At 46.7% G+C, this 576,716-nt stretch overlaps 3 protein-coding genes and 2 pseudogenes across 3 annotated transcripts in view; 1 reads left to right on the forward strand and 4 right to left on the reverse strand.

Annotated features, from left to right (window-relative positions):
• Positions 1–34,465: 34,465 nt before the first annotated feature.
• On the reverse strand, positions 34,466–330,618 carry LOC142576609 (polyamine-transporting ATPase 13A3-like). Its single transcript, XM_075686810.1, has 31 exons — positions 330,433–330,618; positions 267,711–267,864; positions 258,282–258,449; positions 256,760–256,873; positions 240,139–240,218; positions 229,591–229,668; positions 216,291–216,360; positions 216,081–216,215; positions 214,888–214,960; positions 204,172–204,303; positions 186,456–186,611; positions 180,375–180,532; positions 164,299–164,487; positions 154,951–155,012; positions 146,171–146,318; positions 139,470–139,607; positions 125,123–125,276; positions 121,359–121,476; positions 114,019–114,143; positions 104,770–104,927; positions 102,859–102,960; positions 102,566–102,645; positions 95,807–95,849; positions 82,267–82,376; positions 78,510–78,606; positions 72,079–72,151; positions 68,927–69,077; positions 61,964–62,112; positions 40,023–40,111; positions 37,819–37,911; positions 34,466–35,067 (listed from the first exon to the last, which is right to left on the reverse strand). The coding sequence occupies exons 2-31, from the start codon at positions 267,786–267,788 to the stop codon at positions 34,897–34,899; spliced, it is 3,492 nt and encodes a 1,163-aa protein (XP_075542925.1). The 5' UTR covers positions 267,789–267,864; positions 330,433–330,618; the 3' UTR covers positions 34,466–34,896.
• LOC142575002 (uncharacterized) lies at positions 286,599–298,079 on the reverse strand (annotated as a pseudogene).
• Positions 307,707–318,893, forward strand: LOC142575003 (uncharacterized; annotated as a pseudogene).
• A 49,879-nt stretch (positions 330,619–380,497) lies between the features above and the next one.
• Positions 380,498–517,144, reverse strand: LOC142574406 (uncharacterized). The gene is made up of 5 exons (XM_075683497.1): positions 516,962–517,144; positions 452,872–453,002; positions 402,336–402,409; positions 383,791–383,871; positions 380,498–380,724 (listed from the first exon to the last, which is right to left on the reverse strand). Exons 1-5 carry the CDS (start codon positions 517,085–517,087, stop codon positions 380,588–380,590), a joined length of 549 nt encoding a protein of 182 aa, XP_075539612.1. The 5' UTR covers positions 517,088–517,144; the 3' UTR covers positions 380,498–380,587.
• Positions 517,145–541,576: 24,432 nt separating this feature from the next.
• Positions 541,577–576,716, reverse strand: part of LOC142576610 (uncharacterized) — a 211,898-nt gene continuing 176,758 nt past the window's right edge. Inside the window, exons 2-3 of the mRNA XM_075686811.1 lie at positions 575,150–575,333; positions 541,577–543,935 (exon numbers count right to left, since the gene is read on the reverse strand). Of these exons, the coding sequence (XP_075542926.1) occupies positions 543,229–543,935; positions 575,150–575,333 (891 nt within the window). The 3' untranslated portion in view covers positions 541,577–543,228. The remainder of the gene's footprint in view (positions 543,936–575,149; positions 575,334–576,716) is intronic.

The following is a 576,716-nucleotide window of genomic DNA, read 5'->3' on the forward strand; positions in this document are numbered from 1 at the left end:
TTTGAGCTGATGGGGATGGACTAGTGGACCGTTTCTGTCGTCAACATCTGGAGGTAAGTGGATCGTCATGGTGACGGACTAACTCACCCGCTTCGCTGGAACTAAATCCCTGCCGAAAGGTGGCGCAGCCGAAGTGCCAAAATTCTTTGTCGAGAACATTCTGCTAAGACATGGCGCCCCGGAAGTCCTCATCACCGACAGAGGAACGGCATTTACAGCAGAGCTCACCGAACCAATTCTGGAATTTAGCCAGACAAGTCATGACAGCACATGACCTGGGATGCCGCCCTGCCGTAGGTAACGTCCGGTTACAACACAGCCAGCAGTGCAAGAAACAATTCAAATGACTCTGTTTAAGCTGGTTTACGGACTGAAACGAACGACGACTCTCGACGCCATGCTGCGGCACGTCATCGATGAAGAGAATCTCTACGTCGACGCCTATTTCCAGCACGCCGGTGAAGCCCGACAACTCGCCCGGCTGCGCATCAAGGCTCGGAAAGGGACTGACAGCCGGCACTATAATCTTCAGCGATGATACGCGGAATACGAGCCTGGCAACCGTGCTTAGGCTTGGACCCCGATACACCGACGACGACTTAGTGAAAAGCTTTTACGCCACTATTTCGGACCATACAAGATCGTGCGACGCATTGGCGCACTCAATTACGAGGTCGTGCCTGACGGCATTTCGCTACCACAGCGGCGCTGCTCACGACCTAAAATTGTCCATGTTATGCGGCTTAAGCCGTGCTGCCAGCGCTAATACACTTTGGGACGTTGCATAGCTAAATTTTGGACTTTTATTTTTCTTGGACTGTGTTACTTTGGACTTTGTCTTCTTGCTTTAGTTTAATAGGTTTCCTTTTATTTTTCGCTTTCATGTCACGATTGTAGCATTGGGATGATGCTTTCTGAGAGGGGGGCATTGACATGGTGTACTTCACTTTTTTCGCATGACTCCTTTTCACCATCCAACTAATGTTATCGCTCAGCGCCGGGCGCGCCTGCATGTATCGGAAGTTTCTCGAATGTTACCGATGGTTCTATCTGCCGTCTGTTTTCACCGATGTTTGTGTAATCTGGTTGCATGTGCAACGCGAATTGTGTAGAACTTTCAGGAAAACACGCGGACAAAAGCAATTACTCTGGGACCTTCGATGACTCATGTATAAAAGCCGACGCACTTGACCCACTGATCAAATTTTCGACGATCGCCGACTGTGTTCGTCGCTGTCGTTCCTGGAATGTAGCCTGTTTATGAGGGCACGGGTTCGCCCGAGAAAACTATAGTTTCGTCCCTCAAAGTTTTTAATTCTTCGCTACTACGTGACAGTATGAGAGTCGTAAGTTTGATTCATTCAAGTAATGTAATTATGGGGTTTTACGTGCCAAAACCACTTTCTGATTATGAGGCACGCCGTAGTGGGGGACTCCGGAAATTTCGACCACCTGGGGTTCTTTAACGTGCACCTAAATCTAAGTACACGGGTGTTTTCGCATTTCGCCCCCATCGACATGCGGCCGCCGTGGCCGGGATTCGATCCCGCAACTTCGTGCTCAGCAGCCTAACACCATAGCCACTGAGCAACCACGGCGGGTGGTTCATGCAAGTTGTCATTGGTATCAACCAAAATGTGATTGCATGATTATTTTGGCTCCGATTGTTAACTGATCATGCCGACTCATTGGTGATCATTTGTGGTAAGTCCTACTCAATGTGCTCGTAATTATAAGCAACTTAGCGCCATGACCGAATGAAAGCCATAATAATGGTCATTATTATATAACTAAGAGATGCTAGGGTTGATTCACTAGTGATCGCGAATCACTTTGGTTATTGTGACAGTGGTACTCTTCCTTTATTCATTGCCATTGCTAATATTCAGTTTTATTAAAGATATATTTCTGAGTATATAGCAGACATGGTGGAAATACTGGTGGCCACTAGTACTTACGTTCACTTCAGTGTTCTCGACTGATCTCCTAACATTTTCACAAAATTTTTCTTGCCTCAGAATTCGAAAGTTCTTGAAGGACGTTCTGCTAGGAACAAATTCACGCGCACTGAGAATAAATCTGCTGGTGTTTGGATTAATTGGGCGGGAAAACCTCTAGTTTGCATAAGCCAAATCAATGCCGCTGCAAACTTGGTACAGTTGCAGCAAACTTGGTATCAAGTGCCGCTGCCAAAGGCATGCGCCAGCAAAGGTCTGCTATTTTGTTTCAGACGTGGCGGGGAAGGCACCCTTAATGACTACTAAATGTTGCTAATGATGATGCTGAAGGGGAAATGAAAAATGTACTCCTTGCACGCATGGGAATTAGGTAGGCTTCTGGCGAGGTGGAGAAACTCACCTCGCGCCGTGACGCAGAGGGCACGTCAAGCAATAACAGTGCAGGCTGCAGCAAGGAGCCGGCCAACGCACTACGAGCCCACGGTGGGGGTGCAACTGGGACGTGGCGGCGGACACTTGCCGTGTTGTTTGTATCGGCTAAGCTTTTTCTTGATGCAGCGCACATTCTTTATTCCATATGAATGCAAAAGCTTTTGAAGTGAATAGTTCTGTTTGTCTCTTACCAGCGGTTTTGTGGTGGTTGGGGGTGTTTTTCTCGCTTATGGCTTTATCTAATTTGGCTGAAACACAGCAACAGTTAACGAGCTGATACAGAGTGGCATAAGCTGCGATTATGGTTTAAGCTAAAAAAATGATTACTGGTGCAAACCTGTGCCACATGTTTATAAACTTGCAAAGCGGTAGCTGTCGCCTTGTCTGTCCTGTGAGTGTATGGCTAAGTTGTTGCTTGTGTTAAGGGTAGCGAAACTCAATCGGGGCTCCCACTACAATACGAGGGTTATTAGATATGATGGAGGTTCGCACCGAAAATTTAAAGCACGGTTGATTTTAAAGCGATAGCTGCGCAATATGACGTAACCAAAACGGGTTTTAACTTTGCATTGTGAACGCTATTAAAGCGACAGTTCACCGAAAAAAAAATTTATAGGCAGTTTTAGACTAGCGTTTGCAACCAAACGTAATCGCATTACGTACGTAAAGAAGTTGCGTTGTTATTACTGCGCATGCTCCGAACGTTATTGGGTTTCTGTGATTTACGTGCGCTATGATAGCATGCGGTATTTGGCGAGCTTAACGTTCGTAATTTTTACGCACGCAAAGAATTATCGTTGTCCAACATGGTGGCACCAGTGGCTCTCGTTTCAGCGTGAATTCTCGTCATGGCTACGCTCTCGCTCTAGTTGATCGCCAGGAACTATTGCAATGAGCTTTCGCTTCCTGTAAACTCACCTGAATCGTTAGTTATGAGTGCATAGTGTGTCCAATTTCTAACAACGTTTAGCGATTTGACGCCCGCATGCCTAAACGGGGCGCGTCGTCCTAGCAACACATGCTTGCTAATGAATTAGCAAGCATGTATTCTAACCGCCCTGCCTTCTAACCTCCTTCTTACGTTTGCACAGGTGCTTGCATTGAACTTACATAAGGCGACAAACTCTAATCTAAAGCTTTCTAACATGGTAGGTAGAGGCGCGGTGGGTTATAAAGCGATGTCCAATTCGCGGCCAATGCGCAATCACTTTTGCAGACGATAACGATCCACCCGCACACTACAGAGTGAATAACTTTCACGCTTTAAGCACTTTCAGTGCAATTCGTGCAGCCCAGTGAGGGGTGCCCGATAATTCTCAGAGATGCTGCAGAAACGATACTGCGTGGCGACGAGGGTGAGCGTATATACTGCTCCAGTGCGCACGATTAATACCCGTGTCACACGGGCAACTCGGATCTCCTTCAAACTTCTTTCCCTTAAAGGACCGAAAGGGAGTTTCACCTCCCATAATCGAGCTTTTGAAAGCTGCCGCTGGGGGCCCATTAGGCGCTGTTCACCTCGCGAACGCAGTCATGAAAGAAACACGTTATCTATTGCTAAAAAGTCTTCGGAAAGACGTGAATCACTCATTCCGCATGCTCGAGACCTGCGATCGCGTTGACCAAAACAACAAAAAATGGCGCAGTCACGGCAAACGCAGCAGCCATTCCGAGAGCACCCGGTTCGAGAGTCCAATGTAGCTGCTCAAGTCAAATATCTTTGTTAGTGCTCAAATACTATATTATATGCAATAAAAACCGTTGTAATTGCTGGTAAAAGTGAAATTAATAAAAATGACGGTGATTACTTTACTCGAAATTCAAGCAAGCTGGGAACAAGAGTACTTCCTTCAGTCTGCAAGGGAGACCTTCCATCTCCTTTCGCTAGGAACTTCCTTAAACTTCCTTTGCTAAAGGACTGCCGTGTGACACGGCGTGCATCTCCCTCGAGATAAAGTCGTCCTTGGTTGAAGGGAGTTAAAAGGACTCTAGCCGCGTCCGTGTGACAGGGGTATAAGTCAGATCCCTGCTCCGGCCGAATAGGTCAAAAGTGTTTAGTAAGCGTGCGCTACTGCTGCTACGGTGGAAACGCGCCTTTGCTTATACCGATGGCATCAGAGCTGAAGAAAGCGGTATGCCGGTGTTCTTTCCGCCTGGTTGTCTGGTCTGTATAGAGTAAAATGATTGTTATCACTTGTCAACAACGTGATGACCCTCTGCCAGCGGCGGTGCGGGTGGCGTGAGGAAAAGAAAGGCCCTGCGATAGCGCATACATGCACGCTATGCTTCTGTGTACATAAACACAACCCCAAAGTACACTGGAGTTAGCCTAGAAGATTTAAGATTGGAGATGTGGTTTATGGTAAATATAAAAAAATATCGATCTTTAACCAACGTGAGCCAACGACCGCTTACTCCTTGTTAAGAGTAGGAAATGTGTTTTATTACCTCGAATTGTAATTTCGAAGTCACATTTGGCTCGCTGATCAGTCAATTTATTCTTTTGCATTAGGTGTCCGAAAACGCAAGGAGCTCTCGTCTCGGTAGTAGGACTTACACATACATTTTAACATTGGTGAAAAAGGCTACAAATACGTAGATCTACTGAAAATCAACGCGAAGCGCTTGCGGGAGTGTGGCAATGTTTAGTGAAGAGGAAAGCGCTCACATGTGATGCCGGCTTTGCTCGCTTCAGTGGCGTGTCTGGCACATGACGCATGCATTTGGTGCGTCTGGGGCGTCATTGTCTTGTCGCTAGGTAACGCAAGATAAGTAGGTTCCAAAGTGTAACTTCTTTTATAGGCAGACATTTTTCTATTAGTGGGAAAGAAAAAAAGACTTCAGAGCCATTCCACTTTGTGAAGGTGGATGTGCAGCGAAGCAGTATAGAACTATAAATAAAATAAAATAAAACAACAGAGCAATATAACACCATTGTGCATGTCGTTATGTTCATTTGTGTTTACGTTTCCCTCATGAACCCAATACTTATGGCCTTATAGCCGCTATGGTAGATGGCAATGGGCTCTGTGACGACACTAGAGATGTTCTCAGCGAACGTTCGGTCTATTGCACCACCGATGGCGGGTCGTGGAGATATTCATCTTGGTGTAGAATTGAAGGCCGAATCTTTCCAAGAGAAACTCCAAGAATCACTTTCCGTCCGGACGTGACACACCGACGTTAATGTCACCAACAATTACGATGGGATTGGGGTCCACCGGGAGGATCCACCCAAACGAGTCTTCAAGGTCCCTCTTTGACGTTTGACAGCGCACGCGTCGGCACATTCCACTTCAAGCCTCTCGTCCGTCATCGGTAAGGCAGGTAAGGTAAGGTAACGGCCGGGCTGTCGTTCTTTGTGTAGCTCACAGCGCATCAAACCATCATCCATCAACCATCACTGGTTTTGGCACACCTGAAACGCAACTGGGACACATACGCTGATACGATTTTGCCTTCTACTTAAGCCATTTTAGCTCTATAGACGCCGCCATCGTTTTTGCCTACGCACATCACGAAACGCTGAAAACTAGCCTAAGACAGCTCCGCTGTAACATAAAGCATTGCCCTGTGTGTCCATTTAACATTCGTGTTTTTCGGATACTCGCGTGCGCTAACGGATGTGCCGAACACTAGGCGTAAGATATTTGGTGTTTTCGCGGAGTGTCCACTCTTGTTGAATTTTTTTCTTCGTGGCCCTCCCTTCGTTCAGACGCTGGCGACAGCGCGCGCGGCAGAGGAGGTCTGCTCTTGTCAATGACGTGCAATCGGGAATGCTGGCTCTTCGCGAAAAGCATACGGCGAATCTCCGAACAAGATGTGCGATGGAGTAAGCTTAGGTTGCAGTTCATCCGGGTTGCCATAAAGACAAATAAGAGGCGTGCTGTTTATGACCGCTTTAACGTAACAGAGAACGGTAGAGAAGGCCTCGTCGTTGATACTACTGGATCCAAGTGAGCGTCTCAATGCATTTTTTGTCGACCGCATGAGGCGCTCCCACCATCCACCCCCCCAGGAAACTTTTTCTGAATTTTTAATCTTGACTTGAGCAGCGTATTCTTGGAGAGCCGGCAGAGCGGTCTTAAACACTGGCGCACAACTGTGGAAAGACAGTGCATTGTCCAAGTATATGGTGTTGGGGATTGCACGCCGCCAGAGAAAACGACAGCAAGTCAAAAGTGTGGTGCTCATTGCCATATTGGTTATCAATTCTGAATGTACGGAGAGAGTGAAAGCCCGCGAGAAGATCAAGATGTATGCTGTTTTGCTGATAGCAGCTGTGTCTCGCGTATAGAGGGGCACGCAGTAATGTAAACGAGCAGTCAACAAACTTGCTTTGGGGATTATGCCTCGGCAATGGAGCGAACGGTGCTGTCTCGGAACAGGCTTATGGTCTTTGCGAGATACACAACTGCTTAGCACCCTTTGAAAGGTCTGCTGTCCTGTTTTACAATCCAAAACCTCTTTCGAAACTAGCAAAGCGTGGCTTCGACGCCGCCAGTGAGTACGCACCCATGCGTAGCTAAAACAATGAGACAGGTGAATGCGTGCCTTGCTGGTAACTTGACTGGGTGGCTGACGTCTAAGGAGGCAGGGAGCTGCTGCAGACGACCACTGACATGATGTAAACCACTTCCGTGGAGTAATGGATATAACCGACGAACTGGAGTGGTGGATGGTAGGCCTTTACCTACGCACTGCACTTGCACTTCATCGGATAACATCCCTTCTTGATGTTTCGCAACCAGTATTGTTCCGCGTTATGAAGCACTGGTGCGGTTAATGATCCACCAGTCGAAGATTGCTTCGACGACGCGGTTCCAGCACAACGGTAGACCCAACCAATGACTCTTAACTGTTTTTTCAGGATACTGCATCTCTTAATGCGGGCTATAGTGCTCGAAACAAACGCTGCAGAAGGATACATTGAGGCCTCCTGTAGCATTTTTACCGTCTTCAAATTGTTCTGCCATTCAGTATACTCAACAGGAATGAGTTGCGGATCATGAATCCAGTTGGGACCTTGCCACCGTAAAGTCAACGCAAGAAAAACAAGGGAGTGACGTCCCTCGCGACATCAAATCAGCTGGGTCGTCATTTCCTTCGCAATGATGCCACAGAAACGTCAGGCCGTCATTCTCGGAGAGTCAATGACGTACGAATAACTATATTTTTGTCGGCACGTGTAGGCGACGAGAGTGTAGGTCCAAAAGTGACCTTGAACAGAGCTCAGCAATGCCGTCATAGAGAAACATTTCGGTGAAGATGGGACACTGGCGTAGGGCCCTGCGGCTGAGCTGCTGCACTTACGCGAGCGCCCTGAGCTGAGCGGCTGGTAAGACAGCTAATTTTGCCTTCCGACATTTTAGACCCATGGAGTATCTCTGTTTTGGTTTCGGTTTCGATAACAATGCTTTCGATTCTGGTTTACTTTTGGCAGCACAAATGCTCAATATGTCGCCTCTAGTGGAGCGCGAGAGCTTTAATATTTCATTTTTAAGCATGCTGTCCAAATGGACGTAATAAGTTCGCGGATCACGAATATCTTACTGGAAAAGTCGTCAAGCTTCTCAAAGAACTAGCAAGGGTGAATCAGCTCATGCAGACTGGAAAAATATTGCGATCAGAGCTCTCATTATTGCAATTCTTTTACCGTTTCTGAGCCGCTTTTCTCAGCTGCACACAATAGGAAGCAGTGGTTCCAAAAAAAGTAACTTCTTTCTTGTTTGCACAGGGAATTACACAGAAAACATACTGGATCACACATTTAATAAATACATAAACTACAAGCAGAGAATGTTTTGCACTGACAGACTACGCGTGAAATAAAAGTGGGACTTGCGAACGAAGCCAGGCGCATGCAGCATGCAGTGAGGAAAACATCCTTCACAACACAATCCCAAATGCGCATTACACTGCTCGAACCGCGCCAAACGAAACTTTTGTGGGATGGTTCAGGTAAGCCATATATAGCAAGTTACGTGCTTTAAACCGAAGTATACTGCGAGTGACTTTTGGAAAATTAAGCGTTGTAAATATTGCAAATGCTCTCCCGGAAAAATGGTTGAAAAAACAAACGGGTGGCTGTACTGTAAACGTGTGTCACGGCTCAAGTTCTATGCTACACGTCCAAAGTACCCACACCCAGCATAACAAACGTCTTGCTAACCATGTTCTTAACGCAAGGAACAGCAAGATTATTTCTGCAGAAAAAACAGAACACTTTTCTGCACGAGGGAGGTGGCGTGTGGAAAAGCGCGGTGGGCTGGGCGTAACCAGCGGCACATGAACAGCGCAGCATCAACGTACCTAAGGAAACTGGATGCGTGGACTTAATCTAGTAAACGTGTGATAAGTTGTCTACTTTTGAGGTTAACTGGAAGCGCAAATCGCTACGCCGCCTGGCGGGTGGTCGGACCCTTACTTGCCCGGCGGCGAAACGGCTTGAGCGTCCTCTCTTTACGTAGGTTTTTTTTTTCTCTGTGATGGCACCGTCTTTTCATAGCCACGCAATTTCGCGCCGATGACACAGGCGCAGAGCTACAGATGCGGAAACGAAATCTATTTCAGTGGTGCAACACGGCTCTTGCTTATGAGGAGTTGTGTGTTGTAGATGCTGTTGCGACTGGGGTCCGATCGTGTGGAAATTACTTTGCTCGTGGAGGAGTCAGAGAACGGGAGGCTGGGCCTTGTATTCAGGACGTTTGACCAACACGTTTATATTTACATATATACAAGAAAGTTCAAAGTAATACACAAAAAGTTTATGATGAAGTTGTAGCAGCCGATCACTCCCGCCGTCCGTTGCTCCTTTTATGCCCAGCGCGGTCATTGTTCAGTCACTTCCCCCAATGTGACGTCAGGAGACCGATGACATGAGTGACAGCAATACGGAGGTCGGTTGCCCTTTTGCCCCGAAGCGAGCTTTGTCGGAAACGCAGGCGCATCTTTGGGCACAAACAGCGGAAGGGGGAAGGTACGTGCGCTGACTCCGATCCTACACAGACTCCATCCCCGACGTAGTCGTGTCAATTAGGGCGGCTGACAGGTGATGGACCGTATCATTGCACTGACAGACCGCGACTCCGGCGTGAAAGTGCCAATTTGTGCGGCTTACATGTGGTGGTCGTATCCTTGCTAATTGCCCAAACCACTCCTGACCGTGGTGCTCCCGCGCTGGCGATAAATCATCCGTTTTGAGAGCCATTTTGACGAGGCCGTCGGCCGGTTCCCCATAATCGCGCGAGCCGTGATCGGAGGTCGTTGCGAGGTAAACGGCCTATCACAACAGGCCGTCCGCCGCCAAGTAGAGGGCTTGAATGTTGGTAGCTCGTCGGTGTCTCTTGAAAACGCCTTGGCCGCTCAGCTGGCTCAGCTCCAGCTCGAAGTCCCCGGCTCGGCGGGAGGATCGAACGGCCGATCACAACAGTGCCGTATGTTGAGCGCGCAAATGGGTACACCCCGCAACAAATGTTGGAACAAATGTCGGGTACACTCCGCAACAAAAGCACGTGTCTGATTTTGAAATCTTTCACGACGCTCATCTTTACTCGATGTATCGTTCCGATAGGACGGCAAGACGTGGCGGTTGTGTTCTGCTTGCCATTTCAAAAGATATTCCTTCTACATGCATTCAAATCTGCAGCGACTTGGAGCTAGTTTTCGCTTTGGTAGTCATCGATCATCTGAAAATAATCATTGGTGTATGCTACCGCCCTCCATCATATTCGTCCACATTTGCTAATGAACTCCATGATGCTTTAAACTTGGTTCGCATACGCTATCCTACATGACCACTCTTTATACTCGGAGACTTTAACTTTCCAAGTATCTTGTGGATTGCTCAGCCACCTTATTCATCACCGCCCTTGTCCGAAGCTAAAGAATTCTTAGATCTATATACATTGTTTTCGCTAACACAGTTGGTAACGCAAGTCACTAGGACTGTAACAAGTACGGCAAATACTCTAGATTTAATCCTAACCACAAATCCAGAACTAGCTACAGATCTAAAATATCTGCCAGGTATCAGTGATCATCTTCTGCTCAATTTTGTCATTAATACGCCACGTCCTAAAGCGAATAAAATAAAGAAAACCATCCTAGATTACAAACGGGCTAACTTTGCCGCTATTAATAATGAACTATGTACATTTATTGATCATTTGCTTCTTAATTTCGATACCCGCTCTGTCGAAGAAAATTGGCTACTGTTCAAAACGAAGGTACACCAACTATCAGACAAATATATTCCTAAGCGCATCGTCACCTCTAACCCTCAAGCACCCTGGTACAATTCATACATCAGGCGACTCTCATTCACTGATAAATTGCATCGCATTCTTGACCAGTCATCTTGCGCGGATTGCATCTTTTTAGATTTCGCGAAAGCTTTTGACAAAGTATGCCATCAATTGTTGCTTTATAAATTAAGTCATCTTAATCTTGATCCACATGTCTTTAGATGGATTCAATCTTTCCTTCTCAACCGCAGGCAGTTTGTTTTCACTAATGGCACAACTTCACCGCTTACTAACGTACTATCTGGTGTACCACAAGGATCCGTCCTCGGACCCCTTCTATTCTTAATTTATATTAATGACCTTCCGTCCACCCTATCTTCTGCCAGCCACCTTTTTGCTGACGACTGTGTAATTTTCCGCGAAATATGTAACCTCAACGACATTAATACTCTCCAGACCGATCTTAATTTGGTCTCTAACTGGTCTAAAACTTGGAAAATGGAATTAAATATTAACAAATGTAAGTTCATGCGTGTTTCTCGCTGCTCTAACACTCCCCCTTCTTCTTATTGTCTTAATGGCATTCCTCTTGATTCCGTCACATCATATAAATATCTAGGCGTACATATATCACGAAACTTAACATGGAATGCCCATACTGAATACGTTACCAATAACGCTAATCGCATGTTAGGGTATTTACGTCGCAACTTCTCTGCTGCTCCTTCGTCCTTAAAACTCCTACTTTATAAATCACTAATAAGACCTAAACTTGAATACGCGTCATCTATATGGGACCCTGGGCATGAAAATCTTATATATTCTCTTGAACTTATACAAAATATCTCCGTTCGCTTCATTTTTTCAAATTACAACCGTACTGCAAGTATCACAGCCATGAAAACTAACCTTTCTCTCCCATCTTTAACATCTCGTCGGAAAATCAGTCGCCTGACTCTATTCCACAAGGTATATCGTCACGTCACGCTACATGGCGATCTTATTGCACCACCGGAATACGTCTCCCATCGCACTGATCATCGGCACAAGGTTGGCATCCAAAAATGCAAAACTAAAGCTTGTTTTCAGTCATCCCTTCCCCAGACATCTGTCGAATGGAACCGCCTCCCTCCCGATATTGCAGCCATCGAGGATAACCAACGATTTCGTGATGCACTAACAACCTTTGTTTGTTTTGGAGAATGTTGAAATTATGTCCTAACAAAATTCACTGTATTGTATTTATTGTCTTTGTAACCTATATTACCCACTCCCCTCTGTAATGCCTTTGGCCCTGAGGGTATAACAAATAAATAAATAAATAAATAAATAAATAAATAAATAAATAAATAAATAAATAAATAAATAAATAAATAAATAAAATGTACACCATTCAGGGGATATATTTGCCACACAACCATTATTCTTCGTCTTGACGATGATGCCTTCCATGCTACGACACATAGACGGGGGTGTGGAGAAGAAGCTGGTGGCACCTATCACACCGATGCCACTAGCTCTATGAGATGATTGCCATGTGCTGATGATGAGAATTATTTCCATGCTACGGCACTGATACACAACGGCAGATCGGCCAAGAAGCGTGTGCGCTTGTCACTTGTGACGATGACGATCTCCTTACTATGGTCCATAGACGGGGGACTAGGCAAGAAGCACATGCGTCTGCGAGGTTCTTTTATGCCACTTTGAAGTGATTGCCAAGTGCTGATGAAGATTATCATTTCCATGCAATGACACAAACGCACAACGGTGGACTCGCCAATGCGTGGCTGGTACATTTAAAATAACTAAGAAGAAATAAACATACAACAGCAAGTATATTGTTACGTATAACGACCCTACTCTCTCTCTCTCTTCGTTACCTCACTGGCATTTGTTTTCAGGCAGATAAAGATCGCTAGCCTATAATGTAAGCGCACATCTTGCGTGCGCCGACGTCGACGGAGCCATATGCGACCTACATACAAGACGTTTTAGCTCTCTGCCGGAAAGCCTATGAAAACATGGCCGAGGCTGACAAAGTTGCCCACGTCCTTAAAGGCAATGCCGGCGATGCCTTCAACTTAGTTGTGTCCACGAATGTTACGATTGTTGACGCCATCATTACAGAATGCCATCTGGAACAACGAAACGCCGGTGCTTCACACGTCAGTTTTAGCAACTACTGAATACCGAAGCGACATCATCGTGTTATGATGTCGCATCCACGCACCCGCCGCGTCGTCGACGGAACGCCTACCGTGCTTGGTATTTGCACCGCTCACATTGACATTGTGGGGCGCCTGGCGTCTGTTTTGTTTGCCGTTTTGGAGCAACGCCCTTACGATGTTATGCTCAGCTTGGACTTTTTATTAGCCCATTCCGCCCTTTTTGGTTACGCGTCTAGTGCCATGCAGCTTTAGCTGCCCCATGGCTGCTACAGTCCACCAGTCTCACATCTAAGGTTATGCTCTCCTGAAGGTATTCGCCTGGTGCCTCAAGCCACTACGTACGTCACTCTACTGTCGCTCCCATCTGTTCCTGACGGAATCTATGTATTATGTCCCATCGCTGACATACTACTTGAAAGAAATTTGGCCGTTCCTCATACCGGTGTTCACTGTTACAGGCAATCGGGCTTCGCCCTCTCACTAATTTTAACTGCTCAACTCAGATTATTCCGAGAGGCACGTCTTCTGGTGATATATCACCTGGAAGCGATTGCGAGATATCGGCTCTTGACGCCAAAATTTCGTCGCCATCTACAGGGACCTCCGATTCACCGACTCTCACTGACCAACTTAGCAAGATGATTACACGTGATTTTCTTCCGGCACAAGCTGCTGACCACCGCCATCTCTTGGAAACTTACCGTGATATTTTGGACCTTGACGGCCGCCCTTTAGCCAAGACACCGGTGTGGTCGCCCATTTTATTTACACGGGAGACGCCAATCCGATACGCCATGGGCCGTACTGTGTTACACATGCTGAATGACAAGTGATACTACGATAAGTTGATAAGATGTTGATTAAAGGCGTTATCGAGCCATCTCGCAGTCTTTGGGCGTCCCCTGTTGTCAAGAATGACGGCAGTTGGCGCTTTTGTGTGGATTACAGACACCTCAACAAAATCACACGCAAAGACGTCTACCCCCTGCGGCGTATTGATGAGGCCTTGGACGGCTTGCACGGTGCCACGTGCTTCTCATCGATAGACGTCCGATCAGGCTATTGGCAAATCTAGGCAGATGCCATGGGCCCGTAAGAAAACTGCCTTATTAACACCTTAAGGCCTCTACCAATTCAATGTTAAGCTGTTCGGCCTTTGTAATTCCCCGGCAACCTTTGAAAGAGTGATGGACGCCTTACTTCGCGGCTTTAAATGGCCCAGATGTCTACATTATCTAGACATTGTCATAGTCTTTTCACCAACTTTCACGAGTCATCTAACGAGTCTATCGGCTATCCATGCTATCTTTCGACGCGCTAGCCTGCAATTGGAACTTAACCAGGTGCCGCTTTGGACTTCGCCAAATTACCGTTCTTGGCCATCTCGTCAGTGCCGCTGGCGTTCAACCCGACCCTAACAAGATTCGCGCTGTTCAGAACTTTCCTGATTCGTCTTCCGCAGGAGACATAAGTAGCTTTGTTGGGCTGTGCTCGTATTTGCGTCGTTTTATCAACAGTTTCGCCGAAACTGCTCGCCCACTTACCGACTGACTTTATATGGACATTACTTTCACATGAGGCCTTGCTCAAAGCAAAGCCTTCTTCGCCCTCTTACGGCTGCCCCATTGTTGGGTCATAATGAACCTTCTGCCGCCACTGAACTTCACACAGATGCCAGTGGCCATGGAATTGGCGCTGTACTTCTTGAATGAAAGCGTAACGCACAGCGTGTGATTGCATACGGCAGCCGCCTCCTGTTAGCTGCCGAAATGAATTTTTCAATTACCGAGCGGAAATGCCTGGCGTTAGGTCGGGTATTTGCCAAATTCCGCCCCTGCTTGTACAGCCGGACATTTTCCGTGGTTACCGGTCACCACGCATTGTCCTGGCTCTCCTCACTTAAGGACCCCACTGGACGATTGGGTAGATAGGTGCTACCGCTCGAAGAATACTAATTTGCCGTTTTATACAAACCCCGCCGGTTGCACAAGGATGCCGACAGCCTCTCCCGTCAACCTGTCGACCACCCTGAATATGAACTGCATGACACTTACTCTTGCGTCCTGGCCATTGCTGATCTGCAAGACATGCGCACTGAACAACGGCGTGATGACTGCTTACGTGTTCTCATCGATCATCTCAATTCTCGTCATTCGTAGCTCACGTCGTTGCTCACGTCGCTCACGTCGTTCGTGCTCCGCGACAAGGTTCTCTACTTTCGCAGCTTAAGCCCTGGAGGACCAGAATTTTACTCTTTGTAGGACGCCATCTCTGGACATTGGTTCTTGAGCAATTGCATGACGCTCCTACTGCAGGCCACCTCGGAAATTCGCGTACTTACGACTGCATACGGCGCCGCTTCTACTGGCCAAGCCTGTACCGCCGTGTGAACCACTACGCTCCAGCCTGCGCGCTCTGTCACCGCCGGAATAAACCTACTGTGCAGCCGCTGCACACATTCACCCTATTCATGTGCCCTCAGAACCATTCTTTCGCGCACCTAGGCAGCTCCTTCTCTCATCGCAGCCGCACCTTCTTGTGCCGAGTAGTTGAAGACCTACTTCGCTCCTGTTCTGCCGAGTACAAGCTTTCCACCGCCTACCACCCGGAGACAAACGGACTGACGGACTCGATGAATCGCACGTTAAAAGAAATGCTGTCTATGTAGTTTCTGACGAAAACAGTGATTAGGACAACACGTTGCCCTTCATAACATTCGCTTATTATTTGTCCCGTCGCGAGACCGCTCGCTTTTCATCCTTTTACCATCTGTTCGGCCGCCACCCTTCTTTGTCCTTTGACACACTGCTTCCTCACTAACGTTCCCACTGAAAATGCTCAAGACGTCTTCGGCCGGGCTCACACGGGACGGCAGATTGCCGGCTCCCAGCTCCCTGAGTCTCAGACCGCGCAGATCTGGTACGACAGCCGACATCGAGACGTTCGATTTTCTCATGGCTCCGTTGTCTCCCTGTGGACACCATGTCGCCGCGTCAGCTTGTCTGAAGAACTGCTGCCACGCTACACAGGGTCCTACACAATATTGCGTCATCTTGGTCATGTGAACTGCGAGATCGCCCCGCTGCACCCGCATGTCCTCACGGACGTTGCGCATGTGTCCCGGCTGAAGCCTTACTTTGCCGCGAGCTCACTTCCCTTATAGTTGGCGCCGAGACGGCGCCTTTACAGGCCAGGGTTATGTTACGGCGGAACCAAGAGCGGCGCCAATCAGAAGATATGACTGTAGAGGTAAAATTGCTCGCGGCAGTCATCTTGTTTATGCATCATAGTCTTTCTTGTAAATATTATTAATAGATCTTTATATGTGAATTTGGCAAGGTAACAATATACATATGTCAGGAAGGGAAAAATTTTTGTTATTAAGTTTTGTTTGCAGTACCAATAAATCTGTTCGATCGGGTGTGCCGCAAGGGATTGTTATAGGTACTCTCACTTTTCGCCATTTGTATTAGCGATATGGGTGCAGCTTTTTCACCTCAGACAGGCATCAAACATTATGCAGACGACACCATGGTGTGTGCTAGAATACGCATCCTTAATGAAGAACAGGAACTTAACGACCATTTACGAAAAGTCGGTCTCTGGTGTGACCAGTCGTAAATGGAGCTGAAGGCATCAAAAACTGTTTATATGCATATGACGCGTAAAAAAGGTCCGTTAATTTTCCCTTTCAACATAAACGCATCAGAATGAACGGAGGGTAGGGAATGTAAGTACCCTTTAGGGATTCATCTAACGCATGATTTGTTTTGGTCGCTGCATGTTGACAACATTTGTAATAAGGCCATGCGTTAGCTTTGGTTATTACTACGAAAGCTTCACGACGCTACCACAGAGGTAAGAACAATGGCTTACGAAATGACTTCACTTCCTGTACTGATTATGCAAGTCAGGTGTGGGAGCCGTACGCTCAACATATCACGCTAAAATGTGAGCGCGCACAAAATAAGGCCTTGAGCTTTATCTTTAACACATACGCTAAAACATAGTCCATCACCGAACTTAGAAGCAGAGCTGGTCCCATGACTGTCAAGCAGAAAATGCAGCTTAACTGGCTGACATTTATTTTTCACCTATTATGCGGGGGCCTCCAAAGCATACTTAGAAAAACACATCACATTACAGAATCCTGGTAGCAGGGGAACAAAGCACAAAAACATATTAAACCGCTTAATTATAGAACAGAATCATTCAAACATTCGTTCTTGGTTCGAGGCATAAACGATTGCAACAACTTGACACAATATATAGGAGATTGTCTTGATTTACAAGCTTTTGAAAAGGCTGTTATCAATTATCTGTAAACTGCCGAGAATACGTTTTATTGTTAGCGCTTTTTCGGTTGTGCCTGTTTGGCGCATCACGTTTTTAAAAAATATTGCTGAATTTGCATTCCATTCGAGCAACCCCATCTCATCGAGCTAGAGGACCACCTGGACGCGCTCATCACGTATAGCAAAATTACAAAACGCTTCTACCTCGGGCGCCGCATCTTTCCGACACTACACCCCAAAAAGGCCGAAGGCGCTAACCCTTCCCTTACTACAGACGCACATGTACCCGAACTCCGCCAAATTACGTTTTCTATCCCGGCACGTACCCCTGCGACACGTGCGCCTCATGCGGTGACACAGCGGCTCACGCGCACATGCTCTGGGTGTGTAGAAAGCCTCTTCCCGACTCTACCAAGTGGGAGAAGTCCCTCAGAAGCTGAGTACTCACCGACCAGCGGTCGGCCGTCCAGCAGGCCCGCGAAGCGAAAGCCAGGTTCTCCCTGTCGCTCCCTACGTGGGAGACGCCCGCAACGCGCTAAACGTCCTGCAGGACCATAATAAAGGTTTCAAGTCCAGTCCAGTTCAGCTACATAGCAAAATAACTTGTTAATTGTAACTCATGCGACTTACTCTATTTCTATTTGTTTATACGTTGTACCTTCCTGTCTTCATTGCTTTCTATAGAACTGCATAAACACGTAATATGTTTAGTTTGTAGGCGGCACCAATGTAACCACAACTCCTCTCCTGGCATGTGCTGACAGTGTGAATGAATGAATGAATGTTTGCAAGCGCATACGCACGTAGCTCTGCGAAGAACGACCAATCCGTTCCAGATTATAACGTCATCCTCATCCTCTCTTAAATCATGATAGACCTGCTCAATTGGTAAATGACACAACTGTTCTATTAGAATATTACATGATTATTTGTCATACTTCGTAGCATGGGCGGGCGAAAGCACATGTGCGTGCCAGTTGCCTTTATTCCAAAGATGCAGGAATGAAATTGGCAAATTTGTAGCATTTACTAAAAAATCCCTGGCAATGAATGTGCCCAAAATTTTGCCCGTGAGGCACGCGGAGAATGTGAAAGAATCTCGATACTATTGTCGAGAACGAATGCAGCATGGCACCTCAGCCGCCTTGCCCATATTATAACTTAAAACAAAAATGGAATACACCGGAGTTGACCAAATGGCGCCTATATGCTGTGGACTCGCATATGAAACTGCAACTTTTCCCAGGTTTTAACCGACGGGAAGAAACGTTACTGTGCCGCCTGCGAATAGGAGTTTATTTTGCAAACGTATACTCATTCCTAATTGAAATGGCGGACAGTGACAATTGCAGCATTTGTGGTGCTGAGAAAACCACCAAAATCTCTCATGTGACTGCCCCACATACGTAGTTGGGAGGAGCGCCCTTGGGAAAGCTCTGGGGCAATTTGATCACAGGCACTTTAAAGAGTAGAAGGTTTTGGGCCTGTGGCCTCGTGCGTCTGCTGTGTGGTAGGAAGCCGCTGCTGCGTTTTTTGAAATGCAGCCGCTTGTATGACCACCTGTAACCAACTCAGCGATGAACGCTTGTCTGTGTAACGATGCAAAGTGTAAACTTCTCTGTTCCTTCTCCTCATCCAATCTCCTTTTCCCTTCCCCCAGTGCAGTGTAGCCTACCGGGCTCTGCCTGGTTAGGCTCCCCGCCTTTCCCTTATGACTTCGCTGTCTACCTCTCTACAGCATTTCATTAACTGCTCCTCAAAAGCTTCGCTTCCCATGGTTTCTGACAAGTGCATGTGATCTGCATAATATTTTTTGATTATGCAGACCACAGATTGGCTGACTCGCAATAACTTCGGATGTAGCATACAGCATTTATACGCGGTGTTTCTTTTTTAGGACAAGCTTTTTGAATATCATATGGGGCAGATACCATTAGTCTAGTCATTAAGCTGGATAATTCAGAAAGGCGAACATCACTTGCATGATAAATTGAAATGCATATTAGACTACTTAGCTAATATCACCATATAAATTTTCCTTAATTAGGAAATATCTTACTACGTCGAATGAGAGCTGAAATGCTGATTTCATTAAATGGTTGTGCCTCACTTTTAGAGCATTTCAGGTAGTTGTGGAATTATGGTACAAGAATTCCATTAGGCTCAATCGAAGCGAACAATTACACCATCTTTTATGCTATGCCTGTTCAAAACCCCCAAAAGTGCTGCTTAACTTTTGACGTGAAAACAGAATATTCCTTCACCGAATGTCGAGGTGGCCGTCACAAGGCATCACAAACTAAACGGTGGGCCAGTCATCCCTCTACGATGGTTTAAGAAAATGATCATGGCACAGAAAGCTGCCATACTTCTCATTCCAATTGTGGCTTTCTGCTGGAAATTAGGGGAACCCGCTTCCTCCGTTCTCCCGTCGAGTGCTGATAAACTGAACTTTAGGCAGCCCGACCATAGTTTCTGTGCATGTTTCAATGGTTTCTGTAGGTAGAACAAGGATGCCATATCCTGTTTCGATGAGGTGAATAGTTTGCTTTTCCCCATCCGAAACCACTCTCCACTTGGTGCATGTTTGAATTGGTCGCAACAAAGCGTAACGTAATTAATTATATGCTGCGTTCTCGAGAAGTTGAAGCTCCATAGCGTAATTACTGGGCTGACATCTATTCAAAAAACATACGACATGAACTTTCTGTCGTTACTCTTCAAGAACGGCGAATTATTTTGCGCGTGCCGAATTAGACGTCTGTGGACAGACTAGGCAAAGCATCTCAGACGCTTTCAAAGCCATTATTTTGCTGGATCATTGCGAATGAGCGTGTTAACGGGACTGCCTCCTCTGTTGATTTTAATACGAAAAAGGTACAAGTGCATGACTCAAGTAGGAGTTGCCGCTCGGAGCAATAAATGATATAAATGCAGCAGACCGCCATACATATAAATGAGTTACAGTCAAATAAGTGATGGTAATAGCAAGAAAAAATTTCACACATGCGTAAATCAAGCAGATACGTTGAATGAAGTGAGTAGTATAGATTTCTAGAAAAATTTAATTCAGAACATAAATATTCACTACATCGCTGCCTATCCGACCAAAAGTAAGAAAAAACTTACTAAATGAGAAGAAAAAGTTGCCATATCGGTGTGATTCCCGGCGCCATCTGTGTAACAACGATCCTATCAAGACCCACACGTGTAAAGCCGGCGACCCCAGCACCGTCATCACCGCATCGCGTGCAGCGCCGCCTACAGAGGGATCCTGCCTTATAAGCGACTGCCCTGGAACGGCGATCATCACTTAGGCAGCAGTGGTTGCGGCTTGCGAACCGCTTCTAACCATTCTCTGCATATTTGTGCAGATTTCGTGTGCATCTGATTCCCGGCGCCATCTGTGTAACAATGATCCTATCAAGACCCACACATGTAAAGCCGGCGACCCCAGCACCGTCATCACCGCATCGCGTGCAGCGCCGCCTACAGAGGGATCCTGCCTTATAAGCGACTGCCCTGGAACGGCGATCATCACTTAGGCAGCAGTGGTTGCGGCTTGCAAACCGCTTCTAACCATTCTCTGCATATTTGTGCAGATTTCGTGTGCATCTGATTCCCGGCGCCATCTGTGTAACAACGATCCTATCAAGACCCACACATGTAAAGCCGGCGACCCCAGCACCGTCATCACCGCATCGCGTGCAGCGCCGCCTACAGAGGGATCCTGCCTTATAAGCGACTGCCCTGGAACGGCGATCATCACTTAGGCAGCAGTGGTTGCGGCTTGCGAACCGCTTCTAACCATTCTCTGCATATTTGTGCAGGTTAGTGTTTCTGAAATTTTCCTCGTAGCCCATAAGTTTCCGCCGCCACCACTGCTGCTGCTCTTTGCTTTTTGTGTTTATCTGCGTAATTCTACAAGATGCCCACTAATTCCGAGTTAGCGAAAGAACTTGAGATTCTCCGTTCTGAAGTCGCAGAAATGCGTCAAAGTCTCAGTGTGTTTAATGAATTGTACGAATCTGTGAAGGCAAGAAATGACAACCTTCTCCAAGAAAACAAATCCTTGAGAGACGATAACAAGTCTTTGATTGATAGTAACAAAAGCCTTTCACAACGAGTAGCTCACCTTGAGCAGTATTCCAGGCAAAATAACGTAGAAATTAAAGGTATTCCAAAGACTGAAGGAGAAAGCTGCCTAACAATTATCCAGGCTTTGGGTGACAAGATTGGGTGCCCTGTCACTGCTGGTGACATTGACATTGTTCACCGCGTGCCTGCCAAACAAGGAACCAACATTATCGCGCGGTTCTGCTCACGAACAAAGAAGGCTGACTTTGCTTCCAAAGCGCGTAAAGCAAGACTCACAACAACTACAGTAGGGCTATCACATAAACCACCCACTTCCATTTTTGTTAATGATCACCTCACACCCGATAATAAGCGGCTTTTTGCGCAGGCGCTAGAGCTCAAGAAGTCTAAAGGATGGAAATTTCTATGGACCGATAACTGTGCCATTAAGGCAAGAAAGTCGGAAAACAGCCGTGTTCATCGCATATGTAGTGTAAATGATCTGTCAATCTTCAAATAAGTTCTTCCTTGCTTGCACTAACGTCTAATTCATCATGGCTGACTCAGTTTTTACTCTTGACGAAGCGAAAGCTCTCATTGAGGAAAAACAACCCACTTTATCCTTAATACATTGGAACATCCGCAGTATTCGTAGGCATCACGATGATCTCATCGCTCTTCTTTGCAGTCTTGATCATGCGTTCTCTTTCGTATGCTTATCTGAAACGTGGTTATCATCTCATGACGGGAATCTATACGGTCTTTAAGGTTACACTCCTGAATATTGTCATCGTGAAGGTTATCGTAGTGGCGGTTCGGCCATTTTAGTAAAATCTTCATTGTCATATAAACGTCGCCATGATCTTTTTTTTCGTCATTGCCTCTGTGAATCAGTATGGCTAGAAGTAGAGAGTAATAACCTGCAGCTGCCTACCAAACGTAACATCATAATTGCATGCATTTATCGCTCACCTTCTTCCTCTTACATCGGATTTTGTAAAGAATTTGAGCAGTTACTAAACACAATCACTGATGAAAACAAGGATATTGTGATATGTGGCGACATTAACATCAACATTATCAGCCCTGACAGTCAATGTTGCTCTGAGTACATACGTACTTATCTTAGCTGCGGTCTCTCCTCACAAATTACAGCTCCAACGAGGTGTGAAATAGGCGGACCTGATACTTTAATTGACCATGTACTGTCTAGCATACCTACTGATCTTAGCACAGCTGGAATAGTGGAATATGCCGTAACAGACCATTACCCTATATTTTTTTGCATAGGTTCCGTAACGCCTTCTCAACCAGCAAAATATGTCAGGACTTTCTTTGATTCTAATAAATTCACTGGTATGATTCGTGCAATTGACTGGGCTGACGTGCTTGACGAGCAATGTGGTGAAAGGGCTTTTGAATGTTTTTTTGCAAAAATATCTGAATGCTCTAACTTATGTACAAGTAACACTACGGTGACGCGGTGGTTTAGCTCGCCAAGAAAGCCTTGGATTAGTGATTCTTTATTGCGGTCCATTAAAGAAAGAGATAATCTTCGTAAGAAACTTAAAGTCCAGCCATTCAATAATGCGTTGTGATTGCGCTTCCACACATATTCAAATGTTCTAACAGCCACTTTAAAAAATGTCAAGCGTAATTACTACGAAAATAAAATTAGAAAAAATGGAAGTGATACCAGACGAAACTGGCAGGTTATTAAAGAATTCTTAAACATCAGTACAACTAAAAATCGCATATCGTGTATGAACCACAATTCTGCTAATATTACTGACCCTCAAGACATAGCTAATGTTTTCAGTGACCGTTTTAGTATTGCAGATGGTAGTCAGCCTGATTCAACGTTGCTTAGTTTTCCGCGCTGTTCCCATTCATTTTACCTGTTCCCCACAACATCGCTGGAAGTATGTAACATTATCAATTCTCTTAAAACAACCGGTCCGGGCCTCGACTTGATACGCCCCTCTAGTATTAAGCTTGTGTCTAACGAAATCTCACCTGCGTTAGCACATATAGTAAATAGACTATTTATAGATGGCAACTTTCCTAATCGCCTCAAGACAGGTAAAATAATCCCAGTATTTAAAAAAGGTGACCATAAGTGCACGAGCAATTATCGTCCTATCTGCATTTTGTCTTTCTTTAGTAAGGTCATCGAAAAACTGATACATAATCGCTTAACTAAATACTTATCCAAATTTAATCTTTTAACTCCTGATCAATTTGGTTTTCGTGACAATTTTTCAACTGAATTAGCGCTTATTACATTTACTGAGAGGGTCAAATTAGCCATCGATCAAGGCCTCTTAGTTGGTGCTCCCTTTATTGATTTCACCAAGGCGTTTGATACAATTAACCATCGTATTCTTTTAAGTAAACTTGAATCATATGGCATTTCTGGACCGCCTTTGAAAATAATTCGCAACTACCTAATTGACCGACAATATATAGTCGAACTTAATGGTGTCTTGTCCTCATCAAAAACTGTAAATACAGGTGTCCCTCAGGGATCAATACTTGGGCCACTTTTATTTCTCATATTCATTAATGACTTGCCAGAAATATTAACACATGCGCACTGCCTTCTTTACGCTGATGACACCACCATTTTCGCATCTGATAAAAATTTATTTCTATTGCAGGATAAACTTAACGCCGACCTAACGAATGTTCATTCATGGTGTGTAAAAAACAAGCTAACCATCAACCCATCTAAGACAACATTTATGGTATTCCATTCTTCTAAATCTTTGCACATTGACTCTATTGTAGTGTCTCTAAATAATAATGTATTCGCAAGATCCACGTCTACTAAATTTCTTGGTGTAGTACTAGATGAAAACCTAAAGTTCCAGTGCCATATTCAATCACTTATTCAAAAAATCTCATTTGGTATTCACATCATAATAAAAACTCGCTCTTTTTTCCAGCAAACCATTCTCATGTCTTTATATTACGCGTATATACACAGTCATCTCTCATACTGCCTGTCATCTTGGGGTAATACATATACCACACATCTTCATCAGTTAGAAGTTTTGCAAAAGCAGGCATTACGATTTTTTGCATTCCAATCGCATACATCTCCCTCTGCTCCAATATTCCGTTCCCTAAATGTTTTACCTTTACGCATGTTATTCAATCATAAGCTGTCGCTACTTATGTTTCGTCTTATAAATACCGAGTTTAATATTCCAGGTTTTAATCGCTCTAGCCTTATCAATTATAACAACACAAGATTTTCAGCTCAACTCAATCTTCTTCTTCCAAAAGCAAGAACTAACTATGGGAAATTTACCGTCGCGTTTTCAGGCATTTCTGTTTGGAATTCTATACCATCTGACATGAAGACATCTACATTATTATCATTCAAGCGTAGAACGAAGGAGCATTTCATGAACACTTTAACTGACGCGTAGCATAACTTAACAAACCTTGAATTAATTAGTATGTTGTTCCCTTTAACATTACGCAATGTACTTTTCAATTACCGTGTTACTAAATTTTGCCTTAATTGATACTTCTCCTCGTTGTTAGCTTTACGTGCCATTTATCCTCGTTTGAATTGTTGCATGTTATTTTTAAGATTTATTCAATTATTTTTCTTCTTTTTAACTATGTGAATATACCTGTGATATTGCTAACAGATTTTTTTTCCTATCTTATCGTTTATTTCCGATGTAGAAACTGTATAACATATGACATTGACTCACTGTTTGCCACGATCTTACTATCCCCTTTTCATGTTTTGTTAGGAGGTCCCCCCGACAGTTGTTACTTCGGGACCTCCGAATGTGTACTTATACCCATCTTGTATTTGTTTTGTCAAAAATAAATATTGATTGATTGATTGATATGATTTACAAAATGTTTCCAAATCATTTTATCAAATTTATTGGAATATTTGATCTCACGTTGTTTTAAATGAATGCCGTAAATTGCCGCTGATGATGGTCATTAAATGTTTTGCTGGAGTAAGTTTCAATTTTGCACAAAGAAGTCGCATGGCATATATTGATGAAGAGATTAAGAATGAATAAAATGTTCGATGATACTTATGTGGTTTATGGACAGGTAAACAGAGTATCATGACTTGAAGCATGTGGAAAGACTAAAGTTCTAGATAAGTAATGAGCAGGCATCAGCAAATGTAGAATGACATGCTAGTGTTACAGCTTGTTGCTGTTAGCGCCGAGCGGGATCCAAGTCGTCCTACGTTGGTTACCAAGGATTGAGTTACTACAAAATATGATCATGTGAGAAAGCAAAGAAGAGTATGCATAATGTAGCTAAGCCAAAGTTATTCGGTGCTTGAAACTTGGAGGTGCTGGCACACAGGTGCTAACACGTGCAGGTGCTAATTAACAGAGTAAATACAGTGTGCAATAACTCCGTTGAAGCTAGTTAAGATGCTTATCACAGGTTGCGCGGAAGGACAAAGCACGTTCTATGTAGCATGTAGACGTTAATACTGTGAGCACCATGTTGCGGCCAGGGTGGCGTTCCGGGCATTGAATCCACCAAGCCCATCGACTACTACGGTAGGTTGCAGAAAATGAAGGAAAAAGGGTTTATTAGCTTAGTTACACGGCTCCAGTGTAGAAGCCCACTCCATCCAGGAGCAAGTTAAACATATCGGTTTACACCAGGACCCTCTGTCCTCACTCTTGAAAAGTATCTGCTTCTAATAGCGTCGTCTTCCCTAGGCGGGTAGACTAGGGAATCTGAAGGCTGTCCAGCAGCAAATCACCGTCATCGACTGCGTTGCGATACCACGCTTATGCTCGGAATAACCCGCAGTAACTCCGCCTCCGAAGAAACTGGTTTGGGATCTGTGGAAAGAAATCAACCGGCGACACTTAGTTCGTTCGCCGTTGCTCCATTTTTCTTCTTCGCTCAGGCTGCCAGGTGACGGAAGGGCTAAGTGCCTTTCGTAGAACCCTGCAACAGCCGGTTTACACGCTGTCTTGACGGCTGGATAAGTGCCGAGGGATGGGTAGTGATTGACTCTTCTAATTAACTTCGCCTATAAATTCGTTGTCGTGGTTCTCTTTCTTTGGTCCTTTTCTCAGGTTTCCAGGGAACGGTGGGGTGAGCGCCCTTCAACCGCCAGCGTCCACGCTGCGTTGTCGTCTGGATTGGAGGTGCGGTTGTTTGACACGTGGCAAACATTTGATCAACTGCGCCACTCAGTTCTTCGTCCCTTTGTCCCCCTCCTCTTCCTCCCTTACTCAGGGCTCCAGGCAATGGTGGGGTGAGCACTTTTAGTCGTTGCCCACGCCGCGTTGACGTCTGGATAGGAGGAGTGGTGGGCTGAGACGTGGAAAATATCCAAGCAACGCCTTATTGGTATTGCGACGTAACAACCATAAGCAGTTTTGTGTATATGTAATACCACATACTTGTGTTTTTCACATTAATAGTAATCTTGTGAACTATAAACCAAGCGCTGCAAAATTTTCTTTAAGGCCGCTACATCATCGAACGCAGCCTTTTAAGATTTTTCACCATGTCAAAAGCAAGAAGTGACATAGTGGGAGAGGGAGAAAGATACATGATAGGCAGGAAGGGTAACCAGCACTGAGCCCAGTTGGCTACACTGCACTGGGTGAAGGGGAGGGAAATATTATGAAGAGAAAATCCGTTGTCGATATACATCGCGACGCCTCATTCAGGACCTATTCCCCTTAGCGGGTACAAGCCACAACAGAGATTTATCATCAAAATTTATTGCAGACGTACTACCAGTACGTCTGCTCTGTATTATGGAGGCCGCTCACTTCGCATCACGTATGGTTACTCAGTCCTGCAGCTTTCAAACATCGTAGTAGCGCTTTTGCGGTCATGTTTAGCTGTGGGATGCCATGCCATGGTTCAAATATCTGATTCAAAGTGAATGGTTTTCTGGCCAGCTGATTTAGAGCTCTGCAGACGTCCTGTCTTTCATTTTGAAAGGCTGGGTAGTATAGCACATGAGGCATTGCATAGATTCAAGGGCACCGGATGCATAGCAATCGGCGCTATCGGTCATTCCAATAAACAATTGATATGCATTGGTGAATTCAACTCCAAAGCGTAAGCGACGCGGCATTGTCCCCTCGCTTTGCGGAACCCCAAGTAGCAGCGGTAGTTGTATAGATATAACGAGAAAACAACTGGTGGCGAGTGAATTCGGGTGCGTTACGCTTCTCCAATGTCACACAATGGTCTAGCTTGTTGGGCTGCTTCTTCAATCCTCGATAAAGGTAGAGGAACAAGATTTCTTGCTTCGTTTGTTTTCCTGGCAGTTTCGTCGGCGAGGTCGTTGCCGGAGGCACAGGAATGACCCCGAAGCCCCTAAACCACGGCGTCGTGTGCTTTTGCGATCAAACGATGGTGCGTATCTCGTATCTGCGACACAAGTTATTCACAGGACCCGCGACCAGGAGCTCACAAACGACATTTTAGGGCCACCTTTGAGGCGCAGAATATTGTACACCGATTAGCCGGTTGGTTAACATAATCAACAGCGCCTCGGAGGGCGACAAGCTCCGAACCAATATATGTTGTGAGTCGAGAAATCTTGCATGTGATGCTTATTGATCATGATGGAATAACCATTGCGCTGGTGTAGCTGGCTTGAGCGCGAGAGCCATCAGTATATATGTGGGCTCGGTCAAAGTAGAAAGTATGCAAGGAAAACAGACTTGCTTGCTTCAAGGCCTAGATAGGGAGGTCAGCTGTCTTACTTGTTCCCGGGATGAAAAAGCGCAATTCAGGTTGTCGGAAACACCACAAAGCTGACGATGAACATGCCGAGGGTGCGATTACCGATGGTAGAGAAGCACGATGAGTGATGACTACGTTGGAGATTGACGACTGCAGTCTTCGTTCTGGCAGGCAAGCTAGGTAGTTTGATTGCATTCTTCCAATGTACCGAATATGCGCCCTCAGCGTGTCGATAGTAGGGTAAGTCGTAATCAGATGGTCACGGGTTATTGTGACTATTCTTGCTGTTGAGACGCTCTGCAGTGAACGGCCGAGGCAAACGCATAGTGTCTCTGCTTTCACGCTCTGAATTGCTTGCATATTTGACTTGCAAGTTTTACAAAGCAGCGATGAGCTAAAGCGTAGAAATCCGATAAAGCGTGCTTGCTGTAGCATAGAGGCCACTGATGATCCCCATATTGTGCTGGAGATGAATTTGAACAACTGAACTATATATTCGAGCGTCCTCTTCAAATGGGCAACCTGAGACTTCTAGGAGAGGTCCCAGTGAACAAGGAGGTCAAAAAATTGTTTATTTAGCTTAAAAGATAGAGTGGTCGTTGATGTATACTTAAAAAACAGTCATTGCTTTTCGCGTAAAAGCGACTGAGGCACACTTTTCTGTCGAAATGATTAGGCGTTGTGTGTGAAGATAACTAGATGCCTGTGTTGCTGCCTCCTGTAGCCTTGCACGAACCTGCAGGTGAGCCACTGTTTATACTTAGATGCAAATGTTGTCAGCCTAGATTGAGACACTGACAGTTTCCGGTAGGGATGAAGTCAGCCCATTAGGCGCACGTGAAGTGGACGGTAGTCGGAACGTCTTCACTGCGCACTAGCAAAGTACCTTCGTATCAGGCAGCTTCGGATCTGTCAACATATTTGTCCTTCTAGTTGTATTGTCAAATGCGTGTCTAGGGTGGCTTCATGAGAAATGTGGTCGTAGGCACCTTTCACATGAAGAAATAGCGCTGCCGATAATGTCTTCTCAGATGTTAGCTGCTCTACAGATGACACAAGTTGGTTAGCGTAACAATCGATGGACGGGCTTATCGAAATCCCGCCACGGAGTGAGGGTAAATTTTGGGTTGATCAAGGTATCACTCCAGACGCGTGACGATTATACGTTCCATAAGCTTCCCGACACAGCTCACGGGGGCTGTAGTCTGATATGCAGACAATTCCAGTGGTGAATTTCCTGCTTTTAGCCGCGGTGCCAGGTGACTGCGTTTTCATTTTTAGAAACGACGCCATCTTGCTATGACCTAATAAAAACATTTAGCGGTTCTCGTTGTCCGTCTTCACCTAGGCGGCAGAAAGCAGCGTGTGTTATTTCATCGGGCCCTGGGGAAGAGGAAGGCCTACAGAGCGCTGTAGCAGCTCCTAGCCCTTGGATAGGGAGTCGCAGGCTCGTAGGGTTCCAGGTTTGGCGAATAGATTGGCTGGGAAGTGACCGTCTATCGCTGCGATGCCACATAACGCCGCATACGCAGAGCAGTGTGTGGGAGGGTACTGTCATAATGAAGGCACCACTCACCACTTCGCCACAGATCTGGTCACTTTTTTTCTAATGTCCTCTCGCAGGCACCTCAAAACTGCTAGGTAAAGTTTTTGATTAACTTCCTGTACAGTTGGGGTGAACTCGCCATGGACGTCGAAAATGATGATCAACATTGTTTTAGCGTTTTACCGATCTTGTTGGGGTTTCTGGGTTGTGAGGATCTGTGGGTCTTCCACTGACTTAAACCCTGTATGGTTTCCGGGTAGTAGCCGTAGAGCCCACACTAATTTCCTGTTAGCACTGTGGGAAGCGGTGCCGAACGGTAGCCACCGTAGCGACGGTCTTCTTAGGCCGGCCAACCATGGTGCCGCGGGATTCCTGGAGCGGCTGATGCTGCGACTGCTCAAGCGGAGCGCGCGAGCGTGTTCTATTCTCGCGCTACATGAACAGGAACCCATCTTCTTCTTCACCGACTCTGAGAGCGATAGTCGCGCCGCCGCAGGGCCTTCCTTTCTAGGGCAAAGCACGATTGAAAGATATGCAAAAGGCGTGTGTATGGAAAGCGTAGCGTCCAGGTTAAGGAGCCTAGTCCTGCATCGGGATGTCTGCAGTGGCAACAGAAAGAGCGCACACAAGCGTGCATTGTCTTGTGCGTTGAGGGCATCACGCTCACGCAATCCGAGACAGATGTACCAAGCAGCACTGATAGCGTAGGTTGAGAGCGAGGCGCAGCCACAGTGATGTCGTAGTGTAAAATCACAGCCTGCCGCAGGTTTTCGTAGATGCCCGGGCCTGTAGATGTCGGAGCTCCAAAAGTAGGCCGTCTGGCAGCTCCGGACTTGCGTGGAGATAGCGCCAGTGTTGGTCACTCCCGACGTAGACGCAGAACTGATGCTCGAGCTGAAGAAACCAGATAACAGACCTGCTCCCGTAAAACTTCGGTAGGCCATGCATCTACGGAAGGCACAGAACATCTAAAAGCTCACCTGCTGCTGCTCGCGGTAAAATCTCGAATGACTATACCATCAGGGTTGCGGTGGTCGCTGAAGGCATCGCGAAAGTTTTGCTTGTGGCGTCGCCATGCCTGCGAGAGTGTAATTTGAGTATTGAAGCCGGTGGGAGAGCCTCTGAATGGGTCGTGAGTGAGGTCCCTCCAAACTGAAAGCGGAGAGCTTGCGGGAACGTCCAAAGAAGGAGAGCGGCGGGCCATAGAGTAGCCGAAAGCGCTCACGTTTGGCCCCGTCAATTCCTTATAAAGAGTCATCGCGCAGGTGCCAATCAGCTGGGGAGGAGGCTCACGAACCAAATAGAGGCGCGTGCTGACGATCAGCAAGGGTGGGCGCAGGGTGATGTGGGACAAGACGCTGAATGACGCGACAGTTCAAATGGCGAGAGCTGTTGTGACTGAGCGCTCGAGGTGGCGCAGTCAGCGAGGATGGCTGCCCGCCAGTCGTCATTGAAGTTGGGGCTGGGGGGGGGGGGGGGTGGTAGCCGGGAGCCTGGAACCGTGTTGAGACGGAAATGGCTGTCCAGCTGGATGAACGAGATGGCCGAGATGTCGATGTTGAATTCTCGGACACCCTACAACCGCGGCACGCCTGCCCGGCCATCTAAGGCCACGTCACTGTCGACTTAGAGTGGCTGTGTTGACGCTGGCATGGCTGGGCTCGGTCCTCCGGGTCACCAATTCCGGGTCACCAGTGGTTGCCGCTGTAGACAGGGTTTATTTAGGCTGGCCAGCCAAAGTGCCGCGGGATCCCTCGATCGGGTGATACCGCGCCCGCTCCGGTCGAGCGCACAAGCGCGTTCACTTCTCGCTCTACATGAACGTGAGCCCATCTTATTCTTCACGAGCTCTGGAGGCGATAGTCGCTCAGGTACACCGCCTTCGACAGAAAATCTGTGTCGGAAGTGATTTGATGTTTTAAGCCTACGTCAAGGACAACTGAGTTTCTGTTTGCTTTCCTGTGAAGCTGTCGGGGCTTGAATTTCGCTGCAATTGGCCTCATCTGCCATCCCTCAGTCAAATTTGCTGGCATGCACTTCAACGGATGTCTGTGTCGTCTGATAACTCGTAGATTTGTCAGTCGGCGTTCTTCAATGGTCATTTTACGAATCAAAACAACATTGTTTTCTGTACGATTGATTGATGGGTCACAAGGACCGGTTTCAACTTTAATGGTCGTTCTGCCATCCTTCCATTGAGGATACCAGCCTGAGACTTGAGAATTTTCGCTTGAAGGCTTATTGAAGCAGTCTATGACTTTCCGTGAACCTATTTCTCAAAAAAAAATATATGGTGCTTAGCTGCTGCTCCTCACGATCGCACATGATGGTCTCGCAGACGTATTGATCATCATCATCATCATCATCATCATCATCATCATCATCATCATCATCATCAGCCTGGTTACGCCCACTGCAGGGCAAAGGCCTCTCCCATACTTCTCCAACAACCCCGGTCATGTACTAATTGTGGCCATGCTATGCCTGCAAACTTCTTAATCTCATCCGCCCACCTAACTTCCTGCCGCCCCCTGCTACGCTTCCCTTCCCTTCGGATCCAATCCGTAACCCTTAATGACCATCAGTTATCTTCCCTCCTCATAACATATCCTGCCCATGCCCATTTATTTTTCTTGATTTCAACTAAGATGTCATTAACTCGCGCTTGTTCCCTCACCCAATCTGCTCTTTTCTTATCCCTTAACGTTACACCTATCATTCTTCTTTCCATAGCTCGTTGCGTCGTCCTCAATTTAAGTAGAACCCTTTTTGTAAGCCTCCGGGTTTCTGCCCTGTAGGTGAGTACTGGTAAGACACAGCTATTATATACTTTTCTCTTGAGGGATAATGGCAACCTGCTGTTCATGATCGGAGAATGCCTGCCAAACGCACCCCAGCCCATTCTTATTCTTCTGATTATTTCCGTCTCATGATCCGGATCCGCCGTCACTAGCTGCCCTAAGTAGACGTATTTCCTTACGACTTCCAGTGCCTCGCTACCTATTGTAAATTGCTGTTCTCTTCCGAGACTGTTAAGCAGTACTTTAGTTTTCTGCAGATTAATTTTTAGACCCACTCTTCTGCTTTGCCTCTCCAGGTCAGTGAGCATGCATTGCAATTGGTCCCCTGAGTTACTAAGCAAGGCAATATCATCATCGAATCGCAAGTTACTAAGGTATTCTCCATTAACTTTTATCCCCAATTCTTCCCAATCCAGGTCTCTGAATACCTCCTGTAAACACGCTGTGAATAGCATTGGAGATATCGTATCTCCCTGCCTGACGCCTTTCTTTATTGGGATTTTCTTGCTTGCTTTATGGAGGAGTACGGTGGCTGTGGAGCCGCTATAGATATCTTTCAGTATTTTTACATACGACTCGTCTACACCCTGATTCCGTAATGCCTCTATGACTGCTGAGGTTTCGACAGAATCAAACGCTTTCTCGTAATCAATGAAAGCTATATGTAAGGGTTGGTTATATTCCGCACATTTCTCTATCACCTGATTGATAGTGTGAATATGATCTATTGTTGAGTAGTCTTTACGGAATCCTGCCTGGTCCTTTGCTTGACAGAAGTCTAAGGTGTTCCTGATTCTATTTGCGATTACCTTAGTAAATAGTTTGTAGGCAACGGACAGTAAGCTGATCGGTCTATAATTTTTCAAGCCTTTGGTGTCCCCTTTCTTATGGATTAGGATTATGTTAGCGTTCTTCCAAGATTCCGGTACGCTCGAGGTCATGAGGCATTGCGGATACAGGGTGGCCAGTTTCTCTAGAACAATCTGTCCACCATCCTTCAACAAATCTGTTGTTACCTGATCCTCCCCAGCTGCCTTCTTCCTTCGCATAGCTCCCAAGGCTTTCTTTACTTCTTCCGGCTTTACCTGTTGGATTTCGAATTCCTCTAGTCTATTTTCTCTACCATTATCGTCGTGGGTGCCACTGGTACTGTATAAATCTCTATAGAACTCCTCAGCCACTTCAACTATCTCATCCATATTAGTAATGATATTGCCGGCTTTGTCTCTTAACGCATACATCTGATTCTTGCCAATTCCTAGTTTCTTCTTCACTGTTCTTAGGCTTCCTCCGTTCCTGAGAGCATGTTCAATTCTATCCATATTATACTTCCTTATGCCAGCTGTCTTACGCTTGTTAATTAACTTCGAAAGTTCTGCCAGTTCTATTCTAGCTGTAGGGTTAGATGCTTTGATACATTGGCGTTTCTTGATCAGATCTTTCGTCTCCTGGGATAGTTTGCTGGTATCCTGCCTAACGGAGTTACCACCGACTTCCATTGCACACTCCTTAATGATGCCCACACGATTGTCGTTCATTGCTTCAACACTAAGGTCCTCTTCCCTGAGTTAAAGCCGAATACCTGTTCTGTAGCTTGATCTGGAATTCCTCTATTTTCCCTCTTACCGCTAACTCATTAATCGGCTTCTTATGTACCAGTTTCTTCCGTTCCCTCCTCAGGTCTAGGCTAATTCGATTTCTTACCATCCTGTGGTCACTGCAGCGCACCTTGCCGAGCACGTCCACATCTTGTATGATGCCAGGGTTAGCGCAGAGTATGAAGTCTATTTCATTGCTAGTCTCGCCGTTCGGGCTCCTCCAGGTCCATTGTGCTTACCCTATTCAAAGCAAGGCAATGGGTAAAAATACTTGCGTTTGGGAAGGCCTCTGTCATAGTACTGATAGCCGATGGCGATAGTTAGCTACACCTAGTGGCGAGAAATGGAAGTGGGCCCATGACAGGCATCGAAATAAAAGTTCGGTTTGTTTTGTGTCTCCACTCGTAAGTGCCGAAAATACCCGTAGTTCTTTAATATTAAAAGATTCCACTTCGACGCACATTTTTAACTCTCAGCGTTTTACAGGATTCGATCGAGGGCAGACTGCTTTAAGGGGCGGTGTATACTACAACATAAAAAAAAAAAACTAACCACACGAGGCCCCAAATTCTCGAAAACAAGCTCGAGTACGAGCGAAAGAAAGATGCTGGCAAGGAGTGTTGAAACTCATTTTATTTATTTTTTCGTGGTCCTGAAATCACACTTTGGTGGAGTTCTTTGCAATGACAGATTTACTTCACTGTTGCTTCACTGCTGACACTCGTGGTACAGGAATGTAGGATGTGGTGGCACAACTGCGTCCCGAGGGCAATCCCGACTGATACGAACGTAATGTCGTACCGGGAGTACTCGTCCACAGTGCGCGAACGTGGCAAAAAAAAGATGAAAAATAAGTTTAGTTTCAGCAAACGCAGTCCCATGACCATGCATGTTTAGTGTCTTCACAGCAAACGCTGCTTCATTCTTGTGTCACGTTCGATGGAATGTCTGTCCTCGGTTGCCCTTGGGTGTAACATTATAAATATCTTGCTGCAAGGTGTTGGGCACCGCAATCAGTTACACGCAGGCTTTACTCGTGGTTCAGCCTAGAATATGTCAAAATTTGTGATCTGTGCGACCATCGTTGCGTTCGACAGAAGCCAGTCTGGTTCTTCTCTCACCATCTCTTCCACCTGTTCGTAGCGAGACTTGAGGGCGCTTTCGGGAAAGAGACGGTTGTAAAGGTTCTTGAGAACGGTGCTCTTCACGATGTACATCTGAGAAACGAAGATAAAAAATTAACAGGATCACTTTCTCGACTTATCGTGTGTTGCATGATGGTTTACTTGTTATGCCTAATTGTTGAGATAAATTACTGCAATAATGCTAAAGCATGTAAAGAAGATGAACGTGCTTGTTATTTAGAGAGAATTTACCCTAATACTTATGCTAGAGCAATCGTTGTCAGCTACTATGCTTTTGCAAGTTACAGAGTTCTTTAGGTGAGTACCTCAGTGAAAAGAACTAAGGCGCTGTTTTAAACTCAAGTTTGCAACTTCTTTTTAGCTACATTAATTGCCAGTAGCTGCTTTCGTTGTACATTTGCCGTATATTATTTTTTAGCCAAAATGGTTTCAAAGTTTGAATTTGAAAAAAGAATGGCCCAAAATACTCGAACGAAAGACAAACTTACGATTGTAGAAACACTGTAATTCAGTATTGAACCGCCAGCAGGCGCTTGAGCTCAGATCTATGGATCAGGGCACGTAATTGGATGTAGTGCTTGGGCAAACAGGTGTTTTCTTCTACTCTTCCGCATCAGTTACTAGAAGGTTGCTCGCGGGAGAGTCGGACACGCGTAAATCACTAAATCTCTTAGCGCGTGTTGTGCGCGTTTGTTCCCTAGACATGCCAGCATTGCGGAGTGGGGTCGAGTTTGTTTACGCTCCGCCGCTGGCTGCCAGCGCGGTGAGGCAGTGGGCACGGACGCCCCATTTGGGGATCGCTGTGTCTGAAGGGGCGAGGTTCTGACTGGTGTTGTATAAGCCGCGGATAGCTGTCTTCGTCGTGACGATACCGATGCTCAAGGAGGCCACATATAACCGGCAAACGGGGGTCTCAGGAGAGCGCGTGAGGTTATAATAAAGGCAGGCGGCACCGGATCTCCAGGCCACCCAAGGGGTAGCGAGGGGATCAAAGCTGGAAGCAGGGTGGCGCGTGGGTTGGGGCTCGCCGAGGTCTGCGCGTGCCAGGGATGCAAAGCGGACAGCCAATTTTTTATGCGTACACTCCCTGGCATGCGCAAGCCTCGGCGAGCCCCAACGTACGGACCAGTCCGGGTTCTAGCTTTGGTGGCCCCGTTGCCGCTTTGGAGTCCTGGAGGCGCGGAAAATATTGCGAAATAATGACACGTGGTTGGAGTTAGTAAAAAACACGATTGAATAAATATAAGTACGTCTAGCCGCCAACTTGTGACGCTAAGTTGACGGTCTCACTGTCTGCTCGCGTGACTAAGAAGGCGGAAAATATACTCAGAATAAGCGAAGGATGTCTACGTGCCTGATGTATTTCTTTTAAAGCGTGGAAAGAAGCAGATGATTGCCTTTCACGGCTACTTATAAACAGCAAGTTGAGAGAGTGTAACACAACTGTTAATTCCACTTCCTTCCCTCTATTGTTAATTTAAGAGGGTACAATAAAAAAGAAATTAACTTCCGTTTGCCAGCGGAACTTTGAAGTTTTGCATGGAACCCTGAGTGCACCCGCATATAGCAGCTGAAATACCACAAATATTCCTGTTCAACAGTGAAAAACAGACATATGAATATATCTGGAAAGATAATACCTATAGGATTGCTTTAGCCTTACTACAGAATTTCACGCTTTCGTTGTGGACAAAGTGTCATAGATGACAGCGATCGGGACAAATATCTTATATTTTTTCATATATACCACAATTCATCATCAGCCTGGTCATGTCCCATGCAGGACGAAAGTCTCTCCCTGCGATCTATAATTGCCCGTCCTGCGCCAGCCGATTCCAACTTGCGCCAGCAAATTTCTTAATTACATCACCCCACATAGTCTTCTGCCGTCCTCGACTGCGCTCCCCTTCTCGTGTCACACATTCTGTAACGCTAATGGTTCACCGGTTATCCGTCCAACACATTTCATGGCTTGCCCAGCTCCATTTTTTTTCTCTTAATCTCAATTAGTATATCGGCTATACCCGTTTGCTCTCTGATCCACACCTCTCTCTTCCTGTGTCTTAACGTTAGGCCTAATATTTTTTGTTCCATCGCTTTTTGCGCGGTCCTTAACTTGTTCTCGAGCTCCTTTGTCAAGCTCCAAGTTTCTTCCCCCATATGTGAGCAGTGGTAGAATGCAGTCATTGAACACATTTTTTCAATGGTAGTGGTAAGCTCCGAGTCAGGATCAGACAATGCTTGCCGTATGCACTCCAACCGATTTTTATTTGTCTGTAAATGATCTTCTCATGATCCCCTGTGAGTAATTGAACCAGATAAACGTACTCCTTCTCAGGCTCTAGACGCTAAGTGGCGATATTGGACTCCTGTTCCCTTGCCAAGCTATTGAACATCATCTTTGTCTTTTGCATAATAATCTTCAACCCCACTCTTTGACTTCTGTGTTAACGTCCTCACAATACCCTCAAAATCTCACAAATATCAAAATTACCTAATAATGATATCACTGTGATTACTTGCTCTAAGAATAACACCACGAAAAGTTCTAGTTACTCGATACGGTTTATCGTGATTGTGGAATAGTGTTTCAGGATCAGTTTGAACAGCTAAGTCAGCGCGTTCGAGTTTGTATCGTTGTCAAGAAATATTGTGTAGTATAGCAAATTTTAGTATGTGCATATTTATTTTTATTTTATGTTTAGTTCACATCACTATAGCTTCCAAATGAGGAGCGCAGCATGTATTCTGGCACGCTCTTTCATGTGCGAATATCATAGCACATACTGTCTTCAAATTAAAAAAAGAAAGAAGCGCCCATACTTGCACAAGATGCGCCAGAGCCCAATGGACTAAGGACACGAGCAGGATTGAGAGGCGCAGGCGAAGCTTTTCATTGGGCTGCCATTCCACCAGCTGCAAAACATTAAATTGAGACATCTCTGTAAATAGGTAATAGTGTATGACACGCGCTAAAAAGTTGCAGAAAGCACATTAACATAATTGTATGAATTACGCGATCACAGTGTCGTATACAAGAAGTGTCCTTAGGATTGCAACCACACTTTGCGCCATGGACTCCCGAAAGGTGTTCTATCTTGCGAGTGAACAAGAACCGCGCGTAAATGATGAAATTAATTTGTTATGGGTGAATCATCAAAATAAAGCGAAAATTCTGTTAGCTAGAGCCAAGCCATCCTACTGTAAATATTTCTTCCTGGTGTAGCCTATCGCCTGACATTCTCGACTGGCTGATTTAGGCGTGTAGTGCCGCCCTGGGGCTACCAAAAAGACGCGAAGTGGGATACAATAAAAATGCAGTCGTTACAATAATTGTGGAAATGTCAAGGGATATATGAAATTGAAATTTTGAATGCACTTTCCCCAGGTGATCTTTAATGTAACGGACTAGTGGGCAACTTGTAACTCCATTAATTTCAGCTGCAGCTCAACATGGCAAGCAGGACGACAGAGACGACGGAGACACACGTTGTTTGATGTTGGAAACAACGTGCCCACACTTGCATAGCAAAAGTGGTAGCAGGCATGCGGGTCATTGCAACACGGGTAGACACCTGTTTAAACAAAACTAAGGCGTCTTTACTCTCGCAGATCATTGCCCTCTAGGTTAGAGCTTAGGTAAAGCGACAACGGCATCATGCAATGGCACAAGCATACGATTCAAGTTTACACAGTGATCTCTACACATATTGCAAGAGATTACATCAGCGGCAGTCGAAGTTAGAAATAATGAAAATTTAATTTAAAGAGGAGGTGCAACAGCTTCGTTATCAAGAAAGCTAACAACTGCAGCAAGCAGTCAATTTCATTCAGAAAAGGTCTTGGGGAAAATGTGCCTTCGAAACGAGTTGTTCTGAAATTATAATCCCTGACCTTGAGCTCATTATCTGTTCGTCTGGATACATATGGCGGCTGGGAAATGTATTTATCGCGGTCTGTTTCTCGTCTGGGCATTACATATAATATGAAAAAGCTTCAGGCCTAAATTTCATCTTTCTTCTCGAAGATTCCATGTTTATGTTTGCATTTCAGCGGTAATACTAATATTTATATTAATACTAATACTGATTACATACCGTGCTGCCATACTCCGGACTCTAAATTTTCTCCCGCCTGGTGTTTGTAGGTGGGTCTCTTACAGTGCACCCATTCTTTTGTGCGCAGGAGATCTAAGGCTAGCTGAGGGAATGGGTTCGTGTTTCGACGAAAAAAATAACACTACGCATGCCCTCGCTGTAATGAATCAACGTGCCTGTGATAAATACCCTTAAGTACCTATGTAAAGAAACAGCTTGCAAGGAAGAACCACTTACTTCATATGTTGTTTCTCACATGTGCGTCTTCGTGAAATGCTTGTGAACGATTATTTGTGTGTCTATTTGCACCCCCATGTGATTTCGTGCACCAGCTTTTTATTTTAGCTAACTCATTTTGTAAGAACGCGGTATTGTTATGGCTGGTAATTTCTCGATATATTATTAGATGCAGTTGTTCTGCAATCGACGCACTTACACTTGAAACCCAATTGAAGTAATATATTTGACCAATACACCGACGGGCGTTCGTAATATGTCGACAACGAATCCGCAAGTCGCTAGATGTGAAAATAGCTTTTAGGTTGCAGGAGATAGGACTCTATCTCGTTAAGATTACCTCGCGAGCATGAACGAAACGCGTCCAGCGCGAACACTGTAGGCCTGCAAATCACACAGCAACGAGTGTGCCGCGATGGTCTTTCTCGCAAGAACTATCGAAGTGGTGATGTGGCGTTGACTACTTTTGTTAAATTAAAACTGTAGCGTAAAAGTTAATGGCTGAGGGGATGCGGTCGGCTGCGACATGGGTGCTCGCGGGACCCTAAAATGCTGTTAGAGGAACTACTTCGTTGCACGGAACCACTTTCGAGTACACCTGCTATAGAAGAACATATACAAAAGGCTTGTGTTTGAGCAACGAAACTACCCTCACTCCAGGCTAAATATAGTGTTTCCACATGCAGTACTTACCTCGAAAAAGTCCGTGATCACCGGGCAGGTCTGGAAAAGCAGGATTGTCGTTACCGTGAAGATTACGAGCAGGTTTCCGAGAAACCAGTCTGCGTAAAGAGAGGAGGCACATGGTTTCTAATCATTTAGTGCTACCGTGAGCGACAGCTATAATGTACTGCTTCAGGACTGGAGCAGGAGCAGGAAATAATGAGAGGAGGCAGGGATGTTAACAAGAAATGCATCTGGTTGGCTACCCTACTCTGGGGGACGGAAGAGGGGAATACAAAGATGAGATAGAGGGAAGAGAGGAGAAGAAAAGCTGCGGTAAGCTCGCGCACGCACGCAAGAGCTGGACCAGTTGGTGTGGTTCCATCACGAGAGAATTTTCGTCTGCTTTTTTCATTCGTGTCTTATCACGCTGTTTTTCATACGGTGTTATCATGTGCCGGCTTCAGCTTGTGTTTATGCTTACGCTCGTGCGCGGAATTCTAAGTTAAAACCGCCGTGAGCTCATAAAATCAGCAAAGATCACAACTAGTGAAAGCTACAATTCAACCGATAAAGAACAAAAATTCACAAAGGTTTGAGGCAAATGAAAGATAAATGGATATATGCACGCTTTTGACATTGCCAATTCATTTTATATCATAGTGAGAGACGAAGACAAATGCTCGCCATCAACGATTGCCTTCCGCTTCCTTCTTTCTAAAGCGCAGCTCTTAGGTGTCCGTCCCTGCGGCGAGCCTCGGCAGACCTCGGTGTCGTAGCTCGGCGTAACTGAGCGTACGAGCACAGCTACAAGATGAAAGTGATGCGAAGCGCAGCGGGGGATGAAAGGATGGAGGAGAAAAGCGGAAAGGAGGGTGCGTCGAAAGCCTGAGAAGAAAGGCGCAGTGCTGCGACAATGACTGCGAGATGGCGCCAGCGCCGCGCGCGTCGTCTGGGAGGTCTGTGGGCGGCAGTTTCTCTGACTCGCGCGTCACCCACGCACTGGCTCTCGCGATCTCCAGACTAGCGAGGCAGTCTCATCGCATTTCCCTCCATTTGCAACGTGCCCCGCTAGACAGATAGTCTGCGCCAGCGAATATATCGCGTAATGAAAACGAGTAAAGAGCTGCGCTCAAATTTCGCATTACTGAGTACCGTAATAGTCGGTGAATATTTTGGTGGTTTGTCTGGCTTCGCGCTGTTTAACAATATGATACACCAAGTACTTCGGCCTCATACCTCACTGAAATATGACCGTCGAGAGTGAAGCTCATGAGACCACGAATCCTCTTATCATTTATTGACAAAGATAAGGAGATGTTTATACGAACAAATGATAACGGCTACTGCTCTACACAATGGTGAAAGCAAAATGTACCACGTGCCACATAGTATCACAAATACCGCATATTATTAGATATCACAGTAGCAAAAAATAATTATAAAATTACACATAATAAGCTGACAAATTGTGTCAAAAACAATATCGAGACGCATCATGCCGCAAGGGATAAGACCACATGATAAAATCACACATTATAATTGTTGCTAACACAACAAGTCCAATATAAATACCGAAAATATCAAATAAGACAACAATGCATGAAGTATACGTATATACAGTGCGCATAGGTGCACGTGTGTTGTTTTCACCAAGCGCAACTCGCATGCCTTTCTTGCCGTAGTACTTCACCGCAATATAAGTGACATCCAAAATTCCTTAAGGGTAGTCAGCGCACGTTTTGGTGAGTATTTGTTTGGCGGGGTCCCAGAAGCTTATTTAAGCACATTGTCGTCTTCGATCGAGACTTACGAATTCTTTCGCCAGTCGCTTTCTTGGCTCAATGTAATTGTGGGATTCTAAATGTAGATGTTGAAAATTTTCAACTGCACTTCCGTAGTTGCAGCGAAGGGGTTCAGCACGGCCAATGCCACGTAGAAATATTTTCATGCACGCATTACCCAGTCTCAGACGCTGAAGTGTTTCGAGACGCCTGTTGAACTCTACCTGCGTGAGAATTTTGATAAGGGAATGAATGTTATAAACATGTGAAGGATTATCAGTTCCTTCTAACGATATTGGATAAGTTCCATCGAACGGTGTGCCGACGCGTCTCCCAAAATGCAACGTATTTCAGGTCTACTTATAAGAAGTGTAGTTGTCGTTCTCTTGATGTGCCAGTCGCGCTGCTGCATCAGCTGCACAATTTCCAGGTAACTACAGTGACCTGGTATACGCTGAAAGAAAACCGTATGATGGGACTTTTTGTACACTCTCGGTGTACTTATCGATAGTGCATCTAAGAACGAACACGAGTACGGCTTGTCAGTCCCTGAAAATTACCCATTTATCTGCGTCTTGTGTTGATGTTGTGAACGGAACTGCAGACAGGTTAGCACAGAGTTCAGCTGCAGTCGAAGACGTTGCTTGGGATAATTGAATAGTTGTTTATATACGTAATTGAGGAATAACGAACGTCGATGTGGATGAATCGGGCAAACTGGGGCCATCTACGTATAGTTGAGCTTATCTAGAGTGTCGCATGTATTCTGACACAGCATCATTTGTTGGGCAGCTACCATAAACCTCTGTCGTTTTTTGGTTATTACTTCAACAGACAACTCCAAATTTGGAACCACGAATAACCATTGCGGATAAGTGGTGCCCATCTTCCCGTCCTCACGGTAATGTATTAATATGTTTTTTAATTACTGTAAATTGTACATCAGGCTCTATTTAATAATTTTATTGCTACAGAAGATTTGTCGTGTTGAGTACTTAGGCGGAACACATGCCTGCAAAATTGAGTAGTTGGCATAGCGGGCATGTTGGTTTCTTTGTCAGCAATCACAGGAGCACTGGAGGTTGCATTAGAGACACCTAAATACGTTCTGTATGATGCCCCTTTTTGTGTCCAGGATCTATTTAAAACCTCTAGGTGTCCACATTTCTCTCTATTATATTCTTGGTTTCAGGAGTGGTACCATTCCAGCTACGACGACAGCATGCTAGGACGGCTGGGCTAACACCTGCTCACCAGGCGGTGAACATTTCAACACGAACTTCACACCCCAACTGCACGGCTTTTGAGCAATTTTCCTTACCTTTAAGTAGCACTACAGTCACTGTATTCACTCGTGTATTGACAAGCCTGCCTAGCCGTGCCGTCGAACTTGATTTCGCGGCTGAGGACAGTAGTGACCCCGTCAGGACCAGCAGCAGGCCATGTCTGCTCTTGCACCGTCGTATCAACCAGCTAGAGTTGACCTCATTCGAGGGTTTCATCTTGTGGATGGCGTTACATATGAACTTGGATGTAACTGCCACTCCCAATGCATGGCACGATGTTAGGAGAGTGATAGATCTTGTTTTTAGGTTGTGGTTTCCTGCGGTTGAGCTCCTGCAGAGCATTGCTCCTGAACGCCTGAATAATTGCACGTTTTTTGGCCATTTGTTTGGCGATTGCCATGGCCACGACCACCAAAAGGAACCGCTATACGCCGACTTCCATAATCCCCAGCAGTAAACTGGAGAATTGTACAGTATGTGGAGCAAGCGGCTATCAGTAGGCAGCTGAAACTTATATATCTGCTTCATTTGGAGGCCAAAATTCAGGCCATTTTTCAAAGTACCGCCTTTCTGGACACCACTACGGATCCTGCTATATAATGGCTCGTCTATTCGAAGCGGCCTTCAAGAGTGTGCGAGGCTATGATAATTCCTTGCAGACAGAGTCCGCCCTTCAAATTTCTGCTGCTACGCACCACCACCAACAAGGAAGTCACGGATCGTCAGCTTCACAAAGGATCAGAGCAATCTTCGACTTTAGCTTCGCAACGACTACGATCCTTACAAGCTTCCGAGTTCTTCGAACTTACGGCCCAGTACATGATGGCGACAAAGAAATTGACCAATCCCTGCTTCCTTCAGAAGCATTTCAAAGAGGGCCAGTCATACCAACGGAACTGTTTTATGATGGGCCTCTGCCCGCAGTGGCAAAGAAGAACGAACAGCTGGCTACGGAGCACTAAACGACGTAGTTTCCCGCCAAAAGTCAAGTGCAGTAACAGCCGTTTCATCGTTTTCACTGTTTCTGTGCCAACGCCTCATGCAGCAGTTGCGCCTGACGGGATATAGGTGTTTATGGGTCACATTTCTTGGCGGAATAGTAAGAGCACTAGTTGGCATGGGCGCCGGTGTTACCATGATAAGTCACTTACTCCTAGCCGAAGCACTGCATTTGCTTAAGCCTGACCAAGAAGCCGGTCAATTATTTATCAGCGGCACGATGTTTCGTCAGGCCGGCCACGCTTCAATCATTTTGAGTACTCAGGGAGTAGTTTTATAGTGGAGTTTATGTTTGTCGGCACCCCGATTTGCAATGCAGTACTGGGCTGCGCGCGGTGCAAAGAGGTTGACATCACCGTAACGCTTTCCCCCTGTCACCTGGATTTCGTGACAACCTTAACAAAACAATGGCTTAAGTGTCATCGGCAGAAACGAGCGTGCTTGTCGACCGAAGCAACGGATGTCACGTCAAGCAGGAGTCCGTGGCTTGAAGTAGGCGAACATCGCCAGGGCGCCCAATCTAGGCCAGCGCAGCGTCCCCACCACTGTGTATAAGATGTGGCTGGCGAACGGCGAAACGGTGTCCAGCAGTGGCGCTCTACTATGGTCAGCTTTCATCGTGGCGGCAGATGGCTTGCTCACTGCTAGCTCGGTGCTATCCATCATCGTCGATTGTCACCGTCCGCGCTTCAGCCTTTTTCTTCCCAAACTCTTTCTTCCCTAAACATACCACCCTTGTACGAGCATAGCACCTGTGTATTCTCCTTATATATTTAGTTTTAAGAGCGCAGTTGTATATCACTAGGATTCCAGCATTTCTTCGTCTCCGCCGACAGACAATTGAATCAATCAGCGCGGAAAGCGCACACCACATACGCCATTGGGTTCCTTGCTGCACCACCAGATGGCATTCGCCTCCGCACGTCCCGCGCAGTTGCCGCAGGATGAAGTAGCCAGTAAATGGGAAATATACCGGGAGAAAGTCTATGGTTCAGATACTGGTGCAAGCAAAGAACAGGTGAAACTGAACGTTGCTTGTCAGAAATACGTGAGAAAAATAAGGCTACACCTAGCATATTTTAGAACTACATAAAATTTTTAGGCAGGAAGTAAACAAGAATACAACAACATATTCTAGAGCAAGATGGAAACACACTTGAACGGGAAGCGGCAATAAATTACATAAAAAATAACAGCCGAATCTTTCCAAGGCAGTGAAGAGGTTACATTTTAAGAAAAAGAAAGGGGGCATGATAGAGAACCAGGTGGAAAAGGAACTGGTGCTGACAAATCTCAACTGGAGGAAAGCTGAAAAAAAAATTCCTAAGCGCACAGCCACAGGGCTAGACGAGGTACCCGTTAGGCTGATTAATGAACTACGACCAAAAACTGAGGAAGCTCTGGTGAAAGCAGTGGAAAAAAACTTTAAAAGAGACTAATACCAAACAGTTGGCGACAAAGTAGAATGAATTTAACTTATAAAGGTAAGGCGGAGAAACATAGAATTCACTCGTATAGAGTGTTGACCATTACACCGGTAATATAGAGGCTAGCAATACAGGCAATCAAATTAAAGCTGCAAGCATGGGCGGAGTATTTTGGGAGAACTTTACAATGGCTTCAGAGTAGGTAGGCGTTTGGATGATAACTTATTTTTTTTGTACTCAGTGTATTGAAATATCAAGAGTAGAAAGCACACCATTATATTTGGCCTTTTTAGACATTATAGCAGCGTGTGACAACGTAGACGACAGCATTTTGTGGGATATTCTGGAAGGGGAAGGCTTAGGTGGCAATTGCCTACAGCTTTTGAGAAAGATTTATCTAGAAAATACTGTTTGCGTTGAATGGGAAGGAATGAAGTGCGAAGAGAAAGTTGATATCAACAAGAGGCTGAGACAGTGGTGCCTTTTATGCCCACTGCTGTTTATGATGTACATGGTGAGGATGGAAAGGGCACTAGAAGGAAGTAATATCGGTTTAATCTCTCATACAAGATGACGTGTACAGTAGTAGCGCAGCAGCTTCCAGGCTTATTTTATGCAGACGGCATTGCGTTGCTACCCAACAAGCAAAATAATTTTCGACGTTTGGATAATATCTGTGAACAGAAAGGCGAGAATTTAAGTTTGAAATTTACTGTTAGAAATTCAGGTGGTATGGTATTCATTGAAAACAATGGACACTGGCAATACACGGCCAGGAAATACCTCAGGTAAAAGAATATAGATAACTTGGTATATGGATAAACGAAGGAGATAGATATATATGGAAACACTGGAAAAAACAATGACAGTAAAGGGGAAGAGAAATTCAGCCATAATGAAGCGCAGAGCGCTATGGGGATACATAGATACGAGGTGCTCCGAGGTATGTGGAAAGATGTAGTGGTTCCAGGACTTACTTTTGGAAATGCAGTTGTTTGCTTGAAATCAGGGGTACAAGCAGGACTCGATGGTAACCAAAGTCCAGTGGGATGCCTCGCATTGGGCGCTCACGTGAAGACTACAAATGAAGCTGTGCAGGGCGATATGGACTGGACTAGGTTTGAAGCGAGGAAAACTCACAGTAAAACTGATTATGAAGAACCACTGAAGAATATGGGAGAAAGTAAATGTGCTCAGAGAGTGTTGAGGTACCTGTACAAGAAAAAAACATTGATTCACAGTGGAGGAAAAGAACAAGGAAGGTTACTAGCAAGTATGCGGCCTGTAGGTTGAGCAACACAGCATCAAAGAACGTTAAGCGAAAAGTCAGAGAGGCTGATATAATCTCAAGGGTGGCGGCAATGGAAAAGAAACCTGCTATGAGTAAGTACCTAACAAAAAAAAAACGAAATCAGGAAAGAAACAGTTTATACTAAAAGGAAAGCTCATTACCTTTCGAAGCGAGTTCAGGGAGCCTTAGAACACGCACCTATAAAGCGAGATATAAGAAGAAGAAGCATGTGCTTGCTGCGGTAAAGCAAGGGAAGCCATGGAGCGCGTTTTATTAGAATTAGAAGACGTCTGCCCAGCGGTCGATTTAGGCACCACTGGCCTCCTTGAAGCCATTGGGTTCAGCGAAAGCAAGGGAAAAGTAAACATCTCCGCAACAGAGATAAGAGGCGATTGGAAGGTTGGTGGAAGTAGGGAAACGACAAAAAACGGAGAAGTACAAAAGCAAAGTTCACTATAGGAGATCGGGATATTTGGTTGTGGGAGTTCATCGTGGTGTTCTTCTTTTCTTTTTTTTGAGTTGCGTAGGAGATTGGGCAGTTTAATGGCAAGAACTTGGTGGCGAAACCCACCGCTCCGTTCCAAAGGGGACGCTCATGCCGTTCGTCCGTCCGTCCGTCCGTCCATCCATCCATTCATCCATCCATCCATCCACCCATCCACCCATCCATCCACCCACCCACCCACCCACCCACCCACCCATCCATCCATCCATCCACCCATCCGTCCATCCGTCCGTCCGTCCGTCCGTCCGTCCGTCCGTCCGTCCGTCCGTCCGTCCATCCATCCATCCATCCATCCATCCATCCATCCATCCGTCCGTCCGTCCATCCATCCATCCATCCGTCCGTCCATCCATGCGGGGGAAAGAACAAAAAATAAAGCAGAAAGCATGCCTTCGCGGATGGCGTTCGCTGCAAGTGTTTCCTGGTAAAATTTGTGGTTGCATAAGCTGCAGTTGCCTGGAAGCGGCAAGTCTAGCGTACAAAGTAGGAGGTGACAATATTGAAATTTCTACGTAAAAGAGCCCGCTTATCAACTGATTTCATTTGTGTTGGGATGGCGCTATGGGAAGACCACGCATAACAAGGACTTTTGAAAAAAATTAACTGCTGGGGTTTTATGTGTCAAAACCATTTTCTGATTATGAGGAACGCCATAGTGAGGGACTCCGAAAACTTAGACCACCAGGGGTTCTTTAACGTGCACCTAACTCTAAGTACACGGGTGCTTTCACATTTCGCCCCCACCGAAATGTAGCTGCCGTGGCCGGGATTAGATCCTGCGACCTCGTGCTTAGCAGCCTAACACCATAGCCACTAAGCAACCACGACGGGTCCAGGACTTTCGAAGAGCAACGCGAACACGATGAGTGACGATGGGAACAGCAACGTCAATACACACAACAGCGTCAAACTAATGCTAGGCGGGACGCAGCTGTACCTGTACAAATACCATGAGTGACGACATCAATAGCAACGTCAATATGCACAACGGCGTCGTGCTCAGGCTCGTCTGAACCCAATTCACGGATACGTCACTGTGGTCTATCGGGTCAGGTGATACCACAACTTCGCTAACCAACCACTTTCACAGCGTAGATTGGAGCTCCATTTTTTATGTATTGTACCTTGGCTTACCAATAATGTTTCCTTTCGCTCTTGAAATACACTGTATTCGATATTCATGTACAAACGACTCCGTTTCTGCCGATGACACTTGCGCCATCGTTTTCCTAACTTTAACACGAAGTCAGACAGCTTCGTGACACTACCCAGCCCCACTGTCTAGCGCCATCAACTCCTCCTCAGCAGGGTTGTGACAGTTACAGCTGTAACCATCCCCGCTTTTGGTCACCACCCTTTTCCAACCGTGTCAAAAATGTCAAAAATTTTGCATATAGTGGTCTAAGCTCTCTTTGATCTCGTTTTGATGTTGTTCAGCCCGCCACTGCAAAAGTAATCATTGCATGGACGTGTGTTTCGGAACCACTAGCTGGCCAATGAGTACCGGCTTAGCTTGTAAACGCCATCATCACGGCATACTTTTTTAGGGGTTCATGCGCTGCAATCTTTGAAAAGGTGTCCTTTTAGAGCATCATCTCTCCTCTCGGTGTTGCCAGCTGCCAGTGTTACTCAATAGTTATAAACGGCGGGGAATGCGTAGGCGAGGCATCAGAGCTTTCAGCACCCTGAGGTGTGCCGAAAACATTACGACGTACACTGTTTTTAGTTCTCATCATCTGCCATAGGAACATCTCTAATTTAGGCCCAGCTATTCTACATCGAACTGCAATTTGTTGAGACCTTGAACCTGCAGTATCGACAGTGCATTGCTGTTTTCCAAGCTGTGCGCGGGTGCCTACCTTGGATTGCGCATCATGGCAACAGAAAGCATTGTGCACCCTGTCGGTTACCATCTTAGACGTGTTGCGCCATCAGGGTGCAAAGTTATCCAAGATCATGTAGCGAAAATGCTCCAGCCAAGTATCATTTAGCCGTCATACAGTCCTTGGTAATCTATGGTCTTCGTTACAAAAATTAAGACGCCGCCATTATTTTCTGCGTCCGTTACAGGAAACTGAACCCCATCACACTCTCGAGCGTTTACCCATTTCCCCGCCTTGATGACACGTTGGGCACACTGCAGGATAGATGCGAATTTCTACCCTATATGTTTTATGCCAGTTCAGTGCACGTGTTTCCAATGACATGAGACAGAACTTTGGTGCAACGGTCAGTGAAATGTTATGAAATTAATTGCGATTTATACAATTATTCTTATTTTCATCAGACGCAACACGCACTCTTAAGCAACGATTGCTTGTGCACTGCCCAGGCGAGAGCCTTGATGTCGTAATTTTACAGAGGTCGATGAACTTACTCAACAGCCACGTTACTTTCGCTTGGACAGGCCCGTGAGGCTGTGTTTGTGTGAGGACGGCTGAGTAGAATCTTAGTGAGTCTGATTCCGAGAAAGCTCGGCTGAGTAGCATTTTGATGAGCCTGAGTTAGGGAGTGAGCTCGGGTGACTATAATTTTGTTAGTAGTAGCAAGCTTGAGTGAGTAGAACATTGCCCTGTCTGAGTCAGTGAGCTTGGCTGACTAGCACTTTGGCGAGTGTGAGCCTGAACAAGTTCGGTAAAGTTGTGTTTTGGCGGAGTTTGAGTCTGGTCGAGTGAGTTCGGCTGGGTATATCTTGAGAAATCTAAGTACGAATGAGTCTTTCGCAAAAAAAAAAATCTTTTGGGAGACTGAGCAAGTTCTGATGATTGCCAATTTATGAATGTTTATTCACAACACCATTCACACAAGGACGAAAGCAATGTTTTCTGAGGGAGGAATTGTGAAGAGAGGTGTTCCTAATGTTACCGGATTAAAAAAATAATTCCTTGCGTATGGGGTACAAGCATTGTTGCTTCCATCAATACGACACACAATCTTCACATTCCCATAACAATCCAAAGGCATGATTCGAGTGAGAGACAGTCCCTGTAACGCTCAGAAAATAAATTCTCCCACACCGCGACAGGACGCCAAGTCCTCAGTAAGCTGAGCATTCCTAACCTCATGCAGGTTGGAGTCAAGCTCCTCATACGTCTGGAGATTCGCGACACTTTCCTAATTCCCTCTGTCCTGAAGAAGATGCACCACGACCACATTACAGCACGTCGTGCCGTAAAGGCTCAGCAACTCGACAATAGGTCTGAGGCGGATTCGCACGTGGCTTATGTCGACGCCGCGGACTAGCCGACCCACTCGCCCATGACAATTGGCGTGGTCATACGCTTGAATCTGGGTACCACACTAACTAGTTCCACGCGCAGTATTAATCCTGAAGAAGGCGAAGCGGGTACGCATCGACTACGTCATTATACCAGAGAACTCATCTCCGTCTCAAGCACACCGTATTTTCATCGGCACACCACCCTCCCGTCGCCGCAACGCCCACTTGCTCTGGAACCCCGCTACGCAGGTCTTACCGGAAGTGAAGAAGCGCACGATGTCGCCCGAGCAAGCGTCCACCTGGCACGTCACTGCTCTTCAGACTAGCAGTTTTTCGGACGGCCTCATCATCCGCAAGCGCCTCATCACGAGGCTACAGCGACCATAGAGTGACTTATGGTTAGTACCTCACGTACTACCGTAAAGTCCGCCTCAAATACCCCTTCCCGACAAGTCTGTCAACAAGCGTAAATCAACCGCGCGGCTGCTCGTAGAGACGCACACCTTTCCCAGACCGTCCCTTTACCATCACATCTACCCCGGTGCCTTCACACCACACTGAAAAACATGCCACCCGCCACGCGCTGCTGTTACGCACTTACGCACCGACTGTACCGATAGCTGCCCCTGACACTTGCGCCGGCGTTCACCGTGAGCGCGACCCGACCATCTTTTGCGAGACCGGAGAACATGACGTCGAAGACTGGCTGTCCTCCTATGAATGTGTACGCTCATAATAAGTGGGACAACCAGATTAACTGAATAGCGTTACATTTTACCTTGCTGACGCTGCAAACCTATGGTTTAAGAATCATGAATCTGACATTTCGAGTTGGTCCCCATTCAAGAGGCATTTCGCCGAAATGTCTTGCCGCCCTGCCGTCCGCAAGCTACGCGCCGAACAGCGTCTACGCCAGCGAGCACAGCGACGAGGCGAGACTTTCCCCAGCTATATTGAGGATGTCTCGGATGTCTGCAGCCGTGTTATTCCTACGATGGTGGAGGACGAGAACATCAAACATACTCTGAAGGGTATTGATGACTCGTTTCAAATGCTGCTGGCCAAAAGTCCAACCAGCATCGCCATACTCTTGAACCTGTGTCAGAGTTTCGGCGAATTGCGCCGCCAACGTAACATCGTCCGCCAAAACGTCCCAAAGGCTGACTCAGTCTCGACCATTGCAGCTGCCACTGGCCATACCGATCCTTCTGCTCTAGTCCTTCAGCACAAGAATTTCATTCGCGAGAAAGTGGCCCGCCCGCTGACGCTGGTCCCTCATAGCCAGGATCCTGCCCCAACACTGAATCCGGCCGTGCAACAAGCCATCCGTGCCCAAATATCTGACGCACTTACCCCCGTTCGCCCGCCAGCTCCTGTGACGGCACTGCTCTCCTATGTTGACTACCCACCGCTCTTAGCATCTCCGACGGCACCGCTCTCTTATGCCGAATACCCGTCGCCGCTCAACTATGCTGCCGCTGTCACACGATCACACCTACCGTCATATTCTGTCCCACGACCAACGCACCGGGTTCCCCCTGCTCGCATTCCACGGCAGTCACCCCAGCTTCTTCATCGAGCCGACACGTGACGCATGCCAGACAACACCCCTATTTGCATACTCTGCGGAAGTGCTGGTCACGTTGCGCGCTTTTGTCGTCGTAACATACCCTCGCACCTTGACGCCTTCGACCAGTTTCCCTACGCTCCATAACATGCCGCCCAGATACGCTGTCATGATGCCGCTGACTCACCGCTGAGACCCTTCGATCGCGTCCACCGTTGAGACAGTCGCCGTTCTCCTTCTCCACGTCGACGGTCGCTCTCACCTATGCGTCGTCGACCACCTACTGCCGAGGGAAGCTGACTAGCGCAGTTCCGGAGGCAAGAATTGCAAGTTTATCGAACTTCCTAAGGCCTCAATTTTCAACACAGAATGTCATTGACGTCCATGTCGAGTGAGCATCCGCCCGAGCGTTTGTCGTACCGGGGCCGCCAGTTCCGTCATACGTGAAAATCTTCGTCGAAAGCTGAAAAAAGTCACGCCCTCTTCATCTGACATGGCACTCTGCACTGCTAGCGCGCAACGCATTCATCCTACAGCTGCATTCCCCACCCGTGTAGTCATCCAGGACGCTTTGTACATCATCGAGTTTTTTGTGTTGCCCTCCTGTTCTCATGAGCTATTCCTCGGGTGGGACTTCCTGTCACGTTATAGTGCTATCATCTATTGCTCGTGCGCGCAAGTGGCCCTTTCACTGTTATGTGACTTGCCATCAGTTGGCGCCGACCTCAATGTTCCCAAAGTCTTCGTTGATGATGATACTGATCTACCTCCGGAGACGTCAGCGCTTGTGACCTTGTCTTGCACTGCCGTGCCAGACAGACTAAAGTGTGGCGTTTACGCCATCTAACATGCTTGCATCTAACATGCAGCTGGGGAGGATCAGGTAACAGCAGATTTGTTGAAGGATGGTGGGCAGATTGTTCTAGAGAAACTGGCCACCCTGTATACGCAATACCTCATGACCTCGAGCGTACCGGAATCTTGGAAGAACACTAACATAATCCTAATCCATAAGAAAGGGGACGCCAAAGACTTGAAAAATTATAGACCGATCAGCTTACTGTCCGTTGCCTACAATGTATTTACTAAGGTAATCGCAAATAGAATCAGGAACACCTTAGACTTCTGTCAACCAAAGGACCAGGCAGGATTCCGTAAAGGCTACTGAACAATAGACCATATTCACACTACCGATCAGGTGATAGAGAAATGTGCGGAATATAACCAACACTTATATATAGCTTTCATTGATTACGAGAAAGCGTTTGATTCTGTCGAAACCTCAGCAGTCAGGGAGGCATTACGGAATCAGGGTGTAGACGAGCCGTATATCAAAATACTGAGAGATATATATAGCGGCTCCACAACCACCGTAGTTCTCCATAAAGAGAGCAACAAAATCCCAATAGAGAAAGGCGTCAGGTAGGGAGATACGATCTCTCCAATGCTATTCACAGCGTGTTTTCAGGAGGTATTCAGAGACCTGGATTGGGAAGAATTAGGGATTAAAGTTAATGGAAAATACCTTAGTAACTTGCGATTCGCTGATGATATTGCCTTGCTCAGTAACTCAGGGGACCAATTGCAATGCATGCTCACTGACCTGGAGAGGCAAACCAGAAGAGTGGGTCGAAAAATAATCTGAAGAAAACTAAAGTAATGTTTAACAGTCTCGGAAGAGAACAGCACTTTACAATAGGTAGTGAAGCACTGGAAGTGGTAAGGGAATACATCTACTTAGGGCAGGTAGTGACGGCGGATCGGGATCATGAGACGGAAACAATCAGAAAAATAAGAATGGACTGGGGTGAGTTTGGCAGGCATTCTCAGATCATGAAAACCAGGTTGCCATTATCCTTCAAGAGAAAAGTGCATAATAGCTGTGTCTTACCAGTACTCACCTACGGAGCAGAAACCTGGAGGCTTACGAAAAGGGTTCTACTTAAATTGAGGACGACGCAACGAGCTATGGAAAGAAGAATGATGGGTGTAATGCTAAGGGATAAGAAAAGAGCAGATTGGGTGAGGGAACAAACGCGAGTTAATGACATCTTAGTTGAAATAAAGAAAAAGAAATGGGGGCATGGGCAGGACATGTAATGAGGAGGGAAGATAACCGATGGTCATTAAGGGTTACGGACTGGATTCCAGGGGAAGGGAAACGTAGCAGGGGGCGGCAGAAAGTTAGGCGGGCGGATGAGATTAAGAAGTTTGCAGGGACGACGTGGCCACAATTAGTACATGACCGGGGTTGTTGGAGAAGTATGAGAGAGGCCTCTGCCATGCAGTGGGCTTAACCAGGCTGATGATGATGATGATGGTGATGATGATGATGATGATGAACATGCTTGCCCACCGCAAGGACTTATTTCTCCTGTTCGCTGTCGTCACTGTTAGGTCACAATCCGATTTGATATCCATCGGTAATCCGTACCCGTAGCCAATGACCATACTGCACGGTGATACCTTAGGATTTGTGCAAGCCGTCACATGTACTGAAGACCGTGATGTTCAGGATGGCGCCACGTGTTCACATCTGGTTGCCATAACTTCCGTTTCATCAACATTGCCTTCAGCAGTTTTCGACAATGCCATCTGCGCAGAGCTTTCAGCGTCTCATCACATTCAACTTCTTGTTTTACTGAACAAGTTCGTTTGCTCGTTCGACTGCAACATACCATCCATGAGTCGCACGGCAAGTGTCTCTCATACTATCGACACCGGTTCTCACGCCCCCTTGCGACAGCGTGCGGATCGCGTTTCCACAGAAGAGCGCCGAGTTATCACGGTAGAAGTGGACGACATGCTTCAGCGCGGCGTCATTCAGCCTTCTCAAAGCCCTTGGTCGTCACCTGTCCTTCTAGTGCGCAAAAATGATGGCACCGTTCGGTTTTGTATCAATTATCGCGCAGCCTAAGCAGGTTTACAAGAAAGAACGTCTTCCCACTGCCTCATATCGACGATGCTCTTGACTGTCTGCAAGGTACCGAATACTTCTCGTCTTTATAACTCCGCTCTGGCTATTGGCAGGTTCCCATGGCTGACGCTGACCACGCTAAGACAGCTTTCATCGTTGCCGATGGCCTGTACGAGTTTGTCGTTATGCCTTTCGGGCTCTGCAATGCACCCGCTGCCTTCGAGCGCATGATTGAAACCATCCTTCGTGGACACAAGTGGATGACTTGTTTATGTTACCTGGATGACATAGTTGTTTCTCACAGGATTTTCCGACACATATCGCCCTTCTGCATGACATCCTGACTTCCTCAATTCAGCTGGCCTACATCTCAACCTCAAGAAGTGCCGTTTCGCTGCCCGAAAATGAGCTGTCTTGGGTCACGTTGTCTTGAAAGACGGCATCCTTCCTCATCCTTCCTCATCCGGACGAGCTTCGCGCAGTCGGCGAGTTTCCGAAGCCCACATCTATCAAGGCCCTGCGAAGTCATAGGCCTGTGCTCTTATTTTCGACGCTTCGTGCGAAACTTCGCCTTTACTATCGCACCCTTGATGTAGCTGCTTACCGCAAGCAAAGGCATTTCCGAGTGGCCATCAGCATGCGAAGAAGCCTTTGACAAGTTACGCGAGTTGCTGACTTCACCATCGGTTCTTCACCATTACGAACCAACTGCGCCGATAGAGGTTCACACCGACGCCAGTGGTGTCAGCCTTGGTGCGGGCTTGGCCCAACTGAAAGCCACGAATGAAAAATACGTCGTGGCTTATGCCAGCCGTACCCTTAAAAAGTTGAGATGAATTACGCCATTACAGACAAGGAATGCTCAGCCATCATTTGGGCATTGGGCATGTTTCGTTTTTATCTCTAAGGCCGTTCTTTAACCATCTCACTGACCATCACGCACTTTTTTTACTCTCCTCATTGAGATACCCGCCGGGACGCCTGGACCGTTGGGCGCTTTGCGTGCAGGAATACGACATTCATGTCCTATGCCGTTCTGGTCGAAAGCATTCCGACGCTGACGCGCTCTCCCGCTCACCGATGACACCTGATGTGGCTTCTCTTTCCGCTTGTTCTCCGACCTCAGACCTGTCACTACTGACCGCTACTGACATGCCATCCGAGCAACGCAAGGACCCTTCGCTTTCCCTGCTGCTCGACTACCGTAACTATCGGGCGTTCCTTCAACGCGGACGCAACGCCGTCAAGCGGCCCCCTTTGTCGTGCAGCCCACTTTACCTATACGACCGCAACTATATGCCTGCCAGTCGGAAATGACTTCTGGCTATCTCTCGTCACATGCGCTCCGATATGTGCACGTACTTCTATGGTGACCCTCAAGGGCGCCCACGCCGGTGTCCTAAAAACCTTAACAAGGCTGCGTCAACGATATTACTAGCGTGGAATGTATCGGTTTGTGCAGCAGTGCGTTCGATCATGTACGCCACCCGCCGTGGTTGCTCAGTGGCTATGGTATTGGGCTGCTGAGCGCGAGGTCGCGGCATCGAATCCCGGCCACGGCGGCCGCATTTTGATGGGGGCGAAATGCGAAAACACCCGTGTACTTAGATTTAGGTGCACGTTAAAGAACACCAGGTGGTCGAAATTTCCGGAGTCCTCCCCTACGGCGTGCCCCATAAGCAGAAAGTGAAACCCCATAAATTAATTTTTTTATCGTGTACCCGTGTTTGAAGTAATAACTTAGCGCGAATAAAACCACGGAAACAAGAAAGACGCACAAGGACAGAGCTTGTCCTTGTCCGTCTTTCTTGTTTCGCTGGTTTTATTCGCGCTAAGTTACTACATGAAATGTCGGCGACCAACTAGCCCAACAGTCAACTCTTCTAGATCATGCACCGCCTGCCGAAAACAAAGCAAAACTCCGCCACGGCACCCTAATGGCCCACTACAGCCGCTACCGTACCCTGCTCGACCGTTCGAATCCGTAGGCACCGACCTCTATGGCCCGCTCCCCTACAGCGGATGTGGAAACCGCTGGATTATTGTTGGCATCGATCAATTGACGCGCTACGCCAAGACCGTGGCTCATCCCCCGTGCCCGCCCGTGACGTTGCGATCTTCTTTCTGCACAACTTTGTCCTTCGCCACGGCGCTCCTCGAAAACTACTCAGCGATAGGGGTCATGTGTTCTTGTCAGAAGCGATACAATCCCGCCTTCGCGAGTGCCAGATCCTTCATCAGAAGTCGACCGCGTATCACCCGCAAACGAACGGTCTCACGGAGCGCTTCAACCGAACACAGGGCGACATGTTGAGGATGTATGTCTTGTCCGGCCACACCAACTGGTACACCGTACTCCCGTTCGTTACTTTCGCTTATAACACCAAGACACCAGTGACCACCGGTTTTTCCTCTTTTCTTCTCTTGTATGGGCGTGAGCCTTCGTGTCCTCTGGACACTATCCTGCCCTACCGACCTAACACTTCCGAGCGTAAAACTATTTCAGAAGTCGCCCCATACGCCGAAGATTGCCGCCAGCTGGCTCGTTCGTTTACCAGCGAGGATCAGGGGTGTCAGAAGACAAGACGCGACAGCCACTACAGCACGCCCACCTTCCCTACTGGTCCCCTTGTTTGGCTGTGGATACCGCCTCACGTGCCCGGCCTTTCTCCTAAAGTACTTGCGCGTTACCACGGTCCGTACAGTCGCGATCAATTTAAAGGTGATCGCGCGAACACCGACTGGCGGGCCTTCCAAGCAGCATAGTGGCCGATTTCAGAACTGCGAAGATGAAAATTGCGCTGCCTTCTTCCCCTTTTATGCTCTTCTAGGCTGTAACCATCACGCGCAAGACTAAGTCGCCACATTTTGCGTTTGTTTCCCTTTCATGGCAATGATGCGTGGGCGTCGCTGCTTCATGCATATGTTGGCTAACAATGACGCCTCTGTGCAAAAGCTGATAAGGCAATCGAAATGAATTTGCAGGTTACCTCGTGAAGGGTGGCGGGCGTGACAGCTGATCAGGGAACAGCAAAAGAGAGAGAGGGGAGCTATCTGATTGTCAGATGTAAGTGCCGCGAGGCGCCGCTAGAAGATCGGAGCGGCCACCCAAGCTCCGTGAAGAACGAAGAAGAGAACGGGTGCACGAGAACGGCGGAAGAGGTGCGATCTCGCAGTTTTTGAACCAGGCGTTCAGCAGTTCCGAGCTCCTGGGGTGAACGAAGCGAGGGTTCCTGCGAGGCGAGACGTCCCTGGCAAGGTGCGGAGGATCGCGGAGCCGAGCGTGGACGAGGACGTCCGAGGAAGGGCTCCTGCTGCCAGTGCTCGAGACGCTGGATGACCCGAGTGCCGCCGGTCCCAGAGCAGCCGCACCTGAGCTGTGCCAAAGCCACATTTTTTTCTAGGTGGCTTTGGTTGTGCCGAGCAGCGTTGAAGTCTGTCACAGATGTTGCTATGCTAGACACGGTCCTTGTGCGACCGCCCCACGGGCATTGCGAGCGGCGTGCTGGACGTGCGACTATAGCACGTCGGTCGCGAGCGACGTCCGAGCGGGACACCGAGGCCGCACGGAACAAGGCGTCCCCTGGCTGCTGCCGTTGGGGCTCCCGAGCGTGCCGAGCCCGAGAACCGTGCCGAACGGGGCCCGAGCGTGTCCTCGTCGCAGCCAGCTCGAGCACGGCTGAAACTACAGTGCCGTGACGACCGAACCGTGAGCCTCACAACACGGGACTGTTTCATTCCGTTTATTCCCGTGTGCTGTGTGTGTGTGGACACACTGACTGCCGTTGCGCCGGTTATCAACTCCGTGTATGTATAATAATATTCGGGGTTTTACGTGCCAAAACGACTTTCTGATTATGAGGCACGCCGTAGTGGAGGACTCCGGAAATTTTGACCACCTGGGGTTCTTTAACGTGCGCCTAAATCTAAGAACACGGGTGTTTTCGCATTTCGCCCCCATCGAAATGCGGCCGCCGTGGCCGGGATTCGATCCCGCGACCTCGTGCTCAGCAGCCCAACACCATAGCCACTGAGCAACCACGGCGGGTCCCGTGTATGTATGTATGTATGTATGTATGTATGTATGTATGTATGTATGTATGTATGTATGTATGTATGTATGTATGTATGTATGTATGTATGTATGTATGTATGTATGTATGTATGTATGTATGTATGTATGTATGTATGTATGTATGTATGTATGTATGTATGTATGTATGTATGTATGTATGTATGTATGTATGTATGTATGTATGTATGTATGTATGTATGTATGTATGTATGTATGTATGTATGTATGTATGTATGTATGTATGTATGTATGTATGTATGTATGTATGTATGTATGTATGTATGTATGTATGTATGTATGTATGTATGTATGTATGTATGTATGTATGTATGTATGTATGTATGTATGTATGTATGTATGTATGTATGTATGTATGTATGTATGTATGTATGTATGTATGTATGTATGTATGTATGTATGTATGTATGTATGTATGTATGTATGTATGTATGTATGTATGTACGTACGTACGTACGTACGTACGTACGTACGTACGTACGTATGTATGTATGTATGTATGTATGTATGTATGTATGTATGTATGTATGTATGTATGTATGCATGTATGCATGTATGTATGTATGTATGTATGTATGCATGCATGCATGCATGCATGCATGCATGCATGTATGTATGTATGTATGTATGTATGTATGTATGTATGTATGTTAAAGGTTGCTTTGATTTGTAGGAATTCACGTAAATGACTCTCTGACCTTCTTCCGCCTCATTGCGCACTGGCAAAAGTGCCGAATAGTCCTAAACACTACACTGACGTTTCCCTCTCGACCGACGGTGATGCCATAACGTGGCGCTGCTCCTAGTTTTGGCCGCCGCTCGAGCGATTACCTTCAGATTGATCGCGACTCTACCGGATCTTCGACGCCTCCTCCCCTGTGAACTATATCGTTGAGCCCATCACACCATCGCCGGATCTTCGTTGTCGAGGTCGGGAGACAGTGCATGTTAGCCGGCTGAAGCCTTATTTCGACCACGCAACTTCTCTGCCCCCTGAGTCACCAGGATGGCTCCGTTTCACACCTGGAGCCAATGTAATGAAGCAGACGCACCTAGTGTTTCGATAGAAGCTCGGAGACGACGACGATGACCCGTGCTGTGATTTGCAAGAGAGCTCGGACTGTTCACTGCTGCTAGGCTGCTGTTTATCTGCTGCTTCCCGCTTTTAATTAAGCATGAGGATACTTGTTTATATGATACAAACATGTTCGTTTCTTTCTATATGACACAGAATCTTCTAATTCCCATCACATTACAATGACCTGTACTAAGTGATTGACGATCCCTTTAACGCTCCCAAAATAATCTGACAATTTTGTTTATTCCAAATCAAAGTGCTAAATATGCTATCGTATAGTTTCCACATGTGTTATGCGAGCTTTATAAGCAATCGCGTCTGGCGGCAGAGGTAACGAAATCGTGAAATGACAACGGGAAAAACACGCGAGACCTCTTCGTTGTAATTTTTCTAGAGCAATGTTGCCCAGTTGTTCTTGTCCTTGCAGTACTATCTAACTCACTTTCGGTTTCTGGACTTGGCTTATTCCAAAAGAAACCTCCTCATTTACAAACAAATACATTACGTCAATAAAGTTTAGCATAGTGTGTTCACGGCTGCTTTGAAGCTTGCATTGTCGGGAACAGCGGCGATGGATGTAGGCAGGTGGTTCCAATCCATACTAGTACTTGAAATAAAATAACCCTAGTGGAACTTTGTCTACACCTACACATGGGCTATGATCGAAGAACGTGAATAACATGTATTATGGACGCGTTATAAGATAATGATAAAAGATGACGTTGAAATCAGAGGTCTTATGAAAATGGTCGATTGTCGTGCCATCTGCGCCTCAATAATTGGAGCGTGCTTGAAATAGTGTGAATTGAAACACGTCGCGCAACTACACAACTACGCATAGTGCAACGCTCTCGTGGAAATCATGAATACTACTTCTACCGACAACCTATCCTCGTAAGTGAACTCGTCCTACACGAACTGGCACCTCTTCCTCACCGAGGTGGTTCCGCCCACGAATAGATTCAGACAGTAGCCGTTGTCTCTGTTCTTCGGATGGATGCAATAACTTAAGCTCGATGATCAGTAGTTTGTTGATTTGTGACATGAGTCAGTGGCTACACCAGAGCTACTTGTCAGACGGCATAAGCAAGCTCACGACTACTTACTCAGCACATACGCTGGCAATCCAACAGCCCGCTGACCATCACATCATTCGTGCTGTTGGACAAGCAGCGAAACTCCGGCTGCACTTTCGAGGGCCCTACTGAGTTTCGAGTTGCTTGAGTTCGGTAACCTACTGTGTTGACGCCATGCCAGAAACTAGGCTTTACGGCGCGCAACCCCCCCTCCCTTTCCCTGAGCATTTTTCTCATGAAAAGATATGTCCCCTGACGTGCCAACCTTACCTTACATTTGCACGGCGCGCTTGAACCATGGTGCTCTAGACATCAACCACGCCAAGCAGTTAATTTCATTTAGCGATAAGGCTATCAATGGCGGCAAACGTGTTCCCATATAACGTATGGCGTGTGGTTGCACTGCAAATGTAGTACACAGAAACACTAACACCGAAGAGTCGGACATGACCTTGCGCAAGGTCTGTAGTGTCTCATTTACACAACCGGTATAAAATATAAGCGATATATAAGCATTCCTTAGTTATTTCTAGATATAAGACAAGTTATATCTTTGCTGAATGTCAGCATAATTTGCCACGCCTTGTATGTATCAAAACGCACTAGAAAGTCTCGAAATTATAGTATAAAATATCAGAAGCAACTTTCTATAAGTGTTGTAACCAATGTAATTGTGAATATACGCGTCCTGCGCTAAATAACTGCGCGAGAAGTTCTGGTGAACTTACTGTTGGTCCAGAATGGCCTCTGGAATGGGGGGCCTCTGGTGAAGACCAGAGCGGTTACAACGTACTGGTAGCAGGTGAGGAAGAACAACGTAGCAACGTCCCAGTAGTCGTAGACGTCTTCCTCAGGGTCCTGTGACGGGTACTCGTACCTGCGTTTTCAAAAAGTTCTGCGTTAGCAACGCCACTTCGCACTACAGAGCATATCAGAAGCACACTGTTAACTAAAGGTACTCGGCGCTGGCAAACACAAGAACAAAAGAAGGCACATAGGATGCACCTTAACCGTTTTTGGTCACGGTGTTAGGAAACAAGTCCAGCTCGCCGCCCTTGGGCACGACACTGCTAACGCCATTCATTTATGTACAGCTGGACTGTAAGCCTAAGTGATCAGAAATTATTCAGACGTTTTCATATAAAATGGTAAATTAATGTACCCCCGGCCTCTATAAGCATTTTCGGAGCACATAATTCACTTCGTCGTAGCACATAACCATGCCATATTGAAACGACGCAGTATCACTTCCACAGGATGACATCGTAATGTAAGCATGAAATTCAGGGTGAGTGCCCCTCTACCCCTCCCCCCTAATGCTTAGGGGGACATGCCATATTTTCGTTTTTCCCGCACCCTCGAAGCTTTTGCAGCCGAATGTGAAGGCGACCAGTAGAGCTCAGGCTCCTAAAAGTGCAGTTTTTATGCGACTTATTCACGTCCTGTAAAAATCACAGATTGTTAGAGAGGTACGCGAAATAATTTTGCTCAAAAATGTCAATGAAACTTTACGTCCGCTTCAACAAACGCCTAATATGCATGGTCTGCCACCTTGGGTAAAGCACTCGGAGTGCGTCGTATGGACTGCACAGCGCTCTGTGTGTTTGTTTGCCACTCACTTCGTTCCGCCTTTTGTACTTACTTGTTTTGTTCAAAGGTAAGAATTATATTGAGGGGTCTTCTGGCTGGAGCAACGCCTTCATTTCTTACACGTGGAAATGGAATTTCAGAAGCAGAGAAATTTCCATTAGTTCGTTCATGTCAGAAAAAGGTTCTGTTTGAACACCAAGCGATTTGTACTTCAAGCTACATCCCAATTTTTCGATCCATTGAGCTTCCTGTCGCCATTCGCCATGTAAGCCAAAACGCTTTTTCAAAGGACCTGGACCGAAGGGCTAGACTGCGATGCATCGTTGCCTGACAAACTTAACGAGTAATGCCAATGGATGCCAGAAATTGAATACTTAAATGATTTTTGTCAGCAGACGTCCGCTAACTGACCTCAAAGGCGATGATACACGATACCACTACATGTATTTACGGACGCGAACCCTCATGCCTATGGTGTTGTTGCGTATCTGAGAGCTGATGAAGCATCAAGTAGAACATGTTTTATTTTTTATGGGGTTTTACGTGCCAAAACCACTTTCTGATTATGAAGCACGCCGTGTGGGAAACCTGAAATTTGCATGACCTGGGGTTTTTAATGTGCACCTGAATGTAATTACACTGGTGTTTTCGCATTTCGCCCTGTCATATGTAAGAGGCATGTGGCGCAGAAAGAAAGGAAGAGGACGATGTGCACGTATCGGTCCGAACGGCACGAGCCTTCGAGGCACGTGACACGAGCTGTGATCAAGAGAGAAGCGGCGTTGAGGTGGCATTATCGACGTAGCTTTGGGCCAAGAAGGCTGTAGCGTCAGCATCGCAATGGTGACAGGAGCCATGGAGGTTCGGTCAAGTCCGTGACGCTGGCGGGCCGGGGTGTGTCCGTCGACTTCGGCGACATTCGAGCGAGGCTACTTGGACTTGCTGCAGCGTCTCACGCATGCAGTGCCGGGCACTCCACGAAGGATCCCGCTTGAGAGGCATACGAGCACGTAGGATAGCCCCGGGGCGTCTCGTTTACACTTGAAGTAGCGGCCGAACCCTGAGTTAGGCCTCACCAGAGAAGCCGGAGCGCCACGTCGCCGACGGAGCTCGGGACAACGGCATGACAGACGGACGAGTTGACTGGCCAACACCAAGGCAGCAACGTTTACGGAGTCGGCGAGAACACCGACTACGATGAAGATCCGACACGTATCGGACTCGGAGGATACGTGCGACGTCAAAAGTCTATAAGAATGACCCTTTCTGCAAGTGCACAGCCTTAGGCTATGGTTGCCTGACTTGCGCCTAGAAAGCGCTAAGGACTGACATGGCTGCCGATAAGGCCATGTTTAATCCCTGATAAGTGGATAGCATAAGTGCTAGTATTTCTTTATTGTGTTTTAGTTTACATGAGTTTTATTTTTAGTTTGGGGCAATTCAGATCTGTTTACTGTGCTGCCGTGCGTCTGCCAACCTCATCGCTCCTAACGTCCGCACGCCCCCGAGATCAGTCACACACAACACGCCCCCAGCAAAATGGGGCAGCCGTGGCCAGGATTAGATCCCGCGACCTCGTGCTTACCTGCCCAAAGCCACAGCCGCTAAGCAACCACGGTGAGTTGGTAGAACTTGTGTCCAACAACTTTTAACAAATGCAAAAGTTGCTTCTTTAAAACGTTTGACGTTGCCACGACTTCAATTGCTTGCAGCTTGCCTCGGAGTCAGGTTACAGATTTTCTAAGAGACAATCTAACGCACAGCACTCCGTATTACTACTGGACCGATCCTAGTATCTGTCTCTGCTGGATTCAATCCATAGCGACTAGATGGAAGCTATTTGTTTACGACGACTTCATTGAACGTTCATGGTTATATGGCGCTTAGTTTTACACTGACAATATTAAGTGAAGGACAGGACGTGGACAGACGTAGCGCAAACTACGAACTGTTTAATACTGTTAAAGAACGCGCTTATATACAAGGAGATATGGCGCGGCGGGGAGATATAAAAAGATATGACAAGGTGACGACATGTTTCATAGGCATACATCGTTCACTTGCACCCGTTTGCACTAGCAAACCCGACCTCAGCTTCGATAAGCGCGATGGACGGAGTGCTCGCACACATCTCTTTTTATTTAGCTATCGCAAGCGCCTCCCATATTTCTCGCTCTATTTTTGTTTTTGATGTGCCAATGACTGTGGTGCTTTCTGGTAGCGGATAGCATTAGCATTGTTTGCAATGTGCAGCCAAGTTGCTAGGTGCTGTCAGAAGCTGGTACGTGTATTTGTGCTTCCGCTACATACTTTCCCACTAGATTACGGGAAAGTATACATTAGGCAAACTGGAGGTTGTCTAAAGGACAGGTTACGGGGCGAACGGGTGCAAAACGGGGGTTACGGGGCGAAAGTTTGCGAGGGCGAACGGGTGCAAGTGAACGATGTATGCCTGGCCCGAACTATGATCACATGTCACCACCTTGTCATATCTTTTTATATCTCCCCCCGCGCCATATCTCCTTGTATATAAGCGCGTTCTTTAACAGTATTAAACAGTTGGTAGTTTGCGCTACGTCCGTCCACGTCCTGTCCTTCACTTAATATCGTCAGTGTAAAACTAAGCGCAATATAACCATGAACGTTCATCAACTATCCCCCTTCATTGCTTTACTATAGAATTCATTGAAGTTTAAACCCACATTGAGCCAACTTGCTGGGGTAACTTTACTGGGAAATACAACCGCACAGACGTTGTGTCAAGAGGTTTATCAGCCCGCACCATGGGAGAAAATAAATTGTCGTGGTATATATAGTCCCGATGGGCGAGCTCCTGCTCCAGACGCATTGCCAAAGAAAGAAGAGGGAACTGCCCATTCGAAAATTTCCTCGCCCGAGGAAACAACCCTGATGGAGATAGTTCTGTTGTCGAAGCGTACAATATTAGAGCCCATACTAGACGCAGACAAATAGAGTCGCTGGCACGAGATTCCAAGGATAACCTTATGAGTCAAGAAATTTATCCACAATGGTCAAAGGCCTCCATAGGAATGCCCTATTGTACTTTAGAAATACGAGCAAACGAAGAAATATGGGTGAAGAATATGTACTTACAAACATTTAATAAAGACATGGTAGATGTCTGACATAAAGACAAAGGAAAACCCTACCTATATATACTTTGACGAGGAAAGCATATGTTGCCTTGAAGAAGAGAAGTCCACTGGTCGAAACGTCGGCTCCTGCTTTCACTTTGTTCTCAATTTGCTCATCGTCTTGTATTTACATCTCTCGCCTTTGCCGTATATTCCCCGGTATATATATAGATACATATATAGCCCGAGCTGAATTATTTAAAGAGGCGGAAATTACTTCCATAAGAAATAGAAATGCATAGTTGACTAATAATCGAAATTTACAAATACAGTTGGAAAATAAGTTATGTGGTAGGTACTATTCCTGGGAAACTTTTCAAAACTTAATTTTAGTGAACAAAGCAGGGCTATGCGCGCGTGATTACTACGTGACGTCAGCGTCAATGCGCGCAGATGGCAGAGCACGAGGAATGCCGCCAGCCACTAAAGTAGCTGAAACAGCTGAAGGTGCTAAGGACAATCAGCGACTAAAGGCAATGGACCTGTGGCAGCAGAGACGTCACGACTTCGCGTGCCGGGCTTGAGCCCACACTAAATTAGCCACATGCCATCGAGGGCCGGATCGTGCCCGGGCCATTATCAGCAGCTGCGTCAGCCTCCGGCGGCCCCGACATCTGTTTCGGCTGCAATACAGCTGTAGTGCTGGACTCTGTCCCGGTAACCGGCAGCTCTTGCGTTCCGCCAGTGCCTGGGCCTTCAGCTTACGACTTCGGTGAAACATGTGGTCTCGGCTGCTTTCATTGTGAAGTCCCAGGGTACCTGTTGAGCAATCCCGGGCAAATCCAGAGCGTGTCCCGGGATTCCGTGAGCCAGTCCGGGGCGCGTATTTCCAATTGGTAGTAGGTACAGCGGGGCGTGTCCCTTGTGGAGACGACGGACGTTTGCGTGCGTGCGCGAGTAAGCGGGTGCGAGGGAGGAAATATGGGGACTTTTGCACCTTGAATATGCGACTCTGCCTAGGCTCTACGAAGGAGTTTCTTAGCGCGTGTTGCATGAGCTTGTCCCTAGGTGTGCCGGCAGAAGTCGCGAGGCGCGGTAGTGCTGAACTTAGCATCGCAGGTTGGCTGCTGGACGCAATTATATTTATTCAATCGTGTTTTTTACTAATACAAACGACGTGTCGTTATTTCGCATTATTGGCGGTGCCTCCAGGACACCAAAACGGCAACGGGGACATCAAAGCTAGAACCCGGACTGGTCTGTGGGTTGGGGCTCGCAGAGGCCTGCGCGTGCCAGTGGAGTATAAGATCGGCTGTCCGCTATCGCGGACAGCCAATTTTTTATGCGAACACCCCCTGGCACGCTTGAACTTCCGCGGCCCCAACCCACGGGCCGCCCTGCTTCCAGCTTTGGTCCCCCCGCTACTGCTCTGGTGCCCTGAAGATCCTGTGCCGCCTGCTTTAATATAACCTCAGGTTCCCTCCTGAGGCCTCCATTTGCCGGTTACGCGTGCCCTCCTGGAACAGTGCTTGTAAAAAAGGCAATCTATCATCGCGACTGAAAAAGTGACCCGCGACTTATACAACATCAACCTTGCCCCTTCAGATGCAGCGATCACAAATTGGGGCATCCGTGCCCACTGCCTCACCACGCGGGAAGCCAGCGGCGCAGAGTAAACAAACTGGACCGCACTCTGCAATGCCAGCATGCCTACGGGACAAACGGATACAGCGATACAGCATGCGTTAAGAAACCTCCTCCGTTGTGCGTAGGCAGACTCACATATTCAAAGAGCAAAGGCCCCTAGATTTTCTCTCTCGTACCCGCTCTTACGCCTGCAAAGAAACGTCGAGCGCCGTGAAAAGCGCCATGCCCCGCTGTACCTATTAGGAATTGTAAAAACGCGTCGGGGTCTACCGTGTCTGCCGAAACCCTAACCTCGTGAGCGAACGTGCTGGTGCGCATTCCAGCCCGCTGACCCTGTAGGCTGCTCGAAGAGAACACGTTCAACTAGCCGTGAGTCATGCTGACTCGAAGATTTCGCCAAGCGAGAACTATCATGGCACCACACGCACCAAATTTTGTGCATGAACAGTGTTGTGTGTTTGTGGCATGCGCGTTCTTGTCGCGATATATTGTTGCGTCTTCGTTCGCCGTGCCTTTCTGTATTTTCTGAAACCTGGCTCCAGACGTTTCCCATTAAAATTATTTTACGGCATATGCTACAACATTGCTCAAGACGCATGCACATTGAAATAATGATCACGTTGACACAGGTGAGCGAATAAATTAATTCTCAGATGACGCCACGCTTGCATTCTCTGCTAGTGATCTCGCAAGATTCGCAACTGACAGAAATGCCTTACACTTCTGTCACTTAAGAAAATGAGTACCGTTCTTATCGGCATGCACTTAGGAACGAAGCGACTACAAATAATCACCTAGCCTGTTTAAGCTAATCGCGTTTTATGTTCATCTATTGCTGTCTACCATGTTGCCTGTCTGTCCTTCATCTTTTATCTGTTCATTAAAACCTTTATCTCTAATTATACAGATGGCTGTAGTGAATCCGACTCTTATCAAATAATTCCCTCCTTTTCTGACCGGATACTCTAAACGTCACTTGATTATCTCGATTGCTGACCAGCGAATGCTCCCATCTGCGTTGAGATGAAGCGATTTTTGAAGGCACGTTTCCTACAGGTCTTGCTGGGTGAAAATCGCGGCATTGAATTAAAATACAATGAGTTGTTTCCGGACTTGCGCAGCCGACACCGGCGACACGTGCCTCATCCGGTTCCGAATACATATTTGCTCTGGCATATTTTTCACCTCAGGTAGCTGGCTAGGGCATCAAATAGCGAGGTTCAGCCCTGTGTGTATCACACATATTTCCTCTCCTGATTTTTTCTTTGCAAGTAAAACAAGTTAAACGCGACCACGCGACTTTGTGCCAAAGGGCGAATGTCGAGCCTGCGTGCTGATAGGAAGCATGGAGCAACTCACCAACTCTGGCTCTGCAGCACCTGCATGAGGCCCACCTGGCTCAAGACGACCAGAAGCAACTGGAGAAGCAGCGAGGACAGGTTGGCTGCAGTCAGCAGGCTTCGCGAGGGTCTCGCCACGCTTAGCTCGGCGCACGGCTCCGCGTAGCTCACTGCACCACGGCGTTATTAGCGTCTCCCAATCACCAAAAATACAAGGGATATGCTTTCGGCCACGCTCGGTAAGGAGTGTTTGATTGAGATGGGACAGTCCAAAATACGTTTTACGAGTCGTCACGAGGCAACATAGCTAAATATAAAAAGATACCGAATATATAAAACAACAAAGATAAATTTAACAAAATGCAATTTTTATTTTGCAACAGAAACTGTGAGAAAGATCCAGGCAGAAAGCTGTACACACAGCTTGCCTAACTTACTCGCATAGACATGTAGCAACAAATACGCTAGTTGAAATTAAAAGAAATAATGTCTGCAAATGTGAACGTGTGAAATGTGAAATGTGAAATGTGAATGTGAAATGTGTCTGGAATACATATATATATATATATATATATATATATATATATATATATATATGAGTGAAAGAGAGAAAGAGAGAAAACGATGGCGTGCATACGACAAATGGTTTGTTTAACTTAGGTTTACAATAAGCTATTTCAACTTAATACAATTCTTCAAACAATCCTCCGCGAGACATTTATTTTGGTGTCGTTATATCACTTTCGGGCGGCGAATATCCACGCGCAATCATACGTTAAAGGTTAGTAGCCCAGCCACCTGTTCATATTCTCCTGAAAGCATTAACTTCTTCCCAAGAGGCTCATTTGTGTACTCTAAAGGCCATCCATTAATATCTACATGTATTTGAAAGAAGCAAAATACGCCATCAATGATCATAACAAGGCCGGGCTCACTAAAATCCCCGTAACATCAAAAATAAACAATCTCACTGAGAGGAGCCGTATGTCGGTGAATGGTCAGACAAAGTACTGAAAAACATGGGATAGACAAGGTACTGAAAAAAATAAAGAGCATCAATAAATGCATCCACCGGAACTCATCATCATCAACCTGGTTACGCCCACTGCAGGGCAAAGGCCTCTCCCATGCTTCTCCAACTACCCCGGTCATGTACTAATTGTGGCCAAGTTGTCCCTGCAAACTTCTTAATCTCATCTGCCCACTTAACTTTCTGCCGCCTACTGCTACGTTTCCCTTCCCTTGGAATCCAGTCTGTAACACATAATGTCCATCGGTTATCTTCCCTCCTCATTACATGTCCTGCCCATGCCCCCATTTCTTTTTCTTGATTTCAACTAAGATGTCATTAACTCGCGTTTGTTCCATCACCCAATCTCCTCTTTTCTTATCCCTTAATGTTACACCTACCATTCCTCTTTCCATAACTCGTTCCGGCGTCCTCAACTTAAGTAGAACGCTTTTCGTAAGCCTCCAGGTTTCTGCCCCGTACATGAGTACAGGTAAGACACAGCTGTTACATACTTTTCTATTGAGGGATAATGGCAACCTGCTGTTCATGATCTGAGAATGCCTGCCAAACTCAACCCAGCCCATTCTTGTTCTTCTGATTATTTCCGTCTCATGATCGGGATCCGCGGTCACTACCTGCCCTAAGGAGATGTATTCCCTTACCACTTCCAGTGTCTCGCTACCTATCGTATACTGCTGCTCTCTTCCGAGATTGTTAAACATTACATTAATTTTCTGCAGATTAATTTTTAGACCCGCCCTTCTGCTTTGCTTCTCCAGGTCAGTGAGCATGCGTTGCAATGGTCCCCTGAGTTACTAAGCCTCAGCCTAAGCCACCGGAACTATAGAGATATATTTCTTAATCTCGTTGAGCGTAAGACCACAGATAGTGTGTTGTTCGAAGTGCAATTTGCTGAGTATTGAAGGCAAGGTACGATTAAACATGTGATTTCCATACTTTGTCCGATATATTTTTTTGCCAACCATGGTTAAACAAGTCAACTACATTACGGTGGGCAGTTTTCTCTAGATAGCTCCAACCTAGATAATGAGTTCTCCTTAATACATAGTCGGAGTTTAAAAGAACAGCAGAGTTTGTAATTATACATGAACATTATTTGGTTAATTTTGTGATTTTAGAATTATTCAGAAGTGTGTACGGAGCCTTCGAATTCACCCACATAATTATCTTCTGTGGAAGTGCCGGTTCAGAGATAACTTCTGCAGCAGTTGTGGCCAGTACGAGAATTCCATAATTGAGGAAAGAGGAAGAAAGCGAATCCTACAAAACCAATTTTGCTCATTCGGGAAGATAACAGCAGTGAATATGCACAATACCAGTAATTCACGATAGCTTTCAGATTAAACTGTCCAACGAACTACAGTAGCTCAAGTGGACGCAACATTACTTATCTATAGTCCGACAAGGCAGAGTTGTACGGGTATGTTCATCTCTGTATGCATTCTGTGCACAAATATAATACTTAGTCTTGATAATTAACTGGTCAGTTATCTAACAATATCTTTAAATAAGTGCGCAATAACTTTTGAAGTCAGTTGTATTAGTCGTTATACCATATGTCGCATGCAACCTGTGCCAAAAAGATAATGTGCACGTGTCGCATCGATTGACAAAACGAAGGTAATAGCGTTGGCGGTCGATCGAAGCAACTCGGACATTGTTTACTGTATTTCACCTAATTACATAAGTAGTTATTAATGAGGCGGGGCGATGAAACAGAGAAATTCGGGTGCGCTAATTGGAATCGGTTGGCGCATGACAGGCGTAATCGGACAGCGCAGGGCGAGGCCTTTGTCCTGGAGTGGACATAAAGTAGGCTTATAATAATGATGATAATGATGATACTGAGACAATAATTAATCGACTTCAGAAACGCTATATTCTGAGTAAGTGTGCTAAAGAGAAAATTGCCGACCACAAAAAAGTCACAGTGTCGGCCGAAAGGCGAAGCATCGATTGCGAGACCAAATTAGCTAAGTGACCATTGTGCTGTCCATCGCTTGAAAGCAAACTGCGCGGCGAGAACACAGCACGCACAAATGTATAAGCCATCGGCGCACGCAGACTCGGCGCACCTACAATTCACGCACGAAGGTGAGAGAGGAAACTTAAAAAAGATATGTCACAGCATTACTTACTTGTAATAGCAAGGGACGTGATCACAAATAAGTCGACGTAGAGAAACATGGGGTCTGAAAAGTTTGTTTGCACCTGCACAAAAAGAAAAACAGAATTAATGAAACAAGTAGCTATAAACTATTACTAAGATTGCAGCCATAGAACCCCAAGGTTGTCTCAAGATGTTTATGGGATGTCGAAAAGTGGTTGTAGAAATTAAACAGAAAAGAATGAGTGGTACCCGCAAGCATGCTGGCATCGTGATAGAGATTCTCGTAGAACGTGCAAATCTGACTTCTTCGAGAATGCGGTACTGTGGCACTCGAGAGGATTTAAAAAAACACCTCTTCGGTGTTCGTTTCCAGAAAGCGCACAACTGACAGCTGGTCATTAGCACAGTGCCCAGGTTTTGACTTTAAGAGCTAGAGGCAAAGCCTTACTGAAGGAAGGAACAGGATGGGGCATGCATTTAAAAATATATTGCTTTTACTCCACCAAAGCAAGATGTAGAGGCCGGATGAGAGGAATCAATCAGGCCGTACTTTTTCTAGAGGCCACTTGGTTTTCTTTCGTTTCATTTCCTTTATTCATATTCCCAGCCTTTTACTGGCTGCTATAGGAGTGAATAGCGTGCATAAAAGGAAGTGCATCTGCAAAAAAATATTCTTTCCTAATACATCTAAAATACACAAGCACAAGCAAAGAGGCAAACCAAAGGAAAACGCAAACAAGCAAACAAACCACCCTGAACATGATAACACATTTATGATAGAGCATCAGGGTAGACAAGAAGAATTAGAGTTTCTAAAATGTCCAGTGATTAGGAAACACCTTAATTTGAATTTCGAGCGCAGCTGTAAACGTGTTATCATTTCGCGATATATAGAGGCAAATAATTTGAGACCGAAATCGCAGCTCAAAGTGTAAGCGGGCCAGTGTCGTCAGAGCCTTCGCAGAGAGCAGGGTAGCATGTCAATGCTCCCAAGATGAGCGGCATTGGAGCCAGCTGTTGAAGAAGGCGACGAACGCGTAAACAAGTGGCACGAGCGCGAGGGGCAATATGGGAACACTGGCATGATCAGCGGCATGCGAACCAGCTGTTGAAAAAGACGACGATGAACGCGTGAACAGTGGCGCGAGCGCGAGGGGGAGTATGGGAACACTCGCATGATGAGCGGCACACGAAGCAGCAGTTGAAGAAGACGACGACGAACGCGCTAACAGTGGCGCGAGCATGAGGGGCAATATGGGAACACTCGCATGATGATCAGCGTCCGAACCAGCTGCGGAAGAAGACGGCGGTGAACGCGCGAGCAGCGGCGTGAGCGCGAGAGGCAGTACGGGAACACTGGCATGATGAGCAGCATCCGCGCCAGCTGTGGAAGAATACGACAACGAACGCGCGAGCGCGAGGGTCAATATGGGAACACTGGCATGATGAGCAGCATCCGAGCCAGCTATGGCAGAATACGACGATGGACGCGTGAACAGTGCTGAGTGCGAGGGGCTGTATGAGAACACTCGCATGATGAACGGCATACGAGCCAGGTGTTGAAGAATACGACAACGAACGCGCGAGCGCGAGGGTCAATGTGGGAACACTGGCATGATGAGCAGCGTCCGAGCCAGCTGCGGAAGACGGCTGCGAACGCGCGAGCAGCGGCGCGAGCGCGAGGGGAATTATGGGAACACTGGCATGATGAGCAGCATCCGAGCCAGCTGTGGCAGAAGACGACGACGGACGCGCGAACAGTGACACGAGCGCTTACGCGTGTTTCCGCCAACTTTCAACCCAAGAACGTGAGCATAAGAGGTGTTCTCTGGTATTTATTGGTAGAATTTGATGTGACAAACTAGACCAGCAAATAATTCCAATGTTTAATTTCGACAGGGCAGAAACTATACTTAAAGCTGTCCATACTATCGTAGAGTGAAAGTTTATGCTGCATCGGTATCAGGATATTTCGTGAGTATTTGCTTGAAAATATTTATCGCAGCTATTTAGTTGATTGTAGAACATTAAGAAGAAAAACTTTATTCTCATATTCCGCTCGCTGTTCCAGCTCCGGAGGCCCAGCGAATTTGCATAGTTTTGTCGGAGAGTAACAACGACGATCGTTATGAAATATGAACCTGGAAGCGAGTTGCTGGATTTTCTCAAGTATTAAGTGGTTGGTTTGGGTATAGGGATGCCAAACAATGTTAGCGTTTTCTATGATGGGTCCTACTAAGGATGCATGTGCTAAAATTTAAATTCCTATTGAGGCGCAATGAAAACTTCGTCTCCAGGTATACTGGACAACACTAGAAACGGCAATATTTAGTTCACAGACGAAAACGAGCCAGTATGCTTTAGTGCCTTGCTCAGAACACTTTGATATGGAACTACGCTTAGCAACATTCTTAGACCTGTGTGGAGCAATATTGCCCACAAATTTCTTGCGCTACGTTTCGCCGTGTTGCGACGCGTTGCTTGTAGAAAGTCTTGTATAAAGACATTAGCACTTCACTGCGACAGAGGCGATACTTTCCTTCTGAAGAAAGCAAGTGGTGCGGTGTTTTCTGCTCTGTAGAGTAGACGACGAAAAATTTACGAGTCTCCGCTAAACAGTCAGCCGCAACGACGGCTATTGGCCCCAATATCGCACAAAGTCGGCGCCTGACGGGTGCTGCCTGAACTACGGGCGGTGTGGATACCACTACGCGTTCTTTGTTATGCCTCACGTACTAACATGTGGCGTGCAGCGTGCATATATTTAAAAACCTTTTCTTCCGCGGTTGAATCGTGGCCATAAAAGCTGTTCTGCGTTTTTTGACGATGTGCATTTAGCCTTGCGGTTTTGTCTCGACGCTGTAGTAGCATAAGTGACTGCCCATGTTTTGCGCATGACGTGCGACCGTTGCACCCTCTGTTCGCCACAGCCATACCAATTTTATTCTTGCTTTGTGTTTCGTGTAAAGCACAAAAACCATTATCGCTAGTTCTAAATAAAATCAACCTTGTCGCGATGTTTTCATTTTCGAAATATCTGATCACTGAATAGTAAAAATAATGATATCGCTCAGCAAGCAACTATTCTCGCATCATAGACATTATACTACGATAACGACATCAGTATAATTGGCATAATTGCATAACTCTCGTTTCATGGTAACACGGCGACCTGAGGTGTTATGTTGTCCTGATGTCACAAGCGTAAGTTTATTTTGCTTCCCAAGTAAATAGCGGGCTTTCGTGTTTTGAGTCGTTGTTATAATGGGAAAGGTAAAACAGGGCATTAGGGAGGATTATGTGTAACGGCAGTCTCTAGACGCAAGTCGTCATAAGATTGAGTTCAAGAACAGTTACTATAACTTTTCGCTTCACAGTGTGAATTTGTTAGCATGATGGCCAACAGCGGCCATTATGAGATGAAATAAAACAACCTAATGATAGCATCTCAAATAATGACCACTTTGTGCGCAACAATGCAATCACAGCGTTGTAATTGAAGTACGCTTTTTAGTGTTACTGCGAGAAAAATATTTTCGTCTGAAGCATTCTGGGAAGCCTGATAACGTGCTGTTACTCAGAGTGGCTTAGCCTGCTCAAGTGAACTCATTATATGAGCACGTTTAAAAATATAAATTGTGGGATATTACGTGCCGAAACTAAGATGTGATTATGAGGCATGCCGTAGCGGGGGACTCCGGAATAATTTGGACCACCTGGGGTTCTTAGCATGCGCCTGAATTTAAGTTCACTGGTGTTTTCGCATTTCACCCCCATCGAAATCCGGCAACTGTGACCGGGATTCGATTTACAAGTACTAACCGTTGGGCGTGTTCCATACTCAAAGAAGTATGGCGCAAACGAATAGTGGGAAGATGGAAAACACGGACGAGCGCACGTTTTCTGTCTCTTCCCTCTTCCTTCGCACCATTCTTCCTTGAGTTGGGATTCAATCCCGCAACCTCATGTTTTGCAATTCTGCACCATAGCCCGTAAGCAACGACGGCGGGCTTGATCGCGTTTGGCAATGAAAGAAAAAGGAATTAGTAAAGGTGGTGTATGCCTAAAATTAGTGATGCAAAGTGCGAATTTGCTACTTTAACTGCGTTGTAAAGGGATGCTCCCATTTTATAATCAGTATAAGATTTGCAGTTGTTGCGGTAATAATTAGGTTGCGCAACAGTTTAAGCAATACACGCGGAACGTCAGCGCAGCATACACAAAACGCGCCAAGAAAGTGCCGCCCGGGCATTTCAGCTTCTTTCAAGTAAAAAAAAAAGAAAGAAAAACGACAGACAAGCATTTTTGGCATATTTAATGCAAAAAAAGCAGCATAATAGGACAATATATATTACTTTCATAGCAGTGAGTGTGTTTAATTATGCTAAAATTGGGCTAAATCGTTCGCTGCGAAACGCCGCAGCGTCCATCTCAAAGGGTGCCACCGACCGCCTATTCACACTAAAGCGGCGACTTTGCCGCCACCTGTAGCTCTTCTCGCGGCGAACAGTGTTCCAACACAAGGGTCTTCCCCATGATAACATAGAGCAGCGAGAAATATCGCTTCAGTTAGTGAAGCTTCATTTCTTTAGTATACGCATTTTGCAGTGCCGAAATTAAGTTCATCTATTTCGTAGCGTCGAAAAGGAAGAAATAGATATGTGAAGAATAACGTAACTGGAGTGCAACGACGTTAAGGAGGGCATCTGTAAGCTCAGAGAATATCACATTTATTGATGTTTTCTTCTCTACAAGACATAGAAAATAACATGGTGGAAATAATAATGCCCGAAAAAATAGGAAAGAAAATCTTCCAGGTTACTTATTCTTTCTATTGGTGCTGGTGATGACCTAGTATAGCAGAGTTTGTGGTATAGTCATTGTTCCGTAGTGTTATAGGAAGACGGGGGTGCAGAGAAGGTGTAAATTAATAGTAGTTGTTTGGTGAGCCGCGATGGGTTGGTATAAAGAAGGACGAAATTGCTGCAATAGCCATTGGGAAAAAATACTGAAAACTGCAATAATTTGGCGGTGCATTATTCAGTGCACCTAAGCAAATTAAAGGAGAAAATATGAAAACAGTGTTATTGGACGCAACGAGACAAAAAAAAAGGAGCGCAGAGCTCCTCCTTATCCCATCGCTGGTGGTAACGTTGTTTTCGTCTGGTAACAAACCAACAGTCAGTCCTCGCTAAATGAGAAAGAGCGTGCAGTTACCGCTGGCGAGCTGGCGTCGCCAATTGCTTAGTTTATTCGAGGCAAGTAAATATGATGCTAGTAAAAACCCACAGCTGCTACAAGCAGCAGCCTGTATGCCCCCTGTTTTTGTTTGCGATGTGAAACACAATAAACACATGGCATCACACGCTTTGGCTAAGCGCAACTTCTTTGCGTGAGGTGTTGAGTGTAGCTTGTAGAGCCAACCTAGACGTAGAAATAGCGAGTAAACCAAAATATATTAGTTATCTTTCCAGTAATTACACTAAGGAATGTGTTGCAAGTTTTGGAGGGACGTAAGCCAATGCTGAAAGCCTGACCTCCTTGCAAGTATCCCGAGAGTACAAGCGCAGTCGGTACATCGGTTTCCAAACAAGCAGTGTCTATACGTCCGCGTCGCAACTGTTACTTTTGTAGGTAGCTTTACTTGCGCACAGCTGTATCTGAGTACGCGAAACGACTTCGTTCTTCTCGTACAATATTAGTGAGGAAAGTTTTGAAACTAGTCATACTCTTAAAACTCGTATTAAGTAGACATCGTTTCTCCTTAAGCAGCCGCACGTCCCCCGATGTAGCACGTGTTAAAATTTATTGAACTTGTGCAATAGCGTAGTTGTGTTATCACCTAATTTGGCATTTTTACTTTCCCTCTGCATATTATCAATTTGTTCGAGCAATAGAACCGTGAGGTTTTAGCGGCACTTTCTGTCACAATCATAATTTCTCAAAGGCCTATTTTGAAATTTTTCTGCTTTAAAAATATTCTCCAAGATTTGGGGAAAGACAAAAAAATCAGGCGTTATGTTACTTAAATTCTGTGGTTTCACGTGATAATGCTCCCATCTGATTATGAGGCGCGCCGTAGTGGGGAATTCTGGCTTAATTGTGACCACCAAGGTTTTTTTTTAACGTGTCCCCTATGCGTGGTACACGGCCGTTCTTGCATTTTGGCTCCATCGAAATGCGGCCGCCATGCGCAAATTTTCAGCTTCCTGGGCGCTGTTTCTGCGGCACAGCCGCAGCTGCCTCGCTTCCTGCATGCTGCCACCATGTTGCCGCAGCATATTGTTACACCGCCGAACAGGGAGATCCAGCGCAAAGCCCAGCCTTGCTATCGCTGTGAATTCTTCGCCCTTCGTGTGAAACTGCGCGTTTTTTCACTTTCATCAAACCTTTCCCATCGAAACTTACCTAGCGCCTTGTTATAGTTAATCAAATATTTAACTATTCCTTGGTACTTACGTTGTAGAGGAGTATGACGGAGAGAAATTGAATGACGCTGTACAGAGAAATGAACTGGAACATGGAGAAAGATGTAGCCAGAGCACACCTGCCTTCCCTAAAATGAGAGAAAGAGACGACGACGTCATCGAAGTCAGCAATAACACTGAAAGCTTGTTGCCTAGATGGCTGTTCATGTGTAAAAATACATGTAAATTTTTACGAGCTGTCGGAACTTATGTGCGCCCCTTGATTGAAATAGTATCGTATCTTTGTCCGTACTGTCAAATTCTTCTGATTGCTGCCCAACGACTGCTGTCTTTAGCGTACGTGCTTTAGTGCATTACGGTGTGTTCATGTACATCTGCAGCGGCTATATCATGAGCGATGCCGTAGCACCATAGAGGGCTATATTCTTATATTCAATGCATTTTCTAACAAAATAAAAAGCTTATGAGCACCAGTGTTGAAAAAACACGTGTTTCAATAGCCCTGAAAGTCATTAACGACACATTGGCACACCTATTATTAAACAGAAAAGAAAAAGCTGGGCACAGATACGCATAACGAAGCCGAGTTGTGGAATATTATGGGCAAAGATCGTTTCAGATTAGGTTCGCTTTTTGCTGCACTGCGACGGCGGAGGCCAGTGTGCCACTGCTCCAGAGTTCCATGTTTGGTTGACGAGGAAGGCGACGTATTCCGCACCTCCATCAAATACACGAGGAGTATATGTTTAGAACTGCTTACATTTAGCCAGTGGTCATTGAGGCCAGGTGAAAGCCATGATGACGTCACTGCACGAGCTTGCTGTTTATAACTTTATTTTCATTTCAGACAGCTACGAAATCACCGTCGTCGTTCGTCCCGTGGCATTATATTTACAGCCATGATTCTGTTTCTGCTGTTTTCTTTCTGTTATATTTCTCATTATTCTGTTATTTTTTCAATGAGTATTAGTAGGAGTCCAGCAAATGTTCGCTGCTTCCCCCATTCCTTACTTCGAAATCCCAGATTACGGTATGGTTTCTGCATTTTAAAAACATTTAAAACGACAGATAGCTTTACGAGTTGTCGAGGATGTGCGGTCTTAAAGGGAAGCATAGAAAACACACACGAAAGAAAGAGGATAACGCAGACGTTGATTCTGAACTTATGGATTACTAGAAAAAAAATTAGCGCATCCTCTCGGAAGAAAGCTTTAAGTAGTTTTGCTTGAGACAACACAGTGCATCACCCGTTTTTTAGTACTTATCAGGCGGTGTGAAAACCGGGACTTTCGGCGCCCGCATTATGGCAAAAGGTCGGCCTTTGAGCCGATGGCGGGACCAACTGTTGAACAGAGGTGCGCCGCCATCATGGCACCAACACAATATTTGATGCACACTAAGAACTAGGCTGCAGGGTTAGGAAGCTGAGGAGTGCTTATTGACGGAACTGACAGTTGCTACAACGATTTTGCCCCGCTTCTGATGCTAAGTTTTTTCCGTTCTAAACACTCCTAGGAAGCCGCAACCATGTGAGTGCGATCAGGACACAACCTATGGGAAACATCTGGGAATACTGCGTGCGCTGACAAGTTTTGCTCGGGCCGTCCCATTCAGGGCGCTCCCCAGCAAGAAAATAGAGCTTTAGCGTGTCCGGTATCCGGGCAAACGCAAACGGAGTGAGTGGTTTTCCGGATGAGTGGAGAGAGAGAGAGAGAGAACATTTATTTGTGATGATATGAGGTGACTTCCTTGTAGAGTAAAGCCCTTAGTTCAGGGTCCCATTGTCTCGCGCCACTCTGCGTGCCCGCCGGATCAGCCGTCGCTACTCTTGCGGGACTAAACTGGTCCGCGCAGTGTCCCAGGAGGAAGGTGAAGGAATAGGGGTGTAACCTGGAGGGTGTGGGCACTCCCAGGTGCAATGACACACTGTGGGCTTTGCTCCACAGTAGGGACAGTATGAGGGATATTGTGTGGGGTGGAAGAGGTCAAAAGAGACAGGGAAATGAAATAAGTTGAAGCTGGCGCCACGCGACGGCGTGTTCTCGGTCGAGGAAATAATGTGTTGGAGGGAAGTGCCTCCTGCTATCTCTGTAATGTTGTAGAGTTTCAGTGCAGTTCAGTGGCTCTGTCGGTGCGTCGTCTGGTTTGCGCAGCTCTTCAAATGGCGCCCCGTTTGCGAGCTCTCGGGCTACCGCATTAGCACTGGAGGCACGAATGTGAACGACCTGCACGGTGAAGCCATATGGTGGCGGCTAGCTCAATCACACAAAACATTGGGCTAGCATTGCAATAAAGAAGTATATTCTACTTCGCTGCTGGTGCAAATTTTTGGCAGCGGCGTAATCGTCTTGATGCCAAAAACGTTATACCAACATGTCACCAGATGCATGTATATCGTCTCGCGCAGTTTAAAAGTCGAAAATAATTCGTCAGCTCCTCCTTTTTATTAAACTTGAAACTAAACATGGGAAGCTAAAGATTTTTGAAAGAGTGAAGGAAACTGCAGAAACGGGTAACGCTTGGCTAGTTTACAGATATCTTTTGATGGTAAAAACAGCGCACGAATGACACCAGATAGGTGAACCGAAAAGGACAAACACTGAGAAGCGCTTTGTGGTGTATGTTCGTTCAATTAAGGTAAGAGGTCACATTCAGAAGTAATTTTTTTCGCGCAAGATTGATTTTTATATTTCACAATTTCTGCATTCTAAACATCTGGAAACATGTTGCAAAAGAAATTATATTCCTATAATGATTAGTTTGGGAGTTAGGGCGAATTTTCTAGCCCATACCTTCGTATTACGAAACTTCAACGACATTGCATTGGCTCCAAAAATCAGTACTGTTTATTTTTTATGCATATTACAGTTTTTTTTCTTCTATGTGGTCGAGAGGAAGTCACACGAACAAAAGGAGGCTCTAGTCATCTAATGGGGCCTCAGCTGTGAACATGGTGCATTTTAGGCCCCTACGTGCTGTTTTTCACATATTTCACATGGTCTGAAACATTTCTTTACGTTTTTCTCGAAACTAGAAGTTACGCTACATTATGTTACGCAATATTCGATAACTTCTTTCCTTAAGGAATATTTCGAAATGAAATATTGCACACTTCTTTCTCCCTTAGAGGTGTGTATAAAAAACTAGAACGAAATAAATTGATGCAACGTTTCTGAATTTACAGCTCAGTTTGGAAATAAATTTGCTCCAAATGGGCATACATCTTCACTTGGCTTAGTGTTTCCAACGCTACTTCCTTAATATTCATCAGATTACGTTTATCGTAGTTAATTGCATAGGTTCCATAACTCGCTACATAAATGCGAAAGCTTTACTCAAATCAGCAATTCATTGGTTACTTATCATTGCTGGCGCGACTAGCACTTTTAGTACATCTTATGATAGAAATTACCTGAGAAAAAATAAAATGCGTCATTGTTTTTTGCACGTTAAATAGTTGGGTAAGCATATTCAGGAAAAAAAAAAGGTATTTCAATCCTGGATTTCGATAATAAAAAAAAATTTTCTTTTTTGTTTATTGCCTCCCACCTTAAAGCTAACAGCTCTGTTTGCTTACTTCAGCTGTTTTCGGCGTTAGTCGACGGTCTAACTCGATAAGAAAAAACGTTCACTCATTCGTTCAGAAAACTCACATATATAGGCAATCATCGTCGATGGTTTTTGTACAATTTCTTTTTTTTCTTTCTGGCATTGCTTTCTCAGCTGCTTTTCACATCAAATTAGTGAAAGTGATTTGCTAGTGAAATGCAATCGACGGCGCAACTCACCTGATGAGAGTCGGCACACAAGCAACGCTGGGAAGCCTTGAGGTGAAAGGAGCGGCTACGGAGGCCTCGGCTTCCGACAAGGAGATGCCCACATCGGCCGCCTTCAGAGCCTGAGCGTTGCAGGGTTTATAACTTTTGATGAAGGTTGAAAGAGAGCTGTAGAGGAACCGGTCAGCCATTCGCATCTATACTACAGCATTTGTTAGGGACCTACGGATGAAAAAGTAGAGCCATAGGTATTGAACTATAACTTTAAACTTCATTTCGCATTTTCCCTCTTCTTTTTTTTTTCGGAGAGGAAGAAAGAATTCATAATGCAAAGAAGGGGTAAGGCGTGCAGACACGGACACTAGAGAAGAGAAGTGGGCAGCACCAACGCCGTCTATCAACTGAAGGAAGCACTGAGGCGAAAAAGGAAAGAAGTCACATAACTCATCTGCGCATGCTCTGGAAAGGTAGCACCACATGTCAATCGGGTACACGGGCCGGTCTACGTGAGAGGTAACTGTTAAGGCATTTGATCTCTTCCTTATGTAAGGTAATCGAAGGCTGACTCACGCACGTACTTCCACCATTATTGATATGCCATACCTTGACCATAAGACGCGTATCTTCATTCGAATGCCTGTAGAATATCGCGCATTCAGCTAACTCAGGCGTGCAGTTACAATCTTGGAAGTCTTGGCAATTTAAGGAAATATTAGAAGGCAATCCACCGGTTACAGACATCTTATGTTCCATTAGCTTCTGATTGATACACCGCCCCACCCCGTTTGCCCTACGTAGAAATGGCCACAGCTAAAGGGGACTTTATATACCACACCCATACGACAGTCAGTAAAAGTGTTGCTCTCGGTGTGCGTCCCAGGACAAATATCTGTTCTTTTTGCCTTTCACCTGCTCCGTTTTCTCTGAACGGCAACGCATATCTTACCTAGCTTATTGGGGGCGGTGAAAACAACATTAACACCATATCTACTTGCAACTTTTTTAAGCCTGTGCGATACTGAATGAATGTAACGAATAGCCACTAGTCTTGTCTTGCTATTACTGCCTTCTTGTAATCACGTCCATCACTCTAGAAATTTACTTCTTTAGGTGTTCAGCTACAGTGGCCACTGCTATGCTAGGATACCCTGTTTTTAATAGGCGCGCCTATGCATCAAAACTGGCGCTCATTTTGTACATGCACGATCCGGTGAGAGAAGGCTTAAGGCGAGACATGACAATTCCGTTTTTTACTACTTTGGAATACTTGGATTGAAAGTCTAAGAAGGGCTTGGAAGATCTAGGGGTGTACCGCCAACACACGGTCATTTTGTTCTAATACCAAGGAAATACCTAAAAACTATTACGCGTCTCTGAGGAAATTCCTCAGTAAACTTTATTCCTCCTCCATTAAGTTTAAACTGCTCACTTAATGAGGTAGCAGCGGAATCAAATTCGTCCCTATTGCAGAAAATCAAGTAATCATCAACGTAACGAAATACCCTAATAACACAATCACCCAAGGCCTTCTCTAAGCAGCTGGCCATCTTGCTCAGGTAAATATAACTAAAAATAGGGGCAACCTTTGAACCAATGCAAATTCCTGATTTCTGCAGAAGCACGTTACCTCTCCACGGAACCAGCGTCCACTTTAAGTACATTGAAACAATTTTTAGAAAACCACCCGCGGAAACACCGCATCAAAGAGCTTGTAACTACTAACTAAGCGTTAACTTCTCAGAATCAAGCATTAACAAAGTGAATCGCAGACATGGCACAGTACAGAAGAATGAATAACACCGAAACTAAAGGCGTTCCATCATCACAAGGAGAAAAATGCTCTGCAATATTGAAGAAGGTTGCCGATGCAATTGAGTACCCAATTTCTTCTGGAGATATTGACATAGTTCATCACCAGCAAAATGTCGGACCAGGACATCATTGTTCGTTTTTGTTCACGTACAAGAAAAATGAATTTCTTCGCAAGGCTCTCAAAGCTCGTCTGCGATGCTCCCAGATTGGCTTTTGTGGTAAAACAGATAGTCCCATTTAGAATAACGAACACCTCACAGTCGACAACAAACGTTTATTCAGCAAGGCCCTTACACTGAAAATGAGAACCGTTGGCAGTTTTTATGGGCTGAAAATTGCCAGATTAAATCCCGTAAACCAACCGATAGCAGGGTCTTCCGAATAAACTCAGAGGCTGATTTTCGCATACTTACGCAGGCGTAGCTTATTGTTACATTTCCTGTCCTGCGTACTGGTTGCACACTCGTACCCGAATACTTTTTATCATGTCTTTGCTATCACCAACGGAAGTCAAACCGTTGCTTACACCTTCTAATATCACTATTCTTCTTATCAATGCGTGAAGTTTGCTGACTCACTTAATCATTCATTTTTATTTATCTGCTTTCGGAAACATGGCTTGATAATGCGGATAGTAATTTATACGGTATTCGTCCATACCAAGCAGAAAACTGCCATCGTATTTCGGAACGATATGGTAGTTCTGCTATATTTGTATCACCCAAAAATTAAATATAAGCGTAGCCTTGATTTTTTTCTTAATACAAATCACTGTGAATTGATATGGACAAAACTGACTTACAGCTGAATTGACATAATCGTAACAGTTTTATTCTTGGTTGTGTATACCGCTCCCCTACTTCATCGATTCCCGATTTTCTGGGTGAACTCTCCACAGTTTCTAAAAAAATTCAAAAAATCAACTTACTTGACGTCGACAACAGAAGTGTAACACCTTACGCAGACTGTCTTGCTGGTTGGGAACTGGAATCATTAATTATCTCTCCTACTAGGTGTTCTACTCCTGCTACCAACATGCTTCTTGGCCATGCTCTAACTAATATCGCGCCAACTCCAGACTGTAGTGTCATAGATACTCAGATCCCAGACCATTTCCCAATATTCGTCTCCTTTTAAGCCGAAATACCTCAGTCCTAGCCTAGCTACTTTTCCTCCAATTTTGGCCTAGATAGTTATGTTAACACTATAACAAACACCGATGGGTCTGTAATGAACTCCCTGCACGATCCCAATCGAGCTCTTGAAAATTTTTCTTCCATCTTTATACAGGCCGTTCGCGCTAATACCACTACGGTCAGATGCAAAAAAAAAACATCTTAAGTTTCCCGGTAACCCTTGGGTAACGAAAGGTTTACTGACTAGTAGGAGAAAAAAACAAACCTATACAAAAAGACTAAGAAGAACCCTTTTACTGTACGCACAGCGGCACGCTATAAAAATTTTCGAGACGTTTCGAATAACTTGCGAAAGAAGCCAAACGACCCCACAATGAATTTGCAAAATACGAGAACAGTAAAAAACAATGGCAACTTCTTAATGCGTTCATGAACTTACCTAAGTCCGGTAATAGTGCTGCTAAAATAAACTACAACAATCAAACTCATACTGATTCTTCTAGCAAAGCAAATAGTTTCAGTGACTACTTCTATAATATTGCTACGGGATAGTATTTCCAATGACGAAGAGCCGAGCAGTAAGAAGACGACGACGGCGATTTGAAGCTAGCGCGGGCTGTTGCCTCTTGGCCAAGCGCAGCGTATTTTCTTATAAATATACTTGTACATATATAGCTTTTCGTCTGCGTCTTCCTCCGTAACATATCTGGTGGAGGTGGACGTTCCCTGTTCCTCGTCACGGAGCTTCGCAGTGGACGGTACGTCGAGCCTTCCTTCATGGCTCCCGGCGACGACAACCCGACTCCGCGGCTTCGACACCTGCTGCCGCCTCGACGACCTACATCACTCTCCCCGCTCCCCGTGATCCTGGCGTATTCTCGGGCAAAGATGGGGAAGACGTCGATGACTGGATCAGCCTGTATGAACACGTCAGCCGCAATGACCGGTGGGACCCTACTATTGTGCTCGCCAACGTAGTCTTTTACCTCGGTGGCACACCTACAGTTTGGTATCGCACGAACGAAGATGAGCTCACCAGTTGGGATTCACTTTAGACACAGCTTCGAGACTTGTTCGACAACCCCTATGGTCACCAACTTGCCGCGCAGAAGGCGCTTTCCGGCCGTGTGCAGACGTTAACAGAGCCCTATGTCACGTACATTCAGGACGTCTTGGCTCTGTGCCGCAAAGTTGACACCCACATGACTGAGTCCGACAAGGTTGCCCACATCCTCAAAGGCATTGCCGATGACGCCTTCAACTTGCTCGTTTGCAACAACGTAGCGACGCTGGATGCTTTTATAAAGGAGTGCCGCCGTCTGGAACTCGCTAAAAGCCGACGTATTGACCAGCAGTTTGCCCGTCTGCCCAACACCCAGCGACATCTTCCTGTGCCGACACTCCTCGTCCCAACAACACTGCCGATGTTACCAGGATCGTCCGGCGTGAGATCGAGGCCGCCTATCCGGCTGCCTTCGACTCCAGTCCCAACAACACATCTGCAGTCACGGTCTCACTGATCCAGGCAGTTGTCTGCCAAGAGCTCGACAACATGGGTCTTCCCACCATCTGCTCGGCCCATCGTCCTGATACCCACACGGCTTCTTCGATTCCGCCCCGTCCCGCATCTTCTTACCCACCACGTTTCCGCAGCCCATCTGAATGGCGCCCTGCTGACGGCAAGCCCATTTGTTTCCATTGCCATCGAATCGGGCACATTTCTCGGCACTGTCGCAGTCGCTGGAGTTCCCCGACCCGGCCTACTTATACTGCCTACTCTCGCCCCCCAGGTGGCCCTTCTCGTCCCTATGCCGCACGCTCCGATAACGCCGCCGCTGATTCCCCTGCACCGAACCGCTCCTACTCTCGTTCGCCTTCGCCCCAACGACGACAATCTCGCTCTCCCCAGCCCCATCGCTCCAATTCGCCGACTCCCTTCAGACGCCGCTCCCAGCCGGAAAACCAGACGATGCAGCGCCTCGAGGTGACGCTGCATTGCTCCCTACGCCGCCAAATCCTGTCCTGACGTTGCCCACTCATCTGAACCTTCTTGACGTGCAAGTCGACGGTGTTTCTGTGTCTGCACTCATAGACACTGGGGCGCATTTGTCGGTAATGAGCGCTGACCTTCGTAACCGGCTCAAGAAAATTGTCACGCCCGCCACGACGCCTGTTGTCGATGTCGCCGATGGCGGAACAGCCCCCGTAATTGGTATGTGTTCCGCCCGCGTCTCCTTCGCCAATCGTTCAACAAGCGTGCTATTCACAGTCATCGCTCACTGTCCCCACGAAATCATCCTCGGTTTAGACTTCCTCTCCGCACATTCTGCTCTCATCGATTGCTCCGCCAGTACTCTCCGCCTCGACCTGCCTGTTCTGGATCCCGCTGAACAACACCCTACTCGCCTCAGTTCCGTCGACTTCGTCCGCTTGCCACCTTCGGCACTGACTTACGTCGACTTCGTGTCATCCCCACCAGTCCCCGACGGTCACTACATCGCGGCTCCTATGCAAGACGTCCTCCTTACACACGGGATCACAGTACCTCATAGAGTTTTATCTATTACTGCGAATTGCGTCTGCCTTCCAGTGGTCAATTTTGGCTTGACGACACAAGTGCTGCCACGCGGGATGTCTCTGGTCCAACTTTGCTCATTCGAGGATCACTCTGTAGCATCGATTTCAGTAGACGACCATTCAGCCGATCCTCCTCTACCATCGCAGTCGGCAACTTGTACCATCGCCAACTTACAGAAAATGATTGCACCCGACATGCCCTCCGAGCACGTTCGTGCGCTCTACCGCGTGCTGATTTCCTACCAAGATATTTTTGACTTGAACGATCGTCCTTTGGCCCAAACAACAGCTGTTAACCATCGCTATAATACCGGCGATGCCCCTCCTATCCATCGCCGCCCATATCGAGTATCGCCTGCTGAGCGTCAAGTTATTCACACCGAAGTTCCAAAATGCTTGCCAAGAACATTATTGAACCATCATGTAGTCCATGGGCGTCAGCTGTTGTGCTGGTAAAAAGGAAGGATGGCTCGTGGCGCTTTTGCGTGGATTATCGGAACCTTAACAAGGTTACCAAAAAGGACGTGTATCCCCTACCTCGGATTGATGACGCCCTTGACTGCCTCCATGGTGCTCGCTATTTGTCCTCTATTGACCTTCGCTCCGGCTATTGGCAGATTACCGTGGACGATCTCCACCGCGACAAGAGTGCCTTTGCAACACACGACGGTCTTTATCAATTCAAAGTGATGCTGTTCGGTCTATGTAACACTCCTGCCACTATAGAACGCATGATGGACTCCCTTCTTCATGTTTTCAAATGGTCCACGTGCATGGGATACTTGGGCGACGCTATAGTATTCTCCCCAACATTCGCTACGCACCTCGAGCGCCTCTCAGCAGTCGTGGACGTTTTTCGTCGCGCCGGTCTTCAACTGAACGCATCGAAGTGCCAATTCGGCCGTCGCCAGATTGCCGTCCTTGGACATCTCGTTGACGCGAACGGAGTGCAACCGGACCCAGGCAAGATCCATGCTGTTACGCCCTTCGCTGTTCCAAAGTGTGTCAAGGATGTGCGCAGCTTCATCGGCCTTTGCTCGTACTTCCGCCGTTTCGTGAAAAATTTCGCGGCCATAGCACGACCACTAACCGAGCTTTTGAAAAAAGACGCCCCTTTCCAGTGGGGCGATAACGAGGCCTCTGCGTTCTCGCTTCTAATCGACCTTTTCACAACGCCTCCCGTTCTGGCCCATTTCGATCCTTCTGCGCCTATCGAAGTCCGCACTGCTGCCAGCGGTCACGGAATTGGCGCAGTACTGGCACAACGCCAAGGTGGCCACGACCGTGTTATCCCTTACGCCAGCAGGCTCCTCTCATCCGCGGAGCGCAACTATTCCATCACTGAGCGTGAGTGTCTGGCCCTAGTTTGGGCGGTTGCGAAGTTCCGCCCATACTTATATGGCCGAAACTTTTCCGTTGTCACCGACCATCACGCGCTTTGCTTGTTATGCTCATTGAAAGACCCTACAGGAAGACTTGGTCGCTGGGCCTTACGCCTCCAAGAATATTCGTTGTCTGTCACCTACAAATCTGGCCGACTACACAAAGACGCTGACTGCCTGTCTCGCTACCCGGTAGACGAGCCTGACGACGCCGCCAGTAGTACCGCCAATGGCATTTTCTCTGTGTCTGCCTTCGCTAACATCGCCGATGAGCAGTACCGAGACCTATCGCTGCGAGTACTCATCGAGCGTCTGCGCTCTACACCTACCGACGCATCCGTTCGCCGATATGTCCTCCAGGGCGGCATTCTGTACCGAAGGAACTTTCTCCCTGATGGCCCTGATCTTCTTCTTGTCGTGCCGAAACATCTACGACAACCGGTGCTCTTTGAGATGCATGACGTGCCCACTGCAGGACATCTTGGGGTAACCCGCACGTACGACCGCGTCCGCCGCCCCTTCTATTGGCCTGGTGCCGCTCGCTCCGTCCGACGCTATGTTGCTGCCTGTGATCCCTGCCAGTGTCGGAAAACACCTCAGGTGCTACCTTCCGGTTATTTACAACCGATCACCGTCCCTGTGGAACCGTTCTTTCGTGTTGGATTAGACCTCCTCGGTCCCTTTCCCACGTCAACCTTCGGGGAAAAATGGGTAGGCGTCGCAACTGATTACGCCACCCGATACGCTATCACGCGAGCTGTCCCTACCAGTTGCGCCACTGACGTCGCGGACTTTCTCTTGCGTGACATTATCTTCATGGTGCCTCGCGACAGCTGCTTAATGACCATGGTCGTAACTTCCTCTCGAAAGTTATCGCCGACATTGTGCGTTCCTGCTCTATTCAACACAAGCTGACTACCTCATACCATGCTCAAACCAATGGCCTGACAGAGCGGTTAAACCGTACTCTTACCGACATGCTGTCCAAGTACGTTTCGAAGGACCACCACGACTGGGACGCTACCCTTCCTTATGTCACATTTGCTTATAATACTTCCCGGCACGACACCGCCGGATTTTCTCCGTTTTATCTAGTCTACGGTCGCGAACCGACCTTGCCCCTTGACACGCTACTTCCTCCTGCTGCGATCTCAACCACCGAGTATGCGCGCGACGCCATCGCCCTCGCCGTCCATGCACGCCAGCTTGCCCGTGCTCGACTGACGGACTCGCAAACCACGCAGCAGCCTCAGTACAACGCCCGCCACCGTGAAGCACAGTTTCCGCCTGGTGCACTCGTGCTCCTGTGGTCGCCCTCGCGTCACGTCGGACTTTCCGAAAAGCTCCTTTCGCGATACGCAGGACCCTACTGCGTGCTGCGCCAGGTGACGACTGTGACTTACGAAATTGCTCCTGTGAGCGCAACCTCGTCATCTACTCTGGCATCTACTGATGTCGTACACTGCTTCAGACTCCGGCCTTTAGTCGCTCCGGGACGGTGCTTTTGCCGCCGGGGTTAGTGCTACGGGATAGTAATTTCAATGACGAAGAGCCGAGCAGTAAGAAGACGACGACGACGATTTGAAGCTAGCGCGGGCTGTTGCCTCTTGGCCAAGCGCAGCGTATTTTCTTGTAAATATACTTGTAGATAGCTTTTCGTCTGCGTCTTCCTCCGTAACAATATATACAGCAATCGTCATATGACTACTACTTTATCCCATTTATCGTTGCAGTCATTTTTCTTTCTCTTTCCCGCAACTGCAGATGTGGTATGTTCCATGGTATTAGCTCTAAAGAATACTAGCCCTGGCTTAGATAATATTTCTGTACTTCATCTAAAACTTGTTGCACCGCTTATTTCTGATACACTTTGTATTATAATTATTAATATTTTTAAATGTGGCACTTTTCCCACATTGCTTAAAAGACCTAAGATTATTCCTGTAGATAAGAAAGGTGATAAAACGGAGGTGGTTAACTATCGTGGTATCTGTATTCTATCGTCGATTAGTAAAGTTGCGGAGAAGTTATTTTGTAAGCGCGTAAATAATTATTTAAAAAATTTATTTTGTTGCAATCTTCTCAATTTGGTTTTCCGCTGGCAGTACGACTAAATGAGCTTTAATATCCCTAACCGACTACATTCGTCACTGGAATGATACAGGTTAGATCGGTGGCTGGGTATTCTTGGACTTCACTAAAGCTTTTGATACAATTAATGGTAAGATATTTTTACTAAGCTAGAAGCCCTGGGAATTACCGGTCCAGTACTAAAACTTCTAAAGAGTTACCTACATGACAGAGAACAAACAGTTTCTTTTGGAAGTGCTTATTCTGATACTAAAGTTATTAACCAAGGTGTACCACAAGGTTCCGTACTAGGTCCCTTATTATGCTCTATATATATTAATGATTTACCCACTTGTCTTAAGTCGGCACATTGTGTACTACACGCAGGCGATACTACTATCTCGTTGCGTGACAATTTTTAACAACCTTAATCCTTAAACTATACAATGGGCTTGAGCACCATATTGCTGCCTGGTGTTCGTTTAAACATTTAATTATCAATCCTTCAAAAACTCAATTCACGATTTTCCGTTCTAGCCAAGCAATACTACCTGGCTTGCCTGAGATAACGCTAGATGGTCATCACATTTCCGTCTCCGACTGTGTATCCTTCCTGGGCATCAAATTAGATTGTAACCTAAATTTTTCTCAACACATTGTTTTCATTAAGCAAAAGTGTACCATCGGTATTAGAGCTTTAATCAAATAAAAAACATACTTCTCTAAATACGCATTATTAGAATTATACTTTGCCTTCATTCCCAGTCACATTAATTAAGACATTGTTTCCTGGGGAAACACATATAACTGTCATATATCGTCTATTCAGCACTTTCAAAACCAAGCAATACGCATTATCACTAGCAGTGGGTTTTTCACGAGTGCTACTCCTCTACTTCGTTAAAATAACATCCTTATTGTAACGAACTTGTTCAACTATCATCTAATAATTATGTTTTATAGGTTACTTACTCAACAGCTCTCATACCAATTCATTAATTACAGGCACCTCATTAATAACAATAATACCAGGTTTGCACGTAACTCCAATTTTCTAATACCTATGTTTCATTCTAACTATGGAAAAATAACATCATCATTCGCTGCTATAAAACTGTGGAATGGTTTGCCCGTCAGCATTAAATCTTCAACCTTTCATAGATTTAGTCATGCCCTTAAGCTGTTTCATATCTGTAACTAAGTTTACGCCATTCATTAAGCTACATTTGCCATTTGCATATATTGACAGTTTTTTGTATGAACTAAAGGCTTGTATACATAAAATTTGTTTTCGTTTATTCTATTTTTCTATGTTGTATTTTCACGATTGTGTTTGTTTCTTTTGGCTAGCTTGCTCTTCTTTAATACATCTCTACATTGTTATTAATAAATGAGGATCCCATTGCAGTCTTGGTACCCTCGTCTGTATATTGTGTTTTACCCATTCATTGTATATAAAGAATGATAAACTGAAACTGAAACTGATCAATCTATAAAAGCCGACTCTTGCACTTGTTCTTTAATGCACTCATTTGCGGAGTTTAACAACCCGTCATGCGGCAAGCAGTAATTCAAATCTTGGATATCCATACTAAAAGCTGTGCAATCACCAAGCTTTTCTCTGTCAAAAACTGAACTAATGCCTGAGAATTACGCAAGCTAAAGGGGTCTGAAAAGGCTAGTCAAGCTAAGCAGTTCTGCAGGTTACTAGCCACACAGATCTGCCATGTCCCTTTCTCTGGCACTATAGCACGAAAAGGAATCTATAGCTTATGGGTCTTCACCGTGAAAAAACAGTTCTAAGCTGAGCGATTTTGCTTGCTTGACATTAAAGAGAATCCTATCTAGATTATGTCTTGACAGGAGGTCGATCACACGTTGCTTAATTGCCGAATGCTTGAGGTTTACTGACTGAAAATTATTTTCTCTAGCTGATATTGTTTTTACTGAAAACGTGTTTTCTGGTATAATTACGAAATAACCTTCCTTGTCTGACATTACTGGTCTATGTTTATGCTCCACAATTAATTAACCAATAGTCAGACAGGGTCAGACGTCTTAATATGAATATTCGACTGTTTAATGCTTGCAATGCACTCTGAAATACAGCGCGAGCGCTCTTCTTTCGGGAAAAACCTGGTTATGCAGTGCGGTAGACTGAAAACGTCAACGGGTTTTATGTTAGGCTTAAAACAGTGTTTAGGACGTAAAGCTTCTAATCTTTCATTACACTGCCAAGACTGCCAAGATTTTAACTGCACGCCTGAGTTAGCTGAATGCGCGATGTTGTACATGCACAGAAATGAAGATACGAGTCTTATGGTCGAGGCATGGCATATCAATAACGGTGGAAGTGCGTGCGTGAGTCAGCCTTCGAATACCTTACATAAGGAAGAGATCAAATGGCTTAACAGTTACCTCTCACGTAGACCAGCACGTGTACCCGATTGACACGTAGTGCTACCATTCGAGAGCATGCGCAGGTGAGTTATGTGCCTTCTTTCTTTTTTCGCCTCAGTGCTTCCTTCAGTTGAAAGTCGGCGTTGGTGCTGTCCACTTCTCTTCTCTGGTGTCCGCGTCTGCACGTCTTACCCCTTTTTACATTATGAATCTTGGCATTATGAATCCTTACCAAATAGCTAAGCTTTCTGTCGTTATGAGCGAAAAAGATTCGTGCCCCTCGGGAGTTGCTTGAGATTAATTCTGCACACATCGGGATAATGAACCTCAAAAGCCTGCCGGGTTTAAATATTCGTATTTACGTGCAAGTTGAATGAAACATTCGGTTGAAAAGAGTGTTTAGACCATGACATCAAAACTAACATCAGGCTTTTTAACGCGCAAGCCGAACTTCACCGACAATACCGATGAATGCAGAAAAATAATTTCCAACGTGCTTTACGGCACCCTTAGCGCCTTACCACTGACGCAAGGGTTTTTTCAATGACAGGAACAATGTTTTGGTTTATATAGCAAAGAGAATAATAAGCCGATACACCTGTGTGATACAGGCCCCTCACTCCGAGAAAAGTTCACTGCTTTACGCTGTTGCCCACTTAAGCTCGTCAAGTAAAGGACTGAGAGCTTACAATCAAAAACCCCACAAATAGGCCTTGCCACAACTGACTTTACATATGCCTTTCTTTCAGTCATTCTAACATAACTTGTTATGTTTTGGATAGTTGATTTCCTCCCCCTAAGCATAGATACAATTTCTTCTGCGTTGCCAAAACACGGAAAATTACAGTGCAAAGGAGCTGTTGGTATACTGACAGGGCAAGTCAGAACAAAGCTTGATTTTTAAGAATCGGTGCAGTGGACGTATAGCCGACAATCGTTAGAGATGTCAGTGCACGCCGCTTTCGAAACAAATAGTTTGCGAAAAAATCCGATGAAAAATCAGAGAAATAAATAACAGAACGTTATCAAATCAGGCAGGGGACAAAAGTGTTAGTGTAGCTCCCTTTGCCCCGAAGATAAAGGAGTTAATTTTATACAAGGTAATACTTAGCTGATGGCGGAAGTGATGGTTATGACGTGTGCATATATAAAACCACAATCTCTGCCTAGACAAAATGGCAGTTGGAAGTAGCGTATCGTCCTGTCTGCTCAAGTTGTTTATGTGTCTGCGTGCTTCATTGCTTTCGGGTTAAAAAATCCGAGGACACCTAAGCATTCCTTATGAGTTGTTATTGCGAAAGCATAAATGCCGAATTGAACGCCGCTGCGCCGTCCTTCTCGTTTTGTGCTAAAGCGGTACGTGCTGGCTGAGCCAGCAGGCTGCAGCTGCCGCTTGCGGTGCAAACGCCGCATGCCGACGGCGTCCTGCGCGTCGAGAGACCGAGGAAGCCGCATTGGCCACCAGCATCTAAGCCCAGTAGGGGTGAGGGGGAGACATACGGACCGCGCTCCGGCTTTCGAGTGTGAGGGAGATGTGGCGCCGCGGCAGTGTCTCTCTCTCCTCATGCGACACTTGGCGAGCTAGCGTTGCAGCAGGCGTTCCCTTTCGCCCGCTCTGCGGCGTCGAGGAGCATTCGTGACGTGGCGTCGCAGCGAATGGCAATGCGGATTTAGGTGCCGTTTCGATGCCGCAGGTGACAGACGCAGGCTCTTTCGCTCAAGCCGTTTGACACTTTCGCATCAGTGACATGAGTCTCTACAAGTACCGACTTGCCCATGCCAAGATACTGCTCAAGAGAAACTTCACTTCGTGGTACGAACATTTTTAACACATTGCTTGAACATTACTCTTCACTTTGAAGCAATGGTAATAAGGCAATTCTTGGGTTCTTTCATGCACGCCGCTTGAGTTTCGTTGACTGGTTTTACGGGTTGTATACAAAACCTAACTTTTACCCGATTATTTATTGTTGCAACTCTATCTTTCTGCAAAACCTACGTTTATTGTTCTTTTACAATATATGTTAATGCTCACATTTCTTGTACATTATGTTCTTAGTTTTCCATTTAATGAATGGCGAAGAATAAAACGAACGAAGAAGTTGACGGTCGGGTTTGCACATACATAGGGCTCTATTTCTGGGCTGTTGGAAGCAGAAAAATTGAAGTACTCACACCGCAGTCATTGGCACCGTCACCGCACATTGCGACCGCATATCTGAAAAATGGAATGGTGAAACATTCGTTGGCCGACACATTCTTCCCCGTAATTGTATAGAAAGTGCTTCCGGATGTATTACATAAAACGGCTCGATTAGATCCATATCCTGCAATGATCGAATTACGGATAATCGTCGCTCGATGGAGTCACTGTCACTGTACTTCAATCACGCTCCGCGCTCGCTAGAGCTAAATTAGTGCGATTAGTCTTCGTAGGTTACTTCACGCAGTTTCCTTGGTCTATCTGCTTCTCGAACCACTTGCCGGGCAACTTCGATCGCTGGATAGTCCATAGTCTAACAGAGAGAAAATTGATCTGCTGTTCTGAAGAAAGTGGGTTTGAAACCAACCACCAGAGAGAGAGAGAGAGAGGGCTCTTTATTAGAAAAAACAGAATTTTGCCGGCGCGTATATAACCGCTGGTATGCTACTCTGTATAGGGATGGGGAATGGGAATAAAATATTCCAGGAGAGAGAGGGATAAAAAGAGGATAAAAATAAATATGAAACGTGCGAGTGGACCTGATACTAATATTTACAGGTGACATGGCGGGTAAATTTAGGCTTTTGTATAGGAAGTATGCAATTTTTAAAGCTTTCCTATTAGACTAATTTCTGTTAGGTATTTGAACAATAAATCCAAAACCCGTCGCTGTTTTGAAGGGCCGGGCATTGGACGTAAGATGCTCGGTAACGTTAACGGTTCGTGGCAAATCATGTCCATTTGGTGCTCAAAAAATTGTCTCTCGTCGCGGTACACGGGGCATGCTAGTAATATGTGCTCAATTGTCTCCAAGTTGCGACAGTTATCACAGTATGGGTTAGTGGTAAGTCCTATGCGGTACAGATAATTGTTCGTGTATGCCACGTTCAGTCGAAGACGATGGTACAATCTCTCTATGTGTCGAGGAAGTGGTCGTGGAATTTTCGGTCTCATTTCTGGGTCAATGTAACTCAGGAAGTTATCTTGGTGAAGCGGCAGATTCAAGATGCGGTCTTTTTCTTGATAGGCATATTTTTTTCCCATGTTTGAAGCGTCGGCTTTTGTAAAAAATGTTCTCTGGAACTTGCGGTATTGGAGTCCATTTTTGGCAGCTTCGTCCGCTCTTTCATTTCCCGAAATGCCGGCATGGCCAGGTATCCACTGGAACTTTATGCAATGCCCAGCAATCTTAGCCCTGTGGTGAAGATAAGCAATGTCAAATGCTGCTGGTTGATTATTGCAACGCTTGTGCCTGTTCCACATATTTTGTAGGGCTGCTTTTTAATCTGTGAAAATCACCCATGTCCTTGGCGGCTGCTGTCGAAGTACGTACACAAGGGCCTCCTTAATTCCATGTAGCTCCGCTGAAGTAGATAATGTAGCTCGCTCAAGACGAAACGGGAATCGTTGCCCTGTAGAGGGAACAAAAAGTCCGCATGATGAACGATGTGGAGTTGTAGATCCATCTGTGAAAATGTGCGTTGCGGCTGCGTATTCCTTGTGCAGATATTCCAAAGCTATCTGATAAGTCGCTGCTTGAGGCAATTTATTTTTCGCACTGATTCCAGGTATATATGGCACGATTTCCAGTGGGAACAGTGTCCATGGTGAAATTTTTCCCGGTATAATTTGTGACGCCTGAGCAGGAATCGAAATAGATAGGCTTCCGACGGCCTGCCCAAAGCTAGATGTAGCATGGGTTCTGTAAATATCCTTTAAGAAGTGAGTCTTGGTATGAATGACGTGGCGGAGGCTTATCCGAAGTGTCTCCTGTTAAGATAGCACTTCCAGAGGCAGGCATCCAGCTTCTGCTACAGTTCCTGAGCGGGACGACCCCTTCGGAAGGCCACGACATACGCGAAGGCAGTTGTTTCGTGCTGCCTCGAGTTTTCTCTTGCTTGTGGGAGACATTTTGTGAAGGATCGGGAGGTAATATCGTAGTGTTCCGTCGACGTAGGCCTTATGGAGGAGCACCATTGATCTACAGTTGCTGCCCCACTGTGTTCCGGCTAAAAATCGGAATACGTGCGACGCCGAGGAAATCTTCTCACTCAGTTTTTTCACTTGGGGCGACCATGTGAGGTTCCTATCGATAGTCACTCCAGGAAACCTTTGCGTCTCAACGTATGGAAAGGCACGACCACCCAACACTAGTGGATATTTTTCCATGCACCTCCACGCGAAAGCCATGGCAACGCTTTTGTCGGGGGACAATTTCAGACCCCTTGGATCTAGGTAGGACGATATATTTGCTAGTGATCTCTGGAGACGTTGTTGAGTGGTACTGCGGGAACGCGCCGCTCTCCAAATGCAGATGTCGTCCGCATACAGTGTGATTTTGACGCCAGGGGGCAGGTTTCTTCTCAGATCGATGAGGACTAAATTAAGTAATACCGGGCTTAACGCAGCTCTTGTGGTACTCCCTTCTCGACGGCATAAAGCGTCGTGGGGCCATCCGGGGTACACATGAAAAGTTGGCGTCCTTGAAGATAGTCTTCAATCCATGCGTAAAGCCGTCCTCCAAGACCAAGGGTTTCCAAAGCGTCGAGTATTGCTTTATGATAGACCGAATCATATGCTGCCTTAGTGTCTAAAAATAATGCAGTAGGTATTTTCCAGAGACCAATTCTTCTTCAGTTGATGAGACCAAGGCAATGACATTATCAATTACGGACCTATTTTGCCGGAAGCCATTCATTTCCTCCGGGTAAACTTTTGCAGTTTCCAGGAACCAATTTAGTCGTTTGTAGATCATTTTTTCGAATAGCTTCCCTACGCAGCTAAGCACAGATATGGGTCTGAAGGAGGCGTAATTGGTTGGCTGCGTCGCTGGCTTCAATACAGGAATGACTTTCGCAAGCTTCCATTCTGTAGGAACCTCCCCAGTTATCGCCCCCCCCCCCCCCAATGAGGCTTTGTAGTACTCCAGAAGGCGTAGGCGAGATGTGTGGCATGGATTTGCGAGCGCTTCATATCTCACGCCATCATGGCAAGGTGATGATCGCTTGTTTGCGTCGCCGATTGCTGCCGTGAGCTCTTCGATGGTGAATGGTAATTCTAAGTCAGGAAGGGTAGCTCGAAGTGGACTAGGCTGATGACTTGCGATTTCCCGCAAAGGTTGTGCCCCGTCGGAAAGGAGCCTGCAGTACTGCTCTGCCACCTCTTTCAGGGATGCGCCCTCATGTAATGAGAGGGCGGTAAAAGGATAAAGCTGTTATGGCTCTTTGCGAATGCCTCTGACTACTCGCCAGATTTTGCTGAGCGGTTGTCGTATGTCCAGTGCCCCACGAAAGCCCCTCCACCTTTTTCGGTCCAGTTTGGTGAGGTAACGTCGTATATGTCTTTGTGCCCGTTGTCAAGTTCTGAGGTCTTCGATATACTTAGTACGTAGAGCCTTCCTTTCGGCACGCCCTCGAATGGCACATAACCTTTCAAATTCCTCTTCGTTAGTTGGTACATTACAATGTTTAGTGGCAGAGCGGGTACTTTGTTTGAGGCAATGAGCTATTGTCGGTATTATTTCTGTATTCGTAGTCGAGGCTGTGATTCCTTTGTCTACGCCTGCTGTGTAAGCTTCCCAGTCTACCGACTTCAGTTTCACTTTTCTGGGCGACGTCCGAAAATGAAGGACAGAGATTAGGACCTGGTAGTGATCACTACCTCGAGTCTCGATATCTGTAAACCATCCGAAAATAGGGGCCACTTGATTTGATACGAATTTGACGTCAATGCAGCTAACAGTGTTCGAACTTTTGAGCTATGTTATGCTGCCATCTTTCAAGGGCTCTATATTGTATTTTGCAAGAAGCTTCGCCTGCTTGGCACCCCGAGCACATGTATGTGAACTGCCCCAGATCTCGTTATGCGCGTTGAAATCGCCACAAATACTATGTGGAGACTGAGTGTTTGTCAACAAGTTTTCCAATCTTGTCACATCGAAAGGTGATCCAGGTTCCAAGCAGACGCCGATCAGGGTAAACACTTTGGATGCAATCACTGTGGTTGCACAAATAGATTCGTTCTTGTCATGTGCTGCTACGCCAATCGCAGAGGCAGGTATGTCATTGCGAAATCCAACGCGCAGTCGGCTAATTCCATTTTGTCTCCTTGAATGATGAAAACAATAACTTTTTATCCTAAAATGCTCGTCGATGCGAGACTCGGAAATAACAATAAAAGGGAATCGGTACACTCGCACAAGATGCTTAAAGTCTGCTACCTTCGAGCGCAAGCCGCGAGCGTTCCACTGGAATATAGTACATGTGGGGAAGTGTTTGTTGGTGGACACCGCTTGTGAGACGATTGTTCGTGAAGCCATCGTTGCTACTGCGAAGAATCATGGCTTTGCGCCATGAAAGAAGACGACACCAGTGGTTCCAAAGCCAGGAGGGCCTCTACCTCAGGGATGCTGTTAAACGATGGGCTGGCACGGAGAATAGCCTTGATTGCGGCGGACATCATTGGAATCAGCATGCTTGATATCCCATTTGCAGTGCTATCATCTAACAACCTTTCTTGGTTCTTCCTCTTATTCTGCTGCGACCTTGAGGACACTTGTTGCTGTCGTGGGTTTGAATTTATATCACTTGAGGGCTTTGATGGACTCTTTGCAGTTGAAGGCCTTTGCTGGTTTTCTTTCACGAATCAGGCGTAGGAATATTTCAAAGTCGTGTCGCTGCAGCGTGTCGTGTTGCTTTTGGTTTGTAGATGTATACATCACACCCGGATTCGGCGGTGGTTCTCGTCGTTTCCGCACTTTTCTTTGGATTTGCTCGATCGTCCGTGCAAGAGTGGCTGATTTCTTTTTAGGACACCCTCCGTATGACGCAGCATGCTCAGCTCCACAGTTTGCACACCGAGGCTGGGAACGTGACGTACACTCCTTATGCGTATGTCGACCAGCGCATATCTTGCAGCGGACGGGGCCTTTACAATATTTCGCTATATGTCCATGTCTTTGACATCTGAAACATAGAGTAGCAGACCCCATGTATTCCGTCTCGGGATAACTGCAGAATCCAAGCGAACACTCGGTTTGGTAAAGGGGCGTCCTTAGAGAATTCCAGGATGACCGAGCGTCTTCGGGTTTCCGTTACTACGCCATCTTCGTTAGGGACGTATAAAACTTGCCTTTTAGCAGATATGACTCCTTGTTCGCTCAAATACTCCTTGAGGTCGTCATCTGAGTGCTCAACAGCAATGTCCTGTATCCTCCCGTACAAGGCGGAGTAGGAGTATGGAACTCGAGCTTCTACAGGAATACTCGATAGATATGTCACTGTGAGGAGACGATTGGCTGCAGGAAGTGTAGACACTGTCACTATGAGGCTGCCATCCTTGTTGAGACGGTGGCTAAGTATATTTTCTTGGGCTGTTGTCACGACCGCAGAAGCCAGAAGAATTGGATTTACTTTCCATAAGCTGCTGTCAGGCTGAGTAGGCTTGAATATAACAGGAACACCTGCGGCTCTTTTCTTTTTGTAAGAGACAACACTGAAGGCCGTCTGGTGCATCTCTTCGTTGTCTCCTGTAGATTCCCTTGTGTCGCTGTCATCTTCACGTAGCCTTTTCCTTGCTTGCTCATCTTCTCTGTGGTCTACAGAAGCAACATGCTGACCTGATCGCTGATTGCTTGTGACCGATGCCATCAGAGCATGACGAAGGGCTGCCGATGGCGGAGGCTCGCCGAGCTGCTTCGGTCCGGTGCGCTTCGGGAGCCGCTTGCTGTGCTTCTCTCGCAGGACGGTGACCCCCAGATCGGCGTTCGGTGAAAGAGAGGCACAAAGAGTAAAAATGAGCGCTACAATTGCTAGACAAGACTTAAAATTACAGATGGGTGCTCGGAAGCGAGCCTATCGCTTGTCGTCTTCGTCTTCCAGTTCACCAACCACCAGACCAACTTAGATCACTGGGTATGGACACAAGCCATGTGCCTCTCTTCAATAATAAAAATGACCCGGTGCTTGGTGCAATGTAACTCAAATCACATACCTTGTCTGAATATACAGGGTGTACCACTTAACGTTAGCCAAGCTGTACACCAAAAGAAATTATAAAGAAACAAACACAGTGGAATATACTATATAAGAGCTATGTTGTTGGGTTGACAGCACGCTGGCAACCTAACACTGGGGCTCTTATACTTGTATCTTGCACCGCATCTTTAAATCCTTTATTTTTTCCTTGAACAGCTTGGCTAAGGTGTGCTGGTACACATGGAGTATTCACACGCGCACCAGGCCCTGAATTGGTGCCACTAGGTTGCTCAGCGTGTCCAGTGGGAAGCGCGAGAAAGTAGCCAGGCTGCATACTTGACGCATTTCGGCGTTAGCAGTATGATGTGTATGTAGCCACATTGCGTGAGTGCTAAGCGCATTTTCGTCGACCCTCATCGTACGATGAGTTCTGGCAGAATTTCTTTTATAATCAGGCACTTTCAGAGTCTAACCGGGAAAGCACGACTGATATGTTGCTTTTCGAGAAACTTGTCATGCCGGAATTTTGAAGCTGCAATGATGGAAAATGAGCATATATCAAGAGTGGGTCGGAAATGCCTTTCACTCGATCCACTTAAAGATCAACTTCAAGTAGAGCAACACTCCTCTGTAAAGGGATAAGCATGATAGTTGAGCAACATATTTCTGCAGCAGGAGCGCGGTGTACTAAAACAATAATCATTTATTGAATTTATATTCCCAAGCAATAAAGCACAAATAGAAATTTGCACTCACCCAATGGATTGTAGGTCTTCCACGAGCTCAACTTTCTGCTGAGGTGTCATCCTTGCAAATACCACTCCGTTTACAAGAAGCTGCCGGAAGGTCAGAAAGAACGTGCTGAATATCATCTCAATGGCTAAATAATTGTAAAAAGAGTAAGAAGTGCAAATTTGACCATCCTTTAGGATGGTCGCCGAAATGGTCGCTTTTACCACGTCATTCGATGACAACACGTTCTCTAAACAGATGTCCGTAAGTTCCACTTCCGTGTTGCCTCTAAACAACTTAATCAATGGCCAAATCACCTTTTCGTAGACGTCCGGGAAGTGTGAACGTAACACTGAAAACGAGTGTCCGTCCACTGCAAACTGCACCGCTTCCGTCCGTTCGCACGCAGCAGTCGGGATCTGCAACGACCAATAGCACGAACACTTCTCCGCGGAAATGGCAGTAAGGGCGGCGGCGTCGCTTCTTCGGTAGGCGAAAAAATTGATACGACCATTTACGTGCATTGCTGAAACAAGCTCTATATGTAGGAAGCGGGAAATGAAATATCTTTGATATGTCTGCGCTGAAGTTGCGTAAATGAAATATTGTTACCATCACTGCTTTGTTGCGATACTTGTGCGTCTCCGAGCAGAAAACAGTGCATAATTAAGCAGAGTATGCCCGCACAAAATGCAATTTCGAGCACTTTGCCGATCATTACAAAGAATTTCACCAGCTCGAAAAAAAATTCTGGTTGTCACGGTGTTCACGCACGCGTATTATACAGAGGTCTGTAACAATCGCAGCGTAAAACCTTCCTTTTTAGCACCGAGCAGCAGCAGCTATAGCTGCTTGACTGAAGTGATCGGTGGACTCGAACAAAGCTCCTCACAGGAGCAGAACGAAGGTGCTGTTGGCCACTGGTTTGTCTAGCTTTGCAAATGCTTAACGGCAACGGCTTCGCCTGGAGCTACGTTAAAACTAGCGTCAGCAGGTCCTGCGTCGTTAAACGGGAGAGGCGATCTGCAAGATGCTCTATTGAACGCTTGGTCATTTTCCAACCAGCGAAGGCGCTGCGGCCCACTTGGTAGAGACAGAAAAAAATGGTTTTGCCGCGATGCTTTTGTGAGAAACCGCGCCGTAATAACTTTGAATAAAAGCTGAAGAATTGAAGAGCATACGCGGTTGATAGCGGGTGCCGTATTCCACTTTCAAGACATTGTTTCCCAATTTGTGGGACGAAATACACGGGTGTTCGAGATGCTTTTGACCTTGAATGCATAAAAAAGCGTTCTGTTAAGAAATAAGTGAAAGAGAAGTGCATCTCTAGGCCGACTTTGATGGTGCATATCGCCGAGCTGGTGTAAATCTGGAAACTAATTCGAAGTGAATAAGTCTTTTAAGCTCACCGGCAACAATTTGTAAATTTCAGTATGCGCCGTAAGGTAACTAAGAACATAGTTAGTGATTTTTAAAATTATTCGAATATGTGTTTCGGTCTATATATGCAATCTATGCCTCTCCAATTAACAAGCTCAACAACTAGAATGATGCCCTCTGCAATAGGAGATAATTAGAAGTTCCATAAAACTTTAAATGATCATTCTGTATATTTATTTACCTTGACGTTTACTGTCCGGTCCGGTAAGCCTATGTGTTATGCCCATTGGCGTATCGAGTAATTTTTTTCGGGTGGGGCAGAAACTTGACCGGCGACGGAAGTTCGGAGGAAGCGACGGCCGGGAGGCAGGGAAGGCCGCATGCAAAGGCAGAAATATCGGCGGGGTGGGGGTGGGGGCACGTGACCGGCGTGCCAACCAATGCCATGCACCAAGGTCCGTTGTTGGCACACAGCTGCCCCGCAGGAACGCTAAAGTGCTTTCGGTGCGCAAAGCTCGAGCCATGAAAGCGGAATCCAGAACGCTGCTCTGGCTCCGAGAGAGCCGACTGAGCGCTGTGCGACGTCGCGTCAACTTGGCTCCGTTGCTCTGGAGCCAAACGCAGTGCGCGCCTCTGGAGACCTTCTAACCGTCCGCGCGAGCACTAGTGTCGATTGCATGACAGCACAACAACGGCGACAGCGCATACGTACATCGAACGATCCTCTAAATGCTATCACAATCAAGTATGACATACCACTCTTGTGGGCGCAGCGCACCACTTCGCAAACGCGTTACTATAAACGGGATGTAAGTGAACTAGATATGCAGGGTAAATATGGGCCTCACCTTGAAATGTTTGGTGCTGTGAGAGAATAGCTCGTTGAAGTCTACAGCGGCGGTTGAACATTGTCGATCGGCACTGGCGGTGAGGATAGTGACCCGGGCCAAACCATAAATCATTTCGCAATCGCGTGCCACGCTGAGCGCTGTCATCAGGTGATCTCCTGCAACACAACCCAGCATACTATTGTGCCAAGCACTTGACAAAGCTAGAAATTTCACAAGTCTTATTTATAACGCAGAGCGCGATTCCTATTGTAGCTCGCAGAGCTTTCCTTTCGTTGATGGCATATGCCAGAAAACTATCCTCCTTCCAGGGGGTGAGCTAACTTTTGGGAAATAGCTCAGCGCCAATAGCATAGCTGGGACGCAGATTCAAATTTTGAACGCAGCACTCTCATTTCCTTTTATGTCCTTTCGCAAAGGGCTCACATGGAAAGTTATTACAGTTTTAGCGAAGGTGAGACGAAGGTGCCGTGATGTGTCGAATATTCCACGCCTTATCACTTACAATGTTTCGCACGGAGTCATGTGCACAAATTATGCAGTGGCGGGTGAACAGACGCACAAAAAGGGGCATTCGTGTCTTTCACATGATTTTTATTTTTGAGTCTGACTTTGGTTAATACCTTTTGCCTTCGTTCTCGCATATTGACTCGTGCATCGCAGCGCACTCCACAATTAATGCCGTGAAAAAGAATGCTGCTTTTGGTTCTCTCACTTCACAAATGCTTGCTTTCTGGTGAACCCTGTATAGTCTGGCATCCAATTTGTCAGTTTTTGCGTCGCAAGAGAAAAGGGAAATTATCACTGCCTATGCTAGCTACGGAATCTATATATTTAGTCAAATATTTACAGATACCCCAATACTTAGTTCTTTATAAATACAACACCATGTAGGATTCTAGCAGGGTTGACTTACATTTGCAAGGCTGCATACGATCAGACACTTCACTTGAAACGAGCACATAAACCGAACGCTGCAATAAATTACTTATGGAACCCGCAGTATGAGACACATGTCACAGGTGAAGGTGTGAGGTAAACATGTTTATGAATGATTGTGAGACTGCTGGGTTAGTAATAGGTTTATTCCATTAAATTGACCTAGGAAAAAATAACATCTAAAAGTGTTATTAAGGTTCGAAAATGGAGCTATTGTCAAAGCGTTGCCTTTTGACATATTGCTACGGAACAGTATTTGCGATGACAAAGAGGCGAGCAGGGTGAAGACGACGACGACGATTAGAGGCTAGCGGGGGCTGTTGCCTCTTGGCAAAGTGCGGCCTATTGCCTTGTAAATATACTTGTATATAGCTTTTCGTCGGCGTCTTCCTATGAAACATATCTGGCGGAGGTGGACGTTCCCTGTACCTCGTCACGAAGCTTTGCAGTGGACGGTACGTCGAGCCTTCCTTCATGGCTCTTGGCGACGACAACTCGACTGCGCCCGCTCCGACACCTGCTGCCACTTCGACGACCTACATCACTCTCCCCGCTCCCGTGAACCTTGCGTATTCTCAGGCAAAGATGGGGAAGACGTCGAGGACTGGATCAGCCTGTACGAACACGTCAGCCGCAATAACCGGTGGGACGCTACTATCATACTCGCCAACGTAGTCTTTTACCTCGGTGGCACACCTCGAGTTTGGTTTCGCAGGAAGATGAGCTCACCAGTTGGGATTAGCTTAAGCAAAAGCTCCGAAACTTGTTCGCCAACCCCTACGGTCACCAACTTGCCACGCAGAAGGTGCTTTCCGGCCGTGTGCAGACGTCAACAGAGCCCTACGTCACGTACATTCAGGACGTCTTGGCTCTGTGCCGCAAAGTTTACGCACATATGACTGAGTCCGACAAGGTCTCCCACATCCTCAAGGGCACTGCCGATGAAGCCTTCAACTTGCTCGTTTGTAACAACGTGGCGATGGTAGATGCAGTTATAGAAGAAAGCCGCCGCTTGGAGCTCGGTAAAAGCCGACGTATCGACCAGCAATTTGCACGTCTGCCCAACACCCCAGCGACATCTTCCTTTGCCGACGCCCCTTCTCCCCGCAACACTGGCGATGATCCCAGAATCGTCCGGCGTGAGATCGAGGCCGCGTATCCGGCTGCCTTCGACTCCAGATCCTCCAATGCACCTGCAGTCACGGTTTTCCTGATCTAGGCAGCTGTCCGCCAGGAATTCGCAAACATGTGTCTTCACATCATCTGCTAAGCCCATCGCCCTGATACCCACCCGGCTTCTTCGATTCCGCCCCATCCCGCATGTTCTTACCCACCACGTTTCCGCAGCCCATCTGAATGGCACATTGCAGACGAGAAGCCTATTTGTTTTCACTGCCATCGAACCGGGCACATTTCTCGGCCCTGTCACAGTCGCTGGAGTTCCCTGAACCGGTCTACTTATAGTGCCTACTCTCGCCCCCAGGTGGCCCTTCTCGTCTATGCTACCCGCTCTGATAATGCCACAACAGATTCTCCTGCGCCGAACCGCCCCTATTCTCGTTCGCCTTCGCCCCAAAGACGACAATCTCGCTCCCCCCAGCCCCGTCGCTCCTATTCACCGACTCCATTCGGACGCCGCTCCCAGTCGGAAAAATAGACAATGCAGTGCCTCGAGGTGACGCTGAATTGGCCCCTACGCCGCCAAATCCTCCACTGACGTTGTCCACTCATCTGAACCTTCTTGACGTGTAAGTCGACGGTGTTTCTGTATCTGCTGTCATAGATACTGGGGCGCATTTGCCGGTAATGAGCGCTTACCTTCGTAACCGGCAGAGGAAAATAATCACGCCCGCCGCGACGGCTGTTGTTCGTGTCGCCGATGGCGGAACAGCCCCTGTAATTGGTGTGTGTGCCGCCCGCGTCTCCTTCGCCGATCGCTCCACTATCGTGCTATTTACGGTCAACGCCCACTGTCCCCACGACATCATCCTCGGCTTAGACTTCCTCTCCGCGCATTCTGCTCTCATTGATTGTTCCGCCAGTACTTTCCGCCTTGACCTGCCTGTTCTGGATCCCGCTGAACCATACCCCAGTCGTCTCAGTTCCGTCGACTTCGTTCGCTTGCCACGTTCGGCATTGACTTACGTTGATTTTGTGTCATCTCCACCAGTTCCCGACGGTCACTACATCGCGGTTCCTATGCAAGACGTCCTCCTTACACACGGGATCACAGCACCTCATACAGTTTCATCTATTACGGCGAATTTCGTCTGTCTGCCAGTGGTCAATTTTGGCTTGATGACACAAGTGCTGCCATGCGGGATGTCTCTGGCCCAGCTTTGCTCATTCGAGGATCACTCAGTAGCATCAATTGCAGTAGACGACCATTCAGCCGATCCTTCTCTACCATCGCAGCCGGCAACTTGTACCATCGCCGACTTAACGAAAATGATTGCACCCCACATCCCGTCCGGGAACGCTCGTGAGCTCTACCACGTTCTGTTTTCCTACTACGATATCTTTAGTTTAACGATCGTCCTTTGGCCCAAACTAGAGCTGTTAAACATAGCATTAATACCGTCGATGCCCCTCCTATTCATCGCCGCCCGTATCGAGTATCACCGGCTGAGCGTCAAGTTATTCACGCCGAAGTTCGCAAAATGCTTGCCAAGAACTTTATTCAACCGTCATGTAGTCCATAGGCGTCACCTGTTGTACTGTTAAAAAAAAGGATGGATCATGGCGCTTTTGCGTGGATTATCGGCACTTTAACAGGGTTACCAAAAAGGACGTGTATCCACTACTTCAGATTGATGACACCCTTGACTGCCTCCACGGTACTCGCTATTTCTCCTCTACTGACCTTCGCTTCGGCTACTGACCGATTGCCGTGGACGATCTCCACCGCGAGAAGAGTGCCTTTGTAACACACGACGGTCTTTATCAATTCAAAGTGATGCTGTTCGGTCTACGTAACACTCTGATACTATAGAACTCATGATGGACTCGCTTCTCCATAGTTTCAAATGCTCCATGTGCATGTGCTACTTTGACGACCTTATAGTATTCTCCCCAACGTTCGCTACGCACCTCAAACGCCTCTCAGCAGTCCTTGATGTTTTTCGGCGAGCCAGTCTGCGACTCAATGCATCGAAGTGCCAATTCGGCCATGGCCAGATTACCATCCTTGGACTTCTCGTTGACGCGAACGGAGTGCAACCGGACCCAGGCAAGATCCACGCTGTTACGCACTTCTCTGTTCCGAAGTGTGTCAAGGATGTGCGCAGCTTCATCGGCCTTTGTTCGTACTTTTGCCGTTTCGTGAAAAATTTCGCGGCCATAGCACGACCACTAACCGAGCTTTTGAAGAAAGACGCCCCTTTGCAGTGGGGCGATAACTTCTCACAACGCCTCCCGTTCTGGCCCATTTCGTTCCTTCTGCGCCTACCGAAGTCCATACCGATGCCAGCGGTCACGGAATTGGCGCAGTACTGCCACAACGCCAGTGCGGCTACGACCGTGTTATCGCTTACGCCAGCAGGCTCCTGTCGCCCGCGGAGCGCACCTATTCCATCACTGAGCGTGAGTGTCTGGCCCTAGTTAGGGCGGTTGCGAAGTTCCCCCCATACTTATATGGCCGGCCCTTTTCCGTTATCACAGACCATCACGCGCTTCTCTGGTTATGTTCACTGAAATATCCTACAGGAAGACGTGGTCGCTGAGCCTTACGCCTCCAAGAATATTCGTACTCTGTCGCCTACAAATTTCGCGAACTACACATGGATACTGACTGCTTGTCTCGCTACCCGGTAGACGAGCCTGACGTCGCCGACAGTAGTACCGCCAACGGCATCTTCTCTGTGTCTGCCTTCGCTAACATCGACGACGAGCAGTACCGAGACCTATCGCCGCGAGTACTCATCGAGCGTCTGCGCTCTACACCTACCGACGCATCCGTTCACCGATATGTCCTCTAGGGCGGCATTCTGTACGGAAGGAACTTCCTCCATGACGGCATTGATCTTCTTCTTGCCGTGCCAAAACATAGTGCAGACTGTACTCTTTGAGATGCATGACGCACCCTCTGCAGGACATCTTGGGGTAACCCGCACGTACGACCGCGTCCGCTGCCCCTTCTATTGGCCTGGTCTGGCTCGCTCCGTCCGATGCTATGTTGCTGCCTGTGATCCCTGCCAGCGTCGGGAAACACCTCAGCTGCTACCTGCCGGTCATCTCCAGCAGATCACCGTCCCTGTGGAACCGTTCTTTCGTGTTGAATCAGACCTCCTCGATCCCTTTCCCACGTCATCCTCTGGGAACAAATGGGTAGCCGTCGCAACTGATTACGCCACCCGATACGCTATCACGCGGGCTCTTTCTACCAGTTGCGCCACTGACGTCGCGGACTTTCGCTTGCGTGACATTCTCTTCATGGTGCCTCGCGACAGCTGCTTACTGACCATGGTCGTAACTTCCCCTCGAAAGTTATCGCCGACATTGTGCGTTCCTGCTCCATTCAACACAAGCTGACTACCTCATACCATCCTCAAACCAATGGCTTGACAGAGCAGTTAAACCGTACTCTTACCGATGAGCGGTGCAAGTACGTTTCCATAGACCACCACAACTGGGATATTACCCTTCCTTACGTCACATTTGCGTACAATTCTTCCCGGCACGACACCACCAGATTTTCTCCAGTTTATCTATTGTACGGTCGCGAACCGACCTTGCCCCCTAGACACGGCACTTCCTCCTGCAGCGATCTCAACAAGCGAGTATGCGCGCGACGCCATCGCACTCGCGGACCATGCACGCCAGCTTGCCCGTACTCGACTGACGGCCTCGCAAACCACTAAGCAGCGTCAGTAGAACGCCCGCCACCGTGACGTACAGTTTTCGCCTGGTGCGCTCGTGCTCCTGTGGCCGCCCTTTCGTCACGTCGGACTTTCAGAGAAACTCCTTTCGCGATACACAGAGACCTACCGCGTGCCGCCCCGGGTGACGCCTGTGGCGTACGAAATTGCTCCTGTGCGTTCAGCATCGTCTTCTGGTCTGGCATCTAGTGATGTTGTGCACGTCAGTAGGCTCAAGGGCTACTACACTGCTTCCTAGTCCGGCGTTTAGTCGCTCCGTGACGGCGCTTTTGCCGCCGGGGGTAGTGCTACGGAACAGTATTTGCGATGACAAAGAGGCGAGCAAGGTGAAGACGACGACGACAAAGATTAGAGGCTAGCGCGGGTTGTTGCCTCTTGGCCAAGTGCGGCGTATTGCCGTGTAAATATACTTGTATATCGCTTTTCGTCGACGTCTTCCTACGTAACAATATTAAGCAGAGAAAAAAATGTATTTGAGATACTTTTATCTTGTATTGACTTTCGATTAAATCGAAGAATTTTCAGCGCAAGACATGGCTTTTTGCGTTTGTGACGGCAAGTTATCTTCTCTTAATAGAGCTGCAATCGAGGTAGTAAAAACGGCTATTGTCGACAGTTGTTCTGGAAAAGTTAAAGAAGCTCTCAGTGGGTCACACAGCTTGCAGCGAGAGGCAACAGAGCTCAGGTAATTCTCGCACATGGCTTCGACCAAACTCGTCGTCGCCGTCTTCCTTGAAGCAGTGCCTACAGCTCTTTCTTCTCGAGCACAATTATCTTCCCGGAGAGGAGGAGCCGTTCTGGCGACCTATGGGCAGGAAGCACAGGTGGATCGAAGTCAGGCTGTAGCTGCTGAATGTGCTCTATTTCGCGGCCTCGGCGGCACTTATCCGAAGGTGGCTCAAGGCGTGCTCACAGTTCACAGCGTTTGGCTGACCACACGGTAAGGAACCTGCTATTTGGAAACGAGTTTGGATGAAAGTTGAGGCTGGCAGCAAGAACGCAAATCCAGACCAGTGCGTCAGGGGCATATATGGTGCCGGAGAGGCAGGGACATGCTGACGATGCTCCTGTTGCTGCTGATCTACCAAAGTAAACGCGCAGGCGAGCTTTCGGCACTCCTCCGCGTGTGCAGCAGCTTCGGACGGAGTAGTAGCCTCCGTTGTGCCTGGGCGATACGGAACAATGGTATCCACTGTTCAGGAAGGCTCGCGTCCGTAAAGAGCAAAGGACGGGAAGTAATCCCGTATTGGTGTGTGTGGCGGTATCATAAGCACACGCCACGAAGGGTGGGACGCGGTCCCAATTCGTTTGGTCAGACGCGACGTAGATGGCTAACATGTAGCCAAGAGAGCAGTTAAAGCGTCCAGTCATCTCATTAGTTTACGGGTTGTATGCAGTAGTAGTACGGTGAATTACGTGGAATTTCTTGGGGAGGGCTCCTATAACGTCAGAGAGAAAAGTACGGCCTCTGTTGCTCAGCAATTGTAAAGGGGCTCCATGGCGAAGTATTATGTTACTCAGAAGGAATCAGACAAAACCACGCGCAGATGCGTTGGGCAGAGGCGAAGTTTCCGCGTAGCGTGTAAGATGGTCTATCGCCACAATGACCCAGCGGTTAGCGAGTGAAGTACTCGGAAAGGGCCCGTAGAGATCAACTCCCACGCACTCAAAGGCGCGTCCCGGGCAAGGCAATGCTTGCAGTGGAGCAGCTGAGGGGCAAGGGAAAGCATTGCGCGTATATTTTTAGTACTCCTGCATGCGCACATTGCGGGGCATCGCGTAATGCTGCTCTTATGCCTGAACGTAGATGCCGAGAGACCACGGGTGAGCATTTGTGGCCGTCCAAAAAGTAGTTGCGCCGGTAGAAGAGGCCGTCATGAACAGCGGAGTGGTATGCTTGGCGACGTAATGCACGGCCAGGAGAAGGTGCAGATGGGTGTGACAGAAAAGCTAGCATAGAAACAATCTTAACAACGGAATACTGGTACACGCAATTCTAAGATGGGACAATAGATAGACACAGAAGCACGGGACAAGCGCTACAAAGGATCAGCAGGGTTGACAGTTATCACATGGGGTAGCCGTAGAAGTAATGACGGAAGGTCTTTCTTCTGTCCCTTCTTAGAATTGCGCTTACCAGCATTCCGTTGTTAAGTGTGAATCCAGCAACAAAGCCATCGAGCAAGGCAACCTGAAGGATGTTTCAGGGACGACAGCCAGCAGGGAGCGTGTTGGTCTGTTATGACATAGAATGGGTGGCCATAGCACGGAATTTAGTTATGGCCCGAATGATAGCCAAGTATTCTTTTTCCGTAACGGCATAGTTGGTTTCCGATTGCGTGAGTGCGCGGCTGGCAAATGAAACGGCTTATTATTCGAAGCCAGTTTATCGTTAAACAAGAACAGCGCCAATGCCGCCGCCGCTGGCATCCGTGTGCATTTATGTCGGAGCGCCTGAGCCCAAAAGTCGGAGGATCGGGGGTGACGTCAGAAGGCGACCCAGCGTTGTGAATGCGGCATCGCAAACTGGCAGCCAGGGTGAGAGGTGGTGGATACCCGCGAGAAACTGCGTCAAAGGCACTATTATGGTGGCGAACTTGCGAATGAAACGACGAAAGTAGGAACACAGTCCAATGAAACTGCGGTGTTCCTTTGCGGTCTTCGTTCGTGGTAATTAGGCGACGGTTTGGTGTCTGGTTGGATCTCGGAGCACACAATCTGTGGAAACAAGTTGTCCAACGATGACTAGCTGCCGGGCGGCGAGGCGCCACTTCAACAAGTTGAGCTGCAGTCCAGCATCGGCGAGGCAAGTGAGGACGCGTGGTTGCAGTAGTGAACAACTCATCGTTTCACGGAAGAAAACGTTTTACATTTTCAGTTTTCCGCCTGCCCGCGAAAGAAATACACGAATTTCGAAACGGCACATGCACCGAAAAGCATCATCGGCTGTTGGAAGGAAGCACTCAATTCAGCAATACTTACTCCGAATTTGTGCACTGCGCGTAGCGTTCACAACCGACGCATTGCTGTGAAATCAATATTTTCGGCTTCATGCTGACGAGAATGCTTAAGATCCTTGTTTAGCAGAAAACAGCTTTCTGTTAGTGCACGCAAAACCCAATTTATTTTAGCTTGGACCCAAGTATATTAGGGGCAAACGAAAGGCAAACAGCTTAGATGCCCTAATCTAAACTTTTCATAGTATATTAGGAGCTGAACTATTCTCTTTAGAAATTTGTGCAGGCACCTCGTTGCTGAAATTGTAGGTCAGTGAAAGAGATATTTATGGATAACTATAGGGTGGTAAAGTTGCCGAGTATTATTACTATGTTCATATGTCTTAATCTGTGAAGTGGAAAATGTTTTGTCAAGACAGTATTTCTCAGCAGGAGAATAAAAGGCGGGGGATCTCTGGTTGAGTAGAGACTATTACCTGTAACCATCAGGCACCTGATCCGAGCACCGTGAAGTGTGCCGATCACGGGTGTTGCTTCCGGCTTCAACATGTTTTGCATGATGAGAAAACCGAGGAAAGTTAAGTCATTCTCCACCTGCAACCTAAAAAAAAAAAAGAGACACTGACGCAGCTGCCATGACTCTAGATTGCCCTCAAGGAGCAGAACAATGTGCATAATACTGTAAAAGGGCATCTTGGCATCCACTGTAGAGAGTGCGACAGCAAAGCTTGCCACCCTGACCTCGATCGAACACAGGATTTAAGTAAACATAGTAACCAACTAACGCGTGGAATCATCGAAGCAGCGCACATCGCCTGGTCAAAAGACGCATGCGTCAGTAGCTCCTCCTCATCTATTTCGTCCAAAGAACTGGAAATTTTAGCGGTGGGGGGATATGATGATTACAGTTATCTCCTTTATTCAGTGCGGCATGTAGAATTGACTGTGAACCTATGAATGTTTTTTTTGTTTTCTTATCGTTTGGAGCTGTTAGATACTCCTCGTTCCAAACAATAAACTTCAGTTGCAAGTAAGCGCTTGTCCGTGTCTTGTCTCCCTCCTTGTGCCTGTCAAAATACGTGCTGTTCTGTTTAAAACACTATTTTTAGCTTTTCAGCGCTTCAGTGGGAAAGCAGACAGGACAGTGTGTCCCTGTTGCCCGCTCCAAAACATTCGATGCAACAACGTGTAATATTTTCAAAGTGCGTGGCTAAACATCTTGTAAATGTGCACTTGGGTGCGGTGATAGTGCATTCTGTGTATGGCATGACATTAGGATATGCAGAAGGTGCAGCGAAGGATAGGGCATTGTAGCTAAGAAAAACTGTCGTAGTCACGCAAAGCTCATCTTGTACTTTTGCTCTGGAGGAGTATGCTAGGAGTATGACCGCGTAAACATCTCGAGCATCCATTAAATAGTGTTTTTCTCTTTCACTCGCTTGGCAGTGTTGGGCTAGGGCAGAAACCGTACGCTGCGATTGTGATAGGAGCAGGGGAAGGCATAGCAGGAAAAGTGTGGGTTCGAGCTATTTGTTGTCTCATGGAATCAGAATAACTCGGTTAGTCAAATACCAAAGGGCTTGCCATCCGGTCATTTTTGGTCCTCGACTTTCCTTCGCGCTATTATACTGTTAACTATAGCAGCCAGTGGTCCGATCTTGGCGTGTTGGTGGCTAGTTTCACCATAAAACAGGGCACCTGAAACGCGTTCACATGCACGCAGAACAGCCATGGATAATACAGAAAAGAAAAACGTTTGGCGAGGCACTTAGTCAGGACAACAAACAAAACAATTACATGCGCAAAACTCGCATTCACTTCAACACGACCTCATACGGACAAAGATCGCACGTATTCCAGTTGGTTATACTGACCTGTGCTGCACTACAGTTTTGTGTGCCGATCACCGTTTCACAATAATTGTTGCTCCTTTCATAAATCTCATCAAATCTTTCTCTCATATCGGGTCGAAAAGCCTGCCATTCTCCGGTTAACCTGTCTCGCTTTCCTCTCTATTCATCTATACTTTTTAAGGCGGTTGTCAGTCTTCCCTTTCATGAGTGTTTCTTCCCCTTGCTGATTACTGCATAATTTATTTTCTAGATTATTTGCTCCTGTAATGCCCAAACTAAATTCCATATTAAGGAAAATTAGAATAACTTGTGTAGCTTTATATCTGAACTTGAAGGGTAATATTACAAAAAGTATATTGCAAAACGGTATTGTTGTTAAAATTATTACTAGTTCAATAAATTATAATTTAGTAAATGGTTTGGTGAACTGTGGACAACTGAGAACTCTTCAGAGTGTATCAAGAGCGAGAGTGATCTTACTGAAAGACAGGAAGAGAGGTGGACCTGTGCTAGTGTGCTCTAGCCTGCGACTCTACACATGGATGAAATAAGTAGGGAAAGAAAAGTCGGCACGAATGATGACGTCGAATGAGGGCTACACTTGATTTCAAACCAAGAGAACTGCAGGAAGGTATATTCTTCAGTGGAACACCTTCTTGTTACCAATCGGGTAATTTCGAAATCTGTGGTGTTCAATCAACCTCTCTATATGGCTTTCATAGATTATGATCTAGTAGAAGTACCAGCAGTTACGGAGGGTTTGTGTGTCACAGGAGGTATATGCGAATATTGTTACGAAGGTAGATTGAAGTGCGAATGATGAAAAGCATAGAACAGTCATGGGACGGTCTGAAACAGCCGATCGCCAAAACCTCGCGCCGCTTCTTCCTCGTCTTCTACGCTCCTCTGGGGCGGCGTTACATTTTCTTTCGGGACAGACAAAGCTCACCGTGTAAGTCAGGGTGTACGTTGATGGTATTGTTTCAGTCGTGAGACGTGAACAACTTGCGCCTTGCGTGAACGGCGGCTATCAGCTCTCAGTTTAGCAATGACGTAGGTCACGTAACTCAACCATTTGAGAAAGACGAATGGACCCGAATACTTGGGAAGAAGCTTTTAGAAAAGTGCCCTTTGCCGAACCGGTGTCCACAGCCACACAAAGTCAGCCGTGGCCAATCTGACAGGCAAATCTGCATCGTAATGAGCTTCAACATGAGCGTTCGACGATAGAGTTCTGAGCCAGGCGAATCGGCGTGATTCTTCGGCACGACAGAAGCATCTTCGTTATGCGAAAAAGAGAGTATGGTGTCGAGAAAAGTTTAAGGATGACGAGACTAGCGGACAGAGAAAGGCACGTATCTTATGACGTCATGATTGAAGGCATACGTGAAGAAAGGTAACATGGCATCCCAGTTATTACGATCCGCTGTGACATCAATCGAAAGCTTGTATACGACGGTATGATTGGTGCGCTCGGATACCCCATTGGTTTACTGGTGGTAAGGCGTGGAATGTTGCTATTGAATTCCACAAAGGCCTAGCAACTCTTCCACAACGTCATCGGTGAGCTGCCGGCCACGATCACTTATCACCACAAGAGGAGCTATGTGACGAAGGGTAATCGAATTCAGCAGAATTTATGAAACATCGGATGCTGTAGTTGAGACAAGAACCATTGTTTATGTATAACTTGTCAAATAATCCACGCGTATGATTATCTTGTGGCAGCTAGTGGAAAACTTGGAGAAGGTACCGAGTAAATTTATGCCCACTTTCCTAAAAGGTGATGCCGACGGTCTAACTGGCTGCAGAGTTTCCGCAGGAGCCATAGTCAGTTGCTAGTGGCGTTCGCAGACATCATAGCTGGTGACGTACTGCTTGGCTGTCTTCTACTATGGAGGCCAACAGAAACGATGTCGGAGGTGGTCGAGCATTCGACCAAATCACGGATGTGAGGTCGTCGTACATGGCCCAAAGTACCGCTAGGTGCATGTATCCGGCGACTACTAGGAGCACTGGAGCACCGTTGTTAAAATAATTCTTGTGGTACAGCACACCGTCACGAATCACAAATGACGTAGCCCGTTCAGATCTGTGAGCGCATCACCAATCGCCTTGAGTGATGGGTCTAGCTGTTGTTTGTTCTTGAAGAAAGCTTCGTGTTCAGTGCCCTTGCTCTGAGAGGGAGCACGAGATAAGCAGTCGGTGTTTCTTTGGCATCGACCGCTCTGTGAACAACGGAAAAGTATTCTTGAAGTTGCAAGGCCCACCAAGCCAGCCGGCTAGTTGGTTACCCAGTCTAACGAGCCCGTGGAGAGAATGATCGTCAGTAAGAGTCTTGAAATAGCGACCGTACAAATGTGGTCTGAACATGTGCATGGCAAAAACAACAAGACATTCCAGTTCCCTGACCGCATACTTGCTCTCTGCTTTCGTCAGAGTACGACTTGCGTACGCAACGACGTGTTGGCGCCCGTCGTGAAACTGGGCGAGCAGAGCACCAACGCCCACACGACTTGCATCAGCATGCAGTTGCATGAACGCCTCCGGATACAAATGGCACAGAAGTTGTCCCCAGATGAGTAAAACTTCAGCTGCTGGAAAGCCGTCTCGCACTGGGCGGACCATATGCAGGGAGTGTCCTTGCGAAGCAGGTCACTCAGTGGACAAGCAAGCTGGTCAAAGTCTTTAATAAACCTGAGAAAGTAACAACACAGGCTAAGGAAACTCTTGAGTTCTTTCACTGTCTTCGGCTGCTTAAGGTTGCGAAAAGCACAAAACTTTGGGGGCTCTAGCCACATACCGTCTTTGTCGACACGAGATTCCAGCACAAGGATTTGACGCTCACCGAAATGGCATTTCTTAGGATTAAAACTGATGTCAGGCTGTTGTATGCAGTGTAAAACATTGCCGACCCGTTGGTTGTGCTCATAGATAGTTGAAAATAATCACAACATCTAAATGCTAAATGCAAATCTCCCATTCGAGACCGCGGAGAGTGGAGCCCATAAATCGCTCTAAGATTTATGGGGCATTACATAAGCTAAATGGCATGCCTTTAAATTCATAGAGACCGCTAGGCGTAAGAAAAGCGATTGGCAAGAAATATCGATCGGCGGCATGGTACATAATGGAATTTCTTCTGAACCACATTCAACTCTGGCGCTGAATTCACTTTGAATACAGTGAACTCGGCTATAAAACTCTGTCCTATTCTACACCTGTTCTGCATCCGTAATAATATTTCAGGAAGTATCTGCTAAATTCCATGGGTACCTTGGTCCTCCACAACGAAAGCAGAAAATTACCCATCATGAAAGGGGTCAGGCAAAGAAACAATTTCTACGAAGCTATTCCTTTCATGCTTAGATGTATTTAAGCTATGAGAGTGTGAAGGCTTAGGAGTGAGAATCAGCGGCTAATATCTAAATAACCTTCAGTTCGAAGATGATATTGTGTTAATCAGCAACATTGGGAATCAATTGCAACAAACGATCAAGCCCCTTAACGGAGAAAGCGTAAGGATTACATTGAAAATAACTGTGCAGAAGAGACAGGTAATGTTGAATAGCCCGAAAAGGGAAGAATAATAAATGATCACTAGCCAGCCTCTAGTCTTTGTAGGAGTATGTTTATTGAGGTCAATTAGTCACAGGATGTACTAATCAGGAGAAAGAAATTCACAAAAGAATAAAAAAGAGTTGTGCATACGGCAGACATTACCAAATCCTGACGGGAAGCTTACCACTGTCGTTGAAAAGAAAAGTGCACAATCATTGCATTCTACCGGTGCTAATATATGGTGCAGAAACTTGGAGGTTAACAAACAAGCTCGAGGACGAGTTAAAGACCGCACCAAAGGCTATGGAATGAAGAATGTTTGATGTATCTTAAAGAGACAGAAAGAGAGCTGTGTGGATCAAAGAGAGAACGGGAATAGCCGATATTCAGGTTGACATTAAGAGAAACAAATTGAGATGGGCAGGCTATGTAATCCTTAGGATAGAAAACCGTTGGGTCATTAGATTTACAGAATAGGAGCCAAATGTAAGGAAGCGCAGTCGAGGACGGTTGAGAATTAGATGGGGCGATAAAATTAGGAAATTTGCAGGCGCAATTTGGAATCAGCTAGCGCAACACAGGGGTAATTGGAGATCGCCGGGAGAGGACTTCGTCGTGCAGGGGACATAACAATATATGATGATGATGATGATGATGATGATAGGCACGATCCTGCTGGATTCCTTTTGGGCAGGGCCCAAATCGACGCGGCGGAAAGGTCCCATAACGTCCCTAAATAAAGGTTTTGCTGAGCTTGTCAAGCGAGCAGTGCTTCGAGGGAAGGTCTTTAAAGACCAGCCGGCCGGCAATATGCATCGAAAGGATAAACTGGTGACTGGCACTCATTCACGGGCGCACTAACATGCAGAAGATCCGAGCCTCGTAAGCTGTTAAAGAAGAGCTGCAAAGAGCGTTTCCAGTACGGTAAGCACTTGTGCAGAGGACTTAGCAGACGGCGTTTCTACCTGAGAAAGAACCACGTGTATAGACTTCGACTGACTTTTCAAAGTGCTCTGAGTCGTGTCTTTGTCGCTAGTTTGTCTCTTACTGGCTAAAAGCGCCACTACGTTCGTAAGCTTGTTTGTTATCAACCATGCGGAAAGGTTGAGTGGAAAGTGGGGAGGTGTGCACGTGTCTGAAGGGCAGCGAATGCCATTTCACGCCCGAAGTGGCCGCTTGAGAAAAATGAATACTTCGTGGTGTCCTTGTATATGGGTCAATTGAAGTAGGTTTCTGTTTTTGCGCGATGGAGGACGGCACACGCGGTGGGAAAGAAGGCTGTTCTGGAAGGGACAGGTAATCGCGCCGGGACGTTTTAGGAGCCCTTTGGTGTGTAGTCAAATGCACCTATCATGGCGCACAGCTGTTGAGGATTCTCTGCGCGTAGTATGGTTATGAGTCGTTTTTCGAAGAATGTTCATTTCTTATTCATCGGGAATAGTCTGATGTTGCTTCGTAGTTGCCGGAGCAGTTCACACGCTTCTCAGCAGCCTCGCAGTTCTCGTGTTCATGGACTTCACGGCATCGTTTGCACACGTTACAGCACTTTTGCGGACTCCGCTGACATGGTCCACTTTGATGCGCCGACGGCACTGCTACGACTTTGGCACGAGGGGGGCGTACTGAATGCCTCCCGTAGTGAGTTTTCACGTGTAAAGGCAGGGCTTCCGACTGAAATCGTTGTTTAATGCACGGAGATTGTCCGATTCGATGGATTTTAACTACTTGTAATGACGACGATAGCATATCAGAAGCGCTACTAATGCCAGGCCTCAAGTCTCCCGTGCTCAAATCAGAATCTTGAGGTACCGAAACAACAGAGCATACGTAATATGTTCGGCATTAGACCGGTAAATGATCATCATGATGAGAGATTTCTCAACATTTTGCACACAACAACCGCAATAGCAACAATAATAATGGTATTAGGAGTTATAAAAGTAACAATAATAACAAATAACAATAATAAATAACAAGGTTCAAGCCTTATAAGCGTTGTATGGCAGCACGCAGTTGGATATCTGCGCCTCGTATGTCTGTAAAAACTAGCATTTTTCAACAGGTTTGGGAATAAGTAAAAGACGACGACGATGTTATTTGTTACATCCCGAGAACGATATAGGTGATCGAGCCTTTAGTGTAGCTGAGGTTAAGACAGCGTAGCTGGTGCGCCTCCTTAATGCTCGTTAGGCTGGCTCAAATTGCCTGCGGCATGGCTCTAATGCGCTGTTTTGGCGGCGTCAAAACGAATTGCGCTCGCCCTTATAAGTGGCGCTCGTGCGATACAACGCCTTATCGACGGCTGTCAGGGTTACAGAATGGTACAGCTGCCACAATACATGTGTAGTGCGGTGAGTCAGCAATAACTTACAATCTGAATTTAAACAAAATGTGTAAGTTACCTGTCCACTCTTTGAACGTGGTGCCACGTCATCTTCTCCAGGCGCCTGTAGGCCACAGCAACGACTCGGAACCCCTCCAGCGTGTAGCCCCGAAGCACTTCAAGGTATTCCGCCGGCACTGGAACGTGATGCGAAATATGAGGTCGCAGGTTTCTGGCTGCTCAACAGAAATAAGGAGCCAGTGAAGTAAGCACGCTGTAGCTTTTATGCAATAGCGTCTAATTAGGTCGCGTCCATATTTTCCGACGCATAGTTCTCGTTTAAACATTGACAGTCGTTTTAGCATATACTAAAGAGGGGGAAGGCGAAAGCCTCTACTTTTAATATACATGCGTTAAATTATTCGACATTCTCAGTGGAACGTGTTGATACTTGTTATTACTTGTTTTCTCCAACCGAAGCTCATGACTCCGAGTGCCTTAATTAACCCAATATTTATTAAGTTTGCCAGCTGTGCAAGAAGAAGACGAACGCGCGAGCAGTGACACGAGCGCGTGTGTGCTCGAGGCGGGCTCGCACGACTTCCTGTACCGCACCCCGCGTTTTCAAGGCCACCGGGGCTAGGATACATTTAAGGCTTTCGCCTTAACAAAGCCAAACAGGACAAAATTCTGAATGTTTAGGACGTGAACATGATCCGTGTATTTCAACTGGCATACTGGGCTATTTGATGAAAAAAGAACGGCAGGTTTAGGAAAAAAAACAACACTTTGGTCAGTTTATGATATTGTCACGTTGTATGCGGGTCAATATTCATAAACGTACTGTGTAACTGCTGTATAAGGCACTCAGTTTTCAAGCAGTAGTGCAGCCAACGCAACTTTCATTGCTGTTTTCCCACCACTATAAAAAAAAACAAGTTAAAAAACTATAGTTACTATACAAAAGCTTTCAGCCAATATGTCCACTTACGAAGCGGAGCCAAATGTGTCCAAACAATGCAGCTTCTAACTAAAATGTGCTTCCATGTGCTAGTTTTGTGTTATTCAATCACATCGTAACCTTCCCCACGAAGTGAAAGAAAAATACAACGTTTCGGAACGTTTATTTCAACTTCATTTAACGTAATAATGCATTACTGATGTTGCTAAGAAAATAACATTGCACCTGCTGGCATGAATTAAGGTAGGACATTTTCGAACGTTTATATTCACTTTATTGCTCCGTTTCTGAATCTTCCGAAGTATAAAACAATAATTAGAGACTATAAGAGAGATACCTTTGAACCAATAAGTAATGCGCTGAGTCTATTCCTTAACATATTCTTGAGTGATTTCAAAAATCGTAGTGTGCAGTCAAACTGGAATATGTTTTCAGCAGAGGTAAATCACTTAATCAATAAACACATCGCAAACCGTACTATAAGGTGCAACCCGCACGGGCCTTGGTCCAATAATGATTTAAAGCGACTATTCAACGACAACAACAAAAAAGACGACTGTATCGTTCCGCGAAGCAATCACCCACTGACTCACGTTGGAAAGCCTACACATTAGCATCTAACGCCTATGTAGCCGCACTCAAATACGCTAAGGAAACATTCTTATCAACCACATTACCATCAATGCTGACGTACAAAAATTTTGGCGCGTCATACATCCACCTTCCGATGATTGTATCACTTTTAGACTTTCTCTGGTAACCCTGTTCCGAAAACACCTAGGCGCAACTCTCCTGAATAATAACTTTGGTAAACATTTCTTGCGCGCAGCTGAAATTAAATTAGCTGTCTTGAAAGACTATAACTTCTTAACTATGCCTCCACTGACTGTTAAAGTTGCCTGAGTTATTCGACTAATAGATTAATTGAAGATACATCAATCACACAGCTTTGATAGCATGAGTGCTAAATTTCTGAAAAACATCTGCTTTTAGAGTTCCATTATGTTAACAAAAATATTTCAACAATCACTCAACACATCTACTGTTCCGTCAGAAAGGAAAATAGGAAAAATAAGTCCTTTTCATAAATCTGGCAGCAAAACATCACTTACAAATTATCGCCCAATATCATTAACCAGTACCTCCTGCAAACTGCTAGAGCATATTTTTACTAACCTTGCGGAGTTTCTTGAGTCTAATTCATATTTTTCGCCATCACAACATGGTTTTCAAAAATTATTCTCATGTGAATTGCAATTATTAACATTTACACACAAAATACACCAAATACTTTACCGTTCTTCCCTTGCTGATTGCATTTTTTTAGATTTTTCTAATGCCTTTGGGAAATAGTATCATAAACTTTTACTTTATGAACTAAGCAAATTAAACTTCGATCATAACATTCTAAAATCGATTGAGTCATTTCTCGTTAACCATTCTCAGTTCCTAACAGTTAATGGTCATGACACACCTCATAGCGAAATTCAGTCGGGTGTGCCACAAGGCTCCGTCCTGGGGCCTCTATTTTTCCTTATGTATATTAATGACTTACCTTCAGCAATAACTTTTACGTACATTTATTTGCAGCCGAATGTGTAATCCTCAGAGAAATAACCAACGAACACGACATCACCCTGCTTCAGGCCGATCTTAATAACGTGAGCAATTGGTGCAGATTGAGGTGAAATGAACTCAACATTACCAAGTGCAAATGTCTGAGAGTATCCCGATCTAACGATAACCTGCCTGTGTACTACTTGAATAACGTTGCTTTAGAATCGCCAAGTTTATATAAGTAGTTAAGCCTGCACATAACATCTAAATTAACGTGGAATCATCAAGTCTGATATACGATTCACCAAACCAACCGCTTGCTGGGGTACTTTCGCCGAAACATTTCTCGTGCTCCCTGTTCTTTAAAGCTAATACTTTATAAAACTGTGATACGGCCAAAATTAGAATACGCTGCAGCTGTATGGGACCCCTTTAATGAAAACCTAATACATTCCCTTGAACTAATCCAAAGCAACGCCACTCGTTTTATTCTTTGGAACTACAACCATAGTGTGAGCGTGTCTTCAATGAAATCGAATCTGGATCTTCAACCGGCCAGCAACACATCGAAGAATTTCCAGCCTTTCATTTTTTTATACGCTGTATCACCCCCCTAACCTTCATCCAACAATTCATGTCGGAACCATATTACTTATCTCACCGTACTGATCATCAGCATAAATTTAGAATTGACGCACGTAACACGACATGTTTTTTACACTCACTTTTGCCACGTACGTCAAAAGATTGGAATGAACTTCCTTCCGACATTGCATCCATTAATAACAATAATAATTTTGAAGAAGCCCTAGCTAACACTGTATAATAGCAAACATTTATACGAACTACTGTTGGTGTTTTCCTTTTTATTGTTTAATGTTACTTTTAATGTCATGTTCTATTGCTGTATTTATCATACTTTCAGCTACCATTGTATAATTAGTAAATATTGTGTATAAGCTCGTAATTTATTTCCTTCTCATTTGTTGTATAACCCCCTCCCCCATCTAATGCCGAAAGGCCCTGAGGGTAAATAAATAAATGAATAAATAAAATGAAATAAATAAAATAAATAAAAAAGTTTGAACTGCATTTAACCTAGTACAAATTACTGAGGACGCTAAGGAAGTAATGCTGGGGCTGGCTGCCAGGAATTGAGGTAAGACATGGGCGCGTACGCGCTAAACGACCACCCGGCGCCTCTTCAAGCCTCAATATCTAGTTTAGCGCACGCGAGCACCCGCCATAGATGTATGCACTATTACCGTCGCAATGCCATGTGGCGTGGTAGTCGCAGTCAAAGTGCCTATTCGTGGCTGGGATACCTGTTTCGGGGACGCAGAGGGCTTGTATGACCTCTGGGGCGCCCTTGGCGTACAGCTCCATGTGGCGGCTTCCCAGCGTACGGCACACGACGCTCATGCGCTGCAGGGAGGACGAGAAGGGGAACTGCCGGATGATGCCCACTTCGAACGGCACCTGATGTGAGAGGCAACGCATGGGGGTGGCCATTGTTGACGTTGCACAATAGTCTTCTAAATGATGCCCCAGTTATAAAGCGGTGACATGGCCACGATCACAAGGCTTAAAGGGCATGCAGAAATATTACTCATTCATTATTGAAAAGCTGGACAAGAAATAACAATGAAAATCGTATTTCAGAACGAGATACTTGTCTCGTTTGCGCGCTACAATAAAGAAGACCGAATTGGCACACCGATGATGACGATGTATGATTTTTTTGTGTGTGTGCGTGGAACAAGGGTTCGGCACGCCCAATTACCTATTCTTGTGTAGATGTTTGGGCTGTTCTTACAATATTGTTTACTCAAGGCAATGTTAAGTGAGAACAACATTTCATGTGTTTGTTCCGGTGAATGAAGTTTCATTTAAGAAGGGAATACCTGTGCGAAATGACACTATGCATGAGTTCAATAAATACATGTTTGGGGACCTTCCGCAATGTTGTCAAGGTTCTGTAATGCGGAAAAGATGTAAACCATGAGCATCCTTCTATTCTGTTATTATTACCGGGCAACCACAGTGATATTGGATTCCAATATATCATTTTAAAGCCTCAACTTACCTTCTGTGACACGCACTAGTTCATTGCTTTCACCGACGGGGCCTCATGGCACTTGTTGGCTTTGCACGCTCATCGGTGCGAAGCGAAGACAGCCTTCTCATTTTTCCAAGCGCTCCCGTGCCACATAATGCACGTTTCAGTTAAGCTATCGCAGGACCTCGACTGCTTCGTCAAGTGTTGTGCTATGCTACTTGTCACCGGCCAGGACATAGGCTCAAAAAAAAAAAATCTGGCAGAACTCATCACCCGATGATTGTCAACGTGCAACTTGTAGGGCGGATATGCAACGTGTAGGGCGGATAACCGCTGTTCCATTATATTCACAGCATGGACGCCACAGAAAGGGAAGCGATGTCGAGGGCGGTAGAAAATTAGGCGGGGAGATCAAACTAGGAAGTTTGCAGGCGCAAGTTAAAATTGTAAGATTCAGGGGTCGTGGCTTCAGAGTCTGGCGCCCCCAACTGAGGGTCGTTCTATAGCCTACGCCACCGGTGCGTCTCGTAACGGGTAGCCGGCCGACGCTACCGGGGCGTCGCACCGAGGTTATACGGGCTCAAGGCGTGGTCCGAGCTTTCTTAACGAGAGTGTTCTTTAGTGGAGAGTACTGCATTTATTTACAATATCTACATGAGGAGTAGAGAACGTTATGTCTCAACAATCTAGCGTGACTGAATTTAAGCACTAGAGGCCCCCAAAAGTTCCCTTACGTCTCTGTGGTCCTCCCTAAATCCATAAGTCAGGGAAATCTGCGGTCACACCTTCCTCCAACCGGAGAGTCCAAAGTGGCCTTAGGCTTTGCCTTGAGGGTGGCGGGGCGCCTAAGCACACCGGCACCTTTGCCACCTGAAGACAATCGGAGAAGTAACCTGGGGTGCACACGGCTGGCTGCCCGAGAGAAAGGAAGGGAGACGCGCTAATAGGATGGTTCACGCTTGTCTCGCTGACGCGTGTCGGCTCATGGAATGGCCTAGTAATGAGCTGGTTCTTGAAATGATTGGTATGGGCGGCTAGCAGCGGCCGTAACGGAACGGCGCAGAAAGCACTTTCCAGGAAGTTTATTTGCCCCAACGTCGGGGTGGGCGACCAAGTGTCATCCGTCAACTACATTGTCTTTCGTGAAACACGTCACACTATGGTGTGACCACTGGTCTGACTGATGGAACGCACTGTTAACTTGAAAAAGGTGAAGCGATTCGTCTCAGGACATCAAGAGAGGTTCGATGGTCGCTGCCCCCGCTGCCCGATCGTAACAGAATCAGCTAGCGCGAAACAGCAGATATTGGAGATCGCTGGTAGAAAGCTTCATCCTGCAAGTGGACAAAATTAATATGGTGATGATGATTATGATGATATATGAACATATATGGCGCACACCTGTGTCAGTTTCATTTATTCTGTCCTTTGTGTGAACAGCATAGCACAGTATGCATAACGATATTGATGGAACGACAAAGGCAATATGACGACGACCGCATTGCGACAAAGGGATGATGATTCTGAAATGATAACGATGGCATACCGATGACAGGGTGACGACGACGACGCCATGAGTAAAATGGGATCACGACCGGTGTATGATGACGATGGCGTTACGATGATTTTACGATGACGGCTCTATAACGACAATGACATGAAGATGATGATGTGACGACGATGACTTGACGACAATGACGTAATATTGATGGCATGACAAAAACAGTATGACGACAGTCAGGTGACAAATTCGGAATGATGATAATCATAGGACCACAGCGATATCCCGATAAAGGTATGATATCGAATCCATGATAACGAATGCATGACGACAACTGTATGAAGACGATGAAATGACGTCGATGGTGTGGCAATGGTGGCGTAATCACGATTGAGCGATGAAAGCCCAATTAATATCGAATGAATAAGAAGCAATGACGTGACGAAACAATGAAGGCGGTATTACGATGACTGCAATGGGATGAAGGCAACTTTATGACTATGATCGCATGACGACGACAGCATGACGAAGCTGCAATGATGATGATGGAGCGACGACGCGGCATCACGTTCACCAGCACAATCTTTCTGGCCCAAGGTAGCAAAGAACCTGGTTGAGGGGGTCGGTGTTGGAGACAGACAGACAGGCAGAGACAAAAGGGTGTATGAAGGAGGCAAAGAAAGACATATGAAAAATTCGGCGGAGGCATTTAAGACTCCTTACTTGTGGAAATGTGAAAGCATTATAGTTTCTTTGCTGAAATATTTTTTTCTGCATGTTCCTTGTCCATGCAAGCTCTCGCCTCAAGGCGCTCGCTTGTCCGCGAGTAGTTCATAACCCGAGGGACCGTTCAGCGGCATTATATCGTACATGAATGATTTTTCACGCGAGAGCGTTAAGGGTCCCCTGCTGCAGAGAATCCTGCTTCCCGCGTCCAGGGTCGAGCGTGTTTTAGCCAAATATAATTCCGAACAACGTATACCCAGCCACTCTTCTGTCACTAAAGTTGCTCATACCTTGTCTTTCACTCTTTGCGAAGTTTTTCCTCGGAACTTTGAGAATGACAGCCCACAAACAAATGTCATGAAGAGAAACACCGACAGCGCATGCCTTTTATGTTAGATCTTCTCACACAGAAGAAGTGATTCTTTAGTTGAACGCTAGCACTGTTGTTTCTGCATTTTCGCTTTGTTTCTTAGCAAATTCTCGGAGCTGCCGCTCCTTTGTTGCCGCAATGGACGAAGAAACTTCCGGGGACCTACCTGGCGCCCAGCCGTCCGGTCGGCCTATGTCTAGGAAACGCGGGGGTGACTCAAGCGACAGAGACAGGGAAGCCACCGAGTTGTACTCGGAGAGCTGCGACTCCTCGGACGACGACTTCGAGGTTGTCATGAGCCGAAAGGCAAGAAGAAGACTGCTGCTGGCGTCATCGCCGGAAAGTGTTTTAAACGTGAAAGATATGCCACAGCGCTGGCCGCACACTGTTCTCTTCATGCCCGTGGACCCTATGACCAATTTGGGGCTCCTGAACTGGCAGGTTCTTTCTTTGTTACTTAAAGGCACCGCACCGAGTGAGATTAAAAATGTGAGAATAAACACATGGAAGAATCTCTTGGGTGTAGACGTTCTACATCGTATTCCAATACAAAGTCTTTGGAATGTCAAGGAAATTGACAAAGAAAAAGTGCGATCAATAATCCCTACAGGCGGCAATAGCACTGTTGGCGTCATTTATAACGTCCACGTTTTCTTTCTTGCAGACGACTTGACTATATTAATAAAGCCAACAACACAAGGCACTGTCGTCACATATCTCATCAGACTCGGAAACACATGCTGCGCGAAGGTTGTGTTTGAGGTAGACTGCCTTCCCTCTCACCTCAAAGTTGGCCATGCATTTCTATCTTACATACCGAAGCTCCTGCAATATCACATGTGCTTCAAGATTGGCTATGTAAAAAGCCTCTGTATCAACAATGCTGTGTGCCGACGGTGCGCTGAATCCCATTGAGAAGACGCCTTCCGCGCGAATGTCCTGAAGTGCCGTAATCCGCCTTTTTCACGGCGCGACGGCGCATGCGCCATGCCCTAGCGGATTAGTCGCAAAACGTTTCGGGAGGAACGCGCGCGCGGCGGCGCGGCATGATATCGCGGGAAACTACCCCGAGAAAAAAAAAAGCGCACGGACGCTCACTGCCCCGAACACTTGTGCCGTGCACCGTGTTGAAACTATGCTGGTAGCTCGACGTCGGTGCGGTACCGAACACGTGCAGAGTGTAAGACCGCAACTCCACTTTAAAACAGAAAAAGGGCCAGGGCTTCGTCCGGACAGCACCATGAAGCACGTAGTTGCCGTCTTGCATTGACGGCTGTCAAATTTATCGATAAACCCCTGGGTTACACTTGGGCGACACTTCAAGAACACGCTGCTGATGCAGTCTTCTTGCAGCGTCAGCCCACTGTTGCTGGTAGTGGCAGCGCGTGCCTGACTTCAATAACTCGTTTAAGACGTGGTAACACTGGGTCGATACGAGACTGACTAGACGCTGACGCCGACGATTCAGCACTGTGTCACTGAGACCACTTGATCATGATAGGCGAACAACGACGCAACCGACGGGTGCGAGTTGTCATATAGCGCGACGGGTTTTCTTGTCGACGGCACCAACAAAATCAGCGTGCCGACGACGATAGCTTGACTGAACCCTACACGATCAGCCGTCGAACCGACAACGCGACAGCTGCAGCTCATTCACTTCTATATAAAATTATTCGCGGTCAAACTGCGTCGACATGCCTTCGAAGTTGAAATCCACGAGCTTCAGTCTTCTCAAGCCGTGCGCGTGAAGTTTGAGTCAATGTTAAACCGGTTTAGCGAAGTTTGGATTAAGCCTGAGCCCGTCGAGTTCGTGTACCCGCTACCGATGGACCTAAACTTAAAAAAAATAACCGATTAGGACGAAGGAAACCACTATTATAATTCAGTTGTGACCCCTACAGCGATATGATAACTGCTCTTCCCTTCGCACAGCGCGCACACAATAAGTGGCAAGCGGCGACACAGCGCTGTGCCAACATCTTGTACTTCGGTCACCATTGCCGAACGCTGCCAGTCGCATTCCCGTAGATGGTGGGTCTGCGTGTGTTGTTATGCTGATACATCGCTTAATTCCAGAGAAGCACTGTTTGCCGCTACATCAAACGGGCAAGATGAGAAAAGTCATTCAGTACAGCAGCATAAACTCGCTCATTACCAACAGCGTCTACAATGGGATCCGCGTTTTTGCGAGAGAACTACACGGCCTATAAGTGGGGCCATATGCCGAGCACAGTTTTCTCTAATAATAATTTATGGCACGCGCCATGATGATGAAGTTGAACGAAAGCGAGAATCAGTAACAGCCTGTAATATATATGTGTATGAATCACAATTGCAGTACAAGTAACACGGCCGCCCGTATTGAATCGTGTCAGAGGAGAACAACGCGGCTCAGATGCGCAGATGTGTATGTTTTGATACATTATGAGATTATTTCACATCAGCGATAGGAAGCTGTACATGTAGATGTAAACAAATGCACCGCTTTGGCAAATCCCACGTGGAACGCTGTGCTCGGAGGCTCCTTGAATATGCGAGATGTTTAGTGAATGCGGAAAATGAATACAAAAAGTGATGTACAATCGCAGACATGAGCGACAGCGAATTCTAAGGCAGCCGCATCGGCAGACGGAACTCGGCGTGCCTTTCTCGGCTGCGCTGCTACCACAACAGCGAGCGCATTCGGGCCTGTTCCCCCACTATAGTCGACATGCTGCCCCGGAGAAACCGTTAATATTAGAGGAGAGCTTTAGGTTAGGGGACGCAAATGGCTTGCGTACGCAAGAACTAGGGGCAATGGTACTGCGCATGCGCCGACGCCTACGTCGGCGTCTGCGCATGCGCAGTACCGTCCCCCCCCCTAGTTCTTGCGTACGCAAGCCGCTTGCGTCCACCTAACACTCTCCAATTATTCCCGATTCACGAAACGCACAACCGACGCACACTCAACATGGGCGCAGGTACACAAATCAACCGCCGAAATCCCCGACACCCTTCCAAAACGTTTCAAGCGGCGTGCGTCAGAGGGCAGCACAGGAACATGAAAGATGCGGGTTGCCGTAGTTCCCACGAACCCTCATCGAAGGACTGCCTGAGGGTCCGGAACGTGAACAAGGTGAATGCAGGAGCCAACGTTTCGACAAGTGGACTACTTGTCGAAACGTTGGCTCCTGCATTCACCTTGTTCACGTTTTGCTCATCGTCTTGAATTGCCATCTCCCGCATTCCCCGTCTTTTCTGAGGGTCCAGAAGGAATTCGCGGTTCGAAAGCGAATGGTTCGGGATCACTAAACACACAGCGAGGCTGGCGTTACACTTAGGCAGCGCTGGTATCGCCACCGACGAGTGCAACGAAATGCCGCAACAGCCAGCACGCCGTCTTCCGACAAAGCGGCTGCTACATCAACGAGGAGGAACACCATGAAAGACGTCTTGAAAACAAAGAAAGTGGCAAGACTTGATCATCTCGCGGAGTGGCTAGCACTTCCAAGCGCACCACCTGCCACGAAGATACCTAGGATACCGCCGCCATCGACATCCTCATAAACCGATGGTGCAGCGACACCTATTGCTCGCCAGGTTATAATAATGGTGAGGTCACTGATGAATACAATGCGAGTTCTACTCAGCAGCATGTAAACCCTGTTGGCGCAGAGCACACTGCAAGTGCTGGAAACCCTGGGTCCAGTGCTTTACCCTAGAGCCCTAGGGTAAAGCAATTGCACGCCAGAGGCCATCGTTTCGATGGGAGGTCCAGAATGCAACTGTATTTCAATGTAATGGGAGAGGACTTAAGTCGCTGTGTCCCACTTTCCACAGTTTGTACTCGTAAGTCAGTTTCCTATTATTGTCATTTGTGAGCCAAGCCTGTCATCTCCCGTCAGACATTCCGGGTATGACTGCATTATTTCCTCCACTCACGGGCAATGCAGCAAAATTATTGTTTTATACGCCATGACATGACGTATGTTCATCACCCCGTGCCACAGGACAATGAAAACCAGTACGTGTGTTTGACTGTGAAGAAGAGCAAGGTCACGTTCACAGCTCTCTGAGCCTAATTATCACCATGAAGTCGTTTAAACTGCCAGCGCTTACGGGAAATTTTGACGACTCCACCATTGTGGGTGATCACTGAAGATTTCATTGCCCACCGATAGCTCTGGGGAAGCTCCAAGATTAACTCCAGGGGCAGAAGATTGGTGTCCACTGCCTCTGAAAGAGAACTTTGTTAAATGATGGAAGCTCCACCTATCTGGAAGAAATGGCGCATAACAGCTGTCTCGACCTTAGCTTTGTTTCGCGCTCCTTTAACATAAGGGTTCAATGGTTCTGGGACTTGGGAACGCGGGGGAATGACCACATCCCAACTTATCTCATGATTGAGAGGCTGACAGTTACAAGTTCTCCGGGGCCGTCCAATGCATTGACCGGCTGAAATTTTATCAATCATGGAAGACTGTTGTCGAGACGACATACAATCCAGCCTAGGCGGCGCAATAACAGATATCTTCCCGGTTGCCACACATCCGATGTGGAAAAGTTCTGCACGCACCGAATTCAACATCGAGTTATGGAAACTTCGGGCACTTCGCCGCCGTGCGGAGCGAAGACATAGGTATATCAAGTCTATCCGTGATCTCAGATTGGCCAGACGCACACAGAAGAAAATGCAGTGTCTTATGTGCAATCTGGCTACACAACGATGGATGTCTTTCTGCGAGTCTCTGGATTCCCAAAAGCCTTTGCCTCTTATATGGAGAACTGTTCGTGGCCTCCATGCAACCCCTGGTCAACGCCACCCATTTATTTCCCTTGTATTTTACCAAGAATGCAAAGAGTTTGAAGTCGCAGAAACCTTCTGTAGGAGCACTGCCGGTGAAACAAGTTCCACTGGAACACAGGCTCACGACCACTCACCATTCTCACGTGATTACCGTATTCTCTAGATGGCTGCGCCTGCTCTATGCAGGCGTTCTTCAGCGCCAGGACCTGATGGCATTACATACCGCGCTTTGTGTAACCTTGGTGAACGCGCTCGAAAGGCACTCTTGCTCCTATACAGTGACTCATGGCAGAGTAGCACGGTTCCCCAGAAATGGATGACAAGTCGCCTTATTGCGCTTCCCAAAATTGGCCAGTTGCCTTTGGACATTCTGTCATACCTTTCGATCGCGCTTGCTAGTTGTTTAAGAAAAGTAATGGAACGGATGTTTCTAACACGTCTGGGGTGGTACCTAGAGCACTATGAAATTTATCCAGATACGTTAACAGGATTCAAGCGCGTCCGTTCATCATAGACAACATTGGCGACTTGGTAACCTACGTCGAATCCCGGAAGGCCTGTAAACGCTTGTCTGATGCTTTATTTCTAGAATTTAAAGGGGTTTACGATAATTACCTATGAAGCAATCCTTAAAGCATTAGAAGCAATAGCACTTGGTGGCAAGATATATGTCTGGTTAATACCTACCTAAACATGCGATCATTCTACGTGATCCCCAGGAAAGGCCTTATACTCCAGTATTACAGTAGCCGCGGAGTCTCTCACGGTGGAGTACTAAGCCCAGCGCTTTTTAATCTAGCCCTTATTGGGTTACTCAAGGACCTATCAGGCACCGTTCGATTCTCTATCTACGCCAACGACATCTCTACGTGGACGTTGGGGGTGACATAGCTACAGCTTCGCGCTCGGCTTCTGAAGGCGGCCTCATCGACATCATGCTACGTTCGTAAAGAAGGTTTCTGGAGGTGACGTGGGAAAAGTGTGCTGTGGTGTCGTTTACCCTGAAGCCAATGTCTGCATACGCCACATCAATCAAAGAGCAAGTGATATCGTCCATGAGAAGTCACAGGTTCTTGGGTGTTGTGTTTGACAGCGACTTGTCTTGGACTTCTCACGTTGAACCACTTGAAAACGCGATTGATTGCTATATGTCATATGTTCAGGTTGCTTGCAGGAAGGAACTGGCGGTGTCCACACAATCTTTTTTACAGCTGTACAGGGCGCTGTTTGTTGGGTTCCTCTGGTACAGCGTACCTATTATTTCCAACACCTGCAAAACCAATTTGCGTACAGCTCAGACCATTCAAGCCCAAGCTCTGAGGATATGCCTTGGGTTACCACGCAGTGCGTCAATGGCAGAAACTGTTGCCGTTGCTCAAAATTATTCAATCAAGACGTACATCGCCGTCAAGACAATGCGTGACATGTCAGGCACATCACCTCGCCACTCACAATGGAAAGACCCCGCATGTAATTTTGTACAACTGTCAGTGCATATCATACCTCGCTTACATCGGGTTACACACCTGCGGCAAGGTCGGTCTCTTCTCCGTGGTGTTTCTGGAGTCCTGAAGTACACCTCAGAATTCTAAGACTTCAGGAAAAGTCAGATCTACCCCCGCTTGCACTAAAGCAATTGAGCTTTCTCCTGTTGTACGAGAACTACAGTAGCCACGTACACATCTACACCGACGGACCGACCACATCGACCAGTTCTGGGATTGCTGTGTTTATACCGACAAGCGGAGTAACACTGCGATTCAAGACGTCACATGTCACGACGTCCACGGCTGCAGAACTCACGGCTCTGTGCAGTGCGCTTCTCTTTATTGATACAGAGTGCTGGTGCATGGCCATGTTTTCCGACTCGAGATCAGCTTTACACAGCATGCAATCAATTCTCAGACGTCGAGATCACGAACAGCTAACATAAGAAATCGCCAAACTTTATCGCAACGTCAAACAGAAAGGTCACGAAATTACTTTGCAGTGGCTTTCTGGCCACTGCGCGATCAGGGGAAATGATTATTCAGACAAAGCTGCCCGAGAGTCGCATCAAGAACAACACAGCATTCCCATTCCTCTTTTCAGGACAGACGTTGCAAGGCAGCTTCGTTACCTGGCCCGCAAACTCTCTTTAACAGAGGGGAACACGCCAAATATAAGGCGCACCAGGTTGTACGAACTGAACCCTTCGTTGCAACTCCGAATTGCACTCGGGCTTCACCGACCTGAGACATGGCTTATATACTGGCTGTGGTTGGAAGTGGCTTTAACAAAGGCGTACAACACTTTGATTGGAATGACCAACAGTGCTGCATGCGACGGCTGCGGCGTGGAAAAGAACATCGAACAATTCTTGCGCCATTGTCATCGATTTCAGTCGCAAAGACAAACATTATCTATCGCATTGTGACGACTGGGCGATTGGCTGTTGTCTGTGCAGGTTCTACTTGAGGACCGTTCCTATCACTCGTTGCCTCACAACGCTGTGAAGCCACTTTTTTCTTTCTTGATGGCGGCTGGCCTATGTGAACGCTTCTGACTCACTCAGGCCCTACGCGTGCGTACGCGAGCTCACCACAGCGTTCTTCCCCCTTCCTTTCTCTATCTTATCTTTCTATGCCCGTCTTCCCGTCCCCCAGAATAGGGTACCCACATAGACGCATACGGTTAATATCCCTGCCTTTTCTCTTTATTTCCTCCCACTCCTTCCTTCTCAGAGAGAAATATTAAAACTGCGAAACAATAACAGGATATCGGTCCACGGAAGAAGCCACATTTGTACCGTTAAGGTGGCCTTCGTGTATAGCATTCGCCTCCATAGTTTCCCGATAAACAATGCGGTTACATAAGCTGCCGTTGCTGGAAAATGTTAAAAGCAAACGGGGACCTTTGAATTGGGGGCGAGGACTTACGGAGTCGCCATCTTTCGGAAGCGCCTCCCTTGCTTAGTATGAGGGATCACGCGGCGCGCTCCCCATAGGTTTAGCTTACGGCGTTCAATAAAAACACCCCGCGGCAGCCATCCTGGACATTTATGTACGTACTCGCAAAACGAAGGAAGCTTATGACTGTAGATATAATACTCTTGGGCAAACGGAAAGCACAGAATCGTTTACAGACGCTAGCTCTTTACCCAATACGTACAGCGAACGCCACAGCGCGCGGTTGCCACGATGGAGTCTCCCGAATCGGCTTCTCGCGTGTAAGGTAGGCAAGCACTGAGCCAACTATGCAAAATATGTTCTTATAATTGGCCGCCTGTATAAACAAATGGAGCCTAACAGAATGAAGCCTCAATGCAGCAATCGCACGGGTTCGCAGCAACCGACTGCGTGTCTGCATGCATGTCCGCACACAATGTTTTGCTTTCGCTGTGAGAGCGTTTGCACACCGTACCGTGAGCTTTAGGCCGCCGCATATGAGCATTTGACAGTACACTAGCAACCATTGTTGCGTGGATGCTATCAGAACTGTTTGAAGATAATTTCATTAGACTTCGATGCCTACGGTGACTGTGAGGTGCCGTCGCAACGATTGAATATTTTTTATTTGTCTTCTAAATTCCTGGACATTTCAATATTATTTCTCAAGTTGCGTCACACTGTATGTTTATCGGTCTTCTCAGCGTGCGATTTCCCTCTGCTTCTCTTTCGTAATCCAGTAGATTAATTCATAACACAAACATGACCATATGCCATGCCTTTTTTATTGTGCGTCTTAGCGCACCCTTTCCGTTCCAGTGAACTTGCCAGTATCTAGCAACAACAATTAATAGACCAAACCGTCATGACAGTAGGCGGGCAGCGGGCGTGGGCGAGCGTCTCAGTGCGCGTTTTCTGCTACTCAACGAACCTCGCGCAGTCCTGGCGCCGTAGCAGAAATCTTCTTTGCGTCTGTGCTTGCTGTATACCCGAGTTGTAGCCGCTGACTCTCTCCCGGTTCTAAGTTTCGCGAGTCAAGCTTCACGCAGCTCCTTGTTCTGCAGCTACGCGTGAATAAGGCTAACACCGGGCTCCGTTGCGTACTTCCGGCACTGCGGCACCAAGCAATAGCCTACTATGCTGCACGCCTCCAAAGGCAGCCACTACCAATTATATTACTTTCAAATGTTGTCAAGCACACGCCTAAGGCGGTAAAGCCTCACCACTTAATCAAAACCGCAGCGCAGGTGGGATTTTAAACTTTCGTTTTCAGCTCGCTTTGGCGCTTGCGAAGCAGCCGACGCGGTCGCTGTGTCCACGTGATCCCTCATGCCACGTGACGCCGACGGTGGCGCCAGCTTTTCCAGTGGTGGAGCTCGCCCCCAATACTATCGCGTTCCACTCGTAAAGGGGAAGCTTAACCGTCTTTTGACTTTTTATACACTGATTTTATACTCATGACGTGGCGCCACCTCCTGCGCATTGGCGGTGCAGTCGCGTGCCCAACGACGCAAGCACTAGGCCACGTTTTAGCCTGCCAGATGGCTGCTACGTGTCGTGCGCAATGACGAGCGCACTAGGCACACATTTAGTCAATCATAACCGTGTAGCCGTCGCGGCGTCCGGGAAGCGTGCTCGTCTTACAACCCGAAGGCCGGTTCCCACCCAGACCGAAATTAACCTAATATTCCTTTCAAAGACAATTATTTACTTTGTTTACAGGTACCTCCCTGAGAAATTTGACGTCAATTTTTTGATGTGGTATTACTCTTTGCCGTCGGCCATTTTTGAAACCATCATTTGGCCATGCCGCCGACTAAAACGGTGGATATTCACGTAATGTGGTATATAATGATTCAATATTACGGCAGAACTCATGACTATGACTGTAGATGGTAGCGCGATTACCATTCAACTAGTAGAATAGAATGATAAGCTGGAAAAACTTATTCCTTTCCTTGATCTCGAAAGGCTGCTTCACTGTCTGTAGGAACCTATAATTATTCATTTGGAAAGTGTAAAGCTATGACTGTACCTCTAAGCTTATCAATGCCATTTTTTTCCTCGAACCCAATTAATTTTTCTTTCTTCCTCTTATTAGCAGCCATGGAATTAAACTGTTCACTTTCATAAGTAGCAGGATGCAAACATTCTGGAGTTCATCCTAAGCATTTTTCCACATGCTATAGTGTGCGTGTTTGTATCAAGTTCTGGTGTTGCAATTCATTGTCGCTTTTCATCCACCGGCTTGTCACATCTGCCGCCGGGTGCTGCCCTGCCCCGCTGTCAGAGGTAAATGAGTTATGTGCCCCCGAGCCAGCTCGGATTGGCAGCGAGGAAGAGGAGATGAGGAGCTCCGTACTATAGGGTCTACCACGCCATCATCGCAAAACACAGTATTGGAAAATGCGAAGACATGTTAGCTGCCGATTGTCATCGGCCGTATATTTCATGAAGGAAATTTGAAGAAAGAACAGTGTGAAAAGAAGAAGGATAGAAAATATGCCTGTCATAAGACCGAGTTCTACTACCATTTCAAGTGTGTTTGAAGCAGCCCCATCTTAGACCTTTCCCAAGCTCTGACCTCTACAATTTGATCTTAGCCAAGGAGTCGAGAAGCGATCCCGAGGTAACTGATGAAAGCACGCTGAAGAGAATTCTGCATTGCCGATAACTCCAGAAATTTAACCCATCACTTCTAGATACCTAGACTAAAATTCATTAACTAATCTGCAATCAGCTTATGAGTACCAGCATGCCTTCAGAAGTGCTTACATTCTGGGTACGATAAGCACACCGTACACAAAAAGAAGTTACGACGACGGAGTATAATTTGTCACTCTAAATCAAAGCTACGCGATGCGCATTGATTCAACCCAATTCAACCACCTTGACAGAGACATGCCCTATACGTATAAAAAGAAGGCAATAAAGACATAGAGAACTGGTTATTGCGATGAAAAGCCTAAACTTGGCAATATATGAGCCCTCAATGCTTGTATATACGTTACGAAAAGGAACGGCCCATTTTGTCAGCTTTAAATTTAAACTTAATTTTATAAACGTCTTGGTGGAGCCTCAAATGGCCAGCATGTAGTAAACATGTTGTCGACTGTCCCTGAACTACAAGTAAAAGAATCTGAATACAAATTCAACATGTAATGCAACAGTTTTCTTAGATCCTTTAAACTGTATGCTATTCTTGCGAAGTATACGATAGTATCACGCTTTTCCTCATTTACACGTTTTTGGCATAGAGGGTGCACCATTATTGTCTTGAGAAGTAGTACTGCAGCGAACCTCGTAGCAAGGATCCGCCTGAGGTAGCTGGAAGAGGCCTTCCTGCAGGTTCGTCTTCTCCATGTCCAGACGAGGCTTGATGACAGTCGGGGTTAGGACATCGTACTGAATCCCATCTGTTGCTGGTTCCTCCATTACCTAAAAAAAAAATAAACAGCACGATACGTACGGTAGGAAAATAAAACGTCACTTGAAATTTCATCACGTGAAAATATTAATTCATCTTTTCGAAATTACCCGCCTTGGTTGCATAGTGGCTATGGTGCCGGGCTGCTAAGCACGAGTTCGCGGGATCGATTCTCTGGCCACGGCGGCCGCATTCCGACAGGGGCAAAATGCGAACACACCCATGTATTTAGATTTAGGTGCATGCAAGAAACACCTGGTGATCTAAATTATTACAGAGCCCACCACTACGGCCTGCCTCATGATCAGGTCGCGGTTTTGGGACGTAAAACCCGATAACTAGATTTTCTTGATACGATTGAAATTTCAGAACATGATCGATACAGCATATGGCAGCCTTACACGGGAAGGAGGGAACGAAGGGGCAACCCTTCTTTTTGTTTCTTGCTTAGTGAGGTTGCCGACTCTGATAGATTTGATGCATTCAGGTGTTACACAACTGTTAATTGGCCAGCTGCCTGTTCCTTAGATCCCGTACAATGTGACGGCATCGGCTAAAAATATGTGCCACCATCCGCCGGTATGGCCTTGAGTAGCGCGTTGGAAACCAAGCTATGGCTACTTGGTCAGGGTTGCCATTTGTATATGTCTAGAGTACAGACTCAGAGACAGTTGGGGTGGCAACTCATCCTACTCTTACATATTACTCTATGCTTTCTATGACTGCCCTTTGACGACTTGAATATTCTACGTTAAACGCGCCCTGAAACGATTTTGTCGCTTTCTTACAAATGTACTGAGCCGTTAGGGTAGGTCTTCTGATAATTAATACCGCATGCAGGCGCTGCGCGTAAAGCGTGTAATTTATTATAGCGTTTGGAAAGTGTGCATTGCTACCAATTGCAGCTAGGCCACTCCCGTGTGCCTTCAGCCACCCCTTCCGAATTGACGTAGTTTTCTTAATTGACGTCAATCAGGCGAGCTATCCGGTTGGCCACCCAGATCGCGTCGTCGATTTTTCCAACTTCATGGTGAACAAATGTTTGTAAAACTTTTCAGCAAAAAAGGTAACAGAAAGAGAATTCACAACGAACGTTTATTACTACACTCAAGCACTTCCGGCACATAGAAAGTGTCGTCTTCTTGTGTTACAACGTTCTCCATGTCTACGCGAGCGGCGCGGTTAGGGCTTGTCTGGAGCTTCCGTTTCGCGAGCACCATGGATTGCCGTTGTCACAGAGTGGGCTGCTAATCAAGCGATCATGCGAACATTCGCACGTTTGCTGCACCGCATCGGGCTGTCGGTATCCGATCCGTGCCAGCATCAGCGCGCTTGCGTCCGTCCACTTCACACCGCAGGATAAATACCACAACAGAGAGCTTTAGCCTGTCCAGTATTCGGATAAAAGCAAGTGCAAGAGCACTGGACCTGGGCAGTTTACCGGATGAATGGAGGCGCAAACGTAAACGACCTGCACGGTGCAACCACCTAGTGCCACATAGCTTAGACAAACACAGATCTAGTATAGCAGTAACCTAGTGCATTCTACTTTGCCACTGGTGTAGACTTTTGGCAGGAGCGTAATCGTGGACACAATGTCTTCTTAAATGTTTAATATGTTGATCGATTGATTATAGCAACAGTAGCTTTGTGTTTGGCTTGTTAAGCTTTGCGCCACCAGGTGCCTGCACAGTACCGGCCGGTCAGGTCGCTCACGTTTACGTTAAGCGCTTTCATCACAGCAGTAGTAGTATGGTGGGGTTTAGTTTACCCCTCCATCCGTCCACCGAAATGGATGGCTGGCTGTTACCGGAATACCGGACACACTCGGTGCTGTGACAGAACGCTTGCAAAGCTCACTGCTTGGTAAGCTATAGCGGGGGGTCGATGGCCAGGCGGTTAGCAGAGAGAGGTTGGAGAGGCTTGGCGCACTGGCTCCAAGAGAACCGGAAGTGGACAACACGACACCACATCATGACGCATAGCCAGTGAAGGCGGAACTTTACGCGATCATTCGGTGAACGAATTGAGGAGAAAAAAGCTTGACTAGGGAAGAGGGCAACTTGTCATTGTCTGTAGCTCCCCTTAAATATCAGACGCTTCAGTTAAATTATAGCACTAACGTTTAATTGTAGCTGAAACCTACGCATCTACAAAATTTGTACAAGCCAGTTGAGGGACTCTCTAACCGTGCGGCGACATTGCACCACATCTCACGTTTGCGCGAGTCCTACGATTACATCACTCAGATTCTGGAGCAGGGTATTGAGCAGCTCAGAAGGCCTAATGGTACTCACGCGCAAAAACCGAACAAATCGAAGGAAGACGGGTTAATCATCGCAGTCTCTTGCAGCGCCGTTGCTGTTAAGCACGTGCAGCAAACCAGAGATTTATGCTTCTAGAGCTTACTTAGGCATATGCTCATAAATTGCTTAAAGGGAAGCTGAAGAGTCTGTATAATTCAATAAGACGCTCATATGCGAATGCAGGAACCTTAGAAACCATGCAGGTAAAATTTTGGGGGGGATTTTTCGCTTAGGAGCGACGCAATCGTCGCTTAAAATTGCGCTGTAGCTCCGCCCCCCGTCGAGCGCCGCGCGCTGCTGCTGACGCTGACGATGCGAGCCGAGACCGGAAACCGCGCCGTAGCGACGTCAACACTGGTGTTCCATTCCTTCGCAGTCTGCGTCACCGTGCCTGACCGTGGTTGTTTCTGCGTGCGTGCCGTGCTAATCTGCTTCGCTCGACCCTACATTCCTTTGTTTGTGTGTATGTAGAGGGGCAGTTCACGTGCGCAGCATCAATTGAACTTGTAGGCCAATCATGCCGGCGTTCTGTGCAGCCTACGGTTGCACGAACACCAGCGACCGCGACGGTGTTCCGATGTTCCATTAGTTCCTGCAAGACAAGAAGCTTTTGTGGTGAAAGTAGCTTTAAAAGTGGGAGGCTGCTGTGAAGCGAAAGAACTTCAAGCGCTCAAGAACAACAGTGCTGTTCTCTAACCACTTACGTGACGACGATTACTACCAGAGTATCAATAATGCGTGCTTTGGGTTCTCCTTCGTGTTAGCACGCTGAACGGAAGGTGCATGTTTATGGCCCATCGTAGACGCAGGTTTCATCGCCAAGCGCCGCGAATTTTCTATTTGCACGTGTTTTGTGAAACAGCCTGCATGCAGCTACCATAACGCACTGCATGTGTTGGAAAGCCAGCTCACGCCAGGACGCTGCGCTCCCCCTTCTCTCGAGTACATAGAGATACTGACCATCTCACATAGCCGACGGAATTCGCCGGTTACGAGTAGTGGGCGGATGGCGCGCTGATGAAGGTTCTATACTACACGTGCTACAACAACCGGTAAACTTTTCCCGCGTTTAAACCGTCTGTGTAGATTTCCGACTCCATTGAGGCAGCGCACAAATGCCGAAGATCGCTTCACCGCTTACGTTCTATGAGGAAGAATGCAGGAACATAACACTACAGTAGTTCGCCCGGAAATGGACTCACTGGATCGCTGAGTGCAGCTTAGCAAAAAACATACTCGCCAAAGAACATTTCCAACACAAGGAGATGCTAACAATTCGCCTTCGTTCGTAAGGATAGCACTGCTTGCACCAGCATTTTTTGCTTCTTGGAGAGGCCAGCTCTTCGCAATCGGCTCCTACATGTAGGGACAAGTACATGTATGTACAAGTATAAACCCCATACAAGTGATATTGCACGCGACAGCGACAAGCGAGGCGATGGCTGTCGCGCTCACTCGTCGCCTACAAGCCAAACTCCACGTGAGTGACGGCTTTGAGTGACGACTTCCCGGTATGAGGGCAGCAATATACGCGCCGAAAGTAGCGTGATGCGTGCTTTATCAATTTAAGTTGATGTATTTTGCTGTAAAAAGGAGCATAAAATATTTCTGAAGGTCTTGCGCTAGGTTCTTATTCTTGCACGTGTAAAATTGAATAGTTTGCTTGTTCCGTGGGACAAACGGTAGTATTTGAGTTAAGTACATCCAGTTCCGGCTTCGCACTATTGGGTAGTCGCTCATAGGACTTCTGGGCAACAAGCGACGAGTTCTAAATTTCTAGAAACGAGCGATCGAGCGACAACACCGAGGGATCTGTTCAAGCGACGGCCTGTTCTGTCGCTCGAAGCCGTCACCCGTCGCCGTCGCGCGCAAGATCGCTCTCGTGGGGTTTGGACACCTTACGCTGGACTCTTCAGAGAAACGCAAGCTCTCGAAATTGTCCATGACTGTCTAAGCAATGTAGCACCAAATTACCTTGCACCATACTTCGTGTGTACCGGCAGCAGTCGGTCCGGACGAACACCGTTGTTGACGTCACGAGGCGCCCGACCAATCACAGGCGGAAACGAGGCGCGCGAGCTGCCCTGAGTGTGCTGCTGCACTTTTCGTTGAAATAAAATCTGTTTACACTTTCTTTCGCTCAATTTCGATGCGATATTCTAATTCAGAGGGTTGGAAACCATGACGTACTGCTCTTCACTCATTTTTTCTGGAAAAGCTTTCAGCTTCCCTTTAAGCGACTGCTCATTGGAACATATGAGTTGTTAGGCAAGCTTATTCATTATAATTAAAAATTTAGAGAAGAGCAAGAAAAGTAGATGCACAAGAGGGAAGAGCAATGGCGCTAAGTTGACAAGCGATCGGGAAGTAATGAAGCTGTTCATCTCCAAAGTACAGCAGGGGCATGCAAATGGCGGTTACAGAAAAACTTCGTATTCGCATTTCAAAGATTCGTAACTCTTCGTATTCAAACATTACAGACAAAAAAAGTAAAAAGAAGTCAGGACAGGGGCAACAAGCGGCTTTGCGAACACCTTCACGCGGTCTCCAGCCTTGATTGTATTTGGCAGCTGACATTTCGGGAAAGATAAAGAGAGGAAAAGACAATCATGTCATATCTGTGAGAGTAATAAGTATACGGGGTGTCCAAACTATCATGCAGCAAGGTTACATGTATCCAAATCCCACGTAGCTGGAAAGAACAAAGGTAACGTTGTTTGCCGTCGCTGGGAAAACTCATTATCTTTTGCATTCTGCCTAATTACATATTTAGTCTTAATAATTATGCAAGCCCTCAAATATTCTAATTAGATAAAAGTATCAACGAGCAAACTACAGAGCAACATGAAAAACTCCCGATGCAGTCTTCTGTAGCTCAGTATGTGCTACATAAGTTTTTTTTTCCAAGCGTGAAAGAAGCCCTCGAATACACGCAAAGCGCTTCGAGCGACCAGTCACGCGTCAATGCTGCGTGTATTGGTGGGCTCCTACAGGCTCTCAAAAGCACCCTTATGTATCACGTATTGAGCAACAGAAAGCTGCATCGGCACTTTCTCATGTTGCTCTACTATTTTCTCATTGACAATATTAATTTAATTGTTATAATTGGGAAGTTCAACTATTAAATACGACTATATATGTAATTAGGCAGAATGCAGAAAGTAATATGAGTATTTCTAAGCAACGGCAAACAACATTACCTTGGTTCAGTCCAACTACGTGGGATTTGCATATTTTAACATCTTGGTGCACGGCAGTTGGGACACCTTACATATACAAAGATAGCGGAAGCCATCGTACTGCAGTGAAGCCGTGACGTTAATTCAAGATAGCTCACATATCATACATAATGGTGTGCAACGAAAAAGTGAACTAATAAAAATGAATTAAGAAAAAGAAGCTGGTTTCTAGCCTTCATGCTCATCTATTGAATGCACACAAAATGCTCTTTCAGTTTTCACCAAGAAATTGCTTTTATGTCCACATGTTCAAAAATAATGTGGATATTTAGCCACAGAAGAACTACTGTAAATGAAACTATTTAGCAACAGTGGCATGCGACACTCTAACCTATGGAGTCATTTATTTGTTGGTGAAGAAGGAGCTGCACACGTTAATAGACTTCTACTGCCGTGCTGCTCTTCCCATGATTTTCCTTAACTATGAAGTTTAAGAAACTGCTTCTGACAATACTTTGATGTCTGAAACGTGGAAGAAACAGGCAAAAAAGACAGCAAGAAAACATTAGAATAGAAAGAGACTATGGAAAAGGTACCGTGTAATTTCAAAAGAAGGGTGAACAAGCACAGTTGTGTTCCCTTCCTCCCGTAAAGTTGCTCAAATGTGAGCACGAAATCATGGAGGACGAAGAAAACTGACGCTGTGGGAAGAAACACGCAAGCCGGCTTCTGGAGTGTGCAGTGGCGGTAGTCTACAAATGTCTCAAGGCATTATTTTTTTGTGCGTGTTCTTTTATAAGCTCATTACCGTTTTTATATTGTAGGACGTTCTGCGCAAGCCTAATGGTAGGTGCATGAACGAGTAGGCTCGATTACCACCTCGCGTCAATAAAAAAATACATGGGAAATGGGCATACGCCCTCACGCAATGCCGATTATTACGCTTGTATTTATTGGTTTTCCTTAGATTTTACTCGATGTAGATGTTTCATAGGTAAAGATCATTTAATGCTTTCAGCAGCAAGAAAAATATACTTGAGGACAGGATCGATATGCCATTGGCAAGGAAATTAAGGAGCAGATGCTTACCCAGCGAGTCGAGCGGAACATGGTGAGGTCCAACGGATCACCAACTAACTCTCCGTCCACGGAGGTCAACGTATGGCAGGTCGCCATGGCAATGACCATAGGGCTGCGCGCGGGAATCTTACGTGGGTCTCCAATGGGTGCCTCAAACCTGCGTAGAAATTAAGTTCATTGGTTGTCTTACTAAATTAACAATGTAAACCTAAAGGCTTAAAATTACCATATTATATGTAGTATAAAGTTTGTAAACAGGGATGAAGTGCCTCAGATGTACGTATATACCATGGGCGCTGCGAATGTTTCCGAATGTTGTTATAATGCACTTTGACAAACAAAAATCAGCCACAGGCATCGCATTGGACAGTACGGTTGGGTAGCAAAGGTAAGCATGCAAGCAAGCGAACCCAAGCGCGAAGCGCTCTCACGGCACTTCTGCACTAGAAAATGGACGAACACCTAAAATAACGATGTAAATTTATGCAATGTGGAAACTGAAGAAAACTAGAAGATCAATACAAATAAAATAAAACAAGCTATTTACCATACGAATGCCCCTGAAGACCCGGTGTTAATTTGTGTGGATAGCGCAGTGACCGCGCTGTCACGCAGGTCGGTCTGTGGAAGGAATTCTTGATTTGCGGTCGGTTGAAAAGCAAGACAGGCTCCGGACAGGCCGCCATTGGAATATGAACCTGGCAACGTTTAACGCTAGAACGTTATCTAGTGAGGCGAGTCTAGCAGTGCTATTGGAGGAATTAGAGGGCACTAAATGGGATATTATAGGGCTCAGTGAAGTTAGGAGGCCGAAAGAAGCATATACAGTGCTAAATAGCGGGCACGTCCTCTGTTACCGGGGCTTAGCGGATAGAAGAGAACTAGGAGTCGGATTCCTGATTAATAAGAATATAGCTGGTAACATACAGGAATTCTATAGCATTAACGAGAGGGTGGCAGGTCTTGTTGTGAAACTTAATAAGAGGTACAAAATGAAGATTGTACAGGTCTACGCCCCTACATCCAGTCATGATGACCAGGAAGTCGAAAGCTTCTATGAAGACGTGGAATCGGCGGTGGGGAGAGTGAAAACCAAATACACTATACTAATGGGCGACTTTATTGCCAAGGTAGGCAAGAAGCAGGCTGGAGACAAGGCAGTGGGGGAATATGGCATAGGCACTAGGAATAGCCGGGGAGAGTTATTAGTAGAGTTTGCGGAACAGAATAATATGAGGATAATGAATACCTTCTTCCGCAAGCGGGATAGCCGAAAGTGGACGTGGAGGAGCCCGAACGGCGAGACTAGAAATGAAATAGACCTCATACTCTGCGCTAACCCTGGCATCATACAAGATGTGGACGTGCTCGGCAAGGTGCGCTGCAGTGACCACAGGATGGTAAGAACTCGAATTAGCCTAGACCTGAGGATGGAAGGGAAGAAACTGGTACATAAGAAGCCGATCAATGAGTTAGCGGTAAGAGGGAAAATAGAGGAATTCCAGATCAAGCTACAGAACAGGTATTCAGCTTTAACTCAGGAAGAGGACCTTAGTGTTGAAGCAATGAACGACGATCTTGTGGGCATCATTAAGGAGTGTGCAATGGAAGTCGGTGGTAACTCCGTTAGGCAGGATACCAGCAAACTATCGCAGGAGACGAAAGATCTGATCAAGAAACGCCAATGTATGAAAGCATCTAAACCTACAGCTAGAATAGAACTGGCAGAACTTTCGAAGTTAATCAACAAGCGTAAGACAGCTGACATAAGGAAGTATAATATGGATAGAATTGAACAAGCTCTCAGGAGCGGAGGAAGCCTAAAAACAGTGAAGAAGAAACTAGGAATTGGCAAGAATCAGATGTATGCTTTAAGAGACAAAGCCGGCAATATCATTACTAATATGGATGAGATAGTTCAAGTGGCTGAGGAGTTCTATAGAGATTTATACAGTACCAGTGGCACGCCCGACGATAATGGAAGAGAAAATAGTCTAGAGGAATTCGAAATCCCGAAGGTAACGCCGGAAGAAGTAAAGAAAGCCTTAGGAGATATGCAAAGGGGGAAGGCAGCTGGGGAGGATCAGGTAACAGCAGATTTGTTGAAGGATGGTGGACAGATTATTCTAGAGAAACTGGCCACCCTGTATACGCAATGCCTCATGACCTCGAGCGTACCGGAATCTTGGAAGAACGCTAACATAATCCTAATCCATAAGAAAGGGGACGCCAAAGACTTGAAAAATTATAGACCGATCAGCTTACTGTCCGTTGCCTACAAAGTATTTACTAAGGTAATTGCAAATAGAATCAGGAACACCTTAGACTTCTGTCAACCAAAGGACCAGGCAGGATTCCGTAAAGGCTACTCAACAATAGACCATATTCACACTATCAATCAAGTGATAGAGAAATGTGCAGAATATAAGCAACCGTTGTATATAGCTTTCATTGATTACGAGAAAGCGTTTGATTCAGTCGAAACCTCAGCAGTCATGGAGGCATTACGGAATCAGGGTGTAGATGAGCCATATGTAAAAATACTGGAAGATATCTATAGCGGCTCCACAGCCACCGTAGTCCTCCATAAAGCAAGCAACAAAATCCCAATAAAGAAAGGCGTCAGGCAGGGAGATACGATCTCTCCGATGCTATTCACAGCGTGTTTACAGGAGGTATTCAGAGACCTGGATTGGGAAGAATTGGGGATAAAAGTTAATGGAGAATATCTTAGTAACTTGCGATTCGCTGATGATATTGCCTTGCTTAGTAACTCAGGGGACCAATTGCAATGCATGCTCACTGACCTGGAGAGGCAAAGCAGAAGAGTGGTTCTAAAAATTAATATGCAGAAAACTAAAGTAATCCTTAACAGTCTCGGGAGAGAACAGCAATTTACAATAGGCAGCGAGGCACTGGAAGTCGTAAGGGAATACATCTACTTAGGGCAGGTAGTGACGGCGGATCCGGATCATGAGACGGAAATAATCAGAAGAATAAGAATGGGCTGGAGTGCGTTTGGCAGGCATTCCCAAATCATGAACAGCAGGTTGCCGTTATCCCTCAAGAGAAAAGTATATAATAGCTGTGTCTTACCAGTACTCACCTACGGGGCAGAAACCTGGAGGCTTACGAAAAGGGTTCTACTCAAATTGAGGACGACACAACGAGCTATGGAAAGAAGAATGATAGGTGTAACGTTAAGGGATAAGAAAAGAGCAGATTGCGTGAGGGAACAAACGCGAGTTAATGACATCTTAGTTGAAATCAAGAAAAAGAAATGGGCATGGGCAGGACATGTAATGAGGAGGAAAGATAACCGATGGTCATTAAGGGTTACGGACTGGATCCCAAGGGAAGGGAAGCGTAGCAGGGGGCTACAGAAAGTCAGGTGGGCGGATGAGATTAAGAAGTTTGCAGGGACGGCATGGCCACAATTAGTACATGATCGGGGTTGTTGGAGACGTATGGGAGAGGCCTTTGCCCTGCAGTGGGCGTAACCAGGCTGATGATGATGATGATGATGATGAAAAGCAAGAGGTTTGAACATTGCCCAATTTAGGACGGCTTTCAAAAATTGCCATAAGCTTCCCGGGTGATACTTTGGCGTTAAATGGCATGAGAATGCACTTTTGGGCCGGTGGTGCTGCCGCACAGGTCGTTTGGTTTAACCAACTCACCCATTCATCAAGCTTTTTCGAGGCTTGCGTTCCTGCCCTTCTCTATATGCATGTGTGGCAACTCTATGCACCAAAAATAGATATTGTTCTCCCATCCTGTGTGCCACTTCAAACACCTGCTTTGGGCAGACCATCGTATCGCCCTGAAAAAAAAAATGATGGTGTTGAGCTGTTGGCCGCCTTTCGCAGGTCATGCAGGCCGCCCTTTTCCAGGTTCGTAAGAGGGCGGCTTTGTTTGGGGTAAAGATGAACGCCAGCGTTCCTGGATCTGGTTTAGGTTTTGGGTGATCCTAATAGTAGTCGTGTGTGCTCGCGCGAGGTACGCCATATTGCTTCCGGCTATGCTTCCCACGGCTGCCTTTAGCCGCTCACGCTTGAAAGAGCGTGGAACCTACTTCGGGGATGCATTTGTGCCTGCAGAAACAAAATCCAGTGCAATGCGGTGGAAATGTCAGCAGTGCAACTTCAGACTGCGCCCATCGTGAGGGTACCTAGAAGATCTAGAAATTGCTTAGGAGAACAAGCAATCCCTTCGGAGGTAAATATTCTCTCTCCTATCTTCTCTGCTATTTTGCAGAATTTGTAAAGTGTCACAATGTTGCGCAAAGTCTAATTTCTCGGAGCCTGATAATGAAGTACGCTAACGCAAGTTCAGTATTAAGGAATGGTTAGTTTTATGGAAGCATCTGCGGAAGTGGGAATATACAGGAATGTGATCTGGAGAGCACTGCAATTTTATCTTGATAAATACACCTTTGTCGTGATGAACCAATAAATAACCTTCATCATTTTTCAGACTTCATACAACTTAAAATCAGAAAGGTAAGTGAAACCATGACAGAAAGAAACAGGTAAGAGTATTACGTGTTTATATTTGCTGGGAAACTATTATTAATAAATTAAAGAAATACTTTAATATCGTTCTAAAGTACGCTGTGTCAAAGATAGGAGCTATATTTTAAACAATTACTGTACGTCTAACGATATAAACTCAATAGAAACATTATTTGGCATGTTCTACTTGATCACATTACTGGGAGGCATATGACAGCACCCGAACATACGCCAGTAGACCAGACTAATAGCAATAAAGTGCTTGTCGCGGATGGCCTTATGCGCAGTCGACCTATGAAATAATAGTTCGATCGATATATTTATAGCTAAAACAATGTTTAAATCATGTTAGACATCCTGAAGGCACATTATAGCTATCAGAAACGCCGTATTGAGCTGCCGACGAATAATGATGGGCATCTAAGGCTCTTTAGAGCAATCCGAAATGTCGCGCACGTGAGCTGCTATGCTGTACGCCATTCTATAACATTGTATGAAACATGTATTTTCTATTGGGGGATGTGGTAGCTAGTCAAACTTGTTCTTTAGCTTCTGCTTCTTCCTTTGGTCGTCATATATTGCCGTGGAAATACAGTTATGCTGAGAGGCGTTCTGGTTTAATTGAGGTAATAGAGCGCCGTGGCGAGATGTGCCACCACTCAGGCAATGCAGGCACAAAGCTTCTACCAGCTTGTCATCGCGCTCTTCCTCGAAGCAGTACATACTACTGACTCATCTCCAGTACAATTATCTCCCGGCGAAATAGAACTTCCTATAGTTGAAGACTGGGCATGCTGGTATAGCATGCAATATGTTGGATTGTGAGAAAATTTTGTTGAGACACACAGAAGACAAAGACACACGAAGGGTGTGTGTGTGTTTCTCTTCTGTGTCTCCAGCAAAAATGTTGCGCAATCCAAAATCTAGAAGAAATGGAGCCGTGCTGGCCAATTAAAGGCAGGATAGTAGAGGTGGGTCGAAGAGAGGCTTCAACCGCTAAACATACAAGATTTCGCGCTCCCGGTGGCGCGTATACGAAGGAGGCTCGAGGGGTTCCATCATATAGTTCACAGGAGACGTTTGCTTAACCACACGGTGTGGACCCTGGTACTTGGAAACGAGCTAGGGTGAAAGCCTAGGGCTGGCGGCGGGAATCCAAAGCCAGACTAGTTAGTCAGGAGCATAGAGTGAAGGAGAGGGGAGAATATCCCGACGGTGCTTCAGTCGCCGCTGATCTTCCGAAGTAAATCTGCTGGCGAGCTTTCGGTGGTCTTCGCGTGTTCAGCAGCTTGGGACAGGGTAGTAGCCTCCGTTGTGTCCGGGCGATACGGAAGGATAGTATCCATCGTGCAGGAAGGCTCGCGTCCGTAAAGAAGAAAGGACGTGGGAAATGCCTTAGAGCTTTGCACTACGATATTATAAGAATACATCATAAAGGGTAGAATGCAGTCCCAACTGGTCTGGTTAGCTGCGACCTGCATGGTCAACATGTCACCAAGAATGCGGTTAACGCGCTCAGTCATCCCATTATTCTGCATGTGGTATGTGGCAGTCATCCGGTGAATTACGGAACATTCCTTGAGTAGGGCTCGTACAACGTCAGAGAGAAACGCAGCATCCGTCCTTCAGCAATTCTCTGGGGACTTTTTGGAGTAGTGTGATGTGGAACAGCAGGAGCCATGCAAAATCACGCCCCGACGCGTGGGGCAGAAGCGAAATTTCCTTGTAGCGCGTAAGATAGTCTATTGCCACAATCACCCAAAAGTTGCCCTCTGAAGTACTTGGAAACGGCCCATAGAGATAAACTCCGACGTGGTCGAGTCCAGGGCCGCACAATGTTTGCTGTGGAGCACTTTCGGGACGTTGATGATTCTTGTGGCGTTGGCACGCGAGACAGGAGCAGGCATACCGGCGGACGAATCGACACATGCCACGCCAAGGATAACGAAGGCGTGGATGCGTCTATGTTTTTAGTACTCCTGCTTGCGCGCATTGCGGGTCGTCGTGAAACGCAGTACTTATGTGCAAGTGCAGACGCCGTGGGCTCACGAGTAACCATTGGCGGCCGTCCAAGAGGCAGTTACGGCGGTAAAGGAGCCCGTAACAAACAACGAAGCGGTGTGCTTGACGACGCAATGCACGGCCAGGACAAGGCGCTGACAGATGCGACAGAAAAGTCAGCATGGTAACAATCCATTGATCCTTCTGCTGCTCCAAAAGCATGTTCTTAGCGATTAGGGAGGACTTGCGTATTGCTAATTTTGGAGTGTTAGGGTGGCCTGACACAGGGGAGCAAGACTGGCATCAGCGTCCAAATGTTTACGGTCGGAACTGTACAGCACTCGATTATTGTACTCTTCGAAGAGGAGCGCGCATCGATTGAGACAACCTCAAGGATCTTTAAAGAACGATAGCCAGCAGAAGACATGACGGTATGCTATGACGTTGAATTGGTGGCCGTAGAAGTAAGGACGGACTTCAGTTAGGGCCCAAATGATAGCGAAGCATCCTTTTTCTGCAAAAGAATAGTTGGCTTTCGCTTTCGTGAGTGCGCGAATGGCGAAAACAACGACTTACTTCCTGAAGATAGCTTTTAATTGAGCAACAACAGCGCCACTGCGTACGGCATTGGCATCGGTGAGCATTTGGACCGAAATGCAAGAGGATCGGGGGAGAACTTAGAAGACGACGTAGCATCGCAAATGAGGCATTGCATGCAGGCAACCAGCGCGAAACGTCGGAGTTTCCTACGAGAAGCTGCGTGAAAGATTTTATCACGATGGTGAAGTTGATGACGAAACGTCGAAAGTATCACCACAGTCTGATGAAGTTGCGGAGTTTTTTTATAGTCTGGTCGCGGGAACTTGGCGACAGCTTAGAGTTCTGTCGAATCAGGGAGCCCATCAGCTTCCGAAATTTCGTCGCTAAGGATTACGAGCTGCCGGGCCACAATGTGCCCGTTTCTTAACTTGAGCTGGAGTCTAGCATCGGCGAGGCCAGTGAGTACACGTTCGAATTAAAGCAGGTGAGAAGGAAAGTCCTGGATAAAGATAAACATGTCATTGAGGTAACAAAGGCATGACTGCCATTTGAAACCCTAGAGGATGTTATCCACCATTCTTTCAAATGTGGCAGGCGCATTACAGAGACCAATAAGCATCATAATAAATTAATATCAGCCGTCGGGCGCGAAGAATGTCGTTTTCGAGAGCTCTCCTTGATACATCAGGAGTTGTCAGTAACCGGATTCAGCGCCTTGAAGACAGTCCAGTGCGTTGTAGACACGGGGGAGATGATAAATATCTTTCCTGGTTATCGTGTTGAGTCGTCAATTGCACAAAAACAAATGGCGCCATTCACTTTTTTTACTAGCGCTAATGCAGAGACCCAGGAATGTTGCGCAGGTCGTGCCACACAAATTTGGAGCATGTCTCCTACGTTCTCGTCAACGAAGTGGCGATCCGTCGCGGACACATGGTATGGGAGTTGGCGCAGTGGCGCATGGCTGCCGGTGTCGATGTGATGAACCACTTCTAGGTACGTCCTAAACATTGTTGCTGGTCCGAAGAATTACGAAATTGGTGTAAGGGTTTACGATATGCACGCGATGATTTTAAGTGAGGTTAAGATCAATAGACCTAGCAACTGGTCTGCCACATAGCAGCTCAGATGTGAGGACTGTTGCAAATCTGATCGGGGACAGCTGCCGCCACCGTGGCACATCTGATCAGATTGAGGTCTAAGTTGATAGCGCAACAAACAGGGTGAGAGCGTAGGCTTGATGAACTTCTGCAAACACCTTGATATAATTTGTACAAATACGTGTGAATTAAAGATCCACTCAAAGATAAGCGCTCCTTTACGTCCCACCTCTCTTCTTGCTGTTGTACTGTCACAATGGTGAAACTCAAGCAGCAACCACTAATATATAGTGGCGAGTCTCCTCGTAGTGAAATAGGACAACGCTGCATGAGCATGAGTACAGATATTTCATGTTTGTATTACACAATACACTATTAAGACAACAAGAATATGAAATCTTATTATTAAAAAACCATTTCCTAAGGCGACTGGTTCAAGATACCCCAATAGATAAAGCGGAATGACTTGGTCAATAGTAATTTTGCAAAAAATAAACTCGTACATGAAGCGCTCCGGTATGTTCTTGTATGTTGCTTGCATTCTTCTCCCTCGTGCCTGATGAAAAATGACAACCCACTTCTCTTGCAGCAAAAGACTCGAGCCTTCTATCTAAGCAAGCCAGATGAAACTTACGTCTTTTGCTTGGCCACAAGGATACCCCAAAGGTCCAGTCCTTCATCTGTAAGGGTTCCTGTCTTGAAAACAAAATTTAAAACAACATGTTATTTAAGCTGACGAAAAATACCGCGGATAACTGTGAGCTCTGACAAGCAGTCACTTCGTATACGCAATAGACTTTATAAAAAAAAAACATTTTAAAAACTATTCATTCCCACTTCTGTAAAATACCCAAGATCAATGCTACGTTTCTTGAAGTCCGTGGCCAACTGCACCTGTATCTGTACCTGGTCGCGTGAGCATGCACTATTTCTTTATTAGCTCCTCCTACTCTTTCTACTCAGCTTACTTGTGTCCTTATCCATAACCATGCAGTGTCAGGTAGGTAGCAGAGCTCTGTTTCGGCTAGCTTTAATTCGGTATCTCTCCCACACTCTTTGTATTATATACAGCGTGGTCAAGAGCAATGTGCGTGCGAGTTAATGAGATTCATGCAGCATAGTAGAGTGAAAATTTGAAGTGGTATAAGCATAGAGCACGCAGATAGAATTTCGTGGCCGCTAAAACGCTATCTTTTTATTTATTAATACTGTTAGCTCTCTCGGGGTTACAGGGCGGGTTCAATAAATAAAAATAAAGAAGAAACATATGCAAGCGTACCTACGTAAAGCATTTCATACATTATATGCATATAACAAGAGCACAGTAATTTTCTAACACCGACTCTGATCACGCACCAGCTTACTTTCTTGCCAAGTTATAATACAGCGCGCAAGTTGCTATTATGGATTTAGGATAGGTTTCTTAGTATACATAGAAACTAAAGAACTCAATGAGCTAGAGAAAAGTACATGAACCGGAGAGCCGGTACGAACACGCAGTACAGAAAAATCAACAAAATATAAAAAAATTCAAGGGACACTTAGTTGTGTCTACGTGGATGAATGTGAAAGAATTGCGACCACCACGCGATGCCTAAGATCTTTCAGTCGTTGAGTAACTAGTTTTGGGACATCCACCAAAGGTCGTGGGTTCGACTCCTAACAAATGTAATAGTCTCGAGTGTCTTAATTACCTCGACCTTAATTAACTATTCCAACAATAACATCAAATGTCGTGGGCTAGACTACCACCAAAGGTCGGTGGTTCATAGCCTTTTCGGACAACAACAAGTTTTCCTTCGCATGAGCCATGTAATGGTTTCGCAATGATAAGGAAGAATTATATCTTCAAACCGAACCACGGAATCCTAATGTGTGCATAGCAATGAACTCCACTCCTCTATTGTCTTTGGAAAGGACAAAAGCTCTTATTTGGTACCATGGGTATAGAGTGTTTGTTATGCCTACCTTGTAGCATACTAGGCGACTATCGTTTTGTGTAGATGCTTGTATATTCATTCAAAGAACTATTTCTCAGTAAAAAGAAGAATTTTCACCTTGCTGTAGATTTCCCCTATCTGGAGGTACAGGCAAGGTTCACTCGACCGACATATCACTTACGGAGTCCGAGAATTCGTACCTGATACCTGGCTGTTCTCCTTTGCAGATTTTCTATTTTACCGATATCAGACTTGCTGTGCTTGTCCCTTACGACAAACGCGTATTCTAACGTTGGCCGGACAAGAGTTAAACATGCCGTAAGTTTGGCTTCAGTGGATGTAAGTATTATTTCCTTCACAAGAGCCATACTTTATTTTCTGCTTTGCTGCTCAAGTTGTGAATATAAATATTTCAGCTAAGATTACCGTATATATGTAGATCCAAATATTTAACATGCCGCACACGTGCTTGCTGATGTCCATTTGTTTGTCTCATGATCCCGATTCGCCGTCACTACATGTCCTAAGTAGATGTATTCCCTTACCACTTACAGTGCCTCGCTACCTATTCTAAATTGTTGTTCTCTTCCGAGACCATTAAACATTACTTTAGGTTTCTGCAGATTAATTTTCAGACCCAATCTTCTGCTTTGCCTCTCCAGGTCAGTGAGCATGCATCGCAATTGGTCCCCTGAGTTACTAAGCAAGGCAATATCATCAGCAAATCGCAAGTTACTAAGGCATTCTCCATTAACTTTTATCCCCAATCCTTCCGAATCCAGGTCTCTGAATACCTCCTGTAAACACGCTGTGAATAGCATTGGAGAGATCGTATCTCCCCGCCTGACGCCTTTTTTTATTGGGATTTTGTTGCTTTCTTTATGGAGGACTACGGTGGTTGTGGAACCGCTATAGATATCTTTCAGTATATTTACATACGGCTTGTCTACACCCTGATTCCGTAATGCCTCCATGACTGCTGAGGTTTCGACAGAATCAAACGCTTTCTCGTAATCAATGAAAGCTATATATAAGGGTTGGTTATATTCCGCACATTTCTCTATCACCTGAATGATAGTGTGAATATCGTCTATTGTTTAGTAGCCTTTACGGAATCCTGCCTGGCCTTTTGCTTGACAGAAGTCTAAGGTGTTCCTGATTCTGTTCGCGATTCCGTTTGTAAATAGTGAGTAGGCAACTGACGGTGAGCTGATCGGTCTATAATTTTTCAAGTCTTTGGCGGCCCCTTTCTTATGGATTAGGATTATGTTACCGTTCTTCCAAGATTCGGGTAATCTCGAGGTCACGAGGCATTGCGTATAGAGCGTGGCCAGTTTCTCTAGAACAATCTGCCCACCATCCTTCAACAAATCTGCTGTTACCTTATCCTCCCCAGCTGCCTTTCCCCTTTGCATAGCTCCCAAGGCTTTCTTTACTTCTTCCGGCGTTACCTGTGGGATTTCGAATTCCTGTAGACTATTCTCTCTGCATTATCGTCGTGGGTGCCACTGCTACTTTATAAATCGCTATAGAGCTCCTCAGCCACTTGAACTATCTCATCCATATTAGTAATGATATTGCCGGCTTTGTCTCTCAAAAAGCATACCTCTGATTCTTGCCCATTCCTAGTTTCTTCTTCACTGCTTTTAGGCTTCCTCCGTTCCTGAGAGCATGTTCAATTCTGTCCATATTATACTTCCTTATGTCAGCTGTCTTACCCTTGTTGATTAACTCCGAAAGTTCTGCCAGTTCTGTTCTAGCTGTAGGGTTAGAGGCTTTCATACATTGGCGTTTCTTGATAAGATCTTTCATCTCCTGCGATAGCTTACTGGTATCCTGTTTAACGGAGTTACCACCGACTTCTATTGCACACTCCTTAATGATGCCCACAAGATTGTCGTTCATTACTTCAGCACTAAGGTCCTCTTCCTGAGTTGTAGCCGCATACCTTTTTGTAGCTTGATCTAGAATTCCTCTACTTTTCCTTTTACCGCTAACTCATTGATCGGCTTCTTATGTACCAGTTTCTTCCGCTCCCTCCTCAGGTCTAGGCTAATTCGAGTTCTTACCAATCCATGGTCACTGCAGCGCACCTTGCTGAGCACGTCCACATCTTGTATGATGCCAGGGTTAGCGCAGAGTATGAAGTCTATTTCATTTCTATTCTCGCCGTTCGGGCTCCTCCACGTCCACTTTCGGCTATCCCACTTGTGGAAGAAGGTATTCATTATCCGCATATTATTCTGTTCCTCAAATTCTACCAATAACTCTTCCCTGCTATTCCTAGTGCCTATGCCATATTCCCCCACTGCCTTGTCTCCAGCCTGCTTCTTGCCTACCTTGGCATTGAAGTCACCCATCAGTATAGTGTACTTTGTTTTCACTCTACCAATCGCCGATTCCACGTCTTCATAGAAGCTTTCGACTTCTTGGTCATCATGACTGGATGTAAGGGCGTAGACCTGTACGACCTTCATTTGGTACCTCTTATTAAGTTTCACAAGAACTGGCACCCTCTCGTTAGAGCTATGGAATTCCTGTATGTTACCAGCTATATTCTTATTAATCAGGAATCCGACTGCTAGTTCTCGTCTCTCCGCTAAGCCCCGGTAGCACAGGACGTGACCGCTTTTTAGCACTGTATATGCTTCTTTTGGCCTCCTAACTTCACTGACCCCTATTATATCCCATTTACTGCGCTCTATTTCCTCCAATAGCACTGCTAGACTCGCCTCACTAGATAACGTTCTAGCGTTAAACGTTGCCAGGTCCATATTCCAATGGCGGCTTGTCCGCAGCCAGTGATTCTTAGCACCCTCTGCTGCGTCGCAGGTCTGACCGCCGCCGTGGTCAGTTGCTTCGTAGCTTCTGGGGACTGAGGGCCGAGGTTTGATTGTTTTTTTTATATAGGAGGTTGTGGCCCAGTACTGCACCAGGGTGGCCAATCCTGCTATCGGTTCTGGTCACAGGGATCAGGCCACACTCCAGGCCTCTTTATGCAATTTTATCAACACGCGGATTTTTTTTTAATCCGGTGGGAAACTGCGTGTCACCAGGACTCAAAGCATGGGCTTCTTGCACGCGAGGCGGGTGTTCTACCTTTACGCCCCCGCTGCGCCTAGTGCATGGTAATATGGGGGCTGCTTATCCGCTGCATACGTAATATTGGTTGTAGGACGGCAATAAGCAGATGATATTGCCCAGTCAATCTCACCTGCTCTCCAAGATCGGACTGCCGACGTTGTATGCTTGACAATATTCTCTAATCACAAATATTGTCGCGCCACTGTTGTGAACATTGCTTCGTACACTGGATATGTGGGCCCGAACGGTTTTTAAGTTTTCGACAACCAATAAAGGGCCCCTCACCAGGTGTGGCCATTTTGAGCTGACAAGCGTAGAGCATACATTGCGGGATAACGATCGTGTCTGCAAAGTATTACATCCCTACGCGCCGCGGAAGGATTTGAAATTTCAAACCGAACGCCGTTTTTCCTTCCCCTCGTGGCCGCCGCGCTCCAAGTGGGAGGATGACGTACTCGTGTGGCTGCGCCCACGTACTGGCGTCCGCAGTGTGATGTCGCTCGTGGTTACACGTGACTTTGGAAATTATTCAAGACACCTGTTATCTGTGCAATCTGTTGCTTGAATTGATGAACTGATTTTTAGAGAAATAATAAAATACACAAACAGAATGTTTGCGCGTTTTTGTTTTAGATTGCACCAAGGCAAGGGAGATGTACTTCCGCTTCGTGTGCTTGTGGCCACGCTCGTGCGTTCACGTGTGCAGGTACCGAAACTATGCCATTTTTCTACCGTGCTCCAGCGCATGATCATGCTCTGCGATCCGCTTGTGCTGCCTTAGTATTCGTGTAGCACTGAATTATACCGCTAGCCATGTTTCCTCGTGCACATCGCGGATACAACAGCTCGCCGTCACGGAAGTGGGCATCGCCGAAAAAAGAAGCGAGAAGATAAAGAAAGTGAAGCTGGGGCCCGTGACGTATGTGTAACGCGATCCTCGAGGTGCAGCATGGGAGAACGCAGGGAAGGAATTTCGCTTGCGAAGCTGCACGGAGCGAGTGGAGAGAGCGTCTCGCTTGGCAGTGGAGCCCGCCTGCTGAAATCATGGGTTCAGGGCACTGAAATATTTCAACTCGGCTATTAATGAGGTGATTTGAAAATTTTTTGCACCAGAACGCTCCCTAGAGGATACGTAACAAATTCTCCCGTATAAGCAAAATTTGCTATGGGGCCTGGTGAGGGACCCTCTAGGAGAAGCTTTAGCTAGGAGTTCCTACAAAAATACATGAAAACGGTGAAATTCCTTTCTTCAGCATCAAGCGCACCGAATGTGATGACATTTGTTGCATTTGGAGGAAAAGTTAGCATTCGTTTACTTTATTAGAAAATACTTTTTATTCAGTCCATACCTTTTTAAAGAAATTATAATTTGTAAAACAGAAATAACTCAAGTATCACGTTACAATTATGTATGCGTGGTATATATATATATATATATATATATATATATATATATATATATATATATATATATATATATATATATATATATATATATATATATATATATATATATATATAAGTGGTATATGGTATATACCACTTATATGAGTGGTACCTGTTAAAATATCTACATCGGGCTAAGTTAATGTATTGTACGACGCTTTAAAACATGCTGTCATCTGCGACAAAGCGGATAACGGAACTAAGCGCAAGATTCCGTTCGAAGCTCGAATATATGTATACATTGTTGTAAGTAACAGAAACATTATTCGGTGGACGCTGAAGACAAAACGAGCACCTCGGCGCCACCAGCTCCACGGGCGCGGCACATGAGCTGACGTTCTCGAGCTTAGGCTGTTTTTCTGACGTTACAACATCTTGAAAATACATCCCATTATAATATCTGTATCCATGCACATATATGTGAAATATACCTTTTCCTGTCAGTATTTTTCTATCTTTGCTGAATATCATTCCTTCTTGGCTAGGAACGAAAGTCCTGGCAGCAAGCATTCTAATGCATACATAAAAAAATAGAACGTAATAAGTGGCACAGCTAATCAGAAGGCTGGAAATTATGGCACGAATAATGGAAAGGTTGGCAAAAACTAATGGACATACCATTGCATACTTGCGGACAACTTTCTGTGGCAGTGAAGGGAAAACTACAGAGGCAAAGCGCGCACTGAAAAGAGTCCCGTGCTTTCAACCACGTTAATCGAAGCTGGGGAAGTAAAAACAAGCACCTTATCGGCAACAGTTAAAGAAGATAAAACCCAATATTGAATGAAAATGTTTACTTATTTTGCGGCTTTTCCCTTCCGCGTCTGGGCAAACGTGAAACCTTCGCACGTAGAAGCTGTGTCCATTCAGCGTCTGTTCCGTGCAACCGAAAGAACTGTCAAAAGCTGGCGGACTACTTGGCGCGGTAACACATGTGCAGGAGCTCCGCCCCCGTAGCTTTCCCTTCATTGCCACAGAAATTTGTCCACGAGTGTAGCTGGCTGCATGCGAGTATTGGGGATACACGTGATAATCGACAATGGCTAATACAGCGTTGCCAGTGAATAGCACTCGTCGGCGCAGCGAACGTAGGGCTACGTGCGGCCCAGAATAGAATGTCAACATTGGCGCAATGCATTGCCAAGGGAGCGCTTCCGAGTGAAGGCCCATATTTCTGACAGGTGTTGCCGGCGTTGGGCCATGGTTGGTCCAACGGCGGTGTGCTGCCTGGGCTATAGTCGATCGTAATACAAGAAATAGTTGTGAGACGGCAGTCACAGGGTCCGTTAAATCAGACTTTCCCAACAAGAACTACGTATGGCCTCCATGAATAAGCATAAGATTACTGTCCATCTCACAAGAGCAGTGGCTGAGCCATTTTGTAGTATATTTCGTGTTGTAATTCTGGCGCTGAAGCTCTGTGCGATTGACAATAAAATACACGTACTAAAGCGATCCTTTGAACGCTCGGGTCATTTTCACCACCAATAAATTTATGCATAATTTTCGCACAACTTAGCCTTCAATCTCGGTGACGCTAGGAGTTTGAATTTAGGAACGTGCTTCCCTTGACGTCATGACATTTCTGCACTCTACCGGCCAGGCCCAATCTCAAACTGTGGTGCGATGTGCAGTCTCATTTAACATTCCTTCGTTTTGTTCACTTCTGCTGGTTGACACCGAGCCTGTGCGCACTGAAGGATTCACGAGGCCCAGTGGATGGCATGCGCGTATTTTCTTAGTAGAGTGGCGAGTTTGAACAATAGCGGTGGACAAGAAAAATACCCAAACGGCATTGCAGTCATTTAGGCGCACATATTAAGCCTTCCATACCTTAGTACGGAAACCTCCATTGCGGTTAGGCCCGCTGACGTCAATTGTAAAACATTCGTTGCTGCTCTCCTGCCACAAGAAAGCTCTGAGACTACCTTTACGCTTCCTTTCTTTGCTCCTTTCTGAGAACGACGGCTTTTTGGCAAGCCTTGCCCACGTGACGCTCGTGTGTGCAGGTGAAATTACTTTCTACTGGTGGGCTTGCAGGCGAGAAGATAACGGCGGCTGCTAGCTTCGGTAAAGTTGGGGCTTTCGGCAGATATACGAAGTACCAGTAGAGTACTATGTCTATGACCTGCGAGATGGTGCAGGGCGCGTTACTTGGCGCACGCGCCGCCGATCTCCAAGCCATGCGCAGCTATAGTCGGTGACAACCTAAGAATTCAATACAAGTTTTGCTCACAAAAGCACAGTGCATATGGCCCTCACCTCTGAAAGAGAACCGAGCTTGCTGGCGCCCACTCACAGCCTATGACCTTCCCTTGCGAGCGTAAACGCTAGGATAATCGGAAAGTAAATGCTCGTTCATGAATACTTCGTTTAGCGCAAAACAACAGACACAAGAAAGACGACCCCCCCCGCCCCCCCGAGGACAAGGCGCTACTCTCAACTTGAGTTGAGAGTAGCGCCTTGTCCTGGTCGTCTTTCTTGTGTCTGTTGTTTTGCGCTAAACGAAGTATTCATGAATTCGCACCAACTAGCCCGCCAACGCATTGTGCTATATGCTCGTTGTTTGAAGCAAAAGTAAACTGTTATCTTTGGCTGAACAGCGATATCAGGATCAGCCATGAAATTTGCCAAGACGTTCAGGTTTTATCCTTAACCCAGTGACACAAAGAGATGTGTACAGAGAAACCAGACGTTTTATCAATCAATCAATCAATCAATCAATCAATCAATCAATCAATCAATCAACCAATCAATCAATCAACCAATCAATCAATCAATTTCTTGTATTTTACAAACAGACAAACGAGCGGCGAACGAACCCACAAGACTGCTTAATGTAACGAAAATCAGCAAGTTTAATTTGCTGGCGCATCTACGAAAATTTTTTTTGATTCCGACAGCGTACATACATCCTTTTGTTCTTCTTAGGTCATCACGGACAAAAGTACATCCTCTCTCGTTAAATTTAAGGGAACTAAACATTCAGAACTAATTTAAGGAACAGCTTGCAAGCGTCAGAAATACGTCGCTGCTGAAACAACATGACAGAAACCTAAAGCAGATGCGACTATTAGTTTAGAACGACAGCGCTAAAACAGTGCAACGCGGTGACTTCATATATCCGAAGCGGTTGGCACCCCCTTTGGTGGGTGCTGCCATGTCCCGTTCGGCAAGGTGTGCTTACTTGCGTTAGCGTGGAATGTAAATCCAGAAAGAAATGTGCATGTTTATTTAATAAATACTTCAGATGAAAAATACTTTTCGAACGAACTTTCCTTTGCTGAATAAAGACGTTCGCATGAGATCTATGACGAACACCCTTGAAGCCAGAAGCGTGGCATCCGTTCCTTAAATAGCGCGAGTGTTCCTTCCGTGAGGACGGGCGATCCATGCATCTTTCGCGGTTCGGATGCACGAAGGGCTCCTCACATAAGGTTCGTATGTGACCGAAGAAAAGGGAGCTTTGATAATTTAGCCATTATCTGTTGTTTTGCGACAAGCCTACTTGCCTTGTCGAAGCAGACTACGTCGACGTTTCCGGCAATATTGATCCTGTGCGGGCTGACGCAGTAGATTGAGGCGCGTCGTAGCCGCTTCTGTGCATACACTGATGCCACTGTCATGGCGGCTGGTAGCGCAGGCGGCACGGCGATGGTGACGATGTCCAGGGCACGAAGCACAGTCTCTCGTAAGCTCACCTGCGTCGAGATGTAGTACAGTTCGAGCTTGCATTCTATCGCAAAATTAGGACCAGTCGGTGGTTGTTCGCAGCGAGCAGTTCACCTTTATTCTGAATGGGTGTACAATTGTCGATGCGGGTATCTCTCTAATGTGAACTTGGTGACCCCACAAACTAACAGGTAACTGCCATAAGTTCTTCATATTTTACACATATTGTAACCAATCATTCCAGGCGAAGTCGCATAGTGATCAGGTGAAAGGCTTCCAAATGAGGGGCCAATGGCCGGTTGCTAATTCTCGTCTGTAGCGCTGCACAGCCCTGGAAATGCTAGACCACTTGGTGATCTGTCGCATGTTGAATCGATATATGCATAGATCATGTATATAAGCATATATATTCCTTGTTCGTACTCTCCTGAGCTTTATTCGTTTACCTACTTAGTTGCTTTACTTACTTTACTCACTCACTCACTCACTCACTCACTCACTCACTCACTCACTCACTCACTCACTCACTCACTCACTCACTCACTCACTCACTCACTCACTCACTCACTCACTCACTCACTCACTCAGCTTGGACGAAAGGCCAGGAGCAGCAACAGGCGGGACCCAAAGCCACACGAGTGAGTCGATGGGGAAGGGGTGAGGGGGTGGGCTGAGGTCATGACGCTCTTTTTTGCGGCGCTGCTGAGCAGACGTCAAAGAACGGGCTACTTGTCGGCATTTCTCGGCATACTGAGCGACCGTAGAAACAGGTTAGCATTCGGCAGGGTCCGGCCGCTACGGGAGGACTGTATCAATGGTGCTGGAGGGATGGCGGCGGTAAAGCAGAAAGAATGATGAGAATCCGGTAGTTGGCTTGAGAGGCAGTGTTATATGCGTACGTGACGAATGGAGGCACAAGATCCCAGTTGGAGTGGTCAGACGTAACATACATTGATAGCATGTCACCAAGAGTTCTGTTGAATCGTTCTAGTAAGCCATTTGTCTGTGGATGATAAGCAGTAGTAATGCGGTGAATAATTTGGCATTCAGATAGGAGTCACTGCACGACGTCTGAGAGGAATACACGACCCCGATCGCTCAGCAGTTCACGAAGTGCGCCATGGCGGAGAAAAAAGTTGTTTAGAATGAACAAGGCCACGTATTTTGCTGATGCGGCCGGCAAGGCGCCGGTGTCAGCATATTGTGTCATATGATCTACAGCGAGAACAATCCATCGGTTGTCAGCACCAGTATATGGAAGAGGCCCGTATAAATCGATGCCGACACGGTCAAATGGCCGAGCTGGGCAGGGAAGTGGCTGGCGAGGTGCGGTGAAGAGATGCGGACACATTTTCGTCGTTGGCAGGCAATGCAGGAGCGTACGTATTTGTGGACGAAGTTGTACATCCCTCGCCACCAATAAGCCGTGTGTAGGTTTTTGACACTCCGCCGTGACCACACTTCGGGTCAGAGTGAAAAGCGGAGCATAAATCTTGTCGAAGGTGGCGGTGCACTACCAAGAGCCATGTGCGGCCGTCATTGTGGTAGTTGCGGCGGTATAAAAGTCCGTCGCGGATGGTGAAATGCTGCGCCTGTGGGCGTAACGCTCGAGGAGCCGAAGCTGCCGGAGGATTTGACAAAAAATCTAATATCATGATGATCCATGGGTCTTTTTGTTGCTCCGAGGCCATGTCCAGGATGTCATGTGGTGAAATATCATGTGCGTAGGCAGAATTACTGCTGTCTGGAGTAACTGGGAAGCGCGAGAGGGCATCGGTGTCAGAGCGTCTGCAGCCAGAGCGATATACGACACGGATATCATATTCCTGGATTCGGAGGGCCCGCCGAGCGAGGCGGCCCAACGCGTTTTCGAGGTTAGGCAATCAGCAAAGAGCGTCATGATCCGTCACCACGTCAAAGGGTCGGCCGTAGAGATATGGGCAAAATGTGTGAACAGCCCATACGATCGCCAGGCACTCTTTTTATTTTACTAAGTCATTGGCCTCAGGTTTTCTGAGGGCACGACTGGCATAAGCGACCACGTATTCAGCATTAGTGTTCTTGCGTTGTGCGAGCATGGCACCAAGGCCGACACCACTGGCGTCAGTGGGAAGTTCGTAGGTGCGCTTCGATCGAAATGGCGCAAGATTGGCGGAGACGTGAGTAGGCGACGAAGAGTCGTAAATGCATCATCAGAGGATTCTGACCAAGTCGAAAGTTCATTGTTGCCTAGAAGTTGGTTTAGTGGTGCGATCACATTAGCGAAATTGCGAACAAAACGTCAAAAATATAAGCATAGGCCAATGAAGCTGTATGGTGCTTTTAAGTTAGTGGGCTTTCGAATTTCGGATACGGCGCGAAGTTTAGCAGGATCAGGAAGAATGCCTCCATATGAGACAACGTGGTCTAAAATAGTCAGTTCTCGGGCTGCAAATAGGCACTTTTTTAAGTTATGCTGGAGACCAGCATTCCGAAGAGAGGTCAAAACTTGATGTAAACGGCGAAGACGGGCTGCGAAATCAGGGGAAACGACGACAACATCGTCGAGGTAGCAGAGACAAGTATGCCACTTCAGGCCGCGCAGGATGCCGTCCATCATGCGTTCAAAGGGGGCGGGCGCGTTGCACAGACCGAACGGCATTACAGTGAATTCATACAAGCCCTCTGATGTTACAAACGCAGCCATGGGCACCTGTCAGTAGCCAGTGCGCAGATCTAAGGACGAAAAAAACTCTGCTCCTTGCAAACAGTCAAAAGCCTCGTCGATACGCGGCAACGGGCGTATATCTTTTCGGGTAATCTTGTTAAGCCTTCAATAATCAATGAAAATCGTATGGCGCCGTCCTTTTTTTACCTAGGACGACTGGTGATGCCCAGGGACTACTAGAAGGCTGGATGACACCGCGTTTAAGAATATCGTTCACCTGGTCACTAATAACGCGTCTTTCAATCGTCGATACTCGGTAGGGACGCTGTCGAATAGCTGCATGGCTCCCAGTGTCGGTAGTGTGCGAAACAGTCATTGTGCGGTCGAGTGATGTTGCAGGGCAGTCAAAACAGGAAGAGAAGCCTTGGAGCAAGTGAAGAAGTTCGTCGCTCTGCGTCGTTGTAAGGTCAATGGCAATAGCTGGCGTAAAAAAAACGCGGCAGTCAATGAGGAGGCGATGCTTCGAGAGTGGCAAGATAAGTTGGAGTCGTCCATCGTGCCAAATATTGAAGATGAGGCCAGTAGCTCGGCTATGGCGATGCTTTCACGGCGGCGTAAAGTAGTTGGTACGGCCGATGGGTTTCACACGCACACTACAGAGGCGCCAATTTTGAACTCGAGGACGGCGAACGGCAGTGGTAGCGAACGGCGGCGAACGAAGAGTAAAGACGGAGCGAGGAGTACTGTGCCGTCATCTACTGAGTCACAAGAGATACTGACAAGAGCGAAAGACCAGGCATGTATAACGGTGTCTTCTGAAACGGCGATATTGCGACAAAGGTCCCTGCGGTCAGTGATATCAGTCGAAAACTGATACAGCGCGATTTCGGCGCGGGCGCATTCAATTACCGCATCATGTATGGAGAGAAACTCCCAACTTAATATGACGTCATGTGAACATGATGGCAACACGATGAATTCAATGATATTGTAACGCATAGTTGAGTGACGGTGCTTTAATCACTTTACCTTGGGAGAAATTGTGCCCGACAAACAGCTGAATGGGAGCCTCACTAGAACGTCCCGTCTTTTCGCAGGATACCCACACCTCTTCTTCTTCCCTCGTGTCCCCCGCTGATCACACGTTGCTCCCATTGCGCGTGCTTTGCGAGCCCGTGCTGCCCGTTTCACTGCCGTTATATTTCGCAGGTAGCAGTAAGCAACTGGACGGACGCAGGAGGCGGCTGGCGCGCGTAATTTGAAGTCATCTTGTGTCAATGTCCCCCTTCCAAGAGTGCATCGTCCCGATGCTCATACAGAGGGCGGTGTTTTCTAGACTGTCATGAACTCGCAATGCTTGTAGGCGGAAGCAGTTATTGCCTGTCGCAGTACCGCTTCATTCGGACGACATGGACGATTTCTGTTCGATGCCGCCGTCGTGATGAGGTTACTTGACCTTCTGTAGCAACTTCGTAGTTCAAGGGACTAATTCGGCTAATTATCCTGTGCGGGCCAAAATGACGACGAAGAAGCTTCTCGGATAGGCCTTGCATCCGTACGGGAGTTCACACCCACGCTTTGTCTCCACATGCACACGGGACGTCTCTTTGTCGAAAGTTGTATCGGAGAGCGTCGGTTTGCTGTTGCTGCTGAATGCGGTGTCGCGTCAGCCACCGTGCTCCTTCAGCTCTTTATGTGAAGTCGCTGACGTCATTGTCATTTTCGGAGGTGTCATCTACTGACAGCATTGCATCTAAGGTGACGGTCCGGCCAAAAACGAATTGGAAAGGTGTCATTTGAGTCGTCTCTTCCACAGCGGTATTGTACGTGAACGTTGCGTACGGTACACTCTTAGAAAAATTTACACCCTTTGGGGCGTATCTTGTCCCACAACAATAATTGTCATCTGTCTTGCCCGCGTTTCCTTTCTTTAACGCTGCGAGCCCGGTACTTCCCAGTCACGAACGGCACGCGCGTTATCAGTGTGACGCAGCATTCTCGACAGGAAAGTAGGGAGCGCCGAGTTTTCAAGAAAGGAAACGCAAGCTAGGCAGATGACGATTATTGTTGTGGGACAAATATACACCCCAAAGGGTGCAACCGTTTTAAGAGTGCAGTATCCTGCCCCATGTTCAGTGCTCCATATCCACGTATATTGACAACATATCAGTCAGCGTTCTTTTAAGTCATTCAGTCAGTCCATTTGTCTGCGGATGATATGGGGTGGTTTTTCGGTGACTGGTGTGCGTCAATTTCATAACGGACTGTGTCAAGTGGGCAGTAAATATGGTTCCTCGGTCTGTGATGAGAACTTTAAGAGCGCCATACCGTAGTACCCTGTTAGTGACAAAACAATCAGCTACTTCACTGGCCGTTCCCTTGACAAGAGACCCTGTCTCGGCATATCGAGTTAGGCAGTCAGTGGCAACTACGATCCAACGCTTTCTTGATGATGATGTGGGAAAAGGGCCAAGTAACTCCATTCCCACCTGTGCGAATGGAGTTTCCGGTGGCTGTATCGGTTGTAGGAGACCATATGGCTTGAATGGTGGTATTTTACGTCTTTGGCAGTCCCGTCATGTTCTTACGTAGTGTTGCACAGAATTCAATACCATTGGCCAGTAATACTTCATGCGGATGCATGCAGATGTTCTGCTCACTCTTAAATGTTCTGCTGGTGGGTCGTCGTGGCATACTTCCAAAATCTGGAGTCGTAACTTTGAAGGTACGACGATCAGAAATGTCTCTGCACTATGTTCAAAATTTCGTTTGTACAGGACATTATTTCTCAGGACGAACGACGACAAGTTGCGGACAAATGCTCGTGGAATGGCGACAGGGTGTCCTTCTATGTAATCAATGAGCAGGCGTAACTCCGTGTCAGATCGCTGATGCTGAGCCATTTGCGATGTTGTCACAGCTCCTAGGAACGGGGGATCCTGTCCATTTTCCCTAAGCGTAGATTCCGTGTATTCAATCGGTTCACGTGACAAGCAAACAGCATCACTGTGCTTCTGACCGAACTCACTGATTCGTCGACAATTATCCGATGTTTGGCAATAGATGTCCGCCGGACTTTCGATGACATTGTAAAAAATTCGGCGAATTCTCTTACGAGGGTCTCCATTTGCTCCTTCTGTCTGGGCGATAGACCTGGTTTGATGTCGATGGCTGCAAGGACAGAATCTGCATCTTGGAATTTCCATGTTGAAATCTCTGGAATGCTCAGGTCTGTAACTTGGACGAAGTTATTAAGGCTGGCAATAACAGTTCCCTTCGCGACATGTTGCACCTCATTTCCAAAATTAGTGAGGAAAACGTTGGCACATCCACCACGTAGCTGAACAACGCCTCTTGCCACGCATATCCCCTTTTTGAGTAGGAGACTTGTGTTGCTGTCTGCAATTCCTTCGCAGTCACTGAACGTGTGGCTTCTGACTGCGACGGCTACGCTGGATCTCGGAGGAAGCATTACGTCGTCATCGGCAATGTAAAGGGTGTCGAACTTTTCTTCAGTGTTGAACGCTACGACAGTGTGCTTTGTTAAAAAGGAAACTCATGATTGCCGCAAGTTGATTACAGCGCCATTATCTTGCAAGAAGTCCATGCCAATAATCAAGTCTCTTGAGCACTCGAGAAGGAAGATAAAGCTAGCGACGTACGTGATGCCTCGCATTCCTATTCTGGCCGTGCACTTGCCAGTGGAGTCGATGAGGTGTCCTCCTGCGGTGCGAACTTGTGGCCCTTTCCAAGGAGTCGGCACTTTCTTCGCTTTCCTGGCAAGCGCACTACTTATTACCGAGTAATCTGCATCTGTATCCACTAACGCGCTCACTTCGTAACCGTCAACGAACACACATAAATCGGAAGCAACGTCGCTCTTGGGGAGCTGGTTTCAGAGTCCCTCGTCGTCGTTCGGAGTCATCGATGGAGGTTCTTCTCTTTTTGCTTCGGCAGCGACCTTACCTGCCGAGGTCGTTGACTCTAGTTTTCCCAACGCGGGCTCTGCGAACGGCGTCTTGGGGAGCTTTAAGATGGGCGGGGGCTCGGTGACCGATGCTTATATGGCGCTGTTCATCGAGGTTAGTGTTGCTGGTAGGCCTATGAGGAGGTTTGATGTGTGGACAGGTACTCTTCGATATCAAAGAGGCGCTCACCATTTCTAGGGCAAGGTGCGTTCACAAGAAAACCACGAAACCCTGCCTGGTGATAGTGGCACATTCTGTACAGGTGGCCAGCCTCACCACAGTGGTAGCAGAGGGGTATTTGGTCAGGAGTGCGCCATACATCAGCCTTCCTGAATCTTCTCTGGTGTGGCGGCAGCATAGCTCGAGGCATCGAGCTATTCATAGAGGAAGTGGCTTCAACGTCAGCACGTCCGGGAGTTTGCCGCAGCACATCGGCATATGAGACGTTCGGTTGGCGCAGTAGTGGTGCTTGGGGCTGCGCACTGAGCTCTGGTTCCCGGACCACTTGTCTGACCTCTTCACGAACCAGGTCTGCAAGCGAAGAGGGCGTTGGAGCGTTCTGGTCAAGCCGTAGCCTCTGAAGCTGTTCTAGCAATACAGATCGCACGAGATCTCTTATGACCACGCTCTTTCCGAAGACGGCTGGAACTGCATCTACACAGGTGGTGTTCATCTCCCAGTTGTACATCCTTGATCGCTGTTGCAACGTGATTTCCATTGTTGTCACATCTGAACGAAACTCAGCGACGGTGCGCGGTGGGCTCCGAACCAACCCGGCGAACAGTTCCTGTTTTACGCCCCGAATTAGATGGCGTAGTTTCTTGTCCTGGCTCATGTTCGGATCAGCTCGGCGGAATAGGCGGGATATGTCTTCTACATTCATGGCCACGCTTTCGTTGTTACGCTGGTTTCTTGCTTGCAGGGCAGCTTCGGCCTTGTCCCTGCTGTCGGTACTCGGGTAAGTTGCCAGCAACTTCCGGCGAAAAGCATCCCACGACGCAAATGTCGATTCGTGGTTTTGAAACCACGTTTGTGCGCTGTCCTCTAACGCGAAGTAAACGTTTCGTAGTTTGCGTTCTCCGTTCCATCTATTAAACTCAGCGACACGCTCAAAGCGTTCCAGCCAGTGCTCTGCGTCTTCAAATGTGTCACCGTGGAAAGGCTCTGACGTCATTGGCGAGTTGACTACGATGTGAGTTGGCGCGGTTTGAGTTGTCATCTCGGTAGCGTTTCCGCTAGCAGGTGCTGACGCTCCGATAGAATCCGGCAAACGGAAAAACTGAGGGGCCTCATCACGTAGGCGACGACTTCTGCGTTGGTGAACAGGAGTCAATTCGATGGGTCCAAGTTGCCGTGCGCCCGGGCTCCTTTCTTTGACTCGAGAAGGGCTTTAAATCATAACCCACACCTCCATCAGACTTGTAACGTACAGTTTGTGACGGTGCTTTAATCATTTTACCTTGGGCGAACTTATGCCCGACAAACAGCTAAACAAGTGCCTCACTAGAACGTCCAACAGTCTTTTCGCAAGAGACCCACACCTCTTCTTCCCTCGTATTGCACGCTGATCACACGTTGCTCCGATTGCGCGTGCCTTCCGAGCCCGTGTTGCCCGCTTCACGGCCGCTGTCTTTCACAGGTAGCAGCAAACAACTGGACGGACGCAGGAGGCGGCTGGCGCGCGTAATTTGAAATCACCTTGTGTCAATATAAAGGACCTCCTGAATGGTCACATGAACGGTGCAGGGGCTGGAGGGCTCGACATGCTGCGCGTTGGCAGTCCAGAAAGCGGCGTCGTCAATTTTGCTATGTGGCGGCAAATACGGGCATCTATCGCTGAAAGTGCAGCGCCGGTGTCAAGTGCTAGCTTCAATGTTCCTGCTATTATGAGTTCAATAACGTTTTTCGGTGAAGTGTGAGGCCTTATAGACTTCGCTGACACTGCAGTTCTCGCTTCGTGAGCGGCGACGTTTAGTTTTATTGGCGCAGAGGGCTCCACGTAGGTGCATGAAGGAAAGAGAGCAGCGGCGAGAAGTTGACGGCGAGCGGAGAATGCGGTCTCGACGACAGGAGCAGATTAAAAGGTGTCTGAATAGTTGCGGCGTTGTTGGAAACGAGGCGCATATGAACGCGCATTGTTGGGGACGTTCGCTGTAAGGAGGTGACAGTGGCTTGCCACGCGTCCAGCACGGCCACAGTAAAAACAAATCATACGATTGTCTTCCGTGCACTAATGGTCTTGAGGTCGTGCACACTGCACGAGTGGCCGGACTGGAGGGGATACGGGTGGGCGCAAAGGTGGGCGCAGGGGACTGTAGGTCTGTGGAGCAGGCATCCTAGAGACTGCGGCATACGTCAGGGGAGTGGCAGTCGTAGCCTGCTCGAGAGAAGGCGAAATGTGGTGGGCTACTTGCTCCATGATGACAGATTGGAGAGCGGGCGCCAACGGAGAACTCGACCGGCCATGTGTAAGTGGAATCAGAGAAAGCTGACGAGCCACCTCTTCACGGATGAACTACTCGATCTCTAGCAGCAGCGAGGTGTTATCCCGGGCAACAACCAAGCTTGACATTGAAGTGGCCTGAGTTGGAGATTGGCGGGTGGCAATGCGTTGTTTGCGTGGTTCGTCGAAGCTTTTACAGAGACTGACGAGTTCAGAGACTATCGCCTGATTTTTCGCCAACAGCATCTGGAAGGCGTTGTCTTCAATGCCTTTTAGAATATAGCGGACCTTCTCGGCATCAGCCATTGTAACATCAACGCGGTTACTGAGGTAGACCACATCTTCTATATAGCTGGTAAATGTCTCCCCGCACTGTTGCGCACGACCACGCAAACGTTGCTCGGCGCGAAGCTTGCGAACGGGGGGGCACCCAAATACCTCTGTCACGCTAGTCTTGAAGGCAGTCCACGTCGTGAGATCACGTTCGTGGTTGCGGTGCCACATGCTAGCGACATCGGTCAAATAAAACGACACGTAATTCAGTTTTTGGTGTCGTCGCAGTGGCTGTGGATGCTCACCTAATTGTAGTCAGCGAGCCAATATTTTTTGTCATGGTCTTCGGTACCGCTGAATATGGGTGGGTCGGGTTGACGCAACGGGCTGGGTCAGACCACGGTAGTCACCGGGGCAGCGGGTTGTGGTTGTGGTGGTCCTTCTTCCGGCATAATGAAGACGGGCTGCAGTGTCCGATGGCGAAGTTCCAGAATTCTTGTACCGAGCGCTTCCACCAATTATAAAGGGGGCTTATTCGGGTCGAAGAGCAGCATCGACAAACGCAGCACTAGCAGGTAGAGCGCAGACAGAAAGCGAACTGGGTACGATCCACGCGATGGCAACGGGGATTTTCTGCCTGCCGATTTTTTTCGTCACACCTATTTCTATGTTTGTGCCTAATTGGATTTTGAGCGCCAGTAATGTCCTTTTACGTGTAGTTTCTTTGCTTCGTCTTGACTATGATGTTAAATGACCACTTAGAAACTTGGACAAAGGCAGCTGATTATTACCGCCTATACTCTGCTGGCGCAAAGGTTGTTAACTGCTTTGCAGCAGACTAGAGATCACGATGAGAAAGGCTCAAACTGCTCTATACACGACAGTACACTAGAACGTAACTTAGCGTACTTGAGTGCTCACTGCCCATTTTTAGCCGACACCACGAAAAAGCTGAATGCACTGGCGCAGCTTTGACCTAAAATGCTGTGCCCATTTTTGATGTTCGTGAAAGGTGTGTCGCAATTCCCAATGATCCTGCTGCTGATACAGTGACTTCGAAACTTCAATCTCTGTCCTGCAAAGATCTCGGGATTTCTCCACTAAAAGAACCGTCACAAGTTCTGACCACCGAACAATCCGCACTTCCACATGGCATCAGACCACTGAACGTACCGAAATACAAGTTAAAGCCGCTTCGAGGATTGTTGACCATTCCCTTTCTCCATAGCGAAAAAGTGAAAAAAAAATCGCACGTTCACCCGAGAGGCGAGGCATCGGGTGTGATGTCGAATTAGTGGACTGCTAACTATACAAAGTAAGGATAATACTTTTATCGGCCCTATATTGTTGCAACCATACGCAAACTAACTGAATTAACAAATATGGTGTCACGTGCCCACAAGCAAAAATGAACACATTTCACTTGACGACCACGAAAACTGGTTGACAGAATGCGGGAGTGAGGAAGCGCGGCAGCAGCAGCGAGCGAACTGACCTTCGTGTTGTGTCTCGCATCAACGCGAACTGAGGCTCGAAAACACAGCGCGCGGCGTACTCTGTACCCGTCGCAGAAGGATTTCGAGGTACAGCGGCCCGGAGTAGATCGTGCCCACCTTTTAACCACCCCCTCCAGATCTTTCCGCATGATGGAAGACGACGCCTGTCCCCCCCCCCCCCCGCTTTTTTCGCGTGCATGCACGAGATTGAGCCGTGATCGCCAGCTCACCCTCACACATAACGCACATGGCGCGTGGCGACGATTTCATTTACCTTGGACCTCATACAGAACCTCATGGCGACGACGACGGCAGAAATGCGCCTGTAGTGTCCATACATGCTATCGTAATCAAAAACCGAACATGAAACCCTAAAACCTAGAAATAGACTCAGTTTGTCACTCCTTTCAGATCATTTCTCGTTGTGTATAGCCGCACTAGATTTTAGGTAGACTTTGCAGCTCATAGAACCTGCCTCACTTCTTTTAATTGAGGAAATAAGATCAGTCTCACAAACTAATTGGTTTAGTGTGCCGTCTAATTTATACAATTATAACTTATCCAGGGGTGTACAATGGCAGTTCTTATTAATTGAGCCTATCCACTCCTAAAGCACCATAATTTTCCCTTAGATATGCCTTAAATTGCAGCTTTAGTTCCTAGCAGTTTAGTTCCAGTTTAGAAGAGGAATCTTTAGTATCTAAACATGCGGCCTCTAGCAGTAACTTAGGCGGAGCGCTGCTGATAATGCGCTGAAAGGCCGAATGAATTGGAATGGTTGCAGTATTGCCAAGAAAGGTTACACCAACAAAGCAACATTTTACGCTACCAAGGTGCAACGGCTAGACGCATCTCCATGGTCTAAATTGCGCACCCGGAGCTTTATTTAAATGTGAAAATTTGAGTGACAATGCTGTTAACGTCGACGTGATTACATGTTGGCGCAATATCAGAGCTCTGCTGCAAATATCAAGATCAGCGGGCCAGAAAAATACTGTAAGACGCCAAAAGTATTTAAGCTAATCACTGCTTCGGGAGTGTGCCAGCTGGTGTTTTAAAGGGCAAATATTGCTTTTTCTTGTTCCCGCATATGCCGGGCTGATTTAATACGGCTCATGACCTGCATTGTTCTTGGCGCACGTGTCTCGTTTTATTTCTTTTTGGATTTGTTTCGCTTTCTGATACATTGTATAAATGCATACATATTATTACGGTGCAATCAAGAGTGGCACCAATCAGAAGAAGACGGTTTAACGTACGTACATAGAATCGGTCTCGACAGTCGTCTTCTGTATGCATCGTTGTCTCTCTTGCAAATATTGTAAATATATCATTATATGTGACTTCTGCAACGTAACAAATTGGTGAGAGGTGCGGGGTACCCGCGAGAAATAACAACGGAGCTCCGCATTGGTCGGACTAGACAGCATGGCGGGCGAAGTAGGACCCGACATAAGCGGCCCACATCAAAGCCTACAATACTGATGGTAGCGCTGGCTCAGCCGCGGGATCCAGTAACGTTCTACTGCACCGACCGCTTCGACGGGGTAGATTGCATTGCCACATATGAGCGTGTAAGGGCTGCACAACGAATGAGATCCGGTGATTATGTTGGCTAACTTGATCTTGCAGACACGGCGAAGGTGTGGTATGACAACCACGAGGAAGAGCTTAACTACTGGGACACATACAAACAGAAGCTGAGGGACTTTTGCGGCCGTCCCGCGGGGCGGAAGAGCACCGCTAGGAACTAGCGGCGAGCGCCCCGACGTCAACAGAATCATACGCATCTTACATCCAGGGCGTGCTGGCTCTGTACCGTACGGCCGACAGCGATATGGCTGAGCTGGACGCGGTTGGGCAAGTAGTGCAGGTGATTGCTGACAATGCTTTCAACCTGCTCGTGTGCAAAAATTGTAGAATAGTACGGGATATCATAAAAGAGTGTCAACGCTTTGAACATGCCAAGAGTCACCGCATTGCAACGCCGTTCGCAAGTATGTCAAACACAGCTGCGACATCCTCTTGTCACGACAGGCTAGGAGTGCACCGACCATCATCATCAGATGATCTTACACGGATGGTAGGCGAGAAGTTAAAACCATGGCTTCTGCAGCCCTTTCTTCCGGTCCCAGTGAGTTGAACAACTTGCCTATAGCATCATTTGTGCCAGCAATAGTCCGCCAAGAACTAGCTAATCTTGGAGTTCATTGTGTATGTACCGTTACAGCTTCACAGCTGTCTCATGCTCCCGGTCTATCAACTGGTCCCCGGTACGCTACCGAAATCCAGTCGAGTGGCGAACCACCGACGATCGACTAATTTGTTTTGCCTGTCGGCTTATCGGTTACGTTGCTTGCCATTGTAACAAACCTCTTGTCGCCTCCCCTCTGCGACCGCCATTCACCAGTTATGATCATTCCGAACAGGTCGAGCATCGCTACTAGCTTCCATCGGCACCGCAGCAGCCGCACAATGACGCTTGTGCTCCTTCGAACAGCCCGTCGTCGTCATTCCGACGTCACCAGCTCCGTTCGCCACCGGCTCCTCGACCATCGTCCCTATCGCCGCAGGCTCGTCACACACCATCCCCGATGCAGCCCCGACTCACATCTCCGAAAAACTACGTGATGCAGCTCCCGAAGATGACCCTGCGTTGACGTCTCGACCGCAATACCCTCTGACCACTTCGCCGACCAAATCTAACTTGATGGATGTTTTAGTCGATGGCGTCAATGTCCCAGCGATCATTGACACTGGCGCGCACGTCTCCATGATTAGTGCGCAATTGTGCCGACACCTGAATAAAGTTCCCACACCTGCTACCTCGCGCACCCTCCGTGTCGCCGATGGAGGGACGCCTACCGTGCTTGATATGGGTACCGCTCCCATTGGCATTGCGGGGTGCCTAACGACTGTCTTGTTTTCCCTTTTGGAACAGTGCTCTCACGCCGTTATACGCGACTTAGACTTTTTATCGTTGCTATCAGCCCTCTTTGAAGGTGGGTTTAGTGAACTGGGCCATGGTTGCTATATTCGACCAGTCATACAACCACGGTTATGCTCTCCCGAAGGCGTCCACCTGTGACCTCAAGCCACCATGTACGCGCCTCTACTGTCGCTCCCATCTGTTCCCGACAGCGTCTACGTACTATGTCAAACCGCTGACGTACTGCTTGAAAGAAATTTGGCCGTTCCCTATACCGTGCTCCCTCTTATAGGTCATCAGACTTCCACTCCCTCTCCTTAATTTTACCTGCTCGACTCAAATTTTTAGCAGAGACATATCTTTGGGCGACATCTCGCCTGTGAACGATTGCGAGATATTGGCTCTGGAAGCCAAATTTCCGTCACCGTCTACAGGAACGTCCAATTCACCGAATCTCTCACACTTCGCAATATGATTGCACCTGATCTTCCTCCGGCTCAAGCTGCTGTCCACCGCCATCTCTTTGAAACTTACCACGTCATTTCTTACCTTGATGGCCGCCCTTTAGCCCAGACATCTGTGGTCACCTATGGTATTTACACCGGAGACGCCAGCACATTACGCTGCCGGCCGTACCGTGCTTCACATGTTGAAGGGCAAGTGATACTTTGAGAAGTCGATAAGATGTTGGCAAAAGGCGTTATCGAGTAACGAGACCGCTGACTTTTTACCCGTTTACCTTCTGTTCGGCCGCTACTCTTCTTTGCCATTTGATAGACAAGTTCCTTCCTCGATGAACACTCCCACTGAATATGCTCAAGACGACTTCGTCCGTGCTCGCACGGCAAGCCAGATTGCCACCTCCCGGCTCACTGAGTCTCAGGCCACGCAGATCTGGTACGACAGCCTATATCGAGACGTTCGATTTCCTCCTGGCTGCGTTCTCCTCCTATGGAGACCATGTCGTCGCGTCGGCTTGTCTGAAAAGCTGCTGCCACGCTACAGAGGCCCCACGTCAGCTTGGCGATGTGAACTACGAGATCGCTCGGCGTGAACTTGCGTGTCCCCACACATGTAGTGCATGTGTCCCGGCTGACGCCTATTTTTGCCGCGAGTCCACCTCTCTTATACTTAGCGCCGAGACGGCGCCTTTACAGGCGAGGGTTGCGACGCAACCATGAGTAACGCCAGTCAGATTTAACCTGTGTAGGGGAATCTGCCTCTACAGCCATCTTGTTTATGCATCGCTCTTTCTTTTGTAAGCATTGTGAATACACCGTGATATGCCACTTCTGCAATGAAATAATACTGAAGTAATTATTATTTAAATTCTGCAGTTTTATGTGCCGAAACCGGGAACTGAATATGAGGAACGCCGTATAGTGGCACAGGGGCGGAGGGAGGGAGGGCTCAGATTATTAGGTAACCTGGCGTTCAGCAGTGTGACCCAATGTACCACGCACGAGCATCTTTGCATTTCTCGCTAATCGGAATGCGGCCGCTGTGGCCAGGATCGAACTCTCAAACTTGTGCTTAGCAGCGCAACGCCATGGCTACTGGGCTACACGTTGATTTATGCATAAACGTGGTGTAGACCACAATAAATGCTGTATTTTAAGGTTAGTGCTCAGGCTTTGTCTCACAACTACCATGTCCATGTTTAATTCTCTTATGATGTGTACGGGAGTTTCAGTAACGGAATACATACAGCCCGGCCTTACACATTGCCTATGCGCATAAATGCGACCTGCGATATCCCGGGGACAAGCTCGAAATGTAATTAATCAAAGAACTTCTGACATAGGATATGGCTTAGAAAGGATGACCTAGAGGGCCCTGTGTTCTTTCGATGTCTATCAAGAGGATACAAGGAACAACTTCAAGAAGAAGAAGAGTAATTAATATGTGGTTTGCGTCAGAGAACGACGCAAGTTGGTTGATTAGTGAACGGTGCGCTTTCATAGATCGCACCTTGTTAAAAATACTTTGCCTGAGGTGGACTAAACTGAAGTGTGAATTCCAGCTGCACAGGATTGAGTGTCGTGCCTACGATTTTACTGATGGCAGTTCAGCGAGTGGAGCTACCTTTCACCTGGCATTCTCGCTCTCACCGTGTATCCTTGGGAAGCAGAGTAGTTCACTTAGGATGAGTGTACTTGCCTGCCTGATGATGTAGAGGTAGAGAGTATATGCCATCCCGATGCTGGCTACGGCGAAGAGCAGCAGCACGAACAGGATAGCGTCCCTGTAGAAACGCAACGGAGCTGGTTGGGCGAACAGGATTGACCGCACCAGTGATCCCTTGGCTGTGGAGAAGCCTGCGAACCGACGGAGGTCATTATCAGCTCTGTTACGCGTAGTGAAGTTGAGATTTGGCGAAGCTGTATGCCAAATGCAGAGTTTAAATTTGAAATAAATTCTGTAGTTTTAAGCGTCAAAACGGTGGTAGGATTATGAGGCACGCCGTAGTGGGGGACTTCTAGTTAATTTTGACCACCCTCTCGTTCTTTTCACCCAATGCACGGTACCCGGGTGTTTTTGTATCTCCCACCGATGGAAATACAGCCACCAACTCCGGGATCTGATCCCGTACCCTTGGGTTCAGCAGCACAAAGCGAAAACCACGGCGAGTTGGTATAGTTCGCCAAAGGCCATCCATATAAATGCGAAGAGCACTCCTAGGATCCTACGCGCACTCTCGCGCGTTTATTTCTGTATGCAACCGTTGCGCTCTGCCGTTAATAAAACAAGGGAAGAAGAAGAAGAAGACGGCCGGAGAAGATGATACAATGACGATTAATTCGGCGGTCGTCACTTCCATCGCCATAGTTAAATTAGGTGGTTTTAACAGTTACGGTTTCCCGGTGTAGTGGATCGTAACACCCGCCAACAAGGGTCACTGGCTATGTGCCACTAAGTATGTGGCGCTCTTGAATGAGCTCCTTTGACAGCAACCTGTGTCACTGGATGTCAATCACTGCGTATGAGCCGCTCTTCAATGAAGCGTCAGACAGGAGTCCAGCCAAAGTACAGGCCTCGTGCACGACGTGCTTCGGCGGAGACAACTTCTTCTGTCTGAAAAAAAAAATTAAAATTCGTACGTGCTTATGTTGGCATTCAAAGTTATCTGTGCGAATAATTTTTAATAATAAGCTCTGTTGTGGGGAGAAACACAGCCAGTCCGATGAAAGTAGGCAAAGAAAGGGTACTACTCCGTGTATTATCTGGCAGTTGCTATTGCTTTGATAACAACTTTATTGGCTTATTATGTTTCGGTTTCGTGCTTTCGCTCGGAGGTACTGCTCTCCTGCCAATTATTTTTTTTTAGTTCCGCAGTGCATTTTGTCTGCATTTTTTATCACTTAACCCTTCTCTAAGGTGTCCCTAGATTTTATTCACGCGCACTCCTGCGTGCGGATGCCGAGAAACGCGTCATGCGGAAACCGCTGCGCTATCCATTGGCACTACCGAGCAGACCGCGTCTGGACTCCGAGACGGGAAGCATGGTGCGTTGGTGCCGGCGAACTCCGAGAATTGTTCCCTGCCTTGCTGCACACTCAGTGGTACGTACTCAGGGACCCAAGTTGGCGAGAGGCTCATAGTAAAGCAGCACATACCCAGTACACTTATGGTGCAGCCTGCGAATTCGTCGGGTTGCTGTCCTTCGGGAACCCATGTGAGGTGGGTTCAATTTCACTCGGCGTAGGAGAAACTTAACGGACCATTTTCGTCATTGTGGAGCAGCACATTCCTAGTGGCACCCACCTAGTTACTCAAGTTGGCTTCAAAGACGTTCATTGAAAAGCGGTACACACCAACTCACACGCACCCGGCAACCCTAGTGTGCATCAAATAGGCTCATTTGAGGCCAGCACAGACCGAGTGGCACATGCCCAGCTCTTCAAGTCGGCGCCAAAGAGCTCAATAAAGGCACGAATGCGAGCTAGTTGGTAAGAATCAATCAGTGAAAAACAGCGTGAACATAGACATGAAAGCAATACAGGAGAAGCGCTGTCTGCCAACTACTACTTTGCTTTGCTGTGCTCAGACACACCTTTGAAAATGCGTTTGTGGTGAAGCGGATTTCTCATGCACTCCCAGCTGCGCATGCGCCAAGTAGTTAAAAGGTGGACTCGTGCAAGTGAACTCGTTCAAACAGTTTACAATAGCTGTACCTACCAAGTCCCGTGTATACAGTGACCGATGTCGGCGTGAAAGAGCTTCGTTGAAGAACGCCACGCACGGACATATTGCCTCCTACTCAGAGACCAACGTTTGCGCGATGGTTGGGGCTGAAAGCTGTTGCCTTAGTGCAGCAGCCGGATGCGCTGCCCATTAGACCGTGAACTACCCTGTGACCCAGGTATATAGGCGGGAATGCGGTTAGATTCATAGCTCTCGGAAAGTATGTGAATTGCACTAATAATTCTATTGAATTAAAAAAAGTGTTGCCTACTGCTGCGATTACATAAACAAATACAAGAACAGAAAAGCTGCAGTTTAACGTTCGTTACTTTGCGATCAGACGTCGTGGACGTAAATAATCAGACTGACATGTGACGACACGGATCCGTATTTCTAACAATGTTCAATGTAATTTGGGGATGCATATGTTATGCCAGCTTTTTCTAAGGTTGCTGAAACAATAATTTACACGAGTCTTTTTGGTTTCTTTTCCTTCAATAATCTGATAAGTGATCATCAATATGGCTTCCAACCTGGCAAGTCGACAGAGATCACATTATTTTATACAAAAAAAAGCCTTCATTCAAAAGATTTAGATGAAACCAATAGTAAAAGCTATCGGTCTCTTTCTTGACTTCAGCAAAGCGTTTGATTCGGTATAACATGGTATTGTACTAGCAAAATTAGAAATTTACGAAATTTGTAGTATCGCAAAAGACCTAATGGAAAGCTACCTGACGGAAAGACAACAGTACACAAGGGCACGTAACACTTGCTCTGACCATGGTACATTAAAATATGGTCGAACTCAGGGATCCATTTTAGGTGCTCCTATTCACTACGTATATAAATGATAATCGTAGCATTTCTTCAACTTCGAACATTATCCTATATGCTGGTGATACTAACATCTTTTCTAGCTCCCCCCCCCCCCCAGACATAGCAGAACCTAGCAGACCTAGCAAGCAAATTGGTGGCTTCACAAATTACATGCTTGGCTTATTGTAAATGAATTGACATTAAACGTTAAACAAAAACAATTTCCTACTATTCCACGCAAAAAACAAAGCAATAAAGCCCAACCCAAAGCTCTATTTCGATGATTCAGAAATCGCACGTAATAATAGTTGCATGTTTCTGGGTGTACACTTCCGCCACGGTATGAGCTGGTCTGATCACATCACTCATGTGAAAATGAAAATGGCTCGATCCATAGGTGTTATCAGCCGTATTAACCATCTTCTTCCATATTCTGTAGCGAGGCAGCTGTACTTTTCAGTTGTTCATTCGCGCCTTGCACACTGCAACTTAGTTTGCGGCACGTATACTACGACCGATGCAAAAAAATTGATAATCGCGCAACAAAAATCATTGAAACTATTAACGAGAAGGCAAGCTAGACAAAATAAGTTATTCTCTGTTATTGACGTAATTCGTATTACTGAGTGATATAGGTCTAAACTAGTGGTCCTTGTCTATCTTCGTAATAAAGAAGACTTTTTTTTTCAGCAATATGTACCTCAGCCGTGATATTAACTATAACTCATGAATAAACTCAGTTGTTTCGATTAGAGCGAAGGCAAATTGTGGCACTCAATTACTAGATCGTCAAATAATAAGAATATGTAATAATTTTTCTTCTGTACTGTAAAATGCACAATTGAGCAGATCTGTATGGCATTGAAAAGAGAAATTAAGATTACTTTTTGGTTCAGGTTGAAGCGTTTTTGTGTTTTTTTCCTCGGCGCTTTTTTCTGCGTGTGTTCGTATCCCATCACCTGCGATGTCTAACTCTGTTTGCTTAAGACGAAGCTTTAGCTCGGGTGCTCCTATCTAAAGACATGTAAAAGGAGAATTCGTTTTTCTCGGCAATCACTGGACCGAATTTGACGAGATTTGTTGCATTTAAAAAAGAACTTAAAATCTAGTGACTGTTTGTTTTGAATTTTTAAGTTAGGTCGTAAATGTTTTATTAAACATTGGCAAAAACCGAATTTTCAGAAAACGAAACTATCAAGTTTACAACTCTGTAATCCAACAACGAAAAATGATGACACAATTCTGTGAATTGCATCTGATAGTACATCTAATGTGGAGAAAGTTGTATGTTACACATGAATATAAAAAAAATTAGTAATATGGAAATACGCCTTTTGCAGAACCCTTGTAACCAACGTAACAAATTCACGTAAGAAGTAAAGTGACGTACCGAATTTGTCCAGTTTTAATGATCGAATGGGTGCCGTTTACAGAACTGCGATATCTGTTTTTGATGCAGAGCTATGAATTTGTAAACGTTGTGCTTCTATTTTTTTTTCAAACTGTCGAATATTTAAAACCTTTTTAACAAAATTCAGGCCTTACATCGAAATGTCGCTTCCAACAGTGCCTAGAATGTAACTTTCACTCTGAAATGCAACAAATGTCATTAAAATCGGTCCAGGGGTGATTCAGGGTCCAGGGTTTTACATGTATTTGAATAGGCCGCGTCGCATGTAACACTCCACATGTAACGTTATGCACATCGTTTAGTCTTGAAATTTTGCTTGAAGTATTCACGTTTTGATATGCTGATGTTCAATGATTATATTGTTAACACAAGATGGAATTGTTTATATTTTATTGCATCTATTGCGAAGGTTTGCATGTGACTGGGAAATGTTTTTGAGGAATTTATATATGCGAAGTATTTGAAATGAGCTGTTGTTGAACGTTTCTTTGTCGACCTCTCTGCTGACCCGTATATTTACGAAACGGAATGTAGGCCTAGTCAGGAAACATGCTTTGTCAGTTTCCTTTTGCCTCATCTCGTTGGTATTATACATTGTTGCATATGTACACATGTCCGAATAACCGTATTTATTCCTATCATGGAACTAGTGTTAGATGCTCGTGTAAGACGGCCTTGCGTGCATAAGTCATCATTGCTAGCCGGCTTTATTTCCGCAATTGAAACCTGTGTGCATAAGTACATAATAAAGCAGCTTACCAAATATTGTGGCACCATTTTGATGTCGTCGCACATGATAATTGTAGGCAGCATAATTACAGTTTTGCTTGTAGCGCCCATATTTAAGAGCCCAAGGAGGCCGCCGCTGAAAGGCCTTGTAAATGTTTGGAGGACGCTTAAGCTTCGCTTTTAAGAACGGAACGCGATAAGATTCAAAGATTCCTGACTGCTTCTCGCGCTTCCTGGGAACGGCACCTTATGTAACGCTTGGGGTAAGCGCTACGCACAGATGCGAGCTTTCTGGTTCTCATTTTTGTTTGTTACCCAGCCTCGGCCCCCTCCCCCCTCCGGCCGTCGCCGCCGCAGAAGCGGATGTGCAGAGGCGAGCGTCATCTGGATGGTGTCGCAAGGAAGTGATCGGGGCACGCCGCTCCTACTAAGATAGATGTCAAAGGGGAGCTGGCAAAAGGGCTTGTGCTTGCGTTTGTGCGTAACAATACTATGTTTTCTCTTATGTTCAAATTACAGTCCGACGCTATCATGTCTGTTGGTTGTGTGTAAGTAGTGCCTTACGAACTGTCAGACGCATTCTACTTGGAGAAACTAAATTGGTTCAGTGACGCCTATGCGACACGCGGAGCGCCTGCGTGGATCGGAATGCCTGATTCGGGATCATATTTCTCACACGGTAAATGCCACTGGCGCCGACACAGCCACCGACACCCGATATTCTGCGACACTGGGCCCTCGACGCTCCCGCGTTAAAGTAATAATAATAATATTTGGGGTTTTACGTGCCAAAACCACTTTCTGATTATGAGGCACGCCGTAGTGGAGGACTCCGGAAATTTCGACCACCTGGGGTTCTTTAACGTGCACCTAAATCTAAGCACACGGGTGTTTTCGCATTTAGCCCCCATCGAAATGCGGCCGCCGTGGCCGGGATTCGATCCCACGACCTCGTGCTCAGCAGCCCAACACCATAGCCACTGAGCAACCACGGCGGGTCCGCGTTAAAGTAAGCGTTGAGGTAGGGAAGAATATCGAATATGCTGTGAGAACAGGGTGGTGCTTAGGCGCAGCGCGTTCTTGATGGGGGTCCTTACCTGTTCGTACCACAAGAGCGGTGACACGGCTGTTGCCGTAGTAGCGCGTCTGCAACACATGCGTTCCCCTGAAGAGCACGTGACGTCGGTGGTGTTCGGCAGAGAATTCCTCGTTGATTGGAAGCAATGGCGTCTTAACCACGGGCACGCTCTCACCTGCGGCAGGTTTACGCGACGGAAAGCCACCAAATCATCATTGACCCATTACACCACCAAACCATGCTTTGGAAATCATAAGATAGTCACTTGAGAGTGCGCTACTTGATTCAATGCTCTAAGGACTCCACACGCCTAGCAACCACTGTGCGATCCCCGTGTGCTGCCGTTGTGTTGCCCGCTGCTCCCAATCAGCCTCGCATTTATTGATCTCCTACAATTGCTGCCGTTCTCCGAGTTCATGCGTGCCGAACGTTAGGGATCATTGGGCATCAGTAACAGGGAAAGTGGACAGAGTCCCTGCGGCTTCCCTTCACCGACAGAGTGCGCCCCACAATACTTCCGGTATTACGACGCGGCTTATCGAAGCTAAACGCAATGAATGTTTCCTGAACAGGCTCTGCAGAAAACGCGCAAAGGTTGTACGCGTTATACGTAACGAGATTTATCAACACTGCCAACTGCATGTGGGGTTCGCTTCACTATGTTCTTTTTATTTTGCATCCAGAGTGTCAAGTAAAGCGTATAGTTAATCTTTTGCTATGAATTGTATAGAAGACAAGGACAACCGCCAAAATTTGTTAACGCGTCTCTGATTGCATGAACCTCCTCGTAGTCAGTAAACTTTTCATTCGCGACGGCTAAGCATGGAAAACATTGAGGAGCGCATACCGTAATGAGCTACGTGCTGAAGGCAGCAATTACAGCTATCGACCAGTGCCTGCTTGGGGAAACGCTTGAAAGGCGTGCTGAGCATAATTAATGAAAGCGTCAAGGTGTTTATTGATAGGGCACGTAAAGAACGAGAGGTCGAACTCGGTGCAGAGGTTTCACCCTGCGAGCATCCATAACTGGCCCCTGACGTAGACACTGGTAATGCGCCTGACCAACCGGTACTTTTTTCTTTGTTGTATTTAGTACGTTGGAGATACGCCTGGCTGATCGGCGGTTCTTGTTTGTTACAACTGTCCGCTGGAGAAAAGGATGCCGTCCTGGTGATATAAGCATATGGTTACATATATGAATCGTAGAAGGGATTGAGTTGATCTATCTGAACAGTTTCGTGACTGCGGCCACGCTGATCAGAAGACGGCGACACAGGCTCTACGGCATAGTTAACGGAGAAAGTTAGTGCAATCACACGGTAAGGGCCATGATACCACGGGAAAAACTTAGAGTAAAAGCCGAGATCTACAGCTGCAACCCACAGCCAAACCAAAGAATCGGAGGGCGAGCTTGGGTCAGAGACAACACGGCGGTGCTTTTGGTGTGTCTAATGTACAGAGGTAAGAAAACGGGCAAGTTGTCTGCGTTTCTCAGTATGCTGCACAGCTTGAGATACAGCAACACATTCCCATGAATCTGACTGGTAGGACAGAATTGTATCGACGGGGCTGGAAGGTTCCTGGCCGTGCAGTAAAAAAACGGATAAATACCAATGGTGCCTTAAGTGGCTGTTATTATAGGCGAACGCGAATATCCGAAGCACAGCGTCCCAGTTGGAATGGTAGGATGCGACGTACCTGGCGAGCATGTTGCCAAGAGTACGGTTTAAACGCTCCGTCAACCCCTTCGTCTTCGGCTGGTATACGCTAGTGGTGCGGTGGAAGATGTAAAACACCTTCAGAAGGGGCGTCACGACTTCAGATAATAAATTGAACGCTCTTCCACAACTGTGGAGAGGGGTGCAAGCGAAGTTGGGAATCCGCGGCTCTTCTTTGTGTAACGCCTCGGCTTCGCGCTCCCTCACGGCGAGGTCCTCACGTTGACGACGAGCCCTTTTTAGGGCGAGTTTCCGGCGCCGTTCATCAAACGCAGCCTGTTCTTTTACCGAACGCACGATGCGCGGCCCGCTCCCGCTGCTGTTCCTTCAACGCAGCCTGCTCTTTGACAGAACGAACCAGACGCGGCCTTCCAATCTGACTGCCAGGCCTGAACTGGCGGGAAACAGCAGGCACGAAGCCAGCGACCACTCGATCACACCCTTTACTTTCCCCTTAGCTCGCGCCTTGCGCTGCGTCTACTTCTTCGTGTATATCAAACCCTGGTTTAAAGTGTGCGTACGGTGAGCCGACAGGGACTTCCGAAAATAGCTTGTCGACACTATTTCATTCTTAAAAGCCAGATTCACTATAAAACATTTGTTTAGCGATGATCGCACGTCGCTAAATGGAGCACTTATACGTAACCTTTTCCCTGAACTCATGTACCGAAAGCCGTATCTGTCTCTATTTGGTCAAGATGTTCATTGCCGTGTGCGCAGAATGTGCATTACGCCAGCATCAAAATCATTTTTCTTTAAGCTGCATACCTCCACCCTGCCAGTTAAAAGATGGCTTTAGGAAAAAGGACTATATGTACCCTGGAATACAAATTGAACTCTGTAATCAACCCGAGACAATATAACATTGCTTTATACTTTGTCGTGACGCATTGCATTTTTCGGGCATTTTACCAAGAAGTATAAAAAAAGACCTTCCTCCCACATCTTATGGTATCTCGTTCCTTTCCTTCAAAAAGACAGTCAGTAATACACCATATGATTTGTTAACGTTATTAGGACTTCATTCATTATGGAGAAGCTGAATGATCGACAGGCATGCAGAGCCACCTCGTTCGACAAGGTTTATCTTTTGAGAAGAGGCTGCTCAAGTGCGTAGTGTGGTTGCTACCTTTGATCCCGTACCTGAAAGGATTTCGCTTTTGGACGCTTGTGTTTGGCCGTATTTTGAACCTTCATTGGACTGCGTAACATGTGTGTATTTGTTTCTCACGTATGTTTAAATGTAATGTAACACCTTTAGATTGACACTACTCATAATTCTATGGAATAAAAAACCGACAGTAGCTCAATGGGTTAGCCTGGTGGTCTTGCAACCCGGAACACGGTTGTTCAAATCCACAGGCCGGTAAGCAATTTTCATTTTCGTGCAGCTTGAGTTCTTTTCGTTAGGAAACACTAAAGCCGACACGAGTGAGGCAATACAAGCTACGCCTGAAAATGCGCGGTCTCAGTCACTAAAAAGTTCCCGAGCGGCTCCGTGACAAAAAACAATATTCCGCTGCATGAATTATGCAACGTTTTAGGCAGTTTCAAATGGGAGTGCAGTGGTTTCTGCATAGTGTGTGAGGTGATTCACTGCAAGGAAGGTACAAGGAAGCACAGTAAGGTATGTGACCTGTCTAGTTGGTGTTGATCAATGACATTTGAAAGGGCTAACTTGGACAAAGGACGGCGAAAGAGGAAACAGTGCTTGTACCTGCATGTCGCCTCTTTCGCCGTCCTTTGTCCAAGTTTGCGCTGTCAAACGACAAGGAAGCTAACCGTAAGGATTGGCTCCAACCTGATCAAATGGACGGAATGGGCAGGGGAGTGGCTGTAAAGGTGTGGCAGCGAATTCAGGGACCGACCTTCGACGCCGGCAGTCGAGGCAGCAGCGGACATGCTTGCTGACAAACTTGTACACGCCAGGTCTAAAATACCAGAGCGGAAGGTGAGTGTACATTCCTAACATGCCACCGTGTCATCGTGGGGATCAGCGTGAAACGACGCGTATAAATCAGCCCGAAGATGACACGCCAATACATGGAGCCATTGCCAGCCTTGAGGGAGGCACTTGCGACGGCACAGGAGGCGCCTGTCACCGTAGAGACCTAGATGCCGGAACAGCTGCAGGAACAGCAAGGAACTGCACAAGCGAAACAATCCACGGGTCCTTGCTTTGCTCATAGTGCATGTCAACGATGGCAAACGCTGACAGGACTAAATTGAGTGAGTAAAGACCGTTTAGGTCAGATGAAATTGCCAAGCGAGAGGGAGCGTCGGCAGCGGTGTGCTTGGGTCCAGAGCGGAACACGATACGGATGACGTACGCTTCTAAACGGAGCGTCCAGGGTGCGAGGCGCCAAGAGGGGGTCTTCCAATGTGGAGAGGCTGCACAGCGAGGGATGGTCCGTTACTACATAAAATGGGCGGCCAAATAAATAAAGTCGAAATTTCGTTATAGCCCAGAGGATACCTCAACACTCCTTTTCTATAAGAGAGTAGTTCCGACTTTGTGAGCGTGCGGCTAGAATAAGCAACGACACATTCATCAAAATCACGTCTGTGTTGGGCGAGAACCACGCCAACGCCGACTCCACTGGCATCTGTATTCATTATGCAAAAAAGAAGTGAGGCGTGCAGACAGGACACAAGAGTAGAGAAGTGGACAACACGAACGCCTTGACAACACGCGTCCTGTCTGCACGCCTTACTTCTTTTTTGGATAATGAATCCTTACGAACTAGCTCAGCTTTCGGTTGTTCTAAGCATCTGTATTGCCTGCAGTTCGGGCAGAGGGGTCAAAATGTCGCAGAATCGGAGGGGATGGCAGCAGACGACCTATGGTCGCGAAAGCCTTGTTGCAGGCATGCGACAAGGCGTATAGGGTGTTGTCTGCAACCTACAGTTCATTCAGAGAAGCGATGATGATAGTGAAGTTTTTTTTAACAAATTGGAGAAAATAGGAGCAGCGGCCGACGATGCTGCGTAGTGTCGTCAGGGCGGTGACTTTAGTGAACTGCAAAACTGCACGGACCTTTGCTGGACCTGGGAGCACACCTTTTTTGGATACGACATGGCCTAAGATGGTAAGTTTATAAATATCAAAGAAGCATTTTTTGATGTTTAGGTGCAGGCTAGCCTTGGTAAAACAGTGGAATAGCTCTCTTTGTCGATGGAGGTGATTCGCGAGATCAGATCAGAACACAACGGCATCATTTAGGCAACACAAACACGTGTGCCACTTGAAACCTCGCAAGATACTGCCCGTCATACGCTCGAAAGTAGCGGGCGTGTTACATAGGGCGAACTGCGCGACATTGAATTCGCGTAACCCGTCTGGTGTGACGAAGGCGGCTTTCGCGCGTAAGCCACGGCAACTTGCTAATATCCGGAGCGCAAGTTGAAAGAGGAAAAAAACTTGGCACCTTGCAAAGAGCTAAGAGCATCATCTATGCGCAGTAAGGGTTATACCTCTTTGCGCGTATTTGAGTTAAGAGGCGCGTAATCAACGCAGAAGCGAATAGAGCCACCTTTCTTCTTTACGACGACGACGACGACCTGCAAGGCACCCGGGAAATGGGGCGGCTGCATCGTGCCACGCAGAACCATATGTCTCACTTATTCGTCGATGATGCGGCGTTAAACAGCTGATGCACAATGAATACGCTGCGGGAGTGGAGCATTCGAACGGGCGTCGATGCTCCGGCTTGCGGTGACGATGCGGCCGAGATAGTTAGTTAAATGTGGCTTAATGGCGCGAAAGCGGCTAACGCTCTGCTGCGCTAAACATGGGGTGTTTTAAAATGCTGTTTAGGAAGAAAAAGCCTGTGTTAATAATCCATATTTTATGTAAAAATCCAGCGTCGTCTAGGAATTCACGCAGGTCATATAATGAGACTAGCGGATCATCACCCCAAATTAAAGCAGGGTGTAAAGGCATGCGTAGTTGATATAAGTTGTGCAAAAGGTTTCGTCAGTTTACTTCAATATGTCTACATGTCAGTAAATATGCATAACTGTTAGTGGCTCTTGGCATTTCGCACACGCTGGTGTGTCTTCTTTCGTAGTAAATAATTGTGTTTGAGGTGTGTGTGCCCAATGCGCAGTCGGCATAAAACTACTTCGAAGAACCGCTCCTGATGATAGCATTCACCAACTATATGGGTTTAGGGAGATGTAGCTTGTTGGCGCAACGGTACCATTCATGTTGCCATTTTAGCGTTAAGGATTGCCTAATTGCGCGGATACTATCTTTATATGGAAATGTTGTGTTTGTTATGACTTTGTAGGCGGCCATCGATGCATATATATCAGGTGTTTCGTTAACAGGTATCCCAACATGGCTTGGAACCCAGCAGAAACGAATTGACCTCCTATATTTGTTAAGCGCCATCATGTTTAAAATGTCTGATATCATGCGTTAATTCACACTCAGATTTCAGATGTAGAGCCTTCAGTGTGCTTAAAGAATTAGTGTATGGGACTGCATTATTGTGTTTGTCAGTGATAACCTTTTTAACAACAACCCATACAGTGTAAACTTCGGCCGTGATAACAGAGGCGTGCTGTGTTTAATCGAATACTTGTTTCCCAATTTTCCGTTAAGGCCCCCACCAGGCACGTACCCAGGCTTTTTTTTGGGGGGGGGGGGCAACCTAAGGTACCTTTTTTATGCAAATGAGGGGTGGGTTACCTTTACCAGTGTTATAGGTCAAGTGTGCGAGTGGTGTGATGGGAGTGGATGCAAAGACGACGACGGTAGCCAGCAGCGGTTGCACGACCGCGCCGAAGAAATAACTAGAATAGCAGCAACAAGAAGCGAGCACAGAGAAAAGAGGAAGAAGTCGGAGAGACGTGGAACAACAAGCCTGCGTGGAGGAAGGAGTTCGCCTGTGCTCCAGGCGCAGAAGTGAAGTCGTTGAGCATCAGGACCGTGCTTCGTGCCTTGTACTGGACCAGGGCGACCTTCCAGGGGAGTGTCAACGTGTTCACACGAACCGCGTTCTCATGATCACACGCAGGAAGATCCCGAGCGACGTCGAGAAAATGAAGTCCATGCAACGTAAAGCCATTTGACTTTGGTGTCCCGTGGCAAGACCTCTACCGTGCCAAGGCCACCTGCCCTTGTTCACAACGTCGCCGCGGGGCTTACTCCTCCATCACTGGATCCCGGGTGTTCGGCTGGGGGTGACCAGGATTATTCTTCAACAGTGCCTGTCTTCAGCACCAATTCTACGCTTCGAGGGCTGCCTCTGTCATCACCTCGAGTTCGTCTCGCAGCTGCACAGCAGACCATGAAACTGTAGGCCCTTCCAGACTTCCACATTTTCTTTAGAGACTTAATTCCTTGTTTGTTTGTGTGTGTGTTTGATTAGTTTCTGTAGTTTCTGTTCCTCTTTGTGCTGGATGTTCTTGAATGGATGGTTTGTAGTGTGGTAACGAACGACTTCGTCACTTCATGCGCTGAGCGGTGCCTCGGCCAGGATTAGTTTATTGAAAGAACATCAGAACTAGTACAAATGTGAATAACGCCCACCATTCGCCATAAAGACGCGTAAACCCGCAAAAGAGAAATGAAATAAGGTGTATCTGACAAGTAGTACGCCTGTGAGAAACACCTCTTCTTGGCAAACAAGGAACCAAATCGAATGAACTCGCGCAGGAAAGAAGCGCAGGAAGAACACTGCCAAGAAGTAAACAGACGAAAGTGCAAAATAAAGATTTATATCATCATCATCAGCCTATTTTATGTCCACTGCAGGATGAAGGCCTCTCTCGCTATAGCAGCTTTCTATAGTAGGATACATCTTAAAAAACAGCAGCTGGCAACCAAGACACACGGACGGCGCGGCATTGTGTTACTCCGCCAGCCAAATACAGAAGCAAACAAAATGGTCGTCATGCGGCCTTTTCAAAATGGCATCGTACTTGATACCTCCGGAGCATCTGCTATTCTTGAAGAGTCTTTCATCGACGGAAGCAATGAGGTCTGCAACAGGCATGGACGAAGCCTATGGAGTTTGAGCATTTCACTCTTCAAAAGTCTACTCGCCATGGTTGCTTAGTGGCTAGGGGTTGGGTTGCTAAGTACGAGGTCGCGGGATCGAATCCCGGCCATGGCGGCTGCATTTCGATGGGGATGAAATGCGACAAACCCGTCTACTTTGATTTAATAATAATAATAATATTTGGGGTTTTACGTGCCAAAACCACTTTCTGATTATGAGGCACGCCGTAGTGGAGGACTCCGGAAATTTTGACCACCTGGGGTTCTTTAACGTGCACCTAAATCTAAGCACACGGGTGTTTTCGCATTTCGCCCCCATCGAAATGCGGCCGCCGTGGCCGGGATTCGATCCCGCGACCTCGTGCTCAGCAGCCCAACACCATAGCCACTGAGCAACCACGGCGGGTTACTTAGATTTAGGTGCCCGTTAAAGAACTCCAGGTGGTCCAAATTTCCGGTGTCACCCATTACGGCGTGCCTCATTATCAGATCGTGGTTGTGGCACATAAAACTCCATAATTAAATCTTCAAAAGTCTGCGATACAGTTTATTTCACTGCTGAGCCCGTTTTATCATGACATTTTACTGCCAACTAAAGTGACACTTGACATTATATAGTTGCAGCGAAGCAAGCATATTATTTCACTTCAATAAAGAATTAGGCTTTCGCCATTCTACTATAATAGGCGAGGGAAAACGTATAAAATTGCGCGCTCAGGAATTTTTTTGTGCTTATGAATTTTGTGGCTGGGGCTTCACTGCAAGCTTAAGTTGTATCCGGCTATAGTGGCGTCTTTTTTTTGTTTATTCGCTCTGGAAGAATTATAGAGAAGTATATGTTTGAGGAACAATCAGAGTTCTTTTGGATCCCTCGTTTACTGCATTTTCAAGTGAAGTGTCAAAACCGACTCATATTCTTATTTGGGAAGTTGCGTAATGATGCGTGGCCTGCAGTCCCGTACAACCACGTAGAGCGCCGGACGCTGCAGTTCCAGACGTACTGCGCCTATGGCGGAAGGTTCGAAAAACACCTACATAAGCACAGCAGAGAAGTGGCTACGCCAGGCGGCTCGACTGATAACTGTAGAAGTGTCATTCAAAATAAGCAGAATTGTTCTCGACTTTCGACAGCGTTTTCTTTACTTCCTTTTTAAATAAAAAGATGTTGATCCATAAATATTTTCATAAACAATTCTTAAATTTAATTTTCGCTTTCCCTTCCTTTTCGGCTGTTGGCTTAATTTCTCAACTCCTTGCGACTGTTGTTTCCAGTTGCCAATTTTGCACGAAAAGGCATGTACTATTAGGAAAAAGCCAGATGAGGTAATGGGGGACAGTCATATTGCTTATGAGTTTAATGGTTATTTCAGGGTTTAAGATGGACGCTGTTTCGCATTATATTAATTTGCACTTTATTTAACCACATCGCTGATATAAGGTTCCGACGATCGGCCAGCGTTGCGGCGAGCCGCCACTCGTGGTAATAATGAAGCAAAAGGAAAAATTAAACTCAACTGGCGTTTTCTCCGGCTGCAACTTGTTCCTCCAGCATGCAGACCAGCTGACTATGAACCGGAACCCTTTCCTGGTCTCTGGATCAGTCTAAACAAAGATGGTTGAACTAACGAAGCAACAGGCTTGCGCGTGACCGTTGAATTGATGGCGGCAACTGAACGCATCTCGAGTTAATCGCGCCGGCACTGAATCGATGAGAAAACAGGTATTCACACCCCAGTAGATGCTGATTAACCGTCATTCAAAAGGAGTGGAAAAGGCAACAAAATGTTGACCACCGAATGGCTGTCAAGCCTCAACCTTGATTTGGCGGTGCTTTTGGAATGTGTCTGACGATTGGTGGTGTGGCCGGGGAGGGGGGGTGTATGCCTCTTAATTTCGGGGGAGGGGAGCACGGGCCACACCGCGGAGCCACTCCCCCCCCAGGGGGGGGAGCCACCCTTCCCCCTTGGTTACGTACCTGGCCTCCAGACTCACGTGTTCTTTTGTTTTAGAGCCATCAGTGTAATATTTCATGTTATTTTGATATTTGTCCTGAAGAGCACGGAATTCTTGTATAATGTGTTCGTCTGGGGTGCCTCTTTTCTTTAGATGTGTTAACGTCCAGTCGCATAACTGGAGGCAATTTGGCAATCTGGAGGACTTGATGGGGAAGGTCATAATCCGGTCAATAGTCCTCACATCGCAGAAGTGGCTTAATCATGTTCGGTTTATTTGTATAGTGTAAGCGTGAGTTGCATGGTGTGACGATGCTGTAGCATATGTGTTGTGGTGATGACTGAATTCCGAGTACGAAGGAAAAAGTGAGTAAAGCTCTGCGCTGCTGTAAGGAGGGTTCACTACACTCAACGTATAAACTTTAAATAGGCGATGTCCTGTAGGCACCACTTGCCAGTCGCAGAGCAAGGTTATGTACCGGATCAAGTTGTCGCATGTAGGACTGTCTGGCTGAGTCATAAACCACGGAGCCGTAGTCTAAAAGGCTACGCACAAGACACGAGTAAATACGTAAAAGGCACGTTCGGTCGGAACCCCAGCGCTTATGAGATTGCTTATGCTCATTTAACTTAATCTTTAGTATTTTAATGTGGGCTAGGCAGTTTAATTTTTTGTCAAAGATTACTCTCAAGAATTTATATTCTTGTTTTACCGGTAGTGCGACATCATTCCATTTCAAAACTGGGTCTAAGTACAATCCTCGTTTTCGCGAGAATAGCATTGTAACAGTTTTTTGAGTAGAGAAACGGAAGCCATTTTTCTCAGCCCACTCTATTACTTTATTTATTGTTATCTGTAGCTGCCTTTCGCACGTTGATAAGTTTGAGGCGTGGCACGCAATTTGCAGATTGTCGACATATATGGAGTGCATAACAGAAGGAGGAATGACTTTGTTAATAGTTACCCAATGATGAAGCAAATCATGAGTTTCGTTCTCCTGAGAAACTTTGTTAATAGAGTTCATTTTTACTATAAAGAGTGCTCTTCTAAGTATGTAACCTTGTGGCACGCCGTTTTCCTGGATAAATGTACCCGAGAGAACAGTACCTAGAGAAATTTAGAATGCTTTGTCGGATATAAAATCAGTGAGAGAGTTTAGCATTTTGCTACTGATTCCTAACGCAGCGAGGTAACGTAAGATTCCAGATCTCGAAGTAGTGTCAAACTTTTTTTCTAGATCGAAGAACACTGCCAGGCAGTTCTGTTTGTGTAAGAATGCTTCACGTACTTCGTGTTCAAGTCGGACGAGGTGGTCCTTCATTGAACACCTTTTTTACACACACTGATGGAAATCAATTAGGTTCCTTATATCAAGCATGAATGTTGATCTCGCATTTACGATATTTTTGTACGATTTAGCCAAAAAGCTTGTCAGGGCAATGGGTCGAAAGCTCCTTGGGGATGTGTGTTATTTACCTGTGTTTCAAAGAGGCACAACTATTGTGTTTTGCGAAGTATTTGGAATGATTATAGCTTCAAAAACTTTGTTGAAAAATTTAAGAAGAACATCTACGGATGCTTGAGACATGTCTGCAAGCATGGAATAATGGATCCAGTCCGGACCTACTGCAGTTTTTTACCAGCACAGAGAACACTATTAAGTGCCTGTAAAGTAAATGGAGCGTCGTATTCTTCCCTTGACGTACTAGCAGTTGGTGGTTTCTCCTTTCCTGCTGTCAGTTTAGAGTTTAAGAACGTGCTTGAATAATTAGCCGACCTAGAGACGTTTTAGAAACGCTCCCCAAGTATATTCCCTTGTTTTTGTAGTGTTTTCTGAGTGCCTGAAGGTGTAAGTAAGGGTATCCTGTATGATCAGCAGTCCCACCTCAACTTCCTTAACTGTTCCCACATCCTTTTGGATGTGACAGTGCTATTACTTTTAGATATGTATTTCTGCCAAGACAATTTTTCCGCCTTTCTCCGAATATATCGAGCTTTTGGTTTGGCTTGTTTGAAATTCAGAAAGTTGTTATGTGTTGGGTATCTACGTATGATTCCCCAGGCTTCATTTTGCTGCTTTTTTGCTTCAGTGAATTTATGTGTCCACCAAGGTTCAGCTTTTTCCAACCTATGCCAGAGGATTGAGGTATGGCCTTTTCAGCTACAGAAATTATACAGTTATTAAATTTTTCATTAATTTCGTCAATGCTTAGGTCTATTAGAATGATATCCTCCAGCCTGGCACTTTCTGTGAAAACAGACCAGTCTGCTATTTGTAATTTCCAACGGCGCGGTTTGTGAGATATAATGGGCTGCGGTGATGTGAGGTTAACTATAGCAGGTAGGTGATCACTGCCATATGAAGTTTCCAGTACGACCCATTCAAAATCGGTAATAATATCCGGAGAGCAAAACGCTAAATCGAGGCAGCTAAATTTACGTGAACTCGTAGAAAAATGTGTTCGTGCACCCGAATTCAAATGACATATGTTTGTCAAAATAAAATCTTCGGTAAGTTATCCTCTTTGGTCATTCTTATCGCTGCCCCAAAGAGTGCGGTGAGCATTAAAATCTCCAATCTATACAAAGGGCTCCGGCAGCTGGTCAATTAAATTTTCCAGGTCTCGATTTGTGGAATGGTTATGCGGGGGAATGTACAATGACCAGATGTTGACAGTCTTCAATGATAAAACGGTGAAAGCTACTGCCTCATACGGTGTATTTAATAAAACGTTGGGTCTGGGGACGCCGCCTTGGATAACAATGGCGACACCTTCTGATAGACGGTTGGAGTGCTCCCGGTCCTTTCTTACGACAGTAAAACGTTGAGGAAAATGTGTATGTCTGCCTCCTAGGTTCGTTTTTTGAAGACAGAGTGCTTCTGGTGATAACTTATTTATAGTGTCTTTGATGTCACCTTCTTTTTGGCGTCAATGACGCCGGGGTTTTCGGGTCGACCTCCATCGCCTTCTCTAAGGCGATGGATGATCGAGAGCCAGGCGCCGGGATGTGCGCCTCGGGCCGTGGAGTTCGGTTCAACTTTGGGCCCTGCGGCACTCCGGTCTGCAGGCGCGTCTTCGATGATGATGGAGCAGCACTGGCTGCTGCCACCAAAGGGGCGTGTGGACTTTCTACAGGAGTACTGGACGTGGACCCTGTAGACTCCTGAAACCGGCGTGGCGCTGCCCCCTGCCGCGTTACACTGGCATAGCTCACTTGTGGGAAATTTCCGAGCCTTTTCTTGGCTTCATAAGATGAGATCTTTTCCTTTACAGTTATTGTGATTATTTCTTTTCCTCTTTTCCAGCAAGCGCAGATCCGCGAGCAAAGTGGATGATTGCCCTTGCAAGTGACACATAGTGCGGCAGCATTGCAGTTATCAGAAGGATGGTCATCGGTACTACATTTCGCACATGTTTCTTTGTCTCTGCATGAGTGCGATGCATGCCCGAACTTCTGGCACTTGAAACACCGCCTTGGGTTCGGTATGTAATGCCTAAAGTCGATTTTAAGATATACTGTGCCAAGTGAACTAGGTAGAGTGTTGCTACCGAATGTCAATATCACATGTTTCGTCGGGATCCATTGGTAATTTCGCCGTAGTGGGATTCTTTGCACTTTAATTACGTTTTGGACCTGAAATCTTTCGAGGATCTCTTCGTCGCTGAGGTTCAGGAAGTCTTCTTCTGATATAACTCCCCTGCTAGTGTTGAGTGAGTGGTCTGGAGAGATTGTTACTTTGATGTCATCGATATTCGTGAGTTCGGCTAGCTTTTTTAGTTGATCTTTCTTGGTCAGTTCAAGGAGGAAGTCTCCGCTAGCCATCTTTGAGGCCTTCTAACCTGGTCCAATCGTGTTTGCTAGACATCTGAAACTATAGATGGTCAAGTTTTCTCACTGTTGTGTTGCCTTCACTGTGGAGAACATGGTGTTTTGGAACTGTGTCTTCGTTTGGTTTCAAAAAGAACTGGAAAGCTGCTTCGGTGCGACCACTTTTCAGAGGCTGATCTCAATGTGGCGGAAAGCTGCTGCCATTAGATGGTTTCGGAATTCGGCGGCGGTGGCAGCCACCCACCATCGACAGGGGACAGGAGCCCAACAAGGCGACGCTACAGGTTCCAAAGAACCTGCAGACGCCCAGCTATATACCGCCACTATAACCTAATGTATGTACCCTACACTGAATATATTACACATGGTTAACCCTTGCCACTCGGAAATTCGGAAGAAAGAATAAGTCAGTAGAAGACAGGAAAGATTCAAAGTGAGTGTGAAAGAATAATATTGAAGAGGGGGACAGGAAAAAGCGACTGCCGATTTCTTCCTGGTGGGTCAGTCCGGCGGTGTCGTCTGCGAAGCAGAGGCCAAAGAAGTGTGTTGCCTCGGCCAGGGTGCCTTAAAGGTTCAAACACCCGGCATCGGCTCAACCCCCAGAATCGCCCTTTCCCCAGCCACGGCTAAGCCGTGCACGGCTACACGCGGGAGGGGCCAACCCTCGTGCGCTTGGGCACGTGGTGTCGCAACACACGAAACGACTGCTTACGCAGACGCCCATGCGGGGGCGGCCGCGAGAATAATGATGGCACTCAAAAGAGGCGATAAATTCGCGTAAGCATATTGGCAAGCTGCACGCGTTGCGTGGTTATAAGATCGCCGGAGATTGGCGAATGGAAGCACTCCAAAGGTGGTCGAGTCGCACTGCCCAGCGCAGTGCGTCGTCGGGAGCATCGAAGAGCATTCAGGAATCCACTGCTTGAGCGGAGCTGAAGCATTCTCCGCGATGCAAAGTAATCGGCAGGGAAGACACATTGCACAAACACATGACAACAGGGCCCGCACTGAGGACGTCGACGCCAAAGGGCAACGGAAGAGAACGGCGATGGGCGAAGACGTCACACGGCCTGAACGGCACGGTTACGTCACGTGTTGAGGCGCAAGACATGGAGATGACGGCGGATGTCTAAGGATTAATATTAGTAACCTTGGCAACGAGCATTTTTGTAGACGTCGCAGTATCTGGGTCGCTGGCTTGACTGGGCGAAAACTTCACCTCGGCACGAGCACAGTCAATGATGGCATTGTTGGGCAAAAAGAAATATGATACTAGGATGACGTCCTGGGATCAACACGGCAGCACAACAAATTCAGTGCCATAAAAAGACTTCTCGTGGACAACACGCACAGTGCAGGCTCCCAAAAGTTCGACAGCCTATGCGCTCGCAGCACTCAAATGGAGTCCGGAAAGCGCCGTTACTTTCACTACACGTCGGCGAAGTCCTGCGCGTAGCACTGAGATTGCTGCGCCCATATAGACCAGTGCGAATGTTGGAAATCCGTCGACGTATTCCTCAATGATGTTGCGAGGGTTGTTCTGAGGCCCTTGGTAAATCTAAAGGGACGCAGTTCTCCCCTCGGGAATGGCGACACTTAGTTTCCCTGAGGCAGAGTGCTTGGCCGGCGCATCATCGGTGAGACGGGGCACTGGCGTGGGGTTGGAGAACGACGAGTAGCGTTAAGAACGGCGATTTCATCAGGCGGAACAGCAGATTGTAGCTGTCGAGGAGCGTAAGAGCTCGTGCGTTGGCGGTAGTCATAAAAAGGCAGAGTACGGCGTCGACAAAAGCAGGCAACGAGCTCCGGAATACCAGAATTTAACAAATTGGGCGGTTGTCTGTTAGGCGCCAAGGATCTGGCGTGGCAGCTGTGGTGCAGGCAGCGAGAAGGGCGTCGGGGCGGTCCCGAAAGAACGTGGAGACATGAGATGGACGTGGAGCGAAATGAGGCCATGCAGAAATGTCTGCGTATGTCGAGTGTGCTCCGACGGTACGCTGATGAATGGCAGCTGGCAGGCACTTAGCGATTTGCTCCTTGATGACGGTCTCCAACCCCGGGGTCAAGGGAGAGTAAGCTTGCGCGTTCATAAAGCAACTCCTCCGCGCATGAAGTCCGTTATCTGGTGCATTAGGGCGATTGGTCAACACCTAACGGCAGACTTGAGACAGAGGTGAATTCTAAGGGCGGATTTCGCAGGACTGCTCGCTGCCTATTAGGTTCGCCGTCACTCTGGCACAACGCAATCACGACGGAGACTGTGGTCGGGTTTCGAGTGACCAACATCTGGAAGGCTTCGTCCGCAATTCCCTTGAACTTATGTCCGATCTTGGCGGTATCTGGCGTCGTTGCGTCGACTCGGTTGCACAGATTAACGACGTCTTCGATGAAGCTGGTGGAATGCTCCTCTGGTTGCTGGGCACATCCGCTTAGGCGTTTTTCAGTCTTAAATTGACGGACAGCAAAGCGACCAAAGTTTTCCGTGAAGTTGCTCTTGCATGCCGACAATCTCCGGATGTCCGATTCGTGGTTTCTAAACCACAAATGTGCAACGTTGCTCAAGTAGAAAATTACGTTGTTGGGCTCTGCCGTATTGTCCCTCTAGTTGTGCGCGCTGACTCTTTCCTACAAGGCGAGCAAGGTCGTGATCCCGGTCGTGGCGAGCAACGTCGTGATTACAGGTACCCGCGAAAATCGCAGGGTCCCACCGACACTGTACGCAGCGACACATGACTGGAGTCGCCGTGGCTGCAGCTTGTTTGGTTGGATCGTCAGGCATGGTCCGATAAGGCTGGGCTGGATCATCCGGTATGGACAGAGATAGTTGGACGGTTTGGCATTGAAGTTCAAGTGTTTATGGAGTCGTAGCCTACAACCTCCACCAATTGCCAAGGAGGTTATTGGCATGGTACGAAAGCAGCGAGAGGTGAAATTTGGTGGGGAGGTTTCACTTCGCGAGCAGCAAGAACTGGCCTGGTACATAGGCACTGGTCATGCGCCTGACTCAGCGCCCCTGCTTGTTCGTTTTATTTGACACGTTGGAGATGCGCCAGGCTGACTGGCAGTTCTTCGTCCTTACATTTGTTACAAGTTTCACGTCTACGTGTCGTATATTCTACTGTTATCAAGTGCTTTCACGTCACCCGGGGTTTTTCACTCGGTACGTAAGAGCTGAATAGATGTGTTTTGTGAGAAGAATATTGAAAAACACAAAAAAGGAAATATTGAGTCGCATGTGAAGAACCAGCTTAGCCGCGTGGAACTATATATATATATATATATATATATATATATATATATATATATATATATATATATATATATATATATATATATATATATATATATAGTAGGCAAAGAGGAATTCTTCAGGCTACCTTTCAAACGTAAAGAACGTGAGCGCGGTGCTACAATGTACATAGAACAAGTATTTACACAAAATTAAATGGTTGTTCTGTTTACCTTGTAGCACCGCTCAAGCTATATACATACATACATACATACATAAAGAAATGACACGTAACAATATAAATAGCACTATGTTTCTTACTTCCAGTTTCTGAGAAGCGAGGAAATTAAAACCTTAAACATCTCCTTGTATTCAGCATGATGAGCAAGGAATAATTCTAATGCAATATATAACTTTTTTCCGTTTTTTTTTCTGACAGCTGTGCGTCACACAAGTATACAATCTTGAAGTTCGCGCTTCCTTCGACTTGACTAATCAATTTATTACACCCGTGATAAATATCGGGAAACTAATTGACGACGAATTTCACAAGTAATTTTACTTGCGCTGTCTTTCATTCAAAGCATTATCAAAGAAACAACAACGAGTTTTTTCAACAGCGCAATGCTGGCGACACTCCGAGAATGAAGCATGCACTAGCGCCGCCTGTGTCTTCTCTGCCTAACATCGTTAAAGAATGCACAGGAAACCGGAGTAGCTTGCTCAGCAACAGGCTGTTCTAAATAACAATCTGTGGCAGTGTTCAGTTATTAGCATTCAGACAAGACATTTAGTGTTAATGGCGGAAAAATTGATGGTGTGCCGATTGCTAATTAATTTGGTCCGTTCTAAGTTTTTTCCTTAATGAATCGAATGATGTGCCACATTGGAGCATCAGTATTTTGTTGGCCCTCAAAAAGCGAACTGTCAGTGAAGGAAACATGATTGTAGAAAACCTACGTTATTTCGGTAAAATGTCTCGTGAGAACCTTACCTGTAAGTAAGCTTTCGTTGACAAGACAGTTTCCAGCGGTAAGAACTGCATCGCAGGTCATGAGGCACCCCGACGTTGGCAGGCAGATTATGTCGCCAGGCACCAGGCAAGTTGAAGGAACTTCATCTACTTCTGCGGCAACCAATCAGAAGAAAACCCCACACACCACATCCTAATATTTATGATTATGAGCTTATATAAGAACACACGACCTTTCATACAGAACTCCACATAATCAGAACAGGCTGCTTGAGCGTCGGAGGATCTAAAACTACAGGATTGGTTTGATTTTGTTCTGCGTACTTGTGAAGGCGTTACCTGCGGCAATTAGTTAAACTTCAGCCACCACTACTCGAGCGTATTTTTTTCTTTTAGTTTTCCTAATTGTTCGCAGCTATCGCACTAAGAGCATAGCAAGCTGCACTGTTTAGACAATAAATTTATACCGAAGTATCTTGGATAAAGCAACGAATTCCCCTTGAAATACAGATTAACAAGTTCCCTCAGCTGTGATAGCGGTAATACCGACTACTCGACTCGCTTAAAGACGAATTGAAAATGAAATCCTAAGTGAGATATTTTGACATTGTGGTGGCGACGGAAAGCAAGTCAGTTCCCGAACTATGAGTCACGAATAAATTAAATAATTTTTGGCCTTTACGTGCCGAAACAACAATCTCATTATAAAGTATGCCATACTGAGGGGCTCCAGATTAATTTTGGCACTCTTGGATTTTTTAACGTGGAGCCAATGTACAGTACATGGGCGTCTTGCAGTTCGCCCCCATCCGAATACGGCCGCCGCTCACCATTTCCTCGTAGACGATCGCTCTCCCCAATGCGTCACCTACGCGCACCAATCGTCCAGGAAAACTCAGCGCCGTAGTTCACGAGGCAAGAACTGCGCCGTCTTCGCACTGCCCAAGTGCTCACTCATCTCAAGCTAACATGGACGCAATATTGGCCGAAGTTGTTTCTTCTTTTGCGCTTGTGGGAATGAGCGCCACGGTTTCTGTTATAGCTGCCGAACTGTGTCGTTCACTGTGCAAGGCGACCACGCCACTCTCTATACTGTGGCTTCACACGACAAGCACGCATCCCGTTACACCTCTCGCATCCTGTACTGGCCCCGTGATTACACAACGTATTATGTATATTGTCCAGCTTATTGTCCGGTCTGTCTGCTCACATGATGTCATCCTCGAGTGGGACTTCCTATCGCGTCACAATGCTTTCAGCGTCTGCGCATGCGCCAAAGTTGAATTTTCGCCACTCTGTGATGCATCATCCCACGAAGTTCTAGATCGATCGGCCGCCTAGATTGCTCGTGCGGAAGGACACCGACATTCCACCTCGCTCTTTTGGTTTTGTGCCAGTCTCCTGTGGTGTCGCTTCCGATACTACGGGCTTCTTCATACCGTCTGGCTTCACATGAGTCGCAAAGCCGTTCCACTGCCTTTTGCAACGCTACCACACCACTGCCGGCCTCAGCAAAATCTTTGTGCGATATTGTGCAGTACTTTATGCATCTGTGCAATACCTTCTGTGTCTGTTACGTTGTTTGACGGTGAACGTGTCGGCCACATGGAACACCCCGACCCTTCGTTCTTTGTTAACGTGCCAGACGACACTTGCCATATTGACTCCAACGACTCCCATTCAATGCTTGAAAAGTCGTCGAGTGACATGTTCCTGAGTTCCATCGCCGATATCATGACCCCTGTCGAATACTACTAGCTTCTGCAACTTCTACACCACTTTATAAATTCGTTGGATGTTTCTCAGCCGCATCTGCGCTGAACATCTGAAGTGCAGTACTACACTTACACCGGTTTACACGAGCCGTTGGGTCGAAAGCCCTACCACATCTCTGCCGAATAGCGTCGCGTCATTAGCGAATCAAGTCCTTAACGAACCATCCCACAGTCCCTGGGCATCTCCTGTTGTTCTCATTCGCCAGAAGGACGGGTCTATTCGCTTTAGCGTTTACTACCATTGACTACCGTTAGCTATCTTCGAATAAACAAAGTAAGGAGCAAAGACGTCTATCCTTTGCCGTGCATCGACTACGCCCTTGACAGCCTTCAAAGAGCATAATTCTTTTCATCCGTAGATTTACATTGTGGCTACGGGCAGGTTCCGATGACTGAAGCAGATCGCCAAAGAAATGCATTTCTTACACCTGATAGCCTACCCGAATTCAACGTGATGCCCCTTTGAATTTGCAACGCGCTTGCCACGTTTGAACGACTCATAGACAATACGCTGCGGGGCTTCAAGTGGTCTATGTGTCTATGTTACTTCGACGATGTCGTGCTTTTCTCGCCTAATTTTCCTACCCACCTACTTCGCCTTATACAGGTTTTGACGCGTCTAACAAACGCCCGAATGCAGCTCAACCTCAAAAAGTGCGCTTCACCGCCCGGGAGCTGACCACCTAAGGCCACACCCTGTCCAAGGACGGCGTTCTACCTGCCCCTGCGAAACTTCCTGCAGTCGCAGAGTTCCCGAAGTCTACTAACATCAAAGAACTTCACAGTCTTGTGGGCCTATGCTCATATTTCCAGCGCTTTGTTCACAATTTCGCATCGATCATGTCGCCCTTGAGCCAGCTCCTACGTTGTGGCGCGGACCTCTCCTTCTGGTCCCCTGTATGTGACGTCGCCTTTGCTACGCTGCATCATCTTGTTACCTATCCATCAATTCTTCGCCATTTTAACCCGAGAGCTGCAACTGAAGTACATACAGATGCCAGCGGGTCAGTCTTGGCGCAGTTCTCGCGTAACGAAAGCGCGGCTGCTCTGAATACGTCGTTGCCTTGCAAGTCGTACGCTAACAAAAGCAAAAGCCAATTAAAGCGTGGCTGAAAAAGGGTGCTTGGCTCTAGTATGAGCGCTTGGAATTTTCCGCCCATAATTAAACAGCCGCCCATTCTAGCTGATAACTGATCACCAAGCTATTTGTTGGCTCGCCACGTTAAAAGGTCCATGTGGCCGCCTAGCATGCTGGGCACACCGAATCCCGGAGTACGATATTCGCATCGTCTACCATTGTGGACGCAAGCACTCGGACGCAGACGCCCTGTCCCATTCAGATCTACCTCCAGACTCGTCTTGTGGAACCACTTGCACTTACTTTATGTCATCTCTCGACGTTGATATAATTGACACCGAACAACTAGAGCCGCCGGTTAGGAGAGGCTCTTGGGCAGTTCGTCGCTGCGCTGCGAGGGTTAGCCAGTGCCTGCGCCTACGGCTACCAGCTGGACTCACGGCTCCGGGACCGTCTAGTCTGCTGTATAAACAACCCCGCCATGCAGACGCTACTCCTGGAGCCACCAGACCCCTCGCTGGATGACGCCGTAAAGGCAGCGCTGGCGACGGAAGCTGCCGCCAAAGATGCCGGTGAGATTGCATGTGCGACTGGCTCACCATCGGCGGAATCGGTGGTAAACAAGTTGGCGACAAAGGGGAGCACCTGCAGTCGCTATGGTGTTGCCCACCCCCCCTCACAGTGCAAGTTCTCTCATGCACAATGCTTCAGCAGCGCGAAAACTGGGCAGCTGGCGCGGGTATGCTGAGGGGGGGGATGAAGAACGAACAGCAGTAGCAGCCTCGTTCAAGCCGAGGTTCCACACAAGCCCGCGGCCAGAGTAGTCATCGCAAAGGTACGAGGCGGGGGCGTGCGGCAGCAGGCTCAAGTTCTTCCGCGGCCAGCCTCCAGGTAATGACCGAGGACTCGCCTGTTTTCGACATGTGGTAGACAGGCCTTCTTCTATCGTATGTGCCACCGTGCATGCTGAATGTCGAAGTCTGCGGGCACCCCATTTCCATGGAGCTGGACACAGGGACCAGTGTGTCAGTCATGGCCGGGAAGCTGTTCAAGCGTACCTACCTCGGCGCATCCATCGAGTCTTCGGGCATCATGCTGCGCAGCTGCTGTGGGCAGGTCTTCAAGGTCCAAGGTCAGGCCCAGGTCAGCGTTCGCTTTGGCGACAAGTAGGCAACTCTTCCCCTTTACTTAACTAAGGGGTCGTCGCCGACGCTGCTGGGCCGAAACTGGATTCATGCACTGGGCGTTCGTCGGCCGGAATACCAGGAAGCGAGCCTGCAAGTTTTGAAAGACGTCCCCGGCCTCATGAATGAATTCAAGTCCCTGTTCCAGCCCGGGGTGGGCATATTCGCCGGCACGACGGCTGGCATCTATGTACCTGAGAGAGCCCGGCCACGTTTTTCAAGCCTCGCCCACTGCCGTTCGACCTGAAGGATAGGGTCACCCAGGAGCTGCAACGGTTGCAGCGAGAGGGCATCCTAGTGCTCACCAAGGCGTCTGAATAGGCCGCTCCCATCGTACCACTCCTGAAGCGAGATGGCAGTGACAGGATCTGCGAGTATTTAAGGTTACCATCAACCCCGCCACTACCATCAAGATGAACCCCCTGCCCCAGATTAAAGACCTCTGGTCAGCGTTGTCCGGTGGACAGAAGTTCACGAAGCTCGACCTCAGAAGGGCCTACCAGCAGCTGGCGCTTCGCGATGCGTCCCGGAAATATGTCACAATATCGGCAACCCTGGGCGTCCTCCAGTTCATTTGGCGTGGCCTAAGCCGCGGCCATTTTTCAGAGAGAGATGGACAATCTCTTCAGGGGCATGAAGCACGTGGCGGTCTACTTGGACGACATCCTGGTTACTGGCAGTGACGACGGCGACCACCTGCATAACCGCCACGAGGTCCCGGCACGACTGCAGCACGCCGTCAAGATCAGGCTGGAAAAGCGCATTTTCCTGGCCCCCGCTGTTGAGTACCTGGGCTATGTAATTTCCCAGGCTGGCCTACCCCGGCTCCCTGCAAAGTTGATGCAGTGTTCAAGGCGCCTAAGCCCCAGAACAAGAAGGAGCTTCATGAGTACCTCGGTCTCATCAACTTCTACAGGAGTTTCCTGCCGAACCGGTTGGAGCATCTACAACTGCTCCTTCCTCTGTTTGGAGATGGTCAGCAATGGGTCTGGAAGAAAGAGCAGGACCGGGCCTTGCAGCGCAGCAAGGAGCTGATCACCAAAGCTCCAGTGCTGGTATACTTCGATCCGGCAAGCCTAAAGTCCTGACCGTAGATGCGTCGTGGGATGGCGTGGGAACCATCCTGGAACACTGGGACAATGATGGCCAGGAACGCCCTGTGTAGTTTGCTTCTCGTAGCAGAGGCTGCCGAGGTAGCCTCTGCTTTGTCCAGCAACGCTACAGCCAGCTGGACAAAGAAGGCCTGGCCCTCATGTTCGGGGTCGAACACTTCCACCAGTACCTGTGGGGCCGGAAGTTCGAGGCGGTCAGTCGTCGTTCATCACCACCACGCTGCGGAGCGTCTGTCTAAAGGAGGGTGCCTAGAGGCCTCCCTCGTTCACAAACTCGGGCGGATCGTGACATGCTGTTTTGCCAAATGCTACAGCGTGGGATGTAGCCTCTCTTTCGTCCTACGCTTCATCCTTCGCCATGGCGCACCTCTAGAATTACGTAGTGATAGAGGTTGCGCATTCCTCTTTGAAGTCGTCGAAGCTCTGATTTCGGAGTGCCACGTACATTATTCATCGAACGAGTACGTCAAACCACCCTCACACTAACGGGCTTGAAGAATGGTTTAACCACACTCTCGGTGACATGCTTGCAATGTACGTGACATCTGATCATGGTAGCAGTATAAACCTTTATTGAAGATTCGATCCAGGTACAATGGGTGGGTGCCTCAGTCCAGGGTCCCATTGGGGATCGCGGCATGTCGGGCTTGGTCGAGAGGGGCCAATTGGTCCTCCCGCACCGCATTGTCGAGCCACACCTCCGACTGCCTACTGTTGGAGTTTTGCCCCAAAAGGGATGATTGGATTAATTGTGGCCGACTCTGGTACAACCATGTGAGGTGGTCAAGAGATGGCCGCCCTCCACACCACTTGCAAGAGTTAGGGTACCGGGTGGGTTGTATGTGGTGTAGTAAGAGTAGTCGTGGATATTTACGTGTTTGTAGTCTGCGCCAGTCCCGCATTTGGGCTAAGTGCAACAGTACGCATGAAAAGCTATACGTTGCCTTCCTCGCCTCTGTGCTTGCAAGTTATGTTTTGTCGTGATCGGGGATTCTACGAGAGTGCGTTCCGTCGCTCGGATGCTATATTCTCGAGCGAGGCGGTCCACAGTTTCCTTCCCCGTCACTCCGGCGCGTGCCCGAGACAATGCAATAGCGTGGTGTTCCGTGAAATTTCTTCCTAGGATTTTCACTGCGAGTTTGGGCAGGGTGCCTGTAATCAAATGGCGACATGTAGACTGTGAGTCGGTTAGTATTAAAGCTGAACGTGCTCTGCTTTCAGCGTCATGTATAGCCTCTGCCGAGGTAGCCTCTGCTTTGCCACTGACTGTTCTGACTGTTGCGAAAATAGTAGTTTGTGTGTTTGTGGCTTCCAGAGTGAAGGTTTGAATATCCACTTTGCACGCGTCCGTGTAAAAAAAAAAAGAAAATACATCCGGATTTCTTCCAAACTTGCGTTCCAGTGTCGTGGCCGGTGCACGGCGCCGTTGTTTATTATTTCTCGCTCATGTTTTTTAGCGATTGGGGACACAAAGATCTGAGCTCGTATGTCCGGTGGGAGGAGTTCTGTTTTGTCGATGCAATGTGTCGGTTTGAGTGAGTACCATAATCGGCAGAGAATATTCGACATCGCTCAGTGGCATTGAGCCTTTTTCGTTTTGCGATCAGTGTTTCAGCTAAGAGTTCCACTTAAGCGTTGCTAATATCCATATCCTCAAAAAGGGTCGTGCTTGTGCATATTGGTAGGCCAAGCGCTGCCTTATGAGCTCTGCGTATCTGAGTTTGATACATTTCGAAAAGGAAGGACGAAGAATATGCGGCTTATGATAAATGCCTGTCCGGACTTTATCGTCTCTTCCTCCGTGAAGCCTTTCCGGCTTCTTGCTACTTTGTTTATCATTCTAGACACACTGTTAACCACTTTCCGGAGATTTGTGATTGCGTGCCCTACTCCTCCATTTTCTTGTATCCATAGTCCGAGTATATGAGCCTTAGATACCTCCTGTATTCTTTGGCCTCCTAGAGCAAGCGTTAACGGAGGTCTGTCGTCCTTTCGTGTATGAAATGCTCTTACTCGGATTAGTTTGAACTTCTTCGGAGCGAAAATCATGCCAGCTACGATATTAATTCCCTTCTGGAGGGTTTCCTGACGTCCTGCTAACGATCGTTTGGTGGTACAGAAAGTTACGTCGTCTGCGTAAATAGCATGTCCTAAGTTTGGGATCCGTTGCAGTTTCACTGCTAGTCCTTTCATCCCTATATTAAAGAGAAGCGGTGAAAGAATTGAACCTTGCTGCGTTCCTCTTTTGGGGGTCTGTAGAACATCTGAGCGGGCGGATACCAGCACTATCGTAGCTGTGCGGTTGTCTAGAAAGGATTTTATGTATTCATAAGCTCAGTGTCCGCACTGTATGCTCCATAATACTGTTAAGATGCTTTCGAGCGAGATGGTATCGAAAGCTTTTTTGATATCTAATGCAACTATGGGGAATCTGTCCACATTTCCTTTCTAGATTTAGCACTTCTTTCAGTAGCGAAATGCGTCCTGTACCGGCATATGCGGTCGAAAGCTGAACGTAGTTTCCGGGAGTATGTTGCGGTTTTCAATGTATCTTGTGAGTCTCGACTGTAGAACATTTTCAAAAAGCTTACCCAAACACGAGGTAACTGATATGGGTCGGAGGTTCATTATGACCTTCGGTTTTCCTGTTTCGGCATTAGACATATTTGTAACTGGAAGCGCATTCTTGCTTTTCTAACGTTCGCTACAACACTGCGATACAAGCTACAACAGCAATTTCACCTTTCTTCACCCTGTATGGACGCGAGCCTTCGCATACCATCCACACTCTCCTTCCGTGCCATCCTGACGCTCCCAACTGCCCGCCTGTATACGAAGCTGCCCGACAAGTCGAAGAGTGCCACCAGCCTGCGCGCACCTTTACATCACAAGAACAACAGTGCCAGGATGAAAGCCACGCCGACTCACTTAAATATTCTGCCTATGGGGTCCCATTGAGGTCCCAAATATCCCACCTAGGGTCTCTTGTATCGCTGGCTCTTCCTTGACAAACTCCTTGGCGTTGCTCAAAACTTATCCCAAAATAGGAAGGGCCTTACGCCGTCTCGGATCAACCGTTCCCGATGAATTTTCCCATTGAACCACTTTCTCCATCTGACGACGTGCGCTGGCGTGGTCGTGACCTCGTCCACGTGGAGCGTCTCAAGCCCTACCGCAGCCCTGTACCGCAAGCCTGGAACCTGTTAGGTTGCCAGGATGGCTTTCTTTTTTGTGAGGGCAATTGTGAGGAAAAAGACGCACCTCAGTCAAGCAGCCACGCCTACGCTATGCTCGCGCTGCTTATCGCTGCATGGTGTCTCTTTCGAAACGCTGCCTCAAGCCGCCCCGCCGTTCGTATTCGTAGCGCCCTTGAAGGAACACCCCAAAAATAAACCTCTTTTCGCACAACTAAATCCTGATGTCTTACGTGAGAAAACCACAATGTCATTACGCTGCATGCATATGCCGTAGTCAGTGACGACTCCGGATTTATTTTGGTCACCCTGGGTTCTTCCGCGCGCACCCAGTGCGCGGTGCACGAACGTTTCTGCATTCCGCTCCCATCAAACTCGAAGCCTCGTCATTATCAGCGCAACGTCACTGCCGCTAAGTCACCGCGGCGAGTAACTCCAATTTCCTTATTATTATACACGTACACTGCAGAAATGTTTTCATGAGACAACCGCTGAATAACTTTTGAAAGAGCTTGGTTGCATTTAGGAGGGAAAGCTCTAGTAGCCCTAAGAAGCAGTCTTTTGATTTAGATCGTGCTGTTTTTGCGAAAATTGTCGGAACTCCTTAACACTGAAGGAAGAGGCTCTGCAATTCACGCTGCGAAGGTAGTTGGACAGCGAAGCTGTAAACGACAACTAGAACTGTTGCCCATTGCGACATAGATTGAAATTATTCACGTGGCGACTTTGACATGCAGTTTACCTTATTATTAACCAAATCACCCGTGAATTAAGTTTTAGGTGCACGTTAGAGACCTCCCGGTGGTCCAATTATCCGGAGTCGCCCACTACGGCGTGCCTATGAATTAGATTGTGGTTTTGGCTCGTCAAACATCACAATTTATTTTTTATTTATTGACCTAAGATGTTTCGACGGCCTGCGACTTTACTTGCGCCGCAACTCTGTGCGCCTAGAAACAGTGTAACACAGAGGAGAGAAATTGGCCGAGCCTCTTATGCATGCTGCCCTTCTGGACTCCTCACTGTACGCGGCCTTCCCACAGCACACTCACAACACGAATCAGTTGCCAGGCGGACTCTTCTTTTACGTACGAAAGTTTATTTACGTCACTCCTTGCTTCGTATGCTACCCTCAAGTTGCCGTCTCGGCGGCAGCTTGCATAACGGTAATATATAACGGAAAACGTATGCGGGGACCGCTACGTGCTTCGCATTGCGTGTAGGCTCAGAAGCGCCTTTTCAATTGTGTTTTTCGGATGCTTGTCTTAAGCTTGTCGTTTACTGAAACGTATGCTGTTCTGTATGTTGTATTAGTTATTCCAAAGAATGTATGCACTGTTCTTTTCATTTTGCCGTGTGTTTGTAGACTCTGCTTTACGAAGGCACGAGCCATTGAATTTAGGGGTATGAGCCATTGATGGTAGTTTTCTGCCGACGTTACGCCACGAAGAAATCCGACGATCGCAGCCATAGACCGCTTCGCTGTATAAATAGATGCTCAAAATTTGAAAGCCCTTGGTCGTGCACCTAAACAGATATACGATGTTGAAACTTTTAAGACAAAACAAAAGGACGACTGAAGACATGAAGCACGTGGCGCGCCATGTCGAAGTCATCGACCGAGTCCAACGAGTCTCAATTTTATTGAACGCTGTTCTTGACCCAAGCCGTCAAATCCCTTCACATCAGTTCTATGGGAACTGCATCTGTTAAGGCATCTAAAGTGGAAAATTTGGTACATGAATTTACAATTTATGGAAAAAATGAAAATACGTGTACGAGGATATTGAAAATTTGTTCTCACAAATTAGTATTACATGTGATAGTGATTTTATACATCAATTCTGCCCTCTTTGCATGTTTTATTAGGTGCTGTTTACGAAATTGTCATGTCCCGTTTTATTGCTGAGTTAAAATGTTGTGAACGTGATAACCGAGGTTCTTGGAATATGAAATATTTCCAAATTGCTTCTACAATTTATGCCAAAAATTGAATATTGACTATTCAGTTACTGCATTATAACAAAATCAAAATCGGTACGGTGATTCCCGAGAAAAGCGATTTCTCCGTTCCCACGAATTTAGACAAAAGGCTGCTACCATGCTAATGCCCCTTTGAGCTGTTTTTCATACTCATGTAAACATGATGTACATATACTGTGTGCTGAGGTTGTTTTGACGATTTTCACTGCGCATCTTTGGAGATGCTGTGCTAAGTTAAGACGTAGCAGAAAGGTCGTGATTAGCATTGAAAAAGAAACACAAAAAACGTTCGCAGCCACAAAGACTTCTTGCAGGTTAGATTCTATCTGATGCTTAAATTATTCAGGACATCACGCAAGTGAGCGGACGCGCTGTGTGCGAAACGTGTAATGTGAATTTAGGCACACGTACCATTGCTCGCGCGCACGACTAGTGCAGTCCCTTCATTCGTGCGGGAAACCAATGATGCAAGATGCAGCATTTGCTGTAAAAAAAAAAGAAAGTCAGGATCACAACTGCGCGTTCACAGAAATTGTGATGTTACTACTTGCTGTTTTTTTTCTTTCTCATTTAGGTTGTATTCTATTGCTTCAAGAACTATCTGTAAGCGTGACATAATTAGGGGGCATTCTATTGGCCGCGGGCGCGAGAAATTCTTCTCCGAAAATGACCATTGCTTGTTCGGTGTCCACCTTTTGTCGCAATTCTTATTGTGTTCAGTTCTTATTGTCCCTTTCCTCGCGTGAGACCATGCATGACTCCGTAATCACCGGAAATTACCACTCACCACGGATGAGGAGGAAATAATGGAATGTTTGGACGAAAGAATCCTCCCAATTAACGGCCATATCACTCTCTTTAAAGTGTATCTGAAATTCTAGCATAGACCCCAATTACACGTGCTTAGGTGTAGGCTTATGGTGTTTGGAAAACTGAGAAGGCCGGGGCACAGTACACGCGGCAAAATAGAACCTTTGCTTAGGCGGTCAATGGCAAGTACACGATTTCGTTGCTGAAGAATCGAAAATTGTCCCAACAGTAGAGCCAATGAAAAACAAATTAGCCAGAATGCCTAGAAATAAAGAGCCGTGAATTCTAAGCTCCATCTTTAAATGTTATAAAAGAGTCAATTTTCTTTCTTAATCGAAAATTCAGTGTTTTTTTTCTACTTTGGTTTTGCGAAGTAAAACACATTTTTCCACTAATTTTGCACTTAACGCAGTGAAACAAACGCTTAACATAAAAACACAAAATATTGGCAACGGAATTTTCCCTGCGTTTTTTTTTATCGCCATACTTGAAATATTTCTAAATTTTGAAATGCGTATCCCACCAACCCAAGTTCTTCGTTATTTGTGCAGAGGCTTGGCAGTGGTGTAAGCGTGAAATTCGGTTTCATAACAGGCAGCACGAGTAGCGGCATCCGTGGAGCGTACCTGGCAACAAACACTCAAAGTAAAGTGCCTCAAACAAGCCGCCCACCGTCGGACGTCTAAGAGTCACTTGTGGGCCTATATCATTTCCGAGGCTACGAGGCGAACTGAGCCATTGGTGTCTATAAGTTATAGTACACTGACACTGCGCTCACACAATTTCCCACTGACCTTTCTGGCTTCGAGAAGTGCAAGTGTGATGGAAGTCACTGAGAAGGCGATTATGCAGCCGGCGTAGAAATAGTAGAGGTCTAGTAACCACACTATGATGCTGGCAATTTGGAAGACGTAAAATGGGTGGAGGACCTGCAGAAAAGTAGGACTTCACCTCTGGTTTCCACATAAGCACACATACACGCATCGTAAAACATGTCTTCCTACCTTTTCCAGGAGAAGTGCAGCAACAGATTTTACTTCAAGCTCCATTGAGTTTCTTCCGTACAACACAGACCTGGAAATGATGTTTTTTACGCTGTCACATTAGCCAAAATCGCCATGGAAAAAGGTTTTGTCTTTGTGCACACAATACACTTGGTTTCATTGCTTCAACTTCCACAGAACATTGGGACGCTGCGCTAAATTTCCGAATAGTACTTTCTTTCTGACTCAGGAAAACTAGGCCGACCGAATTCCATAACTTTGTGGAGAAATTGAAATGCTTAGTGGTTTCTTCGTAAACATTGAAGAAAAACTAGGCGGCATTGATTGGAACAAAAACAGTACCGCGGAAGCTGATTCATTATCACTTCATTTCATGTTGTAAAATAAATGTATATTCTTTCTTTTCTGAATTGAAAGCAGTTAGAGTTGTACAAACGGTGCAAGTCTCAATTTTAAGCGTGAATAAGCGCGAATGCCGTGTGCATCTGTAGTCATAAGTGCCCTACCAATGCTGTAAGGATCATACCCTGATAAATCTGAAAGAAACGCATGCAGATCTTTATTAGAGATGCATTTGTGAAATTGCACGTCGGCCTTCCTATCCCTGAAGCTACTCGTGATAAAATTGCATTGGATCCAGTATTAATGATGTGCTTCCATCATCAGATTGCGGTTCTACACCCTTGAGCGCAGTTGAAGGAATGCGCGGATATATCAGACCATCTGATTTTTTTTTAATATTCAACCTTCGGCCTCTCATTAAGTAGGACATTATTCTGGCTAGTTTGTGAGTAGTTGCCAAGGTACAAACATTGAGTTCCTAAAGTCCGTGATCTAAAAAAATGCGCGTTGTTTTACCAAAATATTTACTCAATATTTCGGGACGCCGTATTTCTATTAATGCGTTACTCGTGGGCGTACCGCAACAAAGCCTTCTGATACTTTTCCTATTACAACGTTGCCAAAATATATCCAACGTTCTCATAGCTTGAGTAGTTGTGGTAGCGTATATTTGTTTTATTGAGGTACTGTTTGTTGCAACTATTTGAATTATGTCATTTTATTTTTCTCATTTTAAGTGATTTCCCTATGCGATTAATTACAAAACTATCCTATGTTCCAAAATGCACAAATACAGATGAATGAATACGTAAACAGAATTGTGTATCACAACATCAAGCCCCCAATAAGCTTGATTGCAATCGAAAGTTTGACGGAACGCCATCTCGTAAGGTAAGAGCATCGTTAGTATAACAGATAATTGACCAATGTATACACAAACACACACACAGAGCTTCATGTTTCGGGATCCGTACACATTGTGTGAAGATCCGTTCATATCCCTTGTTCACATTGAGTAGGTCGTTACTAAAATAATTTATATATGCTTGAGCACTCTTCCCCGGGTTCGAGGGGACACGATGTGAAGATAGCATTGCATATTGTCTAGCGTGTTGTTCGTCGTTTGGAGAACGAGCGATTCCAGAAGTAATCTTGCAAAGAACCTTCGTTCCGTGACGGTCTTTTTCGTCCCAGTCTATCACATGGGGTGTGTTTTCAGCGGGCTCCGCGGTGAAATTTGTTTACACATGGCTAGCGCCGACTTCGTCTTTATGCTGTCTGCTTCTCCGATTTCGCCAGATTCATAATCTGCACAGTAAATCTTGAGTAACCTTGAGCGGGTCAAAGGATGTTCCCGAGTTCATTCATGGACTTGCTCGGCTGCACATGCGCGATCTCGACGCCCTGTTTCTTAAAAATTCTGAACAGCGGTACGCTAATTTCACGAATCAAGGGGTTCATTGCGCGTTTCGCTGTTGAATATCCCGGGACGTCTTCTTTCTACTGCCTTGAATGCCCGGTCATTACTTGCCGCACCACTTTTTCAGTAAAATACCTCGTGTAGCCATTCCGTTTCAAGTCGTTCCGGACCATATCCACCTGCTCTTTCAAGTCTGCAGCCGTGGAGCAAGTGTCTATGGCACGAGTGACAAGCGCCGTAATCACTGCCTGCTTGTGATCGCAAGGGGGCAATGAATCCAAGCAAATGTACCTCCATGAAGTCTGTGGAGATGGGTTTCCACAAGGCTTGGCCTGCTAGCGATTGTCAGGACTGGACACAACGCTCCTTCACTCCGCAATGCACAACGGCGCTGCGGCAGGGTTCGTCGACTCTCTGACACGGCGCTGAGAAGGCTCCGGAGTCCGATCGCCAAACAACACGACCTTATTAACCCAAGATACAGTGATTAGAGACAAAGGCTCGCCGCAAGACCGATCGAGTAGGCGCGCTCGCTGCGCTAGAGCTAACTGGGTTGCGGTCCACCGCGTGCGAGAATAAGAAGTCGAAGGAGCAAAGGTCCCGCGTAGCCAACCCGTTTCGGTCCTGTGAGCTAGTGGCGCGGCCCGTGACGTTCCCTGCATTGCAGAAGAATTCCCATTGCTATTTATGAAAATTCCATATTTACGACATTTTTCCCTGCATTATTCTGAAGAGATCCTTGTAAATTTCCCTGCCCATAAACACCCGTAAGCTGCAAGGTTCTGACTGGTGTTGCAGAAGTCGCGGCACGCGGTAGCCGGTACTTAGCGTCACAAGTTGGCAGCTGGGCGTGATCACATTTTTTAATAGTTCTTTTTGCTAATTCTGACAAGACGTGATTATTTTGCATTATTCCCGCCTCCTCTCCAAAGCGGCACCGGGGACATTAAAATCTAGAACACGGACCAGTCCGGGTTCGGCCTTTGGTTCTCCCGCTGCCCTCGATATCTGGCCCCACATGCTCTATTTATACACTTACTCTAGCGACGAAAAAAGCCAGTCCATGGCAAAACAAGCGTCCCGTGGCCACTCCCACCAGTCAGAACTTTACCCACATAAGTTATGTGTACACACACACACAGAGACACACAGAGACACACACACAGAGACACACACACACACACACACACACACACACACACACACACACATATATATATATATATATATATATATATATATATATATATATATATATATATATATATATATATATATATATAAACTTTTAATAACAGCTGCACGTGAAGAAAGTTTGTGCGGCTTCGAAGAATTGTTCACTACAGTGACGGCCTTATATGAGTATGTACAAGACCTCATCGTATAAGACAGTTCAATTTCACAGCCTCAGTCCCCTCGCCCCATTATGACTCTGGCGTCACCCGCCGTGGTTGTTTAGTGGCCATGGTGTTGGGTTGCTAAGCACGAGGTCGCGGGATCGAATCCCGGCTACCGCGGTCTCATTTCGATGGGGCCGAAGTGCGAAAACACCCGTGTGCTTAGATTTAGGTGCAATTTAAAGAACGCGAGGTGGTCCAAATTTCCGGAGTCTCCTACTATGGCGTACTTGATAATCAGATCGTGGTTTTCGAACGCGAAACCGCATAATTGAATTTTTAAGAATCAGGCGTCACTCGGTGCTGCAATCTTCCTTCGTGAAATCGTTTTATACTTCACTTTGACTAATACTGATTCGCCTTCCCGAAGAATCTGCAGTATCTCTGTCATATGTAAGAGGCTTGGGACCCAAAAAAAAAGAGGACGATGTGCGCCGACCGGTCCCAGCGGCACGAGCCCTCGAGGCGCGTGACCCGAGGTGTGATCGAAGGCGTAGCGGCGCCAAGCTGGGATCATCGACGTGGCTCTGGGCCAAGAAAGTTGGAGCGTTAACTTCGCACTGGCGACGGGAGCCATGGAGGTTCGGACAGGCTCGAACCTCCACGGAACTAGCTCGATCATGATGCCTTTCCTTATTTCCTTTATTTCATTCTAACGAACTAAGGGGGAGCTTGTTCGAGGGAGCTGCTTTATGATGCGGGTGGGAGCGCATTCAAGTGCTATTTTTAGTATTTAGCGATGTTTATTTATCAGTCCGGAAAAATTAATACGCAATTAGGGCGTCGCTGAAAATAGCACCACTAGATGTCCCTTGGTTGTGCCTAGAAATGCCTCTTTGACACTTTGATAATTAGGATGGTACGTCTCCGGTTATATAATTAAATATAATTACCTAATTAAATCTCAGTAATAGAAGAAATACTGGAAGCTACTCCACTGTACCGGAAACAATCTTTGATTGTCGCAGTTGCTCTTTCTTTTAAATCTGAGTGCATGATAGTTAATTGGGACACCCGGTATATATTTATGATTTCTGCCTGCAAGTGACGATGTTTCCATTCCTAATGAATGTTCTAAATTATTAGATGAGCTTTTTTCATGAGTCGTTAGCATTGCTTACTGGAAAGAAAAACAATACTGAGACACATCACTCTCGTTCATTGTACACGCCTTTGATAAAAGACTCGGCCGAAAGGATCACTGAAGTTTGCAGGTGTTTTTCAGGGTAAAAAAAGGCCGCAGAGCAATTTGAAGCGACGTAAACATACAAGATATTCATTCTCTAGGCATAGTCGATAGCTTTAGAAATAGTTTTTAATTGGCCATGTCCTTCTCCTCCAAAAATATAGTAAACGTTGTCCTGTGTGTACATTTGAATATATTGTACATGTGCATGGTGTTTACAGTGGAAACCTAAAACAATGTTGAAGCGAGAAAGTACAAATGCGCTTGGCCTCCTATGGTCAGTATTCGGATAAATAAAGCACAAGTATGCATTAAGAGCCGTTCACGTGAAACTATCGAGGCAAGTCAAAAGAAGCCTCAAATGATGTGGGTGACAAAACTCTCGTAATTGCATTTTAAGTGTGTGTGCAATAATTTAATTGAAAAGCAATAGAAAAATGCCGGCGAGAAAGCAAGCATTCCTATGAAATGAGAAAATCTTTAGACCGTACTCGACAGCATGCCGCTGGGGTCTTCACCGACCGGCCCCGGCGCCCTTACCGGCGCGCAGCGATTACTAGGAGCTTTACAATTAGCTGAAGATGCTACTAGTGCCCAAGGTACGAAACTGTATTATACAAATTTATTTTGACCTTTTAGTGCGCTACGCTCCTTCGGCCCATAATGTAATCCATTGTCGCGCCACGCTGAGCTAGTGTTATTCATGTCAGCGCTCTTTGCCTACTGTTAATTAAGCCGTGCTTCAAGAGCAAAAAACAAAAAGTTGTTACAGACGTTGTAGGCTTCGGCATCGCCGGTGGGACTCTGCACCCTCCGAAAAACTCCAGAGGGGACTCGGGCCCCTCCGGAGTTTTACTGGTTTTGACTATGTGAAAATGACTGGTCTTCTATGTGTCCTAGTATGCGCAGGGCTTGTAATTTTTGGGGGGGCAGCTTGCGTCGCTGTACTATGTTGCTTCTGGTGTCAAGCCACAATTTGTTAATTACTCTTGGAGCCACCTGTAGGATGTTTCTGCTTTTCAGGAAACAAGTATTCGCTGATTGCGCGCTCGAGCACGGACGGCCTTGCTGAAGAGTATCCGGCGCGGCTGTGGTAGGCAAGTGATGCCGCCGGGTTTATGCACCGTTAAAATAGGTGCAATCGCGCTCGCGGCTTAGTGATCTGCCATTAGGGGACCTCAACATTTGTAATGGGGCTTTCTTCCCAACGCGAAAAAAAAATTAAATTATGGGGTTTTACGTGCCAAAACCACTTTCTCATTATGAGGCACGCCGTAGTGGAGGACTCAGGAAATTTTGACCACCTGGGGTTCTTTAACATGCACCTAGATCTAAGTACACGGGTGTTCTCGCATTTCGTCCCCATCGAAATGCGGCCGCCATGGCGGGATTCAATCCCGCGACCTCGTTCTCAGCAGCCCAACACCATAGCCACTGACTAACCACGGCGGGTTTCCCAATGCGAAGGCGTCTCCACCTCAATAGGTGCAATTGGGGCGCCACATGGGAAATTGTGTTAAGTGCTCTAGAATTGAAAAAGCAAAACTAGTTACATCATGAGCTACTCAATTCTGTGGCCGAGATATTCCCTTTAGGTGCTTCCTTTTGTCGAGATATGACGACTTTAGCCGCTGACTTAGATTTGCTAAAGCTTCATCGCCGCATGCACTGTTATAGCAGCTTGTAACTGCCGGGTGAACACTCATTATAGGCCAAATGCAAAGAAACTTCACTCGGGCTAAATTGCCTATAATTGCTTAGCATATACTGTCAATGTAACCTTGGTAAAGCCACAAAGCTGGTAATTGTCAAAATTTTCTTATTAGCAGCCTGCAAATAGCGCCTAAGCAGACAACGCGCGCACCTGGCGGTGGGCGGCACCGATGCGGATATTGCGTAAGCTCTAGAACCGTACACGACTGCTAATCTCTCGGTAGCGCCTAGGAGCACAGGCGCGTTGCTCGGTCAACATTTGGAAATTTGCTGCTTTCTCTTTCAGCGTACATTCCCGTTGCGCACGTGATGTGAGCTGTTACAAGAATGCCGTCGAGTTGCGTGGCTGACAGGTGCTGGAACACGTACTCGAACACTAGCGATTGCTGTGCGCTACACAACGCTGAGTAGAGGAAGGCCGAACACATCTTTCCTGTCGCAGCTTTGAGAGGGCAAGCCTGCTCTGCGCCTCAGCAGAAGAGTGCGACGCGGGCCAGCCAGCGTGCACAGACCACGTGCACTTGCAGCTGCACAAGCTACACTTCACGAACGCGTTCATTTACCCATGCAAGATATACTTGCGAAATGCTTTCTCTGGATGAATATAAATGATGTAAGCCACGATGGAACACCAAAAGCAAAGGTAAGTTCCATTCAGAGGCAATATTATCGAGCGATCTTGTCCGATAGTGCGTCGTCTTCGAGGCATTTCGCGTGTCTCGACATCGGACGCGTCGAAGAGGACTCACGAAAGCCTTTCTGACACAGCGCCGGAAATGCTGTCAACAGGAACAACATAGCAATAAAAATTACGCAGATCTCACGCTCTGTGGGAATCGATGTAAGCGAAGGTTTCCGTGCTGGATGCTTTGATTAACGATAATTAGCGGCAATGTTGACTGCTAAAGCTTAATTTCTTCAGCGTTTAGGCTAACACGTGAGTGGTGAGTTGGTGTTAAACGTTACCTTGCTTGCACCACTGCTGTTTCTTTGCGTAGTACACAGAACACAGAGCACAGAGGGAGAGGTGTTTGCCAGAGGCGTTGTTATAGGCCATAGTTTATAACCTTTGAGAGGGTTGAGCGTTGTCATTTCTTCACATGGCACATCGCATAGTGGCAGAAGTATTAAACTTGAATTGGATTATGGGGCTGCGCGTGCCAAAACCACAATCGGATTACGAGGCACGCCGTAGTGGCGGACTTCAGACTCCACTCTCGTAACAGGCTGATGACTTTCTCAATTGTTGCTCCATTTTTCCCTCACGCAATTAGTTACTCAGGCCATCAGGATTTCAAATAATGTCGCTGACACCCTCGACTTGGTACTTACGGCACATGCTGGTACTGCATTTCGTATCACCTACTTACCAAGAATTAGTGACCACCTCTCGCTCAATTTCATAATTAACGCTCATTTCCCTAAAAAGTCCAAACCGTATGCGACTATCGGAAAGTTAACTTCGTAGCAATAAACAATTAGATGTCTCATTTCGGTAATGATTTTGCCAAAAACTTTGATGATCGTTCAGTCAAATTTAACTGGAATTTCTTCACACATACAGTTCACATATAAACTGAGAAATACATCCCTAACCGCACAATCACTGCAAATGGTCAAGCGCCATGGTACTCCGGTCATCTAAAACACTTATCCAACCGAAAAAAGCGCTTCTATAAATTCGCAGAATCATCCTCTACTGACGCGCTGGGCAACTTAAAATCCGCCTCAGATATCTATATAGCAGCTTTAAAAACTGCTAAAGACAGCTACTCATCTAGCACACTACCTGAAATACTAAAAACAAATTTTAAAATGTTTTGGCAAATAGTAAGCCCAACAACTAACAATGCTATTTCATTAGAATATTTATCTGGAAATGCTGTTCCCGAAAACACGTGCGCGACCGTTCTTAATGAATCATCTACAAGTCAATTTTCGTAAACTGGCAATGTTGAATAGCCTATCGTATACCAATACGAATACTTACCACTGCATCCTGTGATTGTTGAGGTATACGGAATTAAATAGATAGTTTACCGTATCATTCATCACCTGGCTACGACTACATTAACAATAATTTCCTTAGAAGCGCTAGCCTCTTTAGTTCCATGATACTGACAAAAATTTTCCGACAATCCCTTAACTCATGTGAGCTTCCAAAGGAATGGAAAATTGCGCAGGTGGTTCCAATCTCTAAATCTTGCCCCAGAAATTCACCTCTTAATTATCTCCCCATATCCCTTATAAGTAGTTGCTCTAAATTATTAAAGCACGTAGCTTTCATGAATCTGGCTAGCTTTCTAGAATCCAACTCATATTTTACTAACGCACAGCATTCCTTTGAAGATCATATTCGTGCGAAGCACAACTAGTACCAGTCACTGATGAACTGCATCGCATCCTGGATCGCCCATCGTGCGCTGGCTGTGTCTTCTTGAATTTTAGTAAAGAATTCGATAAAGTATGCCATAAACCTCTTTTTTTAAATAAGCTTGTTAAATATCGACCCTAACCTTCTGAAATGGATAAAGCATTTCCTTACTAACTCCTTCCAATTTGTTACTGCTAACGGTCGTAACTCCACTCACTGAAGTTCAATCGGGTGTACCACAAGGGTCTGGGCTGGGATCACTATTATTTCTTATCTATATTAATGATCTGACCACTAAAACATCTTCAACATACATCTCTTCGCAGATCATTGTGTTATCTTCCGGGAAATTAAAAGCACTGACGATACTTAAACACTCCAAGCTGATCTGGATAATATCGATGACTGGTGCGGAAAGTGGCTAATGGAACTAAATATTACCATATGCAAAACGATGCGTGTATCGAGACCTAAGTGTACTCCTAGCACCTACCATTTGAACAACGTTCCCTCAGATTTCGGCGTGTCATATAAATATCTTGGTATCCACATTACAAATAACTTAAATTGAACCATGCATATACACTAAGTTATTAACAATGCTAATTCTATGCTCGGGTACTTACGGCGCAATTTTTTCAAAGCACCGACTACATCAAAGATGCAGCTTTACAAGACTTTAATACGCGCGAAACTTCAATATGCATCCGCAATTTGGGATCCCAGTCACGTTAATCTCATTTCGTTACTTCAACTAGCACAGAATAACTCTAGCCGTTTCTTTCTTTCTAATTATAACAGTGCTGCGAGTATAACCTTAATGAAAACTAACCTAGCATTTATTCCACTCGCTAACCAGCGCAAGTTGCCCGTCTTTCGCTATTTCATAAAAAATTTAATCACACCACGCTTCACGACGCTTTCATCCTACGCCCGTCATACCTTTCAAACCGCGTCGATCATCGCAGTAAGGTAGAGATTCATTCATATAACACAAAGTCTTTCTTTCCGTCTTTCATCACCCGCACACCTCAGGAACGGAAGCACCCTCCCTCAAGTATCGTAGTCAGCATCGATAACAGTTTTCCGCGAAACAATAGCTAACATTCTATAATCAGGAGAATCATTGTATTAACAGAAGTGACTGCACTTGTTTGTTTGCTTTACATTACTACTCTGTAACCACTCCCCTCTTTAATGCCATATGGCCCAGAGGGTATACTAAATAAAAAAAATAAATAAATTAGACACCGTGACTTTCTTTACCGTGTCCCAAAATTTAAGTGCACCTGCGTTTTCCACTTCGCCCCTGTCGAACAGCGGCTGCCACCATTGGGATCCAATCTACGACCTCTAGCAAAGTCATAGCCGCAAAGCTAACGCGGCGGGCTCAGAAGTGTTGATTTGGCGGTCGACCGCTTCCGTAGTGGCGCCTGGACCCTGCGGAGCGCTTTAATTTGCAACTTCTGCACACCCTGCAAAAGTTGTCCGCTTGACATATTTGCATGGCGTTTATTTTTCAAAAATAACAGCAACGTACTGTACTGTACCTTGAACTAAAGCTTATCGTGTTTCCCCGTATCCGCTGTCTTATAGTCGTAAGGTTTCCTTGCCTTCTAACGTCACCTCCCCCCCCCTCTCTTGTACGCGAACGGCCTCTTCTCCTCTCTACAGTTCTGTCTGCGTCCCTTATGGTCTCGCACGTTAGTAGAAAGGGAAGCGCTGCATTTTCTGGAATGCTTCTGAAAGGAGTCACGGATAATTACAGCTGTCATGCGGCTAAAGTGCGGATGGCCAGAGAGCTCCATAGAGAGAGAGAGAGAGAGAGAGAGAAGTTTAATGATACGAAATGCTGAGAGGTCGGCCTGAGGTATATTCCTCTAGCCAGCTACTCGGCATTGGGGGAAGGGGAAGAGGGAGAGAAACAGGGAAGAAAGAGGTGCATTATGAGTGACGATGACGATAGAAGGAAGATGTAGAAGATATGGCAAGCAATTTGGCATGCTCAAAGTCTGCAATCCAGGCCAGTAATTTTTAAAAAATTCAGTAATTGATGTATGGCACTTTCACATCCCTGTTCCCCCCCCCCCTTATGTAATGTCCCCGAAGGGACCCTTAAGGGAATAATAAATGATGATGATGATGATGATGATGATGATGATGATGGCCCTCAAACTCGATTGAGCATCTGGCCAAGGGCCTAAAATAACATCCTCCGACAACGGTGCGCTGTCGAGACGCTTAAGGTTGTTGTCCAGCCTTTCACGCTCTTCCACGTACTTAGGGCAGTCACAAAGCACATGACCTATAGTCTCAGTCACATTGCACACCTCACAGTGTGGAGACTCGGTGCGTCGCATGAGGTGCACGTATCCGCGCGTAAACGCTACCCCCAGCCTTAGTCTGTGCAGAAGACTGCCACAGCTACGTTGAATTTTCTATGGTAGCCTAAAATTCATGGTATGGTCCAATCTCTGGAGTCGTCTGTGGCGATTATCCGGATTGTCCCAGTGCTTTGCTGTCAATTTTCGAATGACACTGGAGAGGAGACAGTTGGCGTCCGCTCTTGAAAAAGGAATTGAAAGCAGTGACCCTCGTTCTTCGAGCGCTTTCTTCGCTTCGGCGTCGGCCAGTTCGTTGCCCTGTATACCTCAGTGACTGGGAATCCACTGAAATGTGATATGGTGGCCGTTTTCTTGCGCTAAAGTGTAGAACTCGGCAGCTTGAAGAGCCAACACTCTGTAAGTGCTTCCTTTCAACACCACTCCATAGGGCATTGTGCACATTCGACGGGGTGGGGTGAAAACGAGTTTCTCCTGTCGCCTTTCCTCTCTTACTGTTGATCGTCCTCATCAGTCTGTTTAATGTCCACTGCCGGACAAAGGCTTCTCCCTGCGAAATCCAATTACTCCTGTCCTGGCCCACCGATTCCATCTAGCACCTGCGAATTTCCTAATTTCATCACTCCTCCTAATCTCCTGTCGTCCTCGATTGCGTTTCCCTTCTCTTCGTACCCATTCTGTAATTTAATGGTCCAACGGTTATCTAGCCGGTGCATTACGCGTCCTAACCAGCTCCATTTTTTCTCCTTATGCTAATTAGAATATCGTATATAACCGTTTTCTCTCTGGTTCAAACCGCTCTCTTTCTGTCTCTTAACGTCATGCCTGGCAAGCTTCGTTCCATTGCTCTTTGCGTGGTCCATAACTCCTTGGCCTTGTGTCGCGCGGTTTCTGTTTCAAAGCAAAGCTTTCTTTACCTCTTAATACGACTTTCCCACTGCTGCTGTCGCCCACACCGTCTCGGAGGTTGGTTCAGAGCGTGTATATATATGACAGGCGCAAGTAAGAGAGGTCCAAGTTAAGGACCTCTCTTACTCGCGCCCTCCGACGGTGTGTGCGACAACAGCAGCCCACAGCAGCAGCAGCAGCAGCAGCAGCAGTGGGAAAGGCGAAGGATGAGGTAAAGAAAGCTTTGCTTTGAAACAGAAACAGCGCGACACAAGACGAGGGGGTATGGAGCTTTTTCGTGCTGTTTCTCTTTAATACAAGTGATGAACCAACCAGCCCCTTTGAACACACTGCTACGGAAGAACATGCTACGCTTGTCACGAAGGAGAGCGCGATGCAGAGGACATGGTGTGGATACGGCGGTAAGGCACGCAGGAATGCGATGCCGCAAGGGCGAAATGGGCGAAACATTAACATGGCCGGAGTCCGGCCTGTGTGGCTGTGAGCTTACGCACACTTTGCACTGAGCCCACATCTCTAGCCCTGTCGTCTCAGCTATTACTAATGGTCTTTTTCTACTGATGGCGGTAGTTGTCTCTTCGGTCGACGACTCCGGCGTTTCCGGCGCACCTGGCAACGGCCGGTGCAGTCGGATACGTCATGCTGGAGGCGCTAAGATAGCTAAAATTCTACACTGCGCTTTAAACGTGACCAGCAGCAGAGCGCCGATCAGTAGTTGCCGCAGCGCAAGTGCACAAGTGCGCGGCGAGTGGCCGTTTTGTTGGTAGTCGAAGACGTAACCTCAACACGCTTGCATCAGTGAACCCTAACTGTGTGCAGTGCGGCATGCTGCTGGTGAGCCATAGCGTGCGACGCACTCTGATCCAGTGACTCGGGCGTGAGGTAGGACATGTTCCCACGCAAGCCACGCTAGGCTGTAGAGCGTGCAATTTTTCCCGCGTCCGCGTAACGCCAGACTATAGATCCGCGCCTTTAGCTGGGCCACCCCAATGCGCTCTTCCTCTCCGAGCGCAGAGAGAACGCATCGAGGCTAAGCTCACTCAATGTAGAAAATTAAACAAAGAAAACCGACTTGACGTGGTGAATACTTCACATTCGCGGGCGCGCAATCGCGTAGGCACAGCGCAAGAAGCAGCTAGCAGAGTATGCTAACTCCGTGGCTAGCAGAAGTGCGGAACCTGTTTGCTGATACACTTGAACGGTATACAAGCAAAGAAAGCTGGCTGCCTGGGCGCTGGCTCTCTGCAGTCTCAATGTCACCTCACTTCCGGCGAGTGGCAATGGCGGCGCCTTTTTCAGTTCTCGTAGAAGAAACATCGATCTTTGCCAGCGTTTTGTGAAGCACCCGCTCGCACTCCAAGCGTAAAATATTCCACAGAGGCTATTTTATCTCAAAATTATCTGAAACCGGGCTTTTTACATGGCCTGAAATTTCGTTGCAGTTGGCCCTTAATAACGCCCATCTGTTACGCGTTTCTATATACATGGCCAAGCTATTGCGATGAGTGTCGCCCTTGGAAACTGCGCGCTTATGTCCGAAACAATCACCATTGGAGGAATTCGGTTATTGGGAGAAGCATCACTCCGATGCGGCCATAGGGGCGAAATGACACTTACTGTTCTTCTTGTTCCTCTTTGGAATACCCTTGGAAACGTTCAAGAAGGTCTGCGCACTTCAACCCCCTGTCCAATCCACTGGAAGCAGAAAAAAAAAGGAAAATAACAAAAGCGTTTTTCTTGTTTCTTCTTACAATACAACATATTTCACTAATGTAAATGTGCTACAGTAAGCCACATTCCCTGAAAGAAAGAAAAATTAACAGGGAAAGAAAAGAACAAAGAGTGAGAGAAGCCAAGCAACCAGTGATATACATTACGCTGCAGATATTATTCACTTATTGGTGGAGTAACATTGCCACATAGGGCAGTCTATTGAAGATTCCAGTGGATTGCCTTTATTATGACACCAGTTGTTAGACCTTTAATTTAACTGAAACGAATGAAGAATCCCGGCGAGAAAACAAGCATTGCTATAAAATGAGTAAAGCTTTACCGTACTCGAAAGCATGCCACTGCGCTCTTCACCGACTAGCACTGGCGCCCTTACCGGCACGCGGCAACTAGTATGAGCTTTAAAACAAGAAATTTAGATGACGATGCTACTACTGTGCTAGGTATGAAACTGTTCTATACAAATTTATTTTTATCGTTTAGTGGTCCACGCTCGTTCCCCCCATAAGGTAATCCGTTGCAACGTCACGCTGAGCAAATGTTAAACGTATGAATGCTCTTCGCCTACTGTTAATTAAGCCTTGCTTCAAGAGCAACAAACAAAGAGTCGTTACATACTACGAAGCAACAAAACAAAGATTTGAAATACTTAGATTTTTTTTTAATCCACTATCACAATAATTCGACAAATCTTGCGGGCACACAAGGTTCTACTTAACGGGAGTCGACTGTGAAACTTGAGATAATTGGCATATCTTACACTAGTGAAAAAAAGACATTTCTTTTTGAATTTTCAAGTTTCGCTTGATTTGGATTGTGTATAACCTACATATAAATATCTTCCATGACCCATGAAAATCGGTTAAGGGCCACAAACCAAAGTATACAGTCGATTTAGCGGTTGATGCGAGATAAGGGCCATAGCATCACGTCACACCTGTTTCAGGTCCCGTATCCACGGATGAAACCGCGTTCACCACTTTGCAGATTGTGGTTCAGGCCGCTCACTCGACAAACGTCCGGCCTCTTCGACGAGCAAACTGCAACGGATGGTGGTCCGGAGCTGACCGCCCTTAGTTAATATATATATATTATATGCATGCTGTACCGTGACGCGGCCGCTACATGAACATCTGTTCTGGTGACCTGCCCTCAGAGACCGTTCAGTGAAGCGGGCGCATTCTCTGGCATCCTGCTGCATTCGCTGCAGTGCTTGTCGCACCGCTTGGACACGTCGTCCGCGATTCCTTGGCCTCTCATCTGGCCACCGCCACGTCTGTCATCCCACCTCCTGAGGTTATAAACTCCCCTCCCGTCGCTATGCATAGAGCATTACCACCAAGAGACGCCGTACACCCCCGTCCCCCGCCCCCCTTGGACGTGGAACCCGCTGCTGCGACTAAAGAACTTACTGCATCGTCAGCGAACGCTGTCTATAGCCCTTCGACTGCGGCATCTAGTGACATGGCTGTGGTCACGCAGACCATAGCAGCGGTGGCAAAGCGCACTTCCTTCACCATCTCCCCTGAAGTTCCGAGTTCCGTGGCTTCGACGGCGATCCAACGTTGTAGGTATACACAGTCAATTCATTGGCGTGTCGACACGCCTCGCCAGAGCACGTGATGACATCGCTCGCCGAAAGCCGAATTCGTGATGCCGCCCAGGCATGGCACAGACATAACGGCTCTGCGTACACTTCCTGGACAGAATGCAGTGCGGCTTTAGTGACTGCTTTCCGCTAACTCCCATCTGGCTATGACGATCACTTCATGCGCATGCGCTGGCACCGGCAAGCATCAACCGAAGAGGTAGAACTCTATCTACGCGTATGAAAAGGTCAAGCTTCTCGTGGACTGCGGCATCACCTGGCTCTCTCTTGCTGCTCACCAGAGTGCGATCGACGGGTTGCTCGACTCTACCCATACTCCGGAAACGTCCCCTTGGGCTTTCGCACGAAAGTCAGCTGCGCTCAGCATAGCACTCGTAGTCTTATTGCTGCAGGCATGCCGGAGGCTGGACCTTCACTGGCCGTCTCCACACGACGCGGCTGCTTCTCTTGCGGTTGTATTAGTCACAATTCCGAGGATTGCCTTCAGCCCCCCAAAACTTGGGTCCATTATCAGGCCCGCCAATCTCCCTTGTTGCCTGGTTATTGTGGAAGGGATAGGCGATCTGTTGGCCTTGTGGATGCCGGTGGCGAGAAGATTGCGCTACACCAAGGTCATGCTCCTGGCACTATCCGCCGCCCACGGACGCAACCCCCGCTCTACGGACTACGAAGCAACGTTGTGGCAGTGAACATACTCGACATTTGTGTCCGGATGCCGCCAAGGACAAAATTCATCCCAGCAGTTCCTGTCTTCGAGAACTTCCCGGCCGACATGATTCTGGGGACGAATCGTTTGCAGTCCAACGACATTCAAATCACCAAAGACCATGGTCGTGTTTAGATGCGCCCTTATACATCCCTAGTGCAGAGCTCCACGGCTCGGTCCAGACCAGTTCCTACACCGACAGGTGAACCTGCAAATTTGCCTACCTTGTCCTCTGTACTCCCTCGCTAGGCTGTACTGTTCGGCCATAGTAAGACTGACCTCAAATATGTAATTTCCTGGAGCATCGTATACCCACGAGTGACCACTTGCCAATATGAGTTCCACTGAGCAGATACGCGGCACGGGAGCGTACCGGGATCGCGGAACACCTGCATGAAATGCTCGAAGCCGGCATCATTCGGTCGGCCCTCTCCAAGTCCGCGGGAAGCGCGAGTCGTGCTTCTTCGCAAAAGGAATGGTTCTTAGAGACTTTCCGTCGACTAGAAGCAGCTCCACAAGTGTACGAGGCTCCACACGTACCTACAACCTCGACTTGATAATGCTATTGACATGGTCTGCCATTCCAAGTTCTTCTAATCACTTGATTTACGCGCGGGATACTGGTAGATCAACGTCACGGAAGAAGTACAAAACGGCCTTTCGGACTCCTTCAGGCCTGTAAGAATTGAAACGCATGCCATTTGGTTTGCACACGGCTCCTAGTAGCCCTTCGGCGCGCTATCAATTTCATGCTAGGACCATTGAAGGACCAACTTTGTGTTCTGTATCAGTACGACATCCTGGTAGTTGGCGCAAAGCAGAAACATTTGAGCAATTTGGACGAAGAACTACACAAGCTCTATGGGGCTGTGTTTCAGTTGAAGCGCGAAAAGTGCCAATTTGGTCTTTCTAATACTCCATACCTAGGACATACTAGCTCTCCTAATTGCATCCAGCCGCTCCCGGAGTGGATTGCCGCTGTGGAATATTCCACCCTAACTTGCCTGAAACAAGTGCAGTCGTTTGTGGGTATGGCATCGTACTTACACAGACTTTTTGCTCACATCGCATTGACAGCCGCTTCCCTCACCAATTCAGCTAATAAAGGGAGTTTGTTTTGAATGGGAAACCCCACAACAAGTCGCTTTACGAATTTCAGAACAGAAGTTGACTCAGGGTCACGCATTAAGCCTCGTAAATGACGACTCGACTGCGGAAGTGCACACTCATGCCAGCCAGATGGGCCTCGGGGCAGTGCTAATGAAACCTGACTCTGATGGCGTAGAACGTATTTGTAACATATGCGATACGCAAACCTTCAGATACCGAGGGCCACTACCACTCAAAAAAGCTGGAATGTCTTGCGGTGGTATGGAGTGTGGATGATAAATTCCGTCACTATCTCTTTGGGCGCAAGTTCGCAGTGGTGACCGATAGCACTGCATCGACATGAATGTTTTCCAAGTAACAGTTGAAGCACACGTTTGCCTGATAGATTACCCGCTGCAAGAGCACGATTTTGACGTGCGCGCCGTGTTGGGCCTCTAAACAACATCACCGATGCTCTCTCACGGAACCCTTTTGACCGCGTGTCCGAAAACAAGGAGAATTCAATTTTCTTCTCTCAGCAAGAGTTCTCCAAAGCCTGACAGGAGGACAAACACTTATCATCAGTCATTGCTTCAATCACTGCTACAGGAAAGAATTCGATATTTGTAATACGTGATGACACGCCGTGTCGGCGTCAGTGGCACAAAGACCACTCAGAAGAACATCATCTCCTAGGGATTTCTCATTGCTTTAGATCGGAAACATTGCAAGCTATTCTTGACACCCCGCAAGGAGGGCACATCGGCCACCGAGCCACGTCCCGCAAAAGGCAAGAACGCTTCTCGTGGCCTAAGATGGAAAGCAATGCTCGTTCTTACGTCGCCTGTTGCAAAGTGTGCAAGCAATATAAGTGACTGCAAGGAGGCCAGCGTGGATTACTCACACCCATTCTGATGCCAGAAACAATTTTTTATACTGCTGACATCGCCTACATCGGCCTTCTACCGATGACGAGAGCAGCAAACCGCTATATAATTGTGACCATGGACTAATTGTCGAAGTACGTCGAAGTAACCGCTGTGCCATCTCTCGCGTCCGGTCACCTGATCAGTTTCGTAATAAAGCTGGTGTTTGAATGGAAGCATGGCTTGCTAAAAAATTTATATCACACCATGCTACGACATTCCGTAGTCGCGAACTAAAGAATTACCTTAATACAGCAGGGGTACAGCACCATTAGACGTTCTCATTTAATCGCCAGGCAAGCGACCGTACGGAACGAACTAACCAATACATCCAGGCGCAACTCGCCCCGTTTACGAAAATAGGAAATAAACCCACGCACTGTGGGAACCGATGTAAACGAAGCTTTCCGTGCTCGATGTATTGATTGATGATAATTAGCGTTGATGTTGACGGCTAAAGCTTAATTTCTTCAACGTTTAGTCTAATCCGAGAGTGGTGAGCTGATGTTGAACGTTACCTTGCATGCACCACTGTTGTTTGTCTGCGTAGTACACAGAACCAACAGAGCGAGGTGTTTGCGTGAGGCGTTCTGGTGCGGCATACTTTAAAACCTCTGAGAGAGTTGAATGTTGTCATTTCCTCACATGGCACATCGCATTGTGGCAGAAGTATTAAGCTTGAATTGGATTATGCGGCATTACACGCCAAAACCACAGTCGGATTATGATTCAAGCCGTAGTGGCGGATTCCGGATTAATTTTGACACCGTGATGTTCTTTAACGTGTTCCAACATTGAAGTGCATGTACGTTTTACATTTCACCCCCGTCGAAATGCGGCCGCCGCGATTGGAATCGAGTCCACGACCTCTATACCAATGCCAAAGCCGCAAAGCTGACGCGGCGGTCACAGAAGTGCTGATTTGACAGTCGACCGCTTCCGTACTGTCTCCTCGACCCTGCGGTGCGCTTTAATTAATGTGGCTCTGCTTCCGGAGAAGTTGCCTGCTTGACATATTTGCATGGCGTTTGTTTTTCATAAATAGCAGCAACGCACTGTACCGTACCGTGAACTTAAGCTTATCCTGTTTCCCCGCAACGGCTGTCGTATTGTAGCGGGGTTTCCTTGCGTTCTCACGTCACCTCCCCCACCTCTCTTATATGGGAACTGCCTCTTCTCCCTCCCTCTCCTTCTTGTCTCTACAGTGCTATCTGCGTCCCCACTGGCCTCACACGTTAGTAGAAAGGAAAGCGCTGCAGTTTCTGCAATGCTTCTGAGGTGAGTCACGGATAATTAGAGCTGTCAAGCGGCTAATGTGGCGACGGCCAGGAAGCTGCAGAGGGCATTGTGCACATTCTACGCGGTGGTGTGAAAACGAGTTTCTCCCGTCGCCTTTCCTCTCTTACTCGCGTCTCTAATGTATGTACAAGCTCTGCACATATTATTAGCGAAGGCTGCTGGCCAGTGGAAACAGTACTTACGAACAAAAAGCTGTGTGAATTCAGACACTGGTTTCGATAGCACATTACGAACCATTGCAGTCTCGTGTTGCCAATATATTCGGAAGCTTAAGTCTGTCACTGAAGTGAGACAAAACTGTCACTAAAATTGTGGCTATAACTGTGAAGGGAATTTTAAGCACGTAGCTGTTTTGAAACACCAAAATATAACCTAACGTGAAGTAAATCATTTACCAAAACATGTCACGTTGAAGCTGATAGAAAACAATGAATTTACCAGCAGGGTATATAGGGCGTTAGCTTTAATAATGTATTTACTATAGGGTGGGGTAATACTCAAAATCTAGAATACGAATAATTGGTGTGAGATATTTTATTTCCATTCGGAAATTAACTATTCTGCGCTTCCAAATATCAAAAGTAACCAAGTATTTCGCAACAGCCGACTTTTAAAGTCGGGTTACTGTTCACATGCTGAACAAAGCATGGCAAATAATAAATACCAGAAGTAAAACAGCGACTATGTTTTTGACGCAATGCAGAAACAAGATTGGTAATGCAAGCTTTGTCTTTGATTTTACTGTGGAAGTGTGGCACTGATTGACCCTCATTGGGTTAGACCTTGTACAGACACATAAATAGTGACAGGTGTACCTGTTTACCTTTTTCAGGTGACCGCTTTTCACCGTCTAACAAATGTTATCGCTCAGAGTGGAAGGCGCCCGCATGTATCGGAGCTTTCTCGAATGTTATCGATGGTTCTATCTGCTGTGTGTTGTTACCGAAGCTTGTCTAATCTGACTGCATGTGCGACGCGAATAGCGTAGAACTTCCTGGAATACACGCGGGCACCAGTGATTAGTCGGGAACCTTCGATGAGGATGTACAAAAGCCGCTTGATCGGCGGATCAGATTTTCAACGACCACCGACTGTATTCGCTGCTCTCGTTGTTCTTTGAGTGTAGCCTCTTTTTCAGGGCGCAGGTTTGCCCGATAAAGCGCTAGTTTCTTCATTCACATTTTTGCTGCTTTCTTCACAGTCACTACAACGTGACATCTGGTGGAGGTGCTAGTGCGTTCATGTACCGAACGCCACGGCAAAGCCGCGATCCAAGCTCAAATGCCAAGGACATCACCAACGTCGCAAGGACCAGTGAGCTGCTACCTAAGGTCTGCTAAGATCTGCTAAAGTCTGCTACCGGAATACGGAATACTTTCCTAGAAGGCTAGAAGGATCAAGCACAATTCAACTACCCCTGTGGCTGCGCCAGCGTCCCCCATTCTACTGCAGCAACCTCGTGACCCACCAACCTTCCATGGATCATTGTCTGAAGATCCCGAAACCTGGCTGGATACGTACAAACGACTTGTGACGTTCAACAACTGGGACTCCGCCAACAAGATTCGGCATGTGTACTTCTCCTTAGAACACGCCGCCAGAACGTGGTTTGAGAACGGGGACAAAATGGGACCTGTTCTCTAGCTGCTTCCTGCGGATATTTAGGAGCATCGTGCGTAAGAAAAGGGCCGAAGCAACGCTAGAAGCCAGAGTACAATCACCCAATGCGAACATCGCGATTTTTACGGAGGAGACGACTCGCCTGTTAGACAGGCCGACCCCAACATGGCAGAAGAGAAAAAAGTTTGCTTTATGATGACAGGTGTCAAGCAAGACCTCTTCGCCTGATCGATAAGCAGCCCACTTAAGACTGTTTCTGAATTTGTTTCCGAAGCCACAACCATCGAGATCACGCTCGATAAGCGGCCAAGGCAATATAACCGACGAAATCACACACATGTTCAAGCACTCGATAGCGACAACATGCGAGACCATCAGAGCGGTCGTTCGCGAGGAACAACAGAAGCTCTTTTCAAGCTCGCAACCACAATCGCTGACAAGGCCTCAATCGCTGAAATCGTTAAAGAAGAGGCTCATCGATCCCTTGGTCTTACTGAAGTGCAACCGCCATCGCCACAGCCGGAAGCGGTGACATACGCCGCCGTCACCCGGCGCCAAATGCCCCATCCGCGCCCGCGCCAGGATACCATGACACCGGAATCCCATCGCCACCTGTCGGCCAGCGAAACGCCCCGAGGGAGACAGACATTTGGCGCGTCCCCGATCACCACCCACTCTGCTACCATTACGGAGAAGGTGACTATGTGTCCGCCTATGCCCTTACCACATTATGGGACTGCGAGAGTTCGCCGTCAACGCGAGGCGTCCAAAGCTTGGGGAGCGCCCTCGTGACATCGCCGACTATTTCGCCGCCACTCGGTGGAGTTCTTGACCACCGTACCGTTCACCGTCACCAGGCCGCTAGCTTTAACCGCCATGCCGACCATACACTGGCCCAGCCGGGGCGGGTCCACAAGTTTATATCCGGGAAACTAATAGCACGGAGGTGCGGAGTCGAAGTGGCGAAATTCTTCAACGAGAACATCCTGCTCCAACATGGAGCCCCAAAAGTCTTCATCATCGACAGGGGAACGACTTTTACAGCAGAATTCACCCAAGTCGTTATGCAATACAGCCAGATAAGCCACTTCCTAGCACCCGCAGACATATGGCCTTACGGAGCGGCTGAACAAGACCCTCGCCAACATGCTAGTAATGTACATTGACGTCGAGCACAAGACGGACGTTGCCATGCTTCCGTACGTGGCCTTCACTTATAAAACGGCAGTGCCGAAAACAACTCAAATGACGCCGTTGAAGCTGCTTTACCGAGTTAACCCGACGACGACTCTCGACGTCATGCTGCCGCGCATCACCGACGTAGAGAATCTCGACATCGCCGCCAATCTCCAGCACGCCGAAGAAGCACGACAGCTCGCACGCCTGCGCATCAAGAATCAGCCGAGGACCGAAAGTCGCCACTACAATCTTCGACAACGATACGTGGAACACGAGCCTGGTGACAGAGTTTGGGTTTGGACCTCGATACGCAGACGAGAACTTATCGGAAATTTTTGCTCCGCTATAAGGGACCCTATATGGTCCTACGACGCATTGGCACACTCGACTATGATGTTCTGCCAGACGGCCTTTCGCTATCACAGCGTGCCGCTCACGACCTGAAATAATCCATTTGCGATTTCAGCCGTTCTACCAGCGCTGACGGATTTTGGGACATTGCAGAGCTCAAGTTCGGAATTTCTTTTTTTTGGACTGTGTTATTGTTATGACTTTTTTGTTTTGTTACGTTCGCAGTAGCAGAAGTGGGTTCTGCGGGACGTGCTTGGCCACATGTTGTTAACGAGGCGATGACAATTACCCGAGCTTTGTGTAGGTTAATTAACTACATTTTCACCCTTGATCTGCCGGAAAGCCGCCGTGCAGTACTTGATGATTCAAGTTTATTGACGCAAGGGCATCTAAGACCGAAGAGCGCCAGGACATGTGTTTTGGTTTAGTAAAGTTGTGAGTTTAGGCTGTGACCTAAAATAAAGGCTACATAGAGGCCTGCCTACATGTAAAATAGATCTATAGATAATAGTACCGCCGCGCAGCACTGATTGGTGTGAAAGCAGTGAGCATCCAAGAGATTCATTCAGACGTCTGTGAACAAGCTCAGCCATCCCGATATTTGCGACTTTATTACGCAGTATATAGGGCTTATGCACCTGCTGTGTTATAAATCTGAGCCGAAAATTTATTCCATTTGATTTTAGTAAATTATCTCGGTGGCACGCCTGCGCACGTCTACCGATCGAATTGATTTAGTGACACCGCTGAACCTGCAGCGTTTAAGCACATTCAAACTGGGTTCCGTGAATAGTCAAGAAACTTCTACTTTATGAGCATTATGCTCTAAAGCAGAATCACAATGTGAAGGGTACCAGTGCGGAGGCAACCACATAGTTCTGATTTCTTTTGTCTTTCAGAAGTTGCTGCCACGTGCTATAGTAGATGACGCTCACCCGGGCACACTAAACAGTTAAGGGTTACCGTACTTTGCGCTGCGAGACTTTGTTTACAGTTTACAGCAATCAGCGACTTTTTTATGGAATGGTCACGGAGCCTATGCATCGTACAGTGAGTTCCAACCGCGTGCACGTACAGCGTTCTAGATGGCTATTTGACAAGTAAACTTTCTAGCTAAGTCATTAAAATATAGCCAATTATTCATTCAATTCCATAAAAAAGTCGCTGATTGCTGTAAACTGTAAACAAAGTCTCGCAGCGCAAAGTACGGTAACCCTTAACTGTTTAGTGTGCCCGGGTGAGCGTCATCTACTATAGCACGTGGCAGCAACTTCTGAAAGACAAAAGAAATCAGAACTATGTGGACGCGAACAGTGCCCGCTTTTAGAAGTGACTGCGTGTGTGTGTTTGTGTGGGAGTGGAGATGACCTGTTTTTCCCTTTCCCTTCTGATTGTGGGGGGGGGGGGACATGCCTCCTCCCGAACCGGTAGATACGCCTATGACGAGCATGATGTGAGAGACGCACAGACAAATATAAACACGTCTCACTGGATAACCTCGAGAACTCGCTGTCACAACGCTGGCGTGATGAACACTGGCAGCGAGAAGCGAACGCGTCGTGCTGCCTCGGTTTCACCGCGAGAACACCTTTCTCGGCCAAATAAACGAAAGCAGTCTTGAAAGTACCTATATCTGTAATAATGAATTCAGTTACCTCAATCGTGTGAACCTTGACTCTTGCGGATTCCAGACAAAACGAAGGTGCTGATGTATGAAGTACCTTAGATGAACATCCTGCAACAGAGCACATGTAAAAAATAGATGTGTCAAGCGTCATTACCTCTACCACTGCATACTATTACGCCATGTAAGGTCTGCTGCAAACCTGCTCAGTTTGGGCGCACGAGTCTTTACAACTCCTACATCCCCCACCCCAGTGCAGGGTAGGAAACTGGAAACGCGCCTTCGGTTAACCTCCCTGCCTTTCCTTTCTCTTTCTCTCACTTGGGCGCACGATAAAGTCGGGAATGCACTTAGAAAGGTCAACGTCCTCGGTGTGCTCGGCTCGATCGAGTAGACCGGTTGACTTACCATCTCCTTGGGTTGCCAAACTCGTTTATCGAGTAGATGGTCGGTTTGACCGATTGAGAGGGGACGCGTAGGATGTCGTGTGAGTACTCAGTTTGAGTTTTGAGATGCCAGGCGAAGTGCCGCCGAAGCAAACTGGCCCATAACTAACAAATGCTTATCCTCCCCACTTGCCTTTGCGTATAATTTTATGAATATAGTAAATATATTCATTGGCACAAAGAAGATGTACCTCCTGAGCTTTGTCAGCAATGAAGGTACGCCAGCTGCAGTGATCAGAAACCGGCGGAAACATCCTGTGGCGTTTCGCAATATTGTGTGGGTCATCCTGAGCGACTCACAAGCATGTTTACCGAGTATTAATTCAACAAGCATCAACAAAAATGAGGACGCTCTAGTATGTAGCCGCGTGACTATCGCCTCCGAAGCAGGCGAATAGAGGTAGCGCGAGAATAGAAGACGCTAGAACCCTCGACATGAGCTGCAGCAATGTCGGCCGCTTCCGAGATCCCACTGCACAATGGCTGGCCGGATAAATAAACCGTGGCGTTTGCGGCTACCTCTTCGCGTCGCCTCCCACAAATTGGCAATCCGGATGACTGAGCCCAGCCATGTCAGCGTCAACGCACCAACTCTAGCAAGGTGAGATTGAGGTGGCCTCAAGCGGCCGGTCTGCAGACGTCCCATGGTCGTAGGGGGTCCGGGAATTCTACATCGACATGCCGGACATCTGGTTCGTCCAGCTCGGCAGCCACTTCCTTCTCAACAAGGGTCTAGGTTCCAGCTGCATTTCAAGCTCCGGCTGTCATCCCCCGCCGCCGACGTCTCCGCGGACTTGCGTGGAGCCGTCCTTGCTCACTACGTCACCTTGGGCACTCAGTCACAATAGTGCTCGCCATTTGACCCGTCGCATCATTTCACGTCTTGTCGTCCCAAATCACCTGCGTCCACCCACAAACCTGTCGTCAGCACGTGCCCGCCCAGCATCAAAACTCGACTTGGTCGGTCGGCTTCCTCCCCAGCGCAAAGGCAGCCGCGCGACGAATCTTCCAAAGGAATTGACTGGGCCAAACGCGATGGCTTTCCGCTACCCTACGGCCCACCGCTCCCCTTCCTTGTACGTTCCCGCCAGCTGTCCGCTTTCCGTACAGGAGCACCTCACTCATCACCGATACAGAGGCTCTCCCACCGGCTCCACTACGCGCAAATTTCACTCTAGCTGGAATAATGACACCCCAATCACAACCTTCGCGATGCCTTCAGTGACAATGGCGACCCTGATGATATCGGCATTCGACGCTTCACCGCAAGCAGCAGCTGAGAAGCCTTCTGATGTTCTGTACTCAGACCTTCCGCGGGTGCATGGCCTACCGAAGTTTTACAGCAGCAGCTCTGTCATCTGATTTATTCAGCTCGAGCACAGCTTCTACGTCTACGTGATGAGTTAACAACACTCGCGTTATCTCCATACAAGTCCCGAGCTGCCAGACGGTCTACTTTTGGGGCTCCGACTGCTACAGGCCGTGCAACTACTAGAACACGTGGCAGGTGGCGATTTCGCGCTACGGCAGGCATCACTGTGGCTGCGCCTCGCTCACAACCTACGCGGCCGGTGCTGCCTGGTACATCTCTCCCGGACTGCGTGAACCCGACACTACGAACGACGACACCATCTGCCTATTTTACCTGGACTTTTTACCATTGGTATTTATTGTAATCGCGCTTCGCACTAGCAGGCGGACCCTGTAGCGGCGCGACTACCGCCTCCAAAGCAGGCGAACAAGATGATGGGCTCGAGTGCAGGTGGCCATGAACACGCTAGCGCGCTGGATCTGAGCGGCCGCGGTGTCGGCCACTCGCGTGATCCCGCGGCACCATGGCTGGACGGCCTAAATAAACCGTGGCTATGGCGGCTACCTCTTCGCGTCGCCTCCCACAAGTATATCAAGTACAAGATATATATACAAAGTCGATATATCTGCAGCATGAAATTTTGGTTGAATGGATTCGTAGTCGCTGTCGCATTCCAGGCAACACAGAGACCAACAGTTTGGTACGCACGGCCAACACTGAAGACTAAACTGATCCGTCTCTCACATAGTGATGCACACGCATCAGCTTACGCCGGCTTTCAGCTCGATTATCGAGAGATTATTCGTTTGAAAGCAGTTGTAGAAACTCTGTTTTATTTCTGATTAATACAAACATACAGTTCAATATTTCACTAACAACTACAAGTTATCTAGAAACAGCAATGCACAGATTGCTTATAGACACTTACTACACAAAGTATTCTTTACTTATAGTAGGACGGAGCCGAAAGTACGGTGTGCACTCGCTCGGAATCATATGAAGATATTGATCACCGCTTGTATAACCACAGTATTCATGCTCAGGATCCATACCCAATAATTGAACTCCAAAATCACGCAATCAGCACCTGAAAATATATTTACAAAGTGACAAGGATTGCAGAAATTACTAGAGCATTATAATTACCTTCTGTTGTCATGCGCTGCTGTTTATAGTTTATGCGAAGTGCCCTTGGTCTTGACTTCGTTGGAACGTGTGGTGTAGACTTTTATACATGATGCGCTAGACTGCGATTCCTCGAAATACAAGTGACCTATAAGTGAGTTCTCTTTATGTAACTATTAGCGATCTGAACTCCGTCCCGTGAATTACCGTGTATCAATTTGAAGTTTATGTGAACTCGGTGTTAGCGCTTTCGCACCTAAATTACCTTGTATGTTGATATTTTATCTCGTATTTGTTTTCTTTGTTTTAGTCGGCCAATATAAGTACTGTATGCCTAAAAGAGAAGGAGCAGCGCCCATCACGCAGGATGCGAAGCTTTCCTGTACACACATATAATAAAAAACATCGACTATCAGCGGTCTATCATAGAATCAAAGTCGACGCTGTCAAACGACAACAGAGCAATTCTCGCGTTCGTTCCCTTCGAATCAAAGGTGTAATAGAATGTTTCAAAAACCGACCCATCTCTCAACTATTAGAAGCTACCATCAATAACAGTGTGGCCATCAACTCGCACACAACATTCAGCCGCCGTGGAGGGGAAGCTCCTGGGGCGTAGCTTCAGCGTGCATCTTACCATGTTCACCGCCATTCCACAGCGCTTTTGGTTTATTATAATACATACTCAATCAGAGTAGCATCCACGTGGAACACTTTCGCCTTTGCCGAAATGCGGCAAAAAATTCACGCAGAAACTCCTCGAGGAGACCAGACACTACAAACGACAGCGCTGCGGTGACAAGAACTGGTGCGGACGGCGGCGCAAGGTGCATTGACAATGCAAGGAAAGTACTGCAGGTGGCGGCGCCAGGCGTGCTGATGACGTTGCTGTCATTAGAAGCCGTTATCGCTCTTTAGAGCCTTATCCATCCGCGTCGAACCATTAGGAACCGTGACCAAACGTACATTGGCGGCGGTGCGTATATGGCACGATCGTGTGAAACATATTTTGAATGTGATCCGCGATGCCGACAGAGTGTTCCGACTTCTGATAGTTACGCGCTCTGTGTTTCCGGCGCTTCGCGTGGAAGATAAGCGCGCGAGTCCACGTCTTAAAAGCGAACTGAGCTGCGAAACGGGCAGAGTGCGGCTTGTGCTGAGAGTTTTCTCAGCAGTGTGGGCTCGCCGCCTCTATCGCGTTGAAGCGACATCATGAGGTCGCTCGCTTCTGCGGTTTTATCTTGAAAGCTATCTGCTTACGGGGCGGACGGAGGGAGAGACGGACGGACATTTTTCTGGTTGGGTAAGCATAGAAATGCTCACGCGTTTAAATAACACAAATTTAAGTCGGATTTACCATTAAGTGGTTCATTTCGTCTTATTGTGTTGTTGGCGATGACATATTTCTGTCTAAGGTTTCTTCCCCAGCTTAAGATAATGCGCATGAAAATGTGGGAACTTCTTTCAGGGTTGCACATTCTTGTGCGCGTTATGCCTCCGTAGCTTTCTCTTCATTTCCACAGACACTTGTCCGAAAGTACAGCAACAGACACATGCGAGCGCTTGTGTTTCAGCGTTTTTGCACTGGTCCAGCCCACCGATTATAACCGCGGGCGACACTTGGTGGGCACGAACACAGCTTCTCGCAATCTGTCCGCTAGACGCCTGCTCCACCAAGACCATCGAGCCGTTCGCGTTTCTTACACCACGCCGACCACAACCTCGACCTGTGCGAAACAGCCAATGCCATTCCTTGAAACATGTCCCGGACGCTGTACGCTCTACTCGCTGGCTACACTCCAAAAAGTGACCCTAGATGGCGTACAAAGTTTTCGAACGTCTTTTAGCGCTACTCGCACCATGTTGCTTTCTTCCTTCTTTATCGCGCTGTTTGCTAGGGCGCAGGGGAGCGGGAGGCAGGGTCGAGATAGTAGCGGTGCCAGTAGCAGATGCTAGCGACGGCCTCTAAGTGCGATAACGGTCGGCCGGGCGCTAGCTTAGAATGTTCCAGCTACTCCGTCCGGAGAACGATATGCTGATTCGCTGGGCATTTGCCGCTGCTAATTACCGCCGATAATAAAGACAGACATCGCGCACCTATCCGCCGCCTAAACCAACGCTAGGCAAACAGGAAAGAGAACGGGAACAGGCCATCCGTTGCTTCCTGCTATACCTTGTGCTCACATCTGCTCTGTGCCCTTTTGGGGCTTGCGGGACGTGGCATCATCGAAAAATCACAAGTGATGTCACGTTTCCGAAATCAAAAGCGCGTGCGTTGCTCTATACGGCAAACCCTGAACTCATTACGAGTGAAGGCGTCATTTCATCTTCCAAAACATTGAATGAGTTGCATAAGACCAAAGCAGTTTGACAGAAAACCACGAAAGCATACAACTACTATTGCAGTAACACTTCAACAGCTCATGATGTTAAAAATCACGAACATTAGCTTTATAAGCAAAATATTAATTTATTACTGCCAGGGTTTCAAAGTTGTTTCCCTCTCATGCCGCCATACGATCTCTATCGTGCTCAACTATCACTGTTTCGGGGACTGTACATGAACATGATCGCGACTACAAAAGAAACAAATTCTAAAAAAAAATGTTCCATGACTTTTCTCCGTTAATGCTGCAAAATTGGACACTTGGCCGGCAAGCTCTCCGGTTCACTAAAAAGTGCGTATAAGAAACAGCAGTCACATGCTCCTTTAAACTCACGGCGTACTTTGTACGCCGATTGAGGTCTAGGTCCTATGTTCATATCACAAGAAAAAAAATGTAGCCATAAAATTGGGTTTATGCCTAGGATTGCGATTCTGCCTGTGCATCGGGCTGAGAATCGTAACAAAACAGGTGGCCCAGAGTGTCGGCGCAACCGCAGGCAAGTACCATGTCAGCCATTCCAATGATGTAGAAGTGGACGTTTGTAAGCTGCTCCGAGCCACCACGTGCCCACAGGGGTTGCATACAAACAAACGAGTCAGCCTAGAAGTCAAAGCTGCAGAAAAGTGATCACTCTGTGGGAACCGATATTAATTTTACATCAGACAATACTGACCATTTTTATACCCGTCTTATATACATATAGTACACAAGAATAAACACGACGTACTTGTAAACACCTTCTTTTTTACTGTCAAACGTTTTGAATGGTGTGCCAGCCTTTGTCAGTGATGTCTAACAAGACATCTGCAGCCTTTTCAAACATTTCTAAAATTTGGTACACGTGTGCAAAATTATTCGGCAGTAAATTGATACGGTTAACATTCAAAATACACAAACTGCAAGTATGCACAACACGTGAGGTAACGATGCGCACGACGACGACCTTTAATCAATATACCAGTGCCTAAAGGTAGAATTGTGATATGACTTCGGCACGATATGAATTACGCATCGTAACAACATTATGCGCATATGGCATAAAAGAAAAGTGAGCCAAGCTATAGGACTGGCAACAATGCAAAAACAGAAATATACAAAAATAGTTACAATGCGCTGTGTAAAAGATCAGAAAAGCAGTAGATGCGATGCTCAAGTAGTGGAGGGCAAACTACTGAGTGCGCCTTTGCGTTTGTTTATGCCCTCCATTACAGTGTCAAACTTCTAGACGAGAAACGATTCGGAGATTTAACGCTATTGGTGCGAGCGAAAACCGAATTCCAAAACGGTTGCCTTAATTTTATCAAAGGAGCGACCAGGCGTCATGAAATGTTTTTGCAGGGGTAATTTTGGAAGTGTTTTGGCGAGTGACTTATGGCGATTAAATCGTGCTCTAAACGACGTTTCTGTTTCGCCAATATATTGCATGTTAAAGGTATCGCATTCATGCATGCATACTACGTTGGGACTGCCCGTTTAAGTTGCCCCTGATTTTGAAAGCCAGTGGATGAGCTGCTGACGATCTGCGTCGTTACCATGTGCCAGTGCAGTGCAGTATCGAACATATATTTATCTTAGATACTATCTTAGGTACCGTTTGGGTATCTTGTATCTGTATCACGATAAGTCTGGCAATACCTGTTATCTGCATTTCTGATACATCAAAAAAATGTATCGTGTATCTTAAGACACAAGATACTGCTATCGCAACGAACACCCTGTGAAACTATAAACGTTGGCTGAACTCCGCTTCTCAAGCTTATACTGCTGCCACAAACCCACCGGAATAAACGTAGAGGCAGCTAAATTCTTTTATCTTTTCGTCAGAGCCCTCCAGCGGGGGCTCTACGCGTCTCTTTTGGTGGAGCAGAGCCGTGTGGTGGCGCTCGCGCCGTCTCGACAACAAAACTTGGAATATGCTTAAGCTTCGCCTTTAAGAGTGGAACACGATAGCATTCAAAGATGCCAGACTACTACTCACGCTTCCGGACAACTGCAGCTTATACGTATCCGCAACGCCTACCGGTGTTGGATACGGACCCTTTTCATGGCATCACTCAAGTTCTCCGACCACATCCAATCACCGTCGCATTCCAATTATGGTGCGCCGGGGCGCGTCTAACACGTTACCGGACCCGTCCGACAGGTTGGCTACCCCCACACCATGCGCCGCACGTCGAGCTATTGTCTACCCTCCTGCTTGACCCTTCCCAAAAGTGCAACCGGAGGCCGGCACGGTTCCAGGTAGCTGATCTTGGTCCTGAGCAAAGCCGTTTTGCGGCTCTGGAAGGCCGTCCGAGAACAACCCGCCTCCTCCAGCTGAGCGCTTCCAGGCGAGTAGGCGACGCCGGAGGCACGTCAGCCCTCGGACAATGGAGCTTTTGGAACGTCCCTGGTTGGAATGTGACGACACTTGCACGGGCGCCTACCATTAGAGGAAAATGACGACACCTGACCAGGCTCGACGATATGCCGAAAACGACGTGACCCCGAGAGACCGAAGGGCTTAAAAGCGAGAGAGAATGGAGATGAGTTTTTTTTTTGTTCCTCTTGCCACGGGTGGCAGCGTCCGATTAGCTGCAGTCGGCGGCCGTCGATGAATTTGTGACTGTTCATTATTTTGTGTTAATAATATTAATTGTGTAAATAAACCTTCAGTTTTGAAAATCCTCCTCAACGTCGGCCAACTCTCACACTCAAAGGCAAGATCTAATACAGGGAAATGCTGGCGGCGAACGCTGTGCATGAAGACGAGCTTTCTGGTAGAAACGCGGCTTCTTGCGTAGGCGAATCTTCTGTTATTGTTTCGCACTTTTAATATTTCAAACTGAGAAGATTTACCATACAAGGCATGCGCTATCGGTTTTTTGTTTCCTGGCATTTGTTTGTGGGCTGCAATTATCGAAATCTCAAGGAATAACTTTGTAAGGAACCTAAGTCAAGCCTGATCAACTTTAGTGCCGTGTAAAATACGCGTGGTTCAGGATGATTTTCTCGGCCCCTAACCCCGAGCCCACGCCGACACTGAAGTTTCTGCGGCATGGGGCCTGGGTATCGCGTTGAAACAAGCACGAACGTCGGCGCGCAACCAAACTTTCAAAGTGTAAGCATTCTTTGGCGATATCCCAAGCTCTGGCACGCGAAAAGTTCAATGCGTTGTATATGCAGAAAATTCCGTAATTTGCAAAGCTAACACAATTATTCGTTATGATAGCGTCAGTGTATACGATTGGTAGCTTTTAAGCGCTAAGGAACACTGTAAAACAAAAAAGTAAACAAAGACATATCCCTAGGGTAGTCATAGGGCTTCTTAGAATATGCATGGGGTAGGTTTTAATAGGAGTGATCAACTTGAAATTTGGGGGTTGGGCAATTGAAATTTGGGAAATCGGCCAAGTTGAAATCTGCGCGTGGGCCAACTTGAAATGTGGGGCGGGTCAAATTAAATTTCGGGGCGGGCCAAATTAACCTTTTCGGGAGGACAACGTAAACTTATTTTTTGGGGGTGGGGGCAACCTTAAGTTTCGCGGTGGGCCCACTTAAATTTGGACATGAGCCAGGTTGATATCTGGGGGTGGGCCAACTTAAACTTGGGGGTGATCCAACGTGAGATTTTGGGGTGGCGCAATTTCCAATTGAACGCCGCTGAGCATCGTTCGAGTTATGAACACCTCGCAGATAAGCGAGCGCATCGAGACGCTTGGCGCGCTTTCATTGGGCCAAGGCGCATTCACAATGCAGTCGACAGCTCGCATGGACAAGGAACGCCTGCATAACGCAGCCTTGTGAGAGTGACAGCGAGGGTGACATGGTATCGCGGCGATGCGCTCTCCCCTCACGCAACGCCTCGCGCGCTACTGCAGCAACTGGTGTTCCTAAAGGGGCATAGGGTGTTCCCTTTCAACCGCTCTTCTCTGTCGGAGAAGTGCTCGTGCCCAGCGTTGCGGCTCAATTGGTACGATTGCATTGAAGGGGCAGGATGTAGTGAGAAAATTTCACAATTGTCTAATAAAGTTCATTCATTCTTTCATAGCAAAAAAGCCATGGGTAAGCTAAGAAAAGCAAGTAAGCAAAACTAATCAAAAACGAAGTTACAGCCGAGCCAAGCAATGCTTACGCATTAATAAACAATTCTCAAAATTTCTGTAGCTTTCTTGTTTTCTTGATTATTTCCTTTCAGTAGCGTTGCTGCCATGACACTTGCTCGTAGGTACCGTATACTGTGCTCCGTACGCTAATGTGCGCGGCATTAATATGTCGCTAACGAACGTTTTACGTCCTCAGATAAGCAGAGTATCAAAGGCCATTGCAGCTTTGTGTGCTCTCTGTATACACTCTGCGTCGCAAAAAAAAAAGAATGTCGCTACCAGCGTTTTTGCAGCTGTATACCGGTGATTCGGTATTGCGTAAATGGTCATACGTTTAGGGACAAGGTAATCGTGCTGAGGCTCCTTATTGACGTTGTTGTAATTAAATGGCGGTCTGCTAACTGGTCGGAAGGCTGAGCGGTGACTTCCATCAATTACAATAGCGACGAGCAAGAACCTCTGAAACCGAGCGTTTATTATAAAGCAAGCCCAATAATCTTTTGTAATGAAATGTTGTACTTTGAACAAAGCAGACAAAGATATGAAAATACTAAGACATTTAATTGAGATTAAGCAAGGTTGGTGGGAGTTAAGAAATTTCCAACCATGTTTTGGCGCGCACGCATTTTCAGCTGCATTATCTAGACCTATAAAAAGAAATTTGTGAATGTATAGAAGAATCTTAAGAAACAAATGGAAAGTATCGTATCGGATACAATAATTGCTCTAGTATTTTGTATCATACCTCGATACAATGACAGAGCATCTTTGCCCAGCCCTGCCATGCCATGTGCACACACACCTTGCCGCGAATTCCCACAAGGAAGCAGCTATTGTGTTTGTGGAATATATATATATATATATATATACATTGCAAAGGGGGTTTATTCGGGTCGTAGAGAAGCAGCGACCAACACGGCAACAGCAGGTAGGGCGCAGCCAGTGAACGCACTGGGTACGAGCCGCGCGATGGCAACGGGGCTTTTTAGCCTGCCGATCTTCTTCGTCACAATCACCCCCGGAATTGCAGAGTAGCCATCCTGGCGACCTAGGAAGAGGTGGGCGGATCGTAGTACTGCTTCAGCCGGTCAATGTGTACAGTCTCTCGCCCTCGTCGACGGAGATCGGGAGATGGCGATACGGGTTCGACCACGTAGTTCACTGGTGATGTTTGTGCAACCACGCGGTAGAGCCCGTGGTACTTCGGGAGGAGCTTGGACGAAAGGCCAGGAGCAGCAGCAGGCGGGACTCAAAGCCACACGAGTGAGTCGACGTGGAAGGGGTGAGGGGGAGGATTGAGGTCATGGCGCTCTTTTTGGCGGCACTGTTGAGCAGACGTCAAAGAACGGGCCAGTTGTCGGCATTTGTCGGCGTGCTCAGCAATCGCAGAAACAGGTGAGCATTCAGCAGGGTCCGGCCGGTACGGGAGAACAGTATCAATGGTGCTGGAGGGATGGCGGCCGTAAAGTAGAAAGAATGGCGAGAATCCAGTAGTGGCTTGAGAGGCAGTTTTATATGCGTAAGTGACGAACGGAAGTACAAGATACCAGTTGGAGTGGTAAGATGCAACATACATTGATAGCATGTCACCAAGAGTTCTGTTGAATCGTTCTGTTAAGCCATTGGTCTGTGGATGATAAGCAGTAGTAGTGCGGTGAATAATTTGGCATTCAGATAGGAGTGACTGCAGGACGTCTGAGAGGAATACGCGGCCTCGATCGCTCAACAGTTCACGAGGGGCGCCATGGCGGAGAACGAAGTTGTTTAGTTTAAACGAGGCGATGTCTTTTGCTGATGCAGCAGGCAAGGCGGCGGTTTCAGCATACCGTGTCAAATGATCTACGGCCACAACAATCCATCGGTTGCCAGCGCCAGTAGATGAAAGAGGCCCGTATATATCAATGCCGACGCGGTCGAATGGCTGAGCTGGGCAGGGAAGTGGTTGGAGAGGTGCGGTGGAGACATGCGGGACACATTTGCGTCGCTGGCAGGCAATGCAGGAGCGCACGTATTTGTAGACGAAGGTGTACATCCCTCGCCAATAATATCGTAGGCGAAGCCGTGTGTAGGTGTTTGACGCTCCGTCGTGACCACACTGCGGGTCAGAATGAAAAGCGAAGCATAAATCTTGTCGTAGGTGGCGAGGCACTACTAAGAGCCATTTGCGGCCGTCATTGTGGTAGTTGCGGCGGTATAAAAGTCCGTCGCGGATTGTGAAATGCTGCGCCTGTCGGCGTAACGCTCGAGGTGCCGAAGTTGCCGGAGTATTGGACAAAAAGTCGAATATCATGACGATCCATGGGTCTTTTCGTTGCTCCGATGCCATGTCCAGGATGTCAAGTGGTGAGAGGTAATGTCTATAAGTAGAAGTGCTGCTGTCTGAAGTAACTGGAGAGCGCGAGAGGGCATCGGCGTCAGAGTGTTTGCGTCCAGAACGATAGACGACACGGATATCATAGTCCTGGATTCGCAGGGCCCACCGAGCGAGGCGGCCCGACGGGTCTTTTAGGTTGGACAACCAGCAAAGAGCGTGATTATCCGTCACCACGTCAAAGCGTCGACCGTAGAGATATGGACGAAATTTTTGAAGAGCCCATACGATAGCCAGGCACTCTTTTTATGTGACTGAGTAATTGGCCTCAGGTTTCGTGAGGGCACGACTAGCATAAGCGACTACGTATTCGGCATTAGTGTTCTCGAGTTGTGCGAGCACGGCACCAAGGCCGACATCACTGGCGTCAGTGTGAAGTTCTGTAGGTGCGCTTGGATCAAAATGGCGCAAGACTGCCGGAGACGTGAGCAGGTGACGAAGATTCGTAAAGGCATCATCAGAGGCTTCCGACCAAGCAGAAAGTTCATTGTCGCCTTGAAGAAGTTGGTTAAGTGGTGTGATCACTGCAGCAAAATTGTGAATGAAACGTCGAAAATAGGAGCATAGGCCAATGAAGCTGCGTAGTGCTTTGAAGTTAGTGGGCTTCGGAAATTCGGATACGGCGCGAAGTTTATCAGGATCAGGAAGAATGCCTTCTTTGTAGACAACGTGGCCTAATGTAGTCAGTTTTCGAGCTGCAAATCGGCACTTTCTTAAGTTAAGCTGGAGACCAGCATTCCGGAGACAGGTCAAAACTTGATGTAAACGCGGAAGATGGGTCGGAAAACCAGGGGAAAAGACGACAACGTCGTCGAGGTAGGAGAGGCAAGTATGCCACTTTAGGCCACGTAGGATGCCGTCCATAATGCGTTCGAAGGTGGCGGACGCATTGCACAGACCGAACGGCATCACAGTAAATTCATACAAGCCATCTGGTGTTGCAAACGCGGTTTCAGAACAGTCAGCGTCAGCCATGGGCACCTGCCAGTAGCCAGAGCGGAGATCTAAGGAGGAAAAAAACTCCGCTCCTTGCAAACAGTCAAGTGCGTCGTCAATACGTGGCAACGGGTATACATCCTTTCGGGTAATCTTGTTAAGCCTTCGATAATCGACGCAAAATGTATTGTGCCGTCTTTCTTGTTAACTAGGACGACTGGTGATGCCGAAGGACTACTAGAAGGCTGGATGACACCGCGATTGAGCATATCGTTCACCTGGTCATTGATAACGCGTCTTTCAGTCGCCGATACTCGGTAGGGACGCTGTCGAATTGGTGCATGGCTCCCAGTGTCGATAGTGTACGAAACAGTCGTTGTGCGGCCGAGTGATGTTGCTTGGCAATCAAAGGAGGAAGAGAAGCCTTGGAGCAAGCAAAGAAGTTCGTCGCGCTGCGTAGTCGTAAGGTCACTGGCAACAGCTGGCGTAAAAGAACGCGGTAGTGACTGTGGACGCGATGCCTCGAGAGCAGCAATATAAGTGGAGTCGTCCATCGTGTCAAATATTGAAGATGAGGTCAGTGGCTCTGCTCTTCCAAGGCTTTCACGGCGGCGTAAAGTAATTGGTTCAGCCGATGGGTTTGAGACGCACATGAAAGAGGCGCCAGCTTGGAACTCGAGGACAGCGAACGGCAGTGGTAGTGATCGGCGGCGAACTAAGAGTTTAGACGGAGCGAAGAGTACTGCGCCGTCATCTACATAGTCACAAGAGATACTGACAAGGGTGGAAGACCAGGCAGGTATAACGGTGTCTTCTGAAACAGAGATTTTGCGGCAATGGTCCTTATGGTCAGTGATAATATCAGTCGAAATCTGAAACAGCTCGATTTCGGCGCGGGCGCAGTCAATAATCTCATGATGCGTGGAGAGAAAGTCCCAACCTAATATGACGTCGTGTGAACATGATGGCAACACGATGAATTCCATGATATAGAGGACGTCCTGAATTACGACACGAGCATTGCAGGCGCCGGATGGCTCGACGTGCTGCGCGTTGGCAGTTCGAAGAGACAGTCCAGAAAGCGGAGTCGTCACTTTTCCTATCTTGCGGCGAATACGGGCATCTATCGCTGAAAGTGCAGCGCCGGTGTCGACAAGTGCTAGCGTCAATGTTCCTTCTATTGCGAATTCAATAACGTTCTTCGGGGAAGTGTGAGGCCTTATACATTTCGGTGGCACCGCAGTTCTCGCCTCCTGAACTGCGATAGTTAGTTTTCCTGGCGCAAAGGGCTCCGACGCTGGTGTATGGGGGAAAGCGAGCGGCGGCGAGGAGAAAGTGAACGGCGAGCGGCGGAGAATGCGGTGTTGACAACAGGAGGAGATTCAAAGGTGTCCGAATAGTTGCGGCGTTGTTGGAAACGTGGCGCATATGGACGCACATTGTTAGGGACGTTCGGTGTAAGGAGGCGACAGTGACGTGCTACGTGTCCAGCACGGCCACAATAAAAACAAATCGGGCGATTGTCCTCCGTGCGCCAATGATCTTGAGGTCGTGCATACTGCACCAGTGGCGGGACTGGAGCGGATACGGGCGGGCGCAAAGGCGGGCGAAGGGGACCGTAGGTCTTTGCTGCAGGCCTCGAAGCGACGTCGGCGTACGTCAGAGGAGCGGCAACCGGAGCCTGCTGGAGAGAAGGTGGAATGTGGTCGGCTACCTGCTCCTTGGTGACAGATTGGAGAGCGGGCGCCAACGGAGAATTCGACTGGCCCTGTGTAAGGGGAATCAGAGAAAGCTGACGAGCCACCTCTTCACGGACGAACTCCTTGATCTGTAGCAGTAGCGACGTGTTATCCGGGGACACAGCCAAGCTCGACATTGAAGTCGCCTGAGGGGGAGATTACTGGGTGGCTAGGCGTTGTTTGCGGAGTTAGTCGAAGCTTTGGCAGAGACTGACGAGTTAAGAGACTGTCGCCGGATTTTTCGCCAACAGCATCTGGAAGGCGTCGTCTTCAATGCCTTTTAAGATATGGTGGATCTTCTCGGCATCAGCCATTGTGACGTCAACGCGGTTGCAGGGGTCGACAACATCTTCTATATAACTTGTAAATGTCTCCCCGCACTGTTGCGCACGACTGCGCAAACGTCGCTCGGCGCGAAGCTTGCGAACGGCGGGGCGCCCGAATACCTCCGTCACGTTAGTTTTGAAGGCTGTCCCCGTCGTGAGATCACGTTCATGGTTGCGGTGCCACCCGCTGGCGACACCGCTCAAATAAAAGGATACGTAATTCACCTTTTTGGTGTCGTCCCAGTGGTTGTGGATGCTCACCCGGTCGTAGTGAGCGAGCCAGTCTTCTACGTCATGGTCTTCGGTAGCGCTGAAGATGGGTGGTTCGCGTTGACGCAACGGGCTGGGGCAGACCACGGTAGTCATTGGGGCAGCGGGTTGTGGTTGCGGTGGTCCTTCTTCCGGCATAATGAAGACAGGCTGCAGCGTCCGGTTGCGAAGTTCCAGAATTCCGGTTGTACCCAGCAGCTCCACCAATTGTAAAGGGGGTTTATTCGGTTCGTAGAGAAGCAGCGACCAACGCGGCAACAGCAGGTAGGGCGCAGCCAGCGAACGAACTGGGTACGAGCCACGCGATGGCGACGGTGCTTTTTAGCCTGCCGATCTTCTTCGTGACAATATATATATATATATATATATATATATATATATATATATATATATATATATATATATATATATATATATATTAATCTGGATGTACCTTTTTAAACCGTGGCTCGGGTGGGCAATATTCTGATTGCCTACAATGACATCGCAAAATCATGTCTTTTCGTTGAATTCTTAAAACAAATAATGGGGTTTTACGTGCCAAAACCACTTTCTGATTTTGAAGCACGCCGTAGTGTAGGACTCCGGAAATTTCGACCACCTGGGGTTCTTTAACGTGCACGTAAATCTAAGTACACAGGCGTTTTCGCATTTTGCCCCCATTGAAATGCGGTCGCCGTGTCCGGGATTCGATCCCGCGACCTCGTCCTCAGTAGCCTAACACCATAGCCACTTAACAACCACGGCGGGTCGTTTAATGCTTCTGCGATGGTACACTCAATGCAATATTACCACACACCGGAACATGTCTATACATTCTAGTTGGCAATAGAGTAGCTTAGTGATTTCATTTGTCATTGGTAACTTTGTTCTGAGCCCGCAATTTTAACTACGTGATGCAAGCGAATTTGTCTCTTTGAATCATGAATTGAAGGCAGTGGATAGATTGGTGCACAATGGAGAAAACTTGTGACTAAGAATAGAAAATCATGCAACTATCATATGATGTTCGTCATTGTTCATGCATTATTTTGGACATTACATATTATTGAAACACGCGGCAGCCATTTCTATGGGTCAAATTATCAAAAGGGGTCGAACATGAGATCCTTAGGCTTTTAGCACTGGTGAAATGACGCTTCGTGGCAGCAGGAAGGTATATATGACTGTAATACATAGAGCGTTTAATTAGGTGAGTTTGGAAAACCGGGCATGAGGATGCTTTTACCTATGTGACATTCCTTGCTGCCACAATGCACTATGACGTTTTATGTAATGCATTGCGTCAATGGGGCAGTATAACCACCATTATGCTACCGTTGTTGCTGAGTTCGTTTTCTCCGGATGTCCCGGAGATAATTGCTGAAAAGTAATGAGGGAATATTTTCTCAACTAGTTATCGTAGGATTCCTTGTGACTTCAAGCACTGGCGTCGGTGCTATGCGGTACGATCAGTTCAGCGCGAAGAAATTTATAATGCATCTTACAGGTAGACTTTGATAACATCAGTAGCGCATGCTTCGTATTGGGAGCCATGTACTTGAGCATGTCGCTAGCATTTTGAAAGAACTGCTTCTGCAGTACCTTAGGACGATAATGTGGTGCACAGTAAAATACACTCATATTACAGTGTCCAAATCATTTTCCAGGCTTACCACTTCGCTGGCAAACGTGCGTTTTCGTCGCTGGTAGCTGCTGCTGAATGACATCCTTCGGTTGCTCAGGGGATGCGTTTTGACTTCCGTGATCGTGAGGCGGGAATGGGAGTCCTGAAAAAAAGAACCAGCCACGGTTTCAGGAAAACCCACTCTGGTACAAGTTTACATGTCGATCTGAGCGGGCAATGAACGCTATGCTATGAATGAACTTGACAATTGGTAACAGAGTGGTGCAACGCAATGTTAATTCAGTTGTGGCGGCTCTCGAATCACACGCCTACCCTCCATGTTTTGCCGGTATAACCGTGAAGTCTCCTGTAATCTAGCTTCTCCGCGTAGCTAAGCGCTGGCGGCGTTCGGTGTACCTGAGGAGTAGTAGAAGAGACGGCGCGATGGTTGAGCTGCTAACGCCACTAAATGGTAGGGTTACTTGGGTTACTTGGACCTCTTTGACTTGAGGTCGGCAGAATGCGCGGACTTGTCGCGTGCCTGTCGGTATGCTCTGCGGGACCGTCTAGTGAAGATCCGTGGCGCGGCAGCGGGATGGACGAACGCGGTTGTTCGAACGCGTCACCGTTCGCTGACTATAGGCACGAACGATTAGGTGCTAGTGTCCAGCACGGGGGCAAATATATAGGCTCGATGTCCGGTCGCGGTGAGTCAGACTTCCTCGATTCTTCGGCGCCCATCGCCATGTTATATTGGTAGTAATTCGGCTAGTTGGCGTTGATCAATGAAAGTGGGAATCGTAACTTGTAACTATACCCGGCTTGATTAATAAAGACTGGACGATGCGCTTCCCCGCTCTGCGCCTTCTTTGGTGATATAGGCGACACTGAACATTTCATTTGGCTATGCCCACAATTCGACGCAGAAAGGAAAGAGATGGTTGACAGCCGGCAAAAGAATAGTCTTTCGCACAAGGCATTGTTTTCCCTGGAAAGCCCGCAGCAATCAGGAAGAGAGTGCAACGACAGCTGATTGACTTCAGGCGAGACACGAAGCTCTTCGACACCTTGCGACACATCCCTGATCTCCCCTCAGAGGAGGCTCTTGCGGAACAATTGCCGGAAATGTATGCCAAGCTAGCTCAGCCTGCTGCACCACCATCAGTATCTGTACTACTGTGTTTGGTTCCTTCGTCCCAATTGCACGTCTGAGAGACCATAGAGGGCAACGCAGTTTCCCTCAAGAAGGTTACAGCGTCAGATTGAAAAAGTGTAATTAAGGGATACCTTTCCTTCATATCTGCAAGCAAAATAACTGTCGCTAGATATAAAACCATAAACAAAATGATTCGTTGATCGCAAGCCAATCGGAAAGGTTTTCAGCGGAATATTTTCGTATTTACTGTGAGACTAACCACTTCTGAAACAAAGCATGTGGGTTAATAGGATAAAAATCCCCTGAATGCATAAATTACGATTAGGGTGATCTGCGGCTGATATTTAGCGCCGCCATTTACCATTGCATTTTTGAATGCGCAGTGGCTAAAGTCTGCTCCATTCCTGATGCTCACCTTGACGACTAGAACGGTAGCGTGTGAAAGCTGGCATGTGGTGCAGGTGATCTGAACGTACCACTCCGGCTTCCAGCTGGTCACGAGGGGTAACAGACCGAGCGTGAGACCGCACAGTACACGGTACAGGCCGCTCCTCCATGAGCTGTAGGTGTAGCCGTATACCTCCTGTACGACAATGCGCGCACGTGAATGAAGCGTTACCATGGCGATGTAACATGCAGGTAAATCCGTCGTGCCTACATGATTCCCCATTTGCGTGGAGTATTAATGGGCAGGCTTGCAGGTGTGGTTAAGCGAGCTTGGCAGCCTTCTAAGAGCCTAACACCGAGCTGCGTACTCATTTCAAGCCCATGTTTGGCTTGGTCAAAGGAGAGGAGAAGGAAATAGAGGGAAATACAGGGCGTTTGGCCAGTGTAAGTTCTGGCTGAATATGCTGTTCTGGAGAAAAAAATAAAGGGTATAAAAGGTGATAGAAAGAATAAAAAAAGTGAGAATAAATGAACACACGAACTCGATGCAATGCGTTAATGCAATTCACAAGTCCTTATGCACCTGAGCAGAGTTATTAAAAGTGCCGAAATCCATCAGTACCACAATCATAGAACTTCTTCCTACATCAAGGGGCACTTGTATAGTTATTTCAGCCGTGATGGGCGTAAGCTTCGCCAGTGCAGTTTTACTATTTCGCTTAACATTTCGCACGATAATATTTGCAGGGAACTAATTCCGCAAAACTTTCAAGTCATTGTCACGTATTCGTATAATATGGGGAATAGTTTAGTCAAACGAAACATTAACAAACACGCTTGTATCAGAATATTGTCGATCAATTTCTTGTCGCACGCTCTACATCTCAATTACTGCGCTTAACAAAAAGCCTAAAAGAAGTCCGACCTAGCAAGCACTTCAGTAAGCAAATAGTTGCAATGACTAGGTACTGAGTGACGCGAGACAAACAAATGTTTCAGAGAATTTTACTCCTTGGATAACTGACAAGTACGCTGATTGCCGCAGTATCTGCATTGCACAGGGCCCTATATGTGCTTATATGATGCAATTTTTTTTCATTGTTTACCATGTATGGATACTTATACCTGTTTATCTTTCGGAGATGACCACTTTTCACCAACTAACAAATGTTAAACGTAATTCCTCGTCGCAGGATGCGCCTGCATGTACTGGAAGTTTCTGGAATGTTATCGACGGTTCAAATCAATGTCTATTATAACCGAACCTTGCGTAATATGATTGTATGCGCCGCACGAATTGTGGGCTACTTTCTGCAAGGCACGAGGGCACAAGTAATTACGCTGGCACTTTCGGCGAGTCATGAATAAACGCCGACACGTTTGACCTGCTGATTAGTTTTTGAAAATGGCCGACGGTGGTCGCCGCTATCGTCGTGTTTCAAGTGTCGCTTCCATTTAAGGGCACACGTTCACCCAATAAGAAAGGCTAGTTTCGTGAGTCTCACTTTTGCTGCATTGTGTTCTTCAACTACAACTACCACAAGGTGACATCTCGTGGAGGCGCCTTTTTGTCCTCGTAGCGGTCGCCCCGTTTAACCGGGAGTCTAGCTTGAAGGGGACGCCAACGCCGACCCAGATCATCGACCTAGCTGCAGGCTACACAGTTTGCCTCCGGAGCACGGGCTTCAATCCGAGTCGACCAGGAAGAGCATAGCCAAATCAACTACCACTATGACGAACCGAGCATTGGCTGCGTCAATTGTATTGCAAAAACCTAGGTAACCACATATGTTGCGTGGAGCTTCGACCGACAACGTTGAAAGCTGGCTCGAAACATTCGAAACGGTTTCAAAGTTGAACGCCTACAACATTGAGGACAAGCTGCGCCATGTGTACTACTTCTTAGGGGACGGCGCGAAGACTTTGTTTGAGAATCGGGAGGCCACTAACAAAGTTCGACTTGTTAAGAAGCCACTTCCTGAAGACGTTTAGGAGCACCGTTCAAGGAGAGAGCGTCAACCCATTACTAGAAGCACGAGTTCAGCTGCCGAATAAGAACATTGCAGTTTTTACAGAACAGATTACCCGTCCTATATGGCACACCAACCTGGAAATATGCGAGGAGAAAGGAGTCATCTTGCTGATGTGGGGCGTAAAGCGAGGAACGTAAGGCCGGACTTATCTGAAGCCCGCCGAAGACCATAGCAGACCGCCGAAGACCATAGCAGAGGCAACGACGATTCAGAATAATCTGTAAATGCGCACTAGGCAATATAAACGCCAAGTACTTACGTCGTGGTGCGAAATCCAAGCACTGGGCTCCGACAACCTCCGAAAGAGCATCGTGACCATTGTGCGCGAAGTGCACAACATGTTTCCTTCGTCGCATACTCAGGTGTTCTCGATCACTGACATGGTCAAGGACTTACTTCAACGCTGACAGGAAGTTTCTGAAGCGTAGCTAGAATCGCCGCCTCCCATGTCGGAAGCGATGAACTACGCCGCCGTCGCCCGTTGTCAAGTTCCCCCTCCCCGACCGTGCCGGTTCCCCGTAACCCCTATTGCCGCTACCACCGCCGCCAGCTCGCGTGGCCGTTGCCGAATGCAAATACCCAAAGAAGAGAGACGTATGACGCACTCAAGACCCCTACCCGCTTTGCTATCACTGCAGAGAAGTGGGCCACATCTACCGCCGATGCCCATGCAGGGAGATGAGACTACGAGGCAACGCAGGCGACGGGCAGCGTCCACAGCTTGGCAAGCTACAACGTGACATCACTCGCGGGATCGAATCCCGGCCACGGCGGCCGCATTTCGATGGGGGCGAAATGCGAAAACACCCGTGTGCTTAGATTTAGGTGCACGTTAAAGAACCCCAGGTGGTCAAAATTTCCGGAGTCCTCCACTACGGCGTGCCTCATAATCAGAAAGTGGTTTTGGCACGTAAAACCCCAAATATTATTATTATTATTATTAACGTGACATCACCGACTACATTACTGTAAAATGCAAACGCCACCTAAACAGGACCTGATGACCCGACGTAACATAATTGCCACAAGGCAAATCAGCCGTGACCCGACGCCGTGCCTTAACTGCAACGCAAGACAAAGAACCACCGACCGCAACGTGCTTCTCAATTGCCACAGTCACCGCTCTTGTAGACAGTGAAGTCAGCTGATCCTTCATCAGCGGATTAATAGCCGCCAAGTTCAATAAATTCAAGACAACATGGGGTGGCTCTCATGCTCCGACAGCTGGAGGAAACCTGATAACATCGATTGGAACTTGGAACAACAGAAAGCTGAGCGAGTTGGTAAGGATTCATTATGCAAAAAAGAAGTGAGGCGTGCAGACAGGACACAAGGGATGGACACACACACTTCCCTCACCAGATCCTGCATGCACAAAATGAGCGCCACCTTTAATGCACAGGTCCGGCGCCTATCAGAAGCAAGTTATCATAGTGTAGCAGTGGCCACTGTGGCTGAGCGCCTAAAGAAGTCGGTTTCGAGAGGGACGGACGTGATTACAGAAAGCAGTAATAGCAAAAGAAGAGTAGTGACTATTCCGTATATTTATTCAGTGTCGCACAGGCTTTAAAAAAGTTGCAAGTAGATATGTTAATGTTGCTTTCGCTGCTCCCATTAAGCTAGGTAAGATATGCGCTGCCGTACAGAGAAAAAAGGAGCGGGTAACAGGCAAGAAACGAACAGATATTTGTCCAGTGAAGCACAATAAGAATAACAGTTTTACTGACTGTCGTATGGGTGTGGTTTATAAAATTCCCCTTAGCTGTGGCCAGTTCTACGTAGGGCAAACGGGACGGTGTATCCCACCCCCCAATCAAAGGTTAATACAACATAAAAGGTCGTTAACCACTGGATCGCCTTCTAATCTTTCGCTACATTGCCGAGATTGTAACTGCACGCCAGAGTTAGATGAATGCGCGATTTTGTACAGGCATAAGAATGAAGATATGCGCCTTATGGTAGAGGCATGGCATATCTATAATGGTGAAAGTGCGTGCGTGAGTCAGCCTTCGATTACTTTACATAAGGAAGAGATTAAGTGCCTTAAAAGTTATCTCTCACGTAGACTGGCACGTGTACCCGACTGACACGTGGTGTTACCATTCCTGAGCATGCGCAGATGAGTTCGGTGTCTTCTTTCTTTTTTCGCCTCAGTGCTCCCTTCAGTTGATAGTCGGCGTTCGTGTTGCCCACTTCTCTATTCTTGTGTCCTGTCTGCACGCCTCACTTCTTTTTTGCATAATGAATCAATTGGAATCTGCGCGGCGAAAATTAGTTCATGACCAGACCTACCCTGCGAGGTTCGTTGACCTCCAACAGTGCTCGCGAGACGTAATTCTTGGCATGGACTTCTGAGCCAACACTGCGCAACCATCTACCTAAAGTCTCAGTCGACAATGCTCCGATGACCATGCCATATCGTAGGAGAACTTTCTGAGTCACCACGCCTTGAGTGCGCTTGAAGATGAAATCAGGATACCGCCTCGCACCGGTGTCATCATTATTGCGGGCACCAAAACACTCGAAGACGTCGAAGGACGACCAGCACCTACTGCTGGGCCACGAAATTCGCGTCGCCGGGGTAATCGGTCTAATGATTGGAGAAAAAGCGGCATAAGTTCAGCCAGGCGTACAAACACCTCAGCAAGGGCACTACGATCGCATACATCGAGGAAGTTGTGGAAACTAGCAATGCCTTTGTCCTCTCAGATTCTGCCGCATTTACCCCGACGGCCATAGTTTCCGAACCACCCTTCGCCGTAAATCAGACTTTCCTCAGAAATAAGCAATAACGGCCCGATAGTCTTCTCCGACGATAAAAATACCGGTTTTTTGATGTCATCGAGGATTCCACAAACACCAGTTGCTACGCATTGCATAATAACTGAAGAGTGCGCTCGGCCACGCCGTCAAATCCGTACCGAGTTTTAACGCTGAAACGAGCGGCCATAAAGTAATAAGTTTATGAACTGCTACGCGATGAAATATTTCAGTTTTCGAAGAGCCTGCGGGCGCCTCCTGTAGTCTTGGTGAAAATAGACAATGGAACCCTGCGTTTCTGCTTGGCTTACCGCCGACTCAGCAAGATCACGAAGAGGGACGCATACACCTCCTAAAGATCAACGACGTGTTGAACCGTCTCTACCACGCTCTGTTCTCATCGACACATAGCTAGACTGCCTACTGGCAAACTGAAGTCGATGAGAGAGATCATGAGAAGAACGCTTTATCACGCCAGACAGCCTCTACGAGTTCAATGTCATACCGTTCGGATTTTGTTGGAACCTACTTTACGTCTACTTGGAGGACACCGTTGTCTTAGTCGGGAATTTCGACAAGCTTCGTAGGCAATTTGAGGCAGTGCTAGAGGCTATTAAGTCATGAGGGCTCACTCTGAAGACTGGAAGTATCGCTTCACTAAGGATGAGCTTCTGTTCCTAGACCACGTCATCAGAATATATGGAGTCCATCCTAATTTGCACAAGACACCTCCCATCGTTGACTTTGCACAGCCCCCAGACAAGAAGGGAGTGCGCAAATTCCTTGGCATGTGTGCTTATTACAGGCACATGGTCAGACTTTTCATGCATCGCCGAACCTTTAACATATCTGACAAAATCCAACATCGAGTTGAAGTGGGAAACGTCGCAAATTGAAACATTCGAAGAACATAAACGGCGTCTGCAGTCATCACAGGTACTTGCCCATTTCGATGAACCGAAATCCATACTGAGGGAAGTAGCCTAGGCATCGGAGCTATCCTAGTCCAAAGGAAAGATGGATTTGAAATTATCGTTGTTTACGCTAGCTAGTCGCTGTCGAAAGCAGAAACCAATTATTCTACGATATAAAAAGAATGCTTGGCCATCATTTGGGCTACCACGAAATTTTGTCCTTATTTTACGGGAGGTCCTTCAAAGTCATAAGAGACCACCATGCCTTGTGATGGCTGGCAAATTTAAAGGACCCCTCAGGATGCCTCATGTGATGGAGCCAAAGACACCAGGAATTTGGCAACCGTCGTCTACAAGTCGCTACAGAAGCATTCTGATGCAGACTGCCTATCACTCGCCCTCATTTACCCGTCGCCGCAAGACGACGAGGATGAGAACGCCTTCCTGGGGACAATAAGCGCGGAAGATTTCGCTGAAGAGCAGTGAGCAGACCCGGAGCTAAAAAGCCACACCGAGTACTTGGAAGGCATCACAGACGTTGTTCCTAGAAAATTTAGCTGAGGATTGTCTTTGTTTTCCCAACAAAGCGAGATACTCCTAAAAAACTTCTAACGAGTGCATGCAAATGAACTTCTGGATGTGCCGTTGCGACTGCTCGGCACATCCAGAAGCGACTGCTCGAATGCGACTGCTCGGCACTTCGCATTCCCCTGTGCGTTATAGAGAATACAAGAGAAGCATTACTGTGCCTGACCACCGATGCCGCCCACTACATCAGGACACGCCAAGACTGCCAGTGACTCACGACACCAAAGACAAGACTAGTGGGATTGCTGTAGCCGATCGAGCCACTTTGCTGACCATTCTAGCAGATTTGAATGGACTTCTTGGGGCCATTTCCGATGTCAAAGTACGCGAATAAATGTATCGTCATTGCTATGGACTAGGTTACCTGCTACGCCTCCTGCTTTGTCTTAGGAGTGCAGCTTGTACTAAATACCAAAAAATAAAAAAAATAAATGGCGCTGCAACCCAGTGGTAGCGCAGCCGAAGTGGTGAAAGCGTTCGTTAAAAGCATCGTGCTGCCACATATAGTACTCCAGAAGTCCTGATTAGAGCTGTGCACGGGCCGCAATTCTGAGCCAGCGCCCGGCCCGGGCCCTACACTACCACAGGCGGCCCGGTCCGGCCCGAAGCTAAAGAGCCTGAGTTCGCCCGGCCAGGCCCAACTCGGCCTTAGGCCGGGTTAAGGCCCGGGCCGGGCCCGGCCCGACCTGCAATAAGGCGACGCCCACACAAAAAGAAACAATATCAGGAAAATCAGTTTATTTAGATGACCTTATAATGTTGAACTGTTGCCTTCCATGTGACAAAAGCGTGAATATATACAGATGCAGCGCGCGCACAGAGTTGTTATTCTAAGCTATTGTGCAAAAACAAGTTGTCCATTGATGAAGGGTTAAGGCATGTGCGGCGCACCTGCATTATGAATCCGGCAGCGCTGAAGTTTCGTTCACTGTTTGAACTGGTGGCCGGAATGGCTAATAGCCTCTTAGCAAGAAGAACAAGTTTTGCGTACCGTGGCTTACTTGCTTTTCCAAAACTGCACTAGTTCAGATTCCGAGCACGCTGTCGATTCTGCTGCCAAGTAATCGGTCAGCTCGTTTTGTTCAGCAGTCTGGTTGCTGGCTGCGTCGCTCCACTCACTGAAGAAGTCCATGCATGGCTTTTTTGTGGCAGGTTGTTCTTGGAGAGCGCACGAGTACTCCCGTGGTATCAACGCGAGAAGTTCTCTTACGCGATCGTACACCTCCTCGCGCTCTTCGGCGGAAACCATCCGAAGGTGTCGAAATTGCGGGCACGACATTGTGGCCATCTTGTGCTCCATCGTCAGGATGACCTTCGTCCGTAGAAAGTAGTGGGCACGTTGCTGGAGCTTCGCCATTTCTGTGGGCTTTGATGGTTCGGCTTGCCCGCGAAGAATCCTTTCAAGCTTTGCAAAGTGCAATAGTTTTGCAAGTGCAATTCAAGTTTTGCAAAGTGCAAAGTGCCCCTATACACCGCCGCTTGGCTAATTTGTATGTGTGGCAAAGGCGACCCCGCGTGCGCCGTGCACAGACTAATCTTCGCTTTCCAAACGCTTCCCTTTTCAGCCTTTTTTACTGGGAGGCGCCTGTAAGCGGCGGCTTTTCCAAAGCGTCGGTACTTGGTAGAACCGAAAACGCATTCCGAGCCTCCGCTAGCTTCCGTTTGCCTTTTGTGAGCGTTTGTACTTTTCTCCCGTCCCTGTAGATTCCATTTTTGATGAATAAGTACATTGCGCTTCCTGCTGTACCTGCATGCGAGACGACAAGCATACTTTCGCATAAGGTACGCAGTCGAGATGCGGGAGCCCGACCGGCCCGTCCGAGACATAGAAACCCTGGCCCGGGCCCGGCCAAAGCCCGTGTAAGAGAATCTCCAAATGGCCCGAGCCCGGCCCGCGGGCCGGGCCGGGTCCGGGCTTTTGGGCCCGCCTGGTCCCTTCCACAGCGCTAGTCCTGATAGCCTATAGAGGACTTACCCAAGCCATTCTGCGATACAACTGGACAAGTTACCCCAGGACAAGCGCCTACCACCCGCAGACGAATGGCTTGAGTGAGTGACTGAATAACACCCTCGCCGGCATGTCATCCATGTACGTCGAAGTTGAACAAAAGACTTGGGAAGCGGTCCTTCCCCAGGTAAGCTTGGCTTTTAACAAGGCGCTGCAAGGAACAACACAGTTCACGTCATTTAATCTGGTTTACGCAAGGAACCCGACGGCGACTCTCGACGGCCTGCTGCCACACGTCACTGACACAGAGAATTTCGACGCTTCCGCCCATCTGCAGCGAGCCGAAGAAGCACAACTGGCCCGCCGGCAAATCAAGAGCCAGCAAAGGCCAGACAGCCAAAAGTACAAAATTTGGCAAAACTACGTGGGATACCAGCCCGGCAATCGAGTTTGGGTTTCAGCCCTGATACATCGACGTGGACTTCAGTTTCGCGGCGCTATTCCGGACCCTACAAGGTCATCCAATGTATTGGCGCACTGGGCTATGAAGTTGTACCAGGCGGCATTTCGCAATCACAGTGGCGCCGCGCACAACCTCAAGCCGTCCACGTGGCGCGTCTTAAGCCTTTCGGTGCCGGCTGATGAACTTCGGGACTGTTTCTTTGTTGCCTTGTTTTTTTCCTAGGGGTAGTTTTGTTTTCAGCTTTTGCGTTTGTTTGCAGCATCGGGACCACGCTATTTAAGAGGTGGTCTTTGCTAAGGATGAAGAATACAGTATAGCAAAAGTGTAAATCATGAAACTTGCTTGATTATCGGGCGAACTTGATTCCACAAATGCAAGGGACACTAAGCACGACAATAGCGAGGTGCACAGTCGGCGATTGTCGAAAAATTATCAGCAGGTCAAGCGCGTCGGATTTCAAACTTCGTCCGTCGAAGGTTCCAGTGTAATCGCTGGTACCCGATTGCCTTCCGGAAAGTACTGTGCAATTCGCGTCGCGCATACAATCAGATTGCAGAAGATTCGGTAAGAACAGACAACGGCCTAAACTGTTGTTTCGACATATGCAGGTGCGTCCTGTGCCGAGCGGTGATATTCAACATTTGTTAGCCGGTGAAAGCAGTAACCCTAAAGAAATAAAGAAGTACGCGTATACGCGTACTTGTTGGTGGCTTTTGCTGTGAATATATAGGAAAAAAAATCTAATATTTACCAAGGGTTCATCAGCACCTTCCCGAATGACCGCGGCGAATCCGAGAATTTCGTCTTCCGGCCGGACACCATACACCATGCTGTGGGCTCAGCGAGTAGCCCTCACCTCTGGATGTCTCCTGGATGGCCTCTGTCGTACTCCGTCGGTGCTGATGCTGATAAGAAAGTGAAAACAAATATGTAGGTCCAACTCGCATTTCAGATTTGAAGCGCGGGATTGTAAAGCAGTTAATTTAATAGTGCACAACCTAATGTGATCCGCACGATTGCCATCACTTTAAATTTATGCTGTGTGTAATCTTGCTCAGCGTTTATGCAATGCAATGTTCAGAACTTTATGTGCCTAAATTTAGTCAGTACACCATTTAAAAGCTATGCCGAAGTGTGAACAGCCCTTGAGATGGATTATATGTAAACAAAGACACTGCGAGAGGTCGACAGAGTGACGTCACGGTACCCACGGCGGTATTTGATCCTTACCGCGGCAGGAATGGAGAAGAGAGGTGTATGACAGAGAGAACACTTATGCGCTACACCAGTTGTGTCGGAGTGCAGACATGTAAGTAAATTTAAGGATCCTGTAGTGCTTGTGCCCCTATGGCACAAATTCATTCTAGTGAAATGCCAAGAATGGCAAGGTATCTGTATAGCGCAACAAAACAAAGACAAGAAGAAATGAAGACGAAGACAAGCGCTTGTCTTCGTCGCTGTTTCTTCATGCGTCCTTGTTTTCTTGCACTATACAGGTACCTTTCAGCGATGACTGACCAAAAAGGCTATATCGCCACCCTCGAAAAGAATTGGCACATAGGCAGTTGCCTGCGAATGGGGTTAAGTCCACAAATATAAAAAGTTTCAAAGATAGTGTTGAATATCATGCTCTATTCCATTAAAATGTATATGTGCATTAGAGACAACGGTGAATAAGTATTACGAGGTGATGTTTCTGTCGGCATGTATTGTTTATTTACGAGCAAGAGAGGTGCGCTTGCGAGCGCTAGGTCAAAGGACAACGCGCAGTAAATATATGGGCAGGTTTCCTTTATAATAGTGGTTGAGTAATTAAGGGTAAACAATGCTTTTACGCTGGCCGAAATAATAATATTATTGAGAGCGTCATCTTTCCCACGAGGAAAACCTATTATATTCCTTTTCAAAATGTGTGTACGACCATCGACGCTATTTGCTGATGCACTTCAATTACGCTGAATAACAATTGAGCTGCAGAAGTACTAGGAAGCAAAAGTGATAAATAAGAAAATAGGCCACACAATTTATCATCATCGTCCTCAGCCCCCGCACTTCAGGACAAATGCCTCTGCCCGCGATCTCCAATTACCCGTCTCCGTCTCCTGCGCAAACAGATTTCAACTTGCACCAGCAAGGTTTCTAATTTCATTACGATACCTAGTTTTCTGCCATCCTCGATCCTCGACTACGCTTCCCTTCTCTTGGCACCCATTATATAACTCTAATGATCCACTGGTTATCTATATTACGCATTACATTGCCTGCCGAGCTCCACTATTTCTCTTAATATCAATTAAAATATCGACTATCCCCGTTTGCTCTCTGATCCACGCTGCTCTTTTTCTGTCTCTTAACGTTGCGCCTAAGATTCCTCGTTCCATCGCTCTTTGCGCGGTCTTTAACTTGTTCTCAAGCTTCTTTGTCCATCTCCATGTTTCTGCCACATATGTTAGCGCTGGTAGAATGCATTGATTGTACACCTTTTTTTTCAATGATAATAATAAGCTTCCAGTAAGGAGCTCACATTGCCTACCGTATGCGCTCCAACGCACTTTTATTCTTCTGTAAATTTCCTTTGCATGATCAAGGTTCCCTGTGAGTAAATGACCTAGGTAAACGTACTCCTTCAGAAGCTAGAGGCTTACTGGCGATCCTGAACTTGTGTTCCCTTGGCCGCCATTTGATCATTATCTTTGTTTTCTGCACAATAATCTTCAACCGCACCCTTACACTCTTTCTGTCAAGGTCCTCAATCATTTCTTTTGACTCGTCCCCAGTGTTGCTGAACTTGATAATGTCATCTGCGAACCGAAGGTTGCTCAGGCAGTCACCGATGATTCTCTCTCCTAAGGCTTCCCAGTTTAATAGCTTGAATACTTCTCCCAAGCATGCAGTGAATAACATTGGAGAGATTGTGTCTTCGTGCCCGACCCCTTTCTTGATAGATAACTTCCCACTTTTCTCGGGGAGAACCACGGTAGCTGCGAAATTTTTGCAGATATTTCCTAAGATATTCACGTATGCCTCTTGATTGATTCATTGATTGAAATCTTTATTATTCCACCGATCTGGGGCGCCCGCCTCTTCACCAGCACGTAAGTAGGGGGGGGGGGGAGGACGAAGCAGTCCCCGCACGTTGAGGATGGTGAGTCTCCGTGGCCTAAACGGCAAGGCGGATTGCTCGACGCTGGTGGTCTCCAGCCTCGCTGTGGAGCAAGGCCTCCCAGGCTTCTCTACTGTCAATGTTTTCCTTGGCCCCTGGGGAGCCAGCACATTCCCATATTATATGGTCTAGCGTACCTTTCTTCTTACAAATTTTGCAGAGGGCTTCGTTATAGTCTCTCCTCTGAGTTAAGTAGATCCAATAAGGTGATGTATAATCGTTTCTCTGGAGACCTCGCCAAATGCGAGCGTCCTCCAGAGAGGGAGACCGATGCGGAGGCGGAAAGATTCTTCTTTCGGCTTTGTAATAATCTAGAGTTTCCCTGTACATGATGACGTTATCGTTGGCTCCTAGAACTGGCCCCTCTAAAGTTCCTAATCTCATCCGCCCACCTTACTTTCAGCCGCCGCCTACTACGCTTACTTTCTCTTGGAATCAAGTCCGTAACCCTTAATGACCACCGGTTATCTTCCCCTCTTATTACGTGCGCTGCCCATGCCCCCCCCCCCCATTTCTTTTTCTTTGTTTCAACTAAGATGCCCCTAACTCGAGTTTGTTCTGCTCTCTTCTTACCTCCCCCCCCTCCTTAACGTTACACCCATTTTTCCGTAGCTCGTTGCGTCGTCCTGAATTTAAGTAGAACCCTCTTCGTGAGCCTCCAGGTTTCTGCCCCGTAGTTCAGTGCTGGTGAGACACAGCTGTTATACACTTTTCTCTTGAGGAATAATGGCTACCTGCTGTTCATGATCTGAGAATCCCTGCCAAACACACCCCAGCCCATTCCTATTCTTCTGATTATTTCAGTCTCGTGATCCGCATGCGTGGTCACTACCTGCCCTAAGTATACTACTTTACCAATTCCAATGCCTCGCTACCTATCGTAAGGTGCTGTTCTCTTCTGCGACAGGTAAACATTACTTTAGGTTTCTTCAGATTAATCTTTAGACCCACCCTTCTGCTTTGCCTGTCCAGGTCAGTGAGCATGCATTGCAATTGGTCCCCTAAATTACTAAGCAAGGCAATATCATCAGCAAATCGCTCCGTGACCGATGCATCGTTGTGGGTATGTGTTATTGTATGAGAATTGTCATAACCGCTATCAACACAAAGACGCGCTTCGTTGCTGATGCCGTGTTGTGGGTATGTGTCATTGTATGGGAATGGTCATCACCATTATCTACATGCTGACGCGTTTCGTGGCCAATCCCTCGTTGTGGGCATGTCATTGTCTGGAAATTGTCACAACCATTATCAACACGCTGACGCGCTTCGTTACTGATGCAGCGTTGTGGGTATGTGTCAATGTATGGAAATTGTCCCAACCATTATCAACACGTAAACGCACTTCGTGGCTGATGCAGCGTTGTGGGTATGTGTCATCGTATGGAAATTGTCACAACCATTATCTACACGCTGACGGGTTTCGTGGCTGATCCCTCGTTGTGGGTGTGTGTCGTTGTATGGAAATCGTCATAACCATTATCAACACGGTGACGCGCTCCGTGGACGATGCCGTATTGTGGGTAAGTGTCATTGTAGGGAAATTGGGATACGCATTATCAACACGCGGATGCGATTCGCGGCTGATGCAGCGTTGTGGGTATGTGTAATTTTATGGAACTTGTCATAACCGTTATCAACACGCAGACGCACTTCGTGGCTGATGCCGCGTTGTGGGTATGTGTCATTGTATGGAAATTGCCACATCCATTATCAACACGCTGACGCGTTTCGTGGCTGGTTCCTTGTTGTGCGTATGAGTGATTGTATAGAAATTGTCATAACCATTAAAAACACGCGGACGCGCTTCGTGGCTGATGCAGCGTTGTGGGTATGTGTCATTGTATGGAAATCATCGTAACCATTATCAACATGCTGACGCGCTCCGTGGACGTTGCCGCATTGTGGGTATGTGTCATTGCACGGAAATCGTCATCCCCATTATCTACATGCGGACGCGCTTCAAGGCCCATCCCCCGATGTGAGTATGTGTCATTGTATGGAAGTTGTCATACGCATTATCAACCCGCGAACTCGCTTCGTGGCTGATGCAGCGTTGTGGGTATGTGTCATTGTATGGAAATTGTCAAAACCAATGACAATGACAATGACGCGCTTCGAGGCCGATCCCTCGTTATGGGTATGTGTCATTGTATGGAAATTTTCATAACCAATATCAACACGTGGACGTGCTTCGTGACCGATACCTCGTTGTGGGTATGTGTCATTGCATGGAAATCGTCATCACCATTATCTACATGCCAGTGGCGTAGCCAGAAATTTCGTTCGGGGAGGAAGGGGGGTGGCTGACGTTGCCGCTCGGCCTCCTCTTTGTAGAATTTGTAGAAGAATCAAATACATGAAAAATAACTCCATTGCCATTGCCGGAAATTCTGCAAACGAATTCTTGAACGCTACACACTGGGAAGACAAGTAAAAGATGTATTTTTTTATAAAACATATACTCGTATGTACGAAAAATTGTGCCCGAAATAACTAATATCAATGCTTCCATGTTTTTGTCTACTTAATAAGTATAGGAAATATCACACGAACTTTAGAACTATATCAGTTCGAAACGAGCAAAGGAGTGAATGTCGCTCATATGAAAAATGTTAAGGCTGTGAAGTGAACAATTTGAAGAAAAATATGTTAATAAACCTTTCTCATTTAATAGCCTCGTTTAGATTTTTAACATATTCAACGGCTAGGGAAAAATCTCAAGGACGCTCTTCTTTGTCCGTGCCAATGTACTGCACAGGAGCAGCTGTCACCGTTCGTGTATTGAGATTAATTTCACCGTAATTTGTAGTTACAACAGAGAGAACATATAAAAACAAGGAGCTCTGCAAGATATACGAGGTCGAGCCAAAAGAAAGTGAGCCAACGCTAATGTATGATAAACGGGATACGTTATTTAAAGTAGTCTCCACGAGAACCTAGACAGTTGTTCCACTGACTAACGAGTAGCGTGATTTCTGTCTAATAAAAGTGCTTGGTTTGCTGCTTCAAAAGGGCTGTAACTGACTTTCACGTCATCGTCCGACACGAACCTGGTTTTGTTGAGCTTTTTTTTTTCTTCAAATGCCCCAAAATGTGAAAGTCGCGAGGCATCAGGTATGTCCTGTGTGGCGGATGTTGCAGCGTTTCTCACTTGAACTTTGCAAGTTTTGTGGTAACCACATCAGCGACGTGGGGACGGGCATTGTCGTGGGGCAAGATAACCCCATTACTCAATTTTCCGCGTCGTTCGCTCTTGATTGCCATACGCAGCCGATTAGGCCTTTCACAATATCGGAAACGATTGATAGGCTTTCCAGGTTTAGTAAATTCGACCAGTAATGGCCCCTGACAATCGAAGAGGTCAACAACACATTTCCGGTGGAAATGACGGCCTTTGATTTCTTTGGGGGGATAATTCGAATGTTCCCACTGTAAGCGTTTCCGTCATTGTTTCACGCTCGTAGTAGCAGCAACCATGATTCGTCCTCGGTCACAATTGCAGACAAGCAGTCGTCACCCTCATTGTGATACCAGATCAGATGATTCAAGGCAGTGCCGAACCTCTCCGTCTTCTGGCGGCGACTCAAAATCTTGGGTAGCCCATTGCGCACGCAAGGACCGATAACCAGCATGTTTATGAATTGCTCGTGTGAACTGAACCATGACTGACGTTCACAAGCTTTGCCAGTTCATCAATACTTATCCCGCGTTCTTTTCTAATCAGGTCATCAAGCTTTGCAATTGTGTTGGAAGTGATTGCGCAGTGGCTTTGGCCCGGTGTTAGATCGTCTTTGCAACTTTCACGTCCTTCTTTGAACTGTTTCCTCCAACGCTTCACAGTGGCCAATGAAATGAATTGTTCAACGTAAAGGCAGCCATATAGCTACTAATTTCATTTTGGGAAATACCTTGAGCTGTCAAAAACCTCACAAGACCACGCTGCTCAACTTTTGAAGTGTCCACTGTGTCACGCAACCACGTTCAACCCAGTCTGTGAGAGCATTAAAGAACATTTATGCTCACACCTGCAATGTCACTTTTCTAAATAAGAGATGCGTGTGTGCTACGCGTATGCCTCACAGATAATAAACAGAACCATTAATGCGCGGGGTGGATTGGCTCACTTTCATTTGACTTGACCTCGTAAATTAAAAATGTGAAGATACAATGGAATAGGCAAGTGCGAAGATACAGCTTGACAAAGGGCGAACAATTTTCAGTGGGAACAAAGTTCACTGCACATGTACACCAAACCTTGCAACAAGATGTTTAAATATAGGCATGAGTCTCCAACAAACCTATGTATCTCAGAAACAGTCACACTATATAATGCCTCAAACAAGGCAAATAAGCATGTTGCGCATCACAGAATGACAGATCAGAGAATCTAACACCCCCCCCTCTCTCTCAACGCTTCCCCTGGTGTATCGCGCTCGGCAGAAGGCTCTGTGCGCTTTCCTTCCTTGCGCACACAATAATGAGCCAACATCGTCGGCTTATCCATGCCACCCCGTCCCCAACCTACGCTTTCACTCGCACATATAGCGTGCGGCACGTGGTGACGAACTTATCGCCTTTCGGACTTTATACAGAACATGAGGGCGATGGCGATGCTAGGAATGCGCCTGGAGTATCCGTATCACTGCTATCACAATAATATAATCAGAGTACCCCGCATATGAAGCATCCCGTGGCCCATTACTTTCCGCAAAAGAAACAGTAACAAAAACGAACTTTCAGCGTGCTCCAATTCTCTGCGCCGCAAAAGTGTCATTTTTTTTTCTTTTGTGAGGCCGGGGTACTGAAATGGAAGAACACAAAGAAAAGCATGTTGGCCACAATCGAATGCCTAGTTTGGGCACCTAATGTGGCTACCGAAGGAATATCGAAGAAAGCGTGAGACGCTTGGTCCACACAGAACGATACGCATACTTACAGGTGTCCTACACTGGCGAGATAAGACTTTCCGGAGAAGTTGCGCTCAAGCGAACGTGTTTCAATCCGTCGAGACCCCACAGTGATGGCGGCGAGCGACCATTGTTTCTTTTTCTCGTATGCTAGCCAAAAAGCATCCAAAGCTCTGCCAGGCGAAAATGCACTCGGCAAGACAAAAGCGAACGCGCACCGAAGTGCGCTGTGCGGTGTACGGGGCAACACGAGAAAAGCGCATGCGTTCTGGCTCTATCTGGCAGCCCTTGGGTAGCGACAACAAGATTATTCAAGAGACTCAATGAGTCCTTGCGAGTAAAATTCAAAGTAGAAAAATAAGAACGTGGTTACCTATGCTGGCTTCAGTGACTTGACATGGATGCGTTGGCGCAGGTGAAAAACTGTTGATATTCTTTGTTGTGACATGGCCGAACAAATGAACCAGCACAATGTTACTTCTCATAGGACCTCGCTGCGTGCTTTGTCAACTTGTCTCATAGTATGTTGATTTGGCTTGTCTCATTATATGGTGCGATGAACGAATTTAGAAAAGTTAATGCACCTCTGGCGTCAAATGCTCATAACACTAAAGCCTACATCACGAATTTGGAAAGGTCAATGCATCCTTCGTATCAAAAGTTCATGAAAGCTTTATACCAATAAAGTATGGGAATTCAAATCTATGCGCTCCATATATGCCGCGGCTTCCGCGAGATGCCGCGACGAGCCCACTCGCGATCAAAACACCCTTGAAACTTTGTTCTCGGAATGGGCTCCTTGCGTTATGCGACTTCCTGTGCGTGGGCGCTGCCGCAAAATCCAGCCTGAGTTCGCAATGTTAGTGTTGAAATGTCTTTTCGATCATGAAAAATACCATTCTAGACCAAATCCAGAATGATTTCCGGCGCCGGGGGTTGTTTTGGCTGGCGGTGCATGACAGCACGAAAAAATTTCAGGGGGGGGGCTGAAGCTCCATGAGCGACCCCCCCTGGCTACGCCCCTGCTACATGCGGACGCGCTTCATTGCCCATCCCTCGATGTGAGTATGTGTCATTGTATGGAAATTGTCATAACCATTATCAAAACATGGACGCGCTTCATGGCCAATCCGTCGTTGTGGGCATGTGTCATTGTGTGGAAAAAGTCATCGCTTATAGGAAGACGCGGGCGCGCTTCGTGGCCGATCCCCCAATGTAGGTGTATGGCATACTATAGAAATCATAATGATTATCCACTTAGCATCGTATGCACCACCCGTTACTTGGCCAGTGCCCTGTATCGGGTATGTGCTATGGTATGGAAATCGGAATCGTAATCAACACGCGGACATGCTTCTTCGCCGGCTCCCTGTTGTGGGTATGAGCGAAACTATGGAAATTAACATGTTGACGAGCATGCGAACACGCTTGGTGACCACACGAGGCGGCATCAAGCAAAACATAGTAGAGATCGCTGTTCTTGACCACAACACACTAAAGATCAGTGTTCTTGACGGATCCCCCGCTCTGGGTATGTGCCATAGTATTAAATTTGTTATCAACAACACACGGCGATAATTAATTTAAAATAAATTAAAATTGAATTACGGGGTTTTACGTGCCAAAACCACTTTCTGATTATGAGGCACGCCGCAGTGGAGGGCTCAGGAAATTTCAACGCCCTGGCCTAGTTGCATTGTCGCGATATGTAGAGCCCGCTTCTTGGCCAATCCCCTGTTGTGGGTTTGTGCCATTGTATGGAAATTGTTACCATCATCAACACACAGCGATCACCTCAATGGCCTAGTGGCATTGGCGCGATATATACAGCCCGCTTCTTCGCCAATCCCACGTTGTGGGTATGTGCCGGAGTATGAAAATTGTTACCATCACCAAAGATGGCGATCAGCTCAATGGCCTAGAGGCATTGACGCGATATGCACAGCCCGCTTCTTGGCCAACGCTCCGTCGTGGTTATGCGCCTGAAACGAATTTGTTTACTGTCTTATTTAACAGGCCGAAGTGTTGCTTCAGTTCCACAAATGAACAAAGCCAGCTGCAACTTAAGACACACAAAAACACACTTTATAAAGCACAAATCAAAGCAGTGGCAAACAGCGTTATGGGGTTATGGGGTTATGGTATACCAGCATATTGCCAAGAAGGGAATCATTGCATGATTGCCTTGTAAGAACTCGAACAAGTTCAATACATAAACTAGTGGCTTAACATAGCCCTGGCAAATGTACAGAGTTAACTGAAGGGTGTGAGTTCATCTCATCAAAACACTGGAAAGAAACGGTCAATCGGTTGTTTCTTTATCCTGGTTAGAAGTGCGCACGGCGTAGGCAGCACAGTGGCGCTCGCAGACGCTCGAGAACGGCCGAGCGGTGCAACTGTCGGAGCGCCGCCCCGTCTCCGCAACACCGGCAGAGACGCCACAGGTCGTGAGGAAACCACAACACGTCTGGGTGCAGGCTTTTACGACCCCAGGTCCAGGATCCCGTCAGGCCCGCGCCCCCGCATCCCAGCAGCCTTCCTCGAACAGTCCCTGCTTACGTCGTGCCTGTTAGACACCAGGCTATCGGGAAAGCTTGGATGCGGCTGGGTGAAGGCCTTGTACGCCGGGGTCCTTGTGGCCCCGCGAGCGTACTCCTCCGCACTCCACGCCGTCTTCCGCCGAATACCATCTGCCGACGTCTCTCTTTCGTTCTCCTCCCTCTTCTTCTTTTTCTCTCTAGTCGCCCATGCACTTCTGTTATTATATATTTATTTTATATTTTGTATTTTCTTGCAGCGCTAGGCGCGATCGCGCAAAAGCCGCATGGCACGTCGCCTCCGTCATCTTCACCGCGCACAAAGCTGGCGCAGCGCCGTGAACTGTCCTCAATGATATGTACACGATGATTCACAGGCTTTCCTACCAGCTCCGCTGGGCGCAGATTTCACTCACAGTCACGGCGACGCCACAAGTACAACCTTCGCGATGCCTTCAGTGACCACCGCAACTCTAACACTATCGACATTCGAGATTTCACTGGAAGCAGCAGCAGGCGAGGCTTCCGGTATTTTGTGCGCGCACCTTCCGCTGATGTATGGCCTACCAAACGTTTGCAGGAGCAGCTCTGCTATCTGGTTTCTTCAGCTCGAGCACCACTTTTACGTCTATGTTATGAGTGAGCAACACTTGCACTATCTCCACACAAGTCGCGAGCTGCCAGACAGTCCTCTTTCGGAGCTGCAACTTCTACAGGCTCAGGCATCTACTGGCCCGACCACGCGCAGGACCGGGCATGGCCCAATGCTGGGCGTTGAGCACGTCCTGACAGGCTCCTCCGCATTTATCGCAGAATGGCAATTTCCAAGAGTGCGGTATGACGCTGGCATCGGTAGGCGTTGATGATGAGTGGACAGAGCGTGAACGTGACGGTAAATAACGAGAAGCGGCTCTATAGTGATCGTGTCCGTGATAACCGTCGCGCGCGGCGTGTCTGAGTGCACCGAGGCAACATCACTTATTCACTCCGATTCATGGAATCATGCTATCTGGCTCGGCTGTCAGACTCTAATGGGGATGCACCAGAGTAAGCACGCGTGATGTTTACGTCACCACTTTCGTCCCGCCAGTCTTGGCAATGGAAATTTTGGGCCAGGTACTTTAACGTCATGAATCGGAGTGAACGGGCCTTGTGCAACCTAAGTGGTGTTGCTTCAGCTCACTTGTCTGTTGCGACGTGAAGATTCGTACTGAGTTTCCAAGAGATGCCGGCTCGCGTGCGACTTGCTCCCAATGTAACGATATCTCGATTACTCGTTAAAACATGAATTGTCAACCTCAAACAGGAGGCTCTCACGCAACTGCGGACACGCGATACATGTGATACACTGGTCACACCAATTCTCGTCAACTTGCTCTGCTAAATCGCAGAACTCAGCTGACTCTCAGAGATCGACAACACAATCAGCAGCAGTGAAATGGCTACCTAACGGTACGGTCGCGGTCTTGAACAAGTCCTTCGCGCCATCGTTGTCTTTACTCCCTTCAGCCGTTGCTATGCTCCTTGTTCTCGAGGGAAGAGGTTCGGAGACGCGTTGTCCTTCACATAAAAGGCAGTTCATGAAAAGTGTTGGCGCCATTTTGACGATAATTTATCGGGGCCGCTAGCGAGAAGAAAATTCTCGAACAACCGCAGCCAACGCAACCGCAGAATAGCAGGTGCCCCTGGCGTAGCAAGGAACGGTGGCAGAAGTCCGCTAGCCATCCTCATCACAAGTATTAGTGTCGTATGCTACATGCTCACACCAAGAAAATCTCACGAAAAACCAGCGTTTATTCGAAACGACCCAATTTTTATATGTGCGCTCATGCCGCCTTAACTTGATGGAAGCGGAATAACTCGCTGAAGATAGACGTGTGCTCAGTGTTGGACATTACAGGAAGTTTTTTTTTTATTTTGATTCGAAAGCATCAAGTGGCCTATTGAACAAAAAAGAGTGCGTCTATCCTCTGTATAAGCCAAAAATAGCACCTAAATACTTATTGGCGGAGTCGCCACGTCAATAACGCGTCTCGACGGAGCAGATCGAGCAAAAGAGTACAATTGCTTGGCCTTAGCGCACGAGGTTATGCGTGAAGAGAGAGGGCGTGGGCGCGACGCCACACCACTGTCCCTCTCGGAAGCCGGTGCTATCCGTGCGTTCCTTGTCTGCGCAAGCTCTCGCCTGCGTCCTAATTGCGCCTCAGTAATCGCTATACGGAAGTTCATGTACAAGAACATCTGAATTCGAAAGGAGTAAGGCTGGCGGTAATCAGTTTCGAACCTACGGCCCTCTCTGTGTTTAGCCGTGTTTTACCCACTGGGCTAAACCTGCGCCTCCTACATAGCAGGCTGGCCTGTGCACTCTGCTTTATGACGTCATGCTACTTCGACCGAAATTTACATTGCCAAGCCCAGCGTGACGAAAGCGGTAACACAAACCCATAGGTACGGGAGCCTCCCCATTAGATTCTGTGGCACTCGGACAAGGTAGCATGAAGTCACGGATCCAAGTGAACCGGCCTTGCGCTATCTAGGACGCATTCTCCAAGCGTGTCAGCGTGATCACTTACCCGCGAGGAGTTCATAACCCGAAGGACCGTCCAGCAGCATTCAATCGAACATTCATACTTTCGCATCCCACACTCATATGGAGTGCTTAAGTGCCCTTGCATTTTTTTCATCACAATAGCGGCGCATGCTCAGCAGCCTTGTAATCAATTCTTTGCAGTTGTTTTTTTTTCTGCTTGCTTATTCCAAAATTTCTTGCCACGTGCTCCCTTGCTATGCGCTGTAATATGCGTAGTATTCCACAGATGCTCCGTTCTTGTCTCTAAAATTTGCTTTGAATGTGTGCTTGATTACAATAACCTTCGTTGATTGCGTTGCATTATCATACAGTAGACATGCATCCGCAAGACGCAATAATTTTATCTGAAGCCTTGAAGAAATGAGCGCCACAACGACACGGACTACGGAGGAACATGTACGGCGGACAAGGCGCCTTCTCCGTCGTACATGTTCTTCCTTTAGACCACCTCTTCGTAGCGCTCATTTCTTCTAGTATGCAAAACCAACTCGCCCACATTAAGCTTCTGCTATCTCAAGTCAAACATTACTAGGTGCTCCTACTGACAACAAGCAATATTTACTGGTCGCATCAATCCCTTACGTCAAATCAGCGACACATGCTAGGTGATCTTGCATTTTACAGGGTATTTTTTCTCCTTTTATTCTATTCTATTTCCCTATTAGTGAACTCTTACCATTTGATCGATAGTTATGTGTTGATCTTCTTGGTCATATTTAGGTACAGGTATTGCACTTCTGACTCAAATAGGTTTTGATTGAGCGCTTGAGTGTGATTCAATTCTTAATTTTTAATGTGATGAAGATTCTTTCCTTACATCAGTTATATTAATGCGAATAATACCTTCACTTGCTCAGTTTCGAGCCTATCTACCTATCCCTCTACCTACGCGTGTCACGCCGGCTACGTACCCCTAGTTGTCTACTAGCTAGGGCCACTATAAGGAGACACATTCTTGGACGATCACTTTCGGTGATACTATTGCTTTCGCGTGGCATAATCCTCAACGAGCAAATCAGCTCAACCGGTTTCGCTCAGCCAGCCAATGAGCTTTCACTGAAAGTTACATCGCCGAAAGCGTCCGTCCGAGGCTACGTCCCAAGTGTGGGCTCTTTGTCGCGATGCCCTCGTGGTCATATGATTGTCGTCACTTCCGTTTGTTATTCTGCTCTCGTCATGACATCATAACGCCGTCACCGTCGTAAAGTCTCCTTGCATTCGTTGTCACACTGTCGTCGTAAGGACGCCATGGTCCTTCCATCGTCGTCACTCCAGCTTCTTCATCCGAGTCTCGTCATGCCGTTGAGGTCATGCCATCATCCTCATACAGGGCTCGTCATACAGTCGCCGTCGCCCCCTTGCCGTTATACATTCTTCATCTCATCGGCCTCGCATTGGTTTCGTCATTATGTTTATTTATTTAAGCATACCTTACAGGCCCCTAGAGGCATTGTGTAAGGGGCGAGAGTACACTCTAAGATTATACAATAATTAGAATACATATGTGAATACATATATGAAAAGTACAGTGTAAGAGATGCGCTAACATACAGTATTGTGGTGTTAAAATTGTACAAAGGACAAACCGAATGCTTTTGAACGCGAGAGGTCAGAGAACAAGAAATTTTCACAAAGTATAACTTAATCAATAGAATTACAGAGTGAGCTGGAACTATTTTCCTATAACAAAACAGTAGTTAAGGGATAGTAGCGCAATAATAAGGGGAAACTAAAGAAAAATAGCACGTTAGGTTATGTAGAGTTTGAGAAATGCGTTCTTAGAAGATGCCCGTAAATTTTCCTGGTTACTCTCATAAGTGATGCCGTTAGGAAGAATGTTCCAAAAGCGAATGGCTCTTGGAAGAGCGGAGTAGTTAAATGAATTAGTCTTTCCGTAGATGTGCATGAAATTGAAATGATCGTACAGCTTGTGTGACCTGTAATGAGCAGTTTCAAGAGGCAGAACTGATGACGCTGTATTATGGATATTGTTACGAAATAACGACTACAGGGCCATATCACGACGATCGTGCAAGGGCTGTAGTGAGAGGTTGAGTTTAATTTGTGTTATAGTTTTGTTATAGTCATAAGAATCTGAAATAAAACGCGCAGCCTTATTCTGAATAGATGCGAGCTTTTCGATCAAGTATTTCTTATGGGGAGACCAGAGGGATGCGGCGTATTCAAGCTGAGGTCGAACAAATGTTAGATAAGCTAGTTTATGAATGCCCTAAGTAGAATAGTGCAACTTGCGTCTTGTGCACCTTAATGATCTCGAAGCATGTTGTCATAAGGTCGCCATGATAGCATCGCTGTGATGCCATCATAGTTATACCATCGTCATTCTTACTTCGACATGCGACTCTCGTCATACCGTCTTCACCGCGCCGTTTAACGTCTTCACCGCACAGTCATTTTAACATCGTCATCCGTTCAGTTACGTCATGCCGTTGTCATAGAGCGTTTGACATTATGCTAACATAATTCCTTCTTCGTCATTCTGTCGTATTTATAGGCTGTCATTATTAATGCAAAAGCATTATATGCGTCGTGAGGCAGAAAATTCGGCGTTGTCGTGACCAAACTCATCGAACCCTCGACTTTTGGTGGGAGCCGAACCCATGACTTCTGTGGTAATTCAGGCGATGTTTGTTAAGGCGCTGTTAAATAAGATAGAGTTAATTAAGGCACTCGAACCTACGATTTTTGGTGGGAGTCAAACCGACGACCGTTTGTGTTAACTAAGGCCAAGTAAATTAAGGTAAATTAAAATAGAGTTAGTAAAGGCACTCGAACCCCTGACTTTTGTTGGGAGTTCGAACTCACGACCTTTGGCGTTAATTAAGGCGCAGTTAACGAACATAGAGTTCATTAATGTAGTTAATTAAGGCATTCCAAGCCACTACCTTCTTTAGTAGTCAAACGCTGAAACTTTGTTGGGAGGCAAACCCACGACCTTGCATTGTGCGCACCTTACGATGAACAGCGTTGGTCACCTGACGTCGTGGCATAACTGCTGACGTGGCGCAGAGCAACATGACTCAACCATTCGTAAGGTATATGTAAACTGGTAGCGAAGCTTCCACAGAAGCCCACATCTCATGAAAATGGCGGCTTGTTGAAACCGTCGCTATCTACGTATCGAGGGCACAACTAACAGCAACGAACAAAAAAGTGACGTCAAAACCAGAAATGACTGTGACGTCCAGGTCCTATGCTGCTTGGCGCGAATGTTTGAATTTTTTTAGTGTGCGGCGTTTCAACCACTACGCCAGCAGTTACTTTTGTTTTGAGGCCGAGGTGAGCTTGGGACTCACCTCAGCTTAAGCACCAGCCTGTCAATAAACTGCAGGAGTGAAGTATGTCTTAATGTGAACATAATAAAACTGTTACTGAGGGCAATAATCCAATCTGTTTCTTAGAAAAGTAAGCGAATAGGATGGAAATAAATTACAGTGCCACAGACGTTTCAAAAGCAACTTCACTTTTGTTCCTGTAGAATAATGCAACCGACTCACCGAAAGTATGTTTCAACGCATGAAAAGTACTATGGCCAGCATACAGTCGCAATGTATAGCGCTTTCAGAGAATCATATGCAATTCCGCACGACACCATGCATTCATATCCTGCAGTCAGCTGACAACATTGTCCCGCAACATTTAGAAAACATTCGACTTGCTAATTTTGCTGTCTGTCCAGCACCCAGAGCCTGTGTCACGGAGAGTGAACAAACATAGCACTAAGTTTCCTCGCGGAGCATTCCGCATTTATCATCAGGACGAGACACAACGTGTCGGATGCCGCACCGTGAACTTGCACGATAACAAAAAGCCTCCACTCACACCTTTCGCCAATGAATGCCGCACGCTACGTCCCCCAAAATTTCAAGGGAAGCACACGCCACACTTTGAATAAACACGCAAGGATAGAAACAAAAAAACTCGGATGAAAGTGCCGCATTCGAGTGAGCAATGTCATTTCGCACCACACAATAGCTGGTTGGCACAGTCTTGCCAAGTCCTGCGCTCGAATTACGGGTTGGTAGGAGTCACTAAGCACTATATAACTAGTAAATTGTCAAAGAGAAAAGAAAAATTAACATTTTGGTGTTTTAGTATAGCAAAAAAAATATTTGTAACGGAATGTTTGCTCGTAACACAGTATCCTGACTAAAAATTTTCGAACATTTTTTTTATATGTTCAGTGTTTGTCCCCCACCCCTCACCTAGTGGTGCTTCAATCAGGCACCACTAATTGATATTCTGGAGATAGGTTTTGGCACGCTTTTCGTTCCAACTTCACGACCTATTTCGATGGACCTTGCCAGTGGCAACGGATGTCGCCGCGCTTCTGCTGACGTGTAGCTCGAGTCACGTGGTCACAATGCTTGTTTTCGCATTTAACCATGTAGGGAGAACTAAGTGTCCCTTGAATTTGTAAAGCGAAGCTGTTTATGGCTAATGTTCCGTGGAATTTTTATGTGCGAGCAAAAACCATCATCATCAGCAATGTCTTGAGTCACTGCTCGCGCGTTCGGCGTCGTCGTCTTCTTCCACAGCCATCTCCGTTGCCACTCAACACGCCAGCATTCCCATATGCCCCTGGCGCTCATGCCACTGCTTGCGCCTTTGTCGTCGTCTTCTTCCACAGCTGGCTGCTATGACGCTCATCATGCTAGCGAACCCTCTGCGAAGGCGCTGACGGCACTGGCCCAATGTAAGTCGGCGAGGTGATATTGGTCTCAAATTCATTGCCTCAATATATTGCGCAATGAAAACACGAATGTGTATAACGGATGTAAAACATGAATGAACCCGAATGTATAAAAATAAATGTATGTGCGTACCTTTCGCCACGGTGAACACCGATCAAGGCAATGAATGCGTTCCTACCTTTGTTCAAAATTCTCTGTAACCGCTTTGTCGCTCATCTTGCTTCAAGAGTGGAATGGCGCATAATTTTTAAATCACAATATTATCGCCGTTTCATGCCATCGTCATCCTTGCCTTATCGTAAGGCAGTGGCAATCATTCATCTGTGGTCATACCATCATCGTCATGCCGTCATGGTCGTCGTCGTCATTTCAGCTTTGTTATCCGGTTGTGATTAGCGTTGTCATCACGCTAGCGTCGTCATCCCTTATCCTCGTGTTGGTATCGTCACGCGATCATCATCATATCATCGTCATCATTCAGGAATCATCACCTCACGGTCGCAATGTCGTTGTCATCATTCCCCCTTCTTCGTTCCATCGTCGTCATTCCATGATTGTCACTGTGTCGACATCCCTCAGTTATCATCTTGGAGACGTCGGCAAGCGAGTGCCATAGCAAAGTGGGATGGTGGCCGATTATGTCGCATGCACCTGAAGCAATGGAAGTCTCAGAATGACCACTACAGATTTTAAATAAACGCGACTGCTGAAATGAGTTGTTCGCTGCATTGCTAGAATGCTACTCACATCACCATCGACAGTCATCATGCGATAAATTCTAGCGTAAATTTTAATGCAATTACCATTCGTTGCTTCAGCCGTTTCAAATATCTATCTATCTATCTATCTATCTATCTATCTATCTATCTATCTATCTATCTATCTATCTATCTATCTATCAATCAATCAATCAATCTATCTACGCCGGCCCAGCGGCATAAGTTGTCTACCAGCGTGGGCCTCTTAGCATGTGCTCGTGGTAGTGACTTCGTCGTGGTCGTTCAATCGTAGTCATTCCAGCACCCTGATACGACTAGTCATGCAGTCATTGTTACGCCTTCTACGCCGGCCCAGTGCCCCAACTTGTCTAATGCCATGGGCTTCTAAGCAAGTGATTGTAGTCGTAAAGCCATCGTGGTCGTTGCATCGACGTAATTCCCGCTTTGTGATCTGTCTCTTTTGACGTCGTCGTCATTAAGCAATAGTAGTTATTCTGTCGTCATGCATTTCACAACGCACAAACGCTTGTCTAGTGTCGTCTGCCTCCTCGCATCTTATTTCACAGTTTAGCGCTACAATCAGTCAATCAGAATAGAACAACTCACCATACAAATAAAAGCTCCCTGGGAGCTTCACAGGTAGCATCCGTCTCATAAGCGCATTTAGAATGCTCATGCCAAATACAGTAAGGTTACTGTCCTATGTAAGATGCAGTGTCTGCCATAACTAAGCCTTTATTACTATACTCGCCGTAGGCGGCAAACGAAACAGCTAAGTGTTACATAGTTACGACACACGTGGCGTGTCTTACTGTATACGACAGCACGCCGTTCGAAGGTTGGAACATGAATCTTTATTGCTTCCGTCTCGGAGTATATATATACGAAACAGAGAGGGGGAAAGGGAAAACAAGGGAAGGATATCAAACGATAAACGCACGTTCCGCCAGTGCTTGCAAGGCAGTCTGATTGCGGCTGACGTCACTTTGCAACATCTCTTCTTCCTTAATACTGAAGTCGCTGTACTGGTTTTCTTTGACGTGTAGAGCGCCGCAAGGCTTCGGGTGATCTGACGGGTTCAGCGTTGCTCTCTGCGAGTTCCGGCTGAAGTTCATGCTCAGGTTCTGTTATGCCCCTTTGTTCGGCTGGCGTTCTCGGCGACAGTGGGTAGTCGCTAGGAGTACCTGTTCTCGATTCTCGTTTTGCCGCTTCTTGGTCTTTACCAAGCGGTGGCGTCGCATTTTTCCGGTTCCACACCTGATCAACATGTCGTCTTACTGATCCGGCTGGTGTTCGAATGCTCACCATCCGAGAGCCTGTTGTAGACTCTACAATTCCTGGAGTCCATTTCTCACCCGTTCCGAAGTTGCGGGCGTACATGGTAGCTTCAGGCAATGGCAGTGGCCACTCGTCTGCTTCGTTCGCTGGCCCTGCGTCTACAGGAGGAAAACATGTATCTAAACGGGTTCGAATTTTATATCCGAAGAGCAACTCTGACGGTGATTTTCCAGAGCGGCTAGGTGTCCTTCTGTAATTGAAAAGCAGCCTGTGAATATAATCTCCCGACCGCCCCTCACCAATCTTCTTGAGGCCGTCCTTAATTGCCCTGACAGCCCTTTCTGCTAGACCGTTCGATTGAGGGTGATATACAGCTTTGCGCAGATGCGTTATGTTTTTCCTCTTGACAAAAGTAGCGAACTCGTTAGCGGTAAACTGCGTTCCATTATCGGACACGATGGTTCGTGGCACGCCAAATATGCAGAACATACCGCGCAGGCAGTTGATTGTGCATGAAGCGTTTGCTTGTCGCAGTGGCACAGCTTCAATCCACTTACTGTATGCGTCCACGACCACGAGTATCATGTTCCCTGCAATAGGTCCCGCAAAATCGATATGCACCCTTGCCCATTTTTTGACTGTAGCGGGCCAGCTTTTTGGCGTTGCTGTTGCTGTCATGGGTAGGTTTTGAACACAACTCTGACATGACGCTGTCACTGCCTCTATTTCGCGATCTAACCCTGGCCACCAGAATGACGATCTAGCAACCGCCTTCATAGCGGACAATCCTTGGTGCGTCTCATGCAAAAGGTATAAGATAACACGTCAACGGAACGACTACTCGCCGGCCCCAGTATAACAACCCGTGGGCCAAAGAAAGCTACAATTTCTTGTCAAAAAAGGTGCGACACTCGTGTTCAAGTCTTTTGCGCAGGGCGGCCAACCGTTCTTAGTTAATCGCATAACTTGACTCAGAGCAGGGTCACCAGCAGTCAACTGCCTTAGCTCCTCAACTGACACAGTTCCCTCATCGAACACAGTCAAGGCCAGCAGATAGTCTGGTGGGTCCGCTTCTGGTGGCTTCGGCTCAGACGTCCGTTGTGGCAGTCTACTAAGGGCGTCAGCGTTGAGCAGTTGTTTACCAGGAGAGTATTGAAGCTGATAGCGGAATCCGCCTATGTACAGCGCCCAGCACTCTATTCTGGCGGCTGCCACGGCTGGAGTTGGTCGATCCGCCTTCAGCAGGCCACGAGCGGCTGGTGGTCGGTGACCAATATGAACTCTCGACCTACGAGATAATCACGGAACTTGGACACTCCAAACACAAGAGCAAGGGCTTCCCTCTAAAGCTGGGAATAATTTTTCTCAGCCCTTGTTAGCGTTCTAGAACAAAACCCGACCGGTTTGTTTATCTTTCCGAATGTATGGAAAAGCACGGCACCTATTCCGTCCTGTGAAGCGTCACACTCTAGCTTGAGGGGCCTCTCGCGATCATAGTGAGCCAGCACAGCCGCTTCCCGAAAGCATTTCTTGCTTCACGAAAAACTGCTTCTTGCGTATGTCCCCAGAACTAACGTGTGCTGTTTTCCAATAACTTGTACAGCGGTGCAAGTACGGAAGACATGTTGGGCGCGAACTTCGAATAAAATGTAATCATGCCCAGAAACGACCTCAACTGCTTAACATTTTGTGGGTCGGGGGCTCGCGCGATTGCTTCAACACGCTGCTCTATTGGATGCAGACCTTCACGATCAATTTTATGACCCAGATACGCCCCTGCCTCTTGGCGAAAGCTGCATTTCTCAAGTCTGAGCTTCCCTCCATGCTCACGAAAACACTGCAGTACTTGTCGTAACCTGTCGGTGCTACAAGGTTTTTTTGATACCAAAACATTGTCAAGGTAAGCCTGAACACCTGTAAGGCCCTGCAGAACTGTTTCTATTTTCCGCTGGAAGATGGCAGGCGCGGAAGCTATGCCGAATGGCAGTCGGTTGTAGCAAAACAAACCACGGTGTGTATTGATTACACACATCTTCCTTGAGTCCGCATCGAGGGGGACTTGGTTATACGCGTCTCTTAAATCCAGCGTGCTGAAGCAGTCCCCACCGTTCAGGCATGCGAAAATGTCATCAATAGCTGGCAACTGGTACTGCTCCAGTTCACAGACGGGATTCAGGGTCACCTTAATGTTCACGCAGATTCTAACCGCGCCGTTCTTCGTTACAGGCACAATGGGAGTAGTCCACTCGGCGTGCGTTACAGGTGACAGTACTCCAAGCATTACGAGCCTATCAATCTCTTTCGAAACTTTGTCGTGTAAAGCAAATGGAAGGGAACGGGCCTTACAAAATTTCGGCATGGCGCCTTCCTTGAGCTTCAGATGGACAGGGTGTCCGTCAATTAGATCCAGCTCAGGGCTGAAGACGTCTTTGAACTCTTACAGGACGGCATGCATGGCGGGGGTACGGCTGCTTCCTGGACCAGAGCTTTGTTGCACTGATACATTCAACACCGAAGATCCGGCGTCATTGAACTTCGAAATCAACTCTCGTCCGCAGAGGCTCGGACCTGAACAGTTCAGGACCATCAAGGAACTCTTGACCTCCTTGTCATTGTAGGACACTGCCATACTCAGTTTCCCTAATACTGGAAGAAGGCGGCGAAGTGTCTTCTTGGCAGAACACTTGTTTCTGTGCTCTGTGAATTTTTGGCAAAATCTTCGCCTTTCGAAGTGCCTCGCCTCCCCGTCTTGCGGCGATGGACGAGGAGCATGCCAGAGGCCCGCCTGGCCAGAAGTCATCACGGCCGTCAACCGCAAGGAAGCGAGTTGGCTCCCCCGGTGACACCGAAGACACCGAGCTGTACTCTGTCGGAAGACGACTCATCCGACGACGTCTTCATACCCGTCCGGAGTAAGAGGGCGAGGAGCAAACTCGTCAACACAGCGCCGTCAACTCCTGCGAGCACAACGACTGTGAAGTCAAGGCCTGCGTGCTGGCCACACGTCGTCATCTTTATGCCGGAAGAACCGTCAAGCAACCTACGATTGCTGAACAGGCAAGCCCTATCCATGTTTCTGGAATGTGGGGTGCCGGATCAAATTAAAGACATAAGAATAAATCCCCGCAAGAATATACTCGCCATAGACGTGTACAACGTGAGTGCGCTTGGAAAACTTCAAGAAATCACAGAGCTAGACGGAATCAAAATGTGCCCCTTTAACCCGAGCGACGACACCTCCATAGCCGGTGTGATTTACGACATTGACATTGCCATTCCCAATGATGACTTACCTAGCGTCGTCAAGCCGGCATACGAAGGCACGGTCATTACGCAAGGGCGCCGTCTTGGGAATACGCTGCGTAAAAGTAATATTCAAGGGGGATTGTATCCCATCCCACGTTAAAGTCGGACATTTCCGACATCCGGTTCGACCATTCATCCAGAAGCCGCTTCAATGCCATCAGTGTTTCAGGCTAGGACACGTCAAGGGCGTGTGTCCCAACTCGCTACTGTGTCCCCGTTGCGCTGAACCTCATGCAGGACAGACCTGCGGTACCACGGTCCTGAAGTGCGCCAAGTGTAGCGGCCGTCACGCGGCCTCGTCGAAGGACTGTCCCTGCATCAAGAGGGAGCGCGTAGTTCTCAAGCAAATGGCCAGAGACAATTCGGCCCACAGGGAGGCTGCCGAAGTATTCCGGCGTCGGCGTCAACGTAGGCAACATCGTACGTCTTCGAAGAAGGCGCATGCGTGAAGTGACAGTACCCCCTCCACTGGTACTGCGGTGCCAGTTAGTCGCGCCGCGAAAAGGCCCACCACTTCCACGACGGAAGCAGAAAAGACTATCTTTAGAGGAATGGCCTACGCTACCGAGCCGCTCCCTTGCGAAGGAACCTCAGAGGGTCGGGGCCCCACCTGATCCTTTTCCGGCCAAGGATGATTCACCTAAACAGACCGTCAACTCATCGCGGGGCTACGCTCTCTCATGGAGGCCATTCGAGCAATTTTAGTGAACATGGGGACACCTTCTGCTCAAAACGCACTTAAAGTGCTCGACGCCTTAATTCCAGTACTTGCATCCCTCAACTAGAAAGATGGCTACCCGTACCCCATCCTTCCGGAAAGAAGTCAAGGCAGCGTCCGTCATCCAGTGGAACGACAGAGGGCTAAAATCACGAATTTCAGATTTTCGTCAGTTTGTGTACACCAATGTGTTTCCACTCATCGTCATTTGTGAGCCCAACTTGTCGAAACTTATTGAGGCTGTGAGGATACGAATTTATCATGTCATCAACATATGGTGCATGCAGCAAAATCGTCATTTTTGTTTGTCGTGAACTCACCTATGTTTTGCAACCAAGTGCGCCCCACGACGACAATGAATATATATGCATCACAGTTTCAAAAAAACAAGCTCTTGTTTACTCTCATAGGCGTGTATATATCGCCTTCCAGCAATTTCGATACCAAAAGATTTGCGGATATCTTGCATGTTTGTCCCGCCCCATGAGTCATCATAGGAGATTTCAATGCACACCATCCAGCATGGGGAAGTACAAGGACAAATGCAAAAGGCCGAAGATCAGCAAGCATCGCCCACAACTATGGCCTTACTCTCCTGAACGATGGTAGCCCCACCTTTCTTCGAGGCGTGACATACGGCAGCTGCCTCGACCTTGCTTTCGTCTCCAACTCTCTCGCCAGATGTGTGAAGTGGTTTCCAGATATTGAGACACATGGGAGTGATCACATTCCCACCTATCTGATCATCAAAGGCTTGTCGTCTAGATCAGGCCCACGGAATACCATTCGGACAATTCAATGGACCAACTTAAAATCTGAGATGGAAGATGCCTGCCGCGAGGGCCTACCATCTGGGTTAGAGCAAACGATTAAAATTACGATGCAAAACGCCACTCGCATAATGAGGATCTCTTTCTCGCGAAATGACTTCGACATAGAATTAGAGCGACTTCGAGCGCTTCGTCGCCGGGCGGAACTACGATATCGGCGTACAAAATCAATTCATGACCTTAGGGCAGCCAGGAGGATGCAAAAGAAGATTCAGCGTCGTATGGATAGATTAACGTCGGAACGTTGGGCAACGTTTTGCCAGACCCTCGACCCCCGCGAGCCGCTGTCTCACATTTGGAAAACGGCGCAAGGTCTACGTTGCCTTTCGGAACGGCGTTTTCTATTCAAGGCGATAGCGCTTTTCCAAGGGCGGTAAGACATCGATGTTGAAGAAGACTTTTGTGCGCGGATCGCAGACCAAGCGACTCGTCCAGATCCTCCAGCCCGAGCTGACGTCCCCCATTCCCGTGATTACCGCATGGACCTTCCTTTAACAATGGACGAGCTCGAAGCGGCTCTAACTCTCTGCAGGCGCTCATCATCTCCGGGTCCGGATGGTATATCATACCGGGCCTTGTGCCATCTCGGAGAATCCGCACAGATAAAATTGTTGAGCCTTTACAACTCCTCATGGCAGGAGGAAAATGTTCCTGACGAATGGAAAGTTAGCCACCTGATGCCACTCTTAAAGCAGGGCAAATCCCCATTAGAACTCACCTCTTACCGCCCCATAGCGCTGGCCAGCTGTGTAGGAAAGATAATGGAACGGATGATCCTTGGCCGCCTGGAGTGGTACCTTGAATACTACACGATTTATCCGATTTCCATGGCTGGTTTCCGACCTGAATGCTCTTCCATCGACAATGTAGTTGATTACGGCCCTGGCGATGGAAACGCCTTGACTCAGTACCAGTGCGTCAATGTGTTCAGCGACGCCAGTGCCAGTGTTGAAGTTGTCGCAGATTACAGGCACGAGGGAACAGCTTCGCGGCGGAAACGTGACGTCGTCGTCGGCGATACGTAAGCGGGGTCGCTGGTGCTCCGCGGGGTCGACGTCGTCTGAACTCGTAGAAAATGTGACGACGAGGTCACGGACATTAATCACTGCACCATACTCTCTCAAAAAATCCATCCCCAATCTAAGTTCTTTACAACACTCAAAGAGAATGACGAGGGTGGCGACGAAGGTTGCGCCGGCGATTACTATTCTGGCTGTGCATTTTCCAATCGGCGTCATCAACTGGCCACCGGCAGTTCGGATGTTGGGCCCGGTCCACGGCTTCTTCCCTTTTCGCAGCCTGTCAGCCAGCTTTTGACTGATTATCGAAAAATGCGAACCAGTATCGACGAGAGCGGCCACTTGGTGGCCGTCAATGCAAACGACAAGATCGGCGCTGACGGCGTCGGTTACAGGAGGTGTGGTTGGAGTCGTCGGAGTTGTAGAGTCGTCGATCGTCTGAGATGGGGGCTCTTGGGTAGTTAGCCGGTTTGCAACCTCACCCCCGGAGGTCGCTGCGTCTAGTTTCCCCGGCGCGGGCTAGGGGACCTGCCCCTAGGGGCGTCACAACATTCGCGACGGGTCGGTGGGGTGTAACGAGCCGGAGAGGGGGAACGCGATCGAGGCGTCGTTGAACCTTCTGGCCGAAAGTTTGTAGAATTTCCGTCGCGGCTACGTGCAGCATCAGACACAGGGTAACTGCAGCTGGAAAATTTTGGATACCCAGCCGCGCGGTAGTGGCACGCGCGGTAAACATGTCCTGCTTCGCCGCAATGAAAGCATAGCGGCCGGCGGTCAGCGGTGCGCCACGAATCGGTCTTTCGAAGCGGGTAGCCGGCAGAGGATTCACTGTAGAAACGAGGCGCAGCGATCGACTGGCGGCGATACGGCATAGTTGGCGGCGGCTGTGACTGTCGAAAATAGGGCGTCGGGGTTGGCGGTGATGGCTGCGTCGTAGTGGTCGACGGTGTCAGCAGCATCGAAGTGGCAAGAGGTGACGGCAGACAGCTTCCGCGTAGGTCAATCGTCGCGGCACCGCCTGCCAGTCGGGCGGCGAAAAGGCCTCTCGAACTTCCACCCGAACGATATCAGCGACAGAAGCCACCGCTGGTGCCACGGGAGAGATCCCGAGCTGCCGGATCTCCTCTCGCACAATCTCTCTGATGACTTCACGTAGAGACGTGCTGCAGCTCTCAGGTAGAATGGAAGCGTTCACCGGCGAGCTCTTGCGATCATATTGGCGGTACCGTTGCTGTAGTGCCCGTTCTATAGCGGTAGCCTCCTTGGTAAATTCGGCCACTGTCGTTGGTGGGTTCCTCACGAGCCCGGCAAAGAGTTCCTCCTTCACTCCGCGCAAGAGATAGCGCAACTTCTTTTCTTCGGCCATCTCAGGGTCTGCTCTGCGGAAAAGGCGGGCCATATCTTCTGCAAACATGGCAACGCTCTCGTTTGGTTTTTGAATACGGGATTCAAGTAGGCGCTGCGCGTTGTCTCTTCTGTCGCTACTAGTGAACGTGTCTAGCAGCTGGGTGCGGAAAGCATCCCACGTGGTCAAATTTCTCTCCCGGTTTACAAGCCACGTCCGCACACTGTCTTGAAGCGCAAAATAGACATTAGACAGCTTTTGCTGGGAGCCCCAGTCATTATAACTGGCGACACGCTCAAATTGGTCAAGCCAATCTTGGACATCCTCAAAAGCGTCGCCGTGGAAACTTTCTGGTATCTTAGGATTCTGCAGCGTCACCTGCGATGGAGTTGCAGTAGCCATGGCGGAAGTAGGTTGACGCGTTCCAGCAGGGTCCTGCAAAGGGCTGAACTCGGGCGTCAGGCCTAGCAGGCGGCGACTGTACCGGTAACGATGAACGAAGGTGATTCCGCTTTCGAGGTATGGCTCCGCGAAGGGGTGCCGAGCATGAGACAATCCTACCCCGCACCTCCACCAGTGTCGCAGCCTATTAGGAGACGGATAGCCGGCGTAGAGGACGTGTAAAAGCACTTTTATGAGAGCAGTCAACGCGACGTCGTTGTCGTCTCTGTTTTTTCCACTCGCGCGCCACTTCAGCGTCATTCTCATCGCCTGGCACATACCCGCGGCGACCATATAGGATGTGGCAATATGTCCAGCACGAAAGGTCCCGTAAGCGTTTATCTGCAGCTTTATTCTTCGATGTGAAAGGGGCATACGATAACGTATTACATGAGGCCATTCTCGACGCCCTTGCGACGGTTGGCCTAGGTTGTCGAGCTTTTTGTGAATTGCAAGTTACCTATCTGCAAGATCATTCTTTGTGTTAACTTACGATGGCCCAACTACGCGACGCTATACCAGCAGGGGCGTTCCTCAAGGCGATGCTCTCAGCCCGACGCTATTCAACCTCGCTCTTGTTGGACTTGCTGAATACTTGCCAACTACCATCAAAATTTCAATATACGCTGACGACATCTGTGTCTGGACTTCGGCAGTTACATGTCCTCAGATATGTGCGCGACTTCAAAGAGCGGCAACTTTGACAGCGAACTACTTGTGTAAACAGGGTCTAAGCATATCACCAGAAAAATGCGCTCTAGTAGCATTTACTCGCAAACCGGTGACGCCTTATGTCGTCTCAATCAATGGGCGTACCATTTTCAATGTCCGAACCCACAGATTCCTTGGCGTAATTATGGACCGAGACCTCTGTTGGAGCCCGCACGTGGCTTACATGAAACGGCGCCTGACAGCAACTTCCTAGTTGTTTAAATACTTGACAGGAAAGACGTGGGGGATGTCAGTAGACGCACTGCCTAAACTCTACAGAGCTCTCTTTCTCGGCTTTCTAAGATATAGTCTACCTATACTGAACAACACCTGCACGACAAATATTCGTGTTCTGCAGGCAGCACAAGCTCAAACACTCAGAGTCTGCCTTGGTTTGCCCAGATGCACGTCAACAGAGGCAACTCTTGCGTTTGCTCGGGACCATCCAATGCGAACTCACATTACGGTGGAAGTCCTGAGAACGCACATCAGACATTTTGCACGTGCCCCCTATCACCACCTTGCAGCACTACCTTCACAGAGGCACCAATCATCATTCTCTAAAACTATAATCAAGTACAACGACAAACTTCCCTCGGGCTTCACCGCTGCATCTAAACCATCGATACCCCCTTGGTGTCTTATCAGCCCCACAGGCCATCTCAGTGTACCAGGAATCGGGAAAAAGTCTGAACTGTCGTCGCCTGTGCTGAAACAACTGTCTCTGATTGTTCTGCACGAGAGATACGCGCACAGCGAACACATTTATACTGATGGTTCTACAAACATCCAGTGTTCGTCCGGTGCTGTGGATGTCCCAGCAAAAGCTATTACCATCAGCTTTACGACTGACCACCCAACAACATCGACATCTGCTGAACTAGCTGCTCTTCGCGCTGCACTTCGTTTCGTCAATCGGGAGCCACCTCGACAATGGTCAATCTTCAGCGATTCGAAGGCAGCCCTACAATCTGTACTATCAGCTCTGCGTCGCGGGCCATTCGAACAGCTCTTATTCGATATTAGATGCCTACTCCTTACATCACAGGAGAAAGGACACCACGTGACGTTTCAGTGGCTGCCAAGTCACTGCGGCGTCACTGGAAACGAAGACGCCGATAATGCCGCTCGGGCAGCTCTTGAAGACGCACAAGAAGAGGCCATACCGCTTGCGCGATCCGACGCAGCTAGCAGATTTCGAGTGCTTGCACAAGAGATCACGCTCTCTCTATGGTGCACACCAAACAGCCAGACCGACCATAGCAACCGTCAATACCACCTGCCCTCTTTGATACATCTCTATATGCCAAGTGGACTCAGCCGAAGAGAGGCGACTCTGCTTTATCGCTTGTGGCTAGGGGTGCCTTTCACGATATCTTACTCATTCCGCATTGGAATGGCCGACAACGCTCTCTCCATTGCCTGTCTTTGCGAGAAGACGCTGGAACCCATTCTGTGCGACTGTCCTGAATATAATGCTCAGCGGCAGTCCCTGGCATCTGTTCTAGTACACCTTGACACTAGACCATTGTCCCTCGACACGATTTTCACATGCCGCTGACGGAAGACATCGAAGGTGAAGACGACGAAGGGACTACTTTGGTTTTTGAAAGAGACGGGATTGGACAAGCGGCTGTGACAGTGATATCATGTACCATGCCAGATTGATGGACTCCACCGGACGATGTGTGTGTGCTGTGCTCTCTCTCCCTCTCCCCCTTCCCCATCTTTGATCTCCCCCATCCCTCTCACATGTGTAGGGTAGCAAACCGGTTAAGCTAAACTGGTTAACCTCCCTGCCATTCCTTCTCCACTTTTTCCTTCCTTCCTTCCAAATACTAGAAGTTCTCCAAGATAACAGCACAGTTTCATGAATGCGGGTTCTAATTGCGGCCAATCTTCACGGTTTTTCTAAAAAATCTCTTTGGACAAAACACAGATGGGTGAGCCGGTGTCCACAATCATAGGTACGTGAATGCCACACCATGTGAAAGTATGAAGAATACGTGGTGATAGCCAACCATTGGAGGGTGCGGTTAGTGTCCAAATGTGCGCATCGTCTCCATTTTCCTCAGTGACATCCGTTGTCACTGCAAACGCTTCTCCTTGCCTGCATTGTGAACGTGCTTTTGGGCGTCCTTTCGGCACCTCGCTTTGGCACATCTTCGCCAGATGGCCGTATACACCACAGCGGTAACACCTGGCTTTCGCCCAGCCGCAGGCGTTTCTGCTGTGTTTCTTACTTCCGCAACGCCCACATACTGATACCAGTTCATCAGGTTGTCGTGCATTGACCTTGAGCATGGGTTCAATGTCAGAAGACACCTTCTTTGTATCTTTTTCCGCTTCTTCTGCTGATAAGGCAATTGTTTCAGCCTCCCTCAACGTCAAATCTGTTTTCGCTAATAGCTGCTTCTGAACAGCGCTTGACCTCACTCCACAGACGATCCTGTCACGAAGCATCTGGTCTAGCATGCCACCGAAATTACAGCCATCCGCAATATGGCGAACTTCAAGGATGAACTGTTGAATGGGCTCATCTTCCAACTGGCAGCGATTGAAGAACCGATAGCTCTCCATTATTTCATGACACTTGCGGTCGAAGTAGTCATCCAAAACTTTGACTGCTTCCGCGTACGTCAGCGAGTTTAGCTTCCTCGGTGCAACCTGTCCTGAGAGCACTTGCACGGTGCGCGTACTCAATCCTGCTACCAGCAACGCCCTCTTCTTTTCCGAGTCGCTGACGCCAGTTGCCTCAAAATGATCTTCTGCCTTGGTGATGTAGGCCTTCCAGTTGTCGGACTGGTCATCATATTCCGGTAGTTGATGATGAGCCATGGTCGATATTTCCGCGGCCGCTGTTTGGTGCTTAGCTGCCTGGCTTAATCCATTTTTTACCTCGAGGGTTCTGCCTGGCTTCGTCACCACTGTTACACTGTTAGGACACACGTGGCGTGTCTTACTGTATACGACAGCACGCCGTTTGAAGGTTGGAACATGAATCTTTATTGCTTCCGTATCGGAGCGTATGTATACGAAACAGACAGGGAGAAGGGAGAACGAGGGATGGATATCAAACGATAAACGCACGTGCCGTCAGCGCTTGCAAGGCAGTCTGATTGCGGCTGACGTCACTTTGCAACACTAAGCGGACAGCGGCCATCTTAAGTCTCGTTCCAGTTCACACGAATCATGCCGGCTCTTGTCCTCTCCCAACAAGATGGCGGCTTACCAGGAGGCTTAGAAACTCAACAGAAAAGTTATACTCACAAGAAAATGTAGACACGCTTTTCTATGCTCTTAATGTAAGTCACGTCGTATTTTTCATAGGTTAGCAGGAGCAAGGACTTGACATAGAGAAATAATGTGTACTTTTCTTTATATTTCTCTGTCGCTGCGACGTGGCGTCAGGTCGCAAAAGCGTCTTCCAGACGCCTCCAAACACGCTCCATTGCTTTGCCTCAAAGCTGTCTCGGCTGTCTCGTTAGCTGTCTACGTAGGCTGTTTCCGACGCTGGCCAGTAGTGGAACACATCCTAAGTGATAAAGGAAATCTTCGCGTGTTCAGTAAAATATTGAGTAAATTCTGACACGCTCAATTTGAGGCCGTTATTTTTCAACAAAATTATTTTGCCTATGTGGGGTACTCCTGTATTGCAAGAGACGAAGACACCTACTAATCTGCATATGCACCAGTACTTAAGCCTCGAATTTCCACGATTGTAGAGCAGCAATGTGGGCTTGTTTGTATTTGATGACACAGAACGAGCTGTAACGCTAAACGCCACAGTGACAGAACCAGGCAGAACAAGCGCTGCATATGTGTCTCCTTTGTTGTTCTGTCCCTGTGCTTTCTACCACTCCAACTAGTCCTTTTCACTATTTGCGCTGCTTCAAGAAAAATCAAACGGAACTTCAGGTGTGACAGCAGCAAGCCGCCAAAACAACTTTCAATCTTCAGAAAGCATGACATTTACTTAGGTCATAGCACGCACGAATCGAGCGAGCTGCAGCGAGCAATATCCAAGACGTCATGATATCCCTCACGAGAGAGTGCCATTCCAACTTCTCGCCGCTAGTTGACCCTGTAAGACTGGCCACCATTTGAACAGCGCTCATCGCCATCCTGTGGGTGCCATTTTATATGAAAGAGAAAATGACGAGCAGTCGGGGAACGAAATTCAATTCATTATTATATTAAAGGAAACATGGGTTGAAACATGGGAATTGAACATTCACGTGAGCGCGAAGAATAAAGCGTAAACGGAGAAGGAAACGCTAGCATTGGTCATTATGGCCTTACGTACACTTTGTGGAATATCTGGTATATAAACCGTTGAAGCTCCTACCGATATGCAGGCTTCGAGGTATCTCTTTAGGCATGCACAGCCAAGGGGCAGATTAACTTGCTAGGTGTATGAAATGCCAAAATTCAGTTTCTACGTAACCCACCAACCAGGGCCGCAGTACCTGGACGCTGACGCAATATCGCAACACCCATCTAAGCAGAAAATTTCTGATGGAAGCATTAACTTGGTCATGTTTTAGGAGGGCCACAAGAGATGGTGCAGGGGAATTCGAAAGATTACGCTTCTTAAATAAAAGCACCAACATCTCTCAAGTAAACCCACGTTATAGCCCACAATTAAGGAGACGTGATGCATTTTGGAAGGCCTACTACATGTTCACCAGAGTAGTTGTCCGGAAAAACATGAAGACGCATGTAGCCAATTACGCGAAAATATGTAGTGTACGCCAAATGGTAAATTCAAAGTACAAACTTCGTGGGATTAGAATGCTCTTGCCGGAATAATTCATGATCACTTTAAAGACATTCATATTGGTATCGCCGAGACTAAAAAGCGTTAGAGTGGCTAAAATGCCTAATCTTTCTTAGTCATCATGAAAGAGTGCGCACGCTTTGTTGCAGCTAAAGATTAAATAGAGAATGCGAACAGCGTCATAGACTGCTGGAGCGTGTACTCTTCAAGAACGTGAAATTGTTTGTGGCAGTGGATCAGCGTTCAGAAGTAAGGTGATATGAACTTGGAATAGTGCAAGCGTCATCTCACTCCGAGTTCGAGCGCCTTAACAACGTCAGCTGAATATTCGACCCCGACGCAGAACAAAAAAATAATGAATACCGCGCCATATACAGCATTTGAGGGTGACATCGTAAACGTCCAAGGAACACCAGAAGGAAAGCTGAAGCAACTCTGTTAAGAATGGCATAGTAAGACGATGCAGTAGACTTTACCATGCAGGAACTTTATCAATAACGTTAACTGCCTATATACCTGCCAACTCTATAAAACATTTTTCGGAGAAGTTTCTAATTTAGGCTCGTGCTACGATTTTGCGAATTTTTAGCGAAATTTTACGAAAACTAAATTCTTGTCGTGAAGAAGCTTTCGCTTGTGGATCTCCCAGCCATCTATTAGAAGTCTTCTGTTGCTGAAAGAATGGAAGAGCGCTACTTGCTTCGAGCAACATACTACAACTTGCTGTAACAGAATCGGCAATAAGTTGCTTAAAAAGGTCATATTATATATGATGTATTTGTTCCTTCTAAGTTTTTTCTGTTTGAAGTTATGCTGCTTGCTAGGTGGTTCGTTCACAGGCAAACATCATCTCTAATAATGTACCGATGCATTCCTCAAAAAAACATGCGCTCAGGGCAAGCTTTACAAAAATGTCTGCTATCCCTCCCCCTCCCCTCCTCCCCTCTCTCTCTCGGTGTTGTATTCGCGAGATTTTACATCTTAATGCTCACGTGTTGGTACGTGCGACCTTAACGCTCACCAGCTTATAGACGAGGGAAATAGGGCCGACATGGGCACCTCGAACTTACATTTTGTGCTTTTGCAGCTGTTGCAGATGGCACTATCAGGCCATGGTATGTCGGGGCGTCGACGTGTGTTGGCTTCGAGGAACGTTTCGCATATGACACGGGGACTTGCCCAGCCGTTCTTGACTTATGGTAGGACTGCTCAGAGCTAGACGTGGCCGCACTGCCGACGACTGTCTACTTTCAACGAACCGGATGGCAACGTTGGCTGTCTGGGGGGCGTTACTTATCTCGAAAAGCATCTGTTTCGTCTTTTCACATTCCTAGACTGACGCCGATATGGGTGCCACAAACTTACCTTTTGTGCCCATTTCTGCAGGTTCATTATTCTAGTCTTTTTTAGGTGAATCCTTTAAAAGGTTCGCGCTGGATGCCACTTTGCTTTCCGTACGCTTCGTTTGTCATATAAGAGCAAAGCTTGCCGTGTGTGTTCATGTTAATGTAACAATGCTACTTAGTGTGCGTGATATTCAGCAAAGTGCAGGCCATTTGATTGAGGTTCAAAAAAATTACCGACGATTACGTTACTTCCTAATGCGAAATTTGAGCGCAGCAAATAAGCTGTTTCACCTTTTCGATAGATTGAGGCAAAGAAATCGAGCAACACATGTATGCGCTATCACAGAATTTTTTTTTATTTTTCACACGTATTCCTTTAACAAAGACTCCACTAACAGTTCTTGACAGTCATGAAGGAAGCTTTGTGGTCGGAGAAATAGACTGATATATGTTCGACTTGGTACACCAATGCTTGATTCTCAAAGACGAGATCTATACAAGTGCCTCGCGAGGTTGTCACAGCCGTGGGACGCGTTACGAGCGAGAGGAACGGGATGTTCTCCCGCATAAGTGTTAGGAAATTGCTGTTTGTCTTTATGTCAAGCCGCCACCGATCTGGCTCTCTGATTGCCACCGCACAGGGCGAACGGCAGCGGCAATTTCTGCTCGGGCGGTGCACATATACAGATCCGCCGCCACCGATCTGGCTCTCTGATTGCCACCGCACAGGGGTTGCATTGGAGGAGGAGCGAAGAAAGGAATTAAGTTCGAGCCGGCGCTTTGACAACCGGAGACTCGCAGGAAGAGGGGCGAGGGGGGCGGCGTGTACACCCAGCGGCAAACGATGGGGGCAGAAGCGCGCGCAGCAAGCGGACAACACGATAAAGGGAGGAGGGAAGAGATAGCAGCGACTGACTGATGCCGCTGACGCCGATAGTGAGTCAACCCCAGCTGCGGAGTTGGTTTCAGGGACAGCGCCGCCGATGCCGACACAAACAATATGATACCCTCGCTTCCGCAGCGCTAAGAACCAGGTCTAGCCGTGGGAAGGTGGTCACGTATTCGTCGACGTGCCGGGGCCTACGTGAAATAACCGGCGCGTCGGCAACTGAAAAGCACCCTATCCGCCACACAAGAACAGGGGGGGGGACCCTTTCCTCCTCTTTCTGCATGGCGGCGACGGTGTTCTATGCAGTCACGTTATCTTGACTCTCTAGCGGCGTCAGCGGCATCCAGCGGTATCAGTCGGTCGCTGCTAGCGCTGGGGGGATGAAAGGGGGGCGGAGCTGGTTACGAGGCCGACGACAACGCCGACGACGACGCGAAACCCAGGAACGGACGCCAAAGAGCTGCGCTCTAAAAAACAATTGCTTGAGTTAGGCGCAGACAGTGGAAAATATCCGGACGTGAGAAAGGAGGAGACAACGGGGCTGTCCTTTCTCACGTCCGGTTAACTTGCGCTGTCTCCGTCCGGAGCATGAACCAATCAGCCCAAATGCGTATGCTACTGCAATTGAAATGCGCGAGGCTATTATGCCGATACCGTCAATGCAGCAACAGAAATATGGCATGCTTGAAGAAATTCCTACCATCCCACAAGTGCTTGAGAACGAAATTGCGGAGCTATCTTACGAAGTCATCGCTGACGGGGTTAAAATGTTATCGGTTTTAGCGCTAAAATAGCAAGTTAAAGATGTGACAACGCATGTCGAAACACTTTCGTCGAGATTGCCATCGCTGCAAAACTGCTTCGATGGCTTAGAATAGAGGTATCAGAGAAATAACTTAGCATACTACGGACATTTCGGACAATCACAATCAGACATGCACGTAATCTGAAAAGAAGATCGCGACTTTCTGGTTCACCAAAGCAAAATCACGCTTCAGCCTACAACTAACCAAGGGACTCATAAAATCGGTCTCAATGCTTAACAAAAATCCCCCTACGATTGTGAAGTTTCTGTCGTTTGTTAAAAGGCAGCATGTACTTACAACTGGCTGAGAACTAAAGGAAACTTAATTTAGAATTACCGAAGACTACTAAAAGAAAACTAGGCTTGAAAGAAAAAAAATTACGCAGACCCCATCTCAAAAAATTAAATTATGGGGTTTAACGTGCCAAAACCACTTTCTGATTATGAGGGACGCCGTAGTGGAGGACTCCGGAAATTTTGACCACCTGGGGTTCTTTAACGTGCACCTAAATCTAAGTACACGGGTGTGTTCGACCCCATCGAAATGCGGCCGCCGAGGCCGGGATTCGATCCCGCGACCTCGTGCTTAGCAGCCCAACACCATAGCCACTGAGCAACCATGGCGGGTAGACCCCATCTCAATATGACTCTTCACAGTAATGCGATTAGCATTGAAGCATTGTAGTGGCACACCGTATTGCTCTGGTGCGTGCGCGTGCGTGCGTGAGTGCGGAGGACGAGGAGGAAAAAATTCATTCAGGTCCTGCAGATGCGTGCGTTGCGCTTGTGCGTCTGCTGAAGAAGAGAAGACACCTAAGGTATCGATCTCCACTGACGCGGGATGCTCGTTGGGCCTGATCTAGAGGAGTGGTTGCCCCGTTAATATGCGGTAGCAGGGGTGTAGCCCCGGGGGTGGGGGGCAGATGGGGCTTCAGCCTTCCCCCCCTCGAAATCTTTTCGTTGTGTCATGCACTGCCGACGAAAACAAACCCTGGCGCCGGAAAGTATTGTGGATTTTGTCTAGATTGACTTTTTTAGGCTCGAAAAAACATTCCGGCGTGAACATTGCTAACTCGGACTGGATTTCGTTGGAACGCCCATGCACCTGGAGTCGCATAACACAAAACAATGTCCCACCCGCGCAGAACGTTACAAGGGCGTTTTGATGGCGAGCGGGCCCGTCGCGGCATCTCGCAGAGGCAGCGGACTCTACAGAGCGCATTGATTTCAATTACGAAACTTTATGGGTATAACGTTCTTATAAACTTTTCATGCGAAAGGTGCATTAATATTTCCAATGCCAGTCTTCAGATTTCCAATTCCAGAACTTTGAGGGCTTTATGTCCTTATAAACATTTGACTCCAAAGCTGCATTGACTTTTCTAAAGTCGTACATCGGACCATACGAGACAAGCCAAATCAACACACTATCCGACAAGTTCAGAAAGCACGAAGTGAGGTCCGATGAGAAGAAGCATTGAGGTGGTTAATTTGAGCCGTCATGTCACAGAAAAGAGTATCAACATTTTATTCACCTGCGCCTAGGTAACTTTTATTCGCGAGGACCCATTAACTCTCTTCAGTTTTCGTGTTCTCGTTACCTGCGGGCTGCCAGAGCGAGCCAGAGCACATGCGCCTTTCTCGTGTTGCCCCAGCCATGGCGTGGCGCACTCCGGTGCGCGTTCGTTTTTCTCTCACCGAGTGGATTTTGGCCTGGCAGGGTTTTGGACGCTTTCTGGCTAGCACACCATAAAAAGAAACAATGGTCGCTTGCCGCCATCACAGTAGGGATTCGACGGATTCTAACGCGTTCATTTGAGGGAATCACTTTCGATTCGATATTATTGCAACCTCTCCGAAAAGTCTTTTATCTAGCCGATGTAGGATAGCAAGCCTTGCGCGTATGGTCGTCTGGCAACTAAGCGTGTCACGTTTTCTTCGATATTCCTTAAGCAGCCACATTTGGTGCCCAAAGTAGGCATTCGATTGTGGCCATCATGCTTTCCTTCGCGTCTTTTTTTCCTTTCGGTGCCGCCGCTCCCTGAAGAAAAAAAAAGACTTTGCTGTTGCGTAGCGAATTGACGCAAGTTTTGTGCGTGAATGCGTGCGTGCGTGCGTGCGCGCGCGCGCAAGCACGCATAGATTTGGATGTTAAATGGGGGGCCTTAGACAGGGGTGTCGTTCTTCTCCTGTTAAAACTCATGAATTCAGTAACTATAGTGCAGCAGAAATACATATAAAAAACAACGAAGTGAACTCACACAGCGCTTCGTTCTTGTTCGGGGTCTATCTGTTGCGCTTTAGTTAATCATGAATACGCACCAACTCGTCTAGTTTTCAGTTCTTATGTCGGGCTCGCAAGCCCACTTGTGCTCCGGAATATCTGCATGACTATGTATCCTGTAATTTAATTTTTGGCCCTGTGCTTGCAGCTCGCGTGTCAGTCTCCTGATTTTCTTGACAATCTTGTGTGATGTGCAGGCCCGGACAGTTTCTGGTGAATCCATGCAGGTGCGCAGGCTGTTGTAGTCTGCAGATTTGCACTGCAGGTGCTGCTTTGATTGCTTTCAGTTCAACTTTTCGAGGTGCAGGATGAGGTGGGGGGGGGTAATGGTACTCACTCGCATGGGGTTTATTTTTACGCAGCGTCATACTACTGTTACAATGCTATTGCCACGTCAGTGTACTATGGGTGCCTGATGTTCGCTTGCATCTTCATGACTTGCAACCTTCTCTGTGTGTTCGGAAGTTGCATATAGTCACCTGTCGTAATTGTCTACCACCATATTGCACGGTATGGACTTGTTGCGTTTCAAGTTGAGGGGCTGCTGAAGTTGTGTTTCCAAAGGGAGCGGTAGTCGTCTTTGTATCTGTTATGGTAGCGGGCATAATATCTTGGGACCAGGTTCTGAGCTCTTAAGGCAAAGAATTCGCGCTGCAGGCTGCAACGTTACTCTGCCTAGGTGCTTGTTTGTTTGCTCTTTCTCATAGAGGTCTTCAAGCATGGTAAAGCTGCAAAGACCTGTCATAACCTGATGCCTGTATTCGATTAGTTGTCTTTTTTTTGTGTGCGCTGCTGGCAATTCATACCGTACAATACTTTGGACAAAAGTAGAGCATCTGATATTTTTCATAATATCCGCTCGCCCACCCCCCATGATTTCAAGAGTATTATTTTCACCAGGTGTAGAATTTATGTCCAGGAATGGCATAATTGTTTCACCCACGTTCTGGCTCTGCCATTAGGGTCTTGCACTAGCGGAGGATTTGTGGATGTTGACTTGCGAGTATGTTCGTCCAGCTATGTGGAGCACAATGTGCTATCTGGTGTAGTTCTTGAGTCTAGTTTTTTTTCGGCGTCGATGTAAGCTGACTTATAAGAAAGCGAGTGGCCAGACTGGTCAAGAAAGTCTGCAGTGTTGTCGAGAGCTCGTTGCATATTTCTTGATTTCTGTATAAGATAGCTTTCCCATAGACGATAGTACACAGTAGACAGTAGTACTTCTTGCAGTATGCCTGTTTTTTTGGTGTGTGTGTGCCAAATGTGTCTCCAACTCTCACCTGGAATTTTCTGTCTTTCAAAAAGTTACTGTTCAACATAAGTAGTCTACCTGAAGTTCTTTTGCTCATAGTTCTTCTTATTAGAGTAGCATTAGGTACTGTTGTTAAAAGCCTCTTCACGGTCTCCATTTTTCATATGCTATATTACACAATGCTCTGTAATAAAGTTTCTGCTGCTTATGGCCCACTCATATCTGCCAGGCGGGAGAACTCTTGAAAAAGGTTTTCTTTGTGATATGTGCATGATTTAATATGAGCATTCAGGTCCTAATATTTATACATATATAGGACTAGCTTCCTGACGGAGTACTTGCTCGGCCTGATCATGCTAATTTGTGCAGTGCTGTTGAACAATATATAGTGATGCAATGAATGTTTGCGCACTCGAAGTATAAGAAGAGATGCTTGTTTTACAATCGGGCCCTTTCCGTTCAATTGGTGTTACATTTTGCATAAGGATGCCCGCCTAGGCAATAGTATTTGGAAGTTGAAGGGCTCGATAAAAGATGAACTAAATCTAAGTGCAAGAGCTTTTTTTTTACCTGTGATTCCCATCGTAATGCGGCTGCTATGGCTGGCGATTCAACCCCTCGCCTTGTGTTAGCAGCAGAATGCTATAGTCAGGTGAATAAATTAAACAATAATTGTGTTCTCTACCGATTTCTTGTGTTTTGTTGCCTGTATGTAGGTAATACTTGGAATAATTTAGTCATTGCCAAAAAAGCACATTGTGGTCCTTATTGAAGAAGTCGTATTTTGTATATAGCTGAAATGCAGAAATTTCTTTTAAAATCCCAGCTTGATATGTTCTTTCATGTAACATGGTATTTCATTACTTAGAAGGTAGTAATGACAGCGGATATCGTTATATGAATTTACACCCTAATATATGTGATCACAAACATGTTAGAAACTGCTCGCACTTCCGGTTCACACAGTCACTTCAAATCCGACACCACAACGAGCAACCGCGCAGCCAACTGCACCGCAGGGAGTAATACCCGTCCAATATGCCACACTCCAGAAGGTAGAAGAGGTAGTAGCAAAGGCAATTCAGAGCCATCAGACATCCCTACAAGCTACTATGCAGCAACAACTCACAGCTATACAGCAGTCAGCGGCACAACAACAACAATTCGCAACTCAACAACAACACTCTAACACCCAGTTGATGGAACACATCGTGAGACTAGAGGAGAGCATACTAGCACTGGAAGCTCATCAAAGCCGGCGCTCCAAGAAAACAGCTCATCAGACCCTACCAGAACTGCAAGATTCTCTGGGCTCCCCAGAACCCCATCTCGTGCACGCATCACCACCCCTTGATAACCAAGATGGCTCCTCCTAAATATATATGCAGTAAGCGCGGGGGCTCCCCAGGCGAAACCACGGTGTGGCAGTGGAATTGCCGGGGCTACAAGAACAAGTATGGATCACTGATACAATACGTCTCTACATCAACAAGACCACCTGAAATCATTGCACGGCAAGGAACGAACACACACGTCCGCCTACCCGGATACACCACGTATGGCACCGATACAGTTGACAGCCTGCACACCCTGGTCAGTAAGAAGCTAGTGGCCGTTCCATCTCCAGCAATCCGAACCGCTTGCCATTCTGCTCGAAATCATCCCACAGGCAACAAAGAAGAAGGGTCCCATGCTTGTTCTAAACGTCTACTGTCGGCTGAAAACCGCGTCGTCGGTCCTCAAACTGGTTTTTTAGCAAGCTACGCACGCAGCAGGCAACCATCCGCTTCTAATAGTGGGCGACTTTAATGCAGCCCACCCCCTCTGGGGTTATACGTAGACCAACCCCAGGGCAAACATGCTTCACAAAGTTATTGAGGACATCGATCTCACACTCGTCAACGATCCAAGGCATAGCACGAGGCTGGGCACAAGTGTTCAAAGAGACACGAGCCCCGACTTAACCCTCACCAGAAGTATCCCCCAAGCTTGCTGGACCAATCTGGAGAAGTATCTAGGCAGCGACCACGCGCTGCTAGCCACCGCTCTCCATGGGCTCGAATACAAAGCCAGGATAGGCACTGCCCACCTCACGGATTGGACCAAGCTGCGAGAGATAAGAGAAGAAAGAGCTGCGAACGAACAGAGCCAACAGTTTCAGTCAATTAAGGACTGGATCACTCAGCTTCACCAGGATGTGAAGGCGCACACCTAAATGCTTGAAACATCCACCACCACTCCGAGTATCAACGCTCGCTTGCTCCACATGTGGGAAGCCCGGCGTAGCCTGCTGAAGCGTTGGAAAAGGCAAAGATTAAATCGCAAGCTCAAGAGGCGAATAGCACTACTCACACAAGAGGCTGCGGAATACACTACCACGCTATGCCGAGAGAATTGGCTATCCCTCTCTGACAGCTTGAGAGGAAGACTGAGTACTTCCAAGACGTGGAAGTTATTGAGGTATTTAATCAACCCGGCCAGCAGCAAAACGGAATCCCACCACAATATGGCCCGAGTAATTCACCAATTTCCTGGAAACGAGGCGGACCTCCTTTTGACTCTCAAAGCCCAATACTTCCCCACACAGCCATCGGAGCCTCTGCCACCCTACACCGGCACCCCTAACGAGCTCCTAGATTAGGACATTCATCTACATGAAGTAACAGCGGCGATAAATGGCTTGAGACGCCATACAGCCCCGGGAATGGACTAAATAACCAATAAGGCACTTGTAAATCTTGACAGCCCTCGCTACTAGAGCTTACCGCTCATCTTAACGAAGTATGGAGAGAAGGAAACCTTCCCGAGGACTGGAAAATGGCCGAGGTTCGCCTGATACCGAAACCAGGCAAGCCACCAGCCATTGAGAACCTACGACCGATCTCCCTCACTTCGTGTGCAGGAAAGCTCCTAGATCACATCGTTCTCAACCGGCTACAACCATTCCTGGAGGACTCGGGGAAGCTTCCAACAACGATGATAGGATTCCGTCCACACCTCTCAACTCAAGACATCCTACTTCAGCTGAAAGAGGAGGTGATTGTACCAGCGACACGCAACTCCCCCACGGCTATCCTCGCCTTAGATGTTAAAGGGGCGTTCAATAACGTCAAGCATGCAGCAATCTTACAGAGGCTAAACGCGCTGTGCTGTGGGGCAAGGGCGTACTCCTATATCAGAGATTTCCTCTCATAGAGAAAAGCCACCGTAAAGGTTGAGGACAAAGCCACAAACCCCTTCCTACTGGGCGGGCGCGGCACACCACAGGGCGCAGTGTTATCCCCACTCCTTTTCAATATCGCCCTAATAGGCCTACCGCCGCTCCTCGGTAACATCCCAGGGATCCGGCATGGCTTATATGCCGACAACATTACCATCTGGTCGTCCACAGGGTCCATCGGGAAATGGAGAACCGCTTGCAGGTAGCTGAAGACGTGGTGAGCCACTATGCTAAGTCATGCGGGCTCAGCTGCGCCTCCCAAAGTCGGAGCTACTCCTAGTCTCACCGCGAAAGAAGCACACATCCGACTCGCCCACTATCAACATACAACTGGAGGGACCCACCATCGTTCCGTCTCAGAGCGTAAAGATATTGGGAATGGTTTTCCAGTCTCGATCGCACCAATACAATATTAATACAAAAACTTAAGAACACAACAGCCCAAGTTACCCACATGATCCGGCGAATAACAACCAAGACAAGAGGTATTGGAGAGGCGGATACGCTTCGGCTTTTCCAAGATTTCATCGTGTCTCGCATAACTTACGCTATTCCATACGCACTACTCAGTGCGACGGAACTCAAGAAAATCAACACAATGATCAGAAAGGCATATAAGCAGGTGATGGGCCTGCCAATCGGTACGTCCGCAGAACGCCTACTACGACTAGGTGTGCACAACACGGACGAGGAGCTGATAGAGGCACATTTATCCAGTCAGCGAACAAGGCTGGCGGTTACGGAAGCTGTGAGGTCCATTCTCTTACGCCTGGGGCTCTCTGCCCCTCTGAGCCATCCGCCGGCTCAGACCGTGAGCTTACCCCATGCCATCAGGAGAAACATCACCGTACGTCCTCTACCTCGCAATATGCACCCAGTGCACCATGCAGAGCGAAGTAAGGCCCGCGCCGTGGCCACACACAAGCGATACGGCACTTTACCCTCTACAGCCTACACGGACGCGGCTTCTTATCCCAGACGCGCAGCCGCAGCAGCCACAGTAGTCGTCAACAAAGAACATCGGAGCAGCATTTCGCTCACACGGAACAATCCCCTCCAAGCCGAGAAAGCGGCCATAGCCCTCATGCAAACAAAGGTTGAAGTCATAGTGACCGACTCCCAACAGGCGTGCCACGACTTTGCTAGCGGCAGAATTCATACCACTACGCTCTGGACCATCAATCAAAAGCCGCCAACGAGACCAGTCATGATCATATATGCGCCAGCTCATCAAGGCATTCCTGGCAATGAGGTCGCCAATCACGTGGCCCGAAATCTGACCCACCGAGCCGACGCCGAGGAATCTGAACCCGAGCGTATGCACCATTTAATCTCCTACCAAGACATCGCACAACACTACAAGCTAAGCCGCAGAACATATGCACCCCCACACAAGTCAGTACTTAGAGAGCAGGAGTGATTCCTCCGAGCTCTACAGGTTAATACATTCCCCCACCCAACCAGAAATCACCTCATAGCCCCTACACAATTCTCTCCGCAATGCCGCTTCTGCGCAGAGCCCTGGTCCCTCAGGCACATAGTAGGGTGTTGCAAAGCGGCACCATTAAATCCTTCGAACCCTTACCCCACTAACGAGCTTGGGAGACACCCTTGGCCAGCTACGACCTCGAGGATCAGCAACGGCTGATTGCGAGGGCCCAGGAAGCGGCCCGAGCTCAAGGCATTCTGGAATGAGGACGCCTCTCCAAAGCTGCATTCACCTAATAAAAATGTTTATTCTCTCTCTCTCTCTCGCCGGTTCGACAAAAATCACATAGTGTGAAACAGGCTGAAGGGCCATAATATCGTCATCGCGCACCGCATGCTTTATGTGCCAGTGAAAGCTTGGGATTCCGTACAGGCTACTCAACAATAGATCATATTCACACTGTCAATCAGGTGATAGAGAAATGTGCGGAATATAACCAACCCTTATATATAGCTTTCATTGATTACGAGAAAGCATTTGATTCTGTCGAAACCTCAGCAGTCATGGAGGCATTACGGAATCAGGGTGCAGACGAGCCCTATGTAAAAATACTGAAAGATATCTATAGCGGCTCCACAGCCACCATAGTCCTCCACAAAGAAAGCAACAAAATCCCAATAAAGAAAGGCGTCAGGCAGGGAGATACGATCTCTCCAATGCTATTCACAGCGAGTTTACAGGAGGTATTCGGATACCTGGATTGCGAAGAAATGGGGATAAAAGTTAATGGAGAATACCTTAGTAACTTGCGATTCGCTGATGATATTGCCTTGCTTAGTAACTCAGGGGATCAACTGCAATGCATGCTCACTGACCTGGAGAGGCAAAGCAGAAGAGTGGGTCTAAAAATTAATCTGCAGAAAACTAAAGTAATGTTTAAGTCTCGGAAGAGAACAGCAATTTACAATAGGCAGCGAGGCACTGGAAGTCGTAAGGGAATACATCTACTTAGGGCAGGTAGTGACGGCGGATCCGGATCATGAGACGGAAATAATCAGAAGAATAAGAATGGGCTGGGCTGCGTTTGGCAGGCATTCTCAGATCATGAACAGCAGGTTGCCATTATCCCTCAAGAGAAAAGTATATAACAGTTGTGTCTTACCGGTACTCACCTACGGGGCAGAAACCTGGAGGCTTACGAAAAGGGTTCTACTCAAATTGAGGACGACGCAACGAGCTATGGAAAGACGAATGATAGGTGTAACGTTAAGGGATAAGAAAAGAGCTGATTGGGTGAGGGAACAAACGCGAGTTAATGACATCTTAGTTGAAATCAAGAAAAAGAAATGGGCATGGGCAGGACATGTAATGAGGAGGGAAGATAACCGTTGGTCATTAAGGGTTACGGACTGGATTCCAAGGGAAGGGAAGCGTAGCAGGGGGCGGCAGAAAGTTAGGTGGGCGGATGAGATTAAGAAGTTTGCAGGGACGGCATGGCCACAATTAGTACATGACCGGGGCTGTTGGAGAAATATGGGAGAGGCCTTTGCCCTGCAGTGGCCTAACCAGGCTGATGATGATGAGAGCGTGGGTTGGGAAGGGGGGCGATGGATAAGGCGACGATGTTGGCTCAGTCTTGTGTGCGCAAGGGAGAAAAGCGTGGAAGAAGCGGGGAGGAAGCGCGCCGCCTTCAATCGCGCGCGACACATTACGGAGAGGAGAAGGAGGGGGGGGGGTTCTTATGATTCCGGGATCTGTGAATCTGTGATTGCGCAACCTGTTGATTTGCCTTGTTTGACGCATTATATACAGCAACTTGTGCTTAGATACGTAGATGTATTGGATACTTATACGCATATTTATATTTCTCGTTGCGAGGTTTTATGTGTACATGCAGTGCACTTTGTTTTCTATGACACCTTTTTGCCCCTTGTCAAGCTGTATCTTTGCCTTTCTAATGTATATTTTGCAGAACTCCAGCTTTCTTTATGTTCTCTCTGTTGCGACTATAATTTCACTGCAATTACTAGCAATACACGACCGGCGACAGGTGCTCCTGCGCAATACATTGAAGCATGTTTCCTTCGCATTTCTTTTTCGTTTCTCTGCCCCGCTTCACAAAAGAAAAGAAAGACATTGTTGCGGCGCAGCGAATTGTCACATGTTGAAAGTTCGAATATGTTACTTCTTCTTTTGCGGAAAGTAATGGGCACGGGAGTCTTTAGTTACCGGATACACCTATTATATTATTGCGAAAGCGATTATATGGACACTCCAGGTGCATTGTAGCCGCCGCCGTCATACTCCGTGTATATTCTAAAGGCGATAATATCATCGCGCGCCGCGTCTTGTATCTGCGAGTGAAACCACCGGGGGGGGGGGGGGGAGCGCTGGATCAGCGGACGATGCTGGCTCAATTTTGTGGGCGCAAGGGAGCAAAGCGGGGAGGACGTGTGCCGCCTTCGGTCGCGCGCGACGCATCGGGGGGTGTAGAGGGAGGGGATGGCATGCCTTAGGATTCCGTGATCTCTGAATTTGTGATTGTGCAAAATGTTTATTTGCCTTGTTTGACACATTATATACAGCGACTTTTGATTTGATACGTAGATTTATTGAAGGCCTATACGTATATTTAAATATCTTGTTGCGAGGTTTTATGCATACATGCAGTGAACTTCGTTTCCAATGACACCTTTTTGCCCTTTATCAAGCTGTACCTTCGCATTTCTAATGTATATTTTGCAGAACTCCTGCTTTTTATATGCTCTCTCGGTTTCGACTTTAATTTCGCTGCAATTACTAACAATACAAGACCGTTGACAGCTGCTCCTGCGCAATGCATTGGAACAAAATGACATCGTCAATGAGATTTTTTCTGGCCGTTGGATATGTACAAAACGTAAACAAAATTTTTGAATGACAAAGCTTCTTTGAAATATTTGTCCTCAACTCGTTCATTTCATCGCCTTTATGATTTATATGCGAAGCATTTCTTGGAGAACATTTGTCTCTTTGACAGTATTTATCTAACCGCTTACGTATGGGTGCTCTCATAGTCAGTTCCTTAACTTGGTATGTGCCAAAATTGGCGTAGTTAAACGGAGTGTATGGCAAATATAAATGATACGCAATGACATGCGTGTCATGTGGGCAGGGCTGGGCAAAGATCCTTAGTAATTGCATCGTAATATAATACAAGGTACTCGGGCAACAAGTATTTTCGTGCAGATATGCCTTACTACCACAATTATTATATTCGATACGTTACTTCTTATTTGTATGTCAAGGTATTTCGATACATTCCCATTTTTTATTATATATCTATACAGTGTGGGGGCAAACGCGTATGTACAGAAATATTTGCTTTAAGGTTTATTAACTCCAACCAACCTTGTTTCATTTGAATCAAATGACTGCTAGATTCACAAAATATTTGTCTTTCTTGCTCAACGTATATTTTCACTCCAAAACAATGTGTGAAAGCCACTAGACGCAAGCCATCTCCATTCTAGCTTTCTTCAGACTTCGTAACAAAGAACCACGCAAGAGAAACTTTGATTACGACAGTATAGCGACATCAAAATTCTCGCGAAAGACGCCGCACGCATTGGCGTACGCAGCACAGTACGGTGGCTATGAGCAAGTGTCGTGGCGCCGACACAACAGAAAACAAGAAGCCAGGGAAGCAAAAGGCTGGCTGCACGCGGACGTTCGCACGCTTGCTTTTGCCGTGACCGCCACCACGTGACTCTGCTCAACTAATATGGCCGCACAGACCTCGTCGCTAGACGTCCCTGGAGGGCTCTGGCGGAAAGATAAACGAATGTCGCTACCTTTATTTTTTTAGGCGGCTTTGTGGCAGTAGTATCAGCTACAGTTGTTAGTTTCACACGGTAATGTGAACGCCGGTACGGTGTATCGTAGGACGCATGACACATTCTTTCATGTATCGGAAGTACCGATACTGATACATGTCTTTCCATACGTATCATGATGCAGATATACGATACCCAAAGAGTATCTAAAAGAGTATCTAAAATACATGTATCTTCGATACTGGCCAGGACTGTACGTAGGTCATGAGACAGCCGCCTACGTTTTGGTGTGTACCAAAATTTGCATAGCATCAGCAGAGTGTATGACGAACATAAATGATAGGTCAAGACATTCGTGTCATGTAGATCTTGAAACAGCCGCCTACATCTTGGTGCTCTCATGGTTGTTTTGTTAACTTACTAGGCTCCCAGCACAGTGCTTTGCATAACATCGATCCCCACAGGGCGCGAGATCGGCCGGCTTTTTCATATCAGCGGCATGGACTGCTTTGCTGGTTTCGAACTCATATAGTTCTGAAGTTCGTGCGATATTTTCTTTGCCTATGAAATAGAATAAAAGCATGGAAGCATTAATATCAGTTATTTCTGGCACAATTTTTGCGACATACGAATATATTCTTTTATGAAATAATACGTATCTTACTTGTCTTGACAGTGTGTAGGTTTCAAGAATTCGTTTGCAGCATCGTTAGCAGTCACAATGCAGTTAATATTCTTGTACATGATCCCTAGACAAATTCTATAAGGAGAAGGACGAGCTGAAACGAGCATCGCAACGAGAGTGACAAAAATACACGATGGCTGTAGAACGACAATGGCGTGTCGGCGAAGGCACGACGAGAGTGGGATGATGAAGTTAGAATGACGAGAATGGGAGAACCATGACGGCATTTCGACGACAGTATGGCAGCGAATGCATGACCACCACTGTATGACGACGACTCAATGAAGACGATGGCATGACAGCAGTAACGGAATCGCAAAGAGCGTATGACGATGTTTGTGTGGTCACGATGACATAACGAAAGTAGGATGCCGAACTTGGAGTGACGGTCATACCACGAACCCGATAGCGTTACGACAGCATGACAAGGTATGCCAGACGACCGTATGACGACAATGGTGTAACGACGACTGCTTGATAAGGGGTAGATGACAAAGCTGGAATGACGACGATGCACAGACCATAATTGCATCACGACGTCCAGCACATACCTAATGACCCATGCTGTTCAACAACTGGGGCCGCAGGGTCGGCGTAGAAACAGGGACGACGATGGCATGACGAGAGTCGGATGACGCAAATAGATTGAGAGATGGAACGACCACGACGGCATCACGACCATGAGAGGGTAAATAGATAGATAGATAGATAGATAGATAGATAGATAGATAGATAGATAGATAGATAGATAGATAGATAGATAGATAGATAGATAGATAGATAGATAGATAGATAGATAGATAGACAGATAGATAGATAGATAGATAGATAGATAGATAGATAGATTACAACGTCTGAAGGAGGTAAAGAATGCCAATCGCATTAAAAACTTATTCAACGTATTCAAGAAAAAAAATGGGCTGCAATTTTAAATTGCAGTTAGATAAACTTCAGCAGGAGAATGAAACTTTCATCTAACAGTGTGACAGACACTGTAACACGTCGTCAGGTGCACTTTATTTCGCAAGCAAATGAACGTGTTACAGAAGCGGCAGACTCGGGCGCTGCTCCGACGTCTGCCCTTCGCCCAACGACACCATCTGCGGGGTATGCAGAGAAGCAAATCCCGATGCTCTGCATAGGTGCGATCCCAAACGCAAGCTGTGTGGAGGCGACCACCTTACGGCAGCCAAGGAGTGCAAGCGAAGATTTCAGACGCCGTATCGCGTCAGGCGCAAACGAGGTGAGCGCTCCAGAGCCCTCAACGCCGAATATTTCCAGCCCATGGAGAGCTGAATCAAGCCCGGCAAGCAACGCCTCAACGCCGATGCGGTCGCCGCCGCTCCCGGCTCAGGGGGAGATCCAGGTCTCGTATTCGCTCCAGGGGTTGCTGTAGAGGTCGCACCAGGAGCCGCTCCGTCTCCAGGTCGAGGTCGAGATCCCGGGTTCAATCCAGATCCGGGTTAGATACGGTTTCAAGTGCCGCCCGGATTCCAGAACACAGCCACCACCCGGACCTCAGCCCGCCTCCACACGTTGCGGGAAGCAGGTGACCCTCGTTTGGGCCGATCTGGCACGCCACAAGCTTGGCTCCGATACCGAGGCTGCTACGGCACCTCATAAAGACCCCCCCCCCCCCCGCCTAAGCAAGACGGGTACACGGCAGTCATTTGCTTACGCATAGAGAACGACAACTTCAATAACACGATCAAGAGGCGAGTTAACGAAAGGGCAGAGATCAGGAAACTCGTTTCGAATGTGTCGAATAATGGTGCGTCAGTCAGGGCTACCAGGACTCCAATCCCAGCTACGGTACACGGTACTGCATCATCATCATCATCATCATCAGCCTGGTTACGCCCACTGCAGGGCAAAGGCCTCTCCCATACTTCTCCAACAACCCCGGTCATGTACACGGTACTGCGACGTCCTACAAACGCAGGGCAGTAGTCAAACAAACACGTGAATCGGGAGCGTAGTCCTCAGAAGTCAGCGAGACTAAGCAAGCTCTCATTGGGCTGGCAGACGGCCTCAAACAGGTCACCACTAACGTCAGTTTCCTCACCGATAGCGTTCGCCAAATTCAGGTTGCGCTCGGAGATACCAACAGGGGGCTCAGAGCTCTCGCAGGCTGCATCGAAGTCATTGATGTGCAAATGGCTTCATACGCCTCCATCGTACAACCGCTAACCGTTCCTGCCATACTAAAGGAAGCTAGACTTCAGTATCCCACCAGCGCGGCGACAGGAGGTCCCAGTTTTTGCGTAGCCCTAACTGCCCCGTTAGGTGGTAGTCCGTCCGATCAGCAATGATGGATAGATCCAAAGAGAGTTTTCGCATTTGGCAATGGAACTGCGGAGGTATTCTAACAAGAAAGCCCCTCTGCAGCAGTTTTTCAGGTCTTTCGCTGTGAAACCTCAGGTTATCGCTCTCCAGGAAACATTAGGCTCCGCAGCCTCGCTCCAGGGCTACAGGACGTCTCGGGCCGGCCCGGGGGGCGAGATATTTGGATCTTGATCGATGAAAGACTGGCTCATCTCACCCACGACCTCAAGCTGGCGAGTGGTAGAATCGAATATGTCATAGTTGAGATCATGCTTGACGTACCGCAGCGGAATCAGGGCAGCAACAGCATGTTCGTCCTCAATATCTATAGCAACTCCCAGGGACTCGCACCAGCAGTTCAAGAACATCATGAAGAAAGCGACTGACTTGGCCGGCCCTAGACCCTTGGTCGTTGTCGGCGACTTCAACACACCGTACGGCATCTGGGGCTACATCTACGACCCTACCAAGGGGCGCAACTTGTGGCAAGACGCCAACGAGATGGACTTCGCTCTGGTCACTGACAAAGATTTTCCTACGCGCTTCGGCAACTCCGTTACCCGGGACTCGACACCCGACCACGCCTTCGTCAGGAACGTCGAGTACGTGGGCAGGGAGAACACCGCCATGGAGTTTGCCAGCGACTACTACATAATCGAGACCAACTTCAAGGTGTCTCGGAGTGGGGTCATGGAATTCACGTTCATCGATTGGGACCATTTTCGCAAGATTTGCGAAGAACCCGGGAGAGCCAGGGCACCAGCACTCTCGAAGAATGGTGCGAAGGCATACGGAATAGCGTTTCCGCGGCCACCAAGAAAGTAGAAACCGATCTCCACGTCGAGCGGATGGACAGCAGACTCGCCCACCTGATTGAGGCCAAAAACGCCCTGATCCGCCCATGGAAGGGTCAAAGGCTCAATCGCAGACTCCAAAAGAAGACCTCGGAGCTCAACAAGGTCACTGGTGACCACTGCAAGGCGCTATGCCAGTAGCAGTGGGACGAGCTCGGCGAATCCATCGACGGACAGATGCGCTATGACAAATCCTGGGGTATGCTGAAGCAGCTTCTCGACGAAAGCGGCTCCAAGTCAAATCAGAGGCATACCTTGGCCCGGGCCATTCACGAAGCCACCATGTCTCACACCGTCGATGAAGTCGCTTCAAACCTTACACAGAAGTACCTGCACGTCCGTCGTGACGGAGATCCAGCGACCCAACTCCTGGACTACCGAAGCCCTCCACGCCCCGAGCTGGAAGAAGACTTCCCCGTTGCCGATGCCAAACAGGCCATTTTCGCGTTCAACCGTAAGCCTGCGTGGAGGCCTGACGAAGTCACCCACAACATGTTGAGAAACCTCGACGACACGTCCATCGTCTTTCTGACCCACAAGATAAACGAGTCCTGGAAGAGCGGCGTTGTTCTTGCAGCACGGAAGACTGCCTGTACGGTGCTCAGTCCCAAGCCCGGCAAGGCCCCGAGCATGGAGAACCTCAGGCCGATTTCTCTAACCTCCTGCGTCGGCAAGCTCATGGAGTGCATCACCCTCAAGATACTCAACGGGTACCTCAAAGACAACGAGGTTTACACGTGCAACATGATCGGCTTCCGCGCTGGACTATCGACGCAGGATGCCATGAAACTAATCAAGCATCAGATCGCGGATGGCCGTTCCAAAGATGTCAAGGCTCTGCTCGGTCAGGACGTCGAGAAGGCTTTCGACAACATGTTCCGCACCTCAATCGTCAAGACCATTTCAGACCTGGGTCTCGGTTACAGGTTGCAAAGCTACCTTAGCTCTTTTCTAACGGACAGGAAGGCCAAGCTTAGCATTGGAGATTTCCGTTCCGAAGATGTGCCCTTCGTAGGGTGGGCCACTCCTCAGAGCGCCGTCATTTCCCCAGCACTGTTCAGCATCTGTATTACTGGTATTTCCGGGAGGTTGGCACGCGTCGAGGACGTCAAGTACACCATCTACCCCGACGACATCGCCCTCTGGTGCTCCGCCGGCTGCGAGGGCAGAGTCGAAGAAGCCATCCAGGAGACGATCGACCTGATGGAGGAGTATCTCCGCACGCCGTACTTGGATGCTCCCCAGCCAAGTCGGAGCTTCTGCTTCAGAGAAAAGGGAAAGGAGGCAGACATAAAGATTGGAAGCGAGTTTCCGAAAGCAGCATCAGTCTTCGCACTTGTGCCAACGTTATTCGGGTTTTGGGAATGTTTGTTGAATTCAACGGCGGGAATGGAACGGCTCTCCGCAAGATCATCGCAAAGACAGACAACGCTTCCCACCTCGTTCGAAGAATCGCAAACCGGCACCGAGGCATGAAGGAAACGAATCTCCTCAGGCTGATCAATGCCTTCGTACTAAGCCACTTCACGTACACGATTCCTATGCACAACTGGCTCAGAGCGGATCGAGACAAGCAGAACGCTCTCATCCGCATAGTCAAGAGGGCTCTCTGGCTACCCATCAGGATCCATGCCCAGGATCTCCGCAAGCTGGGCGTACATAACTCCGCCAAGGAGACTGACCAAGCCCATGAAGGCACGCAACTCCCTCACCTGGCCATCACAGCAGCAGGTAAACGCATCCTTAAAGAGCTGGGTTACCACCCTGCGGGATTCCCGATGGTCAGTACTCCAATTCGTAGGTGCATTCGAGGAAGTTCGATGTGGCCCCCGTGCCCCGAAACGTCCATTCCATCCTTAATGAGGAAAGACGCAAGGCCAGAGCAGCATCCATCGTCAAACAGATCAAGCAAGAGGACATTAGAGCAAGCTTCGCCGACGCCACGGAGTACAGCGATGGCAAGACCTTTGCAGTTGTTGTGATCGACTCCAGTGGCAAGATTACCAATGGCGCATGGATTCGCACTTCAGATCCCGGAGTCGCCGAGCAAGACGCCATCGCCCTGGTAGACGGTCGTGGGACTTTTCAGAAGGGTTGCATTGCCAAGCAAGGTGCTCGTCTCCTGAGCGGCTCGAGTCCATATGCTCTCACGCATCACTAGATTCACTGGTTTCCCGCTCATGTAGGGTCGGTCGAGGGTGCTCCCCCGAACCTCAATGAGTCTGCCGACGAGGCTGCACGTGACCTCACTGACCGCGCTTCCTCTGTAAGCAATGCCGACTTCCCTCTTCCCTATGGCTACAGGGGCGCTCCCTCTACTCACAACGAAGTTACTAAATTCTTCTACATGTTTAAAAGGCTCTTTCCACCCCCTCACCCGAAGCTGAATACGGCGCAAGCCGTTTCACTTAGACTTCTACAGATCAGCACATATCCGTGTCTGTCCGTTCTCCATGATGCTTAACCCGACGTATATCGCGACGACGCCTGCCCGTCCTGCAGGCAGACCTCTACTCTGGCGCACATGCTCTGGGAGTGTGGGTGGACATACGCAAAATTCACCGAGCAGGAATCGGAGTCTCTTCTGCGTAGCCCCGCTCTAGACAAGCAAATCCTGGCTGTCGGGCGTGCCCGCGACCGGGCCTGTGAGTTAAACCTACCGGTCCCGACGTGGGACTAGCCGGGTTCGCGTCCTCGCCGGACCTGCAACAAAGTTTCTTCACTCACTCACCTACTCACTCACTCACTCACTGTAACATGACCTCGATGGTGACGACGAAAAATTCACCGACGATTACGATACTCCCTAATACGAAATTTGAGCGCAGCTCTATACGTCTGTTCATTTGGTGTGTCAGTATTTTGGATTACATTTTGTATTATATAGGTACACAGTTCATACTGGGGGCGAGAACGCTGTGAGTAGAGTAGCTAGTCCGGCACATTGCAAACGAAGCAAAGTGTGACGTTACTGCCTTGCTAATCGGGAGATCGCGAGAGACAGCGCGTAGGTGACGCGTGGGCGTGATTCACAACAGCAACGGCAGACAGACCTCCGCTCATGCAGCGCTTTGTTTCCATACTGACGACGCGCGCTACTCTGACGCCATATCGTAGCCATCGTCACCGCACTGCCTATATTGCGCGGCACTACGCTTTTCTTTTCACGCTTTCGTTCCACCACCGACGAGAGTGGCCCTTAGTCGCGAGCAAATCGTGTCATCAGTGTCGGCGGCGACAACGCCCAAGGGAGTGTCACATCGAGCCTTATCGTAGCCGCTTTCGATCGCTCCTCGCAGGAGCAGTGATCCCCTACACACACACACTGATACCGCGGACTGACCTCAGCAGCTGAAGCCGTGGACGCGCGTAGCCCTCCTCACCTCCCGCTACACTGGCTCCCCCTCCCCCTCCGAAGCGCAGATGAGATAGTCCACGCGACTGCAGATGCCGCGGCCGCCGGAAACACAGCTCATGCGAAGGCCGTCGCCCCTTCACTCCTCCTCCACTTTCCGCCTAAGGCTTTCACTGTAGCCTCCTCCTCCCCTTTCCTCCTCGCGTTCTCTTCTTTCATCTGCTGAGCTCTGCGCTGACTTTAACCTTTCTCAGTGCTCGTTCGATTGGTTACGAGCTACGTAGGCGAGGCACATCGACGCTCAACGCAGGAACAGGCACCCAAGCTGCGCTCTAAAACGTCCACAACTGACACCCAAGTCGGACGGAAAATATAATGGTGTGTGTTTCGTTATTAATGGTGGAAGCTTACATACGAAGTACTGCAAGTGCGCTCAATCCTTGAAGTAAAGTTTCAAATTGCTTTTGGAACTGAATCCTCGCTGAATGGTTCGATAGGTAACCAATATATTTTCCCTCCTAATTAAACAGTTTATCGGAAACCATAATAAAATATGAGGTGGTGTCTCTCTCGTTGTCCCTAATGGCAGAAATAGTGATTCTGTTTTTGTTGACGGCGGTGTATGCAAAGCCGCTTACTCAAGAAATCTGGTAAACTGTGGATAGACTATAGCTGTCGGTTTATTTTACAATCCAGCTTCAGTAAGGTCTCCGCCAGAATTTCTTTTCTTGTGAGCAACATTTTGCTGAGTTTTCGGGCTGCTTACGTACCATTTGCTGGTGGCTTTAAACAATCAGATTTAGGATGGCGCTGTTGTAAACAATCACTCAGTGGCACAACTGTCTTGCATACTAGCTCTTTTGAAATGGTAAATCCCCATTTACTATCTTAGTGTAATAATGCAACTACTAGGCCCTAATAATGCAGCTGTATTAGATTTATTTTTGTGCATAGATTTTCCAGTCTCAATCCTTCCATTGTTACAGTTAAAGGCATACCTCATCATGAAGTCATTGTCGAACGCGTTTTCGCTCCTCTGATTCGAAATTAGGCTAACGTGCCGCGCAAGGTTTTGTTTTGCGATGAAAGTGGCTATACGTCTCCCCATTAGAGAGCTGGAAGTATTCTCGCCGTCACTCGTCGAAGGCTGCCAGTTGCTGGGGGGAACGCACAACGCGTGGTCGTCCCATACCATTTCCGAGAATGAACTGAATGGAAAGGAAGCCGGTGCAGTGCGCACGGCGCCATTTGCTGCCCTTTCCCTCCCCGTCGCAAGCGAAACGGCTCTGACTGGTAGCGCGCGTGGCGTCAGTGCGCACCTATGCAGCTGGAATTCTTGCTAATGACTCACGCTACGGCACCGGCGCAGCTGTCAACTCATCAAACCGCCCTTTCCCGCGGCTGCTGTGCCCCAAGAGCAACTGCGTTTTTCTATGTGACCACAACGACACCAAAACTACTGAACCACTCCAAGCTTCGCTTCAAAAGCCCCCTCCCCGTGTCTTGTAGCAAGGACCTCAAACAAAAATTAAGTGAGTTTACCTACTGTATAAATTTATTCAAGTACGCCTTTCGCCCCCTCACCATTCATGATTGGAACCACTTACCGGAGGAAATTACCACTGCGCCTTCTTCATTTTTTTTCTTTACTGCGAGCGCGTTTTTCATAAAAAATATCCGCCTGCATTCCACCGTGTCAAAGTATATGTACAGAGAATCTATTGGCGACGTTAGACAAGGACCACTGACCTTAGACTACGTTACATAAGCACCACCACTTCAAGCAACATACGTCACACGCACACGCACATGCGTGGAAGCGCAGTGTCAAGGTCATACGTCAAACGCGAGAGCCTCATTGAAATAATGTATGTTTAAAAGTAAATAGTGTCTGAGAATGCGTAAACTGCGACTTACACACAAGTTGCAGACATGACACCTTCGGACTGTAAACCGAATATACGAGAAAACATAATTCTCTTACACGGAAGCTGAAAAAGCAACACGTTTTTTAGCTGCCGTTTCAAGTCTGTCTGAGTGGCTGGGACTGCTAGGTGGTGACACGGTTTCTTGATAGTCTTTACTATAATGCCGATTGCAGTCGCAGCGCATGCTGTGCGACAGATACACAGGGCAGAGCGCCCACATAATGGGCACGCGTTTGTGAGGGGCACACGCTTGTGTGCGAAAGTGCAGCATACAGCCTCATTCTTCTAGGCCCTCCGCCAAGCGGAGCTGCGTTATTGAAGTAAGTGAGCTCAAAGTAAAATGTGTCATAATATTTGCAAAGTACAACTTTCATATAACCTGCAGACAGGATAGCATTTGATTGAAATTGGAATAAACGAGAAAACAAAATATGCAACGCGATAGCTGAAGCACAATGCCGTTTTCCAATTGCCGTGCTGGCGGTATTGTTGTTTGAGTTAGCACAGGCCGAGAACTCCTGGCCACCTAGAGGCTAACAGCTTCGCTGTCAAATAAATGCTGGGGTTTCACATGCCAGAACCATGATATCATTAGGAGGCGCGCCGTAGTGGTAGACTCCGGAATGAGTTCGACGACATGAGAATCTTTAACGTGCACCCAATGCACGGCACAGTCGTATTCTTGCATTTCGCTTCCATGGAAGTGCGGCCCCCACGGCAGGGATCTTATCTCGCACCCTCGGACGTAGCAGCGCAACGTCGTAGCCACGGCAACACCACGGTAGGTGAACACACATTTGCAGCAGCGACAATTGTTTAATTAACTTTATTTTATTGTCATATCATTTAATTATTGTATTAAGTTTCAGGCACCAGCTGTGTATCTTCTATTACCCATGTATTTGATGCACATGTTCTCTCTTTTCTCCCGACTACAATGTCAGCTATGGCGCCGCAGTAATATCTGTATATTCAATCACCCTTGAAACACCATGGACAATGGTCGTGTTCAAATCCGCCCTTCTACAACCCTGGCCCAGGGCACCTCGACCACTTCCAGGCCAGTTTCGGCATTCATGCGTTAGCCTGCAAATTCACCTAAGTTGCCCTTGGTACTCGTTCGCCACGCTGCATTGTTCGGCCATAGCACGGGCGACCTTTCGCCGACCACTCGCCGATATGTGTGCCACTGAAGAGGTACGCGAAACGGGAGAGCACCGTGATCGCATAACAGGTGCGTTAAATGCTCGATATGGACATTATTCGGCCCTCTTCAAGCCCGTGAGCAGCGCTCGTCATTTTTGTTCGGAAATAAAATTGTTCGTTCAGGTTTTGTGTTGACTACAGGCAACTGAACAAATGTACGACACCCAACGCTATTGATTCGGTGCGGCATCCCAAGTTCTTTTCATCGCTTCATTTACGCGTGGGATACTGGCAAGTCATCGTCGCTGAAGAAAACTGCAAGGCAGCCTTTCGAGACTTCATGCTTGCACGAATTAATTTCATGCTATTTGGGTTGCGCACGACTCCCAGCACCTTTCAGCGCACCATCAACTGCGTGCTAGGACCTCTGAAGTACCAATCTTGTTTGGTGCATCCTGTTCGTTGGCGCAGGGCAAGAACAACATCTGCACAATTTGGACGAAGTACTACGCAAGGTCTATGAGGCTGGGTTTCTGTTACACCGCGTCGAGTATCAATTCGGTCTCTCCAAGATTTCACACCCAGGGCACACTATCTCTCCCAATGGCATCCAGCCGCTCCTGGAACGCACTGCTGCTGTGGTGAAATATCCCACATCAACTTGCCTCAAACAAGCTGAGTCGCTTGCAGGTGTGGCTTCGCATTTACGCAGATTTACTCCCCAGTTCGCATCTACCGCCACTCCTCTGACCGAGTTATATAAAGAAGGAGGTATGTGTCGAATGCGGTGCTCCATGAGAAATCGCTTTTCGAACTTTAAAACAGCAGTTAACTCTCTGCCCAGCAATAGGTCAATTCGATGACGAGTTGACTAGGCCAGCCAGATGGGCTTTGGGGCAGTGCTCATGCAAAGTGACCCTGATGGCATAGAATGTATAGTCGCATGTGCGAGCCGCAAACCTTCAGATACCCAGCGCCACTACCCCTCCAGTGAGCTAGGATGCCTTGCGGTGGTAGGGAGTGTGAATGGCAAATTCCGTCACTATCTCTTTGGGTGGAAGTTGACGGTTGTGACCGATAATTCTGCGTTAACATGGATGTTTCCCAAGCAGCAGGTGAAGCATAACTTTGCCCGATGGATTATCACGCTGCAAGAGCACGGTTTGGCGGGCGCCACCATGCTGGAGGGCAAGAAACATTACCGATGCTCTCTCACGGATCCCATTTGACCGCGTTGCCCGAAACGACAACAGTCACATTGTATCCTCTCAACAACGCTTCTGCAAAGCCCAACAGGAGGACAAAGGCTTATTATAAACCACTGTCTCAATCGCTGCTACAGGAACGAATTCGACATATGTAATACGCGATGACACGCTGTATCAGGATCATATCATGAGAAGCAAACAAACAACGACACCAAGGCCAACATAGGGGAAATTACTTGTACTTGCTAAGTGAATTAAAAGAAATGATAAATTAATGGCAATGAAAGTGGAATAAAGAACAACTTGCTTTATGTGGACAACGATACCACGTATTCGCATTATGCGCGCCATGCTCGTACCAATCGGCAACAGTGACACCAGGAAAACTGGGAAGAACGACACCTCCTAATCATTCATAATTGTTTTAGATCGGAAACATAGCGAGCCATGACGCACCGCAAGGAGGGCACATTGGCCAGCGAGCCACGCTCCACAGAATGCAAACAATGCTTCTGGTGAACAAAGGTGGAAAGCAAGGTTTGAACGGAGACATGGCCTGCCAAAAAATCTATGTATGTCAGACCGTGCTAAAAGCTTGTGCAGCCGTGAAACAAGAAGATATCTTAGTAGGGTAGAGGTGCAGCACCATTAGACGTCTGCATTTAATCCCCAGGGAAATGGTCTTATGGAACGAACGAAAGCAACTCGCTACGTATACCGAAGTAAGGAAAATAGGAGAAGCTGACCATGATGTTCACCTTCAGTCAGCTGCTTATGCCGTTAACATGGCGCTGTAGATATCTACTAGGAGGACACCATATGAAACTTATCTACGGAAAGCTGGCTCGGCTGATAGCGGTGCTGAACATAGACAATCCGGTTGCCATCTCCAGCTCCGGCGGCCGAGCGTCTGTCTTTGAAAATACCAGAACAGCAGCAATCAGAAGAGCTTCAAAAGCGCAAGAAGAGCAGAACTGCCACTATGACCGTCGATATCAACCTGCTCCAGTGTGTAACGTCGGTAACGAGGTGAGGAGGGTCCCAAGGGGAGCCAGCTCCAAGGGGAGTCAGAGCGAGGTTTGAAGGGCCCTCCGCAAATACCCGGCGCATAGGAGAGAACACCTGGCACGTGAACACTTCAGTTTCAGGCGTCAGCCTCAGCTGGTGTAAAAGAAATAACTTCGCCTTGCATGTGTCACACCTCAAGAAATTGTACCTTCTATTCAAGTGAACTGTCTATTTTAAAATGAATTGTCGATCCTTCTCTCAGGTCTTCAGCCTGGGCGAGTGTGAAGACACAGACAGAAGCGCACTTGGGCTTGAGCGCTCGGACCGCGGGTGCGAGAAGAGAAGAAGCGGAATTAAACCATGCGTTCGATGCCACGACCCTTTTCTCCATTACAAAAAAGTAAATAAAAGAATGACTAAATAAACATGAATAATTAGATAACAATAAACGCACTTAAAAACAATAGCACGTTTTCGGTAAGCATTGAGACTTATATTTATGATCGAAGCATGTGAAATGCACACACCTTCCTTGCTGTCATCTAATCCTTCTTCTAAACTAATTGACATAAAATAAAGGGCAAAAAAAGTCAAGCGAAATCGTACTTCGCACTATCTATACATATATTAGCACGGAGTCGGACGCCTTACTAACGAAGTGTTTGGGGCCTCTGATATCCTTCGTTATAAAGGTCATTTCACTGTACAGGTAGCGCAGCGAACGGCTCACACAAGAACAGGGACACAGGGATTCCTTCGTGGTACAGGTCATCCCGTTATACAGGCGTTCGTTGTAGAGGTCCTCAACTGTATATGTCTGATGTTTGGAACCAAGCGTCGCTGCTACTCCCTACGCATTTCTTTCTCGCCACGCATTACTCAAGAACCTTGCGTGCATACTTCTCCTTTTGTCTTCCAGCCGCTTTCTACATACAATTTCATCGTGAAGCGCTCAAAACAGAGCCTTCTTAGCGGCGGCAATATCGGCCCTATTGCTGCCAATACAGGCGATGACAGTAGATGGCGCACAATACAGAGTTCGCGGAGCGTACCTTACTAAGGTGCACTATTGGGCAGGTTGGTGTAGCATCTTTAGGATTTATAGGACTAGTACTTAGACGAAGAGAAAGACCAAAGAATGGTGTATTCCCCTTGTCCGTTGTCTAAGCGCTGGTCCTACAAAATCTGAACTAGCATAAATTGTGATCATAACGGGCGCATGAAACCTGCATTTCCGAGGACTTTGGTTAAAGTTCGAGGTGAGGGGGGAAGGGGATGCAGACGCAATAAACCAGTGGCCACGGATGCTTCCTGCGCAACCCTTCTCAGAAAGCAGCGCACGTTGCGGCTGTCGTGCATTACTAAGATGTTGAAGCAGCGCGCTTAAAACTGGCACGTTCACGCAACATAGCAAGGACATGCACAGGCGCTGGACTGCTACTATTGCTTTATTGCTCAAAGAGCCGCCTTTTGTATTGTCGATGGAGAAGCGCAAGCGCTCTGGCGAGGGTGAGGCGTGAACAAGAGTAAAAAAAGAAAAACAAAGATTGTATTTTCTTTAGTCTCCCACTCTAGAAATCAACCATGTCCAAGACACTGGCCCGCTTTGTCAGAGAATCCCACCGAGGGGCGACTGACACACCTGTCTTTCCAAATGTCAATTCCTATTGCTTCGAAAATTTCCCTTGTTTGTTTTCTGTGTTTCCTGCGCACAACTTCCGTTTCTTTCAGGACGGGTTTGCAGCTACAATTCCTGCAGTGCAAGGCTAAATGACGTGAATCTTCCTGCTCATCTTCCCGATGTATACATTGTTACAGGACACACGGACCTTATAAATCACTCGTTCAGTACACGTGACGTTTAGGTTTAGGTGCTTGATCGCGCGGGGACAGATTTCCTTTTTCACGCCATTCACCTTTTTGCACAGGCCCGACTATCCCACAGGTGCCAAAACACCGCATCAACGGTGGCTTTTTGGCCTATCTTTCGAAGATTGTAGGAAACTGTGTGCACGTAAGGTACGACCACCTTGACAGTCACTGCGAGTGACTCCGCTCGCCTTTCACAGCGAAGCTGTCAGCCTGCTCGAGTTGGCAGGGACATTACGTGTCCGTGATCAAAAAGAAAAAGAAAAATTGAACCGAAAGAAAGTGCATATTTCCTTTGGAATAAGACATACAACAAAGTGCTCAGTATTCATTTCAATAAAGAAAAGCACAAAACAAGCGTGAAAACCGCATGATGGATCTGGCGCCGGTGAACAATACGAACCCCGTTCCTTCTCTCCGCGTGTGTTTCCTGGTAAACATTACGGTTGCATAAGCTGCTCCGGGGAGAAAGGGGAAACTGCGGCATACGAATCATCGAGTGACGTCAACAAAACTCATATTTAAAAGGGAGACCTGCCTAGCATCTCAGTCAGCTCATTGCAAGACCGCTACGGGAACACCAGACAAAGTTAAGACTCCCGAAGAGAAGCGTGAATACAACGAGCGGCGACGAGTGCAAAATCGTAATGCTTAACAACGGTGTCGTGCTAAGACCATGCAGAACAATAAAATATTTCATATCCCCATCGACGGCATTTGAGTGGTTTTCTGACAGCTTCGCTGGCCATCCACTTTCGCAGGGTCGGGATTGCAGGTCATTTTTTTTTTTGTCTTCTCGACAATTGAAAACTAACTGCAACTTTTGCATGTGTGCGTGAACGTATCAGCTTTAAGTGTTCTGCTGTGATATCATGGCTCACCAGGTAACGCACCAATATTTATTAAGCGGTTCTCATACGTCTTTCCAATATACGGATGAAAAGTGGATGTTATGGGTGAAAAGAAGAAGTGAATTTAATGGTTGGAAACACTCACCGGTAAAAAGTAGAAGTATAAATAACCTGTAGAGCTAAACTGGTGCAGCCGTCCACAAGCTTACGCACATAGAGTGCACTGAATGAGACACAACTTGATGCAAAGAATAAGCCGTGGCCGCTGGCAACGGGGTAGTGGTATGCGGTATTCGTTGGTCGAACGAACATGACAGCGAATTACATGCCTCTCCCGCACTCCCGGAGGTTAATTTTGTGAAATAACAAGCGAGTGAAACTGAGGTGCGCATTGAAGAGATTTCAACTCAGGTGCGTGCCAGCTGCTCATTCCAAAGCACTCACGCGTGGTTTCCCTTCCTCTTTTTTCTCCCGAATGTTATTCCGCCGACACGATAGAAGCAAAAAAAAGAAAGAAGGAAGGAAATACGAACATAATGGAAAACAGGACATACGAGCCTGATTGAAGGTCTGACGTACTGCTACGGTTGGAAAGTGGAAAATCACACACAGCATGAACTGAATCCGCGAGGCGAGAATTCGAAGGATATGGAAGGTAGGAGGAGGGGATGTGTAATTAATGCGATAGAATTATATTACCCGGGCGCTTTTCTGCCATCGCCGTCACCGTCGCCGCCAGTTTCTGAATAAAGTCCAAGGGCGATATAATCGTCGCCGCGCGACGTGTGCTGTATGTGCGAGTGAAAGCGTGCGATGCTGAGGTGGCGAACGCGGCTCAGTTCGCGTGTGCAAGCGAGGAAGCGCGCCCTCTCCCGTCGCGCGCGAGGCATGGGGGTGAGGCAAGGGAGAGTGGGCGTACATCTCGGCGGCGGCTGCTTACGGCGCGGCCGTGCGGGCGCCGTATCTTGAAAGCGATCTGCGACATGGCCAAAGTGCACGCCCTCGCGGGCCTCATCTTCAATGTACCATGTTTGCAAAGTGCGTCTAGTGCTTGCAGCTTCGTATGCGCTGTGTTTTCGATGTTTCATTCGCTTTGATGCGACAGATCCAGGAAAGTGAATTCGATCGCAGCTGGGGGGCTGCCGCGATTCCTCTCTGCAGCATTTTGATAGGCTGTTTCCGCATTCATCCAGCAAGATGTGTTCATGATTAGCTGTGCGCGCGTGACTCCGTGCTTGCTAATTTAGTTGAAACACATTGACGGGCTAGTTCGTTTGAATCCATGATAGAATGTGTAGGTGTGACTTAAGGAGGATGTGGAAGGCAACAGACACACAGAAAGAAGGCTGCCTCTGTTGTCTCTGTTTTTTTCCTACGTCTGCGTACATCATTATATGATTGGTAATTTAGTGAGTAAGCGAATGTTTGCAAGTCTATACGGCCGATAAATCGACTATCCTTACTACTAATTTTATATATCTCTCTTCTACTTTTATTTTTTCCGTCCCCTTTCCCCTGTGTAGGGTAGCCAACCGGGCTCAGTCCTGGTTAACCTCCCTACCTTTCCTTTCTCATTTTCTCTCTCTCTCTCTTTATATCGCAAGCGTGGTTCGACTTTCGGGCGAAACTGCGATTTTTTTAGAACTCGTGGACAACGTAGAGAACGCCAGTAATTAAGGAAAATAACACGCGGGAGGTTGGCAAGAAAGAGCATGGACAATTCAAGGTTGACTCTGTTGGCTGATTGCAATTCTGCATTTGGGTTAAGCGAATATGTCCATAAAGCTAATCTCTCACTAACGAAGTGCTATTTAGCCTTCTGGTTGGGGCCCTGTTGAAGGTGAGAGATGTTGCAAGAGGGATGGAACATTTGCGGTTGAATCTGCAAATAAAGAGCGCAAATGATATCCTTAAACGTCACACAGACCGGTATGCCACGTTATTCTCCACAGTATTCTCTCACCGCACCTAGTGAACACAGCAGCATGTGACATTCCCGAGTGAGTATAGAATACAACGTGCTTTATAAAGCGAAAAGGAGAACCAAAGGGTTAATTTCTTTCGGTTAATGGCAACTCTACAAGCCCCACACAGACAATGAGTCCGGAGAAACCATGGATGAAACTAACTGACTATAGAATAAATTTATATTTATCGATAAAAAGATGAAAAAAGAAAGTGGACGAAAAGACTACTTGCCGCGGGCTGGAGCTGAACCGACATATTCCGCATTACCTATGCGGTGCTGGGCCAATTTATCTACCGCAGTACCATATTTGAGTTCTATTTTTGGAGTATCTGTACAGTAAATCTAGCCTTCGAACTATTAGCCAGCTAGCGTCCCTCACGGAACTTGTCTGCTCTTAATATGGTCTGCGAGATCCAGCGGCGTGGAGCCCATGCTCCTATGTTCACGTGATTTCTGCCGCAAGAAGAGTGTCCCTCATCCGCCGCTATGGATGCCCTGGCTAACTCATGTGGCTAGGCAAAGTACAAATACACAAATATTCAAGAAAATGGACCGCACGATGATGTTGCGGCAGATAATTGGTGCAACACCGCGCAGACAATGGGAGTACAGCTCGCGCCTGCGGGAAATTCTTCTTGCGCTCACTTTCAGTTTATTTTGCCCATTATTCCTGCGCTTCAATTAAAGCTAACGCTCTATTTCCCAATGCTATTTCTTGCGTCACCGTCTGTTTGCTTCTAAAGGTGGTATATAGTGCTTTGTTTCGTTAATGGAGAATGCAGCAGCAGTGATAGAATCTGAATTCACAAAAAGCTAAGTTTTTAAACTTCACTGTCATTACTAACCCTAGGGTGGCACGAAGAGCCAGAGCCGATGACGTCAGAGGTATTCGTATACCTATCGTACAATAACACAGCGGCGAAGCCATACCGCTGAGTGCACGTATCACTTCAGTCAAGTTCCACTTACCATTTTCTGTGAGGCCGCTTCAATTATTATTGCCGCAAATTCTTTCCCTAATTCAGGCATTTGAAGTTTATCCGACCGGCCGTTCGTCCGTCTGTCTCTCTCCTTACGCCCACCCAGTGACCCCAATTGTCTACTCGCTTGGGCCACAGGGTATGCCGCCATCGTTCCGTCGTCGTCACTCCACCTTCGCCAACCGACTCTCATCATACCATTGTCTTAACGCTAGCGTCGTTGAACAGTCGTCGTCATTTCATTCTCGTTATGCCGCCATAGTCATACCACCTTCGTAGTTGCATCGAGGTCATTAGTTCTCCAGCATTTCATTGTAATCATGCTGTTGTCATTCAATAGTAGATGTGCCACCATTGTCATGCCATCGTCGTCACTGCGCTGTCATCGTGCATCGTTGCCATACATTCGTCGTGAGGTCATCGTAGTCGTTCAATCTCCGTCAGCGCAGCCTCGCCATCCGATTCTTCTCTTACCGTCTTCGCTCCACAGTAACCGTCATACAGATGTCGTCAAGCAATCGTTTTCGTGTGGTCGTCGTCTTCCCGCTACTCTCATGCAGCCACCTTCGTCGAATCGTCATCGTAAAGAGGTTGTTATCCCGTTGTCGTCATTCAGCTGTCGTCATGCAATCGTCATCTTTTCGGAAACGTCCCCTCCTTGCGTCATGCCATCTTCGACATTCCATGACGCCATGCTATAATGGGTAATCATTCAATCAAGAGTAATCATTCAATCGTTATTAGGCCGCCATTGTCATGCCATTGCTATCACTACGTCGTTACGCAGCCGTTGACACGGATTCATTCTTGTAGAGTCATTGTACTGCCATCATCGTCATTCCGTCTTATATGTACTAATCTCGTCATACAATAGTCATGCGCCTTCGTCATTGTACAGTCAGCCCCCCGCCATTGTCGTAATACGGTTGTCACCATAGCTTTGTCCGGATACCGTCGTCGTCTGTCATCGGTATGTGATTGTCAGGATTTCAAAATTGTCATCACATTGTCGTAGTCCCATCCACGAAATTCCGTCTTAGTCATTCCATCGCCATTACTGCGGCGTCGTCATAGAGTTGTCATGCCGTCAGGTCATGGACGACGCTGGCGAGTAACTATCATAGCAAAATGAGCCAATTCCAGAGACGGTGTATATTAATTATAGATGAAGCACTAGAAATCTCAGAAAGACACAAACTCTCAATCAAAGTGTCTTTAGCAGTACCGTATCTCGCTCGCTACATTAGTTCAGTGTTAATCAGATTAACGTCGACAGTCATCGTAAGATGTGTTCTGGCGGAATTTTCTTTTTGTAGAAGACAGAGGGCACTATAGCGCCGCGATCCATACTTGCCTTTGTATGGTACACTTGCGAAGTTTGCTTCGCGACGCTGTAATGGATGTAAACACAGTTGAAATCGCTGCTCGAATTAAAGCGGCGCAACACCTCTCTTGTGCTGAAACGCAGCTGCCTTCTCGAGGAATTGTGTCTTAAAAAGACAATGCGGCATTTGCTGCGCGATGGTATCACAGAAATACAAAGCGCAAAGCTGCTTCTCTACGTCAAGCAGTGCACGTTGATAAAGCAATGTTACCATTGACGTGCATATTCCTGACAGATATCGCTATCTCTCCAACTCTTTTATGAAGGACTTTTCGCAATGATTCACCGCCGCTTTGACAAAAGCTCAGCATCTTTATCAGTTGGTACATTCTGCCTTTTGCCGAAGCTTACTGCAGAAGTTGTCTGAGACGCATTCCACCTATAGTACTACCAAATCCTTCCTTTCTGGATGCGTGCATACTACCATGAACACTTATTTGGGCAGGGTATCAAGAGCCGGAAGGTAATTTTCACAGCTAAATGGCGCCAACTTGACGACGACAATAACATGATCACAAACATACCTATACAAAAATTATACCGCAACATTGTGAAGTGAACATTCTAACACTTTTTTAATATCGGGTGATGGACCCCTGGCAGCCTAGCCCCGGGCACCAACATCAATAACCGTTGGACAAATAAAGTTTATTCCTGTCCTATCCTCCTAAATATTTGCATTCTTCTTTCTAAGGGGGAAGGGGGGGTGACACAAGCACTCTAGCTTACATAGAATTCGCGCGCACTTGCATGGACAGCAAAGGCCAAGTTCAGAATGTCAACATCATCACCATAACAACAGGGTCATCTTCGTTATATAAATAACAGAGCTGCTAGAATATTGTTAAAAAACTAAGATCCCTGCCTTATTTCACTTTTCTGTATTCTTGTTCATTGAAACGACACTGTAAGGCCCGAGACGTTTGGAAAAGCCTCATTGGTGCTGCGGGGGTGGGGGGGTCTCTGGTCTACGGGGGTAAGGACATGGAGTTTTCGAAATACCCCATTAAGACACGGCCGCATCATGTCGGTTTTAATAACCACGCAGCAGAAGTAAAGAATTCACACTGTCCTGTTTATTGAATGCTAATAGACAATACGTGAGCCAGGAAACATCCGCGCGAGAACAAAGAAATGCTCACTATAGCGACGCATTGTCAACTTGATACGTTCGCCTACTTTTCCAGGCATGGTGCAATTTGAAGCCAAATTACATTATTGGTGATGTGATATTGTTGATTGTGGGACCTTCTACTTCGACATGTTTAGAAAATGTCACTTGCTGTAAGATGCGTATTTCTGCTATGAGACTGTAAACCAGATACGGTACATTGTTTTGGTATGGACGATGTACACGCAGTGCATGAAACATTGTATACTCGAGTAACAGGACGTTAGCGGTGCGGCAAGTAAAGTCGCCTTTGGCATTTGTGGCAAAATAAGATTATGTGCTTTTTGCACTCAATGTCGTAGTCACATGTACATTTACGAATGCACATAGCAAGGATGGTAACTAGAATTTCAGTGCCACGAATGCACATGAGGCGAGCACTTCTATGAAGCAGGTTTTCCTCCGGAGCTTCTATCCAAATACAAGCTAAAAGAGAAATTATTTTTCGTGGCAACTAGTACAGTGACTTTGATAAGCCTTGTTTACAGTTAAAAGAAAAAGAAATGAAATTTAGACCACGAAGTCTCTTATAGGTATTGTGAAAATTGCGAAGTTAAAAAAACTCGTGTATCAATATAATAACACCGTAACTCAAATATAAAGAAATACAGCATTTCTGTAAACTGCACATGACATAACAAGCAAAGTGCAGCGAATTGATGTGTCAAACCTAGCTCTGCAATACACCACTAATTTGTGAATAGGAATATTGGAATCTATTTGGAAGCATTGTAATGCTTTTAAGTAAGATGTAAATTCGTATACCCAATTTGATCGTTTTGGATACTCTAACGATAGCAGTTGACACAAATGCGGTACCTCTGTCTTGCGCTGAATTACGCATTTCTAATTTTCATGCTTAACCAAAATTGGGAACCCCCTCCGTCGTACACGTGCTGCTTACGTCACATTCTGAAGTATACATAAGCTTTCGTGAACTTTCCTTCATCCCATTGTGAACAAGGCTTGCGCAGGGGAGCCGAAACAGCTTTGAGATTTATTACTTTTTAGTACTTCTTTTGGTCGGTATCCACTGTTTGATTGCTTCAAATACATGAAAAAACACAGAACTGCTTTTTGAGATAACCTATGGGCCAATTTAAGGTAATTTGTTGCATTTGAGAGATAAATATAAATTATAGTAAGCGATGAAAGGGAATTTCGACTTAAGGCCAGCAGAAATTGTTAAAGGCTTGTTGAAGGAATTGGGTAAAATTGTAAGCTAAAAAAAATCCGGGCGAAGCTTATAAATACGTAACTCTGCACAAATGACAGATATCACCGTTCTGTAAGCTGCATGCGTTAGAACTTCGGAGGCACAAAAATTTGATATATTTTAATATAGCCTACATGAATTTATTACGATGTTTACAAGAGTTTTGCGAAAGTCCTACTCACATACTAGTGGTGTGCTTCAGAGCCAATATATAATACGTAACTTTTGTAGGCCATAGTCGCAGTATTAGATGAAATTTACATAACTGTAATATCATATTTCATTGCTGATTAAGAGAGTTGTAAACTTTTGAGCTTTGCTTTCTGAAAACTTGTGGTTCTGAGCAAATTTTACCACAATTGATTGCCTAAATCAAAGCTTCTCTTCCAGCAGTCACTATATTTTAACTGTTTCTTTTAAATGCAACAAACCGGATCAAATTTGGTGCAGTGGCTGCCGAGGAAAAAGAAAATTATCCGTTCCCATGCATTTAGATACGAGTCTCCCAGGAAATGTGTCCTCTTCAGAACAATTTCTTGTCAACCGCCGCATCAGGAATGGGACGATATCGCCGGTTATTTTGTCAGATACACGCACTCACGCGCACGCATGCACGCATGCAGTCAGGAATTTCTGTGTATGTGTGTGGCGTTGTAAAATAAGTGCATGTGCGCAAAATTCAAAGAGAAACCGAGCGCTTACAGGCGTTCATCAGTTGTGGATCAAACAGGGCTGATCAGCTCTGTGAACGGCGTGCGCTGGAATATGATCACTTGCACTCCTCGCCCGATCGCACATCCCAGATATATAGGCGATTTTTGCGGCTATCGCGAAGGCTCCTGCTGGCAATGTAGTCGATCGTTGCCTTTTGTGCAATAGAAACAAGATAACAGTGCGTGCCAGCGTCAGCGCACAGCGGACGTGATAGTAGGTATAGGCGCCGACGACGCGGCGGAGGTTGGGGGGCGAACTCCATCACCGCCACCCCCCCCTACAGTGCCGAAGCGTCACTTGTACGCATCGTACTTCACTTCTACGCAGAGGTCATAAATATATACAGGGTGTCCGAATTAACTATCATGCACCCAGATTTCAAAAAAGACAAATTGCGTTGCTAAAACACAACCTTGTGTACTTTGTTTCCTGTACAGTGGAGTAGCTGCCAGTAATTTTTCGTTATTGAGATTTAATTAGGCAATTGTAATTAATTATCTAACTCGAGACGTGCTATTCTAATTACCAAAGTGTCAACGAGGCATTTGTAGGCAAGAACAAGGTACATCTAATTGCAGTATTTTCAGCGACGTACTAATGGCGTACAAATTTTTTACGACTGATAAATACCCCCAAAATATGGAGAATGCCACGTGACTGCGCTCCCGCCCATATCATAAAGAAGAGCCCTCGAACAGACTCTGTCTGAGTTAGCCAGAACGAAACGAAGGAAATAAAAAAGAAGAACATTGTGATCGACCTAATTCCTTATCTGCCACGTTCCAACTGAAGTAACACGTCGTGTGGGGAGTTAGTTGCGTTAGCGGTTGTCTAAGCGTAGATAAAGTGCATGAATGGTATTTTTCTTTATTTTTTTGCCACAATACCGATTATCACAAAAGTGAATTGACATCAGTGCGAAGATTTTAAGGTGCGTTTTCTTTCGTTCCAGTCGCCATGTCTTTCTCTAATGTATTTAACAGCGATAGGCGGGATAGACGCCTTGACACAGCCTACTCGGCTAAGATATTTAGATATTTTGACGATGATGCCATTTATATTAAAGGGGTAGGGGAGGGAGGCGGTTCAACTGCTGTAAACCGTGTTCTTGAAATTTTCCGAGAGAGCGCCTTTGGATTGAGTTTCACTTTTGAGTTGCCTTCGCATGGACGTCGGCAGTTCCTGGACATTTGCATTATTATTGCTGGATCACATGCGTGCTGGAGGTGTCAGGCTCGATCAAAAAAGGTATCTTAAACTACCAGTCTGCTCATTCCAAGCTTGTAGAAAGGGGAATTGCGAAAAACTGCCTGCGTGCTGCTCAATTGATAAGTCCTGCCAGCATGAAATGCAGCACAGCGTGTTCTTACAGTCGCAAAGACTGCACAGCGCAGGATTTCAGTATGAGATGGTCACCTCGGTGATAGGAACCCTTGACAAGGAAGCGCGGGGCCCATCAGAGCTCCGCCCAAGCGTAGAGCAGCAACGCCGTAGACCTGTTTCCATCCCGTACTACCACCAAATCTCTCACCGCCTCAAAAAGGTGGCTGAAAATGTGAAGTACCGGTGGTTTTCACGGCGCCCAAGAAACTGGCGGGCATGTGCAACATGGTGCAGGGAAAGAAGAATAGAAATGTATGCGGGTATCACGCACATTGACAGGTTCGTCCCATGCAGAATAGGGGTAGTGTGCTAGATACCCCTCTCTTGTGGCAATAGCTACATAAGGAAGATGGGACGGTGTCTAAACGTCAGACTGCAGGAGCACCGCGCAGGGGTAGAAGGATTGGCGGGGGGTGGCAAATTGGCTGACCATTGTCGGCACTGTCGTAATTGCACGCCTAGGTTCCGCGACACTAAAGTCTTGAAGATGTTTGCGTCACAACTGAGCCGAGAAATCTTTGAAGCTTAGTGTATAAAAATGCAATCTGGCAGCTGCGTAAGCAGCTCTTCAGTGTCACTGAGTGATATAGAGTTCAGATATTTACACTCAAATTTATGCCACTCACGCCCGCATGCCAACGTCGAGTGATGGTTGTCTGATGATTAGCAAGTGTGATTATGATACATGTATAAATGTGGGATTTCCCAGAGTAAATCTTTGTTGAAGTTCCGCGCCTGTCCTGTGTGTTTCCTTCTTTGCCCTTTGTTGTTTGCGCGGTTACATGATGCATTCCGATTTCTCTAATGAACACAATGAAAACATGATCCTTGCCTTGGGAGCTGCAAATGGCAACAAGAGGAAGGCCGCAAATGTAAATCGGTCATGGAAGTGTGGGGGTACACTAAACACATTGACTATCATTGGAAATTATGCAAACCTGAGACAAACTGGCAGCTTTCAGAGACAGCAGCGGAGGACTTCTTCTTTGAGTTCTAGCCTACGCACTGATGTTCTAGAATTTGTGGCCTCAAACCCTGATGCTAGCGTGGGGGTGGTGGCCGCCCAGGTACCAATTTCCACGTCATCAGTTTGAAGGATTCTAAATGACTTGGCCTTTCACTCGTACCACTTTAACCAGCACCAATGCATGGAAGATAGGGACCTGCAGAATCATCTAGATTTCTCTAATTGGGTACTAAAAAAAGATGGCGAGTCACCTGACCTTTTGAGCAACACCATGTGGACAAATAAAGCCAATTTTTACGGAAACAGCCAGGTAAACTTTCATTGGACGGACTCCAATTCACAGTGGCTAAAGTGCAATGGGCACAAGTGCCAGTGGTCGTTCAATGAGTGGTTCAGAATTTACGCCGGTGCTATAATCGGTCCCGTCTTCTTCGATCACACACTGACTGGATAGCGTTACGTGGACGAAATTGTTGAAGTGGTGGTGGTGGATGACTTTCTCAGCGAAGTCCCGCTGTCACTTCTCTGGTATCAGCCAGGTGGGGCATCAGCACACAGCAGGAGCCTAGCACGAAACTGACTGGTTGCGACTTATCATGCGTAATAGATTGGAAGGAACGAGCCTGTGAATCGACCAGCTAGGGCACCTGAGCTCTCTCCATTCGATTTCTTTCTTCGGGGTTATGTAAAGATCGCGTTTACTTGATCGGGACGGACGTTAGGCGAGCTGAAGGCAAGGATAGCATGTGTCTGCCGTAGAATTCCAGCGTCGTTCATCAGGAAAGCTACAGAAATGTGATAGAGCGGACCCAGTACTGCGTAGCTGCAAAAGGAGACCTATCCGAACACGTCCTCTAGGTAGCAGTTGGTGTTCAACGGCGCTTGCGAATTAATTGATAATAAGCGCACACTGAAATCTGAAGGTTTTAAAGGCGTAAGCACTTCTACCCTTACCCAACGGAAAAACCGTCCGTCCCTTAAGCTGATCGCTGTGAACATAGCGCCCGCATGGCGAGAAAACTCACCTGCGTGCTGCCGGGCAAAGCGGCGAGAACACAACGCTCACGCAGCTGTTATAGCGTGCCGCACTCTGCCGATTTCGCGGGTCGCTTTTAAGATACGGGCCGCGCCGCCGCGCCAGACGTTGCCGCCATCGGAGCACGGTTGATCGCGGTTCATAATGTTTCAAGAAGTGTTGATTGTTGGGCTAGTAGGTCGTCCATATTTGAAGTAGTAACTTAGCGCGATAAAAAACACGGAAACCAGAAAGGCGGACAAGGACAAGCGCTTGTCCGTTATTACCGTTACCGTTTGTTACCGTTTTGTTATCGTACCGTTTTTTATCGCGCTAAGTTACTACTTCAATCATAATGGTTAAGTGTACGTAATAAATGTTGCATATATTTCCTTCATTTGCTACATCTCCCTGGTCCTTTCATCCCACGTTCACATTAGCTCCGGGCTATCTATAACACCAGTGAGCATTGCTTCTATTCGCATCTTCTGCGTCTTCTCTTTGAGGAGTTCGGTCTCAATTAACAGTTTAGTGTTAGAACCACGCTTCGTTTTTATTTAGTTTATTTATTTGTTTACATAATACTGCATGCCGCGTAACCCAAAGTGGAGGGGCAAGGTAACATATAAAAATACGCGTAGAAAAAGCTGGATTGCAAAATATAAAACTTAGGAAAAGAAACAATATAGCACAGAACAGCAATGTTGCTTAGGAAGTACTAATAATATTAGTTTCAATTGATTCAAGGGAGTTCAGATGATGCAAAGGGATGAGGTTCCATTCTTCTATCGTTCGAGGAAATAAAAAAAGATTAAGGAGGTTTGTCCTGTAAACGTCAGCGAGAGAGTGGGAATGACGGGTTTTTCTGGATGGAGAAAGAGTTATGTATGGACTACGATCTAAAGAAAATTTACCGCTTATGAAGGAGTAAAGGAACCTCAGGTGTATTATTTTTTGCCTCGTTTGAAAGGTCTGAAAACCATTTGCCCGCAATAATTTCGTTATAGACTCATCTCGGCCGTATTTGAAAAAAAAAATAAAACGTATGGCTCTTCTCTGTATCCTTTCAAGGGCGTTAATGTTGATTTTCGTAAATGGGTCCCAAATAATGCCCTAATATTCACCGTTCTTTCGCGGTCGTTCTCGCAATCGCACGAACACTACCACGAAACAGTACGTCAGTACGACGAAATGCTTATCATAACTCAGAGAAGATTCTGCATGGATTCTCCTTTTCTTCCTTTTTTTTTCTTTACAGGCGTCCCCGGACAACTGCCAATTCGGCTCATTTAGAACCGTTGCATTTACTTTCTTTAATTGGTTTTGCATTTTCTCTACACATGGGTTACATCCCGGTCCAGTTACGATTTTATTTTTTGCCACGAACCTGTTATTGCAACATATATGCCCTCTAGTGAAGAATAAAGCCGTAACTTAAATTTGGCTTCGGTGGGAAGCAAGTTTCTGGCGCGAAATATTGCTGTGCGCGCGCTCTCTCGATGTGGTGCGAGCAGAGCCTTGATTTTGAAACTGAATTGCTATGACTGTTCCATTGCACTTCACGGTTCCTGCATGGTGAGAGAAGCGTTTCGGCGGCGTTATCAAGGGGCTTTGGTTATCAAAGTGATTAGTCGGGCTTGAGAGACAGATAATAACTGTGACGTAGAAGTGAGAGGAAGGAATAGCTGCGAAGCCGATAAATCTTCAGTACCATTATCAAGGTGATGCGCTGTCTCTTCTGGTTTGCGGCAGGCAAAGCAGTTCAAAAGCAGAATCAGAATTTATTATTAGAAGTTAGGCCACATTACAAGTATTTAGTATACAGAAGGCGGTTCCACAGTCAAAGACGGTGTCGGGACCTCCTATAGCTTTCAATCAGCTCATTTGAGGGCGCTGCTTTATGATGCGGGTGGGAGCGCAGTCACCTGGTATTTTTCATTTCTCGCTAGGTTCCGTTATCAGTCGGAAAAAACTAGGGCGCAATTAGTGCGTCACTTAAAACACCGCAGTTAGAAGCGATCGGGGAGTGCCTAGTACTTCTCGAGTTGAGTTCGATAACTAATTATATTTACCTAATGAAATCTCAGTAATAAAAAATTTACTGGCGGCTACTCCACTGTACTGGAAACAATAAGCACTAGGTTTTTTTCGAGTGACGTAATTGCTGTTTTTTTTAAGTCTTGGTGCACGATAGTTTTGACATTCTGTATAATTCACTCAGTAACCTCAATGATTGAGCTTACTGAATTGAACTTGAATGATTGAGGTTACTGAAGTTTACTGAATTGAGGTTACTCAATGATTGAGGTCAATGAGGCGAATCCAGATTCACTCGACATCAGAATCAACAGCAGTCATGCATAACAGCGCTTATGCTCGGACTCACAGAAATAAAGAGAGAGAGAGAGATGGTGCAGTTTCGATAGGTGAAGCAGTATTAGTGATAGCGAAGTATACAACAATTTCACGAAGGAAGATTACACCACGGAGAGACGCCAGATACTTGGTGGTGCGAGAGGACTCAGGCTGTGAAACTGAACTGTGTCCTACTACGAGGTCTTGTATATTCATATAAAGTCACTATTTCCGTGAACGATTCTACGAGGTCACACGAAGTTTCTTCAAGCGCGACTGTTATTACAGGTTATATATATTGTGGTCACTTACTGTGCACTTCTTCATCATCTGTATATTTTACCCGCCATGGTTGCTCAGTGGCTATGGTGTTGGGCGTCAGAGCATGAGGTCACGGGATCGAATCCCGGCTACTCAGGCCGCATTTCGATGGGGTCGAAATGCGAAAACGTCCGTGTATTTAGGTTTAGGTGCACGCTAAAGAAACCCAGGTGGTAGAAATTTCCGTAGGCCTCCACTGTGGCGTGCCTCATAAGCAGAAAGTGGTTTTGGCGCGTGAAACCCCATAATTTTTTCATCTGTATATTATCATCATCCTGTGTGTGCCCTTCTTCCTCATCGTGCGTGTAGGCGCATCATCAGAGTGGTCTGTGCCGAGGGTCCTTCGCACCGTCTCTCGAGTGCAATAAATGTCGGCTCTTACAGTGACATCACAACATATAAATACACGGGACTGCGAAAGCTTTTCCGGCCTCCAACCCCCGCCGCCAAGAAAAACCCAAAATGTTCCGCCTTTGATAGGATGCAAATTGCTCTGAAGTAGAGTGCATAAAATACACCATATTGATTTTGCTTCCTATAAGACGCTAGCGAGAAGTCACAATTAGTGGTGATAAAAACAAGGATTACATCTCAAATGCGCAATTTGTCAATGGGCGATGTCGTAGTGGTGGGTTGTGCAATCATTATGTGTAGTTTGTTCTACTCCCTCGGGGGGGGGGGGGGGGCAATAAAAAGAAGGCTGTATTGCGAGAAAACGGGACATGCACATATATTAGAAATTGCATGCTGGTGGGCCTGTACCAAGGTTTCTAGAAGGAAAAAGCGTACGTTAAGATCCACCCATAAGAAAAAGCGCTTTTAGCAGCCGAGGCTGCTTCTTTGCAACGAGCAGTGAATTATATTTTTTTGCATTTTGTCCGTTCATTTAGAGCCAAATTACGATTTCGTATGTTCGGTTGCGATATTTTTTTGTTAGGTGCAAAAGGCTGTCGATCTGACAAAAAAAAGTTGTGGACTCGTTAATGATTTGACTCATTGATTCCCGCCAGAACTTTGTTCTGATTATGCGGCAGCACCGTAGGGAATTAATTTTGATCATTTCTAGTTTTTTAATGTGAACATATCCGTATGTAGACATATGTAGACAAGCATTTTTGCACACTTTCGCGCATCGAAATGCAGCCTCTGCGGTGGGGATCTAGCCCGTGACCTTGAGCTCAGCAGCGCCGCGTCGTAGCAATTGGGCTACACAGCGAAACATTTGGTCGTATACGGGCTTTTGGGCAAAATTTTCTGAGGCTTTCCTACGACACTAAGGCATTTTTTCAGCTTCTATGTTATCTTGCTATTGCGTCGGGTCCTAAATGAGAAGGTAAATCAAGAAATACAATTCTGCACGAATACTAATGTATTAGTTTTGTCAATTTTTTTAAATGGATTTCAAAGTTCGAAGAAAACTTATGTTATGTAAAAAACAAATACCTCAATAAATAAATGGAAAGTCAATGAATAAAGAATATTTTTTATAGTTACAATATATATATATATATATATATATGCTTTAAAATATATTTGGACTGCTGTAGTGCGCCAGGCGTGTCTTTGGTGATCTCTTTATTAACGATCTACATAAGAACATAAACCTTGAGTGGATTAAATATTTTGGCCCCTGAAAACTGTTGAACGGTAAACTAAATATTACACTCACTCAAATGAAAGAATCCCTACGTTGGGAATGTCTCTTTTGAAAGCGTATATAATTAAATCCGAATTCAAGTAAGAGCGTTTCAAGCAGTCTTGGAAACTTTGTTGCCTTAATACGACGGTCAGTACTAGTTCAGAATATGCAGAACTATACGTTATTCGCACGAAACGACACAAACAAACGTTGATTGAGTATACTATTTGCTTAGAATTTGCAAAACAATTATTTCAACAGTTCTGCTGTTTTGAAGGGGACGAGGGCTGAGTGCAGCGAGGTGCTGTTTATACTCTTACAGTGACTGTTTCGAACTTGAACAGTTGATAATACTAAATAGTGCGAGCGCCAGGACGTGTCGTAAACGTGAAGTACTCATGGAGGTCGATAAGGAACATTATAAAAGAATATGTAACGTATAATACCTAGCTGTGGTTTGCAAGTGACTTGAACTTCGATGAAAGTCGTCCTACAGTTGGATGTTAAAAAATCAAAAATTTCGCTCACGTGTTTAGACACACGAAATTCATGGTTTTGTAGAGATTGTTCCAGGTATGTAAGATCTCCTTTACAGTACAAATTAATGAACTTTTTCTAGCTAAACAATTCAGAGAACCCTACAAAAAACAGTACTGAAGAGCCGGCATTCAGTAGCCGGACATAAATCAGCCTTCTATGTAATTGGACATGCTTGGTACGAACCATTCGCTCCTAAATACGCATGCAAAAAGCAAGGAAAAGATTGACACTCACTCTTCGACGAGCCTCCACGCTTCTGAAGGGAAAGCAGCGCAACCAGAAAAGCTTACCTTATCGCGTTTGCCGTGATAAAAGCCGAGAGGGTGCCGATGCCATTGTCCTGCGACCGATAGACGGGCTGGCACTGATAGAGACACCGAACACATATGGAACCGTCCAAGCGGCCGCCCTTCAATGCGCACGTGAAGCGTATGCCGGCTTTTAGGTCGCACGCGTTGGTACGCAAGGCTGCTACGGCGCCCTCTCGTGCATTCAGATAAGTTTGAAGGCTGTGGCAAGGTGTCATCAGCTGCGATGAACTGCCGCACTGCTTGTATGTGCTTGGACGTTGGTCTAACATCGGCGTTCGTCAGTTAGAAAACATAATTTGTATCAGAAACGTGCTTGAGACCTCATGCACCACGTCATTCCTGCTGACAAAAACAGGTGGTTGAGGGCTGATTCAACCGAGTGTTACTGCACGACGCTTTTAGACGATCGTGGTGGACCAGTGTTGCTTCACACATAATTTTGTCTTTTTCAGTAAGGTTGGAATTAACAATAAGGTCCAAACTATGTTTGACGGAAAGGGGAATCAAGCGCACGTTAGTAAAAAATACTTCGCGGATGCATGTGAATCTGGCAATTGATACAACAAAAACAACGAAACGATATAAGCGAGTTCTCAAACACTTCGGGAGCACTAGGGGCATGTTGGCTGACTCACAGCCTCGCTCGAGCGCCGCAGCAGTTGCTGCTACGTTCAAGCCTGACTGCTCCGTTCTAGCACAGTCATGGCTGGTTGTTGACGGCTCCCATGCAGGAAGGGTTGCAATATCCCTGCGGCCGATTTAATGGACACAGCCGCGAAACGTCCGGCCGGCGACCTCCAACGTAGCGTCGGAATAAGGTAATGTGAGAAACAATTACGGAGTACTGGCAGAAAAATACCGGGCATGTAAGATCTTGCTTAATCACATGCGTTAAAGACTTTTTACGAGCATTAAACATGCAGTTGAGCAAAAAATTGCAGCAGACTAGTGCAACCATGCAAAATCACAACCAAATTTCCAGTGAAGTTGTTTATTTCGAGCAGTGAGAATATTAGTAAAATTACCTCAGAGCCCTCCCCCTCCCAGATGTTTGGTAAATTTTATTTAGGCTGCGTTCACGGGTCTCCCAGAGCAGCGGTATAAAATCGGCATTTTGGGAGAAACTTTAAACCTATGAAGCCCCTTATCGCTTTCAAGCGTAATCTGCTACATTCACGCAACTCTTCTGCCAACGCAGAACTTTTTTGTAAAGATGATCATTCTCATAATAAACTTGCAGAACTTAAACAGTTCGTGTCACACGTAACAGAGCCCCGATTCCATGAATATACTAATTCTCTGGTGTTGTATTGTTTTCAGGCAAGCGGAGAAACGTTGCAAGAGTTTCATACAACGCCTCTAAACGGCCAGGAAACTACGGTTTAGCTATTTTCATTTAACCCCTAATTCGCACACAGGAGTCACGATGGAGATGGTCGCCGAATGCTGCACCAGGGAAGCCAAATCTTGTTTTCGCGAGGGAGTGTCTTTGTTGAAGCCTTGTGGACCGTCTTAATTTGGTTTCACCTGCAGTAGTATAACCCCACTGTCCCTCGGCTGTGTACTTGTATAATGTCCGGAGCAGCCACGCAACCTTCATTGGAAGTAGAGATGAACAGATCTCCTTCCATTACTAGTGATGAAGTTAGAAGGACCTTGCAAGACATACGCCGCGGAAAGATGGCAGGCGACGATGGAATAACTGACGAGTTAATCACAGATGGGCGAGATATTGTGCTTGAAAAACATGCCTGCCTTTATAGACAATGCCTAACGGCTTTAAATCTACCAAAGACTTGGAAGAATGCCAACATTATACTAATCTTTAGGAAGAGAGACGTTAAAGAATTGAATAATTAGAGGCCCATTAGCTTGCTTTTAGCACTGTATAAAATATTCACCAAGATAACTTCTAATACAATCAGGGCAACACTTGATTTCTATCAACCCAGAGAGCATGTTGGCTTTAGGAAGGGATATTCATCAAATGATGAAATCCATGCCCTCGATGAGGTAATATAGAAATCTACAGAACATAATAAACCTCTCTATATTACTTTCATAGACAGTGAAAAGGCATTCGATTGAGTAGAGATACTGGCAGTCATGAAGGCATTGCGTAAACAAGGAGTACAGGACGCGTACATATATATCTTGGGAAATATCTACAAAGACTCCCCTGCTGCCTGGGTTCTACACAAGAAAAGTATAAAGTTACCTATGAAGAATTGGGTCAGGCACGGAGTTCAATGCTATTCACTGCATGCTTAGAAGAAGTAGTCAAGCTATGAGACTGGAAAGGTTTAGGAGTAAGAATCAACGAAGAATATCTGAACCACCTTCAGTTGGCAGATGACATTGTCCTGTCCAGTAATACTGGGGATGATTTGCAACAAATGATTGAGGACCATAACCACGAAAGTGTAAAAGTAGGAGTGAAGATGAATATGCAGAAGACAAAAGTATTGTTCAATAGCCTGGCTAGGGAATAAGAATTCATCATTGTCAGTCAGCCTCTAGAATCTGCGCAGGAGTACATTTAGCTAGGTGAATTATTCACATGGGACTCTGATCATTAGAATGCACAGAAAAATAAAAATAAGTTGGAGTGCATGCGGCAGGCATTACCAAAGCTTGACTGGGACTACATCACTGAAAAGAAAAGCGTTACTATCATAGCAGTCTGCCGGAGCTAACATATAGTACAGAAACTTGGAGGTTAACAAAGAGGGTTTAAAAGTAGTTAAGGACCGCGCAAAAAGAAAAACAATGCAACTAAAAAAATTACACTGTGATGTTTCACTTCGTAAGCGCGGGTGACGTGCAAGCTTATATGGGTGCTATAGCGCACACAGCGCTATCGGCCCTCGCTGCGCCTAGACGCCTGCACTGTCTGCATCGCAGATGGCATTCAAGGCAGGGCTCGCGCAGCCGTGCCGTTCGCCGCAGCCGCCGGAATAGAACGCTTCCTTGTAAAGATTCGCTTACTAACTATATGAGCTAGCATGGCATCAGCGTGTACAGGCAAACGTGAACAGTTCACACGCAGTGACCGCGGACACTCGCTGTCATAAAGCCGGCGTGAGGAATCGCGCCAGCAGCGGCCAACGAAGTGCCACTTCAGCGCAAATTAAGGGATGAGAACACTGCGCAAGCGAAGCTACAAGCCGTAGGCCCACCTAGACTACACACCCAAAGCAGATAGCATTCACGATAAAGACCGTGCGGCCTCGCGTGGCCGAAACACAACGTCCCGCCTCCTTGCACTCCCCCAGTGTCATGCGCGCGACGGGCTACTGCGCGCTTCCTCGCTTGCGCACGCGCGATTGAGCCGCCATCTTCGGCGCACCGTCGCGCGCTTTCACTCGCACACACAGCGCACAGCGCGAGAGGACGATGCTTCCTAGTACGCCTGTATCGCAAACAATACCAGTGGCAACCGCCAGAGGACGTCCGTTCAGCGGGAATCTAGTTTAACCTAGGTAGGACATTAGGCAGTATAATAGCAGGAGCTTGGTGGCGCAACCCACCGCCCCGTTCCAAAGAGGACGCCCATAACATTCATTCATCCTTCTATCTGCCTAACTTTGTCCTCCACGACGTTTCGCCTCGTTTGTCCTTCCCGCCAGGGTTGTTACATTGTTCCACCAAATAGTAGCCAAATGATCTCAAGATGCAGCCCGAAAATAGCCAAACCAAAATTTTTCATGAGCTCAGAATAGCAAAAATTGGCAGTGGTTTAGCTCGGCTATGCCAGGATATACGTAGCGAAAGCTAAGGCACAGCATGGTTAACTTTGGTTAATCTTGATTGCAAGTTCAGGTTAGTCTGGTTGTCTAGCTATGTTGTGGCATTTGGCCAGTCGTTCGGCGCACTGTTCGTCTGTTTCCTTGGCGATTCATTTCCTCTTCATCTCGTTCCGATGTCGATTCCAGGCCTCCACCTGCTTATAAAAATTGTCGCCGTCCATACTGCCGCCTTAACTGTGGTTGCGGCGCACGCGAGCTCTCCTTTTCAATACTCCGACATGTTATCAGGCATGCGACGCAGCTGGCGAAGCGAGCAGAGGCGAGCGCGGTGTGACATCATACCAAACGGCGGCGGCGGAAGTGCGTGGCGCTGCGCCGCAGCAGAACACCTGTGACTCGGTGCTACTAGCGGCGCATGCGCAGTTGTGACTAGGGAGCGAGAGAGACAGAGAAATATGCGCGGCGAGGCGCGCGTTGTGACGTCATGTGCCTCCTCGGAGCACCGCCAGGGCGAAATCTCAAGTTCACGGCCAGTAAAGCTTTCGCTTTTAAACATAGCCAATACGTTTCATGATTTTCTGCAGGTGGCTTATATATAGTGTAGACAGCGTCCAAACCTCAACGCGTATTTTTCCAGCTCTAAAGTTACTTCCACCGCGTGCAAACAGACCAACACTGGTCTCAAGACCTGCGTAAAGAGTTGTAGTAAGAGCTTCCACTAAGACGGGGATTTGGACACCACTTTATGTTACAATAAACCGAAGAATTTCTTTTCCGATTTACTCATGTCATTATTGACATTTACTTAGGAACACTCTGAGCTAACTTTAGTTCAGTTCTCGCTTTACCCAACACATCTTTCTATAAGACTCAGGCAATATAATGCCAGCTGCAAGCTCAAGGATCAGTTTTGGCTTGTCACGATCAAGTGCCCAAGAAGTGGCCTAAACTCAAGGCATCAAAATAGGGATGCCTTTCCTGTAGGCTTGATTTATAAAATTAACATGTTATTTCTCTCCCGGTCTCTCTCTCCTCTCTAAGCTTACTCGGAAGCAGCTCGACGCTGAGTGAGGAAAGGCTGCTGCTTGGAGGCACACTGGACTCTGGAGAAATTTGAAACCTTCTCGCATTTTCCTCGTGCGAAGAAGCGGCAGTTGTGACTGCTATTGGCCTTTTGAGTGGGAACAAGCAGAACCGACTGTTGGCCGATAACACAAAAGGTGAATTAAACTTAATGTTTGTGGGGATGCGCGACTCTCACGTGTCCCCTGATATGTTGTTTTCCCGCATAGCTGCCATCACCTGTAATATGGCTTCGCCGCGTGGAATTACGGTGGCGGTCGCTGTGCTTGCAGGGTAATACGAGAGATGGCGCAAGTGTTGCTCTGCTATTTCTGCTATCGCCTCCTAACGGCGGGGTTACTTGGGCGCAAAAAGGAGAAGGCTCTTCCTCTTTAGCTCGGGCTCGGAAAGCGGCGCGGACGTTCTGCGCGTGCGCTGATCTGTGCTTCTGCGAGACCATCTCACGAGGCTTACGCCGGAATGGACGAACACGATAGTTTGAGCGCGCCACCGTTCGCGTGACCGTACGCGCGAACGACCAGGCGTTGGTGTCCAGCATGAGGCGAACATATTCGCTTGTTATCCGGTCGCGGTGAATCGGACTTCCGCGAATTGTCGCGCGCCCATCCACATGTTTTGTGGGTAACAACTCGGCTAGTAGGCATTGGTCGACGAAAGGTGCAGTAAATGACCTTGCGATTGTTTGCACTACTGTATTGTCGTTCCTTTGTCCGAAGAGCACAGAAGGGAACTCCACGCGTTTTAATAGTCACTTGGATTACGGCGCTGGCAATAATCCAGGTACTATGAGTATCGGAAAGAGTGGAACTACGCAACATTGTAACAGGGAATCACTGGCAAGATAAGTGCGATATGAGAACGTGTAAGTTTCTGTGAATAAAGCCGTGAATGCGCTACCAAATTTTTGGGGAGGGCTATCTACAGTACTGTTAGTGCAATTTGCAAGTTTTTTCCCCATCACAGCTCGATGATGCGCGTGAGCAATGCACAATGTAATGAGTAGTAAGACGAACAAAGATGAATTACAATGGTCAGAAAGTACGTTCATAAAAATTAAATCATAATGGCAATTACTCGTACGCACATAGTTTAAAGGAAAAAAACATTGTCGCAGCAGTACGGTATGAAAATCGACGAGTTATCATCCTGGCGTTGGCAGGGCAGTCAGTCACCAACCTTTGGTGAGAAACTCCCTTGCCATCTTCACTATGGACGTACATTCTTTTCATATATTTACAGATCTTATCATCAAGACTGCAGAGGGCACGGCGAGACCATCGCAGATGCAGCCATGAACCGCCTTATGTTCTTTGCACAGGTCACGCTGACCACTTCAATCCTGTGCGCACCATCAGTCAACTCATCTTGCAGTCTTGATGACGGAATCCTTCTTGTCGACCACGTGGCTGCCGATATCAACCGAGGCTTGGTCACGCAGTCTGCTCATCAGCCCCGTCCTACAGCGCCACCACTGACAGTACAAATACCCGGGCAACTCAAGCACACCTTGAGAGGGCCCGGCGAGGCCATCGCAGATGCAGCCATGAACCACCTTATGTTCTTTGTACAGGTCACGCTGACCACTTCAATCCTGTGCGCACCATCAGTCAACTCATCTTGGAGTCTTGATGACGGAATCCTTCTTGTCGACCACGTGGCTGGCGATATCAACCGAGGCTTGGTCACGCAGTCTGCTCATCAGCCCCGACCTACAGCGCCACCACTGACAGTACAAATACCCGGGCCACTCAAGCACACCTTCAGAGGGCACGGCGAGGCCATCGCAGATGCAGCCATGAACCGCCTTATGTTCTTTGTACAGGTCACGCTGACCACTTCAATCCTGTGCGCACCATCAGTCAACTCATCTTGGAGTCTTGATGACGGAATCCTTCTTGTCGACCACGTGGCTGCCGATATCAACCGAGGCTTGGTCACGCAGTCTGCTCATCAGCCCCGACCTACAACGCCACCACTGACAGTACAAATACCCTGGCAGCTCAAGCACACCTTCAGAGGGCACGGCGAGACCATCGCAGATGCAGCCATGAACCGCCTTATGTTCTTTGTACAGGTTCGTCCTCATTATTCCTGTCGTTGCTTTCGTAGTGATGATAGGTGTATTATCATCCTGCCGTGCCCTCAACAGAGCAATTCTTTACTTGCTGATGCATGGAGTGTGCTTTTGCTGTTGCTTGCTGCTGATATTGAGCAAAATCCCGGACCTTCTAGGCATGAGATTAAGCTTCTTCTTTCCGATATGTCCTCCTCCTTACAAGCATCTAATAATAACCTAGCTACGTTGCATTCCGATCTCGAAAAATCTATGAACGCCCGTGTCAATGAATTAAATAATACGCTAAAAGTGCTCGCTCTGCATACCGAAGCAATCAACCAATTGCAATCTGAAGTTGCTTCTCTTAAGAAGGTGATTAATGCGCAACAAAAGAAATTGGACGATTTTGAAGACAGTCGGCGCCGCAATTTAGTTGTTTTTGGCCTTCCTGAATCTGATCATGCAAGTCCGAGCACTTTAAAGCACGCAATTACTGAAGACCTAATCTGCGTAAAGCTGGGATTATCGGTCAGTACCGTAGAAAGGGTGCATAGAATAGGAAAAAAAACGGCCTGATAAACATAGACCAGTCATAATGAACTTCTTTGATTACAATGAGAAATTGCGCGTCCTACACAATTCATTCAAATTGAAAGGCTCAACTATTTCTGTTAGCCACGACTTTTGTGTGGCTACCTTAAAGAAACGTTCTACACTATGGCAACATGGCAAACAGTTTAAAGCTAAAGGCCACAAAGTTTCTCTGGACTATGAGCGACTTCGGGTGGACGATAGCGTTTACGTTTGGGATGAGGCCACCTCGCAGCCAGTTATGCTACCTCAAATTAATTTCCCTAGAATTGGTCCTTGATTGCAAACAGAGACGCTCCGTTTTATCTTGCTTAATGCAAGCAGTCTTGCCAACAAGTCAACCCAGTTAGAAGATATCCTCATCCTCCATGACTCACACATTTTGGCAGTCACAGAAACGTGGTTGACACCGGAGATAAATGACTCCGAAATAATTCCCCCATCCCACAAAATAATTAGACATGACCGTACTGGGCGTAGAGGGGGCGTTGCCTTGATCACAAAAAGGGAGATAAGTTGTGTCCAGCTTCCAAACATACCACAGCATGAAAGCATTTGGTGTGACGTTAAATATCGAGATTTTTCTATTTTAGTCCGTGTCGTGTACAGGCCTCCCAAAAGCCCAGTGTCATTCGTGGAATCCCTTGCCGTCTACCTAGAGCGCATGCTCCGACCTAATCATAAATTTCTGATGGCCGGTGACTTCAATCTACCTTGCGTTGATTGGGAACAGTTATCAATCTCTGGTTCTCATGATGCTGACAGTGCACACGTTCTTCTTGATTCTGTGTTCTTTCATGATCTTAAACAGGTTGCACTACATCCCGCACGTGTCACAGAACTCACCCAATCAATTCTTGATCTTGTTTTTATCAAAGGCTTGTCGGACAACCCTACTGTTGTCTCAACTGAAGGTATAGCTGACCACAAACTTGTGCATGTGGACTTAGAAATACAAAAAAACAACCACGTTACACCCATCACGCAGTCCTTTCTAGATTTTTCATCGGCTGATGACGAATCCGTCTTGCATTGCTTAGACCTTTACCTCGATGAATTCAAATGTGATGATGACGTCATGCTTCTCTGGGACAAGTTTAACTCTGTTAAGTATTGTATCAATAAATTCGTACCGACGCGTAGAAAGAAAACTAAACGTCATAATCCATGTATCACTCGTGAAATCATTCATCTCAAACGTAGACTAAAGCGCAAACGCAAATATAAGCTTCCTCAGAGTACCGAACTCCGCTCTTTAAGGGATGCTTTACTCATCAAGCTTCGCAACGCCCGTGACAAATTTCATAATCATACTATGATTACATTCCTACAAAGCTCACCAGACAAGTTTTGGCGTTTCCTGTCTGACTCTAATTGTAGTGTTGAGCAGCTGAGAATAAACAACAGCGTAAGTTCTAATCTTAATGATATCGTCAATGAATTCAATGACACGTATTATAAAGCATTCACTCGACCTTCAGTTCTCAGCGCCCATGATAAGTCGTATACGCTATCTACATCTCGATCAATTGCTGACATTTCAATTAGTCGTGAGGGAATTCTTACTATGTTGCTTGATATTGACGTAAAGAAATCGCCTAGAGCCGATGGTTTCTTTGGTAACAGATGGTAACAACTTTCTTCGACGCTACTCAGAACTAACTTCTGAATTCCTATACATTACTTTTAATGCATCTCTTAAACAGACCTCTGTACCGAAAGACTGGCTCGCGGCCAAAGTAATACCAGTGTTTAAATATGGTGATAAACTTACTCCTAACGATTATAGCCTCATTTCCCTCATAAGCACATGTTGTAAGCTCTTGGAGCATATTATCGCTAATCACATATCTAACCACTTGGAAGCGAATAAATTTTTTGTTGATTTTCAGCATGGCTTTTGTATAAAGTTTTCAACCACAACTCAATTGTTATCCATTGTACATGACTTTGCCAGTGCCATTGATGACCGCCTGCAGATCGACGCTATATTCCTAGACTTGTCAAAGGCATTTGACCGTGCGCCACATGCAAATCTAATTGAAATTCTTAAATCACTTGGGTTACCAGAAAATATAGTACATTGGATTGAAGCTTAGTTAGCGAATCTTGTTCAATTTGTGGAAATCGATGGTGTGAAATCTAATAGCCTGCCTGTTTTATCCAGTGTACCGCAGGGGTCAGTGTTGGGACCCCTGCTGTTCCTTATCTATGTAAATGATATTGCTAAAAATTTGGATCCTAATGTCAAGGTGAAATTGTTTGCTGATGATTATGTCATTTATTCCACTGCAAGGAGTTCCTCATGCCAGGATACACTTAACAACAGTCTTTGTAAACTCGCGGACTGGTGCGACGATAGAGGAATGCAAATAAATTTTTCCAACACAGTGTCAATGACAATAACATTGAAACGCAAACCACTACTTTATACTTACCACATTGGCAATCGGAACCTTGAATCAATTACTTCTGTTAAATATTTAGGCATAACAATTAACGGCAACGTCAAATGGGACACCCATATTAACAACATATGCAACAAAGCTTTCAAAATCATTGCTTTCTACGTAGAAAGCTAAAGAAGTCCCCTTCATCTGTCAAGCTACAGGGTTATCGTTCCCTCGTACGCCCAGCCTAGGGTATGCTTCCATAGTGTGGGACCCGCTCATTAAAAAAGAAATTGACAAACTTGTACGAATTCAGCGCCTGGCTGTACTGTTTATTTGCTCTGATTACAAAACATCTTCATCAGTTTCTGGCATGTTAGGCCAACTTGGACTTGATCCGCTCCACGTGCGCCGCAAAATCGCCAGGTTGGAATTTTTTTACTCGTTGTATCATAATGAAACTGGTTTAGCGAATGCCACATATATTGCCCATGCTCCACAAAGGTTGTCACGTATTTTTCATTCTAAAGTAGTTCAGTCATGCTTTGCTCGAACTAACATCTTTCAGAAATCATTTTTTCCACTTACGTGCGAAGAATGGAATCATTTACCGGAATGTGTTGTTGCATGCACTTCTTATGTTTCATTTGAAAATATGTTGACAAAGCATCTTTTGTAAACCCCCTTCTTCTTGGGCAGCATTGCTGCCTGCAGTATTGTGTAAATAAATAAAATAATTGTGATATTAAGAAACGCTCGAAAGGTACCATAAAGCAATCCCAACTTTCACGTAATACAAAGCTGCTTGACTACAACAAAGAACGAAACAAAATATTGCGTAGAGTCACAGTTGACACTTTTCAGACTGGGGATTTACGCAAACGGATTAAATATACAACCTAGCCCCATTTGCGGTAACGCCCACTGCCACTTGGACCATATAAGACTGCAGAATCGATACGTACAGATACTGTTCATCATGATTGCCAATCTTTGCAACAGTTCCTACTCTTTGCCAGTACCTAACTTAATGCAGTGTCTCATTCGACATGCGGTTTGTCAGATCATTCTTTGTCAACGTAACCTGGCTGAACAACACGCTTTCGATGGCGGCGTAGGAAACTGGCAGTGCAAATAGACACCAAGCAAGCTCAGACAGCAGGGGGAACATTAGATTTCCAGCAGTCTTTCTTGCATTCCTGAGGGTAGCCCATAACTTGGTGATGCTTGGTGATACTAGAGCTGAATATTTCGTTTTGATCGATAGTCAAGACTAGTGCGCGTCAGCCTTGTGACGCGCACTGTGTGAAATAAATAATGCGCTGCTTTGCAGGAAGGACAAGTAGGCTTCGAAGAACCCTTGATAAACATTGAATGAACATGTGTAAAAATAACGTGCAACGACGTGCGCACGTATACTTGAGCTGTTCTATAAGTCCACATAATAATTTGCTGTGTACCAGCCGGCAGGGAACACGTACTCGAAAGCTGTCAGCTCCACTCCGTTTCTTACTGAATCACGTGTGAACCGGCAGCAGATCGTGCCGAACGCAAAACAAAAAGAAAAGAGCTTAGCGCTGGAATGGCGTATAGACATTGGAGCCATGACTTAATGCCGTGCTCACAGCGCCGACCCTGCCTAAAAACACAGCCTTCGAGATTGCCTGCATAAAGTTGTAGCAGCAATGATCTTTGGCTTTTCATCAACGGGCGCTGCCGAATTTTGTCACTGTCGTGGGGGTCCTTGGGACTCGGAAGTCCTTAAGAAAAAATAGCCCATTATAGCCATGTAGCCAACTCGGAATTTTCGACGCCAACCCACATAAAAGGTAGCCAAATTTGGCTACTAATAACCAAATCTAGCAACCATGCTTTCGGTTAACGCCACGAAGACTTTAAGTCGCGTTTCATTGCGGCGCGCTCGCGCTCCTTCGCACTTTCTCAGGCGCGCGATTTTCGTCACCTCTGCACGCCTTCTTCGTTAGCTTGCTTTGCGGCTTCACGCAGGCACCGCCGATTTGAAGAGCTGGACAGTTACGCTTGCGTGTAATATAGTAAACATAGCGTTAAGCGATATTATAGCTGACATTAGTAGAAAAATCAAATGGAGCTGGGCATTGTGACGGGCCGTTCGCCCCACGACAACCTCCGGTCACGGCTCGCACGATTATGGGGAACGGGCTGACGGCCTCATCAAAATGGTTCTCGACACGGATGATTTATCGCAAGCGCGGCAGTACCTCGTTCAGGAGAGGTTCGAGCAATTAGCATGATACGGCCATCATTTGTCAGCCACACAAATTGGAATGCACAAGCCGGAGACGCGGTCAGCGCAATGATACGGTCATCACCTGTCAGAATACGATCGGAGTCAACGTACGTTCCCTAGCTTTCCCTATTTGTGCCCAGTGATGTGCGTGCGTTTCCGACCAAGTTCCCTTTCTTTAGGGAAACGGAAACCAACCTCCGGGTTGGTCTGACCTGATGTCATCGGTCTTCTGACACCGGATGGGGGGAAGTGACTGAACAATAAATCAGGCAAGGCATAAAAGGAGCAGTGGACGGCGGGAGTGATTGGCGACTACAGCTTCATCATCAAATTTTCAATATTACTTTGCGTTTTCTAGTATATATGTAAATATTATTACGATATCATCGAGCGATGCTCAAGAGACGAGCCGCCGCGAGAACGACGAAGAAGTTGGTCGGTACCCTTAGCACGAGCGAGTGTCGGCCTGGCTGCCTGGCTCCAGTGTAAATAGCGTGTAAATAGCATCTTTCGTCTCTGTATTTCCACACGTAACATTTCTGGTGGAGGTGCTGGGTAGCCGCGCAAGGTGTTGTGAGATACGGCGGCTCTTAGCCTGTTCAAGGCGACGGCATTCTTTTATAATAGCGTCGATAGTCGAGACGTTGCCGAAAACAAGCAAATTGAAAGCGTCGTCGGCGATGCCTTTTAGCACATGTGCCACTTTATCTGCTTCGGACATATTATCGTCAGCTTTACGGCATAAAGTCAAGATGCCGAAGATGTAGGAAACGTATGGCTCTGTAGATGATTGAACACGAAACGCAAGAGCCTTTCTCGCGGCAGCCTTGCGCCCAGTCGGGTCGCCGAACAGTTCCCGTAGCTTTTCTTTGAAACTGTCCCAACTGGTTATTTCGTCATCATGCGTTTGGTGCCACACGCGTGGGGTGCCGCCGAGATAAAAGATGAAATTGGCGAGCATTATCGTTGGTTGCCACCTGTCATTAGCACTGGCGTGTTCATAGAGCTTGATCCAGTCGTCGACATCCTGTCCCTCCAGGCCAGAGAACACACCTGGGTCACGATGTGGGGCAACCGTGACAATTGGAGCATTCTGACAAGCCTAAGCCGTTGCAGAGGCGGGCTCGTCACCGGGAGGCATGGCGACAAGCTCGGTGTGCCGACCACTTCGGAGTTCCGTGGTGAGGACGGGGATCGCTGACCACCACCAGAAGTGTTTCGTGTGGAAATACACAGACGAAAAATGCTATTTACACGCTATTTACGCTGGAGCCACGCAGCCACGCCGACACTCGCTCGTGCTAAGGGCACCGACCAACTTCTTCGTAGTTCTCGCGGTGGCTCTTCTCTCGAGTATCGCTCGATGATATCGTAATAATATAAACGTGTTTGTACAACGTCCTAAATATCGAATCCAACCTCACGTTCACTCACTCCTCCATGAGGCAAAGTCAATTCCACGTCTTCGGACCTCGAGTCGCTACAGCACGCCATGTAATGAGCAGGGCAGACAACCGGTGAACCATTAGAATTACAGAATTGGTGAAAAGGAAAGGGAAGCGCAGCCGAGAACGGCAGGAAATTAGGTGGGGGGATGAAGTTTGGAAATGCGCTGGCGTAAGTTGGAATCAGCTAGCGCAGCATAGAGCTAATTGGAGATCGTCGGGAGAGTTCGTCCTGCAGCGGACACAAAAAAAAGCTAATGGGGATGATGATGATGACGACGATAATTGCACACATGCTTCCGAAATTGCCTCCTTATTGTCCATATTGTTCGCCACATTTTCTGACAATATAAACTGCGTGAGTTGGGCAGTTTCCTAAAGAAACTTGAAAATTGGCATCTAACATTTTCGTGAGATTCTGTGATTGCGGCGACAGCTTCGCAGTAATAGAACAAATGAACGTTAAACGAAGCAACGCTAGTCATAAACTGGCTAAACCGTTGTTGTCTATTCCAATAAGAAGTGCACAAGGTAACTTTTGTTTCACAATCGTTTATGCTCAGGGTCGAAGGCGAGTTCGCTGTTTGGACACGTTTTGCTGCATTTACATTTGATATCGACCATGAAGTCTCCCGTCGGCCTTCACTGCCACACTGAAAGTGATACGGATCTCGTCTGAACAGTTACGGTGCAGAGCAGGGCGCCTAAGAAAGTGCCGAACACAGAGACGTGAGCCCGTTTTACAGCAGCATTTTCATCAGTGTGCTGTTTTTAATGCGATAGCATTATAGCCCGATTTCCCGTGCTTCGGGGGTATCTAACTGACAATAAATACCTCCGCCGAAGGAGGTACAGTCTAACAGTAAGTCTCAAAGCACTAGGTGACATAAGAGATGAGTTCTCTTATTCTCTCGGCCGGGACACTGCCTGCTGCTTGGGTCGGTACGCGAACACGGTCGGCCCCGCAGCATCACCATTTTCACAGGTATCCCAAACTCCGCGTAGAGGCGCAAATCGTGGTTGCAGCTGTCTGGCGGGACGTGCACAGAGAACAAAACAAAATCGTCCGATAAGCGCCTGTTCTTCCTGCCCACAATCATGTCCCAAACCTTAAGCTTGACGGGATATTTGGTGAGCGTGAAGAGCGATACGGAGCACACTACGCTCCGTTCGCTTTGGCACACCGCCGCGCTGCATAGGCACCGCCGTGGCTTTGTGTCAGCCACTGCAAGCTGAACAATTCCAATGACAAGCTGGAGAACTCAGAATTTTCCTGCACGCGTGCACCGCCGAAACACAGATGCTTCGCCGGCATATACATGTTCACTCGGCAAGCATGCAGCCTGTGAGGCCACGTATTGCGAGCATGCCGGTGTTGCTCGACTGTTGTGCCGTCCGAGTGTAATACATAAAAAAAGTAAATTACAAATTACGTGATGGCTCAAATGCGCTAAAATTTTGTCAACGTGTTCTTGAACGCACGAGGATTACCTCACGCAATGCAGGTTGTGATCAAAAATTAGGTGTCATGCGCACTTTTATTGCTATCTTAAGTGACAGTTTCGCCCGAAAGGCGAAGCATCAATTGCGAGAGCAAATTAGGTAGCTATACGAAGTAAGGATAGTAGTTTTATCGGTCGTGTAAACTAGCAAACATTCGCTCACTAACTGAATTAACAAGCGTGGTGTCCAGGGTTGCCAGGTGCAAAATGTCGGAAGTAGCCAAAAACTCTCGAATCAGCATCATCATCAGCCTATCAACGCCCACTGCAGGGCAAAGGCATCTCCCATACTTCTCCCACTACCCCGGTGATGGGCTAGGTGTGGCCATGTTGTCCTTGCAAACTTAATGTCATTCCTCCATCTAATTTTCTGTCTCCCGTTTCTATGCTTCCCTTCTCTTGGAATCCAGTCCGTAATCCTTAATTACCATCGATTATATTCCCTTCTCATTACATGCCCTGCACATGCCCCCCCCCCCCCATTTCTTTTTCTTGATTTCAACTAAGATGCCACTAACACGCGTTTCTTCCGTGACCCAGTCTGCTCTCTTCTTATCGATTAACGTTACACTCACCATTGTCCTTTCCATAGCTCATTGCGTCGACCTCAATTTAAGTAGAACCCTTTTCGTAAGCCTGCACGTTTCTGTCCCGTAGCTGAGTACTGGTAAGAAACAGCTGTTATGCACTTTTCTCTTGAGGGATAATGGCAACCTGGCTTTTCATGATCTGAGAACGCCTGACAAACGCACCCTAGCCCATTCTCATTCTTTTAGTTATTTCATTCTCATGATCCGGATTCGCGGTCACTACCTGCCCTCAGTGGATGTATTCCCTTACCACTTCCAATGCCTCGCTGCCTATCGTAAACTGCTGTTCCCTTCCAAAACTGTTAAACATTACTTTAGTTTTCTGGATATTAATTTTTAGACCCACCCTTCTGCTTTGCCTGTCCAGGTCGGTGAGCATGCATTGCAATTGGTCTCCTGAGTTACTAAGCAAGGCAATATCATCAGCGAATCGCAAGTTATCTTATCCTTATCTCTTATCCTTAACTTTTATCCCCAATTCTTCCCACTTCAGGCCTCTGAATACCTCCTGTAAACACGCTGTGATTAGCATTAAAGAGGATGTATCTCCCTGCCTGACGCCCATCATTACAGGGATTTTGTTGCTTTCTTTATGGAGGACTACGGTGGCTGTGGAGGTCCCATAGATATCTTTCAGTATATTTAGATACGTCTCGTCTACACCCTGATTCCGTAATGCCTGCAAGACTGCTGAGGTTTCGACTGAATCAAGGGCTTGCTCGTAATCAATCAAAGCTAGATATAAGGGTTGGTTATATCCCGCACATTTCTCTATCACCTGATTGATAGTGCGAATACCCTTACAAAAATTTTTATAGAAAGTCCATAGACAGTCTATAGACATTTGTCTATGAAGTCTATAGACTGCCTATAGACATTTCTTTAGACTAGTCTATAGACAGTCTATAGACTTATGGCCATACACTTTTTATAGACTAGTCGATAAAAAGTCTGAGTCTATAGACTGTCTATAGATATTTCTTTAGACTAGTCTATAGACAGTCTATAGACTTATGGCCATACACTTTTTATAGACTAGTCTATAAAAAGTCTGAGTCTATAGAATGTCTATACACAGTCTATAGACAGTCTATAGACTTATGGCCATACTTTTTATAGACTAGTCTATAAAAAGTCTGAGTGTATAGATTGTCTATAGACTGTCTATAGACTTATGGCCATACACTTTTTATAGACTAGTCTATAAGAAGTCTGAGTCTATAGACTGTCTATAGACGGTCTATAGACTTATGGCCATACACTTTTTATAGACTAGTCTATAAAAAGTCTGAGTCTATAGACTGTCTATACACTGCCTATAGACAGTCTAGAGACTTATGGCCATACACTTTTTATTGACTAGTCTATAAGAAGTCTGAGTCTATAGACTGTCTATAGACTGTCTATAGACTGTCTATGGACAAGTGTATAGGCTTACAGTTCTACTTTTGTAGACTGAAGTCTATAGAATGTCTACAGATGAGATTTGTCCGTAGACATTTTATACACTTCAGTCTACAAAAGTAGAACTATATATACAGTTCTACTTTTGTAGACTGAAGTCTATGGAATGTCTATATACAGATGTATATAGATAGTCTATAGACATTCTATAGACTTCAGTCTACAAAAACAGAACTTTATAGTCCGAGACACTTTTTGTCTATGACATTCTGCAGACATTTGTTAACAAATATGAATTTTTTTAAATCTATAGGCACTCTATATACACAGACATCTTATAGACAAGGCTACAAAGAGTGTATAAGGCCATAACTCCATAGCGGCTATCTACAAGTTAGTTTACATTTTTGTTTACATGCGGTAGCAAAAAGTTTTGAATGTATTTATGCATGTGCACCTGTTCCTTTTCATCTCCACTTATGCATTACCGTTAGTAGATTAATAATGCTTCTGAACCAGCTGTACTTTCATATATGTTGCATAAACAGAAAGAATTTATATAGTGCTGAATCATGCAGTGCGAAAAATAAAACAAATGCACCAGCAATGCATTCACCGTTTTTTTTGCTCGATATAATAGATGAATTCCTTAAATTCATGTCCTATGCTATTATGGAAACAGATTAAATATTTACACTACTCCTTGGCAAGCATGGTCGCCAGGCTGGCCTTGACCTTTGTGTCATTAGTCCCAAAGGTGCTGCAGGTGTATGCTGCAAATAAGTAGATGCAGCAATATGAGGCAAAAATAACAAGTGTACATTCTTTGTGTGTTCATTAAGCAGCTTAATATATTTGCTCAAACCATCTAAGTCAATACTTAATGCGGTTTAACTATGACTAATGGCTGCTTGTCAATACAAATCAGCACCTTTATACAATGTTTTATTGCATGGTATGGTGAACAATTAAACAGTCACAACTGCTGCTCGTGCCAGCAACAGTATGTTCCCTTTTATGACAAGTTGATATATGATGCATTATTGTACTTATCCCAAATGGTCTCTATATTTATTGCTGAAACGTTACCCAGTTGGGCTGTCTGTACATTTTTTTGGCTGGTAGTTAAGTATGCCCGTGCAGAAGGATATTTTCAGAAGACGTGACTGGAATATCCACAGTATCATGCCTAAGATTGTAATTTATTTTGCTTAATACACATTTAAATGTCTTTCTCATACTTTTAAATGAATGGGTGATTGGCCATAACTTCAACGGAAGGCAGATGGGCTCATTCTATCGATATGGTCACTTAATTTGTTACAGGTAATGAGGCATCTTGGGCGTGCTAACAGGTTTCCAAGTTAGGTATACCACATGAGCACCCGAAATACCACACGAGCACTTTGTGTCATGGCACGACAGATATGCACCTCCTAGGAAACAGAACTGATAGTATAGTTCGAATGAATTCTATTACAGTAAATTATTTAAGGTGCTTTGAAAGATGAAAATTTTTTCTAGGCTATCGAGGTTCAGGACGTTTAGCTAACGCAAAAAAAAACACATATTGAGTAAGAAATGCCTTGTCAGTAAGCTTGACTTTCTTTTATTTTTCAATAAATGGAACCAATTTACTTCAATTTTTATTAGGTGAAACGTTTTAAAAATATATTTAACTCAGAGATTCTCTGGAAACTTTGTATGACATATAACAAGACAGCATACCTATGTGGCCATTTTAAAATTTCCCGATCTTTTTCCAAGCCTTCCCTGGCTGTTTTCATGAAAATTTTTTGGCAATCTATGACGCCTGCAGCTTAAGTGTAATAAAAAAAAATATTGTGGTTTAATGCTTGCCAAGTACTGCCAGTCCGTAATATTTAGATAAAACGAATAACACGACAGCCACTTGACATGCAGTATTAGATTCAACTGACTTGAATCCCTTGATTAATAAAGCTGACAAGGGCTTCGGCAAGTTCGTAATTGATGGCCACACGAGTACAGCACGGAAGACACAGAGACACACGTAAAGCAAATGCAACAATGTGAGGAAAAACTATACAATGAGTTATACAATTAGTTATTTTTACGGTTCAATAGTAGTTTTCAATATAATTTGCTCCCATCACTTATGCCTCTAGTTAACTTTGTTTACCTCTGACTAAAGACTACATGGCAATATTAATCAGTACCATTATCATGTTTCGTTATACTACAGTATGATAAGCAGTTAGACAACCGTAATGGTCGCCGGTGCCAGCAACGGTACGTTTCGTTTTAAGACAGGTTCATGTGACACACAGTGTACTTATAAAAATAAAAGAAATGCGAGAATCCCAAACAATTCCTATAATAATACTTGTTGAAACAAAGATACCCGGCTGGACTGTGCACATTTTTCAGGTGTTAATGCAATATGCCCGTGCCGAACGAACATGCTCAGCATACTGACTGCAGTTTTGAACAATCACGTTAAGATTTGCAATTTATTTGCGCTTAGAACAATCTGCAATGTCTCTTTTCTCATACTTCGAGATGAATACATTTGCCACACTATCAGTAGAATGCACATGAACGGGGGCGTACTGATCAGGTTACTTATCAACTAAAACATGTTACGATATCTTAGGTGTGTTGATAAGCGTAGAACAAATCCAATGCCCACTGAATTTGAATAATCTGTGCGTTATCTACTTAGAAAAGACCACCAAATTGATAATCTGGCTCTTTTTTCTTTTGTACAGCGCATATTGTATGCAGTCTGTCCAAGACGATGGCACTACAAGCAACAGTAATGAAAACCGGAACACTTATTACGCACGACAATGGCTTCATACCATGCACGATTAGCACAATGCGAATCTGCGCCAGCAGCTGCCTTGTGATTAAGAGCACGTAAACTGCAGAACGCCGAAGCATCGGAAGCCGCTTAACGCTTTTCATATAGCTCGAAAGATAACTTCTGCTGCTAAATTGTTTAAAAAAGAGACAGAAAACAAATTTTCCAACTACCGTCAAACGCAATGCCTTCAGTTTGAAACGTGTAAAGGTGTTCCCGGAGCGACTAATTTATTGTTCTCTAATTTTTTCGGCTAAGTTGCGAAGCTGCAAGTGACTGAGCTTATCGCAGGTTTCATGCTCCAAAAGCGTTTGTGGTTGCATATAAATAGATTGGGTGAATCTAGAGGTCTCTACTAGATATTTCTTCAAGTCTCGTGTTTTGCTTGCTGTAACTTCCCAAAATTATTTAGATTGGTTGCCAGGAACCTTAAAGATACTGCTACTTTTAAACTATGCGAAAACGGCAGCGCACACACTGCTGATGCATGCCCCGCAAACACGGCCTTTCATCCGAGTACGCTAGCAGTTATGCACCTATGCCTGTCTGTTTGAAAATTCTTGATAACACAATTTCGAGATATATACGTAAAGCGTGTCACGAGAATTTCACTACACATACCGTGCAGCATTCATCGCGGCGGGATCAAGAGCCACTAAATGAGATCTACCACACTGGCTGCCCAACACACACAATCCGCTTAGTGGTAGCTCAGTATCAAGTTAAAACATGGTGTGCTTCCTTTTTTACGCACCTAAGCTATAATGATAAAATCAACAAGCACGAGCGATCGCTCGGCGTAAAACATTCCGTATAGCAGAAGCGAGAACAAGAGCGCGTTATCAAACCATGTCAACGACAAACCGACACTATACCCGAGTCGCCTGCGCTACATGCAGCCGGTTCGCGCTACGAAATGCGCTCACATAATCATGAGGTATTGACGCAAAACGTCTTTGATAAAGCTTACCATTCAGTGTAGTTGACGTGTGATGCCACAAAGAAGACACGCATACACAGACACCAACGTTCAGGGAGACACCGCACACCGGCACAACCGTTTACGTGCCTGGCGCACTCGTTGAGACGGCGCACCGCCGCGCATGCGCAAGAGCTCCGAGCATGCGCAGGAGCTCCGCGCGGGAGGGCGTGCGTGCGCGCTCGGAGGAGTGTGAGCGCCTTTTCCTCCTTCATTTTTTTCTTTGTCTCTTTCTCTCTCTGCGCGCCATGCGCGCCGGAATGGGTGGCTTTTCTTTTCCGTTATGCATTTTTTTCGTGGACGAAGGATATGCGCTGGCAGGTTGTATGACAAACGCTGTGGGCTATCGTATGAGACTGGAACGCTAACAGGAATGCCCTGTTTGTAAAAGCCGTTAGGGGGCCCTTCAGACGTTTTAGACGCATTATTGCCAGCGTCGATGAGTAATACAGCGTATTTGTAGCATATCTTCCAGCGTACCGCCAAATGTGATGCCCGCACGTATGTTAGTGCTCATTTTCTGTTCCGATGATAGGTCAAAGCAATCAGTACAGCATTGAGGTACTCATATGCGTGGCTGCGCAGGCATACCGCCGGCGAAATACTGGGTAGGCTCAGAGAATTTGGCACCTATTTTAAGTGAATGAGAAACTTTGATGAGCTTATAGTGCAGGATATTAGGCAACAAAAGTCGCCCGATGTTAGTGACGCAGCCAAGATATGAAGACAATGTGAAAAGTATCCGAGAATCGGACGACACACAACGCGAACACCACATGCGCGACATCGGTTCATGGCACATTCACAAAGTCCGCGTTATCAGCTACAAACATTACGAGTTTCTTTGCTGTTAGCTTGATGCCTGTTTCGAATCCACTTGTATCTGAAGCTCGCGTTCATAAGATATATTTTAACAATTGGATCGGCGTTTTGCTTCCGTTATTCTACTGCCGCTAAAGTGATGCGACAACTGTGAAGACTGTCTTGGGATTGCCGAGAGCGACTACGTAGATCATATGTGGTCTACAAATGCGGAGGTATACACTATGTGTATACTAAAGTCTACAAATAGGCTCTACAGCAATCTCAGCAGTATACAACTTTAGTGGCTTATATCAAATGCAGCTATGTATTATCCACCGGTACCTGCGCTTAGTTACAGCGTACACGGGTTGGGCCCAGATTAACGATGTTTGTCTATTGTTAATCTACAGACATGCAAGACCACGACAACTCAGACGTGGTGAATTCACCACCTGGTCTGCGGGCTTTCGCCACTTATTCACCCCCTTTGCCACATCTTCACCATCTGACCTTCACCACCTGGTCTTCGCGAAGTGTACGTCCGGGAAGCAGCCAGGTTAGGGCCTTCGGGTGCCTGGAAGACCTTGGTGACTCGGACGGTGCCTGCTCCGCCGCGATCCTCGTTCGGTGCAGCTCCACCGAACGCAGACTAGCAGTCTGCACGGTTTGCCCGCCGCGCCGGGGTTGCGGTGCCGTCGTGCATAAACCAGTGCCATATCATCGCGTTCGCAGAGGGCGGGGGGTATGGGAACTCGGAATTACATATTATCGACTTTCTTCTATAGACATTCAATACACCAGGAGTAGAGAAAAAAATAGAAACCTTGTCGACTATTGTCCATAATATAGAGAGTCAACAGACAAAGTATGGACAAAAATAAATAGAAACTGTATCGGCTTTCGTCTACAGGTAGTCCATATAGAGGGGAAGTAGACAAAGAAGAAACAAACTCCTTATCGAATTTTTTCTATAGACCGTCTATAGACTGCGAGTAGACAAAAAGAAATAGAAATCTTATCGACTTTCGTCTACAGAAAGTCTATATACAAAGTATATAGACAAAAATAGACACTGTATCGACGTTCGTCTAAAAGTAGTCCATAGAGGGGAAATAGACAAAAAGAAACAAACACCTTATCGACTTTTTCTATAGACCGTCTATAGACAGCGAGTAGACAAAAAGAAATAGAAACCTTATCGACTTTCGTCTATAGAAAGTCTATAGACAAAGCATGGACAAAAATAGATGGAGACTGTATCCACTTTCGTCTATAGGTAGTCCATAGAGGGGAAGTAGGCAAAAAAGACACAAACACCTTATCGACTTTTTTCTATAGACCGTCTATAGACTGCGAGTAGACAAAAAGAAATAGAAACCCTATCGACTTTCGTCTATAGAAAGTCTATAGAGAAAGTATGGACAAAAATAGATAGAGACTGTATCCACTTTCGTCTGTAGGTATTCTATAGAGGGGAAGCAGATAAAAAGGAAACAAACACCTTATCGGCTTTTTTTCTATAGACCGTCTATAGACTGCGAATAGACAAAAATAAATAGAAACCCTATCGACTTTCGTCTATAGAAAGTCTATAGACAAAGTATGGACAAAAATAGATAGAGACTGTGTCGACTTTCGTCTGTAGGTATTCTATAGAGGGGAAGCAGACAAAAAAGAAACAAACACCTTATCGACTTTTTTCTATAGACCGTCTATAGACTGCGAGTAGACAAAAAGAAATAAAAACCCTATCGACTTTCGTCTATAGGAAGTCTATAGACAAAGTATGGACAAAAATAGATAGACTGTGTCGACTTTCGTCTGTAGGTATTCTATAGAGGGGAAGCAGACAAAAAAGAAACAAACACCTTATCGACTTTTTTCTATAGACCGTCTATAGACTGCGAGTAGACAAAAAGAAATAGAAACCCTATCGACTTTCGTCTATAGAAAGTCTATAGACAAAGTATGGACAAAAATAGATAGAGACTGTATCCACTTTCGTCTGTAGGTATTCTATAGAAGGGAAGCAGATAAAAAGGAAACAAACACCTTATCGACTTTTTTCTATAGACCGTCTATAGAATGCGAATAGACAAAAAGAAATAGAAACTTTATCGACTTTCGTCTATAGACAGTCTATAGACTTTATATCAACAAAAGTCCAAATCTATAGAAAGGAAAGGTCGTCTATGAAAAGTCTATAGACTTTCTATAGACAGTCTAAAGTCATTTTTGTAAGGGTATGGCCTATTGTTGAGTAGCCTTTACGAAATCCTGCCTGGTCCTTTAGTTGACAGAAGTCTGTGGCGACGAGCGACCACGTAGAACGGTAGTCTCGGGCTCTCGCAGGAGAAGAACCGACACTCGATCTCTTAGAGTAGCATTCTTGTTAATAATCTCCTTCGGAACGCTAGCCCGTGCCGGAGCGTGCCAGCCGCTCGTGCCTCGTGTAGACACGAGCGTCTACGTCATCTCTCGTGCGACGCCGGTGCTGCTGCCGCTACAGAGGGCTCCCCTCCTAGAGAGGATGAAACTTCGAGGAACGATGGAAAGTCCACGTGACGCGGCGTGTCTTGGCGTTGGTCTTGGGTGTCACGTGCGCAGGGGGCGGCGAAGTATGCAGCAGGGTGGCGTCGCATATAGGTGGAGCTGATGGCGCGGGTGCTTCGATGTAAGCGGGTTTGAGACGTTCCAGGGCAATCGTGTCTGATCGGCCGTTGACATTCACAACAAACGTCGTCGGACGACGCTCTAGAACACAATATGGCCCGGAGTAGTGTGGTTGCAAAGGCTTCCGCATAGCACAGTTACGCACGAAAACGTGGGTAGCAGAGGTGAGTGCGGGAGGAACGTACAGGGGCCTTGCTTCTTGTGAACGTGTAGGCACGGGGCGTATCTGGCTGAAGAAGGCTTGCAGTTCGGCAGCGTATTCAGCAGGTGATGGCATAGGCGTTTTGGGGTTGGCGACAAAGAAATCGCACGGAAGGCGTAGGTGAGTGCCCTAAACTAGCTCAGCACAGGAGCAACCTAGGTCGCTCTTGAGTGCGGCTCTCATGCCAAGTAAGACGAGGGGCAAATGCAGGAACCACTTCTCCGGTGATTCATGTGCCATAAGGGAGGCCTTGAGATGCCGGTGAAAACGTTCAACTAGTCCATTGGACTGCGGGTGGTAAGCAGTTGTGCGAAAACGTGTCGTTCCGAGTCGTTTGAGTAGCTCGTTGAAGAGTGCTGAGTCAAACTGCCAACCGCGATCTGTAATTATTTTGAATGGGCAGCCGAACCTTGCGATCCACGTAGACACGAAAGCTGCTGCAACAGTGGGCGCTGAGATATCAGATATAGGTGTAGCTTCTGGCCACCGTGTATAACGGTCGATGCATGTCAGTATGTAGCAGTCACCTTTCGAAGGTGGGAGAGGGCCGACGAGGTCCAGGTGTACGGTGTAAAAACGAGCATACGGTGGAAGAAAAGACTTGGCAGGCGGAATGGGGTGACGCTGGATCTTCGAACGTTGACACGACAAACAGCAGCGAACCCAATCGCGAACTTGCGCATTTAGCCGAGGCCAAACGAAACGACTGGAAAGGAGCTTCTGTGTCGCGCGTATGCCAGGGTGCGACAGGTTGTGCACGGTTTCGAATAGACGTCTGCGAAGGGATGCCGGAATGTATGGTCCAGGTGTGTCGTTAGAAGTGTCGCAGACGACGGACGTACCATCTGGGGTCACAACGACGTCTTCCAATTTCAGGGACGTTGACGAATTCCGGAGTGTACGAAGTTCAGTGTTGTCACGCTGTTGACTGGCGAGTAAGTTGGCCTCGATAATGAAAGGTTCTGATGTCAACGTGGAAACGACATTGAAACGACTCAGAACGTCGACTGGAACGTTGTCGGGGCCCTTGATGTGGCGGAATGTTGTTGTAAACTCGGAGATGTAGGAAAGGTGTCGAATCTCGCGGGGCGAGTAACAGGCCGCCGAGCGATTCGTTGCGTTCACAAGGGGTTTGTGGTCAGTGAAGACAGTGAATGCACGGCCTTCGAGGAAATGGCGAAAATGCTTGATAGCCAGGTAAACAGCGAGTAATTCACGGCCGAACACGCTGTAGCGGGACTGCGCAGGCTTCAGTTTCTGGAGAAAAAAAGCGAGTGGATGCCATGCATTGTCGATGAATTGCTGCAGAACGGCACCAACGGCGGTGTTTGAAGCGTCGGTCATGATGGCAGTGGGTGCGTCATCAGAAGGTTGCGCGTTCGAATTACGACCGGGTCACCAAACTGTGGCGACGAGCGACCACGTAGACTGGTAAAGTCTCGGGCTCTCGCAGGAGAAGAAGAACCGACACTCGATCTCTTAGAGTAGCATTCTATTTAATAATCTCCTTCGGAATGCTAGCCCGTGCCGGAGCGTGCCAGCCGCTCGTGCCTCGTGTAGACGCGAGCGTCTACATCATCTCTCGTGCGACGCCGGTGCTGCTGCCGCTGCAAGTCTAAAGTGTTCCTGATTCTGTTTGCGAATATCTTTGTATCTTTGTAGGCAACGGAAAGTAAGCTGATCGGTTTATAATTATTCAAGTCTTTGGCGTCCCCTTTCTTATGGATTAGGATTATGTTAGCCTTTTTCCAAGATTCCGGTGCGCTCCAGGTTATGAGGCATTGCGTATACAGGTTGGCCAGTTTCTCTAGAACAATCTGCCCACCATCCTTCAAGAAATCTGCTGTCATCTTATCCTCCCCAGCTTCCTCAACAATGTGTAGTAGGCCTGACGCGGAACGTGAAGGCGAAGATGACGTATGCTGTGACGTCACTAGCGCGAAATCCATTGTATGAAATGAAAGCGCCCGCGTGGGATTCACGATGATGAGCAAGCTTGAGAAGATTGGAACTACCATGGTCGTACGGTGGCCTAAATATTTGATAAAGTTGGTGCATAATATGAGCTATACATAATTCAATCCAATTTTCACAATTAGCCCCGTGGTCTTTGAGTGGCGCCTTCCCGCGTCTGACGTCTATGGGGAGGAAGGGGAGGGGGGAGGGGGGGGGGACTGCGCTGCCGTGCCGCGCGCCCGCTCGCAACGTCAATGCAACTTGAAACGTTCGGCCGACCTGCTCTGCTGCAGTTCTGAAATGCGAGTCTGCACGCTTAGTGTGGATTGCCCCGGGCGTCGTACGCTAGTCACCAGTGTGTATACGTGCGTGTACGGCGTTGGCTATTCGCCTTTGCTGTTGCGTTTTCACGCCGCCCTCATAACGGTTTGTCGGGGATTTTTGACAATGAACTGGGGCATTTCGCCTTCAGCTACGGTGTCTGCGCTGCAACAGTGTGCTTGTCCAGCGCGTGCCGCGTGTTCGGTCATCCGCTCAGTTTGCCACAGACATTCGGATATTGTCGCTGCCTAGCGCGTTAAGCTAATTCTTACGCGAACGAATGATTGAGACTGGAGACTGTAAATTATTTACAAAGCATATTTACAAGGCCTAGCTGCAGTGCTGGCCAGTTCAGCCGACCGCTCGAGAGCCAGAGAGCGTTCGTCGTCTTCGTCGGGGCGCCCGCGCGCATCGGCAACAAGAAACGCGCAATATGCAGGTATCAATATCCCCGGCAGCGGAAGCACCGTCCTGGCTCGTCTAAATATCGGTGATAACAGGAAAGTAATATGGTTTGAGGCTTGCGACATGCACAACGTCAGGAGAATTCGGGGCAGATGCGGCACTGGTACTGACTGGGGCGATTACGTACGTAACTGGAGTCACGGCACGCAGCACTCGATATGGGCCTGTGTACCGAGACAGGAGTTTTTCTGACAGGCCAACGCGGCGAGTCGGGGACCACAGGAATACCAGAGATCCTGGCGAAAAGTGGACGTCTCTGTGTTGGCGATCGTGCAAACGCCGTTGCTCCTCTTGCGAGGTCAGGAGGCGAGCGCGGGCAATTTCGCGTGCTTGGGCTGCCCTGGTGACGGCGTAAAGTGCATACTCGCTGGTCCCTGCTGCGGCTTATGGGAGGGGTGCGTCCAGTGGCAATGTGGGTTCTCGGCCGAACAACAGAAAGAACGGGAAATTTATTTTATTTATTTCCAATACTATGAGCCCTGCTGGGCTGTTACAGGGTGGGAATACAGAGCACAATGTTCACGCAAAGAACGTAGTCAAGTTTTCTTCAAAAGAGTCAACCATGTTATTGCTCGGAAACACACAAGAATTCATTCACAAGAAATAACCGGCTTTGTTGTGACGCGAAGAATTAAACGCAAAAGTGACATAAGGTAGGGCAAGGTCTCAATCAGTGTGTTCGGACGAGACACACTTTGCACGCATGTCTTTGAGGGTGCGATTCAGACGCTCCATGAGACCATTAGTCTCAGGATGGTAAGACGTAGTCAGCTTGCGCGGCATTTCTTTTTTTCAGCAAAAATGATAGCGAAAGATGTTTACAAGCTTCGATCGAATACGTGCCACGTGAAATTTCGTAAAGACGCAATACGCCTTGTAAAATGAGGAAATGCTTATCTTGCTCTACATAAATGCTCGTTCCTGACTTTTGCTGCATTCATCAAAAGTTGTGGCGCCAGGTAAGCAGCAGTAGTTCCCGTGCGAAGCTCCAGGGGACGACGTCAGCTGAAGAAAGTAAATTACAAACACGTGTATTTTGGTATTAAGACCTTATATGAATAATGCGTGTAGAAGTGAAACATTCGAAAGTGGTTAAAGGGTGGCAGTGCAAACAAAAGCAATTCGCTTTTGTTTGCAAATGTTTCTACTTCAAGTGTTTCCATTGTAAGCTTTACCCTCGTGTTTCGGGCTCGTAGTAGTGGCACCATGATTTGTCCCCGGTCACAATTGCAGACAAGAAGTGGTCACCCTCTTTGTGATACCAGATCAGATGAGTCAAGGCAGCGTCGAACCTCTGTCCTCTGGCAGTGGTTCAAAATCTTGGACATCCATTGCTCTCACAAGTGCCGATAACAGAGATATTCATGAATTATGGAGTGAACCGAACTGTGACTGCTGTTCGCACGCTCTGCCAGTTCATCGATGTTTATCCTCCGTTCTTGTCTAATCGGCTCATCAACCTTTGCAATTGTGTTGGGGGTAATTAATAATATTTGGGGTTTTACGTGCCAAAACCACTTTCTGATTATGAGGCACGCCGTAGTGGAGGACTCCGGAAATTTCGACCACCTGGGGTTCTTTGCACCTAAATCTAAGCACACGGGTGTTTTCGCATTTCGCCCCCATCGAAATGCGGCCGCCGTGGCCGGGATTCGATCCCGCGAGTGTTGGGGTAATTGCACGGTGGCTTTAGCCCGGTCTTGGATCGTCCTTGCAACTTTCACGTCCGTCTTGGAACAGTTTTCTCGAACGCTTCACAGTGGCCAGTGAAATTCAATGTTAAACCTACGCGCAAGCCATACAGCAACTAATTTCTTTTTGGGGAACACCTTCAGCTGTGAAAAACCTCACGACGACCACGCTGTTCAACTTTTGGAGCGTCTATTATGCAACGCAACCCTGTTCAATCCAGTGTATAACAGCATTAAAGAAAATTTATCCTCACACCAGCGTGTCTCTTCTGTAATTAAGAGATGCGTGTGCTAGCCCCATCCCTTGCATATAATGAACCGAACCATTATTGCGCGGGGTGGGTTGGCTAACTTTCATTTGGCTGCTCCTCGTGTATTAGAAATGCGAAGATACAATGGAATATACAAATGCCGAGATACAGCTTGATAAATGGCAATAAAGTGTCATTGGAAACAAAGTTCACTGCACGTATACACAAAATCTCGCAAAAATATATTTAAATATCGGTATAAGTCTCCAATAAACCTACGTATCTAAGAAAAAGTCAATGTATATAATGCGTCGAACAAGGCAAATAAATATGTTGCGTAATCACAGACTCACAGATGGCGGTGTCCTAATGCCCCCACCCCTCCGCTCTCTCCACTCTCCCTGATAAATCGCGCGCGATGGAAAGCGGCGCGTATTCTCCCCGCTTCCTCCCCGCTTTTCTCCATTGCGCAACAAGACTCGGCCAGCAACGTCGGCTCATCCATCGCCCCCTCCGCCACCCACGCTTTCACTCGCACATACAGCATGTGGCGTGCGATGTCGATATTATCGCCGTTAAGCCTGTTTCACATGATGCGTTTCTTGTCGCACCGGAAGTGCGATTTTCGTCGTTTGCGACGGAAATTGAAGTCGCAGTGCCGACCACCCAATTTTCGGCTGCGACCAACCGGTTGGTCGCACAGTCGTATCGTTGCAGCCATCGCGGCGATATACCGCCGAAATTGCGCGGAGAGCTATTTCGCCGGTTTGTTTTGGGAAACGGCGGCGTCCCGCTCAACGACTGCAATGCGCAGAGACGTGGTTTGCCGAATTCGGTACGTACGCGAAGGAAGAATAAAAAACTGGTTCCGCAGATTCCATTGTACCCTTTCTATGCGTTCGTTGACACGATACGCAGCAAAAAATGTATTTTCACGTTTGCTTCATACACCTTTCCGAGTTGTCAATACTGCGAGGTGTTAGATTCCCACGAAACGACATGGCCTTCTGGGGTTGTCACAATTTTCTTTTGTTGAGTAGCATACAAAAATCGCCGCGTACGGAGAACCTTACATAATCTCAACCTCTTTTGAGCTGCTGAGCATTAGGTCGCGAGATCGAATCCCGGCCATGGCGGCTGGTTTCGATGGGGGCAAAATGCGAAAACACCAGTGTACTTTGATTTAAGTGCACGTTAAAACAATGTTGATATTCTTTTTTGTGACATGACGGCACAAATAAACCACCACAACGCTTCGTCTCATCGGACCTCGTTACGTGCTTTGTCAACTAGTCTGAGAGTGTGTTGATTTGGCTGGTCTCGTTGTATGGTCCGATGCACGACTTTAGAAAAGTCAATGCAACTTTGGCGTAAAGTGTTTATAACATTAAATCCACAAAGCTCCATAACAGAAAATGTAAAGCGCGACTTTGGAAATTCCAGCGCACCTTTCGCATCAATACTTTATGAGAAATTTATACCCATAATGTTTCGGAATTAAAATCCATGCTCGCTGTACATTCCGCGGCCTCCGCGAGACGCCTCGACGAGTCCGCTGGCCATCAAAACGCCCTCGAAACTTCGTGCTCGGATGGGGCTTCTTGCGTTATGTGACTCCAGGTTCATGGGCATTGCCATGAAATCCAGGCAGAGTTTGCAATATTCGGGCCGAAATGCCTGGACGAGCGTAAAGCCCGGAATACATGGAGCGAATAACTGGCGTCCGAGCGACGAACTTCCTTGGGCGGCGAACGCCCGACGGCCGGCGTCCGAAAATTTGACGGCCGCCGCCGATCTGTCTGTCCAAATATTTTCGTCGGGCCGCCGGAAGCGTCGAGTGCGCAGCGGTGGTCAACAGCCAGTCGGGAGGCGCCAGTTCCGGTCGCTATAGGCATGCTGGTCTTTCGCGCGCGGCCTTTTCTCGTCCTCTGCAACCACGTTGGTGTCTGTGCTAGTGTTGGTGTATTTTTCAGTTATAAAAGCGGTATATGCCACCTTAAAAAGCGCTTATATTTGTTTCATTGTTTACCACAACGCGTATGCTAAGTCTGATAACACTGGCACCAACACGGCGAACTCGCGGCGGCGTCCGCCCGCTGTTCGCCTCATGTATTGCTATGCAGCGCATCTTCGACGTCTTGCCGCCGCGCCCCTGTTCGCCGCGCCGCGTTCGCCGTGACAATTCGCTCCATGTAGCCCGCGCTTAAACAAGACATTCTAGACAAAATCCAGAATGATTTTCGGCGCCAGCGGTTGTTTTGGTAGGCGGTGCATGACAGCAAGAAAAACATCTCGAGGGTGCTGACGACCCATAAGAACCCCCCCCCCCCCCCCACCTTGCTACGCCCCTGCCTGCATGTCACGAAAACATCCGATTTCCCAACATTCCCTCGGTTTCCGGAATGGACTTCCTACGCAGGACGCCAAGCTGCAGATCCAGGAACAGGTCGTGAACGCTCCGAGCACGCACGTGCGCTCCCTGCTCGGGCTAGACCTCGAGAGCGCCTTCGACACTGTGAAGCACATGGCCATACTGGACAAGATCAGCCGACTCGATCTCGGGGCGAGGTTCCACCGATATGTCAGCAGCTTCCTGAATGGGCGCGAGGCGACGGTCCAGATCGACGGGGCCCCGCCACGAACGGTCCAAATGGGTGGTGCGGGAAAGCCGCAGGGCTCCGTACTCTCCGCCATGCTTTTGAACCTCGTTGAAAGTCAGGGACGCCATAGAGACGGAAAACATGCCGATGAACATGCGCATGCGATGAACGCAGGGCGGTAGCAATCATCGAGGAGCACGCAATACGAGAAGGCGTCCTCTTCGTCCATGCACGCAGGGCCAGCCGGTGACCGCGATGACGACGAGGGACGACGACCATCACCGCCGCTGCAACGGAATGTACGAGGCGTACCGGAGTTACCAGCACCACCATCACTACTACTACTACGACAAAAACGGCAGCAGCAACAGATCGACATGGCCGGCTGACGGCGGCGGCGCCCACCTTCTCCATGGCAGTCCTAGATACTAAGGGAAGAATCCGAGTCACGGCATCAGCGAGGCTACCGTCGGCCGAAGCAGCGGAGGAGATGGCCATAGCCCTCGCGGTACTCCACGGAGGTGGTCATTAGTGACTCTGATCATTAGCGACTCCAAATCAGCGATTCGGAACTACACTACAGGTTGGGTGGCCGCGGATGCGTCACGCACGCTAAACGCCAGGGCCGGGGACTTTGGGTCCCGCACGATTACAAACAAGTCCCTCAAGTGGTTCCCCACGCACGTCGGGGAACTTGGCGATAACAACAACCGCGGCGAAAACAACGACAACGACAATGCTAATGGCCGAAAACACACCGACATCCCGCCCAACCACAACAAGCGCGCCCACCTCGTCGCGAGGCAGCTTACCCGCCGTGACGCGGTGACTCAGAGGGCAGCCGCTGCCATTGTTGTGCGGGATCCCAGCAGAGGAAAATTCCTTCTACTCGCACTCAGGAAATATGCGGGGGTACAAAGCCTGTTTTCAATCGTCCACAAGAGCGAATCTTTAAGGTACAAGTTCCAAGTGCTTGAGCTCCTTGGCGTTAGCCTTTGCGCGTTCTTCTTGCGCAAGCAGAGCACTCCCGTGTTATCACTCTTGGCAATCGCTCGTCGCGTTTTCGACAAGCGCAAGTGCCGAAACAAGGTTTATGTTGTTGCGGGGCCATAAAGAGCGTCACAAGCTCGTCCCGCTAAGATTCAGTACAAGCCAAACTAAGTGCGTCACGTGGCCGGGCTGCCTTTCGCTAATGGCGTCACAACGCCAGGCGCGGCAAGCTTGCCTCAAGAGTATCCGAAAAAGTAACGAAATTAATGACAATATTGCTCAGGGTCAGAGAATGCGTCAAGAACTTTTCCAAGTAAAGTTCTGTACGCGTGAAAATAAGTGCGTCACATGGCCGAACTGTTTTTCACCAACTGCGTCACAACATCAGGCGCGGTGAGCGCGCCCAAAAACAACCGAAATTAGTTGCCATAATGTAGGACTCACAGAAAGCGTCGGAAAAATTTGCAGTACGAGTCCTAACTCTAGGTAACTGCACCACGACGGCTGAGCTGTTTTTCTCAAACTGTGTCACAAGTCTAGGTTGCATGCCATAGGCCTAATTGCTTGAAATGCGTCACCGACGATCAAATAAAATTGCTCACCTTGCTGTAGTCCAATAGTGCAGTGGTGCCGTATCGAAGAGCAGAAGGAACTCAAGGACACGCCGGAAGCCCCACAAACCAGGCTAAATAAATAAATAAATAATTAAATAAGAGGCAGTCGGTTAGGCCAACGTTCACATGCTCAGCCGGCCTCGTTCGCTTCGGCGGCGTGTCTGACGCATGACGCATGCATCTGGCGTGTCATTGGCTGGTCGCTAGGCAATGGAAAAAAAAGTAACCTGCAAAGTATAACTTAATTGATAAGCAGATATCGTTAATTTTGGCGGGAAACAATAAAACAATATAAAACAATGTCTGTTACCTTCGTCTCACTTTTTTTTCCTATGCTCGCGGCAGCAAACGGTCGACATTAACTACAGCGTAACGTATTTCCTGTTGCTAGTTTTCGCCCGAGTGACCCCACTTGTAAAATTTCTCTCTCTATGGTTTTTTCTTGAATACCGGACAATCCAGACCACCGAGCACACACTTAATCGCAGTGACGGCAACTTTACCCACACATACGCACGTTGGTTACGTCACTTCTTAAAGCCTACATATCCGGACGATTTCAGCCTTGAACTTCATTGTGAACAAGGCTGCCGAGCGGGAACCGAAATGTCTTTCACTTTTATAAAGTTTTGTGGTCGTTGTCCGCTTTTAACTGTTATCATGTTGTTGCTTGATAGCGTTATTGTGTATTTTAAGAACACTACACTACCACATACTGACGCTTAGCAGTATTCATTCTCAGGGAGACAGTGGTTTTGGAAGCTCCTCCGACTACTTCAATGCAGGCACTTTATTTTTCTCCCGACGCCCGGATTGATTGACGTGGTCAATGAATCCAGTAAGCGCATGATATCTTTTGTAGTTCTTAAATGCTGTCGCGACATTCTTCTGTGTGCACGCCGTGGAAATCTTCCATAATCTTGTTCTTTTCGGCGATTGACTGGACGGTTCTATGAAAGTCAGGGTCCAAGGTCGGTTTCCGAGAGGCCACAACAGTTGACACTGCAAACAAGGAAAGAATTTTACCTTTTGAACCTGACTTTGAACGGAGTGACACAGCCGAGTAAGTGGTTTGGTGACTACACCGAGTGCAGAGTACACCGCGAAACAAAGGCCTTCAGCTCAACGTACGCGACGTACGACTACACAAAGCAGCGTCATAAGCTGATTATTTTTTAGTAAAACGTGCTTTAAGAAACATCCTGTCAGTAGAAAAGCCAGAGATCGCACAGGAAGGAAACACATGGTATGAGAAAGCAAATTGCACGTGATGCCACGGTGGCAAATTGGTTATGGCGTTCTCCATTCGAGCAAGATGTCACTAGATAGAATGTCGGCCGCAATGAAGAAGCGCCCAACTACTTAAATTCAGGGGCACGTGAAGGAGTCAAAAGTCATCAGAATAGCTTCACCGTTGCGTTCCTCGTATTCCGCTGTGGTGCTTTGCGATGGGAAATCTCAGTCCTTATTAAAGTATTATACTTTCCATTCAAGGATAAAGTGCCACCGACGCTACTGCCGCTTATCCCAGCTTCTTCGTGCTTCGGGTGCGTATCGCCCTCGTTGTGGATGAGAGCGAGGAAAACCGCAGAACCGATGAAGTGAGAAATCATTCAAGGAAGACAGCGCAAGTATAGCGGATATTAAATATTCTTCTGTTGAACTGTACCAAAGAAGCTGGGCATGTGGTTATCTTGGATAAATTTCCGACAACTAACCTTTATATTCTTACAGTTAAGCAAACTGGCTGGACAGTAAAAGACAACTATAGCCGCAGGTGGGAACCGCACCTGCAACCTCCACACTATTGTAGCGATGCCCTGTGAACCCAGCTATACAGTGACGGAGTCTCGATCCGCCTCTCTCTGCGGGCAACTTTACACCGACTGGACTCGAGACCGTTCACCGAGTCAAAGATACTCGGACCCTGGCCACACCCGTCACTGGCTCGAAAAGCGATTCGTGCACTAGTGCGATACTTGAAGTGCGCCGGCTTAAGAGACCGTTTATAGTGTCCTTGTGTATAGTGTCCCTCCCACACGCACTCAATGCTTACTCTCTCCCTTTTTCCTCTTTGTATTTTTCCCCCACCCCCAGTGTAGAGTAGCTAACCGGATGCTCTTCTGGTGGACCTCCCTGCATTTCATATCCTTGTTTTCTCTCTCTCTCTCTTTTCTCGATCCGCCATTTCCTTGCGAATATACGGGCACGATTTAAAACTGGGGTTCAGCGTTTTTCGGATTCAATATACAAATAACAAAAGAGGTTCGTGAATATTTTTTTTTTGCTTTGGTAATTAGGTTTTAACCGAGAAGTGTCAGTGAAATGAAATCATTCGGAAAACTAAGAGAACGCGCGGAAGCGCTGCTAGGAGCCTAGTGCTCTGCAATGAAAGGTGCTTGGACTGGTCCGGCGTCATACCCTCCGTGGAATCAGTTTTCACTTCTTAAAATTGATGAAGCTATATTCGCTAACTTTTTCGGACTTTACTCACCATTCTGCTGCTGCCTTGTCCAATAGCTCACAGACACGGGCGAGCGCGCATATGACGAATCGGCTCTGTGTAGCAATATGTACAACCCAAACATATGCTACCATGACTGGCTCTATTCTCTTTGGAATTACGCATTAAAAAACGAGCGGTATCTAAGTGTCATAAAAGTCGCAAATATTCCCTTGCAAGGGCATAATTTCTTTATTAGGACGAAGCTTTCTATAACTTCCTCTCAGGGCTTGGTGCATCTGCTCGGTTGGTCTCTCGCAAAGTAATAGGCCGGCCCCAGAAACAGCGTAATAGACTACTGCGCTTATCCAGGGGATGGTGCAGTTGAAAACTGAACCGATCCCGCAGGCAGCGTACACCGCAGTCACGTGTGGCACGTGTGACACCTGGTTGCAGTCTCCACATTTTTCGCTGGAAAGCCACGTGCTCGCCAACTGGAAAACACGGTTCAGAAATTGAACCGTTTGGTGGCAGTCACCTTATGTACATATTGCCAAAAATGATCGTTGAATTTGTATATTTCTGTCTCGTTTCCTAATGTTATTATTTCTGACCGTCTTTCAATGTTCAATGTTTCTGTCTTTTCCCGCAGTGGCTCGTAAGATAGCCATAACTACCCCGTAATTTTTTTCCGTAATATTCTTAGAAATTTCATACGTGCAGTACTTTACAAAGAAAGTATTCGTATAATTTGTGTTTGAAATTCAAATGCCCGAACTTTCAACTGACACTGTGCCCTTGCCAAGTGCTTCTAAAAACCTTCGTAATTCTTCATATTCAAGAGAACTACGTTTCCGAAAAGTAAAATCTGCAGTTATACGGCAGGTGCCAGCGTCAACAAAATCAGCGAGCTAGAAAATAATTGAAAAAAAATGCGCAATACAAACCGTTATTCTCGAGGGTAGAAACTGTCCACCAAAAACATGCTGTGAAAGCTCATCTAGATATATACAGTCGCAGAAAAAAAAATTCGGATCAAAACAAAATCCGAAAAGGCTAAACCTTATGTGTAACTTAACCGACAGGGAGTATTACGAGCCCTACTCTCGGCCATTACGACAGATGCGGAATATGAATTGAAGAATCAATAATTGGGTTGTGGTGCTATAAACTCTGACTTGTCGGATTAAATAAGGAAGTGAATGATATGTCCGACTTGGGTCTGCCGTGTTTCGGCCGCGTGAAGAACATGCGCAGTCGGTGCTCCGTTGTCCACTTCCGACGGGCAGTGCACGTGCCCCTGTGTGGCTCCTTTCTGCGACGGCACTGCCGCGTTCTCGGCGTAATTTCGTCATCTCCTGATTATCTCCAAAAGTACCGCAGTTTCACTCTTGATTATTGCTCTCGAACTAATTTCTCGCACTCTGTGTTGCGTACTATACTTCTTTGGTGTCGAGCATTATTACCGGTTGCGTGGCTTGAAATGAAGCCTTTTTCAAGCGTCGACTCTTTTGGTGTGACGGATCGTCAGTAAGAAACAGAACCTTTCGATTTCGGAACTGCTACCGCGGGGTACGATTCCATTTAGGGTACACTACCTAAACGGAACGAAACATGCTACTTACCATATGTGCCTTCACGTATATTCACCACAGCCCAGTTTTCGTAATCGGTACCGAGAATTGTTGCCCAGATTACCGGTTTGTCTGCAACAAGAAATAAAGATAAAATGGAACAGATTGCAACATATATTTTAGAATTTTAAGATACAGGCCCAGTATTTAGTTCTCAGCGGTTGATGCTTTCACTATACGAAAATCTTTGCAGGCATTATTTCAATAAAAATTAAACCAAAAGCACTCGAGTTAACGAAGTGATGAACACGCTCGAATTATTTCGTTCAATCAAACAGTTCGGAAAATCAAATAAGGAATTCTTCGGTCCTTCAAAATCTAAAATTGTAACGTAGTGACACCTAAAAAGTACCACTGCATTGTATTTTCAGCTAACCTACGCCTTCGCGTGTACAAATTCCGCTAGGGTGGCCCAACTACCTCCGCCCCTAGCGCCATCTGGTATATAAGAATGCTAACGATTCCTCAGTCTGTTGTTACGTGCATGGGCGAGGCGTGCAGCCTCGCCAAAGTAAACCTAGGGTCGGGGCTAAGGTGCCTAGATATTTTAACGCGACAGCATTTGAGCGCACGCTCGAAAAAACCCCGTCTGCGTCAAAATTAGAAAGAAATGAGAGCTTTTATTATTCATTTAGTTCTGGAGAAGCTTCTTTTTTTTTAAATCGGGTTTAATGCAAGCTAGTTTGGTGACTGTGGGTTCACGACAAAATTGAACCTCATGGGTACTTGCCAAGGAATGCAAATTTCTTCGTTTGATCGGAAACTTCGTAAAATCGGCTTTAGTTAGATCGAGTTTTAACTATATATATAACACCTTCAAGGAATGAACCAGCCTATCACTCCATAACATCACTGATTCTGCGAAAACGTGTTTACGCTGTATGAAATTGACGATTGCCCGATCTACAGAAGGTAGTTTTTTGAATTTTGCAAGAGTGCGTTAAATGTGCTCTCTAGTTAAAGAAATCATCTTTCTTCACCTATTTTTATTCTGTTAGCAATAGGATTGTCAAAGTGGAAAAATAAAGTTTACCTACCTTCAGGTAAAAAAAAAATCTCCGATCTTACAAGACAAAATCACGATACCATCATGAGGCACGCCGTAGTGGGGCGACTCGTGATAAATTTAAACTGAGTGGCGTCCTTGAACGAGCGCCGAATGCACTGCACGCGGGTGTTTTTACACTTCGCCCTCGTAGAAATGCGGCCGCCGCGGCCAGGATTTGATCCGGCGATCTCATGCTTAGCAGCGCGACGCCACAGCCACTAAACGACTGCGGCGGGTACGTGCGTGAATTGTGGGGAGCCGTTCACATGGTATAGGTATGGTGTGTGCGTGTGTTTCTCTAGCTGCACCGGGCAGCACAATCCTAATCTTTGATGTAAATTACTCCATTAGGTGGCCATCACTTCTACGATAAATAAAAATACTGAACGGATTAAACACCTTAATTACGTTAACTTTTTAAGTCTTTAATCTTGCGGCCACTATTTTAATCTACGATTTATAGCCAAATTCTCTAGACTGCACCAGTCTCGAGATATTAATTTGCAACGTGTCCGACAAAATACTGTAGCATTCCAGCTACTTTTTTTAAATAATAAAGAGCTGTTTCATTCATTGAAGTACGAAAGTAACTGGAACACAAATGCATTTATTCGAATACATTGAAAATTAGCATCTCGATAATGGTGCAGTCCTGAGAATTTGTTCAAAGAGAATACACTTTGCGAACTCACCGACTATAATTCATATATTTATATCGTGGCCATAATCTTAATAATTACAAAATTCATTTACCGTAATTATGTTCATTATTTAATTAGGTATTTTATTTGTTTCACCTGGTGTACCGTGTTCTCACTCAAAAAATGATGAAACCTACTTTCGGCACGTCCCTCATATAGAAGTAAAATAACTCAAGAAGAAATAGGCGAACCAAGACGCAGTAACAGGAAAAGCAGACCAATTTAGACTGGTGCTTGCAAACACATACGCAGCTTAAAAACAGGGAGGTAAATATGCCATAGAGGTAGTAAATAAAACCGTAAATAGGCTGATTTCAGAAGCAGCAATTGATAAGCGAGGTAAGGCACCCAGGCAACCAGTAGGTAAGCTCTCCCAAGTAACAAATCACATAATAAAAAAAAACGACAAAGCACGAAAGTGTCCAACTCAAGAGATCAGATAGAATTCGCGGAAATGTCAAAACTGATCTACAAGGAGAAAATAAGGAATTTTCAAATTATAACGTCAGAAAGCCTGAGAAAGCAGTAAAAAATTGACGCAGCATGAAAACAGAGAGAACAAAATTTGGCATAGGGCAAGCCAAGATGCGTTAACTGAAAGATAAGTAGGATGATATCATCAGTAATCTCGAAACTATAGTAAGAGGAGAAGAATTCGATACTGACCTGTAGAGTAACCATAGAAGCCACGCTACCTCAATTCGAAGTGGTGATGAACAGTATACAGAGGATCCTTCTAGATCTAGCGATGAAGATAGAAGGGCCTTGCCAGACATGACCCGGGGAAAAGCAACAGGAGAGCATGGAATAACCTTCGATTTAATCAGAGATGAAGTAGATGTGCTGGAAAAGCTGGCGGCCGTTTATACGAGTTGTCCCGCGACTTCAAGGGTCCCAGAGAACTGGAAGAATGCCGGCATTATACATATCCACAAAAAGGGAGACGTTGAAGAATTGAAAAATTATAGGCTCATTAGCTTACTTCCAGTATTGTATAAAATATTCAGCAAGATGATTTCTAATAGAATAAGGGTAGCACTTGAGTTTAGTCAACAAAGTAAACAGGCTGACTTCAGAAAACGATATTCTATAATGAATCACATCCATGTCACCAATCATGTAATCGAGAAATCTTCACAGTGCAATCAACCTCTCTATAAGGCTTTCAAAGGTAAAGAAAAGTCATTTCATTCAGACGAGATACCAGCAGTCATAGAGGTATTACGTATTCAAAGAACACACAAGGCATACGTGAAAATCTGGGGAAATATCAGCAAAGATTCCACTGTTACCTTGGTTCTGCGCAAATAAGGTAGAAAGTTACCTATCAGGTAAGTGGTCAGACAAGAAATCACAATCGGTTCAATGCTATTCACTGCATGCATGGAAGAAGTATCCAGTGAAATATACAGTGAAGCACTCCCAGAGTTCTGCGATGTTTGTTGCGACTGCCGCGTGGAAGAGCCTCCGGTGCAAATACGTTGGGATGAGTTCAGTGGCGCGGCGATCACCGGGAAGCAGAAACGGGTGCATGATGCCGTCTTGGTCCATCACATTCCCAAGTCGGGTTTGAATCCGGAGCAAACCACCCTCCTCCGCACGAAAAGGGCACAAATATCTGATTTTCGACGCCTTGTGGAGCTCTCACTCTGTTTGGAGGGCTGATAATTCAAGGCCGAATCGCTGCTTTTGAGCAATACAAAGCCAATACCTTTCCGAAGTGGCAAGCTCCTCCAACGTTACGTGTTCTTTGGGGGTCAGCAAGCCGCGGCAAGCTGCGACGAACCTCAGTATTCATGCGGCAACCCGTAGCACCCGCAGCCAGGTACTATGTCTTCACGAGTCGGAGACAGGGTGCACCGATGTAGCTGAAGCATGGAGCGTAACGGTGTCTACTTCTGACTCCCGTCTTGTACAATACTCGGATTGGTAGCCGAGTGCTTTCGCCATTCTTCACGTCTGGCTAACCAAGCCGGTCCTCTCCACCAAATTTCGCTGGCAATCAGAGAGGGAACCGAAATGCCCCGAGAAACTAGGTCCGCTAGGTTTTGCTTTTCCAAAACAGTGGTTTCGCTGAGAAGAGTTGGTATTATCTTGAATTTCAGCGACCCTGATTATGACAAACTGTTGCCATCTTGTAGCAACACCTCGGTTCCGACGAAGGGCCACTGTTGAATCGGTCCAAAAATTGCATTTCGAGGAAGGGATTCTCAATGTGACAGCTACAAACTTCACATGTCGGGCACCCAGTAAAGCCCCAATAAGTTGGAGCCGCGGAAGTGAAAGATGTTTAAGTGGAGCAGCGCGGGCTTTTGTCATGAGCATATTTACAGATGCTTCTTTGTGGTCCTGCCTCAGGTAGGCGACAGCACCATAGGCTGCATTACTTGCGTCCGTAAATACATGGAGCCCATATCAGTGCAAGTCGATAGGTAGTAAACAAAGCCTCGGCATTGAAAGAGTCGTAATATCAGAGGCTTCTTTGCACCACGAATTGCACTCTTGGGCAACTTCTGTCGCAGTCGCGCTGCTTCAATTATGTTCTATTTACTAATTGCTCTGGAAGAGGAGCTTGGTGCGGATCAATAATTGAGCTGGAAGACCTAGAGTGTGAAACATACGAGCTTCTGCAAGATGAAACGTTTCGTTCACTGAGCTTCTTGCAAACACTCAGTAACCGGATCAGCGTTCAAACTTAGGTTGCCTGATCTGGTGTTCCAGAGTACTCCGAATGTCTTCGTTTGCTCAAGTCGTTCTATGCGTCTTTCCATGTTAGTGTAGTTGGTCGCCTACTTCTGCTACTTCATTCCAGCCTATGCGAATATTTATGTAGCATGGTCGTAAGTTTATAGACATCCTGGGCAGTAGGAGCGCTGATGACCATGTCGTCCGCTTAAAATGAACTCGCCAACTTCTCAGATGTTCGACGGTGCTCTGCGGATACTCGCTGGAAGTGATGTCGCACTCAGTAAAAAGGGGCTTGCCATAGTACCAAAGAGCAAGCGAGTCATGCGGTAATCGCGCACCTGGTGCATGTTTTTGCAAACCAAAAAAATCTAAGGACGTTCCTGTTGCACGGCTTATTTCCAATGTGTAAGAAGGCTTTCTTGACGTGAGCCGCGACTCCGAACTGGTGCTGGCAAAAGCACAGCAACATCCTCAACATATCGTTGCTGACGTTCGGGTCTTTTTCCAGGTGGTCGTTCAGTGAAGTCATTCCAGTGCCATGGGATGACGCATCGAAGACGACTCCGAGTTTATTCATGGTGGGCGATTCCCTGATTATCTCACGATTGGGCATATTGTACTTTGTGGTATCCGCCTCTTCGATGACGGGAAACGGTTGAGCTTGCTCATCCTTAAGATACTATCTCACTGCTGCATCATAGATAAGCAGGCCTTTGTTCTGAGATAGCCGATGATGGAGGCAGCGAAGCCGTTTGATAGCTATCGCACGATTATCGTGCAAGTCCTTCCGCGGCAGACAAACTTCATATCTTTTATCAAGCAGCTCAATGGTTTCAATGAAAGTTTTCAAAACTTGCTTATCATGGGAGGATAGTTAACCAGGGGCGCTATAACGTAAAACTATTCCAAACTTTTCTATTCCATTTCTGCTATCAGCCCTCCACGATTGGTCAAAAACTTTTTTCGACCACGCCCACTTCACGTGTCTGTCACGCGACGTCACGAAAATCGCGATACCTCCCCATCTGATATGATGTGTACTCACTAATTATGCATGATTTGACAGAAAAAAGAAAAACAGTTATTTCTGATTCGACCCCTTTTCGCCATTAGCCCTCGGCTATTGGTAAAAAGTTTTTGAGCTTCACCCACTTCACCTGCCTGTCTCGCGACGTCACAAAACCGCACAATCTCACCGCGTCAAAGTGACGTGTACGCGATAAAGATGCATTAATATGCCGAACAAAACTGAATTTTCTTCGGAATAGCCGCAGGCTGCCCCATTCCGAAAGGAATAGAAGATGGCTGCCGTCGATCGCTCAGGCACTGGCTACTCGCACCTGCCGGAGAGCATGGGTGCACTTACGTATAATAAAACTTCTTGCCTGGCCGTGTAACGTTTTCGAGCCTTTTCGGCACGTTTACCACCTCATTCTGCCAACTTTTTTTCGCTGAGGGTCAGTTTTAGCGTCATTCTTAAGCTTCCGTTGCATTCCGGCTTGAAAGGTATTCCCTTACAAGCTAAGTAAGGGAAAGCCGACCAGTCGCAGACTCCGGCACCACCCTCTTCATCCGGTTATCGATTTTCAGTGCAATGGCTCTGCCCCAGTGAATCCCTCTCCACTTGAGCGCTCTCCTCGCTTCTTGTCAGCCAATTAGATACGACAAGCCGCTCAGTATAGGCAATGTTATTCGTTTTTCAAGCAAACAAAAGTGACCTCATATGAACGAGGAGAGCATTTAATTGGTCTGTTCAGACAACGCTGCGGGTGACCGCCCGGTACTTGCGTCGGTGGTTACGAAAATTTGACGTCAGGAGATCGGAATAGAAACATATTGGAATAGTTTTACGTTATAGGGCCCCAGCCTCTGTGATCCCTAAGCTTTCGAGTTACCAAACGTTTTGCAGTTCTGAGGATACACCTTCGTCGTTCATGCAGCAATTCGTCTGAAGACATACATTCGCTTGCGTGTGCGAGTGCAGGGGCTCATCGCTGTTTAAGGGTCCTTGGAATGCCAAGGCCAGTACAATTTCAATTGAAAGGTGAACTTTGTGTTTATCATCCCAAGTGACGTCTTTCATTTCCAAGTATCTTTCACAACGGCTCTGACGCTATTAATAAGCTAATGCGTTCTTGGTGAAAGTTCGGGAAGCAAAGAGAATCAGCCAATTGTCGACTGCGGTTCGTAGGCCTTTGATGAATTCGTGGTCTTTTGACACAACAAGGACTTCACAGATGTGTGCTATTTCTCTTGCTTCGAACACGTGATGAACACCATCGAACTGACTTTGTAAGGTTACTTCCACTAGTCTTCGACGAGTACTTTGACCTGCACTTTGTTTCCGAAAAACGTTGATGGCAAGGTCAATCTCTCCTAACATTTGACGCTCATCTTTCTTGAGACATCTTCCTTCATGAAAATGCGCTGGCTACCGCTATCCACAATACCTTTTATGTAGCACGAACTCTTGGCGCCCTTTATCCAAGCTCTGAACGCTTGCAGAAGTGTGGTATCTATGTTACTTGGTTTATTTCCATTTGCGACATCATACATGGAAGCATTCGTTCATGGAAGCTCATTGAGTGTTTTTGTGCCGTCGTTAAGTTATGAGCACATTTAGCTACCGGTGAAGTGTGTCTTCTTTGACAATGCGAGCAGCTAAGCTTACGCCGACAATCCCTTGCTCGGTGTCCCTTGGTTGTACACCTGAAGCAGCAGCCAATCATTGACAGAAGACGCTTTTCCTTAACATTATCGATGGGTACGTCGAAATCCTGCGTTGCATGTGCCTTTTGGCAAAAGACGCATACCTCCTCCTTTGTCCTGGCGTTGATATTGAGGACTGGAGCTGATGCCGTTGGCTGAGTTGGCCGTGCGAGACACGCTGCTGTTAGGTAGTTTGCTCCTTCCACTCCCCGTCGGTGCGAATATACTTGATCAGTTACTGACGTTCTTGTTCCGAGCTCGACTGGTCATTCGCACATGAGGCCTCGAGTCGACGCCGTCGGTCATATTCTACCATTAAATCTTGTGGAGTCGATTGTGCGAGCACCTCGCACAGCTTTGCGGCGTACTTTGACTCCGAGACTTCGAGGGTTTCGAGTTTACTGATATTTACTTGCGCAAAATTGCAGAGGCTTCTCAGCGCACTGACGTTCGCTGACGTAGTGAAGGGGCGCAAAGTGCGGAGGTTTTCCAAGCGTTTTTGTTCAATAATTCGCACGCCTTTGAACCGCTCCTTCAAGATCGAAATTTTAAAAAAATATGGGGTTTAACGTGCCAAAACGACTTTCTGATTATGGGACACGCCGTAGTGGAGGACTCCGGAAATTTTGTCCACCTGGGGTTCTTTAACATGCACCTAAATCTAAGTAGACGGGTGTTTTCGGATTTCGCCCCCATCGAAATGCGGTCGCCGCGGCCGGCATTCGATCCCGTAACCTCGTGTTCAGCAGCCCAACATCATAGCCACTGAGTAACCACGGCGGGTGTCAAGACGGAAATGGAATCCTCGTAACTGCTGTCTGTCGTCAGTATGCCTGCAATAACCTTTGCAGCGGGGCAAAGAAGGGACCGGAGGTAGTGGAACCGATAGACGCTGTTAAGCAGCGCGTTCTCGTGTGCCGACTATCGAAAGCGGTCCCAAAATGGAAGCCACTTCTCAGGGGAACCGTCGAATCTCGTTAGGTATATCTTAGCAAGCCTCGCTTCAGACTCGACGGAAGCATCTCTCGGGCTTGGCCGCGACCAAGATGAGTCAGTTGGTACATCACGATTAGGCTTCGACGTCGCCGAAGTCTGAAGGGTTAGCCCCTGGAGTAGACGTCGTAGCAGACCAGCGCTTACCGCAGCTCGGCCCTTATACTCCAGCACAGAGTCAATGTCAGCAGCCATCTCGTCATTAGTCGTCTATGCGTGCAGTGCTTCTTTGGCCTGGTCGAGCTCGTCGTTGTTTTTGTCGATGTGCTTAATAATGCTGCGAACCCTCGCGAGATCTGACTGGTTGCTTGCTAGAAGATCCTCAACCTATTTAATGATTTGGTGCCACATCGTCGCCGAGCTGCTCTCGCGTATCGCAGGCTTTTCGTGGTCCTCCGCGAAAGCCGGTAGCGGGTTTCGGCACCAGTGTAAAGTCTGAAGACCTCGTTGTCCGGCAGACCAGGCTTCAAGTACGGTGAAGGACAATATGCCAAAAGAGCCGAGAGCAGCGCCTCTTCTCATGCCGTTTATTATCACAAGAAGACCAAGAACTCCAGTGCCATGCATGGCCGATCGTCGCACTTTGTTTTTCTTATTTTTCGCGAGCTATGTCTGTGCTATTATCAACAGCCTGCCAGGGGGACGGGTTCAGGATAGCCAGTCAGCCTCTAGTGTCTGTAAATCAGTACGCTTATCTACTTCAGTTACTCACAGGGGTCGCTTACTATGAGAAGGCAATTTACAGAAGAATAGGATTGGACTTGAATGCATACGGCAGGCATTGCCTGATCCTGACTTGGAGCATACAACTATCATCGAAAAGAAAGGTGCACAATCACTGCATTTTACAGGTGGTAACATATTGGACAAAAAGTTGCGAGTTTAACAAAAAAGTTCGAGAATAAGGACCGCGCAAACAAAGATGAAAACTGTTAGTTGTAATGTTAAGAAACAGGAAGAGACCGGTGTGTTTGAGAGAGCAAACGGGGATATCCGACAGTCTAATTGGCATTAAGTGAGAACAATGGAGCTTTGCAGGCCACTTAATGAGTAGGACGGATATCCGTGGTGGGCCATTACCGTTACAGAATGGGTGCCAACTGAAAGGAAGCGCAATCGATAACGGCAGAAAACTAGGTAGGTTGATGTAACTAGATAATTTGCAGGTGGAAGTTTGAATCAATTGAGGCTGGACAGGCGTAATCGGAGATCGCGGGGAGGGAGGCCTTCGTTCTGTAGTGGACGTAATAGTACGGTGATGGTGATACATATATATATATATATATATATATATATATATATATATATATTATAAAGGAGATTTATTGGGGTTCGTAGCGACCGCCGGTTCTAGGATGCACCGAGCAGTTCCCGAGCTCGAGCCTCTGCTGCGCGCTTGATGCTGCCGATGCTGCTGACTGTGCGCGCACGTTCGTTATCTTGCTTACAATGTCCCCGCGGAAATAAAGGAGCCATCCTACACTGCTTGCATCGGTATGGATTTCGGTTGGCGCTTGAGGGTCAAAATGGCGAAGAATGCGTGGCGTCGTGAGAAAACGGCGCAAGGTTGTGAAGGCGTCTTCATACGCTGGAGACCATGACGAGAGATCTCTAGCACCACCAAGGAGCGGCGTGAGCGGCGATATAATTGACGCAATGTTTCGAGCGAATCGCCGGAAGTAAGAGCAGAGGCCGATAAAACTGCGTAGCTCTTTCATAGTGGTAGGTTTTGGGAACGCAGTAACCGCACGTAGCTTCTTGGGATCCGGACGAATACCCTCCTTTGACACGACATGGCCTAAAATTGTGAGCTGACGAACAGCAAATCGGCACTTCTTCAGGTTAAGTTGCAACCCGGCGTTGGTCAAGCAAGTGAGTAAGTGCTGGAGGCGGAGCAGCTGCGTTGCGAAATCAGGGGCGAACACCACAATGTCGTCAAGATAGCAAAGACAGATTTTTCATTTGAGGCCACGCAGAACATTATCCATCATTCTTTCGAACGTAGCAAGTGCGTTGCAAAGTCCGAAAGGCATGACGGTGAATTCATACAAGCCGTCTGGTGTAACAAAGGCAGTTTTTGGCCGATCGGCATCTGCCATCGGAAGCTGCCAATGGCCTGACCGCAAATCCAGCGAAGAAAAGAACTCTGCTCCCTCCAGACAGTCCAGAGCATCATCGATGCGTGGTAATGGGTAGACGTCCTTCAGCTAGATCTTGCTCAACCGTCGAAAATCAACACAGAAGCGGATGGAACCGTCTTTTTTGTGACGAGGACCATGGGACAGGCCCATGGGCTTTTGGAAGGTTGAATGACGCCTCGACGGAGCATGTAATCGACCTGGTCAGCAATGACGCGACGTTCCGTAGCGGAGACGCGATATGGTCTTTGTCGCAGCGGTGAGTGAGAGCCAGTGTCGATGTAATGCTCAACCGTCCATGAACGGCCGAGAGATGTTTGCGCAACGTCGAAAGAACGGCGGAAGTACTGAAGGATTGCGAGAAGTTGAGATCGCTGCGAATGCGTCAGATCTTCGGCGATGAATGGGCTGAACACACCAGTCCATGTTGAGTCGGGTACGCAGAGGGCACTCAGTTCATGGACTGCAGTAGAAGGTACTTCGTCGAGGACAGAGACAATTCGTGTTGAATCGGCCAACTCGACGTAACCAAGGCATTCGCGGCGGAGCAGTGATAGCGGCGACGAAAGATGATTGTAAATGGGCATCGTGCTCACACCGGCGGCAAGGTCAAGAGCTGCAAAGGGCAAAGGAAGCGCTTTTCTGGTAACGAAGTGATGAGAGGGCATGAAGAAGACCGTCCCGTCGGATATGGTACTACAGAAGAATGGTACGAATGCTGAAGAGCACAGGGGAATGCAGGTGCCTTCTTCCACGACAATTTTAGCGGCAGGATGAGCATCGACGGAGGCCAGGTCACCAAGGTGGAAAATTTCAATCTCAGCCCGAGCGCAATTGATGGTGGCATTGTGGCGTGAGAGAAAATCCCATCATAGAATAACGGCGTGGGAGCAAGATGAAAGAACTATGAATTCAATCGTGTACAAAACGTCCTGTATGGTCACACGAGCAGTACAAGCAGCGGTAGGGCAAATGGTTTGAGCACTCGCCGTTCGAAGCGACAATCCAGACAGAGACGTCGTCACTTTACGAATCGAACGGCAAAACCTGGCATCCATAACTGAAATAGCGGCACCGGTATCGACGAGGGCGACTGTAGCGACATCTTCGATAAACACATCAATGACATTGGCAGGTAAAAGAGGAGGAGTTCGGCATGTCGACACGTGCGCAGTTCCTGCCTCAGGAATTGCGTCGTCTAGTTTCCCTCTTCGTTAGAGCCGGGTCGTCGACGCAGAGGGAAAGCGATCGGCGACGTGGGGAGGGTGATCGGATGCGTTCGAAACAAGGACGGCGATCAGTCTGGGAGCGAGCTGGTGATGGGTCGAATGGTCCGTAAGGCGCATTTGAATCAGGCGGCACATAGGGCGCTCGGCGATCGTCATCGAACGCCTGCGATCGGCGGCGGCAAAACCTTGCGACATGACCGGGATACCTACATGAGAAGCATATAGGGCGATTGTCCGGCGTACGCCACGGGTTAGTGACGGCAGTGGTGGTCCAGGGTACGGGAGGGGGAGGGCGGTGCCCAGGCTGCTGGAAGCGACGCACGGGAACAGTGCGAGGGGCCATTGCAGCAACCATAGTATAAGTGGCCGGTGTAGTCACGACATCCTGCTAGTGAATAGCCGGCAGCGCTTCCGCGACCTCTTCATGGATCACGTTACGGAGATGAGACGGCAAAGTGCTGGCAGATTCCTGAGTGACGGACACCAGGGATAGCTGTCGTGCGACTTCTTCGCGCACGAAATCCTTGATTTGGGTTATCAGAGAAGCTTGTTCTGGGCCGGTGGTGAGGCTGCAAAGTGACGCCAAATTTGGTGCGGGATGTCGCCTTGTCAGAGCTCGCTGCTTGCGTAATCGATCATAGCTCTGGCACAAGCTGATGACATCTCCAAAAGTGCGCGGGTCCTTGGCCAGAAGCATCTGGAACGCGTCATCATCGATTCCCTTCATGACGTGCTTGATCTTTTCCGCTTCCGTCATGGCAGCGTTCACGCGCCTGCACAAATCTAGAACGTCTTCTATATAGCAGGTGAATGTCTCACCCATGTCCTGTGCGCGTGTACGCAAACGCTGTTCGGCTCGGAGTTTCCTGACGGGGGGTCGGTCAAATACTTCTGTAATCGACGTCTTTAACGCCGACCACGTTCGGATATCCCTCTCAGGATATCTTAACCAGATACTGGCCACGCCCGCGAGGTAGAATGATACGTAAGCCAGTTTGTCTGAGTCATTCAATTTGTTGTGAACGCTCACCCGTTCGTAGGACCACAGTCCACAGCCACTCTTCGTTGTCGTCGGTTCCGCTGAAGATAAGAGGCTCCCGCTGGCGAACGGTGCCAGCGCAAGGGACGGGTGGCGATGGAAGAGTCTTCTGGTCGGCGTCCGGCATAGCGGAGGGTAGCGTCCGAGAACAGAGTTCCAGGATGGTAGAATGGAACGTTACGCCGCACGACTCCACCACTTATAAAGGAGATGTATTGGGGTTCGTGGCGACCGCCGGTTCTAGGATGCCCCGAGCAGCTCCCGAGCTCGAGCCTCTGCTCCGCGCTTGATGCTGCCGATGCTGCTGACTGCCTGCGTGCGTTCGTTATCTTGCTTACAATAGATAGATAGATAGATAGATAGATAGATAGATAGATAGATAGATAGATAGATAGATAGATAGATAGATAGATAGATAGATAGATAGATAGATAGATAGATAGATAGATAGATAGATAGATAGATAGATAGATAGATAGATAGATAGATAGATAGATAGATAGATAGATAGATAGATAGATAGATAGATAGATAGATAGATAGATAGATAGATAGATAGATAGATAGATAGATAGATAGATAGATAGATAGATAGATAGATAGATAGATAGATAGATAGATAGATAGATAGATAGATAGATAGATAGATAGATAGATAGATAGATAGATAGATAGATAGATAGATAGATAGATAGATAGATAGATAGATAGATAGATAGATAGATAGATAGATAGATAGATAGATAGATAGATAGATAGATAGATAGATAGATAGATAGATAGATAGATAGATAGATAGATAGATAGATAGATAGATAGATAGATAGATAGATAGATAGATAGATAGATATTCTATCTGACTGTGGTCGGCTCCGGACCACCGTCAGCTGCACTTCACTTCTCGAACAGGAACGGCATTATAAGCACTTTGGAATGTAGCGAACGAGGTTTAAATTATGGATACGGGGAGCTCAAAGAAGTTTCATGTAAGTGAACACATTCCTTTCGCATTTACCGCTAAATCGCCCCTAACGTTTTTTACAAGGCATTTCGAAATAATAAGCAATACAAGTAAGGAGAGAATGACGCTGTTCGGGTTGTCAAGAGTTGCGCGCAGTGGCCACAAATCTAAGTGAATTTGTCATAAAATTTGTGTTGAAGCATTGCACAATTATCATAGACAGTTGTTTTAATGGCGCAAAAGCTTTCTGGTCGGAATGTATGTGCTGCGGAAAAAATACGCAAGAGTCGCTATCATCTTGCTTGGAGCACTCCATCACTATTAGAGTGAAACAAAATTGCCATAAATGCATTGACCCAGTGTCCGGACAGCGCATTTTAGTATGACTAAATCCAAAATTAAGAATGTTTTCCTAATATATAAGAAAACAAAGCACTTAATGTACTCTCCTACTAGAGTATGCTAACTATTAAACCATGTCCAAACATTAGCAATTTCGCCCATAGAAGAATCAGTAGCGAACGCGATAGAAGCTCTTGCGTTCGAACCATCGCGTGGTGTTTTCACAATAGGCGGTGAAATTGTGAGACAACTCTTGCTGCGCAGCACGAAGGGGGTGTTATTACGGACATTGTCAAATTTCGCCACATCGTGAAATTTGTTAATGGCGGTGTTTTGAGCCAAACAAGCGGCAGTCTTTGATTGGCTCCAGATTCCGCCATTACATAAGTTTACAACATGGCGATATTTGACACTGTCCAAGATAGTAACCCTGACAGATATCAGGCGTGTCCTAACGCTGGCGCGATGTATACTGCGCTGTATACTGCATTTCAGACATGAGATGCTACGCTGTGACGTCTAGAGAAACATTTGGCAGTGGCTTCGTTCGCACTAAGAAATAGTTGAATGTTTCTTGATGGCACTTGCCCGGAACTGTTTTTTACATAGGCGCGTTATTTAATGACAGAAAGCTTATTCTTTACAAACAATATAGCTGTGATATATCTTTCAATAGGTGAAGCGCCAATAGTTACGGCACACAAAAAGAAATACAGACAGTATTTGTCGTGTGCCGTCACGTCACTGCAAGAGGCACCCTCGTATTAAATAATGGGCACGCAGACGTGCTTCTTACGAAATTTAACAACGAGCGCCTTCACATCCCAAAGGGCACTCCAACTGCGTACAGTGATGAGACATTACAAGTAAAGGACTTTTCGCAGTGCAGCATCACGGAATGAATGAAATGGCTGTTCAGACAAGGAAACATAATCTGTCGACGTTGCGGCACCAAGTTGCGCGCTGAGCGGCAGCGTGTAAGGGAACTCATACTGCAGTTTGAGGATTGCTCTTCGTTTACGTCGAAAGTCAAGCAAACAGCACTGACCATGCATCGAATAATTACGGAAGGCGCCACAAGAACAATTTGACAGAACCCCTCTTTTATGGCTCCGAAGGAACGCAAAAAAATACAATACAGATAAAGAAAATGCTCAAACATGATGTCATCCAGCCTTTAAAGAGTAGTTAGGCGTTCCCCGTGGTACTAGTCAAAAAAAAAAGAAGAAAAGACGGCAACTTATGCTTCTGTATTGACTACCGCAAGATAAATCAGGTAACAAAGAAAGAGGACAAGTCATTACCACGCAAAAACGATTCACTTGCCAGGTTACGGCACGCACGTTATTTTTCTTCCATGGACCTACGCAGCGGGTATTGTCACCGACAAATCGATGATAGAGATCGTGACGCCCGACGGTCTCTACGAATTTTAGGTGCCCCGTTTCGGTTTATGTACAGCGTTAGCAACTTTTCAACGTCTAGTGGACACCGTAACTTCAGGTCTAAAGTGGCAAAAGCGCTTGGCCCACCTAGACAATCAGATCGTTTTTTCAGCTACATCGAAGGGCACTTATTTAACCTGGCTACTGGCTGTTCTTGAAGCCAAACGCTAAGCTGGCCTCACGTTAAAGCCAGAAAAAGCCATTTTGGCTTGAAGGAACTCCAATTTCTAGGCCAAGTCGTTAGTAATGAAAGTTTCCAGCTTGGCCTACGCAAAATAGACGCTGTCACAAAGTTCCCCACATCATCTGAGAAGAAAGCAGTGAGACGCTTTCTGGGCCTGGGCTCCTATTACCGATAGTTTATTACGGAATTTTCATGTATTGCCTCACCGTTAACGCGAATAACACGAAAGGATGTTCTTGTTGTTTGGGGCGAAAGAGGGCAAATGTCATTTAACGAGTAATATTAATGTCTGCAAACGCCCCCAGTTCTTGCGCACTTTTACCAGGATGGCCCGGCAGCACTTCATACCGATGCGAGCATTGTATATATGTCTAGGTGCCGTGATAGTGCAGTGGCAAGATGGCACCGGAAAAGTGATAGCCTACGCTAGCAAACTTGTCTCGTGCATTGGGGAAGATTACTCCACTACCGAGAAAGAATGTCTAGTCGTAGTGTGGGGTTGTAATCAAATTTGACCCCTATTTGTACGGCCGCTCATTAAACCATCGTCAGCGACCACCATTCTCTGCTGGCTGACAAACTTAAAAGACCGATCAGGTCGACTGGCGCGCTGGAACCTCAGGCTTCAGGAGTTCGACGTGGCCGTCGCACACAGGTCAGGGAAAAAGCACACAGTGACGCCGACTGCCTCTCTTGGTCTCCAAAACAGCCTTCTGTCACACAGGATAAGGACACGGACGCTGCATTCTTAGTAACCATCGATACATTTACCATTTCACGGTAGCAGCACGACGACCTAGAACTGCTTCCACTTATCGACTTCTTGGAAGACCGAGCTACAGACGTGCTGCGACTGTTTACAAGAAGGCAGGTGTCATTTTGTTTGAAGGGTAATGTTCTCTGTAACTTTTTTTTTTTCGGCAGACAGTACCTATTTACTGGTCGCGCCTGCTTCGCTGTGAAATGAAATTCTCACAGCATGTCATGATGAGGCCACCTATGGTTATCTAAGCTACACACGAACATTGTCCCCACTGCGGCGCAAGTGACATTAGCCGAAGCTACCAGCCGCTTTCAAGCATCACGCACGCATGTGTCCTGACTGCCAAAGACGCAAAGTGCCTCCCGACAATGCAGTTGGTCTCTTACATCCTATTGAGGTACCGGGCATACCCTTCGCCAAAATTGGATTTTCTCGGACCATTTCCAACTTCTTCTACATGGAACAGGTGGATAATTCCCGCCACTTATAACCTTTATTACCCGGTGTACGGGGACAAAAGCTAGCGGGCGGGGGGGGGGGGGGGGTCACAGCAGCTGAATCTGTTCGATTTTTCGTCAAGAGCGTCGTCCTTAGGCAAGGTGCCGCAGCGGTAGTATTTACTTACAGGGGAACCGCGTTCGCGGCCGGACTTCTAGCCACAGTATTCAAACTTAGTGGCACTGCTTACCGGTAAATAACAGCCTATCATCCTCAGATGAATGAACGTACGGAAAGTTTGAACAAAAGACTCACAGAGATGTTTTGCATGTATGTCGACGTGGAACATAAGAACTGAGACGAGATTTTGCCTTATGCAACCTTCGCATATAACACCGATCGACAGGAGACGATCGTGTGACACCATTCAGCTTGGTACACGGTCTCCTAGGCACGACAACATTGGATGCCATACAGCCACACGAGTGTGACGACATCCATGCAGATGCTGAAGGATTTTCTCAAGCCGTCGAAGAAGCCAGACGTGTGCGCACCCACCACCAACCAGCAAGACAAGCGTGCGACGCGGTGCCATCGTCAGCACAAATCGGTTGCCGACACAACCGGCGAGAGAGTGTGAGTTTAAATACACATAGATCGTCGGGGACTTCCTGAAAAACTGCTAAGGCGATATTTGGGATCCGACACCTGAACGACGTGAATTATGAGGTCTTGCCACATCGTGCAAATTGTTCGCGGACCCGCGAGCACCTACCCGAAGTGCGGCTTGAGGTGCGCATGAAGCTGTACCTATCCAAATGGCCAACGTTTTATTGTTCCCCGCACGCACACGCTGAAGTTGAGCATAGGGGCGTTGCTTGCCTTGAAAGGGAGGCAAATGCTGCGTCTGTAGAGCAGCAAGAAAAGTGACGATAAGAACATATATCGGCATTTAAAGGAAACATAGCGATGGAGAAGCAGGCGAAGAAGTGACTAGCGCGTGGTATTAAACAGTCCGCTCTTCTTAAGGTTGCTGCTCACTACTGCATTTGTGCCTCGAGTTTCCCACGCCGCGACGATATCTACCCGCCTGTCGGTTTAGGCTCCACTTAACTCTTAACTCCACTTAAAGCCCTCGAGTTCTAGGATAGCAAGGGGAAAGGAATAATGTCTGAAACAGAGATTAGTAAAAGGCTGTTGGAGGTTTGGTGCCATGAAAGTAGGGATACCACAAAGAAAGGAGGAGTACAAAAACAAGATTCTCAATAATGACCCATAATATATAATGCTAGACATTTATCCTATATAAGAAAATGATACGTAAGACAGCAAAATATGAAAAATAGAGCTTAGTGGCGCAAGCCGCTGTCACGTTCCAAAAGGAACTTTCATAGCATCCATCCATCCATCCATCCATCCATCCACCCACCTATCCATCTCCTTATCTCCGGCACTTATTTCTGGCAACTATTTGCCTAGTTGCACTACGGCGATATTTGTTAGAGGCTAAGGAGGGGCAGATCCAGTTTTGTTACTCCAGGGTTTTGCATTAACAGTGGCTACGCGTAGACAGAGGATCATAGGCTAACACAATATTTAAAAACACATATTCTGCCACCCTGCGCAATATGGCAGAAAACAAAAGTGCACTTTAAAGCCTTGACGTTGCTTCAACTGTGTGCACAATAAAAAAAGATAGGTTAATGGAACATTTACCCTTTCGATTAAATAGCTCTGTTTCAGCCAATCCACCAGTAGTTTTAAGAGCATTCATAAATTATTTGTCAGGTCTATAATCAGCAATACTGCAACACCAATGTAGCAGTTCGAAGAAAATCTCCCTGTAAATATAAATTACCGTTAAGTGAAGCTGTGTACTGCGCAGGGTTCTCATCGTCTGCAAGATCAAGAGACAGTCGGCGGGTGCGGCCACTGCAGAAAAAAGAAAAGCAACACGGAATAACATTACTGTTTTCGAATAAGTACTATGCCATGTCCGAGTGGTCGTTTAAATACCCTCTTACTATGTGTGACATAAATGCAACAAATAAGCAGATTCCGCCCCAGACACCGACAACGGCTTGTCTCTGTTCATCTAAAAACAAATGAACAAAAATTGGCGGTGACTTCAGCTTGCTCTGAAGTGGCTGTAACGTGACTGAGCGCTCAAGAGACATCCATTAAATCACTTGACATTCTTATTCGAATGCGTTACTTATTGCTCGCTTTCTCACCCCAAAGGTTGTGGATTCGAGTGCGTTAATTGATTCAGCATCTGCATGGATGTCGTCACACTCGTGTGGCTGTATGGCATCCAACGTTGTCGTAGCTTGGAGACCGTGTACCAAGCTGAATGGTGTCACACGATCGTGTCTAACTAATTTGCCCTAATCAACATCGCCCTAATTAACACCAGAGATCGTGGGTTTGACACTCTCCAAAGGTCGTGCGTTCGAGGGCGTTAATTAACTCTATATTAATACACAGTGCCTTAATTCACATTAACGCCAAACTTCGTGGGTTTGACATCCCCATAAGCTCGAGGGTTCGACTCCCAGTGATAATCGTAGGTTCGGGCACGCAAAATAACGGTATCTCAATTAAGATTGCCCTTTTTTGGCATGATGAGCGGCATCGGAGCCAGCTGTGGAAGAGGCCGACGAACGCGCAAGCAGTGGTGCGAGCACGCGTCTGCACGAAGTGGGCTCACACGACTTCTGTACCACACACCGCGTTTTCTAGATCATCGGGGCTACGAGCCACTTGAGGCTCTCACTTTAACAACGCCAAAACGCTCGTTGGTTGACAGGATGGTACATCAAATCAAATCGAATCAGTTCATTTTCATCTCAAGGATGAGGGCAGGCTCGGGATAAAAGGGACATTAGTCACTTGAGGGGAAACAGAGCCTCCCTGATACATGGAAAGCAGCAAAATTCATTCAACAAAATTCATTCATAGCAAGAAGGGGTTAATATTTTACAAGTTGTAATACACATAGATTCATCATGACCTGAAAATATAGATACACATATTCCTTTACGGTTAAATTACACAGTACAATACATGAAGACAACTTACAATATACACTGAAAGTTTAGTTAGTGATAAATAATATTGTGTTGATTTCACGATAAAAGTGCATCCCTAATAACACGTGTGCCACATTCTTCAATTATTATCCTTTGTTGAATTAATTTATTTAATAAAACAGGCAAAGTGAAACGAAGCATTTGTCGGCCAAAGTGTTTTCTGCACAATGGAATGATCCAGTGTTGTTGGTGACGAGTAGGATAAAGGATAATGTATGGTTCTAATTGAAAAATATCCAAAAAAGCGCGATTGCTGTTGAGCTGGGATTTTTATATCTTATTGGTAGGTAATACTCGTAAAGCTGATGAATTGGGATAATGTTAAAGCACTTAAATAATTCACCCGTGTGTGCATAATAGACAACATTAGCAATTTCCCTAATCGTTTTTTTTCTGTAGTTTGTATAGTCTATTAATGTTCGCTGCTGTTGTACTTCCCTATACCAAAAAACAACTGACATGCGATAAAGACAAGTCGTTATAAAGTGTTATCCTTATGGACACTGGAAGCAAGGAACGCAGTCGTGCAAGTATACCTACACATTTGGAAATATTAGTTATTACCTGATTAATCTGTGGTTCCCATGACATTATACAATTAAAGAACACTCCTAAAGTATTAACCGTCTCTACATTTTCAATATTCGCACTACCTGAGCGTAAGGCATCGCCTGGAGAAGTAATCTGCATCAGCGAGTGAAAAATGACAGCTTTTATTTTTGATGCGTTAATGACTAATGAATATTGCTCACTCCAGGCATTTAGGCTCTCTGACTTGGAAAACAAACTACGCTAAGAAGTCGGCTAAAAAAGCGCACCATCTGGTGTCTTCTTGTTTATTACCCGTTATTAGATTGTTTGTTTTCCTCGATTAATGAGAGAGGGTGTACGCAAGCGCTGTAGTCAGAGCAATGCGTGGTTGCGTGACTTAAGTAAGTTTGGGTTTACCGTATTTCTCGACAACACGCACACAAGGCGCACAATGTCCCGTGAGAAAGATGGCGCAAAATCTGGTTTAAAGCAGCTTGACCAGACCCAGCTCTCCTCTTTTTTTGGCAGCGCGCTGACAGCACATACAAGAAATACATTACATAATATGGGACACCGCACAAAAATGCAGAAGAAGAAAAGATGAAGACATTCACAAAGCAACCAGAATAGTTGTGACGAGATGCAAGCTCATCAATGCTTTAAGTAAGTCATCCATTATGCATCGATTTCGTAAAAATATACAATATGCGCAACCAGACAGGAAAAAGGCTGCACGCTTCAGTGTGTTCATTCGCCTCTGAAATGTACTTCGAGAGCAGCTTTCGCCTCCAGTGATCACCAGCATCTTATTTGCTTTTTTGGTTTTGGTTCTCTGCGTCTTTATAAAATATTGCGCCCACCTACTACGCTGAACTGGGAGAGGCCCCAGCGGCTAGAGTGGTTGTTTAGGCGGGAAGGCTGCTGTTACATAAAAGCTCATAACTTAAAGTAACAATAAAAAACAATCCGAAAATGTAGTATAACATCTGATAGCTAATTTGAATTTCTGATAGTAAGAAAATAGTAGTAGGGAATAAATCAGTTCTACGTTTTTTTTTTATTTGCAAGGTATGTAATCTACTTTCTGCATGACATAGCATTGCATGCAGTGAGAATTGAAGTACCTACGTTCAGAGATTTTAGCTTCCTGAGCCTCCTCTTGTATAAGTAGGCTATACTTGTTTAGTTAAAATGCACATCTCTATAAGGCCTTTTATTTGAAATTGCTTAGACAAATGCTTATGGTAACATGTTTACTCTCTCTCTTTTTTTTCGTGGTGGCTCAAAATTTCACAAAAGAAATAGATTTCACTCGGATATTCCTGGTACATCATGTTTATTTTCGTTTGTTTTATCTGAAACAGTCCGTTTTTGTATTTATCGCACAGTAGCACAACGTCCAAACGCCTACATGCTTGACGAAGCTACGTAGTAGTTGAGATGACCTACTACATTTGTTATATTAAGTTTCTGTGTAAATCAATATTTAGGCCATTTTTGAGGAAGCAGTAGCTTTGCTAAAACCTTCACGCTTTTAAGGCACGATGGGTCATTTTAAATCTCCTGCCTGAAATTTGAAGTAGACACCGCAGCCAAAACTTCTACAGCGGACGTAAAGAGCGAAATGAAGACGTGCCAAGGTTCAAGCATTTCCATTTTCTCTGTACATTTGCAGTACTACTACATCATGCACTTAGCACCTTTGAATACTGTCAGCTACTGTGTAAGCTACGTGGCGTGGTCGTTGTGACGTGGCGGTGGGCATTAAAGTTGTCGATGCTTTTGATGCCGTTTTCAGCCAACAACCTTATTCTCGGCGCATTCTCTATTTTAGGTCTGTGCAATGTTTCCATCTTATAATCATCATTGTCATGTACGCATCGTTTTCCAATTTAAGGTTGATTTCAAGAGCATGACAAAGAAGCATTTCTAGCAAATGCACCGCCATTTTGTCAAAAAAAAAGTTCTGTGCTATGCGCATAAACTAATCCATGTCTAGTACAGTATTTCCCTTTATGGTTTCCGAAATACGTGCACAAATCACACTGCTCGCAGAATGCGAAACCTTGCCCTTATTTCCCAGTATCAATCTTCAATTGGCGACCGCTCTCTGGTTAGCGCGCTCGTCTCCCATATGCATATTGGTTCACTGCCATGGGTTCAAATCGCCTTGGAGCATGTTGCCGAGAACTTTTATTTTCTTCCCGCTTTAGTATTGACGATGCTGGGAATGACGAAGTTGCCGCAACAGAAAGTCTTTGTTGTGTGTCGTCATTGACTGCTGAATGGACGGACAAGGCAAATCTAATTTCCTACTTAAAGCACATTGAAGCACACAACTTAGAAACCAGTATACACAGAACTACGAAAAAACACTGTAGTTCTAATGAGGAAGCATTCGTCCTGATACATGTTCAAGTAACATTACGGATGAAGGACAGAAAAAGATGCAAGTAGAAATTAGCCACCAAACAACAACATTAGCAAGCGTTCGCTCCAGGAATCAGTTATTGGGTTCATTGATACACATCTGGGTACTGTAGAGATTTACCCACACCAGCCGAAAGTGCACTCAAAGCAGCCAAGCAACCTTCATTCCAAGTACTGGTTAACGATATAAAGATGCTTCATTCTGTAACGAGAGATCTAGGGCGAAGAGCCTTAGAAGAGAGCTCCAGGGGAAAAGCGGCAGGATAAGATGGAACAGCAGTCCATTTATTGAAAGATGGAAGAGATGATTTACTTGAAAAGCCCTGTATGCACTATGCCTCATGACTTCAAGTGTACCAGAGAGCCGAAAGAATGCCATCGTTATACTAATTCATAGCAAAGGAGACGGTAAAGAAATGATGAACTACAGGCTCATTAGCTTCCTTTTAGTATAGTATAATATATTCCCCAAGATAATGTCCAATATATTCCGGGCAACACTTTACTTGCATCAACCACTAGAAGGGGCTGGCTTCAGGAAGGGGTTTTCTATGGTGTTTCTACGGTTTTATACGATGGATCGCGTCCATATAATCATGTAATTCTGAAATCTGCGGAACACAATCAACCTCTCTGTAGGGTGTTTTTTCTAGCAGTACCAAATTACTCAAGAATCGCCTGCTGCATATATCTCAATTCTAATTATTGATATAAATTACTCGATGAAGCGACCATTTGCTAAAAAAATTGAAATACTTAACTGAATAGTTAGAGTAATTATACTAATTATCCTGTGAATTAATTACTTTGCGCAGATGGTTCAATGAACGAATTATACCCGGCAAGTTCGCAAGGAACGAATTTTCAGAACTACACAAGTGTCGAGATGATTATTTTCAAGCTGTCCGACGATAAGCATTGGCGTTCCAATTACCTTGTAAAAAAACAAAAAACACTGTTACGTACTTTGAAGCACGAAAGAAAGTGGAACGCCAGTACATTTCGTCGGACATATTGCAAATCGATACGTCAAAACTGGTGCAGTATCGAAAATTTGTTCAGAAGGTATACACCTTGCGTACTCACTAGCTGCAATTCGTAGATTTAGAGACAAGAAGAGCTTTGACTTGTTGGCACACAATGACAAGTAGCAGCTCAGAACCAAGACATGAACACTGTGCCGTCTTCTTCATTCATCTCTTGGTTTCACGCTACTCCTCTGTTGTTAACTAGCACAGCTCATATTCTTACTGTTTCCTTTTCTAGTTCTGTAAGCTATGCCTTTGCATTAGCTGTAGTTTCTGCTAGACCCGGGACCACCCTCGCGAACCTCTCTGCCAATTTTACCGTCATTTCTCTCTCCCGCTCTCAATATAGTGAGCCTGATTGGCTACTTGTGTTGTGTTACGAATTATTCCCTGCTTTCTATCCCTGCCCACCTCTTTAATCGTTGTGTTAGGACGATCTGTCCTCTTAATCACTTAGCAGTTTTGATTGAAGGCGGGGTATTTGACCAAGAACACATCAGGAAAAGATTATAAGTTCAACCTATACATTTCAATATTATTGTTAAATCTCTGTGATATGTCGTGTCTGTAAATATTCTTTAGGGCTGAGCATATTTATCAGAAAGTATGCTGCGGTCGACCTAGGAATGTCACTGGAGGCAACATTTCGACAATGCATGTCTGAGCAGGTTGAGCGAGATTCCTAGCCAGACCCCTGTTCACGACTTCGAGACCTATTTTCCGGTAAACTTCGGCCCTGTTAGCATATAGTACTCCACTACATGGGGTTGTTGAGAAGATATTTGTGGGCAAGTTCGGTGGCTGTTATTGTTGTGAAATGGATATAAAAACGAACACCAATCCCCCTCGGTACAATTCGAAAATGTGTTCTTATGCGTCTGATTACCGTGGAGTCAAGCGCCGTGCTTCACTTGGTCTTGTATCCTCTGTTTCGTTTTCTTGTCTCGAGTATGAAAGCCTGAAAAAGTTATCTCTTCGATCTGCCCGTTCAGTTTCTCCGTTTCCTTTCTCCTAGACAAGCTTTCGATTCGACTGAATAAACAAACGCTTCTCGCACAGAAACAAGCCTTTAGGTACAGTTCAGCGCAAGTGTTTAGGATGGTTCGGCGTTCGTCTGTGTATGTGTAAGTGCACTGCCTTTACAAAAATGAGTGCCATACCTCTCGCCTAAAGAAAAAATCGGGTTTCAAGACATATATATTCATAAAAGGAAAATAAGATATCCACCAAATCGTAGCAGTTGCTGCAAAGGAAACCTATACGGGTTCCTCGAAAGGAAAGCCTCGCATTGGAAGAAAAATTCGTCCTAGTCGGGGGACTCCAACCCGAGACCACCGCCTTTACCAGGCAGCCGCTCTACCATCTGAGCTACCGGGAGATGGCAGGGCGAAGTCTATTTCATCAACAACTCGAAGCAAAGGCAACATTTTGGTGTAATAGAAGAACTATTACGCCAGAACATATATATGTTTACTTGCGCTTTCATGCAAAGGAAAACTGCAACATCTATGTTGTATGGCCATTCTCAATGTATATGTTGATCTCATCTTGTCTGGATTGCCAAAATAAAAACCTTGTTGCTATTGGTTATATGCCCAATTTTCTGCATGTTGAACACCGACAAATAGTTGCCTACTGGAATGAACGCTGAAGAACCGCAACGAAGCAATCTTTTCCTATAGAGGTTTCTATTAAGAACTGTGTCCCTCGACATATTATCTACAGTAGAGTTATTACCAATGCATCTCGTTTCCACGTATCGACACATATAGACCACCGAAAGCTGCCTCGAAAAAAGTGTTGGTGCCAGTATTCACACTGTGCTGACACGTTGCGAGCATTGTGCGCCTTCAATGTTCAAGTTACGATGCCTTTGCTGAAATTAATGATCAATATAACTCTGGAAATTTCGTTAAGCCTGTATCAACATCGCACTCTTCAATGGATGGCGAGCCCATCCAGTTTCTGAAACTCTATAGGCGCTTTGTGCTACCGTGATATCAGCTCGTTCAAATTGGTGAATGTGAGCGCGCCGGCAAGAATGCATGACCTTGCGTCTTGAAAGGCCGGCGGTGGAGTCACGCTACGGCCGCGCGGCCGCAAACTAACTGAGCAACGCTTCACAGGCGCCGAGGACAGACTTCGTGGGCGGGAATTAGTTGTTCAGCCACTTGTGATTTTGCTGCTGGCTGATTTTTATAACGATATATCAACTTCGTAGTGTCGTAGTGCACACAAGCATGCGAAGCTTGTGTCCACAAATTTTTACCCATCTGTGGCACCTGCTGCTGTTGGTCCATTAGCTTTTCTTCATTGGACGTAGTTGCCTAAACTTCCTCCAGCACGCCCCATGTTGGTATCACAACATGCACGGAATAATCCGTCTTCCTTAAAACGCAATTTTGCTGTCTCTCAAGCTGCACCCGTACATTATCGTTCCAATTTTGCTTGAATTGGCGCAATTTAGCAAATTTGCCACCTTACCAACGTACTCTTCCTATTTATGAGCTTGTTTCTGACATTGTAGCTAACTTTGGAAGCTGCAAAGTTCCGGTATAAATCCCATACGCTACACGTTGATTATAGAGCTTGGAGCCCTCAACCACGCAGAGTACTTTTAGGCTTTCGTTATGCTGGTATGTTTCATACCTGCAGAGGTACTGACATTTGGAGAAGTCGGTTTATCATTTGTAGAATAGTAAACTGTTGGGCTAGTTGGTTTCACAATGTATCTCGCAAAGGGGAGCGCAGAAGTATTGTGGAAGAAAGGAAACCAAGACACGAAAGTCATATTTTCCAGTCTTTTTAGCGTCTTTCTTCTCTGGGGCCCTTCTTTTACGCGACACTTCTGCGTTCCCCTTTATAAGATATAATCGTTAAAAGCATAGTACAAGAATCTTGAGACAGGGAATGGACAAGGACTTCTTGCTTCAACTTTTCCCGTTAACATTGTCTCTAGTTCCCATGTTTGGACGCCTGCCTTTCAGTATCATGGATCCTTATCAACTTACTCAAATTTCACCCGTTCTATACTATTATTTAACAAAATTATGCACACAATGTATGGAACATGCAAAACCGTAATTGGCTGAACGCTAATGAGGCACAAGAGAACAAGGCTTGAATGGTAAATAATTCATCTTAAGTGGTGCATTCTTTTCCACCACCTGCCTTTTCATGCGCAGCTTTTTCATATGAATATAAAGAAGAACACAATCAGATGCGCGTTCCCGGCTGTCCTAATGGCTACTGGTAGGCAGTGGTACCGATACTGGGACACCTCAAGTGAGGTTACAACTTGTTACCTCTCCGTAGAACAAGCTAGAATAAGCTGCGATCGCCCCACCAACATTTCTAAAGCCACGGACGCAGCTGCCAGTATTAGGTATTTGTTTTACCTTGCTCGACCATATTTATTTTATGAAGGTGTAGCCAGCAAGCATTCTACATGGAATGGATGGATGGATACAACTTTATGAAACGTCCGGCAAGGTTTAACGCGACCCGGGCTTTGGTCTCCTACGGGGTAACGTCAAGGAATGCACGGAAATGTAGCGTTAGGCAACGCCGTAGTCCTCGTAACGCAACTCGCCCAAGTTTGCACTAGCACAGAATTTACATCTTACAACATGCACCAATCAATGTCATGCGATCAAAGACCATTTTCCGATTGTTTGCAGTCCTTACTTCTATATAGATTATATTTCTCTGTGGTTTTATGGCAGGGAAATAGTGGGCAGCACTTAGGGCATTGCTGGAATGGAGCCTCCTGCGTCTAGCACACAAGCAGTTCTGCGGCCTCGTATTACCGTTTCTACAAATCGGTAGTAGTACATGTTCATTTCTTTTTCATTTGCCTGGTGTGAACAAAGAAAAGACATCATGCTGTGATGCTAGCCAGCGGTGTAACTACCGCACGAGAAAAGTACTTCTGGCTGACATGGGCCCGCTCAAGAACGCAGGTGCGAAGCTAGGGTTCCTCTATAACTTTTAGGCTAGCGACATCTGCCGCGCGCGCCGCCTAAGAAGTTTCTGTAGCAGACGGCGCCCACGTGAAACCACGGCGCCGCGGCATTCGTGAGGTGAAAAAATATTTGCAGACGCGCGGAAATAAAACCTACTGGTGCCTGACTGTGGTGAAAAACGAACGAAGGGCCCGGACTGCTAAATCTAGTCCTTTAATTTCAAATGAGCGCTGAAAGAAAAACGCCGAAGCGAGCGGAATGAGGGCTTGATCGCCTCGATTCCGCATGTTTACATTTCGTTCGCTTGCGTTCAATCACCGCGCAAACCTTGGTGAATGCTTGCACTTAATCCCGTTTGTTCTGTGAATTCTTTTGCTTGTATGTGTGCTGCGTACTCATAACGGTTACTTTGAACGAAGAATTCGTGCAGAAAAGAAGGCTGACGGTCGCTTGGACCGAAAAACTTTCGACATACGTCGCTGAAACGTGCGACCCTCACGGCAACTAAACAACATTCTTTGCTTGCGTGGAAACGAGTGCGCCAACAGCCTTCCTGCCGCTGGGTGTGTCTGTCGTGCAGCGATTATACGACGACTGTTGTGTTTTGTGGTTCAGTGCTACGAGCCAGTGCAACTGCCGTTACATTCTGAAGCGGCAGTATGGATCGTGTCAGCGAGTCTCCGCGATCGTGTTCGGGCTGCCAGCACGATCTAATCTCGCGGCACACCAGCATTGAGCGTAGTGTGTGCGCGTGTGTGAATGGGGTTGTCTGTTCTCGTGAACCGTGCGACGTCGCCACGTAAACTTGAATCGTGACGCGCATTGTTGTGTTTATGCCTTTTCGCCTCCGTGCGCCGCTAAAGCCCCGTAAGAATTAAAGGCCCCTTATACGAAACGCACGCGGATTGGCCCAGGTATTACTGCACTGCGGTTTGCTGGCAATCCGTGTATAGCTTCTGGCATTTTTCTTATGTTAATTTGCAGTTGTGTGTTTTTCATCAGTAAAATGGTATGGCCGATTACTGAAACATCTTCGAGTGTAAGGGAAACTAGGAAGGAACGAGCTCGCAGCTGTATGTAATGTGCTTTGATATGTTGTATTATACTGTATTATTTGATGGCCTGTAGCAGTGGCTATGCAATATTTACTTTAAAAGCAGAGTAATGCAGGCACTTAGGAATATATTTATTCACATATGCAATGCACAAAATACGACTAGGATATGCAGAGTTGGGAATGGCTTTTTGGACATATTGTAAAGCGCAGTTAACAACACGTGCCCAAACACAGGAAAGTGTAAATGTAGAATTCGCTGTTGAAATTTGTGATTTTTTATCGCACGTAACGCAATGCCGATATTTGTCAGCGAGTTAATACGCTTCTGCCCCATCATTTACTTGCATGCTAGATCATACTGCGCTTGCCAAGTCAACGGGTTCATAATGCACTAAAATAAATAATCTCCACAAACTTCTGCCGTCAACATTCATGCGCGCGAATGAAATACTATCGTAGCTCTGCACATACACGTGTATACTTTCTCTCGCACCTTCGTATCGCTCTGCGTTACTTTGCTCGCATAGTCGTGCAGTTACCGACGGTTCAGTCTTTCCGTCCAGTTCTATGCGACCACATTTATATTTGAGTTAGGTGTTCTTTCCCGCGCGGGATGCAAAATAACTTCTTGCCGTCCTCCGTCTGATCTCGGCACCCACCCGCACAGCAACAAGGCGTTTCGGTCCTTCGCCACCTAGGTCATACTGGGCAATTCAGCGGGCTCATAACGAACTAAAATTAATAATCTCCACATACGTCGGCCATCAATATTCATGCGCGCGAGTGAATTACTATCCCAGCTCGACACACGCAGGTGTAGTATTATCGCACCTTTGTATCGTTCTATGTTACTTGCCTCACATTGTCGTGCAGTTACCGACAGTGCACTTTGGTTCCTGCCTCAAATCTTTTCCTTCCTGTCCAACAAAACGAAGGCGTGTCCCATGGAACGACTGATTCTCGATCTAGCTACACAACAGCCCGATGTCCTAAGAGACGCTCATTACACTCATACTCGCTGGCGCTAACTCTAAGCAGCTTTTTGAGACGATTGCCGTGTGTGTAGCATCGCATAGTACTTGTAAAACCACGCGCGTGCGCGCTAGTTTACTTTAAGGTCACATGCGCAAGCATGAATCGCCCAAATACTAGTCAACATTACCACTCTCTCTCGCACACATTACGTCGCATAAGTTGCCTATAAAAGCGAGAGCATACCAGTTTTTGTCATTCTTTCGTCTTCACAGCCAGCGCTTCAAGACGCTGCATTCTACTGGACCACCTTTGGGATCGGCCCATACTGACTTGTCCCTCCCTCGTAGTAGCTAGCGAGCGCAGTGCGACCTTTACAACTTTCGCAATATACCCAGGTCACAACGGAATGAGGTTGTAGCGCTTCTTTTCTGGAGTATAACGTACCGCTCATCATGCCCTCGCCGCCTTAGTGCTGCCGTCACATACGCGCACAATGGCCCGCCTTACAGAAACACTTCGGTCCAGCTGAGACAACGCGTCGCAGTTCCCACAACACAAATTTCTACAGTTTGTGGGAAATGCGTAAACTTCGGACATAACGCTGCCTACGAGTTTCAGACATTCTTGACGTTTGGGTGCACGACCTGACTGAACTTGCTACATAATTTGTATAACGCCTTACAATAAAGAACAGACTGTTATAACAATGCCGACAGATAATGAATCCAAATAAAGAAAGCGTCCTAATAATTGTTTCAGTTTTTATTTCAACTGTAGTGCTGATTAGTTACATAAAAATCAAAGTGAAAAAAAAGCACCGTGCCGTCGGTGGGAGCCAAACCCACAACATCCGCTTTGCAAGTGCGGTGCACTGCCATCCTAGTAAGTTGCTTCTGATCGCTCCAGAGCAGACTCGTATACCCAAGCACTCACACACGCTAATGCCCCCAGAAGGGAAACCACCCTACTTCTTCTAACAAACACGAATTCAAATGTGAAAAAGTGTATGGGGGGAGGGGTGGAGTACTTTGCGGAGTTTGTATGTGCGTGCTTATATGCGAGTGAGTATTTTTGCGTTCAGAAGCAACTTACTAGGATGAATTACCTACTAGTCGAGCTACCACTTCTTCTTGGTTGCAATACTTATTGTGCTACGACGCGGCTTTTGCAACGTCCACATTCTTGCGTATTTATATACTTGTACAAGATCTAACGCAGGGAGCGTTACTTAACGCCACTAAGACAGTGGCGGCCGATGTGGCACAGTTTACTGACCGATGGTACATGGACTTCAGGACGCGCACTTTATAGAAGGCAGCTGCACGTCCAAATCAAAACTACATTTCCATAAAAAAACTTGCACCTTCGCCAAAACGGCGAGGCATCGATTTCGATAGTGGTTTATTAGATAGCTATACGAAGTAAGGATAGTGGTTTTATCGGCGGTATAAACTTATAGCCATTCGCTTACTAACTAGATTAACGAGCATGGTGTCATGCGCAGGTAGGCCGACAAGAACGAACCTCACTCGATGACCTCGGACACTCATTGTCATGACGCTGGCGTGAGCAAGAGCGGTAGCAGCAGCGAGTGAATTCGCGTTCTTGCTGCCTCTCGCTTAAACGCGAACTAGGCGGCGAGAACACAGCGGGCAAAAATCATCAACCATCGGCGCAATAACCGCAGCTCGTTTTCAACATAGGGCCCGAGCGGGCGCCCTCAGCCGCGCCAAGCGCAGCCGCTGCTGGAGTAGAACGTCCCCCTCCTTCCCCTCCCCCGCTGCGCCCGATGGAAGACGGCGCGCTACTTCACCGCCTTCCTCCGTTGGGCACGCGTGATCGAGACACGTGGGCTAGGCTGCAGCGGCACCGGCACCACGTTTAATCGCTGCTTGTTCTTCGCGCAGTTCTTCGGCTTCCTTGCTGTACCCCCCTCCTTTGCGGCATCATATGGCTTGGAACTGCTTCGTCTGACTTGGCTCCCTTTGCGGTCGAGCACGTGGATGTCACCGAGTGCTGGCCCAGGAACTGCTATGTCGCTTCCTTATGCGATTGCCTCGGCGCGTCCCTCTTCAAGCTACAGCATGCCAGTCACCCCGATGTCCTGTCCTTTGATCAGCCATTCATCGACAACTCTCGGTCTGTGACGTCAACAGCCGACGGTATAAATGTCCAGCGCGTGGATCGACTCTTCAGTGGGCTAGGCTGCAGCGGCACCAGCACCATGTTTAATCGCCGCTTGTTCTTCATGCAGGTATGTTACTATTCTGATGCCGAGTGTATCCGATCTGATAATCGCTTTCTGCTGCTGCTCCCTTGCCCACAAAGTCTTGTATCCTGCTGCTCGCATGCATTGTTTTGCGCAAGTTGTCTCCTCTTGAGCGGAGATGTGGAAATCAACCCTGGCTCAGGCCCTCGGTCTAGGTCTAGGCGTGGATACGGTTACACTCGATGAGAATGATGACGCTCGCCCTTCCTTTGATAGCCATGGCAACAGCGGCCCTTCGATATCCGAAATGTTCTCTAAATTATTGGAGGGGCAGACTCAGTTGGCACGAGATGTTGCAGAAATTCAGTCATCTCGTTGCACGTCCCTTCGATTTTTAGTCACGTGTTCATGCACTAGAAACCACTCCTATGTCCAAAGACTCTAGTTTACTTTGTGATTTACGTGCTGAAATAAATGCCTTGACTACTAAGGTAACGGACTTGGTCTTAAAAAATGACAGTCTTGAAAATCATTCTCGTAGAAACAATCTGATAATACACGGCATTTCTGAAGTAATGGATGAAAACGCTACCACCCTGATGACTGCAGTTTCATCTTTATTTACTGAGCATCTGAAGACTAGCTGCCCTCATATTGAGCGCTGCCTCAGGCTCGGTAGAGCACGCACTGGTTACATTCGTTCCGTCATTCTAAAGCTTTCTAACTTCAACGACAGAACCGAGGTTCTTAGGAAGATCTCAAAACTCAACGGCTCAAATTTTGTCATTAAAGAAGATTTCTCTTCTAGGGTTCGGATAATTCGGAAAAAAATCTGGAACGCATCAGCCGCTTTTCGGGACAGCGGTTCTGTTGTGAAGTTGAGATATGATCATGCTTTCATTAACAAGGTTCGTTATAACTGGGATGACAGTTCAAACTCATTAGTAATGGCACCCGCTCAACGTGTTTCTTCTGAGTCTGGCCATTTGACTTCCGTTCCATCCACTTCCAGAATTCATCTTGGTCATTTTGAGAACCTTGTTGTCTTAAATAGAAACGCTCGTAGTATTGTTAAAAAATTCCCGATTTATTGTCCCTTATATGTATTCATTCCCCCCATGTTATCCGCATCACAGAGACTTGGCTGCACAATGGTATTTACGAATCTGAGTTCACTCCAGCCGGTTTTCTTTCCGTGCGCTTAGACAGGATTTGCGGTACTGGTGGTGGTGTGGCACTGCTTATCCGGTCGGATCTACGATTATCAGTCTTGCTTTCTCCTCCAGAAACAGAATCCGTGTGGTGTAAAATTTACCTTCATAGCCGTTGTATTGTGATTAGTGTTATATATTGTCCCCCCGGCTCCACTCTTGATGTCCACACTGTTGCAAATTCTATGAGCTAGATTAACACTACTTCATCGAGTTTTACCTGTATGGGTGACTTCAACGCGCCTGGCATCCACTGGTCATCACTGTCTGCAGTCGGTCGCACCACAGCTATTTGTAAAGAACTAATAAACATTTACTTGTTCTTTGGTCTCACCCAGGTTGTTCCTAGTGCAACCAGGTTACATTCCGTTCTTGGTTTAGTTTTTCTAAGCGCTAAGCTAGCCGAACGTGATTTTTTTGCGAGGTAATTGATGGTATTTCAGACCATAAAGGCGTTTTAGTGTTACTCTCATGTCCAATTTCTAAATCCCCCTAAACGTTTACTAGTTTCCCTAATTTCACTCGTGCGGACGACAACTCCATTACTTGTCTTATCTGATCATTTCGATACGTTTAGTGCACTTTCACATAACCAGGACATCAACTGCCTTGCTAATTACTTTGAGCGTGTTGTCAAATCATGTATCGAACGTTCTGTGCCCATTAAAGTTAAGAAAAAGAATTCTGACATTCCATGGATGGCCCGTGATATCTTGCATTTGTCCCGTCGGGTTCGAAGGTTAAGGCGTTCCAAAGAGGCAGTGATCCCTTGGCGTTGGAAAGATTTGTTAAGGCAAAGAAAGAACTCAATCTTAAGTTGCAAAAGGCCAAGGATTCCTTTTTTCGCTTTTGCCTGCACAATTTGTTAAGAACTAACCCACGAAAATTTTGGTCTTCTATTTTACCTCGCGATGCTTCATCCACTTCTTTCAGAACAGATAATGACATCATCAACGACTCGGCGGTGATATCGGATGATTTCAACAAGTATTTGCAGTCCCTGTTTGTTTCCGATAACAACTTTATCCCGACACTTACCAATATAGTTTATTTTGAAGCAATCAGGGATGTTGAGATAAACTGCGAAGGCATCCTCAACCTTATATTAAACCTGGATGTTAAGAAATGCACCACTCCGGACGGGACACACAACGCGTTCCTTGTTCGTTATTCGTTGTGGTCATCGAAATATATGTCAGTCATATTCAGAAAGTCCTTATCATCCGCATCTGCACATTCTTCATCGAAGTTAGCCATAGCGCTCCCTCTTTATAAATCTGGAGATAAGCAGTGTTTGTCGAATTACAGGCCAATTTCACTGACGTCACAGTCATGCAAAATGCTGGAACACGTCATTCATAAGCACATCACGCTCTTTGTGGAAACAAATAATTTACTGTCTAACATGCAACATGGGTTTAGGCGCGGTTTTAGCACGTTAACACAGCTAGCTGAGTCCATGCATGACATTTCATTTAACCTTGATGTAGGCAACCAGGTTAATGCGATTTTTATAGATTTCTCGAAGGCATTTGACACCGTTTTACATTCTAAACTTATTGCTTAACGTAATGCTGTACGGAATAATCCTCCTTTAGTTAACTGGATTTTACGCTTTCTCTCATTTCGCTCCCAGTTCGTCTCTTACGGTTTGACTGACTCCGCTACTGTTGATGTGACATCAGGTGTGCCCCAAGGCTCCATCCTTGAGCCGCTTCTTTTCTATTTTATATAAACGATTTGCCACTGATGACTGATGAGTGCGTTCTATATGAAGTGATTACCTTTTCTAATTATCATTATCGCCTTCAAGAGTCGTTTTCTAGTTTTCGCGGTTGGTGTAACACTTGGCAAATGAACATTAATTTCAATAAAAACCGTTCTGACGTCTTTCTGCGACAAATCTTGCCCCTCCCTTTTTAGTTGCTCGTTCAATGGCCGTGCTGTAGATAAGGTTTCTGAGTATAAGTATCTTGGTGTCATTTTTACGCATAACATGTCATGGTCTAAACACATTGATTACATATGCAGTAAAGCACTAAAATAATTAGGTTATTGAGGCGAACGCTACCCCGATCTCCTAAAGACACAAAGTTATTAAGGTATAAATCTCTAATCCGCCCTGTTCTTCATTATGCATCTGTAGTTTGAAGCCCGCATAAGCAGTTAGAGATTAATAAGCTGGAAGCAATGCAGAAAAAAGCTGTGCGATTTATATGTCATCGTTATGATCGCGACTGTTCGCCCTCTTCAACACTTTCTTCCTTCAACGTAATCACGCTCTCTTCTCGTCGCCGTGTCGAAATATTAAAATTCTTGCATCGCATTGTCAATTCTTCGGTTAGGCTCTCAAGCGATAATTGCATTACCTTGGCGCCAGGATCATCAACGAGAAGACATCATGACCTAAACTTGATACCCTACTACGCACGTACTAACATGTTCAAATTCAGCTTTATTCCCCGCTCAGTCGAAGACTGGAATTCGTTACCTGGGTCCATTCGCTCATGCTCATCCCGAATTTTTGCAACCGACGTCCTAGTTGCATAATCGTGCTCACCCATGCCCGGTAGCATTTGTATAACTTCTTGTGTAATTTCCTTTCATAAGTGCTCTTTTGTGAAAGTGTTCACTTGTGTTTACGGCTGTATACTCCGATGCATTTTCTGTACCTTTTCTCAACCCACTCCTGCTATCGCGCAAATTGCGCTGCAGTATGTATAAATAAATAAAATAAAAATATAATAAATAACCTTCGCATGCTTTCACTCGCACTTACAGATCCTGCGCGTGGCGACGATATTATCGCAGTCGGACTTATACGGAACACCACGGCAATGCCTATGCTGACGGCTGCGACGATGAAAATGCGCCTGGAAGTGTCCATATAATTGCTATCGCAATACAACTGGACATAACTACTCCTATGATTTCCTTGGTATCGTTGTCTGTTTGTTCAGGTTGTGAAAATAAATATTGTTCTCACCCCACTTCGCATTTTCTTCACGCACTACGTTGCGATGGTTTGGACGTCGGCAGGCTTGATATCTTGCCATAACGCACGAGGGTTTATTGGTGAGCTGCTTGCTGCCAAAGTTCATGCTCTACGTGGAACTACCGCTCAAAAGGTTGTCGCCCATCTACCACCATCGTATCAAGGGCTAGCACTCCCCGCCTAAGATATTGTGCACCTACACAAATACGGAAGAATGCAGACATGGGAACAGCCGCCGCCATTGCAAAGTTGGTAGTACACCGCACGCGTCTTGCGGAGGTCGTGGGTTCGGCTCCTCTTGGCAGCAAGTTCTTTTGAAGCGAGTAGCATTCTTGGCATACTCAGACCAGAGGCGCGACCTTTTACGCGTTCGAGAACAAAACGTTAGTTTTCACGACCAGCCAGAAGCTGTCATCATAAGCCACGAGCGGGACGACATTTTCTGTTGATGTCAAAATGCTGAAACGCTCCTGTTAATCATTTTGAAATCGGACGAGTCGTAAGGAAAATCGGGCGAGACCTCCTGAGGTTCGCTAACGTGCTCCTAAGTCTAGGTACACGGGTGTTTTCGCCTTTCGCACCCATCGAAATGCGGTCGCCGTGGCCTGGATTCGATTCCGCGACGTCGTGCTCAGCAGCCCAAAACCACAGTCACTGAGCCACCACGGTGGGTATATTCGAATTAACCAATTACGCTATCTGCTTCATACCATTTACACTGGTAATTTATGTTAGTGTTCAACGAGATTATGCTATAGTGCTCTTTTATGTGCTTCTTATTTATGCAAATTTAATTCTTCGTGCTATCTATGCCAGAAACTTGTAATTGTTCCTTGTTCACAATTTGTTGCAACTACTGTAATCTGTACTCTATTATGTTTAATTTGGAAACGAGGACTCACAAGTTGAGCCACCGCGATGACGCGGCTGGGGCTGACAGGGGACTGGACGGTTGGCTACAGGGAGATAACTAACAATTACAGATTGGGGAGGGTGCGTTTTTGTCCCGCATACACATCACCTAATAAGCAGCAGGAGGTGGCGTGGCGCCTCGTTCAAACCATTACTTATCCGAATCGGGTGACTTATAATGATAATCATACAGAACAATATTAGGCCAAATGTAAATTTCCTCAAGAAATCGCGGACCTGGATCACATTATCTTGGCCTGCCCTCGGGCGCCCCGAAAGGGCCGAAAAATTAAGGATCGGAAGCAGTAGGAGACTGCTGCTCAGCTCGGCCCCCGAAGACCACCTTTTGGCCGTCCAGCAGGCCGAGGATGCCGCCATAACTCAAGGGCTTCTGGCCGCCATATAGACGGGGTTACATCTGCCGGTTACATCTGCCAGCTACATACAGAAAGGTTATCTCTCTCTCTCTCTTGGAAACGAGGTTCCATTTCAGTCTTTGATATGGGGTCCTCCTTCTGCATATTAACACGCTATAATCTCGAATTATCACAATAAAAGCAATTTTGCTATTGATTGGTATATTACTGAAGAAACTTAAGAAATATGGTGTTCATGGCGAATGCTTAAGCCTCATTAGTATATATCTGAGAAACCGTCAACGGTATATAGAAGTTAATCATGTAGCGTCTTCACGGATGATAACCAACAGGAGAATACCCCATGAATCTATGTTGGGCCCATTTCCTATTCAGGCATATAATGATTCATAAGCCTATTTCTCCGAAGACTGCATTTTATACGCATATGATAATTACATTTTCTTTACAGCCGAAATGAAAACTGAACTTTGTAAAAGAGATGATAATGTTCTGTGGAAACCGCTAAACTGGCGTAAAATAATTGCTTTTCAGTTAACATACCTAAAAGTAACGATATGTTGTTTTCGGTGCGAGAAACGTTCCATTACCGAGAAGGAAATCTATAAGCTTTATTAGTTGTGAGTTGCAAAGGTTATATTTTAGGAAATTAAAGGGGGTTATTAAAGTTTAGAGTAGCTTTTAGGAAGGTAGATATTTAGGAGTTATCTTCACAGGTAACTTGCAGCTAGTGGCATATTATCTACGTAATTACCATTTACGGGCTGGGTACTGTACCGCCTTATTGCCCATTATTGTTGAACAATATACTGCGCTTCCTGACACGCTCTACTTCAAAGAATGAACTCTGTTAGATTCGATTACCCCATGCTTACCATGGTACCTGGAAATGATCGCATTCAATATCACGTTCTCGTTTTGCTTTACAAGAACGTGCATAAAATAATTTTATGGCTTTCATTAGGAAATACTTGTCCGAGTAATGCGTGCTTACTACGATCAACAACACCGAACACTCTAGTCGTGCATAACGGCCGTACTAATTTTCCTTTCCTTACTAATTTTGCTTTTTCTCATTTCCTTTCTGGATACTGCTGCACATTTGTGGAATAAATTATTAGCAGGTCTAACATCATAACAGTCATTTCTTTCTTACAAAACTAACTTTCGCTATTTCATACATACAACACTGAATCAATGAGAATGCAACAAATTAGATCTGTCGCAAACACTCTTCCCTTTCTCAAATTCGTTCACTCATTATGTTTACACAAAAAACATATATTCTAGGGAAACCTTTTCCAACTGCTGTGAGAGTTATGGGTTCCCTCCTTTATAGAATGCACAATATATGCAATAAATCTCTCAATCAATCACTCAATCAATCAATCCATCAATCAATCAATTTATTTATTTATTTTGCATTCATTGCAGCATCTGCACATAATGAGCGCGAGGACAAGAACAAAAGGCTGCTAAGTAGCAGCTTGACGTGGTCTTTGCCCCTATCCTTGGCAGAAAAGAACTCACATAATGACAATGCATAAGTACACGTTTCGGTTCGCATATTTACCGACTTATATTACTCTTAACTACTACACGCAGAGACAAAGCAACAGCGCGCGCATTAGATCCCATAGATGAGATGAATATTTAGAAATATTATTAGGGTTATAATTATATTCGAGTGCTGATTGTTGTGCTATCGTTTGTTAACGAAGCTTTCCCTGAAGTCTAAATATTTTAAGGCAGTTTGTTGTGTGCGTATCATGGCCACGCACGCTTATATCGCGTTCCGTTTCTCTACCACGGGTGCACTTTAAAACCACGACGCTGCAATTTTGCTTTCCTTTCCTTCCCTCTCCGCCTTTAAACTGGCTCTCTTAGCTACTACACGCAGAGACAAAGCAACAGCGCGCGCATTAGATCCCATAGATGAGATGAATATTTACAGTTATTATTAGGGTTACAATTATATTCGAGTGCTGATTTCTGTGCTATCGTTTGTTAACGAAGCTTTCCCTCATGTCTAAATATTTTAAGGCAGTTTGTCGTGTGCGTATCATGGCCACGCATGCTTATATCGCCTTCCGTTTCTCTACCCCGGGTGCGCTTTAAAACCACGGCGCCGCAATTTTGCTTCAGAGACTTTCCTTTCCTTCCTTCTTCTCTGCCCTTAAACTGGCTCTCTTAACTACTACACGCAGAGACAAAGCAACTGCGCGCGCATGCGATCTCATAGATATAGTTGAATATATATATATATATATATATATATATATATATATATATATATATATATATATATATATATATATATATATATATATATATATATATATATATATATATATATATATGGATACGCTATGCGTCCCACGCTATGCGTGCCGCCCTCGCACCTGTTTAAGCTTTTCCTAGACGCTAGAGTTATACTAGGTCCGCGCAACCTTGAGCGATCGGAAAGCGCGTTTTCCCCTCTTGGCCGGCGGAGAAGGGAGGCTTTGTTCCGGCCGCAGAGCCCTCCCCGTCTCAGTAAGGTGCCTGGTGGTGGTCTCGCGCGGACGATGCCCTCTCGGTGAGCGCTTATTCCCCCTCATCTTTTAAAAGCGACTATCGCGGACATCAGTCCCTTTCCTCGTAAGTATGAGGCTCGGAGCAGGAGCAATGGCGCTAGAAAGTAACCTGGGGCCTGACGAACCAACCGACTGAGCTATCTTTCCGGGCATCCAAGGGTCACGAGTTCAAATCACCTCTTATGTTCGTTTTTTTCCCCAAAAATATTTTGTCTTTTTTTTTTAATGTATTTTCCTTTATTTTATCACTGTACGGGAACCCTCCTTGAAAAAAAAAGTATATATGGTCAATTATATATGGCCACACATGTGCAGGTCATAAATACCAGGTTCTCTATCTGAGTGCCATCCGTGCGGTATAACCGAGCTCAGATTGGTCCACCTTGACTGATCAAATAGGGCACCACTGTAGGTGAAATGAGGCGCACAACTCCTGCGGGACCCGCCGTGGTTGCTCAGTGGCTATGGTGTTAGACTGCTGAGCACGAGGTCGCGGGATCGAATCCCGGCCACGGCGGCCGCATTTCGATGGGGGCAAAATGCGAAAACACCCGTGTACTTAGAATTAGGTGCACGTTAAAGAACCCCAGGTGGTCGAAATTTCCGGAGTCCTCTACTACGGCCTGCCTCATAATCAGAAAGTGGTTTTGTCACGTAAAACCCCATAATTTAATTTTTAGCTTAACTCCTGCGGGGACGGTGGAGTATCCGCCTCCCGTGCAAGAGGACCCTGGTTCAAATCCCGGTGCCGCGCAATTCTCCACCGGAAAATACAAAAAAAAACCTTGTGTTGAGAAAATTGCACAAACAGGCCTGGAGTGCTGCCTGATCCCGGTGACCAGAACCGGTAACGCACTCTCTCACCAGAGCAGGATTGGCCACCCTGGTGCAGTACTTGGCCACAACCTCCTATATGAATACAACAATCAAACCCCGGCCCTCAGTCCCCAGCAGCCGCGAAGCAACTCACCACGGCGGCGGTCAGATCTGTGACGCTGCAGAGGGTGCTAAGAATACGTGGCTCCGGACAGGCCGCCATTGGAATCTGAACCTGGCAACGTTTAACGTTAGAACGTTATCTAGTTCGGCGACTCTAGCAGTGTTATTGGAGGAATTAGAGGGTAATAAATGGGATATAATAAGGCTCAGTGAGGTTAGGAGGACAAAAGAAGTATATACAGTGCTAAAAAGCGGGCACGTACTGTGCTACCGGGGCTTAGTGGAGAGACGAGAACTTGGAGTCGGATTCCTGATTAATAAGGAAATAGCTGGTAACATACAGGAATTCTATAGCATTAACGAGAGGGTGGCAGGTCTTGTGAAACTTAATATGAGGTACAAATTGAAGGTGGTACAAGTCTACGCCCCTACATGCAGTCATGATGACCAGGAAGTCGAAAGCTTTTATGAAGACGTGGAATCGGCGATGGGTAAAGTCAAAACAAAATACACTATACTGATGGGCGACTTCAATGCCAGGGTAGGCAAGAAGCAGGCTGGAGACAAGTCAGTGGGGGAATATGGCATAGGCTCTTGGAATAGCAGAGGAGAGTTATTAGTAGAGTTTGCAGAACAGAATAATATGCGGATAATGAATACCTTTTTCCGGAAGCGGGTTAGCCGAAAGTGGACGTGGAGGAGCCCGAATGGTGAGACTAGAAATGAAATCGACTTCATGCTCTGCGCGAGCCCTGGCATCATACAAGATGTGGACGTGCTCGGTAAGGTGCGCTGCAGTGACCACAGGATGGTAATAACTCGAATTAGCCTAGACTTGAGGAGGGAACGGAAGAAACTGGTACACAAGAAGCCAATCAATGAGTTAGCGGTAAGAGGGAAACTAGAGGAATTCCGGATCAAGCTACAGAACAGGTATTCGGCTTTAACTCAGGAGGAGGACCTTAGTGTTGAAGCAATGAACGACAATCTAATGGGCATCATTAAGGCGTGCGCAATAGAAGTCGGTGCTAACGCCGTTAGACAGGAAACCAGTAAGCTATCGCAGGAGACGAAAGATCTGATCAAGAAACGCCAATGTATGAAAGCCTCTAACCCTACAGCTAGAATAGAACTGGCAGAACTTTCTAAGCTAATCAACAAGCGTAAGACTGCGGACATCAGGAACTATAATATGGATAGAATTGAACAGGCTCTCAGGAACGGAGGAAGCCTAAAAACAGTGAAGAAGAAACTAGGAATAGGCAAGAATCAGATGTGTGCGTTAAGAGACAAAGCCGGCAATATCGTTACTAATATGGATGAGATAGTTCAAGTGGCTGAGGAGTTCTATAGAGATTTATACAGTACCAGTGGCACCCACGACGATAGTGGAAGAGAGAATAGCCTAGAGGAATTCGAAATCCCACAGGTAACGCCAGAAGAAGTAAAGAAAGCCTTAGGAGCTATGCAAAGGGGGAAGGCAGCTGGGGAGGATCAGGTAACAGCAGATTTGTTGAAGGATGGTGGTCAGATTGTTCTAGTGAAACTGGCCACCCTGTATACGCAATGCCTCATAACCTCGAGCGTACCGGAATCTTGGAAAAACGCTAACATAATCCTAATCCATAAGAAAGGGGACGCCAAAGACTTGAAAAATTATAGACCGATCAGCTTACTGTCCGTTGCCTACAAACTATTTACTAAGGTAATCGCAAATAGAATCAGGAACACTTTAGACTTCTGTCAACCAAAGGACCAGGCAGGATTCCGTAAAGGCTACTCAACACTAGATCATATTCACACTATCAATCACATGATAGAGAAATGTGCGGAATATAACCAACCCTTATATATAGCTTTCATTTATTACGAGAAAGCGTTTGATTCTGTCGAAACCTCAGCAGTCATGGAGGCATTACGGAATCAGGGTGTAGACGAGCCGTATGTAAAAATACTGAAAAATATATATAGCGGCTCCACAGCCACCGTAGTCCTCCATAAAGAAACCAAGAAAATCCCAATAAAGAAAGCGTCAGGCAGGGAGATACGATCTCTCCGATGCTATTCACAGCGTGTTTATAGGAGGTATTCAGAGACCTGGATGGGGAAGAATTGGGGATAAAAGTTAATGTAGAATACCCAAGTAACTTGCGATTCGCTGATGATATTGCCTTGCTTAGTAACTCAGGGGACCAATTGCAATGCATGCTCACTGACCTGGAGAGGCAAAGCAGAAGAATGGGTCTAAAAATTATTCTGCAGAAAACTAAAGTAATGTTTAACAGTCTCGGAAGAGAACAGCAATTTACAATAGGCAGCGAGGCACTGGAAGTCATAAGCGAATACATCTGCTTAGGGGAGGTAGTGTCGGCGGATCCGGATCTTGAGACGGAAATAATCAGAAGAATAAGAATGTGCTGGGGTGCGTTTGGCAGGCATTCTCAGATCATGAACAGCAGGTTGCCATTATCCCTCAAGAGAAAAGTGTATAATAGCTGTGTCTTACCAGTACTCACCTACGGGGCAGAAACCTGGAGGCTTACGAAAAGGGTTCTACTCAAATTGAGGACGACGCAACGAGCTATGGAAAGAAGAATGATGGGTGTAACGTCAAGGGATAAGAAAAGAGCGGATTGGGTGAGGCAACAAACGCGGGTAAATGACATCTTAGTTGAAATCAAGAAAAAGAAATGGGCATGGGCCGGACATGTAATGAGGAGGGAAGATAACCGATGGTCATTAAGGGTTAAGGACTGGATTCCAAGGGAAGGGAAGCGTAGCAGGGGGCGCCAGAAAGTTAGGTGGGCGGATGACATTAAGACGTTTGCAGGGACAACATGGCCACAATTAGTACATGACCGGGGTAGTTGGAGAAGTATGGGAGAGGCCTTTGCCCTACAGTGGGCGTAACTAGGCTGATGATGATGATGATGATGATGATGATGATGATGATGATGATGATGATGATGATAACTAAAGCAAGTACAAAACCAGAATATTAGTATACAAAGGGAACAGATACATTGGAAAACACACGTTAATTACGAAATATCCACATTCTTTGAACAAAAGACGTTGCGTCGCATAAAAATATAAACAGTGGAATTATTGTGCACAAAGGAAACAGGAAAATTTAAAATTTCCTATAATGAAAATATATCAATTTTTTTCCGAAAATAATAGAGGTATGGGATATATCATGAAGATTGTCTATATGTAGTAAATAGTGATGATATTATTTTGTTACATAGACAAACAACATAATAGGGAAGTGTACAAAAATGTGAAAATGCAAAAGCCTCTATCTCAGAAACGTAAAAGAAAGCTCAAGGATTCAAAACAAAGCACACTACAGGTAATCAGTCAAACTACCTGTAATACAAACACATACTGCAGTTCAGAAGGCAGGTCTTCGATAATATACTGTTTTATTGCCCCTCTTGAAAATTTTTCTATGCCAATGCCATGTTATTTCAATTTTATTGAGCAAACTTGGTACGCAATATGATGATCTACTGAACCCATAATTGGCTTGAGTGCTCAAGCATATACAGGGTGTCCCAACCGTCATGCACAAAGATTTAAAGCTGTAAATGCCACGTAGCTGGACAGAACCAAGGTAATGTTGTTTGCCTTCGCTAGGAGATCCTCAGAATATTTATTGCATTTCGCCTAATTGCGTAATCATTCTTAATTAATTATTAAACTGCTGAATATTACTTAGAGGAAAAGTGTAAATGAGAAAATTGTAGAGCGACTAGAAAGACTCCCGATACAGCTTTCTGTTGCTAAATACGTGCTGCATAAAAATGATTTTTTTTTTCAGAGCGTGAAAGAAGCCCGCGAATGCACACGAAGTGCCTCGAGTGGTCAGTCGTGCGGCTACCCTTGTATGTATTCGCGGGCTTGTTTGACGCTCTGAAAAACACTTTTATGAAGCACGTATTGAGCAACATAAAGCTGTATCGGGAGCTTTTCATGTTGCTATACAATTTTCGCATTGATACTTTTCATCTAAATATAATACTTGATATGACGAATAATTAAATAAGATTTTTTACGTAATTAGGCGGAATGCAATCCATACTCTGAATGTCGTCAACTGGTGTCAAATGCCATTACCTTGGTTCTGTTCAGCCACGTAGCATTTGCATATTTTTATATCTCTGTGCATGATATTCGAGACACCCTCCTTGCAATTACCGGTTAAGTAGGATCAAGAGATCTGTACGGATCCCGAAACGCTAAAATAGTTCAGAATGCGCATACGTCCAATCCCCTTTCTTGTCTTGTTTTGATTTCTTTCTCGGTGTTGTAGCTATGCGCATGATACAACTAGCCTAGCAGTCCATTTTCTAACACTTCTGGAAGTACCCGCGAGAAAACGCCTGGTCCTCTTGGGTCCAGTATTTGCGCCGCGTAGCTTGTGCCATCTGTCGGTGAACAGCAGAAGCAGTGGTGGTGAAGCGCGCTTTCTCCGCCAGGCGCCGCCGCTGTTCGTATTAACTCATCTCTTAAAGCGATGAGAATAAAAAAAAAACGCAGCTTCTTTCATTTCTCGATGGCATTGCTTTACTCAACTTCCATGGCCGCAACCGTTAATTTCATTCCAACACCCTAAACGCGATTTCTGTCAGCCAAATGTATTTTACGCAGCCGTCTGCCGACGAAATTGCCTTCTCACTGTCCGCTAAGCATGGCGTCTGAGATTGTAGACCTGAAGGAGCGTTTCTTACGTATATTTTGTGTAGCTTATTTAACTAAATGGCTCTCTAGGTCTTCCATGCACGACTCTGAGAGGCTTATCTCTCGTGTTCCCTGCAGAAACATATCTTATTATAGATAGTTCTCTATAAAAAATGGTCTGCGTCACGCAGCCTGGTTAGATTACGCATGCTGGTTAGGCTGTTTAGGTCACGCAGGCTGGTGTCTTTATTACTCGCCTTCAATAATTCTTCAAGTCCACTTGTTTCAAGCCCACACTAATTGCATATCCTATGGAAGTTCGTTTCATAAGCATTTATTCTCCTGAATACTTATATGATCATGCAAGCTATATATGTCGTGTGATAGCAAGCCTTCTTAATGGTTATTTTTTTTTTCTAATTTACCCATGTGCTACCTCTAGTGAACCACGATATGCAACCGAATGCCATATTGAAATATGCGGTAAAGGAGTTGAATGCTGGGCTAGTTGGTATTTTGACGTGAGAACCATCTTCAAATATAGCGCAACGGGACGGCACAGCAGAAAGAAAGGCAGGCGCTTATGCAATATCGCCTGCCTTGTTCTAGCATACCTCTGGCCAGCCAGGCGCGAATACTGACAACTAGAGCAAGCAGTATTGTTCTCGTGGGATAAGTATCTTGAACTGCATTTTCAATAATTGCAGAACAATACACAGATATTTCAACAGGCAATCACTTCCGGATTCAATTCCGTGCGTTAAACGCTTCACTGCAATTAGTAACAGTAGCTATATTAACTAAGAATGCGTTTCGATTGCACGTACAATGTTGCAATCAGCCTTGAAAGGTCTTCCTGGCTTTCGATGTTAGGTAACTGCGAGTACAGTGACAACATATTATCAATTTGATGATGTATTAGAAAAAAATTTTTAAAAAAAAACAATTTTACAGTGTCTTAAGATGGAAAATTGAGTGAGTTGGTAGCCATTATTGTCGAAGTTTGTGCAACGCCCAAAGTACGAGGAAGGACAAGAAAAGTACGCTCACTGTTACACGCTAAATATTGCAGTTTGTTTCTAATACAACGGATGTATGTGAATGTTGTACACATCTCCACTTAACGCCAATAAACCTATAGCTATATGCATCGTTACTAAGGTCACAGGCACTCGCCCTATGAGCTTGGCGATCTCCACGACTGACCTTATATATGAATGTGTAAAGTGTCAATTAAAAAAAAATACTTAGCGCATGTGCCTACACAGGCATACTTTTAACTGTACATAGACAAAGAAAGCGCTATAATTGTTTAAAATAAAAGATAAGAAGAGAAAAATTAAACAACATGGAAAGAAAGGTGTATCCGTAATTTGCGCTGCAGGTGGACGCTACCAATGAAAATTTGTGCTGTGAGGAGAAATAGATCATATACGCACTAATGCTTACGTGGGCATTGGAACGAAAAAACAAACACACATGTGCACGTGCCTGCAAAATCCATTTATAATACAAGAATAATACGTCAGTGCTTGGGACAAGAGCTAAAAGACATGTCCACTATAATTTATTTATTTTTTTAAAACCCTGTCAGGGCCATGTGGCAATAAATCGGGGAGTAATTACAAGGCATAGCATATGAACCAATGAAAAACTGGCAAATCTGCCACAGATAGTTAGAGGGACACGTGCTAGGTTATCGTTCATTGACGTTATATTCGTGGTCCGATCATAGTTTGAAAAGATGAAAAAATAGTACTACTATTTACTAATTCAAGTGAAGCGAACGTTGACGTGAACGTTAACGTGACTAGGATGCCATACTGCAGACACATATTTAATATTTAAAGGGACCCTGAAACGCTTTTGACGATTTTCTACAAACGTACTGAGTCGTAAGAGTAGGTCCTTCTGATCATTAATTGACACATCTAAGTGCCCCGCGTAAAGCGTGTAATTTATTATAAGGTTTTAAAAATGCACATCGCTGCCGATCGCAGCACAGTGCTCGGCGGAATTTTAAGCCGCCCCTACCCATATGACCGAAATCACCCATACGACGTCAGTGGGGCGAGCTATCCGATTGGCTGACAAGGGCGCGTGATCGATAATTTTTCCAACTTTATGGTAAACAAATGATCTTCATAATAGTTTGAATGTTAGCTAATTTGTTTTTACGAGAAGAAAGTAACATAAAGAGAATGCACAAGAATAATTTTTCAGTACACTTGAGCACTTCCGGCACACAGCAAGTGTCGTCTGCTTGTGTTACAACGTACTCCATTTTGACGAGAGCTCCGCGGTCAGAATCAGTCTCAGTCTTTTCGCGAGCACTATGATTCGACTTTGTTGCCTTGTGGACTGCAAACGTAGCGAGTGGCAATGTGTCAAGCTGCGACATCGTGTCCCTCTGCAAGGCAGCGTACGAGCGAACTGGCTGCTGGGCATCGGACTGCCGCTATCCGATCGGCGCCAGGATTTGCGCGTTTGTGGCCGTCACTTTACACCGGAAGATTACTAACGCAATAGCGTTTCGCAAGTCCGGTATTAGGGCAAACGCTAGCGCAAGGGGACAGAGTTTGGCCGCTTGAAGGTGCCGCAACGGGATTACCCATGAGATGAGCAGAAGGGCAAATGTGAATGGTCTGCACGGTGCAGCCACCTGGTGGCACAGAGCTCAACCATACACAGTAGCAGCAACGAAGTGTATTCTTCTTTGTTGCTGGTGTGTATTTTTCGCAGGAGTGTAATCATCAACACGTTGTTTTTATAAATGTTTAAAATGTTTTACACTTGGTTAGAGCAATATTAGCGCTGTGTTTGGCTGGTTAAGCGCTGCGCCAACAAGTGTATGGACCGTGCAGACCGATCAGGCCGCTCACGTACGTCTACGCTAAAGTTCCTTCATCAGCTTGAGTTTATGCCTCCAGTCATTTGCCGAAATGACCAGCTTGCCTGTGGTTACCACTAGTGTGTGGTTAACGGAATACCAGACATGTTCGGCGCTACGACAGAATGCTCGCAACGCACGCTGCTTCGATAGCTCTCGCTTGGGGTCGACGGCCAAGCGGCTAGCGGAGAGGTCTCGCGCGGGCGGGGGCGGGCTCCAAAACAACCGGAAGTGGACGCTGTGACGTCGCATCGTGACGCTGAACCAGTGCAGGCGGAGCTTAGCCCCGCTCGCTCGGCGAACGAGTTGAGGAGGAAAAGCATGGCTAGGGAGGAGAGTTAACTTCTAATCTTTTGTAGCTCCATTAATACGTAACGCTTCAGTTAAATTGTGGTGCGAACGTTCTACTTAAGCTGAACCCTACGCGTCTACAAAATTTGTCCGAACTGTTTCAGGGGCCCTTTAAGCCTGTTAGTTTCTTGCAGAGTAGTAACTGAAAATTAGACAGCGTCTTGATAAACGTTATGCCGCAAATACCAGATTATTCAATTAGCAACGTTAATATGTATTCTAGATGAATGGTTTAGGTTAAATAGCTTGGTATGTGCAAGCCGAGATATTTGTATAACTTGACAAAGTTTAAAGTGACATTCTTACGAAGATGTGCGCAAGGATTTGAATTAGTCCCAGATACATGCATTGGTTTGCATTTCGTAATATGTAGTTCAGTAGCCATTCCCCTTACCAATCAACTATATTATTAGAATCAGATTCAAGTATTTTGGTATGGTCCAGCATGAACAATTTCTCGAAAGGAACACAATCGACGGCGAATAAGTTTATGTTGGGGGTATTGTAGCGGTAAAATCATTAATCGAGAAATAATATAGGTCCCAGCACACGAGTTGTGATACACCTGATCAAAGTTCAGTGAAATGATAATTATGCCCGCTAGCGGTAACAAACCAGAAGTGATTACTAAGAAGATGTTCAATTCATTTCAGGAGATGAGGGTGAATATTTAGCAAAAGTAAATTAATAAGAAATATTTTGAGACATAACTTGTCAAGTGCTTTACTAAAATGCACAAAATTAAAGAAAAAGAACGGTGGGCACAGGACGATTGATCTCGGAAGCGATGCAACTGATGAGCGAAGGGTAAAAGTTGAATTTCACAGGAACACCGCTTTCGAAAACGATGCTGTCCCTTAGTGAAATTGGAAGTACGACCCTAGAAGTTTTGCAGGATTTGTGTATTTGACATGCTCTAACAATTTTCAAAAACTACGTGTAACCGAAATGGGCCGGTAATTGAGAGGCGAATTTCTGTGGCCGGTATTATGGATTAGAACCGCCTTCTCAATTTCAATTTTTTTGTAAGCATGAATGGGCTCAGGGATTGCTGAAATATTTTTGTTAGTATATAAAGACCCCCGTACATTTAAGAAATTTACTGTTTTTGCAGCCGTGCCCTAACGTAATAGCTAATTAAGTCTTAGTGCGAGCGATGAATGTTCCATAGTTTGCATAAGAATTTCTCGGGTGTTTTTTTATTTGATGGTTTAGAAAACACTGTGCTTTTCGAGCAAAGAGGGTGAACTTAATAAATTAATGAGAATGCCTTCATTTGTGCCTGGTTTATATGTTAGCGCCTTGACTAAAGCGCTGTTATTTGCTTTATGTACATGAAGTACTTTACATTATATTCTTCAGAATACATTAGTGACATAATTTTGTAGTGACTGAAAGCGGCGAGACAGATAGCAATTAAAGAGCTTGTTAGGAACGAATCGCCATTATCAAACAAAGTTTAGCTGAATCAAGCCAGCAATAAAAGTATGGGAATTCTGGCTTGTTCATCTGCCTGCGGTGAATGTCAATGTAAATGTAAAACATCACTCTTTACACAATTTGAAATTGTAACAAATGTTTTGCTTTATGTTCTTTAATAGTATATAATGCCATTCTCTTGCTGTTCTAGACCGATGAACGCCGTAGGGCTTTGATAATAAGTTATAAGAATAATATATTGAGTATCTACACACAACCCGTAGATAGCTATATATCATTACAGTATTACATCTAGGTAATGGCACGATTCATTCCATTTCTGTATATTCTTTGTTGCACTTCTTCTTGGCACCTTTATAGACATGGACACATATGTGAATGATTACAAACCTCATCAATTTCATCGAATATACAAATAACTGTTAAGGTATGAGGCCACTTTTCAGAAAAAATGTTTTGGTATCGAATACAAAGTGGAAATTAGTGATCTATATTAAAGATTGCCTTTTTGTATTCTAATCAGAGTGTTGAAATACACACAAAAAAATTTTATATATTTTTATTGTCAAAAATATTACCAATAATGCATCGCGCGCCAGCAGTCATAACTCTTATATACCTCACCACCAGAAAAATTCCTCTTGCAGTTGTGTACTTAAAGCCACTATCTATGCAATGAACTAAAATAATTACGATATCATCAATCGTAGTTTTTTATTTACAATATTACCAAAAACGACGGTTTTCAGCAAGGAATGTTTTTAAAAGAAATGCAACAATAACAAATCTTATTGCTCAATTTTATTGTCTCTAGTTGGTTGCACAGCCTGATATACCAAAAATAAGTGTTGAAAGTTTCGTTAAAAAATCAACTCGAGGAAAAAAGTTAGGAATGTTCGCGCAAGCTGAAACGGCAGAAAAGTCACTTTCGAGAAAAACAACAAAAATGAGTTGATATAACTACATATGCCATACACCAATATCCAGGAGGGTTAAAATCCACCACATTTGTAGCTCAGGTCCTCCTTAGGTTTGTCTTTACTTTTTCTCGCTCGTGCGTCTGCTCGCTTTTTCTCCTTGCGTTTCTTGCAGCATCGGTAGACTGACGGGAGGATCTCTTGATGCGCTGTTGGTCACCTGTCAAGCAAGCTTTCATTGTGTGCCGTTCAGACTCGATCCCAATGTATTTCAATACATCCAGCGTTCCTCTGTTGCCATTGTTAAAATGGCACACGGCATCATACAAGCCAAACTTCAGTGTTGGCAGGCTGACATAGACATTTTAGGCACCCTTTGCCAGAGCATGCCGTTGAAACATTCATTGGCATTCTGTCTTGCCATGCAAACATTTCTTGAGGAGCTCGTCTGAACAAAGGTCTTTGTACGCAACCTTTACCCTGTTCAGAACGTCATTTGAAACTCCTTCCTTATGCTTGTAGTTACATTGGCCAGCCGCTTTAGCTCGGTTGAAAGCACACCAACTGCTTGCTCCTATAGGACACAGCCCATGCCTTGGATTGTTGTCCGTGGAACTGCAGTGGAACAAACTAGCTAGCGTTGCTTGTTTCATTCCTGCAAGATTTCCGACGTTGGCTCTGATGGCAATGCCATAGTAATTTTGAAGGCGGTCAATGAGCCCATCAGTCAATTTTCCTTTGGCACCTAATCCACGCACTGTCTTCTTCAGCTTTCTTAGCCGGCAGTTCCTCTTGCGAGCACGTTTGTTATTAAATCAAAGCAAAAATATACAAACGCTCGAAAAAGTTATTATGATTGTAAACTGAAAAATTCGGGTGCAAGCAAAGGTAAGACCGCCAAAGGAGCCAAATATTTTTCGATATGTGGAAACCGAAACTGTGTTAGTTTCGGTTTGCAAAATGCACAGGGGGTTACATATTTGGTTGTATCTTTGGAACGGTTTTAGTTAGGAGCATAATTTTTTCGCAAACCATACAGAAATGAATGTGTAATGTGATAAAATAAAATTCAAAAAATTGATTTTTTTTTCAAAATAATAAAGTTTTCGAAGTGGCCTCTTATCTTAAGATCTGGAGTTAGGAAGTTGTCATAGTATTATCATTAAGTACCGTTTCATTCGCGCTAAGACTGTATTTTTTATGACATATTGCAGACTACAATTTTGTCCTTGCAGGACGCTCAATAATACAATGACAAGCACTATGAGTGGCTCATACATTGTCAAACTGTATTAGTGCCTCATGCAGTGTGAAACGGTTCGAGCACCTCGTAGAGTGTGAAACAATATGAGGTACATACGATCCACAATATTTGGTAAGATTGCCCACGGCAACTTTGCATGCATGCAACAAAATCACTCGAAAATTTAACCCTTTTGTTTGGTTGACTAGGCCCTATTTATGTTTTTTTATGAAAAGAAATAATTGGTATTTCCCATTTCCTACACCCTGCGTCCTTTCGCAGCACTGATCTGTCATGGTCTCACTTTTATGTCTTATATGCCAGTTAGAGGAGGACACTGCTTCTTGCGCTAAGCTGAGCCTGACGAGTATAGACCGAAAGCCGCGATGCTGAAGCTTCGCTGATGCGCGTCGCGAGCATCGCAGTCGAAAGCTAATAATAATAACATTGACATTCCACAGAAAGGGTACATAAGTGTTATTAACTTTGACTTCTCTCAAACTGATGCCAATAACTTGTAGCCCGCGCTCATGATCAGCCAATTTCAAGTGACACCGATGACACCCTATTAAGTTAATTTGACATATCTGTCCAAGGACCATTTAAATCGAGTTCAGTATTCTTTCAGCTCAGGTAACAATCGGAGATGCTTCTCTGACTTCTTAAGGGAGCGGTCAGATATACTTGATGGTCGACAAACTCAGACATAGTAAGACTTGAGGAATAACAGCAATATTTCAGACAAGATGCAACGCACTCGTTCCAAACTTTTTCCACGGTTTCACCACTGCATGCTACCACTGTTCAACAAAGTCATCATCAGCCTTCTTAGTTGGTTGAATTTGTTCTTACAACTGCTGTACACTATAGTATAATGGTGCCCGCCATTGCTGGAAAATATTCGACAACAGCAGCCTTGAGTGGGCTTTTATCAAACTGTTACTGTGTGTGTCTTTATCTCAGTGATGTCTGCCATACATAACAGCGTAGCGGCACTAAATAAATATGTAAGACTAGGACTCCTCAATGAACGCGAGTTGACCACAATTCACAGCAAGCCACTATCCGGTCGCACAGTTTTCACGGGAAGAAAACGTACGATGGCGCTTAAAATTTTTGTGCATAGAAGGCGTGGCTGTTGACTCTGCCACCTAAAGGTTGCTCAACAATATAAAAAGCTTTTCACCGTCCTTACTCATGATAGCCTCCACCTGCAAGAAAAACTCAACCGCCTGAAGAACATGTGATGAATGTATTTCGTGTTTGTCGCGGACGAGAATGAGACGTGAGCTCTGTTTCATCCCCTTGGGAAATAATTTTGCCACATTCGAGTAGGTGCCGATATTAGCAGGGGCCGATTTTCGGCAGCAGAGGGTGCGGCTACGACAACATAGCTAACGTCTTCACCGTACGCTGTACACGTTGCAGCAGGTCTACGCAATGCAGTTTGCTGAATGGCGCACGTGGTAGATACAACGTTGATCGCCGTATCTGAATTCATCGACTAAAAACAACTCGAGGGGCACTTACCTGAGCGACAGTTCTACTTGAGGAACAGCCAGATTTTGTGCCTTCCATTCGGCAGCAAACGGTGCCGCTACGACAACGTTCCTAACTCTTTCACTGTACTCTGTACAGGTTGGTCACTCGCCACTTTTGAAATTATTCATGAGCCTACTGCGGCTATAGTTAGTCAACTGTTGTACTTTCTTTGACAATGGGTTCATGTGCTGATCTTGCTAAAGATATTACAGCCCTCCGTACAAAGGTTTTTCCCATGAAAGAAAGTATGAGCATGTTTAATGCGCTGTATGAGTCCACGAACACTCAAAATGGATCTCTGGCGAAAGAGAAAATCACTGAAGGATGAAAATGAACAGCTTTCGAAGCGACTTTCGGCTCTGGAACAGTACTCTCGTCAAAATATTGGCGAGAGAATGGGCGTTCCCCCTAGGCCAGGCGAACATTGCTCGGCGGTTGTATAGGCCATTGGCGATAGGATTGGCTGTCTTATCATGACATCCGGCATTGACGCCGTGTATCGTGTTCCTGCTAAAAAGGACATGAACGTTATTGCACATTTTTATTCTAGAGTTAAGCGCGTCGAGTTTGCCGCCAAACCAAGTAAGGCCAGGCTGACCATATGAGCCGTCGGTTTTTCTCGGAGTAACAACAAGCCAATTTTTTCAATGATCACCTCACGCCTGATAACAAACGACCCTTTGCGTAGGGACTCGAGCTGGAAAAAAGGTAAAGGTTGGAAGTACCTTTGGACTGGCAACTGTGGGATTAAAGCGAGCAAATCAGACAGCAGCCGCGTCTGTCGCATCAGTGGTGTGATCGATCTGGCGATCATTCTGTGATCGTTCAAGCCATTTTTACATTCACGACAATTGCTATTTTGTCTGTTTTGGGTTATGTTTTCTTGTGACTAAATGAAATCTTTCCCGCAAGATAAATCACCAGCGTTCTGTTGCCTTGACTGCAACATTCGTAGTTTGAGCAAGCATCATGACAATCTATTGAACTTTCTTTTCATGCTTCACCACACTTTTTCCTTGATGTGCTTATCAGAGACCTGGCTAACGTCAGCTGATGGCAATTTATATGGTCTGTCTAACTACGAATCTGAAATGAATAATCGCGCTTGCAGCCTTAGAAGCGGATCACCTGTTTTCATCAGCTCATCATTGCCCTATGTTCAACGTTACGATTGTTCTTTACGGGATTTATTATGCGAATTCTTCTGGCTGATTTTGACCTCAATTATCTCCCAGTCAATGATAGCTGTACAAAAGTAGGTGCTATATATCGCTCACCATCAACCTCATATGCGGAAACTTGTTTTCAGTTGGAAGATAAGTTGCATTCGTTAACGACATAGAATAAATATAGAACGATTTGCAGATACATAAACATTCTTAGTCTCGATTTCCACTGTCCGTTTTGCTTTGGCTATGCAGCTATGGCTTTTCTTACCTGATTGAGAATCCAACTAAGCGTGATCTTTCAGGCTCTTCCACAGTGATTGATCACATCTTTTCTACATTCGATTCTCGTTCTATTGCTCTTCTGGAGTAATCGAATATTAAATGACTCATTATTACCCCTTGTTTTTGTCTAGGTACAGAAACAGTTCGCAATATTAAAATAACTGCGAAATCGTCATTCAACAAAACACCCTTTATTCACCATGTTCATGCCACAAACAGTATATATATATATATATATATATATATATATATATATATAAGGTGTTGTCCTGAGAAGTCAATTTCTGTGTTCCATTCCAGAATTTCTAAATTCATTGATCAGTGCGCGGAACAGGGCATCTGTGATTCAAGATATCCTTGGATCACAGAAACCATGTTTCATTCTATAGCCAGAAGAAATAATCCTCACAAAACAGTACACTCACAGTGCCTAAACATAAATTCGTAAAATCGCTTCCGTACATATTGAAACATTCTTTCTTCCGTTCTCAGGTGCGCAAAGCGAGACTACTACGAAAAGAAAATACGTTAAAATAGAAACGATACCAGGCGTAATTCCACACTAGACAGTTTCTTAATCATAAAGAGTCTGATCCGGTCATCAGAAAAATTGTCTTCAGTGATCATGAACACACCAGAGATATTGAAGTTGCGAACGCATTCCATGAACTTCTTGTCGCTTATAATAACAGTTCTCCAGATGGTACTGTGCCTAGTATAAGATCAAGAAATGGGCTGACAGATGGAATGGCACACTGCGGTATAAAGTTTGTCAACAGGGATAAGGTGCCTCAGAAAGGCTGGCCAACGTTTCAATGGGAGGACCTATCTTCGTCAAAGGTGGCCTCGTCATTCTCGGCATGTTAGTTTTAAAGGGTCAGTGCAGTGACGTCACGTGCGTTCGTCGTCGGTGGCGGCTGGTAATAAAGTGAGAGACTTCAGAGGTAATGAGCGCTGTCGCCTGACATCTGTGAGCGCCGTTGTCAAGACGAGCCGACAATAGCGCGGGAGTGGGAAGGCGTGGAGAAAAGAAAGGAATGAAAAGGAGAGAGAAAGAAACGGGGGTAACCAAGAGAGAAAAAAGGGGGGAGAAAGAACAAGAATAAAAAGGAAGCGTGGTATGGGAGGGCATTTGGGAAGTGAGAGGTTAAGGAGCATTCAGAGGTGTCGTCGGTGGTATGTTTTTGTGGCATTAGAAGAGCCGGTTAGGCGGGCAGTGTGCGAGTAACACAACAGGTAAAAAAAACCTGAGTTGAAAGCGTGACTTTAGTAGCACAGCAGCCATGCGTCGAGTAATTTTGAGGTAGTTAAGGTGGCGACGAGGAGTCTGGGATGCAATGTATGGCGTATCTGGAAGGCAGCGGCATGGTCTTTCAAGCGCTGTTAACCCCAACAGCTCAGCGTAGGTGTCGTTACGGCAGTATGCAGAAATGACGATACCCTGTGTGGCTCAGGCGCCGAAAAAGGTACGATGACGTCACGGGCTTCTGAATGTGTTGGTGAGGGTGTTTCAAAATCATGTAATAGAAAACAGACATCATCATCATCATCATCATCATCATCGTCATCAGCCTGGTTACGCCCACTGCAGGGCAAAGGCCTCTCCCATACTTCTCCAACAGCCCCGGTCATGTACTAATTGTGGCCAGGCCATCCCTGCAAACTTCTTAATCTCATCCGCCCACCTAATTTTCTGCCGCCCCCTGCTACGCTTCCCTTCTCTTGGGATCCAGTCCGTAACCCTTAATGACCATCGGTTATCTTCCCTCCTCATTACATGTCCTGCCCATGCCCATTTCTTTTTCTTGGTTTCAACTAAGATGTCATTAATTCGCGTTTGTTCCCTCACCCAATCTGATTTTTTCTTATCCCTCAACGTTACACCTATCATTCTTCTTTCCATAGCTCGTTGCGTCGTCCTCAATTTGAGTAGAACCCTTTTCGTAAGCCTCCAGGTTTCTGCCCCGTAGGTGAGTACTGGTAAGACACAGCTATTATACACTTTTCTCTTGAGGGATAATGGCAACCTGCTGTTCATGATCTGAGAATGCCTGCCAAACGCACCCCAGCCCATTCTTATTCTTCTTATTATTTCCGTCTCATGATCCGGATCCGCCATCACTACCTGCCCTAAGTAGATGTATTCCCTTACGACTTCCAGTGCGTCGCTGCCTATTGTAAATTGCTGTTCTCTTCCGAGACTGTTAAACATTACTTTAGTTTTCTGCAGAATAATTTTTAGACCCACTCTTCTGCTTTGCCTCTCCAGGTCAGTGAGCATGCATTGCAATTGGTCCCCTGAGTTACTAAGCAAGGCAATATCATCAGCGAATCGCAAGTTACTTGGGTATTCTACGTTAACTTTTATCCCCAATTCTTCCCCATCCAGGTCTCTGAATATCTCCTATAAACACGCTGTGAATAGCATCGGAGAGATCGTATCTCCCTGCTTGACGCTTTCTTTATTGGGATTTTGTTGCTTTCTTTATGGAGGACTACGGTGGCTGTGGAGCCGCTATAGATATCTTTCAGTATTTTTACATACGGCTCGTCTACACCCTGATGCCGTAATGCCTCCATGACTGCTGAGGTTTCGACAGAATCAAACGCTTTCTCGTAATAAATGAAAGCTATATATAAGGGTTGGTTATATTCCGCACATTTCTCTATCACCTGATTGATAGTGTGAATATGATCTAGTGTTGAGTAGCCTTTGCGGAATCTTGCCTGGTCCTTTGGTTGACAGAAGTCTAAGGTGTTCCTGATTCTATTTGCGATTACCTTAGTAAATAGTTTGTAGGCAACGGACAGTAAGCTGATCGGTCTATAATTTTTCAAGTCTTTGGCGTCCCCTTTCTTGTGGATTAGGATTATGTTAGCGTTCTTCCAAGATTCCGGTACGCTCGAGGTCATGAGGCGTTGCGTATACAGGGTGGCCAGTTTCTCTAGAACAATCTGCCCACCATCCTTCAACAAATCTGCTGTTACCTGATCCTCCCCAGCTTCCTTACCCCTTTGCATATCTCCCAAGGCTTTCTTTACTTCTTCCGGCGTTACCTTTGGGATTTCGAATTCCTCTATACTATTTCCTCTTCCATTATCGTCGTGGGTGCCACTGGTACTGTATAAATCTCCTCAGCCACTTGAACTATCTCATCCATATTAGTACTGATATTGCCGGCTTTGTCTCTTAACGCATACATCTGATTCTTTCCAATTCCTAGTTTCTTCTTCATTGTTTTTAGGCTTCCTCCGTTCCTGAGAGCATGTTCAATTCTATCCATATTATATTTCCTTATGTCAGCTGTCTTACGCTTGTTGATTAACTTCGAAAGTTCTGCCAGTTCTATTCTAGCTGTATGGTTAGAGGCTTTCATACATTGGCGTTTCTTGATCAGATCTTTAGTCTCCTGCGATAGTTTACTAGTATCCCGCCTAACGGAGTTACCACCGACTTCCATTGCACACTCCTTAATGATGCCCACAAGATTGTCGTTCATTGCTTCAACACTAAGGTCCTCTTCCTGAGTTAAAGCCGAATACCTGTTCTGTAGCTTGATCTGGAATTCCTCTATTTTCCCTCTTACCGCTAACTAATTGATCGGCTTCTTATGTACCAGTTTCTTCCGTTCCCTCCTCAGGTCTAGGCTAATTCGAGTTCTTACCATCCTGTGGTCACTGCAGCGCACCTTGCCGAGCACGTCCACATCCTGTATGATACCAGGGTTAGCGCAGAGTATGAAGTCTATTTCATTTATAGTCTCGCCATTCGGGCTCCTCCACGTCCACTTTCGGCTATCCCGCTTGCGGAAGAACGTATTCATTATCCTCATATTATTCTGTTCCGCAAACTCGACTAATAACTCTCCCCTGCTATTTCTAGTGCCTATGCCATATTCCCTCACTGCCTTGTCTCCAGCGTGCTTCTTGCCTACCTTGGCATTAAAGTCGCCCATTAGTATAGTGTATTTAGTTTTCGCTCCACCCATCGCCAATTCCACGTCTTCATAGAAGCTTTCGACTTCCTGTTCATCATGACTGGATGTAGGGGCGTAGACCTGTACAACCTTCATTTTGTACCTCTTAAGTTTCACAACAAGACCTGCCACCCTCTCGTTAATGGTATAGAATTCCTGTATGTTACCAGCTATATTCTTATAAATCAGGAATCCGACTTCTAGTTCTCTTCTCTCCGCTAAGCCCCGGTAGCACAGGACGTGCCCGCTTTTTGGCACTGTATATGCTTCTTTTGGCCTCCTAACTTCACTGAGCCCGATTATATCCCATTTACTGCCCTCTAATTCCTCCAATTGCACTGCTAGACTCGCCTCACTCGATAACGTTCTAACGTTAAACGTTGCCAGGTTCATATTCCAATGGCGACAGACAAAAAAAAAACAGAAAAAAAAGATATAGGAGGGGGAACCGAAACCGGAATAACAAATAGGAGGGTGACGTGCGCAGAAGCAGGCGAGGCCGGTGTACATGGGGAAAGGGGGTAGTACGGTTGATATAAACGTAAAAACATGAGAGAGTGTATTAAATTGAGTAGTAGGCAGGTTATAAATGGAGGAATAGGTGAGGTTAAGAATTAAGGTTAGCTGGTCGCATAATTTGTTTTGTGTCTTGGTTGATGATATGAGAAATTCAGATTTAAGTTACTGCTTTTAAAGATTCTAAGTTGCCACGTGCCAGATTAATTATCGTCGGGTGTAGGCAGTTAAACTTGTGTATGAGGTATTTATTTATTTATTTATTTATATTTTTATTTGTGATATCCTCAAGGTACATAACTGTACATTGCAGAGGTATGATTCCGTATGTTTCCTTTCGCGAGATGAACGGAAATTTGTTTGTAGTATTAGCGCCTTGCTTTGTCAAATATATGATCATGTTCATTAAAGTGACTGGCTACTGCTTTAGGTAAATTGTGTTTTGTGTCCGCGCGGTGACCATTGAGTCTTGTATGATTTTGTTGTCCAGTCTAAGCTATGTATTGTTTGCTACAAGTGGTACATTCTACACAGTAGACTACGTTGCTTGATGTGTAGGTGAAAGCCGAAGTTACCTTGTGTGCGTAATGTGACGCTGTACTTTTTACTGTAGTAGTAGATTGAATATGTTTTCATATAGAGCACCTGGGGCGGCCACAGGGACCGGTACCCAACTTCGTCTTTGTCCTTAGTTTGGCATGCACAAGAATATCTTTAAAATTAGTGTTGCGTCTGTAGGCCACTCAGGGCGGATCAGGAAAAATTTTGTTAAGGCTCTGGTTGCTGGTGAGAATTGGGTAGTATTTACTGAGGATGTTATTCACGTTTGGGAGTGCGTTTGAGCATTTAGTAGTAAGTAGAGGCTTTGTTCTTGTGATCCTCGGGTGGGGCTTGAGGACCACGGCTCGATCAAGTTTTGTTGCAGCAGTGTAGGCTTTCTGAAGGTCACTGTTTGGGTGGTTCCTGTTTGATAGGGTTTGTTTCAGGTGATCGAGTCTATCTATGTAGTCTTGGTTTTCAACGCAAATGCGAAGTATTCGTGTGAGTTGGCCTTTAAAGATGCCTTGTTTGCAATGTCTGGGATGATGGCTCGTATGTTGTAGGTACTGTTGTTTGTCGAAATGTTTCCTATACAGGGTTGTCTGCCCCATTGTCAATGTATATTGTTGTGTCCAGAAAGTTTATGCGCTCGGTTGAGGATATTGATGTGAATTTTATTGTTGGATGAAAAGAGTTTAGAAATGCTACATATTTATCTAGGTTGTCTTGACAATGTCCCCATATTATGAATATGTCGTCTATGTATCGTAGGTATGTGTGGGGCTTGTCAGTGCAGCGTGATAGGAAATCTGTTTCTAGAATCCCCATAAATATGTTCGCGTAGTTTGGTGCAAAAGGCGTACCCATGCTTGTACAATGTATCTGTAGGTTGTAACTCTCCTCAAATTCGAAGTTGTTATGTATTAGAACTAATTCAAGGAGAGACAAGTAGACTTCAGTAGAGTGTTGTGCATTGTGTTGAGGCAGCGTTTGTTTTATCGAAAATAAACCATCAGGGATTGAAATGTTGGTGTACAGGGCCGTGACGTCTAGTGTTGCGAGAATTATGTTATGGAGTAGTGTGCCTTTAGAAATATTGTCTTCCCATAATTCTCAGCAGGTGGGGCGTATCTCGTACAAATGACGAAATTCCTTTTGGCAAGTCACCAAGGAAGTGGTTAAGGAATGTGCAGATGTTTTCTGTCGGGGTGTTCTTGTTCGATACTGTCGGACGACCTGGGATAATACCGGTGTATAGTTCAGTGGATGGAATTTTAAGAATTTTTGGAAGGAGGTAGAAGCGCACGGCAGTTTTCTTGCTTGGTTAAGAAATTTGTATTTTGACGGCGTTATAAATTCATTAGGCAAAAGGGATTTCAGCCTGTTGGTAATTGTCAGTGTGTAGGATAATGTCGGATGGTTATCTAGCGTACGGTAATGTTCTGGGTTGTTTAGCTGTCTCTAGGCCTCGTGCTTGTATTAGAAGCACGAGGCTTACAGAGTTCTAAACAACCCAGAACACAAATTTTGTCCTTTCCACAGTCCGCCACAAGTAACACTAAAGCCCATAACAATGTCTTTGATTCATTATGGACTACAAATATCTGAAAAAGTGAGATGTCTTGGTGTAACCCTTGACAAACACCTAAAATACAACTGGACTTGTCTTCTTAAAGGCTTCATATGCTTTCCTCGCCACAGTATATATAGGCGGGGTTCTTCTAAAGGGGAGAGGGCGTGGGTGCGGCAACGACTGAAGGTGTGTTAGCGGCGAGGGTTTCGAATTGAGAGTAAAGGAGTGCTGTGCACAAAGACAGAGACACGACCGTCTGTCAATCACGTGTCAACGCCCGTGTGCCAGTCGGCGCGTCAACGACATGCACAGCAGCCCTCTATTACCTGTTTCGCTGGTGGTCGTGGGCTATCGTGCCTCTGAAAGAGATAATAGGAGCGGCAGAAACGTGTGCTCGTGAAAAAAAAAGAAAAGGAAATACTGAAATCGTATAAATATATAACTAAAAGAAAAAAACGGAAAAAGAAGGAAGAAGAACAAGAAAAACAAGAAGAAAAAAAGACGCTAAGAAACCAAATTAACTGTTGTTGCCTATAGATTGAAATTTAGCATACCGAATACGTTCTAAAGCTCCCTTTGAAATGTTTATGCCTATGGGTTGCAACGTCTTGAACTTATGGATACGGTACGATTCTTAGTATTTTCTTTCTCGTTCAGACGGGAAATTTGACTGTAAGATGTAGAGTTTAAGTTCATAAAAGTTATGACTTGGTTGGCTCAAATGCACGGCGATGGCTTTGGGAAGCTCTTTAGCTGCGTCCGCGCGATGCCCCTCTAATCTGATGGTCATTGGTTGTTCCGATTCGGCCCATATATTGTTTCTTACAGATTAACATTCAAGCATATAAATTACATTGGAAAGTGCAAGCTAGTTTACACTTCGTCCGTAGAGCTATTTGCTGTGCCTTTATTTTAATGTCACTTTTAATGTGCCTGCAGGTTTTACAGCTGGGGCGCTATAACGTCAAACTATTCGAAATTTTTCTATTCCATTTCTGCAATCAGCCCTCCGCTATTGGTCAAGAACTTTTTTAGACCACCCCCACTTCACCTGTCTCTCACGCGACGTCACGAAAACCGCGATAGCTCCCCATCTCACATGACGTGTACACACTGATTATGCATGATTTCACCGAACGACAGAAAAATAGTTATTTCTGATTCGACGCCTTTTCGCTGTTAGCCCTCTGCAATTGGTCAAAGGTTTTCGGGCTGCACCCACTTCACCTGCCTGTTGCGCGACGTCACAAAACCGCAAAAACTCACCGCGTCAAAGTGACGTGCACACGTGAAAGATGCATTAATATGCCGAACAAAAATGAATTTTCTACTGAATAGCCGCAGGCTGCACCGTTTCGACCTCGCTCTGCCAACTCATTTTTGACGAGGATCCGTCTTAGCTGCAATCTTAACCTTCCGTTGCATGCCGCCGCGATTTTCGACGAGCCACCGCAAGCTAGTAAGGGAAAGTGGACCAATCGCAGACGCCGGTACCACCTTCTTCATCGGGTTATCGATTTTCAGTGCACTGGCTCGGTCCCATCGAATCCATCTCCACTTGAGCGTGCTCTTTGCCTCTTGTCAGCCAATTAGATAAGACAAGCCACTCAGTGTAGGCAATGTTATTCGTTTTTAAAGCAAACAAAAGTGACCTCCTATAAACGAGGAGAGCATTTGATTGGTCTTTTCAGACAACGCTGCAGGTAACCACCCGGTGCTTACGTCGGCGCTTACGCAAATCTGACGTCAGGAGATTGGAATAAAAACATATTGGAATAGTTTTACGCGATACGGCTCCTGGGGCGACAACATGCTTTTATTACGGGAGACAATGCAGTTGGCTGACTTTTGCGTGCACTAACATGTCTTTAACGTTCCTGCTGCGGCGATAGGTAACCCTTCGTACACCCGGTGACGCTTTTCGCAGACACTCGTTACTTGATGATATTGGGTGGTATTTTCGTAGGATCTTGTTTATGTCTGGGAGTGCACTAGAATATTTTATTATGAAGGCCGGTGGTCTGTCAAATTCTGGTGCAGGCTATTCCTTCACTAATTCCGGCTGTCTCTCCAATATTGACATGACCCCATAAGCTCTATCGAGAGCAACTTGTGTATAGTTTCTTCCTGGTAGCGTTGTTTTAAGGTCATTTAGGTGGTGGATATACTCGTGATCATCACTGCAGATTCTTCTTATTCGTTTCGCTTGTCCGACAAAAATTCCCTGCTTGTAGCGTCGCGGGTGATGACTGTTTTATTCGAAATATTGCTGGCTATCCGTAGGCTTCCGGTAAAGTGTCGTTCTCAGTTTTCCGTTTTCTATGGAGACCGCCGTCTCCAGGAAGTTGATCTGACTAGGAGAGTGGTGAGCAGTAAATTTAATACTCGGGTGAAAGCGATTGAAATGGCTAATTAAGTCGGTTAAGGCGCTTGTGCCGTGTTCCCATATCATAAATATGTCGTCAATGTAACGAAGATAGGTGTGGGGTTTTAAAGGGTAGGATTTCAGCAGGTCTGCTTCAAGCTATCCCATGAAAATGTTCGCATATGTGGGAGCGAATGGTGTTTCCAAGCTAGTGCCGAAAGTTTGCAGGTAGAATGAATGAATGAAACCACGTTTATTCCCCGTTTCCGTTTATTCCAGGTAGTGAATAGAATAGAATTCGAAATAGTTGAGCGTGAGAACAAACCACCTAAGGAGTGACAGGTAAACTTCAGGAGCATGCGCTTGGGGACTGATTGCAAGGGGTCAATTCCTTCACTCATGGGTGTCTTACTCTAAAGGGCAGAAACATCCAAAGTGACTAGGATAGCGCCGTCGGAAAGGATTTAGTTGGCGTTGATGCCATCGATAATTCGAAGGAAGGGCAGCGTGTCTAAAGCAAAAGAAAACAAGATGAAAACGTCGATCTCATCCCCTACGCTGAAATACACGAGGACCCCGACATTCTGCTCGTCCGGGACGAATTACACCCCAATTTTTATGGCCTCAATGTAATGGCTAACGACATCAAGTACAGGCTCAGGAACTCTTGTAAATCGATGGAACCAACAACACCATTAAATCCTGTGTCCCAGGTAGCTTCAACACAGAAACACACGGCTGAAATTTTCAACACTAGCTCGCACGCGAGTTCCACCAAAGCTAGAACCTAAGAAGCATCTACACAGACGCTGGACGCGGAACCAAAACCACCCGCACAACACCCGCTCATACGGAAACCCACAACCACCCGCGAAGCCTTCACGCAAACAGCTACATACACTAATAAGCAGACCGATACACAGACAGATACACAGAGAGACATAGGTGCAGGCCTGGACAAGAAAATTAAGCGTAAAAAGACACCCCATGAAGGCATTTCGCCACGGAGGTCTGCCCGAACCAAACAGAAAAAATATTGTGCCCCGTTCAGCACACAATCCTTAAAGAACCCGCGAAAAAGAATGATATTGTAATCAAACCAGCAGACAAAGGCGGCAGTATCGCAATCTGGTCTAAAAAAAGTACAAGAATTAGGACTCCCAACAACTGCGCAGCCACACCCATTACAGAAAACTCTACTCTAACCCAACTTCAGATTACAGCAATATTGTGATAAACACAATAGCAGAGCTCCTGTTCAGGGAACTAATCACGCAGTCTGAATATCGCTTCATGATGCCCAAGAACAAAAAAGCACGCCGCTTTTATCTCCTTCCTAAAGTACATAAAGTTCGGTCGAAGAAATATTTACAGCAGAAATCCCAGGTCGGCCTATTGTGCCTAATAACAACACACCTACTGAGCCACTATTTAAATTCTTAAATCACCACCTGTCAAACATTCTCACCACCCTCCCATCTTTCGTTCAAGACACGCCGCGCTTCCATCGAATTATCGACGGCATCAACGCCAACCAAATCCTTTCCGATCGCGCTATTCTAGTCACTTTGGATGTTTCTGCCCTTTACACCAACATTCCCATGAGTGATAGAATTGAGGCCGTTTCTAGATCCCTCGCAATCAATCCCCAAGCGCATGCTCCTGAAGTTTACTTGTCGTTCCTTAGTTCTCACGCTCAACTATTTCGCATTCGATTCTACTCCCCACTACCTGGAAATTTTCGGCACTAACATGGGTACGCCATTCGCTCCCACGTATGCGAACACTTTCATGGGACAGCTTGAAGCAGCCCTGCTGAAATCCTACCCTTTAAAACCCCACACCTATCTTCGTTACATTGACGAGATATTTATAATATGGGAACACGGCACAAGCGTCTTAACCGACTTAATTAGCCATTTCAATCGCTTTCACCCGAGTATTAAATTTACTGCTCACCACTCTCCTAGTCAGATCAGCTTCCTGGAGACGACGGCCTCCATAGAAAACGGAAAACTGAGAACGGCACTTTACCGGAAGCCTACGGATAGCCAGCAATATTTAGAATGAAACAGTCATCTACCGCTACACTGCACGCAAGGAATTTTTGTCGGACAAGCGAAGCGAATAATAACAGTCTGCAGCGATGACCACGATTATATCCACCACCTAAATGACCTTAAAACAACGCTAGCAGAAAGAAACTATACACAAGTTGCTCTCGATAGAGCTTATAGTGTCATGTCAAGATTGGAGAGACAGTCAGAATTAGTGAAGGAACAGCCTATAGAGCAGAATCTGAGAGGCCCACCGGCCTTCATAATAAAATATTCTAGTGCACTCCCAGACATAAACAACATCCTACGAAAATACCACCCAATATCATCAAGTAACGAGTGTCTTCGAAAAGCTTCGCCGGGTGTACGAAAGGTTACCTGTCACGGCAACAGGAGCTTTAAAAATATGTTAGTGCACGCAAAAGTCAGCCAACTGCATTGTCTCCCGTAATAAAAGCATGTTGTCGCCCCAGGTGCAAAACCTGCAGGCACCTTAAAAGTGACATTAAAATAATAGCACCGCAAATAGCTATACAAACAAAGTGTAACCTAGCTTGCACTTTCCGATGTAATTGATATGCTTGAATGTTACATTTGTAAGGAACAATATATGGGCGAAACGGGACAACGAATGAATGTCAGATTAGATGGACATCGCGCGGACACAGCTAAAAATCTTCCCGAAGCTCACGCCGATCATTTCAACCAAGCAGGTCATCACTTTGATGAACCTAAACTCTACATCTTACAGTCAAATTTCCGTTCCATACGAGAAAGAAAATACAGAGAATCGTGCCTTATCAATAAGTTCAAGACATTGCAACCAATAGGCATAAATGTTTCAAAGAGAGCTGTAGAATCTATTCGCTGTGCTGAAATTCAAGCTATGGGCAACAGCACTTTTCCATTTATTTATTTATTTATTTATTTATTTATACTATTTCAGTATTTCCTTTTCTTTTTTTTTTCACGAGCACAGGTTTCTGCCGCTCCTATTATCTCTTTCAGAGGCACGATAGCCCACGACCACCAGCGAAACAGGTAATAGAGGGCTGCTGTGCACGCCGTTCACACCTCGGCTGACACACGGGCGTTGACACGCGATTGACAGACGGCCGCGTCTCTGGCCTTGTGCACAGCACTCCTTTATTCTGAATTCTGCGCCCTCGCCGCTAACACACCTTCGCTCGTTGCCGCACCCGCCCGCCTTACACCCGCTCCCCTTTAGAAGAATCTCACCTTTATATACTGTGGCGAGGTAAGCATATGTCGCCTTGATGAACACAAGTCCACTTGTCGAAACGTTCGCTCCTGCTTTCACCTTGTTGTCGTTTCGCTCGCCGTCTTTAATTTCCATCTCCCGCCTTCCCCATGTTCTCCCTAAAATACAACTGTCATGCCAGGTCATTACTGCATAAAGTGTCATTTGGTGCTCATGTTGTCATCAAAACACGTACATACTTTGTGCCACATATTCCTACATCGTTATATCATGCATTAATAGATAGCCATTTAACATACCGTTTGTCTGCATGGGAAAATATTTCCTATTCACCTCAAACCCTTACAACGCCTTCAAAGCCAAGGAATGACATTTAGACCACTGCGCTGCCCACACCCTGCCTATTTACGAATTTCTTAGTATTCTACCTCTTCTGTACGTGTTTAAACATAAGTCATCACTTCTCTTGTTTCGCTTCATTCAGAATAGCCACCTTTTACCCAAGATCACATCAAATTACGGAAAGTTTACCCTCAGATTCGGGGGTATGACTTTTTGGAACGTAATTCCTGCAGAGATGAAGATTAGCACTTCTTTGTACTCCTTTAAATGAAAATTAAAAATAAATTTTTAGGAGAGCAGATTTCGCGGTGATCTTTCCCTTGTTTTCATATTTTTTTTTATAAATTTACTTTTTTTTCTATGGATGCGGTTTTTCTAGTATTTTTGTGGCAATTTTTACTGTGTGTAAATTTCTTCACTCTTATTGTTGATATCGATATTAAGCAAATACTTTCGTGTTATATTGTTATAATTGTTTCATAAGCGATCCTGAGAATTTGTCTTTATGCCTCTGTTAGCTTATCATAATGAAATAACCTTTTTTTATGAGCGCAGATATTTATTTTATTGATTGACCTTGTTATTTTGTAATTATGTTACAAGCTGATGTGTGTAATCGTTTGTTGGATGCATCTTCCTGCTGTTTATACCATTATCTTGCATGCGTTATGAAACAGGAGGTCCCCCAAATAGTTTTACTTTGCCACCTCCTAATGCTCTGCTGAAGAAGTATGGTTGTTCTCTCCAGCGCTACAAATAATCTTCAACTTCAAGCAAAAGTAGTGACCGTTGTCTGAGGTGACGAGGACTAATTGTGGTTTCTTCTTTGTCGGAGGGCCCGTTGGGATCGTAAGACAAATGTTTTTGACTGATATGATATGATGATGCTCTTGGCAGAGTGATAATGTTACTGTATATTCGAAGGAATATACTCAAATACCTCGCACACCCTGTAATAGACGGCCAATACGAAAGTAGCACTTACTTGAGAATACGGAACTCAGCTGTCATGTTGTACAGTTGCTCTGCCTTGCGGTTTACCGTGATGTGCGCGCACTGTTCACCCTGGTGGAACACGCTGGCCGTGGCTTGCACGATCCACCACTTGCCCAGGAACTACAAAGTAAATAGTGTCACGTCGGAGAGAGGACCTTTCGCGTACGTCACAACTGGATCGCTGCACGGCGCATGCATGCCATTAAAGTGGTGCAGTGGCCGAATTCACCTGGCGCACTTCAAAGATCCTCGTTGGAAAGCTAGGATTAATAAAAACTACCGCTAAGCCTAAGTGATTGATTCACGCGGTTTGATTTTATTAGGATAAAGTGGCATGCCCCTTGATGCATGCCACTGATTGACGCTGTACGGATTAGAGTAGATCATGGGACGGAATAAGGTTGAATTGATTTTCAATGTGCCCTTGGCCAGCCCACAATTATTGGGAATGACTCGCGAGAACTATAAACGAGTCACATTAAAGCATGGTAAGCCACAACTAAATGTCGAAATGACAATGTCTGCATGAAGGGTTTGAATCTTCGGCCATGCACAGCTTGAAAAGACTTGAAGACGTCGCTTTTCCCTCCTTCCAGGCCAATTCATCATCATCATCATCATCATCATCATCATCATTATCACCCTATTTTATGTTCACTGCACGACGAATGTCATGCCTTACGATCCAATTACACCTGTCCTGTGCCAACCGATTCCAACGGAGCTGCGGGCGATTCAGTGGGAATAGCTCGCGTGGAACAGCGCTGCTAAAAACGCCCTTCGCCATCTTGCAGATCGACGCGGTGATTACCTGGAGAGCCTGGATGACGCCCCCTCAACGCTACTGACAAGAAGCCATCATTGCGCCTGCGCACCGCCGGTTCTGCAGCTACAAAGCAAGGCGGTGGAACCCTGTCGGCACAGAGCAGCGGGCGACTCATTGGGAATAGCTCGCGTGGAACAGCGCTGCTAAAAACACCCTTCGCCATCTTGCAGATCGACGCGGTGATTACTTGGAGAGCCTGGATGACGCCCCCTCAACTCTACTGACAAGAAGCCATCACTGCGCCTGCGCACCGCCGGTCTTGCAGCTACAAAAGCAAGGCGGTGGAACCCTGTCGGCACAGAGCAGCGGGCGACTCATTGGGAATAGCTCGCGTGGAACAGCGCTGCTAAAAACCCCCTTCGTCATCTTGCAGATCGACGCGGTGATTACCTGGAGAGCCTGGATGACGCCCCCTTAACTCTACTGACAAGAAGCCATCATTGCGCCTGCGCACCGCCGGTCCTGCAGCTACAAAAGCAAGGCGGTGTAACCCTGTCGGCACAGAGCAGCGGGCGACTCAGTGGGAGTAGCTCGCGTGGAAAAGCGCTGCTAAAACCCCCTTCGCCATCTTGCAGGTGCGTGACTTTGACGCTTTCTTTTTATTACCTACTCTAAGTCGCTCGCTGCTCTGGCTCTATGATGGGAGAAAAAGCACCTACCACCATCAAAGAAATGGCGAAAATTTTTCAGGACATGTCACTGAAGCTTGCCAAAATTGATGCAATCAGGACTGACATTGACGAAATCAAAGAAGCGACTCAGTATATTAGTAATTCCTTTGATGATATTAAGGCCAAGCTTGAGAGTGCCTGCGCGGATCTCAAGACTCTGAAAGACGACAATGAGCAGCTTAAGAAAGAAAACCTGCACCTTAAGCAGGAACTTGCCGCCACAAAGAAGAACGTGATTGATTTGAAGCAATACAGCAGAGCAACGAATTTGGAAATTAAGGGTCTTCCTTTCACTGTTGATGAGAACCTTGAAAATACCGTGCAGGTACTTGGAGCTAAACTTGGTACGGAAGTCTCCGCATCGGACATTGATGTAGTTCATCGCGTATCGACTAAAGATAAAACAAAATCCAACATTGTTGTCTGATTTACATCTCGCAAAGTCAGAGACAGCTTTCTCCAACTCGCAAAAAGGAAGGAACTTTCCACATTAAACTTGCAATTCGAAGATGACAATCCCATTTACATAAATGAACATTTATGTGCGCAATTGAACATCTTGCTTGGTAAGACCACTCAGAAAAGAAAAGAAAAAGAGTGGAAATTTTCCTGGGTTTCCAATGGAAAAATTCTTGTCCGGAAAACTGAAACCTCGTCAGTCATTCACGTCCCTTGTGAGGAAGACTTGAATTTAATTGCATGATTTTGTGGCCTCTGCAGTAGGTAAACCATTTCCAGAAATGTGTAACGTGTCGCATCTGAACGTGGCTTTTTCAGCTGCGCATAATTTGAAGATACTACGCTGCAATATTACAAGCTTAACTAAAAATATTGACTCTTTGCTGGTTTTATTAAAGTCCCCTTCCTTTGAGTATGATATAATCGCGTTGTGAGAAACGTGGTTGAAACCTGATGAATTCTTTAATATTCCAAAATTTTAATTCAGTTTATCTCTCGCGACCAACAAAGACGCGTGGCGGAGGAGTTGCTTTGTATGTATACAAGAATATTCCTTTCATGCATTGTCCCAAACTGACCTGTCAGGTTCCCGAAGCATATGATTTCTTATTCCTTGAACTGAGTTCCAACTGTAGGTGTTTTATACCGTTCCCCAAGTTGGCACATTAGTCTTTTTCTAGATGCCTTTGAACCTGCTCTAGAACATCTCGCTTCTATGAATAATCTTGCAATAATATGTGGAGACATTAATATTGACACTCTTAATGACAATGCAGCACCATACGTGAACCTGATTGAGTCTTACGGGTTCCTTAATCAAATAACATAACCAACTCGAGTTACCCCCTCCACAGCGACGCTCATAGACCATATCCTATGCGATTTCGAAACCTCGCCGTCTTTCTCTGGAGTTATTGTTGCTGATATTTCTGACCATTTTCCAGTGTTTTTTCTAGCATCGCGTTCTCCTCTCAAAAAAGAAATTAAGAAACGCGTGAAAACAACTATTGATCACAGCCTGCTAAGCTCCCGTATACGCACTCTAGAGATCAATGTTGAGAACAGTAAGAATATTAACAAAGAATTCGACCACCTTATAAATGTTATCTCATCTTGCTTTAAAGAAACAATTATTAATGCAAAATCTTATTATTCTGACCCAATACGTCCTTGGGCAACGACTGAGGTCTTAGCTGCTATACAAACTAATGATAAATGGTATAGAAAGCACAAGCAGTTTAAAGCTAATGAATACTATCGTATACGATATAAAATACATAGAAATAAAGCTCTGGCCTTACTTAGAAAATCCAAAAAGAAGTATCATAAAACTCTTATAGAAAGCAACCAACATGCTCCACGTAAAATATGGAAAATAGTTAACTCGGTCATTACACTTCGAGAGAAGGATCACATATTGCCAGAAATTATCCCACCTACTAGAACCACAGAAAGCTTTGCGGAAGACTTCAATCAATACTTTTGTAATATAGGTCCAACTCTTGCGAAACAACTTAGTATGCACGAAGCCCCTGAGCTCCCAGCTCCTGTACTTAATTATTTTGTTTTTGATGACATTACTCATGATGAAATCATTTCTACCGTTAAAACAATGACTGGAGGTAGAGCACCAGGTAAAGATAAGATACCCTTACTCGTCATTAAACAGCACATCGAGGAACTGAGTGAGCATTTAGAAAAATTATTTAATGCATGCTTCTACATGACTACATATCCAGACGCATTTAAAATAGCGCAAGGCACACCAATATACAAGTCCGGTAGTAAGGATGGCATCCAGAACTACCGACCAATATCAATACTTAGAGCGCTTAACACAGTATTTGAGAAGTTATTGATGAAACGTTTTACCCATTTTCTAGATAAATATAACGTACTAGTAGACAACCAGCACGGTTTCAGAAAAAACAGATCTACTTCCACGGCTGTACAGTGTTTAAGTGAATTTATTAACAAAGCATTAAATAACAAAGAGTATGTAATTGGCATTTTTGTTGATATTAAAAAAGCGTTTGACACTGTGAACCATGATATACTACTATCGAAACTACATCGGTATGGATTCAGAGGTCAAGCGAAGCAGTTTTTCGAAAGCTATCTTTCTGTTTGCAAGCAATGTGTTAAAATCGACAAATACGTATCAAGCGTTCATTCCATCCTTTGTGGTGTGCCTCAGGGCTCAGTATTGGGACCATTACTCTTTTCCTTGTACATAAATGACCTGCCAGATGCTTTCAATTATGCCCAAACTATTATGTATGCTGATGACACAGCCCTTCTCTTCACTAGTCATGACCCTAATATGCTCGAAAGGCAAGCTAATAGTGATCTTTCTCAGATTTGCCAGTGGTTTTTACAAAATAAATTAACGATACACACCTCAAAGACTAAATACATTGTGTTCTCTAGTCCATATAAAAATTCATATAGCTTAAATGAGTTACGAATAGGCGCAAACCCACTCGAACCAGTCGATCAACAGGTATATCTTGGTATAACTCCAGATTCATCTTTCAATTTTAATCCTCACATAATTCGAGTAAGCAGCAAATTGAGACGGGCTTGCTTTGTCCTAATAAAAGCTAGAAAGTTCTTGTCGCTTCGCAGATTAAAAATTTTGTATTATTGCCTTTTTCAAAACAATATGACTTACTGTGTGGAGTCCTGTGGACTTAGGTATAACACGTACTTAAATAATTAGCATAACACGTACTTAAAGTAATTTTACAAAAAAGAGCACTTCGAATAACTACACATAGTAAACACACAGATAGATCCGCTCCGCTCTTTCGTCACTTAGACATTACACCTTTCTTTGCTATGCGGGATTTCAGACAAGCTTGTGTGGTTATACATATACTAAACCATAACATCCCACTATCATCATCTGTTTTGTATATCCATCTCGTCGAACTAGAAATTTTTCAGCTGTCGTTTTAACCTTCCAGCTGTTAATAATCTGTGCGGTAAACGAACTATCGCCTATACCACTGCTAAAATTTGGAACCAACTGCCTGCTAACTTAAAAGTAGGTCAATTCTCAATCGCCGAAATAAAGAAAAATTTTCCGGAGCCAGCAATATTCGACTCCACTATAAGTCTGTGTTTTTCCTTCATGCATTCTTCCTTTCATTTTGTCCTCCGAACTATTGTATAATTTCTTGAGCATTTCGCCTTCCTTTGTGCATAACTGTCGCATTACTGCTGTTACATGAATCCTGTGTAAAATACTGAGTTGTCTCGCCACAATTATTTTTTCGCACTTCCTGCATGGGCCCAAGTCTAGCCGAGAAGGCTAAGGGCCCAGATGATTCACATGTACTTCTTATTAGTCGTTTGAATAAAGTGATTTTGAATTTGAATTTGAAAGACTAGCACCCACGAATTTCCTAATTTCAACGCACCACCTAGTCTTTTGCTTTACTCTACTGCGCTTCCCTTCTCTTGGTACCCATTCTGTAGCTATAATGGTCCAACAGTGACCTAACCTGCGCGTTACATGACCTGCCCCGCGCCATTTTTTTCTCTTAATGTCAACTGGAATATCGGCTATACCTGTTTGCTCTGTGATCAAGGTTTCAAGGTTTCTTCGTTCCATCGCTCTTTGTGAGGTCCTTAATTTGTTCTCAAGCTTCTTTGTCAGTCTCCAAGTCTCTGCCTCATATGTCAGCACCGGTAAAATGCCCTGATTATACACCTTGCTTTTCCATAATAATGGTAAGCTTCAAGTCAGGCGCTGACAATGTTTGCCGTATGCGATCCAGCCCATTTTTATTCTTCTATGAATTTCTTTCTCGTCATCAGGGTTCCCTGTGAATAATTGACCTACGTAAACGTACTCCTTCACAGACTCTAGGGGTTACTGGCGATCTTGAACTTTAGTTCCTTTGCCCAGTTATTCATCATTATCTTTGTCTTCTGCATATTAATCTTCAACCCCGCTCTTACATCTGTCTGTTAAAGTCCTCAATCATTTGTTGCAACTCGCCCCCAGCGTTACTGAACAGAACAATGTCAACGGCAAGCCGAAGGTTGCTGAGGTATTCGCCGTCGATCCTTACTGCTAAGCCTTCCCAGTTTAAAGCTTGGATATTTCTTCCAGCCACACAGTGAATAGCATCGGAGTTATTTTGTCTCCTTGTCTGACCCCCTTCCTTTGTAGGTATCTTCCTGCTTTTCTCGTGAAGAATTACGGTGAATCTATGTAGATATTGTCGCGTGTACCCTCCTGAAGTATACACGCTGAATGGGGATCCCGGCGTTTGTACTTCACGAAACGTAACAGTTGACGCGCGATGCCGAGACGAACCTCGTTCTCTTTTGCTTCAGTCCCCTTGCTGTGCCACACCATGTGGCGCTACCCCCTCTTCAAAAATAAAAATAAATAAATAAATGAATGAAAACATACATAGGCTTGACGTGACAGCGCCGAGATGGCCTAGGACGAACACATAGGCTATAGTCACAATCACTGTGACGTGCGATATAGTCACAAGGCACTGAGGGACGAGCAGCAACAAAAACTAACCTAAGCGGCTGAAAACGCCGAATTTTAGGGGCTATAGTACGGTTTTGCACAATTTCAGATTGCGATTGTGGACGTCGGGGCTTGCTTCCGTCAGGAAGGACTATGTAATTCACGTCACTAATTCGCTGCAACACTTTGTAAGGTCCGAAGTAGCCATTAAAAAGCTTCTCGGATAGTCCTTTTCGGCGCAAGGGAGTCCAGACCAAAACTTGATCGCCAGGTTGGAACTCGACTTGGGAGATTGTAACGTTGCGCATAGATGCTCTATTGTTTCTTTATGTGCACTCGGGCAAGCTGACGGGCTTCTTCCACGCGTTGCACGAAGAGTTCGACATCTTGGGCGAGATCGAGGTGACCGATGTTGTCGCACGGCAGCATTGCTTCTAACATGGTCTGCACTTCACGGCCGTAAACGAGGTAAAACGGTGTGAAGCGTGTCGTTTCTTGCGTAGCAGTGTTATAGGCAAACGTTACGTATTGGAGTATCTCGTCCCACGTCTTGTGCTGTACGTCTACGTACATAGACAGCATGTCAGTCATCGCTTTGTTGAGTTGTTCGGTCAAGCCGTTTGTCTGCGGATAATAGGCAGTTGTCCTTCGATGGGTTGTGGAGCTGAGTTTAAAAACGTTTTCAATGAGCTGCGCTGTAAAGGCTTTGCCTCGGTCTGTGACGACGTGTGTTGGGGCGCCATGCCATAGGACGATGCTCTTTGTGATAAACTGGGCAACCTCGGAATCTGTGCCTCGAGCCAACGCCTTTGTCTCAGCATACCGCGTTAAATATTCTGTGGCGACAATTATCCACCTGTTGCCAGAAGATGACAGTGAAAATGGGCTCAGAAGATTCATGCCGACCTGGGCGAAAGGTTTGCCTGGTGGGTCAATCGGATTCAGCAATCCAGCAGGCTTCACAGCTGGCGACTTTCGGCGCTGGCATTCACGGCAGCCTTGGACGTACCGCTTAACACACTCGGAAAGTTTCGGCCAGTAGTAGGATTTGCGCACTCTATCAAGCGTTCGCGTAAAACCCAGATGGCCAGACGCAGGCTCGTCATGACAGGCGAATAAAACTTCAGCACGGAGGTCTGCTGGAATGACCAAAATGTATGTCTTGTTGGTGGTGGCGGAGTTCTTCTACAAGACGCCATGTCGTAAACAAAAAGACGACAATCCTCGAGCGATGCGCCGGGGTATTGACGGGTTTCGTCCTTCCAGATGTTCGAATAGAGGCCGTAGTGAGTCGTCTGCGCGCTGCCGTGTGGAGAAATCAGTAACGCTTACGGCCCCAAGGAAAACGCCGTCGTCCTCAATGTTTTGGTCAGTAGTGTCGATAGGGGCGCGCGAGAGTGCGTCAGCGTCTTCGTGTATGCGGCCCGACTTGTACACGATGGTCACGTCGTACTCTTGAAAACGTAAACTCCACCGTTCCAGTCGTCCAGAAGGGTCCCGCAGATTTCCAAGCCAGCATAACGAGTGATGATCGGTTACAACTTTGAATAAGCGGCCGTAAAGGTAAGGTCGAAATTACGCCAGCGCCCATACGACTGCAAGACACTCTTTCTCCGTAGGGGTGTAGCTGGTCTCTGCACGCGATAGTGTGCATGCGACTTGCGTAGGCGATCACTCTTTCAATACCTTCCTGCCGTTGTACAAGCACCGCACCAAGACCAACGTTACTGGTGTCTGTATGAACTTCCGTGTCCGCCTCCTCGTCAAAGTGGGCCAAAACTGGTGCTGACACCAGACGCTGTCGAAGCTCGATGAAAGCCGTCTCTTGCTCTGAGGACCAGACGAACGATACATCATCCCTCGTGAGTCGAGTCAGCGGCTCCACCATCTTCGAAAAATTTTCTATGAAACGCCGGTGAAACACCTTTCTTGTCGGTCGGTGTTGGAAACGTTGCTACAGCGGCAGTCTTCGCGGGATAGGGGCTGACGCCTTCCGCGCTGACCGTGTCCCAGAAACATCAGCTCCTTGAAGCCGAAATGACACTTCTTAGGCTTAAGGGTGATCTTAGCCGATCGAATGGCTTCGAGATCTTGCCGCAGTCGTTTCAAGTGGTCGTCAAATGTCGCCGAAGAAACAACCACGTCGTCGAGGTAGACGAGGCAGCTTTGCCACTTCAGACCAGCGAGAACGGTGTCCATCGTTCGCTGGAAAGTTGATGGTGACGAATAGAGCACGAAAGGAAGTACTCTGAAATCGTAAAGGCCATCTGTAGTGAAGAAAGCAGTTTTTTTCATGGTCTCGTTCATCTACCTCAATTTGCCAGTAACCGCTCTCTAGATCGAGAGACGAAAAATACTTAGCTCGCCGCAACCTGTCTAAAGAGTCATTCATACGTGGTAGTGGGTACATGTCCTTCTAGGTGACATTGTTGGGGCGTCGATAATCAACACAGAAACGAAGTGTTCCGTCTTTTTTCTTGACCAGAACGACAGGGGACGACCACGGATTGTGCGAAGGCTGAATGATATCATCTAGCATCTCCTTGACTTGGGCTTGAATTGCCTCACGTTCGTTCGGCGAGACACGATAAGGCTGTTGTTTGATGGAACGTGCGTCGGCGGATGTCGTTATTCGGTGCTTCGTGATTGGCGTTTGGCCCACCTTAGTAGCCCGAGCGAAGCACACGCGGAATTCGTTCAAGAGTTTCTGCGGTGCGCTCTTTTCGTCGTCCGTAAGCTCGGAGTTTACATCGATGCATCGAGCGAACCGTCGTCTGTGCCCACTTCAGAAGCAAAGCACTCGACGATGACCGTTGATGGCTCGGCGTAGGCGACGGCAGTGCCACGAAAAAATGTGCCGATGCTCAAAAGTAAAGTTGGTAACGAGGAGCGCTGTCTTGGCTATCACGAAGTTCCACAAGGCTTCGCGCTACACAAATACCTTGGATCAGCAACATAGAAATGTTGCCTTTTACAACGGCTTCAACGTCTTGTAGCTTGTCGGACTTGACCGGAACCATAACGTTCGCAGGCGGTGGTATCGTGATGCTGTCGTCTGAAACGCGAAGTGCGGATCTCTGTCCAACGCCATCCGTCTCTGTTGTTGCCCTTTGTGACGAGAAAGTGATGCAGCGCTCGCGGAGGTCAATAATGGCGCCATATTCCAGGAGAAAGTCCATCCCAAGAATTAAATCGCGGGAACACTCGAGTAGAACCAGACCAGTGGCGAGAAAAGCAGCACTGCTAATTTCTACTCTCGCCGTGCATAAGTCAGGCCATGTGACGACATGGCCACCTGCCGTATGAACTGGTGCCCCGATCCAGGGCAACGTAACTTTTTTCAGAACGCTCGCTACTTTGCCACTAAGAATAGAGTAATCGGCGCCGGTATCTACAAGTTAACTCATTTCTTTGATGTCGATCAACACAGGTATGTCCAGTGAAATCTTGTTCACGGGAACTGGTTCTGGCGTTGTCGGGTTTTCGTTGTTCTGCGGTCGGCACGATACGAGGTCTTCAGCGCGTCGAGTATCAGGGGCCCCTCCTCGGAAGGTCGCTGACGTCAGTTTTTCCGGCGAGGACTTGATGATCTCCCTTGCGTCGTCGTCGAGGTGGTATCACGAGCAGGGAAATGTCGCCGCGGTGAGGGTGAGCGTGACTGCCGCTGCGGTGTGCCCAGCCTGCGCTGCTGTTCGATGAATTCTGCGATGGCGAGAGCCCCTGGCCAAACCTAGGTCGAGGCGAATCGATAGAAAAGCCCCGCAGTCCGAGTCGTCGATAGGGGCACTCCCGATACACATGACCAGCTTCGCCGCAGCGGTAGCATACCGGTCGTCGATCGGGTGCTCGCCAAACCTCTCATTTACTCCCGGGTGTTCGGCGGTCCTCGAAGTACGGTATCAGAGTTGTCGGAGTGGTTTGCGCCGATTGCAACGCGACTGGCGACGCAACATAAGTAGGTGCTATAGCTTGGGGGGGGGGGGGGGGGGCTCAGTAATGTTTCTGCGTAAGTCTTGCGCCGGGAATCACTTGGCAGAGGTGGCGCTTCACTGCCGGAAAGAGATGCTTGCAGTGCCTGTTGCACTTAGTTGCGTACGACGCTGGTGAGGGAGCTGACTGGCGGTGGCGACGTACCGTGGTGCTTCTGCAGCTCGTCGTGAACCACTGAGCGAACCAGCTCGCAAAGCAAGACGGCGTCGCACCCTAAGCCTACCGGCGTATCCAGAGTGCAGGCGGAATTTACTTGTCGGTTGTACATGTTCGACCGTTGCAGAAGCGTCTTCTCCCTTGCGGTGGCTTCGGTGAGGAACTCCGCGACAGTCTTGGGCGTATTCCGAACAAGACCGCCAAAGAGATGTTCCTTTACGCCTCTCATCAGAAGACGCACCTTCTTCTCTACCGACATGCTCGGATCGGCACGCTGAAAGAGACGTCTCATGTCCTCCACGTACATCGTGACGCTCTTGTTGGGCTTTTGGACGCGTGACTCAAGGGTTCGCTCCGCTTTTTCCCGGCGATCGGGGCTGGAGTAAGCGTCCAGTAGCTTGCACTGAAATTCTAGGCAGGATGACAAGGCACTTTCGCGGTTCATAAACCACGTGCGAGCACCATCCTGAAGGCTGAAGTAGACGTTTCTGAGTTTGGCGTTGTTGTCCCACTCGTTAAACGCAGCCACGCGCTCGAACTCCGCCAACCAGTCTTCCACATCTTCAAATGTGCCGCCATGAAAAGCCGTTGGCACTTGGGCGTTCAGCAGCGTTAGGTAAGTCGGTGTCACCCTTTCCGTAGAAGTCTCAGTGGTCGTAGTCATCACTTTTTCCTGGAGGTTTCCAAATTCTGAGGCGAGCCCTTGGATTCGCCGGCTTGTGCGGCGAACTGGAGTCAGCTCCAATTGCGGGAGGTTCTTGTTGCCCAGTGGGGTCTCCTGCATAAGTTGTGTGTACCCAGCAAGCTCCACCAAATTGTCGCGTGTACCCTGCTGAAGTATACACGCTGAATGTGTATCCAGGCGTTGGTACTTCCCGAAAGGTAACCGTTCACGCGCGATGCCGAGACGAACCTCGTTGTCTTCTTCTTCAGTCCCTTTGCTGGGCCGCACTATGTGGCAATATTTTCCAGATCATTTACGTTAGCGGTCTGTACTCGATTACGTAATGCCTCTATGACTGCCGGTATCTCTACTGTCTAAAATGCGTTTTCGTAATCTATGGAAACCAAATATACAGGATGACTGTACTATGCGGATTTCTCGATTACTTGACTGATGACATGGATGTGATTCATTGTAAAGTATCCCTTCCAGAAACCTGCCAGTTCCCTTGGTTGAGCAAAGTCCCGTGTTGCCCTTATTCTATTGGAGATTATCTTGGCGAATATGTTATATGATACCGAGAGTAAGGTAACGCACCTATACTTTCTCAATTTTTAACGTATCTCCTTTTGTGGATTAGTATATTCGTGACATTTTTCCAGTCTTCTGGGACGCTTGCAGTCGATGGACACTTCGTAGAGAGAGTCGCCACTTATCTAAGCATTATGTCTCCTCCATTTTTGATTGCATCGACAGTTATTCTATCTTCTCCGGCCGCTCTTCCCCATTTCATGTCTTGCAAGGTTCTTCTGACCTCATCGATAATTATAGGAGGAGTTTATGTATCCTGTTTATTACTGTTTCTAATGGAGCTATCCGGAGTCCTCTGGGTAATGTACAGGTCAGTATAGAATTCTTGGCTGCTTTTACTATACCTTCGAAGTTACTGATGGTATTACTCTGCTTATCTTTCAGTATATACATTATGGTGTGTCCTAGTCCAAGTTTCCTTCTCACTGATTTCAGGCTGCGTCCATTTGTTACGGTTCCTGCAGTATTTCGCATGTTATAATTTCGAATATCACTTATTTTCGCCTTGCTGTTCAGTTTTGACAGCTCTGCGAATTCTATCTTGTCTCTTCAGTTGGACACTTTCTTTCTTTGTCGTTTCTTTATTAGGTCTTTTGTTACTTGGAAGAGCTTGCCTACTGGTTGCCTTTTCGCTTTTCGTTTCCGTCGTCTGCTGTGTGCAAGCCGTCGTCGGCTTCATTAGACAGTTTTAGTTCAGCGTTTGCAACCGAACGTAAAAGCATTACGTACGTAAAGAAAGAGCGTCGTCCTCGCTGCACATGCTCGCAACGTTACGGGATTTCTGCGGTTTACGTGCGTTATGATAACGTACGTTATTTGGGGAATTTAACGTTCGCAATATTTATGGACGCTAAGAAATAGCGTTATCGAACGTGGGGGGCGGCAGGCGTAGCTCCCGCTTCAGCGTGAATTCTCGTGATGGCTACGCTCTCACTCGCGTTGATAGCAAGCAAGTATTCTAATGAGCTTTAGTTTTCTCTAAAATCACCGGAAAAGTTAGTTACCTGAGCATAGCGCGTCAATTTTCTGAGATGTTTCAGCGATTGTGGCGCCCATAGGCCTACCGCAACGCGTCCACACAGCAACAGCAGGATGCACGGAGGAAGGAAACTAAGGAGAGGCCCTGACGTCACTCTTTGTGAAGCTAAAGTGAAGCCGGAAGTTGGCGTTGCTCACGGCGTTGCTCCGCCTATCGGGCCAGCTCTCCTCTCTTGTTTACATTTCTCGTGAAACCACGCCGCACTGCGCGCAACCGTGCTGCTCGGACCCGCGCACTCCGTAGCAATACTAAGCAATTGTTAGCACGTTTGCATGATTCCGCGAAAGAGGGCAACATTTCCCGCGGATATGCATTCGTCCGTAGCCATTGCCGTGGCGCGGTACATTGCGTACAGCGTTGCATGCGCATTCATTTCACGAACTTTAGTTCCTCCTGCCCACCTTGAAATACCAACATATGGAAGGGCACGGTCCAGATAACACAGCGCAACAAAACACGGAGATCAACGCAAACCTGCCCGCATGGCGCCTTTGCCGCGGGACGAAACCTACGGAGCAATACGTGTGAGCGCACAGAACCATAACAAAGCCCCCATTGTGGCCCGAAAGGCGTGGCCGCTACAGCAAAGGAATAAAAAAAAAAACAGCAAGAAGGAGGAGAACCTGCTACGTCATTTCCTCCACACTTTCCTCCTAGCGCGCGGAGAGGTAGGGCATCTGCTCAGTTTCCTTCCTCCATGGCAGGATGGTTGTTAATGGATCATCTTGGCTTGGATACGTTTGGCACGAGGCGCCAGACGGCGCCCTGTTTTATCGCATCTTCTTTACGTTTGCTTTTCCGCACGGTAAACTAAAAGACTTGAAAAGACTCACATCGTAACGTCCCGCAAAGGTGCTTACGTTTAGCGTACATAAGGCGACAAACACTATTCTAAAACTGTTTATTAGATAGGTTTAGCTTGTCCGGTATTCCGGTAAAACGCAGGCCGACGGGGCGTCGGGGCGTTGGGGTGGAGGCGTAAACGTGAGCGGTCTGCATGGTGCAGCCACCTGGTGGCGCAGTGCTCAAATAGACAGAAACAGCAGCGCCTGCGTTTTACCGGAATACCGGACAAGCTAAAGAACTAGGATGCGTGTACCGGGAAATGGAATGAGTCATCGTACGTTGGCGCCAACGTGCTTGTTTTCTACTTAGCAACAACATACGCGACCTACCAATGGTTATGATCGCACGTTCTAGGCCACGCTATCTCGTGAAACGCAAGTGACAGTCCGAGTCGGCTGGCTGAGAAACGGCCGAGCACCAACGATAGCGTTGCGCGCGCCAAAGGTATCCGCTTGCGTGGCCCAAGCGTCGGCGCTGCCACCTCTAGTTCAGTCCACTGGTTACTCGCACCGCGTGAGGAAACTTCCATGCGCCACCTTACGTACATTCATTTCCATTCATTTATTCCGTACATTCATTTCCAAAAGACACCGTTATCATAATTTGCGACTGTGTGAAAAGGCATGAATCTTCATTACAATACAAAGCAGCAGTGAAAAGTGGAAAACGCTGCAGCAATTTTGTTGTGTTGAACCAATATTATTTCATATAAACGCGTTCTTTTAAGAAATGCCAGTACCACCTGCCAGTACAAACACCTTGCCAAACACAATGCCAAACATTGCCAAACACAAATACCAGTACCACCTGAGGGCGATGCAAATATCATGACCACGCGTTATGAAAAAAAAATTTTCATGGCGCCAAACGACGGGTAAAATGTGGCGATACGCATTCCTCTCGGCTGCCACTGCATATAGCTGCTCATTAGCATAATTCGCGCGGCTCGTCGCACCAAAAATTATGGCGGAACATCTCTGCAATGGCGGTCCAGCGCAACGTCACGCAACATCAAATTGACGCTTACGAAATGGCCCTTCCTGTGGCACTCCCCACGGCATATTCCTTCAGCCAGTCAGAAAGCTGACATGGCGCGAAAGTGCAGATGCATTGGACTGGCTTCTGTGCGGTACCACTCACCTTATTTCTGAAACGCTAATGTCGGAATATACCCAGGTAGCACAAAAGAGATACGTAACGTTTTCGTAGCGTTTATCCAAGACGATAAAAACGGGTTAAAGAAGACACAAATGAGAGAACTTCGGCGGGAAAACGTCGGATATCTCTGCTAATGTCCGGCTTAATTGCTTTCTTGAGACGATCTAGAACAGGTCTGCAAGACGTATTCGAAAAGCTGGTCTAGAAATAGGATTGGGAAAGACACAAGTAATCCCTTTGCCAAAACTATTCGTAACCAATTTGTAAACGTTTTTATGACGTTATCAAAAAGCTGGTCTAGAAGCGGTCTTGAAAGGTTTACGGTCATCTGAAGCTAATTTTCGCGGGTGACGGGCGCGATGAGACATCGTTGTTCAAAACACGCGTTTAGTTTCGCCTCACGCGACTGGCCTATGCCGCGCAGATGTCGTCAGCCGCACCCGTTGGCACGGCCTAGGCCAATCGCGTTAGGTGAAACTGATCGGGTGTTTCGAACAACGATCTCCAATCGCGCCCCAGATGAGTAGAAGCGTCGGTGTTGACTGTAAGAGCCATGGCGCAGTGCCAAGCACTGTTCCCCGCATGGCCGGCGCATCGTCTACCAAGTCGCACGAAAATGAGCCTGTTAGGAATAATAAATCCTTAATACCGCCTTTAGTAAGCTACGATGCTTACAACCACAATGGGAATGACATCCTGCAAAGAACAAATGGCCACGTCTTGGCAGGTGGCCAGACCAAGCCCTTCATGCCAAGAGTGCATGAAATGAGAACATTGTGACAAAGCAAGAACACTTTATTAAAATGTAATGCTTATGCAAGGTTCGAAAACACTGTGTGAGAAATGCAAATAGAAGTAAAAGTACATCAACAATGACAAAAGTCGCAGAAAGGATTCGTAATGAACTCGAAAGTGAACATTCACTAGCACATAAACAAAATTCCAAGTACATATACAAAAATGAACAGAAAAACCTGGAGTGTACTAAAGTGTCTAATTTATCATAGTAAAGTGCGCGTGCTATTAGATGGACTAGAGTTATGCAGAAGTGACATCGGAGCGAATGGAAGAAGTAGACTGAAAAATGCAAGAGTATGAATTAGATGGTAACTGCCTCCAAGCAATGTTACCAATCATCTAGAAGCTTGAAAAGAGCACAAAAAGAAATACCACCGCATACCATCATAAAACAATCCTGTGACAGAAATAAAAAAAAATGGGAACAATGCAAAATTGGAAATATTGCCTTTAGGATATATCAAAGAAGGTAATGGCGAGAAAAAAATAACCATACAACAAAAAAGCAATCAAGTGAAATTAGTACAGAATACTTAAACGGGGGATTCAGTGTAACAATTAAGTGAACACTACTGTAGTACAGCGAACGATGAGACAGTAATGCTGCATCTTGCCACTCCAGAACGTGAGAAATGAATATGCAAGCCTCATATTAGAAACTTACATAAACATGGAAATAAACTGGAATGCACTGGAAGCTGCATTTGTGTAACAAAGGAAGCAATGGTCATATAAATAGTAAGTGTTTTATCTAAAAAGCCCTTTACAAGAGGCAAAGTTGTACCTGTCTGGCAAAAACAAAGTTGCAACGAATAATTTGCAAGCCAGCAAATACAATAATTAGCACACTGACATGTCCCACTTTGCGCACATCTCCAGTCTCCTAAAGTAAAAAGAAGCACTCTGAATGAGAAAAACGTTTAACACATGTAGCCCAGAGCAAATTCTTTGCCAGTTCACTCACACTTTCACATCCAAAAACATTTGCCACAAAGTCCAGGCACAGTTCCACTGATGTTTACCAATTCACCCCCACTTTCACGTCCAAAAATATTTGGCACACAGTCCAGGCAGAGCTTCATAGATAAACAGTTTGAGAGCACCCTACTGATTATTGTGCAGTCCCGCTGCTGGAAATAGAACTGCCGCACATGCTGGTAGTGGTTTCAATCTAGACACACTTGCTGCCCTGGACAGGTATGTTCAGATATCTGCACTGGTGCTATATTTTGTCGAAGTAGACACATTGATGCACTACGCTGGTAATTGAAATGTTTTGAATGCACAAGTATTGGCTTCACCAGAAAGACTTGCCCACATACCACCACTGGCATATATATGCACTTGCTCTTCACTCAGTAGCATTGAACTTAAAGTGTTCCCTATGTGGGAGCCATGTGTAAAACCGGTGTCACACGACCACTCTCGATCGCGATCAAGCCCGATCCGGATCGAAATTATCGATGCGACTGGCTCACTCTCGTAGCTTGCGCAGAGGAGCCATCACGACCGAGAAATTCGATTTGTAACGGACTGGATAGCGGCTAAAAGAGCCCCGTGTGAAACCGGTACCAAATAATGCACAGACGTACGCTAGGAAAATGTGTTGCACAAGGACAAAGAACTGCGACATGCCCTGTTGTGCGAAGCGCGCGAACAGAACACATGTATATATATATTAAAAAAAACTGCGAGAGCGCTTCGCGAACTCCATGCGCTCGCTGCGCCGACGACACGCCGAACTTTCCGAACACCTACTTCTGCACGAGTACGACGTGCTCGCGTTGCAAGAGACATACACGCGCGACGGGGAGTGCAACTTTCCGGGATTTGTGGGCTACCACAGTGCGACCACCTGCGAGTTACGGACTTGCGCCAACGTGCAGTGCTGTGATCCGCTCCATCAACCCGGTCGCTCCCGCGCGTCTATTTACGTCCGTGCGCGTCTTGCCCAAGCCGTCGTTCGTGTGGCCGACATTGTGCCCACCTCCGTAGAGTGTGTGGCTGTGACTGTACGCGTTGGGGGGGTCGACACTTGTGTCGCCAGCGTGTACGTGCAACCCGTACGACGGTGGGATACGACCTTCATCGAGAGCCTCACCGCGCGCATCGGTGGTGACTGTGTCGTGTGCGGTGATTTCAACTCCCACCACACGGCGTGGGGAAGCGCCCACAGTGAGCCGAACGGCAGGGACCTGCTGAGTTCCATCCATGCTTCGGGCCTGCTAATCATCAACACCGGAAGTCCCACATTTGTGCGTCGGAGGGTACACGGGAGTGCGATAGACTTGTCGCTCGCGAGTGAGCGATGCCACTACGAGTGGGTTCGCAGCCCTGACACGCAGGGGTCGGATCACTATCCGATCTCTCTCGACCCTCTCGGCCTGAACCGCACGAGGACATGTACGTACCGCGTCACGGACTGGTCCCATTTTCGGTCCCTCTGCGCAATATCCCCTCCGGCAAATACAAACTTTCTTACGCATCTTACGAGGTGTTTGGATGCCGCTACAAAATCGTGCGCGGTGCCTGCTGGAACGCCGGTCCCCGATATCAAGCTTCTCAATCTGCGCGCTGTCCGTCGTCGCGCCGAACGCCGTGCCATCAAGAGCGACAAGGTGGAGCTTTGGACTTTATACAACCGCCTGGACGCTGCGTGTCGCCGTCACGCCAGGCAGCGCCGCAATCAGAGCTGGCAAAGTCTCTGCGTGTCATTGGAGGACACTCGCGACAAGTCGCGCCCTTGGCGCATTCTCGCTTCCCTCCTCCGTCCCAAGATCCCTCGCCATCCTGCACTCTCCATCGCGGTGGCTACGGGCTTGAGCACAGAGCAACTGGCCGAACTCTTCGCCGATGCCTTCGCCCCACCGCCACCGTCTGTGCGCCCCGTCAGTGCATCCTGCGAACTACCGCCGCACAACAAGGCTGAACTCCTCGCTCCCCTGCGCTACTTTCCTACGAGGGCAATCTTGGAGCACGTTGAGGTGCTTTGCTCGGCCGAGTTTACCCTTAGTGAGTTGCGCATTGTTTTGAACACGCGTAAACGATGCTCAGCGCCTGGTGCCGACGGACTAACTCATCAGGTCCTCAGGAACGTCGACGCAGCGCAGCTCCCTTCCCTACTCGAGGCCTTCAATGCCGTCTGGCGCAGTGGCATTATTCCTGCTGACTGGAAAGAGGCGATCGTCGTCCCTATTCTCAAGCGCGGCAAAGCTGCCACGAGCGTCAGCTCCTATCGCCCAGTGTCGCTTACTTCGGTAGCCGGCAAAACTCTGGAGGCCATGGCTTTGCGCCGCCTTGAGTGGATTGCCTCCGGCCTCGACGCTTTCGCCCCTGAACAGAGCGGTTTCCGGCGACTGCGCTCAGCAGCTGACTCGCTCGCGGACGTCGTAGCTACGCTCGAGCACGCAGCAAGTCGCCAAGAAGCCGGATATCTCGTGCTGCTCGATGTGCAATGCGCATTTGATGGTCTCCCTCACACCACCATCATTCAAGCCCTCCGTGAGCTACGTGTCACCGGCCGCCTCTTTGACTACATCGCGGCCTTCCTCAGTGACCGCACGCTCAGAGTGCGAGTTGGTGACACGCTCAGTGCCCCTTGCAGCGTGACCTCCGGGGTTCCCCAGGGCAGCGTGATCAGCCCATTTCTTTTTAACTTGGCTCTGGCAAGACTACCTGACTACATCCCCAAGATGACTGCCCACGAAGTCCACGTGGCGATCTACGCCGATGACATTGCACTGTTCGCATGCGGGCCTACGTCCCTCGGCTTCCAAGTGCGAGAATCCCTGCAGTCGGCGATCAATGCCGTCGATGAATATCTCGCCAGCATAGGGCTCCAGCTCTCGGCGTCGAAAACTGAGGCGTTGTTGGTACACCCCCGTGCCCGTGCGCGCTTCGAAATGCCTTGTCTCACGCTGCGCGGAAGCCCCCTCCCGTGGCAGAGAAAAGTGCGCTATCTCGGACTTGACATCGACTGCCGGGTCAACTTTAACGCCGCCGTCTCCCAGCTCTGCAAGAATTCTAAGAAGGTGGCTGGCGCCGCACGCTCCCTGCTCGCCCGTGGTCGTGGCTGTACACCGCAACTTGCGCTTCGAGTTTACAACTCTGTCGCAACAACGCGAGCACTCTATGCGCTTCCCCTCACGAACGCCAGAGCCACCAACTGGAACGCCATCGACATGGAGCACCGCACCGTAATTCGCCAACTTTACGGGCTTCCTCGCAACTCGCAAGTAGGAGCAACTCTCGCCGAAGCGGGAGACTGGCCGCCCTCACTTCGCGCACGGAAGCAAGCGATGAACCACATCGAGCGCCTTCAACGTTCGCCACAGGGACAACGCCTCGTTTGTCGCCTCCACACCCTCGAGGGCTCGGGCATGGGCCAGCGTGCCACCGAGTTCAGCGCACTCGTCGCGTCGACGCCGCAACTCCTACCACTGCCGGTATCGCCGCACGCCTCCGCGCTACTCGATGTAAACACCACGGTGCCAGGCGTCAAGTCCAAGCGTCAAACAGCTGTTTGTGCTATGCAGCAGGAAACGGCCGCACTGCTACACGAGCGCCTAGGGGGCCGGCTGCTCGTTTACACCGACGGCTCCGTGGCGAGTGATGGTTCTGGTGCTGCAGCGTGCACGGCGCCGGAAATTTGCGCTACACGGCAGTGCCGCCTTCGTGCTGTGTGGTCGTCGACGGTGGCCGAGCTTGCTGCGATCGACCTAGCAGCTGATCTCCTGCTTCAACAGCGCAGTGTTGTTTCTGCCGCGATCCTTTCGGACTCGCGCGCGGCACTGTGTATGCTGGCGAAGGATTTCCTTGGACCTCCATTGGTGCAGCGCGTCGGCTCAAAGCTCCGCCATCTCGTCAGCCAGGGCTGCGATTTGGCGTTGCAGTGGGTTCCAGCGCACATCGGCCTGCAAGGGAATGAAGCCGCGGACGCTCTCGCAAAGCAGGCTCACTCCCTGCGCTTCCCCCTCGCTACCTCGGTCAGCGGCTTCGACGTGGCCAAAGCAACCATTCTGCGAACTCTCCGTGCGCAGCACCCGGACCAGCGCGTCGCCGCGGGTGCGTCACTTCGGCTCCTCCCCCGCGTGGGCTTCTCCCGGGCGGACCGCTCTTTCCTGCTTCGCCTGCGCGTCGGCTGCTACAGGACGGCTGCTAGAACGCACAGGCTGCAGGGAATTGGCGACCCCGCGTGCAGCAACTGCGCCGATACGGAGACGCTCGACCACTTGCTACTTCGCTGCCCTGCCTTCGATGTGGAGCGCACGGACTTGTGTACAGTCTATCGACGCCTGGGACTGACTTACGATACGGCGACCGCGCTGCTATTCCCTGCAGCCCACTCGTCCATCGTGAAGCACGCTCTCTCTGCACTGCTAGACTACTGCAATGCGACGCACTTGAGAGCGCGGCTGTGAGCCCCGCACTCACATTCTCTTTTTCCCCCTTCCCACGTTCGTCCAGTCTTTCTCTCCTTCATCCTTTTCTTCCCATTCCCCCTTCCCCGTGCAGTGCTGTTGAGGTGTCCTCCTGTGAGAGACAGTTACGGCGCTGCACTCATCTCTTCCGTTTCCTTTCCAAAAATCACTTCACACACACACACACACACTCGGCAGGCCGCCGTAAAGCGCGAAGGGCGCACAGCGTACATTCCGACACATTTCCCAAACTGCAAACAATCGTACTACCTAAAGCATACAAGTTATTTTATACGAAGGGCATACTCGACTCACGTATGCAGTGTGCACAAGCGAGTTATGCAGCGTACATGCTGTATCCATTCGCCAAATAGTAAAATTGATAACAAGCACAAAGCTACAAGGGACTCAATACATTACTACCATTTGAGGCGTCAAATAAAATCGAATTTGGCCGTTTCATATATTGGACCCAATATATGGACACATGTGGTACACGGTAATACCATGAAATACCCATCACGTGGGTAAATGGGGCGAAAATACAATGGAGAACCTGAAGCGCAAACGATAAAAGCACGGTATGGTGCACGCAAAATGACAGCAAAGCCCTGCAACACTTACATGACAAAGGGCAGCGGCAGCACATTCAGAACAGTCGCAAACAGACCATAGTGCCATGCGAGTGCGATAACGTAACTATGCCCGGATTCACGAATAACGTGGCCGCCTTGTTCAAATAACAATTGAAAACACTACTGATTTCCAAATTAAAACCACACAAACATATCGCACAACCCAAACTGATCACAGAATATCGTTTTCTTGAAAGCAAAACACTGCAACACTTACATAGCAAAGGGCAGCGGCAGCACGTTCAGAACAGCCGCAAACACACCACAGCGCAATGCGAGTGCGGTGACGTGACGACGCCATGACGACGCGACTATGCCCCGGCTCGCCCGGCTGCCCGGCATCACGAATCACGTGGCCACCTTGGTCACATGATTTGACGACGGTATCGCCACCTTGCGCAAGGTTGGATCGCGTTGATGGGTTGTTGAATATTGTAGAAGCCGCTAAAGAGGCTGACGCGCCGTGGCGTGGCGGTGGCGTTTTGAGTCGTTTGCAAAACGTATTCACCCCTCGTTTTTAAGCTGTCTGGCTTCCAACGTTATCAAAACGTATTCACCCCTCGTTTTTAAGCTATCTTGTTTGGAACGTCTTTGATGCGTCGATTTTGGTCAAAAATCCTTTTCAGACGTTGAATCCCTTAATACGACGTTTTCAAGACTTTGTGTGCTACCTGGGTAGCTGCCAAGGTCCAAAAAATGTATTATTCGATAAAATTTGCAGCCCCACGTCACGTTTCATCAGCTTAATGAAACTGCGAAATTGCACTTTGCAAAAATTCTGTTTCCTGGCACATATTTCAACACACGTAAGCTCTCGGCAGCCAATCAGACAGTCAGCATGGCGGATAATGGCGGCCGAAGCAGCCGCCATGCATGTCGAGAATGGAGCCTGTAGTACCATTCTAGTACACTCTATCTGTTGTCAGTGCGAGCTTGGCTATGGATGAGAGCGAGGCCGGGCCGTCTTCTATGAGCTTTGCGTGAGAGCGGGAGGCTTTGAGTCGTTGTCGCCAAGCGGCGTCTCCTCACCTAGTGGATATCGCCCGGCGAACTGCTTGACTCGAGAGGGTCCGTAATGGTACAGGTGTCGCACCGTCGAGACCAATGTAGCCACCGCGTTCGGGCTCCGTCCGTTCTGGCTTCGACGCTGCCCCATGTTCGCGGCGTCTCTTTGCATGCCTAGTACTTGCACTTTCCCTGTGGCTCAACAGGCGTTGCCGTTGGCATCGTCGGACGACGTGTGTCTAGCCTAGCTTACTTAAAGTCATGTATATCCAGCGATCTAGGCATAGCTTTCATACCTGGTTTAACGATGATTGTATACCTAAGTATAAGAATTACAGCTAAATCAAAGGTTAACCAAGGGCAACCAATACTTAACCAGGCTAAACCAAGGTTTAGCTTTGCATATGCAGAGTTAGCTCAGCTAAGCCGTAGCCATTTTTAAAATTTCCTCAATGTGCTGTAGCCACGCGCATTAAAGTAATGCTCCTTCCTCATTAGTGAACCGACAACAGCGGCTTTCTCACTCTGCTTTACTGTAACTACTGTCTCCAGGCTTTCTTCGTCTTCCTTGTTTGTGCCGCAACATCCCCAAAAATATCGAATAGTCACCTATTTAAAACATTTTTATGAAAGGCTTTGTTCCCAGAAAGATATTATAGCCAGACAGTATACCGGAAATTTGGGCACTCGCTCGCGAATGGAAATATTTACGTTCTGGTCTCTATCATACCTGTAAACGTTGCTGAAGAACAATACCAGATTACAATTTTAACGCGGCAGCATTAAGGAGCTCTTGTCGCAGAAAAGCCGGTGTCGTTGGCGTTGGCCATGAGCGAAAAATGGCGGAAGGCAATTCATAAATAGCAACAACTTGCAAGATGGGCTGGGTGGGAATCGAACCAGGGTCTCCGGAGGTGAGGCGGAGACGCTACCACTCAGCCATGAGTTTTTTTCTTTTTATTGCCTGTTTTGCACTTCTATATCAAACAACAAATGACATTTGAGAAAACAAGATAATTAGCAAGTTTTCAGCACCAAGTGTCAGCTACAGGGCTGACTATTTTAGAATTCTTTGAGCGCGGTCAAGGGTTCCACTCTTGACAGCCACGCAGGTACAAAATCTTGTGCTTTTTGAATTTCCACAAATCTCGACACGCACTCTCGGAAACGCATTCGTGCAGGCCGAGCATCCGGATCGCAGTTATACCGCGCCATACGGGCGTGCCATAAACAGTGAAGGCCAACTAGCATAATGGACATAATGGATAATAAACGGCAGTCCATCATCGTTTTCTGCAGATAGACATCTAAGACTTTGTGGATCTAAAGGAAAGTCTTTTTTGATAGTCCCCTGAAGTCCATCCTGAAAGAAGACACCCGCCCAACAATCTAGAAATACATGATCTATAGTTTCTGGTTTCTTACAGATCAAGCAATGCGAGCCCCAGGGTAAGAAAAAACCACGATCTTTTAAAAAGGTTTTGACCGTCAACGTACCCGTGTGAAGCTTAAAAAAGACTTGGTCTCTGGCGTTACTTGCATCCTTTTCACCCGCTTAAGCACGTCTTGCCCCTGGCCTCCACTGTATATGGCCCTGTACATTGGCACCGGGAGAACTACATTGCATACATCCTTGTACAATGTTTTACGTTTCACTGAAAAAAGGTACTCATTTGAAGATATAACGGACAAGAACCGTACACTTAAAATAACTTCTTTAAGAAATCCACAAACAGGACCACTCACATTCACTGTACAGACTACATAGGTAGGTAACGCGCTCGTTCGCCTCACTTAGCACACCGTGCGCAAGAAAGGATCGCTTAAGTCGCGGAAAAATAAAACTGGTTTACGACCTGTCGTATAAAAAGGTGCGTTATTCCCAAACCACCGTCTTTAACTCGCCTGAACAAATTCGTTCGACTGTATCGTTCCCAATTCGAAGCCCGCATAAATACTGCGAAGACTCGGTGCAACTTCTGTATATTCACCCTTGACCAATGCAATACCTGCATTACATACCAGATTTTTTCGACAAGGAATAGATTGCAAACTGTAGCTCTTGCAAACATTCACAGATGTCCACCTTTCCACTTGTTCGCTTTTATCTGAGTTTCTCTTTTTTGATCTTGCCAATACTCACCGTTATTTTGGTAATATTCCAGCGGGACGCCTAGGTATTTAACGGGTGTCGTTAGCCACTTGACGTTGGCGAAAGTGACCGGGGCGGAAGGCCATTCTCCGCGCCAGAAGCCAAGGCACATTCCCCAGTTTACCATGCTTCCAGTTACTTTGCCGAAACCCTTCACTACAGCGTTAGCTGCAGCTACACTCTCTTTATCTGTACAACAAACTGCGACGTCGTCCGCATACGCCAGAATTTTAACTTCCGATGCATTTATTCTGAAACCGTGAATGCTGCTGATTTCAGTGATCGCCAAGAACATTGTTTCTATATATATATACTGAACAGAAGGGGACTCAGGGGCCAGCCCTGGCGTGCAGAACGCTTTAGGTTAGTGGGGGCCCCCACTGACTTGTTAACAATGAATCGCGTAGTGCAGTTCCGGTACGCCAAAGCTACGCCACCTCTGATGATGGATCTGACATTAATGTGACATAGGATGTCAAGCAAAATACCATGAGGTACACAAACGCTTTCTCAAGATCGAGCTGTAGAATTCCTATCCCTGCTTGCATAATGTCGCAGCACTCCATAACGCACCGCATCTTCTGTATATTAGTTACAATCGAACGCCCCATAATTTCACCTTTGGTGAGGACCAACCAATTCCTTAATTTTTTTTTTCTGTAGCCGCCTTGCTTGCACTTTCATCCAGATTTCATAATCACAATTAGTTAATGATATAGGCCTGTATGAGGAAACCAACTTTAACTTCTCTTTCTCTTCTGTCTTTGGTATTAATACAGTATGTGCTTCCCAAAAGACCGGGGCAGGACATCTAGTTCGTAAGCCTCATTAAAAAAGAACTGTAAGCAGATGAGACAATTCTTTTTTAAACGTTTTGTAAAACGAAGCGCTCAGACCGTATGGTCCTAGCGACTTGCCGAGATTCAGGTTATCTATAGCCTATTCTACTTCTGTTTGTGATATGGGTGATTACAACTTTGTTCTGGTGTCATCTTGCAGTCATGGCATTTTCTCAAGAAATTCTTCTTTAAACCTCTCTGCATTCACAGGTATAGAAGCAAAAAGAGCTTTGTAATGTCGAGCAAAGGCACGTCCTATGCTGTCATTGTCTGTCATTACAATCCCGTTATCTTCAATAACATCTATATGGTTCCGCTGGGCACGACTTTTTTCGAGTGCAAGTGCGCGTTTCGTTGGACAGTCATCTATAGCCACCGCTTCTACCCTTGCTCTCACTTGCGCTCCGCAATGACGGTTCTCATCATAAAGCGCCAGTTTCTGTTTGATACTACGCAGATCTTCGGCATACACAACTGGCGTTTCGCATTCAAGCGCTGTTAGCTTTTCAAAAATAACTCTTTCTCTTTCTTATTGGCTTCAAACAATAAAATACTGTATCTTTCTATGGCTTTAATTTTTATCTGTTGTTTAAAAATTTCCCACTGCTCTCCTATTTTGTCCCCACTGTCTTCATGGATATTCTTAGTTGCATGAATTACAGCTTCATTGAAGGATTCATCTCTTAAAAAATGGGAAGTCAATTTCCATTGCTCCCATGAAAAACTCTTGCTCTCTTTTCTAGATCCTATTTGACTTTTCACAAGGCAGGGATCAGTAAAAGAAATTGGCAAAACACCATAACTGCGACACTTTCGGATCGTATCCAGTGACAGGTACAGTCGCTCCAAGCGGGCATGGCTGTTGCCCTGAAGATGAGCGTACTTCACAGCTCAGGAACCTTCTAGGCACTCTGCAATATCCTCTAGCTCATGATCTGCCATCCTTTGTGATAACACATCACTGCTTTTGTCTTTAACCATTCTTCCAGTTGACCTATAAATTGAGTTCAAAACGCAATTAAAATCCCCAACCGAAACGAGCTGCTTATCAATGCGCAAATACTGTCTTAGGTTAGAAAAGAAATTTACGCGTTCTTGCGCCACACTTGGAGCGTAAACACACATAACACGCCATGCAATATCACTGTATGTGAAATCACACAGCACAAGTCTACCGGAAAAACCCGAAGAAACGTTTTGCACTGACAGTCCTGAATTCCTTCGAACAAGGAGGACGCACCCTCCGGACCTGCCGATAGTGTGGCTCACCACGGCGTGGTACCGTGCAGTGAACCTCCACAGCATATTCGCCGTCCCCTCTTCTCCTTCCAGAGGCGAGACCTGGAACGTTTAATATGGCGAGTGTAAGTGAAGTTTGAGAAGCCATCGTTGATTTCTGGAAAAGGTATGGCCGGAGCATAACGCTTACCTTGCGCGTCTAACTCAATGCTAGACGCCTCCGGGACCACCCGGTGAGACGGTCTTACCACTTTGCGAAAGTTGCTTGTCGTCAACTTTCCTATCCGCTGTGCCCCCAGGCTTTGCCCTGAGGTTCGTGCGTCTACCCGTTGGTGTCTTCGCAGGCGGTCCCTCGATGTTTCGTGCGCCGACCTTGTCTCCTTGGCTTGTGGCGTCTTCCAGGGGCCTTTTAACTGCCGAGCTGACGCCACTACTCCCCACGACGCCGCTGGCGTTCGGTGACGCGCCGAAAGCGTCCATGTCCGCACTTGAACTACGAGGGACGCTTTTCACGACCCCACTTTTAGACACTTCGTGTGTGGGAGTTTCGGCTACTTGAGAACTTACTTCTTTGGCAGAATCGTCTGTTCCCTCAGCCGTTGTTGCCGCAGAGTCCGGCGGGCTGTGTACTGACTCTGATCGATCTCCATTTGCTGGAGTTGAGGCATAGAAATGTGGCCCAGTTGTGCTCACATCCCAGCTACCTTTCGCTGCGTCCTCCGCCTCGGTCACTTCCATAATGTGCGCCGTTGAATCCTCATCACCGGCCGTCGCGGTCACTGCGGCGTAGGAACGAACGCACTCGGCGTCGACGTGACCGGAACGCCGGCAGTGTGAGCTACGTGGCACCTTGCACTCGCGACGCACGTTTCCCGAACCATGGCAGCGCAAACACTGCATAGGCCGACCTGGTGCAACCAACAGCGCTATTTCACCGGCGACGCGAGTCTGGTGTGGCAGGTCCTCAACCTTGAGACCACTCTTCAGCTTCAGGAGCACAGTCCGGGTAGTGGAACCTTTCTCGTTCATTCCTTCCACACGCTAGCGTTCCTGAGTAACCTCGGTTACTTTGCCAAACACCGCCAACGCCGTACGCACGTCGTCGTCCGCCACTCCGTGTAGCAACCAATGAAGCCGAAGAAACCAATGAAACCTGCTGCTTCTGCTGGTCGATGACGAGACAGCGTCGCCCTTTGACTTTAAGTTCTTTCAATCCAGCCAACTGTTTCGTCGCCTCTGGGCTGTTTAATATCACGGCCCACACATGGTTGATCTAGTAGCTAGGCACCCAAAGCGACAACGTCAGGGAGCAGCCGTTCCTTGTGCAAAGCGGCCCGGAAATCTTCGACCCTGAAGGGCCGTGCTCGAACATTTCCGTGCAAGAACAATGTGTTCAAAACAACGCGTCCTGTTGGCAAATGCGGCAGAATAATCTCGATATCCTTGTGGACTTCTGCTACCATCCTGTTACCGCGTCCCGGGTGGGCCGCTGAGACCGCTCGTGAAGAGTCTGACATTCCGCATCCGCTCACCTCGGTGGCTGAAGAAGAAGTGACCCAGCCATGAGCTCGATGGTTCAAAGCGGGACAAAAGCGCCTCTAGTGAAAGCGGTGTTGCCTCAGAAACGCGCCGTAGAAAGTTATACTGCGGTGTATATCGGTAATTATGAGCATGTAAATTACAGAAGTCACAGTGTAAACGCGTAGCGAAGTACGTTTCTGCTACATTTCTTCTGCGCCTGGTGCAGACGCAGAGCCATCTTGCGGCAAACACAGAAAGCCCTCTCCTCTCAATGTACGGCACTGCCCCAACAGGTGGCGCGCCACTCGCCCGCTTCTCCCCTTCGTCTCGCTTGAGCGTAATGGGGCCGCGTGGGGAACGGTGCGAGGATGCCCCAATACCCTTGCGTTTAATAACTTTTGTCGCTCTCTCCCCTTCCAACTTCCAGCGTGTGTCACCCGAACCCTCGTGTTCAGGCGACGCGGCACCTATTTCCGCTCACAGCGCGACTTCTAGGTGCAGCGTCCGATGCGGGACGCCTCTGATGTAATCGCTGCGCCGTAGCGCGTCTGGTGGGAAAGCGTCCCCTGCGATGTGTGCCGTTCGGCTGGCGAGGAGTCATGCGTCTGCGTGGTGCTCCGAGAAAGAGGACGACCTCATCGAGACGTCAGCCCCATGATCGCGTCCGCCTTCAAGGGACGTCGCGGCCCGGCTCTCCGTGCCGATCACGACATTTGGCTCGCGTAGATCGTTTCTCCCTCCGAGACACCGAGTTCTCTGGTTCGTTCCGCTTGCTCAGGCGCACGTTACGTCTTTGTTTGCCTCAAGAGCATGCCAAGCGAATGGGTGGGTGGTGCGAACGGGGTGCGATAACGATATCGCGTTCCACTCTTGAAGGCGAAGCTTAAGCGTCCTCTTTTTTTTTGCTGTAGCCGCCACGCCTTTCGGGCCACAATGGCGGCTTTGTTATGGTTCTTTGCGCTCACGCGTTTCTCCGTAGGTTTTGTACCCTGGCAAAGGCGCCGTGCTGGCAAGTTTGCGTTGGTCTCCGTGTTTTAATGCACTGCGTTATCTGGACCATGCTCTCCCGGATGTTGCTGTGGCCAGGTGGGACAGGAGGAACTAAAGTTCCTGAAATGAATGCGCATGGAATGCCGTACGCAAAGTAGCGCGCCAAGGCAATGGCAATGGACGAAGGAATTATATCCACGGGAAATTTAGCCCTCTTTGGTGGAATCATCCTAAAGTGCCATTGCAGGCCGAAACCCATGAGTTTCAGATACTGTACAATGAACGCCTTGCAGGTAAGTGATTTCTGCCTTTGACAGCGCATATGTTGCATTTGCGGCAGGTAAAACGTATACGTTATGAATGCATCGTTCGTCTTCAGTAACAACTTGATTTTGTGCATATTAAAACACATGTTGCTTAACTGTTGCTTGTTCTTCGCAGTACTCGCGAGAGCACGAAATCTTTTAGGCAGAGCGCGTTCGAGGTTCATGCACACCTGCACATATGTACTTCAATAGACGTGCTGATAGAGCGTTACGCAGAATACGTGCATTTTGCTGCCCTCAGCACCGTGCGCCTGCTAGCCGACGCTTCATTTTGGAAGACGGGAAAGAAGCGGCTGCTTTGGCTTAAGGAACGAATCCTCCCTACCGCGGGCGTATCCTATATGTGTGTGCGAGAAGCGCAGGGAAGGGAAGGTTAGCGGATGCGCTGCAAGAGTCGGCAAGGCTCCACAGAACGTACGCCTGCGAACGGTTGTTCGATTGTCACATATAGGCCAGTTTTACGCGCGTACTCTTCTGCATCGTGCGCCGGCAATGTCTGCTACTTCAAGGCCCGCAACAAATTACGCAAGCGGGGGAAAATACATACTATGAGAGACTCGCCACTGAGTAAGAGAAGTTGTGTGGAGGATGTTGGTCTGAAGTTTCCTCTTCGAATTCGATGAATCCATGCGTTCTTTTTAACCCGTCGCACTCACTGCACTGGTATCGCGAAGAGCTTCTTGGCTTCGTTGAAACTATTTTGGTATCCGAAGGCGCAGCAGATCATTGAGAAAGAAAAAGGCGGGAAGAGACGTCGCACTTGCCGCAAAACTTAAAGAAGTTCGCAAGCCAACACAAGACGGAAGAGCAGCGGCGCAAACATGCGCTCTTCGCTTGTCAGTAACCCGCCGCGGTTGCTCAGTGGCTATGGTGTTGGGCTGCTGAGCACGAGGTCGCGGGATCGAATCCCGGCCACGGCGGCCGCATTTCGATGGGGGCGAAATGCGAAAACACCCGTGTGCTTAGATTTAGGTGCACGTTAAAGAACCCCAGGTGGTCGAAATTTCCGGAGTCCTCCACTACGGCGTGCCTCATAATCAGAAAGTGGTTTTGGCACGTAAAACCCCAAATATTATTATTATTATTATTATTCGCTTGTCAGTAGACGCTTCTCAAGCATAAATGGTGGTGAAGCGCGACTACAAACAAACAAAGCCGGCGCGAGGGCCCACGTGATGTCGAGTAGCGAGACAAATAGCGATACGGCAAGCCACGGCAAGGGCGTGCGAGGAGAAGGCGGCATTCTTCAAAGCGTGTAGCTACCTTACAAAGTTTCAGAGGTTTTACCCCAGGGGCGAATCTCCGCATGGCTGCCATTGGCTGCATTTAAGCAGACGCTCTTTCGACGCTAGCGACAAGGTCCCCTTCAGTTACGGCCCTAGCTAGCGGGTGATACTTTGGCAAAATGGCAGCGCACACGATTGCTTACGTTGTCATGGCAACAGGAACGGAAGCCGTGCGGCGCCTCCTTACCCTTGCGATCTTTGTTTTTTTCCTTTTTTGTTTTCATTATGACGAGCCGCTCTGCTCCCTTTCCACCCTTACCCATGTTCCGCGCACCTTCACTTTTGCTTTCTTTTTGCCTGTAAGCCGCGCGTATTATTTTCATATCGCGCGCGGGCACTACCCCATGCACTGTTTGTGAACTGACGCGCGGTGCGCCGTGGGTTCTATATGCGTTAACACGCACGCAGTCTTGTCCATACTTTGAGTATGTCAGCATATGCCGGAACATGTTTAAACTGCACTACCAACATAACAGATCTTTGGCCTCGTTTTATTGATTTCTGCTTCCAAAAAGAAATATTTTTGCATAAGTTGGTATGATGCATGCTCAGAAAATGAACAAAAGTGGAAAATGCATGAAATGTACATGACTATTAAACAACATAAATGTTGACAGACAGTGCAATAAGAAAAAAAGGAAAAGAAAAAGAAACGCAAGAAAACGCGAACGCCGTTTCATGTACACACATATAAGAGATTTCTATATAATACCCTAAAGACCAAAGTTTAGAAGAGCATTTGATGTGCGCACTGAAAGCTTCTGATATACTTACGGAGATATTGCACATAACTGGACGACGTGTACGGCATATTCATGACAAATAAAGGAAAAATTCATTGGTAATGGCAAAAAGAATGGCTTGCAAAATACCTAAAACATAGAATAAGATGCTAAGTTTTTTATTGACAGCTGTACTAAGAAGAAACACAAGAACTTACTTATAAGTTTGCACAAAAGCATATTAAATGCGTGACATGTTCATTACTACAGAACCAAATAAAAAAAGATGTTGCACAACAAAAATAACATTGCGCTGAAAACGGAAATACACATTATCACATCATTTTGCACTAGGCCACAAAATTAGTAACGGTGGCAAGGAAGGTAGTCAGATTTTGTAGCAGCACATGCAAAACATTCGTAGAAAGGCTTATTCTTCAATCAAAGACCAGGTGAAATAAGCCAACAACACGACTTTTCTTTCACCACGAATGCAATGCTTAGCAGTAAAATTACGTCACTAAGGCACAAAGTCATACCTACTGGGGACTCCTTTGTGCAATAAACGCGAATTGCAAAAATCTACACATAAGACACTTGCAATGTTCATGCATTCCAGAAAAAAAAGAAGCATTTCATGCCTACACATGAAGGTTGTTCGCGCGGTTGTCCCATCGGCAATTACTTAGTATACCTAAACATGAACGGTAATTTTTCAGTCATTAGTACGTTTGCAGAACGTGACACACAGAAAAAGCACTGAGACATGAATGGAAACCTGGGCAAGTTGCTGAAGTTGTAGAATGAGATTTGGCCCAGAAAAACACAAGTCATAGACCAGATGACAATGAGGAGGAAAATGTATTTGTCAGCTTTCTCTACCGGCAAGAGGGAAGTGCAGTATAATCAAGGCGCAACGACGTCCGGTGACTCATGGAGAACGCACATGGACAGGGCCGTGTTCGTGTACATGCGCCTTCTATGTCCTTTGGTCTGCGCGCTCACATGTTGTCTTTAGGCACCCTGAAGAACCTTGCATAGCTTGTTGTTGAGGTATTCGTGAATCACTGTACGATGCACAAGCGGTGCGAGTCGTGAAACGGGTGAAACATCGCGGAGCACAAGCACACAGCTCTCTAAGACCACGAGGCTGACGAAATTGCCCCCGCCGGTCAACGCACAGAAGCGCACGCTTCCCGATAACAGCAGATAATTAAACATGAAGCTTCATGCTGCGGGCTAAGCTGGCGCCGGGCCGGCGGGCGCGCGCGAGGACAATCGAAAGTGAGGGACTTACGTGGGAGGACAAGGGGAGAGGAGCTGAAAGGAGGAGTGAAAGGGCCCAGCGCGCGCGGATCTAAGAGGCCGTGCAAAGCAAGCGGAGTTGCTTTCCCGCCCTCCTGACGGATGGCACCAATTACCTCTGCCAAGGAAGCGGCAGAGTTTCCCAGGCCATGTTTTACGCTTTTATTCTAATACTTTCAGCATACCCTCCTCATCCGCTTGCCACCTCATGGTTCCGCTGCACCCTCCTCGTTAGCTTTTCTCCTCGCATTCTCTTCGCTATCGCCGTCGTTCATCGCCCGCTGGGCTCCGCATTCACTGTTTCGTCCTTCGATGTGCTCGTTCGCTCGGTTACGAGGAACGCCGACGGTCGGCGCAAGAACGGTGTCTAAGAGTCGCTGGCTAAAAATCGCGTTAGAACCCATATCACGATGAATGTTGAGGGTAATGCGTTAGCAGTGAATCAGTATTGCGAGGCAACGTAGAGCCACCATCGAAACAAGCTATGGATGAGGCGTGTACTGCAGCGGGGCTCTTGTGTTCCCCTAAGAATACTCGGTGTCATCTGGAGCTGCCGCCACTAAGCCTCCGAAATGCATGGCTCGCCGGTGCGTGCGAACACTGAGAAACGCGTCATACGGCAGCTGGGGCTTCTCTCTCGCGCTTCTACCTGGGCGCGCTGCGCCATCTAGTGGTACTGCGTACAAGCCCGCGCATGCCTGCAGAGACGAGAAGCGCGGCGCACCGGTGACTGCGAACGCTGAGGCTGGTTCCTTCGCTCGGCCGTACACTCAGTGACATACACTCAATGACACAAGTTGGCGAGAGGTTGATGAATTGTCGCACATACCCAATGCACTGACAGCGCAACTCTTAAAGCCTTGGCGTGAAAGGCGTTCATTAAAAAACTGCGCATTTGCAGCGCAGCATTAAAAGATTTCAGTAATCCATCTAGGTGTCTCAGATGGTCGTCAAACCTCTCTGAGTATACGGCAACATCGTTAAAGTAGTCGATTACATTACGCAGGCGATGTTTCGCTATCATTGACTTCACGGTTCCTTTAAGTGCAGCAGGAGCCCTCTTTAACCCAAACGGAAGAAATGCAACTTCGCGAACACCGTCAGGATGCCTGAGGACATGCCAGTATCCAGAAGTTACACGCAAAGCAGTAAAATACTTTACATATTCAAAGTGGTCAAGGACATCAGCAATCCGTGAACTTGGCAGATAGTCGGGAACTGTTAAGGAGGTCAGCTTGCGGTAGTCAATACATAAATTACTGCGTCCCTCGCCATTCTTTTCCACTAGAATGACCAGCGCGTCTTCGGGGGTAAAATTAAGACCTCTCATCTCCTTGCTTAACTTGGATGTCAACTTGTTTTTCTATTTCTGGCTTATCTGCTTGCAAACATCTGTATGGTGCTCGATAAATTGGAACACTGTTAAGTGCGTTCATATGTTGCTCAGACGAGATGCATCCGAAATTGGACTGGGATTTCGAAAAGGCAACTTCATATTTATTTAAAAGACATTCGACCATAGCATCTTGCCTTCTGCCAAACAGTGCTTTCTGAGGATCTTGATTAGAGAGGCTTTCGTGCTATCCGCATGGTTCGGATTCTGTACGTTCAAAATGTCACGTGCTTGTGTAACTATCTTCTTTTCCAAGTTTACAGAAAGATTGAAGTCCGAGGCGCTGTATGGGCCAAGGACCAACTGCGTTATCAATCCTTGAAGCACGTGCACATCCACTTTCTTTGCGATGTTTCCAACCAATAATCGCAGCCCCTTTAGCTGGAGTGGCAGTGGTAGGTTTTCGTTTGAGTAGAGCTTGAAATGCCTATTAGTGAAACTCTGCGTTGTTCTCGGCGTTTCACGATGTAGTCTCACGAGCAGACACGTTGCCACGGCGTGGGCATTGATTGTGCCAATGAAACTATCGGGGGAAACCAGCAGCAGAGCAGTATCTACATTCGTTTCTTGGAACACATGGACTGGGGTAGCTGTAAAAGTTTAATGCTGCGGTCTGATGATGAGAACTGGATCTCTTGGCGTTGTAATTAGAATTCGTGTAAAGGAAAGTCCTCTCACCCGCTTCAAGAATGTTTCAAGTTTTGCATAGCGGCGAGCCACTCTGATTGTGAGGTGAAAGACACTCCAGCTAGCGCTAGTTCCAGGCCAGGAGAAACAACCTCAGTCAACCCAGAGATGATGTGCCGCTCTGTAAGGTAGGCGAAGGCGCCGAGACGCCTTGTCTAATCGTAGTACTCCTTGATCGTCTGTCCTCCTTTCTGCCACTAATGAATGAAATGCCGGAAAGCGTCTTGTTCATCGCAAAGCGGTTCTGCGTGCCGCCCTTTATGTTTTCCCATGATTCCCTGTTGTCGAATATATCTGTGTGCCACCCCTGAACGCTTCCCCTGCGATGTACTCGTTGAAGCGAGTGAAGTGATAGAAGCGATCACGCTGTGTCCCCAAAGCTTCAGCCCCCTTCATCTCGAAAAGAGGGAATCACTTCCCGGCGCAGACAGTTTCTGGGGACCTAGAACGTAAAGCTACTACGATCTTGTTTTATTCCAGTCTACTGACGTTAAACTTACGTAACCACTGACGCAAGCATCGGGAGGTAACTCGAAACGTTGTTTGAAGAGCCCAATTAAATGCGCTCCCCCTTCATATGAGGTCACTTTTTTAGAACGAAGCTGCTTATGCAGGCCCTGTGCTTTGTCAGACTTCGCTAAAACGATCATCATCAGCAAGGCTCGAGTGTCGTCGCTATCTTCCACAGTTGGCTCGGTTGCCGCTCGTCATTGCAACGTAGAATTTCCCTTCTCTTCGGTCGTCGTAATGGGGAGGCCGTGTTTACGGGACGATGAGCCATTTCTTAAGGGGCCATGATCCATTCATTGTCTTATTAGACGGACGGATTTAAACTTGAAGCAATTTAGTTTTGAAGAATCGAAAGCGGCAATGCCGGGGGTTGCTGCTAACCACGCCACAACTACGGGAAGACCACGAGTAGTGCGTACTCCCGAGGAAGAAACTGCTTACCGCGAGAGTCAGCGAGAGTTGGCTCGTTAACGAGCTTGTCGTCGTAGGGTGGACCCCGAGCTGCGCGCCAGAGTTGCCAAGTCTAAACGGCAGCGCCGGGAGGCAGATCGCGAAGTGCGCGCCCGTGACGCGGAAACACATCAGCGGCGTCGTAATGAACAACCCTGACTCCGCGAACGAGAAGCTCTAGAACGGCGCCAACGCAGAGAAGCAACCGCACTGAGCGGTGGAGCCACTGCTCGCTCCAAGCGGAAATTGCTGCATCGAGACTTTGGTCACAGTGGCAAGGCCTGCGACAGGCTCTGGTTCGTGTACAACCAGACGCTACTCAAACCTCTTCGCAACGATTTACAATATAGACTGACGGCGAAGTTTGACTTGCTTGGTATTATACTCGGTTTAACTAACACAGCTCCGCTGTTCGACCATCTTCACGGACTGGAAGGGGCGGTGATTTCGTTTTTGCTTTCAAAGCGAATAGCATTGCCTACATTGAGCAGTTTTTCTGATCTAATAGACTGATAAGAGGCGAGGAGCACCCTGAAGAGGAGAGAGTCTCGATGGGGCCGAGTCAGCACAGTGAAAGTACATAACCGCATGAAAAATGCGCTGAGGGAGTCTGAAACTGGTTCGCTTACCCCCCCCCCCCCCCCCCCCCCACACACACACTGTTGTAGTCGTACCGCTGGTACGAGTTGTTGGGAACTCGGCGCTGACGCCCGTTGTTGCACCTGGGTCGCAAGCCCCAAGGGTAGCGTTGGCCTGGCGGCCTGGGGTACAACTGGAAGCATCCGAAGGTCCCGGCAAAGCATGAGTCGACTGGTAACAACAAAACAACTTGTTTATTTTAACATCGCAAAGAGTTGGCGGTCAGGTTGACCGAAGTAGAGAGACGAGAGAGCACTTTACTCAACAGAAGAAATCGGAGCCCTCCTTTGGCGTCCGGGGGCAGCTGCTTTTATACTCTCGCAGTTGAGGGCAAGAAGGAACCCCTCTATAGACGAGCACGTGACTGTGCCGCTCGGGCACAATGGGATAAGGTGACGCATACTGTCGTGTCGCCGCCGGTCGGGCACAATGGGGAGGAGAAGGTGGCTCACACTGTCGTGTCGCCGCCTGTCAGACCCCCTCGCTTCACAGTTGTTGGGAGCTCCTCTCCCCGGCTGCCGCGCTTCGACAAGCGTGGGCACCAATATGCACATACACTCACACACGCACATGAAGACACGTGGCATCGGAACATGCCTGGACGCGCTTGGCGGGGAGGCGTAGCGGCGACGCCGAACGGGCCAAAATGTCTGCCGCTTTGTTGCAGCCGCGCCGGCTAAACCGCGCGTCGTAGGCGAAACGTAACAGACCGCCCCGCCGGGGGAAGGAGATCCCGATGGACAGGGGACCGCATCCGCTGTCCGGAGGGATGTCGCTCGATGATGCTCATAACCGAAGTCGGGCGTCCCTCGACGTTTCTTGAGCGCAGCGCACAGAGAAGGCCTCGTTCTCTCGTTCAGGTTCGCACAGGACACTGCAAAGTGACTTCGGGAGAGTTTACATTTTTGTTCTCGTTCCCGGCAAGCGTTAGAACTACGCTGAAACTCAACCGCTCAGTCAGCAAGCACGGCACAACCCTCACTAAGCCCTGCCAGGCTCTTTCCCCTTCTATACCACTGCCTAGTTCCTTACAGTAGTCTAGCAGCACTTAGAACGCGTCCACAAATTGGAAAATTACACTAGAAAGCATGTCATCACTTTGAAACACTAAACAAAAGCAATATGTTAAAAATCCTGCCTCAGGAAGAAAAACATCAGTAACAAACAATTTTGAGGCTGATTCCTACGTTAGGGGCTTCGACTTAAGCCATCGGCGTTACCGTTGAGACTCCCCTTTTTGTAACGCACCTCAAAGGAATATTGTTGCAAAGCGAGGCTCCAGCGCAGGAGGCGGCCATTTTTGGGAGAGATGGTCTGCAGCCATTGGAGAGGGCAGTGATCCGTCTCAATGATAAACCTCGAGCCGGCTAGATAGCATGACAATTTCTGAACGGCCCATACGAGACACGCACACTCTTTCTCGGTGGCGCTGTACGCCTGCTCACGACTGGTCAGCTTACGACTAGCATACAGGACGGGGTGTTTACTTCTCCATTTTCCCGTTGGCACAGTACAACGCCCATGCCTCGCTCCATAGCATCGCACTGAACTACGAACCCTTTTGTGTAGTCTGGCGATCGTAGCACAGGCTGGCTTGTTAGGGCGCTCTTTAGGGCGCTAAAAGCTCTTTCCTTTGTCTCGTCCCAGACGACTGTTTGGGGCTCTGTTTTTCTTAGAGCATCCGTCAGGGGAGCCGCGATATCAGAGTACCTGGGGATGTACCTCTGATAGTAGCCGGCGACACCTAAGAACGACCGAATATTGGTCTTCGTGCGCGGTTGCGGGAAGTCTCGCACAGCGGCCACCTTTATTTCAGAGGGGCGGCGACGACCCTGACCAATCACGTGACCGAGGTAGACAACCTCGGCCTGTGCTAACTGGCACTTAGGAGCCTTGACTGTCAAGCCCGCTTCGCGCAGGCGGGTTAGCACTGCCCGCAAGTGTGCGATATGCTCAGACCAGGATGCGGAAAATATCGCTACGTCGTCTAGATACGGTAAAGCGAATTCTTGCTGTCCCCGCAACACTTTATCCATGAGGCTTGAAAAACAGTATGGCGCGTTCTTCAAACCAAAACTCAACACTTTAGGACGGAATGTTCCCATTGGTGAAATGAACGCCGCATACCTACTAGCCTCTTCTGTAAGTGGAACCTGCCAATAACCCCTGACAAGATCTAGGGTGGAAATAAACTGAGCGCTACTAACTTTCTCAAGGCGCTCCTCGATGTTAGGGATCGGATAAATTTGATCCTTAGTGATGGAATTAAGCCTGCGGTAGTCGACGCAAGGACGAGGTTCCTTGCCCGGTACCTCAACTAAAATCAAAGGGGAGGTATAATCACTCTCACCTGCCTCAATAACACCGAGCTGTAGCATTTTCTTTACCTCAGCCTCCATAATATCGTTCTGGCGGGGTGACACCCGATACGCCTTGGATCGTACTGGCTCTGGGGAGGCAAGTTCTATATCATGAGTAAGTACAGAAGTCCTACCAGGCCTCTCAGAGAACAGACCTTGAAACTCTTGTAAGAGCTGGTGTAGTTCGGTTTTCTGCTCAGGCGACAGCGGTGCTTTACTGATAAGGTCACTAATGACTTGACCGGTGTCTTCCCTGTTCGTCACTGAGCCCAGTCCCGGAAGCTCGACCGGAAGCTCTTCAGGAACGTTTACCATCATGCACACCACTGCTTCCCGTTGTTTATAGGGTTTGAGCAGATTACAGTGGTAAACTTGCTGTGCTTTCCGCTTTCCTGGCAGACTCACCACGTAGTTAACGTCCGACAGTTTCTGAACAATTCGTGCTGGGCCCTCCCACTGCACGTCTAGTTTGTTGTTTAGCGATGTACGCAATATCATGACCTCATTGCCCACCTCAAAACGACGGGCCCTGGCGGTCCGATCATAATAAACCTTGGCCCTCTGCTGGGCCTTTGTCATTGCTTCACCTGACAACTCCTGTGCCCTTCTTAAGCGTTCGAGGAGCTTAAGCACGTACTCCACCACGACTGGGTCGTCGCCCCTGCCTTCCCATGATTCTCGAAGCATGCGAAGCGGAGACCGAAGCGAGCGACCGTACACCAGCTCAGCTGGCGAAAACCCCGTAGCTGCATGCGGCGCGGTCCGTAATGCAAACATCACCCCAGGCAGACACAGCTCCCAGTCAGTTTGATGTTCAAAACACAATGCTCTCAACACGCGCTTCATGACGGAGTGGAGCTTCTCAACGGAATTCGACTGTGGGTGGTACACTGAGCTGTGTAACAGCTTTACCCCACACCTTTCGAGAAAAGTTGTCGTCAAAGCGCTAGTAAACACTGTGCCCTGATCTGATTGGATTTCCGCAGGAAAACCAACTCGCGCAAATATGGACAGTAGTGCATTGACTATCTCAACTGAGCTGAGTTCTTTAAGCGGCGCTGCTTCAGGGAACTTTGTCGCTGGGCAGATCACAGTCAAAATGTGTCTGTACCCCGTGGCTGTTACCGGCAGAGGTCCCACTGTATCAATAACGAGCCGTCTAAAAGGCTCCGTAATGATAGGCACCAACTTCAACGGCGCCCTCGATTTGTCCCCTGGTTTGCCCACCCGCTGACAGGTGTCACATGTCCTCACGAAATGGTCTGCGTCCCGAAAACACCCTGGCCAATAGTACTCTTGCAAGAGACGGTCCTTAGTTTTCTTAACTCCTAGGTGTCCGGAGCACGAACCCCCATGCGACAAGCGCAACAGATCCTGACGATAGCATTGAGGAACGATCAGCTGATCGAACTCCACTCCCCTGCGGTCTAGATACTTCCGGTACAGGACTCCACCTCTTTCCACAAAACGCGCATTTTTCCTGGCGATACCTTCCTTGACATTGCAGCGCACGTTTTCTAGGCTGCCATCCTTCTTTTGCTCGGCTATCAAAGCCGACCGGCTGACTTTTAGCAACCTATTAAGTCCGTCTGACGTAGGCGCGATGAGCAAATCTGCAGATAGCTCTTCTAACTTGCCCTTATCGGGCATTTCCTCTCCAGTATCTGGCGCCTTCAACGCTACAGGCTCAATTTTATTCAGTTCGGGCGTGCTCTGAATATCAGCTTGCTGCGCCTCTGACCCTTTCTCATTGTTCGATAACGTCGGCCCCGCAACTACCGCCTTTGCAGCGAGCTCCCGAACCTTCGATCTGGTTAAGGCCTGAACGCTAGCCTCACCAAACAAAAGCCCCTTCTCGCGCAGGAGGTGATCGGACCTGTTCGAAAATAGGTACGGGTACTGGGGGGGCAGCATAGATGACACTGCCGCCTCCGTCTCAAGCGCTCCGAAAAATCCTTCAATAAGCACTTTTGCTACCGGCAGACACACGCTATGAGCTTCCACGGCTTGCTTGATCCATGCGCACTCGCCCGTGAACATATGGGGTTCTACGTAAGACGGGTGAACTACATCCATTGTAGCTGCGGAATCGCGAAGCACTCGGCACTCTTTCCCGTTCACGAGGAGGTCTCGCATGTAAGGCTCGAGAAGCTTCATGTTCTCGTCAGTGCTGCATATTGACAAAAACACAACTTTTGGTTTTGTTTCCGGACACTGCGCCGAAAAGTGACCCGGCTTCTGGCACGTATAACAAACGCGCGCTTGCCTCATCTCGAACCGCTTTCTGTCCGGACACTGCGCCGAAAAGTGACCCGGCTTCTGGCACGTGTAACACACGCGCGCTTGCCTCATCTCGAACCGCTTTCTGCGTTCGGCTTCGGCTGCCGCCGTCTCCTTACGTTTGGTCGGACTGCTTTCACTCGCATCCGCACTACGCGTGTCCCCCTTTAATCTCATGGGCGTGAACTTCGGCCTCTCAAACTTCGAGCCAAATTCACCCTTTTGACCGTCCTTAGCCCCGCGAGCCCGACGCGTCACAAACTCCTCGGCTAGCTCAGCGGCTTTAGCCACCGTACAAACGTCTGGCCTATCCAAGACCCAGTACCGCACGTTCTCAGGTAACCGACTATAAAACTGTTCTAGCCCGAAACACTGCAGAACTTTATCGTGGTCACCAAACGCTTTCTCTTCTTTGAGCCACTCCTGCATGTTTGACATAAGCCTGTACGCAAACTCTGTATATGACTCACTTTTGCCTTTCTCATTTTCCCGAAACTTCCGACGGAACGCCTCCGCTGACAGCCTGTACTTTTTTAGCAGACTCGATTTCACTTTGTCGAAATCCTCTGCCTCCTCTCTATCCAAGCGAGCGACTACGTCGGCCGCCTCGCCGGGTAACAAAGTGAGCAAGCGCTGTGGCCACGTTTCCCGAGAGAACCCCTGCTTCTCGCACGTTCGCTCAAAGTTAACCAGGAACAAACCAATGTCCTCTCCAAGCTTAAACGGCCGCATCAGGTCAGTCATTTTGAACAATACGCGTTCTCCTGCACCGTGTGCCTGACTTCCATTACGAGCGCGTTCCATCTCTACCTCAAGACGCTTCATTTCCAAAGCGTGTTGACGGTCGCGCTCTTGTCGCTCTCGCTCTTTCTGTTCTTTACGTTCACGCTCTTCTTTTTCTTTCTGTTCTTTAAGTTCGCGCTCCTGTCTTTTTGCAGTCTCCCTCTCCTCAATGGTCTCAAGGCATTCCGACAGCTCGTCATCCTCAGCTTCTAACTCAAGAATAGCCTTTAGCAGTTCAGGTTTTCTGAGTTTGTCTGAGACATCCAGACCCAACTCTCTTGCAAGCTCCAGCAATTTCGGTTTGCGCAACGACTTCAAATCCATGGCTGCTCTGAATGCTGCTTTCTCTACTGCTTACTATTGTCTTGCCGCAAACTAACCCGGCAGCAACGACAACCACAATTACCAGCTCTGTTTCTGACACTAACAAAAGCCTGGCAAAGCTCAGAAGAAGAAAGTCCCGCACTCACCAAACCTCGCAGCCAAGAGTTCAGCGCAGTCGTCCCGCTGCAGGCAACCAGTCATCACACAGGGCTCGTTGCACTTCTCCCGGATCGTCGTTGAGCTGCTCAGCATACAGTCAACTGCATATCTTCGCTGCTGGCCTCCGTTGTCGCGATCTCACCGCTGGCAGACAGTTGTTGTAGTCGTACCGCTGGTACGAGTTGTTGGGAACTCGGCGCTGACGCCCGTTGTTGCACCTGGGTCGCAAGCCCCAAGGGTAGCGTTGGCCTGGCGGCCTGGGGTACAACTGGAAGCATCCGAAGGTCCCGGCAAAGCATGAGTCGACTGGTAACAACAAAACAACTTGTTTATTTTAACATCGCAAAGAGTTGGCGGTCAGGTTGACCGAAGTAGAGAGACGGGAGAGCACTTTACTCAACAGAAGAAATCGGAGCCCTCCTTTGGCGTCCGGGGGCAGCTGCTTTTATACTCTCGCAGTTGAGGGCAAGAAGGAACCCCTCTATAGACGAGCACGTGACTGTGCCGCTCGGGCACAATGGGATAAGGTGACGCATACTGTCGTGTCGCCGCCGGTCGGGCACAATGGGGAGGAGAAGGTGGCTCACACTGTCGTGTCGCCGCCTGTCAGACCCCCTCGCTTCACAGTTGTTGGGAGCTCCTCTCCCCGGCTGCCGCGCTTCGACAAGCGTGGGCACCAATATGCACATACACTCACACACGCACATGAAGACACGTGGCATCGGAACATGCCTGGACGCGCTTGGCGGGGAGGCGTAGCGGCGACGCCGAACGGGCCAAAATGTCTGCCGCTTTGTTGCAGCCGCGCCGGCTAAACCGCGCGTCGTAGGCGAAACGTAACAACACATACACGCACACGCACGCACGCGCACGCGCGCACGCACACACACACACACACACACACACACACACACACACACACACACACACACACACACACACACACACACACACACACACACACACACACACACACACACACACACAAACACACACACACACACACACACGCACACACACACACACACGCACGCACGCACACGCACACACCATAAGGAGCTAACAATTGAACTACTTACTAATTGAAATAAAGCAATTATATATTAATGGAATTAAAATTAGATGTAAATACAACTTGCCGCAAGTGGAAAACGATCCCACAACCTTCGTAAGTACGAGTAATTTCCCCTGTGGTGTCTTTAGCGTCTTTGTTTGTTGGCTCCGTATGATATGATTAATAAAGATCAAATCGGACCCCTCGGTTAACCCCCTTCCTGCTCGTTCATTATATATATATACTGTCGCGGCGCGACTATCGCCGCCCGAGCTCGTGCAGAAGACGGCTTACGTATATGTAGCGCGAGAAGACAACACGCCAGCGCACCGACTGGAGCGGCGGCGTGTTTCGCCTCCCACCAGACAAACAAAATTGTACGATGTTAGGTTCAAACAGAGTACCTCTAGCACAGAGGCCCGATACTGTAACCGTAATGCCAGGGGTGTTTTTATTGGCTAGAGCACCCCCTATAATCAGATCGTAGATTTGGCATGCAAAAAGCCAGAAATTCTTTAAAAGTATTTAACAAGTCCTAAAACGTTGAAATGTCACGAAAGTAGTGAAGCTTGAAAATATGGGCCCATCCTGAGGATTCTGCAGTCACAAAACTGAAGCATTCCGACGCTCTTACTACTCCTCTTACGCGAGGGGCCATGTGATAGGGTGCCTTGCGCATCGACTGCGCCCCATGCTCACCCTCAACTTGCCAACGCTCTTGCTGGGCTCTTGCTGCGCTAAAGCTATCGCTCAACAAAGCAGTGATGCGATCCAGGCTTGATTATCCGTCCTAAATAATGAAACCCTATTGTCGATGAGCCACTTAACTCCCTTCCATTAGTACAAAATTACACTGTTCCTTTCATTCTTTCTAATTAAAACCGTACTGTGAGTACAGCTTATCGAACTAGACTATATAACTTGTACACTAACTACATCGGTCTCACTATTACCCCTTGCTCGTTCTTTCATAAATATTTTTGTCATACTACATTGTACGACGACTTCATTCCGTGGCTGAAGTACGTTTTAAAGCGTATTCATCACGGTAATATGGTGTGAAGTGAATAATACAATAAGAAGTTTTTATGTTTTTTTAATTCGTCATACTCTCTGCTTCACGGGAGTGTAATTTCATTGGCTCATGTTTCATAACCATGCCAGATAGCTAACTTTTTCTTAAAGCGTTAGTTAACACTGAACAATTACAACTATCTTTATATGTTACGTCAAACTCATGGTGCATGTTTCGTTCTCTTGCTTTGTAAGGGGTCTTTTCTCGAGGGCTACAAGGTTTTAAGGTTTATAATATGAAGAGAGAGAAAAAAGGAAAAACACTGCTTTTTTCAGAATTCTTGATTTTCGTGCTGCGTGAGCGTGATATATGTTATAGCGATAGCCCGATTCCTAGGTCATTAGTTTCCATGGCGTCAGAAAGCTAAACGTAGCTCGCAGAACGTGCAATCATAAAACAGGCAACTTGCGCTTACGACGAGGCAATACAGAAATTGAGACTAAGAAAAAAAGAGAAAGCATTGACTTTCATTCTATTGATTTCTTTTTCTCTGTCTTTGTCAGATATGCAGATACCACTCGCTGAAAGAACTATGCCAAAAAGATGCTTGAAAGGTGGTTTAAAAATGACTCGTGTTAGATTAGTGCCTTTACAAAGCATCAGGAGTCCCCTGTCGTTTTGATATCGGTTTTGTTTAGGGCTCTAAAGCAAAGCCTTTCATTTGGTTTCTGATTTCGCAGTTATTGGAATCTTAGAAATCATATTATCTATGGAGCTCCTGCTGTCTACTAAGTACCCTTAACATCACTGAAACTTTAATAATGCATCCCACCAAAAAACTTAATCCTTGAAAAGTATTACGCTGGAATTTGTTAAAAGTGATACTGAAAGACAGAAACCCCTCCATAGCGTCCCGTAATATATTGGAACACTATGAAAATATTTTCCAGAAATTGGAGGTTATCTTGTCCCTAAAAAAATAATCGTAAATAATGTTGCTTTTGGTTTCTTTATTCAAAACTCTGCGCACGCTAGGTACTTTTCTGTTAAGGATGCAATGCGCAAAGTTTTTTTTGTATAACCCGATGTTATCATCCTGTGACTGTTCACCAAATTTGTCGTTTCTGGAGAACTGCGCAACACTACAGTCACCAACATGTGCAACTTCATAAAAAAAAAGAATCCCTGACTCAAGCTGTTCGTGATGTGAGTGAAGCTTTAAAGGCAGGAAACGCATGCGAGATGGATGACGAATATCGTTCAAGGGCAAAAGCTCCAAAGAGCGCAATTTTTGCTTAGATTCAGAAATGGGCTGGTGTACACTTAAGCCGTTGCGCCACACATGAAAAGTAAATTGTGATTGTATAGCAGCAATTTCTGATTTCTTTCTTCTTTATGGAGTGGTCGCGGTACTATCTTTATTCCTTGTAGAGCACCAAAATAAGCACCTCCGCGTTTGCCTTTCAAGCGTTTTTTTTCCTTTTCTCTGGAAATAGTTGTGCTTACCAATTAGGATACGCGACACTGAGACCTGAGGGTTTAGGGAAGCATTTTTGGAGAATAAATGTAGTTTCTATCCACTGACGCCCTTAAGCTTATTTTTTTACTCTTGCTGGTAAAATCTACGAAGCAGACACAGTACGTTCAAACCTCCCCTTTCTCGTGTTGTTGTTGTTGTTGTAGCCTGTGATGCGTGTGGCTCCTACCCACGATGGGGGATTGGCCAAGAAATGGGTGGATTATTCGAAATCGTTATGGAGCATAAATTTCCTAATAGCGATTGAAATAGCATTGAATAGCGCAGAATTACATGTTAAATAAAATCAGAAAGGTCAATTGAATGATTAATAATTGATTTAAAAGTGAAAACAAAAAGAAAGGAATTTAGCAGGGTATTCGTTTAGATTCTGCAAGGAATGTTCGGACAGCGAAGCATGCTTCCCTGTGGCTGAATCCCAAAGTGGACGCTCCGAACGAAAGAATTGTAGGTTCTGTCAAGTCCAGGCCAATTCTTCGAAAAGGTATTTCCAACCAACTTTTTCTCACCGCAGTAAAGCGGTGGCAAGATAGAAGAAAGTGGTGTATCGTCTCTTCCTCATTACAAAAAGAACAGAGGGGGGAGGGAACCAAACCCGACCTGTGTAAATAGAAATTCAGCGAGGGTATGCGGCAGCGTAATTTGGTGAGGCGTGTCTCAAAGAGTCTGTGGCTCTTTTCTTTCTTTTTCTTTTGCTGCAGATTTTTAGCTCACCATACTTACATAATTTGTTAGTTATTCGGCTTCTTTTATTTTTTGCGACATTCAGACCTCACGCGAAGTAATTTTACCACCATCTTCTTGGTGCCAATTCAGGTTTTATTCATCCTTTTAGCAATTTCATACTGTCCGACGTACGCCCGCGTCTTTGCTCTTGCGTCAACTCTCAAATCTATTCGCACAAACATGAAAATCCTCTTCTCCGCGCAACCTGTTTTCCGTGACACATCGCGGACGAACTGGAATTGCCTTGGCCGCCAACGGAGCGCGCTAACAAGACGGCAGAAGGTGCGCAGTGGAACGGACGGTCCTCGAGAGACCGTCCTCAGGCCAGGAACTACGGAATCTCGTTGTAACTTTCTGTTTCTATTTGGCATAGGACTCTTATACACGTTGGTGGCAGGAGCAGCGTACGCCATGCGTCAGCCTATAGGCGAAGCAAGACCAGCTTGAATGCGCTGTGCGTCTTCTTCCATGGGCTCAAGAAAGAACGGCAAACAAACTGCTTGATATGGCCACCCGAACAGCGGACGCTGCTTATTTCACTGCGGAATCGACTTCGAGGCACATTGGTATCGGGCTTCTATATTATGATGCAGTGGTTGAGAGCTCGCAATACTGTAGATTCTGTTGGGGTCTCATCGCTTCAATACTCCAGCATGTTTCTCAGGTATAATGTCTGCATAACGCCCTTCCCCCCAAAAAAATCACAATTTGTGAGTTGCGCAAGCCTCAAACGATGAAAACTTTACTCAAGAATATATATTCTGGGTCTCGTTGTGTATATCATCTGTGCCGAACATATATTGCTTTAATGGCTACCATGGTTGACAAAGAATGCAAAACCACCTAATTATTTCGAAAAAGATTAATATTGTGCGACAGCGGTAAGCCGCACGTCAAAATTTGTTTACATTCTATATTACTTTTTTGATGATGTTCTCCCGATCCATAGAAATAATATTGAAATTAGGACGCCCCCACCCCTCCTTCACGAACAACATATAATAGAGGAGACGTAGTCAACAGTGCCACATTTAATTAAAATTATGCTGTTTTGGTTTGTGGGCTTTGCGCTGAAGATTATTGCTACAAGTATAAAACCATTCAGATCTATTTGCAAAGACACAGTACGTTTACAGAGGCGGAAGAGGGTCCAGCCAGGTTGCGTTGACTTTTCGTGTCTTCAGAGGCATTGTAGTTCAATCTTTACCTCATTGGAAGGACATACAGCAAGGAATACAAAAGAGAAATGGAGGTAAGCTTTAAAGCGAGCAAGACGTTAGAATTAACCAGAACTATTGCTTACAAATCAATAAGGGGGCGCAAACAAAAGTAACAATTATAATTAACCTTCTGAAAGCGTACAAATGCCTCTCGGCCAAGGCTAAGAACTAGGTGTTTGGCAGGGCTGGTCAAAGATACTTTGCAATTGTATCATGATACGATACAAGATACTTTCGCAAGTATTTACAATACAGATACAACGTACTTCCACAATTAGTGTATCCGATACGATACTTTCCATTAGTATCTTAATATACTTCGTTAAATTTGCATTTTTTTTATTATACATCTATTTAATGTGGCTATATAATATACTGTATAAATATGCAAGAAATGTTTGCTTGGATGTTTCCTCACTCCGACCAAGCTTGTTTCATTTGAATGAAATGTATGTCAGTATTTCAAAATTGATGGGACTCGCTGTTCGACTTGCCGACCAACTAGTGGGTCACCATCTAATTACTAGAACAGCAATAAAAAGCCTCTGCACGATAGCATAAGATTTTTTACAGCGCAGCCGCGTGCCTCTAGCCCCAATGCATCTAGAGTGTCTGTGGGCAAAGATGTGGGCCGGTCCCGGAGATTGTGCAACACCGGGCTGACCCGCGGTGTAGGTGAAGCAGGCTTCAAGCACTGCACCCTATTGCTGCACCCTAAGGCTTCCTAAGGCACCCTAGGCACTGCAACCTAAGGCTTCAAGCAGTTCAAGAACCCTAATAATAATAAAAATAAACAATAATAACTGAAACAAATAAATAAGGATGCGTTCTTCCAAGTCGATAGGTATACTGGAATCATTTGTGAGCAGCACATGGACTGATGAGCAGGAGGCATTGCCATATGCGCAAAGGACCGAATATATGTACAACCATAAATCCTCCACTCGCAAGAGGAGAAGTCCAGCTACTGTGGGGATTTCTGTACCGCACAAACCAAAAACAGAATTGTGATATCTAGTGTCCCAGCACACTCAAGTCTGATATCGAGAAGTTCGCGACCATGCACTTTGCATGGGTTAGCCGTGAAGACACTACCCCTGTGATCATCGTTGGAAACTTCAATGTGAATATTTCAAAACAAGACAAGAAATGGTTTACTGAAATTGTGCTAGAAGAATTCGGTTTGAATTGCTACACCTATCCTAGGGCGCTATAACCTAAAACTGTTCCAAACTTTTGTATTCCAATTCAGCAAACAGCCGACCGCGATTGGTCAAAAACACTTGTGGACCACCCCCAGCTCACCTGTCTGTCACGCTACGTCACGAAAACCGCGATAGCTCCCCATCTGATATGACCTATGCACACTGATTATGCGTAATATGACCGAACAAAATAAAAATAGCTATTTCTGATTCGACGCTTTTTTTTGCCCTTAGCCTTCGTTTACTGGTCAAAAGCTTTCGGACTGCACCCACTTCACCTGCCTCTCACGCGTAGTCACAAAACCGCAAAAACATACCATGTCAAAGTGACGCGTACGCATCAAAGATGCAGTAATATGCCGAACAAAACTGAACTTTCTTCTGAATAGCCACAGGCTGCCCTGATCGGAAAGGAATAAAAGATGGCTGCCAGCCGATCGCTCCGGCACAGGCTACTCGCCCCTGCCGGAGATCATGGGTTGATTTTCGTGTAATAAAACTTTTTGCGTGGCCATGTAACGTTTTCGAGAACTTTCGGCACGTTTACGACCTCGTTCTGCAAACTCTTCTTTGCTGAGGATCCGTTTTAGAGTTATTCTTAAGCTTCCGTTGCATTCTGCAGTGATTGTCGACGAGTCACCATAAGCTAAGTAAAAGAAAGCGGACGAATTGCAGACGCCGGCACCACCCTCTTCATCCGGTTATCGATATTTAGTGCAGTGGCTCGGCCCCATCGAATCCCTCTCCACTTGAGCATGCTCCTCGCCTCTTGAGAGCCAATTAGATAACTCAAGCCGCTCAGTGCAGGAAATGTTATACGTTTTTCAAGCAAACAAAAGTGACCTCCTATGAACGAGGGGAGCATTTGATTGGTTTGTTCAGACAACCCTGCGATTGACCACACGATGCTTGCTTCGGCGGTTACGCGAATTTGACCTCAGGAGATTGGAATAAAAACATATTGGAATAGCTTTACTTGGTTAAAACGCGTTGGCGGGCTAGTTGGTTAGAATTCATGGTAGAGTGTCTGTGAATCTGTTTCTTTCTACGTCCTCGTCCAGTCGCGCTCATACACTCTACCATGAAATAGCTTTACGTTATATGGCCCCTAGTCACTCAGCTACTCAGCAACGATCTTGTATAGATTTAACTTTGGCCAAGATTCTGTCTAAGATTGTAACCGAACCAATCAGTGTATATCATAGTAATGACAAAACTGTAATCACTATCATTACCAAATGATGGAAATACATATAGCTACCCTTGTCTAACCCTGTGTGATGTGAAACGCCTTTTTGTGATGGATTATGTATGCAAAGAGCACATAAAGCCACAACAACCTTTCGCATTCTGCTTATCTGCAGGCGTAAAGCGTTCGTTAGCGACATATTCATTAACGCGCAATCTTTTAGGATTTTTCTTCTACGTGAAAACTTGTGCAGCCCAAGAACGTTTTATAGAAATTGTAATGGTACAAAGCGTCACAGGATACCGCCGCTGTTAACACTGCTGCCACTCATAGCCCCGATCATTTAGTGATTTGTAACAGTAGGAAATTTAAGGCCGAGTTAAAAGACAGAAAATATATCTAAGTAAAATAGAAAGGCAGTTCCGTATTACACAATCACTTTGAATACCTAGAAACACGATACATGCGGCACCACTAATAGCTATGGTATTTAAGCACGAAGTATTATGACCTTACTTGATATGGTCAGACAATAAAATATTCAGTACACGTGGAAAATAGTTTGAAACGGCTTGTGTGGGCACTCATGTGAAAAAAGGAGTATTTGGTAATATAATATTTCCTGAATCCCCGTCCTGACATGCAGCATACTTCGTAGCAAAGCACCACACAAGACAAAGTTGGATAACGACACTACAGTGGCATCAAAATTTGCACGAAAGACGCCGCGCGTATTGGCGCACGCAGCAAAGTGCTAGTGGCTGCGCGCAAGTTTCATGGCAGCCGCGCAATTAAAGACAAAATAATCAAGAAAACAAAAGATCGTTTGCGCGCACACGTTCGCGCGCTTGTTTTTGTTGAGAAGGCGCGGGTGCCAGCACGTGACTCTGCTCTGGATGGCTCTGGCGGAAAGATAAGAGAATGTCGCTGCCTTTGTTTTATTAAGGGAGCTTAGTGGCAGCAGTATCAGCTTTGAGAAGCGGAGTTGAGCCAACGTTTATAGTTTCGCACGGTGATGTTGCGATTGCCTGTATCTTGTATCTTAAGATACACAATGCATTCTTTCATATATCGAAAATACAGATACAGATACAAATACAAGATACCCCAATAGTATTTGAGATTGGATCTAAAATACCTGTATCTTTGATACTTGCTACCCACAAGCACAATGGAGTTCTTGATCGAACAAACGGGGCACAAAACGCCTGATCACTAAGCTCCAGTTATTCTTTAGGAATGACTCGCTTTTATTGCGATCACAATTATATGCACACTCCAGGTTCATTTTTGCTGTCGTCGTCGCTGTTGCCGTCATGTTCCGTATAAAGCTCAAGGGTGATAAAACAGTTGTATGCTATATGTGCGAGCGAAAGTGCGCGAAGGAAGCCGAGGGCGAAATTGTGACATTCTAGGTAGCCCGTATAGCAATTTATTTCAAGTTATTACTTGCCGAGTCTTAGCATGTTCGCATTTCTTAAAGAAAGAACTGTAGTGCTCCACTTATCTCCTTCGATGAACACGATACTGCACTTGTATATGGCCCAGTGTCGTTCCCTCGCTAATATCCTTGCGATGGTACCCCAGATAACTGAAACAAGTTATTACACATGTGGACGCTCCACAGTGTTCCGGGCACCCAGTTATAAGCTGTTTTACATATATATGTCTAATAATGTATGTCACCGTCATTTTAGCATCAAATGTGCTCCGCACTAACTTCTTTCACTTTCCTTAGAAATGAGAAAACATTCGATTTAGATTCGATATTCGGAGACTTTATTTCGAATATTCGTATTCGATTCAATTCGAAAATTTCACTTTTCCAATAACCCTAAACAAAAAAATTACCGACGATTACGTTACTTCCTAATGCGAAATTTGAGCGCAGCAAATAAGCTGTTTCACCTTTTCGATAGATTGAGGCAAAGAAATGGAGCAACACATCTATGCGCTATCACAGAATTTTTTTTTATTTTTCACACGTATTCCTTTAACAAAGACTCCACTAGGTAAGCTTCTGCTTCGGCGGCACGCACCTCTGGATTCTGACGGCGACGGCGCTGGGCCTCTGCTCTGGCAGCTCGTTTAGCAGCAGCAGCAGCAGCAGCAGACGGAGGACTTCCATCGGTCGTCTCGCTCATGGCTCAGAAAGAACTGGCAGATAATTTCGCAGTGGCGAACGGCAGCGGCAATTTCGGCTCGGGCGGTGCACATATACAGATCCGCCGCCACCGATCTGGCTCTCTGATTGCCACCGCACAGGGCGAACGGCAGCGGCAATTTCGGCTCGGGCGGTGCACATATACAGATCCGCCGCCACCGATCTGGCTCTCTGATTGCCACCGCACAGGGGTTGCATTGGAGGAGGAGCGAAGAAAGGAATTAAGTTCGAGCCGGCGCTTTGACAACCGGAGACTCGCAGGAAGAGGGGGGAGGGGGGCGGCGTGTACACCCAGCGGCAAACGATGGGGGCAGAAGCGCGCGCAGCAAGCGGACAACACGATAAAGGGAGGAGGGAAGAGATAGCAGCGACTGACTGATGCCGCTGACGCCGATAGTGAGTCAACCCCAGCTGCGGAGTTGGTTTCAGGGACAACGCCGCCGATGCCGACACAAACAATATGATACCCTCGCTTCCGCAGCGCTAAGAACCAGGTCTAGCCGTGGGAAGGTGGTCACGTATTCGTCGACGTGCCGGGGCCTACGTGAAATAACCGGCGCGTCGGCAACTGAAGAGCACCCTATCCGCCACACAAGAACAGGGGGGGGGACCCTTTCCTCCTCTTTCTGCATGGCGGCGACGATGTTCTATGCAGTCACGTTATCTTGACTCTCTAGCGGCGTCAGCGGCATCCAGCGGTATCAGTCGGTCGCTGCTAGCGCTGGGGGGATGAAAGGGGGGCGGAGCTGGTTACGAGGCCGACGACAACGCCGACGACGACGCGAAACCCAGGAACGGACGCCAAAGAGCTGCGCTCTAAAAGTAACAGGCCGGTGTGGCACATCCCGCATACTCACTCTGTAAGCAGGAGGAGCGGCTCTGTAGGAGCTGCGTTTCTGGGCACCACGCACTACAAGGTCTTCGCGGAAAAGTCTCTTTGCATCGTTTTCGCGAGAACGACCTGAACTGCCCGCCCGGCTTCGGCGATGAGCTGCGCCTTGTGCAGCGGTTTCTCCCGTTCTATGCACAGCGGCCCACTGAGCACGACCTTGCCTAGTTGCAGCCGCGCGTAGCTCTACAAATCGCTTCTTCAGCAGCCATTCGTACCTTGCGAGGAGGCGCCATAGCGTGTACCGAAGAGTAAGCATAGGCTTTGAGACATGTCACACCCCTTGGCCCATGGGACTATACGATGCTTTTGATGATCATGGATGTTGTTATTTATTCGCATGTTTATTATTATTATTATTATTATTATTATTATTATTATTATTATTATTATTATTATTATTATTATTATTAATTTGTGGCGTTCGCTTTGTAACGCGGCAGCGACATTCGCCGAGCCTGCTTGATTTAATCAGGTAAGCATACATGGTTTACAGCGTAGTTGTTTATGGCCAGGGTTCTATGTATTTTTCGTATGCGACAACAAAAATTACCATCATCAGCAGTGGCACCCCCCTAAATCAGCAAAATGCAATGGTTCATCTCCCTCGTAATGCAGAGACTACAAGCACTTAGCAAAGTAAAGCTGACGGTGCATACATTCTTAGGAATCACGCATACAACGTACAGAACAGCGCGCTTTTGAACAAATAACCAGCTCAGAACAAGCATCTTTGTTCATCAGCAATTGCTCATATCCCTCTGTAAGCAATCTAACATGCAATACCTTATACCCCCGATAGCAAGCTAAAAATGCAATATCTCAAACCCCCGTAAGGCAGAGGCTACAAGCGCTCAGCAAGCAAGGCTACAAGCGCTCAAACAACCTCGAAAAATAAGTGAAGAATCTTGGGTGCAGATAGAACTCGTATTGCATATTAAGCTGATATGGACAGATACTACACTTTGACCCACGTCGGTCGTGTCTACGTTCGCACTGCCCTCTCTTTGTCGGCGTTCCAACCGCTTGTGTAGCTCTCTTCCTTTCTTCCGGCTCACTCGTGGTGGCAGTCCCGTCGAAACGTAACGCGCGTCTTGTTTCCTACGGTTAATCAAAGCGGCGGTCCCGTCGTAAACGCGAATGTATATAAAAACACAGTAAATTAGTTGGTACCCTTGCTCAAAATTCTTTGTCACCTGTGCGTCGTGTGCTAAACAGCTTCGCTGGTCACTCACCTTCAGAGAGTAAATGGCTCATGATGATTCATTCTAGCACTTTTCGTACAGATCTCCTGAATCTCCTTTTTCTTCCTCAAACATTCTCTATGTACCTTGTATCGTTACCTATGTTGCTGGTGCTGCTGGTTATTGATGATGATTTATTGGCATTACCATTGAAAAAGTGGGCACGACAAATTCTCACCTAGCTTGCTACATGGCGTGCCACCTGGTGTAATAATGTGAAAGTGCAATGCAAAGTGCGCACGTATCGATGCTATGCGGCGCGCATCTTGCATCGATTTATAAGTGGCACGATTCGATGCTAATGATGATTTATTTGAATCCTCCTTGAAACGGGATGGTGACAAATAGTCACCTAGCCAGCTTCATTTAATAAGGTATACATGTTTTCATTCTAGCAGTTGTGTATACATTTCCCTAATCTTGATCTTTCTTCCTCAGACCTTCTTTATCTACCTTCTACCGTTACCAATGCAACTGATACATGGCGTGCCACCTGGTGTAATAATATGCAGCTGCAATGCAAAGTGTGCACGTGTCGACGCTTTGCCGAGCGCATCTGACATCGCGTGTCTCCTCGCACGCTGAGACGCGTGTATAAGGCATGTGTTCGCTGCAAGGTAGCATCGCTTTCGAAGCAAATGTTATTAATTTAATCTGGTGGTTCCATATACACAGAAACATCCCCCCCCCAAAAAAAAAGCCGCATTTAAAGATCATTATGAAAACCTTTTCACTGTAGTTAGGCTTCAGTATGGTTACGGTTCAAAAGCTGATAAATTCATTTCCCTTATGCCAAACATACAAGAAGATGATGGATGCAGCGTTGAAGGGTCAATAACTCAAGAAGAAAATGAATTTCCACTTGAAACTCTGCGCAAAAACAATACGTATGGGCCTGACGGCCGAATTTTGTATAACATTTGAGGAATTCCTCTGTGGTTTTCTTGAGCAGCTTCTCAAAGAAATATGGTAAGCTTTCTCCATCTTTCTATCAGGGCCACATGACCTTGATCTCAAAAAGCACTTATAATGAAGAAATAGAGAGAGTAAACGATATTGGCTGATATCTTTATGTAGCGTCGATTATAAAATATTAGTAAGCGTACTTACAAATACGTTGCAGAAAGACACAGCTAAATTAGTAGGTGACCATCAGACCTGTGGACGTGAGGACGCTCTGTACAGACAAATATTGATGTCTCGTGTTCAGTCCTTGACTACCTAAATGGTAGTATATATGAGGCAACCCTATATAAAATTGACCTGGTTAATCTGATGTGCAGCAGAATTTTTTGTTCCGACTACTGCGACATCTTCAGTTCGGAGATGTCTTATACAATGGTATGACACTTTGTTAGGAACAGCGCACTACAAATTTATTTGTGAACCCTACCTTCTCAGCTTTAATACGGCTATAGTCACCCGTCCATCAGGGTTGTCCTCTCTCACCTTTACTTTTCGCTGTAAAATTGGACCCGCTTTGCTCAAGCGTGTAACTCATCATTAAAGGACACAGGTAGGCAGATGAAGAAATTACAGTTCTAGCTTATGCGAATGACATTGCCTTTTTTTGCGTCGATAACCCTAGTATTAGTGAGTCAAGGACTACCTTGTATTTCCGGGATACTACAGGAACTAGTGCAATTTCGATAAATGTAGTGCGTTTTGGCTAAGCATGCGGGCTCTAACTCCCTCTGTCCGCTCGAATATTCATTTGAATGAGTCTCCGCCGCGGCATCTTCGTGTGCCTATTCTTATGCCTCTTGGCGTACCTCATGGGGCGACGCCCGCCATGACCACTATCTGTCGAAAGGCGGCAACCTGGCACGGACGTGACCTTTCTATTTTTGCGGTAGCTAAGGCACGCAATTTGTTTTATTTTTTATTTCATTCTTCCTTATGTTCTGCAGGTCTTGCACTGCTCTCACATCCATGTTCAGGCATTTCATAGAATATTTGCATGTTTTATTTGGCGTTCATCATGGGAAGCCATGAGAAGAGACAACCTTTATCATCCACTTGAGAAGGGAGGTCTCAGTCCTGTGCATTTGTTTGGGCCACAATTGGCCATGCGATTGTATTGCCTTAAAAACGTCCGTCATCAATTCCTTCTTGCTGTAAATATAACACGTCTTGCATCACTAAGGCCCTTTTCTTTTTGTGATGAGCCACATTCCTCAAGAATTGCCGTTATGGGGCTTAGTAAAATAATTTGTCGACGCTCTTTTATTTGTTCAAGCCGATCTCCCTCTACAATATTTGTTTAGCATTGATTGGACGTCGCTAAATATCGCACTTGTGCATAACCTTTTCCCTGAACCTCTGTATGGAAAGCCGTGTCTGTCTCTATTTGGTCAAGATTTTCTTTGCCGTGTGCGTCGAATGTGTATACCACGAGCATCGAAAACATTTTTCGTTAACTTCCTCCTTGCCTGTCGATCATGGCTTCATAAAATAGAGTCATATCTACCCTAGATTGCAAACTGTAGATTTGGCTGCCAGCCCAAGAGAACAGAACATTGATTTATTGTTTTTTGTGATGCGTCTTATTTCTGGGACATTTTACAAAGAACTATCAAGAAAGAACTTCCTCGCACCTCTTACGATATCCAGCTCCCTCCTTTAAAAAAACTATCAGTATTACACCATGTGATTTGTTTATATATGAGGACTTTATCCCTTATGGAGATAGAGGGAGAAAGCATTTATTTCTAATGAAGCGCGGTAACTTCTTCATTGGGTGGAGCCCTTAGTTCCGGGCCCCATCGGCTCATGCCACTCCGCGTGCCCACCAGATCAGCCGTCGCTGATCTTGCAGGTCTTCACCTTTCTCCCAAGGGGAAGGTGAAGGTGAATGGAGAAGTCGTATGGTCGACAGTCATGCCGAACCACCTCGCTCGACAAGGTCTGTCTTTCGAGAAGAGGCTGCTTGTCAAGTGCGTAGTGTGGTTGGAACCTTTCATCCCGTTCCTAAGGGGATTTGCTTTTCGACGTGTGAGTTTGCCCAATTTTAGAGCACAGTTCTTAGGCATCCATTCCTGAGGCGAGCATCGGCGTCGGCGACGGTAGCGTAAGCGAAAGAACGAGCACAGTGACGGATGAAAGAAAACGCTGATTGGAGCGCGGGATGAAAGACGCGAGGAGGAAAGTGGAGAGGAGGGTGCAGCGGAACCATGAGGCTGAAAGCGGATTAGGGCGTGGCAAAAACGGGAGTAGAAAAGTCTAGTGCGGCGACGATGGCTACGATATCGCGCAGAGTAGCGCACCTCGTCTGGTTGATTTGTCGGCCGCGGCTGCTATGGATAGCGCCCACGCGTCACCCACGCGCCGTCTCTCGCGATCTCCAGACTTTTGTGGGAATCGAGACACTCTTCGCCTCGTGTGCAACGTGCCGCACGAGGCAGATTGTGCGCGCCAGCCAATATATCGCGAAATGGAAGCGCGTATACACATGCGCTCCAATTTCGCGTTAGTGTGTGTGTATATAATTTTTTCTCAACTTTCATTGGACTGCGTAGCATGTGTGCATTCATTTTTCATGTGTGTCCAAATGCAACATAACTAATTTTTGTATGACACTATTCATAATTCCATGCAAAAAAAGCAAAAAAGCGGGCGTGGCTCAGTGGCAGAATAGCTGACTCCCGCGCAGCTTGCCCGGTTTCAATCCAGATGGAACAGGGGCTTTTTTTTCCTCATTCCTCGCGATAGCTGCGAAGGACACCGGTGTCGGTGGCGGAAAGCATCGCCAACCCAAATGGCTATTCGAATGAGCCGATAACAGCTTACGCTGTAAAGCTTTTCTTAAATAGAATGAGGTTAACCTCATTCCGGGATGGATAACACTCTCTAAATGCTGCAGGGTAATAAATAGCGCCTGAAAAGTCCTGTATTAAAGCAGTACTTCCCCAGGGCCTGAGAATGGTCATATTCTTAGCGAATAGTTTTTGACCTTACTGAAATGCTGGGTACTTTCTATTTGGAGGTGCCGACCGCAAGTATATTCAAGAGCCCACTTTCTTGTATATAGATGCAAACCTGTAGTCTAAAGTTTCTATACTAAAGCTGGCTAATTCGGGGCACATTTAAATAATTTCATCAGTTAATTTTTATATCTGCCACCTCTCGCAGGCTACCCGAACAAGCTCCGGCAAAAGTGATCACTAGCGTTAATGGAGATAACACGGGATAACAATAAGTTAGTACCCATCTTACGATGACTGTCCATGGTAAAGCGTTTAGTATTAAATCAATATAGCAACAGAACGTATTGCCACCGTTTAAACCAGCTATATATCAGACGTGTACTGCACCAGGACTCCGCTGAGGTGCTTGCCTAAGAACACTCGTCGCCATCTAGCGGCGCCACCGCGAAGCCTTCGCGTGGCCTCCAAAATACTGGCTCACAAGTGCGTTTCGAATGCTGAGGCACGCGCCATGCGGCAACCGAGCTCCTTTTCCGTATTTCTTTCTGGACACGCTGTGCCATCTAGTGGTGCCGCGGAGAAGCTCACGCATGGCATCGGAGAAGCGGAGCATGACGCGACGGTGCCTGCGAAGGCTGAGAACTGTCCCCTCGCTTACCGTACATCCAGTGGCACGCAGTGACCCAAGTGGGCGAGAGGTTCAAAGGCAGAAAGTTTGTGGCGCAGCATGCTAAAGTGTCAGAGTGCAGTCCTTGAGGAAGCCTTGCAACGCGGGTTCGATTCCGACCAACATTTAGGAAATTTAAAGGATTTTTTAATGCGCCAGCATTCTTAAGCCCCTGTCACACGAGCAGATGAACCCGCGGTTAGGCTTAGCAATGGTTCACATGGTTAACCGCAGATAAGCTTAGCCATGGCTCACACGGTTAACCGCGGTTAACCCGGGCGCGGTTTGCCAGCGCTACACAGACTCGGTTCAGCAAACCGATGCGATCAGGTGGTCATCGTGCGCGCAAAATTTTTTAAGCAAAGTTGACGGTATATGATAAAGAAATAATAACTAGCATGGAGGTACATGTTGTAATAACATACAAAAAGACTTTCTGCGTTAATGCAGAAAGTCTTTAATGACTCCATATTATTTAGCTGCTTGACCATTTTCACAATAAGTCTTCGAACACTCATTGCCGTGACCGGCGTAGCATTTACGACAGCCAAAAAATTTCATTGCGTTTCTTTTTGATGCACGTTGTCCTTGCCGCATGGTAGTTTGTGCTAAAACCTTGTTCTGCTTCAGATTACAAGTGCCATACGTGGCGTAGGCTTTGCTGAGAATACTTCGCGTCGTGTTTTGTTCTGCGCTCAAGTGGATTGTGTGTATGTGTGTGTGTGTGATTCGATAGAGGACCCGTGAGGCCGATGCGATTGCCCTCAAGGGTCCACCGAACACTGACTCTGAAGATGCAGACCTGGAATTTTCGGCAGCATTCGCCATTTTTGAGGAATATGTTCACCAGCCGCGTTGACAGCTACTGTTCATTATTGCTTAACTAGAAGTTGACGCTTACCTTCAACGTGCTCGGCGCAAGAGCCGAGAGCTTTTGATAGCTGCAGCACTCTTTTCTGGCGATCGTCTTGTTTGAACATACTCCCGCAAAATTTCGTGGTACCAAGAAACGCCTCCGCACCTCCCTGACAGCGGATTCAGAGAGAACTTTAGAATTAAGCGCTCCACCTTCAATTACATTGTGAGTGTTTCTGAGCCTATGAGACGGCTAGACACGAACATGAAAAAGGCAGTTACATTAGATAAACTTGTAGTGATACGACTGTATCTTCTCGTTACCTCTGCTGAGGACAGTTTTTTGGTGTTAGCTGTTCTACGGTAAATCCGGCGTTCCGCGAGTTTTGCGCCACGATTGTACGGAGGCTGGAGTCACCTTACATAAGCTTCCTCAGAGGAAACGATGTGGACGAGCACTTACGCCCTTTCGTAACTGTCTCTGCATGGATTTCCCTATGGCATGGGCATCCTGGAAGGATGCCACAGATCTCAACAGACTGTGCCACTGATTATATTACTTATAAAGGGTAGTAGAGGTTTACATTGTTGGTCCATGTCGACCGCACATATAAGTTTATACGCACTAATGTAGGGTCACCTGGAGGGAAATCACAATGCAATTGTCTTCCACTGGTGACGGCTTCCCAACGTGTTGGCTAGGATCCTGTTCACAAGCAAAACAAAAGTACTGCAGGGTGTTTGCGTTGCTCCTGTGTTGCTTGCTGACGAGGGCTTCCCTATGAAGCCGACGATAATGAAACCAAATGCGTAGCCTGGCCCGTCCGGGTCACCTACACAGCAGCAATTGAAGTCATAGCACTGGATTGACACGGATAAGAAAGTCGACAGGACGTGCGCTAACCATCAATTGAATTTTGTTTCAGAAAAACATGGTATTTATACCAGCTCAAACGAGTGGCAATCATCGCACGCGCAACCAAGCATTTTCCAGGTGGGCAATTTCCTTCTTGCTCAGAGAAATCGACGGAGCACTGACACAGTTTGCACCCTTCTTTTGCAATCAAGCTTGCTCCTACAATCGCCCTGGCAACTTTATCAGCATTTCTAAACACGACTACACAATCATCAAACAGTGGTTTACACCGGCAACCATCACAATGCACGCAGACATGCCCATCTCGATAAGAGTTCAATTTTTACTTGTGTTCCCTTAGCCTGCCACTGAGGGATCTGCATGTCTGCCCTATGTACACTTTGCCGCATGAGAAAGGGAAGCGGTATGCAACCCATTGTGCGCAGTGCACAAACGGCGGCCGATGGTTCTTCTCACAGCCTCGGCTCACCTTTCTTAACGGATCGGTGGCCTTACATATGCTTGATAGCTTTTGCGGAGCGTAAAATGCGACGTCCACTTCCACTTTTTGGGCAACCTTCTTTAGACCAAGTGATATACCACGCACGTACGGTACAACCACCTTCTTTCTCCTTTCATGGTTGCGCACGTGCTTACCACCCTGTTCAGCTAGATTTTTCAGCACATTTTCCGCTACCGACAAAAGTGCGTCGATAGGGTAGTCTGCCTCCAGTAGCCGCTCTTTTTGTCTCAGAAAACTCCCAGGCATCCGGTGGGGCCATGATTTTCGGAGCGCATTAAAAAAAAAACATAGGTTTGCGATTGCTCGCTTCACCAACGTTGAATGTGACGAGGCATGTGGAAGCAGCATCCTTGTTTCCCTAGCGTGATATTCGCAACAGCAATTATCAGCAGCCAAAATGAATTTTATATTTAAAAACCGGACAGCATTATTGTTTGGTAGCTGATGGTAGTTCAAGGCATTTGTTGAACACGGCAACCACGTCATTCGCTCTTTCAATTTTAATTGAATTCAAATCATACATCACAAGGTAGTCGTCCACGCATCTAAAGGTTTCTAAAAGCTTTATCGTCGCGAGTTTTCCTTTTAGAAGTGTCGTGATGGGCGAGAAACAGGTCGCTCAAGGCAGGGGCCAGGCGTAGTCAGATACACTCCTTCCTCCTGAAGATAGATGAGCCGGTCACATGCAGCATAGGTAGACTTTAGATAAAACGTGCACTGCACTTAAGGTGTCATATATCGCTTCCCTTTCCCGTGCGGCAAACTGTACACAGGACAGACTGGCAGATGCCTCAATGACAGCCTAAGGGAACACAAGCAAAGACTGAACTGTTATCGAGATGGACAGGTCTCTGTGCATTGTGATGATTGCGGGTGTTATATGATTGCCAGTCATGTTTAGAAATTATTATTATTATTATTATTATTATTATTATTATTATTATTATTATTATTATTATTATTATTATTATTATTATTATTATTATTATTATTATTATTATTATTATTATTATTATTATTATTATTATTTATACAATGCTACGGACTCATGGTCCAAGCAGGGTGCAAGCAGTGAAGATAAACGCAGCCAGTATTGAAACCAGAATCGGCATTTGAAATAAGTTCTTAGCAAACGATAGTAGTTGATTTTCGCAAGAAAATATTTTTCTAAAATGATGTTGGTCGGAATTATAGAGTTCTAAAGAAGTTACAACATACGAAGAAATGATGTGTTCAAAGATCTTACATGGAAAACTTGTAAAACAGATTTGACGATAGTTTTCGGGGGATCCGAGGTTACGTGACCTAAGGATTGGAATTACCTGCCCTAATTTCGAGTCACTGGGCAGGATTCAGCACTCCGAAAGCTGACAAAATGACTACCGCATATTCTGCCGCCGTAGGTGCCGTTAAGTTTGACAGAGCATTTTATTGTGGCCTAGTTTCCTGGAATAACAACGGCTGCTGATGATTTGGTTGGGGAGGTCGAACTATCGGTATAGTATGCATGTTGTTCAAGTATCTTTTGTGCCCAATACCATTGGCACAACCGAGTACAATTTCTATTGGAAGGCAGTACATGCGAGTAAGTAGTGGAAATTCATCTACAACAGAAGCGAGAATGTCCTTTGTCTCCATTGTTCTTCACGCTTTATGTTCAGGGCCTTGAAAGAGGACTGCAAAGCATTGAATTAGATTTTGAATCATGTAAGTGCGTAATGATGAGGGTCTCCGGGCTGATATATATGGACGACACAGTGCTACTAGCGTACAATGCAAGTGCTTTACAGAGAGCTATAAATACGTACGGCAATGAATTGACATATCTACGACTTAATGTTAACACATTTTGCCACCTTTAGGAAAACCCACGAAACCACTACTAAATAATTTCGCGGATAATTTGGCAAAGTCAAAAAGCCCAAATCCTTTCGTAACACCTAGATTTGGCTGCCGTGCTTGTTCTGAGAATTGTCTACGGTCTCACTATATTTGCAACATCTGCAACGTCCCATCCACTATAAAATGCAGGGCACTAGGAAGCGGTAGAAAGCCGCTTACAAAATCAGGAAGGGAAGTTCTCGAACGGCTCCATTGCGCTGTACGTCGACTTACGAGGGGAATAACTAAAGGCGTTCTATAGAGAGTGCTCGGTGTTGATCATCTTTGAGACATCATATTCGTCAAATCCAGCGAATCAAATTTTGAAAAAAATGCTAGCATGTCGAGCGGGAACAATGAATGTTCAAGTAAGCAAATTTCAAGCCTTAGATCATGAGACTACTGACCTTTTCCGGTTCGTAACCCTTCATTGGTTCCAGGCTGCAGACAGTGACCATTAGGTGCGAGCAGCAACACACAACCGCGAGAGCACGCCACATAAGCTTCACGTGCGTCGCTGGCTCCATCGTCATTTGAGGGCTAGGTGCACTAAAATAAGAGTCCTCTACAAGACCTTCGATTGCGCCGACGACGAGACGCGTTTTCAGCGCCAAATGAGACTTCCGTTTCGTATTCTAGATTATTCTGTTTGCTATCGGCGTATGATTCAATATCGAGAGCTAATATGTGTGTGCACGCGCACAGGTGCACCTGCACGGCGTGGCCCAGCATGAGAATTGAGGCCATCGGAGACTCGCACATGAAAGTGATTTCTTTAATATCCTGTAGGTTTATCACAAAGCAATGACGCAAAAAATTAACCTGGATTTCACAAGTTTTTCAAGACTTATGTGAGCATTGTAGTAAGCATTGCCCCTTGTTGTGGTGGTGAAGAACAGAGTATAGCAAAACTGTGAATGACAAAGCTTACTTTTTATTTGGCGAACTTGTTCCCACAAAAGCAAGTGACACTCGAAGCACAACGATAACGGCGGACACAGTCGGCGATCGGCAAAAATCTCATCAGCGGGTCAAGCGCGTCGGCTTTCATGCATGAGTCGTGGAAGGTTCAAGCGTAATCGCTGGTGCTGGCGTGTCTTCGAGAATCTATCTACACAATTAAAAAGTATAAGGTTTTAGGTGCCGAAACCACGCCATAGTGGGTGACTGCGGATCATTTTCGACCATCTGGAGTTTTTAACCTGCACTGGAATCTAATTACATGGTTGTTTTGCATTTTGCCCCCATCGAAATGTGCCGTCGTGACCGGATTTCGATATGACTACCTCGTGAAAGTACGGCGAGCACATACGCAATAGATAAAATTAACGAAAACCTTCGAATAAGTTGCAAATCATGTAGGCGCTTCAAGCGCTGAGTGATAAGCTTAAGTTCTTAGCGGGTTAAAGGTCGTCCCAGAGAAAAGGGTAAACAAGTACACGTGTCAGTATTCTTGAAAACATTCGTTCTACAATGCTATGAGTGCACGACGTTGGTCGAAATTACATTCTGCTTTATTGATAACGCTTCTGAGTAAAGATGCGAATTTCATGTGGGAGGTAGAGAACTGCGCTCCTTTCAATCAGAAATGTTGTTATGGTGTTGTTAAAGAAAGACTAACACTGCCAGAAAGAGTTTAAAAGTGTCAAACATTTTGTTCAGCGAGCTTAAGCAGAAAGCAAGCAACGGCAAGCGTGTTCAGCAATCGTCAAATACGAACAGGCGCTTTATTCCGCACGCGCATCTATGTAGGCTGCGCCATAATCCGCCATGTTGTTTCTCTAATTGTGGCAAAGCGGTGTTTCTGGAAATTCGTGCAGGAAAACAGAGGCTTTAAAAAAAGGTTTTCACACCCTTTCGTCAGGACGACGAGACGTGACGTAAAGCTGTACCCTTCCTCGATGGGGAAAAAAATGTAGTCATGGGCAGCCATATTTGGATACTTTCGCTTAAACGAGAAAGTGAAATGTCGCGCGCAGGAGGGCCGCCATAAATTTGCAAATTTTCGATAACAATGCGATGTTCTAAGAAAGCGCCATATTAGATTTTAGATTCTCTGAAGAAATATGGTATCAGTAATGGCACAGATAGGAACTTGCCAGCAGCTTCATTTTAGCGGTGCCTCCCGTCGCGCTGAGCCAGTATTGCAGATAGTTTTGCCACATTGCAGTGTGAGACGAGGCGCGCGAAATGTGCTGTTGGGCAGCAATGCGTAATGGCGATGTTATTCGGGCAGCAGATGACTGCTATTGGTGCTTTTCGATTCTGAGGAAACATTGCCCTCGCCGAGTGAAGTCAAACGCAAAATACCTGGCCACTTGTGCGCCCGGCGACCGACGCGCTGCGCACAACGGGGCATCTAGAGACCTGTGCGTGTGTCCACGGAATGTTCGCGTGTAGTCGTGGCAACGTTACTTGAAATACTCAGGCAAGACATGTGTGCTGGCGCGAAAAAGGTTCCGCGAATTTCCTGAAAGTATACAGTTTATGAACTCGACTCATATTCTGTTAAGAACGGATTCTGCTGCTCACCATCTTTGGGATGGCGAGTATTCTTTATAGGGGGAAGTAGTCTTCATTGGCAAATCGCCACAGACGGGTTGTTTACCAGGTGTCAAAATGACAACAAATCTGACGGTACTTGTAAGAAAGGCGACGGTACGAGAAGGCAGCTGCACAAGAGGCAAAAAAAAACTTTTCATTCGTTAAGTGAAAGATTGCATGCCTACAGTGGACGGGCATGTGTGCCGACATGTTTCTGTTATGTCCCCACCGCTGGCCACGTAGGTGTTTCCAGGACGTACGACCCTGTCCGACGACGATTTTTTTGCCCTGGGCTCTACCGTACCATGCGACGTTATGTCATTGCTTGTGAACCATTCCAACGTCGTAAGAAGCCTGCTTTGCTTCCGGCTGGAACCCTCCTGCCTCTTGATATACCCACTGAACCGTTTTATCGTGTTGGCCTCAACCTGTTGGGCCCGTTACCTAGCTCCAGAGCTGGCAATAAGTACATCGCCGTCGCAACAGATTATTCAACCCGTTATGCCGTCACACGAGCCATCCCGACCAGTTGTGCTACCGACGTCGCAGACTTCCTGCTGCAAGACGTCATCTTACGCCACGGAGCTCCGCCCCATTTTCTCACTGTCAGGGGAGGCTACAACTTCTCTCGCGTCATTAAAGATCTACTTCGCTCTTGTGCCACCAAACACAAGTTCACGACAGCATAACACCCTCAAACGAACGGCCTGACTGAACGGCTGAACCGAACACTTAGAGATATACTCTCGATGTATGTCTCCTCAGATGATCGTGACTTGGACGCCGCGCTTCCATTTGTGACGTTCGCCTACAACTCATCACGTTACGACACTGCTCTCTACGCCCCCTTTAATCTCCTCTTTGGTCCTGACCCGACATTGCCCTTCGACACGCTCCTGCCAACTGCTCTCGGGTCCCCGTCTGGGTACGTTCGCGACGCTATCGCTACAGCCACCCAAGCACGCCAGATTGCCCACCGTCGCCTTTCTTTGTCGCAGGCAAGACAGAAGTATCTTTATGACAACTGTCATCGTGATGTTCAGCTCTCTGCCGGCGACTTTGTCCTCCGTTGGACTCCTTCCCGGCGTGTGGGCCTCTCGGAAAAACTACTCTCCCGGTACTTTGGCCCTTACCGCGTCATCCGACAACGCAGTGATGTGACTTATGAAGTAGCTCCAGCCCATGCTTCCCCGTCGTCCACGTCAACTGATATCATCCACCTGGGCCGTCTCAAGTCCTATCATGCGGCCGCCATATAGAAGGCGCCGGGTCGGCGCTTTCGCCGCCGGAAGTTATGTCGCGATGCCATGAGAGCGACAAAGACGACGATCGCCAACAAGATGAAAGATAAGATGTAGTGGGGGCTAACCTAACGCTCGGCCATACTGCTTGTACCGGCCACATCTTCTGCAGAGTAAAGACGGTCCCATGTAGACGTATATCTCTGCCCGTTTCAATATTATAAAGCGACACACTGTTTCTGCGCCTGTGTGTCAGCCATCGTGCACCGCCAGAGCGGCATCGCCTTACTTGTCTTCACCATCAACCGGTCACCACGAACCACACGAACAACGCGTTGTTCATGGCGCCGCTGCCGGCTGTTCCAAGATACTGTCAGCAGCCATTGCCCCTTGCACAAGGCAACACACAGCAATAGCCGATGAAGAACCAACAAATGTCACAGCGCGAGGCTACGTGCAAACTGCCATAAAATACTATAAACTACCAAGCAGTGGCGTAGCTAGGTCGTCTAGCACAAGGGGCCCATAGGTTTTCTGTAACCCGCCGTGGTTGCTCAGTGGCTATGGTGTTGGGCTGATGAGCACGAGATCGCGGGATCGAATCCCGACCCCGCGGCCGCATTTAGGTGGAGGCGAAAACAGCCTTGTACATAGATTTAGGTGCATGTTAAAGAACCCCGGGTGGTCAAATTTTCCGGAGTCCTCCACTACGGCGGGCCTCATAATCTGAAAGTGGTTTTGGTATGGAAAACCCCATATTTAATTCTTTTAATAGGTTTTCTGTCACTTCCCCCCCCCCTCTCCACCTGGGTGTATCAGGAAGCAGGAAGGCGAGGATACCGCAACATTTCGAGGAGCGGGGGGGGGGGAGGTTGCATGTGCCAGCACCAGCAATGCCGCCTTGGATACCGCGCATTTCCCCTGGGGAACCCCTTTCACTTTCGTTCCCAGAGATCGCGAATGTATTCATAATGGTAACAGCGCGAACAAAAACGATGACGGAGTGAAAGGACACAGGATGAGCGCTGACTCACAAACAGGTTTGCTGAGACACACACCAGGAATATAAGCGACATAGACTTTCACATGGTCAATCGAAGAATGCACAACCAGGCCACATGTATTCCCGTGGCGTGGTTGTCCTTGGAAAAGAATGAATATTCGCATGTGTCTGCCCATTGCCGGCAATATAAGTATAAGCCTCTGCTCCAAGGGACAACAATTTTTTAAGCGTACTGATGTATCCACTAGATTAGTCGTGGAAGCAGGCCACATTGTGCGAAAGGGCACAAGGTGCATTAGCCAGCCTTCGATCGCCCTTTGTCAGCAGGAATTAATTTACCTAGATAGCTCGCTACGGTATCCATACCCGGCATCCTACGCTACGCTACGGTATGCCCTGTATCCATGTGGCCTTGTTGTTCCTTCCTCGATTGACCATGTTATCACCTGTATCGCTTATATTCCTGATATGTGTATCAGTAAACTTGGTTGCGAGTTAGCGCTCGTCCTGTGTCCTTTCACTCCATCGTCATTTTTGTTCGCGCTGTTACTATTATGAATGTATACCAATTCGCCCTAATTTCCGATTTAATATCGCGAATGTGGCAGGTATACATACCGTTTTATTTTCTGCACCAAAGAACACATGGTGCTGCCGTGATAACTAGTGATAAGCGCATTTACACATCCGCTGTCAGATTATAAGGTTTGGTAGCCAATACAGATGCAGCACCGTGGAAAATATGGCTCACAAGTAACAAAAATATCTTTTTTAAAGTTTTAATTGATGATTTTAGGGGCAATATTGCATTTGCAAATTTCAAGCCCAGCAATCATGTGAAATGGGACGCCAAGGACTTGAATAATTATAGACAGATCAGCATACTGTCCGTTGCCTACAAAGAATTTACTAAGGTATTCGCAAACAGAATCAGGAAAACCTTAGACTTCTGTCAATCAGAGGACCAGGCTGGATTCCATAAAGGCAGTTCAACAACAGAGCATATTGACATGTGTACTTATCTTTATTGGGCGACCACGTTTCGCCGCCTAACAAATGTAATCGCAGAGCGCGGGACGCGACTGCATGTATCCGAAGTTTCTGGAATGTTATCGATGCTTCTACCCGGCTGTCTGTTGTCGCCGAACCTTATGTTTTCTGATTTCCTCGCGTGACGCGAATGGTGTAGAACTTTGTGGAAGGCACGCGGGTCCGAACGATTAGTCTGGAACATTCGACGACTGCTGTATAAAAGCCGACGCGCTTGACCCGCAGATCAGATTTTCGACAATCGCCGACTGTGTTCGCCGCTCTCGCTGACCCTGCCACCTTCGTTATCCTCCAACAGTGTTCACGAGACGTCATTCTCGGCATGGACTTCGTGAATCAACATGGCGCAGTCATCGACCTGAAATCGATAACGCTGTCGCAAGATCAAGCGATACCGCCGGAGAGCTGTGGTAGTCACCACGCCTTGAGTGTGCTCGATGATCAAGTGAGCATGCCACCGCGCTCCAGCATTATTATTTCCGTCGGCACCGAAACACCCGCTGACGTAGAAGGCGTCATCGAGGGTGACCAACATCTACTGCTCCACCGTGAAATTTGCGTAGCAAGAGGGATCGCTCGACTCCACGGAGGGCAAGTGGAAGTTATGCTAACCAACTTCAGTGAAGAGTTCAAGCACGTCAACAAGGGCACGACAATCGCATATATCGAGGAAATTGTGGAAACCAGCAATGCCTTTGTCCTCTCGGATTCAGCCGCATCTACCCCTATGAGCATAGTCCCCGAACCAGACTTCGCCATGAATCCAAGTCTTCCTATGAGTAAGCACCAACAGATCAGAAGTCTTCTCCGACAATACAAAGACTGCTTTTCGACGTCATCGAGGATTCGGCAAACACCAGTTGCAAAGCATCGCATAATAACCGAAGAGAGCGCTCGACCACTCCGCTAGAGCCCTTACCGAGTTTCGACGCGAGAACGTGAAGCTATTAGGCAACAAGTCGACGAAATGCTGCGCGACGACATCATCCAGCCGTCGGAAAGCCCGTGGGCCTCTCCTGTAGTCCTGGCGAATAAAAAGGACGGAACCCTACGCTTCTGCGTCGATTATCGTCGACTAAACAAGATCACGAAGAAGGATGTGTACCCCCTTTCACGGATAGACGACGCATTGGATCGGCTCTGCAACGCTAAATACTTCTCGTCTTTGGACCTCAAGTCTGGCTACTGGCAAATAGAAGTCTACGAGAGATATCGCGAAAAGACTGCCTTCATCACGCCAGATGGCCTCTACGAGTTCAAGGTCATGCCATTCAGACTGTGCTTTGCGCCTGCAACGTTTCAGCGCGTCATGGACACGGTGTTTGCCGGAATGAAGTGGCAGACGTGCCTTGTTTACTTGGATGACGTCGTTGTCTTCTGCGGAAATTTCGACGATCACCTTAGGCGGCTTGCGACAGTGTTAGAGGCCATTAAGTGAGCAGGGCTCACTCTGAAGCCGGAAAAGTGCCGCTTCGCTTACGATGAGCTTTTGTTCCTAGGCCACGTCATCAGCAAATCAGGAGTACGCCCCGATCCACAGAAGACAGCTGCCATCGCAAAATTCCCGCAGCCAACCGACAAGAAGGCAGTGCGTAGATTCCTTGGTATGTCTGCCGACTATAGGCGCTTTGTCAAGGACTTTTCACGCATCGCGGAGCCGCTAACACATCTAACCAAATGTGATGTCGAGTTCAAGTGGGAAACGCCGCAGGCCAAGGCATTTCAAGAACTCAAACGACGCATAAAGTCGCCCGCCGGTACTTGCACACTTCGACGAGGGCGCCGATACCGAAATCCACACTGACGCCAGTAGCCTAGGCCTTGATGCCTTCCTAGTCCAGAGGAAAGGACTTGAACGGGTGATATCGTGTGCTAGCCGGTCGCTGTCAAAAGCGGAAAGCAATTATTCTGCGACTGAAAAGGAATGCCTCGTCATCATTTGGGCTACAGCTAAATTCCGCGCTTACCTCTATGGGAGGCCATTCAAAGTCGTCAGTGACCATCACGCGTTGTGTTGGCTGGCTAACTTAAAGGAGCCTTCAAGACGGCTGGCGCGGTGGAGCCTCAGACTGCAAGAATATGACGTCACGGTAATATACAAGTCCAGAAGAAAACAATCCGACGCCGACTGCTTATCGCGCGCCCCCATCGATCCCCCGCCTCAAGACGACGAGGATGACGACGCCTTCCTTGGATAATAAGCGCGGAAGACTTCACTAAACAGCAACGAGCCAACCCGGAGCTAAAAGGCCTCGTCGAGTATTCGGAAAGGAACACCGACGTTGTCCCTAGGGCATTTGCGCGGGTTGTCTGGGTTCACGCTACAAAACAACCTGCTCGTGAAGAACTTCTCACCAGTGCACGCCAGCTACCTTCTTGTTGTACCGTCAGCGCTGCGTCCACAAATACTGCACGCCCTACACGACGATCCAACCGCTGGGCAACCCGGATTCTCCCGGAGGCTGTCGAGAATACAGGAAAGGTATTACTGGCCGCGTCTGACAGGCGACGTCGCCCGTTAGGTCAAGACATGCCGAGACTTTCAACGACGCAAGACACCACCGAGAAGGCCAGCAGGATTGCTACAACCGATCGAACGTCCTCGCCGACCATTCCAGCACATTGGGATGGATTTGTTCGGGTCGTTTCCGATGTCAACATCCGGGAATAAGTGGATCGTCGTGGCGACGAACTATCTCACCCGCTTTGCTGAAACTAAAGCTCTACCAAAAGGCAGCGCAGCCAAAGTGGCGAAATGTTTTGCCGAGAACATCCTGCTCTGACATGGTACCCCAGGAGTCCTCATCTCCAACAGAGGAACGGCCTTTACAGCGGAGCTCACCCAAGCGATTCTGAAATAGTCAGACAAGGCACAGGAGGACAACGGCCTACCACCCGCAGACGAATGGTCTTACGGAGCGGCTGAATAAGACCCTCGCCGACATGCTAGCGATGTACGTCGACGTCGAACACAAGACCTGGGATGCCGTCCTGCCGTACGTAACATTCGCTTACAACACAGCGGTGCAAGAAACAACACAGATCACGCCGTTCAAGCTGGTTTACGGCAGCAACCCGACGACGACGCTCGACGCCATGCTGCCCCACGTCACTGCCGAAGAGATTGTTGACGTCGCTAGCTATCTCCAGCGCGCCGAAGAAGCCCGGCAGCTCGCCCGCCTACGGATCAAGAACCAACAGAGGACCGACAGCCGACACTACAACCTCCGACGACTTTTCGTCGAGTACCAGCCCGGCGATCGTGTTTCTGTTTGGACACCGATACGCCGACGAGGACTGAGTGCGAAACTATTGCGCCGCTATTTTGGACCCTACAAGGTCATTCGACGTATTGGCGCACTGGACTATGAGGTCGTGCCAGACGGAATTTCGCATTCACAGCGGCGCCGCGCACGATCTGAAGTGGTCCACGTGGTGCGGCTGAAACCCTTTTACGGACGCTGACGAGCTTCCTTATTTTTGTTTTCTTTACTACGGGTGTTTTTCTTTATTACTTTCATTTGTATGCAGCATCGGGTCGATGCTTTTTAAGAGGGGGGTATTGACACGTGTACTTATATCGGGCGACCACGTTTCGCCGCCTAACAAATGTAATCGCACAGCGCGGGACGCGCCTGCATGTATCCGAAGTTTCTGGAAAGTTATCAATGCTTCTACCCGGCTGTCTGTTGTCGCCGAACCTTATGTTATCTGTCATCGCGTGACTCGAATGGTGTAGAACTTTCTGGAAGGCACGCGGGTCCGAACGATTAGTTGGAACATTCGACGACTGCTGTATAAAAGCCGACGCGCTTGACCCGCAGATCACATTTTCGACGATCGCCTACTGTGTTCGCCGCTCTCGTTGTGCTTTACGTGCAGCCTGCTTGTGGGCACACGTTCGCCCAATAAAAGCTAGTTTTGCCTTTCACAATATTGCTACTGTGTTCTTTGACGTCACGACCACGTGACAATATTCACACTATCAATCAGGTGATAAAGAAGTGTGCGGAATATAACCAACCCTTATACATAGCTTTCATTGATTACGAGAAATCGTTTGATTCAATCGAAACCTCAGCAGTCATGGAAGCATTACGAAATCAGGCTGTAGATGAGCCGTATGTAAAGATACTGAAAGATATCTATAGCGGCTGCACAGCCACCGTAGTCCTCTATAAAGAAAGCGACTAAATCCCAATAAAGAAAGGCGTCAGGCATGGAGATACGATCTCTCCAATGCTGTTCACAGGGTGGTTACAGGAGGTATTCAGAGACCTGGATTGGGAAGAGTTGGGGATAAGAATTAATGCAGAATACCTTAGTAACTTGCGATTCGCTGATGATATTGCCTTGCTTAGTAACTCAGGAGACCAATTGCAATGCATGCTCACTGACCTGGAGAGGCAAAGCAGAAGGGTGGGTCTAAAAATTAATCTGCAGAAAGCTAAAGTAATGTTTAACAGTCTCGGAAGAGAACAGCAGTATGCGATAGGTAGCGACGCACTGTAAGTCGTAAGGGAATACATCTACTTAGGACAGGTAGTGACCGCTGATCCGGATCATGAGACTGAAATAATCAGAAGAATAAGAATGGGCTGGCGTGCTTTTGGCAGGCATTCTCAGATCATGAACAGCAGGTTGCCATTATCCCTCAAGAGAAAAGTGTATAACAGCTGTGTCTTACCAGTACTCACGTACGGGGCAAAACCTTGAGGCTGACGAAAAGGGTTCTACATAAATTGAGGACGACGCAACGAGTTATGGAAAGAAGAATGATGGGTGTAACGTTAAGGGATAAGAAAAGAGCAGATTGCGTGAGGGAACGAACGCGAGTTAGTAACATCTTAGTTCAAATCAAGAAAAAGAAATGGGCATGGGCAGGACATATAATGAGAAGGAAAGATAACCGATGGTCATTAAGGGTTACGGACTGGATTCGAAGGGAAAGGAAGCGTAGCAGGGGGCGGCAGAAAGTTAGGTGGGCGGATGAGATTAAGAAGTTTGCAGGGACGACATGGCGACTGCGGATGACCGACCGCGTAGTAGGAGAAGTATGGGAGAGGCCTTTGCCCTGTAGTGGGCGTAACTAGACTGCTGCTGCTGATGATGATGATGAATCATATGTTGACCAACAACATTTTCACAAAATCGTCGTAGGTACTAAGGCGTGCAGTATTTTGGCAAAAAATAAATAGCATGTCAGTGACGCTCATCACCACACCCGCTCAGAAAACGCCACCTACTTCACTGCTGCGCGGGCGCCAATGCTATGACAATTACGAGTTCTCTTCATTCTGATCCATAGAGCCTTTTTTTATTTACTGCTATTGGCAAACCTGATTATCTCTGCACCAGTGCCGCCACAAGATTGGGAACGAAATAGAGGCCGCTTCGCGTCGATTCCTGGCGTCACCATGAAAAGTGAGAGAGAGAGAGCCGCGATGAAGCCCATGCAAGCGAAAGCTTGCTCTACTCTGGGCATGCACTCGCAATTGAGAGGATGGACATATCGACATCACTGGTGCACTATTTCTTATTTCTTTCGATATTGTCATACTGGGCCGCCTGCATTGCCAAAGTACTGGAGGCTTTAGTATGCAAGGCAATGTTGTTCCCTCTATAATTGCTAATTGAGTAGTTGTTTAAGATATCCTGTTTAATTATCTGCCATATCTTGCACGATACCGAGTTTCTAGTGGTCACAAAGACACTTAACCTGATAGAATATCGGAAAATAACCTCCAAAAATGAACCTTTTTGTAAAATTCCGTGCAAGTGAAGAGAGAGAGAGAGAGACAAAGGGAAAATAGAAAGGCAGGGAGGGTAACCAGACTGAGTCTAGTTTGCTACCCTACACGTGGGGAGGGGATTGGGGAGTGAAAGAGAGAAAGAGAGAAAACATCAGTCTATACCGCACTTTCAGATGCACTAAGTTAGGTGCAGAATGTCTATAGTCGGGCCCATAAGTTTGTTGCCTGCAGGAAGTGCAGCTGAAACAACACACTGTATTTCTGAAATGAAGTCACGCAACAACAAAATGACAAGGAGACGGTTAGTTAGGAATAGGACACAGCGTTTCTATTCAACACCGCAAAACTGATACAAAAATATTACAAATAATATAAAACTGATAAATAGAACCCTTTATTCATACAAAACAACACATAAACCATTTAGCGAATTACTTTTTAGCTCGCACATTTGTGCACTTATTAAGTAGGATGTTGCAAAGCTGCAGCCTACAATTATGCGGCTCTACACATCTTGTACATCGGGTACATGAGCTCGGGCTGCTAGTTACCGGAGCATTCTATAACCATTTACGCCCATTCAAGCCGGTGGAAACAGGGGGGTCTTCAGGCATGTATATAACCCCCCCCCCCTCTCAACCAACTGGCACCTGGAGCCCGCGGCCCCCCGGCCTCCCCTGTTGCTTCGCCACGGCTACCATGCCTCTTGTTTTTGCTACATTTTTCACCGACCGTGAAAACTCGGGTTCGTTTACTCAGTATATGTCGGGAGCACCCTACATCACGATGCCGTCAAATTGAGGTAGGCCGGAACTACCAGATGGCGCTATTTATCTCCTGCTTTTGCTGAAATGGCGAATCCGCGTGTGACATTGGCGGAGGCGTGGTCAAGGTAATAGGCTCGCCGAACAGGATCGTTTCAGCATTCGACCCCTGTTCTGTACAGATCTAGCCTATTACACATGAACGCTGGCTGTCTCTCCCATCCCCCGCTCGACAGTCGAGACCATGATGCGCACGACACCGATGCTTGCGTCCAAGTTATTTCAGTCTTGCGTGCCATTCGCAATGCACAATGCAGTGATCACTCTTTACGTCTGCTGATCGATCGCGTAGTTTCTACGCATCCTGAACTGGCTATGAGCGCATTCGTACTCTGCGACGGTGTTCCTTACTGACGCAACTTTCGCCCAGAAGGCACGGAACTTTTGCTCGTTCTAATTCGACATACTCGCATACAAGTTTTTCTGCAGCTACATGACGCAGCCACCGTCGGCCATCTGGGGGTCTCCCGTAACCACGACCGTGTTACGACGCCGCTTCTACTGACCCGGCTTGTGAGCTTCTGATTAATGAACCAGGAGTGGCTCTGCGAGCCACAATATTGCTGCCTGTGTGCACTTTTAGCGTCCCAAATGATCTTCGGTATTACGAGCTGGACGCGTACACTCCATCAATGTACCTTGCGAACAATTCTTTCGCTTTGGCATCGATCTCCTGGGCCATTCTGCTACGTCTAAAACCGAGGGTACAGACTGCCTGCACGACACGTCACACCATCATGCGAGCAATGGCGCAAGCTGCACTGCTGACGTTGCGGATTTCCTTCTGTATGACGTCATACGACACGAGGGCACTCCTAGGCAGCTGATCACTGAACGACTTTCGTCCCGCACTGTCGAACACCTTCTTCGTTCCCGTTCTGCAGAGCACAAACCTTAGACAGCATATCGCCCGCAGTGATCATGTGATCGGCTCAACCGAATGTTGACGGTGATGTGAACATTTGGCCGGCTCCGCTGGTCCCGCGGATGGATGGATTAATGCTGTGAAGCGTTCCCTTTGGAAGGGCGTCATAGATCGCACCACCTTTTTCTTATTATGCCCAATGTCCGACCTATCTTTTCGAAAAAACACACACAAATAATTCCCAGCATCGAACGCTCTGAGCCACTACTGGCAACTTTTTTGGTATGCCTGCGTTGCTTTTGATCTGCCCACTTTTCTGCCTCCAAACCTCCAATCGCCTCTTACTAATCTCTGTTGTAGACATCTTTAGTTTCTCCTTGCTATTCCTGAACCCAAGGGCTTCGAGGAGGCCAGAGGATCCCAAACCGACAGCTGGGTAGATATCTTCGCATTCTAATAAAACCTGCTCCATTGGTTCCCTTGCCTTACCACCGCAAGCAGACTTCTGTTTCCATGTTGTACTTCTCTTTATAACTATGCGTTCTAAGCATCCTGATCTCGCGTCGAAAAGTAAGGCGTGTAAGGAAATATGAATGACACGGTCTCTTTATTCCTTCCTCCTTTTACCTTCCCACACCCTCAGCCTCGGTCCCGTTGTTCCCTACCTTCAGAGAGGTTCCGCTTCAGGCCCTTCACACATCCGTGGTTTTGATTGTCTCTCCTGCTGGGTAATATAGAATTATGTTGCCGATGGCGCGGGATTCACTCTTCTCCCCTGGTGGTTCGTAATAAATTGCCTTCAAAACGCATAGTTCCTTCACTGTTGGCCCCCATATGGGGCGACGAATGGAGACTATGAGAGGTCCGGTCCTGTGCGTACAAGGAGTAAGTGCCCTGGTTCATTGTCTTGAATTTTAGGCTTCTGTTTGCTGTCGGACATTGACAGCATGTACTGATGCTGATGTTCTTTAGTCTTGGCACTTTCTTGTAGAATTACGTTGCTTACTATAGCCAGGTGATGGTCCGCCGGTAGCCATGGGCTGATTCCAGAGGCACCAAAAAAGGTGGGCCGCCAAGGCCAGCCATTATGATGCTGCGCAGCAGCTTCCAGAGCGCATTTACATCCGCCAGGATAATTTGGATATAATGTTACGTATTTCTTCAAATCACGGATAAATCGCTCGGCCAGAGCATCACCCTAATGATCGTAGGTGTAGTGAACCACAAGCTGATCCCCTTTTCCTCTGCTCAAACTTAGCCTTTTGCTTCTGAATTCTGGACCGTTGTCAGTGACAATGGTTTTCGTATTCTTGAACATTTCCCGTTGCATAAGCAAAATTACAGCGTTAGAGTCTTCGTTTCCTGGTTTCGCAGCTGCCATTTGTGTACACTTGTCAACAGCAACCAGAAAAGCTTGCGTCTTACGCGGTCCTTCTCCATTCTTATTTGGCTCGGCAAAGTCGGTGTACAAATTCAAATGGCACATCGCAGTACAGAGTGATGGTCACCATTTTTCCTTTAGGCGTATATTTTGCTTTTCTCACTTGGCAATCATGGCAAGTCCTTACATAACCACGTACGTCATTTTTCAAAATTTTCCACGTGAACCACTGCAGCACCGTCATATATGTCCTTCGAAATCCGTCGTGCTCTCCCGAGTGGGGGCTGTCGCGATTAAGCTTCAAAATCTTCTCGTGACTTGTTTCTGGTACGTCGAACATTCCATTCTTCAACACAATCTCTTCTGCGTCTTCACAAATACTTGCGACATGCTCATTTTCAGTTCTTTCAATCTCCGAAATATGCAATCTTGATAAAGCGTCCGCTTAGGGGAGCTTCTTTCCAGGACGGTGAACGGCGACGAGGACCAACTGCTGGATTTGATTTTGCTTACCCTAGGAGCAAAACCGGCTCCTATGTAACGTTAAGGGATAAGAAAAGAGCAGATTGGGTGAGGGTTAATGACATCTTAGTTGAAATCAAGAAAAAGAAATGGGCATGGGCAGGACATGTAATGAGGAGGGAAGATAACCGATGGTCATTAAGGGTTACGGACTGGATCCCAAGGGAAGGGAAGCGTAGCAGGGGGCGGCAGAAAGTCAGGTGGGCGGATGAGATTAAGAAGTTTGCAGGGACGGCATGGCCACAATTAGTACATGACCGGGGTTGTTGGAGAAGTATGGGAGAGGCCTTTGCCCTGCAGTGGGCGTAACCAGGCTGATGATGATGATGATGATGATGATGATGATGACCCTAGGAGCAATCCTTCGTTTCGATTGAGTAATGTTCAAATAAGTTAAAGCTTGGTCGTCTGTAAACAAGTTAAGATGTGGACCTTCGAGGTAAGCGCGAAAGTACCGCTATGCCGTGATGACGGCCAATGTCTCTTTTTCCGTGGTATTGTAGTTTCTTTCCGATTTGCTTAAGGTGTATGAGTAATACCCGATTACATTCAGCTGGTATCCAGTTGGTTTACTGGCATGTCGTTGATAGATGACCGCGCCCGTTCCATAGCAGGAGGCGTCAGTACGAACTCAAGAGGTTTATTGAAGTCTGAAAGTACTAAGACAGGATCCGACGATATTGTCTTCACTAGTTCTTGATAAATGTATTCGCGTTCCTTCTTGCAAATGAACGGGGCGTCTTTTTGGTTTAATGCTGTCAAACATTTTGCTTTCGTAACAAAGTTCTTGATAAAGGCCCTGAAATGTTCAGCTAATTGAAATAAAACACTCAAAAAGCGCAAGTCACGATGTTTCGTCAAAGTCTTAATCCTCTGCACTGACTCTTCCTTCGTACTTCTTGTACGACCGCCAAATGTCTTTCCTAGTGAAACCACTGATCTATTAAAAAAGTCACTCTTTTTAAAATTTATTTTCAGCTTTGCTATTGCCAACGCATTCAAAACTTGCGATAAGTGCAGCTCGCGTTCGTCTTTTGTTCGAGAGTAGACGGCAATGTCGTCGACGTACACATTGCAGCATTTACCAGTCAGAGGTCCCAACACGGTGTTTATTCTGTTCTGGAACCATGCCACCCAACTTTCCAGCCAAATGTGAGCCTCTTCTATCCATATATATATATGCAAGCAATATATATAACAAGTTTCAGGATGGACAAGAAACGGCGAACTTACTGCAATTTACAAGGAGACGCGCCGCCACCAGTCGCGAGACGTGGACGCGGTGCATTCTGGGTGGCAATGGTGTTCCTGCATATGCTCTCGCAGGTAACCGGGTTGCGCATAACTTTTCTAACGCCGCTCACACCGCTATTTGCTGGGTGCTATCACGTGGTGCAAAATGACGTCAATTGTTCAGCTGCACGGCTGCGAAGACAACTTTATTGGCACAATGACGACTCGTTTTCATCAGTGTCATCGACATTTCAATCAGCGGACCGTCGAGCGTGCGTTGCATTAATCGGCTCCGGGATGCAGGTACGGTATTCGACCATAATAAGTTAAGGACTTTGGTGACGTGATACGAAACACATAATACTGACACTTGTATTCGAGTATGAGGAGGTGCAGTGCACCAAACTGCACAAACCGCACGGAAGGTTGCGCAGCTTTTTACGCCGTGCCATGCCGACGGACAGACGTGCGCCTGAGAGCGGTATGGTTACTGCGTATGGGCGGGAATTGGCCGGCTCCGAAAGGGACCAGGATATGCGAGATGCGTTCGCCTTGTTCACAGAGGTGAGTTTGGCTTGTTTACACTAAAGCAGCAGTTATTTTGAGCAACATTCCTGTACACGATGAGATGCGTACGCTGGCGTGAAATTGTTCACTTGCACGATTTTTGGCGTATGAGTAGTATGAAGAGATAAACCTGAGTAGTACGAAGACATAAATAAATATGGGTTGTCATATTACAGTCTGCAATGTGTGAACAATTACTTTGCAAGTTTGCCATCCTGTGTGATTAGTGCAATAAGAATAACTTGTTATTCTTAACAGCTTGTTGCATTTCCAGTGGCTTTGAATTGTGCCCCCCAAGGTTCCAAGAACCAGCACTCTTCCCCTGCTGCCACCAGCCATTGCTCATCCATTCTCTTGTACGAATTAAATTTTATCTGGGAGCTCGTGCATGTTGAATCTTTTTCCACTTGCGGATTTGCTGCTACGAAGCAGGTCTTTAGTATGCGGTATGATTGAAACGTAAAAATAGGATTTACATGCGCACATTATAGCTTATGTGAACACTTGAAATGCGTTTAACTCTACGCGTCTGCACCGCATATATCGAAAACGTGCAGCTGCTGTGAATGATAGTTAGTGATGAATGACGATCACGGTTAACGGTCAGTGACATAATTGCAGGCACGATGGTTCTCTTGGCGACGATCCTTATTCGTCATGTTTAGGCAGCCAAAATGGGCCAACCAATAATTATATACGATAGGCGGGTGAAGTTTTCTTTAAACACTCTTTAAAACATTTCTTGCCTTCCGGCATCGGCGTTAAAATTTCATAAGCATGCTGAAAAATATTGCACTGCTTTTGTTGCAAGGTAAGGCGCCTTTTCACGGGAGGATTGTGCTACCGTTCTCTTTGTGCGTTCGTGGGTGTGTTTGTATATGTGCGTGTATATATGTACATATAAACTAAAGATGTCGGGTGGTTGGCACCCTACCCCCCTTCGGCAAGGTCAATGGTTAGAGCATAGCCTGTATTAAAAAGTGTCATCTTGCTCAGCGCTTGCGAACAATTGCCGCATGTAGCTCGCGAACAGCACCGAAAAAAAAGCAAATAGAACACAGCGCGGCATTTGCCTCCTGCGCGCGTAGGAACGTAGCGTGGAACCAGCGCACCGCTCCACTCTCTTCCTCGAACTGGTATATGCGTATTCCGTTTTCTCCCAGCGGCAGCTTGGAAAGGTAGATGGTTAATCGCAAATTAGAGCGTTTCTAACGTGTTCTGTCTGAGATTTGTGGACTCAAGGGCTCAAAGTTGACGGGCTACCACTCTGCTGCATTCGTCTACTAAATAGCTCCCGGAAACAAGCGTGAAGTGCATCTTCAGCCGCGGCGACTTCGTGGACACCGCCGCTGCCATAGCAGAGAAGCGTCGGCTTTGTGTGGCCCGGCCCGCATAAAAGGAAAGGTCTTGACGTCACAGCGTGTATATGTTCGGAAGGTTTCGTTCACCGTGAGGGCACGGCGACGAACTCGGCACCGACAATTTAACTTGAATAAGAAAGAAATGAGCGTATTCCGTCCATTATTGCGAAGGGACTATTTCTTCATGCCAGCACGTCAAACTTCTTTGTTCAAACGTGTTCTAAGATTATCATGCTTGGCAACCAACGTTCTCGCGGAAGTTGACCTAGCACGTATTATGCAAACAGTGCGTGCCGACTAAGAAACGAAGGTGTCCTCTTTTTCATTCTGTAAACGAAGCCAGGCCCACCGTGTGCCGGCCGGCCCTTTTCACAAGGACTCTCCGGTGCTTCCGAATCTCCCGGCAATCCGTCGACGCCACTCATCGCGCGCTGTATTACTGCTGAAAATAAAATTGCTGTTGCAAAGCGTAGTTCGCTTTCCAGCTCTGTGGAGTAGTTGAGGTGCCCTTGCACGCACAGGCACCATTCGAGCCCTAGGGATGCGCATACTCTTTCAACGCGTCGCCTGCGTCTAATTGATAGTGTTTATACAGTGCTTTATTTTGTACAGTGTGATGCTCGGGCGGCAGATAAAGAATGTTTAGAAGATTGTACCGCGAGTATTTTAGGGCCACGAAAGCTAGCAAAACCTGTTTCCTCGGAGCTTCGCAGTTACCTGAATTGGGATTGTACGCTGGTGTGGCACAACGCATGACACATGGAGACACCTCTGATTCTTGTCACCTGAGTGATACGCTAATAGAGTTCAAGGCCAGACATACAATAATAACACGTTACATGTATACGTTACGTATCGACAATGGTCAGACTTGACTCACCTTCTATTCCTATCGTGGGCGGAGCTGCGCGAGCGCCTCTAGGCCCGTCGCTGTTCGATATGGCGGTTGCATCGAAGCTAAAGCTTATGGACGACACGCTAAGTTTCCCAATCCAAACGACTTGTTGACACCTCTCGGGGAAGCACGAAAACTTCTCGCCAACAGGAGGTTCATCGTGCATCCTTCAGGCATCCTCGCAGGCATCCTCCAGCGCGGTCGCACGTACCAGCATGGCGCCGGATGATAGATGGCACTGTGATCGCAAAATGGTGGCGTCCTCGATAAAACAGTGCTCGGCTTTGGCTGTCATAGCGGCGTCGTGCCGAGTGAGCAGACGCGTCATCGCTATGTCGGATTGTGAAGGGGCCCTTAGATTGAACACGCGAGCGCGCGGATGGATGAATGCATGGGCAAATGCTATCAGCGTCCCCTTTGAAACAGGGCGGTGGGTAGCGCCACGAAGCTCTTGTTCTTATTTTGCCTAATGTCCTACATATCTTAAAAAAAGAAACCAAGTAATTCCCAGCATTTGACTTTCTGGACAACTATTGGCGTCCTAGTTTTTGTATTACTCCGTTGTTGATGGCACTCCGACTTTTCTCCCACGAGATATCCAATCACCGCTTACCAATCTCTCTTCCTGACATGTTTACTTTCTCCCTGTTATCCTTGAATCTAAAGGCTTCAAGGAAGCTAGAGGAGGCTAAACTGACAGTTGGGCAGATATGTTAATATTCTTATAAAATATGTTCTATAGTTGCCCTAGCTTTAATGCAGCAATCATGTGCTTCTTTGGCGTCTCTCGCTATATAACTATTCCTTCTGAGGCATCCTTATCGTGCTTCGAAAAGTAAAAAGCTTCCCTTGTAATTATCATAAATTGTTTCTTTGCTGATTTCGTCTTTTTTCTTCTGAGGTAGTTACTCATAGCACGTTCCTTTCCCATTGCCGCAACCCATAAGAATGTCTCGGCCTCTCTAACATTGCGTTTGACGTTCTTTGTTGACATGTTGCTTAATATACCGGTCGCATACTTGCTGATAAGTTTCCTAGTTCACGTATTCCACTGCGGGTCAATGTTTTTCCTGTACAAATGCCTAAACTCTCTCTGAAATCGTTTACTTTCTTCCATATTTCTCAGTTGTTCTACAACATCAATTTTACTCTGAGCTTCCCTGACTTGAAATTTTGTCCTGCACCGCTTCATTTGAGTGCGCTATGCGAGGCATCCCACGGACCTTTAGGTGCCGTGGAGTCGGTCGAGGGACAGTCGGTCGAGGGACGTCAAGCAGCCGACATATGCGGCTGCTTGACGAAATACTTGCACATGCGCGTTGAGAGCCAAAGGCGATGCCTATGGACCGTGGTCTACTACGTGCCGGCGCGCGCGAAACCTCCGTCATGCTTGACGTTGTAAATTTGCTTAAATCCCGGTGCAGCGTGCCCGAAAGAGAGTCTTTCTTATCAACGTGCATAAACCACTCTGTGTTATTGCCCATTGCAGAACAAACTCGTCAAAAGATTAAATAAGTCCTCGTAGAGCGCCTGCTTTTCTACGTGTTGTGCGTTTATGAGGAACTTCTCGGCATCTTGCGTGGCCCATCACTAGAACAGCTCAACGGAGAAGCAGCAGATGACCCTGGTGATCCGGGTGTTACGGGCCAGCTCGTCGCTCATCATACGCAGCATGAACCAGCTGCTTCTCCTGATCCAAGATTTCAGGAAATGCCGGAGCACCAACAATAGAACACTTTGTCATAGGATTGAAACAAAAATTACGTGCGAACCTGTTATTACGTGTTGCTGACGCACGAAAGGTGCCCAATGAGACCTGCGAAATTTTGTTCCAAGAAGTTCAGGCTATACTTAGATGGACCATGCAACAGTTTGCAGAGCGAGTAAGGTGTGCGCTGAATTCATCTTTCTCTGCTGTGCCTTAACCTCTTACTAATTTGTTAAACTGAAACTTCCTTGAAGGCGCTATTGATTATATTCGCTCGCATTACCAAGGAGTTCAGTGTGCTGAATACGAGTTCCCTTTCACTGAGGCCAAGAAGTGCATATATATTCAGAGTGACCGAGCTTCTTTCTACTACGTTCATGTAGGCAGTGCTTTGAGCAATTTTAACCAGTGCAAGGGTATCTCTGAACAGATAACGAAACCCGAGGCTGCCGAAGAAGCAGTATTACAAAGCTTTCGTGAAGGCAGGATTTATAAGAACCATGTGACTGGCATGTTTGCGAACTGTAATGAGAAGCTGCTTCACCTTTTATTGTATACAGATGAACTTGAAATTGCGAACCCAATTAGAGCAGCCAGAGGTATGCATAGTGCCGCTGCTTGCGTCGGTGTGCGGGGCCAAAATCGCGAGTGTGCGCGTGATTGCTGCGCGGGTTCCGCGAGATTGGTTGGAGCAACGGTGTGGACAAGCTGAGCGGAGTGGGACAGCAGGAGAAGCTCTCGCCGGACACTGCGGATCGAGCGGCGGGCCACGTCCCGACGTCCCCGGCCCTGCCCTTGCTGAACCGGGCTTCGCCCCGGCTTATAGCGCTGTCTTCGGAGGCTGCCTGGCAGATCCTGCCGTGGCCGGGCTTCGCCACGGCTCCTGAAGCTTCCGACACAGGCGGTGTTGCGGCGTTCATCGCTATGCTGTCCTGTTGAGGCCGAGCTGTGCCCCAGCTCCTGTGTTGCCGAGATAAGCCGCACTACGTCGCTCATCGCCATTGCTCACCTCCGTGGCCAGGCTGCGCCCCGGATCCCATACCTGTCATAGCGACTTGCGGCTGAGCTACACCCCAGCCAACGCTACCCCGCCGCTGCGGCTCGAATCTACTACCATTGGAATTGCGAGTGGTGCAGAACCTGAACTGAGTTTATCGACCAGAGCGGCAAACCTGTTAAATGTACTATCTGTACTTATCCTTATGTGTCTGTGTCTAGCCTCTTGTCTGCAGTCCGCGCATAAATTCGTCGCTCTCTGACTTGAGTGATTCCTTAGCACGTCTGGCTGACCTGCGCCCACACATTTGCCCAAAGGGGCTTTAATATAATGTTGGATGGAAAGGAAGTGCGTGTAAAATTAGTAGTTTTAGCTTTCTTCGGATAGAACTTGTCGATGCATCGCTTGGGTGGTTTATCCTGCAACATTATTCACGGATCTGTTTTCCGGTTCTGCATGGCACAAATTAAAACCCTTTCATCAGTAACAAGAAAACATTCATGCGAAATAAGAACTGAAGAGCTCCATGAAAACTACCGGAAAGCCATTCAAATAAACCCAGTGTTGTATAAGCGGCTGTGTGGCTTGAATGGTGAGTCAGTAAGGTCTTCTTTTAAAGACTTTGATGTTACATCGCAGTTACCACTGGATATCATGCATGATATGTTTGAAGGAGCATTGACATTCGTAATACAACATGTGCTAAAGGGGTTGTTTGATGAGCCCATTTTGTCCTCATCAGACCTTGAAAATAAGGAAGTTTCAGTATTGCCGAAATGACGTGACAAACAAACCGCTGTCACCAAGTGAAGCCTTTGTACAAGAGTTCTCTCTGTGTGTGCGTGTGTAAGAAGCTTTGTGTAAGTGCTCTGAAGGCCACTGCATCAGAGAAATGGTGTCTTTTTGGACTCTTGCCCCAAATATGTGGGTCCAGTTTTCGAGAGGGAAATGAGGACAGGGAAGTATACCTGTCCTCAGAGAAATATTAAAGATGTTTCTGTCAGAAGATCTTCAACTGCAGTGCCTTTCATACCTGGAAATGAAATTTCACATGTTCCTTCTCTCCTTTTTCAGTCGTTACCTATCTGTCCGCCTTCAAAAATGCACCAGCCAGTACTCTACCACCACATGATATCTCTTTTTGGGACACTGCAGTAGTTGTGGTGCATCAGGTTTGAGGCAAATAACAATATTTTATGAGCCTTGCAATGCGTGTCAGGAATATCAGGAATATCTCTAAGACCCTTGCAGAAAGGCACAAGCTGCTTCAAAGTTTTGAGTTCAATGAATTAGCTTTGGACAGTGCGCTGTCTACGAGCAGTGTAAAACCTGTGGAGAGGGCTGAACTTCACCCATGCATTTAAAAGGCGCAGTCAGTTGACATTATGTGGCAAGCAAAATTATTGCTACTACGCCAGGCAACTACAAAGTAGCAGATGCGTAATGCGCAAAGGGGATGACCCAGAGTTTTGCCAGATTATTGGCATCTTCATTGCGAGCAGTGAAGTTGCTTTTTTAGCAGAACGACTTGAGGTGCTAGAGTTCAGAAGGCACCGATATTTCTTTCGGATCGCAAAGTGCACTGTCAGCTGCAAAACCTGGTGACAAAGCACTTCCAGTGTGCCATGACCTCTATTTTGGAGAAGTTGACACAATATTTGAAGTTGTGTTGTTTGATTAATGTTGTTATTGACACTGCTACTGAGTTGTCCATGCGGTTATACGTTTTTTCATGTATCTGGTAATTCATATTTTTATTCCCTTGTCTACAACACTGTACTTCAGTGTAGTTTAAAAGTGCCTGCATATGCGTTCAACTCGCATTACCACTATTGCTATTATATAAATAACTAATGCAAGCAATTTTTGTTGTTAAAGTAAGTAAATAAATGTGCCATTATAAAATACTTATTATCGTCATGCACTTAAATCAATCAAATTTCCATACTATAGTTTTTGTGTGGGTATACAAACACCGAATTCACGTTATATACATTGTGTGCTTCTAGAACGTATCAGGGATACCACGACGGTATAATATAGAACCTTTCTATGCATAAAATTACTTTCTTGATTTGTATTAATAGTTCCTTAGTTATTTGTAACCTACCATATTTGAACAGTCTGTTATCATGTTTGCCACACTGCCCTTGTATTCACCGTTCGGAATAATTTTTAGTGATATTGTATAATGGACTATCTCCTATTTGTTCAACAATAAAACGTGTGTAGAACTTTGTAGTAACTGTATTACGGTGATATGGCCAATCGTTAAACTAAGAAACTTTTATTTGGCAACGTGTTTACACACACACTAAAAAAATTACAAAAGCAATTGTCGAGATTGTCAGCTCTTGAAGTTTAATCTTACCCTCGCCAAGACTTCTGCAGTCGCACAGGAGTCGCGATCTTCCACGACGACACTTCTCGTGCCATTGAGAGTCAAACGACCCATGCAGAAGTGTTGACTCCAATTTTGTGACTCTACTTGCGCAAAAAGGGATCTTCGGAAGGGAAAAGAGAGTGAAATTGCCGTGACTCACTTTTTACTCTTTTTGTTCTTAGAGTGCAATAGTGAACGATCATGTACATGTCAGCCACCCTTTTAAGTTTCAGTGACAGACAAAAGTCATTGGGTACCACAAGAGGCAGTTTGGTACATTTATTGGTTTTCCGTTACATGCTTCACGCCATTCTTATTTTGTGGGGAGCCATTCTTTGGACAGTGCAAGGTTGCGTATCAACATTCTGCAAGGCTATACCATGCAACATTGCCATGTGTGCGCTCTCTGCTTCCTTACATTCTTGGAGAGCACGGAATAATGAAGCCGAACAAGCAAAGAACAGATGAAGCTCGAGCTCGGAAATACTGATTGCAGCACCTTCTGTGTACAGGCGCAGTGAACACAATCTCCTGTTTTGTTATCGTTCAGGCTACATGTACAGCCGTGCTGAACTTGATGTGTGCGCCAGACCAAGACGTTCTTTAAACTTCGGTCGACCGATACTGCACTTACCTACTCAGATGAAATATTTCGCGAATTTGTTCTTCGGCATGCTTTCTTTTTGTTTTTTGTATTTTTGCATGGCGTAATTTCGGGTGCGTGTTATGTGACGCCATGTCACATAAGACATGTGCCTTCCTTCGAGAACTGCGTTTGCCTGCCCTTCATGGTGTTAGACAAGGGCGTGTGCGCTTGTTTCCCAACCGAGAGGGACTCATGAAGTGCCCTCCGTTAAGGCCGGAACGTTGATTTGTTTGTCAAGAATGTCTGCAACATACGCTCGTGTAAATGAATGGGCACCTCAAATCAATCGTCACGGTGTTAGCGTAGCGCACCCGCTGGCGTTGTTATTCCGAATTCCGTGGTAGCGGTGTCAGCAACAATTCTCTTGATAAATAGAGTTTTGAGGGAAAACTTCTAGTGAAAGCTTGTGTAAGAGTTTCCAATGTGCACTGAATGCTTGTAATTTGAACAACTTATGACCTGGTCTTCAATGAAGAGTGAGCACATGCGAAACTATGAGGGTTGGATTCCGAAAAAAGAAAGAAAGGCAGAAACATAAAGGCAGGCCTTTGGCAAAATGAAAAGCTAGGCAAATGGGGCTTCTGTAGCACAAACAAAAAAATGGATTGTATAGAAAGAAACTGGAAAGAACAAAGACGGTTCAAATGTGCCTTTGTTGTGTACGTCTTTCGAGCGCATTTTATCCTTACCAATATCAAAAACTAACATAATGACAACCATGAGTAATGATTACCAAAACCTCACGCGAGACATATCATGATAATAGAAAAGGTAGGACGCTACCGTAGTTGAACTATCACCAAAGAAAATAGTGCTTATATGTTTACATGTTGGTCGGTACTGTCGTTCACAATTCGGGAAACGTACACGCGTGCAGTGGTTCTGAAGCTGAGCTCGTGAACATGTTTTAATATTTGATGAAATTAATGACTCTTGAGAAAGAAGAATACAGCACTGATGCTTGTTGTAAAACAAACAAACGTTATGAAAAACAAAAGAAGTTTTCGATGATGATTCTGGCTTTGCAAGGGGTCTGCAAATAGTAATGTTGAAACAGAATCAAATGCGAATCCAATAGGCAGGCGAATCAATTATCGACAAATTGCATACCCTGAGTGGCATAAAATATTTCGCTATGCGTTCGATTCATGTAGTTGAAGGATGAAAATGCGAACGATGATCCCAGCCTCGCTGCTTTAGTTTTTTCTTTGTTCTGGTGCTCGAAAGTCGCTGCTGATTATTCAAAAACTATGCAATACATATTCTCTGTTGCAAATATCAACTATTCGATTCGAGCACTAGATTAAATCGAAATGTATTCTATTCGTTATGGAAATATTTTAATAGTTGCGTACGTCTAGCTCTTACTTGCCATTAAAAGCTGTGTCAAAGCAACGTTATGCCAAGGGAATGCAACTGCTGTACAACGCACTCGCTACGTCACTGTTCTTGCACTCAAACTCGGCACTGAACACAGTATTTAGGTCACTGAGCAGTCAAGCACCCTACTTTCATACGCTCCAGAGCGCTTCAGTAAAGGACTCAAAAATATTGATGCCCCATTTCATGAAGAGCCACACTCTCAGTCCTGAGATGCACTCAGAACCTGCATGTCCACCGTTAGCTATGACAGATGAAGTCAATACACGGAACAATGTTATTTCTTTTTTCTCACCATATTCACGGACACAAACAGTAGTCCTAACTATCATCTTGTGAAGTGCGACATTCGGTGTGGCTCTCATTATCTGATTCTCCTTCTCTCCGTTTCTCTTTCCGGTGCTGTGTCACCAGAGAGGAATGCGACGCCATCCGCGTGGGGCAACCGTTGCCCACCACTAAGGCAGTGGTGGCTTCAGAAGCAGAACAGCCGCGCACACTTCTGGATTTCACCGAGTCCTCGCCGCACTGAAGCGGCGGCTCTGTCGTCGGCGCCGCAGGAGCAGCAGGCGCCTTGTTGAGCGACCCCGCCAGAAGCAACGTCGAGTGGTCGACTGCACGCGACGCGGCGCTGCTGTTGAACTGCCGCGATCCCCTCGAAGGCCTCTGATGCCGCAGGTGAAAGACGCCGTAGATGAGTGGGTTTATCATGGCCGTCGAGCTTCCAAAAAAAAAGATGCCAGCCTGCAGTTCCTCCGTCAGCTGGTCGTCAGGCTCGAGGAAGATGAAGATGATCATCATACTGTAGTAGGGCGTCCAGCAGATGATGAAGGCGGCCACGATGACCACGGTGATCATTAGGGACTTCATCTTGGCCCGGTGCAGGAGACGCCGCCGGGCTTCCTCCATTGACGACGGGGGCCGAGCCTCCGAACATGAAGACTGGTCGCCGGCACGCCTGCGTCCATATTTTCGGGAACCCCGTTCCTTGCTGGATTTTCTGGCAGGAACAAAGGCGCTCCGCTGCACTGCGAGAAGAAGAAAAAAAGAAAATTATGGCAGAACTTATCTCAAGATGAATGCTGGTGGTAATGCGAACAACAATCGAACCATGCAGCGGAGCACATTATACTTGAATTCACGTTCATTTAACACGTCTAACGGTAATTCTGAGACTTTTGTTACACCGGCTATGTGCCACCTACGCTGATGTCGTACCACTTTTTTATGGCACTCGCTTGCGAAGGTTGCCCATGAGCATGGATGTACGACGACGACTGTATGATGCCGGTGTGGTGACGATAAAATGGCTAAGACGGAATTATATTGATTGAACGACGCAGGCATATAACAACGACATCATGACGACAATTAGATGTCGATTAGTAAATTATGACACTGCTACAAAGACGATAAAATGACGACGACATGAGGGCGATGAAACAGTGACTGTACGACAAAGATGACATTACGGTGACGGCAACCGGATGAGTAAGCGGGAATGACGACAATGGCACGGGCAAGACAGCATGACGACGAAGTTATTGCAACAGATGCATGGAAGCGTCTGTGTGACGGCGACGCAACGACGATGATGGAATGAGAACGGTGGCATGATAATTTTTCATGGTTATGGCATCATTGAAAAGAAAGGTGTACAATTAATGCATTCTACCGGTACTAACATAAGGGGCACAAATTCAAGGTTGACAAAGAAGCTCGAGAACAAGTTAAGGGACTGCGAAAACAGCGATGAAACGAATAATGTTAGGCGTAACGTTAAGAGACAGGAAGAGAGCAGTGTGGATCAGAGAGCAAACGGGGATAGCTGATGTTCTAATTGACACTACAAGAAAGAAATTCGCAGTGCCACCGGAAAGGCGAAGCACCGATTGCGATAGCAAATTAGAAGATAACTGTACGAAGTAAGGATCGTAGTTTTACCGGCTGTATAAAATTTTAAACATTCGCTTACTAACTAAATTAACAATGATAGAATATGTAAGCGTGACTCAACTAGGACGTAGAAAGAAACAGACACACGGAGGAGCAGCAGCGCTGTCTTTGTGTGTCTGCTTCTTTCTACGTCCTTGTTCAGTCGCATTTGCACATTCTGTCATGGATTTTAACCAACTAGACCGTCAACGTGTTTTAACTAAATTAACCAGCACGAGTCACGCGCGTAGAGGCAAACATGAACATACATCGCTCGATGACAGCGGAAACTGTCTGTGAAAACCTTACAGTTAGGAATCGCGGCAGCAGCTGCGAGCCAATTGACCTCCGTGCATCTGTTGCTTCAACGCGTATGAAACGTCGAAAGCACAGCGCATACGAAGCAACCGGCACTACGCGGACTTTGTAAATTTTGCAGATCGCTTTGAAGATGAAACCCGCACGGGCGCGGAACTTAGCTACGTCGCAGACCGCTTTCAAGACACGCGAGTGCCGACAGCGCGTCCCTACGGCGTCTGCCAAAGATGTCTACTACGATGTCCCCGATTCGCGTGGCCAACGCCACAGTAGACGCCGCGGTAGTGTCCACTCTATATGGAGCAGCCGGCGAAGAGGACATTGAGGCACCGCAAGAACCGCCGGAGAAGAAAGTCCCTCCTCCCTCTCCTCACCTCTTGCCTCGCGCGCCACAGGAGAGGGCACGCATCCGGGCCGCGCTCGTGGCCACGCGCTCGTGGCACGCGACATGGAACCGCGTTCGCCGGCTCACCTTCACAAGTTTCACTCATACGGAGCTTCACGGCGACGGCGACGGCAGAAAAGCGCTTGGAGTGTCCGTATAATTCCTACCGGAATGAAAATGGTGCTGGTCAGGCAATGTAATGGGTAGGACCTATAACCGTTGGACCATTAGAATTACGCGATGGGTGCCAAGGGAAGCGCAGTCGGGGACGGTAGAGAACAAGGTGGGGTGATAAAATAAGGAAATTCGCAGGCGGAAGTAGCAATCAATTGCCGCAGCATGGGGTAATTAGAGATCGGAGGGTGAAGCCTTCGTCCTGAAGTGAACATATGATAGGCTGCTGCTGCTGCTGCTGCTGCTGCTGCTGCTGCTGCTGCTGCTGCTGCTGCTGCTGCTGCTGCTGCTGCTGCTGCTGATAACATGGTTACGATAGAGTTACGATCAAGGAAGAACTTCGAACGATCGACGAATGTGGTTTGAAATAGACGGCCTGATGGCAATTGGATGACGATATTGAAGTGATGAAGGTGAAGTGATGGTGAAACGACAGCGTGACGACGATGGCATGACCACAAAGGTATGATGACGACGGACGGCATGGCGAGAGTCGGATGTTGGAGTCACAGTGATGACGAAGGAGCAACCGCGACGGCATCCCGTTGAGGTATGAAAATGAATGCACAATCACGACTATCCGATGACGATGCCATGATGACGATAGCGTGAAGACAATGGGATGAATACCAGTGTATGGCTGTGTCACTAAACCTACATGAATATGCCGGCGTGACGACAACGAAATGACGAGCCGGATGACGAAGCTGGAGTGACAATTATGGCACGGCCCCGACAGCATTACAATGACTGTCTGAGAGTGAAGGCATGATAACGAGTGTCTGACTCTGAGGGCATGACAAAGGCGGCGTAACGATGAGTGAATGACGACAGTATTGTTGCAACACAACGAGAAATAAAGATTGACATTGATGGAACAATGACCCCTGTATGTCGACGACATTATGACGGCAATGAGATGACGATACTTAGGTGATCAGAATGGCAAAACGAAAGTGTGGTGGCAGTGTCATGACGACGACTCTGAGAAGACGATGACATAATGACGGAAAGCTCGAATGACGGTGATGCAAAGACGACGATACTTTCCCGGCTCCAGACACGTAGCTAGTGTCCCAAGCTACTAGACCACTTGCACCACTGAATCTGTGCAGGTGTGACGACGACCGCATGACGAGAGCCTGATCCCAAAGCTAGAATGACGACGATTGACCGAACACGACGGCCTCCTTATGGCGTTACCATAAAGAATGCGTGGCGACACAATGATGGCGATGACATGACGAGTGTCCGATGAGAAAGCTTGAATAATGGCGATGCGACGACCATGAGAGCATCACGACCACGAGCAGCCCATAACAAGTGATCCAAGCTATTAAACAACACGCCACTGGGTCGGAGTGGAAGGCGTGGCGACGACGGCATGACGAGAGTCAGATAAAAGATGTAGAACGACGACTACTGAACGAACATAACGGCATAACCATGGCGGTGAGACAAGGAATGCATGACGAATGTATAATAACGATAGCGTGATGGCGATGACATGACGAGAGTCGGAAGGCAAAGCTAGAATAGTGAAGTTGCAAAGATCATGACAGCATCGCGATCGCTAGTCCATAGCTTGTGTTCTATGCAATCAGACTATTTGGGACACTGGGCTCGAGTAGAAAGCACGGGATGACGGCATGACGAAAGTTATCACGAAGCTAGAATAACAGCAATATAACGACCACACAGCACCACGATCTGGACCACATCAGTCGGCGTAAGATGACAGACAGACAGACAGACAGACAGACAGACAGACAGACAGACAGACAGACAGACAGACAGACAGGCAGACAGGCAGACAGACAGACAGACAGACAGACAGACAGGCAGGCAGACAGGCAGACAGGCAGACAGGCAGGCAGGCAGATAGATAGATAGATAGATAGATAGATAGATAGATAGATAGATAGATAGATAGATAGATAGATAGATAGATAGATAGATAGATAGATAGATAGATAGATAGATAGATAGATAGATAGATAGATAGATAGATAGATAGATAGATAGGCAGGCAGGCAGGCAGGCAGGCAGGTAGGCAGGCAGGCAGGCAGGCAGGCTCAAGACGGCTGAAGTAGGCAAAGAATGCCTTTCGCTATAAAAACATGTGTAAGTGGTAATGTACGTATGATTGAAAAAAAATTACAGAGCACTTGAGTCTCCTTAAGTCCATTGAATGCGAAGGCATTCTGACTCTCCCACGCGATACTTTTCGTTTGGAGATGTTCTCGAATTGGGCGAAATTGCTTTTGAAGGTGGACGACCCAAATTTGGGAGTGGGCCATGTCAATTTTGAGAATCGGCCAGATCGCTTTTGAACGATGGTCAACTCAGTTTTCGAATTGCGCAAAGTAAATTTTTAGTGACTGTTTCCCGTCGGATTTCGGAGTACGAGCCGCAGTAGACCCAGCGCCGGTAACGTGACGTCATCACTTGGTCAGATGTTTTTTTTTCGCCATCGGACGTTCACGCCGGATGCTCGACGGAATTTCCGATTCATGAGGCAAACACTCCTTGTAATAGTTGTTATTCAAGCTTACACACAAGCTCCCCTTTACCAGTTGTCTAACGCACACGCATGCCAACATATACTTACTATACTAACATATATGCTGCAAAACCTATACTGGATTCTGCATGCAACCTCATTGAGTCTTCCTAACAGAAACGTGGCTTAATTCATCGGTCAGTGAATCAGACATACTCCCTTCCTTTAACGGACCATATCATTTTTCGTAAGGATATAAACAGCAGCTCGCGAGGTGGTGGCGACCTCATCACCAAACCTCACCAACCACTTTTTACAATGTACACTCATAAACATGCCAACCACCTTGAAAACTGTCTGGGTTCGTTGCAATACTACCTATCTCAGAGTATAATAATGAATCTGCCATCGTCCGCTGGGTTCTGATGGCACTTTTCTCCTCCTTCCTTCATACTAATAACCGCTATCTCACCTCGCTTACCAGAGGAACCACTCAAGACAGCGTTTTCCAGATCAGTTGCGGCTAACCAGTACTCTGTCAATAAGATACTCGCCCACAACCAAAACGCCATGTCCTCTGTGGTGCCTGAAAAAGCCTCCTGCGTAACTTCCTGTTCCAGGAATTGCGAGAAGAGCAAGCCTGTCCTCTGCGGCTTTCAAGCAGATCACATTAAGGCGTTTAAATACTTCGTACGCTAACTTAATCCATGTTTTAAGGCACAGCTTGTCGGAAAGTTCGACGGCCGCCACTGTTATTCCATTTTTATGGGTGGTCATCAAGTTTAAAATTTGACATTTTTTGACATGTAGAGGTCCCGAAGTAGCCGCTATTCACGTTGATGTGGCATATCTTGAAGAAGAACCACCTCGCAAATGGGCGATATTTTGTGACTCTAAAGCAGCCCTTCAAGTCATGCGAAGCATACGACGTGGAAAAAACGACCAATTGCTGTCCCACCTCAAAGAAATTTCCTTTCGGTTTCTGAACAAGGACATAACATAATTGTTCATTGGCTGTCGAGACATTCTGGTATCGTTGGAAAGTACCTCACCGATGCCCTTCCCAACGTGTGCAGGCCGGAGCGCCGACACTTTTTATACCTTCATCAGGTGTGGACACCGCTACAGAGCTTTGCAATCTCGCGCGTACTATCGCGTTGAGTCACTGTAATATACCGCAGAACTCTAACCATTGATTCTACAGCCTCACACCTTCATTCAAACTACAAATGCCAATGGTCCTGTCCGACGTGACGCTACACTGCTGCGTCGATTGTGGGTATAGGAGTATCCTTCACTAACTCATAAAACTATCTCATTGGAATGGCTGACTCCCCCGTGTGCGCTAAGTGATTATGGGAAGAGACCATCGATCAACTTCTGTACCACTGTTCCCGTTTCGATTAACAACCCCAGACTCTCCAGTGTGCATTGAATAGACTGGACGATTGGTATTTTACGAAACCAAATGTATTGGAAGCCTGGCATCACAGCTAAGAAAGCCAATGCAACTATTCTACACTATCTGAAGTCGACAGACATCATTGGCTGAGTGGCCGCCTATCGATACGTTGCACCTAGCTTAGTGAATGTGAAAGTGAGATGCAGACTCTCTCCCTCCCTCTTCAACTCCACCATCTCCCTCCCCACATGTAAGGCAAGAACTGGACAAAGTATAGTTAAACTCACTACAGGGCCTTCAGTCCCTGTTTTTGTCTGTCCATACCGCTGTTTCAGGACGCATTGCACGCAGTTACATTGAGTCCACCTAACTGTCATGCTCTGCTCTATGGCGAATTTACCTTTCCCTTAATAAGCTGCATTAACTCATCCTCTGCGCTGTCAGAAAACAAAATGTACTGCGAGGTCGAGAGCGCGTGTCTGAATTATGCTGTATCACAAGTTTGCACGTGACCTATTCGGGCAATTGCCCACACTTCTATTATTCTCGATCTTGTTCTCACGTCACATAGAGATAATTTCTACTCCTTACTTATCTCGTAGGATTTAACGATCACTTAGTCATTCATGGCGCTTTTTTCCAACATACTAAAAAGCAAAAGAATTAGAGACACACTTGCACTTTACAAACGTGGCGAATATAGAATCATAAATAACGAATAAAGCCTATTTTTTCACCTTTTCCCTGCATCTTTGCCTTCCACACAGAGCCACACTATTTCCTCTTCATAGGAAAAAAAATGTCGCTTAATACGACCTCATGAACCCAGTACATATTACACTAAGTGAACGTGCGTGGCCCCCGTGGCTTATTTATTCATTCAAAGGTCTTTAAAAAAAGAAAAGACTACTTCATTCAGCTGAAGCATATAGTAATTCAAATGCATGGGTAAAATATGACGCTGCAGCTAATGCCTTCAACTTACTTAGCGTCCAGACAAAACATGATTTTCCCGCTTTACTATCTATGCTACACAGCAATCCTAAGTGCTTCTGAAAAATAATAAATGCTGACTACTCTCATGACATCTCACCTTGCGGCGGCTCTGACGCCCCTTTCTTAGGGTCGCAAGTTGCTCATCCTAAATAACACATAGTATTTCATAGTTACTAAAGAACGCAGAGGAAGAACTTTCGTGATTTCCAGCGTGTAAGTTACACCGCTTTGGAAAAAATTACATTTGATCCCACTTGATTCACAAAGGTTATCGATTCACTAACACTAAAGAATTAGTTATCAACCGTATTGAATGGTATCAACACGTAAACACCTAATGACACTAAGCACATTTCTAGTCTCTTTATAGGGAAACGTTTCAAAAGTCACTAGGCACCGTATCTGCATCACTTGAAACGATTGGTAAGGTCAGTCTAGTTTTCAAGCAAGGCAAAAAATTCTTGGGATAGTAGCAGCAGTAATTTATTAGGACAAAACATATGCAAGGTTTGCCTGCTAGGTAAGGCAAAAGAGGGCGCAATCTTGCTGACTAAAGCGTTTACCACACTGCAGCAGCATAAAAAAGCAGTTTAGAAGGATCAATACTCATACAACACAACTACTAAAGCAAAACGATGAACACATAACTATTTACAGCACATTTTTATCAACACACTTCAAAGTATCAACTCTTTTCAAAAGAGCAGGTAAATAAATGAATACATGATAAATCATTATTATTTAGCAAATGAATAATCAATTTTGTCTTCAGAGTTATCGTCCCATTTCTATTACTTACATCAGCTCAAAAATCTATTTGCTTTTATTTTCAACCGCTTCCCTTTCTATGTATACGCATCACTTCTTCATCTTTCTATCTCGCGGTCCCCTTTCTAGGGCAGGGTACCAAAGTGGATATCTATGCTGCCACCCCACGTTCCTCTCCCTTCCCCTTTGTGCAGTGCGGATGAGGTGTCCTCTTTGAGAGAGAGTTGTCACGCTGCACTTAGCCCCACAGGTGGCGCGCCACGCGCGCATTGGGGCTGCGCGGGGACCGGTGCGAGGCTCGTCGCGGCCCGGCCGGCCCGGCTGTCCTTGCCGATCACGACGTTTGGCTCGCGTAGATCATTTCCCCTCCGAGACACCGAGTTCTTTGTTTCGTTTCTCTTGCTCAGGCGCACGTTTCGTTGCCGCGCCGAATGCTGCGTTGCTCGACGCTCAGCACGTGATTGGGGGGTGCAAATTCCGATGCGGGGCGCCTCGTAAGTGATCGCTGCGCCGTAGCGCATTGTCATACACCCCTTGGCGGTTCGACGGGAACGCTGTCGCGTTCCAGTCTTGAAGGCGAAGCTTAAGCGTCCTGCATTTTTTTTATGTGACTCTCGTCATACTGCCGTCATCATGCTTTATACTCCGACCCAGTGATCCAAGCTGTCTAATTGCCTGGGTCACTCGGTATGTGTTCGTTGTCGTGATTTTGTCGTGCTTATTGCATAGTCGTCTTTCGAGATTTGTCGTCCTACTCTCGTCATCCCTCGTCATACCGTTGTGATCGTCACATAGTCGTCGTCATGCCATCGTCGTCACACTGGCACTTTATCATTGTCATCACTTCAGTAACGTCATTAGATGGTCGTCTTGCCAACGTAGTCATATCACCTTCGTTGTTCTATCTACGTCAAACTTATTTAGCCATTCTATCGTAGCCATACTGCCATCATTCAATCGTAAATATGCTGCCCTTGTCATGCAGTCGTCGTCAGACAGTCGCTATCATGAGTCCCTTGAAAGACCCTCGTCGTCATGCCGTCGTGGTCATACAGTCGTCGTCACACCAGCTTTGTCATCTGACTCCCGTGGTGACGTCGTCCACGTGTCAATGTCGTCATACAGGTTTCATGAAACAGCCACCGTTACGCAATTGTCATCCTACGCACACCCTCATCCTATTCTCCTCATGCCATTGCAACGTCACCGTCGTCATTGCCTCGTCGTCATACAGCCGTCATCATGCTTTCGCTGTCATAACGCTGTCGGGATGCTGTCGGGATCATGAAATCGCCGTCATCATAACTTCGTCATCCAACTTTAGTTATGCCATCGTCGTGAGCTATCGTCGTCACAGTTGATCTCACGGCATTATCGTGTCAATTGTTGCGACGCTGTCATTTTGCCATCATGATCATCACTTCAGTATTGTAATCCCATTGTCGTCGTTCCGTCGCCGTTATACTACCGTCGTCCATCCGCAGACGTAATTCCTTATGCTTCATTTTGTCATAATCGTGTGTCGTCACTCATCATGATTATACCGCCCTTGTCATGCCATCGTCCTCATTGCGTGGTCGTCACACATATGCTATCATGTATCCGATGTTATCCGGACAGGCCGCCATTAGAATATGAACCTGGCAACGTTTAACGCTAGAACGTTAAGTAGTAAGGCGAGTCTAGCAGTGCTATTGGAAGAATTAGAGGGCAGTAAATGGGATATAATAGGGCTCAGTGAAGTTAGGAGGCCAAAAGAAGCATATACAGAGCTAAAAAGCGGGCACATCCTGTGCTACCAAGGCTTAGCGGAGAGACGAAAACTAGAAGCCGGATTCCTGCTTAATAAGAATATAGCTGGTAACATACAGGAATTCTATAGCATTAACGAGAGGGTGGCATGTCTTGTTGTGCAACTTAATAAGAGGTACGAAATGAAGGTTGTACAGGTCTACGCCCCTACATCCAGTCATGATGACCAGGAAGTCGAAAGCTTCTATGAAGACGTGGAATCGGCGATGGGTAGACTGAAAACAAAATACACTAAACTGATGGGCGATTTCAATGCCAAGGTAGGCAAGAAGCAGGCTGGAGACAAGGCAGTGGGGGAATATGGCATAGGCACTAGTAATAGCAGGGGAAAATTATTAGTAGAGTTTGCGGAACAGAATAATATGCGGATAATGAATACCTTCTTCCGGAAGCGGGATAGCCGAAAGTGGACGTGGAGGAGCCCGAACGGCGAGACTAGAAATGAAATAGACTTCACACTCTGCGCTAACCCTGGTATCATACAAGATGTGGACGCGCTCGGCAAGGTGAGCTGCAGTGACCACAGGATGGTAAGAACTCGAATTAGCCTAGACCTGAGGAGGGAAAGGAAGAAACTGGTACATAAGAAGCCGATCAATGAGTTAGCGGTAAGAGGGAAAGTAGAGGAATTCCAGATCAAGCTACAGAACGGGTATTCGGCTTTAACTCAGGAAGAGGAGCTTAGTGTTGAAGCAATGAACGACAATTTTGTGGGCATCATTAAGGAGTGTGCAATAGAAGTCGGCGGTAACTGCGTTAGACAGGATACCAGCAAGCTATCGCAAGAGACGAAAGATCTGATCAAGAAACGCCAATGTATGAAGGCCTCTAACCCTACAGCTAGAATAGAACTGGCAGAACTTTCGAAGTTAATCAACAAGCGCAAGACAGCTGACATAAGGAAGTATAATATGGATAGAATTGAACATGCTCTCAGGAACGGTGGAAGCCTAAAAGCAGTGAAGAAGAAAATAGGAATTGGCAAAAATCACATGTATGCGTTAAGAGACAAAGCCGGCAATATCATTACTAATATAGATGAGATAGTTCAAGTGGCTGAGGATTTCTATAGAGATTTATACAGTACCAGTGGCACCCTCTACGATAATGGAAGAGAAATTTTTCCAGAGGAATTCGAAATCCCAAAGGTAACGCCGGAAGAAGTAAGGAAAGCCTTGGGAGCTATGCAAAGGGGGAAGGCAGCTGGGGAGGATCAGGTAACAGCAGATTTGTTGAAGGACGGTGGGCAGATTGTACTAGAAAAACTGGCTACCCTGTACACACAATGCCTCATGACTTCGAGCGTACCGGAATCTTGGAAGAACGCTAACATAATCCTAATCCATAAGAAAGGGGACACCAAGGACTTGAAAAATTATAGACCGATCATCTTACTGTCCGTTGCCTACAAAGTATTTACTAAGGTAATTGTAAATAGAATCAGCAACACCTTAGACTCCGTCAACCAAAGGACCAGGCAGGATTCCGTAAAGGCTACTCAACAATAGATCATATTCACACTATCAATCAGGTGATAGAGAAATGTGCGGAATATAACCAACCATTATATATAGCTTTCATTGATTACGAGAAAGCGTTTGATTCAGTCGAAACATCAGCAGTCATGGAGGCATTGCGGAATCAGGGTGTAGGCGAGCCGTATGTAAAAATACTGAAAGATATCTATAGCGGCTCCACAGCCACTGTAGTACTCCATAAAGAAAGCAACAAAATCCCAATAAAGAAAGGCGCCAGGCAGGGAGATACGATCTCGCCAATGCTATTCATAGCGTGTTTACAGGAGGTATTCAGAGACCTGGATTGGGAAGAATTGGGGTAAAAGTTAACGGGGAATACCTTAGTAACATGCCATTCGCTGATGATATTGCCTTGCTTAGTAACTCAGGGGACCAATTGTAATGCATGCTCACTGACCTGGCGAGGCAAAGCAGAAGAGTGGGTCTAAAAATTAATCTGCAGAAAACTAAAGTGTTGTTTAACAGTCTCGGAAGAGAACACCAGTTTACGATAGGTAGCGAGGCACTGGAAGTGATAAGGGAATACATCTACTTAGGACAGGTAGTGACTGCGGATCCGGATCATAAGACTGAAATAATCAGAAGAATAAGAATGGGCAGGGGTGCGTTTGGCAGGCATTCTCAGATCATGAACAGCAGGTTGCCATTATCTCTGCAGAGAAAAGTTTATAACCCAGCTGTGTCTTACCAGTACTCACATACGGGGCAAAAACCTGGAGGCTTACGAAAAGGGTTGAGCTTAAATTGAGGATGACGCAACGAGCTATGGAAAGAAGAATGATAGGTGTAACGTTGAGGGATAAGAAAAGAGCAGATTGGGTGAGGGAACAAACGCGCTTTAAATACATCTTAGCTGAAATCAAGAAAAAGAAATGGGCATGGGCAGGACATGTAATGAGGAGGGAAGATAATCGATGGTCATTAAGGGTTACGGACTGGATTTCAAGGGAAGAGAAGTGTAGCCGGGGGTGACAGAAAATTAGGTGGGCAGATGAGATTAGGAACTTTGGAGGGACAACATGGCCACAATTAGTACATGACCGGGGTAGTTGGAGAAGTATGGGAGAGGCCTTTTCCCTGCAGTGTGCGTAACCAGGCTGATGATGATGATGATGCGATGTTATACCGTCGTCGTGTCGCCGTGGTCGGGCCATCGCGGTCATTGCAGCTTCTTCCTCCGGCTGTTGTCCTGCCGTTGTCGTCGCGGCGTCATAGTTATTAGTCGTCGTCATCTAGGTGTACTCATGTTGCCATCGTTACAACGTTGTGACACCATCGTCATAACCTAAAAATCCACATCTCATTGTGACGGTGACATCGTCGCTATACCACCTTTTTCGTCCCACCGATATCATTAGTTTTCAGGTATGTTAGCGTCGCTGCATCGGCGCCATACAGTCGTCGTCATGCCGCAACGTTCGTGGGTCAGCTTGGCAAGTAAGTGCCATAGCAAAGCGAGACGATATCGGAATAATGACATATACGCGAGGCAACGTCAGTACCACCCACCGTGGTTTCTTAGTGGCTGTGGTGTTGTGCTGCTGAGCACGAAGTCGCGGGATCGAAGCGAGGCCACGGCGGCCGCATTTCGATGGGGGCGAAAGCACCGGTGTGATTAGATTTAGATGCACTTTGAAGAACCACAAGTGGTCCAAATCTCCGGAGTCTCCCACTACGACGTGCCTGATAACCGGATCGTGGTTTCGGCACGTAAAACCTCATACTTCAATTTAACGTCCCTCTCAAAAATACAATTGCACGTGTTAAATAAACGCCACTTCTGGAACACGGTTCCCACTATATTGCTCAAATGCTATTCGCATTACCATCGACAGTCATTGTTAGATGCGTCCTGCCGTATTTCTTTATCTGGCATGCCCGAAGAACAGTTCTTGCACCACTTCTTTTCCTAATTTACATAAATGCCCCATCACTTAACGTTTTCTCTGACACATTTTTGTTGACCAATGACTGTGTGGCCTACCACCCTAAAACAACTTGTACCGATGGTTCCACTCTCCAGAGTGACTTCCTTAAGATACAAGAACGGTGCGAAATCAAGCTTATAACACTGAGTGTATTAAAAACCACGCTAATTTGTTTACACCACCAACGGAACCACTCTTATCTAACATGCACCATGAACAATTGCAGTATAACTCCTGCAGATTTTCCTAAATTCGTTGGTGTGGCCACTTTTCATAATCTTCATGGCACACTTCGTACAAACCACGTCACAAATTTTTCTATCCTTGTACTATACTTTGGCGCCTACGCGAGAACGTTTCCTCTGCCATTCTAATTAAAATACAAGCACATAAAACTATTCTACGTCTCAAACGCGAGTCCGCCCCAGGTTTTCCGGATCTTTCCAATCAAACCGTTTTAAAATGCTGGAATAACTTCTGGACCAAGCCGCTTGATTTATCGTATCTAGCTGTTTTATTATTGAAGCATTACAGCACTAGAATGTAAGCCTTGTCTACCGTCCTTCGTTCGTGCTGCTCGCGGCCAGAATGACCTTGCTAGCCATGTTGCTCTCACCATCAATAACGCCTATTTCAGATCTCTTCTCAGATTCCGACGCTTCAGACGTACCTGATGTTTTTCCACCATTTTTTGTTTCCCACGCCCATGTAGAGATGAACTTTGAGTCATTATAGTATAAATAAATACCAAATTACTTTCTCGCATGCTAATTGGTTCGCTCATGACTGCATAATTTATCTCAAAATAACTATCTCTGCTGATCCACAGAAAATTTAAGGATAGGTTGATAGTTCATTGTCAAGGAGTGATATATGGCTTAGGCAGTTGAACGTTAAAAATGTAAACGGGTCAGAGTAACAAACCGTACCACCAATGACAGTCACGTATAATCGTAGTACGACTACATTCGAATCTGCAATTTCCTTTAAATATCTCGGCATGCTTATCTCCAACGACTGTTACGAAGCATGAACGTCGATAATGTCATCAGCAATACCTATCGTAAACTAGGCGATTCTACTACGCACAATCGTTATTACAATTAAATTTATGCAATACGATTGTTCGTCCAAATGCGTGTCGTTCTTCTGGGATCCAAGCCAATAAACGCTTATCATTCCCATGTAATCCATCCAAAAAAGTGCTACTAGCTTCATCTTATCACATTATTTTCTACATGACGGCGGTTCATCAATGAAGAATACACTTGCTTTTCCAGACACTTCTTCGAGCCGTAAATGCCCCCGTTCTTTTTTTTTATTCATTGCGCACACACAACACACAATACTCCTTGCACCCATAGCCTTGCCGTCTAGCTTTGGGTCCAATAACAAAACAGACATAAGAAGAAAAGTAGCTGCTCTCGCGTTTCCTGCGGAAAAACGAAATATTGTGATGGGTAGCGGATTATTAAAACGTAATATTGCATTGACTGCCTTAGCAACCTTTACATTATACTGCTCACTCAACGGCAGTACACCAAACTGAAACAGAGGTTTACTTGGATGAGTATGTTAGAAAAGGTAACTGTAGGTTTATGCTCACCCTACGTATTTGTCGTTTAGTCTGAATCATAACTCCAAGGATTTTGTACGAACAGCGACTTTTTCACGCAACGATCTCGCACCAATTCAAACTGCTTGCCTGCTTCTGTCACTGCTGTTACCTATACCAGAGTCTTTCAAAGCATTGAAACACTGTGCCCATAGAATGTTTTCAGAACTGCTATTCACCAAACAGTTTGTTAGCTACGTTTTCTTTTTCTTGTTAGATGTTGTCTGATGCAAAAATACGTATCTATTTCCACTACATCCTGCAATGCCTTCAAGTCATGTAAGTATTTGGAATCAATAATAAATGAGTCATTTCCCATCAAAATGGATAAAATTCCACAGGCCGCCACACGTTTAGCGTCCAGTGAATTTTCTTGACTCCGGTGTGCTGGCTCGCTCAAATTGGGCTAAGGTACAAATCAGGTGTAAAATGAAAGAAATCGGCAAAATTCAATGAATCCACTGCCTCTTCACTAGTTTACTGCGACAGCCTTTCCTACTCCGGTTACAACAAAATCATGAAGACGAAGACGTAGACAGCCCAACCACAGCGGGAATCCTGAGCTAATCCAAATAGCTAATCCGGAGCTCTCTATCGGTGATGTGGTAATCAGTGAAAACAACATCCTGAACTTCATTCTGAATTTAGACACAAACAAGTGCATTGGTCCTGACAATATTCCGAACAGTTTTCTGATACGATACTCTCTCTGGTGTTCACGTCACTTGGCGGTCATCTTTGACAAATCCTTGACTTCAGACATCGCCCCACATTTCTGGAACACAGCCAAGGTGCTGCCTTTGCATACCTCTGGTGAAAAGCAGCGTTTTTTTAACTATAGACCTATAACGCTTACCTCCAATTCCGGTAAGTTGCTGGAGCATATCATATACAAGCATACAACAGAATCCCCTTGAATCGAATAACCTTCCCCTAGCAAACGACATAGATTTCGTCTTGGCTTAACCACAACACAACTGGTGGAATTTTCACATAACATTACTAGCAATATTGAAATTGGCATTCAAAGTGATCCGTTATTTGTGGACTTTTACAAAGCATGAGACACGGTTGTACACAACAAGCTATTAAGTAAACTAAACGAGAAGAAAGCGGGTTAACCGAGGGGCCCGATTTTTATTAGTTATATCATCAGAAGGTAACAAACACTGACACCAAGGTCAACATAGGGGAAATTGGGTGTAATAAATAAAGTAAAGGAACGATAAATTAATGGAACTGAAAGCGGATGAAAAGACAACTTACCGCAAATGGGGAACGATCACAGAACCTTCGCATTTCGCGTGCGATGCTCTACAAATTGAGCTACGACGGCGCCGTTTCCCCATCCACTTTCTTGGGTATTTATGTTTCCTAGTAGAGCCCCGGGAATGTTAGCCAGCGCCATCACTCACAGACCTTGGCGGCGGATACAGAACATCATTTCTGCCGCAGATGTCACAAGAACGTGATCTTTTTGGGTGAAGGCAACCGGTGAATAGACCCACACATGCTACATGAGGACATCAATGTTCGCGGATTCGAAACCCTCGTTATGTAATAAACCAGAAGAAAAGGGGTTAACTGAGGGGCCTGATCTTTATCGGGCCCGTCGGAAACTAATTCATCGTTTCTTTACTTCATTCATTACGCACAAGTAATTTCCCCTATGTTGTCCTTGGTGTCAATGTTTGTTGGCTTCTTATAATATAAGTAAACTAAACGTAATTTGAAATTTTCCTCCACTTATCAACTGGATATCTAGCTTTCTTAACTCTCACGCTCAATTAGTTTCATTTAATTCCACTTCGTCCTCAACTATAGCTGTAATATCATGTGTTCTGCAGGGCTCTGTTCCTTGTCATTTTTAGTATTTATAAATGACGTTTCCAGCAACATTAAGCGAAAATTCCGTCATTATGCCGGCGACTGCATCCTATACCGCGTAATTTATTCTCCTAGTGTACACATCCTACTCCAGGATTCTTTACAGATTTCGCACTTGATGTATGGATTGGCGTACATTGCGCATTAGCTTTAAAAAAACCGTAGTGGCATCATTTACGAACAGCCATTTTCCTTAACAGCATGTGCATCCTTTCAACAACGCAGTAGTTACCCCGGAACGGGTGTACAAATACCTTGAAATTATCTTCACACACAACATGCAGTGGTCACGGCATATAGATCACATTACATCACAGTTCTAAGAAAATTAGGTTCCTTAAGATAAACATTATCTAAATCCCCAAAATACACTAAATTACTGATGTATAAAACACTCATTCACCCTATATTAGAGTACGCTTTATGCATCTGTAACCCATAGAAAGCGTGCGTCATTAACCAAGTTGAATCGGTACAAAGGAAGGCTGTTCGTTTCATTTGTCACCGCTACGATCGTGATTTTTTGCCCGCGTCCGCAATGAATTCTTTGAATTTACCTATTCTATGCCTAAGGCGGTATATCAATTTAGTGAACCTATTACATTGAATTATTCACTCGTCTTGTCGACCATCGGCCTATGAGTACATGGCGTATGCAAATGTTTTTACAACTAGACGTTGTCACACCGTCAACCTAAAGCCTTTCTTTGCGCGCACTAACATGTTCAAACACAGTTGTTTCCCGATAGTTGTCGACTGCTGGAACGACTTACCCGGTTCTTTTCGTGCATTTCCACTGTCAGATTTTGTAGAAGCACTAGTGTGATAGCTGTACTTTTTGTTTCTTTCATTTATTATGTTCAAATGACAAACTTATGAGTCTAGGGGTGCACAACACAATGGAAGAAATTTCGGAGGCCCAAAAGCTAGCGCAACACGAAAGATTGACAAAATCACGAGCTGGCGGGAACATATTACAGGCAATAGGTGCAGAACTGAATACATCAAGGAGTCTAATAGAGGCTGAAGTAGAATTAAGGACTGACGTTAGGAACAAGATCAGAACCGACCCTCTCCCCAGAAACATGCATCCAGAATATAATGTCGAAAGGAGAAAGGCAAGAGCTAAATCAATCTTGCAGGAAATAGAACAGCAGAACCAATTTGCAGCTATAGTTCATGCAGCCTGGGTAAAAGGTAATGAAGCATATACGGCCATTGTCTCAAATTTTCAAGGGAAGGTACAAGATGCTATCACTATTTTTACCAAGGACCCCATGGTGGCGGAACAAGTGGCAATTGCTCTAGCCATCAGGAGTAATAAGTGGGCCTGCATTTACAGTGATTCGAAATCCGCTATGAAGTGTTTTGATAAAGGCTACGTAGCTGGTGTTGCAGCTAAACTTTTTGAAAACATTGGGATTATGAGAACTGAAATCCGATGGTTTCCTACGCATATGGGGAAAGTGGACGAGACTCGTATAAACCTCAATGAGGTTGCTCATGACTTGGCAAGAGGACTTGCTAACCGTGACAGTCACAACCGAGCCGTTCACCATCAAGCCAGGGAATCTAGATATCAGTTATTAACATACAATGGCATTACCAAACACTACTATTTAGGACGCTGGCAATTCCCATTGCCACATTCAAAACTGAACAGGGCTCAGGCAGTTTCACTGCGCTTATTGCAAACAGGTACATATCCCATACCATACACCATTAATAAAATATATCCAGAGAGGGAGATTAAGATGGACTGCAACGACTGTAATGGCATCATTGGAATGCGACATATGCTGGCGGGGTGTCCCGCGACTCTCCCCAAGCTCGTTGAAGAATGGACACAGTGGGAGAAAAGGATTCAAAGCCCATTGTTTCAGGACCAACTAAGGGCCGTCCAGAGGGTCCATGATGTCGCTGAAAGGCTTGGCCTGACAATGCCAACGTGGGAGCGGCCCGCCTTGGCTTAAGAAGTCGAGCCTCCGAACCTCATTACAATAAATGTTTTCACACACACACACACACACACACACACACACACACACACACACACACACACACACACACACACACACACACACACACACACACACACACACACACACACACACACACACACACACACACACACACACACACACACACACACACACACACTACCTTTTTGTCTGTTTCTTGTATATGTTGTACTCCATTCCTGCAATAGCCCTGAATAGGGCCGCAGTGTTTAGAAATAATTAAAATTAAAAAAGAACATGAGAACAACGAACCCCAAGGTTGTCATTATGTAATGTATGTACGCATTCCATGACATGTACAAGCACTTGAAACCGCTTATGTAACCGTAATGTTTACCTGCAAGTGCTGGCGGCTAACGCTATGTACGAAAGCCAGCTTTCTGTTTAGTCTTTTTATTTTTGTCGTTCGCCCGCACTACCGCGGATGTGAACACCATCCCGATGGTGTTGCAAGGAATCGAGCGCATCGTTGCCACTAATGGCGAATTCGGCATCTCGCAGCGCCGCAGGCGCTCTGATGCGCCGTTTCATCCAATCATCGTCGCTCGAAGGCAGCCTGGTGGGCGCCGGTGCGATTTGCAGAATTCGCCATAAGACAGACCTCAAACGGCAGCGAGAAAAGGGGTTTGTGTTTGAGTTTCCGCGCAACAGAAATATGTTTTCTCAGATATTCAAATTACAATCCGACGCTATCGTGTGTGCAGGTAGTGTGTAAATCAAACTTAACGAATTGTCTGACGCATTTTACTGTGACAAATTCAAATAGTTCAGTAACGCCTGTGCGCCAGGCGGAAGGCCTGCGTGGTTCGAGATCATTTTTCTCATACGCACAGTGACGACGACACTGCGCGCCTACACCAGATTTTCTGCAACATTTGACGCTTTCGCGTTAAAATTCATCTCGCAGGTAAAGGAAAATGGCAGTAAAGCTTACCGTGAGAAACATGGAGAAAGTCCAAAGTGGTAACTGACGCGATAGAAATGATGGACATGAACACTCTGGAGCGTGTCATCTATCCGTGTTTCCCTCCTTTCTTGCCGGCGCCACGATTGCCCAACCCTATTTTATTTCTTTATTTAAACACCCTCTACACCCAGGCTCATTGCGATGCCCGGTGATCCGTTGTCTGATGACTGAAACTAATAAGACGAAGATGGGACGATGTTTCTCGCGCACATGTTAGCACGGTGAAGCGCGGTTTAAGTTTAAGTGCATCAAAGATCGAAGCCATCGGCTCACACAACAGCGCACTAAGGAAGTGGGGGCATTTCGCGCACGCACACACGCACAACCACGTTGCTAGCTTAGCCATCTGAAACATGGCCTTCGAGATTTGTACTCGAAGAGAGCCACCTCTGAAGCGTGGGTTAGGGAGCCAAGTATAGCCCAAACAAAGCGAATTCGAAGATTTTCAGTAGCCCAAATATAGCCACATTGCCAACTCACCCGAGTGGACGCGAAACATTTTTTCTGTAGCACAATTTGGCTATATATAGCCAAACCTGACAACACTGCCCTCAAAGCAGGTGACCGACGGAGATAGGAGAGCCCCAGTGTGGCCACGCAGCCACTCCTGCTTCCGGAGCCGTGGCACACGTATTTTCGGCCACAATTGTATACGTAGACGTGGTCGATGACGCTGCCTCCTCGCGATGCGAACCATTACCAACCATGATAAACCGTACTCCGACGGCGGCTGTATATGGAGCGGCCACGCGAGCCCTATCTTAAAAGCGATTTACGATGGAGACAGAGTTCGCCGAGTGCTGATAGCTTCTTGTGCACTGTGTTCTCGCCACTTCGTTCGCGTTGAAGCGAGAGGCCACACGCAGATGTATTCGCTGACTGCGGCGGGCCCTATCTCGAAAGCGATCGTCTTACGTGACGAACGGACGGGTTCCCTCATTGGGTAGGCATCGAAATGCTAACGCATATATATATATATATATATATATATATATATATATATATATATATATATATATATATATATATATATATATATATATATATATATATATATAGTGCGGCATACAACCAACGAGCAGCGCATTCTAAAATAGGATGCTATCATATGGGATCCTTAATCTAAAGTATTATTTGACAAGTAAGAAGCGGCTCAAAGCAATGCTGCTTGTTTTGCAATAACATTAGTCTTACCGTCCTCAGAAAACATATAGGGGATCCATTAGAAAACCTTCGCCTCTTTTTTAGGCCTTCATTTTACACGTAGTTAGCCTATGACAACCTCGGCATCGATTGCTAGAAGTACTTTCCCACATACTATCCCCAAAGAAGGAACAATAGAAAAGGTGCCACATTCTGGATTGTGGTGCCACAAAACGGACATGAAGTACAATAGAGAGCGGGGTGCTGTTACGGCCAGAGAGTGGTCACAGACTGGCTCAGTGAAGCGTAGACAGGCCGCCTCCATAGCGTAACCTCCTCTCGGCACCTTACCACAACACTGAAGTCTGACCGACACGGGGATATAAAGGATCGTGTGGCCCACCAGAATTCTTTTTTTTAGTGGACCACATGTCCAGAGGAGTCTTCAGGAAAATGTGGAAGTGGTTGCGCTATGACCTGTGGGTGAGTTTCCAAATCTGCTTCGAGGAAGCATAGCTCGAGATACCCATTTGACGGGCATGTTGATAGCCGTAATGACAGCAAATCGATGAATGCCATCTAAAAGTAAGGCGTATTGATTTACTTCACGTATATCGTGGATGGCTTGCGTCGAGCCCGTGCGAATGATGAGTGAAGAATATGTAGCAGCGTGAGCAAAAGGGAGCAGCTCGGCCAAGCCGTCACGTGAGGCGGCAAGATAGGTAAGATAGGCCGGTGGAGTAGCATCAGTCATATGAGCACGTCTGGTCTACCTCTGGAACTGATCCGCACACGAGAACAGCGTAAATCATGGTGCCATTAACACTTGCATCAGTGTAGGCCACGACAATCGCATCGTCTTGATCATCACCGACGCGATGAAGTCGGGAAACAGGAGCATTGTGACGAAGAACCGGCCATAGAGACGAACTAGATGGTTCTCGTCGGTTAGTTTTACTCTATTCTAGGGAGCCACATTGGGTGTCCCGAAAGCTCGATTGTGCATTTTATGTCCGATCTAAAGAGCCTATTCAGCCGCTGAACAAAACGTTGACAGAAATACGGCGCGCTAATATCGACGTTGGTGCAACGACTCGTCGACAGTGTTGAGTTGTGACTATTGGCAGCCGAGTAAGACGTGTCAGTCCCGTTATATCACGCACGGCTTCATGATAAGTGGCCTCGAGGCGAGCGCATTCCGTTACCCTGAGATGATGGAACAGGGCCTCATAGGCGAGTCGTGATTACGCTACGGAACGGATAAATATCCTCGTCCTGTTGGGGATCGCACCTCCATATTCCGTTTCTGAGGCCTGTTACTTTGCACTCTTGACCAATGATCCGCGGATCCTGAAATAGAAATTTCAAGGCCGAGCACACGAAGGGTTCAAGTCTCATATGCTGGTTGCTGATCCAAAACTGGCAGCAGTGGCATTGCATGAGCCACATCTTTAAAAAAGTTCATCGTTTATGCAGATACCCCGACCGGACACTTTCCACCCATCCCCCTCTGTCTCAAACGGCGACCTTCGTGGTGACACATCAACGTACTGCCCTACCGGACGCTGAATCATCGCCACGTGGTGAATGCTGCGACTGCGTGGATTCATCGTGGCCTGCTGACATCATCAACGAGACTACCACTGGAGATCGCTGCCCGGAGCACCTTCCCTTTAAATAGCACGCACCGACGCCCACCCTTCACTGGCAGCAGTGGCATTGCATGAGCCACATCTTTAAAAAAGTTCATCGTTTATGCAGATACCCTGACCGGACACTTTCCACCCATCCACCTCTGTCTCAAACGGCGACCTTCGTGGTGTCACATCAACGTACTGCCCTACCGGACGCTGAATCATCGCCACGTGGTGAATGCTGCGACTGCGTGGATTCATCGTGGCCTGCTGACATCATCAACGAGACTACCACTGGAGGTCGCTGCCCGGAGCACCTTCCCTTTAAATAGCACGCACCGACGCCCACCCTTCACTGGCAGCAGTGGCATTGCATGAGCCACATCTTTAAAAAAGTTCATCGTTTATGCAGGTATTCTTACCAACTCTTTTTCTTTTCTTTTTCCATACCACTGCCACTGCTGCCACCAACTGTGTTCTCCTCCTGCTTGTGTTCGAGTTTGTATTTTATTTTTATACCATGCCAACTAATGCTGAACTCTCAAAAAAAATCGAGGATCTAGAGGCTAAAATTAACAGTTTAGCTAAAGACACCTCTGATAAGGTGTTCGGCAGATTCTTGCTAAAAATGAAAGATTCCGGCATTGATGTTGCGGAGTTAAAGAAGGAAGTTGAGTCCCTTCAATCAAGTGCACAACACTTGAATCGACTTGTCGAAGATTTACGTGGCCAAAATGCCTCATTGGCAAATGAGAATAAAGAACTAAAATCTCAAAACTCTTCACTCACTCGCAAGGTAGAAGAACTTGAGCAATATTCACGCCTCAGCAATGTTGAGATCAAGGGCGTTCCCTGTTCCCAAGGAGAGGACTGCGTCGCAATCATGGAAATGCTAGGGGAGAAGGCTGGATGTTCCATATCGCCTCATGATCTAGACATTGTTCATCGCGTGCCCACACGATCTACCGACAAAAAAAACATCATTGCTCGTTTCTGCTCTCGAACTAAAAAATCTGACTTCATCAGTAAAGCACGTAAGGCCAAGCTTTGTGTCAGTGATCTAGGCTTCTCTAGCATTTCTAACGCACCTATCTTCGTAAACGATCATCTGACCCCATGTAACAAGGCCCTGTTTTCCAAAGCTCTAACACTGAAGAAAGAAAAAAAGTGGATGTTTCTTTGGACTGACAACTGTCAAATCAAGGCTAGAAAGACTACTAACAGCAGAGTTCTGCGAATCCGTGATCATTCCGACTTGACTAGAATAGACTAATACTATAGCAACCTGTGTTCATTGTCTCACAGCTTATCATGGCCTCTTTCCTGGAACCTAATCAAGTTAACTCTTTCATAAGTGGATTTCATTCCGTCATTCATTTGAATGCTAGAAGCCTTCGCAAACACTTTGAGGAGATTAATCATTTCCTTTTTTCATCTTCTAGCTCATTCTCATTAATTGCCTTGACTGAAACTTGGTTGTCAGACGTTGACAAAAATCTTTATTGCTTCCTTAACTACAATTCAGAATATTGTAACAGATTAAATAGCAGTCATGGTGGTGCGGCAATATATATCTCTCCTGATCTTACTTATCGCAGACGACATGATCTACATTTACCCATCACTAATTGTGAATCTGTCTGGATTGAAATAGTTAATTGTTCTCCCTCTAATGATAACAGAAATTTCATATTTGGATGCATTTATCGTTCGCCTTCATCGTCAGTCGACGACTTTTTTTATAATCTTGATCATACTTTACATACCCTTTCACTAGAAAATAAAAATGTCATTATAATGGGTGATATCAACATTAACCCACTCAATGACACATCACCAACAGTTATTTCTTACACCAGTCTACTACAAAGCTACGGATATGAATGCTTAATTGATGTTCCTACACGACAGGTTCCTAGTGGCACAGGGACGCTAATTGATCATGTCCTATCTAACATAATAACTTCACCAGAGGCAAAAGTTCTTGATATGGACATAACAGATCATTACCCATTGCTTCTACGTTTTAAACATAACTCGAGTCCTTGCCCTCTTCCACACTTCAAATATGTTCTGGACAAAGAAAGCTTCATAACTGCCATTGCTAATATAGACTGGTCTGAAATAAAAACTTTTAATGATCCTCAGAAAGCATTTTCTAAATTTCTTACTGTAATTATATCACTTATTCATAAATTCACTTGTAAAAGGAAATGTAAAAAAACCATTGCATTCTCTCACAATCCATGGATGTCTAAAAAGTTATTAGCAGCTTTGCGTAAACGCGATAACCTGTACAAAAAAACTAAAAACCAGCCTTTTAATACCAAATTAATTGCCCGATATAAAAGGTTACGTAACTCTATAAACAACCAGTTAAAAGTGGCAAAACGATTATATCTTGAACAAAAAATCTTACAAGCCGGCAATAATAGCAAATTGAAATGGAACATCATCAACTCTTTTCTAAACAGGAATTCTAAACCAGAGCAGCTATCAAAAATTGTATATAATAACTCAGAGTATAACTCCCCTAACCAAATAGCAAACGCCTTCAGCTCCTATTTTTTTGATAATGACACACCCTCTCCTTCACAAGTAACTCAACTTAATCGTCTCCCTCACACATTTTTTATTTTCCCCACAACGCCAGAAGAAATATATAACGTTATATGTCACCTAAAACCCACCAGTGCTGGAATAGATGAAGTTCTACCTGCTACCATTAAAATGATTGCCCACCTAATTTCTGATATCATGTCTCATATTACTAATTTGATATTCAAGACTGGTGTGTTTCCTAACGAGCTTAAGCGCGGTAAAGTCATTCCAGTTCTAAAAAAAGGTGACAGTACATTAATACATAACTACCGCCCTATTTGTATTTTACCTTTTTTCGGCAAAGTTCTAGAGAAATTAATCGCATTGCGCCTAACTAAATATCTCACTAAATTTAATATTCTCGCTTCATGCCAATTTGGCTTTCGTAATGGATACTCCACAGATTTGGCACTCATACATCTAACTGACCAATTAAAAAAAATAATTGACGATGGTCTATTCGCAGGTTCAGTTTTCATTGATCTAACAAAAGCATTCGACTGCTTAAACCATATTATTCTTTTTGCTAAGCTTGAGGCTATCGGCGTTCGTGGTCCTGCGCTCTCATTATTCAAAAGTTACTTATCAAACAGGGTTCAAATAGTGTCTGTGTCTAACGTCTACTCCAGAGAACAAACCACTAACATTGGCGTCCCTCAAGGATCCATCTTAGGACCACTACTGTTTTTGATTTATATCAATGACCTACCTAACTGTTTGACCTCTACTAAGTGCATTCTGTACGCTGACGATACTACCATATTTTCCTCTGATAAACACATGTCACTTCTTATTAACAAGCTAAATACTGATCTACAAAATGTTTTAAGTTGGTGTAATGCCAACCTGTTATCTATTAATGCCACCAAGACTAAATTTGTTGTATTTTCCTCACATCAACAACAATCGGCATTCTCCCCTTTAACTTTCGGCTCACACTCCATCTCTCCCAGTCCATGCTCATCTTTTCTTGGTATTTCTCTTGACTGTAGCTTAAAATATAAAGATCACATTTCTCACATCAAAAAGAAAATAGCATACGGTATTCGCGTTCTAATTAAAACTCGTCCCTTCTTCACACATAACACATTAATCTCGCTATACCACTCATTCATTCACTCTCATATTAACTACGGCATACTATGCTGGGGTAACACTTATAACACCCATTTGGCATCTCTCCAGGTAATCCAGAATCAATCCATAAGAATAATCACAAGGAGTTCACGCTTTGCTAATGGAAAATCCCTTTTACATGAAAACAACATCCTAACCATTTCAGAACTCACCAAATATAATCTAGGAATTTTATTCTACAAATATATGACTAAGGAACTACCATCAATCTGCTTCTCACCTTGTGACCTAATAGCTCATAGTCACACTAGATTTGCACTCAATAATAATTTTCTGCTACCTAAAGTGCGAACTAACTATGGTAACCAGACTGCGGAATTTTCCGCAATATCGCTTTGGAATACTCTACCACCTATCATCAAAAATGCAAAAAATTTATACCAATTTAAAAGAGAACTAAAATCATTCATAATAAATACTTACTGAAACTCTTCTTGTTTTTTTTTCGTTTTGTTTTTTTAGGTGTTTTTTTTTATTCCATTTTTTTATACCGTCTTGCTGTTAACAAGTGTTCTTATTACTCATATGCTATAAACATGTTTTGATATTACTCTTCGCTCTCATCTGTACTACTGTTGCTTTAAAGATTGTATAACATCATAAGTGTCTTTAGAAGGAGGTCCCGATACAGTCTTTGACTATGGGACCTCCTTATGTATGCTACGCACATGCAATTATTTGTATTTTTACTAATAAATAAATAAAGTATGAAATTATGAAATTATGAAATTATGAAAACTAAATGGAAAGGCCGGAGTGCACATACATTGACAGCCTCCGTACTTGTTCGCTATTCACGTGTACCCTGTCTTGCCCTTGGAGATTTCAAGACCTATATGTGCGCACCAGTTGTGAGTGACGTCTAGGGCGTCTTGAAGCACTCGTTTTTGATGGCAGATTTCAGGATGAACGGACCAAGAAACTGTTGTTCGCATACATGCGGCCTTCTGCATGCTGTATCGCCGCTAGTTTCCAAACTGGTCGAAGAAGGGCGATGTTGAAAAAAATTGTGCAAACGCAGATCCTTGTCATGACACCACTATGTGAGGCGAACCGTATTGCTGCTTGCCAGCCAAGTGAATGGAGGAAGTGCAAGCGCGAAGAAAAGCCGCCACGAATACGGAGATACCACTAGGAAATTAAAGCAAATGAGAAATCCGACAATAGCTTCCTGGTTGGCATGGTCATACGCTTTGCGAATGTCCATAGCCAGAATTGTGCGAATGCGTCGAGAGCGGCCTTCGATGAGGCACATACGAGAAGCTACGCAAGGCCATCATCAGTGCCCAGATAGATACCAGGCGTACCATACCATATGCTCCATCAGCATACCTATTGTTAAGGCGAGCAGTGTCGGACGCATATGAGTGTTATTGTCTGAAGGCTTTCGAGGTTAAGGATACGAACCATTTCTGAATGCCTGGCTCGTGTCGCCCAAGCTTCTTTGACAGCGCCTCAGAGAGCATCAAGAACTTTGCCTTCCGTGTTTTTGTAAAGTTCCTGGGATATGCCATCCGGTCCTGGTGCCTTGCATGACTTCGATAGGTCTATTGCTGCTGCAAATTACACCATACTTAAGGGAGATTGTGTACCCTTGACGTGACGTCGGCGAATGCAGGCAGCGTGCCTGCGTCAGCTGGCAGACCGATTTGAACAATGAAAGGAGGTGGCGTCAGGTCCAAAGCAAGAAAAAAGGTGGGGGGAATGTTCCGGCAAATACTGCTGGCGTCTTACCAGATGCTAACAGGGAGCAGGCTGCTCGGACTGGTGGGCGCAGACCGCGTTCCACTGCTAGGAAAGTGCACCCTAACAGCGAAGAGGACCAGCCCATCTAGAAGCCACGTTCGAAGCGGTTTCTTGGCGCCGAGTTGCTGCAGTAAGACGTTGAGCCTCCAACCAAATGAAAATTGATGTAGGGCCACGTTATGATGCAAGTTCTGCTTGGCCGCACGATGCCGGTGGACACAGAAGTGACAAATCTGAAAAGGTTGCATGTCATCCACCCACGATGTACGAGTAGCTTCAACTAGTGCCGCACTTAGACAATGCGACGGGTCTGGTACGAAGTTGAATGGTGTGCTTTCTGATATACACCCTGTATCGATCCCAGTCAACCACTCGACACAGCCGGCGGAGGCGGCCAGTTGCTTCAGAAGAAGGGGAATTGGATGGTGTTCAGGACAACATTCATTTGGGCTAGATGGTGCATACTTGAATTACGAAGGATAGGGCCAACGAAGACGATCACAAGTGGGGAGAACGACACAGGACAAGCGCCATGTTCGCCACCCCAGCAGTCTGGTTCACAGGGACACGAGACGGGCGTCCTTCCTAGCCACCAAGATAAGTCCTGTGAATGTGCCGCCACGTGAGACTTCTCACGTCAAGGGTTAGGCGCAGCTGTATTAATAAGTAACGTGAACTGGGCGTCCAGAAATGTTTCCAGCCCACATGAACTACGCACATTAATAATAGCGCAACTCCATGAGGTGTGTGGGGCGTTTAAATACCCCGCTACCATAATGTGGCATCCAGGATGCTGCTGTCGGAGATGCCCCAAACTGCCGAGACAGAACAGTGCCGTACGGCCGTTTCAAGAATGGCGTTGTGCGAAACGCTGGCAACGCCCGTGCGTTGAAGACAAAATAATAGGGCCAGGACTTCTCGTCATAAAGTGAAACACCGTGAAAGACCTCACGAATGTTATAAAGTGTGGGTCGTATATAAGCTGCATCCCTTCCTGGAGGGACAGCAGGCCTGACACTCCGACGATCCTAATTGAAGTCGCAGAGAATACCACAAACCATGAAATGAGCCCAAACACACAGCTTCTCATATTTGAGACTCCTGCGCAGTTCTAGAACGTTCCCAGAGATGCCGCTACAGTTCTACTGGAAAATGCCATCCGGTGTACTTGTATGTAGGAGCCATCAAAAATAGAGATTAGGCACTAGAACCGAGGTGAGATGCTGTAGATGGTGCGCGCGAATCCCAAAGGTTCTTGGAGTGAGAGCCCTATATCGATGCCGGATTGGCTGTAGGGGCCGAAACGGACTTCTGTGACGTTTGCGATCACCACGATCCATCACAACGGCTCTGGAGCACTATACGGCGTTCCTTGAGACAGTGGATTTCCTTTTCCAAGGTGGCCTTGTACTGTTGCCGACAAATTTCATCTGCGCCACGTAACTGAGGATGACATCATACAGGCTATCAACAAGTTACCGGGCAAGAAGGCGGCTAGCGATGACGCCATGCTTCCGAAAATTCTAAAGGCTAACATTGATGTTCTGTGCAGCCCGTTGTGCCACATATTTAACCATGCATTTTTTTCTAAGACTTATCCTAACATACTTAAATCTGCTAAAGTAATACCAGTATACAAATCCGGTGACAGCAACCTCCCCGACAGCTACAGACCAATATCTGTCCTGAGTGGCGTCAACACCACATTCGAAAAATTAACTGCGTCACAATTAAAGCACTTTCTGCGTAATCGTAACATTCTTTGCCCCCAACAGCATGGTTTCGTTGCTAACAGGTCCACTTCTACGGCTGTTAGCTTTCGAAATATATTAATTCCGCATTGCATAAAAACAATATAGTAATACCAGTACTTTGAAACATTGTGAAAGCATTTGACGCAGTTAGTCATGCCATTTTAGTCGAAAAAATGCATGGCTCTGGAATCACAGATAAAACTTGATTTCTTTTCTAGTTACCTATCGGCACGTAAGCAAAAGGTTGTCATTGATCACATTAATTCATCGTACAGCAATATTAACTGCGGGGTACCACAGGGATCAGTTATGGGCCCTATGTTGTTCTCCCTTTATTTAAATGATGTCCCACAAGCCGTGCAGAGGTCAAAGGTATTGATGTACGTGGACGACACAGCTTTGATTTTTACAGGGCACTTCCTTCCAGCTCTCCAGAACGAAGTGATGAGCGATTTGTCAAACATCTCGGTATGGTTTGCCAAGAATCACTTGACCATCAACTGTGCACAAAAAATGCGTTGCATTTGACTCTCACAGGACACATATTGATATTGCTATTCTTCACCTATCATTATATAAACAATATACTTATTCAACAAGTCCCTTCTTTCAAATACTTAGGGGTCATTTTTTATGAGAACTTGCACTGGCATGAGCAAGTACAGAATGTATGCGCAAAGGAAGCCTGTGGACGCTATACTCTAATAAAAACTCACCAATATTTTCCACAGGCTATACTTCGTACACTGTACTTTTCACTATATCACTGTCATATAAGTTACTGCCTGGATTCATGGGGTGTCACATACACTAGTTATCTAAAACCTCTAGAACGACTCCAAAAGGGAATGTTGAGAGTCATAAGCCACGATCAACCTATAGGTGATATTTTTCAATCGCAAAGCGTTCTTTCAGTTCCGATGTTGCGCGATTACAAGGTCGCTGTTTCAATGAATAATATAACAAATAGAAAGGCGCCTCTTGCTGTTGCTCTCTTTTCCGTTCCTATATGCAATGCGCGTCATGCTTGAAACGGTAACTTTAACCTGTCCAAATGTCGTAACGTTTATGGGGAATGATTAACAGAATTTAATAGAACTAAAGCTTGCAACATGATTCCCCTTGAAATAAAAACTACGCGTAATTTCGGGTTACTATGTAAGTCATTTTTTTCTGTCTATGCAGACCTGTCAACTTGCGAGTCTGTGGACACACATGACTGAGATTTACGCTGACTATATGTTCTTATGTTCCTTAAGTGTCAGCAGAAATCTCAGCCAACATATATATATATATATATATATATATATATATATATATATATATATATATATATATATATATATAATATGCGCAGGTCAGCTAAAGCACACAAAAAATATTAGGAATATATATATATATATATTCCTAATATTGTTTGTGTGCTTTAGCTGACCTGCGCATATTTGTTGTATATTGCACCGGACCGGCCACTAGCCATTTTAGGCTATCGGCCCAGATATTCTTTGTACATATATTTTTGATTTTCTTGAAAAATAAAGTTTCTGTTTCAGTTTCAATGCTGGTGTGATGACGAATGCCGGAGCGGCGCTGAAAGGGCGAATGGACGTACACAGAAACCCTTTTTGCGAGCGTTACACTGCGGGCGTATCACTGCGGTCGCAGTAAAACTAAAGGACCATAAAGCGCACGTTTCACGAGTTATTATTATTTGGCTGTGTCTGCCGTTTATTCACGTCTCTATCCTCATTCCGATTGCCATTACATTGTCCTAGCTCTGCCAGTGCTGCGTTTTGCTGTCTGAACCACTTGAGCGAAAGGAAAGCTTTTGAAAGAAACACGAAAATTATAACATTGTAGTTCAAAATTGGCACACGTTGCGACTTGAGACTAAACTATAGTGAAGTCCCCTATAGTGGGAGCATATCAATAATGAGGTTATATTGGTTGTGCGTCTCCATAGAACACAGCGCCATACCTGAGATAGTGTAGAATGTGCAGATGTAGGTGGTCACCAGCGTGGCGAGAGGCAGTAGAAACATGCAGACTAACGACAAGCTGGTGTACAGCTGCTCCTGCCACTGCGCCGAGTAGAACCCGTACGTGACACACTGGTAGAACTCCTCCGCGAACGGGCCTCGCTGGACACGGAAGATGAACACCTGCGCATTTCAATAAGAGAAACGGCACAGCGAATCAGCCTCGCTGTGAGAGCCGGAGCTTTATGTGCATCTGCGATGAAGAGCAGCAACGCAACCTTGTGGGGACAATAACCCATCATGGGAAGCGTATATTGATCAACGACCTTAATCGCACGGTTTGTTTCATAGGCCGCAATTCTTACGAGACGTGTAGCGCTCGATGCATTGACGAGCGCTGAAGCACGATAACTTCGACACGTTGGCGGTAGGACGTGAACAAGAGATTGCATGGTGCACGAGAATGACACCAATGCAGGAAATAAATGACTGCGGCGAACTCCCAAGAAATAGAGCGGCTACCATTCAAAAGCAGCCTTTTGCTGATCGCGACCTACGTACTGAGGGGTATTCTCTAAGTGTCCTAGTGGACATTTCCATTTCGTCTTCTGCTCAAGTTCTGATTGGCGAAGCTGGGGTCCACGTCAGAAGCAGACAGGCAATCCAGCTAATCAGCACTTCAGCAGCAGTCGAAACAGACATGTCCACCAGGTGGACACTTACAGAATACACCCCCCGTATGGCGCAAAACCGAAGGTGAAGTACACACGACAGGGCAGGCGCCCAGCATACAAGCTAACTTCATTCCTCAAGACAGATGAGCTTACACAGCGTCGACTGGACCACGAGCGCCCGTCCTGTCGATGTGTGTTTGTTGGGCTTGGTTTTCTCGAGCTATAACGACTTAAAGCAGTATGTCTGACCAATTAACTCCGACAATACCTGATTTGCTTAAGTCATCATGTTCTATTTTCTACATTATATGTATAAAATATTTGTACATTATACTTTCGTTAACCCAAAGGTTGCCCTTACCATCAATATGATGTAAAACATTCAAAACAATGAGACCGGAATATACGTGTCCGGTTAAACCAAATAAAAGGAGGTGAAATATTGTGCAACAGGCGCCTAAATGTTAGAAGAATGACCGGTTTAAGCTTCCCTTTAATATGAAAAGCCGTTTTCACGAACCACAATGTATGCATTGCTGATCAAGACTCCAAAAAACACCAAAATTCGCAATATCAGGTGCCTTAAAATCCACTAAAAGGGCCACTAAATGGAGAGAACACTCAGAATCGCGTTCAAAATGTGTTTTACTGCACCTGCCCAAAACACGGTCTAGAAAAAGGCGAATTGAGTAGAAATGTGCTTCTTTTCGTCCATAATGGGATAAAGAATATAGATTATCAATGCTAATAAGTGATTTTTGTGCGACTGTGAAGTGTAGAAACGTAGTGCGAAATGGAACGAAAAGAGACGTTTGCGTTTACTGCAATCACTGGCCGGAAATCAAATTAAACTACTGGGAAGTTAATAAATTTATAGAAAAATGTTCTATTT

The sequence above is a fragment of the Dermacentor variabilis genome, chromosome 3, assembly GCF_050947875.1.
Source record: "Dermacentor variabilis isolate Ectoservices chromosome 3, ASM5094787v1, whole genome shotgun sequence".
NCBI lineage: Eukaryota > Metazoa > Arthropoda > Arachnida > Ixodida > Ixodidae > Dermacentor > Dermacentor variabilis.

Bases quoted from the DNA above. Each gene is read 5' to 3' on its own strand.
- LOC142576609 (XM_075686810.1), bottom strand. From the start codon at position 267,788: ATGGTGTATGGTGTCCGGCCGGAAGACGAAATTCTCGGATTCGCCGCG. The intron at 146,319-154,950 runs GTAAGTTTCATC...ATTTCTACGCAG, and splicing joins CTTGTGGCCAAGCAAAAGAC to GTTTGAGGCACCCATTGGAG. The intron at 139,608-146,170 runs GTAAGCATCTGC...TTTTTTTTTTAG, and splicing joins TGTTCCGCTCGACTCGCTGG to GTAATGGAGGAACCAGCAAC.
- LOC142574406 (XM_075683497.1), bottom strand. From the start codon at position 517,087: ATGACGATGGAGCCAGCGACGCACGTGAAGCTTATGTGGCGTGCTCTC. The intron at 453,003-516,961 runs GTCAGTAGTCTC...TTTACTTTGTAG, and splicing joins AGGGTTACGAACCGGAAAAG to TTCCTGGGCAAGTGGTGGAT. The intron at 380,725-383,790 runs GTAAGTAGCATG...CCTTGTTTGCAG, and splicing joins TATACGTGAAGGCACATATG to TGTCAACTGTTGTGGCCTCT.